The sequence below is a fragment of the Pimephales promelas genome, chromosome 23 (genome assembly GCF_988280905.1).
Source record: "Pimephales promelas chromosome 23, fPimPro1.hap1.1, whole genome shotgun sequence".
NCBI classification, from domain to species: domain Eukaryota; kingdom Metazoa; phylum Chordata; class Actinopteri; order Cypriniformes; family Leuciscidae; genus Pimephales; species Pimephales promelas.
In genome coordinates this window covers 20,651,824-21,225,808 of record NC_142791.1, presented here as the reverse complement: position 1 = coordinate 21,225,808, position 573,985 = coordinate 20,651,824, and the positions used below count along the sequence as shown (strand labels likewise).

At 42.3% G+C, this 573,985-nt stretch overlaps 9 protein-coding genes, 2 long non-coding RNA genes and 3 pseudogenes across 23 annotated transcripts; 5 read left to right on the top strand and 9 right to left on the bottom strand.

Moving 5' to 3' along the window:
• Positions 1–1,549: 1,549 nt before the first annotated feature.
• aak1b (AP2 associated kinase 1b) lies at positions 1,550–99,211 on the top strand. 5 transcript variants are annotated; one of them, XM_039664387.2, is made up of 21 exons: positions 1,550–2,528; positions 11,913–12,031; positions 12,576–12,684; positions 16,827–16,969; positions 17,185–17,306; positions 18,954–19,035; positions 26,556–26,688; positions 29,625–29,728; positions 29,892–29,977; positions 30,056–30,222; positions 36,305–36,387; positions 37,015–37,317; positions 38,405–38,580; positions 38,724–38,944; positions 39,570–39,650; positions 40,121–40,180; positions 64,494–64,595; positions 65,271–65,372; positions 71,944–72,054; positions 72,394–72,498; positions 97,645–99,211. In XM_039664387.2, the coding sequence occupies exons 1-21, from the start codon at positions 2,363–2,365 to the stop codon at positions 98,235–98,237; spliced, it is 3,168 nt and encodes a 1,055-aa protein (XP_039520321.2). In that variant the 5' UTR covers positions 1,550–2,362; the 3' UTR covers positions 98,238–99,211. The 5 variants fall into 5 exon arrangements, with proteins under 5 accessions (XP_039520321.2, XP_039520320.2, XP_039520323.2 ...); XM_039664386.2 differs by having other exon boundaries at positions 64,494–64,598; XM_039664389.2 differs by lacking the exon at positions 97,645–99,211 and adding an exon at positions 77,329–80,762 and having other exon boundaries at positions 64,494–64,598.
• A 47,240-nt stretch (positions 99,212–146,451) lies between these two features.
• antxr1b (ANTXR cell adhesion molecule 1b) lies at positions 146,452–182,939 on the bottom strand. 2 transcript variants are annotated; one of them, XM_089126264.1, is made up of 18 exons: positions 182,355–182,939; positions 179,378–179,449; positions 178,943–179,014; positions 178,527–178,608; positions 178,412–178,445; positions 175,281–175,360; positions 174,948–175,016; positions 174,733–174,813; positions 168,926–168,986; positions 168,636–168,734; positions 163,169–163,238; positions 162,031–162,244; positions 161,183–161,278; positions 160,831–160,875; positions 153,740–153,835; positions 153,464–153,631; positions 150,193–150,273; positions 146,452–148,005 (listed from the first exon to the last, which is right to left on the bottom strand). In XM_089126264.1, the coding sequence occupies exons 1-18, from the start codon at positions 182,501–182,503 to the stop codon at positions 147,505–147,507; spliced, it is 2,070 nt and encodes a 689-aa protein (XP_088982390.1). In that variant the 5' UTR covers positions 182,504–182,939; the 3' UTR covers positions 146,452–147,504. The 2 variants fall into 2 exon arrangements, with proteins under 2 accessions (XP_088982390.1, XP_039520324.2); XM_039664390.2 differs by having other exon boundaries at positions 162,166–162,244.
• A 28,231-nt stretch (positions 182,940–211,170) lies between these two features.
• npffr1l1 (neuropeptide FF receptor 1 like 1) lies at positions 211,171–219,973 on the top strand. The gene is made up of 4 exons (XM_089126396.1): positions 211,171–211,260; positions 211,685–211,966; positions 212,099–212,198; positions 218,926–219,973. The coding sequence occupies exons 2-4, from the start codon at positions 211,690–211,692 to the stop codon at positions 219,734–219,736; spliced, it is 1,188 nt and encodes a 395-aa protein (XP_088982522.1). The 5' UTR covers positions 211,171–211,260; positions 211,685–211,689; the 3' UTR covers positions 219,737–219,973.
• A 10,930-nt stretch (positions 219,974–230,903) lies between these two features.
• Positions 230,904–233,736, bottom strand: LOC120474247 (uncharacterized protein K02A2.6). Its single transcript, XM_089126580.1, has 4 exons — positions 232,493–233,736; positions 232,114–232,281; positions 231,541–232,056; positions 230,904–231,450 (listed from the first exon to the last, which is right to left on the bottom strand). The coding sequence occupies exons 1-4, from the start codon at positions 233,734–233,736 to the stop codon at positions 230,904–230,906; spliced, it is 2,475 nt and encodes an 824-aa protein (XP_088982706.1).
• Positions 233,737–265,746: 32,010 nt separating this feature from the next.
• On the bottom strand, positions 265,747–269,354 carry LOC120484120 (zinc finger BED domain-containing protein 4-like; annotated as a pseudogene).
• A 2,875-nt stretch (positions 269,355–272,229) lies between these two features.
• LOC120474929 (uncharacterized) lies at positions 272,230–303,557 on the bottom strand. Its single transcript, XR_016149647.1, has 3 exons — positions 303,450–303,557; positions 275,549–275,712; positions 272,230–272,406 (listed from the first exon to the last, which is right to left on the bottom strand). It is a non-coding gene; the product is annotated as an uncharacterized LOC120474929 (long non-coding RNA).
• Positions 303,558–310,370: 6,813 nt separating this feature from the next.
• On the bottom strand, positions 310,371–311,955 carry LOC148969451 (uncharacterized; annotated as a pseudogene).
• A 15,074-nt stretch (positions 311,956–327,029) lies between these two features.
• Positions 327,030–419,393, bottom strand: LOC120485552 (uncharacterized). 4 transcript variants are annotated; one of them, XR_016149429.1, is made up of 4 exons: positions 350,697–354,027; positions 350,430–350,526; positions 346,566–346,815; positions 327,030–327,620 (listed from the first exon to the last, which is right to left on the bottom strand). XR_016149429.1 is itself a non-coding variant. In XM_089126126.1 (4 exons), the coding sequence occupies exons 1-4, from the start codon at positions 419,311–419,313 to the stop codon at positions 346,802–346,804; spliced, it is 732 nt and encodes a 243-aa protein (XP_088982252.1). In that variant the 5' UTR covers positions 419,314–419,393; the 3' UTR covers positions 345,549–346,801. The 4 variants fall into 4 exon arrangements, 2 of the variants coding, with proteins under 2 accessions (XP_088982252.1, XP_088982251.1); XR_016149430.1 differs by lacking the exon at positions 327,030–327,620 and adding an exon at positions 336,563–339,449 and having other exon boundaries at positions 346,018–346,815; XM_089126126.1 differs by lacking the exon at positions 327,030–327,620 and adding an exon at positions 419,307–419,393 and having other exon boundaries at positions 345,549–346,815; positions 350,697–351,310.
• On the bottom strand, positions 348,200–349,649 carry LOC120468594 (E3 SUMO-protein ligase ZBED1-like). Its single transcript, XM_039657111.2, has 2 exons — positions 348,723–349,649; positions 348,200–348,612 (listed from the first exon to the last, which is right to left on the bottom strand). The coding sequence occupies exons 1-2, from the start codon at positions 349,227–349,229 to the stop codon at positions 348,205–348,207; spliced, it is 915 nt and encodes a 304-aa protein (XP_039513045.2). The 5' UTR covers positions 349,230–349,649; the 3' UTR covers positions 348,200–348,204.
• On the top strand, positions 354,021–356,371 carry LOC148969450 (uncharacterized; annotated as a pseudogene). Its single transcript, XR_016149428.1, has 2 exons — positions 354,021–355,980; positions 356,272–356,371. The product of XR_016149428.1 is annotated as an uncharacterized LOC148969450 (transcript).
• A 1,766-nt stretch (positions 419,394–421,159) lies between the features above and the next one.
• Positions 421,160–422,545, bottom strand: LOC120485554 (uncharacterized). Its single transcript, XR_016149619.1, has 3 exons — positions 421,813–422,545; positions 421,374–421,737; positions 421,160–421,247 (listed from the first exon to the last, which is right to left on the bottom strand). It is a non-coding gene; the product is annotated as an uncharacterized LOC120485554 (long non-coding RNA).
• A 7,473-nt stretch (positions 422,546–430,018) lies between these two features.
• bmp1b (bone morphogenetic protein 1b) lies at positions 430,019–547,049 on the top strand. Of its 3 annotated transcripts, none has more exons than XM_089126520.1 (20): positions 430,021–430,263; positions 445,397–445,507; positions 446,849–446,995; positions 447,260–447,377; positions 455,730–455,908; positions 457,094–457,199; positions 474,715–474,839; positions 484,719–484,834; positions 510,376–510,478; positions 512,525–512,641; positions 518,258–518,403; positions 531,391–531,586; positions 531,665–531,790; positions 540,556–540,716; positions 541,429–541,609; positions 541,941–542,066; positions 544,738–544,865; positions 544,987–545,200; positions 545,279–545,529; positions 545,606–547,049. In XM_089126520.1, the coding sequence occupies exons 1-20, from the start codon at positions 430,131–430,133 to the stop codon at positions 545,738–545,740; spliced, it is 2,919 nt and encodes a 972-aa protein (XP_088982646.1). In that variant the 5' UTR covers positions 430,021–430,130; the 3' UTR covers positions 545,741–547,049. The 3 variants fall into 3 exon arrangements, with proteins under 3 accessions (XP_088982647.1, XP_088982646.1, XP_088982645.1); XM_089126519.1 differs by having other exon boundaries at positions 540,553–540,716; XM_089126521.1 differs by lacking the exons at positions 510,376–510,478; positions 512,525–512,641; positions 518,258–518,403 and having other exon boundaries at positions 430,019–430,263; positions 540,553–540,716.
• A 12,256-nt stretch (positions 547,050–559,305) lies between these two features.
• On the bottom strand, positions 559,306–567,251 carry trim69 (tripartite motif containing 69). Of its 2 annotated transcripts, none has more exons than XM_039662248.2 (6): positions 566,351–567,251; positions 566,172–566,267; positions 562,636–562,869; positions 562,132–562,154; positions 561,912–562,030; positions 559,306–560,246 (listed from the first exon to the last, which is right to left on the bottom strand). In XM_039662248.2, exons 1-6 carry the CDS (start codon positions 566,870–566,872, stop codon positions 559,702–559,704), a joined length of 1,539 nt encoding a protein of 512 aa, XP_039518182.1. In that variant the 5' UTR covers positions 566,873–567,251; the 3' UTR covers positions 559,306–559,701. The 2 variants fall into 2 exon arrangements, with proteins under 2 accessions (XP_039518182.1, XP_039518187.1); XM_039662253.2 differs by having other exon boundaries at positions 561,912–562,027; positions 566,351–567,248.
• Positions 567,252–570,625: 3,374 nt separating this feature from the next.
• pcna (proliferating cell nuclear antigen) lies at positions 570,626–573,041 on the top strand. Its single transcript, XM_039662241.2, has 6 exons — positions 570,626–571,093; positions 571,650–571,747; positions 571,919–571,986; positions 572,075–572,269; positions 572,355–572,478; positions 572,553–573,041. Exons 1-6 carry the CDS (start codon positions 570,873–570,875, stop codon positions 572,627–572,629), a joined length of 783 nt encoding a protein of 260 aa, XP_039518175.1. The 5' UTR covers positions 570,626–570,872; the 3' UTR covers positions 572,630–573,041.
• Positions 573,042–573,985: the final 944 nt, after the last annotated feature.

Sequence of the window (573,985 nt, the reverse complement as noted above, 5' to 3'; positions counted from 1 at the left end):
TCAGCTAGGCCTATATCTGTTAGGCTACATATTGCAGCAAATATGTACTTTTGTAATTGTGTACCTGTTTGTACATAATGCTAACCCTGTTGACAAGCGTCTCTTCAATCATTTGCATAATTTTTAAATTATAGCATTCCCTCTTGACAAAATTGAAAGTGCCATCCTTCACATAAACTGCTTTCTCTTTTGTTCTTTGTCTCTGTAATACATTTTTAAAACTTTTTATCCTTATCCTTATACCTTTTCACTTGTTGTCTCTCCACAATGCATGATATGCAATAATGAAAGTCCTGGTGTCCTCCACAGAGGTCATGCAGGCTATGGAATCAATGCTCTTTCGTAAAAAAAAAGTAATATTCTGGTTGTTTAAATCACTGTTAAAAACACATTTCTTTTCTCTGGCATTTCCTCCCAGTTAAGTTTGTCATCTTTCCTGGTAAATTTTTAAATTTAATTTCATTATATATCATACACTGTCTATTATAATGTTCTATTGTTGTAGTTTTACTGTGTGCCTTGTTGTATTTTATATCTGTGAAGCACCTTGGTCAGCCTTGGTTGTTTTAAGTGTGCTATACAAATAAAATTGATATTGATATTTCTACACCATAACGTTTAATAAACCCCATAACGTTTTCCTGAGGTGTTGTTGATTTCTGACAAACAATTTGAAAATGATATTTAAATGATAAATAAAAAAATATTATCATATTTCCATAAGAGTAGGCTACTTAATTTGATCATTCAGTCATTATTAAAGACCAAGGAGAGGGATTTGTCCTGGTGAAACCTCCAAACATTTGGTATCTCTTCAAAGCCCTGAATGTGCTCTTTACACAACATTCAGACTTAAAACTATGACATATGTTGTCATAGAAATTTGTGAAAATATGTCCTCTACACAGGCAAAACAGGCAAAACACCCATTAACACATCAGATAAACACAAGAATGTTAATAGAAGAGAACAAAAATAATGTTATAGGCTACATGTTGTGCACTGTCAATCAATCAATCAATCAATCAATCAACCAATCAATCAATCAATCAATCAATCAATCAATAAATCAATCAACCAATCAATCAATCAATCAATCAATCAATCAACCAACCAATCAATCAACCAATCAATCAACCAATCAATCAATAGATGTAAGGCTTATTGCTTAGGTTATTTCTTATTGCTGTTAAAGTATAAAGGTGACCTAGTTATATTTTAAAATGAGTAAAAGTAGGTAATATGGATAATATGGATAATTATTTTTTGTATTTAATAAGTACATTTTATTTACAATATGTCATATTTAAATTCAACAGCATTGTAGGATATATTTATAGGAAAATAATATAGGAAAATAATATATTAAAAAGTCAAATTATACCAATTTATTTTTCTTATAAATATTTATATGTGGACTGGACACCCCACATTTTGATGACAATGTTTCAAAACTCATAACAATAAAGTACAATAAAGATTTTTTTATCAAGAGTTTCGGACTTTTATTATGGTTATTTTAGCGCTGGCTTCATTCTTCCGGTGTGGTTTCCGGTTAGCTGGCGCATCTGCAGCATCCGAAGCCGCAGACGAGAATCGCCATGAACAACACGCTAATTTCTGCATGAATTCGAATCTGTCTGATTAAAATCAAATCGCATCCGTTGACCGTTCACCTGCAAGCCACCGACGGGAGCGCGCAGATGAGATGCGAAACGCGTCTGAGTGGGTTTTGCAGGAATGCTAGCGTTAGCGCCTAGCTGATTATATGTTGAATTTAAATTATTATATTTTCATCAGTCAAGGGACGAATTAATACGGTTATGGGCGTTTAACTAATGAAAGTATCCATCATTCTGGTTAATATCCGCGTGTCATCTTTTTTTCTGTGAAAAGTGGGTGCTTTTTCAGAGGTTTTAATGAACTGCACAACTGGCTGATGATGGAGAGTTTGACTTTCATCCACCCAAACAATCATTTCTGTTGACTTCACATCTGAAGGTTCGCTTTGCAACTTGGCTTGAATGTTTACATCGTTTTCAGCTGGATATAAGTATTTCTATCGTGATATGGGCTCGTGTCACTTGTACAGACACTAGACAAACACATTAATCATATCAGGCCATCGCTGATTGATGCTGTTTCAGTGATGCTGTTTGAACTGTGATGCATTAATTTAGTATACTGTTTACAATCAGTTTCTTGTACGTTTTTGTGGCTATACGGTTCATTTAAACTGTGGTCAGCAGCAAGTCCATGTTTGACAGTCGCAGCTGATCTAGACTTCTGGCACCAGAACAACCAACCCTCCCACTTTAGTTTCTAATAGACTTACAAGTGTTTAAGGGATCTTTGACGCATCATGAAGAAGTTCTTTGACTCCCGGAGGGAGCTGGTGGGCTCTGGACCCGGTTCTGGAGGGGGAGCTGGAGGTTCTGGATCCAGCAGTGGTGCTGGTGGGAATTTCATCGGTCGGGCTTTCACTGTCGGGAGACACCAGGTCACTGTAGAAGAAACTTTGGCAGAAGGTACGTCAGGCTGATGTTTGATATTTCCTTTCAACCTATAACCTTTCACTTAACAGGACAGGACACCAAGCACACCATAATCAACATCATGAGAATCAAAATTCTTTCAACGATGAAATTTTGGAAGACTGGGTGAATTGAATTTGATTGAGCTTCAAACAATTTTCAGATTTGACAATGATGAAGTTATCAACAAAAACATTGTTACTATCATTTATAGGCTAGATGATCGTTGACAAGTTGACAAGATCGTTGATTGCATTACTGTAATTGAATTACTTTTCCCATGAAAAAGTAATGGATATATTTTTTTCTGTTATTTACTTAGTTACTCCCGATGTATTTGCATTAAATGCTGTTTAGACTATAGAACAATTCAATATGAACCAATGGTGGATTTAACATAAACATGTAAAGGATAATTATATAATGTATGTTTTTATGTAACCTTTTCCCTTTAAAAACTTTGGTCAGTTTAAGACATGTTTTTACAATTTTGTGTTATTTTTACTTGAAGTAATTAAAAGAGCAGTTTCCAGTCTATCCTTGGATTGTTCAACTTGTTGAGGTTGTTATGGGATTTAGAAAGAAATAAGTAATGTAATAGAGAGTAATTAGTACAGTAATCGAAAAACACTGTTTAAGATGTAATTAGTAGTTGCTAGTAATTAATTACTTTTTTAGAGTAACTTAGGCTCCCCATCACTGATTGTGAACAAGCCAAGGTCATCCATGAAAAGCTGGAAATATCATGGGAATTGTAAAAGTGTTAGCAGTTTGGTAAATTTATTGAAAGTAATGAATTTATTTATAGATAGATACAGCCGTGACCAGAATTAATCATACCCCTGCTAAATGTGATATAAAATGGCTGTAAAAAATAAATCTGCATCGTTTATCCTTTTGATCTTTCATTAAAAAAATTGGCAAAATCCTAACCTTTTGTTTAAGTAAAAGAATTGAAAGTGGTGGTGGGGGGTGGGGGGGATCACATTATAAAATAAATGTTTTTCTCCAAAACATGTTGGCCACAATTATTCATACCCCTAGAATTTTTTTATGAATAAAATGTCTATGAAGTATATACCCATTAATATTTACCTTTTTTAGCACACTAGGGTGACTAGGAACATGAAATTGTCCAGTCATGACTTCTTGTTTCACAGGAGTTTATATATGAGAAAGCACAATGGCCAAATTTCCTGAATCGTCCATCACAATGAATAAAACCAAAGAACATGGTTCTGATGTGCATCAAAAGATTGTTGAGCTTCACAAAATAGAAAGTGGATTCAAGAAAAATAGCTAAATAATTGAACATTTCCATTTTGACCATCAGGGCAATAAGTAAGAAGTTATAATCAACTAAAGATGTTTTGATTCTGCCAGGAAGAGGATGTGTGTCTAGATTTTCTTAATGGATGGTGGGGATGAAAGTTTGAGTGGCCAAAGACTCTTCAAGGATCCCAGATGGAGAATTGCAGAGATTAGTTGAGTCTTAAGGATCAGAAAGCCTAAAATAATTATCAAACAACCCCTGCACCCCCTACGTTGTTTGAGAGGGTTTCAAGAAAAATCCTCCTCACTCCTCCAAAAACAAACTCTAGCATATTCAGTGGTCAGACACGACTGGATCTTCAAACGGCACAGAGTTCTGTGGTCAGATGAGACTAAGGCCTCGTTTACACTGCATGGTTCAAGTGCAACATGACATCATGACTTTTGCGTAAACATATACGCCACTTTCGAGTCAGGTGGCGTGTCATCTCCACGCATTTTGTGCTGTCCGCGTGTATCCGCGTGTATGCGTATATGTCTACGCCATTAAAGGGTTAGTTCACCCAAAAATGAAAATTAAGTCATTAATTACTCACCCCCATGCTGTACCAACCCCGTAAGACCTTCGTTCGTCTTCGGAACACAAATGAAGATATTTTTGATTAAATTTGAGAGCTGTATAACTACCACATTGGCTCCTAAGGGACTGCCTCTTGACGGCCCAGAAAGTCAATGAAGAAAATGTTTAAATATCCCTATCTTCATTTGTGTTCCGAAGACGAACGAAGGTCTTACGGGGTTGGTACAGCATGGGGGTGAGTAATTAATGACTTAATTTTCATTTTTGGGTGAACTAACCCTTTAACGTCCGCGTCATTCCGCGTGTCTGAACACGTAGTCAAATCACCAGTCATAAATGCCATTAACCCCAGTGACGGTTAAGTTTAGGGATGGGGTTGAGGTAAGTCATATCTTTTTTTTACCTATAGGATGGTAAGGGAACAGTCATAAATGCCATTAACTCCAGTGACGGTTAGGTTTAGGGACGGGGTTGAGGTAAGTCATATATTTATATAACGTTAAGTCAACGGCGTTCATAAACACGCTGAAAGGCGATTATGCGTCTTGATAGCACGCCAAAAATGGAAATACGAATTGGCGTGTCATACACACGCTACTTCATGAGATCAGTCTTTCAAGTGACACAAATCCGATTTTTTCCTCTCATGTGGCACAGATCGGATATGACCAGTGAACGTGTAAGCAGGAAAAAAACACATGGATTCCGATTTTCTCAGATCGGATTTAGGCCTCATTTGTATGTGGTAATAAATCGGATATGAATCGGATACGTGCATTTGCGTGTGCCATGTAAGCAGACAAATCGGATATTCCCCGGTAATGCGAGTTGTACGTCATTAAAAAGTGCGCGATTATAGGCGCGATGGAAGAAAGGATACACACAGTGGAGCAATGCGGAGGTTTCATGTCTTTTGAGTGTTTGGGGTGAAGAGTGCAGGCAAAAATGCAGGGTTGTTACAGAAATAAATCCATTTTTGAAGACATTTCACGAGATATGATGCATTGTTTTAAGTGCTTGTGGCAAGAGCCCCTCTTTTTTTCTCCGCCGTACAAGACCAATGTTTTGATGACTTATTGAAATATTGTGGAAAGAAAACACTGGATAATTTTATTTGCATCTGCATCCATTGAATTTCGTGCTGTTTTGCTTAATTTCCCGGGTCAGAACGTCTGCATTTGGTAGTTTCTGCAGTGTACGTATAGTGTAAATGCAAAAATCGGATATGGGTCACTTTTAAAAGATAATGTAAGCAGGTCATCAAAAAAAAAAAAAATCGGATATAGTCAGAAAATCGGATTTGGGCATCAAGACCTGCAGTGTAAATGCAGCCTAAAAAAGAGCTTTTGGGCAGTGAGCACACTAAATGGGTTTGGTGGACATGAGGATAAAAAGTACCCCATGTGTATTTAATATACCATTGGATCTTTAATGTTGGCGGCCTATTTTTCTGCTCGAGGTCCTAGACTTCTTATTCAGATATGGCATTGTGGATTCTATCAAATATCAACAGATAAAAAATCAAAACCTGACTCATTCTGCTAGAAATCTTATAATGGGCTGTGGTTAGATCTTCCATCAGGACAACGATCCAAAACAAAAATCAAAATCAACACAAAAATGTGTTAGGGAGCACAAAATGAAGCTTCTGCCATGACCGTCCCAGACCCTGACCTGAACCATATAAAAAATGAGTGGTCTGAACTGAAGTGAAGCACCACCAACATGGATCTGGGAATCTGAAGGATCTGGAGAGATTCTGTATGGAGGAATGGTCTCTGATCTCTTGTCAGGTGTTCTCCAAAATCATCAGGCATTATAGCAGAAAACTCAGTTATCTTGGCAAAAGGAGATTGCAAAAAGGTATTTAATAAAAGGGTATGAATAATTGGCTTTATGCACAGCTTCACTACTTCCTGAATTTCAGCCAGCTCCTTGTTTCCTGTCTGCCATTATTGGACACATTGATTAATTCAGGTGTGCTTGACCTCAGTAGTCATGGCAACAATAATCAGACACACCTGAATTCATAAATTTTGCCCAATAATGGGAGACAGGAAACAAGGAGCTGGCTGAAGTTCAGGAAGTAGTGCAGCTGTACATAAAGCTCATTGTGGCCAACATGTTTTGGAGAAAAACATTTATAATGTGATTTCAATTCTTTTAGTTAAATGAAAGGTTAGGATTTTGCCAATTTTTTGAATGAAAAATCAAAAGGATAAACAATGCGGATTTATTTTTTACAGCCATTTTATATCATAATTACCAGGGGTATGATTAATTCTGGTCACGACTGTATATATAAACAACACACAAATTAATAATGCACATAATTATTTTATTCTATTTTTTTCTCAAAATTCACTCTTTAAATGTTGTAAGTCAATTGCCAAAGCTGTCAGTTAATTGTGGACTTACAAAAGCGGCAGGTAATACTTCTGCCAATCATTGGCCAATGCTGATCATTTCAAAATTGCAGATATTGAATCATTATTCTGGTTGACATATCGCTCTGTCACTGTATTTTTTTTTCCCGATCCTTCCTTGATGTTCAATATTATAGACCATTTCACAAGATGTAAACAACACTGGTCCAGAAGCACTTCCTGTTTCAGTTTTTTAACACTACATAAAAGCTGGGATAAAATACAACCAACAGAACATTTAAAACTGAATCAAAAAGTTAAACAAACATCTTTAAGATGAATTCTTTACATGTGAAAGAAAGAAAACAGTTACAAACTGAAACAGGAAGTGCTTCTGGACCAGTGTTGTTTACATCTTGTGAAATGGTCTATACGCCAGCTAGTTACAGATAATTGAATCCACCAAACAAATGTCCTGCAGGTGAACTGTGGTTATATCTCTGCTCTCCTCGGCTCATCTGGCAGCTTTGTTTAGTGGCCTAAATCCTTTGTCTGGAAATCCCTGCTCATCTGTACTTGGGTGTTGACATGTCCGGCGGTATGACATGTTATATTCAATCTAAGCATTTCATTGATTCTTTTATCATTATTATAAAGCATTTTTTTCTATATTTCTGAGACCACATTGAGTGTTTGTACTTTAAAACATTAATTTGCCACATTGTACTAAAGTACAGAGTCCGTATTTAATATATATATATATATATATATATATATATATATATATATATATATATATATATAAACGATTAATTAAAATGATTTTATTCAGCATAGATGCAATATATTGTTTAAGTGACAGTATAGACATTTTTTATTTATAATGAAAATATTATTTCAAATAAATGCTCTTTTGAACTTTTTATTTTTTAAAGTAATTAATCCTGAAAAAAATCACCATTTCTACAACTGTAGTAAACGTATAACTGTCATAAATGTTTCTTGAACACAGCATATTAGAATGATTTCTGCAGGATCATGTGATACTGAAGACTGGAGTAATGATGCTGAAAATTCTGATTTGCATCAAAGGGAGAAATTAGATGTTAAAATATATTCAAATAGAAACATAGTTATTTTAAATCTAATATTTTACAATATTACTGTTTTTACAGTGTTTTTGATCAAATAAATGCAGCCTTGGTGAGTAGAAGACACTTCTTTCAAAAATATTTAAACACTTTTTCTAACCCCAAACCTGTATGTGTTCATTCTAACAATTGATGTTGATTCAAATATCCATTTTTTAACTAGGAATTTGAAACAAGAGTTCACATAAACAATAACAATCTGTCATTATTTACTCTACCTCATGTTGTTATAAGAGAGGACATTTAGTTAAGCTTAGTATTGACACCATAATAGAAGCTGTATGTTGTCCAAGTGCTGTGAAAGCTTAAAAAAAAGTTTAAAAGCAGTATGAAAGTCCTGCCTAAAACCTCTTTTGTGGTGTACAGAAGAAAGTATTAAATTGGTTGAGTGAGCGTTCATTGCGTTGTCATGAATTGCGTGTGTTATCGGTATTGTAAAGGAAACTGTTGTTTACTCTGTTTAATTGAATTTCCAGTTCACAGATGGAACTGTTAATGAAGCGAGTAGACTTTCTCAAACTCATGTGTGCTGTTCAAACACCTTTCAGCATCTTTTTTTTCAGCTCTGCAATAAAAACAAAACAGAGATAATTGTTATCTCTGATTGATTGACTGGTTCTATAGAGCTAGAAATATCCGTGTCCTCCTTTCCCTCTTCAGTTTCCCTGGTGCCTGGTTTGAGGAATGACACCCTGCTCCGCATTATGCTAACACAGCAAAATCTGAGTGCAAACATACAGGCTCTGATGTCTGACTGGACACTTCATCATGGAGTATAACACCATGAGGAAATGCTTAGACTATATGCTGTTATAAACACCTGCAGTTGCTTACACTAGTTCCCAGTGCTTCCACTAAAAATAGTCCCCCTGTTGAAAATCAAGCTTTTAAATACGTCTATGTAGTATTTTAAATATGTTTTTTGACAAATTAAGTGATTGAAATTGCTGATGTCTCTGCCGTCACAAACTACCTTGTAACCAATCACGTCAACGAGTGGATCTCTGAGCTGGGGCACGTTCAAGTTCAAAACGGTGTGCAACGTTTTGCTACGGTTTCCTAGTTGAACGTAATTTACAAATGTGTTCAATGCAGATCGATATATGCAACAACTGAGGATATTAGAAGATATGTTTGTCGTTTATTGTAAAAATATAGGATATCAACATGATGTAGTTTATTATATTTTTTAGCTTCATTGCAAGTGTGACATTTGGTATATAAATGCTTTTCCTAAAATGAGAAAGAAAATAGGTTATTAAAACATTATGAAATACAAATAAAGTTAGTGTGTTAGGCTAAACAATGTGTTTTAGTCTGAATTAGGTAAGATGTGTGCTTTCAGTTTCCACAAATCCCTTCACTTGATTGGGATGTTCTCTTGTGTTCTGGGCGGCAAGTGCAGTTACTGTAACATCGGGTATATTTTGTAATATTAAACACATATTTATACCGACTTCATCATCCAAAAATTATTCACAAAGAACACAGAGAATGGCCTTATCGGGCTCCATAGTTGCAACTCTTGCGTCATCAGAACAGGGTGTTCAACGCATCATCGTTTCTGTTTAAAAAACGTTGTGCAACGTTTTGTCCGGTGTTCTGACAATTCATGCTACCCATCGAGATTTCCTACTTACCGGTTATGCGCATGTGCAGACTCAGGTTTTTTTTTTTTTTTTACAAAAGGTACATTTTTCTGTTATAATGTATAATTTCTCTTTAAAAAATGCTTACCACCATCTGAATATTTGTACGGTCAGCCAGCTGAAAAGGAATAACTGAAAGTTTCAGTTACTATAAGAAAAGGTGTACTTTGACAAGTCAAAGATGAATATTTTATGATAATTTTTACTTTTCACACCGTTTTAAAAATAAAAACAGTAGTCTACAGTATACAGTAGCTACTCATAACTTAGAATTGTATTAGAATTGTATTTCATACGACTTTAATCGATCAATTCGCGCTACGGTAGCATTTTTCGACAAGGCAGCAAAAATCGACAGAACACCGGGCTGAACGCAGCCCTGGTGTGAGTGAGTGGAGGCGGGGCCTCCCCTTTCCGCCATGTTGGTAGGATTCCCATGGCAAAACAGTATTGATTACGTGTGTTTTTAGCTCGGTAGTAGAGGAGTTTCTCGCAATACCGCACTGTTTTACCATGCCTGGAAGTAACTGCTGTGTTAAAGGGTTAGTTCACCCAAAAATGAAAATTCTGTCAGTATTTACTCACCCTCATGTTGTTTCAACCCCGTAAGACCTTCGTTCATCTTCGGAACACAAATTAAGATATTTAAGATATTAAGATCGCTCCTGCATACAGTCCATAGGCTTCTTGAGGTACTGGCTCTTGCTGTCCCCGAAAAGTCATTAAAGACATCGTTAAAATAGTCTAAGTGACTACAGGGGCTCAATCTTAAGTTTATCAAACGACGAGAACACTTTTGTGCGCAAAAAAACAACAAAAATAACGACTTTATTTCAACTATTCACTTCCTTCTCCATGAGCCTGTAAGTCAGTTAAGGTAGTGTGATTGCGTAGAGCTACGTCACACGTAGGCTCACTATTGGCCGACGCTGGTCATGTGTGTGTGATGCGTGTGACGTACAATAACAGAAGCTTACGCTATTAAACTAGTAACCTGACTCGCGCAGAGGGAGAAATAAACGAATAAGTTGAAATAAAGTCGTTATTTTTGTTGTTTTTTTGCGCACAAAAGTGTTCTCGTCGTTTGATAAACTTAAGATTGAGCCCCTGTAGTCACTTGGACTATTTTAACGATGTCTTTAATGACTTTTCGAGGACAGCAAGAGCCAGTCCCTCAAGAAGCCTATGGACTGTATGCAGGAGCGATCTTAATATCTTAAATATCTTAATTTGTGTTCCGAAGATGAACGAAGGTCTTACGGGGTTGGAACAACATGAGGGTGAGTAAATACTGACAGAATTTTCATTTTTGGGTGAACTAACCCTTTAACTCCTCCAGTAACTCACACGATACATGGAAAACATAGGAACAATGGAATTAAGTTTTTGGGGTTACCAAAATTGACACAGCAGGGAGAGTCTGATCTGACGGGGAGACGCCGGATTGCTGGGTTTGCTGATGCCTTTAGTATACGATTTTCACTGTTTGCTGTGCCTTAACGAACATATGCAAAAGTGTTGTTTGAGTGCCTTGTTCATTACTTTTTTATTTCATTGAAATAAATGTTTGAAACAACTTGATATGGCTTAACAATATTTATTGAGAACTGAAATATATAGGCTATTTGGACAACATAAGTTTCATGGACGACATAAGTAATAATAATAAAATAATAATGTTATTAGTGCAAAAGAACAAATATATTGATGGTGCTTCTCCAAATACAGCTGTTTTGCACTTTGTGTGAGTTTGTTCCAGTAAGGTCCCTTTTCTTTCGCCTTATCTTTTAGCATTGCTTTACTTTCTTCCTATTTTTCTCGTATTCTTAGATCCGTCTCTGTCCTGCCAAAATAATAAATGCGCGAAAATTTAAGAGCTCTGGAATGTTTAGTCTATGGGTTCTGAAGGCGTTGCCCCTGGTAACCGATAGCGTCTCCTACCATCATGGCCGACCGGCTCAGACCCCGCCCAAATAGGCACGTGACTCCTCATTCTCAATACAGAATGAGGCAAGGGTTTTACATTCATGAAGAAATTTTTTCAAGAAAAAAATACTTTTAAATATGTAGTCTTGGTCATCAAAGAAGAGTTTTAAGGGATAAAATTATTGCAGGGGGACTTATAATCATATTAATATCATTCATTTATTGCTGTTTTGATTTATTACAAATTAACTATTTAAATAATAATAATTTGATATAATAATTCTAACAAAAGAAAATTCTCTGATAAACTGAATTAAAATTCCCGCTGATTTCCACATGGAGGCAGTGTTGTGGTGTAAATATCCCCTTACTCTTTTAGGTCTCAAGCTAGTTTTCAGCAAAAGCATTGAAACTTTGTGTGTTTTCCTTTGCAGGCGGCTTTGCAATCGTCTTCTTAGTGCGGACTAATCAGGGGGTGCGCTGCGCACTAAAGAGGATGTATGTCAACAACGAATACGACCTGCAGATCTGCAAGCGCGAGATCCAGATCATGGTGAGCATGATGAAATGTCTTCTGTGTTTTAACATTGATAATATCTTTTATATTTGAGACATGTTATACTGTAAAAACATGACTTGCACTACTGTTCAAAAGTTTGAGGTCAGTAAGTTTTTTATTTATTTAGCAAGAATAGATTAAATTGATTAAAATTGACAGTAAAGACATTTATAATGTTCCAAAAGAGTTCTAGTTTATATAAACGCTGTTCTTTTAAACTTTCAATTAATAAAATAATCATTATTTGCACAAAAATATGTGTGGAACCAAATCTGTATTAGAATTATTTCTTAAGGATCATGTGACACTGAGGACTGAAGCAACGATGCTGAAAATTCAGCTTTGACATCACAGGAATAAATTATATTATTAGTTTTTTAAATTGTAATAATATTTTACAATATGACTGGTTTTATGATATATATATATATATATATATATATATAAAACATCTGAGCTTTTTGTGACGTGTGCCTGCTTGAGCTCATTTCGTCTGAATCATTCATTCACTTTCTGTTCTCTGTGGATTGTATTCCAGAGGGATCTCAATGGTCACAAGAACATTGTTGGGTTCCTGGACTCCAGCATCACGGCTGTAGGAGGTGGAGACGTGTGGGAGGTGTTTATCCTCATGGACTTCTGCAGAGGTAAGTCTGCCTTGCCTTTCAGCCCCACAATGCCTCTGTGCACAGCTGCATTGTGTCTGTGTGGGAAAAAAAACATATATTTGACAAAGAGTAACTTAAACTCCCATTAGACAACTGTACCTCTAGGATGTTGTGCAGTTGGCTGCATTAAACAGCCAAAAGAGGAAGTCCGAACTGGTATTTTATTATATACCACAATAAAAGGATAGAAGAAACAAGTGGTTAGCTGTCATTCAAAGAGAAGAGCTGCATGTCTCATATTGTATCATTTCTCATCTTTCTGTGCGCACACACCCAAGCCAAAGTGGGCAGCCGTATTTCCCTATACAGCGAGCAAGTAATTTATTGAGCTCTGTTTCGTGTTTGAATGGATACAAACAACTTTGTTGAAATATCCGTTTTGGAGAGTATTGACGTAAAATAAGTCGGTTATGTCTTAAGTCAGAGTTGTCATCCAGTCTCTATTTCCCATGATTAAATATAAATCCTTGGTGGCCAGGTGCAGCAATTGTACATATTTTAGTCATCCAGCCACAGCATATTGGCCTTCAGGTGATCTTTACTGTAGTCTATGGGGAGGGGTTATGCACTTATATATATCATGGAAGGCAAATTGGGGCAAGTCTGGGGGAGAACTGGGAACTGGGCATAACAAATAAGGATCGGAGCCTAAAATTGAAATTTTCTCCAGGTATCTTTGTCTCTCTCTCTCTCTCTCTCTCTCTCTCTCTCTCTCTCTCTCTCTCTCTCTCTCTCTCTCTCTCTCTCTCTCTCTCTCTCTCTCTCTCTCTCTCTCTCTCTCTCTCTCTCTCTCTCATTCAAATGGGCTCGAGATCGGTCGTAAAAAATGGCTTCGTTCTATTTGGAGTAAAAAACAAAACAAAAGAGAAACACTTATGACTTATATTTATGGAAGTAAAATAATGCCAAATGATTTTGAAACAAAAAGCCTGTTGAATGGCATTACTTGAAAAAAATTTGCATTGCATCAACCATTCTTGCATTTTAATGCATTGCATTTTTATTGGCTGAAATTCAGCATGGTTACATATTTAAAGGTGCCCTCTGGGATTTAAAATCAAATCATACAACATATTCCATACCAGATGGGGGCAGTATACCTCCAGAAATACCTCCACGGCCACGCGCTCTCTCATGTCTTCAAACAATATGGGCGAGCGCTGTGTTGCTCTGTCTCCCTCTTGCATATTAATCAAATTAATTGACACGATAGTAAAAGGTTGGAAGACCGCAGTTTCACGTGGAGCATTTGAAGATTTTTACAGATTAGAGACTAAATGAACAACATCTCAATACTAAATTATAAGGGCCATCTCATAGACAAGCCGGTGCATTTCAACGATATGGGAAAATTAAAGCCCAGGCTATTATTTCTAGTTTTATGATATTCGATTTGTTCATATTACATTTTTATCATTAGTTTGAATTAATTTGACAGACAGCATTCCCTGATGTGGACCAAGCTAGCACGTTTCAGAGCTGCCAACTCTCACAACACTTTTCACACACTCTCACGCCACACATCAATTTTGTCATGCACAGAAAAGGACACGGAGACCGATGTCAGCTCTCAGATTCTGTTCATTTTATTATGCAATTCAAACAATAAATACAGTATTGGCGCTTTACACGACAGTATGCTACAACTTACCAAAATGTATTCCTCATGCATAATATCGACCAATCATTTTTTTTAACTCTTCCCTGAACTGAAATGTAGTAGTGGGCTGTATTTTCCACACGATTGAAGTCAGGTTCAAGTACACACACAAGCTGGCGCGAGCGCGACTCACTCGTGTACTGCAGTTTGGCTGGTGGTAACGTTGCCCGCCCGCATACCGCCTCCCATGGTCGAAACTGGTATTACGACACCTGCCGGGCCGGGGCTAGTAATTTAGCATGCTAATTCAGGTTAATATCTCGGCAGCACTATTACTTGTCAGTTTTTTAATGACATCATCAACCTTATTTCTTCTCAATCTTTTGATGCGTGTAGCTCATTTTTGGGATATTTTAACCTCAATTTTTACAGATGGCACCTTTAAACTGTGCATATTTCAATTCAAAGCTTTTCAAACACATTTTCATTATTAAAAGAAAGTCAATAATTGAACATTATTTGGAAGCACACTATGTGATGGTCAGTATTTAAGCCACACAAGTTTTATCTATTCATATTTACATTTGATTTATAAATAAAACATTACTATGGTTTGGTTTAAGATCTTTGTTTGTCATTGTACTGGGTCAGTGCATGGGCTTAGTTATTTGGCTTAAGATTAAAACATTAAAACCAGCTAAAATTCCTCTTTAGCTAAAATGTGATTTATAAAAACATAGCTTGAATTGTTAGTTCATTTTGTAATTAAGATGACTTGAAATGTTTAGTACTTGTTGTATTGTGGTATGGACCAGCCTAGTGACTAGGCTGGATTCAAACAGGAATTTGATCTGTTTTATGGGAATTCTAAAGGAAATGAAACTGTACCAACTTTGATGTGTTAGATGGGAAATGTATTAGGGGGGTTTGTTAAATGGGATTCTTTTGCATTAACTAAAATTTATCCATGGCTCTAAATTTAGTTAAATGTATTGTCTTTATTCCAGGGTTTGTGTTGTTATTGTTGTGAAAATTTGTATGGTAATGTTTCCCCTTCTTTGTTTTCATGGTGCTGGCCACCTCTTATAAATTCAGTGAATGTTTTGTTTAGAGAGAGTTGTTACTTATTTTACCCTGTGTTGAATTTTGCCCTCTGTCAGTTTGAGAGGCTCAAGCCCAATTATGTCTTTTTTTGAATAGTGGATTTTTCCTGTGATGTAATCTGAATGGAATACAATTTTTGGACCTTCTTGTTTTTAACTGTTACAATTTGTTCGCCTTTTTCCTCTCTAATGAGGCTTGATCACTTTTTATCTTGTGTAAGCAAGATTTGATAAAACATCACAATTTAAGACTTTGCTCTTTTTTTTTTGGCGATGGACTAATTTTTTAGATGTGATTTGCCAAGGCACATGGCAGATCCATTACACACTAGCCAGACGGGATTTAAACATTGTCAGCTGGGGACTCAAGTTTGGTTTGAAGATGAAAAAGTGTACCAAGCACAATGTTCTCTGATCATTCCTGATTTCTAACACTCACTCACAGCGTTCAGCGTGGTCTTCCGGCTGTCAGAACAGAAACGCAAGCTGATGCTCTCCGTATGTTTTTCTGTGTTCTTCTGGAGCGTTCATGTGTAAATTGCGTGATCTTATTTTGTCCATTAGATAAAGAACTCATACATTTACCCACCCATAGACCCTCCCCTCAAACAAATCAGGACAGAAGTGGTTGAAAGTGTACAAAAGAGAGGGATTAAAACATCAAGTGTAAACTGGAATGTGTCTTCCTCGTCTACTTGTGATCCGATCGACCAAAACACATCTTAATACCAGGTGCAAGCAGGGCCTTATATATAGTATCTCCTCTTGTACAAGGTGTTTGTACTATTTATACAATTCATCCACCTGGAGGCGCTCTCAGACCTCCATCACACCCTGACATGGCCTTATATCCTAATCTTCTTGTACCTTGAGAAAGCTTTTCTTTACTCAAAGTCTTTAATTGTGTAAGGTATGTCATCTCCTAACAGCACCTACACAAAAGACTTATCCTCATTACTGGAAAAACATTTTTCAGTGTCCTCATCTGAAAGGGTTTCCCTATGTCTTGATTGGTTAATTTACTGCAAGAGGTTATCCATAGAATTTCGTAAAGCCCACAACAGATTATTGATTTTTTTCATTACCCAAAAGAGCTTGTTTCTTCTTTCTTTTGAGGCAAATTGACATAATTGCTGGGTAATTGACTTCTGAAGTGCTTCCAGATGGATTTAAGGACCGACATGTGGGTTCTTGTGTTCAGCTATATAATGTCTAGGTATACTCTTTTAATGAATTGTTTTGATTTGCACTGGGGATTTACATTTCTAATTTCACATAGTAGTCTCTGCTTTAATTCTCCCTAAGAACCTCAGAGAAAAACCCTCTCAATCGCAATGCTTTGAATACTATCCTGGTTGTCTTGGTGCTTACTTGGTTCTGAAGTGTTAGTGTTTTACATTCTTTTTGTTTCCATGCAGGTGGTCAGGTGGTGAACCTAATGAACCAGCGTTTGCAGACAGGCTTCAGCGAACAGGAAGCGCTCCAGATCTTCTGTGACACGTGTGAGGCTGTGGCACAACTGCACCAGTTCAAAACTCCCATAATCCACCGAGACCTCAAGGTTCCTTTATTTTCTGCTTTGTGTTTTGATTACATCCTTGATTACATGAGTCACAGTTAACAGCTGTTTGTGACTGAATGTTACCTTGGTAAAACTACTTCACAGTGAACACTTGGTCAAGAGGTTGACTCCTTGGGGTTTTTCTCAAAACATCATTATATTAGTTGAAGGTGAGATGTTGTACTGGAGTGTAATTTGTGTACGACTCTTTGCAGGTGGAAAACATCCTGCTTCATGACAGAGGACACTATGTTCTGTGTGATTTTGGCAGCGCCACCATGAAGTTCCAGAACCCCCAGAATGAAGGAGTGACTGTGGTGGAGGACGAAATTAAAAAGTAATACTCTCCAATCAGCCTGTTTCTGTGAAATTCAATTTGATTTATAACCTGTGGAAATATGCAGAGGAGGTTTACTCGTAAAATTAACCGTTTTAATCAATTTCTTACTAATGTACAGAACTCAGAACAGTGATGTAAATAAAATAAAAAATATTTTTTATTCAACATTTTCTCACATGCATTACTGGAGGTGAGTCCACTAACTTCACGGATTCCTGGAGGCTATTGATTATTTGGAATTAATATGCATAATGTTGTAAATTGTAGTATTGATGGTCTGTAAGTTGTACTGCATGATTTTACTCATTAAAGGGATAGTTCACCTGAAAGTTTTAATTCTGTCATCACTTTCTCAACCTATGGGAAAAAAAAAATACTATGGAATTTAATGGGGCCCATCATCTGTTATTCTTCATAAAAATCTTGTTTTGTGTTCAGCAGGAGAAATAAATGTATACAGGTTTGGAACCACTTGAGGGTGTGTAAGTGGTGACAGAATTTTCATTTTTGTGTGAACTATCCCTTTAACATTACTATATTGACAAGTTTTTGGGTGAGTGATCAGATAAAAATACAAAGCGTTGTTAATCAAACATTTTTTTAAAGGAATGAAAACTTTTTTCAGTAAAGACTCACTTTAAATTAGTAAAAAGAGACCGTAAAGACATCTATAAATTAATGCTGTAAAAGACTTTTATTTCAAATAAACAGTGGTGGAGGAAGTACTCAATCTCAGTACTTAAGTAAAAGTACAAATAACCAGATAAATATTTACTTTAGTAAAAGTTGAAGTAACACAATGACAACCATACTTAAGTAAAAAGTAAAAAGTACCTGATTTTAAATGTACTTTAGGTATTAAAAATAAAATTACTTGCATAACAATTGATTCTCTTAGTGACTATTTTCTAATGATTAATAAAACATTTAATTCTAACCCATTCAACCTAATACTCCTATAATGAGATTCAATAATGATGGGAAAAAAAATGTTGTCACCATTTCTGAAACAAGCTTGCAATTAGGCAATATAAACCATGCGTATCCTTACTATATATTAATAACTATGTTTGGCAGTACACGCGACTAATTTATGGTGTAATTCTGAACCTCTTGGCTTGCCATAATCCTAACCAAACGTATATTACACATGGTTTGTTTCCTATGCACGTAAAAACACATTTTTACGTAAAAAGTAAAAAGTATGCACTATTTATTCTACTTAAGTAAAGTAAAGATACGTGAAAAATGTACTTAAAGTTAGTAAAGTAACAAAGTATTTGTACTTCGTTACATTCCACCACTGCAAATAAATGCTGTACTTTTGAACTTTATATTCATCAAAGAAAGTGCCACACATTTTTCACAAAATATTAAGCAGCTCAACTATTTACAACATGAATAATAAAAAAAATGTTTTTGAGTACATTAAAATACATTTTAAAATAAAAGGCCAATAATCATTATGATGGATCATATTCCAAGTCTGTACTGTTCGTCCTTCAACCTAGAATTTTAAGGTTAAATCGGCCATTAACAAATTGCTTGTATTTATTGCAAATTATGACACATTTCTTTTGATGTGATAATAATAACAACACTAATTATAATGCAGAGTTTCATGAAATTGTCTGTTTTGTTTAGGTACACAACCCTGTCCTATCGCGCTCCTGAAATGGTGAACCTATACAACAGCAAAATCATCACCACTAAAGCAGATATCTGGGTAAGTAAATATATTAAAGATATCAGAGCCAATCAGAAGATATTTTAAAGTGGCTTTTCTTAAAGGGATACTCCACCGTTTTTTTATATTAAACTATGTTTTTCCCTTAAAGGAGAACTCCGGCACAAAATAAACCTTTGGTCTAATTACACATGGTTACCTAGTCAACCGTTATCTGAGATTTGTTTTCATGATTGCCGAATGTAAATAGTTTTATCTCTAAAAACAGTTTAGCGTATAGGGCATTTCAGAATGTTTGTAAACAATAGGCACCACGATACTTCCGGGTGGCAGAACGCGAGTGGCTTCTATTGATCCAGCCGGCAACTGAACAGTTACATATTTAAAATCATTGTTGTTGATCAAAGTTGAAACGATGGCGAAAATGTGTTGTGTTGGAGGTTGCGCCGCCAGATATACAGCAAAAGGTGTAGGGTTTTTATCGATTTTCTTAAGAAAAAAGTAAATTTATCAATTTATTACCTGTGGGTGAGGAGCTTAAAAGCGAGTGGACGTCATCAAAAGTAGTGCATGTTTTGTCCCGCTGCCGCCCACAAATAGACTTTTTTTCTGTACCTCCAAATACTTTCAAGTTAGCCTACGTGTCGCCATTATACACATCAGCATAAATGCTCCCGATAAACTATTTGTTATTAAAGCATTAACACACAAACCACTGTTATGACATAAAAGCAAGCAGGTTGCGTGCATGGTTTGGCATAACTGAATGCGCGCTCCTAAAAAGCTGACATCAGTTCATCGCGATCACACATCTCTGTTATTATCAATGAAGCTGACTGCACAATAAATATTTCATAATACAGTTGTGAATGCTTCTGATTGGCCTTTGCGTTCAATAAATCCACACGTCTGTGATTATCTAACGTACATCGCTCATCGCTGCAGTCATGTTATAAAAACATCCTCTGCCATGGAAATCATTTCTATTTTGTTTTAGTTGTTCTTGTTGCTTTTCTGCAACAGATGAATAAAAATGTATTCGTTTTTATTTGGTTTATTCATAGATATTTACTCCCGCAAACCACACACACAGAGTGAATGCATTACTGCCCGTGCTCGCACTCGGCCATCAGATCTAGTCCCGCGCCGTGGTCTAGTGCGTTGGGAGTGCACGTCTCTAGATCAAAAAATAAGCTCTAATGATCATGTTAACTATGTCTGAATTTCCACCACGTCTGTTTTTGAATCAACTGTTGAAATGTAGATTAGGATACTGCCGACTGTGTGTCTCCCTCCAAGCAATTTACTAGTGTTGCCATAGGGACGCTTCGGCTTTTGCCACCCGGAAGAACGTCTATTATTGCTGTGACGTTATGGTGAATTGTCGTATAATGCTAGTATAACGCTAGTATATAGGGTATAGAGTAATGACAAATAAAAATCGCTTGTTATTACCACTAACAAGGCTCAAAATAGCCCCACACTAACACGGTAGCATAATAAGGGTCCCTACATTCAAACCGAAGCATTGAGAACTTTGTCAGTGTCCATACATTTTAATGAGAAGATATTTTATACATACAGTCAACTTCGCGAAAACAGGAAGAAGCCATCTTTGAAAAATAGTCTCTACCAGTTGATCTACGAACGCCGATCCAAGTGAGCTGAACTGAAACACAAACACGAACCATTTTCTTCTCTTCAGTATGTACATGTAGCCTACTGTTCGCGCTCACCTTATCACCTTATTCACATCTCTCCAGCGCACTTGGATCGGCGTTCGTAGATCGACTGGTAGAGACTATTTTTCAAGTTGACTGTATGTATAAAATATCTTCTTATTAAACTGTATGTTTAATAAGAAGATATTTTATCTTCTGTCCAACCATAGAAACACATTGAGTATTCTATGTCACTTGTAACCCAATACCCACTGAAGTAAGTGTGTGTGTGTGTTTGTTCAGAAGCAGAAGCTAATTCATTCCGCACATTCCTTACAAGCTTTAATTCAGTCCATTTTACAATCTGATTTTGGCCACCTCTCAGTTTCTCAGATGGGTCAAACCAAAGATATTACCTCAGAACTTCAAGTAAATGAACTAGAAATCAGCGCTCATTCAAGGGTGTGCATCTATTGCACTGACGGACAGAAAGCACTGAAATCATCAGACATCCATTAGTGCATGCGAGGGAAACAGCTGGAAACACACCGCTGGTCGTTCTCTCCATACTCATCACGACGGAATCCAACAGCGTGCACGGGCGAAGGTATAATACATGTATTAAATTGTATGAAATAATCCCGGAAAAGCACAAACACAGCTGAGGGTGACGCTAACAGACAGCAGACTAGCAGTGAAAGCAGCGGCAAGAATCCACCTGTCACTCAAGTGGCCACACCCTTAATTATGCAGAACTTTAAGGCTTGAATATAATTTAAACAGATGAGTTGTAAAAAAATTCAGCCCCTTCACAGTTGTCATGAAGGGAAAAATGAGCTCTATAGACCAAAGCCACTTTTTGCTCCATGCTGTAAACATGTTTTTTTCTGCTGTAAAGTGGCATTTTCTGCTGCCATTTTAACATGGAGGAGATACAGATTTGACTCGCTTCTGCAGCCTGCCTCAAGCGGCCACTCGATAAATTGCAGTTTAATTCACTTCCGTGTTGGCTTCAAGAGAGAGACGGGGAGGTTGCCGCTTGGTACAAACGATTTTTATTTGTCATTACTCTATGCCCTATATACTAGCGTTATACTAGCATTATAGGCTAAACTGTTTTTAGAGATAAAACTATTTACATTTGGCAATCATGAAAACAAATCTCAGATAACGGTTGACTAGGTAACAATGTGTAATTAGACCAAAGGTTCATTTTGCGCCGGAGTTCTCCTTTTTATACATACCGCTCTCGTCTCAGTGCGTGCACTCAATCACTCTGCCACGCGAGACACTTTGATAGCATTTAACTAGCCCAGTTCATTCGATATGAGCCAAGCAGAGAAGCGACCAAAATCCTCCATGTTTACCCTATTTAAATGTAGGGAAAACCCAGTGTAACTCGACCTAAGACGGTGACACAAAATAAAACGTTGTGCTTTTCTAAGCGTGTAAAATGGATAACTATATTGTATGGCGGAATACCACAGCAAGTGCTTGGGAGCACTTCGACTCGGTGCATATTTATCTATGGACTCAGGGCAGTAATATCATCAATCCGGAGAGTGAGAGGGGGGAGAGGACTTTTCACAAGTGATGTTATTACTGCGCCGAGTCAGTAGATAAATATGTGTCGAAGTGCTCCCAAGCACTTGCTGTGGTATTTCGCCATATAACATAGTTATCCACTTTACACACTTAGAAAAGCGCAACGTTTTATTTTGTGTCACTGTCCTACGTCGAATTACACTACTCGTGTGACTGTATTTAAATAGGTAAAACGTTGAGGTGTTTGGTCGCTTCTCTGCTTGGCCCATATTGAATGAACTGGGCTAGTTACGTGCTATCAAAGTTTTGCCGCAAGACAGAGCCATTAAGTGTACGCACTGACACGAGAGAAGTATGTATCAGCTCGACTTAGTTAGGGGAATAACAGTTTAATATGAAAAAGCGGTGGAGTATCCCTTTAAGCTTTTCGAATCTATCTTTCACCAGACTAATTGCAAGTTTGCTAAATCAATACCTAAATACCTAATAAAGAGACCATGTGTATTTAAAAAATAAGTATGGTCAATTTTCCTTATTAACTTTATGTCACGGTGTAGGCAGGCAGAAGGACAGGCTAGTGTTAATTTTACCAGCCATTTTTAAATTTAGTTTCAGTTTTAGTCCAGTTTCAGCATCGCTTGTTAGTTTTCATCACATTTAGTCGACATCATCCCATTTTTATTTAGTCTAGTTTTAGTCGACTATAAGTCGAGCATTTTAGTCTTTATTTTAGTCCAAGAAAACATAATTTTATTCGTTTAGTTTTAGTCAAAATAAACTGTCAACATTTTAGTCTAGTTTTAGTCAGGTCATCATTTTAACCTTTTACTTTGTTGTCAGCAGATAATATTAAACATTTCCTAAAATTATTTCACATTTCAACATTTTCTTTCATCTTTTTGATAAAAAACACAATTTTAAGGAACACATGCAGACATGGAAGATGTACTGACAATATTTTCATATTTATTTTGAACATTGTTAAGGTTCAAAGACACAAACACAAATGCTTGCATTAAAACAAATAAAATAGACCTGACAAAGGAAACAAATAAATAAAATAAAGTGTATTATGAACTTAACACAAGTGCTGGCTGTTTAAAGCTAGTTCACATAGAATAAAAAAATAAATAGATTTGAGGTCAATGTTGTGAAAAAAAAAAAAAACTCCAACTGATACAACAAAAGTGCTTTCCTGCCAGCTAGTTCACAAAAGGTACAGTATTTAAGGCGAAACAAGGCATAGCTTGCTAGAACGTATGAAATCTTTTTAAAGCGTCTGTCTGCTTTAATCAAATTTAACTGCCCGGCCAGTATAACATATCTAAGTTAGCATAAATTTAACTTCACATACAATTCTATCAACAAGTGGCTACGGTCGCTACGTGCTAAGAAGCTAACGTAACATAGCCAGCCTGGATACTAAATGCTATGAAAGTTAGCCATCATTAGTTAGTTTATCATTGTAACAAAATGTGTCGATATATCACGTCTCTTCTTTCTCACGAGCCCCGTGCAAAGCATGTTTTACTTTTAACCTGTCGCCGCCGCCTCACCGTGAATCCAGCTCCTGTCTGCTCCGTGTTGTGTAGGCTACTCTGACTGACTGTGCCCGCCCGCTCCAGGTTTGAAAGTGGGTGTGTGGCGGAAGAGCTGACGAGGAGGAGGCAGAGGAGGAGCCAGTATTTGACAAAACCATATCATATAATAATATGTAATTTTCGTCTCGTCTTTGTTCGTAAACTAAAATGTCCATAGATTTTAGCCCAGTCTTTATTTACCGAACTGCATTTTCGTCTCGTCTTTATTAGTCTACGAAAATTATTTCTGATTTACTCCTAGTTATTGTTTATTAGTGGGGATTTTAGTCTCGTCTAGTTTTCGTTCGGTGAAAAATGTGCGTTGACGAAAATATTTTCGTTTAGTTTTCGTTAACGAAATTAACACTAGGACAGGCTGAGTCCAGGTTCAAATGAAGACAATATATATTTAATTCTGAGTACAGGCAGGAAGACGGGGTACACAGCGTAACATCAAACATTGACCAACAAACAGACTGAAGGAGGGAGAACTAAATACACAGAGGAATCAAACAATAATGATGTGAAGACAGGTGATACTGATGAACAAGACGAGGAACAGGTGGCTGATGAGGGAGTGAGTTCAGAAGTGGAGACAAGAGGATCCTGGGAAGTGTAGTGCTGATGACAAGACAGGACGGTGCAGACGAAGACTGTGACAGAACTCCCCCCTCCCGGGAGGCGTGACCTCACGCCGCATAACAGAGGAAGGAGGGGGGACGAACTGGGGGCTGGGCGGGGCGTGGCCAGGGCGGAGCAGGCTGAGGGCGTGGCCAGGGCGGAGCAGGCTGAGGGCGTGGCCAGGGCGGAGCAGGCTGAGGGCGTGGCCAGGGTGAAGCAGGCTGAGGGCGAGACCAGGGCGGAGCAGGCTGAGGGCGAGACCAGGGCGGAGCCGATGGAGGGAGGACCCCTGGTGGAGCCGATGGAATCGGGGCTGACAACACCAGGGGGCCGACTGACAGGGGCGGAGCAGATGGGAGAGGAGACCAGGGTGAAGCAGAGGGACAGATGACATATGGTGCTGAGGAGGGACCGAGGGACCATGGTGACACCGCAGGCTCAGGTGACGGAAGTGACGACAGGGGCACAGAGGGACACGGTGAGGTCAGAGGGAGTGAGGGCTGACGGGTGACTGGAGGGAGTGAGGAGTCCGACAGAACTGGGGGGGTGACATGACGGGGCGGAGCCAGAGGAAGGAAGTCCCAAGGTGAAGGGAGGATGACGAGGGAGCGAAGGGAGTCCGGAGGGTCGAGGGAGCCTGGCCGAGCTGGTGGACTGAGGGGCCATGGAGGAGCTGAGGGAGGTAGGAGCCACGGGGGAGCCAATAGGACCGGGGGCCGAGGAAGTGTCCAGATGGAGGAGGTGTGAGGCGAAGGCCGGGGATCCAACGACCCAGCTGGGTCAGGGGAGCTGGCAGACGGAAGGGCTGACGGCTGCGTGACGGGAGGAGGTGGGAGAGGGAGGCTGGGTGGGATCCTGGTCTCGGGCTCTGGCTGGACGGTCTCTGGGGCTGGCTGGACGGTCTCTGGGGCTGGCTGGACGGTCTCTGGCGCAGGCTGGACGGTCTCTGGCGCAGGCTGGACGGTCTCTGGCGCAGGCTGGACGGTCTCTGGCGCAGGCTGGACGGTCTCTGGCGCTGGCTGGACGGTCTCTGGCGCTGGCTGGACGGTCTCTGGCGCTGGCTGGACGGTCTCTGGCGCTGGCTGGACGGTCTCTGGCGCTGGCTGGACGGTCTCTGGCGCTGGCTGGACGGTCTCTGGCGCTGGCTGGACGGTCTCTGGCGCTGGCTGGACGGTCTCTGGCGCTGGCTGGACGGTCTCTGGGGCGGGCTGGACGGTCTCTGGGGCGGGCTGGACGGTCTCTGGGGCGGGCTGGACGGGGCTGGACGGGACCAGCGAAGAAGAGAGCTCGGGCTCTGAGAGGCTAGACGGAACTAGCGGAGAGGGGATGATGGCAGGTGTGGTGATGATGGTGGGTGTGTGTGGTTGAGTGGTGCTGTCATCTTCAGCCTCACCAACGGTGAAGGCTGACCCACTCAACCACAACACATGGTCCAGGTATTCGGCGAAGGTTCCTGGAAACGCTGCTGCTGGGGCTTGCTGGTACAGATGATCGTCCAAACCCAACCAAAAGACTGACTTTAGGACGTCATCTGACCAACTTACCCCAGCAGAGAGCTCCAGGAACCTGCCGACATACTCCTCAGATGAGCATCCGTCTTGAAATAGGTTGAGGGTGGTGAGAGCTGGGGTGAGGAGAAGTCCCATGCTGTCAAGGTTTTGGTCGGTCAATCTGTCACGGTGTAGGCAGGCAGAAGGACAGGCTGAGTCCAGGTTCAAATGAAGACAATATATATTTAATTCTGAGTACAGGCAGGAAGACGGGGTACACAGCGTAACATCAAACATTGACCGACAAACACAGACTGAAGGAGGGAGAACTAAATACACAGAGGAATCAAACAATAATGATGTGAAGACAGGTGATACTGATGAACAAGACGAGGAACAGGTGGCTGATGAGGGAGTGAGTTCAGAAGTGGAGACAAGAGGATCCTGGGAAGTGTAGTGCTGATGACAAGACAGGACGGTGCAGACGAAGACTGTGACACTTTAATGTATGCTTGTTTTGTAAAAAAAACCCAAAAAAGAACAGAAGGTATAAGACTGTTTAATTAACCTTATTCGAGGCTTTTATTCAATATATAATTATGACCTCAATCGAGGGTCTTTTTCCCGTACTGTACAGTGAGATGGGTTCTTTGTTCTTTCAGGCAATGGGCTGTCTGCTCTATAAAATCTGTTTCTTCACATTGCCCTTTGGTGAGAGTCAGGTGGCCATTTGTGATGGCAACTTCACCATTCCAGACAATTCCCGCTACTCACAGGATATGCACCGTCTCATCCGTAAGTATCTTGTCTGTCGCTGCTCGCGTCTCGTACCAGGTGTGTTTCCATCTCACCACTGGCTCAGTATGGCTGTGGGTCTCACTTGAAAGGGCCAAAACTGAAATTTTGTCATCATTTATTCACCCTCAAGTGCTTTCTTTCTTCTGTGGAGCACAAATGGAGAATATTCAAAGAAAATCCTAGTCATTAATTAAATGTTATGGAAGTCACATAGTAGCTTTGTGTAAAGAACAGAGTGAAATGGAAGTCAAAATACACAAAATATCTTCCCTTCTTTTGTAGATATTTAAACTCAAAGGCATGGCAACATTGATGTCAATGTTGTTTACTTAGGGGGAACAGTGGCGGTTCTACTCTGAATTACACCCAGGGCGAGACCCCCTTCGAGCGCCCCCCCCCCAATAAAAAAACAACAACAACCCAAAAATAAAATCACATACCGTTCATTTGAAAAACACAGTTAATAGAATCCAGTTATTTTGCTAGATTAATCTAACTTTAAAGAGAGGAAGCAACCATTAGCGCATTGGTTATTGCCTTAAATTATATGCATGGCACAATTTTAGTTATGGCTTGTTAAACAATATTTGTCACGAAATGGAGTTTTTAAAAGTAAAAGGGTCTGAGAGATACTTTAGTAACACAATACTTATCTCTTATCTCTTAAATAATTTTGAACAGCTCTTATATTAAACACTATCCAAACTGTTATAGACCTAAAATAGCTTTTGTAGCCCTATGTCACTCTTAAAATGTTAGAATGTTAGAAAATAGAAAATTGTACTTTGCATATAGGCTACTGTAAAAACACAAAGTTGATCATTATGTAAATTATTTTCATTTCATGAATATAGTGACCAACATGATCACATACACAAAAAGCCTAATACACAATCAATTCACCAAGTTAATAACATTAAAGATTTGTTTTAAAGGAGTGTCTTTTATCTTACCTACTAAACTTAAAAAAAGGTTAACACAAAAAGAGATTTTATAAAAATATGTACCTCATATTTCAGCATTCAATCATCTCTATATAAAGAATGAGTCAATAAAGATACATTCCTGACATTTATAATGCACAGTAGCTTATCTTTTATTATTAATGGTAAAATTCGGACCGATTTGCCCATGGCTGTCGTTGCTATACAACCATGCACTAAGCTCTCCACAATGACAAAGAAGTTTTAGTAGCTAATGTATTTCCACTACAGAAAAACGCTTGCTGAAGCTCTGCTAAAAGATTTTTTTATGGAGAAGAGAAAAAACACCCAAGTGTTTGGGTGCACGAGCACTCCCATACTGAAAAGTTTATGAGCGCGCCTCCCGCGAGCGCATAATGAGCGCTCTTCCCGTGCACCTAATCGACTATTTGAAATAACGACCTCGAGCGCGCAAAAGACGCGATACGTGAACTAATCAAGAGACCCCCTTGACATCGCTTCTGTGCACGGCACCTTCTCAGCAATTAGGGGCGCCATTGCCAATAATTGAATCGAAATGGTAAAAAAATAGAAAACCTTCGAGGCACAGAGGATTTTTTTAACTGCTCGTGCCGCCCCCCATGTGACATGAAGAAATGCCGCCCCGGGCGACTGCCCGGTTCGCCCGTGCCTAGAACCGCTACTGAGGGGGAAAATGATAGTGTTTGGCTTTTCAGTGGTGTCAACATGCCATTTTATTGTCTATATGGCTACGTTCAGACTGTCAGTCCAAATCAGATCAGATTTAGCAAGTGTGAACGGCAAAAAATCACAAGAAATTGAATTTTTATATAACCATTTCGAGCTACATGCATATGTGTATTACATGTATTACAAGCTACATGCGTATATCTGGAAATCCGTTTCATTCTGAATTATCAAATCAGATTTTGCGTAGTTTATGTGACTTTTTCAAGCTTCGTAAAATGTAAGCATCAGACGTTGTTATAGGAACATGCTGAAAGTTGCTGCAGAAACAAGGTTATGTTGTTGCAAAGTGCTGGACGAGCAGAAAATAACAATATTAAGGAGACATGTTTTGAGACCGGTGGAGACAACAGCATAAAATAAAGCGGCACAAACCAGCCTCCTACGTTTCTGCCTCTGCCCCAGAAGACGCACATTGTCATGTTAAATAAGACAACATCTGTATTGCAAAGTCCTCTATGTTTCGAGTGATGGTGTTGTTTTTATTTTTGGCGTATGCCTTGCAATGCAATGGTATTGCCATAGCAACAGATGCAGATATTCCGGAATACGCAAGAGTGGCATAGACATTAATCGGATCTGAAAGGTTGCTATACACAATGTGGATGTCAATAATTTTAGATCATATTCCAATTGGGAACAGATAATAAAATTTGGACAAAGTGTGACCGTAGCATAAGAGAGTCCATTTTAGAGCTTTAATGAAGTGAAAATTTTAATACAGGTCAGGAAAAGTTCATTTACTCCCCCTCATGTCGTTCCAAACCTGTATGACTTTTTTTTCTTCTAATAAACATAACATATTTTTTTTTTTACAGTTTCGGTTTCCCATTGACTTGGTTTGGAACAACATGTTCATGAGTAAATGATGAGTTAAAAATTTTGGGTTTCAATTTGATTTACATTTTCAATTTAAATGTCAGTCTGTTGCTCACACAAATCAGTCACATACTTTGAGTCATTTAGGATCTTTACTGCCCATAACATGAAAAAGATTGGTATGGGAAAAAAAACTACTCCTTTTGTGTTTTATAGATGTACAAATGGGTTTTGAACAACTTGATAGTGAGTAAATGATGAGGACTTTCTAAATTTTGGATGTTCTATTCCTTCAACTTATTCTATTTATTAACGCTTATACCGATCATCCTCTTTTTTTTCCCTTTGTCACCATGTGACACTCTCTCTCTTCCTCCCACTCTCCCTCCTCTTTACCTCTCTTTGTGGTGGTGATTTTATCAGGGTACATGCTGGAACCAGACCCTGAAAAGAGGCCTGACATTTATCAGGTGTCCTATTTTGCTTTCAAACTGGGCCGGCGGGACTGCCCTGTCCTAAACGTTAAGGTTAGTCTCTTTCCTTCCTCTCCTCCAGGGTTACTCTCGACCTGTTGTTGGGTCAGCACTTTTACCTCTGGGATCAGTTGTTGGATTGGGTGCTTGTGTGCGTCAGCCTGCAGAAATGCCTAAAATCATAAAAACAAAACTAATCTGAAATATGTCCCCCTAGAATTCTCCCATTCCTGCTAAACTTCCTGAGCCAATCAGAGCGAGCGAAGCAGCCGCGAAGAAGAGCCAAACACAGACTAAGGCGAGGTACGTGTCCAGAGGCTTCATAGTGCTTTATGGTCTGTGAATTTGAACTGGTCTCATTTGTCTGTTTTTGTCCCGTAGACTTACAGACCCCATTCCCACCACTGAAACTTCCATCACCCCACGCCAGCGGCCCAAAGCAGCACAGTCCCAGTCTCAGGCACTAGGAGGCATCCTGCCCATCCAGCCTGCTGCCCTGACCCCACGCAAGAGAGCCAACTTACCCGCCGGAGCCGCCCAGCCAATAGGTACAAATATGATGAAATATTGATTACAGTTCCTTGTGTATTAGCACAAAATAAGCTTAAGGCAAACTGTAGTTTTAACATGAACACAAAATCCCATTCATGAAATACTTACTATTCAGAATGTGAAGGAGAATGTTGAGCTGGGTGATGTTGAGAAGTGCTATTGTTGTGTAGTGTTTAGATATAGCCAACAGAAGCAGAGAAAATAATTACATTTTGAGGATTTAGTAAAAAAAAAAAAAATGGCAACATTAGTATTTATGATATATATTTTTGTTATTAACAAATTTATAATAAACACAAAAAATATTAGTATTAAGTAAAAATATTAATATTAGTAAAATATTAGTGTCATTATTAATTAACATAACATTTTATCATTATCTTTATAGAAATATCAAAATACATATATTGATATACAGTGGGGCCAAAAAGTATATAGTCAGCAACTGATTGTGCAAGTTCTCCTACTTAGAATAATGAGAGAGGTCTGTAATTTTCATCATAGTTACACTTCAACTATGAGAGACAAAATGTAAAAAAATAATAATAATAATAATCCAGGAAATCACATTGTAGGATTTTTAAAGAATTTATTTGTAAATTATGGAGTTGTATACATCTAAATGCATTTTGTTCTCTTTCACTTTTTTGTAAAATTTAAAATCCTAATAAAAATACTTCTAAAAAAGAAAAAAGAAAATAAGTATTTGGTTACCCACAAACCAGCAAGATTTCTGGCTCTCACAGACCTGTAACTTCTTCTTTAAGAAGCTCTTCTGTCCTCCACTCGTTACCTGTATTATTGACACCTGTTTGAACCCGTTATCGGTATACAAGACACCTGTCCACAGCCTCAAACAGTCACACTCCAAACTCAACCATGGCCAAGACCAAAGAGCTGTTGAAGGGGACCAGGAAGAAAATTGTAGACCTGCACGTATTGGCTGGGAAGAGTGAATCTACAATAGGCAAGCAGCTTGGTGTGAAAAAATCAACTGTGGGAGCAATTGTAAGAAAATGGAAGACATACAAGACCACTGATAATCTCCCTCTATCATTTTGCTGGAGAGCATATGGATTATCCAGAAGAGGATTGGGAGAATATCAGATGAAACCAAAATAGGATTTTATGGTAAACTCAACTCGTCGTGTATGGGGGAAGAAGAATGCAGAGTTGTATCTCAAGAACACCATTCCTACTGTGAAGCATGGGGGAGGAAACATCATGCTTTGGGGCTGTTTTTCTGCGAAGGGGACAGGAAAACTGAACTGTGTTGAGGGAAGAATGAACAGGGCCATGCATCATGAGATTTTAAAGGGCACCTATTATGACCCTTTTTACAAGATGTAATATTGGTCTCGGGTGTCCCCAGAATGTATTTGTGAAGTTTCAGCTCAAAATACCCCACAGTTAATTTATTATTATAACATTTTTTGAAAATGTCATTTTTGGGGCCTGTTTAAAAATGAGCTGTTTTGGTGTATACGACCTTAAATGTAAATGAGCTGCATATCCCCACCCTGCCTTTGGATGAGGGCGTAACTTAATACCTATGGCATGGTTATGGTTATTTAATACATTTATGTACTTATAGAGTTGTAATCGCATCCCTTTTGCAATTATGGATGTGCAAAACGCACACACAGACACACACAAACACTAAGGCTGGTGCAATTTTTTGAAACTACATACACGTAACTGTGATAAAGTTTGCTACGTACAAGCGAAGTTACATTTATGCGAGGGACCTGTTGCGTCATGTTTACTTGTCATTAAGGTGCTTCTGTAGCAAATGTGAGAAGATGTCTAACTTACAGAACAACAACATATATGCAGTTTTTAATACAATGTCTTTAAATATATATATATATACGTATATATATATATATATATATATATATTTATAAACATGTGGTTACACACTATACAAATAAGGTTTAAATTATATACACTACGGTGGCTGAGAGAGCTCACCTCGCTGCAACCTGATGAAGACGCATGCAAATACAAAAAAACGTGTGCAAATATAAAAACGCATGCAAATACAAAAAAAAAACATCCGCAAATTAAGAAAAACATCTTCATCAGTTCCACAACACACGTGTGCTCCAAGTACTCACAACACAACCAAATACAGAAACACGCTAAAAACGTTCACAACACCACAAAATACAGAAACACGCTGCCAATAACACGGCCCACAACGGATATGTTTCCGGGGAACCAAATAAGTGACGGACCCGACTGGGATGTGGTCATAGCATACACAGGACGTGCTTACAGCAAAAAACCTTTATTGACAAGAAGTCAAAGCCTATATTTTTTTTATAAATAAACTATACTATTAAAATAATATTGTATATATAAATAATATTATAATATTATATTTTTTATATAGTTCGTCTATACTCCTTGCTTACTCAAAATTCTACTTTATTTTATTTAATTTCTTTTGACTTTCCCCCCGCAAAACACAGAGATTCAAATTATTATGACATACAACTTGTGTACAATATACAACATGTGTTAACAATATGTTCAATGTCATCACAATACAAATGAGAAAAGAACAATGTTCTGAAAACTAAACTAAATAAATAAAAAAAGATCTAGAAGAACATGAAGGCAAGATATTAATCTATACATCAGTTACACTATACAAATAGTTTCATTTTATGTTTAAATTTTCATAAGAAAAGTTTCCTAAAAATATTAGGTAATGTATGGCACTGCCATACAGATATATAAAATGGATATTTTAACAGATTTTTATAAAGTAAAAATAAAAAATAAATAATTTATTTGCAACCGTTATGTTAATCATTATATTTCTGTCGTCAGAACAGCTATACAGCTGATGGACAAAGTGCTGCGTTGTCATAGGAACATCCTAGGTAAAAATAATTACATTACGTTGTCTGTTGTTGCTCCCTTCATCAAGTTCCAAACGGCTACATAAATGACACACTAGTGTCATGCTCTCGCCAAATTCCCACTTGAAGAGCTTTGCCGTCTGCCCTTTGAAGGGAGTAGAGCATAGGGAAGCTCACGAGCAATAAGCAAGTCCCAGTTGGGTCTGTCACTTATTTGGTTCCCCGGAAACATTTCCGTTGTGCTCTGTGTTACTTGTAGCGTTTCTGTATTTGGTTGTGTTGTGCGGTTTTGCAGCGCGTTTTGTGTATTTGGTTGTGTTGTGAGTACTTGGAGCACACGTGTGTTGTGGAACTGATGAAGATGTTTTTCTTAATTTGCGGATGTTTTTTTTGTATTTGCATGCTTTTTTATATTTGCACACGTTTTTTTGTATTTGCATGCGTCTTCTTTAGGTTGTAACACGTTGAACTCTCCCGGCCACCGTAATACACAGACATCCTACGACGACAACAACTTTAGACGCATTTGTTGTTGAATTGGCTGAAATCGACTGAAAAGACTATTTGCTCAAAAATCATAAAATACACTTACTGGAGGTGACGGTTGATCGCAAAAAGTAGACGACGATCCACACATGAGGATTAACTTTTAAAGGGTCACTTCACCCATTTGCATTAAGCTTTGTATCTTTAGAAACCCAGTCATATTTTTCAATGGTCATGGTTTATTCCCTTATTTTCCCCTGAGATGGGAGAAATAAGGATTTAAGTGTATTACTTCCTGCTTATCGTGACGTAAAAATCGTCATTTTGCGTCACGATAAGCAGGAAGTCATATTTCATTAAATTCTTTTAGACTACAAACATCATTATTCCAGGGTGTGGGACCCACTCACCCAACAGGCCTATAACAGATCAGTGGGTGGGACTTCACTTGCAGAAACTGAAATCAATATCCGCCATCTTGTTTGGAAGCTAAGCTAACTAGCACTTTGGAGATAGTAATTTATGACAATGACGGAAGAAACTAAACATGATATGGAAAAAGAGGATTTTGAAGTTCTGCTGCTCGGATCCGATGTTCGTGGCTATCTTTACGAGTCGCAGTATAGTGAAGAGCAGCTGAGGCTGATGGAGGAGCAGGAGGCGGCTGCCTGTTGGTCGAGAAGCCCGGACTGGGTACTGTACTCTCGCTGCGTGCTACGGCCTACGGACACAAAGTCCGTTTGCTGCAGAGAATTTCAACGATGGCAATTTCTACTTGAGGAAATCTCTGAATCAGACGAGCACACGGACGTTTGTGTTCATTACCACCAAATAGTCTTTGTTATCACTCACGCCACCGGCCTCGCGCAACGCGCTGTCCTCGCCCTCGATCGTCCTGCACGCCACAGCCAACTAGACATTTTGTGTGAAATGAATTTCAAACTCCGGTGACAGCTAATGTTAGCCTTGTAGATGGAAGAGTGAATTCTCTGTTTGCGCTGTTCTGGATTAGTGGGTGTGGCTTCTGGAGCTGTGCAATGCGGTGCATTGTGGGACCTGTAGTCTTTTAATACAAATGTGCCCCTTGGTTATTTTCTCTCTTTTCTCGGTCAAGAGGGCACCAAATAAAAAAATTCTTTTACATTTCGACTACATATATGATCCACTTTCAATAAAGACTAATGTTGCAATGGGTGAAATGCTCTTTTAAGCCACAACAACAGGATTAACCCACGACAGAACATTTATGTTTCCAAGAGACATTACTGGCTGTCGTTGAAACAATGGAGGATGGTGTACAGATCACCGAGGGCGAGGTCTATGCCACAACCACACTGTCAATCAAACCTCTCGCTCAATTCTACGTCACAAAGCACTAAATCTTAGAACAACTCGTTCTGAGAAAGTGCATATGATTTATTGAGATTGTAAAAAAAAACACTGGGTGGATTTTTATCATTCTTGGGTGGTTTTGCTCATACACTGCCAACTCACATTTATGTTAAAACACCATGTAAAAGTTTTTTTCATAATAGGTGCCCTTTAAGCCAAAACCTCCTTCCATCAGTGAGAGCCTTGAAGATGAAACATGGCTGGATCTTCCAGCATGACAATGTCAATGATCCTAAACACACCGCCCGGGCAACGAAGGAGTGGCTCCGTAAAAACCATTTCAAGGTCCTGGAGTGGCCTAGCCTGTCTCCAGACCTCAACCCCATAGAAAATTTGTGGAGGGAGTTGAAAGTCTGTGTTGCCCAGCGACAGCCCCGAAACATCACTGCTCTAGAGGAGATCTGCATGGATGAATGGGCCAAAATACCAGCTACAGTGTGTGCAAACCTGGTGAAGACTTGCAGGAAACATTTGACCTCTGTCATTTCCAACAGAGGTTATGTTACAAAGTATTGAGTTGAACTTTTGTTATTGACCAAATACTTATTTTCCACCATAATTTACAAATAAATTCTTTAACCCTCAATCGGGTCATGGGGTCTATCTATACGACCACAATCGAATTTTACCTAATAATAGAATTTTCCCTTCATCTCAGTGGAATAAGATTTTGTGACTTTTCATACATTATCTATCTATACACAAAAACTGGGCTTGATTCGGTTTTTCTGAAGGTATGTAAAACAAATGTTTACATTTCTGGTCTTCGGGGTCAATATTGAACCACATTGAAATGAATGGGAAATGTGAAAAAAAACTAAATATATTTTCTTCATGTGTCAAAAAAACGAATACGGCATAAATCTGACATTTTTTACACAGATCTGAAGGCCTAGACCTAGAGCATAAATGCATTGTATCATAAAAAAATCTCCAAAAACACAGCATTAATGAATAGATGAGAAGTAAACAAAAAAAAAGGATATATTATTTCTATTATTAAGAATGTATATTTTTTTGTACAATTACTCAGTCAATTGTTGGGGTCATATAGACCCCGAAGCCCAGAAGTGTAAACAGGAAACGAAGACCATTTGAAGGGTAAAAATCCTACAATGTGATTTCCTGGATTTTTATTTATTTTTTTTAATTTTGTCTCTCATAGTTAAAGTGTACCTAACGATGAAAATTACAGACCTCTCTCATTATTCTAAGTAGGAGAACTTGCACCATCAGTGGCTGACTAAATACTTTTTGGCCCCAATGTGTTTCAAAATGCACCAAATCCATCCAATAACTCCACACAATTGTTCTCTTTGTTTTCTAGCTGTCAGTGTGAACTTGGCTCAGCCAGCGGCAGCTCTTCAGTCTCAAAAAGCCCTGGCATCTCCTGCCCCTCAGCATAAAACGGTGAGTGTTTTTACTTTGTCTATATTTCACTTCACTAATACAATCCCACAATGCACAGCTCTTTTTAATTGCATAATACATTTATAAAAGAATGTTATAAATTAGTATGTCATTGTTACAAATAACAAGAAAGCAGGTTTGAAGGAATGGAGAACAATAGCTATGTAATATTTTTCTATTTGAACTTTATTGCATTTAATTCCATGGAAGAATGTGTAATTTCTGTGCATCTAATGTCACCAAGTATGACTGCAAAAATGTCTGATTTCCAAAAGGTTTTGTGAACTTTTTCATCTTGCATTGGTAGGACAAACACATAGCCCTGCCTCAAACTCACACTATTGTGTGAGAGATGGCAGAGATGCCAATCTTATTGCTTGTGTTTTCTCATCTACATATTTGTTTGAAGTCCTACGAAAGCAGTGGAGAGTAGTGAAGTTTAGATAAAAAGAAATAAGAGTCAGCTCTATGACGTCTTTTCTTGGCATCTCACAATTTAATTCTTTTCAATGACTATTCCATCCAGTAGATTGCATGCATTAAATGAAACCTACAGTCTGGGGGTGTGAAGGTCACATTTATAGTTTGCATGATGGTATAGTTGTCTGGTGCATGTCTTTGTGCCAGCCCGTGCAGCCGATCTCCATCATAGCAGCGGCTGCAGCAGGAGGAGGGGGCGTTCCAGTAGCAGCGAGTCACCCTGCGCCTCCGAAAGCTGTAGCCACTCCTCCTCCATCTAGCCCTGCGCCGCCCACCGCACCGGCGCGCAGCGCCCGTCGTAAGCAGACGCCAGCGGCTCAGCAGCAGCCCATGCCCGTCCAGCCCACTACCACTCAGCCAGCTGGTGCCCCGCTTCCAGCCCAGACAGAGCCCACTGTCCAGCAGCCAGCACCTCAATCCCAGATGAGCCCAGAGAATGCAGAGGAGAGGGTAATACCTCCATCCTGTGCATGCTGCTCTGTCCTGTCTTGTCAAAGAGCTGGCAGACTCCCTCTCACTGTTGAAGCACCTCATTCGTCATCCATTGTTTTGCATGCATTCATCCCTGGTTTATTTTGGATCAGCGTAGATGGTTTTGATTGTTTCTGTGACAGATGTTTGTTCATTTTGTTTTATTTGCTCTTAAGTGTCTGAAGACTGCGATGTTTTTTGTTAAAACAATACGTTTTGTTGAAGTTAAAATTAAATGGTGTTTATGCTTCATTTACTCTGCATTCAAATCTGATTTGTTTGTAATGAAAATGAATGATGAAATCAGCCATTTGTTCAGACAGTGTAGTAAATATATATAAATGTAATTTATTCCTCTGATGCCTAAGCTGAATTTTCAAAAGCCATTTCTCCTTCTCATGATCCTTCAGAAATCATTCTTATATGCTGAGTTTGTTCTTAAGAAACATTTATTATCAAAGTTGAAATCAGTTGCTGCTTAATATTTTTGTTGTGAAAACTGATACTTTTTCTAGGATTCTTTGGCGAATAAAAGTTTAAAGGAACAACATTTGTTTAAAATCTTTTGTGACCTTAAAAATGTCTTTACTGTCACTTTTGGTCAATCTAATGCATCCTTGCTGAATAAAAGTATTAAGTTTGTTAAAAAAAAAAAAAGAAGAAGAAAAAGTCTTACAGACAACCTTTTGAATGGTAGTATAGCTCTAATGGAACATGTAAATGAGTAAATTTTTAAATTTCCAAACCACAAAGAGATGTGTTTTCAGATTGGGTTTATAAAATATCTTTTTTTCTACTACTACAAATTATTTTGAGTCTGATATGCCAATGTTTACTACCTGTCTGAATTTTATTAATCTTGCTATATATAAGTCATTTTGGATGTCATCTGTTTGTATTTTTCTTTTATATCTGTATTCACTGACGCTTGATCAATCACCTTTTCATTTTGTTTTTAACTTTTTAACCATTTCGCTGTATTTCAATTTAATTTGCATGTCACACTCTAATTTATCTGTATTTTATGAGTTCTTAGTTGCTTCATCCTCTTGTCTTTTCTCCTCAGCCTGTGGTCCCTGGCCTGTCTCAGACTCCTCCATCGTCCCCGAGGACGGCCCAGAAGGCGGGGCACAGGCGCATCCAGAGTGATGTCACACACAGTGCTATGTTCGGAGTGCCTGTCAGCCAGTCCACTCAGCAGCTGCAGGCGGCCACAGCAGAAGCCAGCCTTAACAAGTCAAAGTGAGAAATCAAACCTATAAATATAGAATGGAATGTGACACTGCCATTATACAGCCTACATAATCAAGAAGAAGTGTTCTGACACCATCAAACCTACTTGAACTAACATATGAACACTTCTTTCATTGTTCGGGCACAATTAGGTCAGCCAGTGCCACCCCTTCCAACTCTCCCCAGTCCTCCCAGCAGAGTGTGTACCAACCTGCCCAGCAAGGCAGCGTTTCTGTCCCCCAAGCTCCTGCTTCAGCCGCTAGCCTGACAAGCCCCCCGGTCCAGCCTACCTGGAATCCCTTCGGAGACGACAATTTCTCCAAACTCACGGCTGAGGATCTGCTCAACAAAGACTTCACCAAGCTAGCTGATGGTAACTTTGCTTGTTCACACACTTTGCAGAATGTTTACTTTACATCTAAATTAGCTTTCTGATAGATTCATCCAAAAATGCTCTCCTTCCACATTTTCCAAAAGTTTTTTTGTAGGCCTACACACTGAAATGTCTAAAAATGCCAAAATCTTGTTACTGTGCATGTGTAAAACGTAAGAAAAACTTAGCGATGATACAGACAGACCAAACATAACACATTGTTATGTTGTTATTTCGGCACAATCATTTTATTAGCAAAATATCCAACCATTTACTGGTGCATCCAGTTTGCACTCAGTCGCCATTCTATGGTCTAAAATGCAATTGCTCTTGTGTTTTGTATAGTACATTTTCTGTAATCTTTGCAAGAATGTAATGAAGATTGTACAAAGTAACATTTATCTTTAACAACACTGTGAAAATGAATAGCACAGAGCAGAGCAGTCACAAACCAGTGTAAACAGAGATATCTATCTGTGCAATATGCATGACTAAACATGCTTCATCCATTTCAAATACCGTTTTCCGATTTATCCACTTAGGAGAGTTTCTTACAAAAAGAAAGTGTTTTCAAATGGAGCTAAATTTTGTGTGGATTTAGCCAAAGTGTTTTTGCTGTTTGCAGAACCTGTTGAACCTATGATTTCTGCTACTGAGAGTCTTATTCCCGACCTGGAGGCTGCAGAACCTGCTCCTCCACCTCCCGGTAGGTGTACCATCAGCCCTAATCTGATGTTCCACTCTTAAGGAAATTTGATTGACTTGAACTAGCATAGCAAAAATGAATCACTGCAAATCCCCCAAGTCCCTAATCCACTGCAAATCCCCTTAATAGTGGCATCTTTGCTTCTTGTTCCGTACGTGTGAGAGTGCCAGTCCCTCTCTTTATTTCGTTACCATTCCTGGCCTCTTTTGCTAAATGTCAGCACATGCTCAGTATATCTAGAGGGAGTCAAATTGGTCTCTAGAATCAGCAGGGAACTCCTATTAAGATGAAACACTCCAGTACGATGTGCTCTTTCAATCACATCCCTCCACTTACCTCAGAATCCCTGCTGAGCTGCTTGGCAGTGTCTGTGTGCTTCTTCTATTCACGCAATGCTTAGCATTTAATGACTCCCATTGATGTCAAGCTCTTCTTGACTACCTTATGTTTCTTTCTCTGCTCTCATACAGTTGAAAGACCTGCTGACATTCTTGGCTTGGAACCGGGAACTGGTTTTCTAGCTGTTCCAGGTAATGCAGGACCATGCCAGCTGTACTTACCTTAGTACTCATCACACACATGCAGTTATCACAATACCAAATACCTATTCTGTTGAAGGTTTGTGATGCACAACAAACCTGTACTGGTTTGTATATATATATATTTTTTAAAATGAACAAATTAATACTGACACACAGTCTTTAGGCTTTTTCTAATCATTTTTAAGTAAACTCTCAATAATATTTTTTATTTATTTATTTTTTTATTGACAACAATCAACTCACATTCACATAACACAGCCAACATATATATATATATATATATATATATATATATATATATATATATATATATATATGATAAAAAGAATGAATAACATCAGTAGATCATAGGCAAAACCTGATGACAGCATCAATTCGTCCAGTTACAGTTATAATTGTTTTTGGAGATATGTTATAAAAGGACGTCGTCACATGACAGTGAACTTAGGCCCGGGGCACTTTAAGTTAAAGGGATAGTTTACTTTGAAATTCATTTTTGATATGTTTTAGCTTACCTCAAGGGCATCCAAGAGGTGTCTTTGTTTCCACAGAATTTTTAATTTTGACATTTTTTGGTCAAACCGTTGTTGTCTGTCAGTCATACACTGGAGGTTAAGGGGGTCCTCCCTCGGTTCACCTCAAAGAGCATGCACAGAGAAGTCAAAATTAAACATGATTTAATGACTCGTCAATGTAAGTACACACTGATGGCCTAAGACACGAAACGAGCGGTTTGTGTGAGAAAATGAACAGTATTTATATAGTTTTTTACCTCTTGTTAACAGCCGTCGAACTGATCTGAATCAGATGTCCAACTGAACCGAACTGAACCGTCTCCAGACGTTACGCCGGAAGTGATCTCTCGCGCGTCTACGTCACGCAATGTTTACACAGAGATTTCGAAAGTTTTACCTTTCACTAAACATATTTAGATATATGGGAAATCGCAATGGAAGACGATTTCGATATATCTAAATATGTTTAGTGAAAGGTAAAACTTCCGAAATCTCCTTCGTAGGGTTAAGACCCTCGTTTATAAAGCAGTCTGGTGAGAAATGATTCGCGCAAACAAGAAACTATTGACGTTGATCGTGGGGAATATTCCCTTCGTAAACAAAACTCAGCCACTGTGTCTTCAGCGGTTCAGATTTAGGAACATCAGAATGATTTCTGTGTTTGTTATTGCACCCAAGAACAGAACAACACAATCGCTCAGACGCCATTCTGCTCCAGTGTATCAACAATGACGGACTACAGTCTATGATGACAGCTTGGTCAGGACGGGTCTGTGTTGAAACACTGCTGTCAATCAACAGCCGTGGGAGGGGTGTGTGACCGTGTAATGTCACACTGTCGAACGGCTTGATTTGAGACAGGGGAAAACAAATAAGGAGATTAAAACAAAACATTATATAATGTACCAGTTATTATAACAAATCTGCCTCTTCTATCAGTTTTAACATTACTCACGCAGAGCGGAGTGTTCTTATTAATAACAATCGCAGTCCGTGATTTTGACTGGAAATCAGAATGATAAATTTGCCCCACCCAAGATTTTTTAAGTTTATAGTGATCAGTTGATATTAAGTGGGTTTCTTGGAGAATGCTATATTTGCCTCCAGCCTCTTTAAATGGGTAAGGATCTTATTGTGCTTTATAGAATGGTTAACCCCCTTTACATTCCAACTCACAAAGTTCACTGTAAGTTATTTGCTATTTGCTATGTCCCAGGTTTTGCAGCATTTAAAGGGGGATTATTTTTTCTTTGGATTATTGTGTTTATGGGGTGCAATATAACATGTATTCATGTTTTTTCTTTTTTTTAAAGTCTTATTTTTCATAAACTTCACCTTTATTGTCAGCCATGCTCTCCTCTGTCCCCTGAACGAGCGGTTGACTTCCTGATTCTATGAAACCGCTCCCTCAGAAACACGTAGTGGGCTCTGATTGGTTAGTTTGGGCCGGTGTGTTGTGATTGGCTAAACTGTCGCTCAAATTGTCCGGAAGGTTAACACCCATTACCTTTACGGGCGAAACGTGAGCTCCGGTCCAGATGTAAATATGTGTCGAACTGCAGTATCAGTTTGAGGCAGAATCAGACCAAGAAAGCGGCGATGAAGAGAGTACACAGAACCTCACCACACACGGCTCTTACTAAACGTTTCTGAATGATAATTTGCTACATTTTCTAACTTTATGCACGTTTGTTTTACACAATAGCATCTGACTGGCAACAATAGCAACTGACTGGCTACTAATGTTAAACACAAACAGCGTTGGCATTAGTTTACGTTCTTGATCAAATCGAAAATAACGTCATAAAGCATATATACATGAAAAATACGTTTAAAACATTAGTACTTATACAAAATTCAGGTCCATAATGTTTGTACATGTTTGTCGTAGACACAATAGCATTACTAGTAGCCTATAGTGGCTATAAAGCCAGCGCTGGCATTTGAAAAAAAATAAAACACAAGGCTACGTCTGGAAATATTCATGAAAATACATTTAAAATGTTTAAGTCTTAGCCTACTTACAGGTTGTGGCCCAACAACTGCTGCCTCTGGTTTTAAAGTTGAAACTGCTTCACGTTTTAGTAACAGTTTCTTTTTAAATCCGGTGTTGAACTCGTGGAGATTCTGGAAGCTATCTTCCGTAAAATGCGCAGCACAGAGAGCTAGATTACGATTATCTTTTCAGGAACATAATCAAACATAAATTGTATCCATTGTTGACGAAGTACAGCGTCTGTGGGAAGTTCGAATACAGAAGACCTGACAGCTGGATGAACAACTCAGTCGACAAGCTGGAGCTGCTGAAATATGCGCATGTCCTTTTCTGCATATTCCGGAGGGAGGATTGATGCAAATGTGTGGGTTAGTGACGTACCATAAACCAGCTCTAGTCCCAATCGAGTCGTTTTTGTAGGCAATTATACTTCCTGATTTTAAAAAGACGATATCTCTGCTTACATTGAACTTTCAGCGCTGCAACTTTGCAGATACTGTTCATGCACCAACAGCAACATTACACACTATTTAAAATGAAAAAAGTGAAATCGCAGTCAACCCCCCCTTTAATGAGAAAAAAACTGATGTATCAATCTTTTTCTGAAATTCACCTAACAACTGAACACGATAGCACATGTATACATGAATAAATTTGAATGACAAACAAACACTTTGACCCCCCCCACCCTACAGCTTCCTGAATGAGAATCGAGAAGTCATCCCACATGTAATTAACCTTCAACATTCCCAAACGCATTGGACTTCTAAACGCTCAACTTCAAAAATAACATTTAACGCAATTGTTTTTTTTTGTCTCTGAAAGAGATTCATAAGACATTCTAGGCTTTAACCATGTATCCCAAGTCCCCACTGTTGAGATGGATAAAAAAAAATAATAAAATAAATAACTTAAGTGAGCAATGACAGCGAGTATAACTTTATTAGTTTATATATATATATAAATATAAACTAATAAAGTGGACAAGTATTGCCGTTTATTTCCAGAATAAGCACCAGACGTGCTGGAGGCAGAGATCAACGAATGATCCAGAAATAACTATGTGACCATTTTTGGTTTGATGTGCCGTTCAAAGTATCGTCTGCCTCAGATGGTAATTTGAAAGAAAGTTTGGTGTTTTGGCACCGGATGGTGAATGCTGTAGGAAATCCCAGCCTGTTTAAGCTTGAGTTTCACAGAGTTAAAGGAACACTCCGACTTTTTGGGACTTTAGCCTATTCACCTTACCCCCCAGAGTTAGATAAGTCCATACATACCTTTTTCATCTCCGTGCGTGCTATAAGTCTGTTTGACGCACCCACCGCTAGCCTAGCTTAGCACAAAGACTGGATGTGAATGGTTGCAGCTTTCATACTAATCCAAATGAGTGACAAAATAACGCAAACGTTTTCCTATTTACATGTTGTGGTTTGTATAGTCACAGAGTGTGCAAATATCAAGGCCATATGAGACACAGACATCTTTTGACCGTATAAATACTATATTTTCTGAAGGCGAAGCACTGCTACTTGGGCAGAGTGATAACAATCACCTGAGACGCACCGTGACGAGGAGCAGAGAGTTCGCTTCGCTCAGCGTTGGAATAAAGAGTCAGCAATTACTAACGTTAGATAGAAAAGCATAGTTTATCATGGGTGTTTGCTTTATTGTATGAGCTGTGACAATAAACAGGGGAGACCAGGTAATACAGTACCATTTTTCATTGATTTCCAACCAAAAACGCACCCAGATTTATAAATATCACATGAATAAATAATTATTATTACAGGAATCAATATATTTTAAATGCAATTTAACCAAATGAACCAAATGTATTCAACAGTAGCCTATATAATATACAGTATTGCATTACTATAGGATAGAATAAGGGGAAAGTAATAGCACAAATTGTTTTTGCACAATGAACTCACAGCCTATCGTACCCTTTTGCACGCTCAAGTTCGTTATTTCCATGGTTATTTCAAATTTAGGCTACTAGGCGCGCCGCGCGCAGGGTGCAAGTTCAACGCGGTAAACGCGCTCGTTTTTTTTTCCCAAGCGCGTCCGCACCGCATCAAGATAAAAACATATTCATACCCTAATCATATAATAGTGTCACTAACGTTACATTAGATCTGGCTAATAATGGCACTGTTACAGTAGGTCATCTAAAAACATAACGGAACACTTACCTCAGCCGCAGGTGATCCACTCCTGTCTGTGCTATCGATGGGATGGCCGTATCCTTCAGCACATTATGGTCCGTGTGGCAAATTCCATTTTTTCAAAATAGTCGTCCTCATTGAAATGTACCGAGCAAACATAATGTCCCTTGATAATCTTAGGTGTGTTTGGATAAATATCCAGAGTAAGTTAGCCATTTCTTCATCCAGTCAGCGTTTTTAGTTGGAATTCTGTGAAACATGGTATTACCTCCCCTGTTTACTGTCGCAGAGTTTACAATAGAGCGAAAACCCATGACTCTAAACTACGCTTTTACTATTTATAAATTGCTGACTCTATTACCCAAACACCGAGCGAACTCTCCGCTCCTCACCACGGCGTGTCTACGGTGATGCGGTTATTACGCCGTCAAAGTAGCAGTGCTTCGCCTTCAGAGAATAGTTCCCAGGTTTTATACGGTTAAAAGATGTCTGTGTCTCATTTGACTTTGTTATTTGTACATTATGTGACTATACAAATCACAACATGTAAATAGGAAAACGTTTGCGTTATTTTGCCACTCATTTGGATCAGTATGAAAGCTGCAACCAGTCACATCGAGTCTTTGTGCTAAGCTAGGCTAGCGGTGGGTGCGTCAAACAGACTTATAGCACGCATGGAGATGAAAAAGGTATGTATGGACTTATCTAACTCTGGGGGGTAAGGTGAATAGGCTAAAGTCCCAAAAAGTCGGAGTGTTCCTTTAAATGCCGCTCTTCTACGACTCAGCTCGGCACTCATATCTGGGAAGATGTGGATATGCGCGCCGCGAAATGTAAGCTCACCGCGCTTCCTGGAGGCCTGGAGAATCTTGGCCTTGTCGGAGAAATAGTGCAGACGAACGATCATTGCTCTGGGTCTGCCGCCGGGGCTGGGCTTTGGAGCGAGGGCACAATGAGCGCGATCCAACACCACTGACACCCCTTTTCCACCGAAAAAAGAACTGGTTCGGAACTGGTGCTGGTTCAAATTTGGTTCAGAGTTGGTTCAACTTGCGAACCCGTTCAGAACCTGTTTGTTTTTCCACTGACTAGAGCGCCCAGGGAACGACGTCGTTACGTCACTGTGCACGTAGCTAGAAACGCTTGCAAGTACATTGCTTTGGGATTATCTCTAACTCATGTACCAAGAAAACTTTAAAAACAATTGAAATATGTAAGTCTTTTAATCTTTTCGTTTGATATGTAATCTTTTCTGATAAGTTATGTACCCCTGTCTTGTGTCTTTTTTCTTTCCATTTATTTGTTCTATATCGTGACAGTTTCCTTCTTTGCTTATGTTTCAAATAAATAAATAAAAAATAAATAAAAACGCTTGCGTGTTTCTGCAGTTTCTCCTGGCTTTGCGATGGTCAGAAAAGTTGTTTAGAACACATCTAAACCCGCCCCAGCCCCCGACGTAAACATGATGTGCTAAAAGAACGGTTCTAGTCCAGCAAAGAGTTGGTGCCGCTTTGGAACCAGTTTTCCCGGCTGAGAACCGGTTCTTTGGCTGTCGAAACAAAGAACTGGTTCGCGCGCAGGCACCGGCTCCGAACCGGCTCTCAAAATGCTTTGGTGGAAAAGGGGCTTGAGTCTGACTGAAGACCGGATAGATCCTCACCCAGCACTTCTGAGAAAAAGCCAGACATGAAATCAGTAGGCCAGCCATTGTCCATTTATTCTGGTATGCCAATTAAACGCAGGTTTTGGCGACGACTCCTATTCTCGAAATCTTGTTGTTGCTCTTGTAGCTTCTGTATTTGATCTTTCAAAATTGAAAATGTGGTTCAAGTGTGCGGACAGTTTATTTATTTTTTTAGTTTTCTAGTCTTGTCTGTCTGGCACCTTGTATATCGTGAGTGTGGTAAAACTCCTTCAAATAATATTAATAAAATCTACAAAAGATGAATCAGAAAGAAGTAAATTATTAAAGCGCCATGTCTTCCGAATTGGCGATTTGGGAAAAGCTCATTTTAAAACCACTGGGCTGTGATCCGAGATTACAATAGATTCATATTTACAGTCAGTTAGAGAAGTTAAATGTTTGTCGTCTATTAAAAAGTAGTCTATTCGTGGATATGAACGATGTACTGGGGAAAAAAAGAACTGTCTTATATTTGGATATAAAAAAAACGGCAGGGATCTGAGAATTCAGTCTCTAATTGAGTCTCTATAAAGTATTAATAAACATAGCAGATTTGGATAATTTGTAGGGAGTTTTTGAAGACCGATCCAGAGTGGGGTGGAGCACACAGTTAAAGTCTCCTCCTAGGATTAGTTTATGTTGATTAGTTTTTATGTTTTATGCAGATTTAAGTTGGGACTGTCGAGCCGTGTCTGTCGTCGTCGATTTTTTTTCACGTTTTTGCTTGTCATTTTGGAATACCTCGTTTGACCTTAGATGTAGGTTTTTGTTGGAAAGAAATGTATCCCTTTCCAGAGTATATTTAAACTTATCTTAGTGCAAATAAAATGAAATTATGTGAGAGCGTAAGCGGAAAGCGACTACCACCTTATCTTGCCGCTGAAAGTCTCCAAACTCTCAATAATACATTTAAAGAATAAAGAAATGGAAAGCAATAGAACAAATGCGGGAAAAATGCATTATAATTATACGAAGCTGCTTGAGCTTTATCGGATATCATTAAAAAATATTAACTATTCAAGTAAACATTTAGAAATAAAAAAAAATCACATATATAACAAAAACTGAAATAATTACTGTAGTCTTCATTGCAAGATTATTTGATACTTAATACTGATTGGATGCTGTTAACTGAAAACCTGCTGTTGTTTATTTTGGTTTGTCTTTATACTGAACTTTGTTGTTTGATTTTTTTTTTTTTTGTCCTGCTTTTTTGCATTTCCTTAGGGCAAGCCAAATACGCTTGCATTAATACCTTGCCAAAATTGAAATTTTAACAAAAGAAGGTAATTTTAGCACATACGCATGCAAACAGAGGTCCAATATGGAGATGGATCTGGTCATAGGTCTGTGCTGAGGAATTATCTAGTTCTGGTTCTTGTGGTCTTTGGTGAGGATCTGTGCCGATGGCTGTCGTGTCGACGAGGCCTTCACAGGGGATTGTCTAGTTGACAGAAACTCTGCTGACCTTCAGGGCTGCATTTTGGTCGTGTCTAGGTGCACCATATAGAAAGAAGCGTAAATGGATGGAGAAGCATAGTTTACTGTAAAGCTATGTCTTAGTTTGTGCTTATCTTGGCGAAAGCCCAATCAGCATGAAGTTTTAACATCTACTCTCGTGTAATGGAAATAATGGTCTGGAATCTGGATACATCCAGTGACTGTGATGAATAGTCCTGCTGACAACAAGGGAAAGACCTTGTGTCAGCCTGGAGAGACAGCTGACAGGAGGAAAGAGCTCTGACATTTTTGCTGCATTTATAAAGTGCGCGCCTCTCACTAACGTCACTATTTAATCGCATCATCAAAAACGTCATTGTTCGGAAAAAATTATTTGGCCTTTTTTATTTATTTTATTTATTTATTTACTTATTAAACTTTACTTATTACTTATTTACTTGCCGAACACTGAAAGTGTTTTTTTTTTTTTTTTTTTTTTTGCTATTATTCGGACAAATAATTTCGGTTGCCAAACATTTGTGGCATCCCTACTTCTTACGAAGTCAGTCAAGTCAGTCGAATGAAATCCAGCGACAGGAATCAAACCACAGCTCACAGGATATCAGCACTCCTGTCATAGAGGAGTGTAGGGCTTGCACAGTTAGTATTGATACTTGTGAACCCGGTCATACTAACCAGCATAAGAGAGAAAAGAACCTCGCCGGGCATAGGCCTGGAGTTAGATGGCCAAGAGCTTGTGAGAAAACTGCATGGACACGGTAAACACAGATCTATGCTTTGCATTGGAAAGATTAACTGGTAAAATTGAAAAGAAACTGGATACATTTTGGGACTACATTTACACATATGGAAGTGAGAGGTTCAGTGTGGAAAAAAGCAAGGGAAAAAGTACAAATTACCCCTGGAATGTCTAGATGGCAGCAGAAAATTGAAGGGTTAGATAGAGAAAGGAGACAGCTGAGGAAGCAATGGAAAAGAGCAGAACAAAGTCAGGAGGGACTCAATCTCTTACAAAGGGCCATAAAAGATAAGCTGGCAACATTAAGCAGAGCTGAGTGCTTACGGAAACACTACAAAAAGAAGGAAAGTGCGGGGGCTAAATTCTATTCTATTCTATTCTATTCTAAGACCCATTTAAATTCGTAAAGAAGTTATTCACCAGTGAGAGGAATGGCATACATCTGGTGTTATGGGAAGTGCTCCCCATTTGGCCTAATTTATCCAGCCTAACAATCCTTTAACAGGTGTGAATTATAGAAATGTGATAATGTGTTTTGTATGCCAGCTAAAGAGATGCTTTGAGTGCTAAATCTACTGATCTGCAGTTGATTTTAATATTCTAGCTATTATCAACTGCCAAGAATTTTGAGATTGAAATAGACGAGAAGGACTATAATGCGTTAAGAGCCTGCTCAATTACTGAGGAGCTAAACCATTTAGTGCTTTTTAAGTAATTAGCAAGAATTAAATTTAAAATTGGTGCAATGTTTAATAGGGAGCTAATGCAATGTTGACAGAACCGGGCTAAAATGGTCATACTTCCAGAGACAAATTGAGTTGTGGTGTGAGGAGAACCAGTGGAGAACAGGACAGGTGTCTTGGTGAGAGACGTGCTTATAGATACACACGTTCGCTAACGATATACACTGTGCTCACAATATTGTACAGATCAGTACCATCGTATTTCAGGCCAGCAGTTAGTATATTTAGGGTAGATTTATACTATTAAATGTATAAAAACTACACTTGAGTATATTTCTATTCTACTAAAAACATACTCTTGTACATTTTTAATATTTTTTCCCCTGGGTTATAACATAAACACAAAATTAAATATTTGAATATTTAAACAACCTAGTAATTTAGTTTTTCAATTACAAGTTGTCTATTTGGGGCATGACTACCTATATCACACTATTTAATACCATTGGTTTAGTGTACAACGATCAATATTCTTGCTTTAGCATCCCATGTTAAACTCCATCATATCGCTGGGATGAAAATCCTTCGATCTAAAGTGAATGCTACACATGACCGTACCGCGTTTTTCGAAGCTGTCTCTTCACCTGCACAAACTGCACCAGGAACGAAAGATATAGGCTATAGCACCGTCCCTTTTCTTGTTATGAAAATCTGTGGACTCGATCTCGATGTCCTGACAGGCCGGAGTTTTTGCAACCTCCACAAACACAATAATTTACCATGACGATGATAAATTAAAATACAAAAACTACTGAAAACACACTGACAGGCAGCTGCTCGCTGAATACCAGCGTACTCTGCATTGAGCTGAGGCTTCCTGACGTGAATGACATGATGTTGGAAAAAAAAAAAGTTTTTACGAGCAATCCAAGAAACGCTGACTTTATCTGCTAAATGCCCTTTAGTAGATAAAGCAGTAGTAGATATAGTGCCCTTATGTAGTTTTAAAACATTTTAAATCCTGCATTAACTTTTCATATGGCATTTTCATACAAGGATATATATTAATTTACATGTTTTTTACCTGCAATATGCTCTTTAAGCAAAGCTAGCATGTATGCATAACAAGTTATTGTTTAAGAAAAGGGTATCGGATCGATACATGGTAGAAGTACTCGCCGATACCAATGCCAGAATGTTTATTATTTTGGGCGACATTTCCGATATTAGTATCGGAATCAGAACAACTCTATTTTGAGCCAGCTGGAGTTTGTTTATTAAAGGGGTGATGAACTGAGAAATCAAAATTTTCCTTGAGTTTTTGACATCTAAGAGGTCATCATATTATAAGAATATCCTGTAAGTTTCAGAACTGAAAACGTCCTTGTTAGTCCAATAAAAGCTTTTATTGACACCAGCCTCTGAAAACGACTCGTTTTTAAAAGTGGGAAGAAGATCAACACCTACTTCAACACGGCCGGTTTAGCCCCGGCCACCGATTCGCGCATTACATGCATAGCTAATTAAGTAGCCTAACATGCATGCCTACCTCATGATGACAAACCGGATCATTCTACCGAGCAATACAGAATATTGTGCAGTGCCTAGTTGTGGAAGAAGACAGTCGCTGCATAAGCTTCCACTGGATTCCAATAGGACTGCATGGATAAACTTTATTTTTAATGACGTTCCAGCTGATGAGGGTAAAACATCGTCGTGTGTTTGCTTTATTTCACTGAGGATTGTTTTGTAAACAAGACTGGATTTGCAGACCGATTAAGAGTAAAGAACGTGTTGTGCCGTCAATATTGGATCTGACAGGAATTGTGCAACACACAGACTCTTGGTTGAACATGTATGGGCGAATCCGGTCGCCATTTGACAACATTGGACGTTTTCCCCCACGTACACCGACGGGTGAGTTAAACGCATTATAATATGCAAAACTGTTATCCACTCACAGCAGTGGGCGTTTATTTCCAAGTCTTAAGTGCAACACGCCCATAAAAACTGACTGTTTTTCAGGAAGGCTCACAACTTGGGTACAAAATAGCCTATTTGTTCTGGCTTTGCCTTTCTTAGCGTTTTTGCTCCCCCTGCTGTTTTTTTTATATTCTGCACTTTGAATTAGTTTTATTTAGTTTCTGGGGTTGGGTTTAAGAGAACAACACAGCACATGGTAGCGCATGTTGAATTTGCCGTCAGTCCATACAGCAACAACTCTTAAACGAGGCACTGCTTGTAAGTGGAGTTTGATTATTCTTAATTATGTCATTTTGTATGTTTATGAGGGAGTGTGGATATAAAAGTAATTGTTTTAATAGTTCTGCATTATATTATGTAAACATTTTGTATTATTTTCTCCCATTGTACATTGTTGGACTCGACATTTACCATGTGACCATTTATTTATGTATTCTTTTATATTTTATATTGTTTTACAGTTTTACACATTTATTCAGTAAAGCTGAACGACGACTCCGGTGTCAAGACTGTTTATTGAGTGGATGTGTTTAGCTTGCTGGGTACGAAGCCAATACACTATTACTTATTCATTTTGATTCATTTTGAAGCGAACGTCATAAGGTGACCTCAGACAACAATATAATAAAATTTTAAATCCAGTTCATGACCCCTTTTAGCGTGCTGGGCAACAACCACACATAATATCATTACAATAATCTAGCCTTGAGGTCATGAATGCATGAAATAACTTTTCTGCATTTGGCATTGAGAGCATTATGTTGAAATTTATATATATTTTTTTTAAGATGGAAAATATGCTAGAAACGTGGCTTTCAAATGAACTATTTGTATCAAAAGAGCACACCCAGGTTCCTAACTGACGACAAAGACTTGAAAGAGCAGCTATTAAGTGTTCAATATATTAGGTTATTATATTCAGGTTTTTGGTTCATTCATTAAAATGTCTATTTTTTTTAAATTAAGTAGTAGATTACTAGTCATCCTATTTTTATTAGTTTTTTTTTTATACATCAACTATGCATTCCGTTAATTTTGTGAATTGGTATGTTTGGTCGGGTGCGAGGAAATATTGAGCTGAGTATCATCAGAGTAACAGTAAAAAAGTCTCGGTTACGGATGTAACCCTCGTTCCCTGAGTAGGGAACGGAGACGTTACGTCAGGAGTGACGGAGAATGGGGGTTTTGCATAGAAAGCCAATCCTCTTCGAGTATTTAATAACGAGCTAATGGCATGAGAATGCTTTGGGGCTGCGGAATTTGCATAGTGTAACTCCGCCTCACCTCGTGGGTATAAAAGGAGGAAGTGAACGCAACATGTCTTCGCTGAGGAGCCGAGACTGAACTCAGGCGTCTACCCAGCGGTACAGCCGAAGTGGCAAGGAAACGTAACGTCTCCGTTCCCTACTCAGGGAACGAGGGTTACATCCGTAACCGAGATGTTCCCTTTCGTAGTCACTCCGAGTTACGTCAGGAGTGACAGAGAATGGGGGTCTGTGCCATCACGCCAACTTCAAGCTGTCTTCCAGTGCCCTGCGAAAGTCTGGACTCCTGAACTTACCTTATAACCAGGAGTTCCTACTTTAACACAGGAATACCAAGGTACACTGGGAAGCATATCCCGGGAGGGACATGCAACCAGATGCCTACCGTAGGGAGGACTTAAGAATACACATATGGCCGTGTTAGGGACTACATATGGAGATCACTGGAGTACCAACCTCGGGTGGCTAAACGACTTAGCTTCAGGTGTGGCAGATGGCTTGCCAAGGGAAGACACATGCTCAGAGAGGCTTACAGTGGATAATACACATGAGACAGTTACCATAGGGAACCGTGCACATGGAGGCACCTAGCCGGTATCCAGAGCAAAAGCAGTGGTGCCCGCATCGTAAGTGCTGGAGGACTCAAGGCTTCAACGGAAGACTACTGAGGAAATATCGCACTTATCCAGTCCGAGGAGTGGAGTGGCGAGCAAGCGAAGGAGGACACCGGCTCAATTCGCAGATTATAGAATCTAGCGAAGGTGTTTGGTGTCGCCCAGCCTGCAGCTCTACAGATGTCTGTTAGCGAAGCGCCATGCGCTAAAGCCCAAGAGGAGGTCACACTCTGAGTGGAGTGGGCCGTCACACCAAGGGGGCACGGTCGAACTTGCTGTTGGTAAGCCAAAGCAATGGCGTCCACTATCCAGTCAGACAGCTGTTGCTTTGAGAGAGCCCTTCCCTTCTGGCTCCCCCCATAACAGACAAAGAGCTGGTCTGAGGTCCTGAAACACCGCGTTCTGTCGACGTAGGCGCGGAGCGCACGTACCGGACAGAGCAGTGCCAAGACTGGGTCTGCCTCCTCCAGGGGCAGCGCTTGCAGGTTCACCACCTGGTCCCGGAAGGGAGTGGTGGGAACCTTGGGCACGTATCCAGGCCAGGGTCTCAAGATCACGTGAGAGTAAGCCGGCCCGAACTCCAGGCACGCTTCGTCAACGGAGAATGCGTGCAGGTCCCCTACCCTCTTGATGGAGGCCAATGCAACCAGGAGTGCTGTCTGCATGGACAGAAACTTTAACTCTACTGATTGCAAAGGCTCAAAGGGAGGCCTCTGCAGAGCACTTAGAAATACTGAAAGGTCCCAAGAGGGCACGAGGGGAGGACGAGGCGGATTTAGCCTCCTCGCTCCCCTCAGGAACCTGATGACCAGGTCATGCTTCCCGACAGACTTACCTTCTACTGCATCATGAGACGCGGCAATGGCCGCGACATAAACCTTAAGGGTGGAGGGCGACAGCCTGCGCTTCAACCCTTCTTGCAGGAAAGAAAGCACGACACCGATCGAACATCTCCGAGGGTCTTCTCCGCGAGAAGAGCACCAGTTGACGAAGAGGTTCCACTTCAACGCGTAAAGGTGTCTCATGGACGACGCTCTAGTGGAAGTGATGGTTGCCGCCACCGCAGGTGGCAGCGAACTCAAACCTGCCTCGTCCCGTCCAGGAGCCACACGTGTAGCCTCCAGAGATCGGGACGAGGGTGCCACAGAGTGCCCCGTCTCTGAGTGAGTAGATCTTGTCTCAGAGGAATAGGCCAAGGAGGTGCTGTCGCGAGGAGCATGATTTCGGAGAACCACGTCTTGGTGGGCCAATATGGGGCTACCAGCAAGACCTGCTCCTCGTCCTCCTTGATCTTGCACAACACCCGTGCAAGAAGGCTCACTGGGGGAAATGCATACTTGCTTGGGCCCCACGGCCAGCTGTGCGCCAGTGCATCTGTGCCGAGCGTGCCCTCGGACAGGGAGTAAACCTGGGCACAGTGGGATGAGTCCCGAGAGGCGAACAGGTCTATCTGTGCCTCCCCGAACTGGTCCCAAATCAGCTGGACCGTCTGGGGATGGAGTCGCCATTCGCCGGAGATAGGGCGGACCCGTGACAGCTCGTCGGCCGCCAGGTTCCGATCTCCTGGAATGTGTACTGCACGAAGGGACCTCAGGTGCTTCTGACTCCATAGCAGGAGGTGGCGGGCGAGCGAGCGAGCTGCGACAACTGACATGAGCGTAGACCACCCTGGTTGTTGATATACGCTACCGTAGCGGTATTGTCCAAACGGACAAGTACGTGTTGACCCCTGAGCAGTGCTCGAAAGCGGTGCAGGGCCAGGCGTACTGCCAGCAGCTCGAGGCAATTGATGTGCATGAGGCGCTGGGGTCCTGTCCAGGAACCCGCGGCTGCATGACCATTGCACATGGCACCCCAACCCGTGGTAGATGCATCCGTGGAGACAACGAGATGCCTGGAAACTCGCTTGAAGAGGGACACCGGCCCGTAAAAAGCTGAGGTTCGACCACGGGAAGAAGGTCTGGCGGCACGCTGGAGTCACTGGAACTCGGAGCGAGCCGCGATGCCATGCCCACCTCGGGACTCGATCGCGAAGCCACAGCTGAAGCGGTCTCAAATGAAGCAATCCGAGCGGCGTTGCCGCGGCTGCGGATGCCATATGCCCCAGGAGCCTCTGAAAAAGTTTCAGTGGAACCGCACTCTTGCCCTCGAACTGTCGAAGACAAGTCAGCGGTGAGTGCGCGCGCTCGTTCGTGAGCTGCGCGGACATGGGGACCGAGTCTATCTCCATACCGAGAAAAGAGATCCTCTGCACGGGGCAAAGATTGCTCTTTTCCCGGTTGACCCGAAGGCCCAGACGGGCTAGGTGCCGGAGCACCAGGTCTCTGTGTTCGCAAACCTGCTCTCGAGAGTGTGCCAGTATCAGCCAATCGTCGAGATAGTTCAGAATGCGAACCCCGTGTTCGCGAAGGGGAACAATGGCTGCCTCGACGATCTTCGTGAAGACGCGAGGGGACAGAGCTAACCCGAATGGGAGAACCGTGTACTGACATGCTTGGCCTTCGAAAGCAAACCAAAGAAACGGTCTGTGTCGAGGCAAAATGGAGACATGAAAATACGCGTCCTTCAGGTCGATCGCTGCAAACCAATCCTGAGGCCGGACGCATTCGAAAATGCGTTTGGCTGTGAGCATTTTGAACGATAGCCGATGGAGAGTACGGTTCAAAATGCGCAGGTCCAGGATCGGTCGTAACCCACCGTTCTTCCTGGGGACAATGAAGTAGGGGCTGTAAAACCCGGACCTCACCTTGGCTGGAGGGACCGTCTCGATTGCACCCTTCGCCAGCAGGGTCGCAATCTCCGCTCTCATGACAGGGGCATTGCTGCCGACCATAGTGGAGCGAACTCCCCTGAAACGGGGAGGAGTCCGTGCGAACTGAATCGCGTAGCCGAATCTGATCGTTCTGATGACCCAGCGGGACAGACCGGGGAGCTCTAGCCAAGCTGCCAGGAACTGAACCAGCGGGGTCATGCGAACCACAGACTTCCCCCCGGAGGGGCAGCTGGACGGGGAGACCGGCATGCGCCCAGGGGTTACCCGGTGCGGATGCACAGTCGTGCCCCGTTCCCCGACAGAAGAGACCAGGGAAGGACCAGCGTTCCACGGAGGTCTGTTCTGCCGGGGGTCTGGCGATAGAGGGGGAGGGGAGTGGCGTAGTCGAGGGAAGACACACGCTCCCTTCCGCACCCTCAGAGACAGAGAGGAATGAGAGGGTAGACGCACTGGGACGTCGAGCGCACTCATTCCAGTCTGTGTGCTCAGTGATGATGTCAAGTCTTTCTTTAACCAACTCAGGGTACTGCCCACCCGTGGGTGAGCAGCGGGGAGCTGAGAACAAAAGATTCTCCCCCGGCCCTCCACCGGGGGAAGGAGGGGGCCTGCTACCTCCTCCTGAGAAACACTCGACGTCATCACTGAGCAGCCCGTCTCAGAAACGCCACGCGGGGGCTGAGACGCCTGCCTGCGGCCTCCTCCACGACGCGGCAGGCTGTTGTCTGTGTTTATGTGTGTGTGTGTGTGTGTGGCTGGCTGCGATTTTTCCTACAAGTCCTTGTCTCTAAGTCCTTGTCTTTTTGCATAACAATTTTGTATTTTTTTTTAAAATGACAAAATAGGCATATAACCCCCATCTTTTAAATGTATAGTTTGCTTTAAATAAAAGTAAGATTGTATTTGTAATTGAAGCTGAATGAATTTAAAATTCATGTGCTATATTTCAATATATTTGTTTTGATTTTAAAAAGACTTTAAAACACTAACTTCATTCTTATCTGAATTACAAATATTTGTTTCTGTATAAAATAATACTCTGATTAAAAACACATTTGATGTTTCTTTTTTGTATTTTTATTTACATGTATTTATGTGTGTGTGTGTGTGTGTGTGTAAAGTGCAGGTTTTTTTTAGATAAAGTAGAATTTCTATAACTATGTGTTGAACTAATAAATCACTCTTGTGTGTGTTAAACACAATCTACTTAATACAGACAACTTCATTATAAAGATAAATAACAAATCCAAAAAATATATGATTATAATCTATGACAAAAAAGCCATTACAAACTATATTAGTGGAAAATACATATTGCTCTTTGTATTGTTGTAAAATACATTCATGAAAAACAAGATAACAAAAATCAAAAAGATTAATTATTTTAGATATAGCCATGGCTGTTATAAAATTGAGACAACATGTTTTAAATGTATAGCAGAGATGTTAAATGAGGCAGCAACATACAAACTTTCTAGAACAACATGGACCTGAATAGCTGTTTTTTACGGAGGACAGTGAAGAGGAAGAGGGTGCAAATCAAACAGCTCATTCTCAGACTACACAGCAAACAGCTTAAGTTTTTAGTGCTTTGTTTGAGGTTTTTAGTGCTCTGTCCTATCTATTATCAACATATAATAGATAGAACAGAACAAGAAAGGCAATTAATAATCTGTCATTGCGTCACTGCATTATGATATGAAAGGCTCAGTACAGTGTGGCACAAAGCGCTTATGCGCATCCCGAGTGGAGAATGATGCGCTTAAAGCCACATGGAGTTACAGCGCACAGCGCATCGAGTCCGCATTGATGCAAGCTCTACAATACACTTCTTTTTGACAGTCAAAGCGGGGGTTACGTTTTTGCACGTCGTACAGAATAACCCTAAAGGCACCAAGGTGGCGGTGCCACCGGCTTTATATATATATATATGTGTATGTATATATATATATATATATATATATATATATATGAAGAGCTCTTTTCCAAAACGCTATAAATCCATTTCAATAGTTTTCAGGAAAACTACATTTTTTACCTAGACCCACACATTTTGTGAATATTCAAATTATCCTGTTTAAATGTTTTATTGGTTCAGTCTGAACATTTTGAACAATAATTATTAAATCAAACAACAATATTGTTAATGATAATTTAAAAGTTAATTTTATTTTTTTCCAAAACGCTATAAATCCATCCATTTTTTGTATCATTATTAGTAAAGTCATTTTTAGTAAAGAGTCAAACCTCAAACAAATAGTACCAATTTCAACATATGCATGAAAAAAACAAATTAATACCAATTTCAAAATATGCATGAAAAAAACAAATTATTAAAAATGATCAATATATGATAACGATATTCAAAAAAGGGATGGGCACCCCTCCAGCACATGCACACACACACAGGCTACATAACATGTGAGCAAAGCGGAGCAGCATGACGCTTAAATATAAGTTAAAAAAAAAACAAAATAAACATTTCACATTTGTTTTTAATAATATTACATTACTTATTTTTATTATTTCATTTATGTTGAGTAGGCTATGAAAAGGGAACCGCATGAGATGAGTAAGATAGGATCAAAATTCAAAAGCTGCCCAATATCGGAAAATATTTGGAGTGCGTCAGACATGATTTTGCATGATTTAGACACAAAATGGCGCCGCGTATGGCAGCCATGGTCGGATGGTGCGTCTTGCTTTGTTTTGTTTTGTTTGTTAACTCAGTGTCTTGCCATGATTTTCGGCGTTTTCTAACAAGAGAAGCGCTTTTAAACATCAAACAAACAATTCCAGCGGATTTATTTCCCACTTTTATGCTTCCAGCGGCAGAAATAATGGACATTCTAGTGGAAGCCGGGTTCGGCTCGGAGCGAGCAAAGGAATGTGGGCGGAAAAGGGGAAAGCGAGCGGGTGCTCTTGTGCGTCTTCGCAGACGCGGCAATCGTACAGTGCTACCAAGCATTTTTCTCTCGAATGTTCGTTCACTATGCAACAAAATGGATGAACTACAGCTATTGTTGGTGAGAAGCAGAGATTTCCTTGCAGCGTCTGTCCTATGTTTCTCGGAAACTTGGCTGGGCGATCTAATCCCGGATTCTTCATTACAACTGACCGGCTTTAGATTGCTGAGAGCGGACCGAGACGCGGCTCTTTCCGGCAAAACGAAAGGTGGAGGTATTTGTTTTTATATTAACAGTGGCTGGTGTGTAGATGTTACAGCGATTCTACAACATTGTTCCCCGGACTTGGAATCATTTATTATAAACTGCAAGCCCTTTTACTCGCCTCGCGAGTTCGCATCGTTTATTTTGGTCGGTGTTTATATAGCGCCGGCAGCTAATGTTAAAGAAGCACATCGCTTACTCGTCGATCAGATATTACGTGTGGAGCGAACATATCCGGATTCCTTAGTTATCATTCTTGGCGACTTTAACAAAGGTAATCTTAGCCATGATCTCCCCAAATATAGGCAATTCATCAACTGCCCAACCAGAAAAGGTAACACTCTGGATCACTGCTACACTACGGTGGGTGGAGCCTACCACGCAGTTCCTCGTGCAGCACTGGGTCACTCTGACCATGCCATGGTCCACTTGATTCCTGCTTACAGGCAGAAACTAAAACTCTGTAAACCTGCTGTGAGGATATCAAAGCAGTGGACCGGTGAGGCCTTAGAGGATCTGCGGGCGTGTTTGGACTCTACTGACTGGGATATGTTCCGGTACATTACCAATAGCCTGGATGAGCACACGGAGGCTGTTACGTCATATATCAGCTTCTGTGAAGACTGCTGTATTCCAACATGCACCAGGGTGTATTTTAACAACGATAAGCCCTGGTTTTCAGGTAAACTCAGAAGGCTGAGGTTGGAGAAAGAGGAAGCATTTAGGAGTGGGGACAGAGATAGATTCAAGGAGTCGAAAAAAAGGTTCGGAAAGGCCGTGAAGGAGGCTAAGCGACTGTATTCAGAGAGGCTGCAGCACCAGTTCTCTGTTAACGACTCCGCTTCTGTCTGGAGGGGGCTTAGGCAGATTACCAACTACAAGCCCAGAGCCCCCCACACAACTAATGACTCTCGCTTGGCTAACGACCTGAATGAATTTTACAGTAGATTCGACAGGCAATTGGACAGTCCTGTTCTGCACCCCTGTCCACCAGTGCTCCCTCCCCACACCACAGCGTTGGCTCTCTCTATTCAAGAGAGTGAAGTAAACAGAATCTTTAAGAAGCAGAACCCACGAAAATCAGCCGGACCAGACTCCATCTCTTCAGCCACCCTTAAGCATTGTGCGGACCAGCTATCTCCTGTGTTCACCACCATCTTTAACACCTCCCTGGAGACATGCCATGTACCAGCTTGTCTTAAGTCCTCCATCATCATCCCTGTGCCCAAAAAGCCAAGGCCTATAGGACATAACGACTACAGACCCGTCGCCTTGACCTCGGTGGTAATGAAGTCCTTTGAACGTTTGGTGCTGGCCCACCTCAAATCAATCACAGACCCTCTCCTGGATCCCCTGCAGTTTGCCTACAGGGCCAACAGGTCTGTAGACGACGCAATCAACATGGCCCTACACTTCACCCTCCAGCACCTGGATTTTCCGGCATCTTATGCCAGGATTTTGTTTGTGGACTTTAGTTCCGCCTTTAATAACATCATCCCTGCCCTGCTACAGGACAAGCTCATCAAGCTCAATGTACCATATCCCACCTGTAGGTGGATTACGGACTTTCTGTCTGACAGGAAGCAGTACGTTAGGCTGGGGTCACTAGTCTCTGAGCCCCTGTTTATCAACACCGGCTCCCCTCAGGGCTGCGTCCTCTCACCTCTGCTTTTCTCCCTCTACACCAACAGCTGCACCTCCAGTCACGCATCCGTCAAGATTTTGAAGTTTGCCGATGACACCACCCTCATTGGGCTCATCTCTGATGGAGACGAGTCTGACTACAGGTGGGAAGTTGACAACTTGGTGTCCTGGTGCAGCCAGAACAATTTAGAGCTCAATGCTCTAAAGACAGTGGAGATGGTTGTGGACTTTAGAAGGGGCACAGCCCCATCTATCCCTATTAACCTACGCGACTCCCAAGTAAAAACTGTGGAGTCCTTCTGTTTCCTGGGCACTATCCTCTCCCAGAACCTAAAGTGGGAACTGAACATCAGCTCCCTCTCCAAGAAAGCACTTCAACGGATGTACTTCCTACGGCAGCTGAGTAAATTCAAGCTCCCGAAGAAAATGATGGTGCAATTTTATACAGCTATCATAGAGTCCATTCTCACCTCCTCCATCACTACCTGGTATGCTGCTGCCACGGCCAAAGATAAGAGCAGACTGCAGCGTATCATCCGTACAGCGGAGAAGGTGATCGGTTGCAGTCTGCCTTCCCTCGGGGACTTGTACTCCTCAAGGGCGCTGAAACGTGCAAAGAGGATTATGGCAGATCCCTCTCACCCTGGTAATTCCCTGTTTCAGCTACTCCCCTCTGGCAGGAGGCTGCGGTCCATCAAAACCAGCACCTCTCGCCATAAGAACAGTTTTTTCCCTTCTGCTACTGGCCTCCTTAACAAGGCCTGGAGCTCTCAGTGACACTGACCTCAAATTTGAACTCATTTTTGCACTTTATCATATCTGCACTATTACTTTATTAGGTACCCCATGTGGGCACACTTTTGTGTTATTATAGTATGTACGCTATATGCTGTATGTTATATGTTTGCACCTTCCGGCCAAAGTAAATTCCTTGTATGTACAAACATTCAGGGCGAATAAACCCATTCTGATTCTGATTCTGATTCTGATTCTGATTTTGACCACTTATTAAGTTTTGTTTTGTAGAAAGCTTGTAAATTTCGTTTCATATAAATTGTATCTTCATTTTAATAAATGTTTCATCGACAAATTGACTGGATTAATACATTAGAAGTAAATATCAGACAATATAATCAGGACACAGAGGCGCGCAGGTGAACCGGAGCATATTAAACGCATACTTCGAATTAGCCTACATACGCAGAGAGTTGCCAATTTATTTTAGTTTTTAATTGTTTTGTTTAAAAGTAGATATTTAAAGCTTTCTGTAGCTTAGTTCTCAGGCCTGTGTGAGGCAAGCATCGCGGTGTTTCGGTTCATATCTCTGCGTATGTAGGCTAATTCGAAGTATGCGTTTCTCTATGCGCGTTCACTGCGAAGATGGCGAGTAAGCATCATCAACTTTATCTTTGTTGCTGACACTGACAGAAAACACTAGTTTATTAATAAACAATTCAAATGTTTCATGCATAATCATTACTTTTGCCGGTTCTTTGTGGCAAGCTTTATGCATATGTTGAGATGCGGAATATGCAATTAAAAACGCTCATATGGTTTCTCTCCCATTTAATTAAATCAATATATGTGATTACTGATAATACAAATGGCTTAAACGATCTACTACTAGTCGACTAGAAAACTAGGACTCATTTTGAGGAATAAATGAACATAATAAACCTCTGTTCAGAGTGCCGCCGTGCTGGATTGTGTAGAGCGCTCATTGAATTTGAGGATTTATCGTGTTTAGGCTAAAAACAGGGCTGGCGCTTATCGCGGCTTGGAAAGAAACTGTATCTTGCAGTACATTTTAAACAAGGAAATATAGCGATTCGGCATGAAACGTTGATGGAGCAGTGAAAGGGTTCTGTCCACAGCAGAATGACACGACAAACTCATTTTTTTTTAAAATGTTGTTTAACGCGTTTTGGAAAAGAGCTCTTCATATATATATATATATATATATATATATATATATAAATGTATAAAGATAGCTGTGAGCAGCGATAAGGGGCCAAAGCCGGCGGTACCACCATCCCGGTGCCTTTAGGTGCCACCGGCTTGGGCCCGCAATCACTGCTCGCAGCTATACTTGATTTTAAGATCCCCATATTTTGTTGGAAAGGACGTTGCTCGCGAAATCCATCTGTTGCGATCACGGAGGCGTGTCACCACTGTAAAGTCGGGCACGAAATCGGTCCAATGGCGGGGTTCGATTCATGGTGAAGGTTTCAAGCGTGTTCCGTCTCTTCCATGGCAAAGTGAATTTAAATTAAATGCAACACATTTAATCTTTTAATTTAATTTATGTATTAACTCGTTTCATCTGACTCCATAAAATGAAAAGGTTTTATCAATGATATCTGTGCATCATTTAATGCGTTAATGCTTGACTATTCCTTTTAACTCTAATGAAAATAAAGTCAAAGTCTGTTAGAATAGCCAAATATAACAATTTATTACGTCAGGTAAATGTATTTTTACAATTCCACAAGATAATCAATGCAAACCATTAAATGTTTCAAAGAACTTTACCCAACATATTACATGAGCTGAGGCTAGAAGACACAACATCATGGGCTGATCTGAATACAGAAAGGCAGCCCCGAACTCTTGTTACATCTCCCTTTATAATCAGACCTCACCTGATATGTAAATCACCAGGTTACAATGGAAAGTTACTGAATCCCCCTGCCATGTTTATTGGGGGCATACCATTTGCTTGGTTGTAAATTGCATTCAGACAAAAGGGCCAGACGTGTGAAGTCAAAGGCACATCCTTCTTTGTGCAAGATGTTTCTATATTCTTAAAAACCTTATTACCTTTTCTTTTATTTGTTTGGGAATGAGACATTATTACCAGTCACCCTGAGACTTTCAAAATAATATCAAACACTCCTTAATGATTGTCACATTCACATTAAAACCATATATATTCTTGTGTGAGTTTCCTCTGCAAGAGAGAGTGTGTGTGTGTGTGTGTGTGTGTGTGTGTGTGTGTGTGTGTGTGTGTGTGTGTGTGTGTGTGTGTGTGTGTGTGTGTGTGTGTGTGTTCAAGCAAGGTCCTTTTGTCTTCAGAAGACACTCTTCAGCCTGATTATATCAACCAGTTCTAGTTTTCCAGTCTTACAATGTCTTTTTGGTTTGAGTTGTGATATCTCTGTCATTAACTAGTTTAATAACAGCCTAATGACAATGATGAACTAATAATATTAAGAAGAGGATCTATAATTACCATAACAGGGAGTTGGTTTTTCAGCCTTGGCTAAATGGAATAGATAATGATCTGAGATGAAATCGCTTTGCTGCAGAATTTTAACATCCTCAACATCGTTTCCATGTGACAATATTAGATCTAAGTTTGATTATGACCATGAGTGAGTCTTATACAAGAGTGGGTAAAAGACTGTCTTTGCCTGAATTGTGCAACGTATAATTTAGACCCATGGATAATTATTCTGTGGTTTATTTCCGTCCGTGCAAGTTAACTTTTTCTAATCATCAGTCTGGCTTTCAAACCTCTATTGTCCTTACCCTTTCCTCTTAGTTTATGCATGGCTACATTTCTGTGTTTATTCTGGCTAACGCTTGCTGTTTCCACTGGCTGACTTACAGAGAAGCTGATAGAGGGCCTGAAGTCTCCAGATACTTCCCTCATGCTGCCTGATCTGCTGTCCATGGCCGACCCCTTCGGCAGCTCCATGGACGACACCAGAGGTGGTAAGCTCTCACTCACTGTCTTTCTGTGTGCTTGCTCCTTTTACAAAAGCTATACTAAACACTTTCCTATTCTTTGAGACAAAGGATATTTTCTATATTCATCCAGTCCCTGTAATTTTGATAGCTTGCGATTTTCTCCTCTTGCCACATACAATTTAACTTGAGGCAAAAATGGATTTGTATAGTTATTGTGAAATCGACACAAACGGCTGAAATGACAGTTTTAGCTGTGTGTTATGGAATTGCATTGGAAGAAAAAGCTGAGGGATTTATCTTTTAGTGATGGGTCACCACAATAATGTGGTTTTAAATAAAAGATGAGGTGGCTGTGCACCGAACTCTGAGGTACACCTGTAGTTAGTTTACATGACTTGCACACCCCTTCTCTCCACGATACCTTGAAGAATCTACTTATCATGTTGGGCTCAAAGTAGCGAAGTTCTTATGATGTCCATTGTTGAGAGAATAGACAGGGTTCAGTGAGTCAATGGCATCAAGGCATCACAAAGTCCAACAGAAAAATGAATTGTGGTTGTTTTTTTTTATTGTTTTTTTTTTATTTTTTTTATGTGATATAAAAGATATTGTGATGTGTTTGATGATGTTCTAAAAAATATATATTCTGGCATCATCTGTTTTCTTTGACTTTCCTCTCTCTCTTGCTCTTACCAGTCAAAACAGACGTGTGTTTGGACTCTCTGATTCCTGGCTTGGAGCCCCCTCAGGCTCACCTGCATCCTGTGGAGGCTGAACCAATATTATCAGCACTGGCAGGTAAAAATATGCATCAGAGACTGGCAGAAGAGCCTCTGCCCAGCATTATAACACCCTGTCAGATATTCAGGGGTGAGAGAATGTTTTCTTTGTGTGGAGAGAGTGCCTCAGGCTATGACTGATTTCCCAGATTAAATGTCCCCTGACATGAAGTTTTCATTTTCTGAGGTTTTTGAACATTAATATGAATTCCCCTAGACTGTATTTGATCCCCTCGTGTCTAGAATTTTCAATTGGTGTAAACCGAGCTTTGGCTATTTTTCTCTTCTCTGCCTCCGTCTGCATCTCAGACGTGCTGATCTAGAATCTCCCACTATATAACGTCATTTAGGGGAAAGGTTACTCCCCTTTCTCTGCTTTGCCCGCCCAGAGAATTTGGCCCGACTGAGAAAACGAGCTAGGAACAGGAAGTACGAACATGCGCAGGCGCGGTTTTATTTTTTCCTAGGGAAATAGGAGATTTGAGTTTTTCCTCGAGAAATATCATGGCTTGCAAACGAGCGAAGCATGGCAGTTGCTCAGTGTTCGGATGTACAAATGAACACAAAAGTATTTTTTAGTTCCTTCGTCTGTACCTCTGAAGAAACAATGGGTTAATTTTATTTTCTATGGAAATGCGCCAACTCAACTCCAAAGCAAACCAAACCAAAGTTTTGTATGGTCCAACAGGCAGGAGGTTAGTTAATCTTTCTCTCAAAATCGTTCGATACTGTTTATGCATCAGTAAGTCAAGCCAGACTACAAACCCAATTCCATAAAAGTTGGGACACTGTACAAATTGTGAATAAAAACAGAATGCAATGATGTGGAAGTTTCAAATTTCAATATTATATTTAGAATACAACATAGATGACATATCAAATGTTTAAACTGAGAAAATGCATAATTTTAAAGGGCACCTATTATGGAAAATTCCCTTTTACATGGTGTTTGAACATAAATGTGTGTTGGCAGTGTGTGAGCAAAACCACCCTAGAATGATAAAAATCCATCCAGTAGTTTTTTTACAATCTCAATAAATCATATGCACTGTCTCAGAACGAGCTGTTCTGAGATCCAGGTCTTTGTGACGTAGAACGGGAGACAGGGGGTTGATTGACAGTGTGGCTGTGGCCTAGACCCCGCCCTCGGTGATCTGTACACACCATCCTTCATTGTTTCAACGACGACAGCCGGTAATGTCTCTTGGAAACGTAAATGTATGTTCTGTCGTGGACTCGTGGGTTAATCCTGTTGTTGTGGCTTAAAAGTTAATCCTCAAGTGTGGATTGTCGTCTACTGTTTGCGATCCACCGTCACCCCAGTAACAGTAAGTGTATTTTATGATTTTTGAGCAAATAGTCTTTTCAGTCAATGTCAGCCAATTCAACAACAAATGCGTCTAAAGTTATTACTGTCGTAGGATGTCTGTGTATATAATTTAAAACCTTGTTTGTATAGTGTGTAACCACACGTTTATAAATATATGCAGTTTTTAATACAATATATTTAAAAATATATATATGTTGGTGTTCTGTAAGTTAGCCATCTTCTCACATTTGCCACAGAAGCACCTATGACAAGTAGCTAAACATGACGCCACAGGTCCCTCGCATAAATGTAATTTCGCTCGTACGTAGCAAACTTTATCACAGAATGTGTATGTAGTTTCAAAAAATTGCGCTAGTGTCTGTGTGTGTGTGTGTGTGTGTGTGTGTTGGACATCCATCATTTCAAATGGGACGCTATTACAACTCTAAAGTACATAAAAGTATCAAATAACCATACCGAGACGTACTGGTCCATTCTCATATGTTTATTCTGCCGGAGTCTCTTCATACTATTTATATATTCCGATTCAAACGCACGCTGAATGACATTCAATACGGCGCGTCTCTTCACTCTCTCAGTACCGACTGCCTGCCATAGGTATCAAGTTACGCCCTCATCCAAAGGCAGGGCGGGGATATGCAGCTCATTTGCATTTAAGGTGGAATACCCCCTGAAACAGCTCATTTTTAAGCAGGCCCCAAAATGACATTTTCAAATGGTTATAATAAATTAACTGTGGGGTATTTTGAGCTGAAACTTCACAAATACATTCTGGGGACACCTGAGACCAATATTACATCTTGTAAAAAGGGGCATAATAGGTGCCCTTTAAGGGAAAAATAAGTTGATTTTAAATTTCATGGCATCAACACATCTCAAAAAAGTTGGGACAAGGCCATTTTTACCACTGTGTGGCATCCCCTCTTCTTTTAATAACAGTCTGCAAACGTCTGGGGACTGAGGAGACAAGTTGCTCAACTTTAGGAATAGGAATGTTGTCCCATTCTTGTCTAATAAAGGCTTCTAGCTGCTCAACTGTCTTAGGTCTTCTTTGTTGCATCTTCCTCTTTATGATGCGCCAAATGATTTCTATGGGTGAAAGATCTGGACTGCAGGCTGGCCATTTCAGTACCCGGATCCTTCTTCTACGCAGCCATGATGTTGTAATTGATGCAGTATGTGGTTTGGCATTGTCTTGTTGGAAAATACAAGGTCTTCCCTGAAAGAGACGATGTCTGGATGGGAGCATATGTTGTTCTAGAACTTGGATATACCTTTGATGCATTGATGATGCTAGTGTTGGGAGATATGCTCCATTTTCATATCGTCCTATCGTCAGCCTGTGAGATCGGCGATACACGATATTATCGTGAGGGGGCGGGGCTAACTTATTTGATTATTAACTTGATTTTTTAGCATACTCATTAATTTGCTTGTTTTATTAGCCTACTTCGTTTTATAAACGAGAATCTTTTTTTCTATTTTGCTTGCAAAGGTGGAGTTTATTAATAGGATCAGGTTATTTCCTAGTATAGTGAGGTAAAAAAAAGATCATACTTTTGTTTGTCAACGGGAAATTTACGGACACATTAGCCTATCCTCATGCCGTTACATGCAGCATTTTGACTAGGGCCTATTTCTGCACGAGATGAAAACACGTTTATTTCTTGGGTCAGAAAGAGTCGGAGTTTGCGATATGTGGCCCCCTACCATTGCGCTCTCTGTCTGGATGCACTTCACATGGGCACTTCAGTAAGCACGAAGTACGCGGGTTAATGTGTTTTAAATGCCGGGAGAAACCAGAGCAAGGGCCAAACGTCTAGCTGAGTCGATCGGTTTATATACTTATACACTTATGACTTGACTCTGATAAAGAAAAACGGGTTAATGCGTTTACATTACCACAAGCATTGTCAAGTTAATTCAACATAATCATAATCGTCGTCGCATGCAAACGCGCTCAATCTCTGAAAGTGAAAGTAAAAACGGACTGCTTTCGCCATCTGCATTAACGCCGCGTTCCCTCAGAGACGACGATGATAACGGTAATTAATACTATTTTAGTGATATTATTATTAATACTATTTAGTAATTGTATTGTTTTAGTGTCATTAAACGTTTTGTTAATGTGTTACGGAAACAAATACTGACGAACAACGGTGCCGTTTTCATCTTGGATCTGTAGGAAATTGAATTTTGCGTCTGTTAAAACGATCACACTTGATAATTTGTGAATGGATCAACTTGCAATTCAATTTTGATGTGGGATGTTTTTTAGTCTGTTTTAAAAACATTCTCTTAGAGGAGTCCTTAGTGCGTGTCGGTATTGTTGCAATTGTTATGAGGATTGCAATTGTTATGAGGATGATTGTAAATTTAGGCAAGGCAAATTAATTGTAGTTCCTATTAATTTAATAACAATACTAGCTTTATAATAAAAATAATAGGCATAATAATAATAATTTAATACATTATGGTAAAACGAGCCAATTATCGTATTGATATCGTCAAAGGCATCTGCCATCGGCGATATCTCAGACTATCGTCGATACACGATACTATCGTCTATCGGCACAACCCTAGATGATGCCTTTCCAGATGTGTAAGCTGCCCATGCCACACGCACTCATGCAACCCCATACCATCAGAGATGCAGGCTTCTGAACTGAGGGCTGATAACAACTTGGGTTGTCCTTGTCCTCTTTAGTCCGGATGACATGGCGTCCCAGTTTTCCAAAAAGAACTTCAAATTTGGATTCGTCTGACCACAGAACAGTTTTCCACTTTGCTAGTCCACTTTAAATGAGCCTTGGCCCAGAGAAAACGCCTGCGCTTCTGGTTCCCGTTTAGATATGGCTTCTTTTTTGACCTATAGGGCTTTAGCCGGCAACGGTGAATGGCTCTGTGGATTGTGTTCACTGACAATGTTTTCTGGAAGTATTCTTGAGCCCATGTTGCGATTTCCATTACAGTAGCATTCCTGTTTGTGATGCAGTGCCGTCTAAGGGCCCGAAGATCACGGGCATTCAGTATGGTTTTCCGGCTTTGACCCTTATGCACAGAGATTGTTCCAGATTCTCTGAATCTTCGGATGATATTATGCACTGTTGATGATGATAACTTCAAACTCTTTGCAATTTTTCTCTGAGAAACTCCTTTCTGATATTGCTCCGCTATTTTTTGCCTCAGCATTGGGGGAATTGGTGATCCTCTGCCCATCTTGACTTCTGAGAGACACTGCCACTCTGAGAGGCTCTTTTTATACCCAATCATGTTGCCAATTGACCTAATAAGTTGCAAATTGGTCCTCCAGCTGTTCCTTATATGTACATTTAACTTTTCTGGCCTCTTATTGCTACCTGTCCCAACTTTTTTGGAATTTGTAGCTCTCATGAAATCGAAAAGGAGCCAATATTTGGCATGGCAATTCAAAATGTCTCACTTTCAACATTTGATATGTCATCTATGTTGTATTCTAAATATAATATTGAAATTTGAAACTTCCACATCATTGCATTCTGTTTTTATTCACAATTTGTACAGTGTCCCAACTTTTATGGAATTGGGTTTGTATTTCACATCGTTTCTTTGAGTAGGATGAAAATAATCTTATTTAAAGAAAGTGTTTTGCAGGATTGATATTCAGAACGGTAAGCACGCGCTGCTTTGTTTACGTTATGTGTATCTGCAGCCGGCAGCGTCGGTTTTCCTTTTTGAATGACGAATATAGACTAATATATCTGCAGAAATAGACAGTTGGTTTATTAAATGCAGGCGCAGAACGCACATTATAGCTGACAGTCAGCAAGCGCTGCTTTGTTTATGTTATGTGTATCTGCGAGATCTGCAGCCGGCAGTGTCGGTTTTCTTTTTTGAATGACGAATATAGACTAATATATCTGCAGAAATAGACAGTTGGCTCATTAAATGCAGGCGCAGAACGCACATTAGACTATAGCTGACAATCGGCTGCTGTTCTCTCGGTGAGTTCAAGTGCAGCTTTTTACCTCGACGAGAGCAGACGAGTTCCGGGCTTTAGAGAGAACAGAAACTGCGTTACACTGCACAACGAAGCTCTTACCGTATGTACATCATAGTGTCTGCATTGGTGAAAGCAGAGAGTGCAGAAACTGCATTACAATAATAAGATCTTCATTCTCGCAATTGACAGACTGTCATCTGCTGCTAAATGCTCATCTCAGCAACATTTTATGTGATGAGAATCTAAATACTTCAAAAACTTCTCACGAATCAGTAATCTCGATATCTGTAATAGTAAAAACGTATAATAGCTGTAGTAAAACGTATTCAAGAGAGTTTCACATGTAATATGTAGCTATTTCATATGCAAGCATGTCAGCCAATCACAGCAGTGGGCAGTTACATTGAATCCCAAAGCAGACACGCCCCTTCAAACAGACCGTTCTAAGCAGAGGCTAAAATCAGGCTAGGAAAAATGCCTTTTATTTGTAAATTTTGACTATTTTTGATCTAAAAAACATACTAACATTATAAGGGGAACCCAGGAAACATTGAAATAATACAAAAAACCCATGTCAGGGGACCTTTAAAAACCCTGCTTCCCTAATCCTTTTCCCCTCCACATTATTAAAGATGCACCTTAAGCAGTTAATCAGTGTTTTAAGCATATCAAAGGGGTCAATGAGAATTTCCTTCAACTTAAGATATAAATTACTTCAATGTACTGTACTGTATTGGTGCAGTCATATTGAAGGCAAAATTCAGCTATTTAAAAAGAAATTGTGCTTAGGAATGATTTGGCAACAGGTTTAATTTGGCAACGCAGAACAGAAATCTGCTTGGTTTGAAAGTTAATTCTGTGCGAGTTATGCTTCATACATCGCTACACTATTGACAATAAACAACTGACCTTTTTTTGGACTGTAAATTTTTATATATTGAAAATAGGTTGCAAAAACTAAGTTGCCACATCTTGTTGACAGATGTTGAACACATGTATGTATTAAATTTCCACATGCACCTGTTTGGTGTGTGTATGGGGAAGCAAAACCTTCGGTTGAATCGGCATATCTTAAAAGTCATCAGAAGGGTCAGAAAAATAGTAGGAAATGATTATAATGATAAACTGTATTGACGCACAGTATCCTTCGACATTATAAGTGGACCTTCAAAAAAATAAAATATCATGATATGACCCCCTGATTTTTTATGTAGTTAGCATTTTTGTGATTTAATGTTTTTGTGTGTTTCCCTGGTGCTTCTCTCCACTGCACTACAGACCCTTTGATCGGTGAGGACTCCCTGCTTGGCTGTTCACTCCCCTCTGGCTCCGCCTCCTGTCTGGATGACTTTGTAGATATCTCTGGAGGCAGCTCCCAGAACATACCAGGTACAACCAATCATTTATTGTTTTTCTGTCATTTATAGCTTATGTGCCTTGGAGCAGCATATAACTTGGTGACAACACTGAACATTTGACTGGAATAAAAAATGATTATTATTAATTAATTTTAATTAATAATTAATTAATTATTATTTAAATACCATATGGACTTTCTTGAAATTCATTTAGCTTTTGTAAAGTGAACATTAATGTTAAAGTTTCAGGGTTTACATCATGCTAACAGTGCTGTATTTTTGTCACCCATCTGTTTTTCTCCCCATCACCCGCCCTCTTAAATCTTTTACCCATAAACTGTCATTTGCCCCAACTTTCATCACCTCTTAGCTGCAGACTCCTGTTTGATCTCAGGCTTTGAGCTTCCGGGCGCTGAGACAGCCAATGAAGATGAATTTGACCCCATACCAGTATTGGTCTCCAAGAACTCCCAAGGTAAAAGCTTTGAGGAACCAAATCCTCTTTCTGAGAATAAGTGAGCAATTTGCTTCTGGGTCATTCCGTGTCAATTCAACCAAAGGTCCACGGCTCAAATTTCTTTGTAAGTCTATTAGTAAAATCTGCTGTGCTGACTTTAGCAATCTTTTTTGCCTCAAGTTTGCATGTCTGTAACTCAAGAAGTATTAAAGAGGCATGAGGCAAAACTTGAGACAACAGAACACAAGAAGTGCTTTTTGCCATTTTTGAATCACTGTTGGCATTTAATGATATAAAGATTGCTAGTCAACATATTTTACTAATAAACCTAGCAAACCCTGTAAAAATAAAATAATGATGCTGTCACCCTATTGCAAACTGAGAAAGCGTGCGTTCACAGACACCAGAATAAACGAGTTCACAGTAACATTCATCAGACAGTAAGACAGTTCGTTCAGTTCACGTTCGCCCAAAATATGAACGAATTCATGAACTATCATTCAATGAATGCGTTCAGGTACAACACTGACTATTATGTTTGTCTTTGTACAAAAAGACTTGGAAGTTGCTGAAATTTGCTTGATTTGACATGGAATGACCCTTCTCACTCTCATTGTAATGAAAGCAAGCAGCTAGTACAAATATGTGTGTGAAATATATATTGTGCAGAAGTTTTTTTATTTTTGGCAGTTCCGAAAATTCCGAATTGAGATGTTTTGTTGAAGGCAGATGAGCCATTTTGCACTCAAATGGCTTGGGATGGGAATCGAATAGAATTTTTTTTTTTTAGTTCCACTTTACGATTTATTATAATAGTCAAGTCAAGTCACATTTATTTATATAGCGCTTTTCACAATACAGATTGTATCAAAGCAGCTTCACAGTGATAACATGAAAGTAGCACAACACAGATCAACAACATTGCTAAACACTAAATAACCCCAACTGAGCAAGCTCAAAGCAAGCCAAAAGCAAGGCGACAGTGGCAAGGAACCAAAACTCCATCAGATTGGATGGAGAAAAAACCTTGGGAGAACCCAGGCTCAGTCGGGGGCCAGTTCTCCTCTGGCTTACATTCATATTGTTTAAATATAAATATTAAATATAAATATTGTTTATGAATCAAACGGCGCCATAACATATCGCAGGCGTTGAGTCATCTCATAAGATAAATATTTTCAACTCGACATTGCCATTTGAAACACCAATCACATCACAGAACAATTCACAGATTTTTAAGCCTCATGTGTGCATAGTGTAACTAGTTCAAAGTAGAGGCATGGACGGGACTGTTCTCTTCATCCTGCCCGCCGAATTTCTGACCATTACCACCCACTCCCGCAACGTTTGTGTTACACTCCCGCCCGCTCCCTCAAAATGCATGTCCACTCCTGCCCACACCCGCAAAACTCTGAGAATTTAATCCCGCACAATAATAGAGATGCATTGATTTTGTGTCTTCTCCCATCCCGCAGGAAAAAACAAGCATTTGTATTGCTATTATTTAAGATATTCATGAGGTTGTTTGTTTCGTTTTCCATGCATGTATTGCATGTATTCTTACGCACTGATCAGGAAGATGAATACTACCCTTGCTAGGCTATCGGGACATCTAAAACGCTTAGGCTACTGTGTGTTTCTTTAGACTTCAAGTACTTTGATTTTAGCTATTTAAAGGTTCTATATGTAACTTTTGTTATATAAAATGAATCATTTTTTATTGCCTGTGTTTGAAGGGGTTGTAATCACACATTGCAATGATCCACTTTTCGTGTTTTGCTATTACCTCTGAAGCCCAATATTCATATTTATATGTGAGGTCTCCGGGTCGGATTTCCTGCGAAATCCATCAGATGTGACGTGCATGCGTGCTTCCGAGCCTCTCTATCCTTACAGTCAACCATGTGACCAACGGCACTTTAGCTGACGACATAGAGTCTGATAACCCCCCAAAACGTCCTGCCTCCAGCACAACACAGACTCCAACACAAACTCCACATAAATATAAAAACAAAAAAAGTTTTATCTGCTCAAGCTTGTCAGGCAAAACGTCAATCTGATCGACTCCGGACGAAAACGCGGAACAACATAGTAAACTCTAGTGAAATAGCAAGGTAAGCTACATGAAAGATGACATGAATACAAAAGAATGTTCCAGGATAACAAAAAGTAGGTGCTTTATCATCTAACTTATTTTATTTACTAGATCTACTCACTAATGTCACTCATCCACTACTACCATATTGTTTATACACATTTCCAGACACGTTCAGTACAGTAATGTCACTTCCAATGATCTTACTGTTGCACTGAAATTGTTCAGTTTAGTTCACTAACCGTTTTCGTTATCATATTATACATTCACCTATGTTGTCATTGCTGATTGTGAAAGATACACGAATAGTTAGTGAAATGGCTTATGCTATATAACAACACATGTCGGCTAAATGCAGTTTATTGTAACATTATCATGGACGAGCACAGAGCATTAAGTTCAACGTCAAGCTGATAAAAGTAGGCTATTATTGTAACTGCAGTGGGAGTTTACATTAGTTTCCAGCATGTTGTGTGATGATTTCGCCTTTGCATTGAGATCGTTGTTATTAACTAAATCTTGAGGTCGAGCACGCGCACGAGCGCTCTTGTTGCATTCTGAAACATCACCGCTAGAGGCCGCTAAAAAACGCATACAGCATCTTTAAGTATTCCGTCATAGGCTTTATTGGTCCTGGAATAAATGTGCAGAAAGCATGTCTGAAAGCAGCTAGTCTCAGATAACACAGACAGACACGCATACATGTCAGACTTGCCTTGCTTAGGTTTTGTGCTGTAAATACCTCGTTTGAGGTTCTTTTCCACATCATTTATTAACATCTCCATCATGTCGCTAGGCTACCTCCCGATGCCACGTTTTTGTTTTTTTTTAGCCACCCATTCCCGCCCGCAGCAAAGTTCAAACCGCCCGCTCACGCAAGATTTGCGTTGGGTCAGTCCTCTAGTTCAAAGTTCACATGACATGACAAAGTAATTACTTGCATTTTCTTGTATTCATTTAGCATACGCTTTTATCCAAAGTTGAGGAATACAACAAGCGATCCATCTTTCAAAGGCCAGTAATAAAAAGTTTCAGTCATCGTTCAAGATATTACTTGTAATTTATTGTTTACACAAAATAGTCATTCTTCCCCAAATCAGATTGCACTGGATGCAATATATATATATATATATATATATATATATACACACACACACACACACAACCGGTCAAAAGTTTTAGATCGGTGAGATTTTTTATGTTTTTTAAAAGAAGTCTCTTCTGCTCACCAAGGCTACAATTATTTGATAAAAATACAAAAAAAACAGTAATATTGTGAAATATTATTACAATTTAAAACAGCAGTTTTCTATGTGAATATATAGTGAAGTGTAATTTATTCCTGTGATCAAAGCTGAATTTACAGCATCATTACTCCAGTCTTCAGTGTCACATGATCCTACAGAAATTATTATAATATGATGCTCAAGAAACATTTATGATTATTATCCATGTTGAAAACAGTTTTTTACATTTTTATTTCAGGATTCTTTGATGAATAGAAAGTTCAAAAGAACAGAATTGATCTGAAATGGAAAGCTTTTGTAACATTAATCACTACCATTCAAAAGTTTTGGGTCAGTAAGAATTTATTTTTTATTTTTGGGGGAAAGAAATGAGAAAAATACTTTTATTCATCAAGGATGAGTTAAATTGATCAAATGTTACAGTAAAGACATGTATAATATTAGAAAAGATTATATTTTAAATAAATGCTGTTCTTTTGAACTTTCTATTCATCATAGAATTTTTGGGGGAAAAATGGTACACGACTGTTTTCAACATTGAAAATAATAATTTATGTTTTTTGAGCATAAAATCAGCATATTAGAATGATTTCTGAAGGATCATGTGACACTGAAAACTGATAATCAGCAACAGTAATGATGTTGAAAATTCAGCTTTCAAATTACATTTAAAAATATATTAAAATAGAAAACAGTCATTTTAAATTGTCATAATATTTCACAATATTACTGTCTGTCATTTTTTTTTCATAAAATAAAGCAGCCTTGGTGAGCAGAAGAGACTTTAAAACATTAAAAAAATCGTACTGATCTAAAACTTTTGATATATATATATATATATATATATATATATATATATATATATATATATATTATTTTAGTATTTATGTTGAATTTGCTTTTTTCCCCAGTTTTTATTCTTATTCAGTCTTATATTCTTATTAAATTATTAAATGTTTCCATGTTGCTTTCATAAACTTATTTGTTAGTTGCCAGCCAAGGCAACTATCTGAAACAAATAATCTGCCTAATGTGCCTAATTTTATTTGTTATTTGTAATACTTATTTCTTCTATTTCAGCTATGTCTATTACCAAAAACGATCGATTTAGTTAATAACAACAACAACACTGAGACAAGCTTACTATTTTTCCCCTTAACTTGTAGATTCAGTAGTTGTGCAGTAAACACTGTGAGGTACTACTAAAAATGAACAAATTAACCTCATTTTTAATGTGCTTTTTGGGATCATTAACTGAGTAAAATATCATCTATAGTTAGTTTATTGTTTGTTTAAAAGAAATCAGTTCCCAATTTCTTGATTCCCAACCCTACGCATGATATCTCGTAACATTCTCTCTTGACTTTTCGTGAGCATCTACTTACCTTTGTGTCTTTCTCTCCCTCTCTCTTCTGCTGTCCCCTTTCCTCGGTCTCTCTTTATCTCGATTTGACTGTCCTCCCTTTCCTCCTCCCCTAACCTTCCTGTCCATCTGGCCTCTTTTAGGAGGTCACTCTCGCAGTAACAGTGGCAGTTCTGAGTCCAGCCTGCCCAACCTGGCCCGTTCCCTGCTGTTGGTGGACCAGCTCATCGACCTCTAGACCCTACAGATAATTCCTGCTGTGCTGAAGATGACGTCAACCGCTGTAGTCTTCTGCCTTTAACCATGAATCCCTCCTGCTATCATTTGTCCTGTCCTCCACCCTCTATCATGGTCCATTTCCTTCTTTAATCAGTTCTTCATCTATCCATTCTTCCTGCTCGTCACATCTTACGTTTTAAGTTCTTTCCTTGTCACTTTATTCCTTCAGTTCTTGTCGTCATCAGCATCATCGCTCATTTGATTTGACATACTCAACGTTCCTTCCCTGCACCATACCATTTCTCTCCCCGATGAGTTTATGTTCAACTTTTTTCATTCAAGTCTGGTGCGACCTTTTTCTACAGGCTCAAAATCCGATTTCCTCTGGCATCCATATCTGTGCTTCCTTTGCACATGCATTTCATCTGCCTCACATTCAAGAGTGCAAACTTCAAACATTAGATGTTTGCCCAATCCTCCTTCTCTTCCGTCTTTATCTGTGTATTCAATGGCACTCAGGAAGCTCGTCTCTAGATTAAACACACATGGGTTTTAGGACAAGGGAACCAAATGTTTACAGACAGGAATATTTTTGCTGGATGTTTACAGATCTGCAGGTAGGCAAACACAGCTTGTAAGAATTTATCTTCATCCAGACTGAGCGCAGGGTACAAACAGATCTTAACACTTTGTGTAAAGCTGACCAGAAACTCCTCATTGTCATCAGTGGTACCTGTTTTCACCATCTCATGATCATGTCACCTCCAGATCATAATTTCTCTGTTATTTCTTTGTAAATAGCTCTATTGATGTTGTACGTTGGCTCGAAACTATGTAAATTGATGTATATCTGCAGTATTCGACTCTCCCGCCCTCGAAAGTGATTTGTTCTTCCTCTGTATAAAGCATCTGGTCCAAATGTCCAGCCATTCCTTCAGAGATCCCTATCTCACCCCATAATATACATGGAGAATAATTTAAAAAGAACTATTTCATATAAGGTTAAGATTATATGTGAAGATGAATAGAGTGTTAGAGAATGAATGTATGAATCGAGTATCCATATATAAAATGCAGATATTTGTATATGAAACCTATTTAAGAGGAAACTTTATCTCTTTGTTCTGTGTGTTGAGACATGTTTGCGAATGTAAATTTGTCGGTTTCATCTTCAACGGCCATCGCCAAGTCAATTAAGAAAAGAGGACAATCTCAAGGCATCGTGACGCGGTTTGACGCCATTTGCAAGCAGATCGGCTGGATTTGTTTTCGGTTTTCATTGCCTTTTATTCTCAAGACATTTATCAACAAAAACAGGTTGTAGTCTCGAGGAAAATAGTCAACGCTGTACTTATACCATTTCCTCCTCCGAACTACTGCCTGATGCCATGCTTTCTTGCACAGTTCTTGTGAATCAAACGCATATCGAAGCATGGCAGCTATTATGAATATGAAGTTAAGACATGTCTGTGGCCAATCTTCATATCAGTATTGTACGTATGTGTGCGTGTATGTGTGGACGTGAGGTAAATAAATAGCTAGTCTTAGTTGTTGAAAGTGTTGAGGTGGTTTTGTCTTTGACATGGTTTAAGGACCCGCAGCAGGCACCTCAGTTTCAAGCACAGGTTCTCCTCATTCAATGAGTCTTTAGACATTGAAGTACCTGATTTTGAGCAGGGAAAATGCTCGTAATGCTGTACGAAGAGCAGAATCCCGATCAGTGAGAAATGCTTTAGAATTGAACGTTCAGTAATCAAAAAACAATATCAGCTTTTTGACAGTTCAGAATCTATAAATGACATTGAAATGAGTTTGAGACGGTGGTTGTCATTTCACAAGACGCATAAGAGCGACTGCAGAAGGGCTGGGCGGTCTGATAGAGATTTTGCTATGCGGTTTATATCACTGTAGATATATTTGCATAGCTATAATATATTAACAGTTTTTCCCATGCTATCAAATGTGGCTTATCTGATCAGAAATGTTTCTGGTTTAATTGAACTGTTTTGAATCTTTTAGGGTTTTTCCCCTCACATTTGATGCTAGGTGTGTGTATTTACGTACATAAGCGTGTATGTACTGTGTATATAATATATATATATATATATATATATATATATATATATATACATTTTTTGTACCAATTTTTTGTTATTACAATAAGGTTTCATTGGTTTATGTTAGTTAACTGTATTAGTTACCATGAACTAACAATGAACAATACATTATAAAAATCAAAAGTTGTATTTGTTAACATTAGTTAATGTTCTGTGAACATTTTTATTATCTTACATTAAATATTAATACATTGTTCATTGGTAGATTGTGTAAACTGATGCATTAACTAATGAGACCATATTGTGAAGTGTTGCCTTTTTAAATATTTTTTTAAATAAGTCTCTTATGCTCACTCAGGCTACAATTATTTAATCCAAAATACAGTTAAAACCGTAATATTGTGAAATATCATTACAATGTGAAAATAACCATTTTATTTTTTTAAATAGTTTATTTTATAGTTTATTCCTGTTTCATTGCAATTTGTTGGTCAAGAAAAAAAGTATTTTTATTATCAAAGTTGAAAACGGTTGTGTTGCTTAATAAAATAACAGCATTTATTTGAAATAGAAAGTATGTAACATAATTCAATGAACTTTTGGTCAATAAAAGTATTAATTTCAATAAAAAATAGTATATATATATATATATATATATATGCACATACACAACTTTTTTTGGATTTCCATTTAGAAACTTAGTTATATACCATTATATAACATAATATATAACACTGACTGAGATATAACATATTAGTCATACCGCCCATCCCTAAAGTGCAGTAAAACAGTTCTTCAAGTTTGGGATATTTTATGAGGCATTTTGTTGGAGGCATTGGTGAAAAACCACAGAATAGCACTGCACATCAATGATGCTCTTGCAGAGGAAAAGAGATGTTGCTGGGTCTCCGTTACTGATGTTTGTTGTTGGCAGTGAGGATTTCTGAGATTTCTATATCCTCCCCTCTCCTCTGTACAGCCGTTCGCAGACTCTCATGTTAACCTATGCAATCCTAATGCTTCATCTTGTAGTTCTCAGTAGAGGTCTTTGCCCCGCGGGTAGTGTTTGACTTGTGTTGTTGTGCAAAAATCAAAGATTCCTTTTATGTGCTGTTTTTGTTCAGAGAAAAAAAAAAACAATATTTATGACCATGTTTATCCCCAGAGTTGGAACTTCATTGGTCTCTGTAGCAAACACCCTCAGCCCAGTGTTAGAACAGTAATGGGTTCATGTGCACCTTCTATTTTTGTCAAAACCAATAAATAAAGAAAGGGGTGGAAAATAAACATGTAAATGTGAATGTAAAGTGTGCCGGTGTTCTTTTTTTATTTTATTTTTTTGGGTCTGTTGAAACTTCTAAATGTGAACCACTGTTGAATAATAATAATAATCCAATATATAAATATGAAATGGTGTTGTAATAAGAGAAAAAATATATATTAATATATTAGATTATCCATTAAAAAATATTGATTGAAAAAAATTGTGTATTTTAGTAATACATGTTTTGATGAGCGAAATGGGCAGGGGGGGGGGGGGGGGGGGTGTAGGAAAAGAAAATATAATTGAAATATTAAAACTGTTAACTAAATTCTGTGAATATTTATTGTGAAATGCGCTACATAGATGAACTTTAATTGTTAAAAAATATACTCCTGTTTTAATATTTTAGAAAGGCCAACATATGTATCAGCTTCTTTTTGTTATTCACATTGGTGATACTCAGGCCTCTATGTTCCTGTAAGACTGCATTCAAGTTGTGGGTATAACAGATTTATTAATATATTTAAGGATTTCTTCGATGTAAAAAAAGTTCTCTCTTTCTTATCATGTAACAACTTCTTGCTGGGGGTCTGGCTGACATAGCCTGTCTTCTCCAGGTACCTTTTCTTCATCAATGTTGTATTCTTTCTCACTCTTCTTCTTTATCATTCAACCATTCACTTGGATAAGAGAATTGCACATTCACACAAAACATGGCACTTCATGACTAAGGTAAGTGCAAGAATTTCAATGAAGGAAATGGATTCCTGGCAGATACAGAAAGGCGAGGTGTCTGAACTTAATCATAAATCTGCAGAATCGCAAAAAAAGACAAAAGCATTGGCCTTTCTGCCTCCATTATGGCGCATCTTACAAAACATTATTTAAGGACGGCTGAGTACCCTCTGCTTTTATGTCCTAGTTATTCTTGTTTCAGAAGCCTTGATCTGTATGCTTCCAGACCTGAATCAGCCTTTACATATTAATCTTAGGTATGTTCTTATTATTTTTCATAAACTAACCATCATTCTCTTTCAAGCATAGGCTTTTACAAGTCAATGTAGCCAAAATTGCCTGGATGCTTGTAGGTATATTGTCTTTTTAGGAGATTTTATGGAGTTTCATTCCATTAAATATTGAGACTTTAATTGACCCCTTAAAGCATCAAGTTTTTGAATAAATTAGGCTTTGAAGCAAGAGTTGCCTAATAATTTGGTACTGTGCTTCAGGCTGTGTTCTGGCATTCAATAACACAAAAACAGCCTTCCTCAAAGGCTTGATTATCTACACATTTGAAGAATTCACAAGCAGGTTCTCATGGTTCTTTGTACAAATGACCTGTTTTGTGATTGGCTAACCTCTTTGCAAGTTGATAAATGTGTTAACCAGACAGTTTAGTATTTCTTTTCTTATAATGGAAGTAAATGACTACCGTCAACTGTCTGTTTACCAACATTCTTCAAAATATCTTCTTGTGTGTTCAACAGAAGAAAGAAACTCGTACAGATTTGGAACAACATAAAGGAGAGTAAATGATGACTGAATGAATTAAAATTTTTGAGTGAACAATCTCTTTAATTTCCTTTATATAATGGGTGTCCAAACTCTTTATACGACCACTGTAATGCAGAGTTAAGCTCCAGCTTGCCTCAACACAACGTCCTGGAAGTTTCTAGTCTACTTAGCAAGACTGTGTCTGTGTCTGAAATCACCCTCTATACCCTCATTGACTATTCCCTACATTAGTTCAATAATATTGTACAAACTGGTTTGCGTGTGTAGCCCCTTTAAGACGTTGCCCCTTTAAGACATTGCCCCTTTAAGACTCGTTGCTCGTTTAATTGATGACGCAAAGTGTTCCTGTGAGGAAGAAATGCGAGCTGATCCAAGTTGGAGTGTTATATGTGTGCGTGCATCCTATAAAGTGAGTTAATTCTTGTCATTATACACTTAGGAGAAAGTTCATATTGTAATCTTGTATATAAGTGTTGTTTGTTGAAGTTATTGAAACTAAATTCGAGTGTTCTATGGTGCCTCTCTAACGATCGTTACATGCACAATCATATTCATATCTGCCGTCGAATTATGCGATCATTGATCATACTGCTGTCATATTTTATGTTGAGATAGATTGTTTTCTTTATTTAATATGTTGGTAGTAAATTGCAAGTATAGGGGTGAGTTGATGGCGATTATAGTTAAATGGCCTATTCTGATGCTAATATTGCTAATCGTGGCACTATTGTATTTAACTCTTATTGCAAGTTATATTCCACACAGATTGTATCATTGTTTATTGTATTGGATTGTTAGATAATTGGATCTGAAGTCTGTATATTTACTTATTAGTGGTGCTTGCTGAAAGCAAGGCAACACTATTACTATTGTGTTTTTTGAGTCGGCCCAAAAGTTTGACGCGCTACTCCTCCCGCAGTTTTTGTCACACACCCATGAATGAGGTCTCAAAACGTGCGGAATATTCGGGAATGGTGTGCTATGACTTTTCTAAGCGATCGGGGGTACGATGTTCGCCCGAAGGGCGAACAAATTTCCCAAAAATCCCATAGACTTAACATTGCGACAAACTTTGACGAATCATAGCTCCGAGTGAGAATTTTGCAGAAGCCTGCGATTTACCACATTTGAAGAGGCTGACAGGCTCTGTAAGAACATACCTCACAATGGGGTAAAAGTTGCACCCCTGGGGGGCAGGAGCTGCCCAAACTTTCCCCCATTGACCCCAATGTTATTTATTTTTTTTTATTTTTTTTTTCAACTTCGTTTTTTGGCACGCTACTCCTCCCGCAGCTTTTGTCACAGACCCATGGGTGAGGCGTCAAATCGACCGGCTTATTTAGGAGAGGTGTGCTATGACTTTTCTAAGCGATCGGGGGTGCGATGGTCGCCCCAGGGCCGAAAAACGGCCAAAAAAAATCCCATAGACTTAACATTACGACAAACTTTGACGAGTCATAGCTCTGAGATCGGATTTCGCAGAAACCTGTGATTTACCACATTTGAAGAGGGTGACAGGTTCTTTAAGAAAATACCTCACAATGGGGTAAAAGTTGCACCCCTGGGGGGCAGGAGCTGCCCAAATTTTTCCCATTGAAAATTTTCTAGTATAGCATTTTACTATTCCAGGAAAAAGTTTGGAGCACTCCTACGTCCACAGTTTTTGTCACAGACCCATGAATGAGGCATCAAATCGTGCGGCCTATTAAAGAGAAGAGTCCTATCACTTTTATCAGAGATCGGGGGTACGGTGTTCGACCCAGGGGCGAACAAATTTCCAAAAAATCCCATAGACTTAACATTGAGACAAACTTTGACGACTCGTAGCTCCAAACAAGGATTTCGGACAAATGTGAGATTTGCCACATTTAAAGAGGCTGGCAGGCTCTTTAAGAACATACCACACAATGGGGTAAAAGTTGCACCCCTGGGGGGCAGGAGCTGCCCAAAATTTTCCCCATTGACTTACTATGGTGAAGGACGTCCCATCAAATGCATGTGTTTTTCCTACTATGGTAAATTGCATAGGGATTTTGTATTGAACATAGCTCTGGATCACAGTGTCATAGAGACAAGGGGGCGGGCTCATTTTACTCAGACGACCAATCAGTCTCTCAGGATCATTATGAAGCTATTAAGCCACGCCCTAGCAACCATTTAGAGCACATTAGCAACAACTCCCATAGACTTCCATTAAAAGAGATCAAAGGGATATCTCAGGATATAAGTGTTATAGAAACATGAGGGTGGGCTCGTTTGACTTGGGCCAGCAAACAGCCAATCATGAATCACCTCAACAATTTCTGGCCATGCCCTAGCAACCATTATCGAGCACCTTAGCAACCAAAATCCAAAGTGGCATATCTTCCATTCTGAATGTCATAGAGGCATGGGAGTTGGTTTATATCATTCATACTGACAAGCAGCCTTTGGAGTTTCATGATTGACAGCTACCAAGCCACTCCCTAGCAACCAAATAGAGTACCCTAGCAACCATTTTGCAAGACTTTATCTCTGCATCAAAACATCGTATAAAGATGGGGGTTGGTTTATACATTCACATTGACTTTGGAGCTTCATGATTGGCAGCTGCCAAGCCACTCCCTAGCAACCAAACAGAGTACCCTAGCAACCGTTTTTCAAGACCTATATCTCTGCATCAAAACATCGTATAGAGATGGGGTTTGGCTCTTTTTACTCATGTTAGCAAACATGACTTGCTACATGCTACACATGCTAGCAGTGAATAGCTACATGCTAATATTGATTAGCTAAGTGCTAAATCATGCCATGAATGTTATAAAAACTCTATAGTAACCATATGTGAACACTACCAACCACCTAGCAACACCATAGCAACCACCCAGAATACCATAGCAACCACCTAGCAACACCCTAGCAACCACCAAGAATACCCTAGCAACCACATAGCAACACCCTAGCAACCACACAGAACACCCTAGCAACCGCCTAGCAACACCCTAGCAACCAACCAGAACACCTAGCAACACCCTAGCAACCACCCAGAACACCCTAGCAACCACCTACCAATACCCTAGCAACCATCTATAACACCCTAGCAACCACCCAGAACACCCTAGCAACCGCCTAGCAACACCCTGGCAACCATATAGAACACCCTAGCAACCACATAGCAACACCCTAGCAACCACCCAGAACACCCTAGCAACCACCTAGCAACACCCTGGCAACCATCTATAACACCCTAGAAACCACCTAGAACACCTTAGCAACCACCTAGCAACACCCTAGCAACCACTCAGAACACCCTAGCAACCACCTAGCAACACCATAGCAACCACCCAGAACACCCTAGCAACCGCCTAGCAACACCCTAGCAACCACACAGAACACCCTAGCAACCACCCAGAACACCCTAGCAACCGAGCGAGCTTCTTGCCACTGCAAGCACCACTTCACATTTTCCTCTGGAAATGTACATTCTAGTTGTAATTGTTATTTCTCTTTGTACAGACCACACACAAACATACTCCAGTAAAGACATGGAAAGAAATAACAGTGGTTGACTGAGTTCCTGGGTTCTGATAGGCCCATCCAGGGCGAGTGTTGCTTATCCTTCAGTCCTTAAGAGATAAAGTCAAATTACCAATTCCAAATGCAACAAATGGTCCTTCGAGCCGGATAACACTTCCCTGGATTGAGATGTCAGCCAGTTCTACACCAGTAAACCCATCGGTTCGTCCAAAGCGCCGTCCAGCCTATTTACAAGATTATGAGGTGGATTTCCCACGTTTTCATAGATCAGCTTTACCAGTGAGTATAAGAGAGAAGCAGCAGCGGAGTCGTCTGATGATGATGATTACTCTCCATCACGTATTAGAGTATCTACAGAAAAACCTCAAAGAGCACAGTTTACCGGCTTTTGTTGCCCTCCGAGGCTGAGCATCATGACCTCCCAAACCCTCTACAGCAGCGAATTTCTACCTCTTCTCGCCAGTCATTACCACAATATCTGAATCGACAGCTACAGTTTGAATCCAATGCAGAGTCCCTTCCACATGGTGATGGATACCAGAGCGATCAGTCAACTGCTAGCTCTATAAAGTGCAAAGGATCTCAGAGGAGAATGCTAGACTCCATGAAACACAGCAGGCCGTTAAAGCTGACCTTGAACGAATCGAGACGGCCAAAGATGAGTTGATTGAGCTGTTAAACAGAGCTTGTAGTCTCCAAAGGCCCTTATCTACTCCTAAGACCCAGTCTAATCATCCATCAGTTAAATTTCACCATGCCGAGCATTTGAGTGATGAAGACTGGCCAGAGCCTCCTCCACCAATCGTGTATGAAGAGCCCGAAGCTATGAATAAGCACAACAAGCAAAGGCTTTACAGCAGTACAAGGGCCACACCAACTTTCAGTTCCCGACTCACTTCAATGGAGAAGTCTATGGATTTCCACCATCCAAGTCAGTATGATGAGCATCTGAGGTATGGTCAATACCCTCCCCAAACGACAAGTCCTCAGTATGTTTATGACCACCCATGGGAATCATTCACACGTCCAAATTCTGAACATCACAGAATGGCATCTATGGAGCTGACTGAGAAATATTACAAAGGACCATGCCCCACCATTCCATTCTTCCGCAACAAAGATCCAAGTGAGTTTGCCCGATTAAAAATGGCCTTAGACAACCTCTTGCCACCTGACAGTACTGAAATGTTCAAATATGAAGTCCTGGTTGACCATCTGAAATTGGACGTAGCAGACTCCTTCTTGCACTCCCCTACGCCTTACAGAGACACCATGATGGCCCTCAATGAACGGTTCGGTCAGCCCCACCAGGTAGCATTAAAAAGGATTGCTACTATTCTTGATTCTCCTGATATAAGCCGCAATGACCCCTCAGCCTTTGAAAAGTTCTCCCTTCAAGTGCAGTCTTTAGTTGGTCTTCTAAAGACATTGGGCCAGGCGGGTAGCATTGAGTTGCAGTGTGGGTCGCATGTTGCACGCCTCCTCAGTAAGCTGCCACCTGAAAGACGGGCTGATTTTCGCCGCCACATGTTACACTGGCCTGGGGTGACATACTCATTGATGGATCTGGCCGACTGGCTAAAATATGAATCTTGGTGCCAAAGCTATGATGATCAGTCAGCAAGAGGAGAAAGCCGACCCAAACGAGAGTCTCGGGTAGCTCCATGGTCACGCCGAACCACTGCCACTGTTCTGACTGGGTCTGGGAACAGTGCTGAGGTAGCAAATGCTACATATTCTTCTGATAAGGCTGATGAGAAATCTAATAGTAGGCCCTCAGTATATTGTTCTTACTGTCAGAGCTCTGATCATGCATTCAGTCAATGCCCCAAAATTCCAAACCTCACCAGAGATCAGCTCTCAGAGTGGATACGTGCCAATAGGAGATGCTGGCGTTGTGGCCTTGCTCATCAGGCTATCCACTGTGGTCTAAAGAAACCATGTCCGCTTTGTCAGAGAAAGCATCTGCGAATCCTCCATGAGGTAAACGAGAGGCCTGTCATAAAGGTATCCAAAACAGAGGCTTGCCTAGTCAGCTCAGCAACACAAACGTTGTACCTGAACAAACCAGTCAGCAGTAATAAGGTTTTACTCAAAATTGTCAGAGTGCTCTTACACCATGGCAACTGCACACTGGACACATTCGCAATCCTTGATGATGGCTCTGAGCATACGATGCTCCTGCCAGAGGCAGCACAGAAGCTTGGCTTAAGAGGGACACAAGAAAGCTTAGCTCTGAGAACCATCCGTCATGATGTGCAAACCCTTGATGGAGCTTCAGTCTCATTCTCCATTTCTCCATACTCCAATCCGAAGAAGCGATATCTCATATCCAGAGCCTTTACTGCCCCACAGCTTGACCTCGTTGATCATTCTTACCCCATTCCAAAGCTGCAGAAGCAATACAAACACTTGGTTGGACTACCACTGCAGTGTTTTGAAAGGGCGAAACTTCGTGTCCTTGTTGGTGCAGATCAAACACACATAATCTCATCAATTGAGCCAGTAAGACTTGGTCCACCTGGGGGTCCAGCTGCAATAAGAACCAAATTAGGATGGACACTCCAGGGCCCTACCAGCCTGTTGGAGCAGAGACTTGAGCCAAAACAGTGTCTCCACATATCCATTCCTCTCAGCACCACAGAACTGTTCAAGAATGTTGAAAAGCTGTGGCAAGTTGATGTTTTGCCATTTCAGACAGAAAGGGAGTATACAAGATCCAAGCAGGACCAAAGGGCCATTGAGTTACTGGAAAGAAAGACAGTTCGTGTAGAGGTGGATGGAATACGTCGCTATGCAACACCCTTGTTGCGTAAGTGTGACATGCCATATCTTCATGCTACTATGGAAGCTGTCATGCCACGCCTACGAAGTACTGAGAGGAAACTTGCCAAAAACCCGCCACAAGCTGAAGCTTATTCCTTAGAGATCCAGAAATTGGTTCAGTCCGGAGCTATCAGAAAGCTCCTTCCAGAAGAAATGGAAAGTGATGGTGAATCCTGGTTCATCCCACACCATATGGTGTGCCACAATGGGAAGAATCGTGTGGTGTTTGATTGCTCCTTTCAGTTCAGTGGCCTCAGTTTAAATGATTCACTCCTCGCTGGCCCCACCTTGGGTTCATCACTTCTTGGGGTCTTGCTCAGATTCCGTGAACATGCAGTGGCCATCAGTGCAGACATCCGGGGCATGTTTCATCAGGTCCGCCTTCTTCCAGAAGATAGACCACTTCTTCGGTTTGACTCAAAGGAAAAAGGTCCACCTGATGTCTTTGAATGGCAGATTCTGCCATTTGGCACAACATGCAGCCCCTGTTGTGCTACGTTCGCTTTACAACAGCACGTGAGAGAACATAGCCAACCTAACGAAGATGTGAGGTTCTCAATCGAACGGTGCTTTTACGTTGACAATTGCTTGCAGAGTTTGTCATCACTAGAGGAGGCTAAGCAATTAGTTGACAAGTTGAGGGATCTGTTAGCTGAAGGAGGCTTCGAGTTGAGACAATGGGCCAGCAATGTGCCATCTGTCATTCACCATCTTCCACGTGAAGCCAGATCGGATGGTCTGGAACTCCAGGTCCAGGAGTCCACGTTGGGTCTTATTTGGACCCAACGTCCAACGTTGGAATTGCCCTGTAGATGTACTGACTTACCGTCACCAGCCCATAAACCATGGCGCTCCCACAATGAGGATTATTTATAAAGTTTTAGCAAGTCAGTACGACCCCTTGGGATATATCCTTCCATTTACTACCAGGGCTAAAGTTCTGGTCCAACAACTTTGGAGCAAGCAGCACAGCTGGGATGACACCCAACTTCCCCAGACTTTAGTCCAGAGCTAGAACGAAAGGGAAGGTGAACTTCAGTTTCTTCACAAGATCAGTTTCCCAAGGGCATATGTACCAACTTCAGTAGATCAAACCAGATCTGTTACATACCTTCATGTGTTTAGTGATGCCTCAGAGAGTTCATATGGAGCAGTCACTTACCTGCACACCGAAGATCAGCTTGGTAAGATCCATTTGTCATTCATACTGGCACGTTCTAGGGTAGCGCCAAAAAGAGTCCTGTCAATGCCTCGTTTGGAGCTATGTGCTGCTGTAATCGGTGCTCAGTTGGCAAACCTGTTGGAGAAAGAGTTAACTTTGCCACTTCGCCCACACAGTCCTTTGGACAGACTCCACCACTGTGCTGTCCTGGATTCAATCAGAGTCCTGCCATTTTAAAGTCTTCGTTGGGACAAGAGTGGCAGAAATCCATGAGCTCACCAACTTCACTGCCTGGCGATATGTGAATTCAGGTCAGAATCCTGCAGATGACCTCACAAGGGGAAAGACTCTGAACGAACTTGCCAAGCCTAACAGATGGAGCCAGGGGCCCCCATTCCTGCTCCTTCCACCTGAAAGCTGGCCCACAAACCCTACAGAGCGCCCTGAGATTGACAAATCTGAGCTTAAGAAATCTGCATTCTGTGGAGTCGTAGCTGTAGAGGAACCAACTGGAAATAAGTACAGGACATGGGCAGAATTAGTAAAGGCTACTGCACAGGAGCTACATGGGGTGGCTGGACAGTCAGGAGAACCTACAGCAAGCATGTATCAAGCAGCAGAGACATGCATCCTCCAGAAGGTGCAAAATGAGAGTTTTCCGGAGGAATTACAACGACTGAAAGCAGGCAAGGCTCTTCAACATAATAGCCGCTTACTCTCCCTAGCTGCAGAGTATGACCCATCTACCAATCTAATACGGGTTGGTGGTAGGCTAAGACGTGCTGAAACATTAGATCCTGCCCTTAAACATCCCATTGTCTTAGAATCTAGACATCCAGCTGTGAAGTTACTCCTCCAGGATTATGATGAAAGACTCTGTCATCCAGGCCCTGATCGGGTATTTGCAGAAATAAGACGACAATTCTGGGTCCTAAGAGGAAGAACAGCTATCCGCAGCTTACAACATGCCTGTATAAAATGCCAACGTCTGAGAGCCAAACCTACAATTCCCAAAATGGCAGACCTTCCTTTAGCACGCTTGCGTCTCCACAAGCCAGCCTTTCATTCAACTGGGATGGATTGCTTTGGTCCCTTTCTTGTAAAGATTGGTCGACGAGTAGAAAAGAGGTGGGGAATCCTCTACAAATGTCTTACCACCCGGGCTGTACACATAGACCTTCTGTACAGTTTGGACACTGATTCCTTTCTGATGTCACTTCGGAGGTTTATTGCACGTAGAGGCTCCCCAGTAGAATTACTGTCAGACCAAGGAACAAATTTCCGAGGTGGGGAAAGGGAACTCTGGGAAGCATTTCAGAGTATGTCACCTGAGCTTCAGCAAAGACTTGCACCATTGAAGATTGCATTCCATTTCAATCCTCCTGCAGCACCACACTTTGGGGGAGTTTGGGAGAGGGAGATAAAATCCATTAAATTGGCACTATCTGTGACCATTGGAGCACAAACTGTCTCAGAAGAAGTACTCAGGACTGTGTTAGTTGAAGTGGAGAACATCCTTAATTCAAAACCCCTTGGGTATGTATCTTCTAATGTGGCTGATCCTGATCCGGTAACGCCCAACCTTCTTCTCATGGGGCGGCTAGATAACGCCCTGCCTGCGGTCATATACCCTAAAGAAGAAGGCTTAAGTCGTCGTCGGTGGAGGCACTCCCAGGTGCTTGCTGACCACTTCTGGTCCTTTATCTGCCATTACCTTCCGAACCTGCAGGTCAGACAGAAATGGCACCGCACCTACCCTAATATAACCACAGGCACAATAGTCATGATAGTGGATCCTCAACAGTCCAGAGCACATTGGCCTATTGGAAGAGTTGTTCAAGTGACCCCAGCCAAGACTCGCAAGTGAGATCAGTGGACGTACAAGTTCAAGGGAAGGTTTATACTAGACCCGTGGCTCGACTGGTGGCACTACCCCCCATCCCAGAAGATATGGAAGAGCCCGACACACCCCCTGCAGCATTGGTAACTAACACGCAACCATCTTGAATGTCAAATTGAACACAATTTGGGGGCGGCTGTACAAACTGGTTTGAGTGTGTAGCCCCTTTAAGACGTTGCCCCTTTAAGACATTGCCCCTTTAAGACTCGTTGCCCGTTTAATTGATGACGCAAAGTGTTCCTGTGAGGAAGAAATGCGAGCTGATCTAAGTTGGAGTGTTATATGTGTGCGTGCATCCTATAAAGTGAGTTAATTCTTGTCATTATACACTTAGGAGAAAGTTCATATTGTAATCTTGTATATAAGTGTTGTTTGTTGAAGTTATTAAAACTAAATTCAAGTGTTCTATGGTGCCTCTCTAACGATCGTTACATGCTCAATCATATTCATATCTGCCGTCGAATTATGCGATCATTGATCATACTGCTGTCATATTTTACAAACCCAATTCCATAAAAGTTGGGACACTGTACAAATTGTGAATAAAAACAGAATGCAATGATGTGGAAGTTTCAAATTTCAATATTATATTTAGAATACAACATAGATGACATATCAAATGTTTAAACTGAGAAAATGCATAATTTTAAGGGAAAAATAAGTTGATTTTAAATTTCATGGCATCAACACATCTCAAAAAAGTTGGGACAAGGCCATTTTTACCACTGTGTGGCATCCCCTCTTCTTTTATTAACAGTCTGCAAACGTCTGGGGACTGAGGAGACAAGTTGCTCAAGTTTAGGAATAGGAATGTTGTCCCATTCTTGTCTAATAAAGGCTTCTAGCTGCTCAACTGTCTTAGGTCTTCTTTGTTGCATCTTCCTCTTTATGATGCGCCAAATGTTTTTTATGGGTGAAAGATCTGGACTGCAGGCTGCCCATTTCAGTACCCGGATCCTTCTTCTACGCAGCCATGATGTTGTAATTGATGCAGTATGTGGTTTGGCATTGTCTTGTTGGAAAATACAAGGTCTTCCCTGAAAGAGACGATGTCTGGATGGGAGCATATGTTGTTCTAGAACTTGGATATACCTTTCAGCATTGATGGTGCCTTTCCAGATGTGTAAGCTGCCCATGCCACACGCACTGATGCAACCCCATACCATCAGAGATGCAGGCTTCTGAACTGAGCGCTTATAACAACTTGGGTTGTCCTTGTCCTCTTTAGTCCGGATGACATGGCGTCACAGTTTTCCAAAAAGAACGTCAAATTTTGATTCGTCTGACCACAGAACAGTTTTCCACTTTGCTAGAGTCCACTTTAAATGAGCCTTGGCCCAGAGAAAACGCCTGCGCTTCTGGTTCCCGTTTAGATATGGCTTCTTTTTTTTTGACCTATAGAGCTTTAGCCGGCAACGGTGAATGGCACGGTGGATTGTGTTCACTGACAATGTTTTCTGGAAGTATTCTTGAGCCCATGTTGCGATTTCCATTACAGTAGCATTCCTGTGTGTGATGCAGTGCCGTCTAAGGGCCCGAAGATCACGGGCATTCAGTATGGTTTTCCGGCCTTGACCTTTATGCACAGAGATTGTTCCAGATTATCTGAATCTTTGGATGATATTATGCACTGTTGATGATGATAACTTCAAACTCTTTGCAATTTTTCTCTGAGAAACTCCTTTCTGATATTGCTCCGCTATTTTTTGCCTCAGCATTGGGGGAATTGGTGATCCTCTGCCCATCTTGACTTCTGAGAGACACTGCCACTCTGAGAGGCTCTTTTTATACCCAATCATGTTGCCAATTGACCTAATAAGTTGCAAATTGGTCCTCCAGCTGTTCCTTATATGTACATTTAACTTTTCTGGCCTCTTATTGCTACGTGTCCCAACTTTTTTGGAATTTGTAGCTCTCATGAAATCCAAAAGGAGCCAATATTTGGCATGGCAATTCAAAATGTCTCACTTTCAACATTTGATATGTCATCTATGTTGTATTCTAAATATAATATTGAAATTTGAAACTTCCACATCATTGCATTCTGTTTTTATTCACAATTTGTACAGTGTCCCAACTTTTATGGAATTGGGTTTGTATGTTGAGATAGATTGTTTTCTTTATTTAATATGTTGGTAGTAAATTGCAAGTATAGGGGTGAGTTGATGGCGATTATAGTTAAATGGCCTATTCTGATGCTAATATTGCTAATCGTGGCACTATTGTATTTAACTCTTATTGCAAGTTATATTCCACACAGATTGTATCATTGTTTATTGTATTGGATTGTTAGATAATTGGATCTGAAGTCTGTATATTTACTTATTGTAATTGTTATTTCTCTTTGTACAGACCACACACAAACATACTCCAGTAAAGACATGGAAAGAAATAACAGTGGTTGACTGAGTTCCTGGGTTCTGATAGGCCCATCCAGGGCGAGTGTTGCTTATCCTTCAGTCCTTAAGAGATAAAGTCAAATTACCAATTCCAAATCCAACAAATATAGTACACTTGAGGGAGTGAATGAAACTGGGTGAGTGAATTCGGACATTGAGTGTGCCAGAAGGGCTGCCGCTTTTCTATGGTTTGTGCTTGCTGTTTAATAATAACTTATACCATAGCAAACTGGCAATTCTGTTTGCAACGCTGTCATGGAAACTGTACAAACTTTAATTAATCATGAACCTTATATTACACCTGTGAAATTACGCTGTAACCACATTGGACCAGCGGTTTGGAAAATGTATTGATGAATGGATGCTTCAGCTCCATCTTCTGGTGAGGCATGGAAATGCATTCAGCACACGACTCTCATAGTGCATAATGGATATTCTCTAGCCATTGAGCGTACATTGATTGTATTGCGGTGCTTTGTGGAATTGAATGAGTGCACTTGATAATGTACACTATGATTTTGTACACCACTACAAATGGCTGTCCCCTCATATAATGCCCTATGGGCTACAGTATATGCACGCATAAATTCTGCATTTGACGCAAGGATGCTCGTCCATTTCCGGTTGTGTAGATTAAAGCGGAGGAAAACCGAGGAAAACGGGATTAACGGGATATATTATCTTCAAAATGTACTATCCTCCCGTCTTTGAAACGAAACGTACATACGTTTAGATGTAATTTTATATATAGTTATGTTTATTTAATATAATTTTAAAAAGAAGCATAAACACAACAAGGGGTGTCTGTTTTATCTGTTTTTGTGACTAACGTTTCTTTAGTATAACCATGGAGTATAAAATTCTATATAAATTCTCGGTATTGCATTGGACTCTACGATCGGCGGAAGTTATCGAGCATCCTTACACCTTCACCGGAAATACCGCCGTGCATAGAGCCCATTTAAGGGTATAGGGGGTGATTTCGGACTCAGCCCATGATTAACTGTTTTATGATTGTTTAATTGTGGTTGGAAGTTGGAACTAAACTGCGCAGGACACTGGTTCCTTCAGGAGCAGGATTGGACAGTGTTTTAGGGTTTTAAGGATTGGAAGGGTTTTATCTTATGTTATAAAATGTTGTATATTTCATTATTTTAGTTTCAATTGTGTTACAGTCATTGTGGGTTTTTTTCTGTGTATGACGCTGTGCAACTTCTATTTTCCTAGTATTCACCTCAGTTTGTGGATTTGTGATGAACTTGGTTCATCGTGTGGCTTTCTCTTCACCACATTTGTATTTAAGATGATTGTCAGTCTATTAAGTTAAACAGAATCCAGTTATTTAATTTATTTACATTATGGTTTTAGGTATAATTTTATTAAATGTATGTTTGTTTGTTTTTTGTTTTTGTTTTTTACTAATAAATAATTTTAAAGTCCCTGTAAAGGCAATTCTACAAAAAAGTTCTAAACGCATTATAAATGTTACATATGTATTGCTAAAACATATTACAAAGACTGTGAACTGTGAAGTACTGAAATGTGGAGTTAGACCGTTAAACAGTTTTTCACCATTGCTATTTTACGGATTTTTTGGGCGGGGCTAAAACAGGGCTTGATGACGCACTGGACCCCATGAGCTCCTGGACAAGCCCCTATTTGATGACGCATTTTGCTGATCTCATCTCTCCCCTAATAGACCTTTCTCACAACTTCCGTATTTGTGACCGGAAATACGCAATTGTCGTGGTAATCTTCTTCCGCTCCATTCATAACAGATAGCGCCGAAGGGAACTAGTGAGAGTTGTTGCGTACCGATCTTTTTGGTTACTCTCAAAAGCAGCCATACCTGTCGTTTTCATTCCTTCCCTCGTCAGTTCCCTGTCGATGAAGTTCGAAGAAACTGTATTCAGGCAGTCTAGCGGGATGTTATTGATCCTGTGATCTTCTGTACTTCTCATGTCACCATTCACTAATAAGCCGTCATTGTTTATTTTTTATGTTTTGTGTATTTTTGAAGTAACGTTAGTTCATGTTCAACTTTATTAAGATATTTGTATCCAGCGGAATAAGCACATAAAAATATACACCACAATATAAAACAAGATAAATAAGAACACACAACAGTGGGCTACATATAAATTTAAAATATTAATATATACCATTCTGAGTATTTAACAATCTGAGTGTACAAGGGATAAATTAATATTTTCTTCATCTTTGATCGTTCTATAGCAACAGCAGTGCAAAAAATTCAGGATAACTGTTGAATAAAACTGACAGACTTCTTTCTGGTATTCACTTCAAAATGCAGTTTATTGTAAATAATACTCCCTAAATATGAATAACTTTCCACACACTCCACCTTCTTACCTTTAATGAACGTATATTGGGAAGAATGAGCTTCAGTTCTGAAATCAATAGTCATATATTTGGTCTTAGATACATCAGCTGCAGACAAGCATCACCACAGCATTTTACAAAGTCATCAACAACTGGCCCATGACAAGTTTACATTTTTTCGAAGTTTTGAAGACTCTCTGATCAATTTTCTCCTCCCAGAGTAGGTTTTTCTAATGTGTCGACAGTTGACGGGAACTCCGTTTCCACAACGATTACGTATTTCCGGTTTTTGTGAAAAAGGTCTATAACACTCCCCGAGCACATTTGCAATGCATTCGCCGCTCAATCGCGAGTGACTCAGTCCTATTAGTTACTACAGCCTACAGTTTTCTAGCTAGCTATTTGAAACAGAAATGCATAGGCTAGTACCTGGATGCGATCATGTACAAAACAGATCGGTAACTTCATTTAAATTCCCTAAAAACGATCACATCAAGAAGAGGTTTTTAAAAAGCCAACCTTGTTGATGAAGAGCTGAGGATCACCGCCAACACCCGCCTCTGTAGTGATCATTTTGCACTGGATCGTTTTATAAACTTTCCTCAGAGACAACTGGGATTCACTGATTATTCACTGATAATCCGCTGTTACTGGTGAACGGGGCCGAAACGGCTATCTTCCGCCTCAGCATTCATCCTCCCGTCTCCAAAAACTAATCAGCTAATATCACCGTCGACAGCTTTCCCGTGAGTAGGCGTGGTTTCCACGCAGCCAGCGGACACGCCCCCAGTGTTTGAGAGCAAAGAATACTGCTCATTTTTTCAAGATTTTGATAGCTTATTTTATGTACTTCCCGGCTTTTTTTATCATTCAAATTTGGCTGGATGGCTAATAACACATTTTTCTGTGGTGTCATAAACTCGGAACACATACTTAATTTTGACCTTACAGGGACTTTAAGTGTAATCTGTAAAACTTAAAATATGTATGTGGTTGTTTTCATTCTTTTTTGTCATAAACCAACCATAATTCTTAAAAAAATAAATAAATAAAAGGAATGTTCAAAACCAAGTACAGCTAAACTTGCCAGGATGACTATGTATTTTTCCATTCAGGAGATTTTAAAGTTTTTCTTTCCATTTAAAATCACATTGACTTTAAAGGGTTTCTTAAAGGAGTAAAATGTTGCTTATTTTTTTAGTTTGGAAAAGCAAGTGTTCTCTCCTTTAATTTGTTGTGCTTTTATTCTCTTTTTCAGATGATCTCCCTAATGTGAACGGCTATGCATTGGCATCTGGAGCCAGTGACTTCCAGAGCTCAGAGGTTCCTTCAGAAGAAGAGGAGGTTCTGCACACGTGCAGTGGCTCAAAGCTTCTTCTGTTGGGCTCCAAACTCCTCAACACAACCACTCTCAAACTCTCTCCATCATCCTCTCCAGATGTTTTCTCAAGTGCCCCATTCCCTGGATGTGGGTTAGACGGTCGGGACATCTTCAGCAGTGCTCCCTTTCCCCAAATTCAACGAGCCCATACGCAGGCTGACATCTTCCTCCAGGCGCCTTTTTGCAGGAAGAATGATCCACAGCATCTTACAAGATGCTCCAATGGCAACGAGTCAATCTTGCCCCATCCACCTGTGCACAGTCAAATCCGGTTTCCCTATTGCGCTGAGGCTCCGATGCCCCAGCAGCCCATTGCCGCCCATCGCGTGGTCTCCAGCGTGGGCCAGCAGGCTGCCGTGAGCTCCGTCCCTGTCGGACCCCTTCACTCCTGGACGGTAGGTGTTCGAGCAGTGATGGACCCCTTCCAGGCTGCCCCTTTCCAACCTCGAGGCCCATTGGGAAAGCCTTAATGTTTGAGAATGTTGCGAGCGCCCCTTCTTGTCGCCCCATTGCTGGTCGTATCTGTGGCAAATCTGGCGTAGTCTATCGTGAGACGACTACCTCGGCCCTTGTGATATGCCTCATCTGGTGTTTCCACAGCACTTTAGTTCCCCTTCACTCCGATGTTCCGCATCTGTGCATCGCGCCACCAGACATGTAGAGAGCGATTTCATCTTTTGATTATGATATAGAGGTCTATTACCCACATGTATTCATCCATTTATTTTTTGATGCTCTTTGTAATGGTTTACTCAAGCTTTTTTTTTATCAAATGTAGTAAATTATTTCTTACTTCTACATTGAGTCCAGTATTAAAAGGACGGAAAATGTGAAAATTAAGGAAGTTTAAGGTGTGGTCACATTAGCGAAATGTAGGCAAAATTTTGGAGGCAAAAAAGTTCCTTTTCCGTATTCAATAGTAAAGCGATGGGTTACACTTTGTTAAGGTGACATAGTTACAATGTACTCACTTAAATAAGTAATGAGTAATATCAATTAACTACGGTTACATTTACTTACTATAGAGTTATGGTTTGGTTTAGGGTTAGTAACTTGTAATTATGCATAATTTACTGTTATTACTATAGAAGACTATGCCTGTTACAGTGTAATAATGCATTTAAGTACGGTGTAATAATAAATAACTACATGTACTTACTATACGGTTAGGGTTAGGATTATGGTGTGGTTAGGGTTAGTTGCATGTTAGTATGCACCATTTATAGTTAGTACTGCAGTAATAACGTGTTAAATAAGGTGTTACCCTATAGAATGTACATGCAGTAACATGTAACTATGTCACCTTAAAATAAAGTGTTAGCTAGCATGTATGAAACTGCTCGAATAGAAGTCACTTTTAAACCAAGAACTTCCTGGTGGTTGATGCTGCAAATTTGCGTGACCAACTTAAACAAAAGCTAAATCTGCATGGGGAACGTTTTCACCCTCAAGCAAAACTCCCAATCGCACACATTCATATTGAATTGAATGGAATTTGCATGCAAAATTTTGCAGTGCAATGTTAAATGTGACTGCGCCTTTGCTCTCTGTTTACTGGTATTTTTGTATAAGGGAGCAGCTGATGAGACTAATCAAAGGTTTTAGACTTTCCGTAGTACTAACTGCCCTTTTGAGTCTCAAAGCAGGTAGAATATCCAGAACCTTGTGACAGAATTGTGTTGAGGCCTTATGTACTGGAGGTAACATCAGCTGGAGAATAATGTTTATTTGCTGATATTGTGCTTTTCTTGAACCTAAGGTACTGTAGACGTTTCCAAGCAGGGCTGGAATGGACTGAAAGTAACTGACGGTCACATCCACACCATCTGGTGTGAACATTGAAGCACTTTTACAATCTGTAGTCGTCAGCTTACATTGGGTTTGTTGTCAATAGTTGTCGTAGACAACCACGAAGTACAAACATATACTGCGCCTGGAAAAAATTTGCGCGTCGCTTCAATTATGAGCACGCTTGATGCGCGCCTACATTTGAAACTAACTTGAGCGAGCAAAATATGTGAGCGCGATATGTGAACAAGCCCAAGGTGAGCTACCACCACCAAATCAGGCGACAGCTACTGTTAGCTCGCGAGCGACGTGTTGGAGACCCCTGCTCTAAAACAATGTGAGAATAATCATTTTGAGCTTGTAATATGTGTTGTATCTGACCGCGTTCAATGAACGATAGTTCATGAACTCGTTCATATTTTGGGGGGCGAACGTGAACTGAATGTAGCGTACTGTAGCCTACTATTGCCTGATGAACGTTACAGTGAACTCGTTCATTCTAGTGTCTGTGAACCGAGGAGCGAGGAGGCGTCGTAAGATCATTTAAAAGGGTTTTATGAGGTCGGTGAGGATGGGAAAATCGTACATGTCTGTGCAAACTTTGCCCGTCGATAAAATTATTGTTATCTTGTAAATGGGCTGTGGCAATAATAATAGCCTAATAATAAAAAAAGCTCGCAGCAACATATGGAAAAAAAGAACTATGAACTAGTTCATTTTTGAAATATGAACTGAACTAACGTTAGTTCGTTTTAAAATTTGTGAACTGAAGTTAGAACTAGTTCATGTAATGAACTTGGTCCAACTGGTTGATAAGAAGGTTTGCTTTGATAAGTGCACAGTCAGTAATTTGCCTGAGACACTATTCATGTGTAAAAAGAATTATTTGCATTCAAAAGCAATAATTGATTTTTTTAAGTATAATAAAAGGAAATGTGCCTTCCGAAAAAAAAAAACATTCAATATAATAGTGTTGTATAAAGAAAATAAAAGGCAAATATGACTATCACAAAGATGTTGTGTATAAGAAAAGACAAAGAAAGTTTGTAAAATTAACTTCTACTGTCAGAAGGACAGCTCATGAGGAACCAATCATGTACAGAAAGGAATGTTCGAATTCAGATGAACATGTCAGAAGAAACATTAATAATAAAGATTGAGAAGATTGGATCAGTTGTGCTCCATTTTTTGAATACTTAAATACATTTTTTTTTTTTTGGAATACTTGATGCGGCCCGGCCTGACCCAGACTCTATCTCCAGCAGCCCCCAGTTAATTTGAGTTTGAGACCCCTGTTCTAGCAGGATAATGTACCATGGCACAAAGCTTGAATCATTTCAAATTGGTTTCTTGAACATGACAATGAGTTCACTCTATTAAAATGGCCCCCACAGTCACCAGATCTCAACCCAATAGAGCATCTTTGGGATGTGGTGGAGGAAGCTTTGTGCCCTGGATGTGCAATCTCCACCTGAAATCTCAATCAACTGCAAGATGCTATCCTATCAATATGGGCCAAAATTTCTAAAGAATGCTTTCAGCGCCTTGTTGAATCAATGCCTAAGGCTTGCGCGACGCGAGACGTTAACCACGCTTATCCGGGAAAATCCAAACGAGTTTTATGAGAAATTCCTTTGGATATTGGATACTGGATGCTTGGCGTATAAATCACCAAAATGCCCCCATCGAGGAAAGGCCCGATACCGGAGGAATTCGAGGAGATAAAGCTCTCTATCCACTCCCTGTGCGGCGATGTGGCTGCGGTTAGAGAGCAGCAGGATCAGCTCCTGGGACTACTGGAGGAGGTGAAACAACTACGCCTCCAGAACGCGGAAAAAGACCAGCGTATTGTGGATCTTGAGCGGAGAGTGGACGAGCTGGAACAATACTCCCGCATGAATGACGTGGTCATCACCGGGATTAAGATCAGGCCGCGCTCCTATGCGCGTGCGGTGGCCACGGACACCGGGGAGCCCAGCGACCAGGAGACACAGTCGGTGGAACAACAGGTTGCTTCCTACCTCCAGAACAGGGGGATAGAGATGGACCTGGAGCACATCGAGGCGTGTCACCCACTGCCCACGAAGAAGGAGAGACCACCAGCGGTCATCATGAGGTTTACCAATCGAAAAAAGAAAATAGCACTCCTGAAGCAAGGACGCAAACTGAAAGGCACAAATGTTTTCATAAATGAACACTTGACAAAGAAAAATGCTGACATCTCAAGGATTGCACGACAACTTAAAAAACAAGGCAAGATTCAACAAACCTGGGTAACTAACTGTAAGATCTTCATCAAACTAAATGGGACACCGGAGGAAGCAAAAGTTTTGATGGTGAAGAGGATAGAAGATCTTGATAAGTATTGACATTGATGCAGCACCTGGCATCAAAGTAGCTTGTGACTCCATACACTAACAAATGCTATACAAACCAAGAACACAGATTACATCAAGTGTTGATATGGACATGCTACAGAACATTCTACAACATCAACAAATGGAACTGGAGACGTGTGAGTATCAAGTGCACACCACAACAGAGCCTGATACTGAGATAGACCCTGACAATAACTTTTTCTCTTCGATTGCTAAAAACTGCAATTATCTTACCCAAGAACAATATGAAAACAGTGTAAAACCCGAAGGTAATCTGTCAATAATACATTTTAACAGTCGAAGCATGTACACCAACTTTGAATCTATCAAAGATTATTTGGAACACTTCGCTCATCCATTTAGCATTATTGCAATTACTGAAACCTGGTTTAATGATGATAAAGGTATTGATTTTTGTCTTGATGGCTATGAATTAAGATATACAAACAGAATAAACAAAATAGGCGGGGGGGTTGCTTTGTACATCCACAAATCAATTCAATTTAGTGTTTCAACTGATATGACCATAGCTGTGGATGGCTTATTTGAATGCATAACAGTGGAGATTCATAATGATAAAAAGACAAATATCTTCATGAGTTGTGTATACCGGGCACCTGGTTCAAGCATAGAAACTTTTAATGAGTGGATGGGTAAACTGTATTCTACTGTGAACCAAAAAAACATATTTATCTGTGGTGATTTTAACATTGACTTGTTAAATCCGACCAAACTAAAAAACGTTGATGACTTCACTGACACAATGTATAGCTTGTCGCTGTACCCAACTATCACGAAACCGAGTAGAATAACGTCACATAGTGCCACAATCATTGACAACATCTTTACTAATATGATGGGAAATCAAATCATCAGTGGCCTACTCATATGTGAAGTCACTGATCACTTACCTGTTTTTACTTTGTATGACTGTAACCTCAAGAAAACTAAAGATACTATGGCAAAAATCTCTACACGAAAAAATCACTGAGGACATGATCTGTGCCTTAAACAATAGTTTAGCACTCCAGGATTGGACTTCAGTTTACAGAGAATCAAATGTGGACAGTGCTTATCGTAAATTTTTAGATATTTTCACTTCCCTACACAATAAACATTGCCCTGTGAAAGAATATACTATAAAGGAAAAACACAAAAAAAGTCCCTGGATTACGAAAGGAATAATTAATGCTTGTAAAAAGAAAAATAATCTCTATAAAGTGTTTATTAAAGAAAAAACAATAGAAGTGGAACAAAGATATAAGAAGTACAAAAATAAATTAACTGATATTATAAGAACAAGCAAACGGTTATATTATCAAAAAAAAACTATATGAACATAAAAATAATATAAAAGGAACTTGGGATGTTTTGAATAGCCTAATCAAACAAGGATCCTCAAAGTTGATATATCCTGATCACTTTATTGATGAAATTGGTGAAGAATATAATATGAGTAATGTAGTAAATAAGTTTAACAAGTTTTTTGTAAATGTTGGCCCCAAGTTGGCCGCTGACATTCCAGACAATGGAGCTGTAAGATCAACTATTGAACGGAATTCCTTTTCATTCTTCCTCTCAGCTACAAATGAGCAGGAAGTAACAAACATTGTCTGTGAATGTAAAAATAAGTTCTCCACCGACTGTCATGATATCAGTATGACATTGATTAAAAAAGTTATATTGAATATTGTAAAACCCTTAACATACATTTGTAATTTGTCATTCCAAACTGGCTGCTTACCAAGTAAAATGAAAATCGCTAAAGTAATTCCAATTTTCAAACAGGATAACAAACACGTTTTTACTAATTACAGACCAATCTCTCTTTTGCCTCAGTTTTCAAAAATTCTGGAGAAGCTTTTCAGTTCTCGACTTGAAAGGTTTCTTGAGAAATATCATGTAATTAATGATGGCCAGTATGGCTTTAGGCCCAAAAGAACTACCTCGATGGCAATAACTGAAGCTGTTGAAGAAATTACTAATGCACTGGAGCAAAAAAAGTATGCAGTTGGTATCTTTATTGATATAAGAAAAGCCTTTGATACTATTAATCACACAATCTTGTTAAATAAGATGGAAAGATATGGAATTAGGGGGCTGGCTGGAGATTGGTTAAAAAGTTATTTAACAGGGAGGTCACAGTTTGTAAAAATGGGTCAGTATTTATCAGACACTCTTGGCATAGTTTGTGGTGTCCCCCAGGGGTCAGTGTTGGGGCCAAAATTATTTAACGTGTATATAAATGATATTTTTACTATATCCAAAGTACTGAAACTCATACTATTTGCAGACGACACGAATATATTCTATAGTAGTGATGATTATAAGGAGCTCGTAAATGTGGTAAACAGGGAATTAAATATAATAAAAAAATGGATGGATACAAACAAATTATCTTTGAACATAAACAAAACTAAAATAATGATGTTTGGTAATCGTAGCAAATTGATTGAACAGAGAATAAGTATTGTTGATACCCAAATTGAAATTGTAAGTGAGTATACATTTTTGGGGGTAATAATCGACAGTAAATTGTCTTGGAAGCCCCATGTCAGACACATTAAAAGAAAAATCTCCAAAAGCCTCTCAATTATAAACAAAGCAAAACTATACCTTGATAAAAATGCACTCCGTACCCTATACTGCACTTTGGTACTACCATACCTTATGTATTGTGTTGAAGTGTGGGGAAATAATTATCAGAACACAATAAATCCTCTGATTATATTACAGAAAAGAGCCGTGAGGGTCATTCATAAGGTTGGTTACTTAGAACATACTCATAAGCTGTTTAAGCAGTCAAATTTGTTAAAACTCGATGATCTTGTAAAATATAATACAACAATAGTCCTCTATAAAGCATTTAACAACTTATTACCGCCTAACTTACAACGTTTTTTTCAAATTCCTGTGCGAGCTCATAACTTGAGAGGCTTTGGATATTTTTCGTTACCAAGAGCCCGAACTACTCGTAAACATTATTGTGTGTCTGTATGTGGAGTGAAACTCTGGAACAAACTGGACTTACAACAAAAGCAATGTCAAACTATCCATCAATTTAAATTGTCATATAAACATAGGGTCTAGTTAAAATACAGAGAGGAGGATTTTTAATTTATATTGATGTTGTACTCTGTCTTATAATGTTAACATGTGCTCAATGTTTCCTTACCATCGTTGGTATATTGTCCATTACCATCGTTGGTATATTGTCCATTACCATCGTTGGTATATTGCCCATTACCATCATTGGTATATTGTTCATTACCATAGTTGGTATTGTTATTCTTCTTAAACTGTTGATAATGTTGTTATAATAAATTATTGTGACTGTGGTAACGCCACCATGATACAACCTATGTAAACAATCCGTGACCAAAGTAAACATGAAGCTTAATGTATTAATCACCAAGTGGTGAACTGGGGTGGGATTAAATAAGTTTTCTTCTTCCCACTCCCTTTCAGGTAGAATTATATTTGTTTTGTTTGTTGTTGTTTTTTTTTTTTTTTTTTGTTTGTTTTTTGTTGTTGTTTTTTTGTTTGTTTCTTGTTTCTTTTGCACTGTATGACTTAACAAACATTTTGTCTGCCTTGTACTTTTGTGCCATTGCCTGAAATAAATAATAATAAAAAAAAAAAATGCCACATAGAATTAAGGCAGTTCTGAAGGTGAAAGGGGGTCAAACACAGTATTAGTTTGGTTTTCCTAATAATTCAGGTGAGTTATATATATATATATATATATATATATATATATATATATATATATTAAATGACTTGCAGATTTATAACTGTATTACCTCATTATGATTTATAACTGTATTACCTCACTATTATTTTTGTAGGATCTGAAATGTCTGCAGACTGGTGTGAGCTCTGAGGATGAGGAGCCCAGAGCTGAAGCCTGGAAGTGGTCCTGGATGAGACCCTCTATCTCTCCATCTGCCCTTATGAGACCCTCCATCTGACCTTATAAGACCCTCCATCACTCAATCCGTCCTAATTGCCTCAGATTGTGAAGCGCAGCGCAGCAACATGCTCTGGCACGAAGGCACAGTCACCTCTGGTGAATTCATCAGAATAAAGCTGCAGAATTGGAACCGCTGTGTTGAGACGGCAGTAGGATGTGGTGTTCAGCGCCTGTAAATACATGCTTGTAGTTTGAATAAAGCTTTGTTTCATATGTTTTTGACTTGTATATGCATTTGTTTATTGTGATGGTTACTTTTACTTCTTTTACTTATTTAGTCATGTTTCTTGTTGTCAGCATATAATATAATTATTTAATTAATGTAAGCATTAATTAATCGATTTACTGACAATTGAGATGTTTCACTGCATTTAGCAATATAAATGTATTCATGCATAACTGTCATTTGATAAAACAAATTACATTTTGCTTCTTTTATTAAATTATATTTTCTGTATATAAAAAAAGTTATGTAATTAATTATTGGTCAGCATTTAATATTATTATTTTGTTTAAGTTTTGGGGTGGACTAACAATGCAATTCATTCTGAGGTAATAATCATTTTTAAGGAGTGATACTTAGTTTTTTTTTAGTATAAAATCAACAGTTTTCTCCAAAAGAGATCTTCGAGCAGCTGCCCGTCTCCTTTGTGCAGACATTGCAAACGCAGAGAAAAACCGTTCTAGATTGTGCTGTCGAGTTACTGATGTTATGAAGTGCACCTGTTGCTAATATAATTTAAACTTATTACATACAAGATCATGGAAAGATACCATAGTTGTATGTAACAATCATAATGACAAAACAGAAAATATAAAGATCATTGGTTTGTGTACATCATAATATGACATCATACAATTATATTTATACACAGGAAAAAAGAACAATAACAAGGGTAAATATCTTCATAATAGTCCTTCATAACACATAGCCTAAAAATTGATGTTTTTTTGTTGTCGTTCTGAGGGATGAAACGAGGTAAATTCATCAAGAAAAAGAGTAAAACTTAAAGGAGAAAATTTTGGGGTATAAAATAAAGAAATTAACAACATATTCAAGAGATGATGATTTGGGGGTTTCTTAATTTAAAAAAAATATTGTTATAAGAATAACACTGTTGGTCACATTAGTAGGGTTTAAAATACACCAACTTAAATCAACCCTAAATGTATTCACAAAATGAATGGGCAGCTGTTTCTTCAACAATAGGCTACCAAAACAAAATGAGCAAGTTTCATCAATATCAAGATATTTATAGACAGATGAATTAAACGTGTCGTTCATAAATTTTAAGGTGTTGCGCTTATGATAACACGTTGTTAATAAAATTGATAGACATGATCTTGATGTTGATGATCAAATGCAACAAAAATAAAATTATGTGTGTGTGTGTGTATACAGTATATATATATATATATATATATATATATATATATATATACTGTATATATATATTGAAAGGAAAGGCATTTGAGTAAATTACACACATGTGTGTGTGTGATGGGAAAACAGGGGTAGTAGAAAACGTCTTGGTTACGGATGTAACCCTCGTACCCTGAGTAGGGAACGGAGACGTTACGTCAGGAGTGACGGAGAATGGGGGTTTCGCATAGAAAGCCAATCCTCTTCGAGTATTTAATAACGAGCCAATGGCATGAAAATGCCTTGGGGCTGCGGAATTTGCATAGCGTAACTCCGCCCCACCCCGTGCATATAAAAGGAGGAAGTGAACGCAACCGCAGTATGTTTTCGCTGAGGAGCCAAGACTGAACTTGGCGTCTACCCAGCGGTACAGCAGAAGTATGCCATCACGCCATCTTCATAGCTGTCTTCCAGTGCCCTGCGAAAGTCTGGACTCCTACTTAGCTTACTTACACAGGAGTTACCTACTTTGACACAGGAAAATCAAGGTACACTGGGAAACATATCCCGGGAGGGACATGCTACCAATGCCTACCGTAGGGAGGACTTAGGAATATACACATATGGCCGTGTTAGGGACTACATATGGAGATCACTGGAGCACCAACCTAAGGGTGGCTAGAAACTTAACTCCAGGAGTGGCAGATGGCTTGCCAAGGGAAGACACATGCTCAGAGAGGCTTACAGTGGATAACACACATGAGACAGTTACCATAGGGAACCGTGCACATGGAGGCACCTAGCCGGCATCCAGAGCAAAAGCAGTGGTGAATGGCGAGCAAGCGAAGACACCTAAGCGGGTCCAGTACTGGCGGAAGCGAGTATGCGAGAGGACACCGGCTCTATTCGCAGATTATAGAATCTTGCGAAGGTGTTTGGTGTCGCCCAGCCTGCAGCTCTGCAAATGTCTGTTAGCAAGGCGCCATGCGCTAGAGCCCAAGAGGAAGCCATACTCCGAGTGGAGTGGGCCGTCACACCAAGGGGGCACGGTCGACCTTGCTGTTGGTAAGCCAAAGCGATGGCGTCCACTATCCAGTGAGACAGTCGCTGCTTTGAGAGAGCCCTTCCCTTCTGGCTCCCCCCATGACAGACAAAGAGCTAGTCTGAGGTCCTGAAACACCGCGTTCTGTCAACGTAGGTGTGCAGCACACGTACCGGACAGAGCAGTGCCAAGGCTGGGTCTGCCTCCTCCAGGAGCAGCGCTTGCAGGTTCACCACCTGGTCCCGGAAGGGAGTGGTAGGAACCTTGGGCACATATCCAGGCCGGAGTCTCAAGATCACGTGAGAGTAGGCCGGCCCGAACTCCAGGCACGCTTTGTCAGCGGAGAATGCGTGCAGGTCCCCTACCCTCTTGATGGAGGCCAATGAAACCAGGAGTGCTGTCTTCATGGACAGAAACTTTAACTCTACCGATTGCAAAGGCTCAAAGGGAGGCCTCTGCAGAGCACTTAGAACTACTGAGAGGTCCCAAGAGGGCACGAGGGGAGGGCGAGTCGGATTTAACCTCCGCGCTCCCCTCAGGAACCTGATGACCAGGTCGTGCTTTCCCAGGGACTTACCTTCTACTGCATCATGAGACGCGGCAATGGCCGCGACGTAAACCTTAAGGGTGGAGGGCGACAGCCTGCGCTCCAACCCTTCTTGCAGGAAGGAAAGCACGACACCGATCGAGCATCTCCGGGGGTCTTCTCCACAGGAAGTGCACCAGTTGACGAAGAGGTTCCACTTCAACGCATAGAGGTGTCTCGTGGACGACGCTCTAGCGGAAGTGATGGTTGCCACCACCGCAAGTGGCAGCGAACTCAAACCTGCCTCGTCCAATCCAGGAGCCACACGTGTAGCCTCCAAAGATCGGGACGAGGGTGCCACAGGGTGCCCCATCTCTGAGTGAGTAGGTCTTGTCTCAGAGGAATAGGCCAAGGAGGTGCTGTCGCGAGGAGCATGAGTTCGGAGAACCACGTCTTGGTGGGCCAATAGGGGGCTACCAGCAAGACCTACTCCTCGTCCTCCTTGATCTTGCACAACACCCGTGCAAGAAGGCTCACTGGGGGAAACGCATACTTGCGTGGGCCCCGCGGCCAGCTGTGCGCCAGTGCGTACGCGTACAAGTACGTGTTGACCCCTGAGCAGTGCTCGAAAGCGGTGCAGGGCCAGGCGTACTGCCAGCAGCTTGAGGCAATTGATGTGCATGAGGCGTTGGGGTCCTGTCCAGGAACCCGCGGCGGCATGACCATTGCACATGGCACCCCAACCCGTGGTAGAGGCATCCGTGGAGATAACTACATGCCTGGAAACTCGCTGAAGAGGGTACTCCGGCCCTTAAAAAGCTGAGGTTCGACCACCGGAAGAGGGTCAGGCGGCACACTCGATCGCGAAGCCACAGCTGAAGCGGTCTCATATGAAGCAATCCGAGCGATGTTGCTGCGGTTGTGGATGCCATATGCCCCAGGAGCCTCTGAAAAAGTTTCAGTGGAACCGCACTCTTGCTCTCGAACTGTCGAAGACAAGTCAGCAGTGAGTGCGTGCGCTCGTTCGTGAGCTGCGCGGACATGGCGACCGAGTCTATCTCCATACCGAGAAAAGAGATCCTCTGCATGGGGCAAAGTTTGCTCTTCTCCCGGTTGACCCGAAGACCCAGACGGGCTAGGTGCCGGAGCACCAGGTCTCTGTGTTCGCAAACCTGTTCTCGAGAGTGTGCCAGTATCAGCCAATCGACAAGATAGTTCAGAATGCGAACCCCGTGTTCGCGAAGGGGAACAAGGGCTGCCTCGACGATCTTCGTAAAGACGCGAGGGGACAGAGCTAACCCGAATGGGAGAACCGTGTACTGATATGCCTGGCCCTCGAAAGCAAAACGAAGAAACGGTCTGTGTCGAGCCAAAATGGAGACATGAAAGTACGCGTCCTTCAGGTCTATCGCTGCAAACCAATCCTGAGGCCGGACGCATTCGAAAATGCGTTTGGCTGTGAGTGTCTTGAACGGCACCCGAAGAGAGTACGGCTCAAGACGCGCAGGTTCAGGATCGGTCGTAATCCACCGGTCTTCCTGGGGACAATGAAGTAGGGGCTGTACACCCTGACGTCATCTCGGCTGGAGGGACCGTCTCGATTGCACCCTTCGCCAGCAGGGTTGCAATTTCCGCTCTCATTACCGGGGCATTGCCGCCGACCGTAGTGAGCGAACTCCCCTGAAACGGGGAGGAGACTGTGCGAACTGAATCGCGTAGCCGCGTCTGATCGCTCTGATGACCTGGCGGGATAGGCCGAGGAGCTCTAACCAAGCTGCTAGGAGCTGATCCAGCGGGGTCATGCGAGCCACAGACGTCCCCCCGGAGGGGTAGCGAGGCGGGGAGACCAGCATGCGCACGGGAATTACTCCGTGCGGATGCACAGTCGAGCCCCGTTCCCCGACAGAAGGGACCAGGGAAGGACCAGCGTTCCACGGGGGTCTGTTCTGCCGGGGGTCTGGCGATAGAGGGGGAAGGGAGTGGTGTAGTCGAGGGACGACACACGCTCCCTTCCGCACCCTCAGAGACAGAGAAAAATGAGCGGGGCGACGCACTGGACGTCGTGCACGCTCATTCCCATCTGTGAGCTCAGTGATAGTGTCAAGTCCTTCTCAACCAACTCAGGGTGCTGCCCACTCGTGGGTGAGCAGCGGGGAGTTGGGAACAAAAGATTCTCCGCTGGCCCTCCACCGGGGGAAGGAGGGGCCCTGCTACCACCTCCTGTGAAAGACCGTGACACTATCACTGAGCAGCCCGCCTCAGGGACGCCGCTTCGCCTGGCGTTAGCGGGGCACGCGGCCTGAGGGGGCTGTTATGCTCACCTGTGGCCTCCTCCGTGACGCGAACCGGCTGTGGAAGGGAAGGGAGCCGCAGGGGGGCGTCCTCGGCGGCGAGCAGGTGGAGGCGTCTGAACCGACGACTGGGTGGAGGCAGCAGCTGGCCGTCAGGGCAAAAGTGTATAACCGCCTCCGTCTGCTCCTGGGCGGTCAAAAACTGCTGGGCGAAGTCCTGGACCGCACCGCCGAAAAGGCCAACCTGGGAGAGGGGGGCATCGAGCAGACGAGTCCACTCGGCATCCCGCGCTTTTTTGTCAGGTTGAGCCATAGATGACGCTCCTGGACCACCGTGGTGGCCATCACCTGACCAAGTGGCCACTTCCGTCGCCCGTTTGAGAGCGAGGTCGGCGGCAGCTCGCAGCTCGCAGCTCGCTTGGTCCGTCCCCCCCTTGTGCATATCCCTGAGCAGCTTTGCAGGTGCTCATCACATGCAGGGCGGAGGCTGCCTGTCCCGCCGCTCTATAGGATCGCGCCGCCATAGACGACGAGAACCCACAGGCTTTGGGTGGGCGCCTGGGAGCATCGTGGGAGGACGCGCTCTGCAGACGCAGTAGCATAGCAACAGAGCGCTCCACCGGGGGAGTCCCAGCGTATCCACGGGCAACCGGCCGCCGAGGTGAGGAAAGGCGGGGAAGCTGAAGCGCGCTCTCGGGAGGACGAAGGGGCCCTCCAAGTGCGTGTCAGTTCCGCATGCAACTCGGGGAAAAAGGAAATTGGGGTTGGCTGTGGCCGTGAGGCGGCAGCTTTACCCAAAAACCAATTATCCAACCGCGAGAGATCGGGACAGGGCGGAGTTCCACTTCCACCCGATGCTCACGGTGGCCGGAGATATCATGGCCGTCATCTCGGGATCAGACACGGCGACGCTGAGGCTCCCGAGGGAGGCAACGCACCCTCACTTGCCGAGGAATCAAGCCCGCCTTGTGATGCTGTGATCGACATCGGATCATCCTCTGGAGCGTCGAACGAAACAGACGGTACCTGCGAAGAGGCAGACGCCTGCCGCGAACCGGCGCTCGCTGGCTCTGATACTGGAGCGGTGGGTGTGGCCCGAGGAGCTAGCGTCGGGGGTCTGTTCCACACAGTCACCGTCAAATCACCCGAGTCGAAGAGCTTCTATTAAGAAGAAGCAAAATAAGTAGCGGACACGGGGACTCTCACTTTTATCAGATCATTGAGTCTAGATCACAGTGTAGAGACGATCATGTTCCCCTTTGTTCGGTTTTCCAAGAATTTCCCCACCGAACGGGGCGTCAGGAGAGAACACGTTTCATAACTCAATTGTGGTTTTGTTTACTTGGATTTTTTATTTCCACATTTAGTTGATTAGTCCACAAATAAAGAGGTTATAAACCTATAGACATAAAAAGACAGTGTAAATAACAATATTAATAACCATTTACATATCATACTATAAATTCTGAATTAATAAATATTAATTCTAATAAATATCTTGTAATATATTAATCAACATTCTCAATAAATATTATAGTATAATTTAGTATTCACCCTAAATGACTATAACATAAACATTAAGCACAAAGATGCAACAGCTTCACACAATACATCAATATTAAATTTGATGAAATTTCAGCTCCGGAGAATTTCTTCACAAATCCTTGATTTTCTTCTTTACCACTTATTTATAAACAAGCACTTTCTATTTTTATATTATGTGAACTTATCCTCGATAGTATTCCTTATAAAAAACAATTGGATTGCTTTGACATCGCTACTTATATCCAACCTCCCTAAATCCTGGCTACTAGCCTTTAGCCCGCTAGCATTCCACGCGTGCCCTCTCGCCTATTGATCGTCTCATTTTACACCCGTTTCACTGAATCCTGGTTATTTCCGACATTTCAATCCTAAATTAGTAGTGATAGTTGTAGTATCACTACTAATTTACTGATCATCCGTTATAATGGCGAACATATCAGATGCGTGTCTAACATTACCTTTGAGTGCAGATGAAGACACATTCGAGCTCTTCACGGTGAAGCAGGAGCTGGAATACGTCGAGAAACAGATCCGCGGTCTGCTGGTGAAGCAAGCCGAGCTGCTGGATCGGCGCTCAACGCTTGAAGCATCACGCGCCGACGCTAACAAATCAAATCACTCTTTGACTCCGAGTTCATCTACGCCGTACGTTACTCTGCCGAGGAAGATGCGATCATCTAAGGCTTCATTCACTCCGGCACCGAAACAACATGGACCATGGATCACACAGCGGAAGACTCGAGCCAGAGCTGCCTCTCCGCCCCTCCCGGTCTTCAAGATCTCCACCCGGAACCGCTTCTCCCCTCTTCGCGAGCCGGAACGCGATGACGCCGTGATCATCGGCACATCCATAGTCCGCCATGTCCGCGCTAATTCGGATAAAGGTAAAGTGCGCACTCACTGCTTTCCTGGTGCTCGTGTTCTTGATGTTGCTGCACAGGTTCCCGAGATCCTGAACGGGGACGAGCGCGTCGGAGCTGTTGTGCTGCACGCGGGAGCGAACGACATTAGGCTGCGGCAGACGGAGGTTCTGAAGAAGGACTACAGGAGCCTGATCGAGACGGTACGCAGCACAGCGCCTAAAGCAGCGATCATCGTGTCTGGACCGCTTCCCACGTACAAACAAGGACAGGAAAGGTTCAGTAGACTTTTTGCATTAAATGAATGGTTAATGTCATTGTGTAATGAACAGGGGCTGCACTTTGTAAATAACTGGCATCTGTTTTGGGAAAGACCGAGGCTGTACAGCACAGATGGTCTCCATCCCAGCCGAATCGGAGCGGCTGTGCTGTCGGACAACATTTCCAAGACATTACGCACCAGATGACTAATGAGTCAAAGTCCAAATTACAGCCTTTGCGGTCCAAACTTAACTAATAAGCATAGTGTGGAACATTATATAGAAACTGTGTCTATTCCTCGTTTAGTGAAGCCAAACAATAAATCTAGTGTAGGATCTAGCAAAAATCTTATTGTAATTAAACCAGAAAATCTAAATATCAGTCAACAAAAACAATTTCTAAAGCTAGGTCTCCTAAACATTAGATCGCTCACACCTAAGGCGGTTATCGTAAATGAAATGGTCACAGACAATAACTTCGATGTTCTGTGCCTTACTGAAACCTGGCTTAAACCAAATGAGTATTTCGGTCTAAACGAATCTACTCCGCCAGGATACTGTTATAAACATGAGCCTCGTCTGATCGGTCGTGGCGGCGGTGTTGCAACAATCTATAAAGATATTTTTAATATTACTCAGAAAACAGGTCACAGGTTTAATTCATTTGAAGTACTTGTGCTAAATGTTACGCTCTTAGATGTAAGAAGGAAATCTATATTATCTCTAGCCCTGGCGGCTACTGCATATAGACCTCCAGGGCCATATGCTGAATTCCTAAAAGAGTTCGCAGACTTTCTCTCGGATCTATTGGTAAATGTCGATAAAGCAATAATTTCTGGAGATTTTAACATACACGTAGATAATACAAATGATGCTTTAGGGGCTGCGTTTACAGATTTATTAAACTCCTTTGGGGTCAAACAAAACGTCAGTGGCCCCACTCATCGTCTAAATCATACACTAGATTTAATTATATCATATGGAACCGATCCAACTGATATAGATATTATACCGCAAAGCGATGATGTCACTGATCATTACATGGTGACTTGCATAATACGTACTGCTGAAATATGTCATGTTGCGCCACGTTATAGACCAGGCAGAACAATCCTTCCAACCACTATAGATGGATTTTCAAATAGCTTACCTGATCTATCTAAGCTGCTAAGTGAACCCAAACAAACAGATGAATTAGAGGAAATGACTAGCAGTTTAAGCACCATTCTTACTAGTACATTAGATATTGTTGCGCCAATTAGATTAAAAAAGGTTCGAGAGAAAATTAAAGCACCGTGGTACAACAGTGCTACGCATGCTATCAAGAGAGAAACTCGCAACTTAGAGCGTAAATGGAAACAAACTAATTTAGAGGTCTTTAGAATCGCGTGGAAAGACAGTATGTCACGTTATAAAAAGACACTAAAAACAGCCAGGGCTGAGCATCTCCGCAAACTAATCGAAAATAACCAAAATAATCCAAGGTTTTTATTTAACACCGTGGCTAGACTAACAAATAAAGAGACATCACCAGAGCAAAATATACCTTTACAGTTTAGTAGTAATGATTTTATGAATTACTTCAATGCGAAAATAGAAAGCATCCGAAACAAAATTATAAATGTACAATCCGCTATGGTGTCTTATGATTCAGCTTCAATTATGGACCCTCTAGAACAACTAAACCGCTTTACAACGATAGGACAGGAGGAGCTAAATAAACTTATCATTGCATCTAAACCAACAACTTGTTTATTAGATCCAATACCCACTAAACTACTGAAAGAACTATTACCTGTAGTGGAAGAGCCTCTCCTCAATATTATTAACTCGTCTTTATCTTTAGGTCATGTCCCAAAAATATACAAGCTGGCTGTAATAAAACCGCTCATTAAGAAACCGCAATTAGATCCAAATAACTTGGCAAATTACAGACCCATTTCAAATCTTCCATTTATGTCCAAAATACTTGAAAAAGTAGTGTCCGCTCAATTGTGCTCTTTTTTGCAAGAAAATGATATCTATGAAAAATTCCAGTCAGGATTCAGACCGCATCATAGTACAGAAACTGCGCTAGTTAAAATTACAAATGATTTACTTTTAGCTTCTGACCAAGGCTGTATCTCAATACTAGTCCTACTTGATCTTAGCGCTGCGTTCGACACTATAGATCATAAAATACTCTTGGATCGACTACAAAACTTCACCGGTGTTCAGGGACAGGCATTAAGCTGGTTTAGATCGTACTTATCGGACCGTTCTCATTTTGTCTGTTTAAATGGGAAAAAATCAAAGATAACGTCAGTAGACTATGGAGTACCGCAAGGATCAGTTTTAGGCCCTCTGCTATTCTCAATATATATGCTGCCACTTGGTAATATTATAAGAAAACATGGAATTAATTTCCACTGTTACGCTGACGACACTCAATTATATATTTCATCACGACCAGATGAAAACACTAACTCATCTAAAATGACAGAGTGTCTCAAAGATATAAAATGCTGGATGACGCGTAATTTCCTGCTATTAAATTCAGATAAAACGGAGGTATTACTTATTGGTCCAAAAAACTACTCACAAAACCTCACACAATACAACTTTAATATAGACGGATGTCCTGTTACTTTATCCACAACAGTAAAAGACCTGGGTGTTATACTAGACCGCAACTTGTCGTTCGAAAATCATATTTCATATGTTACAAGAACAGCCTTTTTCCACCTTAGAAACATTGCTAAGCTACGTAACATGCTATCTATTTCTGATGCAGAAAAATTAGTTCACGCATTCATGACCTCGAGACTAGATTACTGTAATGCTTTATTAGCCGGTTGTCCTGCATCCTCAATAAACAAGCTACAGTTAGTACAAAATGCAGCTGCTAGAGTTCTTACTAGGTCAAGAAAATATGATCATATAACACCGATTTTATCATCTCTACACTGGTTACCTATTAAGTTCCGCATCAACTACAAAATACTACTACTGACCTATAAAGCCCTAAATGGTTTAGCACCTATGTACTTAACGGACCTTCTTTCGCCCTACAATCCACCGCGTTCCTTAAGATCACTAAATTCAAGGCTTCTGGAGAGTTCGGGTTACGGAGAGTTTGTGAGTTATAACGGAAAATATTTTGAACATCAGCTATGCTAATTATTTCCCATCTGCCTTTCTGCTGTTATCTCGGGACGCTTGTCCCGAGAAAAATGGCGTTCGTCAGGTCCAGTTTTGTGTCCAGCCTCTCACGGGGATTTCGGATGCCCCAACGCCTGTGATGAGACGACTCAACGCCTGTGATGAGACGACTCAACGCCTGCGATATGTTATGGCGCCGTTTGATTCATAAACAATATTTATATTTAATATTTATATTTAAACAATATGAATGTAAGCCAGAGGAGAACTGGCCCCCGACTGAGCCTGGGTTCTCCCAAGGTTTTTTCTCCATCCAATCTGATGGAGTTTGGTTCCTTGCCACTGTCGCCTTGCTTTTGGCTTGCTTTGAGCTTGCTCAGTTGGGGTTATTTATTTAGTGTTTAGCAATGTTGTTGATCTGTGTTGTGCTACTTACATGTTATCACTGTGAAGCTGCTTTGATACAATCTGTATTGTGAAAAGCGCTATATAAATAAATGTGACTTGACTTGACTTGACTTAAATTACACCAATCGCTCTAAATCAAAGAAATATTCTCAGTGCGTTGGCCCGACGTGAATCTAGTGAGTGTAGTTTATGTAGTGGCGCTTCCGTATAGTAACTCATTATCAACGCAAGACGACAAACTACATTTCCCATCCGGCATCGCAAACCAGGAAGTGACTCATATGAAGTGAAATGCTCCAAATCCAAACATTTCCTTAAGTTTTATCGCGAATACTATCAATACGACAACATTAAAAATTGATTGCAAACGAGGTTCTCAGTGTTCCCACAGTAACATTTAATAACATTTATCTACACACAAATCGCGCGCATATGCCGCGGTCGTCAGTAGTTACACAAACAAACAGGCAAACTTTCCCACGCATCTCAATAAGCGTTTCATTATTAAACAGCAGCTTACCGGTGGCGCGTCTCTCCCGACAAGACAATCATGCAAACAAACTTGATTCTGCGTACATCTCAAGCTCATAATAACACACCGTTTTTTAAGATCTCACTGATAAGCGTTTCAATACTTAACTTGTCCCTCCTTCAATCAGGAGCGTGCACCTCCCACCTATTAACCTGCGTTCTCTACCAAACACCCGTGCAGTAGTGAGCGCAACACCTCCCACTTGACCGTGTAATCATATGATTCCAAGCGGTCACAACTCATTTCAACTCATTTCATTCGACCATTCTTGTCTCTGTTAACCTCCACTGACAGATATAGTCTTCTATCGGGTTGGCCCATTCCCTTGAAAGGTAGTCCAATTAATGGTAAATAAACAAGCTTCTACGAGTCATTGGTCTCCCACAGGAATGAGGACTACCAGTCTTCTCACGTCTCTCTGTAGGATGACTGATGTCGGCTGCTGAAGGATCCTCTTAAGTTGCCCACTTACTTGGGAGGCAGGAAGGCTGGCACATACCTTAACATCAGCATCTCTCACAAGTCCTTTCTTATCAGGGTACACGGCCTGGATCCGTCCAAGCCGGAATTGCCCACGTAATGCGTTTTGATCAGCAATCCAGACAATGTCACCAATTTCCACGTTCCTTTGGGTCCGGTGCCACTTTGGTCTGATGAATAAGTTAGGTCCGGCGAGTTCGCTCCACCTCTTCCAGAACATATCCACACCTATCTGAATGGACCTGAGACGGCGCCAGGGATGGATACACAAGTCAATTCCTCCTGTATCTCCACTTTGCCTTGTCCTCCCGAGAAGCAGATCATTGGGGGTCAAATACTCTACAGAGTCCTCCTGTTCTTGTGCTCTGGCGTCAATCGGCCTCTCATTTGAAAGGTTAGCTGCCTGGAAGAAGAGCGTTTGGAGCTCACCCCAAGTGAGTGATTTTGTTGTGCCTCCAAGGCTAGTGAGGGCTCTTTTAACTAGTTTAACTGCAGCTTCCGCAGCCCCATTACGATGTGGTGCGTCAGCCGGATGAAAGTTCCATGCCCACAATGTTCCATTCTTGGCGGCTTTGTCCTCTATGACTACTTCCTGTAAAGACTCCAAGTACCAGTGCATGTCTTGTAGGGCAGGTTTAGCTCCAATAAAATTGGTTCCCCTATCTGACCACAACTTTCTGGGATTGCCTCTCATTGCTACAAAGCGAAAGTAAGTTTGGAGAAAGCTTTCAGATGATTGATCGTCACCTAAATCCACATGAACTGCTCTTGATGCCATACAGCAAAATACTAGGCCCCAAACTTTATTTCCAGTTCTTTTCTTGACAGCATCCTTGATCTCAAAAGGGCCAAAGAGGTCAAGTGTGGTGTATTCAAATGGGTTAGCACGCTGTGATCTTTCTGGCGGCAGGTCACTCATCATTTGTTGGAACATCTTACTTTTTCTCTTGCGACATTCAATACAGTCGTTTACAACTTTCTTCACTATCCTACGACCCTGCATAATCCACGCCTTCCTCCTGGTATGCAAAAGTTTAGCAGCAACACCTTCATGGTTCTTGTTATGAGCTTCTCTTGACAGTAGTGTTGCGAGCCATGAATTCAAAGGAATTAAGGGAACAGCTGTCCCATCTTCTTTCCAGCACTGGATTCGTCCTCCACAGAGAAGAATTCCTGTGCTCTCGTCTTTGTGGACCAAGTGTTGAGTCCAGAAACTGACAACCATCTTGAGCGGCGAAGACCAGGTCTTGGAATGCTTGTGCTCTCTCCTCAGTTGACAGGATATAATTGTTTGCCTCCCACTTTAATGAGTCTGGTGCCTGGCATTTTCTCAGCCAAGTTTCTGCAGCCCGTCGAGTCCAGGCTGTGGAACTACACAGCCTGGACAGAGAACTGAAACTTTGAGGTTCCACAAGGCGCACCAGCCCAATTGCCCAATGCTTTCTCTGCTTGTTTGCTACTGATGTTACACTTGGGATAGCTGATGATGTCGATTTATTATTAACTCTTTCATTCTTGAGGTTCGCCTTAATGTCAGGCCCATTAAGTCCAGTTTTTTCTTTAGACTGGGCCCTAGTGACCACTGCTGAGAAGGCTTTCCGCTGGAGTTTTCCCACATCTTCAGCAGCAGAGGGTATAATCTCACTAGCCATCCTCATAGGCCAGTCGGTCTTGGGATTTTTCAGAAACTCGGGGCCTTGCTGCCATTCTGACCCTTCGCCAAATTCCTCAGGAGTTGCACCTCTGGTCAGTATGTCCGCAATATTTCTTCTGCCTTTAATCCACCTCCAATCTTCCATATTTCCAGCTTTCTGAATCTCGCCGATTCGGTTAGCAAAAAAGGTTTGGAAGCCATAGCTGTCCTTTTGGATGGCTGCCAGGATTGTTTGGCTGTCCACGAAGTGAATCCATTCCTTGACTTTAATATGGCAGTGTTTCTCAAAATATTTATTTAGGCGGGTAGCAAACACCGCACCACAAAGCTCTGATTTGATTACATCTCCTTTCAAGTCAAGAGGCGTGAGTTTCGCTTTGGATTCTACCAACTTCACCTCAACTTTATCACTGGTTTCCCACCTCAGATAAAGTACAGCCCAATAAGAGGATTCGCTTCCATCTGAGAAAGTGATCCCTATTGGCAACCCTTTAGCTCCAGGCGGTGTAAGGCTTCTCTCAAATTTTACTTGACCAAGTCTCACGATTTCTTCAAAGAAAGTTATTGCTGCTTCACAAAGTTTTTGTGAGAGAGGGAAATCCCATGTATTTTTAGATGGGTTGTCCCTACCATCTTCCTAAAATGATTCCCAAACCAACATTACTCCCTTTTGCTTGGCTGGTGAAGCAAGACCAACCGGGTCATATAATGCGGCTATCTGACTAAGAAGCATGCGTCTCGTAAGGGGGTCTGGTGTTCCTTCCCTGACATCCTCCATGCTCAGGTTTACTCCCGTCCTCATTTTTCCTCTTTTCTTGGAGAAGTTGACAGACTTCTGCAAACCGAAGTTTGTCAGTTTCAAGTTCGTAACCGACTCCGAGTGCTTTGTTCTCCCCATCATGAATCTGGTTAGGCAATACCAAGGTCTTTGGTATTCTGGCTTCAGTAGTGACTCCACCCCTCCCACTTTGGTATGATAGAACCCATGGTTTCAGAAAGAAGCCTCCCGCTTTTAACATCTCCTCTACCCCTTTGGTGATCTTTTCCAATGCTTCAGGATCATTGTGTGAGGTTAGAATATCGTCCACATAGCTGTCCTCAATCAGAGCTCGGCGTTCCTCCACCATATCAGCAAACTGAGGAAGGTTGGCAGTTTCCCTCATTGCGACTTGGGCGATACATCCTGCGGGTTTATCACCGATATTCACTCTGACAACCGCAAACACCTCAATATCGTCTTTAGGGTCATCTCTCCAGAGGAATCGGTGGAGGTGAACTTCCTGATCTTTCAGCCACACGGAGTTATACATTTTCTTTACATCACCCAGTGCGGCATGGCGTCCACTCCTGAACCTCAACAGGACTCCTCTGATGGGATTGAGTACATCGGGACCTTTGTGGAGGAGATCATTCAGACTTATACCTCGATACTCTTGGCTACTATTCCACACAATTCTCACTGGGGTTGAAGAGGAATGCGGATTCAGTGCAACCAGATGGCTGATATACCACTTCGGTCCTTCCCACTTCTTTATTTCCTCTTCCGTGAGTTTAACAGCAGCTCCCCTTGAAACCATCTCATGTATTTGCTCTTTGTATGTAGCTTTCCACATTGGTTCCTTCTCCAGACGCTTTTCAGTATTTCTGAATGTTGCCTCCACAGCCTGCCTATTGTCGGGCAGTGTCTTGAGGTCTGTCCTCCAGGGATAGGCTGCGTCCCAATGGGGAGAGTTGCTGTGCTTGTCCGCCAATACATATGTTAGACATTCTTTTATCTTTTCCAGGTCTCGCTCCTCCTTGAGGGTCATCTCTTTTCCCCCAGGAGGGCACCTACCACACTTACAACCTCCACATTGAGGACTGCACGCAGCTCCAATGCTCTCCCACCTGAACCATTTAAGGACCTCATTGTAAGTGGTTTTAGTGCTTCGGACAAGTGCATCTCCTTCTTGAGGTAAGATGGTTTCTTTGTACGCCATCGAAGTTGATCTCATGGTCCTTGCAAGGTGTGTCTCAGAGTGGTATACTGCCAAATCGACAGTCTCAATAAGGTCAGGATGGCTCCCTCCAACAGTCTTTCCCAGCGGACCGTCCCAGAGGACGAGATCTCCTACTATTTTAATTAGCTGGGGAACAAGACGTCCTTCTCGATGACTGATAAGGAGGTCAATCTTTTTGGGATGAACTACCTCGTCTCTGGGTACATTTGGAAAGAACTTCTGCAATTGCTTGGCTGTGACTGGCTGAGTCACCTCTGCGATGTCTTTCAACCCATAGCAGAAAATTCTATGCTCTGCCACCTCTCCCTTAGGTGTCTTCACTTTTAACCGTAGGGAGTATCTTTTTGTAAAGACAGTCTTCTTCATCCCTCCGACTCCATGAACTATAAGCTTGATCTTCTCACCGCACAGTCCAAGGCGATCGGCTGTCTCATTGGTGATATAATTTGTGTCAGATGCAAGGTCGATTAGAGAGCCAATAAGGCAACCTGAGTTTGTTGTTACTTCCATCAGCATCATCACCACTGGATACTCTTGCAGTCCATCTCCAGCCGTGGCAGATACGGTAGTTGATATTCTGTTTGAGAACACTCTCTTGTATTTCTCTCTTTGTTCTGGAGTCAGCTCTGCCAGAAACTCTTCTTGCTTGTTGGTTAGGCCAAGTTTCCTTCCTCCAACTTTTATAGTGCTCTGCTGCTCACTGCTGCTGTCCTTCTTTGGAACCGGTGGTTTAGGACACAGGAGGTAATTGTGATCCGACACCCCTCCTTTTCGACAGTCTACTTTTGGGCAGAGGTATCTAGGTGTACATCCTTTCCCATCCCTAGGGTGAGACCGCAAACACTTGAAGCACAACCCTAGTTTCTTCACATGGGCCCCTTTTCTTGCGAGATCTTCCTCTCTGAAGACCTTGCACGCAAATAACTTGCCACCATGAGAATTATCTCCACAGACAGTACAACTGGGGTAACCGTCCCTCTGACCTGCTGAGGATTTAGTGAAAGCCTTCCTCCCCCTCTTCTCGAAGTAATCCGCAGCACCCTTCTCAACAGATTTCTTTCTCTACCATTCACTTGATCTGCTTCATCCTGCTCAAGTTTGTCAGACAATGCCAGGACCCGCTTCTTTAATGTCTTGTGCCGTGTTCGGAGATCTAACCTCTTTGGACCAGGAACCAACTCCTCCCACTCCACTAACATTTCTTCGAGTTCAACTACCTCTCTTTCAAGAGCTTTATTCCTTAACCTACACTCCTTGATTGACTTCCGAGGGTTAACTTCCTCTTCCTCCGCCCGAGCGATGGCCTTCTCAGCCTCATTAACCTGTTTGAAGAACGCCTCCTCTGCGTAACTGTTCCAAAAAATTTCCTGAGAAGCTGCCTTTACTTCAAGAAACCTTTTTTCACGCTGTCTTCACATCAATTTGATCTGCCGATGCTTGCACCTTTTCATCCGTTGACTCCCTCAGGGCTTCAACATACTCAAATCCCGCCTCTGTGACTTTAGAAAAATCCGTCCTGAAAATCTTCCATTCTTTGAGGACTTCAGTCGGTTCCAAAAGCCCTGGTTTGGTAAGAATATGAGCTCTTTTAGTGAATGAAGCCTGTGCTCTTGATCGCACACTTTTAAGCTGCTCCAAGTCTGCCATTGTTACTCCCTTTGTTGACTAGAGAGCTGTCACACTCAATGTGTATTCACATTTGATCAACAGGCAGTTTAATTAATGAAACCTGGAGTCAGTCACGGAAGTGAGAAGCCAGCTGATCCTCGGTTGATTGAACTTCCATAAAGAAGCAGTTAGGGCTGTTCTTCACTGCACTCACTCCGGTGCAATGGGCCGCGGTTTATAACTGTTCGGTTTTCCAAGAATTTCCCCACCGAACGGGGCGTCAGGAGAGAACACGTTTCATAACTCAATTGTGGTTTTGTTTACTTGGATTTTTTATTTCCACATTTAGTTGATTAGTCCACAAACAAAGAGGTTATAAACCTATAGACATAAAAAGACGTAAATAACAATATTAATGACCACTTACATATCATACTATAAATTCTGAATTAATAAATATTAATTCTAATAAATATCTCGTAATATATTAATCAACATTCTCAATAAATCTTATAGTATAATTTAGTATTCACCCTAAATGACTATAACATAAACATTAAGCACAAAGATGCAACAGCTTCAAACAATACATCAATATTAAATTAAACCAATCGCTCTAAATCAAAGAAATATTCTCAGTGCGTTGGCCCGACGTGAATCTAGTGAGTGTAGTTTATGTAGTGGCGCTTCCGTATGTCACGGGTGACAAAATCGCTCAGTAAACGGAACCTTCTTGAGAGTCCTGAGTTTCCTAGGGGAACGTATTGGGTGCAACACTCCACTACGGTTCCAGGTGTGATGGAAACATGCCCGTACTGATTAGCACTAATGCATTGCAGGTGTGAGAGAGAGAGGAGCGGCACTCACACAGACTCCCTGTTTCATAAGCCACGATATAAAAGGGGCATTTAGAGAGTGTTTGCAGCGCGGTCGGTGGGTGTACAGTGTGTCAAGATTCCAAAGGGTTGACAAGATCAGACATTAAAGTGGGTTGACTCTGGGCAGTGCTGGATACAGGCTTCCTCTGAAAAATCGTTGGGGTGTGGAGATCGCCCATTCGAGTTTGCTGGGTCAGAGTGATCGTTTGTGGAAAGACTGCTGGACCGAGCTAGGACTGGATCTGTGCTGTGGAAGGAGAGAGGAAAGATAAGTGAATTGTTTTCATCTTATGGACATTTGAACCGCTTGAAGAGGATATAGTGAATGTGGATCTGACTGTTGGAGGAGCTATGTGTTTCAGAGTGTGATGAGGAGGAATTAAAAGTGAAACCCCTGTAAACGAGCGCAACGGACGGAGTGGGGCCTCTGTCCAACCCTATCATGTGAGTGAATTGCAGTGCTTTTGCCTTATTAATACACATTGATTTACTGCTGTGGAATTGAAGTGAACACACGTGTGCTGTGTCTTTGTTGAGAAGTGGCCCCTATCCATGCTTACACGTTCGTGGAAGGATATTATATCTGCCCCCGTCAGAAGCCCAGAGTGATATAGTGAACTGAAGAGAGAGTACTGTGTACTGTGAATGTCTTCACCTGTTCTACTTACTGTTTGAGCCCAGAAGCATACAGCATCGCTGGTAAAGTAATCGTTTAACCCACTGTCGCCCTACTGTGAACTGAGGAGAGAGTACTTTGTACTGTGAAGATCCCCACCTGTTCTACTTGCTGTTTGAGCCCAGAAGCACACAGCATCGCTGGTAAAGTAACCTTATGACTCACTGTCTCCCTATTGTGAACTGAAGAGAGAGTACTTTGTACTGTGAATATCCTCACCTGTTCTACTTACTGTTTGAGCCCAGAAGCATACAGCATCGCTGGTAAAGTAATCGTTTGACCCACTGTCGCCATACTGTGAACTGAGGAGAGAGTACTTTGTACTGTGAAGATCCCCACCTGTTCTACTTGCTGTTTGAGCCAAGAAGCACACAACATCGCTGGTAAAGTAACCTTATGACTCACTGTCTCCCTATTGCAAACTGAAGAGAGAGTACTGTGTACTGTGAATATCCTCACCTGTTCTACTTACTGTTTGAGCCCAGAAGCATACAGCATCGCTGGTAAAGTAATCGTTTAACCCACTGTCGCCATACTGTGAACTGAAGAGAGAGAGAGTACCCTGTACTGTGAAGAATCCTTACCTGCCATACTTACTGTCTGAGTCTGGAAGTCTGCAGCACCGCTGGGGGAAAAGTAAGCTTTTAATCCACTGCTTTATTACCGTGCACCAACGAGAGTACCCTGTACTGTGAAGAATCCTTACCTGCCATACTTACTGTCTGAGTCTGGAAGTCTGCAGCACCGCTGGGGGAAAAGTAAGCTTTTAATCCACTGCTTCATTACCGTGCACCAACGAGAGTACCCTGTACTGTGAAGAATCCTTAGCTGCCATACTTACTGTCTGAGTCTGGAAGTCTGCAGCACCGCTGGGGGAAAAGTAAGCTTTTAATCCACTGCTTTATTATCGTGCACCAACGAGAGTACCTTGTACCGTGAAGAATCCTTACCTGTCATACTTACTCGTGAGTCTGGAAGTCTGCAGCACCGCTGGGGAGAAGTAAGCTGCAACCCCCTGCTCCATTATCGTGCATCAACGAGAGTATCTTAAACTGTGAGAAACCCTTGGTTTAATAAAGATTGTTACTCCTTTGAAACTTATCTCTGTCTCTGTGGTCCTCTGTTGTGTGCCTGTGGTGTCGGCTCCTCACGGTGGTGACTTGGTTAGAGGGGGGGTGGTTGGTCACCCGAGCGTTCCTCCCCTTGACCTGTGACATCCAAAAGTGGTGTAGTCGGCAGGGTACACACCGTGAGTTGTAGCGGCCACAGGTACGCGATGGCGGACGAAGAGGCACCAGCGGCTCGTCCTCAAGTCATGCCGATCTTCATGGGAGCTCCTTGGGCGCAGCGCTATGGAGGATCAGGATCGGAGTTAAGCTTACAGGATTGGAAGGCGCAGACGGAGTATCTGGCTGGACTACAGGGACTGAGTGCAGCCACCTTCACCTGCACTGCCGCATGCAACTTCTTTCAGCTTGACTGCTTACTCCATATCCGTACAGCGCTGAAAATGTCCGAGACAGAGGCTGCGAATCTCTATCTCCCGCCAAAAAAATAAATAAAATCTGCAGTATGGGAATATTTTGTAACTTATATCCGAAAAACGATCGTGATGTTGTCCTTGAAGATGGATATCCAGTTTGCAAGATATGTGGACGAAGAGTGGCTGCAAAAGGAGTAAACACGTCGAACATGTTCTCCCATATTCAGGAACACCATCCCTCCGTGAAGATAAAGGTTATTCATAACTTTTATAACTTAAGGCCATATTATTTCTGTCATGCTGAGGGAATCCCGGTCTGTCAAAAAGACGCACACATGCGTCTTTTTGCGTTACAACAGATGCCACGTAAAATGTGCGATTTAAAAAGATAGATGGATAAATAAAGCAAAATATAGCTATGCAGTAGCCTAAATCAAATCGCGATGTGCGTGTCTGTGAATATACAACGCAAAAAGACTGGTGTGCAAGCCCCTTCTATATTCAGCGTGTCTCTGAATGAGCAGCGCCGTTTCGTCTAGTAGATCTAGTACACACTCAAGTACGCATGACGCTCATGTTTTTAAAGCTGTCTCAGCCACTACGAAGACGTGAACACATGAACATATCTAGACAGAGAACACTTAATGTGCACTTTATAATTATTTTTTTAAAGAATAATCATCAAATACACTGACTGAAACTCATAGGTGTTCAGTAGGTGTTAACGCGGGGTTAAATGTAACACGGACCGTTTACACAGTTCGTCAGGATCAAGCAGGCTGTCTTTCCGCTATTTTTCTCTTGCTGCCAGAAGACGGTCTCCCGCGAATTTGCGGAAAGTTTTGATTATATTTCGTGAAGATACTGGACAAAGAGTGTTTTGACACCATGAAAGTAATTTTTTTCATCATAGGTTTTTTTCGGTTTCTGAGTTGGGTGTATACGTTTCCAAATCTAACTTTATATTGCCTTAATCACCGTCTTGTTGGCTCAAACATAGCACCGTTTTGAAACATGTCAGCAATTCCTAGCGACTGTTAGCTAGGTTTAAAATATGTAATACACAGCGGGGTTAATTCTAACAGAGTGGTACAACTAAGCCTCCAAGTGTACAATAATAATCAAATGAAAACGGAGCCACACAACTTTTCAGGTTTGAGTATACATTTAACTTTGTTAGACGTTCACAAACAATGTTGGGATTTAAAATGTTTAAAATTTAGTGTTCTATGAATGATAACTTGTTTATTTATTAAAAATATGGCCTGTTATTAATGCAATAAACCCTTTACATTTTTATTTTAAGCTAATTTGTATTATCATTACTGTTATTATTAATAATAATAATTGTACATCATGCAGCTGCCACACACAAATCTAATTTAATTGCAATTACAATATTTATAATTTTATTTATTATTATTTATTGCAAAACTATGCAGCCCTTTTCTATGTCTCTATCCATGATATTGATCCATAATAGAAGGATGATTGGATGAGGGATATGTATGGATATCTGTCTATACAGATGCACAAACAATATCAAACTATACAAATAAAATAGTACTGAATTATGTGTGTTACACACAAGTGTTACAACTAACCCCTCTCTCTGTTACAATTAACCCCGCATATGGGGTAAGTTGTAACATTTGCACTTCTGTCACTTTCAGTGCAACTGTACAAAAATGGTAGGTCCTAGAAAAAAACTTTAAGTGTTCATTTGTAGCAGAGATGTGCATGTTGCTTGTGTAAAAAAAGTATGAATCTAACCTAATTATTTTTTTAATTAATTGAGCCAAAAGCAAAAAGCGTTAGGTTGTGCCCCGCTCTCCCCTACAACCTGGAAAAAAAAAGTTTGGTTTAGCCTATGACTAAAATATATTACTATTGTGTATAGTTTTTTTGTCCATGTTTTAATTTATTAAACTTCTCTTGTGTAGACAAACTAAAGTTGTTACATTTTATCTGATTGCATTCTCAAAAATACATTTTGTATTCAATCACAGAATCCAGACCAGTTATTTCAGACAACCCAGAATTTCTGAGGAAATAAATATACATTTCATAAAGACTGTATTGAAAAAAACTTTGTTACAATAAACCATGTTCAACCAAAAACAATATCTGTTTTTATTCATTTAAGGGCCATTGTAGCTGATGCTGATTATAATAATGATAGTTTAATATCGTATACCGTGAAACCGTGAAACCGTGATATTTTCTGAGACGATTATCATACCGTGAAAATCTCATACCGTTGCAACCCTACAGAGAGTACAGTTTGTGTTAGGGTCGCTGGAAGGAGAAGCCAAAAGGGAGGTTCTGGTTGCATCAGAAGCCACACGTGCTACCGCAAAAACTATCTTTGATTTCTTGTTCGGATTATATGGAGACTCCACCCCAGTGGCCACTCTTCGTGCCCAGTTCTTTAACTATCAACAGGGGCCTACGCAGACACTTCGGGCATACTCCTTAAAGTTGCGGGAGCAGTTTAGCCGGCTGAAGGGGCGACCGGATCATGGACTGGGAGAAGGGGATGACTTGCTACGAGATCAATTTGTCTTGGGGCTGCGTGAAGGGCCAGTACGTCAGGGCATACGACTCCAGCTTCGACGAGACCCCACTATGACCTTTGAGGCTCTGCGACAAGAGGCCTTGGCGTTGGAACTGGACCAGGGAGAGGTAACTCGCACACCAGTCTGTGTGGCAGCAAGTAGTGCCAGTGGACCTGTGCCTGTCGAACCGAGCGATTGGAAGCAGAAACTGAGGGCCGAACTGTTGGAGGATGTCAAGGGACAGATGGCGGAATTATCCCGGAATCTGCTGGGTGAACTTCGTCGAGGACGAGTCGAAGGCGGAGCAGTGGGGCGAGAGAGGTCGTATTCAGAGGAAGGGCGAGGTCCTCTGCGCCGCCCCCTACGGCCTGTGGGCCCCCGGTTCCAGTGGGACGACCAAGGAAGGCCCATCTGTATAAATTGTGGAGATCCTGGACATATCAGTCGCCAGTGTGGGCTTCGTCGGGGTTCTCAAGGGGTTTTTTAGTTCTACCGGCCACTGTGGGTCAAGTGGCCGGGACCCCTTTGCGTGACCCTCTTTCTGTTCCTGTTGCACGAGATGACTGGGTGGGACATTGTCCTACCGTGGAGGTTCAAGCTAATGGAGTCACGATAGACTGTTTGGTTGACACATGGTCTCAAGTTACGCTATTCTCAGAGAGCCTGGCCCAGGAGTTGTTCGCAGATCATCGGCTCCAAGCAACTGAAGCTTCCAGGCTGACCCTACGGGGGGCCAATGGTTTGGACATCCCCTACACAGGGTACATCATGGTAGATTTTCTTGTCCGAGGGGTCCCCGTCCAACAAAAAGGGGTAGTTATCGTCCGAGATCATTGCTTGGGAAATCATCGAGCACTTTTAGGGATGAACGTTATACTGGATTGCTGGGAAGAATTGTTTCAGTCTCTCTGTCACCGGCAAGACAGGACTGGGACCGAATTCTGGCCGATTGCAAAAGAGTGCACGCAGCTAATCACATAGAATAGAGGGAAGACATCGGTCTAGTTGCCTGTAGGTATGCTCTGTCCATCCCAGCTCAGAGTGAGACTGTTCTTTGGGTACGAGTACCCGCAAGACCCCGTGGGTCAGGCACCTGTGTCCTGGTAGAGCCTCACAAAGATTGTCAGCCAGTTGAAGTGGCTCACGGGCTGGCGGTTGTCCATCGGGGGCGAGTCTCAGTAAAAGTACGGAACACAAATCCTTACCCTGTGCTCCTTCGTCGACACCAACGTCTGGCCCGAGTTTCCTCGGTACGTCCTGCCCAGGTGCACGAGCACCAAGCTGTCTGCTTCAGACAGGTGAGCCCTGCGGTGGTGGAAGTTGCCGTCCGCCCTGTCGAGGTAGAACCGGGTTCGGTTGGAGGAGGGATGCCGGCCCATCTGATGGGAGAGTCCCTGAAGGGTTAGAATCTGGAAGAGGAACAAGTGGTACAGCTTCAGGAACTTTTGAGGAAGTAACAACATGTGTTTTCAACACATGAAGAGGACTATGGCTGCACAGGGGTGATGAAGCATCAAATACCCACTGGTGAGGCGACGCCTAGTCGAGAGCGGTACCGTCCGGTGCCCCCCACTCTTTATAACGAGGTCCGCACCCTGTTGAAAGGTATGCTGGAGGGAGGAATCATCCAAGAAAGCAGTAGTCCTTGGGCTGCGCCCATCGTTCTGGTGCAGAAGAAGACGGGAGCCTGGAGGTTTTGCGTTGATTATCGCAAACTTAACAGTGTAACGAAGAAAGATGCATTCCCATTGCCACGGATTGAAGACTCACTCACCAGTCTTACCCAAGCGGCATGGTACTCGACATTGGACCTGGCAAGTGGATACTGGCAGGTGCAGGTAGATGACCGAGATAGGGAGAAGACAGCTTTCACCACCCCGTTTGGGCTATTTGAATGGGACCGTATGCCGTTCGGTCTGTGCAACGCTCCTGCGACTTTCCAACACCTGATGCAGCGCTGCCTAGGAGGACAATTAGTCGACTCAACGCTGGTCTACCTAGACGATGTGATCATCTTCTCCCCCTGATTTCCACACTCACCTGCATCATCTGGAAGCAGTTTTCAGGGCCATGGAGAAATATGGGCTGAAGCTTAGGCCGGAAAAATGCCAGTTACTGCGGAAAGAGGTGCAGTTCTTGGGACATCGTGTCAGTGCTGTAGGGATCTCCCCTGACCCAGAGAAGGTGGCCGCGGTCCAAGGATGGGAGCCACCCCGGACAGTAAGACAGGTGCGGTCGTTCCTGGGCTTTGTGGAATATTATCGCCGCTTTATAAAGGGATTCTCTGGGCTTGCTAAGCCACTGAACCAACTCTTGGCTGGCACTGGACGTGCCCGTGGTAAAGGCTCCCCCTCAGTACACTGGGATTCCACCTGTGAGACCGCTTTCCAGAACCTTAAACAGGAACTCCTGAAGGCCCCAATCTTAGCCTATGCAGATTTCACCCAGCCGTTTCTCCTGTACACTGACGCCAGCAATGCAGGATTGGGGGCCGTGCTGGCCCAAGAGCATCAAGGAGTGGAGAGAGTGATAGCGTACGCAAGTCGAAGTTTACATCCCGCCGAGCGAAACGCTGCAAAGTTCAAACTATAGCTCCTTTAAAATCGAACTACTGGCGATGAAGTGGGCCATGACGAAGAAGTTTAAAGACTACTTGTGGGGAGCCAAGGTAACGGTGATTACAGACAAAAATCCCTTAGTACACTTGCAATCCGCTAAGTTGGGGGCAGTGGAGCAGCGCTGGGTGGCACAACTAGCAAATTATGATTACCAGCTTAAATATCGTCCCGGCAGAGAGCACGTAAATGCAGATGCCTTGTCCAGACTCCCAGCCACCCAGAGAGATGATCGAGCACCCCTCGGTGCCCTTGGTACCGAAGATGAGTTGCTGGTGGCCGTGGTGGAAGCTCCCGGGGCCCCAGAGCCTGTTCCATCTAGTTGGGGGTGGGACCCCGGACGGTGGAGAGAGCTGCAGTAGAGAGATGCAGATTTGGGTCAGCTCCTGTTGTACCTCCGACAGGGAAACATGCCGAGGGCAGAGGAGAGACAGACTCAGACGGTGGGGGTACGACAGCTTCTGAGACAGTGGAAGAGGCTGCAACTCCGAGAAGGAGTAATCTGTCGTTCAAGGCGGGATCCCTGCACACAGGAGACTGTACACCAAGTTGTTGTACCAGAGGGCCAAGTCTCGGAGCTGTTGAATGCCTATCACACCCATACTGGCCATCAGGGCCAAGAGAGGACACTGTCCCTGCTGAGGAGGTATTTCCACTGGCCTAGGATGGAAAAGAAAGTTGAGGAATTTGTTCAGAGCTGCCCACGGTGTACCTTGTTCAAACGCAGGAAGGAGGTCCGAGCCCCATTGGTCCCCCTGCGACCGAAAGCACCTCTGCATATCGTAGGGATAGATTTCCTGACTCTGGGTCGACCAACAGACCGATTCCAGAATATTCTGGTCATGACCGACCTATTTACTAAATATGTCTGGGCCGTCCCCACCGTCGATCAAACGGCAGTTACCACAGCCAACGCCCTTTGGAGAGCAGTGATACAACCTTTTGGCTGCCCAGAAACCCTGCACCCAAGGTTCAAATTTCGAGTCCCGGGTCATCCAAGAGCTGAGCCGCCTCTATGGGTGCCGAAAGACCCATACGACCTCATACCACCCTCAGGGTAACGGAGGGTGCGAAAGATTCAACCAGACCTTGCTGGGGTTGCTGGGGACCCTAGAGAGTGAACAACAGGGCCAATGGGCCGAGAGTCTTCCCTCGCTGTTACAAGCATACAACAACAGTGTGCACAGTGTCACCGGTTATGCTCCTTCCTACCTTATGTTTGGGCGCCACCTCCGCTTGCCAGTGGACTTGCTCATGGGGACCGAGGCTGCGGAAAGAGGGTATAGTACCACTGACTGGGTAAATCGGCACCACCACCAACTGCTCAATGCCTACCGACGAGTCTCAGACCATCTGAGTGCAGCAGCCGCCAAGAATAAGAGACTATACGACCGGACTGCCCGAGAGGCCCCTTTGTTACCTGGGGAGCGAGTGCTGGTACGGGACAACCGGCGCCCAGGGAAAGGGAAGCTCAGTGACCGCTGGGAGTCGACGCCATATGTGGTGGAACAACGACAAGGGCCTGATGCCCCCGTCTACTCTTTACGGCCCGAAGGGAAGCCAGGACCAATACGGGTGCTCCATCGAAACCTGCTCCGTCCCTGTCCGAACTACCCGCAACTAGCGGCTGAAGCCCCAAGCGCACCACCCGCCTTAGAGGCACCTATGATAGGGTGGGCTGTGGTCCCGAGGGACCCTGCGGTTGAAGCCAGAGCGGCTCTGCCCTCGCCACCCCGACGATCTCAACGGAACACCCGAGGACAACCACCTGAGAGGTATGGCGAATGGAATTGAGGGACGCCAGTTCCAGGGACTGGAACCGATTGGCAAGGGGGGATGTCACGGGTGACAAAATCGCTCAGTAAACGGAACCTTCTTGAGAGTCCTGAGTTTCCTAGGGGAACGTATTGGGTGCAACACTCCACTACGATTCCGGGTGTGATGGAAACATGCCCGTACTGATTAGCGCTAATGCATTGCAGGTGTGAGAGAGAGAGGAGCGGCACTCACACAGACTCCCTGTTTCATAAGCCACGATATAAAAGGGGCATTTAGAGAGTGTTTGCAGCGCGGTCGCTGGGTGTACAGTGTGTCAAGATTCCAAAGGGTTGACAAGATCAGACATTAAAGTGGGTTGACTCTGGGCAGTGCTGGATACAGGCTTCCTCTGAAAAATCGTTGGGGTGTGGAGATCGCCCATTCGAGTTTGCTGGGTCAGAGTGATCGTTTGTGGGAAGACTGCTGGACCGAGCTAGGACTGGATTTGTGCTGTGGAAGGAGAGAGGAAAGATAAGTGAATTGTTTTCATCTTATGGACATTTGAACCGCTTGAAAAGGATATAGTGAATGTGGATCTGACTGTTGGAGGAGCTATGTGTTTCAGAGTGTGATGAGGAGGAATTAAAAGTGAAACCCCTGTAAACGAGCGCAACGGACGGAGTGGGGCCTCTGTCCAACCCTATCGTGTGAGTGAATTGCAGTGCTTTTGCCTTATTAATACACATTGATTTACTGCTGTGGAATTGAAGTGAACACAAGTGTGCTGTGTCTTTGTTGAGAAGTGGCCCCTATCCATGCTTACACGTTCGTGGAAGGATATTATATCTGCCCCCGTCAGAAGCCCAGAGTGATATAGTGAACTGAAGAGAGAGTACTGTGTACTGTGAATGTCTTCACCTGTTCTACTTACTGTTTGAGCCCAGAAGCATACAGCATCGCTGGTAAAGTAATCGTTTTACCCACTGTTGCCCTACTGTGAACTGAGGAGAGAGTACTTTATACTGTGAAGATCCCCACCTGTTCTACTTGCTGTTTGAGCCCAGAAGCACACAGCATCGCTGGTAAAGTAACCTTATGACTCACTGTCTCCCTATTGTGAACTGAAGAGAGAGTACTTTGTACTGTGAATATCCTCACCTGTTCTACTTACTGTTTGAGCCCAGAAGCATACAGCATCGCTGGTAAAGTAATCGTTTGACCCACTGTCGCCATACTGTGAACTGAGGAGAGAGTACTTTGTACTGTGAAGATCCCCACCTGTTCTACTTGCTGTTTGAGCCCAGAAGCACACAACATCGCTGGTAAAGTAACCTTATGACTCACTGTCTCCCTATATCCTTTCAGAGCTGAGGCGTCCAGGGAGAAACGCACAGTCTGGCAGACCACTGCTCAGATCGCAGGCAATGCAGAATCTCGCTGGGTACCACCGTCACACCAACACTGAAGAGGACGCTCATCTCGAAGAGTTGTACTCAGTGAAACTGGCTTTGGGAGTGAAGAAGTCTCTTGGCTCCGAAGCGAAAACATACTGCGGTTGCGTTCACTTCCTCCTTTTATACCCACGAGGTGGGGCGGAGTTACGCTATGCAAATTCCGCAGCCCCAAGGCATTTTCATGCCATTGGCTCGTTATTAAATAGGCTACTCGAAGAGGATTGGCTTTCTATGCGAAACCCCCATTCTCCGTCACTCCTGACGTAACTCGGAGTGACTACAAAAGGGAACTATTGTTAGACCTGCCCGAAAAGTACTGTTTATTTAACTTGTGTCATTGGCCAGTAAAACATATTATTTATGGCCGGTAAATTTCCTGAAGTCACAGGCCGTTGGCAGGGGTGGCAAAAAGCTTCAGGCCCTGCTTTCAATGCAACCATTTGTGTGTTGTTCTTGAATAGAAATGGCATCAGTAATAAAATAAAATAAAAACAGTGGAGAAGCTGAAAACAGCTTCAATAGAATCCCTTTATTCTGCTGTTGTGGCAACCTCTTGAATTGTTTACAACCTTATCAGTAGGGTGAGTATGACCAGGAATCAATTACAGCTGTTATAATCCACCTTGAAGTCATTTTGTCAGGTCAGTATACCACACTTCAGAGTGAGATTAAATCCTTTATCCTCCTCTTAGGTATTTACTACACTTGGCTCTTGAAAGCTGAGAGCTGATGTAATTAACCACAGGACTGAGAAGACTCTCTCACATAAAATAAATCCACAAACAGGGGTGCAAAGCCTTTGTGAAAGGGAAAAAAGGTATTAACTGTCATGTATTTTGTACAGCTAGGCTACCCGTACCGGCATGATGTCATGTTCAGTGAGGAGTTAAGTTAAGTAAAATAATGGAGACCCCACGATTAAAGTCACCTCGTGTCTGTGTCATTCTTCACTTAAAGTGTATAACATACTTAACATGGTGTCAGAAGACGGATTAAAATAAAATAAAAGAAGAAGAAAAGAAAAGCACAACTGAAAAGATGTCGCTACTGCAGCCACCATCAGCTTTGTCTCTTCACGGCAATCTGGCGGAGAATTGGAAGGTATGGCTTCAGAAATTCGAGTTGTACCTCATTGCGAGTGGCGTGGCAGAAAAATCAGAGACAGTGCAGTGTGCTACCTTTCTTCATATTGCGGGTGAAGAAGCCATTAAAGTGTACAATACATTCCAGTTCACGGAGGAAGAGGTGAATAAAATAAATGCATTAAAAAGAAAATTCAAAGAATATTGCGAGCCCAGAAAGAATCTGCCGTACATTCGCCACATGTTTTTTACGAGATCGCAAAGTTCTGAAGAAACAATTGATTCATACGTCACCGATCTTAAACACAAGGCGAAAGACTGTGAATTTGGCGATCTGACTGATTCACTTATCAGGGATAGAATCGGGATATGCGGGATAAAAGACGACAATGTGCGTGCAAGATTGTTGCGTGAGGCAGATCTCACGTTGGAAAAAGCAATCGACACCTGCCGGGCCAACGAGCTAACGTCAAGCCAGATGAAAATGCTAGTTGAAGAAATAGACGTGAACAAAATAAGCAGTGTCAAAAACATAAAGAAAAAAGGAGGAAAAACAGTGCAAAGTGAACAGAGGATTAAACAGCCTACAATGGAAAGCCACCACAAAGCAACCATGAAATGTTCAAGATGTGGTTACCAACATGAATACAAAAAATGCCCAGCTTATGGACAAATTTGCAAAGCATGCAACAAAAGAAACCATTTTGCGAAAATGTGCAGAATGCAAGTCTCCACCAGGAAAATACATACTGTAGAACAAGGTGAACAAAGTGATGAGCAAGATGATTTCTTTGTTGGAACCATTGATGTGCAAACAATGAAAAATGTGCACACAGTCACCACTGAAACACAGAATGAAAAAGACAAATGGACTGAAAGCCTGAAAATAAACAACAAGAACGTTACATTTAAATTAGACACAGGGGCAGCATGTAATGTAATACCCAACAATGTGTTCAAGTCACTGGAAACTCAAAGAAAACTACAAAAATCCACCTGTCACCTAATTACATATTCTGGCCACAAGATGTCACCTGTGGGACAAGTTCAACTTACCTTCACCTACAGAAACCAAAAGGATAATATTCAATTTCAAGTGGTCGATGGTAACGTACCTGCACTTCTTGGACCTGTGAAAAGCTAGGAATGGTGAGAAGAATATATGAAATAAAGATCGAAGATGATCCTTTGAAAAACTTTGACGACCTGTTTTCTGGCCTTGGGTGTTTACCAATTGAGCATCACATCAAAACAGACCCCAATGTCTCACCAGTGATTCATCCACCAAGGAAGGTTCCTGTAGCACTCAAGGACAAGATAGTTGAAAAGCTACACAAGATGGAAAGCATGGGAGTAATTGTAAAGCAAACTGAACCGACTGAGTGGGTGAACAGCATGGTAACAGTGGTGAAACCAAACAAGATACGCATATGCATAGATCCACAAGACCTTAATAAAGCGATAAAACGTGAGCATTACCTTTTACTGACTGTGGAGGAAGTGGTATCCAGCATGCCCAAAGCAAAGATATTCTCAGTCCTAGACGCAAATCAAGGCTTCTGGCAAATAAAACTGAATGATAAGAGTCAAGTCAAGTCAAGTCACATTTATTTATATAGCGCTTTTCACAATACAGATTGTATCAAAGCAGCTTCACAGTGATAACATGAAAGTAGTACAACACAGATCAATAATATTGCTAAACACTAAATAACCCCAACTGAGCAAGCCAAAAGCAAGGCGACAGTGGCAAGGAACCAAAACTCCATCAGATTGGATGGAGAAAAAACCTTGGGAGAACCCAGGCTCAGTCGGGGGCCAGTTCTCCTCTGGCTTACATTCATATTGTTTATATATAAATATTAAATATAAATATTGTTTATGTATAAAACGGCGCCATAACATATCGCAGGCGTTGAGTCGTCTCTTCACAGGCGTTGGTCCTCTCATCACAGGCAATGGGGCATCCGAAATCCCTGTGAGAGGCTGGATACAAAACTGGACCTGACGAACGCCGTTTTTCTCGGGACAAGCGTCCCGAGATAACAGCAGAAAGGCAGATGGGAAATAATTAGCATAGCTGATGTTCATAATGATTTCCATTATACGGGAGTCGGTGTTAGAAACCACTATCTCACAAACTCTCCGTAACCTGAACTCTCCGCAACCCAACCACACGCGCTGACCCGATTGACTAAGGCTGTCGAGCCCCACTGTCGCGGAAATGCGTTTCAGTGGCAAACGGTTCCGTATGGCATAACAGAGGACTAAAAGGTAAGCATTATGTGAATGCTTGACTAAAGAGATGCGTCTTAATCTAGTTTTAAACTGTGTCTGTGAGTCAGAGCCTCGGACCGTATCGGGAAGGCTATTCCAGAGTTTTGGAGCTAAATGCGAGAACGCCCTCCCTCCTTTAGTGGACTTCGATATCCTAGGAATGACCAGAAGCCTTGAATTTAGTGATCTTAAGGAACGCGGTGGATTGTAAGGCGAAAGAAGGTCCGTTAAGTACATAGGAGCTAAACCATTTAGGGCTTTATAGGTTAGTAGCAGTATTTTGTAATTGATACGGAACTTAATAGGTAACCAGTGTAGAGATGATAAAATCGGTGTTATATGATCATATTTTCTTGACCTAGTAAGAACTCTAGCAGCTGCATTTTGTACTAACTGTAGCTTGTTTATTGAGGATGCAGGACAACCGGCTAATAAAGCATTACAGTAATCGGTAATTACAGTAATTACAGTAAAATTACAGTAAAAGGTGGAAAAAGTCTGTTCTTGCAACATATGAAATATGATTTTTGAAAGACAAGTTGCGGTCTAGTATAACACCCAGGTCTTTTACTGTAGTGGATAAAGTAACAGGACATCCATCTATATTAAAGATGTACTGTAAGAGGTTTTGTGAGTAGTTTTTTGGACCAATAAGTAATACCTCCGTTTTATCTGAATTTAATAGCAGGAAATTACGCGTCATCCAGCATTTTATATCTTTGAGACACTCTGTCATTTTAGATGAGTTAGTGTTTTCATCTGGTCGCGATGAAATATATAATTGAGTGTCGTCAGCGTAACAGTGAAAATTAATTCCATGTTTTCTTATAATATTACCAAGTGGCAGCATATATATTGAGAATAGCAGAGCAGGCCTAAAACCGATCCTTGATCAAGTAGGACTAGTATTGAGATACAGCCTTCAGCCTTCGGTCAGAAGCTAAAAGTAAATCATTTGTAATTTTAACTAGCGCAGTTTCTGTACTATGATGCGGTCTGAATCCTGACTGGAATTTTTCATAGATATCATTTTCTTGCAAAAAAGAGCACAATTGAGCGGACACAACTTTTTCTAGTATTTTGGACATAAATGGAAGATTTGAAATGGGTCTGTAATTTGCCAAGTTATTTGTATCTAATTGCGGTTTCTTAATGAGAGGTTTTATTACTGCCAGCTTGAATATTTTTGGAACATGGCCTAAAGATAAAGACGAGTTAATAATATTGAGGAGAGGCTCTTCCACTACAGGTGATAGTTCTTTCAGTAGTTTAGTGGGTATTGGATCTAATAAACAAGTTGTTGGTTTAGAAGCAATGATAAGTTTATATAGCTCCTCCTGTCCTATCGTTGTAAAGCGGTGTAGTTGTTCTAGAGGGGCCATAATTGAAGCTGAATCATAAGACACCATAGCGGATTGTACATTTATAATTGTGTTTCGGATGCTTTCTATTTTCTCATTGAAGTAATTCATAAAATCATTACTACTAAACTGTAACGGTATATTTTGCTCTGGTGATGTCTGTTTATTTGTTAGTCTAGCCACGGTGTTAAATAAAAACCTTGAATTATTTTGGTTATTTTCGATTAGTTTGCGGAGATGCTCAGCCCTGGCTGGTTTTAGGGCCTTTTTATAACGTGACATACTGTCTTTCCACGCGATTCTAAAGACCTCTAAAATAGTTTGTTTCCATTTACGCTCTAAATTGCGAGTTTCTCTCTTGATAGCATGCGTAGCACTGTTGTACCATGGTGCTTTAGTTTTCTCTCTAACCTTTTTTAATCTAATTGGTGCAACAATATCTAATGTACTAGTGAAAATGGTGCTTAAACTGCTAGTCATTTCCTCTAATTCATCTGTTTGTTTGGGTTCACTTAGCAGCTTAGAGATCAGGTAAGCTATTTGAGAATCCATCTATAGTGGTTGGAAGGATTGTTCTGCCTGGTCTATAACGTGGCGCAACATGACATATTTCAGCAGTACGTATTATGCAAGTCACCATGTAATGATCAGTGACATCATCGCTTTGCGGTATAATATCTATATCAGTTGGATCGGTTCCATATGATATAATTAAATCTAGTGTATGATTTAGACGGTGAGTGGGACCACTGACGTTTTGTTTGACCCCAAAGGAGTTTAATAAGTCTGTAAACGCAGCCCCTAAAGCATCATTTGTATTATCTACGTGTATGTTAAAATCTCCAGCAATTATTGCTTTATCGACATATTCACCAATAGATCTGACAAAAGTCTGCAAACTCTTTTAGGAATTCAGCATATGGCCCTGGAGGTCTATATACAGTAGCCAGGGCTAGAGATAATATGGATTTCCTTCTTACATATAAGAGCGTAACATTTAGCACAAGTACTTCAAATGAATTAAACCTGTGACCTGTTTTCTGAGTAATATTAAAAATATATTTCTAGATTGTTGCAACACCGCCGCCACGACCGATCAGGCGAGGCTCATGTTTATAACAGTATCCTGCCGGAGTAGATTCGTTTAGACCGAAATACTCGTTTGGTTTAAGCCAGGTTTCAGTAAGGCACAGAACATCGAAGTTATTATCTGTGACCATTTAATTTACAATAACCGCCTTAGGTGTGAGCGATCTAATGTTTAGAAGACCTAGCTTTAGAAATTGTTTTTGTTCACTGATATTTAGATTTTCTGGTTTGATTACAATAAGATTTTTGCTAGATCCTGCACTAGATTTATTATTTGGCTTCACTAAACGAGGAATAGACACAGTTTCTATATAATGTTCCACACTATGCATATTAGTTAAGTTTGGACCGCAAAGGCTGTGATTTGGACTTGTCATAATTTGGTGCATAACGTCTTGGAGATGTTGTCCGACAGCACAGCCGCTCCGATTCTGCTGGGATGGAGTCCATCTGCACGGTACATCCTGGGTCTCTCCCAAAACAAATGCCAATTATTTACAAAGAGCAGCTTCTGTTCATTACACAATGACATTAACCATTCATTTAATGCAAATAGTCTACTGAACCTTTCCTGTCCTTGTCTGTACGTGGGAAGCGGTCCAGACACGATGATCGCTGCTTTAGGCGCTGTGCTGCGTACCGTCTCGATCAGGCTCCTGTAGTCCTTCTTGAGAACCTCCGTCTGCCGCAGCCTGATGTCGTTCACTCCCGCGTGCAGCACAACAGCTCCGACATGCTCGTCAACATTCAGGATGTCGGGAACCTGTGCAGCGACATCAAGAACACGAGCACCAGGAAAGCAGTGAGTGCGCACCTTACCTTTCCCCGAAGTAGTAGCGCGGACATGACGGACCATGGATGTGCCGATGATCACGGCGTCGTCGCGTTCCGGCTCGCGAAGAGGGGAGAAGCGGTTCCGGGTGGAGATCTCGAAGACCGGGAGGGGCGGAGAGGCAGCTCTGGTCCTGGCTCGTGTCTTTCGCTGTGTGATCCATGGTCCATGTTGTTTCGGTGCCGGAGTGAATGAAGCCCGAGATGATTGCGTCCTGGGCAGAGTAACATACGGAGTAGACGAAGTCGGACTCAAAGAGTTAACGTAACTAACCACTGATTTGTGAGCGTCGGCGCGTGATGCTTCAAGCGTTGAGCGCCGATCCAACAGCTCGGCTTGCTTCACCAGCAGACCACGGATCTGTTTGTCGACGTATTCCTCCTGCTTCACCGTGAAGAGCTCGAACGTGTCCTCACCTGCACTCAGAGGTAATGTTAGACACGCATCTGATATGTTCGCCATTATAACAGATAAACAGTAAATTAGCAGTGATACTACAACTATCACCACTAATTTAGGACTTATTAGTAGTGATACTACAACTATCACTACTAATTTAGGACTGAAATGCCGGAAATAACCAGGATTCAGTGAAATGGGTGTAAAATGAGACGGCTAGTAGGCGAGAGGGCACGCGTGGAATGCTAGCGGGCTAAAGGCTAGTAGCCGGGATTCGGAAGGTCGGATATAAGTAGCGATATCAAAGCAATCCAATTGTTTTTTATAAGGAATAGTATCGAGGATAAGTTCACATGATATAAAAATAGAAAGTGCTTGTTTATAAATAAGTGGTAAAGAAGAAAATCAAGGATTAGTGAAGAAATTCTCCGGAGCTACAAACACAAACAACCGATCGCACGCGCATGCGTCTTTCGATAAGAGTTCGAAACTCTGCACGTTCAACATGCCAATAGGGAAGTACAGATTTCTTCGCTTACCGTTTGGTGTGTCTTCAGCCAGTGAAGTCTTCCAGCGTGCGGTCGCGCAGATGTTGGAAGGTCTAGAAGGTGTGGTCAACGTCATTGATGACATCTTAGTATGGGAAGAGACGACACAAGAACATGATCAAAGACTCCTCAAGCTGCTGGAAAGAGCAAGAGAATGGAATCTAAAACTAAACAAAAGCAAGTGCCAGATAAGAACATCAAAAATAAAATATCTTGGACACATCATCTCAGAAGAAGGTCTTAAGCCAGATGATGAAAAGGTGAGAGCCATCGTGCAAATGCCACCTCCTGAAAACAAACAAGCACTCATGAGATTCATGGGTATGGTGCAATACCTGTCCAAATTCATTCCAAATCTATCTGATGTCAATGCTCCGCTTTGAAAGCTGCTCGAAGACGACGTTCAGTGGCACTGGGAGGAAGAGCAAAGAGAAAGCTTCACAAAAATGAAGATCTTGTTGACAAAAATGCTCCAACACTGAAATTCTTTGATGTACAGAAACCAGTGACACTTTCAGTTGACGCCAGCTCAGAAGGCATCGGATCAGTCAGTCTGCAAGATAAAAAAAACAGTGGCTTATGGATCACGTGCGCTCACGGATGCTCAAAAAAGATACGCACAAATTGAAAAAGAGCTACTTGCCATAGTTTATGGATGTGAGAAATTTCATCAATATATCTACGGCAAGGAAGTGGAAGTTGAAAGTGATCACAAACCACTGGAAAGTATTTTCAAGAAATCACTGCACCAAGCTCCACCCAGATTACAGCGCATGCTTCTCAGACTTCAGAGGTACAGCCTAAAGGTATCCTACAAACCAGGTAAAGAGATGCACATTGCTGATGGACTAAGTCGTGCATATCTGAATGAGCACACAGAAGACTTGCTTGGTCAAGAGCTAGAGCTTTGCTGGATAACAACATATCTGCCTGTGTCTGAAGAAAAGCTATGTGTTTCCGCACTACAACGGCTGCTGATCAGGAAATGCAATTACTGCGCAAAATGACCATGGATGGATGGCCCAAGGAAAGAAGTGATGTTCCGAAATTGATTCAAGCGTACTGGACATTCAAAGAAGAAATAAGCTTTACATCAGGACTTCTTTTTAAATCTGCAAAACTCATAGTTCCAAACAAGCTGAGACAAGAAATGCTGAGGAAAATTCACGAATCACACCTTGGAGTTGTAAAATGCAAAGAAAGAGCCAGAGATGTTCTGTATTGGCCGAACATGTCAATGCAGATTGAAGAGTTTGTCTCCCAATGTTCAGTGTGCAACACACACAAAAACAGTAATCCAAGAGAACCATTGATATCACATCCAATACCAGGAAGACCTTGGTCAAAAATTGGCACAGATCTATTCCATCACAATGGTTCAGATTACTTACTGTCTGTTGATTACTACTCTAAATTCCAAGAAATCAGCAAACTGTCTGACACAACTGCTCAGAGTGTAATCGTGGCCATGAAATCGATGTTCGCAAGGCATGGTATACCAGATACTGTAGTCTCGGACAATGGTCCACAGTATGCCAGCACAGAGTTCCGTAACTTTTCAAAAGTGTGGGAATTTGAACATGTGACTTCCAGCCCAGGACACGCACAATCGAATGGACAAGCTGAACGAGCAGTTCAAACCATAAAAAGCTTGTTAAAGAAAGCTTAGAGTGGCAAAAGTGACCCCTATATTGCTCTGTTGGAATAGAGAAACACGCGATTGGATGGTATTGGGTACTCACCATTACAGTTACTAATGGGATGTCAGTTGAAATCCAAAATACCTACCTCAGTCACCTTGTTGTCACCCGAGAGCAACATCCAGATCCAAGACAACCTGAAACTAAGACAAGACAAGCAAAAAGTCTATTTTGACAGACAAACGAGACTGCTTCCAGATGTCCACATAGGAGAAAGAGTGAGAGTGCAACGAGGAGATGTCTGGAAACCTGCAGTAATCATAAAAAGACATGAGCAACCAACCTTCATCATACAGACTCCAGATGGGAAAACATACAGGAGAAACAGAAAACATCTTCTAAAGACTAGAGAAAAAAGTCTAATAACAACAGCAACAGACAACACAGTCAATGACACTTATAGTGAGGTGGACTCACAGGTCACTGACACTCAGTCATCTACAATTGACAAGGACACACAAAACACAGAATTGCCTGAGTTTCAGCCACATGAATACATTACCAGGTCAGGTAGACGAGTGAAAATACTCTAAGGTACAAGGACTGAACAGTGGTTTGTACTATACAAATACGCTACAGTAACCTGAGTTTAGTTTTTGTTTGAATAATTTGTGCAGTTAAAAGAATGAGCTCAAATGTTCATAAGATTGCTCATAAACAAAGAAATTATATTTTGGGTTGGGTATATAACTGTTTAATTCAGATATGTAATACTGGTTACAACCTGAATGGTTCTAAACTTAAGAAGGGGGATGTCATGTATTTTGTACAGCTAGGCTACCCGTACCGGGATGACGTCATGTTCAGTGAAGAGTTCAGTTAAGTAAAATAATGGAGACCCCACGATGAAAGTCACCTCGTGTCTGTGTCATTCTTCACTTAAAGTGTATAACATACTTAACATTAACCACAGAGTCAGAAACCACTGCCATGTTGCTTAAAAGCTTCATCAAACTCTATTAATCTGACGAATAAGAGATCGCAAGTGTATTTTTCTGTAAATTGAGCGAGACAGTTTGTAAATGTAGTGCACTTGCAGATGCCAATGCAATTTTACATTTTTAAAACATATTTACTGGGAGGAGAACCCAGTAAAGTCAACATAAAACTGCATTCACAAACCCTTTTTACTTCTGTATTATGTCATCTCTGATTGAAACAGGATATGCAATGGAAAGAAGCAGCTGTTACATTCCAGAATGCAGCGAATGATGTGAATGTGAGTTCATGCAGGTTTTCTACAAACCGGAAGGTTGGTGGTTCAATCCCCGGTTCCACCTGACCAAGTGTCGAGGTGTCCATTAACAAGACACCTAACCCCAGCTGCTCCCGACGAGCTGGATGACACCTTGCATGGCTGATGCCGTCGGTGTATGAATGAGTGAGTGAATGTGAGGCAAAATATAAAGCATTTTGGTTGCCATTGGGTCTGTGAAAGCGCTACATAAATGCAGTCCATTTACCATTTTTTTTTTTACAATTTTACCATTTAATTTCAGGTTGACTTTATGCTGGATTTATAGAACCTTCAAAGGGACCTTGAGTTTCATGAATTACAAATAACCATGCTTCATATTTTATATCGGAGTTGCTTGTCTCAACAGGAGGCACATGAATTATACATTTCCTGTAGGAACACTGTACTGTAGCATTCAAATATAAATCCATAATCCATAAGTGTGTAATCATTACAAAGAATGAACTGACTGCGGTTCATAAAGCTGATTCAGTACCAGTTCTGGAAATTTGATTTGCAGACATGTGACTCAAGTTGAGTGTTCCCTTTATCAACAGTGTGTATGGTCTAAGTTGTAATTTTTATACTCCCCAAAAGCCATTTAAAACACACTATTTTGCTGAATTTCTTGATAGCCCTTATAAATGATGCTGACCCAAATGTAAGACGCTGAAATACAAATTCCAACATTTAATTGAAGCGTGTAAAAAACATGCTCTTCGTTTACAAATAATTGCCTGACACACAATGAAGATCTGCAACAGCTCAAACACAAACTTTCAACCCAGCATGAGAAATAAAAAAAACATTAAGTAAAAAAAAAAAAAAGAATAGTTCAAACGGCAAAATTCTGCCATATGCTTGAATGAATAGTTTGCAGAGTAATTATACATTGTGATCGTTTTATTCATTATCACACTGTTTCTAACTTGTGTCATTTTCTTTAGCAGAATATACTGGGAAATATAAGAAATTCACGGAAAAGTGTATCCTGGACATCCTTCATTTGTGAGTACTCATCCTTAAGGGTGAGTAAATAATGACAAATTTTTCACTTTTCAATGAACTATCCCTTTAAATGCATCACTGGCAAACAACAGAACAAAAGACAACATTTAAATTAAAGAATTCGTTTTCTTTTCTTTTTTCATGTATTTTTACTCATGAAGATTGATCTATTCTTAGCACAGCTGTTTGGAAACCATTCATATATATATACAAAATAACGGCCGGCTTTGTTCCTCAAACATTGGAAATTGACAAAAACTGAACCCAAAAGAAAGTTAACATGTTTGAGCCACACATTTCCAGTGTTCCCTTCCATTGCTGCAGTCACTTGTAGGTTTTATCTGCAGATGACCTATTCAAAAGGGATCAAAGCTCAAAAATGAACATCAAACATGAACATGATAATTTTTACTAATAATGAAGACAGTAGAATATGGCTACTTTTTTACCAAATAATTGTCAACAGACTGCCGAATAGTCTTCAAGTATTTAATGGTCTATCATCAAATATTCAGTTTGAAAACACCATAACACATGCTGATGTGTATATATTTCTCAGTTGTTCAAATAACTATGCATTCCATGGATTTTTTTATTTTTATTCAAATGTTTATGATTTGTATCCGATTTGCTTCGTGTTAACCCTCTGTCAATGACTGTCAATGAGAGTCAATGACTCTCTTTGGTGTTTTTGTTCATTTGAAACAAAATAACGAACATGGCAAGGTGATTCTGAAAGTTAACAAACTTTGTTTGTTATGACAAACTTGGATGTTTGTCAACCAATCAGAATAAAGTGTGCAATACAGTCACTGCCATGCTAGTTGGAATAATCGTGCTGCTCCATCCTTTCTCTTCCTGGAAAATTCCTGGTCTCAGTTTTTGCCACCAGCATAACCAGCAGTTTTTCTTGTGCAAATCTCTTGGATCTACTCAGTCTTGGTAGAACTGTGGGTCCTCGGGGTCTGGGCGTGGAGGTGGACGAGAAGGGGGCGGGGCTCGCCCAGGTGGAGCTGCTTGAGGGGGCGGAGTCAATGTGCTGGGTGACGAGGGCGGGGTGGGAGGAGAAGGGGGCAGGGCTCGCCCGGGCGGAGCTGCCTGAGGGGGCGGAGTCAAGGTGCTGGGTGATGAGGGTTGTGTGGTAGGAGGAGGCAGAGTCACATTGATACTCAGACTGGTAGAAGGAAGAGCTCTGGTTGGAGGTGGTGTGTAAGGGGGAGGGGTTATGAATGTTGGGGGCGGGGTTGATGGCAAAGGGGGCAGGGTGGAGGTGGGAGAGTGGGCGGAGCATCGTGGGGTGGGTGGCAGGGTGCCCTGTGGGACAGGAGGGCATCTGCTATGGGGGAGGCTGTAGATGTGGCTCGAGGGGTTGTTGTAAAGCGGGTATTGAGGAGGTGGGCAGGATTTCATACGGGTGAATTTCATACAGCGACCCTAGAAAGTAAAAAAAATGTAAAAATAAATTTATAAAAGCTTTTATATGTTTTTACACGTGGGTGTGCTAAGCTTCTGAAAACCTAAAAAGAGTCAGTAGTTGTTTTTTAAAAGAAATTAATATTTTGATTCCTCAAGGACACATTAAATTGAGCAAAATTCACAGTGAAATATTTATAATGTTTATAATTTTCATCAAATAAATGCAGCCTTGGTGAGCAGAAGAGCCTTTTCAAAAACATTAAAAAAAATATTACCAACCACAAACTTTTGAACGGTAGCATATATTAATAGTTTCTGTTTTCTAACATCAGAATAAGCTGTTTTTGCACTATTACTATCCAAAGCACGTTTTTAGTACATCAAACTCTTATTTTAAAAGACCAAGGAAAAGAGTGTTGCTCTGAATAATAAAGATGGCATTCGTGGGATGAATTTAGCCCAGTTTTGTGTAATATGGTTCAGTGCAGTTTAATAATGCTTTAAAATATCAACAGAAGCTCTTTCCCTGTGAAGATTTAGGCCAATTGCTTTCATTTTAAAGGCCATTTGATTTCTGTCCAGCATTCTTGTTCTATTTACCACAGCAGATCAGACACCCTAAAACTCCCCACTGTGCATTCCTCTGAGGGAAAGGGGAGGGTGGTTGATGCTTTAAGCAGACTATGGTGCATTCCTTTAGGCAGGAGGAATATTAGCAGACTGGTCCTATTGGTCTGAACCAATGCCAGAGTTCTGAGTACTTTCACTCTGCCTCTGTTTCTGACTGCACTTATTGCTAACAGCTGGCCTCCTTTCATCCTCAATATAACTCACATTGTTTTTCACGTGATCCTTACAATCTGCCTGCAACATTTTTAACAAGAATAGATTCTGGAAAAACCCAGAGGTCTGCTTTTCTGGGCATTAACTACTATAACCCCCTTATGTAGAAACAGATTCTGCCTTTTAATGTAGTGTTTTTCTACACAACGTTAAAAAAAATTGTCATAGACATCAACAATAATCACAGCTGAGTAGGGTGTAAGGATACTCTCATGTCACGATTCATGAAATTTTATATTACATTGTGGGTGTAAATGAATAGGCTAGGACTTGATGCTGGTAACCCAATGCACAGGGCAATGGTGACACCAGAATACAAATGTATTGATACTCAAAAGATATATTGTTACACCCTTAATATAAACTCACCTAAAGGATTATTAGGAACACCATACTAATACTGTGTTTGACCCCCTTTCACCTTTATAACAGCTTTGATTCTACTTGGCATTGATTCAACAAGGTGCTGAAAGCATTCTTTAGAAATGTTGGCCCATATTGATAGGATAGCATCTTGCAGTTGATGGAGATTTATGGGATGCACATCCAGGGCACGAAGCTCCTGTTCCATCATATCCCAAAGATGCTCTTTTGGGTTGAGATCTGGTGACTTTGGGGCCCATTTTAGTACAGTGAACTCATTGTCATGTTCAAGAAACCAATTTGAAATGATTCAAGCTTTGTGACATTGCTGGTGCATTATCCTGCTGGAAGTAGCCATCAGAGGATGGGTACATGGTGGCCATAAAGGGATGGACATGGTCAGAAACAATGCTCAGGTAGGCTGTGGCATTTAAACGATGCCCATATGGCATAAACATCCCCCACACCATTACACCACCACCACCAGCCTCCACAGTGGTAACAAGGCATGATTGATCCATGTTCTCATTCTGTTTACGCCAAATTCTGCCATCTGAATGTCTCAACAGAAATCGAGACTCATCAGACCAGGCAACATTTTTTCAGTTATCAACTGTCAAATTTTGGTGAGGTCTTACAAATTGTAGCCTCTTTTTCCTATTTGTAGTGGAGATGAGTGGTCTCCGGCACACTGGATACAGCAGATTGTGAAATACTCGTCTGGACACAACAACCATGCCACGTTCAAAATGGCTTAAATCACCATTATTTCCCATTCTGACATTCAGTTTGGAGTTCAGGAGATTGTCTTGACCAGGACCACACCCCTAAATGCATTGAAGCAACTGCCATGTTATTGGTTGTTTAGATTGCATTGCATTAATGAGAAATTGAACAGGTGTTCCTAATAATCCTTTAGGTATATACTGTATATGTGTATGCCACAAACTGTCTGCAATTTTATGGAACATTTGTTTAATGCATGACACTATTTATCACCTTCTCTCCAGGTTGAGGTCTCATCACGGATACACGGTCATATCCTCTCCTAAGCCACACCCACAGGGCATCCAGTTTCCCCTGAAAGATTCAAACACAACAGCCATTCAAGGAGATCAACACTTCAGAGCGTGCTGCTGGGAAATTCAAACTGCAAAGCACAATTCATCAACAATGCAAAAGTGATTGTCAGGGTAATCTGACTACCCAAAGCTAAGCTAAGAGACAGAGGACCAAGGTACTTCATTTAGATTTATTTTATAGTATGTTATAGACAAGTTATTGAGTGTTAATTGCCAAGTTTCTAATTTCCTGTCTGAATCAAAGAAATATGCCTCTGTATAAGTGGAAAAGCAATGAGAAAAAAATTTATGTTCCCAAAAATGGAACATCTAATTGGAGTGTATAATTGGAACATCTGATTGACTGACTCTTCACTTTTCAACATGTAAAGTTTCTCATTATTTGGCAGTAAAATAAACTGCTTAGGATGTAGCAGACTGAATTTTACCGGTTACTTTTCTCATATATTCACTAGAAGTGCTGGACAAATAAAAATATATCAAGTATCAATGTTTTTAATAATAATAAAATATTACTTTTCAAATTGATAAATTTACAATTAAACTAATAAATCTTCAACAACATTTGCCTTTGTTGGTGGCCAGTGTGTGTGTCCAAGGAACATGTCTTGCTCCCTTTCGTAGTCACTCCGAGTTACGTCAGGAGTGACAGAGAATGGGGGTTTCGCATAGAAAGCCAATCCTCTTCGAGTATTTAATAACAAGCCAATGGCATGAAAGGGACTTAGGGACTCCTAAGCACCCATCCAAAGCCTCTAGGTTCTCGTCGTCTATGGAATGCTGGTCCTTCCCTGGTCTCTTCTGTCGGGGAACGGGGCTCGACTGTGCATCCGCACGGAGTAACTCCTGGACGAATGCCGGTCTCCCCGTCCCACTGCCCCTCCGGGGGGGACGTCTGTGGTTCGCATGACCCCGCTTGTTCAGTTCCTGGCAGCTTGGCTAGAGCTCCCCGGTCTGTCCCGCTGGGTCAACAGAACGATCAGATTCGGCTATGCGATTCAGTTCGCACTGTCTCCTCCCCATTTCAGGGGAGTTCGCTCCACTATGGTCGGTGGCAATGCCCCGGTCATGAGAGCGGAGATTGCGACCCTGCTGGCGAAGGGTGCAATCGAGACGGTCCCTCCAGCCGAGTTGAGGTCCGGGTTTTACAGCCCCTACTTCATTGTCCCCAAGAAGACCGGTGGGTTCGCAGGGCACTGGAAGACAGCTTGAAGATGGCGTGATGGCACAGACCCCCATTCTCCGTCACTCCTGACGTAACTCGGAGTGACTACGAAAGGGAACATCTCGGTTACGGATGTAACCCTCGTTCCCTGAGTAGGGAACGGAGACGTTACGTCTCCTTGCCACTTTGGCTGTACCGCTGGGTAGATGCCTGAGTTCAGTCTCGGCTCCTCAGCGAAGACATACTGCGGTTGTGACAATTATGTCAAATGGCATTATGACAAAACATCCAAATATTTTAATATATCTCAATAGAGGATTGGCTGTTGAAACCACCAATAATATTGACACCAATAATACTGTACTGAGGTACAGTAAATAATTTTCTCTTAGAAACAGTTATTAGTAACATTTGCCTCACGCTGCCCTGGATAACATTTCACAGAGCTGTGGGCTTCAATGGAGACTAAACTGAAAGTGAATTTCGTGCAGAATCACACACATTGAAGTTTGTCTTCATTTTTCTCAACCTGTATGAGTGTTTAATCTCTGCCTCTCAGAGTGAACTGTCACCCAACATAATCCTGAGGAAAGAAGGTGGAAGAGAAAGAGAAAATGAGTTTGTTTTGTTGGGAAACAGACCAGCTCTGCAAGCAAAGCTCATCTCTCTTGGGTTCAGCTTGGTTCAGCGTCTGGTTTATATCAACCCTCCCCTTCCATCTGACAGAGACATTATGAAACAATGCATGAACCTCTTCCCGGACTGGCCGAGGCCACCACAACAGCACGTCGCTTCTTTGGAGCTCCTTCCAGTCTTCCATACCTTGGCCACTTTATTTGTTGTCCACCAGATGAGCATAGCGTAAGCATGACACGGTACTGGGTCATCCATAGCTGTTGTGTGATGTGTTTTTGTGAGGACACACTGGGATTTGAAAATATTTTGGCTTCGTAAAAGGTACCTTTTACAATGCCATCCCTTTTACCTTTTATAATGCCATCCCTAGACCAAATTTGAATTTTATTTCTGGTCCAAGCTGGTTAGAGCTGCTTTGGTTCTGGTCACTAGTTGGCCAACAATGCAATCCTGTTCACCAGCAAAACATGGTGAATCAAGAATTAAAATTTGGTATAAAAAATAAATGAAAATAGGAATATATCATTTTGTGTGAATGAATTCATCTGTTGGTATAAAAAGTAAAAAACGTCTGGTGGGGAACACCATAATGTGTCACAATACATTTTTATGGATCTATCAAATGACTAACAAAATAGATTAAAAAATCCATATACATTTTAAATATCTATATTTTATAACATATATTAGTAGACTTGTTTGACTGATGTAAAAAGATTTGTCAATAAACTGTCATCAAATATTTCATTATTTAACCTTTTTTTTCAGAAGATTTTTTTTCATTGCTTTCAGACTGTTTTATTGGTTATCTCATTAAGTTAACTGAGGTAATAGCTTAGTTAAAGGTAGGGTATTTTTTTTATAAACACTTTTTGTCATACTGGTTGAAACTCTCTTCACATCCTGATAGCAGTCAATAATAGTAGCAGTCATGTAATATTAAAACATGTTCAAATATCTTCTGTGGAAGTTTCAGGACCAAAAAAATGTTCGTCCAATCATTACATTCGGTCTGAATGCAATGATGCGATGTTGTACCTGCCTGTCAACATATGTATTTATTCTCCATACCTCCGTGCACCTGCTCATGCAGACATCACACACCATCAGCGTGTTACATGCTATGGATAGACAAGAGCGCCACAACTGAAAGAACAGCCGCATTTTACTATTCCTCCTGAACTAAAACAACAAGCTTATGATGCGTTCACGCCATGTTGTACTATGCTTATGAGATGGCAACCCGTGATTTTCTACTTTGAGAGTTTATTTTGTCTCTCGTCCCGTGGTGGTTGAAGACTCAGCTGTGTGTGTTCATATGTTTTGGAGGAGGTGTGGCTTCAACTTTTAATGTGACAAACAAAACCTCTGACTTAAACAGATCTACCTTGATAGGGGAGTACCACTTCTGAGGTGAGATTGGTTTTCGCATGCCGTTGTTTAGAGTCCGTGTGGGGGGAAACTCAAACTCTTGCTCAGGCATTTTCACCCACGCATTCTTGGCCTTCTCCAGTTTGGCTCCTTCATCAGTGGATCCCTTATCTCCCCAGCGCACCTGGAAATGTGACGGACACACACACACACACACACACACACACATACACATTCGTATCACCAGAGCGAATACAAGATGTTCTTTTCTTTGCAAACATCCTTGACTTACTTCCATTCTTTTGATGCCACCAACTCCTCTCCCACCGTAGTACGAAGCATCCACTGTTGGCCACTTCTTCTTTGGGAAACCTTCATCCTCTTCATCCTTTAGAGAAAAACATTCTTATTAAAATTGTCGTGAATTACTCATTGAGAAATGTTGAACAGAACTTGATTGATTGGTTGGATTGTGAAAATGCATCTCTGTGTAAAATAAATAGTAAATAAATAGTTGATTTTAATTCCATATTAACTTCTGCTAACTTAAAAATGGTCATTGTCAATTTAAAACATCTACAAGAATATAGTGAAATATTTTCCATTACTTAAAAAAATTCATGGAAAGATAATAGAAAAAGATGATTTTTGCATATATGGTGTAGGACTTCATCTAGCAGCTGGGGCTGAGTGGCTTACGCTAACCAGCCAGACTGACCCAGTTATTAGGCATTAAAGAGATCATTTGAAGTGTTTGGACACGCCAATTACAAATGAATGCGTCTTTTGTTTGATTTGATTATGCTAAGCGCGCAACAAGAACAAAGTAACTATTTATTTTCATGAACTGAAATGCACTTTGAGTTCAAGACCATGTTAAAATAATCCTTTCCAAGCACCCCAGGAAATGATGTCAGCCTATACCTTCCTGTCATCTATCTGAATTTCTTGGCTCATAAGAAATCAGACAGAATTGAATTTCCATATGTTTCCTTGCAGTCTGACTGCAACTGGTTTAATGAGCCTGGGAGGACGAACTCTCTTAGAAGAACTGTTTTCATATTTTTTATTTTGAGTATTACCCTCTGCTGAAACTTTTGGCAATCCGGTAATGATCCACAACTTTATCTTAAACACTGTCTTCTGGGTTTAAATTTTTAAATAATAAATAAACATTTTTTAAATTGCATTTTAATTTTACTGTCTTGACTAATGGATGAATCACAGCATTTGGAAAAAAATAGAAAATGTGTTAAGTTTGGGGTCAGTAAGATTTTTTTTTTTATATATATATATAAATAAAGTCTTCTTTTTAAATATATTTTAAAGTGTGATTTTGTCACGGGGTGGGTGCAGGCAGACGAACAGGCCGAGTCCAAAAAGCTCCAATACAAAAGGTTTAATCACAAATAAACAGGATACAGGCAGGCGGAACACAGGGTAACATTAACATTGACCGACCAAGACAGACTGAAGGAGGGAGAACTAAATACACAGAGGAATCAGGACTAATGAGGTGCAAACAGGTGAAACAGATGAAACAGGACGCTGAACGGGAGGCTGATGAGGGAGTGAGTTCAGGTGTGGAGACAAGAGGATCCTGGGAAGTGTAGTGCAGATGACGGGACAGACAGGTGAAGACGGCAGACTGTGACTTCACTCCCCCCTCCCGGTAGGCGTGGCCTCACGCCGTAACATCAATGGGGAGGGGGGTGGGCGCCCTGGAGGCTGTGGAGGGCGTGGTCAGGAGGGAGAAGCCCCCCCAGGGCGGAGCAGGATGAGGGCGTGGCCAGGGCGAAGCAGGATGAGGGCGTGGCCAGGGCGGAGCAGGCTGAGGGCGTGGCCAGGGCGGAGCAGGCTGAGGGCGTGGCCAGGGCGGAGCAGGCTGAGGGAGAGACCAGGGCGGAGCAGATGGAGGGCGAGACCAGGGCGGAGCAGATGGAGGGAGAGACCAGGGCGGAGCAGAAGGAGGGAGGACCCCTGGTGGAGCCGATGAAAGCGGGGCTGACAACACCAGGGGGCCGACTGACAGGGGCGGAGCAGATGGGAGAGGATACCAGGGTGAAGCTGAGGGACTGACGACGTGAGGAGCTGATGAGGGACCGTGGGAACATGGGGACACCGCAGGCTCTGGTGACTGAAGTGATGACAGGGGTACAGAGGGACACGGTGAGGACAGAGGGAGTGAGGGCCGATGGGTGACTGGAGGGAGTGAAGAATCCAACTGAAGCAGGGGGGTGAAATGACGGGGCAAGGCAAACAAATGGAAGTCCAGAGGTGAAGGACGGGTGATGAGGGACCGAAGGGAATCCAGAGGGGCGAGGGAGCCTGGACGAGCTGGTGGACAGAGGGGTCATGGAGGAGCTGAGGGAGGTAGAACCACGGGGGAGCCGATGGGACCGGGGGCCGAGGAAGTGTCTCTGTGGAGGAGGTAGGAGGCGAAAACTGAGGATCCCATGGCCAGGCAGGTTTCGGGGGACTGGAGAGCAGAAGAGTAAACGGAGGGCAGGTGAGAGGAGGTGGGCGAGGGAGGCTGGGTGGGATCCTGGTCTCTGGCTGGACGGTCTGGACGGCCTCAGGCTGGACGGTCTGGACGGTCTCCGGCTGGACGGTCTGGACGGTCTCCGGCTGGACGGTCTTTGGCTGGACGGTCTGGACGGTCTCTGGCTGGACGGTCTCTGGCTGGACGGTCTCCGGCTGGACGGTCTTTGGCTGGACGGTCTGGACGGTCTCTGGACGGTCTCTGGCTGGACGATCTGGACGGTCTCTGGCTGGACGGTCTGGACGGTCTCCAGCTGGACGGTCTGGACGGTCTTTGGCTGGACGGTCTGGACGGTCTTTGGCTGGACGGTCTGGACGGTCTCTGGCGCGGGCTGGACGGGGCTGGACGGAACCAGCGAAGAGGAGAGCTTGGGCTCGGCGGGGCTGGACGGAACCAGCGGAGAGTAGAGCTCGGGCTCGGCGAGGCTGGACGGAACCAGCGGAGAGGAGAGCTCGGCGAGGCTGGACGGAACCAGCGGAGAGGAGAGCTCGGCGAGGCTGGACGGAACCAGCGGAGAGGAGAGCTCGGCGAGGCTGGATGGAACCAGCGGAGAAGAGAGCTCGGGCACGGCGAGGCTGGACGGAACCAGCGAAAAGGAGAGCTCGAGCTCGGCGGGGCTGGACGGAACCAGCGGAGAGGAGAGCTCGAGCTTTGCAGGGCTGACGTGGAGCGCCGGCTTTCTGGGGACAAGAACCAAACGGGGCCGCCGAATTGGGTGGAGGATCCCCAGAAAAGTCACGGCGTCCATGATTCTTTGGGGTCAGTCAATCTGTCACGGGGTGGGTGCAGGCAGACGAACAGGCCGAGTCCAAAAAGCTCCAATACAAAAGGTTTAATCACAAATAAACAGGATACAGGCAGGCGGAACACAGGGTAACATTAACATTGACCGACCAAGACAGACTGAAGGAGGGAGAACTAAATACACAGAGGAATCAGGACTAATGAGGTGCAAACAGGTGAAACAGATGAAACAGCACGCTGAACGGGAGGCTGATGAGGGAGTGAGTTCAGGTGTGGAGACAAGAGGATCCTGGGAAGTGTAGTGCAGATGACGGGACAGACAGGTGAAGACGGCAGACTGTGACAGATTTGTTCTTGTGATTGAAGCTGAATTTTCAGTATCATTACTCCAGTCTTCAATGTCACATGATCCTTCAGAAATCATTAGAAAATGCTGATTTGGTTGTTATCAATGTTAAAAACAGTTAATATATTTTTTTTTTGTGTAAACCCAATTACTTCTAGGATTTTTTTAATGAACAGAAAGTTCAAAAGAACAGAAGTTTTAGAAATCGAAATATTTTATAAAACTGTACAGTAAATGTATTCAATCTCACCATCTATCAATTCAACGCGTCCTTGCTAAATATAAACACCATTCAGTTAATCTTAGAATAAAAATTCTGACACCAAACTTTTGAACAATAGTTAATATATATGTGTGAATTGTTTTCAACCATCATGACCCATCCCTAGTACAGCACAGTTGATCTTCTGAGGTAAAAAGATATCAATTTCGCAGTGATGACCCTGAGAGCAGGGATAAGGGATCAGTTTATACTTCCACTGCAGACTGTTACCTCAGACACTGCAAGACCGGCTTTAAGCTTGTGGAATTTCCTGTTTTGAAGGAGAAATCTGAGACTTGGAAAGAGGAAGACTTACAACGTGTCCAGGTTGAAATGTGCTATGGACGATTAAATTGTTCTCAAAAATTCATAAACTTGAAAAGGTAGTATGCAACAAAAATTCCAGTGGAACTGCTCTTTGTCATGTCGTCACCAGATGTTTACATTTATCCTAGTCCAAAAGGGGGGAAATCATTAAAATTCATCAACATCACAGGGTGAATTTTCTTTGAAAATTCGAGACCTTAAATCACATGATTTTTCTGACACTTTCTGTCTTTTGTCATTATAAGTTTGGCACCCGGGACCACATCTGTGAAAACTTTGCTGAGCAAATCTTTGGAACAAATGTCAGCTGGCGTCACAAGCAAATCCCTCTGAAGAAATTTTGTTGGAGGAAAAAGCTTTCATGATGAGAATACACTGTGGCTCCTACCAAAACAGCAAGGCATGGCATTGAAAATCTACATTCAATATAATTGATTACGGTATTTGCTAGAATTTGCTAGGCTCTCAAATCTAATTCGAGCTGTTCGAAATGTGAAATAGGTCTGTTTTACACAAAGCTATCGCATGGCTTCAGACCAGAGTTATTTCAGTAAAATTATATTTTATTCAAGCAACAAAAATGATTCTTGTGGTTTTAGATTTCGTTTAAGTATAATAAACCTGCTTCAGATGACTAGCCCTATTGAATTCCATAGTATTGAAAAAAATAGGCCCATAAACTGTTGGTTACTCACATTCTTCAAAATATCTTCTTTTGTGTTCAGCCAGCCTGGTCTCATTGTTAATACGTAGGTATTTTACGTTTTTGCATAGATAGAAAACGTACTTTTTAGTACGTTTGGATAGATGCTGAAACGTATAATATAGACGTATCTGCAACATTTAAACGTAACATTATTACGTTTTTACAGCTACAAAACATAAACTATTTACGTATATTCTATATCATAAAGATATCTGTATAATTTCCCTTTTTACCATTTTATAGATAAATGTAAGATCCCGTAACCCTAATCCCAAACCTAAACATACCCATTTTATTGAGAATGAGGAGGTGACGTCACGCGTATTACTCTGCGGTGCATTGTGGGAGGGATCCGCCATTTTGGGAGGACACGCTATCCGTTGTCATGGTTACTTCGACCATGAGACTAAGAGAAATAGCGACAGAGAAGGAGTGCAGATTGATATTTATTTGCATTTTTGCGATAAGGCACACTTTCTTGGGAATAAATGAAGCAAAAGGAGAGGGTCTCTATCGGGAGAGACTACATAACAACACTAAGCAGCGTTATTTAGAGAAACTACTTGACATCAACATACAGTAGGACTCGTACGACCTGCTACAGAATGGACGAAAGACCCGGAGCACTACCGTCTTTCTCACACCCTGACATAGTCAAGCACCTGGTTTATGGTAATAGTGCTTTAGTTTCTCTAAATAAAGCTGGCTAGCATTGTTATAGAACCACTTCATTTCTCTTCTTTCTCCATATCTTCCAAAGACACTGCCGTGTATCGCTAAAATGTAAACAAATACTGCGCTGTGCTGTCTCTCTCTCGCTATTTCTAGCATATTTAGTTGCGCCTCTGTGTAGATCTGAAGGCGTTGCCCCTGGCAACCGATAGTGTATCCTCCCAAAATGGCTGACCGGCTCAGACCCCGCCCAAATCGGCACGTGACTCCTTACTCTCAATACTTAATATAAAAAAAAGATAACACGTAACAGACAGATGTGTTAGGAAAGGGCAGTTTTATTAACAATATAGCATTAAAATATATTTTGAGCCACCAATCCTACTCCTACCCCTAAACCTACCCATAACAATTCCTTAAAACTAACAAACTACAATTATGAAGAAAAACATAACTAACAGACAAGTATAATCACAATAATTTATTTATTGCGAAAATGTCAAAACCGATACCAAAAGCCGTTCACATGATGAAGCGTTGCAGTCGCAGTCTTCTCTCTGGCAGTATTGTAATAGTTTTGTACGAAGTAAATTACAGAGCAGAAATTAAATTACTAATGAAAATGTTAATCCGGCTTCAGTTCGCGGCTCGCGCTTCTCCATTTCAAATTAACTAAACTAACCAACCGTCACAGTACTTCATGTCGCAAACTGTGACGAAGCAGGGAAGAGCCAATGAACGTTTGATATCACTGCCGTAAAACATGACGTATCGCTTCTCAAGGGCGCAATTTTTGAATTTGAATTCATCACCAGCGCGGGTTTTGAATGACATGTACGGTCACTGCTGAGAATGGAGAGATCGCGACTGGATAAGAGGCTGAATTAGGAGTTGATTCTTGCAAACAACTGGATTCTAAAGATTTGGATTACATCAAACTAATAAAATTAATGTCTTTTGTGAATTTTTGTTGTGTTTTATAGGAGAAAACGCTTTATGTGTCTCAATGGTTGAACGAGTAACGTTAAAGAATGTATTTTTAAGGTTTTATAGTGTATTGTTTAACACCATGCAGGCGAAACGAGCAAAATGTTAATATTTATGAGTATTGTATCAATAAATGCGACTGAAAACTTGTAATTACGTAATAAGCATAAATTGTGATACGTACAAATGTGTACGTCGGTGGATTTGTTCATACGTAAATAAATTACGTTTTTGTGGTGTCAATACGTAAATATTTTACGTATTAGTACTGTAAATACGTCAGTATTATACGTTTCTGCGCATATAAAACGCAATTATATATACGTATGATAGAACAACACTTTACGTACAAATACATACGTATTCTCATGAGATCACGTTGCAGCAGCAGAAGAAAGAAACTCATACAGGTTTGGAACAACTTGAGGGTGAGTAAATGATGACTGGATTTTCATTTTTGGGTGAACAATCACTTTAGCAGCTCCAGTTACTATCCATTTTTCATGTTAATAACAGCCTGGATATATTCCTAAATTACTTCCTTTTTGATTTCCACAGAAGCAAGAGAGGTACATGGTTCAAATAATGTATAAATAATGACACCCTCATTATTTAGTTTTTGGATGAACCATCCCTCTAAGTAACTAAATTACCCAAGTGAAGGTCAAGAGATGGACTTAAAATCAGATTTTTCACACTAGACTCCCAACTGCTGACTGCAGTATATGATCTTGACATCGTTCAGGACTCTGAAAAACATGGAAGAAAAACCAAAACCAAAAGAAAGCACCTCTTACCGAACTGTCGTCCATCACGTGTGGTGGCGGTGGCTCATGGACGATCTGTTGCAAATGAAAAGAAACAGTTTTTTACATGTCACAGGAATCTTCTTTGAAGGAATGGAAATTAGATCTTAATGCAAAATGTCATTTTTTAAAAACTTATTTCTTTTTATCCCATCTCACTTCTTAGCAATACTTTTTCCATGGCTCAAAATTTCACATTCATCTCCACTTCAGAAGAGAGATTATAGGCTCAAAAACTGCTTGAAAATCACTTTTCAGCACAGTAATGACTGGATTTTAGCCTCCGGTTGGTGTAACTTCTGAAAAAGAAAGCTGAGATGAGGGGCTTCAGTGTGAGACTTACCACGGTGCAACAGAGGGGCCAAAACCACCAGAGTGTGGCCATAGCGATCATCAGCAGCAGTATCAGCAGCGCTATGGCCAAGAACGTCCCGTCGGTCTGATGGACAGAGCAGAGACACAGATCCAGGGGAGGTTTATGGTCCAAAGGAAATAAACATTAAATAATCTTCCTCATGCCACACTCAAACCCTTCTGGATGGGGTTCCACTTAAAAGTTTGCGTTGTAATGGAGTTTAGGGAGAGAATATTAATAGGAATTTATGCAAGGAGATTTTTTTAAACAGTATCTGGATCTCTGTGTGAGTGGCTAAACCTGGAACCCTGTCTGAAGTTAAATATAGTATCTCACGAAACCTTTAAAAAACATTTCAGTCACATTTCACCGCAAAATCAAAGAAAAGAAATGAGAGCTTATATTTTGCTTGGAAATGAAAATGAAGCCTATTTCCTGACCGTTTTTTTTTTTACTTTGACATTATTTTCTTAATTATTGTAATAATTTTTAACTAATGCAATTAGATAATTCAATTCTTCAATTGTAAAGTATATTAACTGATTTTTAAAAATCACTGTATTACAGTAATAAGATTATGAGTATCACCTTTCAGAGTAAAAAAAAAAAAAACTATGTTACAAAGCAAAATATATATACATATTTATTTATCTATTTATCTTCTGGTTTTAGGTGAAATGTGACATGGAAATGTTTTCGTGAGATCACACATTCAACACCTTAACAATGGCCCTCTGTCTCGCAGCAAATATGCTGCAGTCCACCAGTGTTGGAAAGGCACCCCACCAGAGGAGCGTTGGTTTTTAGAGAGGGCAAGAAGGACAGAATATACTGACTGTGTTCAGAGGGTAGACTGAAGATGGAGCTGAGCTAGAGGAACTGCCCAGTGTAGTGGTACTGGGAGTGGCTCTGCCCATTGTAACAGTGGTAGTGGGCTTGACACTGCTGCACTGCAGGGTTACTGTACTCACACAGCTGACGGTCGTGATGGTCACAGAACTGGAGATAAAACTCAGGCCATTGTTCATACTGACATGGAGGGAGGCAGACCTATGAAGGCAAAAGAGAGACACAAATATCTGACTTGTTTTGTTCTTTATTTAAAGTTCTTTTATGAAATATTTGGCTTTCATATTTAAATATTGTAAATAGTGATCAGTTGACTTAACTTAAAAAAAAGGAAACCATTGCCTTAAAATTAAATAACTTCATGCTTAATAATAATAATAATAATAATAATAAAAGGTAATGTGGGTATATACATATATACACCTCTTTTATTCCTGGGGTGGTAAAACTTTATAATAACTTCACAAATCATTAATAAACATTATATAATGCCAAATGGATCATCATTAGTTAGATATTCAAATATCTAGACGTTTGAAAAAGTGTTTGTTAATGTTTACTAAAACGTACTAAGGTACTAAATGTATTATAAAGTATTATCCCTGGGATCGGTGAAAAGTTAAAAATGCTCCATTTGTATGATATTACACTTACATTAAAAAAGCGTAATTCTGTGAAATATTATTAAAATTTCCTTAATCCGATCCTTCTGAAATCATTCTAATATGCTGATTTGCTGCTTAATCTTCTGTGGAAACTGTGATGAATGTTTATGTAATGTATATAATAAATAACAAATATAAAAAAAATGTAATACAATAGAATAAAGTATGATGGGTTATGCAGGGACTTCCTTTTGCTGTTTCCATTGTAAATTATAACGTGACGCATGTATTGTTTAAATTTGATTTCAATTAATAGATTTATACTCTACAATAAGCTACATATAAAATTATAAAGATGTTTTACAATGCTTCATAAGCTAAAAAGCCTGGAATAAGAATGCCTTTAAGAGAGCTGGGCGTCTTTCTGTCCTATGTTTGAATTTGTTTCTTGGCTTGTGTGTTTCTCTTTCCATTCTAGCTTTATTTGCTTCAGCTGAAGACAGTTTCCAGCAACACTTACGTTCCCTCCTCCTTCAGTACAGGCGCTGGGCAGAGCAGGTACGTGTCTTCAACTACCAGAGGCCTCTTCACTGAAGAATAACACACAAGACAAGAAGCAGCTTGGCAAGTGCCCTTAGGGTTGATTTCAGTGATTCGGTTTCATTTTACCATGTGGATAATTTACGGCAGCTCAACATATAAACCAATCTAAACCAGCCTTAATACCATTCCTATACAAAAAATACCATTCAAAAGTTTGGGGTCAGTATGATTCCTATACTTTTATTGAGCAAGGATGCATTAAAATACCAAAAGCTTCAGTAAAAACATTTACAATGCTACTAATTTTCTTTTTCTTCAAAATGATGTTATTTAGAAACTTTTAATTCATCAAAGAATTCTGAAAAAAATACACAAAAATATTGAGCAGCACAACTGCTTTGAACAGTGATAATAATAAATCCACTGAATCAGCATATTAAAATGATTAAGAAGCTCCTAAAGGGACATGTGATGGAAAAATAAAATGAGAGAATGAAGGAAGAAATATGTCAATGCTTTTGCATTTTCTCGCAAAATTATTTGCTTTCCCCAGAGAAACTTTACGCTCACTCAGAAAACTTTTGAGTTCTTTGCGGAGTTGTATTATTATTATTTTTTTTTTCCAACAACCCATATTTTTCCACAACCATGTTCCTTTAGGGGACGCTGAAGACTTGATAAAAATAGAAAACAGCTATTTTTTATATACTGTTTTACAAATAAATGCAGCCTTGGTGAGTATAAGACATTTATTTCAAAAACGTTAAAAACATTTTTTACCAACCCCAAACTTATGAATGTCATTGTAGTTTCCACAATTGTTTTTTAATTTTTGCTGTTTTTAATAAACAAATATCATAATACATAGATTTTTATTTGGAGCATATTCCAGTGCTTAATGCAGAACTAAACACCAAGATGATACAGTGACCTGTTTGTTTTCTAGGGTGTTACTATGTGGTTTTTAGGCAGTTTTGGGTGATCGCTAGGTGGTGACTCCCTGTTTTAAGTCAGAAGTGTCCACACTCAAGACTCTATGATATTTTGTTCTGTAGATATGACTCAAATCCCTGATAATTTGTAAGTCTATGGGATTGTTTTGCTCATTTTCTCGTAATAGCACACCTCTTCTCAATAAACTGCATGCTTTAAGGTATTATTCATGTCTATATAGCATAAACAGTGCAGTACAAGTTATTTGAGGACCTACGTATGGAGATGCTTGCCAGTAATTACCACTTATCAGAAGAAAAACACTGAATCTGCATTGCATTTATTCAGCATTTCTTTACCATTCAGGTTCAGCCTACAACTGAAGGGCAGAATTTTTCATCCTCTTGTCATTTTCCACATGAAAAATGAGAAACTGGAAAATGTTTGACTCCAAAGTCTCATTTACCCTGGCCGAGAATCGCATTGGCGAGATGGGCCCTGCATTCCCCTGTGCCATCTGATATTCTTAAAGTAAAACAGCAGCTGAGAAAGAAGGATAGAAGCTCAGAGCTCAGAAATCATTAAGACAATAACACAGCAGCAGACCAATTTCTAGCTATTCACTTCCAAGATAAATCCAAAGCTCCAGGCGCTGTGCATTGGTCCATTTTATTAGTTACCAAATGTAACAGAAATGCAAGAGCCATACAATGGGGAGTGTAATTTACGACATAACCCTAAAATAAATTTAATTTGTTCACCTATATGTTTTTTTGTATCATTAGTATAACACATTCAACACGTGCTAATCAAACCAATACATATACAAAACAATTAAAAATATCTACTACCCTGAACCAAAAGTCCTGGTAATATTTTCCATGGTGTGTCTTTTAATGGTGTGTAGATGTGTGATTGTTGCACATGTAATTTGCGTTCAAGGCAAGTTTGTTGATTTACAAGTGTTGCGGCCAACCTTTCTCGACCCAATTGCAGAAAACACGGCAGCCATACTGACATTTGGATTCAATTGGCTTCTTTATCATTACAAAAGACAAAAACAAAGCTGTCTGCATTGCCACATGCATGGAGACAATTCTTATTTTTCGATTTCCACTGGTGAGTTCAGTTGAGCTTGGCCTGGATAAATTAAAGAGCCCCTATCATGGATTTTTGAAAATGACTGTTCATATGGTGTGGAATATAGCTCTAAGGGAATGAAAACATCCTGCAAAGATTTATATCTGAAAGTGCACCGTATATAAAGTTATTGTCTTTCAAAAGTGAGAGTCGACTCTGAGTCTATGAAATGAATTGTTTTTGAAACGAGTCATTAGCTGGTTCGTAGTGACATAGATACATACTGGCCGCGCCCAGTTACTGCGTGCGCAGACGGAAGTGTAAACTTGAAGTCTACACATTCAAATACTTCATCATAGCATCATGTCGAGAAGACGCTGTGTTCTACAATGCAAAGATACTGTAGTTCAGCCACTTTGTTTTCATTTACCAGGGACGAGCATGTGAAGAATCTCTGGTTAGAGTTCATATTTGCAACGATACCACAACAGTATAGCCCGATTGTGTTCTCATCATTAGTTAGTTCAAAAACATAAATGAATTCAAATGTGGATTTGCAAGCGGTTGTTCCCGAAGGGCTCAGTTACTTACTTACCCAGTGTATATGGATCAGCTTCTTCCTATGAATCACAACCTGTAAGTATTATTAATAATTGTTGCTTTTAAGGGTTTTGAATGGTTTTGTTGCGTCGGGGCGCGAGGCAGTATGTGTGTGCGCGTACCTGTGTGTGTGTGTGTGTAAGTTACACTCAGCGCAGCTTCTAGGTCTCGGTCTCCAATGTCATTTTTTTTTTTAAATACGTGAAATGTTTGTCGCTGTTATTGGAGTCGTCATAAAGAATAGAGTGTCTTGTAGTGCTGCAGTGCTTTATCAATATGTTTATGCGTTACGGTTATGCTAACAAACAATAACTGACTGGGTCTGTCATCAGACCAATCACCGCCGATTAATGTCACGCAAAGTGGTTTGGAAAAATGAGTCTTTGTACGAATCATTTGGGAGTCGGTGAGCAAATCAGTTAAAAATAAATGCATATTATAAGACAAATAAAGTGTTTTTTATCCTTGCATGCATGTTAAACTGTTTTTGGGAACTCCTAAAACAAAAATAGGAACATTTCTAATGCTATGATAGGGACTCTTTAAAGGGGACGTATCATGCTTTTTTAGCCCTTAAATGCATTTTGTTGTATATTTGGAGTGTTTATAAGTACAGAAAAGATGAAATTATTCTCTTCGGGTGCTTCGTTTATATCTTTATATTCTGTTTTGGCCATATTTTTCAACCTGTTCAGATTTTTCTGTTTTCTATGACGTTTTTTGAACTACAACATCACTGTATTTGCAGCGGAACTGCCAAATAAGGACATTGACTACCGGTCCAACACTTCGAGCAATCCGCCATTATTATTTCTCGCTCCGATTTTGTAGTCCGAGCTCAATGATGCAGAAGTTACGAGAGGGCAAAGTCAATGTTCGGTTTTTGGATGTAGTGACCTGAAGCACTTCAAGGATTCCCACTTCAACAAATCAACAACCTCCGCCAACGTTATACAGACGGGTTTGCCGATTGACTTCGTCTGAATGAGAGGTAACTTAAATTCCTTCTATCTTTGGAGACGACGAACAGAGCATTTCGATAAGCTGTAAATATCATTAATAAAAATAAAGTACTTTACTTTCTTAAAACACATGGTGGTCATGGTTTAGCAGTACCTTTGTCTTTCTTTGTTTTTGTTTTGAAGTAACGTTACACGTCTGCAGTATTATTGTTCTTGAGTTTCATCAATGGTCATTTAGCTGCTTTTCTGATGCTTTTCTAAACGTATCATATTATCAATACAGATTGTTTGTGGTAAGATTAGACTGTAGTCATTTATCTTGTCAGTGTGCTTGTTTTAACAAGAGAAATAGTCGACGTTCACTAATAACACAAAACAGTTAACTCACATACCAATATATCCATATGAAGACGTTGTTCTGCAGGTTCGTCGTCGTCTTTATCAACTCGCTCGCTCTGGCTCGAATGTAAGGCTTGATGGACAAATCTTCTGTTGTTGACATTTTATTAACGTGTGAAAAATGTTCTTTGAAGGTATCGTATATAATCGTATATCTCTAATCAAACTACAATAATGGCCGAACGTGGGGAGTTGAACCGAGTGTGAACTCAGCGACCTCAAAGAACGTATATTGACAAGAAGTGAAAGCCAATAGAACGTTCCATTGCAACACCAGCGCCCAAAAGCAGCCCTACGCTTCTGCCATTTCGGGGTGAAAGCGACTTGGCAGTCATATAATATACATATATTTAGTCCAGTGCAGAGATCATTTTTAGGTTGAAATAATTAGGCTAGGTGATTATTTAACTCACAACAGTTAACTTTATAGCAGTTAAAAAAGAAGTTGCTACTTAACCGGGCTACCCCCACATAACTTGAGACAGGGAACTTTGAGGATTTAATTCATTATATTACTCTCCACATTAAGTGTGATAGGTAAGAATAAAGTGATATCAGTTCAAAAAGTTATAATAACATAGACCGTTTCCCGGGAGGTACACATAACGTTACTTACAAAAATAAGTTAACAATGAAATAAATTCAGCAAATGAATGTTATTGTACTAAAATAAATGTTTGACAATAAATATATAACAGCAATAGAATATCTTATAATAATGACGCAAGACATGTAAACAAACAAAAAAAAAAATGTCCAATGTCCAAAGTGGCAATTAGTTATAGGATAACAACGCATCAATGAATCATCATGTTTGTAGCATGATCCAGGGGATTAAAACGTCCAAAATATATTTCAGGCCTAGTGGAGTTGGTAACTAATAATAGTAGTAAAAGTGTAAAGTTGCATACAACGGAAATACTCACTAATGCAAGAAAAAACTACCTAAAAAAACTGTTATCTGTGCTGTTGTCCAGTAACTCCAGTTGGAATTTTCACCCCGATATGGCGGCCGCGCTACCGAAGCGCCATCTAGTGGCTGTTACCAAAAAAGCATCAGAGTTTCACCTCTTGTTCTTCTATACTCTTTGGCGACCTGGAGAGCGGGCGGGGTATGACGCATCTCCTTTTTATTTAAAGGGGACGCTTCAAAACGGGTCGCTCAAAGACGCACATCAGAAAAGGGGCCTGTGGAGCTATAATAATGAGGAATTCAGACCCAAGCATTGCAGTTATGTTTTATATAGACCACAACGGTATGATTTATATGTAAAAATGAATGATTTAAAAGCATGATATGTACCCTTTAAAAGTTTCAGTCATTTATCAACTATCACTTTTGTTCTTTAAAAACTGCGGAGATCATTTTGGTTAGCAGTTAATGCTAACACAGGATGGTCTATAATAATTCAACAGCTCACAGCTAGCAATGCAAGGAACAGGAATCCATCTGTGCCGTTTTTCACTTACTCACGGTGAGGGTGTTGTTGATACGGAAGCTGCAAAGGATTCTGCTCACATCGCGGGCGTGAAGGAATCCGTTCCCTTGAACCACCACCTCAAAGGATTCTGGGAGGGAGGAAACACATTGCGTTTAATGTTATATATATGTGTACCAAACAGACCTCCCCCCCCCAATCTAATATATAAGTTCATATAAAGTTCAAATTTCATGTGGTGATTTACAGTTAAATATGTAAAAAAAGATTTTTGTTGTCTGTCAGAACTAGGTCTTTGCTTCAGGCCTGACGTATGTTTACCTCCTGCACAAATACTCGAGGGCTCCACAGCAAGGATCTCTATACAGGATCTCTTCAGAATCTGAGGCAAGAAAAATGTATGAGTTTATGTTTGAATGTTTTGTCAATTTATTGTAGAGACATCCACCAATTTAGACAACTTACTGTAAGTTTTACTTGTGTGATATAAAGGCTCTGCGCCCAAACCTAGTGAGCTGGCTTTCTCTCCAGTGCATACAGTATGCACCATTCTAAAGCACTGTACCCTGTCCGTGTGACGTAATTTTAGTCATCAGGAGGGTCTTTCCGCATGCAGCCCAATTATTTTGTGGCCCTGCGGATGGTGCACGTACAACAGTGCATTTGTGAGTGACTAGACTTCGAGGCCAAAGGAGTGTACTTTGAAAGGCTCGCTCAACTGTACACGAGATGGAGCAGAACATGAAATATACCTGTGCCTTAACTCATGCAAAATCATAAATGACTGATTGTAGTGCTCTACACGGTAGTGCTCTAATATGCGTCAACTCACAATTGATTTCAATAGAGTTTACCTTTAGTGTAATGCAGGCCAGCAAATAAGAGCTGTTTAAGTAAACCCCACTTGCTTGGCCTCAAGAGGTGTACTAGCAACTGACATTAGAGGCTGCACTCTTTAGTGTCCTTTTTATCGCACCCTCCTCCCGTGTTGGAAACACTGTTTAGAATCCTGCTCGACACGGTACGAGTAGAACCGGAGGGGTTATATTGGTGCCGTGACCCATATGGAAGTGAGGTTTAGAGGGGTGAGTGTAATACCTGTTACAGACTGTGCGATTTTGGCAATCCTATGAAATCAATACAAATCACACTATATCCGTGGATCTAATAAACGTCCCGGGTTACGTATGTAACCCTAGTTCCCCGAAGGGACGGACGCTCAGCGTGACGCGTCTGAAGCATGAATGAAATCAGTCAATGGAGAGAATGAGCGTACGGCGAGTGACGTCATGACCAGGAAGCTATAAATATCCCCTGAGCACACAAGCCGCCAGCTTAAAGTTACTGAAGCAAGCGACCCAAGGGGATGCCGGAAGAATGGCAGGACACGCAGCGTCCGTCCCTTCGGGGAACTAGGGTTACATACGGAACCCGGGACGTTCCCCTTCAGGGACTACCGCTGCGTGTAATCGCAGTAGGAATGCAAAACCCACATCCTCATACGACCAAATCCCTGTCGTGTGGAGACACAAACCGACGAGAGAAATTGAGCCCTGGGAGTGGAGCTAAGGTCAAGGGAATAGAAAATCTGACGAAAGTGTGCGGTGAGGACCAGCCTGCCGCATCACAAACGTCCTGAAGAGAAGCTCCTGAAAGAAGAGCTGTAGAGGCAGCCATACTCCTGGTGGAATGAGCCCTTACAGCCAAAGGTGAAGGCTGATGGGCCGAACCGTAAGCAAGCGAGATGGCCTCGACCACCAACTTGCTCATCCTTTGCTTAGATGCAGGACACCCTTGCTTAGGTGACCTAAGAACAGACAAACAGTTGTTCCGATCTTCTCCACAGGGTAGCTCTGTGGACATAAGCATCTAAAGCCCTAACGAGGCACAGCAAATGAAGTTTCTCCTGGTCTGACGCCAGAAAAGGCGGAGGACGGAAAGCATGCAGAACTATAGGTCTGAGAGAAATAGTTAGTACCTTAGGAATATAACCTGGTCTCGGACAGAGAAAGCTTTAACCGAACCAGGAGCAAATTCCAGGCACGAGGGAGCCACCGAAAGTGCTTGAATATCTCCTATTCTTTTTAGAGATGGGATAGAAGAAGGAAAGTCTTTAGAGTAAGAAACTTTTCCGAAACTTCCTCGAAGGGCTCGAAAGGAGCTAGGGAGAGACTTTCTAAGACGATGGCCAGATCCCAAGCTGGTACCCTTGTGCGAACTGCAGGCCTCAACTTCAAGGTGCCACGAAGGATGCGTACTATGCGTACGATGCGTACTGACGTGACCTCGGCCACGGATGTACCATCGCATCCAACCCCATCAGGGCTGGATGGCTAAGGGAGAACCACAGCGCAGTGTGATGTTTCTCGAGAAGCAAATAGGTCTACCTCGGCACGACCGAAATGTTTCCAAAGGAGTTCCACCACCTCGGGGTGAAGACTCCATTCCCCAGGCCTCTGCCCCTGTCTTGACAGGATGTCTGCAGCCCTGATTTAAATACCCTGGGAGATAAAAAGCTCTCAGAGAAAGAATTTTCCCCTGGGACCATAGAAGGATCTGACGTGTCAGTTTGTAAACAAGAACGCAGACCCCCTTGATGGTTGATAAGAGATCATCGATGTGTTGTCTGTCCGGACAAGAACATGGTGGCCCCTTAGGTCTGGGAGGAAGTGTTTCAGAGCCTGAAACAGCGCCAACATCTCTAGGCAATTTATGTGCCACAGACGATGTTGGTCCTCCCACAGACCCTGAGCCGGGCAACCATCCATGATCGCCCCCCAACCCGTGAGAGAGACATCTGTCGTTAGCATAACGCGACGACAAGGAGCTCCTAACACAGGGCCTTGGGACAGAAACCAAGGATCTTTCCTCATGATCAGGGCGCGATAACACCGTCGCAAACTCACAAACATGCGAAGCGGATTTCCCCTCGGGGAGAATCCCTTGGTTCTGAGCCACCACTGTAACGGTACCATGTGCAAGAGGCCAAAAGGTATCACATTGGACACAGCTGCCATGTGACCTAACAGTCCCTGGAACTGTTTTACAGTGGATGCCTGGCCTAGCTTGACCTGCTCTTCTGTGGCAAGAATCGAAGCAATACGAGCAGGTGACAATCGTTCCTGCATCATCGTCGAATCCCACACTACACCTAGAAAAGTGGATCTCTGTAATGGAGAAAGAACACTCTTCTTGGCGTTGAGCCTCAGCCCCAGTCTCTTGATGAGAGCAAGAACGACACCTTGATGCCGAATCGCCTGTTGTTCCGATTGAGCTAGAATTAACCAGTCATCTATATAATTCAGAATACGGATGCCCTGCAGCCTTAACGGGGCTATAGCAGCATCCATACACTTTGTGAATGTTCAGGGTGACAGTGCTAGGCCGAACGGAAGAACCCGATATTGGTACGCTTCGCCCCCGAAAGCGAACCTCCAGAACTTCCTGTGTTGAGGGAGGATAGACACATGGAAGTAAGCGTCCTTTAGATCTATCGTAAAAAACCAGTCCTCGGATCTGATTTGTGACACGATCTGCTTGAGAGTGAGCATCTTGAATTTGAGCTTCCCTACAGCGCGATGTAAGAGACGCAGATCAAGAATGGGATGCAGCCCCCCATCTTTCTTCAGAACGATGAAGTACCGGCTGTAGTGTCCTAACTCCCTGCTGGGTGGAGGAACCCACTCTATAGCTCCTTTCAGCAGGAGAGTTTTTACCTGCTGTTCTAATACCAGAGCCTGCTCGGGGACCACCACTGTGGACAGAACCCCTCTGAACCGAGGTCCCACTGAGAAACTTTGGGGAGAATTTTCCATTCCGCCAGAAACTCTACTAAGGGAACCAGCCTCTCGAGGCTAGCCTCTGGATGAACATCCTGAGTGACAGACACAGCACTCTGTAACACACTGGCAGGGAACAGCTGGTCTGGGCACTCCACAACCCCCCCCAGAGTGGGCGAGTGTCCCTCAGGAAATCGCTCGCCAAGTCTCTCTACACCCTGTAAAGGCAGGGTTAGTAGAGCAGACTCCTGAGGGCATCGGGAAAGACAGGGCACCGTGTTTTTGTGCAGTGAACTCAAGTCTTTCACGATGGGGACCACCCTCAGAGTCATAACGTTCAGCACGTCAGGTTTTTTTTTTCTTTTCGACGCGGCCTTCTTGGCAATAATGACCGTCCTCAGATCAGCCCTACCACGAGAAGACCACGCCAGAGAGCGTCCCGCCTTGTCCCCCCCTTCTCTTGGGGGGGTGGTTGGGGCACGAGACGCTCTTTTTGAGGTACTCGGCAACTGGGACTGCCCTCGTCTGCAGCCCCAGCGACATGCACTTTAAGGGGCAAAAAATTCTGAAAGCAGTTCTAGCTCATTAATCATTTCAACATAAATTCCCCCCTCTCACCGCATCTTTAAGCAGGTCAGCCTGAAAAGCTTGCATAATGCCTTTTTTTTTCCATAGTGTGTATACATGCAGCCGCTTGACCCGCCGTCGAGTAAGCCTTCCCCACTAACACAGAAGTATATATATTTTTTTTTCTTTCTTTTTTTTTTTTTAGTGGTTTAGAGGGCAGAAGGTTGAGGTCGTGCAGACAGAAATCTATAATATAGTTTAATTTTACTATTAGACTCCTGTCTATCAGCTGGCCACTCGACACTGAGCTTTTCAACAGCCTGAGAAAACACATCCATAAAACCTTCTTCATTTGCAGTATACTGTGACAAACTAGTTTCCTCTGATGCAAAACTTTCGACATACAGCTCCTCAGAACTGGATAATCTCAATTCAACATCATCATGCATCATTTATGCCTCTACACGGGCAGAAGTAACCGCCACAGCGCGTGCTTCCACCGGGTGAGAGGCACTGGATCCCGGAGAAAGCCGAGATAGGGCGGGGCCCGTTCCTAACATCGCCGGTGAGATCCACTGCGAACCCCAAGACAAGCGCCGCCGCTCTGCCTCAACAGAAGCGGGACCCGAGCCTTGGGGAGCTCACAGCATACCTCTCTCCTCGAAGAGCGATCGCCACGAGCACAGAGTTCGCAGAGGACAGCGCTTGCAATGCTCACAATCGACTCCCTCGAGAGCCGATTGGGCACGCTGCACTCCCAAACGTACGCTCATTCTCTCCATTGACTGATTTCATTCATGCTTCAGACGCGTCACACTGAGGGCGTTCCCACTGCGATTACACGCAGCGGTAGTCCCTTCTGGGAACTTGGGTACGACATGTATATGTAGACTGTACAATGATAATACATATTGAATCGCAGGCCACTATTATGCAAGTTAGTATAGAATAAAACGTCATCAGCATGCGCTAGTGGTAAACAAATAGAGTCAGATGAATCGCACTTTGGCAATTGTGGTTTTTATGTGCCCTGAAAAAAAAAGAGGAGGAATAAGCAAAAGAGGAGAATATGGACGTGGTCATGGCTAGGGAAAAGAGGCCAGTTTGGCATGCTAATCTATCAAATGGAGCTTTAGGGAGTTTTAAGTTGTAGCGCCATGTCACGTTGATAATTTTATTGGTTAGTCAGTAGATGTAGGTCATAGCATTAGCAGCAAACACACTGTGAGATGATCATGCTACATTTCTGACACTGTCAGAAAATGATCGCAGGCTAGCTTTGGTGACAAGACCGTGACAACGACAGAACCTCTCACACTGTACAACGTAGCGCCACTGTTTAGGAGCCACGACCACATTTGGTCATCTTGCGCCTGGGACAAAATCGTACAATGTGTAACGGAGGCCAGCAAGTAGAACAGTGTTTTTTTGATTAGCTAACGATGAGATACTCTAATTAGCATCAAAATACATGCCACTGGATGTTGGCCAAATTTGTTGCTGGATTTGAATAAGATTTAACTATTTTTGAAAAGATAAATGTTGATTTTTTTCACTGAGTCACATTAACTAATTGCCTTTTCAGTGAATGATACATGCAATGCTGCCTTCGCATTTGACTAAAAAAAGCCATGCTTTTTGTCTTAAAAGTGCACATTTGACAACATAAAATGCTACCTAAAGGCAGCTCACAAGGTTTTGGAACACAGCTATTTACATCAATAAAATTATCAAAAGAAAAATGTGAGAGTAGCATTTACTGAGTTCAGTCAATTCACTTACTGAATCAATGACCCCTTGCAGTGCTTCAAAGCCATCATTAACAGGAAAGACGTGATCTTCGCTGTCGGCTATTGTTGCCAGCTGTGACCGAATGAGAAATCATAAAAATATGCTTCTCTATTCTTTTGTTCTCACATTGTACATCCGTTGCTGATGTAAATACAGATTGTGGTGACCTGCTCACAATGAAGGGGCAAATCATTTTGTCACCTTACCTGGGTTTCATTAAAGTCCTTCACTCCAACACAATACACAGAAGCTCCCAACTGACGTGAGCGACCGGCCTGCCATTTCACCGTATGAAAGACAGGTTTCAAAAAGATGAGTTGGGTTGCATATATTATAGAGCCAGTACATGTGAAATATCAAACTATGCAAATATTATCTAGATAATGGGCTAAATGAGACAGTCTGATAGAAAGAAGGTCCAAGGTTCAGTTTATTTTATAATAGTTGCTGCCTCACGGGTCAGAGCTTAAGGCTGTTGGTGTTTCTAGAAAGAACAGAAAATATGGCAGGATGACAGGATCTAAGGTGTAAGGTCTCACCTCTCTGGCTGCCAAGTCAAATTCATTCTCGCGCAGTTCTCCATCAGTCAGAGCAATGATGACACTCGCTGTGCGGTATCCTAACAAAAGAAGAGAGAATTTATAATAGTCTATAGAAGAACCTCCTAGAATGGTTCAGAGAGCAAATTATTCAATTACTTTTTGAATTTCTGACAGAAATTTCTGGGAGTAATCAATCGTAGCCTTTAGAGTTCGTCTCGCGCAACCATTGTCTTTTGGGAACCGTATTACATTTAGCTAACCGTCATCTGTCTTTAACAAGTTTTAAACTTTCTTTGTGATGGGTAAACACAATAACATGATATTGACGGTAGACTACTTATATTTTTTGTATCCGATACAAACCTTGTCAGGTGAAAGAACGAATATGACATCTTTAAACATAGGCTACTTTGGTGAGGTCATATTAGTGAAATTTTGTGTATAGCTAACCATTCCGGTTCTATTCACACTGTGACAAGCAGGATTCTATCCAGCGTTTCCAACATGGGAGGGGGTGCGATAAAAAGTAATGTTTTTAAATTTGTGGAGAAATTTTTAAATGTATGAAACAGCTTTTTTTGCAAGCGACATTCCTGCTTGCATCTTTGCCAAATGAACTGTCAGCTACTTCGTAAATGTGCTAAATTTAAACATCGGCTTAGTGTAACTTTTCAGGTTGTTGTAACGGCGTTAAAAACGTAACGTTATAGCTAGCCTAGTAAGGTAACGTGGGAAAAGATGCCCTGGCCCTTAAAGGAGTAGTTCACTTTTAAAAAGAACTTTTGCTGATACATACTCACCCCCATAACATCCAAGATGTCCACGTCTTTCTTTCTTCAGTTGAAAAGAAATTAAGGTTTTTGATGAAAACATTTCAGGATTTTCTCCATATAATGGACTTCATTGGGAACCAAACTGTTCAAGGTCCAAATGAGAGTTTCAGTGCAGCTTCAAGGGGCTTTAGACCAGGGGTTCTCAACTCCAGTCCACGTGACTGCTCTGCATGTTGTGTATGTCTCCCTTATTTAACACACCTGATTCAGATCCTCAGCTTGTTAGGATAGACTCGGCTATCCTAACGAGCTGAGGATATCCTAACGAGCTGAGGATCTGAATCAGGTGTGTTAAATAAGGGAGACATACACAATATGCAGAGCAGTGGGTCGCGAGGACTGGAGTTGAGAACCCCTGATTTAGACGACACCAGGCGATGAATAAGGTCTTGTCTAGGACCCTTCGAGTCATGCCTCGAAAAAAGATTTGTTCATTTTGATGAACGGGTTCGAACAGGAGAGTCACGAACGTGCATCACAGAACAGAGCAAAGCGAGCATTTGTGCATATAAAACTTAAACGTTGTTATTTATTTTTTAAATGACCGATTGCTTCGCTAGATAAGACCCTTATTCATCGTCTGGTGTCGTTTAAAGCCCCTTGAAGCTGCAATGAAACTCTCATTTGGACCTTGAACCGTTTGGTTTCCAATAAAGTCAATTATATGGAGAAAATCCTGGAATCTTTTCATCAAAAACTTTAATTTATTTTCGACTGAAGAAAGAAAGACATGGACATCTTGGATGACATGGGGGTGAGTAAATTATCAGCAAAAGTTTTTTTTTTTAAAGTGAACTACTCCTTTAAAGGGGTCATGAACTGGCTTTTTAAATTTTATTATATTGTTGTCTGAGGTCAACTTATGACGTTCGCTTGGTTTTTGCATTTAAAAACATCCAAATGAATAAGTAATAGGCTATTTTGTATCCAAGTTTTTAGCCTACCTGAAAAATGCTGGGTTTTTATGGGTGTCTCGCACTGAAGACTTGGAAGTAAACACCCACTGCTGTGAGTGGAGAACAGTTTTGCATATTATAATGAGTCCCGTTGATGCACTTGGGGGAAATTGTTTTGAAAACGTCCAATGTTGTAAAATGGCAACCAGAATGATTCGACCCAGAGTCTGTGTGTTGCACAATTCCTGTCAGATCCAATATAGACGGCACAGCACCGTTCTTTGCTCTTAATCGGTCTGCAAATCCAGTCTTGTTTAAAGGACAATCCCCAGTGAAATGAAGCGAACAGACGACGATGTTTTACCTCATCAGCTGGAACGTCACTAAAAATAAAGTTTATCCATGCCGTCCTATTGGAATCCAGAGGAAGCTTGTGCAGCGACTGTCGTCTTTCACAACCAGGCACTGCACAATATTCTGCATTGCTCAGTAGCTCGATCCCGTTTTGTCATCACGAGGTAGGCCTATGTTATTTAGCTATGCCTGATTGCATGTAATGCGAGAATCTGTGGGCAGGGCTAAACCGGCCGTGTTGAAGTAGGAGTTAATCATCTTCTGCTGGGGTGGTGTTTTAACCTCTTTGACGTCATAGTTCCCCACTTTTAAAAACGAGTCATTTGCTAAAAAGCTATAAAAGCTTTTTTTGGACTAACAAGGACGTTTTCAGTTCTGAAACTTACAGGATATTTTTATAATATGATGACCACTTAGATGTCAAAAGCTCAAGGAAAATTTGATTTCTCAGTTCATCACCCTTTTAAGAACGATGTGCAGCCATTCACTTTTAAACTGTAACCTATTTAGATATAAGTTTAGCATGTGAAGGATGATGATGCATCAGCCAATGTGTTAATATAGGAAATAAATAGAAACATTTGCTAATTTTGTTGTTATAGAACAAAATGTACAATTATTCAGAGGCCATTTTACCCCACCAGATCCCCACCCAACTTTACCCCAGGGGTCTAATATAGGGTAATTTTTTTTATCAAAATAAAAACTATAACTTATTACTCCACACATTTAAAAACATGAATGTGTCCACAAATCTCTCATTAACAAGTAGACACAAAAACTTAGATATTTAACATAATACAATGTCATAAATCACTATTTTCTAGAGACACACATTCAGATAAATTAACCTTTCTACTGACTAAATTTCACAAGAGTAAATGATGAAATTACAAAATTGAAGATACAGTAGCGTATAACCATTCATCAAAAGTAAGATTTTGTGTCATCTATGGTCAGGACTTACCCCTATCTAGCTACTGTAAAGAAAAGAAAGGGAAAAAAAGTCAAGTCAGTCACCAGAGGAATTTAATTCGTAACATACCGTCACCTGTTCCATAGTAGATCTGCTCGCTTGCCTAGAAAACCACACAATATTTTTTTAATAAACTGTGTTTGTTCTGATTTGTACTTTAGTGTATTTTGTAATACCTGCTTACCCTCTGAAAACCTTTGTGCATGAAGGTATCTCCACCCGGTAAGACATGCTGAAGCTCCTCCAGCCCAGCACGGATCTGATCCCTGAATATTAAGATATTGTAAATTTTTCATGGCGATTTACTCTATTCAATTATTTATACATCATGCTTTTTATTTAAATAAATACTTAAAAAGAAAGATAGAATTCATGTTAATTAACTTTGATTTTGATTTTGGCCTTGTAGACCAGAGCCAAACCAACGGTAATCAGCATAAAGCCTGGACCAGCATGGATTTGAATGCTGCCAGCTCTTCTTGATTTGTTGGATCGACACAAATAAAGCTGACAGACTCACAGCAAGTAAAGAGATATCAAAAACAAAAGCTTTTCAGATGTTGACAGTATGAAATCACAGCATGTGTTATAAACTCTTGCCTGTCCTCTGTAAGTTTCATCAGGATCCTTCCCTCCGTTGAAAAGACTATAAAGGACATTCGGAGCTGGGGGCTGCAGACAGAGAAGAATAGGAAAATGTAATTGGTTTATTCACAGACCATCATGCTGTAGTTGCCGACTAGTTGACATTAATATGGTCTACTAGGAGTTCCATGATAGCTATTTCTATTGCACAAGCTGTCATTATTCCTTAGCACTTAAATTGGCTTTGCAGCCTTTTATTTATATTACTGTATATTTTTTGGACAGTAAAGTGTGCAGTCTTTTGACAATTTAATTTTAACAGAACTACCTAAAACTTTAGGTTACATAACAATCTGACATTGGTTTACAGATTTTTTTTAATAAATACATTGTAGTAATGAGATCACAAAAAAAAAAAAAATAAGCATGTTGAGTTTCTGCTGGAATCACCTGATGAACTTGTGTGCAAGGTGATCAACAAAGTAGTAGATCTCATTCCAGTGGTGCTGTACACTTCCAGACCTGAGAAGATGTTATGCATTAAGGGTTCAGTATTAGGATTGCACAAAATAACATGAAAATCTTTTTTTTTTTTTTTTTTTGGTCATAAACATATATGGACGCTGAAAAAAGTGTGCTTTGTCCTTTGTTCCTGGATAAATACCACTTTTGCATATCAGTGTATGCAATCTTCTGTATCATTTTGTTAAAAACACCTTGTTCCATATTGCAGAGGCAGAGAGCACTGCAGGACCAGAGGAGATACATCTGCATCAATAGTCAGTAGAAGGTGTGACATTTATGACTGCTGTATGAGACATTACATCATCTGCCAAAGTAACATACCGACACTATCTTGGAAACACCCAACTCTTTGAAAAACATTTAAAAGTTCACATGATGGATTAAATCCACTAAAGGATTTAGGCTGCATGGTCATATAGTGGTGGTGATTTCTCCCTGAAATTACACACTCCTGATATCCTATTTAAGGATTATCTAAATATTCATTACAGATTTGCATGGCAGCATGTCCCTGTCCAACTGTCTTAAAAAAGTAGTTTTAAAAAGCATCTGACACAGATAATGATATCTGAGCATCTAGACTCTAACTTCTTGTTAAGTGGGCTTCTTTAATGCTCAGCTTGTGTAATAGCTCATCTGGCAGGGCAATTGTGGTGGAGACAAATCAAAAAAGAATGCTAAGCTTACGTAAGCGACGTTGAAGCCTTCCAAAGTCAGCACAAGCTTTCCTCTGCACACATACACCACCACAAACACACCAGTGCTGCTAATTCAGTCTTGATCAATTCAACAGATGGTGGTACATTCTTTTTAATGTGGACAGTCTATATCTAATTATTTTACTGTTCTATTTTTTATAGTTTATACATATATATATATTTCTTTTTTTGGTTTAGAGATATGGAAGATATGGAACTGGAGCCAATAGCAGACCATTCAAGACCCAAGACTAAACTTCTCAAAGCTTAAATTTAGATAAAAACAAGAACCATGCAAGGCCCAGCATTTTAGTGAACTAAAAAAAAGTTTGAATTTATTGTAGTATTCATATGAAACACTGCCTTTTTAAATTCCTTTTCAGAATACCTCACTGACCTGTGGTTGAGGTCACTATCACCTTTAATGCTTTGCAAATAAGTTGCGGTTTTGTCTGAAACAATAAGCCAAGTCGCAGATCCACGCCAAGACTTTAAGTTTGAGACACAGACCACATTTACTGTACATTTATGCATTTAGCAGCTGTTTTTATCCAAAATGACGTACTAAAGCAACTTGTAAAAGAGCCAACAATTTTTATAATATACAATGGCTAGTTTATTAGACATCTAGATTAGGAAGCAAATTAGTGAAGAGGAGATATGTAAAGAATAAATATTTTTTTATTATGTAATATTTATTTTTATATTTAGTTTTTTATAATTACTGCAACTTTTATTTTAAACATAGTAGTTCTATTTTAAAACATTTTATTTGAAATTTTGAACATTTCGACACAAGGAAAGTGAGTGTGAACCTTTTGAGGCCCAGATCCTGTTAAGGTCCAAAATGCTGGCTGTCCATTTTAATGAGTTAAAAAAGAGAAAATTCAGAATATATTTCAAATGCTAGACATATAAATATAATATACATTTTGAGACTCAAACCAAGGCCATTTCAGCATTGCCATTGTGCATCTGCACTGTTCCAACAGAAAAAAGAAAGTTGCAGTGTAAGCCAATACTTCGCTATGACCTCATCATATAAGAACCTATAACCATCACTGAAAAGGCTTTTTCAAAATCTGGGCAGTTGTCTTGCACAGTGAAGGCATTGTATTATTCTGCCTCCAAAGAGAAATCCAAATATTTTCATTCATATTATATTTGCCTAATGCACTCTATTCATCACAGGGTGTGTGTGTGTTTTTCACGTCTTTTCTCTGATCTTTGCTTATAAATGAAGAATGTTACTAGCACGACTAAACAATGGCATACTTTCTCTATCTCTCCCTCCCCTCGGTCCCTTTCTCATCTCCATATCATTTGTGCTCAGATGCAAACTCTGATTCAAGACAGCTCTGAGGCTTTGGAACATCTGGCCCTGCTGGTGAAAAGGTTCAGCACAAGAGGAACCCAAACAGCCCTAAACGCTCTACTCACCATCACCTCATGACACCTGCATCAATCTACTAGAGTTTTCTATTAAATGATGACCCTAAAAAGTGACTTCATACTGAAACTGAATATAATAAGCATCATAAACAAACTGAGGGCAAACTGTCAAGAGAGTTACAGTTGACAAAGGAAAATAATCCTTTACAACCAAAATATCCCACAAACATCAATACATTTGTAAAATCTTTTATAGATCTTCAGTTGTTTTTATGTCTTTGCCAAGCTCTTTCTGGAGGTGGGTTGTTGTCCTCATAGTTACTGTTTTGATGGTAAATGGTAACGCATCCACAAAGCTATTAAAAATACAATACAACAGCTAGTACTGCTGTGCAATTCTGCGTTTGAGGATTTTATCTGCACGATATGCTTTTGACCATGTCTATATGTTTTCACGCTTCCTTAAAATTGCAGAGGTCATACAGGAGATGACCATCTTAGACGTCTCCAATATCCTGCACAGAATATTAATTTCAGGTAAATTTGACATTTCAGAGGCCTTCAGAACACAGGAGGTTTATGCTATATAGGCACATTCAAACCTAAATGCCATGATTTGCAGCATCAAAATGTGAGAGACTGTAATGATGCTTCTGAAATGCTTGCTGATGTGTCTCTTTAGAGACATAATAAAATTGCCTACTTGACCTTTGGCTGTCTGTATGGATGTTGAATTAACATCCATACAGCATCAGATTCTCAGGTGCCATTACGAAGACACTCTCAAAGCTTATGGAAATGGAAACACTCACTTGTCCAGCACAAAATAGAGGTCAAACCCTCCATAGCACGAGGACCCAGCCTCCCAGCGTTCATAGCTCTGTCCAGCACAGCAGCTGAGACTCAGGATAAGCATCACAAACAAGCCTATGATCAGCCTGTCACGCCAGTCCATGGACATTATTCCAGGTTGATAACAGCAGCCTCGCACAAGTCAATGGCACTTCCCAGCAAACCCTCAAGGAAAGACATCCAACTTTGGTGGAGATGATTTACTCTGCAGCCTCTTTTGCCTGTGATCCATCCAGGTTGGAGCAGGTCTGGAGTCCTGGAGCTGCAGATCCTGAGGTGCTTGAATCACTCCCTCACGCTCAAATAACTCTAACACTGCTGTGCTGCTGCCACAGATGTGTTTCAGGCTTGTTGAAGTGCTGGCCCTCAGCTTGCCCCAGAGACATCTGTTGACAGTGACTTGGGTTGGATTGAAATCTTCATGAAATCATTTGATTTGGTCTGGTGGTGTCTGGATCTATGTGAAAATGGGGGATTATCTTCAATACAAAGAGGGAGTGACATGGTTACTTTTGGAAAAAAACGTTCAAAACAGTTTTACACTGACACTCTCTCTCTCTCTCTCCTTTTCTTTGTTGCTCTCAACTCTCTTTCTCTGAATGGGCTTTTTGTTGAGGGTATGTATGTTCTCTGCTGCCACAGTGTGGTGACTTTTATTTTTGTTGTAGTGGGGGGTTATTCAGCGCGCCGCACCAGTGTAACGAATGTGTACATTAAAAATTATACTACATTTTTTTCTTATTAGTTATTTCAAATATATTTAGAATAATTATTGAACTGCATTTATGTAGCTTGTAAAAATAGTCAAAGGGATAGTTCACCCAAATATGATAGTTCACTTACTTATCTCTTTAATGGGCTATATGCACGCATAAGTTCCGCATTTGACGCAAGGATGCTCGTCCATTTCCGGTTGTGGAGATTAAAGCGGAGGAAAACCGAGGAAAACGGGATTATGGCAGAGTCTTCAAAATTTACTGTCCTCCCGTCTTTGAAACGAAACGTATACGTTTAGGTGTAATTTTATATATAGTTATATTTATTTAATATAATTTTAAAAAGAAGCATAAACACAACGAGGGGTGTCTGTTTTATCTGTTTTTGTGACTAACGTTTCTTTAGTATAACCATGGAGTATAAAATTCAATATAAATTCTCGGTATTGCATTGGACTCTACGATCGGCGGAAGTTATCGAGCATCCTTACATCTTCACCGGAAATACCGCCATGCATAGAGCCCATTAAGTCCAAACACCTGTGCGATAATTGAATCAGGCTAAATCTGAAAATATTTCATCATATGGCAACAGACTGCTGGAGGCAGTAAATGCAGGAAGTGGAACCCTCTAAAAATATCTCCTCAAAAGTAAAGGTTACTAAAAAACAAGAACCGGAATCGTTGTGGTTAAATTTTAAATGATAAGTTGTAGCTGAAACTTTAAGTTAATTTTTATCCGAACTGTAGGCTATCCTAGACACAATCATATAGCCTCCTTATTAATTCGCAATCCATGTAAAACATCTAATAGCCTAAATTATTAACTGTAGGCTATGATGTCACTGTGGGTAGTTGACAAATGGCCAAGAAAAAGTACTTTTTTAGGAAAACATAACTTTTTAAGAAAAAATATATATATTTATGGAGTATGAAAACGTCTCGGTTACGGATGTAACAACCCTCGTTCCCTGAGTAGGGAACGGAGACGTTACGTCAGAAGTGACGGAGATTCGGGGATTTCACATGAAAGCCAATCCTCTTCGAGTATTTAACAACGAGCCAATGGCATGCAATGCCTTGGGGCTGCGGAAATTTTCATAGCGTACTCCGCCCTACTCCGTGAGTATAAAAGGAGGAAGTGAACGCAACCGCAGTATGTCTTTGCTGAGGAGCCAAGACTGAACTCGGCGTCTACCCAGCGGTACAGCAGAAGTGGCAGGGAGACGTAACGTCTCCGTTCCCTACTCAGGGAACGAGGGTTACATCCGTAACCGAGACGTTCCCTTTCGTAGTCACTTCGAGTTACGTCATAAGTGACGGAGATTGGGGGTCTGTGCCATCACGCCATCTTCAAGCTGTCTTCCAGTGCCCTGCGAAAGTCTGGACCCCTGAGCCTTACCTTCTTTTTTTTTTTTTTTTTTTTTTTTTACAGGGATCCCACTTTGACACAGTATTACCAAGGTACACTGGGAAACATATCCCGGGAGGGACATGCTATAGATGCCTACCGAAGGAGGACTTACAAAACACATATGGCCGTATAGGAACGCATATGGAGATCACTGGAGCACCAACCGTAGGTGGCTACTAGAATTTAACTCCAGGGGTGGCAGATGGCTTGCCAAGGGAAGACACATGCTCATAGAGGCTTACAGTGGATAATACACATGAGACAGTTACCATAGGGAACCGTGCACATGGAGGCACCTAGCCAGCATCCAGAGCAACCGCAGTGGTGCCCGCATCATCGGTGCTGGAGGACTCAAGGCTTCAATGGAAGACATTGAGTGAATATCGCACTTATCCAGTCCGAGGAGTGGAGTGGCGAGCAAGCGAAGACACCTAAGCGGGTCCAGTACTGTCGGAAGCGAGTACGTGAGAGGACACTGGCTCAATTCGCAGATAAGAATCTTCAAAGGTGTTTGGTGTCAGCCTGCAGCCTGCAGCTCTGCAATTGTCTGTTAGCGAGGCGCCATGCGCTAGACCAGTAATTCTCAAAGTGTGGTCCGCCATCGCCCCCTAGTGGTCCGCGAAAAGATGACCTAAACTAGGCAAGTGTTTACAAAATCGTCACTTTTCGCACGTACCAGTGTGATCAGTCTTCTTGGCTGATCCCTGGAGCGTACGATCACACCGGTGACCGTGTGATTAGAACGGTCAGTGCTTCACGTCAGCAACTGCTAAATTCAAACTTGCTCTCGCGCGCTGGCTGGCAGTAAGCCAGAGACGGACGCACTCAGAACTGTCATATAACACAACTATTGAGTGTTTTCAATGTTTATTTTAGGTTTCAGACATTTAAATACACATAAGTACTAGCAAAACAATGATTTTGAGTTTGTAAAATACACACTGATGTCTATGGAAGCGGCAATAATCCTTTCAGTTATAATAAGACAACAACACGTTTTATTCATATCAGATTCACATTGTGTAAGTAGCTTTACATTTGACCCTATTCTTCTCCCAGTTCACCAGCCACTTACTATCATGTATTTCGTGAGAAGTGGAGGAATTGACGTTGTAAATCCAACAGATCTGATTCTCTGAACTGAAAAAGATCTAAAAGCTCAACTAACGCGATCGTTATAAAGCTGTTTAAACCATGTCAAACCCATCCACTTGCACATATTTGACAATCGGAATATCAGTGTTTCATGTTATAGCTAATACATTTATGAATATTTTTAACAAAAAAGGAAAAATTACACAAAAGCAGATCATCCTTAATTCAGCGCCGTGTTTTGGTTGTGCTGTGTCACGTGACAAGCAAAGACGCGTCACCATGGAAACATTAAAGTGGCAAGTTCTAAATAACGGTCGCCTTTTAAAACTCACGCTGGGGGGTCAGTTTGAATATTTTAAACTTACGTGTGAAAGGGTTAATAAACTTAATTACCAAGCTTTAGCTTTCAGTAAATAAAAAAATTATTCATAGGCAAAATCAACCTATATCAGTTGACCCTATGTTTACTTTCTTCACTGACAGAAAAATGAAAAGCCTATATCAGTCAAAGCTCAGTTAGGAGTTAAATTTAAACTTAAATTTAGCTTATCCTTACAACTTTTTTTTGTTTGTTTGTTTGTTTGTTTGTTTTTGTGTGTGTGTGTGTGGGGGGGGGGCGTGTTAGAGTGGGATTTTGTTAGGTGGTCCTCAGAAAAAAAATGGAAGATAAAGTGGTCCTTGGGCTGAAAAAGTTTGAGAAACACTGCGCTAGACCCAAGAGGAGGCCACACTCCGAGTGGAATGGGCCGTCACACCAAGGGGGCACTGACGGCCTTGCTGCTGGTAAGACAAAGCAATGGCGTCCACTAACCAGTGGGACAGCCGTTGCTTTGAGAGAGCCCTTCCCTTCTGGCTCCCCCCATGACAGACAAGAGCTGGTCTGAGGTCCTGAAACACCGCGTCCTGTCAGCGTAGGTGCGGAGAGCACGTACCGGACAGAGCAGTGCCAAGGCTCCTCCAGGGGCAGCGCTTGCAGGTTCACCACCAGGTCCCAGAAGGGAGTGGTAGGAACCTTGGGCATATGTCCAGGCCGGGGTCTCAGGAATACGTGAGAGTAAGCCGGCCCGAACTCCAGGCACACTTCGTCAACGAAGAGTGCGTGCAGGTCCCTTACTCTCCTGATGGAGACCAATGCAATCAGGAGTGCTATCACATAGGACAGGGCAAAAACTCTACCGACTGCAAAGGCTCCAGGGGAGGCCTCTGCAGAGCACCCAGATCTACTGAGAGGTCCCCAGAGGGCACGAGGGGAGGGAGGCGGATTTAGCCCCCTCGCTCCCCTCAGGAACCTGATGACCAGGTCATGCTTCCCATAGACTTACTTTTCACTGCATCATGAGATGCGGCAATGGCCGCGACATAAACCCAAGGGTGGAGGGCGACAGCCTACGCTCCAACCCTTCTTGCAGGAAGGAAAGCACGACTCCGATCGAACATCTCCGGGGGTCTTCTCCGCGAGAAGAGCACCAGCTGACGAATAGGTTCCACTTCAACGCGTACAGGTGTCTCGTGGACGACGCTCTAGCGGAAGTGATGGTTGCCGCCACCACAGGTAGCAACGAACTCAACCTGCCCCGTCCCGTCCCGGAGCCACATGTGTAGCCTCCAGGATCAGGACGAGGGTGCCACGGAGTGCCCCGTCTCTGAGTGAGTAGATCTTGTCTCAGAGGAATAGGCCAAGGAGGTGCTGTCGCGAGGAGCAAGAGTTCGGAGAACCACGTCTTGGTGGGCCAATAGGGGCTACCAGCAAGACCTGCTCCTCGTCCTCCTTGATCTTGCACAACACCCGTGCAAGAAGGCTCACTGGGGGAAACGCATACTTGCGTGGGCCCCGCGGACAGCTGTGCGCCAGTGCATCTGAGCCGAGCGTAGCCTCGGTCAGGGAATAACTGGGCGCAGTGGGATGAGTCCCGGGAGGCAAACAGATCTATCTGTGCCTCCCCGAACTGGTCCCAAATCAGCTGGACCGTCTGGGGATGGAGTCGCCATTCGCCGGAAATAGGACGGACCCGTGACAGCTCGTCGGCTGCCAGGTTCCGGTCTCCTGGAATGTAACTGCACGAAGGGACCTCAGGTGCTTCTGACTCCATATAAAGAGGTGGCGGGCGAGCTGCGACAACCGGCGTGAGCGTAGACCCCCCTGGTGGTTGATGTACGCTACTGCCGTGGTGTTGTCTGAACGGACAAGCACATGTTGACCCCTGAGCAACGCTCGAAGCGGTGCAGGGCCAGACGTACTGCCAGCAGCTCGAGGCAATTGATGTGCATGAGGTGCTGGGGTCCTGTCCAGGAACCCGCGGCTGCATGCCCATTGCACATGGCACCCCAACCCGTGGTAGATGCATCCGTGGAGACAACGAGATGCCTGGAAACTCGCTGAATAGGGACGCCGGTCCGTAGAAAGCTGAGGTTCGACCACGGGAAAACGGTTCGGCGGCACGCTGGAGTCACTGGAACTCGGAGCGAGCCGCGATGCCATGCCCACCTCGGGACTCGATCGCGAAGCCACAGCTGAAGCGGTCTCATATGAAGCAAACCGAGCAGCGTTGCCGCGGCCGCGGATGCCATATGCCCCAGGAGCCTCTGAAATAGTTTCAGTGGAACCGCACTCTTGCCCTCGAACTGTCGAAGACAAGTCAGCAGTGAGTGCGCACGCTCGTTTGTGAGCTGCGCGGACATGGCGACCGAGTCTATCTCCATGCCGAGAAAAGAGATCCTCTGCACGGGGCAAAGTTTGCTCTTTTCCCGGTTGACCCGAAGGCCCAGACGGGCTAGGTGCCGGAGCACCAGGTCTCTGTGTTCGCAAACCTGTTCTCGAGAGTGTGCCAGTATCAGCCAGTCGTCGAGATAAATCAGGATGCGAACCCCGTGTTCGCGAAGGGGAACAAGGGCTGCCTCGACGATCTTCGTGAAGACGCGAGGTGACAGAGCTAACCCGAAATGGAGAACCGTGTACTGATGCCTGGCCTCGAGGCAAACCGAGAACGGTCTGTGTCGAGGCAATATGGAGACATGAAATACGCGTCCTTCAGGTCGATCGCTGCAAACCAATCCTGAGGCCGAACGCATTCGAAAATGCGTTTGGCTGTGAGCATTTTGAACGGTAGTCGATGGAGAGTACGGTTCAAAATGCGCAGATCCAGGATCGGCCGTAACCCACCGGTCTTCTGGGGACAGTGAAGTATGGGCTGTAGACCCGGACCTCACCTCGGCTGGAGGGACCGTCTCGATTGCACCCTTCGCCAGCAGGGTCGCAATCTCCGCTCTCATGACCGGGGCATTGCCACCGACCACCGTGGAGTGAACTCCCCTAAAGCAGGGAGGAGACCTCGCAGGAGAACCTGCGATCTGAGTCGCGTAGCCGAATCTGATCGTTCTGATGACGCAGCGGGACAGGTCGGGGAGCTCTAGCCGGGCTCCCAGGAACTGAACCAGCGGAGTCATGCGAACCACAGACGTCCCCCCGGAGGGGCAGTGGTACAGGGAGACCAGCATGCGCACAGGAGTTACCCTGTGCGGATGCACAGTCGAGCCCCGTTCCCCGACAGAAGAGACCAGGGAAGGACCAGCGTTATAGAGGGGGAGGGGAGTAGTGTAGTCGGGGGACGGCACATGCTCCCATCCGCACCCTCAGAGACAGAGAGGAATGAACGGGCGACGCACTGGACGTCGTGCGCGCTCATTCCAGTCTGTGTGCTCAATGATAGTGTCAGCTTTTCCTCAACCAGCTCAAGGAGCTAGCTAGAACAAAAAAGATTCTCCACCGGCCCTCCACCGGGGGAAGGAGGGGCCCTGCTACCGCCTCCTGAGAAAAACCATGATACTATCACTGAGCGGCCCACCTCAGGAACATCGCTTCGCCTGGCGTTAGCGGGGCACACGGCCTGAGGGGGCTGAGACGCTTACCTGTGGCCTCCTCCGCGACGCGAACCGGCTGAAGGCTGCTGCTGGGGCCGCGTGGGAGGGAAGGGAGCCGCAGGGGGGCGTCCTCGGCGGCGAGCGGGTGAAGGCGTCTGAGCCGACGGCTGGGTGGAGGCAGCAGCTGGCCGTCGGGGCAGAGAGTAAACCCGCCTTCGTCTGCTCCTAGGCGGTCGAGAAGTGCTGGGCAAAGTCCTGGACCGCACCGCCGAAACATTTAGATGATACTCCTGGACCACATCGGTGGGCATTACCTGACCAAGGGAGCGAGCGTCCGCTTCCGTGACCCGTTTAAGAGCAAGGTAGGCGGCAGGCTCGCAGCTCGCTTGGTCCGTCCTCTCCTCGTGCACATTCCTGAGCAGCTAGCAGGTGCTCATCATATGCAGGGTGGAGGCTGCCTGTCCGGCCGCTCTACAGAATCGCGCCGCCATAGACGACGAGAAACCATAGGCTTTGGAGGGGCATCTGAGAGCACCGCGGGTGGACGCGCCCTGCGGACGCAGCTGCATCGCAACAGAGCGTTCCACCGGGGGAGCCCCAGTGTACCCACAGACAGCCGCATCGCCGAGGGGAGGAAGGGCGGGGAACTGAAGCACGCTCTTTTTTTTTAAGTGCGTGTCAGTTCCGCATGCAACTCGGGAAAAAAAGGAAATTGGGGTTGGCCGTGGCCTTGGCCGTAAGGCGGCAGCGTTACCCAAAAACCAATTAACCAGCCGCGAGAGATCGGGATAGGGCGGAGTTCCACCCCCACCCGATGCTCACGGAGGCCGAGATAGCATGGCCATCATCGCGGGATCAGACACGGCGACGCTGACGCTCCCGAGGGAGGCAACGCGGCCGCATGCTCACTTCCCGAGGAGTCAAGCCCACCTTGTGATGCTGCGATCGTCATCGCATCATTCTCTGGAGCGCTGAACGAAACAGACGGTACCTCAGAGAGGCAGACGTCTGAAGCGATACAGCGCTCACTGGATCTAACACTGGAGCGGTGGGTGTGACCCGAGGAACTAGCGTCGGGGGGAGTGTCACACATTCACCGTCATATCACCCTATCCGCGAGTCGAAGAGCTTCTATTTTAAGAAGCAGAACGAGTAACGGACACGGGGACTCTCACTATCAGATCATTGAGTCTCGATCACAGTGTAAAGATGCTCATGTTCCCATTCAGAAGGAACATGAGTCATCCGCGAACGCTGCTACTGCATGCTGAAGCCCAGGCACACACAGAGCAGCGATCGCGACCATCAGAAAATGACATGAAACGAACGCACCCAGAAGAACACGGGCGAGTCGTCTTTAAAAAGACGTGCCGCGTGCAGCTCTTTCACTTAGAGAGGAGGAAATTCACTCTTTCAGCGCTGAGGCGACCAGGGAGAAGCGCAAAGTCTGGCAGACCACTGCTCAGATCGCAGGCAATGCAGAGTCTCGCTGGGTACCGCCATCACACCAACACTGAAGAGGACGCTCGTCTCGAAGAGTCTTGAATCAGTGAGAATGGCTTGAGGAGTGAAGAATTCTCTTGGCTCCGAAGCGAAAACATACTGCGGTTGCGTTCACTTCCTCCTTTTATACTCACGGAGTAGGGCGGAGTACGCTATGCAAATTTCCGCAGCCCCAAGGCATTGCATGCCATTGGCTCGTTGTTAAATACTCTAAGAGGATTGGCTTTCATGCGAAATCCCCCAATCTCCGTCACTTCTGACGTAACTCGAAGTGACTACGAAAGGGAACTGCAGTTTCAGAAAATAGTAGGTAACTCATTTTGTCAATGACTTCACATATTATTTTCACGTTTTCACTCAACTGAAAAACTGAGAAAACAGTACTGAAAAATTATTATTAAATATTATTAAATAACATTAAAAAAACAATTAAGAGAATTGTTCACATTATTAAAACATTTTTTTTATGAAAGTGATATTTATATTAAATGAAAGTAAAAATTTGAATAATTTTTACCATGAATAGATTAACTTGATAAACTTTTCCCTACGAATGTCATTAAAACTTTTTCGCCAACCTTACAAAACTTATTGAAATTGTACCCATCTAAGAGGAGATATTATTGAAACTCCCCTAATGCCAAACTTGACTCTTTTTTAAAAACATATTTTGAAATAAGTATATTTTTCTGTTGTTTTATGTTTGTCACACCATAGGACAAAACGTCACACCAAATGACAAGATAGTCATTGCATAAAAAGTCAGACTATATAGTGTTTATAGTAACAATTAAAGGAGGACATTTGTTTTTATTTTTCTGTAATATAAACTGTGCAAAACATATCACACCTAAAGTAACTTTGATAATTATAGATCCATCAAAACATAATATCTTTGAGAAATAGGCTACAGTAAAATGACATTTTCATTGTTCATCAGTTAAACAGTAACAATATGTTTCCATCCACACATTTTTATCCGAATAAAGTGATATCGAATGAAAAATGCGAAACAGTAAAATTCAATTGAATTTCATGAATATCGACTCAAATGAAATCGATCATTTCGATTTCGAAATCGTTCGGTCTCATTGGATTTTATCTTGATCGATATCCGACTAATGCGATAAATGCTGGTGGAAACGTTATTATGGCGCGATCCATTTTGTCTAGCAAAACTTTGTTCTCAAATGTTTGCTTGAATGTTGAGCGATTCAGAGTGAAAAAGAATGGGAACACCTTAAAATGTCTCAAACCAAATCGATATACCAATTTGCACGCAAAACAGCAGGTGACGTCATTACGCACTGCTTTTATTCGCTTTAAAGCTGTTGGATGGAAACACACTTTCACCAGCTTTATTCCCACAAGTTTTTTTTCTTCAGATAATTAGATTGACAAGTGTATGGGAACTTGGCTTCTGACATGAAAATAAAATCCATTGCAAAGGTAAAAATGAAATTTCCAATTCCTTGAGAGCCTTCTTTTCACGATATCTGTTTAAATAATGATAGATGAATGGATCAACAGAGAAATTAATGTAATGAGTACTCAATTATGAATCATGACCTACTGTGTTTTCCCAACAAATGTAACCACTTTCTTATAAAACACAATATAGATTATTACCCTGTAATAACAAGCTTATTATGTTGAACCTGAACCTCACACAGGTATATTCTGATACTGAATAATAAGCAGTCATTCAGTCACTCAGCAAGATCCCTGAATTATTTTAAGATGTAGGCTATATGAAGTATATGGAAACATTCAGTTTGATTTATTTTCTCTGTCGTTTTCTTAGGATCCTTTTAAATTCGCTCCCTATACTGTTTGGTCGCCTCTTTTGCACTCATCTCTCCCTCAGTTTTTTTTTTTTTTTATTTTCTAAAAAAAGTTAAATAGTATTATAAGTAGTAGCACTGTATTTATAAACTTTATATTTGTTTATATTATACATTATAGTTATTTTAGTAACACTCCAAAAAACAGTAATAATCATTAAAATTTAAGTCATTATTAGTGTGAATGCTTCAAGCATTCACACTCTTGAAATCCAAATCTTTCTTATTATTCCGTATTCTTCCGTACGTTTTTCGGTCGCTTTCTTCTCCTCTCTACTTTGTGCTACAAAAACCATTCAAGTATCAAAATGTGCAGCTTTTCAAGGACATGTGTGCTATTACTTTTCTTTTTTATAACCTTTATACTTTTTAAATTATTAAACTTTTTGTGCATATTTTTTAACATGGAAGTCAATGGAGAATTCTTCAAATTCTGCTTTATGCTCCTTCTGCTTTCAAAGCCTACAACTTCTGCATACTTTCAGCTATTTCTGTCATTTAAACTTTAAAATGTTGAGAAATTTGTAAGCTATTAAAGTTGTATTCAACTTTTTGATATCTATTATACTTTTTTCACAATCTCTACTTTAGTCTCATGATGTTTTTCAAGCCGTTTCTGAAATTATAATGGGAGTGAATGAGAGAGACTGTTCAGAGCTAGAGCACGGGATGTCATAAGCTAGAGTGTGCCAGCTTGAAAACTAATGCTAAAAAATAATTTTTAAATCGCTGGCCTGACCACAATTTTCACTCTTTGGGCATGAAATTATACTTGAAACGTAGGTATTTTTGTTGTGGTTCCTCTCATGTGTTTAGTAAATCCCTGGGACTTTTTTCACTGTGTCCTTCCAAAGCACAAGAGTGACAGACAATCCTCCATTGGCAGCAATTATAAATTCAGGTCAATCTTTTGTGATCAGAGCATTACGAACCAGTTTTTTAACTTGCCAAAGTGGTCCCTTTTTTCAACTCTATCCACACAAAAAATACATCACATCGTTCACAAAGGCCTTGTCTCGCTCACGGTCAGGTCATTTCGCCGATACAACTTATAGTTTTGTCTCTAGGGAGGTTTGTTTGAGGCCAAGTATCAGCAATTTTGGCCTCTGTCTAAATAGGAAAGCTGATTGCACAGGTGATGCTGATTAGCAAAGATCAAAGGGAGACACACATAACTGGCCCTGTGTTCTGATTGGTGGAAAGTCACTCAGCTCTTTTCTGAAGGATACTACAAGTTTTTGTTGCATTTATGCTTCTTCTTCTCCTGTTCTCCCTCTCTCTTCCCTCCTCTTCTCCTCCTCCAATCCTCTACTCCTCCTGTCCTCCTATTCTCACCTCCTTTCCTAATCTCTTCTCCTTTCTACTCTTCCTTTTATCCTCTTCTATCCATCTGCCTGTCTATTTGACTTTCTGTGTCCAAATGATCTATGTATCTATGTCTCTATCTATGTATCTATCTATGTATCTATCTGTGAATCTATCTGTGTATCTATCTGTCTATCTATCTATCTATCTATCTATCTATCTATCTATCTATCTATCTATCTATCTATCTATCTTTCTATCTATCTATCTATCTAACCCATTTCTAACTAATTTATCTTTCTTTCTTTCTAGATAATCTATCTTTCTTTCTAACTATGCTATCTTTCTTTCTAATTAATCTTTTTCTTTCTAACTATACTATCTATCTTTTTAACTGATCTATCTTTCTTTCTAACTAATCCTTTCTTTATTTCTAACTAATCCTTTCTTTCCTTTTTTTGTCCTTTCAAATCCATCTTTCTTTCTAACTAATCCTTTCTTTCTTTCTTTCTTTTTTCTTTCAAATTCATATTTCTTTCTTACTAATCCTTTCTTTCTTTCTTTCTTTCTTTCTTTCTTTCTTTCTTTCTTTCTTTCTTTCTTTCTTTCTTTCTTTCTTTCTTTCAAATCCATATTTCTTTCTAACTAAACTTTCTTTCTTTTTTCTTTCTATCTTTCTTTCTTTATTTTTCTATCTATCTATCTATCTATCTATCTATCTATCTATCTATCTATCTATCTATCTATCTATCTATCTATCTATCTATCTATCTATCTATCTATCTAATCCATCTTTCCTTCCTTCCTTCCTTCTTTCTTTCTTTCTTTCTTTCTTTCTTTCTTTCTTTCTTTCTTTCTTTCTTTCTTTCTTTCTTTCTTTCTTTCTTTCTACCTAATCCATCTTTCTTTCTTTCTTTCTTTCTTTCTTTCTTTCTTTCTTTCTGTCTGTCTATCTTTCTGTCTATCTTTCTTTCTTTCTCTTTATTTCTAATAATCTATCTATCTATCTATCTATCTATCTATCTATCTATCTATCTATCTATCTATCTATCTATCTTTTTACCTAATCTTTCTTTCTTTCTTTCTTTCTTTCTTTCTTTCTTTCTTTCTTTCTTTCTTTCTTTCTTTCTTTCTTTCTCTACCTTTCTTTTTTGTACTCCTTTGCTTCTCTACCTCTGTCTCTTTCTCTACCCCTTTATTTCTTTACCTGTGTCTACTTCTCTACCTCTCTTTACCTCTCTAAATAAACTTCTAGTTTTCTAAAATTTTTGGATCTTGTTTTGCATTTCAGCTTATTAAATGCATTTTAATTAAGCTTTTTTTTTGCTTTTTTGCTCTGTTTTGCTGTTGTTTTTGCATTTCAAATATTTGAACTGCAATATTTTGCATTTGTTTGTACATTTCAGTTCAGCTTTTGAAGCATTCACACGCATATTCCGCAGGAAATGCAATTTTTCTAGTTAGTGTGAATGCTTCAAGCATTCACACTCTTGAAATCCAAATCTTTCTTATTAGTGGTGCTTGCTGAAAGCAAGGCAACACTATTACTATTGTGTTTTTTGAGTCGGCCAAAAAGTTTGACGCGCTACTCCTCCCGCAGTTTTTGTCACACACCCATGAATGAGGTCTCAAAACGTGCGGAATATTCGGGAATGGTGTGCTATGACTTTTCTAAGCGATCGGGGGTACGATGTTCGCCCGAAGGGCTAACAAATTTCCCAAAAATCCCATAGACTTAACATTGCGACAAACTTTGACGATTCATAGCTCCGAGCGAGGATTTCACAGAAGCCTGTGATTTACCACATTTGAAGAGGCTGACAGGCTCTGTAAGAACATACCTCACAATGGGGTAAAAGTTGCACCCCTGGGGGGCAGGAGCTGCCCAAATTTTCCCCCATTGACCCCAATGTTATTTAAAATTTCTAGTATAGCATTATACTATTCCAGGAAAAAGTTTGGCGCACTCCTACGTCCACAGTTTTTGTCACAGACCCATGAATGAGGCATAAAATCGTGCGGCCTATTGAAGAGAAGTGTCCTATCACTTTTATCAGAGATCGGGGGTACGGTGTTCGACCCAGGGGCGAACAAATTTCCAAAAAATCCCATAGACTTAACATTGAGACAAACTTTGACGACTCATAGCTCCGAACAACGATTTCGGAAAAACGTGTGATTTGCCACATTTGAAGAGGCTGTCAGCCTCTGTAAGAACATACCTCACAATGGGGTAAAAGTTGCACCCCTGGGGGGCAGGAACTACCCAAAATTTTCCCCATTGACTTACTATGGTGAAGGATGTCCCATCAAATGCATGTGTTTTTCCTACTATGGTAAATTGCATAGGGATTTTGTATTGAACATAGCTCTGGATCATAGTGTCATAGAGACAAGGGGGCGGGCTCATTTTACTCAGACGACCAATCAGTCTCTCAGGATCATTGTGAAGCTATCAAGCCACGCCCTAGCAACCATATAGAGCACCTTAGCAACAACTCCCATAGACTTCCATTGAAAGAGATCAAAGGGATATCTCCGGATAGAAGTGTCATAGAAACACAAGGGTGGTCTCGTTTGACTCGGGGTAGCAAACAGCCAATCATGAATCACCTCAACAATTTCTGGCCACACCCTAGCAACCATTATCGAGCACCTTAGCAACCAAATTTTAAAGAGGGATATCTTCCATTCTGAATGTCATACAGGCTTGGGAGTTGTATTATATCAATTATACTGACAAGCAGCCTTTGGAGATTCATGATTGGCAGCTGCCAAGCCACTCCCTAGCAACCAAAAAGAGTACCCTAGCAACCATTTTGCAAGGCCTACATCTCTGCATCAGAACATCGTATAGAGATGGGGGTTGGTTTATACATTCACATTGACTTTGGAGCTTCATGATTGGAAGCTGCCAAGCCACTCCCTAGCAACCAAACAGAGTACCCTAGCAACCATTTTGTAACAGCTATATCTCAGCATCAGAACATTGTATCACGATGGGGGTTGGGTCTTTTGACTCATGCTAGCACATAGAACTTTCAAAATGCTAAACATGCTAGCTGTGAATAGCTACATGCTAATATTGATTAGCTAAGTGCTAAATCATGCCATGAACAATATAAAAACTCTATAATAACCATATGTGAACACTACCAACCACCTAGTAATACCATAGCAACTACCCAGAATACCCTAGCAACAACCTAACAACACCATAGCAACCACCCAGAACACCCTAGCAACCGCATAGCAACACCCTAGCAACCACCTAGAAACTATCCAGAACACCTTAGCAACACCCTAACAACCACCTAGCAACACCCTAGCAACCACCCAAACACCATAGCAACCACCTAGCAACACCTTAGCAACCACCCAGAACACCCTAGCAACCACCTAGCAACACCTTAGCAACCACCCAGAACACCCTAGCAACCATCCAGAACACCTTAGCAACACCCTAGAAACCACCTAGCAACACCCTAGCAACCACCCAGAACACCCTAGCAACCACCTTGCAATACCCTAGCAACCACCTAGCAACACCCTAGCAACAACCCAGAACACCCTAGCAACCGCCTAGCAACACCCTAGCAACCACCTAGCAACACCTTAGCAACCACAGAGCAACACCCTAGCAACCGCCTAGCAACCTTCCAGAACACCTTAGCAACACCCTAGCAACCACCTAGCAACCATCCAGAACACCCTAGCAACCGCCTAGCAACAACCTAGCAACACCCTAGCAACCACCCAGAACACCCTAGCAACCACCTAGCAACACCTTAGCAACCACCCAGAACACATTGGCAACCACCCATAATACCCTAGCAACTGCATAGCAACCACCCAGAATACCCTGACAACCAACTAGCAACCACCCAGAACACCCTAGCAACCGGGTGGTGAGTTTTGCCACTGCAAGCACCACTTCACATTTTCTTCTGGAAATGTACATTCTAGTTATTATTCCGTATTCTTCCGTACGTTTTTCGGTCGCTTTCTTCTCCTCTCTACTTTGTGCTACAAAAACCATTCAAGTATCAAAATGTGCAGCTTTTCAAGGACATGTGTGCTATTACTTTTCTTTTTTATAACCTTTATAATTTTTAAATTATTAAACTTTTTGTGCATATTTTTTAACATGGAAGTCAATGGAGAATTCTTCAAATTCTGTTTTATGCTCCTTCTGCTTTCAAAGCCTACAACTTCTGCATACTTTCAGCTATTTCTGTCATTTAAACTTTAAAATGTTGAGAAATTTGTCAGCTATTAAAGTTGTATTCAACTTTTTGATATCTATTATACTTTTTTCACAATCTCTACTTTAGTCTCATGATGTTTTTCAAGCCGTTTCTGAAATTATAATGGGAGTGAATGAGAGAGACTGTTCAGAGCTAGAGCACGTGCTAGAGTGAGCCAGCTTGAAACCTAATGCTAAAAAATATTTTTTAAATCGCTGGCCTGGCCACAATTTTCACTCTTTGGGCATAAAATTATACTTGAAACGTAGGTATTTTTGTTGTGGTTCCTCTCATGTGTTTAGTAAATCCCTGGGACTTATAGTTTTTTCACTGTGTCCTTCCAAAGGACAAGAGTGACAGACATTCCTCCATTGACAGCAATTATAAATTCAGGTCAAACTTTTGTGATCAGAGCAATACAAACCAGTTTTTTAACTTGCCAAAGTGGTCCCTTTTTTTAACTCTATCCACAAAAAAAAATACATCACATCGTTCACAAAGGCCTTGTCTCGCTCACGGTCAGGTCATTTCGCCGATACAACTTATAGTTTTGTCTCTATTGAGGTTTGTTCGAGGCCAAGTATCAGCAATTTTGGCCTCTGTCTAAATAGGAAAGCTGATTGCACAGGTGATGCTGATTAGAAAAGATCAAAGGGAGACACACATAATTGGTCCTGTGTTCTGATTGGTGGACAGTCACTCAGCTCTTTTCTGAAGGATACTACAAGTTTTTGTTGCATTTATGCCTCTACTTCTCCTGTTCTCCCTCTCTCTTCCCTCCTCTTCTCCTCCTCCAATCCTCTACTCCTCGTGTCCTCCTATTCTACCCTCCTTTCATAATCTCTTCTCCTTTCTACTCTTCCTTTTATCCTCTTCTATCCATCTGCCTGTCTTAACTATTTGACTTTCTGTGTCCAAATTATCTATCTATCTATGTATAGACTATGTATGTATCTATCTGTGTATCTATCTATCTATCTATCTATCCATCTATCTATCTATCTATCTATCTATCTATCTATCTATCTATCTATCTATCTATCTATCTATCTATCTATCTAATCCGTCTATATTTCTAACTAATCTTTCTTTCTTTCTTTCTAGATAATCTATCTTTCTTTCTAACTATACTATCTTTCTTTCTAAATAATCTTTTCTTTCTAGCTATACTATCTATCTTTCTAACTGATCTATCTTTCTTTCTTTCTAAATAATCTTTCTTTCTTTCTAACTATACTATCTGTCTTTCTTTCTAACCAATATATCTTTCCTTCTTTCTTTCTAACTAATCCTTTCTTTATTTCTAACTAATCCTTTCTTTCTTTTTTCATCCTTTCAAATCCATCTTTCTTTCTAACTAATTTTTTCTTTCTTTCTTTCTTTCTTTCTTTCTTTCTTTCTTTCTTTCAAATTCATATTTCTTTCTTACTAATCATTGCTTTCTTTCTTTCTTTCATCTATCTATCATCTATTTTTCTTTCTTTCTTTCTTTTTTCTTTATTTCTAATAATCTATCTATCTTTCTTTCTTTCTTTCTTTCTTTCTTTCTTTCTTTCTTTCTTTCTTTCTACCTAATCTTTCTTTCTTTCTTTCAAATTCATATTTCTTTCTTACTAATCCTTTCTTTCTTTCTTTCAAATCCATATTTCTTTCTAACTAATCTTTCTTTCTTTTTTTCTTTTTATCTTTCTTTCTTTCTTTCTTTCTTTTTCTTTATTTTGAATAATCTATCTATCTATCTATCTATCTATCTATCTATCTATCTATCTATCTATCTATCTATCTATCTATCTATCTATCTATCTTTCTTTCTACCTAATCCATCTTTCTTTCTTCCTTTCTACCTAATCCTTCTTTCTTTCTTTCTTTCTTTCTTTCTTTCTTTCTTTCTTTCTTTCTTTCTTTCTTTCTTTCTTTCTTTCTTTCTACCTAATCCATCTTTCTTTCTTTCTTTCTTTCTTTCTTTGTTTCTTTCTTTCTACCTAATCCATCTTTCTTTCTTTCTTTCTTTCTTTCTTTCTTTCTTTCTTTCTTTCTTTCTTTCTTTCTTTCTTTCTTTCTAATAATCCATCCATCTATCTATCTATCTATCTATCAAATCCATCTTTCTTTCTAACTAACTAATCCTTTCTTTCTCACTAATTCTTTCTTTCTTTCTTTCTTTCTTTCTTTCTTTCTTTCTTTCTTTCTTTCTTTCTTTCTTTCTTTCTTTCAAATCCATCTTTCTTTCTAACTAATTCTTTCTTTCTTTCTAATCCATATTTCTTTCTTTCTAACTAACTAATCCTTTCTTTCTTTCTCTCTCACTAATCCTTTCTTTCTTTCTCACTAATCCTTTCTTTCTTTCTTTTAAAACCATCTTTCTTTCTAACTAATTCTTTTCTTTCTTTCTTTCTTTCTTTCTTTCTTTCTTTCTTTCTTTCTTTCTTTCTTTCTTTCTAACTAATCCTTTCTTTCTTTCTTTCTTTCTTTCTAATAATCTATCTATCTATGTATCTATGTATCTATCTATCTATCTATCTATCTATCTATCTATCTATCTATCTATCTATCTATCTATCTATCTATCTATCTATCTATCTATCTATCCATCTATCTACAGTCTATCTATCTATCTATCTATCTATCTATCTATCTATCTATCTATCTATCTATCTATCTACCCCCTGTCTTTCTCTACCTTTCTTTTTTGTACTCCTTTACTTCTCTACCTCTGTCTCTTTCTCTACCCCTATTCTTTACCTCTGTGTCTACATCTCTACCTCTCTTTACCTCTCTAAGTAAACTTGTAGTTTTCTACAATTTTTTGGATCTTGTTTTGCATTTCAGCTTATTAAATGCATTTGAATTAAGCTTTTTTTTCTTTTTTGCTCTGTTTTGCTGTTGTTTGAACTGCAATATATATTTTTTTAAGCATTTAAGTTCAGCTTTTGAAGCATTCACACGCATATTCCGCAGGAAATGCAATTTTTCTAGTTAGTGTGAATGCTTCAAGCATTCACACTCTTGAAATCCAAATCTTTCTTATTATTATTCCGTATTCTTCCGTACGTTTTTCGGTCGCTTTCTTCTCCTCTCTACTTTGTGCTACAAAAACCATTCAAGTATCAAAATGTGCAGCTTTTCAAGGACATGTGTGCTATTACTTTTCTTTTTTATAACCTTTACAATTTTTAAATTATTAAACTTTTTGTGCATATTTTTTAACATGGAAGTCAATGGAGAATTCTTCAAATTCTGTTTTATGCTCCTTCTGCTTTCAAAGCCTACAACTTCTGCATACTTTCAGCTATTTCTGTCATTTAAACTTTAAAATGTTGAGAAATTTGTAAGCTATTAAAGTTGTATTCAACTTTTTGATATCTATTATACTTTTTTCACAATCTCTACTTTAGTCTCATGATGTTTTTCAACCCGTTTCTGAAATTATAATGGGAGTGAATGAGAGAGACTGTTCAGAGCTAGAGCACGTGCTAGAGTGAGCCAGCTTGAAACCTAATGCTAAAAAATAATTTTTAAATCGCTGGCCTGGCCACAATTTTCACTCTTTGGGCATAAAATTATACTTGAAACGTAGGTATTTTTGTTGTGGTTCCTCTCATGTGTTTAGTAAATCCCTGGGACTTATAGTTTTTTCACTGTGTCCTTCCAAAGGACAAGAGTGACAGACATTCCTCCATTGACAGCAATTATAAATTCAGGTCAAACTTTTGTGATCAGAGCAATACAAACCAGTTTTTTAACTTGCCAAAGTGGTCCCTTTTTTAACTCTATCCACAAAAAAAATACATCACATCGTTCACAAAGGCCTTGTCTCGCTCACGGTCAGGTCATTTCGCCAATACAACCTATAGTTTTGTCTCTATTGAGGTTTGTTCGAGGCCAAGTATCAGCAATTTTGGCCTCTGTCTAAATAGGAAAGCTGATTGCACAGGTGATGCTGATTAGCAAAGATCAAAGGGAGACACACATAATTGGTCCTGTGTTCTGATTGGTGGACAGTCACTCAGCTCTTTTCTGAAGGATACTACAAGTTTTTGTTGCATTTATGCCTCTACTTCTCCTGTTCTCCCTCTCTCTTCCCTCCTCTTCTCCTCCTCCAATCCTCTACTCCTCCTGTCCTCCTATTCTACCCTCCTTTCATAATCTCTTCTCCTTTCTACTCTTCCTTTTATCCTCTTCTATCCATCTGCCTGTCTTAACTATTTGACTTTCTGTGTTCAAATGATCTATCTATCTATGTATAGACTATGTATGTATCTATCTGTCTATCTATCTATCTATCTATCTATCTATCTATCTATCTATCTATCTATCTATCTATCTAATCCATCTATATTTCTAACTAATCTATCTTTCTTTCATTCTAGATAATCTATCTTTCTTTCTAACTATACTATCTTTCTTTCTAAATAATATTTTCTTTCTAGCTATACTATCTATCTTTCTAACTGATCTATCTTTCTTTCTTTCTAAATAATCTTTCTTTCTTTCTAACTATACTATCTGTCTTTCTTTCTAACCAATATATCTTTCCTTCTTTCTTTCTAACTAATCCTTTCTTTATTTCTAACTAATCATTTCTTTCTTTTTTCATCCTTTCAAATCCATCTTTCTTTCTAACTAATTCTTTCTTTCTTTCAAATTCATATTTCTTTCTTACTAATCATTGCTTTCTTTCTTTCTTTCTTTCATCTATCTATCATCTATTTTTCTTTCTTTCTTTCTTTTTTCTTTATTTCTAATAATCAATCTATCTTTCTTTCTTTCTTTCTTTCAAATTCATATTTCTTTCTTACTAATCCTTTCTTTCTTTCTTTCTTTCAAATCCATATTTCTTTCTAACTAATCTTTCTTTCTTTTTTTCTTTTTATCTTTCTTTCTTTCTTTCTTTCTTTCTTTCTTTCTTTCTATTTCTTTATTTTGAATTATCTATCTATCTATCTATCTATCTATCTATCTATCTATCTATCTATCTATCTATCTATCTTTCTTTCTACCTAATCCATCTTTCTTTCTTCCTTTCTACCTAATCCTTCTTTCTTTCTTTCTTTCTTTCTTTCTTTCTTTCTTTCTTTCTTTCTTTCTTTCTTTCTTTCTTTCTTTCTTTCTAATAATCCATCCATCTATCTATCTATCTATCTATCTATCTATCTATCAAATCCATCTTTCTTTCTAACTAACTAATCCTTTCTTTCTCACTAATTCTTTCTTTCTTTCTTTCTTTCAAATCCATCTTTTTTTCTAACTAATTCTTTCTTTCTTTCTAATCCATATTTCTTTCTTTCTTTCTTTCTTTCTTTCTAACTAATCCTTTCTTTCTTTCTCTCTCACTAATCCTTTTTTTCTTTCTCACTAATCCTTTCTTTCTTTCTTTTAAATCCATCTATCTATCTACAGTCTGTCTATCTATCTATCTATCTATCTATCTATCTATCTATCTATCTATCTATCTATCTATCTATCTATCTATCTATCTATCTATCTATCTATCTACCCCCTGTCTTTCTCTACCTTTCTTTTTTGTACTCCTTTACTTCTCTACCTCTGTCTCTTTCTCTACCCCTATATTTCTTTACCTCTGTGTCTACATCTCGACCTCTCTTTACCTCTCTAAGTAAACTTGTAGTTTTCTACAATTTTTTGGATCTTGTTTTGCATTTCAGCTTATTAAATGCATTTGAATTAAGCTTTTTTTTCTTTTTTGCTCTGTTTTGCTGTTGTTTGAACTGCAATATTTTTTTTAAGCATTTAAGTTAAGCTTTTGAAGCATTCACACGCATATGGGCTCTATGCACGGCGTTATTTCCGGTGAAGCATTAGGGATGCTCGATAACTTCCGCCGATCATAGAGTCCAATGCAATACCGAGAATTTATATTGAATTTTATAATCCATGGTTCTACTAATGAAACGTTAGTCACAAAAACAGATAAAACAGACACCCCTCGTTGTGTTTATGCTTCTTTTTAAAATTATATTAAATAAACATAACTATATATAAAATTACATCTAAACGTATGTACGTTTCGTTTCAAAGACGGGAGGACAGTAAATATTGAAGACTCTGCCATAATCCCGTTTTCTCCGGTTTTCCTCCGCTTTAATCTACACAACCGGAAATGGACGAGCATCCTTACGTCAAATGCGGAACTTATGCGTGCATATAGCCCATTCCGCAGGAAATGCAATTTTTCTAGTTATTATTCCGTATTCTTCCGTTCGTTTTTCGGTCGCTTTCTTCTCCTCTCTACTTTGTGCTACAAAAACCATTCAAGTATCAAAATGTGCAGCTTTTCAAGGACATGTGTGCTATTACTTTTCTTTTTTATAACCTTTATACTTTTTAAATTATTAAACTTTTTGTGCATATTTTTTAACATGGAAGTCAATGGAGAATTCTTCAAATTCTGCTTTATGCTCCTTCTGCTTTCAAAGCCTACTACTTCTGCATACTTTCAGCTATTTCTGTCATTTAAACTTTAAAATGTTGAGAAATTTGTCAGCTATTAAAGTTGTATTCAACTTTTTGATATCTATTATACTTTTTTCACAATCTCTACTTTAGTCTCATGATGTTTTTCAAGCCGTTTCTGAAATTATAATGGGAGTGAATGAGAGAGACTGTTCAGAGCTAGAGCACGTGATGTCATAAGCTAGAGTGTGCCAGCTTGAAAACTAATGCTAAAAAAACATTTTTAAATCGCTGGCCTGGCCACAATTTTCACTCTTTGGGCATGAAATTATACTTGAAACGTAGGTATTTTTGTTGTGGTTCCTCTCATGTGTTTAGTAAATCCCTGGGACTTATAGTTTTTTCTCTGTGTCCTTCCAAAGCACAAGAGTGACAGACAATCCTCCATTGGCAGCAATTATAAATTCAGGTCAAACTTTTGTGATCAGAGCATTACGAACCAGTTTTTTAACTTGCCAAAGTGGTCCCTTTTTTCAACTCTATCCACACAAAAAATACATCACATCGTTCACAAAGGCCTTGTCTCGCTCACGGTCAGGTCATTTCGCCGATACAACTTATAGTTTTGTCTCTAGGAAGGTTTGTTCGAGGCCAAGTATCAGCGATTTTAGCCTCTGTCTAAATAGGAAAGCTGATTGCACCATTGACTTAACATTGGGGAATTTTCAAAAATTCAAATCCCAACTGTCACTTTCACACAGACACCATAGCAACCAGTTACAGCACCCTATCTATCTAATCTATCTTTCTTGTTAAATACTCTATCTATCTTTCTTTCTTTCTTTCTTTCTTTCTTTCTAAATGATCTATCTATCTTTCTAACTATAGCATCTTTCTTTTTAATTAATCTATCTTTCATTCTTTCTTTCTAACTATATATATATATATATATATATATATATATATCTTTCTTTCTTTCTTTCTTTCTTTCTTTTTTTCTTTCTTTCTTTCTAACAAATCCATCTTTCTTTTTAACAAATCCATCTTCCTTTCTAACTAATCCTTCCTTTCTTCCTTCCTTCCTTCCTTTCTTTCTTTCTTTCTTTCTTTCTTTCTTTCTTTCTTTCTTTCTTTCTTTCTTTCTAATTAATCTATCTTTCTTTCTAAATAATCTATCTTTTTTCTTTCTTTCTTTCTTTCTTTCTTTCTTTCTTTCTTTCTTTCTTTCTTTCTTTCTTTATAACTAATCTCTCTTTCTTTATAACTAATCTGTCTTTATTTCTTTATAACTTATCTATCTATCTATCTATCTATCTATCTATCTATCTATCAAATCCACCTTTCTTTCTAACTAATTCTTTCTTTCTTTCTTTCTTTCTTTCTTTCAAATCCATCTTTTTTTCTAACTAATTCTTTCTTTCTTTCTAATCCTTCTTTCTTTCTTTCTTTCTTTCTTTCTTTCTTTCTTTCTTTCTTTCTTTCTTTCTTTCTTTCTTTCTTTCTTTCTTTCTCTCTTTATAACTAATCTATCTTTCTGTCTTTATAACTAATCTATAGATAATCTATCTATCTATCTATCTATCTATCTATCTATCTATCTATCTATCTATCTATCTATCTATCTATCTATCTATCTAATCCATCTTTCTTTCTAACTAACTAATCCTATCTTTCTCACTAATTCTTTCTTTCTTTCTTTCAAATCCATCTTTCTTTCTAACTAATTCTTTCTTTCTTTCTTTCTATCCATCTTTCTTTCTAACTAACTAATCCTTTCTTTCTTTCTCTCTCACTAATCCTTTCTTTCTTTCTCACTAATCCTTTCTTTCTTTCTTTCATTCTTTCAAATCCATCTTTCTTTCTAACTAATCCTTTCTTTCTTTCTAATAATCTATCTATCTATCTATCTATCTATCTATCTATCTATCTATCTATCTATCTATCTATCTATCTATCTATCTATCTACCCCCTGTCTTTCTCTACCTTTCTTTATGTACTCCTTTACTTCTCTACCTCTGTCTCTTTCTCTACCCCTATATTTCTTTACCTCTGTGTCTACATCTCTACCTCTCTTTACCTCTCTAAGTAAACTTCTAGTTTTCTACAATTTTTTGGATCTTGTTTTGCATTTCAGCTTATTAAATGCATTTGAATTAAGCTTTTTTTCTTTTTTGCTCTGTTTTGCTGTTGTTTGAACTGCAATATTTTGCATTTGTTTAAGCATTTAAGTTAAGCTTTTGAAGCATTCACACGCATATTCCGCAGGAAATGCAATTTTTCTAGTTAGTGTGAATGCTTCAAGCATTCACACTCTTGAAATCCAAATCTTTCTTCTTATTATTATTATTCCGTATTCTTCCGTACGTTTTTCGGTCGCTTTCTTCTCCTCTCTACTTTGTGCTACAAAAACCATTCAAGTATCAAAATGTGCAGCTTTTCAAGGACATGTGTGCTATTACTTTTCTTTTTTATAACCTTTATAATTTTTAAATTATTAAACTTTTTGTGCATATTTTTTAACATGGAAGTCAATGGAGAATTCTTCCAATTCTGTTTTATGCTCCTTCTGCTTTCAAAGCCTACAACTTCTGCATACTTTCAGCTATTTCTGTCATTTAAACTTTAAAATGGTGAGAAATTTGTAAGCTATTAAAGTTGTATTCAACTTTTTGATATCTATTATACTTTTTTCACAATCTCTACTTTAGTCTCATGATGTTTTTCAACCCGTTTCTGAAATTATAATGGGAGTGAATGAGAGAGACTGTTCAGAGCTAGAGCACGTGCTAGAGTGAGCCAGCTTGAAACCTAATGCTAAAAAATAATTTTTAAATCGCTGGCCTGGCCACAATTTTCACTCTTTGGGCATAAAATTATACTTGAAACGTAGGTATTTTTGTTGTGGTTCCTCTCATGTGTTTAGTAAATCCCTGGGACTTATAGTTTTTTCACTGTGTCCTTCCAAAGGACAAGAGTGACAGACATTCCTCCATTGGCAGCAATTATAAATTCAGGTCAAACTTTTGTGATCAGAGCAATACAAACCAGTTTTGCCAAACTTGCCAAAGTGGTCCCTTTTTTTAACTCTATCCACAAAAAAAATACATCACATCGTTCACAAAGGCCTTGTCTCGCTCACGGTCAGGTCATTTCGCCAATACAACCTATAGTTGTGTCTCTATTGAGGTTTGTTCGAGGCCAAGTATCAGCAATTTTGGCCTCTGTCTAAATAGGAAAGCTGATTGCACAGGTGATGCTGATTAGCAAAGATCAAAGGGAGACACACATAACTGGTCCTGTGTTCTGATTGGTGGACAGTCACTCAGCTCTTTTCTGAAGGATACTACAAGTTTTTGTTGCATTTATGCCTCTACTTCTCCTGTTCTCCCTCTCTCTTCCCTCCTCTTCTCCTCCTCCAATCCTCTACTCCTCCTGTCCTCCTATTCTACCCTCCTTTCATAATCTCTTCTCCTTTCTACTCTTCCTTTTATCCTCTTCTATCCATCTGCCTGTCTTAACTATTTGACTTTCTGTGTCCAAATGATCTATCTATCTATGTATAGACTATGTATGTATCTATCTGTGTATCTATCTATCTATCTATCTATCTATCTATCTATCTATCTATCTATCTATCTATCTATCTATCTATCAATCTATCTATCTATCTATCTATCTAACTAATCCATCTATATTTCTAACTAATCTATCTTTCTTTCTTTCTAGATAATCTATCTTTCTTTCTAACTATACTATCTTTCTAAATAATCTTTTCTTTCTTTCTAACTATACTATCTGTCTTTCTTTGTAACCAATATATCTTTCCTTCTTTCTTTCTAACTAATCCTTTCTTTATTTCTAACTAATCCTTTCTTTCTTTTTTCATCCTTTCAAATCCATCTTTCTTTCTAACTAATTCTTTCTTTCTTTCTTTTAAATTCATATTTCTTTCTTACTAATCATTGCTTTCTTTCTTTCTTTCTTTCATCTATCTATCATCTATTTTTCTTTCTTTCTTTCTTTTTTCTTTATTTCTAATAATCTATCTATCTATCTATCTATCTATCTATCTATCTATCTATCTATCTATCTATCTATCTATCTATCTATCTATCTTTCTTTCTTTCTTTCTTTCTTTCTTTCTTTCTTTCTACCTAATCTTTCTTTCTTTCTTTCTTTCTTTCTTTCTTTCTTTCTTTCTTTCTTTCTTTCTTTCAAATTCATATTTCTTTCTTACTAATCCTTTCTTTCTTTCTTTCAAATCCATATTTCTTTCTAACTAATCTTTCTTTCTTTTTTTCTTTTTATCTTTCTTTCTTTCTTTCTTTCTTTTTCTTTATTTTGAATAATCTATCTATCTATCTATCTATCTATCTATCTATCTATCTATCTATCTATCTATCTATCTATCTATCTATCTTTCTATCTTTCTTTCTTTCTACCTAATCCATCTTTCTTTCTTCCTTTCTACCTAATCCTTCTTTCTTTCTTTCTTTCTTTCTTTCTTTCTTTCTTTCTTTCTTTCTTTCTTTCTTTCTTTCTACCTAATTCATCTTTCTTTCTTTCTTTCTTTCTTTCTTTCTTTCTTTCTACCTAATCCATCTTTCTTTCTTTCTTTCTTTCTTTCTTTCTTTCTTTCTTTCTTTCTTTCTTTCTTTCTTTCTTTCTAATAATCCATCCATCTATCTATCTATCTATCTATCTATCTATCGATCTATCTATCTATCTATCTATCTATCAAATCCATCTTTCTTTCTAACTAACTAATCCTTTCTTTCTCACTAATTCTTTCTTTCTTTCTTTCTTTCTTTCTTTCTTTCTTTCTTTCAAATCCATCTTTCTTTCTAACTAATTCTTTCTTTCTTTCTAATCCATATTTCTTTCTTTCTTTCTTTCTAACTAACTAATCCTTTCTTTTTCTCTCTCACTAATCCTTTCTTTCTCACTAATCCTTTCTTTCTTTCTTTCTTTTAAATCCATTTTTCTTTCTAACTAATTCTTTTCTTTCTTTCTTTCTTTCTACCTAATCTTTCTTTCTTTCTTTCTTTCTTTCTTTCTTTATTTCTTTCTTTCTATCTACCTACCCCCTGTCTTTCTCTACCTTTCTTTTTTGTACTCCTTTACTTCTCTACCTCTGTCTCTTTCTCTACCCCTATATTTCTTTACCTCTGTGTCTACATCTCTACCTCTCTTTACCTCTCTAAGTAAACTTGTAGTTTTCTACAATTTTTTGGATCTTGTTTTGCATTTCAGCTTATTAAATGCATTTGAATTAAGCTTTTTTTTCTTTTTTGCTCTGTTTTGCTGTTGTTTGAACTGCAATATATTTTTTTTTAAGCATTTCAGTTCAGCTTTTGAAGCATTCACACGCATATTCCGCAGGAAATGCAATTTTTCTAGTTAGGTCTTGTCCTATTGTGTGACATCTGTGTCCTATGGTGTTACAGGCCAAAGTGTCACACCGAAGGACATTTCCTGTCACACCAAAGGACATTTGAGCTTTTTGTGGCATGTTAATAACTATGGTAATGCTAGCTGAACAGTCATTAGCAATTGGCATGATACATTTGCATAATATTACATAGTCCTGCTGTTAAAAATACAAATTTAAATTAAAAAAATATATTTAGGGGCATCACACCAAAGGGCAAAAAAACTTAACAACTTCAGTGGTCTGAAAACATAGTTAAATATTTGACCAATTCTGAGAGAAATAATTACTATGTGCACTGCTCATGGGCTTCATAGGGGTCTTCAGTCACATGACCTTGAATGGGGTCTTTCTACTAAATGTAGTTGTCCATGATATTGCCCAACATAATATCAGGTTATTGCGTAACACCAAAGGACATTTTTTTCTGTGACAAACTTTATGAAAATCCCATACATTTAGAAATGTATGTATAGGAAAATGATTGGCCACTTAGTGAAATAGACACTTGCACAATTATGCCAGGAGTGCCCATTAAGATTTTTAAACATTATTTTCTTTCTTTATTAAAGGTAATATTTCTGAAAAAAAATTGCCTCCCGTCACAACATAGGACGATTTTGAGATTTGGCTCAAAGTTGTAAAAAATAAAAAGTAACTCTGGTATTAAAACAATAAATTCATGTAAAACAAGAAAATGCTTAACCATTTACAGTATTCTAAATGATGAAAATGTGAAATAAATTATTTTTTATCTTCTGTGACGGTGAAAAAGCCACGTCACGTCAACTATCCCTGTACGTTTTATTACATTTTCGTGTTACGTGATTAAAACTATTATGATCGATGACGACACTCGCTTGACATCCAGCTGTCACCGCACTAGTGGAATCTACTGTCACGTCGCGCGCATGTTTCCAGTTCACTGCGCTTTACGATGAAGTGAGAGTTGCGCATTGCAGCCAGAACACACAACACAGCACACAGCAACCTGCTTATCACACGAGTGCATTTAACACAGGCACACACACGCAACAGGTGAGCAGTCCTATTCGCTTTTCGACTGATGTAATCTTTTCTTATGATATGCTATGTTGTAAGACTTTTTTGTTGTCATTAAAACTTTTAAAATACGAAATTGAAATGGTCATACTCTGTGGCTATAGATGCTGAGCTTATTAAAGTCTGGTGTTTATTCTTTGAATAACACGTATGCACAACAAACAAATTATTTACTATATTGTTTTAAGAATTTGTTATTCAATTATTTAAACCTAAACAAATATTAATATTTGTGTTGTGATTGAAACATTTTGATCATTTACAGACCTCATCATCAATAAATTGTGGACAGTTTTATTTTTTTTTATTTATTTTTTTGTTGTTGTTGCAGTATTGATCAAACCAATATGAATTTCTTATCAGAATGAATTGTAATTTCTCTTAACAAAATCCAAAATAGACAAAATGACCCTGAACCTCTCTGCTGACAACCTGACTTCGGACAACTTCACGCTCCTGCCGTATTACATCCACTCGGTAGGGATGGCGGTCAGCTACATCCTCTCATACCTGCTGGTGCTGCTCCTCTGTGTCGTGGGGAACGGGCTTGTCTGCCTGGTGATCATCAGGAACCGACACATGCGTTCAGTCACTAATCTCTTCATCCTAAACTTGGCCATTAGTGATCTGCTGGTCGGCGTGTTTTGTGTGCCCACCACACTGATTGACAATCTCATCTCAGGTCCGTGGGTCATCTTCATCATCATTGCCATAATTATCAATATCATCTTCATGAATGTGATCATCATATTCAATATCATGCTTTTCATTTCAGTATCAATTTTTAACAATCCTGTCCTTGATTTCTCGACAGGTTGGCCTTTTGGCCAGGTCACCTGCACTGTGAGCAACCTGGTCCAGGGCATGTCAGTGTCTGCTTCTGTCTTCACCTTGGTTGCCATAGCAGTTGATAGGTAATGATTTGTAATTGCACATAAAGAAAAGGCACAAGCCTACTCCAAGACTAAAATGCATTATTGAGCTGTTTTAACTAAAAGTAACTTGCACTGATATATCTTAAAATATGTCAGTGCCATTGTTTTGTCTTAATAAGCACACGATTAATGTGTATTTCTAAGGCATGTTTATAAAAGCTACTTAGATGTCATAATTAAACTAAAGCCTAATTATGGCTTAAGCTAAGCATTGTCTGTGAAACTGGCCATAGTAATTTAACAGTTTCATTAGAAAATTATTCTTGGTAAAGTAGTGCAATAAATAAGCTTTTGTGCCAGAGAGATGAGAAGGGCTGTGGTTCTTTTAGGGTATCATTTACAACTAGTACACTCAGGGACTACAAAACACTGCTGCTGGAAATTGCCAACCTCAAAAAGCATTATTTGGTCATTTTAATCTCGCTGTGTTATTAAACTAATTTAATGCAATTTACCTGCATAGTAGATACATGCGTTCCTCACTCGCTTCTGTGCGTGTCTCGTCAAATCCGTGAATAGAGAAAAGTTACTTCGGATACTTGTGTGTGTGGCCATGAGGAGTGACAGGTTAGTTATTAAGTGAGAAATTTGACACAAAGCTGCTTTTCGGAGATGGCGAGAGCTGAGGGATTTGTAGTGTTGCAAAACATTTGTATTGAACAGATGAAGAGATAAATTGCCATATACAGAGTTTCACGAGTTCACACTTACATATAATTTTGAGTGAGTAAGATTCAATGCGTATTTGGCAGGATTTTTAGAAAGAGGAGTGTGGAGAACTAGGAGTGTGGAGAAGGGGTGGAGGAGGGATGCTGCAAACTGTCAATGGATCGAGGTAAGACTGCTGAGTCTATATGTACCCTCTTATCATTGATTGCTGATTGCTGTCCACTCGTGTTAATTATCTGAACGTGCTCCTCCCGAACTTAGTTAATAAAACTTAATTTCACGAGTTCACACTTACATATAAATTTGAGTGAGTAAGATTCAATGCGTATTTGGCGTGCTGTCCGGAGGGAGGGCTCCGAGATCGGAATTCTGCCCGAACCCAGAGTACTCCCCCCAAAAGGCTAAAGAGCAGAGGACAGCGGCCGGACTAAAAAACCCCAAAAGAGTGCCTAGATTGGCGGGCTGGCATCTCGAGAAGGGGCCTGGATGCTTGTTCAGGGAGGCCCGTGATGGTGGCTCACTGCCTGGACTGACGGCCCTTCTTGACTGCGAATGAGGTGCGGTTGTAGTGTACTTGTCCAGGAGGTTTTCACGCTGCATCCGCTGTAAGACCAAATGCTCACTGAAGTGAAAGAGAAAACGTGAGTGCTCTACCGGGAACTTTCTCGCTTCATCCGCTGTGAGACAAATGTTCGCTGGATAGAAAGAGGAAAACTGAAAAGTGGAAAAATGAGTGCTTTCCCAGGAGATTCTCACACTGTGAGACTGTGAGACCAACTGCTCGCTGGATGAAAGAAAAAATTTAAGTGCTCTAACGGGAAAGCTCTCACTCTGTCCGCTGTGAGACCGATGCTCGCTGGATGGAAAAAGGAAAACTGAAAAGTGGAAAAAATTAGTACTTGCCTAGGAGATTTTCTCACACTGCATCCGCTGTGAGATCAACTGCTCGCTGGATGAAAGAGAAAATATAAGTGCTCTACTGGGAAAGCTCTCACTACGTCCACTGTGAAACCAATGCTCACTGGATGGAAAGAGGAATAATAATAATAATTCATCACATTTATATAGCGCCTTTCTGGACACTCAAAGCGCTTCACATAGAGGGGGGAATCTCCTCAACCACCACCAGTGTGCAGCATCCACCTGGATGATGCGACGGCAGCCATAGTGCGCCAGAACGCTCACCACACACCAGCTTACTGGTGGAGAGGAGACAGTGATGAAGCCAATTGGTATAAATGGGGATGATTAGGAGGCCATGATGGACAGAGGCCACTGGGCAAATTTGGCCAGGATGCCGGGGTTACACCCCTACTCTTTCGGATTTTTAATGACTACAGAGAGTCAGGACCTCGGTTTAACGTCTCATCCGAAGGACGGTGCTCTTTGACAGTATAGTATCCCCATTACTATACTGGGGCGTTAGGACCCAAACAGACCACAGGGTGAGCACCCCCTGCTGGCCTCACTAACACCTCTTCCAGCAGAAACCTGGCTTTCTCAGAAGGTCTCCCATCCAGGTACTAACCAGGCTCAGCCCTGCTTAGCTTCAGTGGGCAACCAGTCTTGGGCTACAGGGTGATATGGCTGCTGGTAATAGAGACTGAATAGGAAGACTGAAAAGAGAAAAATGAGTGCTTGTCCAGGAGATTTTCTCGTACTCCGTCCGCTGTGAGACCAACTGCTCGCTGGATGAAAGAGAAAATGTAAGTGCTCTACTGGGAAAGCTCTCACTCCGTCCGCTGTGAGACCAATGTTTGCTGGACAGAAAGAGGAAACCTGAAAAGAGGAAAAAATGAGTGCTTGCCCAGGAGATTTTCTCACACTGCATCCGCTGTGTGACCAACTGCTCGCTGGATGAAAGAGAAAAATGTGAGTGCTCCACTGGAAAAGCACTCACTCTGCTCACAATGGCGGTTTCTGAGTGTCTAAGAAAACGAAAAAGGCTAGTTTAAACATGGCATCGAGTGTGTGAGCGGAATTGAGGGGCTGGTAGCCCATATGGAAAGCCTGAATACATTTGATGAGAATGTCCAGTGTTATGGGTTGTCTGGCATCGGAGCGGGTGGGCTGGGATCTTTGAATCCCTTTAATCAGGGTTTGTGAATTGTTTATCTCCACAGAAGGAGTGCCGTACATCAGTTTATGGAAAAACTGGATGCCACTCAGATAACCTTCAATGGACCCAATTTTTAGGCTCTTAATGATATTAAGGTAGGAGATAAAAGATTTGATTGAAAAGAGAAAAATCAGGAAAAGGCAAGTTATAAGAGACATTTTTTATCGTTTTCTTTCTTTACGTTATCTCCAAGCAGTAACGTAGGATTGAAGGGTCCTGGGAGATACTGTTTGGAGGATAACTTTTTGATGCATGCAACATCCACTTGGAGAGCAATGCTCGCTGGACAGAGAAAATAATCAATTAGGGGTTTTAGCAGGAATAATAATTCTGAATAGTGATGTACTGGAGAGAAAACATCACTGTTAAATAAGCCAGAGAAACAGAGGTCCTGCGGGAGCAGCGGAGACGTCGCTGCTGTGGCAGTGTAGAAAATTAGCCAGAGAAAAGGAGCTCCTGTGGGAGCAGAGGAGACATCACTGCTGTGGCAGTGTAGAAATAAGCCAGAGAAACAGAGCTCCAGTGGGAGCAGAGTAGACATCACTGCTGTGGCAGAGTAGAAAATAAGCCAGTGAAACAGAGCCCCTGTGGGAGCAGAGGAGACGTTACTGCCGTGGCAGTGTCAAAAATTAGCCAGAGAAACAGAGCTCCAGTGGGAGCAGAGTAGACATCACTGCTGTGGCAGTGTAGAAAATTAGCCAGAGAAAGAGAGCTCCAGTGGGAGCAGAGGAGACGTCACTGCTGGGGCAGTGTAGAAAATTAGCCAGAGAAAGAGAGCTCCTGTGGGAGCAGAGGAGACGTCACTGCTGGGGCAGTGTAGAGAATTTGCCAGAGAAACAGAGCTCCAGTGGGAGCAGAGGAGATGTCACTGCTGTGGCAGTGTAGAAAATAAGCCAGAGGAAACAGAGTTTCAGTGGGAGCAGAGTAGACTTCACTGCTGGGGCAGTGGAGAAAATTAGCCAGAGAAAGAGAGCTCCTATGGGAGCAGAGTAGACATCACTGCTGTGGCAGTGTAGACAATTAGCCAGAGAAACAGAGCTCCAGTGGGAGCAGAGTAGACATCACTGCTGTGGCAGTGTAGAAAATTAGCCAGAGAAACAGAGCTCCTGTGGGAGCAGAGGAGACATCACTGCTGTGGCAGTGGAGAAACGTACCTGTGCAAATTGAGCTGTGGTGTGAAGCCGAGCGAAGGGGGAAGTAGATTGGGGCCTGGCGGGCCGATGATCATCTTCTTAAGCGTAATCAAAGATGCGAAAATGAGGGGAGATTAAATCTTTGCAGGATTATGCTCTTCTTTATTAACGTTTGAAAATGGCTTAGGGAGCTTTCACCCTGGCAGTTAAGTCCGTAACGGGGCCCGGTTCGCATGAAAAATCGCTAATGAGAATGCCGTCATGGGACCCGGGTGCGCACTGGGGTACCTGGAGGAGGTGGTCCGAGTTCGGTTGCTCCCGAACCATGCCGCGGTTCGCATGAATGTGAAAGCAGCACAGACTCGGGTGCGCACTTGTTCAGGAAGTAAAGTATCCTGCACATGCGTTTTAGCTTATTGTGATGTATTCAGTTAAATAAGTAAGGGATGAGAGTGTTGAGGAATTACCTTGGATACGCACGAGAGTGAGCCTGCAGTGTATTCGAGCATTGTGCGTGGAATCAGAGCAACATATTTAAAATCCACTGTCTCCTTAAGAGTCCGTTTGCAAGCAGCAGAAGTCCACTTTATATGACACAGGCACAATAAACCTGTATTGTTCTCTCAACTGCACATAATAGCAGCAAATTAATGAAAATAAATAAATAAATAAAACACAATATTTACCCACGTTCTGCTTTCTATCATGCGCCGTGCATGTTTGCGATGATGTAAGATGCACGCAAATGCACCAGGGTTCAATAGAATCAAGTTGAGTGTGAAACCAGACCCACACGGGGGCGTCGGGAACAAACACGCTTGGACCGCAGCAAACGAGCCCAGTGTAAAAGCCTCCTTATTTTCTCATTTTATTTATTTATTTGTCATTTCTAAGGCTCACTTTCTCTGCCGATTTGTTCGTTCTTAATCAGTAGACCAAATGGTGAAGCTGTGGGTTTGAATTAGTCTGAACTTTATTTATTTACAGTTGACGTGATTGTGTTGACAAATGAAATCGGTTACAGGCCGAGGTTTGTGTTAAAAATCTTAAAGGAGTCGTCGATTCCCCTTAATGGAATCAATTCCAACCTTTGGAATCGACTCTCAATTCCTAACGCCTCGGAATCGAGGAATCGATTCTTTTGACTGGGAATCAGTCCTACTGTTTACATTTGAGTTTACGCCATAAGGAAGCATCGCGTTTAAGGAACGCAAATCATTTCAACAGAAACTATTTAAAACGTGTGATCCTCCGATGACAATTAGTATCCAGATAGCATAACTTGCTCGTCATTCAACAATTGAAGCGATGCAAAGTTCAATCGGGGACATAAAAGATTTGAGCTAAGCACTCACAGAGTTGACCCGGCAGATGTTGAGAGTGTGGATCAGCCGGGACTGAATCTGCAGCGTGGCTTAATTTACGGCCTGTTGCGGCGGCCTGACGCTGGAGGAAGATCCGTTTCTTTGCGTTAAGAGGGCAGCATTGCCTTGTCCATTTCTCTATGGCAGGAATTATTGAATGGTCCGGTTTAAAGAAATGCGTGGAAGTACATTGCGATGTTTCGCCCGCGGTGGCGAGGACCCGTTTGTTTGGCCTGATGCCCACGAGATAATACCAGGTTGCGGCAAAGATTCCTAATTCTGAAGGACGAAAGATTTTTTATCGAAATCGGAAGAGCTAGATTCAGACATGGCCAAATGCTGCAAACTGTCAATGGATCAAGGTAAGACTGCTGAGTCTATAGCTGTGTCTGAAATCGCTCCCTATCCACTAAATAGTGCACTATATCGGGTGTCGGCCATTTTGTAGTGGTGTCTGAATTCTGAGTGAACGACATCATTCCCTACATTCATTCACTACTTTTACCCACAATCCTCTCTGAATTCGAGTGTACATTCGATGTACACTTGCTGAAGCCCTATTTCCCACAATCCAATGCAGAGAGAACTGAGCGCGCATGAAAGTTCGGCGCGAGCAAGTTTAAACCAGAGATTACATTACATCCAGTGGAGGATTTGAAAAATATCCGTTAATCGTCGTTTTGAACATAATAACGGTCGCCGGAGGGCGCTCGACGACACGTCATCTGTGAACGTGAGAGTTAATGTACAATTTCAGTCGATGAAACTACAAAGCTGGCACGGAGGTATAATTACAAAATAAAGTCATTATGATTGTTATTGTTGTTAATTTTATTTTATAAACTAGGTAATGTAAGATAAAAGGAGTTTTATCAGTACGCGTGACGAAGCCTTTTCTGCGACAGCTCCAACTCTCCGACGCACAGTGTAAACGTCAGCGTCCGAATTCACTCACTTCATCTCCTTCACTCCTTGCAGATATAGTGCACTCAAATGCCATACACTATATAGGGATTAGTGAATGAGTGAACGAGTGAGCGGTTTCAGACACAGCTTATATGTACCCTCTTATCATTGATTGCTGATTGCTGTCCAATCGTGTTAATTGTCTGAACATGCTCCTCCTGAACTTAGTTAATAAAACTTAATTTATTGTAAAGCATTATCTATTGTCAGTTCATTATGGTTGTTGTAGCGCTGTGCTGGAATTCATTTTCAAGGAACTACAGTGTCTATCAATGGGTAAAACTACAGTAACTGCAGTACAGTTACAGTTTATTAATCAGGTGCACAAGCAACAGCATCAAGCATGAGATGTCTAAAATATCAGCAGAATATTTTTTTTTAATTACTAGCTTAACTTAATGATATTGGCCCTGTTTCTAACTGAGTACTAAAGCATTACACATGTGTTTCTACAGGTTTTCCGGGATTGTTTACCCTTTCCATCACCGCCTGAGGCCAGTCACTGCGCTCTTCGCCATCATCTTCATTTGGCTGCTTGCTTTTGCCATCATTTTTCCTTCTGCTGCAACCCTGACCGTCATTCACTTGGATGACATCTACATGGTGCAGGACAACCAAATCTACCCACTGTTTGTGTGTTTCGAGGACTGGCCAAGAGCCGACATGCGACGAGTTTACACCACAGTAATTTTCATCCATGTTTATCTGGCCCCGCTTGGTCTTATAAGCATCATGTATGGCTGCATCTCTGGCAAACTCTCCAACAACCTACGTGAGAATCGAGCTCGCTCCAGGAGGAGGATGAAAGTCATCAAGATGCTCATCATGGTTGCCGTTCTCTTCATGGTGTCCTGGCTGCCGCTTTGGACTTTGATGCTTCTTACGGACTATCAGGATCTGGACCGCCAACAGATTGACTTCTTGAGCAGCTATCTTTTTCCTGTAGCTCATTGGCTGGCGTTCTTCAACAGTGGGGTTAATCCGATCATCTACGGCTTCTTCAACGAGAACTTCCGGAGAGGATTCCAGGCCGTCATGGCCTGCGGCTCCTGCAACTCTTTTGGGTTGGAGATGTGTCGCACGCACTTTGCTCTCCCGCCCCCTAACAAAGTATCCAATGAGAGCCAAGGTGTGACCAACCGGCGGAAAGATTGCTGCTTTGCTGTGATGCCTCAAGCGGCGGCTAATGGTATTCAGGAAATTCTCCTTGAGAACATGAATGGAATTACAGCCTCCCACAGAGTTATAGGAGCCTGGATGGAGTGAAGGATTAAGGAGTTCTATATCCCAGGAGAAAGCTGTTGCATTGCCATTCTTCTCAATGACTCAAATTGCTCAGTTTGCTTCATAGATAATCATTCCCCAAACATGTGATTCTGAACTTTTCAACCTTTTTGTATGTTGCTCGCACTACTTTTGCACTACAACTACTTGTAGTGCAACTACAAGTGTAGTTGCTCGCACTACAACTACTTTTGAATGGCTGTGTAACGAGGTAGCTCAAAGGGGAATATTAATAATAAATAAATCATTACTTGTTATGATTAATTATGAATATTTGGGTCAGTTAATTGGACTAACTTGATGTAGCTAAATTAATTGTATCTAATTATTACAATCAATTAATCACTTCGTCCAACAAACTCTTTTGATTATTCATTAAGGGTATTTTTCATGGCCACAGAAAAAATAATTATTTCTTAGCAAATACAGCACGTGAAACAGAACAAATACATATGTGCATCTCATTAAATATATACTTGCATGGCCTTTGCAGTGAAAGCATTTTGTGAAGTTCCTGAGAAAGGGTTTTGATGGTTCCGTGAGTGTCAACAGTTGAAGTTGCAACCGTTTATCTTCTCTGTTGGATGAAGAAGATATGATGAACTTGCATGGTTAGTTTGACTCTGTTCTGGTTGAAAGTTCTCTCTCTCCATGAGCACATGGCTGGTTGTGAGTCAAGGCCAGCTGCCCAAGGGCCTGCTGAGGCTACACAGGACAGGACAGCACAGCACTCCAAACGTACCGAGAAGGCCAAGAGAGCGAAGGGCTTGTGTAGAGATTTAAAGCCTGAGAAAGGTCCCACCTTTCAGGGTTGGCTAAACCAATAAGAAAGGGGAAATAATTCCAAGTGGGAAATTCCTCTGTTGGGAGGATTTATGACTCTATCTTAAATGTGGTTAGACAAAGGCCTTGCCGTTTGTGTCCATTTATACTCCATTTATATAACAAACACACACTGCATTCTAAGAGAAGGTGATGTACACTAAAGTGTGAGTCATTAAACGATGATTAATTAAATAGGAGACATGATACAGGTGGGGTTACATTGACCGTTGGTTCTATCATAAAATACATACTGTAGTATCAAAGGCATAATAGTACACAAGACAATTAATCATTCACACAGTGTCCTGGGGTGAACATTCAGTTATAGATCAGGGGTGCGTTTCCCGAAAGCATCGTTAGCCAACTATGGTCGCAAGTTCCGTCGTTATCTGTATAGTTTAACGAGTCGGTGTTTCCCGAAACCATCATTCCAACGGACATTCGCAAACAGCATCACAAAGTTGGGTGGTTTGAACGACAGCTCTCGACCTGTGGTTAGAGGCATCGTTTATTGCATAACATTTGAAGGTAATAAATCCTTATATTGAGCAAAATAAGCAAACTGACAGTCAGGTGACAACCGGTGCCTTTTATTTAGAATACATACAAATGTAATTTATGTCTTTTAGTTTTTCAAAAGATTTGAAGTAACGTTTTTGAAGAGTGCGCATGTGTGAACGTGCTCTACTATGTAAGAGCGAGCCAAATATTGAGTCTGGTAATAAAGCAGAACAACTGAGAACAATTAGAAATAGTCCTCAGATGACATGTCTGTAATTTATATAAAACAAATCTAGCATTAATTGGATCTCAAACAGTTTCATTAAAAGTAGTAATTACTCCACCACCTGCGAAACCAACGTAGTTGAACGATACTTTGTGACAGTGGATTTCGGGAAACAGTCGTGTCTAGCTAGTTGATTTTTACAACGATGCATCGTACTATGGTAGTGAAACAGTGAACTACGTCGTTGTATGGGAAACACACCCCTGGTCGCAGATTATAATTGATCTGCGTCCACATTAAAACGACTGAAAACGCGGAGCACGTGACTATTCACCAACACTGGGCATGCGTGCACCAGTGTAAACGGTGGTAGACCAGAACGGCACTGTGGTAGACGAATCGGGGAGGGGTACGTCATAACTGATGACACCCAATCATAGAGCCGAGTGTGAGCCTCTGCGTCATCGTTTGTAAACTCCTCCATTTTGTCCCATCTACACTAAAATGCCCTCCGGAGATTCAAAACGCAAAACGGAGCTGCAGCGTTTCTAAACTTCTCAGTTTTAGGTCTTTGTTTTTCCCGTTTTAGGCCACGTTTACACAAAGCTGGGTATTTAGCGAATATTTTCCCCCTCTCTGTTTTCAAAAACAACATTGTTCACAGACCCGCATAAATACGCCGTGGAGCACCATCATAACTATTCCAAACCTATTGGCGGCAGTGTAGGGAGAAGGATTAAGTCAAGTCAAGCCAAGTCACATTTATTTATATAGCGCTTTTCACAATACAGATTGTATCAAAGCAGCTTCACAGTGATAACATGAAAGTAGTACAACACAGATCAATAATATTGTTAAATATTAAATACTAAATAACCTCGACTAAGCAAGCCAAAAGCAAGGCGACAGTGGCAAGGAACCAAAACTCAGATTGGATGGAGAAAAAACCTTGGGAGAACCCAGGCTCAGTCGGGGGACAGTTCTGCTCTGGCTTACATTCATATTGTTTATATATAAATATTAAATATAAATATTGTTTATATATAAAACGGCGCCATAACATATCGCCGGCGTTGAGTTGTCTCTTCACAGGCGCTGGTCTTCTCATCACAGGCGTTGGGGCATCCGAAATCCCTGTGAGAGGCTGGATACAAAACTGAACCTGACGAACGCCATTTTTCTCGGGACAAGCGTCCCGAGATAACAGCAGAAAGGCAGATGGGAGATAATTAGCATTTACATTTAGGGAGATAATTAGCACTCACAAACTCACCGCAACCCAACCATACGCGCCAACCCGTTTGACTAAGGCTGTCGAGCCCCACTGTCGCGGAAATGCATTTCAGTGGCAAACGGTTCCGTATGGCATAACAGAGGACTAAAAGGTAAGCATTATGTGAATGCTTGACTAAAGAGATGCGTCTTTAATCTAGTTTTAAACTGTGTCAGCGAGTCAGAGCCTTGGACCGTATCGGGAAGGCTATTCCAGAGTTTTGGAGCTAAATGCGAGAACGCCCTCCCTCCTTTAGTGGACTTAGATATCCTAGGAATTACCAGAAGCCTTGAATTTAGTGATCTTAAGGAACGCGGCGGATTGTAGGGCGAAAGAAGGTCCGTTAAGTACATAGGAGCTAAACCATTTAGGGCTTTATAGGTCAGTAGTAGTATTTTGTAGTTGATACGGAACTTAATAGGTAACCAGTGTAGAGATGATAAAATCGGTGTTATATGATCATATTTTCTTGACCTAGTAAGAACTCTAGCAGCTGCATTTTGTACTAACTGTAGCTTGTTTATTGACGATGCAGGGCAACCGGCATAAAGCATTACAGTAGTCTAGTCTCGAGGTCATGAATGCATGAACTAACTTTTCTGCATCAGAAACAGATAGCATGTTACGTAGCTTAGCAATGTTTCTAAGGTGGAAAAAAGCTGTTCTTGTAACACATGAAATATGATTTTCGAAAGACAAGTTGTGGTCTATTATAACACCCAGGTCTTTTACTGTAGTGGATAAAGTAACAGGACATCCGTCTATATTAAAGTTGGGTAACACTTTATTTTACGACCCGTAAACAACTGGGTAAGTACACAGAAATTACGGTGTACGTTTCTGTAATTATAGTGTACTTCCGTGTAAGTATAAGGGAACAATATGTTAAGTTTGGGGTAATAAAGGGGTAACAAGCAGATATACAACCTGCAAATAACTTCGTAAGTACAGTGAAATTACGATGTACGTTTCTGTAAATATAGTGTACTTCCGTGTAGGTATAAGGGAACAATATGTAAGTTTGGGGTAAAAAGGGGGTAACAAGCACTACTTTAATTTACAGCCCGCAGGAGTTACACTTACCCTGTAACTACGCAGAACAAGGGGGTAACAAGCACCACTTTAATTTACAGCCCGCAATGGTTACACTTACCCTGTAAATACACAGAACAAGGGGGTAACAAACGCTACTTACTATGTAGCAATACGAAACAACACTATTTGCACTGTAATTACAGAGAACGGTACTGTAATCAAGAAAATAAAACAACAACAAAAAAAGTTTTAATTACAGAGTATATTTGCCCTGACGTTTAAGTGTCATTGCAATTCAATGGGATAAGGTAAGTACTAGGGCTGTGCCATATCATACCGTCCACAATAATACCGGTATAAAATTTTACATGATAAAAAATTGTCATATCGCGATATTGATGATATGATGACGTATGGCGTATTTACGTTACTTAGCGCGCGCACAACAACACAGCAGCATGTCAGCCTCCGGATCAGATCAAGATTTAGTTCCTAAAAAGGGAGCTACTTCAATAGTATGGAAGTTGTTTGAGTACAAGAGGTCAGATCTCCAACAACACAATTTTTTTTTTTGTCAAATATGCATGAAAACTCGTTTCACCACTTCCCTACTAGCGTACATTTTGCATTCGCCTAATCTTCCTTCAGAGTTTCCGCAGTTCGGGTACAACAGTCAACACGATTAAACTCTTTCTAAGATGATTCAATGTTACTATTATTATATTTAATCTGTAAATAAAAGGTCTATGGTTTCGCATAAAACAACTTTATCTTGCTGGACTTTATTGCTGTAATTAAATCATCATGTTACTTTCTACCGGCCGGGTGTCTGTCACTAGAGTCAGAGCACTATTGTTCATCACGCGCACAGTAACTGAAATGTAAAACTGTTAAAAGAAAGGACTCAATAAACGATTGCATAGCTAGATACTGTATATTATACACGACGATGCTACGCATCAGTATTTTATCCTTTGTGCTTTGAACTGTTCAGTGCGGAGTACTCGACGCGCTGCGCGTGCGCGCTGTGACTCCGTGTTGCTTCAAGCGCATCATTCAGCGCTCGGGATGCGCATAAGCGCTTTTGCGCAATGAAAGATTATTAATAGCCTTTGTTCTGTCCTATTGATCATATGTTGCTGCCTCATTAAACAGCTGTGCTATACATTTTAAACATGTCTCAATTTTATAGTAGACTAGGATATAATAATTAATCCTTTTGATTTTTGTTACCTTGTTTTTCATGAATGTACAATGCAAAGAGCAATGTGTAACGTTTTACCAGATTTAGTGTTACAATTGTCTCTTATTTATTCCACACTAAATGTTTTTTCCCTAAGATTTTTAGATTTTATGCAATTATTGTATAAATTAGGTATTGTATACCTCATTTGATGCTAATCCAAAAAAGATGCAAGGCAACTGTTACATTTTGAAGGTTTGTTTGGATTGCCGCTGTCTGTTTAAATTTTTTGTACTTCAAAGTTTAGGTAAATTTTATTAGGTGACAATATTGTTCAGGCTTCTGAAGTTATTGTTAATATTGTTAATGTATTACTGTAGTTATTGTTAAAATAAAATGATAAGGAGTTATGTTATACTTTTTTTTGCACTAATGCTGCTGCCAGCCAGCTGCAATCACCAATAAAACATTGTTTCATATATATTTTTTCTATATCGTGATAAATATCATTATCGCAAATATTCTTGAAATATCGTGATATAATTTTTAGGCTATATCGCCCACCCCTAGTAAGTACTAATTATCACAAGGTACAGTTTAAATTAAAATCATAACAGAAAATAATTATTTTGATTTAGCATTAAGTAATCTAGTAAGAAAAGCCAATAAATTTGATTTTTATCATATATATATATGTGTGTGTTTAATTTTCAACCCACAGATGTCAAAATTACCCTGTAACATTGCACAAGAACATATTTAGCCAATAATGTGATACATTTTATTAACAACAGACGTACATTTTTTGCCTGGAATATATTAAAAGAATAGGTACCTGTTATTTTTTAACTAATTAAATAATTTGCTTGTATATCTGCTTGTTACCCCCTTATTACCCCAAACTTAACATATTGTTCCCTTATACCTACACGGAAGTACACTATAATTACAGAAACGTACATCGTAATTTCTGTGTACTTACGAAGTTATTTGCAGGTTGTATATCTGCTTGTTACCCCTTTATTACCCCAAACTTAACATATTGTTCCCTTATACTTACATGGAAGTACACTATAATTACAGAAACGTACACCGTAATTTCTGTGTACTTACCCAGTTGTTTGCTGGTCGTAAAATAAAGTGTTACCTAAAGTTGTATTGTGAGAGGTTTTGTGAGTAGTTTTTTGGACCAATAAGTAATACCTCAGTTTTATCTGAATTTAATAGCAGGAAATTACGCGTCATCCAGCATTTTATATCTTTGAGACACTCTGTCAATTTAGATGAGTTAGTGTTTTCATCTGGTTGTGATGAAATATATAATTGAGTGTCGTCAGCATAACAGTGGAAATTAATTCCGTGTTTTCTTATAATATTACCAAGTGGCAGCATATATATTGAGAATAGCAGAGGGCCTAAAACCGATCCTTGCGGTACTCCATAGTCTACAGACGTTATCTTTGATTTTTCCCCATTTAAACGGACAAAATGAGAACGGTCCGATAAATACGATCTAAACCAGCTTAATGCCTGTCCCTGAACACCAGTGTAGTTTTGTAGTCGATCCAAGAGTATTTTATGATCTATAGTGTCGAACGCAGCGCTAAGATCAACTAGAATTAGTATTAAGATACAGCCGTCTGTACTATGATGTGGTCTGAATCATAGTACAGTTTCTGTACTATGATGCGGTCTGAATCCTGACTGGAATTTTTCATAGATATCATTTTCTTGCAAAAAAGAGCACAATTGAGTGGACACAACTTTTTCTAGTATTTTGGACATAAATGGAAGATTTGAAATGGGTCTGTAATTTGCTAAGTTATTTGGATCTAATTGTGGTTTCTTAATGAGAGGTTTTATTACTGCCAGCTTGAATATTTTTGGAACATGACCTAAAGATAAAGACGAGTTAATAATATTGAGGAGAGGCTCTTCCACTACAGGTAATAGTTATTTCAGTAGTTTAGTGGGTATTGGATCTAATAAACATGTTGTTGGTTTAGATGCAATGATAAGTTTATTTAGCTCTTCCTGTCATATCGTTGTAAAGCGGTTTAGTTGTTCTGGAGGGGCCATAATTGAAGCTGAATCATAAAACACCATAGAGGAGTGTACATTTATAATTGTGTTTCGGATGCTTTCTATTTTCTCATTGAAGTAATTCATAAAATCATTACTACTAAACTGTAACGGTATATTTTGCTCTGGTGATGTCTGTTTATTTGTTAGTCTAGCCACGGTGTTAAATAAAAACCTTGGATTATTTTCTATTAGTTTGCGGAGATGCTCAGCCCTGGCTGTTTTTAGTGTCTTTTTATAACGTGACATGCTGTCTTTCCACGCGATTCTAAAGACCTCTAAATTAGTTTGTTTCCATTTACGCTCTAACTTACGTGTTTCTCTCTTGATAGCATGCGTAGCACTGTTGTACCAGGGTGCTTTAGTTTTCTCTCTAACCTTTTTTAATCTAATTGGTGCAACAATATCTAATGTACTAGTGAAAATGGTGCTTAAACTGCTAGTCATTTCTTCTAATTCATCTGTTTGTTTGGGTTCATTTAGCAGCTTAGATAGATCAGGTAAGCTATTTGAGAATCTATCTATATTGGTTGGAAGGATTGTTCTGCCTGGTCTATAACGTGGCGCAACATGAAATATTTCAGCAGTATGTAATATGCAGGTCACGATGTAATGATCAGTGATGTCATCGCTTTGCGGTGTAATATCTATATCAGTTGGATTGGTTCCATATGATATAATTAAATCTAGTGTATGATTTAGACGATGAGTGGGACCACTGACATTTTGTTTGACCCCAAAGGAGTTCAAAAAGTCTGTAAACGCAGCCCCTAAAGCATCATTTGTATTATCTACGTGTATGTTAAAATCTCCAACAATTATTGCTTTATCGACATTCACCAATAGATCCGATAGAAAGTCTGCGAACTCTTTTAGGAATTCAGCATATGACCCTGGAGGTCTATATACAGTAGCCAAGGCTAGAGATAATATGGATTTCCTTCTTACATCTAAGAGCGTAACATTTAGCACAAGTACTTCAAATGAATTAAACCTGTGACCTGTTTTCTGAGTAATATTAAAAATATCTTTATAGATTGTTGCAACACCGCCGCCACGACCGATCAGACGAGGCTCATGTTTATAAAAGTATCCTGGCGGAGTAGATTCGTTTAGACCGAAATACTCATTTGGTTTAAGCCAGGTTTCAGTAAGGCACAGAACATCGAAGTTATTATCTGTGACCATTTCATTTACAATAACCGTCTTAGGTGTGAGCGATCTAATGTTTAGAAGACCTAGCTTTAGAAATTGTTTTTGTTCACTGATATTTCGATTTTCTGGTTTAATTACAATAAGATTTTTGCTAGGTCCTGCACTAGATTTATTGTTTGGCTTCACTAAATGAGGAATAGACACAGTTTCTATATAATGTTCCACACTATGCATATTAGTTAAGTTTGGACCGCAAAGGCTGTGATTTGGACTATGACTTATTAGTCATCTGGTGCGTAACGTCTTGGAGATGTTGTCCGACAGCACAGCCACTCCGATTCGGCTGGGATGGAGTCCATCTGCACGGTACAGCCTGGGTCTCTCCCAAAACAGATGCCAATTATTTACAAAGAGCAGTTTCTGTTCATTACACAATGACATTAACCATTCATTCAAAGCAAATAGTCAACTAACCCTTTCCTGTCCTTGTCTGTACGTGGGAAGTGGTCCAGACATGATGATCGCTGCTTTAGGCGCTGTGCTGCGTACCGTCTCGATCAGGCTCCTGTAGTCCTTCTTCAGAACCTCCGTCTGCCGCAGCCTGATGTCGTTCGCTCCCGCGTGCAGCACAACAGCTCTGACGCGCTCGTCACCGTTCAGGATCTCGGGAACCTGTGCAGCGACATCAAGAACACGAGCACCAGGAAAGCAGTGAGTGCGTGCCTTACCTTTACCCGAAGTAGCGCGGACATGACGGACCATGGATGTGCCGATAATCACGGCGTCGTTGCGTTCCGGCTAGCGAAGGGGGGAGAAGCGGTTCCGGGTGGAGATCTCGAAGACCGGGAGGGGCGGAGAGGCAGCTCTGGTCCTGTCTTGTGTCTTCCGCTGTGTGATCCATGGTCCATATTGTTGTTTTGGTGCCGGAGTGAATGAAGCCCGAGATGATTGTGTCCTCCTGGGCAGAGTAACATACGGAGTAGATGAAGTCAAAAGAGTTACTAGCCACTGATTTGTGAGCATCGCCGCGTGATGTTTCTGTTTCTCGACGTATTCCAGCTCCTGCTTCACCGTGAAGAGCTCGAATGTGTCCTCACCTGCACTCAGAGGTAATGCTAGACACGCATCTGATATATTCGCCATTATAACAGATGAACAGTAAATTAGTAGTGATACTACAACTATCACTACTAATTTAGGACTGATTGCTGGAATAACCAGGTTTCAGTGAAATGGGTGTAAAATGAGACGGCCAATAGGCGAGAGGCCACGCGTGATATGCTAGCGGGCTAAAGGCTAGTAGCCAGGATTCGGAAGGTTGGATATAAGTAGCGATATCAAAGCAATCCAATTGTTTTTTATAAGGAATAGTATCAAGGACAAGTTCACATGATATAAAAATAGAAAGTGCTTGTTTATCAATAAGTGGTAAAGAAGAAAATCAAGGATTGGTGAAGAAATCCTCCGGAGCTACAAACACAAACACCAATTGCACGCGCATGCGCATTTAGCATTTGACCATCTCGTGGCACAGTTGGATCGGAAAATCTGACACCTGACAAATCTTTACACACACAACCAAAAAATTAAGGCATGCAAGCCAATCAGAATCCTCAGAATCGACAAGAGAGAACCTAAAACGCCTTTTCTCCCAGTTCACACAACAACACATAACCGGCGTTTTCAAAAATCTCCACTTTGGCCGGAGTTTTTAGAAATAATCGTCTGTGATAAAAACGGGGTTTTCGTGTAAACGAGAGGCCAATTCGCTGGGAAATATCTGCGTTTTCCCTTCGTGTAAACGGGGTCTTAGTCCGGCAAGGAGGTGCAACCGTAGCAAAAGGTCTCCATTTTTTTCTCCGTCAAACGCAGTAGTGTGGACGGGGCCTTAAGGGCTCCACATTTTTAACAGCAATAAAACCAACTTATCTGATCGTAGTCATAAGAATCAAGACCCTAATTGCCCTTGTTGGGGGGATGGGACCATAGAACCTGGAGTTGGGCTGAGAGCCGTGACGTAGGCGCTAAGCGTCGAGTTTTACATTGCAGGTTAGAGAAATCGAAAACCGAAACGACCACAGAAATGGAAAACAAGACACAGGATGCAATTCGCTCTGTTATGGAGAACATTCTGGGGGTTTTCAAACTGAAGCAAAAGTCGTTTACAGCCATGTTCACTCCGGTATTTCGCTCGCATCATCAAGTGTTTACAGCTAGGACCGGCGCGTGCACTTCTGCCACCGTAGGCGAAAAACAATTTTGCCGCCCCTCTATTTGCAACGTATACCAGCAACAACAAATAAAGACCAACATGCCATATAACGTGTAAAAAACTAGTCTAAAGTCAGTGGTGCTTTGCACGTTGTTAATAATGCTATTTTAAGGGTGCATGCTTGGCCATTATGTAGCTTGTGCACAACGCGCATACACTTTGATTCTCTCATTATTGTATTTCAAAGAGTGTGTGGGGATGCAGGCAAATATGACACACACACAATTTAGCGGGACTGCTCTGTTTACTTCATCTTCCAAACGTCATTGCACATAACACCGGAACATCCGGAACATAAGTACACCGTGCATCATGGGAAATGTAGTCACATAAAGCATTGCACAATATACAACATCTCCTCCCCCCTTACTCTTTGAGGTCTAACACAAGATTACAAATTAAACTGTAATATCAGTAGTCAGAAATTTTGAAATTTTTTGAAACTCTCTTAGAACTCTTCTTTTTTTTATATATAGAACATTCAACTTTGTTGTTTCTTATATACAACTAATTCCCTGGGAGTGAGGGTAGAATACCTCAAACCCTAGCTGACCCTAAGGGGATTATTCTGCCCCGAGCAATAAGGGTAGCTTCCAACTAAGAATAATCCAAGAACCGCTGGGGCGGGTGTCGCTCCCTAATTGGGTATCGGCGCCCTGTTTGGCTCCCACTTTCTGCCGGTACAACAGGTGATGCCGGTTCCTTTACTGATGGACAATTTGCGGTCTTGGTAGGCTCAGTGGTTAGTACTTCAGGAGCTGACATACTGTTACTAATTTGGTCAGTGACATCCGCAACTTCGGAAACATTTGGAACTGTGTTTGCTCCCTTGAGCAACTGATCACTGTGTCTCCTCCAAGACAAATCTCCAGCAGTTTTGACCTTATATGAGACTGGACCTGTCTGGTCCTCCACCGCAGCTGGAACCCACTTCGGACCACCGCCATAGTTCCGTGCCAGCACTGGTGAGCCTATCGAGAAGGTTATGTCCTTGGCTCGCAGATTCCGTCGCTGTACCTGATTCCTCTGTTGTCTTAAGACAGTTTCTTTGAGTGTTGCTGGTTTGAGCAGCTCCAAGCTTGTCCTGAGCTCTCTATTGAACAATAGAGACGCTGGTGACACTTTAGTGGTTGCGTGCGGAGTACTGCGATAGCACAACAAAAAGCTATGCAGCCGTTGGAATGTTCCCTGTCCGAGTGAAGCTTTCAAAGCATGTTTCAAGGTTTGGACAAACCTTTCTGCTAAACCATTTGTTGCCGGATGGTAAGGTGATGATGTGATATGCTGCACACCATTTGCTTGTAGAAATGTGCCCATCTCGTGAGATGTAAATTGAGGGCCATTATCTGAGACCAGCTGCACCAAAGGTCCAAATCTACAGAAAATTTCTCCCAGTTTCTCAATTGTCTTTTCAGCTGAGGTAGATTTCATGATAGACACCTCCGGCCACTTACTGTGTGCATCCACGACCACCAGCAGCATTTTGTCCTCCACTGGGCCTGCAAAATCAACATGAATGCGCTGCCATGGTTTCTCTGGATATTCCCATGGGTGCAGCGGAGCCAGTTGGGGTACATTGTGTATGCGCTGGCATGACGTACATGTTCTTGCCTTTTCCTCAATTTGGCCATCTACTCCTGGCCACCAGAAGTAACTCCTGGCAATTTCTTTCATTCGGACCATTCCACAGTGTCCCACATGCAGCTGTTTTAGCACTTGCTTGCGCAGAGCGGAGGGAATGATCACTCTCCTACCCCACAGCAAACATCCTCACTGCACTGAAAGTTCATGGCGTCGAGAGACATACGGTTTTAACTCCAGGTCATCGGTCTCACCTTTTCCTGTCATTACGATATCCATGACTTTCGACAGAACAGGGTCATTGCGTGTGCTCTTACGGACTTGTACAGCTGTTACTGGGGCCCTTTCCACCTGGCTAAAGTAGAAAATTTCTGCAACTTGTGCCTCCTTCATTCTGTCAGCGAGAGGCAATCTAGACAGACCATCCGCATTTCCATGCAATTTCCGCCTTCCGATACTTGATGACATAGGTGTGAGCGGATAACAACAAAGCCCATCTTTGCATCCTACTAGCAGTCAGAGACGGAATGCCATGGTGTGGGCCAAAAATTGCAGTGAGTGGGCGATGATCAGTCAACAATGTGAACTTTCTTCCAAAAACATACTGGTAAAACTTACGAACTCCAAACACAATGCTCAACGCTTCTCGCTCAATCTGAGCATAGTTTGCTTCTGCCTTACTCAGACTCCTGGAAGCGAATGCGATCGGCCTCTCTTGACCATTTGGCATGATGTGGGACAAGACAGCTCCCACACCATATGGAGAAGCATCGCAGGCCAGTTGAATGGGAAGAGCAGGGTCAAAATAAGTGAGGGCATTTGACTTTAAGAGTGTCTCCTTTGCTCTTTTGAAAGCCTCCTGGCATTCAGAGGTCCACCTCCAATTTTTCTCGTGACACAACAACTTGTGAAGTGGTTTCAGCAGCGTAGCGATGTTTGGAATGAACCACCCATAATAATTTAGTAAGCCGAGGAAAGACCGCAACTGGCTTACATTTTCGGGCTCTGGAGCATCCACAATGGCCTTAACCTTGGATGGAGATGTATGCAAACCAGAGGCATCAATGACATGGCCTAAGTACTCGACTGCAACCTGGAAAAATTCACATTTATCCTTGCGCACCCTCAATCCGTATTCTTTCAGTCTCTCCAGGGTAGCATCCAGGTGTTGTAAGTGCGACTCTTCATCAGTGCCAGTCACTAGGATGTCGTCTAAGTAACACACCACGCCTTTAAGGCCCGCCAAAATCTGATTCATCGCTTGCTGAAAAACAGATGGGGCCGAAGTAATTCCAAATGGTAACCGCTTGTACCGAAATAGGCCTTTGTGGGTGTTGATGGTGAGAAGTTCTCTGGACTGTTCCTCAACATGCATCTGCAGGTATGCTTGGTTGAGGTCGATTTTGCTGAATTTTTGCCCTCCTGTCAGTCCAGCAAATATATCATTAATGTGAGGCAAGGGGTATTGTTCTGCTGATAACACCGGATTTACAGTGACTTTAAAATCTCCACAGATCCTTATGCCTCCATCTTTCTTTAGAACTGGAACAATGGGTGTTGCCCACTTACTCACGCTGGCTGGTTCCAGCACCCCTTCCTTTATGAGTTCCGCTAAGCTTGCCTCTACCTTGGGTTTTAGCGCATATGGAAGGGGCCGGGCTTTTAGAAATTTTGGCTGGCATCCCGGCTCTACAGTCAATTTCACCTGGATGTCCTTCATGCTGCCCAACTCCTGCTTGAACACATCAGAGTGTTTCCGGAGAATCCCTTCAAGATCCAGCGTTTTAGGTGTCATCATGTGTATGGCCGCCCAGTCCACCTTGAGTTGCTCCAGCCAAGAACGTCCCATCAACAAAGGATAATCACCCAAGACCACATACTGTACAATGGCAGTTTTTTCTTTTTCCCGTTGAGTTCAACTGTTACCTGCGTGAGTCCTTTCATAGTTACCACTTCCCCAGTGTACGTCTTAAGAACCACATCAGGTGGTGCGAGTGGCAGGTGGCTCAGTATTTCGCTGTATACCTTATCCGACACGAGCTACACAGCAGCACCCGTGTCAATCTCCATTTCCACAGGCTGTCCTTCCAGCAGCGCGGTGACCTTATAAGCCTTGGTTCCACCAGCAACAGTGAGCACATGCAACGGAAATTCCTCATCCGATGTGTCAGTAACATCTTTGTTTTCCTGCTCCACTGAAAACACGCGTTGCTTTTGCTTCCTTCTGTATACTGGTTTCTGCTGCATTTTTCCTTCTTTCCTGTTTTATTTTTACACGCACGCTCAATGTGTCCTTTTTTCTTGCAGCTGCGGCACTCCACATCTTTAAACCAGCATGAAACGGGTGAGTGTCCCATCTTGCCACAGCGAAAACATGGCTCTTTATTTTCATTTTGTTTTTCGGTCTCCATCTTATACAATTTACTGTTTGAGCTCAGTTGTTGTGCTTCCTTCGCAGCCAATTCCATTGACACACTCAGCTCTATTGCTCTTTGTAGTGTCAAGTTGCTCTCTGTTAACAGTCTTTTTTGTATTCCCTCACAACGGAGTCCGCAGACTAATCTGTCCCGAAGTGTGTCATTTAGCACTTCACCAAATTCGCAGTGTTCTGCTAATTTTTTTAGCACCGCTACGAACATTGTCACGGTTTCGCCTTCCAGCTGATTCCGTCTGTGAAAACGAAACCGCTCCGCAATTACTAAGGGCTTTGGAGAGAAATGTGCTTTAAGAGTGGCCACTATTTGATCATACGTTTTCTCTCCCGGTTTTTCTGACTGCAGGAGGTTACGCAGTAGTGCATATGTCTTTGGGCCCATCACACTTGGGGTACAGCTTTCTCATCAGCGATAGCATTTGCTGCTACAAAGTACTCAAATCTTTCTGTGTAAGAGCTCCACTGCTCACTACTCTCATCAAAAGGACCAATGTTGCCAAGAATTGTTGCCATTTTGTAACGTTCTCTGTCAGTTTCAAATAATTCAGTCACTTATCTGAATCGTTGTCGTTCTTCCCCCTCTTCAGTCACAACGTGGATTAGCAGCAGGCTCGTATCATTTCTCATTTTCGAGCGATCTCGCCGTCAATCCACTTCCTTTCCGCATTTAAAACACACACGCGGATTTACGAGCTCCTCGTCGCCAATTTATTGTATTTCAAAGAGTGTGCGGGGATGCAGGCAAATATGACACACACACACAATTTAGCGGGACTGCTCTGTTTACTTCGTCTTCCAAACGTCATTGCACATAACACCGGAACATCCGGAACATAAGTACACCGTGCAACATGGGAAATGTAGTCACATAAAGCATTGCACAATATACAACACTCATCAACACAGATGCAGCCGTTTTTATTTAATGCAAATCATACATTATAACAAGAAAACATATTAACACTTCAAGCTTACACATTTAGGCTACCCAAATTTTTCAGGCTAATTGTAGTAATGACGGATCAGACCTGTTTGGCCTATTATATAGTGGCAAGACACATATATAAGGACATAACTTACCCCCATACAACGTCACTTCTCTGTCTTTTACGGCCATGACAAGAACGTTGGTCTCCTCGGCTGTGAACGCTCCTGGCACGCTCTTATTATCATATTATTATTATCATAATAATAACAACAATCCACCATATTTCGTTTAGACATTGTGCTGCATTAGTCCCAGATAGGGGATTCATGAACGATCTGTTCATCGCGTATGTCACGTGACAAATGAACGTAAGACTCGGAAGGTAAAGTGATTATTTATGTTCCCTGTAAATCATTTTTTACTACATTATGATTTCTTAATTCAGAATATGATCAACATTGCATAGGTGGATGTGATCGGGGAATTTGGCTGTTAAAATTATAACATTTAAAGCCACTTAAATAAACGAAATGACTCATAGAGTCAGTAAAATGAACTTTCTATTACCCAGTCGTGATCGTGAGAGCATGGGCTCGGAAGCTAAATCAGTCATGACTCGTGAGAGCAGGGCGTGCCGACGCTGCGGGGCGGCCGCAGGTCAGTAAACCATATAAATAACCTAGTTTGTGAATTGTTCATTCGGGTTGGCACACATTTTGCAGCCCGTACGTGTTTACAGTGGAAGTTCGATTATAGATTTGAGTTCGATGCATGATGTCTCGATCGATGCGGCTGTGTCGGCGCATAACATACTTATGGGTAACCAATGATTTTAAACTTCAGACAAGCGCCCCCTTGCGAGAGAGAAAACACTTCTCTATTCCAGACTCTGTCTACGAAGCAAAGTGAAGTAGCAGAGCCTGGTATTACCAGGCTACAAAAATGTGTGCTCATGCATGTTCCCATTCCGAATACTATATACTTGACATCATTGGACATCAAACCACAGGTGCCTTGTAAATACTGCATATTTGTAAAAAAAAAAAAAAAAAAAACTTCATTTTTGCTTTGATTAAAAAAAAATATTAGTGATTTTAAATTTTGACATATATGAATCTTGATTCACTTTTATTCTCATTTAATCCTTCTGATATGTTCTGTCAGTAATGATTTACACAGATGGAAATGTTTTTACCTGGTTTCAGAAGTGTAAAAGCACTGATGGAAACAAAAGGGCAACCTTTTTGTATATTGCATGAATGTGGATATGTGGGAGTTATTTTTTTCCCATTACTCTTGATTGAAGTGACATGTAATTCTAACAGAATTCTACAGAAGCACACAGAAAAAAATTAAGTTTTGTTTTTAGACAATGTGGGGTTATTTCATGTGTGGTGACATCATATAATGAACAGAATTCTTATCTTTCAGCTCAGTTCTTGCTTCCCAGATTTAGGAGTGTTAATGCCTCTGAAAGCACCATATAATTTTGCTGTCATGAGTAACACACTGTTATACAAGTTCATGGAATCATAACTGAAGATAAGCATCACCTAACTGGAAAATAAAGCCATTTAATGTGTAAAATGTGACCGTTAAAGATGTCTGCTGGAGTAATTTTGTGTGTGTGTGTGTGTGTGTGTGTGTGTCTTTAAGGAACAGAAAGGGTGCTGTCCAGGTGAGCAAGACTCTAATGAGCAAACACAAAAGCCTCTTTAAGGCAACAACAGTCAGTAGAAACTTAAATTATTCGTCCCGACAGCAGGCAGAATGATGATAGGAGATGAGATGAGAGTGAGGCCAGTCAGTGCGGAAACTCACAGGTGATCAGCTGTAAAAAATTGTAAGCCAGTACAACAGAAAAAAATCTTAGTACTAATTTCCTTCAGTTTTTTTTTTTTTTTGTTTACTCAACTTTTGTAAATAATAGTTATACTAACTGAAATTAAATTGTCACTCACACAAAAAAAATATTTAACAAAAAAAAAAGTCACACTCATTGCATTTTGGGGTCAATATGACCCCAATTGAAATGAATGGGAAAATCGAAAAAAATGTGTTTTTTATTTTTCATTTGTAAAAAAAAATCACTTAATCCAGAATAGATCAGAAAATGTCTATACCGCAATGAAGTACTGGTACTAGAGCACAAATTCAATGTGGAACGAACATGATAACATGCACACACACGTGTACACACACATAAACACACACACTGGTGTGACTACAATAGAAAGCAGTTTTATAGAAACTGGCAAATAAAATCAATAATTCCAGCATAAATCTGAAAATTCTCACACATAAATGAAGGTCTGGTACTAGATCACTAATACAGTGTGGAATGAACATTATCACACACTCATGTGCACACACACAGACACAAATACACACAGAGATAGAGGTTTGACTGCAATAGGGAGCATTTTTATAGAAATTGGGAAATAAAATCAATAATTTCTGCATAAATCTAAAAAAATTCACACTCAAATGAAGGTATGGTATGAGAGCACAAATGCAATGAAAATGAAATGAAAAGAACATGACTACACACATATCACACACACACACACACACACACACACACACACACACACACACACACACAGAGACACACACAAACATACAGGTGTGACTGCAAAAGAGACCATTTTTATTGAAATTGGCCCAAAAAAAAAAAAAAAGTAATTCCAGCATAAATCTAAAAATGTTCACATAAAAATGAAGGTCTGGCATTGGAGCAAAAAAACAATGTGGAATGATCATGATTACACACACACATGCATGCGTGCACACACAAACACACACAGACACACAGGTGTGTTTACTCTTTACTCTTTACTATTCCTATCCGCCTATAGCTGTTTGTTTTTTTGTTTTTATTTACCTTTTAAAAATTAATTTCTTATTCTAAAGTTAATCATTTGATGCATTTTGATTATTGAAATAATATGTAATTGCAATTAAGTATTTTCTTTTAGTGGCAACTAATGTGGTATTATTGCAAATTTATTTGGGATTACTGCAAATTTATAAAACATTATTGCAATAACAAGATACTTAAAAATACCCCGAACAACAACAAAAATAATTGTAAACTTTGACAAAATACTGATTTAATGTATTTTAAATGTTTAAATATATATATTCATAACAAAAGCTGTTATAAGAGCAGTAAGTCACATTTAGAAAAATGAATGGATTTCAATGGGGCCTCTGCTGGAAGTATATGGTAATTACACTTTCTGGCTAAAACTATATTATCTACAAAAAAACATCTTACCAGCAGATGGCAGAATTATGCATCAGACACCTAGATCAATATCCAGAAACAACTCATATTTAAATTTGATCATCATTAATGTGTTTTTTTTTTTCATAAAAATGTAATATTTCATATTTATGCTAATGCTGTAGTTGAGGAATTCTGCAGTAAATAGGTACAAAAGTACTTCATATCCCCCAAAACACAGCATAAAAGTATAGATGAGAAGTAACTGAAAAAAATGATATATAATTTGTATTATTAAAATGTATATTTTTTGTACAAAAGCTCTGTGCATCTTTGGGGTCATATAGACCCCAAAATGCAATTAGTGTAAACAGGAAAGAAATATAATATGAGGGTTAATTGTGTTAACTTAAGATTGTTAGTTCCCTTTCGAAGGGAACTCAACAATACGTCGAATGACGCTATGGGGAACGCCTCAGGCGTGACAGGTGTCTGAAATCAAATATCAACTCACAGTAATCAGGTTGACCGGCGACAGCCCGTGCATCATCAGCTTGAATGATGAGCGCGTCAATCTGGATGTATAAGAAGGGCGCCTTGAAACCGTGACAACATCTTTTCGTCTTCAGGGACTGTTTGTCTGTTTGATAGTATCAACGATTAAGCGCGCAGAGACGTGGAGAAACACTTTGCGCGAGTGTGCCGACTTGTGTCCAGATATTTGACACCGGAGGATTCACACGATCTGTGCGTGTTCTGCCTGAGAGAAGAGCATTCGCGGGAAGCTCTCGAGGGAGTTTTTTGGGCGAACTGAGAGTTTTTCTTTCAGAACTCTCTGCTCTCGTCTGACCCACTTCTCGAGGGAAGTGGGCGCGGCATCTGAACCCCGCGGTTCCGGTTCCCGCTCGGGCTGAGGCTCAGTGGCGGTTGAGCTCGTGGAGCTTTCAGATGGAGCTGGCAGATTATCGGGAGAGGGGCGTTAACCTCGCGGATGATCTACCAGCTGACGAGGGTGAGTTACAGATTAATGTTGAACATCTAAGAAGAGAGAAAATGAGCGCTCTCTCTCTTTGGTGAATCTGTAACTGTTCTCTTTGGGCAGGGCAGGAGTTGGCTGTAATATATATATATATATATATATATATATAGAAAAGGATGTCAGTTTGGTTGAGACCGAATCATTTCAGCCCTCCTGCCCAGTGTACGCTGAGCTGGTTGACATTATGGGGCGCGCCTCAGATAGATTGCTGTTGCAGTGGAGGCGCGTCTGGGAGGAACCCGCTCATGGTATTTTGGATGGCTGGTTCCTCCCCACCCATAAGCCACCAGCCCGGATGAGCCTTCCATTCGTTTCCGATCTCCACGCTGGGATCGAGAGGGTATGGAAGAATCCGTTCTCCTCACGTCTCTATCTGCATCAGCGGGCTAGTTTCGCTGCTGTGGAGGGAGCCGTGGAGAACGGATAAGTGTCGAGGCCGCCAGTGGACGAGACGTTGGCTAACTATCTCGTCTCTGGTTGGTCCTCTTCACTAAGAGCTCTGACTCTGTCATCCAAGCTGCTCAAGACATCTTCATGCTTGAATGACAGAGCGTACACGGCAGCAGGTCAGGCAGGTGCGGTTCTGCACGCCCTTGTGGTCCTCAGGCCTACCAGACCGATCTGTTGCGGGACTCCGGGCCACCAAGCAATCTGCTGTTCTGTCGGTGCTATGGTGGCCACGGAGAGACATCTGTGGGAGCTCCCACATACTGTGGTTGCCAGGTTACAGGCCTCACCAGGCCTTCCTGGTTATGAGCTCCCACATGCTGTGGTCGCTGGGTTACAGGCTTCACCAGGCCTTCCTGGTTATGAGCTCCCACATACTGTGGTCGCCAGGTTAAAGGCCTCACCAGGCCTTCCTGGTTATGAGCTCCCACACATTGTGGTCGCCAGGTTACAGGCCTCACCAGGCCTTCCTGGTTATGAGCTCCCACATACTGTGGTCGCCAGGTTACAGGCCTCACCAGGCCTTCCTGGTTATGAGCTCCCACATACTGTGGTCGCCAGGTTACAGGCCTCACCAGGCCTTCCTGGTTATGAGCTCCCACATACTGTGGTCGCCAGGTTACAGGCCTCACTAGGCCTTCCTGGTTATGAGCTCCCACACATTGTGGTCGCTACGTTACAGGCCTCAAAGGGGCCTTCCTGGTTATAGTTCCCACATACTGTGGTTGCCGGGTTACAGGCCTCACCAGGCCTTCCTGGTTATGAGCTCCCACTTATTGTGGTCGCCAGGTTACAGGCCTCACCAGGCCTTCCTGGTTATGAGCTCCCACATGCTGTGGTCGCTGGGTTACAGGCTTCACCAGGCCTTCCTGGTTATGAGCTCCCACATACTGTGGTCACCAGGAAACGAGCTCTCACGTACTGTGGTCGCCAGGTTAAAGGCCTCACCAGGCCTTCCTGGTTATGAGCTCCCACACATTGTGGTCGCCAGGTTACAGGCCTCACCAGGCCTTCCTGTTTATGAGCTCCTGGTTATGAGCTCCCACATACTGTGGTCGCCAGGTTACAGGCCTCACTAGGCCTTCCTGGTTATGAGCTCCCACACATTGTGGTCGCTACGTTACAGGCCTCAAAGGGGCCTTCCTGGTTATAGTTCCCACATACTGTGGTTGCCGGGTTACAGGCCTCACCAGGCCTTCCTGGTTATGAGCTCCCACTTATTGTGGTCGCCAGGTTACAGGCCTCACCAGGCCTTCCTGGTTATGAGCTCCCACATGCTGTGGTCGCTGGGTTACAGGCTTCACCAGGCCTTCCTGGTTATGAGCTCCCACATACTGTGGTCACCAGGATACGAGCTCTCACGTACTGTGGTCGCCAGGTTAAAGGCCTCACCAGGCCTTCCTGGTTATGAGCTCCCACACATTGTGGTCGCCAGGTTACAGGCCTCACCAGGCCTTCCTGTTTATGAGCTCCCACATACTGTGGTCGACAGGTTACAGGCCTCACCAGGCCTTCCTGGTTATGAGCTCCCACACATTGTGGTCGCTAGGTTACAGGCCTCAAAGGGGCCTTCCTGGTTATGAGTTCCCACATACTGTGGTGGTCAGGTTATAGGCCTCACCAGGCCTTCCTGGTGATGAGCTCCCACACATGGTGGTTGCTAGGTTACAGGCCTCAAAGGGGCCTTCCTGGTTATGAGTTCCCACATACTGTGGTAGTCAGTTTACAGGCCTCACCCAGCCTTCCTGAATGTGGGCTCCCACATGATGCGGTAGCCAGACTACAGCCTCACCACCTTCCCTGAGCACTTTGCTCCCACTCTGTGGTCACCAGGCTTCAGGCTTCATTGGCCTTCCTGGTTGTGAGTTGTCACATGTCAGGTTGCAGGCTTCACCAGGCCTTCCTGAATGTGAAACCCCCACTTTTCGTGGTCGCTAAGTTGTAGTGGTGAGTCTTCACATGTCAGGCTGCAGGCCTCAGCGGCCTTCCTGAATGTGAGCTCCCCATGCATTGGGACTATCGGGTGTTAGGCCTTGTCAGGCCTTCCTGATTATGGGTTCCCACTTGTTGTGGCTGCCAGGTTACAGGCCTCAAGTTCGGCCTTTCTGAATTCAGAGTGAAGTACACTAACCCCTACTTCACCTATTATTGTGGTAAATCACATGACGGGATGTCTTGTGTACTTTCTAAAATCCATTTTGTATGGTAAGGGTCACGCGTGGTATGCTTCGGTCCCTTCTTATGTGGCTCAGACCCCGGTCTTCCCTTGGGTCCCACTTTAAGTGGCGTCCTGTCACTGGCTACAGGGACGCCCTTCTCTGGCTAACTTCTGGAAGAATTAGCTTCCACTTGGTGGAGTAAGCTCCCACAGGTTGTGGTCACCAGGCTGGGTCTCACTGACCTTCCTGAGTACGAGCTCCCACCCAATGTGGTCGCCAGGTTACAGGCCTTACCAGGCCTTCCTGGTCATGAGCTCCCACACACTGTGGTTGCCAGGTTACAGGCCTCAACAGGCCTTCCTGGGTATGAGCTCCCACATATTGTGGTTGCTGGGTTACAGGCCTCACCAGGCCTTCCTGAATTCAGAGTGAAGTACACAAACCCATACTTCACCTATTATTGTGGTAAGTCACCCGACGAGATGTCTTGTGCACTTTTCAAAATCCATTTCTTATGGTGAGGGTCACGCGCAGTATGCTTCGGTCCCTTCTTATGTGGTTCAGACTCCGGTTCTTCACTTTGGGTCCCACTCTAGATGTGTCTTTGTCGCAATACATTACGACAGGCACTTCCCTTGTTCGAGCTATCTCCCACAACTGGTGGTTTTAGGTCTCATTAGACCTTTTTCGAAGGTAGCCCCACATTGTGGGTCTGTCAGGTTCTAGCCTCTGGCTTTCCTGAAGGATGAGCTTCCACATGCTGTGGTCGTTGGGTTTCAGGCCGCACAACGTACGGCCTTCCTGACATGAGCCCTCATGTATCGGAGCTCCCCACACATGGGGTCATCAGGTCTTAGGTCTCTTTGACCTTCCTGATTTTGATCCCTCTCTTACTTCCTCAGTGCTCAAAAGCGAGCACTGGGTGGAAACTCGTGGATTGAGTGTACGATTCCCATTGGTTCGAGGTTGAGTCACACTCTCCGGAGGATCCCGTCTCTGTGATCCGAAACTCGATGGTTTCCGCCAGCTTCGCGGGCCTTCAGTTTTTGGATGCCTTTTCTAGGCAATTTCCAGAGGCTCTGTCTTGGACGGACAGGCTATGGCCAGACTGTGTGTCTTAGTACAGATCACCAGGCCAGCCTGGGGGCATTTCAGGAGGAGTGTTCTCCTGAATAGTGACTGGCTGGGGGTCCCTTTGGCCCCCTAGCCACACTCCCTAGAAGGGACCCCTTCTATTTTGAAGTTGTGGTCCTAAAGCCTTTGAGCTGGCCCTGATTTACTCACGTTATTACGTTCTGGTTTTTCTTGGTTCATTAGCTTGGGCTATGACCGGTAGGGAGTGCTGTCACTGACAGCCCGATGTAACATAGGGTGAGTGATTTCAGTGTTCCTTGGAATTACTGGTTCTGACAGTTGTCACTGCCTTTCGGCATGCACTCCCCTCAGCATGGCGGAGTGGGTATTTCGTTCCCCATAGCGTCATTCGACGTATTGTTGAGTTCCCTTCGAAAGGGAACGTCTCAGGTTACGACTGTAACCTATGTTCCCTGAGAACAGGGAACGAGACAATACGTCTCGTTGCCATGCCTCGGGGCCTGCCTGCAACAGTCCCTTCAGACGATAGGATGTTGTCACGGTTTCAAGGCGCCCTTCTTATACATCCAGATTGACGCGCTCATCATTCAAGCTGATGATGCACGGGCTGTCGCCGGTCAACCTGATTACTGTGAGTTGATATTTGATTTCAGACACCTGTCACGCCTGAGGCGTTCCCCATAGCGTCATTCGACGTATTGTCTCGTTCCCTGTTCTCAGGGAACATAGGTTACAGTCGTAACCTGAGACGTTTTGTGGAGAGGTGCAACTATTTTTTAACAAAACTTTTTAAGCTGAGCCAATTCAACATTTTTGGTCTGTAGAACTCAATGTCTGAAGTTGAGTGAACCAAAAAATCCTATTGGAAATTGGTACTAAGTAATAATACGTTATGACTGGAAACTAAAATAACATTGCTTAAGTCAAAAACTGAAAACAGTGAGTCAATGTTAACAAAACATTTATTCTTGTTGGAGGCAACAAGTACACTTACAAACTGTTATAAAACTGTAAGTGTAATTTGCAACACTGCAAATTGAAATAATACAATACTGCATCACAGTAAAACAGTTTTACAAAACACTGCCAATGCACATGAGGAACACAATCTTTCCAAATTTAAAAGACCATCCATCTACAAAGCAATGGACTTTCCATCCATCTACAAAGAAATGTTTCTACTAAACATGAAACATTTAAATATCACCTGAATCAACAAATATCAAGTAAACGAATAAGCATTTGGCCTTTTTAGAGAATTCAACCCAGTACAAGTCGTAAACATTCAAAATATTTAAGCCAAAGCGATTCAACAATGAAAATTGAAATACTGCAAGTTAAAGGACAACTCCGGCGCAAAATGAACCTTTGGTCTAATTACACATTGTTTCAACCTATTCAACCGTTATCTGAGATTTGTTTTCATGATGGCTGAATGTAAATAGTTTTATCTCTAAAAACAATTTAGCCTATAACGCTAGTATAACGCTAGTATATAGGGCATAGAGTAATGACAAATAAAAATCGCTTGTTATTACCACTAACAAGGCTCAAAATAGCCCCACACTAACACGATAGCATAATAAGGGTCCATACATTCAAACCGAAGCATTGAGAACTTTGTCAGTGTCCAAACAGTTTAATAAGAAGATATTTTATAGACCATTTCACAAGATGTAAACAACACTGGTCCAGAAGCACTTCCTGTTTCAGTTTTTTAACACTACATAAAAGCTGGGATAAAATACAACCAACAGAACATTTAAAACTGAATCAAAAAGTTAAACAAACATCTTTAAGATGTTTTCTTTACATGTGAAATAAAGAAAACAGTTACAAACTGAAACAGGAAGTGTTTCTGGACCAGTGTTGTTTACATCTTGTGAAATGGTCTATACACACAGTCAACTTCGCGAATACAGGAAGAAGCCATCTTTGAAAAATAGTCTCTACCAGTCGATCTATGAACGCCGATCCAAGTGCGCTGAACTGTGCAGAATCTCATATGGTCCGTTGTTTCAGGAAGAAACACAAAAATTAACCATTTTCTTCTCTTCAATATGTACACGTAGCCTACTGTTCGCGCTCACCTTATCACCTTATCAGTGGTGGAAAGAGTACTGAAAAAGTATACTCAAGTAAAAGTACTGTTACTTGTCAAAAAATGTAGTGAGAGTAGAGTAAAAGTACGTGTCCTAAATACTACTCAAAGTAGGAGTAAAAAGTAGCCCTTTTAAAAGTACTCAAGAGTAGTGAGTATTATGCTATGAATGTTAGTCCATCGTATACCCTGCAAAACTGAAAAATGTTGCTTACTCTTTTTTATATGAATCACAGATTCATATAAAAAAAAGAAGAAAAAAAACAGTATTTCGTTATTTCTCCAACAGTTTATTTTTGACTGCTACCACCAAAAATACAGCCAAGTAATATGAGAAAGCAACCAATAGTCTGGAAACATTTGACAAACATTCTGTAGAGGTTTTCTTGCAGGTTAAATGAAATTGAAGGTTGCAAAGCGTTGTACATTAACAATTTTACATGAAAGGTGAGCCAGTAGCAGGAATTACATTAATAAGTCAATATAACATGTAATAACGGACTCTCAACAGAGAGAATGAAGGGCACTTTATGCCACTTTGAGTGATTTATTGCCCTCATAAAAATAAGCCCCGCCCCTTTTTACCCCTCCCGCTCACTTCCGGTCTGACCGCGTGACCGTGGGAAATTCCCACGGTCTCCCCTCCTCTTCCCACCCACCAACACCCCTCACCACCACCACCACTTCTGGACTGGTCACGTGATCGTGGGAAAATTTCCCCACGATACGGAACCCCATCCGACCCAGTACCGAACTGGACACCTGTTGTACACCTGTTACACCTGTCTTGTTCAATGTAATAATGTTCAAAATGATGGAAAAACAATACATTTTCAAACTTTAATGATGACAGAAAACAGATATAGGTTATGTTTTTAGTTTTTATTAAACAATGGTCCTTTTACACACATTGTTTAAAACCATTTAGTCAATTTATATCATTAAAACGCAGTACAGGTCTTTCCCTTTACACATTATTTAGTAAATTACTCCATTTTTAAATAAAACATCTGTTTTAAAAAAATTTTCATTCACAAAAATAACATTTAGGATCAAAAGTTGTACTTTTACACAATTACACACAGTTTAAAAGTATTAAATAATATTGATTATAATAATAATTATCGTTGTTCAAACACTAAAATGTTAAATTGTTTAGACGTAAAAATAAATAATTAATAAACATTATCAAAATGCATATTAAAACAGTGTGTATTTACATTACATCAAACAATTATTAAAGGATATCAAAACTTAAAAACATAAAAACTGACTTACGTTCTGTTTTGTTGGTGAAAGAAGAACAAAATTATCCCGTTTAAAGATTAATCACCTCCAAAGATATATCCGACAGCAGCGGTTATCCAAAAGGTATATCCAACAGCAACGCTTTATCCAAAAGATATATACAAAACTTTAGAGATATTCCAAAAGTCCTCCGATTCAAACTTGTGTAAATGTAATTCCGGGGAGCCCAACGAAACACGTCCGAACACTCCTGAAGCAACCCAAGAATGACATCTCGAACCTCTGTACTGTGACCAGACTCAAGCTCCGCCTCTTAGATCCCTCCCACAACACGTGATGAAGATGGGCGTGGAAATAGAAAGTTCCCACGCCTCTTCACACAGGATTAGAGGAGGAGCGTCCTTGTAGCTCCTCCCAATTCTACAACCATTAATACCAAAAAATGTACAAAATGGTGGAAAAACAATACATTTTCAATCTTTAAGGACGACATAAAACAAATAGGTTTAGTGATTTTTATTAAAAGAATAATCTTTTACACAGACTTGAAGCTGTACAAACAATATTTAAAACTATAACAAATATTACAAGTTTCAAATACAATAACGTTGTAATATCTTTTAGTATTCTATTAAAAAAGTTTTCTAAAACACATTTGTTATATTAGTAATATCTTTTAGTGTTTCATTAAAAATACACGGCTTCATATATATTTTATGTTAAAAACCTTTAAAACAGTTAAAAATGCATTAAAAAGTCAAAGATCGGACATTTTACAGAAAAAAGTCAAACAAGTGGGTTTTTCATTAAAGAAAACTGTTTTTCTAAACCATTTTTAAAAAGACTTACGTTTTACAAAACAATATTTAAAACTATAACAAATATTACAAGTTTCAAATACAATAACATTGTAATATCTTTTAGTGTTCTATTAAACAAAGTTTTCTAAAATAGATTTGTTATATTAGTAATATCTTTTAGTGTTTCATTAAAATACACTGCTTCGTATATATTTTATGTTAAAACCTTTAAAACAGTTTAAAAATGCATTAAAAAGTCAAAGATCGGCCATTTTACAGAAAAAAGTCAAACAAGCGGGTTTTTCATTAAAGAAAACTGTTTTCCTAAACCATTATTTTTTAAAAGACTTACGTTTTACAAAACAGTGTTTAAAACTATAACAAATATTACAAGTTTCAAATACAATAACGTTGTAATATCTTTTAGTGTTCTATTAAAAAAGTTTTCTAAAATACATTTGTTATATTAGTAATATCTTTTAGTGTTTCATTAAAATACACTGCTTCGTATATATTTTATGTTAAAAACCTTTAAAACAGTTTAAAAATGCATTAAAAAGTCAAAGATCGGCCATTTTACAGAAAAAAGTCAAACAAGCGGGTTTTTTCATTAAAGAAAACTGTTTTCCTAAACCATTATTTTTTAAAAGACTTACGTTTTACAAAACAGTGTTTAAAACTATAACAAATATTACAAGTTTCAAATACAATAACGTTGTAATATCTTTTAGTGTTCTATTAAAAAAGTTTTCTAAAATACATTTGTTATAGCTATATATCTTTTACTGTTTCATTAAAAATACACGGCTTCATATATATTTTATGTTAAAAAACCTTTAAAACAGTTTAAAGATCGGACATTTTACAGAAAAAAGTCAAACAAATGGGTTTTTCATTAAAGAAAACTGTTTTTCTAAACCATTTTTTAAAAGACGTACGTTTTACAAAACAGTGTTTAAAACTATAACACATATTACAAGTTTCAAATACAATAAGGTTGTAATATCTTTTAGTGTTCTATTAAAAAAGTTTTCTAAAATACATTTGTTATAATATCTTTCAGTGTTTCATTAAAAATACACTGTTTCATACATATGTAAATGTTAAAACCTTTAAAACAGTTTTAAAAATGCATTCATATGTGAAAAAAGTCAAAGACCTGTCATTTTACAGAAAAAGTCAAACAAGACAGTTTTTCATTACAGACTTACGTTTACAAAAATTATCCTGTTTTAAAGATCCAACGGAAACACTTTATCCAAAACTTTAGAGATATTCCAAAAGACCTCATGAGGAGCCCAACGAAACACCTCCGTTCGGGTCAGCGGGAGAAAACGATTGTTTGAATGTGTGAGCGTGAGCGGAGCCACACGCAGACTCCTCCCACGACACTCCCACATCACGTGACCCTCTGTGCATGCGGTATCCATACGTACAACACGTCCACCCCCAACGTCATACGACGGACTGTTTTAAAAAACGTCCGTTCAGGACGGAGCATGAAACTTAAATGAGAGAATTAACGCCTTGCAATGAGGCGCGCTAACCACACCTCCTCACACGCCCCGTAGAAGACGCACGTGCGGCGGATTGGCCCGCGCTCTATTCACGCCCCGTAGAAGACGCATGCACGAAGCATTGGTCCTCGCTTCATAGAGACACACGTAAACTCCTCCCATTCCTCGGCAGCGGCTGTTCAAACCAGAGCCGTTCAAACTAGCCACAAACACGACGTCCCCTCACTTGGATTTTACGTTACCCAAAGACTCTCGAGAGATGTATTTGATGAAGCTGATGGATTTAACTTTTTAGCTCCGCAAAAATGACGAGGATCGTGATTAGCGTGTTTTCTTCACGAACCGGAACATATATGGATTATATTTTTCATTTGATTGATCATTGTGGATATAAGATTTAAAGTTACATGGAATACGACGGAGCACCCACGATTTGGTTTTCACAGAGCTTCTCTTTTCTTAAAGGAGACTTGGATTAACAAGTGGATTAACAAACGGGAAATATATTTTTCATTTGACTGATCGCAGTGGATATAAGATTTAACGTTACATGGAATATACGGCGGAGCACCCACGATTTACACACCAACCTATTTATTTAGTCACTCTAGTGATTTCAATGTTCTATCTACACTCTTGTAAAGCCATTGGATTAACTTTAAAACATAATCTTTATACAGAAATCACTAAGAAAAGCATTGTTTATAAGAAATACACGAAAGTTTGCAAACAGTCATCTTGATATGGCGCCGTTCACATCCTGTTTTCTCGGATTGTACGTGTTTTAGGTGAAGACTTACAACAACAATACAAATTGTTTAAGTTGACATAAACAAAACACCCCTCTGATCATCCCATAAGTTATAGTAAACATTTACAATGTGTATTTCTGTTTGAGAATCTTCTATGATGCTGAATCACACAAACTATTAACACAAAAAGTAAGTGTTTTTACATTACCACAGAATCACTCCTGACTATTGCACTGTGAGATGTACCCATTTAAAGCTTGAGTTAAAACTAACGCATCTTCATACCTGTTGTGCAAACATAATCTCTGATTTTTATCCATATCCTTTACAAGGACAGATAAAATGCTTAAACTCATTTTAAACGAATTTCGGCATGGATATTAAGCATAATTCTAATCATCCCCGCAGGCCTCCTATTTATAATGGGGGATATCCCCACAATCATAATGCACACAGATTACAAAATCAAATCATTAATTTAATAACTATCTGCCATACGCGATTTCACCACAGCATGAGTGTTCACCAACTCTTCTCTCAAATTGCGTTGTGGAAGGTAAGCATAAAGCACCGCGGCGATAATACACACTCGCGTTCAGGAATAGGGACATGACGGAATATTCACTTGCACAATCGGGCCAGCATTGCATTGAATGAAGTTTACCATTTGTTGTACGTATTTTTAGTATTACCAGTTTAACATTCAAGCGATTTTAAACTAACCAGCGCTCGCGCGCTCTCTGGGATGCGCACATTCAAAATCGCCCCATAAACAGATGGCCAGTAACAAAAGTTATTTTTCACGGATTATATTGCTTTAACACACGAAACTATGTCGATTTCGGTCTTCGTGAGTATAATAATCTAAACATAGTCGGTTTTGTCTTTAATAACCATAAAATGCATGACAGTAGCCTATATAATGAACAGAGTATACCTGCACTGACTCTTAAAGTGACAGCAACCATAAAGTGTTTTATGTAATTAGGGCCCGAGCACTAACAGTGCGAGGACCCTATTGAAACTGTTAGGGTTATTTTTAGGGCCCGAGCACTAACAGTGCGAGGACCCTATTGAAACTGTTAGGGTTATTAGGGCCCGAGCACTAACAGTGCGAGGACCCTATTGAAACTGTTAGGATTATTTTTTTTTTTCTTTTTTCTGCAAAGTAAGTGCCATTTTCGGGGCCACAACATGCTCAAAAACTCACCAAATTTGGCACGCATGTCAGGACTGGTGAAAAATTTCGTATTTTGTGGGTTTCGCGGATGGGCGGGGCAAAATGGCACGATAGCGCCACCTAGAAAATTGGAAAAAATTAGCCCCTCGTCCACGTTCAACCTACATGCACGAAATTTGGTGGGGACGTGTATCATATCAAGACGCACAAAAAAGCCTCAAGAACCCATACCCTAAACTCGACAGGATGTCCGCCATTTTGAATTTGGCGGCCATTTTTGGACGATTTACAGACTCCGTACTTTAACGAACTCCTCCTAGGGATTTAGTCGGATGGACTTAAAATTTCTGCTGTGCCTTCTAAAGGCATTGACGATGTAAAGTTGTGCTATCTGCGCGTTTTCGTCGATGGGCGTGTCTGTGGCGTCGAAGATTCGCCATGAAACAGGAAGTTGTAATAACTTGGCTGTAAATGCCCAGACCTGCACGAAATTTTACACATTTGACTAGAGTCCCGCCCTGAACAAATCTACATGCCGACATTCACCCTAAGTCATAGCGCCACCTGCTGGCAACAGGAAGTGACCTGTAACGTAGCAGCCCCCGCCATATGTTTGACCGACATGTACGAAATTTCTGTGGTACATCTACCATGACCAGACGTACAAAAAAGCCTCAAGAACCCATACCCTAAACTCGACAGGAAGTCCGCCATTTTGAATTTGGCGACCGATTTGGGACGATTTACACACTCCGTACCTTAACGAACTCCTCCTAGGGAATTAGTCGGATCAACTTCAAATTTCTGCTGTACCTTCTAAAGGCATTGAAGATGTAAAGTTGTGCTATCTGCGTGTTTTCGTCGATGGGCGTGTCCGTGGCGTCAATGATTCGCCATGAAACAGGAAGTTGTTGTAACTTGGCTGTAAATGCCCAGATCTGCACGAAATTTTACACATTTGACAAGAGTCCCACCCTGAACATATCTACATGCCGACATTCACCCACAGTCATAGCGCCACCTAGTGGCAACAGGAAGTGACCTTAAACGAAGCAGCCCCCGCCGCTTGTTTGACCGACATGTACGAAACTTCTGTGGTACATCTACTATGACCAGACGCACAAAACAGCCTCTTGGAGCGATGCCCTAAACTTGACAGGAAGTCCACCATTTTGAATTTGGAGGCCATTTTTGGACGATTTACACACTCCGTACTTTAACGAACTCCTCCTAGGGATTTAGTCGGACCGACTTCACATTTCTGCTGTGCCTTCTAAAGGCATTGACGATGTAAAGTTGTGCTATTTGCGCATTTTCGTCGATTGGCGTGTCCGAAGCGTTGATGATTCGCCATGAAACAGGAAGTTGTAGTAACTTGGCTGTAAATGCCCAGATCTGCACGAAATTTTACATATTTGACAAGAGTCCCACCCTGAACAAATCTACATGCCGACATTCACCCACAGTCATAGCGCCACCTGCTGGCAACAGGAAGTGGCCTTTAACAAAGCAGCCCCCGCCGCATGTTTGACCGACATGTAAGAAATTTCTGTGGTACATCTACCATGACCAGACGCACAGAAAAGTCTCCTGGAGCGATGCCTTAAACTCAACAGGAAGTCGGCCATTTCTAATTTTACCGCCATTTTTTGATGATTTACTCATTACGTACTTTAACTAACTCCTCCTAGGGCTTTAGTCGGATCGACTTCACATTTCTGCTGTGCCTTCTAAAGGCATTGACGATGTAAAGTTGTGCTATCTGCGGGTTTTCGTCGATGGGCGTGTCCGTGGCGTCGATGATTCGCCTTGAAACAGGAAGTTGTAGTAACTTGACTGTAAAAGCCCAGATATGCATGAAATTTTACACCTTTGACGAGAGTCCCACCCTGAACAAATCTACATTCCGACATTCACCCACAGTCATAGTGCCACCTGCTGGCAACAGGAAGTGACCTTTAACGAAGCAGCGTAGTAAATACACAGCCGCACTGGCTGAGCTGCAGAAAATGCAACGCGGCCGCCTCAGACCCCGACGTGCTACAGGTGCGAGGGCCCGCCCATCGCTGCTTGCAGCTTTAATTTTTTTTTTTTTCTTTTTTCTGCAAAGTAAGTGCCATTTTCGGGGCCGCAACATGCTCAAAAACTCACCAAATTTGGCACGCATGTCAGGACTGGTGAAAAATTTCGTATTTTGTGGGTTTCGCAGATGGGCGGGGCAAAATGGCACGCTAGCGCCACCTAGAAAATTGGAAAAAATTAGCCCCTCGTCCACGTTCAACCTACATGCACGAAATTTGGTGGGGACGTGTATCATGTCAAGACGCACAAAAAAGCCTCAAGAACCCATACCCTAAACTCGACAGGAGGTCCGCCATTTTGAATTTTGCGGCCATTTTTGGACGATTTACAGACTCCGTACTTTAACGAACTCCTCCTAGGGATTTAGTCAGATCGACTTAAAATTTCTGCTGTGCCTTCTAAAGGCATTGACGATGTAAAGTTGTGCTATCTGCGCGTTATCTTCGATGTCCGTGTCCGTGGCGTCGAAGATTCGCCATGAAACAGGAAGTTGTAGTAACTTGGCTGTAAATGCCCAGATCTGCACGAAATTTTATACATTTGACAAGAGTCCCGCCCTGAACAAATCTACATGCCGACATTCACCCACAGTCATAGCGCCACCTGCTGGCAACAGGAAGTGACCTTTAACGAAGCAGCCCCCACCGCTTGTTTGACCGACATGTACGAAATTTCTGTGGTACATCTACCATGACCAGACGCACAAAAAAGCCTCAAGAACCCATACCCTAAACTCGACAGGAAGTCCGCCATTTTGAATTCGGCGACCGATTTGGGACGATTTACACACTCCGTACTTTAACGAACTCCTCCTAGGGATTTAGTCGGATCAACTTCAAATTTCTGTTGTACCTTCTAAAGGCATTGACGATGTAAAGTTGTGCTATCTGCGCGTTTTCGTCGATGGGCGTGTCCGTGGCGTCGAAGATTCGCCATGAAACAGGAAGTTGTAGTAACTTGGCTGTAAATGCCCAGATCTGCACGAAATTTTACACATTTGACAAGAGTCCCGCCCTGATCAAATCTACATGCCGACATTCACCCACATTCATAGCGCCACCTAGTGGCAAGAAGAAGTGACATTTAACGAAGCAGCCCCCGTCGCATGTTTGACCGACATGTACGAAATTTCTGTGGTACATCTACCATGTCCAGACGCACAGAAAAGTCTCTTGGAGCGATGCCCTAAACTCAACAGGAAGTCAGCCATTTCTAATTTTACCGCCATTTTTGGATGATTTACTCACTCCGTACTTTAACGAACTCCTCCTAGGGCTTTAGTCGGATCGACATCACATTTCTGATGTGCCTTCTAAAGGCATTGACGATGTAAAGTTGTGCTATCTGTGCGTTTTTGTCGATGGGCGTGTCCGTGGCGTCGAAGATTCGCCATGAAACAGGAAGTTGTAGTAACTTGGCTGTAAATGCCCAGATCTGCACGAAATTTAACACATTTGACAAGAGTCCCGCGTTGAACAAATCTACATGCCGACATTCACCCACAGTCATAGTGCCACCTGCTGGCAACAGGAAGTGACCTTTAACGAAGCAGCGTAGCAAATGCACAGCCGCACTGGCTGAGCTGCAGAATATGCAACGCAGCCGCCTCACACCCCGACGCGCTACAGGTGCGAGGGCCCGCCCATCGCTGCTTGCAGCTTTAATTAGGGCCCGAGCACTAACAGTGCGAGGACCCTATTGAAACTGTTAGGGTTATTTTTTTTTTTTTTTTTTTTTCTTTTTTCTGCAAAGTAGGCGCCATTTTCGGGGCCACAACATGCTCAAAAACTCACCAAATTTGGCACTCTTGTCAGGACTGGTGAAAAATTTCGTATTTTGTGGGTTTCGCGGATGGGCGGGGCAAAATGGCTCGCTAGCGCCACCTAGAAAATTTGAAATAATTAGCCCCTCGTCCACGTTCAACCTACATGCACGAAATTTGGTGGGGACGTGTATCATATCAAGACGCACAAAAAAGCCTCAAGAACCCATACCCTAAACTCGACAGGAAGTCCGCCATTTTGAATTTGGCGGCCTATTTTGGACGATTTACACACTACGTACTTTAACGAACTCCTCCTAGGGATTTAGTCAGATCGACTTCAAATTTCTGCTGTGCCTTCTAAAGGCATTGACGATGTAAAGTTGTGCTATCTGCGCGTTTTCGTCGATGGGCGTGTCCGTGGCGTCGAAGATTCGCCATAAAACAGGAAGTTGCAGTAACTTGGCTGTAAATGCTCAGATCTGCACGGAATTTTACACATTTGACAAGAGTCCCGCCCTGAACAAATCTACATGCCGACATTCACCCACAGTCATAGCGCCACCTGCTGGCAACAGGAAGTGACCTTTAATGAAGCAGCCCCCGCCGCTTGTTTGACCAACATGTACAAAATTTATGTGGTGCATCTACCATGACCAGACGCACAAAAAAGCCTCAAAAACCCATACCTTAAACTCGACAGGAAGTCCGCCATTTTGAATTTGGCGACCGATTTGGGAAGATTTACACACTCCGTACTTTAACGAACTCCTCCTAGGGATTTAGTCGGATCAACTTCAAATTTCTGCTGTACCTTCTAAAGGCATTGACGATGTAAAGTTGTGCTATCTGCGCGTTTTCGTCGATGGGCGTGTCCGTGGCGTCGATGATTCGCCATGAAACAGGAAGTTGTAGTAACTTGGCTGTAAATGCCCAGATCTGCACGAAATTTTAGAAATTTGACAAGAGTCCCGCCCTGAACAAATCTACATGCCGATATTCACTCACAGTCATAGCGCCATCTGCTGGCAACAGGAAGTGACCTTTAATGAAGCAGCCCCCGCAGCTTGTTTGACCGACATGTACGAAATTTCTATGGTGCATCTACCATGACCAGACGCAGAAATAAGCCTCAAGAACCCATACCCTAAACTCGACAGGAAGTCCGCCATTTTGAATTTGGCGACCGATTTGGGAAGATTTACACACTCCGTACTTTATCAAACTCCTCCTAGGGATTTAGTCGGATCAACTTCAAATTTCTGCTGTACCTTCTAAAGGCATTGACGATGTAAAGTTGTGCTATCTGCGCGTTTTCGTCGATGGGTGTGTCCGTGGCGTCCATGATTCGCCATGAAACAGGAAGTTGTAGTAACTTGGCTGTAAATGCCCAGATCTGCACGAAATTTAACACGTTTGACAAGAGTCCCGCCCTGAACAAATCTACATGCCAACATTCACCCACAGTCATAGCGCCACCTCCTGGCAACAGGAAGTGACCTTTAACGTAGCAGCATAGCAAATGCACATCCGCACTGGCTGAGCTGCAGAAAATGCAACACGGCCGCCTAAGACCCCGACGTGCTACAGGTGCGAGGGCCCGCCCATCGCTGCTTGCAGCTTTAATTTTTTCTTTTTTTTTTTTTTTTTTTTTCTGCAAAGTAAGTGCCATTTTCGGGGCCGCAACATGCTCAAAAACTCACCAAATTTGGCACGCATGTCAGGACTGGTGAAAAATTTCGTATTTTGTGGGTTTCGCAGATGGGCGGGGCAAAATGGCACGCTAGCGCCACCTAGAAAATTGGAAAAAATTAGCCCCTCGTCCACGTTCAACCTACATGCACGGAATTTGGTGGGGACGTGTATCATATCAAGACGCACAAAAAAGCCTCAAGAACCCATACCCTAAACTCGACAGGAGGTCCGCCATTTTGAATTTGGCGGCCATTTTTGGACGATTTACAGACTCCGTACTTTAACGAACTCCTCCTAGGGATTTAGTCGGATCGACTTAAAATTTCTGCTGTGCCTTCTAAAGGCATTGACGATGTAAAGTTGTGCTATCTGCGCGTTTTCGTCGATGGGCGTGTCCGTGGCGTCGAAGATTCGCCATGAAACAGGAAGTTGTACTAACTTGGCTGTAAATGCCCAGATCTGCACGAAATTTTACACATTTGACAAGAGTCACGCCCTGAACAAATCTACATGCCGACATTCACCCACAGTCATAGCGCCACCTGCTGGCAACAGGAAGTGACCTTTAACGAAGCAGCCCCCGCCGCTTGTTTGACCGACATGTACGAAATTTCTGTGGTACATCTACCATGACCAGACGCACAAAAAAGCCTCAAGAACCCATACCCTAAACTCGACAGGAAGTCCGCCATTTTGAATTCGGCGACCGATTTGGGACGATTTACACACTCCGTACTTTAACGAACTCCTCCTAGGGATTTAGTCGGATCAACTTCAAATTTCTGCTGTACCTTCTAAAGGCATTGACGATGTAAAGTTGTGCTATCTGCGCGTTTTCGTCGATGGGCGTGTCCGTGGCGTCGATGATTCGCCATGAAACAGGAAGTTGTAGTAACTTGGCTGTAAATGCCCAGATCTACACGAAATTTTACACATTTGACAAGAGTCCCGTCCTGAACAAATCTACATGCCGACATTCACCCACATTCATAGCGCCACCTAGTGGCAAGAGGAAGTGACATTTAACGAAGCAGCCCCCGTCGCATGTTTGACCGACATGTACGAAATTTCTGTGGTACATCTACCATGTCCAGACGCACAGAAAAGTCTCTTGGAGCGATGCCCTAAACTCAACAGGAAGTCAGCCATTTCTAATTTTACCGCCATTTTTGGATGATTTACTCATTACGTACTTTAACTAACTCCTCCTAGGGATTTAGTTGGATCGACTTCAAATTTCTGCTGTGCCTTCTAAAGGCATTGACGATGAAAAGTTGTGCTATCTGCGCGTTTTCGTCGATGGGCGTGTCCGTGGCGTCGATGATTCGCCATGAAACAGGAAGTTGTAGTAACTTGGCTGTAAATGCCCAGATCTGCACGAAATTTAACACATTTGACAAGAGTCCCGCCCTGATCAAATCTACATGCCGACATTCACCCACAGTCATAGCGCCACCTGCTGGCAACAGGAAGTGGCCTTTAACGAAGCAGTGTGGCAAATGCACAACCGCACTGGCCGAGCTGCAGAATATGCAACGCGGCGCCTCACACCCCGACTCGCTACAGGTGCGAGGGCCCGCCCATCGCTGCTTGCAGCTTTAATTTTAATTTTGTGATTTTATACCTTAAGGTTGCCTTTTTTATTATACCCGGTTGAGGACTAGCGATGAAAATTAGCACTTTTAAGCTAACTTACACTTATGTTACTTACACTTGTGGTACATTTACACTTATGTTGATTAATGTTACACTACCCCTTTCAAATAAAGAGAAAATGAAAAAAGTACGTTTCAGACATGCAATGTTCGAGCAAAGCTCACGTTGGTGTAAGCTAATCTCACCCACAAACGTTAAACTCTGTGTAGGGATGACCCCAGGCATAGATTTACTAAAATAAACTTTATGGAAGTAATTTTCTAGCTACGAGTATATGCTTTGACACGTAACTATACAATTATATATTCATATTGATCCATGTAGCTTTAAAGTTTCTGTTTGTTTGTTTGTTTTTAACTAATACATTTTATTTTTAACTAACACTTCAACATCCTACACCAATTAAAGAAACATGAGCTAAGAATCTTCTCTAACCCCCAAATAAACAGATAATGGAATATTTGCAATCTACAATATTTATAAATATGTTAAACATGGTTAACATGACAGTAAAAGTTATAGCGAACCATGCCAAATAAATCATTATTCCATTCTAATTAATAATTTCTTGTGCAGTTTTTTAAATTTTAAATATTAAAATGGTGGAAATTTTAGCTGTAAACCATGTGCAAATCCCATAGGTGTAGGGAAAATAAAATAGAGAGATAAGTTTACGATATATTTATAAAATTAATTAAAGTAAAATTAATTAAAGCCTTACAAATCTGATATATAGAGCTATAGGCTAAACTATTCATTTGACTTAACACGATCTTACAGAAAAGATGTTTTTATGTAAATGTAACAGTTCTGTAAATGACTGAACGTTGTTCTTTTAACGTTTTAACATTTCACAAATGTTTAAAACACTAAGGAAAATTAAAAGAGTGATAAATGAATTGATTCACTTAAAAGAAAAACAGACTCGGATAGTTTTGACTCACCCTCTATGAGAACATAAACCCCTGAAACACTAGTATCAGAACACATCATCATCACCCCTTGCTATCACTCTTTTAATTTTCCTTAGTGTTTTAAACATTTGTGAAATGTTAAAACGTTAAAAGAACAACGTTCAGTCATTTACAGAACTGTTACATTTACTTAATTAATTTTACTTTAATTAATTTTATAAACATATCGTAAACTTATCTCTCTATTTTATTTTCCTTACACCTATGGGATTTGCACATGGTTTACAGCTAAAATATCCACCATTTTAATATTTAAAATTTAAAAAACTGCACAAGAAATTATTAATTAGAATGGAATAATGATTTATTTGGCATGGTTCGCTATAACTTTTACTGTCATGTTAACCATGTTTAACATATTTATAAATATTGTAGATTGCAAATATTCCATTATCTGTTTTATTTGGGGGTTAGAGAAGATTCTTAGCTCATGTTTCTTTAATTTGTGTAGGATGTTGAAGTGTTAGTTAAAAAATAAAATGTATTAGTTAAAAACAAACAAACAAACAGAAACTTTAAAGCTACATGGATCAATATGAATATATAATTGTATAGTTACGTGTCAAAGCATATACTCGTAGCTAGAAAATTACTTCCATAAAGTTTATTTTAGTAAATCTATGCCTGGGGTCATCCCTACACAGAGTTTAACGTTTGTGGGTGAGATTAGCTTACACCAACGTGAGCTTTGCTCGAACATTGCATATCTGAAACGTACTTTTTCATTTTCTCTTTATTTGAAAGGGGTAGTGTTACATTAATCAACATAAGTGTAAATGTACCACAAGTGTAAGTATAAGTGTAAGTTAGCTTAAAAGTGCTAATTTTCATCGCTAGTCCCTCAACCGAGTATAATAAAAAAAGGCAACCTTAAGGTATAAAATCACAAAATTAAAAGAATGATAGCAAGGGGTGATGATGATGTGTTCTGATACTAGTGTTTCAGGGGTTTATGTTCTCATAGAGGGTGAGTCAAAACTATCCGAGTCTGTTTTTCTTTTAAGTGAATCAATTCATTTATCACTCTTTTAATTTTCCTTAGTGTTTTAAACATTTGTGAAATGTTAAAACGTTAAAAGAACAACGTTCAGTCATTTACAGAACTGTTACATTTACATAAAAACATCTTTTCTGTAAGATCGTGTTAAGTCAAATGAATAGTTTAGCCTATAGCTCTATATATCAGATTTGTAAGGCTTTAATTAATTTTACTTTAATTAATTTTATAAATATATCGTAAACTTATCTCTCTATTTTATTTTCCCTACACCTATGGGATTTGCACATGGTTTACAGCTAAAATTTCCACCATTTTAATATTTAAAATTTAAAAAACTGCACAAGAAATTATTAATTAGAATGGAATAATGATTTATTTGGCATGGTTCGCTATAACTTTTACTGTCATGTTAACCATGTTTAACATATTTATAAATATTGTAGATTGCAAATATTCCATTATCTGTTTATTTGGGGGTTAGAGAAGATTCTTAGCTCATGTTTCTTTAATTGGTGTAGGATGTTGAAGTGTTAGTTAAAAATAAAATGTATTAGTTAAAAACAAACAAACAAACAGAAACTTTAAAGCTACATGGATCAATATGAATATATAATTGTATAGTTACGTGTCAAAGCATATACTCGTAGCTAGAAAATTACTTCCATAAAGTTTATTTTAGTAAATCTATGCCTGGGGTCATCCCTACACAGAGTTTAACGTTTGTGGGTGAGATTAGCTTACACCAACGTGAGCTTTGCTCGAACATTGCATGTCTGAAACGTACTTTTTTCATTTTCTCTTTATTTGAAAGGGGTAGTGTAACATTAATCAACATAAGTGTAAATGTACCACAAGTGTAAGTAACATAAGTGTAAGTTAGCTTAAAAGTGCTAATTTTCATCGCTAGTCCTCAACCGGGTATAATAAAAAAGGCAACCTTAAGGTATAAAATCACAAAATTAAAATTACATAAAACACTTTATGGTTGCTGTCACTTTAAGAGTCAGTGCAGGTATACTCTGTTCATTATATAGGCTACTGTCATGCATTTTATGGTTATTAAAGACAAAACCGACTATGTTTAGATTATTATACTCACGAAGACCGAAATCGACATAGTTTCGTGTGTTAAAGCAATATAATCCGTGAAAAATAACTTTTGTTACTGGCCATCTGTTTATGGGGCGATTTTGAATGTGCGCATCCCAGAGAGCGCGCGAGCGCTGGTTAGTTTAAAATCGCTTGAATGTTAAACTGGTAATACTAAAAATACGTACAACAAATGGTAAACTTCATTCAATGCAATGCTGGCCCGATTGTGCAAGTGAATATTCCGTCATGTCCCTATTCCTGAACGCGAGTGTGTATTATCGCCGCGGTGCTTTATGCTTACCTTCCACAACGCAATTTGAGAGAAGAGTTGGTGAACACTCATGCTGTGGTGAAATCGCGTATGGCAGATAGTTATTAAATTAATGATTTGATTTTGTAATCTGTGTGCATTATGATTGTGGGGATATCCCCCATTATAAATAGGAGGCCTGCGGGGATGATTAGAATTATGCTTAATATCCATGCCGAAATTCGTTTAAAATGAGTTTAAGCATTTTATCTGTCCTTGTAAAGGATATGGATAAAAATCAGAGATTATGTTTGCACAACAGGTATGAAGATGCGTTAGTTTTAACTCAAGCTTTAAATGGGTACATCTCACAGTGCAATAGTCAGGAGTGATTCTGTGGTAATGTAAAAACACTTACTTTTTGTGTTAATAGTTTGTGTGATTCAGCATCATAGAAGATTCTCAAACAGAAATACACATTGTAAATGTTTACTATAACTTATGGGATGATCAGAGGGGTGTTTTGTTTATGTCAACTTAAACAATTTGTATTGTTGTTGTAAGTCTTCACCTAAAACACGTACAATCCGAGAAAACAGGATGTGAACGGCGCCATATCAAGATGACTGTTTGCAAACTTTCGTGTATTTCTTATAAACAATGCTTTTCTTAGTGATTTCTGTATAAAGATTATGTTTTAAAGTTAATCCAATGGCTTTACAAGAGTGTAGATAGAACATTGAAATCACTAGAGTGACTAAATAAATAGGTTGGTGTGTAAATCGTGGGTGCTCCGCCGTATATTCCATGTAACGTTAAATCTTATATCCACTGCGATCAGTCAAATGAAAATATATTTCCTGTTTGTTAATCCACTTGTTAATCCAAGTCTCCTTTAAGAAAAGAGAAGCTCTGTGAAAACCAAATCGTGGGTGCTCCGTCGTATTCCATGTAACTTTAAATCTTATATCCACAATGATCAATCAAATGAAAAATATAATCCATATATGTTCCGGTTCGTGAAGAAAACACGCTAATCACGATCCTCGTCATTTTTGCGGAGCTAAAAAGTTAAATCCATCAGCTTCATCAAATACATCTCTCGAGAGTCTTTGGGTAACGTAAAATCCAAGTGAGGGGACGTCGCGTTTGTGGCTAGTTTGAACGGCTCTGGTTTGAACAGCCGCTGCCGAGGAATGGGAGGAGTTTACGTGTGTCTCTATGAAGCGAGGACCAATGCTTCGTGCATGCGTCTTCTACGGGGCGTGAATAGAGCGCGGGCCAATCCGCCGCACGTGCGTCTTCTACGGGGCGTGTGAGGAGGTGTGGTTAGCGCGCCTCATTGCAAGGCGTTAATTCTCTCATTTAAGTTTCATGCTCCGTCCTGAACGGACGTTTTTTAAAACAGTCCGTCGTATGACGTTGGGGGTGGACGTGTTGTACGTATGGATACCGCATGCACAGAGGGTCACGTGATGTGGGAGTGTCGTGGGAGGAGTCTGCGTGTGGCTCCGCTCACGCTCACACATTCAAACAATCGTTTTCTCCCGCTGACCCGAACGGAGGTGTTTCGTTGGGCTCCTCATGAGGTCTTTTGGAATATCTCTAAAGTTTTGGATAAAGTGTTTCCGTTGGATCTTTAAAACAGGATAATTTTTGTAAACGTAAGTCTGTAATGAAAAACTGTCTTGTTTGACTTTTTCTGTAAAATGACAGGTCTTTGACTTTTTTCACATATGAATGCATTTTTAAAACTGTTTTAAAGGTTTTAACATTTACATATGTATGAAACAGTGTATTTTTAATGAAACACTGAAAGATATTATAACAAATGTATTTTAGAAAACTTTTTTAATAGAACACTAAAAGATATTACAACCTTATTGTATTTGAAACTTGTAATATGTGTTATAGTTTTAAACACTGTTTTGTAAAACGTACGTCTTTTAAAAAATGGTTTAGAAAAACAGTTTTCTTTAATGAAAAACCCATTTGTTTGACTTTTTTCTGTAAAATGTCCGATCTTTAAACTGTTTTAAAGGTTTTTTAACATAAAATATATATGAAGCCGTGTATTTTTAATGAAACAGTAAAAGATATATAGCTATAACAAATGTATTTTAGAAAACTTTTTTAATAGAACACTAAAAGATATTACAACGTTATTGTATTTGAAACTTGTAATATTTGTTATAGTTTTAAACACTGTTTTGTAAAACGTAAGTCTTTTAAAAAATAATGGTTTAGGAAAACAGTTTTCTTTAATGAAAAAACCCGCTTGTTTGACTTTTTTCTGTAAAATGGCCGATCTTTGACTTTTTAATGCATTTTTAAACTGTTTTAAAGGTTTTTAACATAAAATATATACGAAGCAGTGTATTTTAATGAAACACTAAAAGATATTACTAATATAACAAATGTATTTTAGAAAACTTTTTTAATAGAACACTAAAAGATATTACAACGTTATTGTATTTGAAACTTGTAATATTTGTTATAGTTTTAAACACTGTTTTGTAAAACGTAAGTCTTTTAAAAAATAATGGTTTAGGAAAACAGTTTTCTTTAATGAAAAACCCGCTTGTTTGACTTTTTTCTGTAAAATGGCCGATCTTTGACTTTTTAATGCATTTTTAAACTGTTTTAAAGGTTTTTAACATAAAATATATACGAAGCAGTGTATTTTAATGAAACACTAAAAGATATTACTAATATAACAAATCTATTTTAGAAAACTTTGTTTAATAGAACACTAAAAGATATTACAATGTTATTGTATTTGAAACTTGTAATATTTGTTATAGTTTTAAATATTGTTTTGTAAAACGTAAGTCTTTTTAAAAATGGTTTAGAAAAACAGTTTTCTTTAATGAAAAACCCACTTGTTTGACTTTTTTCTGTAAAATGTCCGATCTTTGACTTTTTAATGCATTTTTAACTGTTTTAAAGGTTTTTAACATAAAATATATATGAAGCCGTGTATTTTTAATGAAACACTAAAAGATATTACTAATATAACAAATGTGTTTTAGAAAACTTTTTTAATAGAATACTAAAAGATATTACAACGTTATTGTATTTGAAACTTGTAATATTTGTTATAGTTTTAAATATTGTTTGTACAGCTTCAAGTCTGTGTAAAAGATTATTCTTTTAATAAAAATCACTAAACCTATTTGTTTTATGTCGTCCTTAAAGATTGAAAATGTATTGTTTTTCCACCATTTTGTACATTTTTTGGTATTAATGGTTGTAGAATTGGGAGGAGCTACAAGGACGCTCCTCCTCTAATCCTGTGTGAAGAGGCGTGGGAACTTTCTATTTCCACGCCCATCTTCATCACGTGTTGTGGGAGGGATCTAAGAGGCGGAGCTTGAGTCTGGTCACAGTACAGAGGTTCGAGATGTCATTCTTGGGTTGCTTCAGGAGTGTTCGGACGTGTTTCGTTGGGCTCCCCGGAATTACATTTACACAAGTTTGAATCGGAGGACTTTTGGAATATCTCTAAAGTTTTGTATATATCTTTTGGATAAAGCGTTGCTGTTGGATATACCTTTTGGATAACCGCTGCTGTCGGATATATCTTTGGAGGTGATTAATCTTTAAACGGGATAATTTTGTTCTTCTTTCACCAACAAAACAGAACGTAAGTCAGTTTTTATGTTTTTAAGTTTTGATATCCTTTAATAATTGTTTGATGTAATGTAAATACACACTGTTTTAATATGCATTTTGATAATGTTTATTAATTATTTATTTTTACGTCTAAACAATTTAACATTTTAGTGTTTGAACAACGATAATTATTATTATAATCAATATTATTTAATACTTTTAAACTGTGTGTAATTGTGTAAAAGTACAACTTTTGATCCTAAATGTTATTTTTGTGAATGAAAATTTTTTTAAAACAGATGTTTTATTTAAAAATGGAGTAATTTACTAAATAATGTGTAAAGGGAAAGACCTGTACTGCGTTTTAATGATATAAATTGACTAAATGGTTTTAAACAATGTGTGTAAAAGGACCATTGTTTAATAAAAACTAAAAACATAACCTATATCTGTTTTCTGTCATCATTAAAGTTTGAAAATGTATTGTTTTTCCATCATTTTGAACATTATTACATTGAACAAGACAGGTGTAACAGGTGTACAACAGGTGTCCAGTTCGGTACTGGGTCGGATGGGGTTCCGTATCGTGGGGAAATTTTCCCACGATCACGTGACCAGTCCAGAAGTGGTGGTGGTGGTGAGGGGTGTTGGTGGGTGGGAAGAGGAGGGGAGACCGTGGGAATTTCCCACGGTCACGCGGTCAGACCGGAAGTGAGCGGGAGGGGTAAAAAGGGGCGGGGCTTATTTTTATGAGGGCAATAAATCACTCAAAGTGGCATAAAGTGCCCTTCATTCTCTCTCTCAACATCTAAAAGTCTCTCAACATGACCGCAGACTTGCAGCGATTTTAAAGTAGGGGTCAAAAATGAGCTTACTTTTTGAATTTGTTGTTCAGTTTTACAATGAGCTGATTCTCAAAATTTGTACTATCCAGCCTTGCTCGTCTTGGTGTAAACAGCTGCCCAGCACAACTAAAAAGGCGCTCACATGCTGCAGAGGCAGGCAAGGGTGTGTTCAGTTTAAGGCTTAACTTTTTCACCAAAGGAAATGAGTGAAGCAGTTCCATCTCTTCTGAGGCACAAGCCAAGTATCCATCCAAGTCAGATGCTCTTGTGGATGGAGCAGTCTTAATGGAAGAAAATAATCATCCTCGTCAGAGACATGCTGCGATTCGTTTTCCTGGGTGTCCTTCATGGCATCAAGATGACGCAGAATGTAATCCATTCCTATGATATACACATAATACAGAAATTAGTGATGATTGTGATAATGCTGATAGACAAACTATGTGGTCTGGACCAAGTATTGGGGTTGTCATGGATAATTTAGAAATTAAAATTAAAGCTGTTCACTTGCTACATAAGCACTGCAGCATTTAACCCTATAACCCTTGTCTTTTCTAACATAGTTTCAAAATCTGACCGTGCAAGACTAGGCAAGTAAATAAACATTGAACCAATAATTTAACTCCACACAAACTTTTTCCATATGCAGTAGTGGAACAGTAACAAATGGGATTTTAAGCGAAATGCACCCATGAGTCTAAACTGATAATAAAAAACAAAAAGCTGCATGTGTTCATGTTTTCATAGATATTGGCATAATATCAATTACATAATACATTTACAAATTGACATAATATCAATTTCATCAGGTAATCTGTATTCCAATACAAAATATCTTACCTGCTTTTATGATGTGGGCCTTGTCCGTCCATGACGTTTTGAATTTGGGAAGAAGAATTGCAGCACTGATGAGTTCTGGATCTTCCATGAACTCCCCAAAGCGCTTTTGTAGACCCCGCTGCAGAGCATGAATAAGTGGAAGACATACCTTGACTGAAGCCTCCATCTTTTTGAGCTTTGAATCAAGAAGATAGATTGTGGGAAGCAGCCACCCCATCTGAGTGTTTGTTTCTGACTGAAGGATGTTCAAGGCCATGGATACAGGCTTCATCACAATGCAGTATTCAGAGAGGTAAGAAACTTCAGCAGGATTCAGCCTATTTAATAAATAAATAAGTCAAAATCAAAAACACAAACATCTTAAAAGAATAGTTCACTTAAGATTTAAAATTGTCATTTACACACCCTCAAGTTGTATCAAACCTGTCCTGAATGAAGTTCTTTCTTCTGCTGAACACAAAGGAAGCTATTTTGAATATTGGTAAGACCATATTGATAGACCATATTGACAGTATTTTTTTTTTTTTTTGTCCAACCAATTTAAGTCAATAGGGTCCAACAACTTTTTGGTAACCGAATACTGACATTCTATAAAATATCTTATTTTATGTTCAACAGAAGACAGACATCAATACAGTTTTGAAACAACATAAGGGAGTGTGACAGTTTTAGTTAAGTGAACAATTCCTTTACTGTTCCAATTAGAACAAAGTGAGGTTGAACAAACAGACTTACATTTTAATTTTGAATGCTGCACATACATTTCGAAGGGATGCTTCTCCCTGCTCCTTTAGGATCCGCATTACCCTCTCTGCAGCATTGTACACCGAATTCCATCGTGTGTGGTTGGGCTGAATGAACTGCAGCTTACATTCTTCTTGCACAATCTCAGCACTGATGGCAGACCGGCTGGTTTTATTGTATAATGCCTGGAATTTCGCAAATGTTGAACGGGAAAGCTTCTTAAATGTCTCACTGCTGTCCTCTGCCTTGGAAGCATCCACAGTAGCCACCAAATTAAGGAGATGACACGCACAGCGCTGATGCTTGGGTAGATGATACTCCAACCCACTGTTAGTGTTTAAAATGGAACAGGTGTCCTGAACTTCGAATCCTTCTGCATCATTCTCATCATCCAGTGTCAGCAGAATCAGCCTCAGCATCAGTTAACTCTTGCTGACTCTGTTGACCATACACTCTAAAGGCTTTGATAAAATTTGATCCACTATCAGTTGTTGTTCTGACAATTTTTTCTGAGATACAGTGACATATTCCGTGTGGATGTCATCCAAGGTCCCTGCGAGCAAATCAAATGTATGTGAACCTTTCAAGCGTCTGAAGGCAATGGAAGCAGATCTTCTTTCCAGAGTAGGTTCATCAATCCAGTGTGCTGTTACCCCAATGTAACTGCGTTGTCGTGCGGTCCAACAGTCAGTAGTGGTACCTATATAGTTGACTTTTGCCAACTCAGCAATGATGTTTTTCTTTATTTTTGCGGCTGCTTCCTCAATTCTAAGCTTCACAGTTGGTCTGGACATAACAGTACAGCTAGGTTGCATTGTACAGATTAGATTTTTGAATGTAGGAAGTTCAACAACGGTAAAGGACTGAAGGCTTTCACAGACAAAATCAACAACAAGCCTGTCAACTGTGGACTGAGAAACCTGCCTGCAGGACACAGGGAAGTCTTTAATCTTCATCTGTTTCACAGCTGAATCACACCTCTGTTCTTCGGAGTTCTTTCTTTTCAAGATGCATTCATTGTACTGCTTTAATTTCATTGGATGTTTTCTCTGTAAAAAGAATACACTTCAAAATTGAGTAACTCACAATTTTCATTTTTGTGTGCAATTAAAAAAAACTTGATTTAAACATAAATCTGATGTTTTATGAAAGGGAGTAAATCACCATTGGAGAAAATGTTACATGAAAATAATATCCACATCAATAAGTAAACAGAAAGGAGGTTAATGCATTTATATGCTAAACGAAATTGATGTAAGGGACAAAAAAAATCTAGCAGTGATGACAGGTTAATGCCTAATGAACTTGGAAGCCTGGTGAACAAACTAAATTAAAGTTTTTCCGTATGCATGACATCGCAAGCTCGTGCAGTGCTAACAGAATACATTTGTTCGTGTGTGTTAGAAAATATAACATTCTGCAGTTTATTTTTAGTAATTGTTTAGGCAAGTTCATGATTTTCAGTCATCATACAGTAACCAGCAACAATTATAAAGCGTGCGTGCCTTTACTCTAGGCTGGTTGCTATCATGGTTGCTGTGATCGCGTCATCAAAAACAGCATGTAACGTTATTGTCTGGTAAAATTTATTCGATCTGTGTAGATCATCACAGAACTTTTTTTTTTGCTATCTTTGGCAGAATGATTTTGGTTGTCAAACATTCACACTCATGATAAATACCATAAAACATGAGCAAAATTGCGCATTATATGATGAATTTTATTATACAAAATTATACTTAAAAGATATTCGAAACTTACCTCAATGTGTTTTTTCAAATTGGACGTAGAACTCTTGAACGCCGAGATTTCAACTGGCTTAGGCAAGCAAAGTTGGCATGACATAATGATACAATTGCCCTTCTTCGTCTTCACTTGAAACAGCTCTTTCAGGTATGGCCAAGGATGTTGAAGTGCTGAATTTGAGCTGTCGCATGCTGACGAATCCACCACCACTCTTCCTCCCTCCGGCTCTTCCTCCATGATTAAAATAAATTGGCGCCAGGTGTCTCGAAGTCTGTTGATGCTGGTTTGAATGCAAGTTTTCCGCGCGCGCGATTTGATTTGACGGGAATCACGCATGGAGTCACATGACTTATAAAATAAATAAATATTAATATAAATGTAGCGACGGCAGGTTCAGGGAAAATAGCGCAGTAAAAGTACCGATACTGCACTTAAAATTTACTCAAGTAAAAGTAAAAGTACACTATTTTTAAACTACTTAAAAAAGTACAATTCCTTAAAAAAACTACTCAATTACAGTAACGAGAGTATTTGTAATTCGTTACTTTACACCACTGCACCTTATTCACATCTCACCAGCGCACATGGATCGGTGTTCGTAGATCGACTGGTAGAGACTATTTTTCAAAGATGGCTTCTTCCTGTATTCGCGAAGTTGACTGTGTGTATAAAATATCTTCTTATTAAACTGTTTGGACAAAGTTCTCAATGCTTCGGTTTGAATGTAGGGACCCTTATTATGCTACCGTGTTTGTGTGGGGCTATTTGGAGCCTTGTTAGTGGTAATAACAAGCGATTTTTATTTGTCATTACTCTATGCCCTATATACTAGCGTTATACTAGCGTTATAGGCTAAACTGTTTTTAGAGATAAAACTATTTACATTCGGCAATCATGAAAACAAATCTCAGATAATGGTTGACTAGGTAACAATGTGTAATTAGACCAAAAGTTAATTTTGCGCCGGAGTTGTCCTTTAAAGCGATAGTTCACTTTGAAATTAATTTTTGATATGTTTTAGCTTACCTCAAGGGCATCCAAGATGTAGGCATCTTTGTTTCCACAGTTTTTTCAATTTTGACATTTTTCAATCAAACCGTTGTTGTCTATCAATCATACACTGGAGGCAAAGGGGTCCACCAAAAAGCATGCACAGAGAAGGCAAAATTGGTAACACTTTACAATAAGGGTGCACTAATATGCATTAATTCATGCTTAACTAATACACAGACAATAATGAGTTAATGTATAACTAATAAGGAACTAAACCATTAATTAACGATTACTGCATCAGCAACTAATAAAGAGTCTATATGATTAATAGATTAAGTAATACACAAATTGCTATTAATTCAATGTGTCATTGTGTATTAATTCCTTAATAACATATTTTATTTACTAATAGTGTAAATTAATGTGTTAATTACCACAATTAGTCAAAGCTATGCACTTCAACTTCCAGTTGTCTGCTTTAATTAATCATTAGCTAATGATTTGCAAAGGTATCATTATCTTATGACTTTACTTGTTGAGGCACATCATTATTAACTAGTCATTTAGTAATTGTAGTAATTTTCACATGAATTTGCACTAACAATTGAGTAAGTAATCATGTATTAATGCATATTAGTGTACCTGTCATATTATCTGGAAGTTGAAATACAAGGCTTTGGCTCATTCTGGTAATTAACATATTAAATAACACTATTAGTTAAAAAAATGAGTTATTATGGAATTAATCCACAATTACATATTTAATTAAAAACAGTTCATGTATGAACTAATACATTAACCTTACAGACTCTTAATTAGTTCCTAATGTGGTAATCATTAATGAATAGCTTAGATAATCATTACTTACACATTAATTCAGTATTATCTGTGCATTAGTTAAGCATGAATTAATGCTTATTAGTGCACCCTTATTGTAAAGTGTTACCTCAAAATTAAACATGATTTAATGACTCGTAAATGTAAGTACACATTGATGGCCTAAGACACGAAACGAGCGGTTTGTGTGAGAAAACGAACAGTATTTATATCATTTTTAACTTGTGTAATCAAAGTGATCTGAATCAGTTGTGCAATGTCCAATAGAACCGAACTGAATCAGTTCAATGTTACGCCGGAAGTGATCGCTTGCGTGTGACGTCGCTCAATATTTACACGGAGATTTCGGAAGTTTTACCTTTTACTAAACATATTTAGATATACCGAAATTGTCTTCCATTGTGGTTTCCCGTATATGTAAATATGTTTAGTGAAAGGTAAAACTTCCGAAATCTCTGTATAAACAAAGAGTGACGTAGGCGCGCAAGCGATCATTTCCAGCGCATGTGCAGACCGAAGCGCCCGTGCCGTCAGATCATTTTGTCATGGCTATGATTACAAGAGGTAAAACGATATAAATACTGTTCGTTTTCTCACACAAACCACTCGTTTCGTGTCTTAGGCCATCAATGTGTACTTACATGTACGAGTCATTAAATCATGTTTAATTTTGACTTCTCTGTGCATGCTCTTTGAGTTGAACCGATTAAGGACCCCCTTCACCTCCAGTGTATGACTGATAGACAACACCGGTTCGACCAAAAAATGTCAAAATTGAAATTGCTGTGGAAACAATGACACCTACATCTTGGATCCCCTTGAGGTAAGCTAAAACATATCAAAAATTAATTTCAAAGTGAACTATCCCTTTAAACACTGTGCTGTTAAAACAGTATTACAAAACACTAACACTGAGTATCGATTCAACCATGAAAATTGAAATACTGCAATAAAACAGTATTACAAAGCGCTAACACTGAATATGAAATGTAGCTCAACAGTAGCAAATGTAAACATTTTAGACAATTCAAGGCTAAGTCTTTAAAATTCAAATTTCACTAAACAATACCCATTAACATCCTAACAAACAACATCATTATGCCAAAGGAACCCACCAACAGTAAAATCATCTAAAACTCCCTAAATAGCAAGTAGCTTATTCTTTAGGGACTGGACTCTGTTGGTGCACTTTTCTCCAAATCTGACAAAGATGTTCTGCACTGCCTCAAATGTGCATTTTAGTCCTTTTGAATACTCAATGTTCAGCGCATACTGTAGAGAAGTCCAAAGAGTACCATGAAAGCAGTAGAAAGTCAGGTAGGTCCTCCATGACGACAGTTTCCTCAAGAATGATGGCGAAGTTTAGACATGTCTTTGTTGTCTGTGAGATATCCTCCTCCATGACTTCAAGGATGCACAATTTCACACCTCTTGTGTAGGTTTCTTTCAAATCAGTGTCCTAAGAAAGATATCAATTTCATTAAAAAAAATGATTGTGCATATGTACAAAAAAAAAAAAAAAAAAAAAAAAACAAAGCTCAAACTCTTGCAAACAAAACATGGTGTCACGGGGTGGGTGCAGGCAGACGATCAGGCAGAGTCCAAAAAGCTCCAATACAACAGGTTTAATCATAAATAAACAGGATACAGGCAGGCGGAACACAGGGTAACATTCACATTGACCGACAAAGACTGACTGACAGAGGGAGAACTAAATACAAGCAGGAATCAAACTAAACGAGGTGCAAACAGGTGAGAATGATGATGACAGGACGAGGAACAGGTGGCTGATTGGGGAGTGAGTCCGGGAGTAGAAACAAAAGGATCCGGGGAAGTGTGGTGCAGATGACGGGACACACTGGTGAGGACAACAGACTGTGACATTACTCCCCCCTCCCGGAAGGCGTGGCCTCACACCGTAACATTAATGGGGAGGGGGGGTGGGCGCCCTGGAGGCTGTGGAGGGCGTGGTCAGGAGGGAGAAGCCCCCCAGGGCGGAGCAGGCTGAGGGCGAGACCAGGGCGGAGCAGGCTGAGGGCGTGGCCAGGGCGGAGCAGGCTGAGGGCGTGGCCAGGGCAGAGCAGGCTGAGGGCGTGGCCAGGGCGGAGCAGGCTGAGGGCGAGACCAGGGCGGAGCAGGCTGAGGGCGAGACCAGGGCGGAGCAGATGGGAGAGGAGACCAGGGTGAAGCTGAGGGACAGATGACATATGGTGCTGAGGAGGGACCGAGGGACCATGGTGACACCGCAGGCTCAGGTGACGGAAGTGACGACAGGGGCACAGAGGGACACGGTGAGGTCAGAGGGAGTGAGGGCTGACGGGTGACTGGAGGGAGTGAGGAGTCCGACAGAACTGGGGGGGTGACATGACGGGGCGGAGCCAGAGGAAGGAAGTCCCAAGGTGAAGGGAGGATGACGAGGGAGCGAAGGGAGTCCGGAGGGTCGAGGGAGCCTGGCCGAGCTGGTGGACTGAGGGGCCATGGAGGAGCTGAGGGAGGTAGGAGCCACGGGGAAGCCGATGGGACCGGGGGCCGAGGAAGTGTCTCTGTGGAGGAGGTGGGAGGCGAAAACCGGGGATACACAGACCAGGCTGGTTTCGGGGAGCTGAAGGGCAGGAGAGCAGAGGGAGGACAGATGAGAGGAGGCGGGAGAGGGAGGCTGGGTGGGATCCTGGTCTCTGGCTGGGCGGTCTGGACGGTCTCTGGCTGGACGGTCTGGACGGTCTCTGGCCGGACGGTCTGGGCGGTCACTGGCTGGACGGTCTGGACGGTCTCTGGCTGGACGGTCTGGACGGTCTCTGGCTGGACGGTCTGGACGGTCTCTGGCTGGACGGTCTGGGCGGTCACTGGCTGGACGGTCTGGACGGTCTCTGGCTGGACGGTCTGGACGGTCTCTGGCTGGACGGTCTGGACGGTCTCCGGCTGGACGGTCTGGACGGTCCTTGGCTGGACGGTCTGGACGATCTCTGGTGCGGGCTGGACGGGGCTGGACGGAACCAGCGAAGAGGAGAGCTTGGGCTCGGCGGGGCTGGACGGAACCAGCGGAGAGTAGAGCTCGGCGAGGCGAGGCTGGACGGAACCAGCGGAGAGGAGAGCTCGGCGAGGCTGGACGGAACCAGCGGAGAAGAGAGCTCGGGCACGGCGAGGCTGGACGGAACCAGCGGAGAAGAGAGCTCGGGCACGGCGAGGCTGGACGGAACCAGCGGAGAGGAGAGCTCGAGCTCGGCGGGGCTGGACGGAACCAGCGGAGAGGAGAGCTCGAGCTTTGCAGGGCTGACGGTGAGCGCAGGCTTTCGAGGGACCAGAATCAAGCGGGGCCGCCGAATCGGGTAGAGAATCCCCCGAAAAGCCACTGCGGTCATGTTGCAGTTGGGTCGGTCAATCTGTCACGGGGTGGGTGCAGGCAGACGATCAGGCAGAGTCCAAAAAGCTCCAATACAACAGGTTTAATCATAAATAAACAGGATACAGGCAGGCGGAACACAGGGTAACATTCACATTGACCGACAAAGACTGACTGACAGAGGGAGAACTAAATACAAGCAGGAATCAAACTAAACGAGGTGCAAACAGGTGAGAATGATGATGACAGGACGAGGAACAGGTGGCTGATTGGGGAGTGAGTCCGGGAGTAGAAACAAAAGGATCCGGGGAAGTGTGGTGCAGATGACGGGACACACTGGTGAGGACGACAGACTGTGACACATGGCACTCTGACAAGCAGGACAAGGATAAGAGCCATGTGATCAAGCTCACCTGCCTCGTTACTCACAAAAAGAGGTCCAGATGAATAAAAGGAAGAGCGAGAACAGTGCAAGATGAGTGAAGACTAGGCCTGGATTATTTATGTTACGTTTTATTTATGCGTCTCTTGACGAGTCCCTCACAGAGGACTGCCGCTCAAACATAAACAAAACGTAAAGTAAATAGTCTAAGCCTGGTCTTCTTACATCCTTCACTGTCGTCGCTCCTCCTTTCATCAATCCAAAGCTCTTCTGTGAGACACTCGAAACCGGTGCTGCATGCAGGTGAATCTCCTTATCAACCATGTCACCGGCCTTGCACCATTCTCACGGCTCTCAGCCTCGTACTGCTTGCCACAGGCACAGTATGTGTTAACCTGATGTAAATACTTTTTACAACAAGCCACATGGAAACTGTCAGCACATTTATTAAATATAACCACAAATTTCATAAAATAGCAGTTTTAAATGAAAATATGACATGAAAAAAAAAACTTACCAGACAAGTCTTTGATATTGCATCATGCTCCTTGAGGTACAAGAGGAGTCCCCGTAAAGCTGTAGCGTGTCTGTGTGATAAGATATCTATTGTCTAGAGAGAGATAAATTATTTTAATTATGGTTTACTTCTGCACGAATCCTTAAAGATCGTTTAAAGAGACTTAGAAAAGAGTGTCACTGAAAATGTATTAGGGATGGGCAAAGGGTCAGAAATGAAGGGGGCTCAGGGCAAAATAATCTACAAAAACTGACAACAAAAATGTAATCTATGATAATCACATAGGTCACATTTAAATGTAGCTTGCACAGTTGTTTTATCAGAATTTGTGTGGACCCTATATAAATGTGTTTTCAACGCACCTGGTGTTTTGAAAGAGCAGACACACTCAGGGTACAGGCACAACAATGGTTCACGTCGGCCTGGGCGCCAGTGCTTTAGCCTGCAGTGTCTCAGCAGCAGATTTTGACTGGCACAACTGTATTTGCAGTATCTAAACTGCATGAAGTTTCCTCTCAAGGTAGATCTGTTTAAGAAAAAAAAACACAAACGTGAATGATCAGTTCCCGTTCAGGGAACTTCGAGCTGCGTGTAATCACAATGGGAACGCCCCTGCGTGAGTGCGTATGAAGCACGTATGAAATCAGTCCAATGGCGAGAAGGAACGTCATAGGCGGGGTGACGTATTGACCAGGAAACTATAAAGCACACCACAAACACAAGCGCGACAGCTTCTGAAGTCTTCAGCAAGCGCTCTCTGTGTGATATCTATATCAGTCTGTGTCCATTTGGTGTTTTGTCTGTCCTTAGTGATTGCTAGGCAGGAGTTTTTCACAATATAAAAACTAAAAAGGCACTATTATGGCGAGCGAGCAGCAGTTTAGGAAGTGTGTTCCTCCCTGCCCACGATACATCACGGGTGGGGATACACACGACCTGTGTGTTGCTTGTCTGGGAGTGCACCATGCCCAGTCAGCTCTCGAGGGGGCTGGCTGTGAGCATTGCAAGCGTCTGCCCATGAGGATGCTCCGCTCCCGCCGGGCTCTCTTTGAGGAGAGTGGCTCGGTTCGCGTTCCCCGCGGTTCGGGTCCTGCTGTTGCCAAGGCACAGCGAAGGCTCGCATCGTGGGGTTCGCAGATGGATCTGTCAGCGGGGATGGAGACGAGCTCCGAAGGGACTCTATCTCTGCCCTTACCTGACAGATCCGGCGCCTCTGATCGAGCGGGGGTCCGCGTTGCGGTTTCTCCCGCTCGGGACGAGGCGCCGTCACTGCAGCTATCCAGCTCCGAGGAGTGTGGACACTATGGAGACAGGGGACTCGCCATCCCAGTCTCCAGCAAATGAGGAGCTTATGGAAGTTCTAACTCGTGCGGTACAGAAGTTGAGCATCGAGTGGCCAGCAGAGAAACGTGAATCGAAAGTAAAAAGTAAATTAGACGAGCGTTTTCTCTCATCTCATTCAGTTCTTCCACGCCGGCAGTTACCATTCTTCCCAGATCTACACACTGAGGTGTCGAGATCTTGGAACAGACCAGTTTCTGCTAGAATATTTACCCAGCAAACATCATTATACTCTAACGTCACTGGGGCGAAAAGTAAGGGGTACGGGACGGTGCAGAGGATGGAGGAAGTGTTGGCGAGCCACATTTCTCCTGATACGGCATCGTCTTTTAAAGTGCCGGCGCTGCCCACCAAGCCGCTTCGAAACACCTCGGTGCTGGTGGGCAAAGCTTATTCGGTGGCGGGACAGGCAGCCTCATGTCTTCACACTATGGCTATTCTTCAGGCTTACCAGGCAGATTTACTGAAGGAAGTTAGTGAAGGGGAAGTTATTAGCCCGGACACCATGGGAGAGCTACGTAAAGCAGCTGATATTTCTCTCCGTGCCACCAAGGAGACGGCCAGATCAATCGGCCGCTCTATGACAGCCTTGGTGGCCACGGAGAGGCATCTTTGGCTTAATTTGTCAAATATGAAAGAGAAAGACAAAGCTTTCCTTCTGGGTGTGCTGCTGTCTGCCGTTGGCCTCTTCGGTGACTCTGTAAATTCAGTCATCAAAAGGTTTCAGGAGGCAAAAAAGCAGGCAGCGGCGCTCCAGAAGTGTATCCCCCTCTGGGTGCATGTCTCCGGGGCTGCTGGGCGAGAGCAGCCCCGCCCGTCGCCTAGCTCCGTGCATAGAGCGCAACAGAAGAAGAGCGTCGCGTCTCGCGCTCCGCCTCAGCAGAACTGGGTTGAGACGCGGCGCTCTCAGGCGAGGTCTTCCCGGGACAAAACTGATCTGAGGACAGTTATTGTTGCCAGGAAGGCCTCGTCGAAGAAGCCCTGACGTCAGGGGTGCTGTCAGGGTGCTGAGGGTGGTCCCCACCGCGGAAGAGAGGTGTTCACCGCTGTATACAGTGTCCGCTCTTTCGCGGCGCCCTCGGCGGACCGGTCTACTAACCCAGTGGGGGCGTGGTCGGTCCCGGCGAGTGTTTTCCCGAGGGACGCTCGCCGACACAGAGGAGCAGTTTACAACATCCAGAGTCCAGTCTCGAGAGACTGGTACCCTTAGTAGAATTTTTGGCGGAATGGAAAAGTCTTCCAAATGTGTCTCAATGGGTCCTGCAGAATATCGAGCTAGGGTACGCGATCCAGTTCAGGTCGCGCCCGCCTCGCTTTCGGGGGGTTTTACCCACAGTGGTGGTCCCCGAGCAGGCTCTGGTTATGGAACAGGAGGTGAAAACGTTGTTACTGAAGGGGGCGATAGAACGAGTTCTTCCTCCCGACAGAGAGTCAGGTTATTACAGCCGATATTTCATCGTTCCAAAGAAGGATGGGGGGTTACGTCCGATTTTAGATCTGCGTCTGTTGAATCGCTCTGTGGGGAAGCTCAAGTTCAAAATGCTTACTCTCAAACAAATCGTGTCACAAATCAGATCCGAGGACTGGTTTGTCACGATAGATCTAAAAGACGCTTACTTCCACATCTCCATCCTTCCGCAACATCGGAAGTTCCTGAGGTTCGCTTTTGGGGGCGAAGCGTACCAATATCGGGTTCTTCCGTTCGGTCTAGCTCTGTCTCCTCGAACCTTCACGAAATGCATGGACGCGGCTCTGGCTCCGCTGCGGCTCCAGGGCATTCGTATTTTGAATTATATCGACGATTGGTTGATTCTAGCTCAATCGGAGCATCAGGCGATTCGGCATCGAGATGTCGTCCTCGCCCATATAAGAAGGTTGGGGTTGAGACTCAACGCCAAGAAAAGTGTGCTTTCTCCGGTTCAGAGGACCACTTTTTTGGGCGTCGTTTGGGATTCAACGACAATGCAGGCTCATCTGTCTTCTGCCCGTATAGCAGCGATTCTCGCAGCTGTCAGGCAAGCGAAGCTAGGCCAGTCACTCACGGTCAAGGATTATCAGAGAATTCTGGGTCTATTAGCGGCAGCGTCCAACGTTATTCCCCGTGGCCTGCTGCATATGAGACCGCTACAGTGGTGGCTCAGAACCAAAGGGTTTTCCCCGAGGGGAAACCCGTTTCGCATGATCAGGGTCACGCGATGCTGCCTCCGTGCCCTGGCTATGTGGAAAGAGTCTTGGTTCCTATCCCTGGGACCGGTGCTGGGAGCTCCGTGTCGTCGTGTGACTTTAACAACGGATGCCTCCCTCACAGGCTGGGGGGCGATCATGAGAGGTCGCTCAGCCCGGGGTCTGTGGCAGGACCATCTTCGTCACCTGCATATAAATTGCTTGGAGATGTTGGCGGTGTTTCAGGCTCTGAAACACTTCTTGCCAGACCTGAGGGGCCACCATGTGCTCGTCCAGTCAGACAACACATCGGTGGTCTCTTATATAAATCATCAGGGGGGCCTGCGCTCTCGCCCTCTGTACAAACTGGCTCGCCAGATCCTTTTGTGGTCCCAGGGGAAACTTCTCTCTTTAAGAGCTATGTATATTCCAGGTTATCTGAATCAGGGAGCAGACTTCCTGTCGAGGCAGGGGCCGAGGCCTGGGGAGTGGAGACTCCACCCCGAGGTGGTGGGGCTCCTATGGAATCATTTCGGTCGTGCCGAGGTAGACCTCTTTGCTTCCAGCGAGAATTCACAGTGTCCGCTGTGGTTCGCTCTAAGTCCACCAGCCCCGTTGGGGGTGGATGCGATGGTGCAGGAGTGGCCGAGGTCACCCCTGTACGCTTTTCCCCCGATTGCTCTGCTCCCAGGAGTTCTGGAGAGGGTTCGCCGGGACAGGGTCAGTCTACTGTTAATAGCCCCGTACTGGCCGGCCTGAGTGTGGTTTTCGGACCTTGTCTCTCTCCTGGACGGGTCTCCGTTGGAGATTCCGGTCAGGGGGGACCTTCTCTCCCAGGCGTGCGGGTCGATACTGCACCCCCGCCCAGATCTCTGGAGACTATGGGCCTGGCCTCTGAGGGGGCCCAGCTCATAGGGTCAGGCCTCTCGACTGAGGTCGTAGAGACCATTCTCCAGTCCAGAGCTCCATCCACGAGGAAATTATATGCCTTGAGGTGGAAAATGTTCACCTCTTGGTGTAGAGAGCGCCAGTTGGACCCAGTTAACGGCCCGGTGTCGGCGGTGCTGGAATTCCTTCAGGAGCGTTTCTCCACAGGGTTATCCCACTCCACACTGAAGGTGTATGTGGCGGCGTTGTCAGCTTACCATGTCCCTTTGAGTGGAGTTTCTCTCGGGAGAAACCCACTGGTAAGCCGTTTCCTGTGTGGTATTTTGAGGCTGAGGCCAGCAGTGCGCACAAGGGTACCGACATGGGACCTGGCGGTTGTTCTGGAGGGGCTCTGCCAGGCACCGTTTGAGCCCATTGAAGATGTCCCTGAGAAATTTGTCACCTTAAACACCATTTTCCTCCTAGCAATCTCTTCCCTGAAGAGGATAGGAGATATTCAGGCTCTGTCGGTTTCTCCCTCGTGCATTGAGTTTGCTCCCGGTATGGCGAAGGCCTTTCTCCTCCCTAAACCGGGATACGTCCCTAAGGTCCCGACAAACGTTGTCAGGCCTATCATCCTGCAGGCCTTCTGTCCTCCTCCGTTCCGGACTTCAGACCAGGAGAGGTTAAATCTGCTCTGCCCTGTGAGGGCCCTGGATGCCTACGTCCACAGAGCTGCCCTGTGGAGAAAGTCTGAGCAGCTGTTCGTCTGCTTTGGACCTCTTAATAGAGGTTGTCCGGCATCAAAGCAGAGGTTGAGTAAGAGGGTGGTCGAGGCCATCTCACTTGCTTACGAGTCGGCAGGTCAGCCTTCCCCCTTGGCTGTCTGTCCCCCATTCTACTCGGGGTATGGCTGCCTCTAAGGCGTTTGTGTCAGGAGTTCCTATTGGTGACATTTGTGATGCAGCGGGGTGGTCCTCCCCGCACACATTTGTGAAATTTTACCATCTTGACTTTAGCTCCACCCCGGGAGCTCAGGTGCTTTCATCGGTATGTGCTCCGTGATCTCACACTACGGGCACCTGCTCGCATGGCGGCGTTGGTATTAACGTTCCCATTGCGATTACACGCAGCTCGAAGTTCCCTGAACGGGAACGTCTCTGGTTACGTATGTAACCTTAGTTCCCTGAAGGGAACGAGACGCTGCGTATCCACGCCATACTCCCAGCATGCCCGTGAGCACTCGCGCTTGTGTTTGTGGTGTGCTTTATAGTTTCCTGGTCGATACGTCACCCCGCCTATGACGTTCCTTCTCGCCATTGGACTGATTTCATACGTGCTTCATACGCACTCACGCAGGGGCGTTCCCATTGCGATTACACGCAGCGTCTCGTTCCCTTCAGGGAACTAAGGTTACATACGTAACCAGAGACGTTTCATGAAAGGCAAATTAATGAATGAACAATGAATTTACACTGCAAAAAAATGCTTTTCTTTTATTATAAATTAATATATGTGTCTTGTTTCCAGTCCAAATATCTAAAAAGTCTTAAATCAAGATGCATTTACTAGATGAGTAAAATACTAGTAGAATAAAAGTAGAAAGCAAAAAATAAGTGAGTTTTTGCTTAAAAAAAGCTAGATTATCCAATAAGAAAAATAAATTAATTCAAACAAAAACAAGAATATTTTTCCTATTCCATTGGCATACAATTTAGTTTTTTTTTTTTTTTCCATAATAGGGCACCTATTATGGAAAATTCACTTTTACATGGTGTTTGAACATAAATGTGTGTTGGCAGTGTGTGAGCAAAACCACCCTAGAACAATAAAAATCCACCCAGTGGTTTTTTTTACAATCTCAATAATTCATATCCACTGTCTCAGAACGAGCTGTTCTGAGATTCAGCTCTTTGTGACGTAGAAAGTGAGAAAGGGGTTTGATTGACAGTGTGGTTGTGGCATAGACCCCGCCCTCTGTGATCTGTACACACCATCCTCCATTGTTTCAATGACAGCCGGTAATATCTCTTGGAGACATAAATGTTCTGTCGTGGGTTAATCCTGTTGTTGTGGCTTAAAAGTTAATCCTCAAGTGTGGATCGTCGCCTACTGTTTGCGATCCACCGACACATCCAGTAACAGTAAGTGTATTTTAGGAATTTTGAGAAAATAACTTAGTCTGTTCAGTCAATGTCAGCTAATTCAACAACAAATGCGTCTAAAGTTGTTGTCGTCGTCGTCGTCCTAGGATGTCTGTTTATATAATTTAAACCTTGTTTGTATAGTGTGTAACCGTACGTTTATAAATATATATATATATTTAAAGATATTGTATTAAAAACTGCATATTGCTATGTGGGGAGAAGATGCGGCTAACTTACAGGACAACAACATGTTGTTGTCCTGTAAGTTAGCCGCATCTTCTCCCCACATAGCAATTTTTTTCTGGCCCAGCTCCAGCCCACACAATCACTTTTCCCTTGGCCCAAATACCGCAAAGAATGACGGTAATGAAGTGGCCCAGAACTGGATTATAGACAAGGGTCACACATGGGCCATAACTGGCCCGAATCTCAGCCAGTTAATCACCCTTAACTGGCCCTGAACTGGGCCAAAACAGGTTTTATTATTTGTACCAATTCTCAGCCATAAGTTAACCATATCGACACCACCCTTTAACCAGCAACCCCAAAACTTGAGCCATAAGCCTAATCTTACCCAAACCATATGAACCCAATCCTCGGCCCAAGTACCGCAAAGAATGACAGCGCTGAGGTGGCCCAGAACTGGATTAAAGACAAGGGTCACACATGGGCCATAACTGGCCCGAATCTTTGCCAGTTAATCACCCTTAACTAGCCCTGAATTGGGCCAAAACAGGTTTTATTATTGGTACCAATTCTCAGCCATACGTTAACCATATCGACACCACCCTTTAACCAGAAACCCCAAAACTGAGCCATAACCCAGCCTAATCTTACCGAAACCATGTGAACCCAATCCTCGGCCCAAGTACCGCAAAGAATGACGGCGCTGAAGTGGCCCAGAACTGGATTAAAGACAATGGTCACACATGGGCCATAACTGGCCAGAATCTCAGCCAGTTAATCACCCTTAACTGGCCCTGAACTGGGCCAAAACTGGTTTTATTATTGGTACCAATTCTAAGTTAACCGTTTCAACACCACCCTTTCAAACCCCCAAACTGAACCATATCCCAGCCTAACCTTACCCAAACCATGTGAACAAATAAGTCACAGAAACATTCTATATTTTATTCAATTTACCAGCCATACCAACAGTCTGTCAAGTTTTCTTGCCCAACCAGTCCTGTAAAAAAAAAAAAAAATTAAATTAAATTAACATTGAAAATGCATCAATTATTCCAGATTTACCAATATAGGATACTAATGTAGCTCTAAAACTCATTTGTATTAATCATCTTGTTAGATCATGGAAAGTGCGTGCCTTAGGCCAGAGTCTCAACTCCTTATAGTCTTTAGAAATAAAATAACATCCACTCAAACAAACAGACAGGAATGGGGGAGCAACTTACATATCATCAATAATTAAACAATATGAAAGGAGGGGAAAAAGACAACTTTATAGAGTCATTCATTCCTTATAATGCCCAATATGTTGGAAGAAAAACATTGCCATGCGTCAATGGTTAGCCCCTGGTTCAGTTTTGGCCAAATGAAAAGTTGCCAATTGTTTATTGCGTTTAAATTAACCTCTAAACATTACCCAGGTTGAGAACTATTGTTTTAGACAAAAAATAAAAATTATGTGATCAATTTCATTCTTTCAATTTAGATATTTTAATAGTACAGTATTATTATTTTCTCAATCGCCTACGAATATAGCATACATGGGAATGAAATGACTAGCAATATGACAAGCAAAAATAAATAAGCAGTCTGTGATCACAAATAAAAAAACATGAAGCATGTCCTTTTCATGTGAAACAAGCCACGATTAGATTTAGATATCATACAATTATACAACCACTGAATCACTTTCAGCTTTATAAGTCAATTGCGGTTGCTGGATTTGCTGTGATCTTCCTATAATTTTAAAAGCATTAACATTACATTGTTTTGCACACATGAAGCACCACGCCAAGCCTCGGACGTTCCGCAGGGCCGGTCTATCGCACATGATCGCACCCCGTTCGCGTCTGTATAGGCATTCTCATGTTCAGGGGCAACTGAATCAGCTACCAGGCAAAAGTTCACTTCAATAAAGAAAAAAGTCAAGTCAAGTCAAGTCACATTTATTTATATAGCGCTTTTCACAATACAGATTGTATCAAAGCAGCTTCACAGTGATAACATGTAAGTAACACAACACAGATCAACAACATTGCTAAACACTAAATAAATAACCCCAACTGAGCAAGCTCAAAGCAAGCCAAAAGCAAGGCGACAGTGGCAAGGAACCAAACTCCATCAGATTGGATGGAGAAAAAACCTTGGGAGAACCCAGGCTCAGTCGGGGGCCAGTTCTCCTCTGGCTTACATTCATATTGTTTAAATATAAATATTAAATATAAATATTGTTTATGAATCAAACGGCGCCATAACATATCGCAGGCGTTGAGTCGTCTCATCACAGGCGTTGAGTCGTCTCATCACAGGCGTTGGGGCATCCGAAATCCCCGTGAGAGGCTGGACACAAAACTGGACCTGACGAACGCCATTTTTCTCGGGACAAGCGTCCCGAGATAACAGCAGAAAGGCAGATGGGAAATAATTAGCATAGCTGATGTTCATAATAATTTCCGTTATAACTCACAAACTCTCCGTAACCCGAACTCTCCGCAACCCAACCATACGCGCCGACCCGTTTGTCTAAGAGGCTGTCGAGCCCCACTGGTGCGTTAAGCAGTTTCAGTGGCAAACGGTTCCGTATGGCATAACAGAGGACTAGAAGGTAAGCATTATGTGAATGCTTGACTAAAGAGATGCGTCTTTAATCTAGTTTTAAACTGTGTCAGCGAGTCAGAGGCTCAGACCGTATCGGGAAGGCCATTCCAGAGTTTTGGAGCTAAATGCGAGAACGCCCTCCCTCCTTTACTGGACTTCGATATCCTAGGAATGACCAGAAGCCTTGAATTTAGTGATCTTAAGGAACGCGGTGGATTGTAGGGCGAAAGAAGGTCCGTTAAGTACATAGGTGCTAAACCATTTAGGGCTTTATAGGTCAGTAGTAGTATTTTGTAGTTGATGCGGAACTTAATAGGTAACCAGTGTAGAGATGATAAAATCGGTGTTATATGATCATATTTTCTTGACCTAGTAAGAACTCTAGCAGCTGCAGTGGCAAAAGTGGCATCCGAGTTTGAAATCAGGTATTAAAAAAGCGCCAAAAAGAGAGAGAACGTCTCGGTTACGGATGTAACCCTCGTTCCCTGAATAGGGAATGGAGACATTACGTCAGAAGTGACGGAGATTGGGGGTTTCGTATATAGAAAGCCAATCCACTTCGAGTATTTAATCACGAGACAATGGCATGAAATGCCTTGGGGCTGCGGAAATTTGCATAGCAAACTCTGCCCCACCCCGTGGGTATAAAAGGAGGAAGTGAACACAACCGCAGTATGTCTTCGCTGAGGAGCCAAGACTGAACTCAGGCGTCTACCCAGCGGTACAGCAGAAGTGGCAGGGAGACGTAACGTCTCCGTTCCCTACTCAGGGAACGAGGGTTACATCCTTAACCGAGACGTTCCCTTTCGTAGTCACTTCGAGTTACGTCAGAAGTGACGGAAATTGGGGGTCAGTGCCATCACGCCATCTTACAGCTGTCTTCCAGTGCCCTGCGAAAGTCTAGACTCCTGAACTTACCTTATAACCAGGAGTTCCTAATTTAACACAGGAATACCAAGGTATACTGGGAAGCATATCCCGGGGGGGACATGCAACCAAATGCCTGCCGTAGGGAGGACTTAAGTATACACATATGGCCGTGTTAGGGACTACATATGGAGATCACTGGAGCACCAACCTACGGGTGGCTAGAACTTAGCTCCAGGTGTGGCAGATGGCTTGCCAAGGGAAGACACATGCTCAGAGAGGCTTACAGTGGATAATACACATGAGACAGTTACCGGAGGGAACCGTGCACATGGAGGCACCTAGCCGGCATCCAGAGCAAAAGCAGTGGTGCCCGCATCGTAAGTGCTGGAGGACTCAAGGCTTCATCGGAAGACTACTGAGGAAATATCGCACTTATCCAGTCCGAGGAGTGGAATGGCGAGCAAGCGAAGACACCTAAGCGGGTCCAGTACTGGCGGAAGCGAGTACGTGAGAGGACACCGGCTCGATTTGCAGATTATAGAATCTCGCGAAGGTGTTTGGTGTCGCCCAGCCTGCAGCTCTGCAAATGTCTGTTAGCGAGGCACCATGCGCTAGAGCCCAAGAGGCGGCCACACTCCGAGTGGAATGGGCCGTCACACAGACGGTCGACCTTGCTGCTGGTAAGACAAAGGTAACTGCTGGTAACACTGCTGGTAACACTTTGAGAGAGCCCTTCCCTTCTGGCTCCCCCCATGACAGACAAGAGCTGGTCTGAGGTCCTGAAACACCGCGTTCTGTCGACATAGGTGCGGAGTGCACGTACTGGACAGAGCAGTGCAAGGCTGGGACTGCCTCCTCCAGGGGCAGCGCTTGCAGGTTCACCACCTGGTCCCGGAAGGGAGTGGTAGGAACCTTGGGCATAAATCCAGGCCGGGGTCTCAAGAACACGTGAGAGTAAGCCGGCCCGAACTCCAGGCACGCTTCGTCAACGGAGAATGCGTGCAGGTCCCTTACTCTCCTGATGGAGGCCAATGCAATCAGGAGTGCTGTCTACATAGGACAGGGCTAAAACTCTACCGACTGCAAAGGCTCCAGGGGAGGCCTCTGCAGAGCACTTAGATCTACTGAGAGGTCCCCAGAGTGCATGAGGGGAGGGAGGCGGAATTAGCCTCCTCGCTTGAACAAGGGAAGTGCCTGTCGTAATGTATTGCGACAAAGACACATCTAGAGTGGGACCCAAAGTGAAGAACCGGAGTCTGAACCACATAAGACGGGACCGAAGCATACTGCGCGTGACCCTCACCATAAGAAATGGATTTTAAAAAGTGCACAAGACATCTCGTCGGGTGACTTACCACAATAATAGGTGAAGTATGTGTTTGTGTACTTCACTCTGAATTCAGGAAGGCCTGTTGAGGCCTGTAACCTGGTGACCACAGTAGCCGCGTTTCCACTGCCGGGCCAGGGCCGGGCCGTGCTAGTGCGTGCCAGGGCCAGTCGCGTTTCCACTGTCACTTCCGGGGCTTGATCGGGGCTTCCTCAGGGCCAACGGCCAGGATTTCTGGCCCGTCGAATACCTTGGGCCAGAGCAGGCCAGCTCGTGCTAGAGGCGTGCTCAAGGTAAAAGGCGGAGTTTATCGGTGTTATGGAACGTTATGATCTGAAGCAAGATGCACATTTCACTTTTTATTAGGGGTGTCCATGTTTAAAATTGCATAACCGAGTGAAACCTTTTTCAGGCCCGGCTCTAGGTTATTTGGTGCCCAAGGCGAGAATGCCCTCATTCGCCCTCAGCGTGTGCCAACCATTTTGAATATACGCGGGCATCCACTTGTCAACATGTCGAATCGGGCGAAACAAAGCCGACAAGGACTATTTTGAGCCGAAGGCACGGAACCGTGCGTATCACACCGGGGAAACTAAAGCGCTAAAACCAGCTGTCAGATGTTTTCGCGCCACTCCCGGTTGCTGAGCAACGCGCGTGAGTTTGACAGCTGCCTGTCGGAGTCACTCAGTCGTTTTTTAGGATTGTATAATCTTGTAAAAGAAATGGACAAATACAAGCAGTGTGTGGACAATGCACAGTAAAAGTGTACAGCGTGTGCGCAGCTTTCATAATACGATACATACATTTAATTAACTTTTTTTTTTTCAATTCTGCAATTTGCGCCCCGTCCAGCAGATGGCGCCCCAGGCGGCCGCCTGTGTCGCCTGTCGGCAAAGCCGGCCCTGAGTGACGTCAATACATATTTGCACAAAACGTTTGCGTTTTTTTTCTGAATGTCAATAAAAAAAATATTGTGAAATGACAGCGTTTCCATTAACGATGTTATGCGACTAAAACATCTTTTTTTTTCTTTCGCGATAAGTCATTCCAAAAATAATGGCAACGGACGTTGGTAGTCTATCAGCCACCGCACTAGACATTATTATTAGCCTATTTATGGACGTGCGTGTTATCCAAGCATTAATGGCAGGGAAAGAGACTCCCTCATTTCTGCTCCAGGTCTTGATTGTGGCATTTCTTTGAGGTTTTGTCTAGTAGGCTATTCCTTGTATCTTTTATGAATTTTAAAAAAGAACTCTGCCTCGTATTATGTCCAAACGGTCTACTTTTTGTGTTCATTCGTTTCCCCTTATTTAATCCGTTGGCCTAATTGCAAAATGAAAAATTAACGGTTGTTGTCTTTTGTAAAACGCAAAGTTGAACACCAAAATGTTCATTTGAACTGTAGGTCTATATGCCAAATGCTGCGCAAAAATATATAGGCTATAGCCTAGGCTACATATCGACGAATTTTCAGATATTTGTTAGATTTTTTTGCCCCTTTAAACATTTAAAATATTTGACAAATTAATAGGAAAAATATATATATTTTACTGGTTTTCTGAGGCCAAATTAGAACCTGGAAATGATATTTTCCCCGCAGTGCTGAATGAGAAGAGCCGTAACCACAGCCTACAGAAATGGGATTTAGGTGATTTATAGGCTATAATAGGCTAAATGTGCCTGATAATAAAATAACATAAAATAACGAGGCATTAATTGTTTATTAATAAACTATTGCTTTCTAAATCATTTTCGGCTAAAAACATATCTCCATCTCCGGATGCACATTTAGAGAGAAATTAATTAGCTACATAATTACATAGTCAGAAGATATTGGCTTTCAATTAGAATTTGTTCGTTTTAAATTGGACATTTAAAGCTTTAGTCTACAAAGGCTGCAGACTAAAGCTTTAATGTACAATTTAAAACGAACAAATCCCTGTTTCAGTTCTCGCGCTTTAGTTCACGGAGATCTTGAAGCCTGATTGTTAAAGCACAACGTTTTCTTGTTATTGTGGGTTTACGCAAATAAATGTATTTGCGAATAATGTATTATTATTTTCTGTATGACCAGAAATGAAATTCTGTCAGGTCCATTAAGTCAAGAACAACACAGACAAAAATTTTAATGAAAAATTTTTTATTTAGAATTTATTAAATGATTGCAATAGTTGATGTTCCTGATTTTAAATTTGGCGGTATGGCTCTGTTCAGGGAGTCCTCTGACCTTTCATGAGCACCATGAAATAGCAGGGAGTCAGAGGACAGCAGCAGCAGCATTAGGGAACGCTCACACAGTTTAGGACTGTGAAAACTAAAATATCCCCCGTGAACAGAGTGGCAACGTGACATAACAAATGCCACGTTATGTCTGAGGAGGAGCTGGGGAGGTGGTGGGCAGAAGCAAGCAGCAAGCATGAATTGAGCAAACTGAATGAGCTTTAAATGGTGCGCTTGTTCGAGCTTTGGCCATTGAGCAGCAAGGGGAGTAACTCAGCTAATGCAGCTCAGCTGGAGTGGATCAGCTGACGAGATTGTATTAGCAAATGGCATAAACAGCGTCTTGACTACCTGGCCTGCCAGAACTGACGCTGACGCTCAATTTCTGTCAGGTCCATTAAGTCAAGAACAACACAGACAAAAATTTTAATGAAAATTTTTTTATTTAGAATTTATTAAATGATTGCAATAGTTGATGTTCCTGATTTTAAATTTGGCGGTATGGCTCTGTTCAGGGAGTCCTCTGACCTTTCATGAGCACCATGAAATAGCAGGGAGTCAGAGGACAGCAGCAGCAGCATTAGGGAACGCTCACACAGTTTAGGACTGTGAAAACTAAAATATCCCCCAAAACAAAACCACACCTGGCAATCCTCTGTGATACAGAGGATGATTAATTGACTAGACGAGCTAAAATAAATAATTCCCCCCAAAATAAATAATAAATAAATACTCGATCTGTGTCGTCTGAGCTACAATTAAAATGTATTATTATTGGAATGACGTCAGACCGCAAACTTAAACATGTTGTTACGTAGATTATAATCTATCTGTCTTGAACTATTTGACGGACTACGGTGTGTGGAGATATCCACATCCGAGACGAACTAGATGAAAATTAACAGGTCGCTCATACAGGGACATTAATGAGGAGAGTGCTATAGCAAGATAATGATTATAAATTTATTTAGCTAAACAAATCAGAGAACTGAACTCATGGCCTTCTGTGCGTTAAGAATAGCCCGAACATCGGGACGGAGGTATCTTTCGTAAGTAGCAGAAGACCACCGTCCCATGGCTTTAAGGGTTGAAACCGGAGCGGATGCAGCCGCTGTTGTTGCTGCGCCGATGCGCAGAGAATGAGCAGTATAGCGGTCCGGGGGCAGTCCACAGAATTGACAAAGGAGGCGTAGGTGACAAGAAAACCAGGTTCTAGACATTGTTTTCCCTGCCTGCGTGACGAACAACGGTTCCTGCGGATCAGCACTTGCACGGTACCTCAAATAGAACAGCATGGAAATCAGAGGACAAAAAGCAGTGTTAGACTCAGAGATGTACACAATAACGCCTTCACGGTTTTTATCAGTTTTGGAGTGTTTTAAATATAATGTGAAATGGTGATCGTGAATTGAGACATCGGAAATTGTTAGATTGAGATTTGGGTCAAAAGAACAAGTGCGTGAAGAAATTTCACCACCCCTTAGAAAACCAAAAAAAGCTGTGAGAATGACTGTTTCTAATAATTGATCCGTGTATGACCCAAAACACCCATCCCGTAATTTTGATATGATTTGTTTAACCAAAGGCAGTGTAAAAGGGAGACGTTTATCATTGCCTTGTGGAGAATGTCTTTTGATTCCGTTCAGCAAAAGGCGAATGGAAGGAGTTTCCAAAATACTGGAGGCAGATGGATCCAGGCAGCGCAGATGGAATTGAATGCCAGAAACAGTATTTTTTATAGAAGAAGGTTGAAGTTTCCGATCCTCGAAGCAGTGGACTATAAACGCACTAATATACGATATTTTGATAGGCAGAACAGCTACAGATAAAGAAGCACAAAAACTAATGAAATAAGACCATGCAGAATCATACGATTTTAATGTAGAACTAGCCAAACCCCCCCGCATGTACTGCGCAGCAGAATGCATATAGGATTGAAGAGGGGTTTTCAATCTAGAATGGTTTGACTGAAAGGTGGGCATTCCAGGCTTGATTGTGCTGCAGCTGGACACAGGAGATGAAATTTCTGAAAATTGGAACGAGACAAAGAATCGGCAACTTTATTATTCAAACCGGGAATGTGTTCTGCACGAAAATGATAGTTCCCCAAAACTGATAGCCATGTAAGACGTCTCATGAACCTGTTGATAAATGGAATGGATGAACGCCTCTTATTGATTATATTAACCGTAGCCTCGTTATCGCAGAAAAACATGATTTGTTTCCTGGCCCAGTATTTACCCCACAGAATGCATGCGACGACGATCGGATACAGTTTTAGCTCAGATCTACATCCCGCGTCTAAAATAACTACATCACTGAGATCTTGTGCAGATTTAGAAAGGTCAAGAAGCCTGGAAATAAATAATCTGCCTTGAGGAATTACTCTCATTGCGAAATTAAGGTGCCCCAACAGAGAAAGCAAGTCCCTTTTTGAAAAAGATTTTGAATTTTTTGCGACTTTCATAACTTGTCTTATCCGGGATAATTTCTCGAGGGGGAGTGAAGCTTGCATTTTATTTGAATCGAGAGAAATGCCTAAGAATTCAATGACTTTGACTGGACCCACGGTCTTTTCTTCCGAGAGAGGAACGCCTAATTCAGAAAAGGTGCATTTGAGAATCGATATGGAGAAGTCTGATTTTTTGTAAGGAAAATCTACTAGAAGAAAATCATCTAAAAGATGAAGGACGAATGATAATTTCTCGTTATTAAGAAGAATCCAACACAAAGCTTCAGACAAAGTATCGAATATTTTTGGACTGCTACGACAGCCAAAAGTGAGTCTAACCGCAAAATACAATTTTCTCCTCCACTGGACGCCGAACAAATGCCACTGTGAGGGATGCAATGGCATAATTTTAAAAGCATCGGAAATATCTGCTTTTGCAAGCCAAGCTCCACGTCCTGCCTTTTTAATGAATTTGATAGCGTCATCCACGGTGTTGTAAAAAGTGAAAACGGGGCTAAAGGAATAAGGCTATTAATGCTGTCAGCCAAACCATTGTGGGGAGCAGAAAGATCGATAGTTAAACGTTTTTTACCCGAATATTTTCGAGTGGCTACCCCTATAGGACTTATCCTAAAAGTCGGGAAGGGAGAATTGTCAAATGGGCCTATCATGAATCCTTTCTTAACCTCTTTCTCGAGCAAGGTATTCACAGTTTCCGGCTCCTGAGACGCGGACAATAGGTTATGGCAATGGAAAGATACAGCAGGAAAATGCAGCAGCCCAGCAAAAAAACCCTGAACAAGACCAGTCAGTAAATAATCCACAAAACAGCGGTCAGGATGCTTTTTTAACGCTTGTCCCAACTTGGGAACGTTTATGGGAGTTGATGGTTTTATTTCTTTCGTTCCATTTTTATGAAGCGTGTTCTCCTCGGGCACACGGACTTTGGGTGGGCGTTCCCACAGTAGCTACAAATGTGAAAATATTTACAATTATGCATCCTACAAATATTTTCATTGAAATTGAAGCAAATAGGAGTAGTAAAGTTATTCACCTGGGAGCCAGTTTTGTAGCTCGGGCCAGGATGAGACATGGAGGAAAGAGGCTTAGATTTAGAGCATAAGTTGGTAGAATGTGAGAGAGAGCCACAAACGGAGCAGGACAGGATTTGGTGACCTGTAAAGTGTCTACTTATGAGCGCAAGATCGACCACGGACCAGTCTAGTCTCTGATTGAAGCGTTGAATAAACATAGCCGCTTTTGCAGAAAAAGACTTGTGATACTCATAGAATAGAACCCCACCGTAAGAGAGAGCTAGGTCAGAAATTATGGCCAGATAGGTATCTAGTTCGGCTCTGCGCGCTGGATAGACTTCACAAATTACGTCCCTATAAACTCCGAATGCGGTAACGAACTCAGGAAAAGTCAGGATTTTTGAAAGTCTAGGATCCCCATCTTTAAGCTCCACATGCACGTCACCACAGTCTACGACACGCCGTTCACACAGCTCGGAGCCCAGTAGGAGTTTAACGAGGTTAATGTCATTACCTGCCAATATCTGTCCCCTCAGCTGATGAGAGATGGCAGCAGCTGGTGGGAAAAAAGGCGAGCCAGTGGAGAAAGGTACGGCGGTTGCTAGGGTCCTTTTAGGTAAAAATTCCGTGGTGACGTAATCACTTTGAGGCTGGCGCAGATGATGCAGGTCGGAGACAACAGCGGAAGTTGAAGCCGTGGTGGACGTCGAGAGGGAGCCGTCTTCCAGTGTTGATATCCTAGCGGACATTCCGAGGAGAGAAGATTGGATATCAGAAAGTGCCATGAGCACTGGATCATCTGAAAAAGCACTTGGGCCTGGACGAACAGGGCAGGTGACTCGTTTTTGCGCTGGAGCTTTGTTGGCCGTCTCGGGATTTTTTCGCTTCGATGTGTGCTTTTTTCCGGACTGGGGAGGAGGCACCGGTGGAGATTCAACGACTGGAATGGCTACAGAATCGCAGAGGAGGGCAAATAGGTCCTCATGAGAAGTGCCACGCGGAGGCTGAATGTCGTTTAAAAATAGGGTTTCCAGTATTTTTGCCACGGGCCAATCGCCGATGCATAGTTGGGACGATTTATTCGCCAGCCGCCGAGAGCTCCTACGAGCGATGGCGTTATCTTCCGGGCTGGCATCCTGCCTCTGATCTGTTTGGAATGATGATGGCCGGGTTTCCTCAGAAGAGTCGTGCCATTCTTCTTCGACAGCGGTGGAAGTCATAGCAGACAATAGAATGAGTGAAAACAGTACTTTTGCGCTTAACAACATGAGTGATTTTTTAAACAACGCATGAAGCAGCAGAAGCAAGCAGCAAGCATGAATTGAGCAAACTGAATGAGCTTTAAATGGTGCGCTTGTTCGAGCTTTGGCCATTGAGCAGCAAGGGGAGTAACTCAGCTAATGCAGCTCAGCTGGAGCGGATCAGCTGACGAGATTGTATTAGCAAATGGCATAAACAGCGTCTTGACTACCTGGCCTGCCAGAACTGACGCTGACGCTCAATGAGTATTTTAAGTTGTTTCCACTGAAAGAACTGCAGTGAAACACACACTGGATATGCGTCAAAAATATTGTGTTTATTTGTGCTTTGTTATTGGATAAAGGCGTCTTCTACATATGACTATAACAATAATATGACTATAACAAGGTCACAGACAGTAACTTCGATGTTCTGTGCCTTACTGAAACCTGGCTTAAACCAAATGAGTATTTCGGTCTAAACGAATCTACTCCGCCAGGATACTGTTATAAACATGAGCCTCGTCTGATCGGTCGTGGCGGCGGTGTTGCAACAATCTATAAAGATATTTTTAATATTACTCAGAAAACAGGTCACAGGTTTAATTCATTTGAAGTACTTGTGCTAAATGTTACGCTCTTAGATGTAAGAAGGAAATCTATATTATCTCTAGCCCTGGCTACTGTATATAGACCTCCAGGGCCATATGCTGAATTCCTAAAAGAGTTCGCAGACTTTCTCTCGGATCTATTGGTAAATGTCGATAAAGCAATAATTGCTGGAGATTTTAACATACACGTAGATAATACAAATGATGCGTTAGGGGCTGCGTTTACAGATTTATTAAACTCCTTTGGGGTCAAACAAAACGTCAGTGATCCCACTCATCGTCTAAATCATACACTAGATTTAATTATATCATATGGAACCGATCCAACTGATATAGATATTATACCGCAAAGCGATGATGTCACTGATCATTACATGGTGACTTGCATAATACGTACTGCTGAAATATGTCATGTTGCGCCACGTTATAGACCAGGCAGAACAATCCTTCCAACCACTATAGATGGATTTTCAAATAGCTTACCTGATCTATCTAAGCTGCAAAGTGAACCCAAACAAACAGATGAATTAGAGGAAATGACTAGCAGTTTAAGCACCATTCTTACTAGTACATTAGATATTGTTGCGCCAATTAGATTAAAAAAGGTTCGAGAGAAAATTAAAGCACCATGGTACAACAGTGCTACGCATGCTATCAAGAGAGAAACTCGCAACTTAGAGCGTAAATGGAAACAAACTAATTTAGAGGTCTTTAGAATCGCGTGGAAAGACAGTATGTCACGTTATAAAAAGACACTAAAAACAGCCAGGGCTGAGCATCTCCGCAAACTAATCGAAAATAACCAAAATAATCCAAGGTTTTTATTTAACACCGTGGCTAGACTAACAAATAAACAGACATCACCAGAGCAAAATATACCTTTACAGTTTAGTAGTAATGATTTTATGAATTACTTCAATGCGAAAATAGAAAGCATCCGAAACAAAATTATAAATGTACAATCCGCTATGGTGTCTTATGATTCAGCTTCAATTATGGACCCTCTAGAACAACTAAACCGCTTTACAACGATAGGACAGGAGGAGCTAAATAAACGTATCATTGCATCTAAACCAACAACTTGTTTATTAGATCCAATACCCACTAAACTACTGAAAGAACTATTACCTGTAGTGGAAGAGCCTCTCCTCAATATTATTAACTCGTCTTTATCTTTAGGTCATGTCCCAAAAATATACAAGCTGGCTGTAATAAAACCGCTCATTAAGAAACCGCAATTAGATCCAAATAACTTGGCAAATTACAGACCCATTTCAAATCTTCCATTTATGTCCAAAATACTTGAAAAAGTAGTGTCCGCTCAATTGTGCTCTTTTTTGCAAGAAAATGATATCTATGAAAAATTCCAGTCAGGATTCAGACCGCATCATAGTACAGAAACTGCGCTAGTTAAAATTACAAATGATTTACTTTTAGCTTCTGACCAAGGCTGTATCTCAATACTAGTCCTACTTGATCTTAGCGCTGCGTTCGACACTATAGATCATATAATACTCTTGGATCGACTACAAAACTTCACCGGTATCCAGGGACAGGCATTAAGCTGGTTTAGATCGTACTTATCGGACCGTTCTCATTTTGTCTGTTTAAATGGGAAAAAAATCAAAGATAACGTCAGTAGACTATGGAGTACCGCAAGGATCGGTTTTAGGCCCTCTGCTATTCTCAATATATATGCTGCCACTTGGTAATATTATAAGAAAACATGGAATTAATTTCCACTGTTACGCTGACGACACTCAATTATATATTTCATCACGACCAGATGAAAACACTAACTCATCTAAAATGACAGAGTGTCTCAAAGATATAAAATGCTGGATGACGCGTAATTTCCTGCTATTAAATTCAGATAAAACGGAGGTATTACTTATTGGTCCAAAAAACTACTCACAAAACCTCTCACAATACAACTTTAATATAGACGGATGTCCTGTTACTTTATCCACAACAGTAAAAGACCTGGGTGTTATACTAGACCGCAACTTGTCGTTCGAAAATCATATTTCATATGTTACAAGAACAGCCTTTTTCCACCTTAGAAACATTGCTAAGCTACGTAACATGCTATCTATTTCTGATGCAGAAAAATTAGTTCACGCATTAATGACCTCGAGACTAGATTACTGTAATGCTTTATTAGCCGGTTGTCCTGCATCCTCAATAAACAAGCTACAGTTAGTACAAAATGCAGCTGCTAGAGTTCTTACTAGGTCAAGAAAATATGATCATATAACACCGATTTTATCATCTCTACACTGGTTACCTATTAAGTTCCGCATCAACTACAAAATACTACTACTGACCTATAAAGCCCTAAATGGTTTAGCACCTATGTACTTAACGGACCTTCTTTCGCCCTACAATCCACCGCGTTCCTTAAGATCACTAAATTCAAGGCTTCTGGTCATTCCTAGGATATCGAAGTCCAGTAAAGGAGGGAGGGCGTTCTCGCATTTAGCTCCAAAACTCTGGAATGGCCTTCCCGATACGGTCCGAGCCTCTGACTCGCTGACACAGTTTAAAACTAGACTAAAGATGCATCTCTTTAGTCAAGCATTCACATAATGCTTACCTTCTAGTCCTCTGTTATGCCATACGGAACCGTTTGCCACTGAAACTGCTTAACGCACCAGTGGGGCTCGACAGCCTTTTAGACAAACGGGTCGGCGCGTATGGTTGGGTTGCGGAGAGTTCGGGTTACGGAGACTTTGTGAGTTATAACGGAAATCATTATGAACATCAGCTATGCTAATTATTTCCTATTTCCCATCTGCCTTTCTGCTGTTATCTCGGGACGCTTGTCCCGAGAAAAATGGCGTTCGTCAGGTCCAGTTTTGTGTCCAGCCTCTCACGGGGATTTCGGATGCCCCAACGCCTGTGATGAGACGACTCAACGCCTGTGATGAGACGACTCAACGCCTGCGATATGTTATGGCGCCGTTTGATTCATAAACAATATTTATATTTAATATTTATATTTAAACAATATGAATGTAAGCCAGAGGAGAACTGGCCCCCGACTGAGCCTGGGTTCTCCCAAGGTTTTTTCTCCATCCAATCTGATGGAGTTTGGTTCCTTGCCACTGTCGCCTTGCTTTTGGCTTGCTTTGAGCTTGCTCAGTTGGGGTTATTTAGTGTTTAGCAATGTTGTTGATCTGTGTTGTGCTACCTTCATGTTATCACTGTGAAGCTGCTTTGATACAATCTGTATTGTGAAAAGCGCTATATAAATAAATGTGACTTGACTTGACTTGACTTGACTAATAAAATGTTACAATAATGATTATTATTATTATTATTATTTGAGGACAGAGTTTTTGCGAAATGGACGTGTTTCCAATGTGCTTATTTTCAATTGCCAATTTCAGTTTGAAGGGTGATGGAAATGCGGCTTTAACTGCTCCGTACTTACTGCGTTTTATTTCTATAATTAATTTCGTTTCAAATGGGATCCAACCAGTTATTAAAGGTGTTAAAAATTAAAAGGGCCTCGGTTAACGGTTAATGAAAAACTCGAAAACGTGCAGCCCTACTTTTTATATCGCGCAACAAAAAAAAAAATCGCTGCCTGAAATGGAGAATCGCCTGTACTGGTCTGTCGAGGATACCAAAGCTCTTCTGAGCATTTGGGCAGAAGAAAGGGTAACATTACGACGTCAATTTGACGCGAAGAAACAGTCCCTCACCCGTCCCCCTCTGTTATTATTAGTGGCGACTCGCGAGACTTAATTCATAATACCCGCTGAAATGGGTTGGGTTGTATGACGTTTGATCCAGAAAGGCGTGTTAGGGGCGGGGTTTAAGGCAACGCTGTGGGGCTACTAGCTCGGCTCGGCTCGCTGTTAGCTCTGGCCCGGCCCTAGCCCGGCAGTGGAAACGTGGCTAGTGTGTGGGAGCTCATGGCCAGGAAGACCTGGTAAGGCCTGTAACCTGGTGACCACAGTATGCGGGAGCTCGTAACCTGGCGACCACAGTATGTGGGAGCTCATAACCAGGAAGGCCTAGTGAGGCCTGTAACCTGGCGACCACAGTGTGTGGGAGCTCGTGACCAGGAAGGCCTGGTAAGGCCTGTAACCTGGCGACCACATCCGGTGGCAGCTCGTACTCAGGAAGTTCAGTGAGACCCAGCCTGGTGTACCTGAAAAACCACACCAAGTGGGAGCTACTTCCAGAAGTTAGCTCTTAAGAACTCTTAAAGTGGGACCCGAGGAAGACCGGGGTCTGAGCCACATAAGAAGGGACCGAAGCATACCGCGCGTGACCCTCACCATAAGGAATGGATTTTAAAAAGTGCACAAGACATCTCGTCGGGTGACTTACCACAATAATAGGTGAAGTATGGGTTTGTGTACTTCACTCTGAATTCAGGAAGGCCTGGTGAGGCCTGTAACCCAGCAACCACAATATGTGGGAGCTCATAACCAGGAAGGCCTGTTGAGGCCTGTAACCTGGCGACCACAGTGTGTGGGAGCTCATGACCAGGAAGGCCTGGTAAGGCCTGTAACCTGGCGACCACATTGGGTGGGAGCTCGTACTCAGAAAGGTCAGTGAGACCCAGCCTGGTGACCACAACCTGTGGGAGCTTACTAGTGTTAATTTTACCAGCCATTTTTAAATTTAGTTTCAGTTTTAGTCCAGTTTCAGCATCGCTTGTTAGTTTTTATCACATTTAGTCGACATCATCCCATTTTTATTTAGTCTAGTTTTAGTCGACTATAAGTCGAGCATTTTAGTCTTTATTTTAGTCCAAGAAAACATAATTTTATTCGTTTAGTTTTAGTCAAAAAAAAAAACTGTCAACATTTTAGTCTAGTTTTAGTCAGGACATCATTTTAACCTTTTACTTTTTTGTCAGCAGATAATATTTAACATTTCCTAAAATTATTTCACATTTCAACATTTTCTCTCATCTTTTTGATAAAAAAACACAATTTTAAGGAACACATGCAGACACGGAAGATGTTCTGACAATATTTGCATATTTATTTTGAACATTGTTAAGGTTCAAAGACACAAACACAAATGCTTGCATTAAAACAAATAAAATACACCTGACAAAGGAAACAAATAAATAAAATAAAGTGTATTATGAACTTAACACAAGTGCTGGCTGTTTAAAGCTAGTTCACATAGAATAATAAAATAAATAGATTTGAGGTCAATGTTGTGAAAAAAAAAAAAAAACTCCAACTGATACAACAAAAGTGCTTTCCTGCCAGCTAGTTCACATGGTATATAAAGGTACAGTATTTAAGGTGAAACAAGGCATAGCTTGCTAGAACGTATGAAATCTTTTTAACTAATCTTTTTAAAGCGTCTGTCTGCTTTAATCAAATGTAACTGAAACTATAGTTGCCCGGCCAGTATAACTAAGTTAGCATAAATTTAACTTCACATACAATTCTATCAACAAGTGGCTACGGTCGCTACGTGCTAAGAAGCTAACGCAACATAGCCAGCCTGGATACTAAATGCTATGAAAGTTAGCCATCATTAGTTAGTTTATCATTGTAACAAAATGTGTCCATATATCACGTCTCTTCTTTCTCCCGAGCCCCGTGCAAAGCATGTTTTACTTTTAACCTGTCGCCGCCGCCTCACCGTGAATCCAGCTCCTGTCTGCTCCATGTGTGTTGTGTAGGCTACTCTGACTGTGCCCGCCCGCTCCAGGTTTGAACGTGGGTGTGTTTGGCGGAAGAGCTGACGAGGAGGAGGCGGAGGAGGAGACAGGATTTGACAAAACCATATCATATAATAATATGTAATTTTCGTCTCGTCTTTGTTCGTGAACTAAAATGTCCATAGATTTTAGCCCAGTCTTTATTTACCGAACTGCATTTTCGTCTCGTCTTTATTAGTCTACGAAAATTATTTCTGATTTAGTCCCAGTTATTGTTTATTAGTGGGGATTTTAGTCTCGTCTCGTCTAGTTTTCGTTCGGTGAAAAATGTGCGTTGACGAAAATATTTTCGTTTAGTTTTCGTTAACGAAATTAACACTAGAGCTTACTCCACCAAGTGGAGGCTACTTCTTCCAGAAGTTAGCCAGAGAAGGGCGTCCCTGTAGCTTACTTAAGTGACAGGACGCCTCTTAAAGTGGGACCCAAGGGAAGACCGGGGTCTGACCCACATAAGAAGGGACCGAAGCATACCGCGCGTGACCCTAACCATACGAAATGGATTTTAGAAAGTACACAAGACATCCCGTCATGTGATTTACCACAATAATAGGTGAAGTATGGGTTCGTGTACTTCACTCTGAATTCAGGAAGGCCGAACTTGAGGCCTGTAACCTGGCAGCCACAACAAGTGGGAACCCATAATCAGGAAGGCCTGACAAGGCCTAACACCCGATAGTCCCAATGCATGGGGAGCTCACATTCAGGAAGGCCGCTGAGGCCTGCAGCCTGACATGTGAAGACTCACCACTACAACTTAGCGACCACGAAAAGTGGGGGTTTCACATTCAGGAAGGCCTGGTGAAGCCTGCAACCTGACATGTGACAACTCATAACCAGGAAGGCCAATGAAGCCTGAAGCCTGGTGACCACAGAGTGGGAGAAAAGTGCTCAGGAAAGGTGGTGAGGCTGTAGTCTGGCTACCGCAGCATGTGGGAGCCCACATTCAGGAAGGCTGGGTGAGGCCTGTAAACTGACTACCACAGTATGTGGGAACTCATAACCAGGAAGGCCCCTTTGAGGCCTGTAACCTAGCAACCACAATGTGTGGGAGCTCATCACCAGGAAGGCCTGGTGAGGCCTATAACCTGACTACCACAGTATGTGGGAACTCATAACCAGGAAGGTCCCTTTGAGGCCTGTAACCTAGCGACCACAATGTGTGGGAGCTCATAACTAGGAAGGCCTGGTGAGGCCTGTAACCTGGCGACCACAGTATGTGGGAGCTCATAACCAGGAAGGCCTGGTGAGGCCTGTAACCTGGCGACCACAATGTTTGGGAGCTCATAACCAGGAAGGCCTGGTGAGGCCTTGAACCTGGCGACCACAGTATGTGACAGCTCGTATCCTGGTGACCAAAGTATGTGGGAGCTCCTAACCAGGAAGGCCTGGTAAAGCCTGTAACCCAGCGACCACAGCATGTGGGAGCTCATAACCAGAAAGGCCTGGTAAGGCCTGTAACCTGGCGACCACAATAAGTGGGAGCTCGTAACCAGGAAGGCCTGGTGAGGCCTGTAACCCGGCAACCACAGTATGTGGGAGCTCATAACCAGGAAGGCCTGGTGAGGCCTGTAACCTGGCGACCACAGTATGTGGGAGCTCATCACCAGGAAGGCCTGGTGAGGCCTGTAACCTGGCGACCACAGTATGTGGGAGCTCATAACCAGGAAGGCCTGGTGAGGCTTGTAACCTGGCGACCACAGTATATGGGAGCTCATAACCAGGAAGGCCTGGTGAGGCCTGTAACCTGGCGACCACAATGTGTGGGAGCTCATAACCAGGAAGGCCTGGTGAGGCCTTTAACCTGGCGCCACAGTATGTGGGAGCTCATAACCAGGAAGGCCTGGTGAAGCCTGTAACCCAGCGACCACAGCATGTGGGAGCTCATAACCAGGAAGGCCTGGTGAGGCCTGTAACCTGGCGACCACAATCACTGGGAGCTCATAACCAGGAAGGCCTGGTGAGGCCTGTAACCCGGCAACCACAGTATGTGGGAGCTCCCACAGATGTCTCTCCGTGGCCACCATAACACCGACGGAACAGCAGATTGCTTGGTGGCCCGGAGTCCCGCAGCAGATCAGTCTGGTAGGCCTGAGGACCACAAGGGCGTGCAGAACCGCACCTGCCTGACCTGCTGCCGTGTACGCTCTGTCATTCAAGCATGAAGATGTCTTGAGCAGCTTGGATGACAGGGTCAGAGCTCTTAGTGAAGAGGACCAACCAGAGTCGTATGCGGGACGTTAGCCAACGTCTCGTCCACTGGCGGCATCGACACATATCCGTGCTCCACGGCTCCCTCCACAGCAGCGAAACTAGCCCGCTGATGCAGATAGAGACGTGAGGAGAACGGATTCTTCCATACCCTCTCGATCCCAGCGTGGAGATCGGAAAGGAATGGAAGGCTCATCCGGGCTGGTGGCTTATGGGTGGGGAGGAACCAGCCATCCAAAATACCATGAGCGGGTTCCTCCCAGACGCGCCTCCACTGCAACTGCAATCTGTCTGTGGCGCGCCCCATAATGTCAACCAGCTCAGCGTACACTGGGCAGGAGGGCTGAAATGGTTCGGTCTCAACCAAACTGACATCCTTTTATTTATATATATATATATATATATATATTACAGCCAACTCCTGCCTTGCCCGAAGAGAACAGTTACAGATTCACCAAAGAGAGAGAGCGCTCATTTTCTCTCTTCTTAGAAGTTAAACGTTAATCTGTAACTCACCCTCGTCAGCTAGTAGATCATCCGCGAGGTTAACGCCCCTCTCCCGATAATCTGCCAGCTCCATCTGAAAGCTCCACAAACTCAATCGCCACTGAGCCTCAGCCCGAGCGGGAACCCGAGCAGATGCCGCGCCCACTTCCCTCGAGAAGTGGGTCAGACGAGAGCAGAGAGTTCTGAAAGGAAAACTCTCAGTTCGCGCAAAAAACTCACTCGAGAGCTTCCCGCGAATGCTCTTCTCTTAGGCAGAACACGCACAGATCGTGTGAATCCTCCGGTGTCAAATATCTGGACACCAGTCGGCACACTCGCGCAAAGTGTTTCTCCACGTCTGCGCGCTTAATCGTTGATACTATCACACAGACAAACAGTCCCTGAAGACGAAAAGATGTCACGGTTTCAAGGCGCCCTTCTTATACATCCAGATTGAAGCGCTCATCATTCAAGCTGATGATGCACGGGCTGTCGCCGGTCAACCTGATTACTGTGAGTTGATATTTGATTTCAGACACCTGTCACGCCTGAGGCGTTCCCCATTGCGTCATTCGACGTTGTTGAGTTCCCTTCGAAAGGGAACTTAACGTAAATATTTCACGTCACGTTAAAATAATGAAAAATAAAGCTTGATAGATTGATTATAAATAAAGCTAGATAGATTTAAACATTCAGTAATGTTGATATCTTACAATGTTAAAGTTAGTGGTGTTTATATTTTTCCAAATGAACTAATATCAACTAATTCAGAAGTAAAGTACAACAAAAAACAAATAAAAGCACTCACCATATATTCCTCCGTCTGGATTATCATCGCCCACGTGCTGCCTCTAGATTTTCTGTAAAATCTGTAAAGATTTTTCATCGGCCGCTTGATGAACAACACGCCTGTTCTTCTTCTCAAATTGTTTCTCCCGCATTAAAAAGTGAACGTTGACCTTGAGTCATAGCAAGTTTGAGCAAAGGTCACATACTGGGGGCGTGGTTTGGCACGAGAGAAAAAAAATAATGTTTATCGGAAAACATGCTGCTAATTCTTTTTAAATTTATTTTTTATTTAAATGTAACATTTCAATAAAATAAAATAAAAAAGAACTCTTTGCTAGGCTAATTGTGTTATGTTCTGTCTGTGAACCCAATTACGCAAACTAGTGAGATGAGAGCTTTGGCGCCCACTAACGAACTTCACAGTAAAAGCAGAGCCCGTCTAACGGAGAGCCTTGGCACTTCCTATTAGCCCCATTGTGTATCATCCTGGTTGCAGTTCCATTAGAATTCCACTGGAGGTGATCGCGGGCGAGAGCAGAATGAATGGGAGTCTATGGGGCTAAATGGCTAAAAGTGTCTCTTTCACCTGCTTGTCATTAAATTAACAAAGACTTTATTGTTGATTCCGCAAGTTCAATATAGATTTTAGGCCAAAAGTCGATTGAACGAGTACTTATGTCCTTTTGATCTGAGGTTAGGTTGTTTTTGGCTGGAACATGCTAGCATTCTGCTATTGTGTGACGTCATAACATTTTTGAACGGATTTTTATAACAGATAAGTGAACTTAAAAATGCAATTTTTTTTTTGATGAAGAAACTAATATTTATAATATTATATTATATCTATAATATTAACAATATTATTATTTTTCAATAATGTTATTTTACAGCTATACATTAGGCTCAATTAAGTTATTTAAATAATAACTAAACAACCATGTTTCTTCAATGTCACATAAACAAATTGTATTTGTATCAGTATTTGCTAGTGGGAGGGCAGTTACTAACTTAACTTAATAAGTTGGCAGAAGTTTTTTGGATGAACTAGCAAAACCCTGTTCACAAAATTAAACTTTTTAAGTTTATGGAAAGAAACTTGGTTTAGGTGGAATAAATGTATTAAACATAGTTGTACTGACTTTTTCATAGAATTTTGCTGAGCCAGCACAAAAAAAAAACAGTCATTTGAACCTTTTTCAAGTTGGGTTTTTTACAGTGAGTATTCCCAGCAAGCGACGAGGGATGAAGACAGCAAACAGGTACTCTGCAACAGGCACAGCTTCGTAACAGGTCTCAATTACGATAAATTGCTCGGAGAATGTTTAGCACAGACTCAGACAAGACAGAATAGGAAGGGTATGCAGCACATGCATAAGAAACATATCGAATAATCTGGCGACAAGACAGAAGAAATAGCATAGACAATTAGGAGAAAGGGGAAACCGGTGTGAAGAGGATAATAGATAATGAACGGAGAGTAGAACCAGCTGGAGGCGATTAGGGTGAAAAGGAAGGAATGAAAAGTGTAGTAATCAAGTCAAGTCAAGTCACATTTATTTATATAGCGCTTTTCACAATACAGATTGTATCAAAGCAGCTTCACAGTGATAACATGAAAGTAGTACAACACAGATCAATAATATTGCTAAACACTAAATAACCCCAACTGAGCAAGCCCAAAGCAAGCCAAAAGCAAGGCGACAGTGGCAAGGAACCAAAACTCCATCAGATTGGATGGAGAAAAAACCTTGGGAGAACCCAGGCTCAGTCGGGGGCCAGTTCTCCTCTGGCTTACATTTATATTGTTTATATATAAATAATAAATATAAATATTGTTTATGCATAAAACGGCGCCATAACATATCGCAGGTGTTGAGTTGTCTCCTCACAGGCGTTGGTCCTCTCATCGCAGGCGTTGAGGCATCCGAATCCCCGTGAGAGGCTGGAGACAAAACTGGACCTAACGAACGCCATTTTTCTCGGGACAAGTGTCCCGAGATAACAGCAGAAAGGCAGATGGGAAATAATTAGCATAGCTGATGTTCATAATGATTTCCATTATACGGGAGTCGGTGTTAGAAAACCACTATCTCACAAACTCTCCGTAACCCAACCATACGCGCCAACCCGTTTGACTAAGGCTGTCGAGCCCCACTGTCGCGGAAATGCGTTTCAGTGGCAAACGGTTCCGTATGGCATAACAGAGGACTAAAAAGTAAGCATTATGTGAATGCTTGACTAAAGAGATGCGTCTTTAATCTAGTTTTAAACTGTGTCAGCGAGTCAGAGCCTCGGACCGTATCGGGAAGGCTATTCCAGAGTTTTGGAGCTAAATGCGAGAACGCCCTCCCTCCTTTAGTGGACTTCGATATCCTAGGAATGGCCAGAAGCCTTGAATATAGTGATCTTAAGGAACGCGGTGGATTGTAGGGCGAAAGAAGGTCCGTTAAGTACATAGGTGCTAAACCATTTAGGGCTTTATAGGTTAGTAGCAGTATTTTGTAATTGATACTGAACTTAATAGGTAACCAGTGTAGAGATGATAAAATCGGTGTTATATGATCATATTTTCTTGACCTAGTAAGAACTCTAGCAGCTGCAAACTGTAGCTTGTTTATTGAGGATGCAGGACAACCGGCTAATAAAGCATTACAGTAATCTAGTCTCGAGGTCATGAATGCGTGAACTAATTTTTCTGCATCAGAGGTAGATAGCATGTTACGTAGCTTAGCAATGTTTCTAAGGTGGAAAAAGGCTGTTCTTGTAACATATGAAATATGATTTTCGAAAGACGAGTTGCGGTCTAGTATAACACCCAGGTCTTTTACTGTAGTGGATAAAGTAACAGGAAATCCGTCTATATTAAAGTTGTATTGCGAGAGGTTTTGAGAGTAGTTTTTTGGACCAATAAGTAATACCTCCGTTTTTCTGAATTTAATAGCAAGAAATTACGCGTCATCCAGCATTTTATATCTTTGAGACATTCTGTCATTTTAGATGAGTTAGTGTTTTCATCTGGTCGTGATGAAATATATAATTAAGTGTCGTCCGCGTAACAGTGGAAATTAATTCCATGTTTTCTTATAATATTACCAAGTGGCAGCATATATATTGAGAATAGCAGAGGGCCTAAAACCGATCCTTGCGGTACTCCATAGTCTACTGACCTCATCTTTGATTTTCTTCCCATTTAAACAGACAAAATGATAACCAGTGGCGGAACTAGAGTTTTATACATGGGGTGGCCAGGGGGTGGCCACTACTATTTTGGGGGGCACACACACACACACACACACACACACACACACACACACGCACACACAGTGGAAGTAATTGGGTCACTCTGTTTGTAAGTGTTGAACATCCAAAATATTAGCAGAAAACAAAGCTGAAGCACCAAGGAGATAAGATACAGTAGCATGTGTCAGGTTATTTTATTTATAAAATTATTTGGTTACCAAAATGCTTTAAAATATCTCTTTTTTTTGTTCATTTTTGGGTGAACTATACTTTTAATCTGACAAAATCATATCAACTGAAATTCCTGAATTCGGGATGTGACTGCCTGTGTCTAGATGTTCTGACCTGTTGCTGGTCCTGAAGTCTGACCACCCTGACTCTGAGTAGCCACAGGTAGGGAGCTGCTCTGGGTTCCAGTGATGCAAGGGCTGGGGTCTGTTTGCAATTGCACCTGATCTGTCTGTTTATGCTTCTTTAAAAAGAACTCTGACATCTCTCCCTTTCTTTTCATGTTTAATTGACCCTGTTCAAAATATGAAAAATTGAAAAAAGGATTCCAATCATATTCATTTCTAATAATAATCATCCAAATAACCAACATTAAAAATAAAAATCAGCCACCATTAGCGTTTTTGGTCATTTTCACAATATCTGAACATGTCAAAAGAAAGAACAGATCATGTGCTTTAAAAAAACTGTTCTATTATAGGCCTAGCTTTATGCATCCTTTTTTATCAACACTCGAATGTTGGTAAGTTTCATAAAAAGCAACATGAGCAAAAACCTGAGAAAATTGCATTCATCAAAGACTACATCTAGATCCGATTCTGGTGTGGGTTTCCCGTACAACTAACTTATGCTGTCCTACAAAGGCAAAGTGCAGTAACTAACATTACGCAAACAAAGAAACGGAGGAAAAGGATTAAAGTTTTTATACCAGCCAGTCAAACATGTTATGGGTAGATTATGTGGTAATACATCTCCGAAACAGGACATAATTTAACCCAGATATTTTTTCACAAGACAGACATGTCATAAAGCCCATTACAAGTCTTAACTCATTTTTGACCAAATATCATATGTAATTTTAGTTACTGCGCTTTGCCTTTGTAGGGCAGTGTGCAGGGCTGCCAACTCTCACGCATTGAGTGTGAGACAATTCTCACGCTACACCCCCGATTTCTCATGCTAAAGTGTCAAGCCGGTCACTAAAATACCTGAAAAGATGAGTTTATCTATAGTTCCACCCGTTGAGCCACTCGTGATCGACTAGTTTTACCGCAAATTAGTTAAAATATCCTCTAATCTAGAGAGAATGTGCATAGCCTACGAGACAGATGTTGAGCTCCTAATGACGCGGACGCAAAGCCAGGACTCTAAAGCGTTCTGTTATCACTCCGGAGTAAACAACCCTGATGCTAAAACTTACTTCAAATATGTTTCTTCTGTGAAGATGAAGACGTATCCTGACTTGCAACCATCTCTCGTCCTCTGCTGCTCGTCTGTTTGAAATATGCGCGCGTGCTGACGAACGTTTTTTTTTTTTTTCTTTAAATCAGCATTAGCAACTGCCAATACAATTTTGGGGTGGCACCCGGGGTGGCCAATCGCATGTCAGGGGTGTCCAGTGCCACCCCGGACCCCCCTCTGGCTCCGCCACTGATGATAACGGTCCGATAAGTAGGATCTAAACCAACTTAATGCCTGTCCCTGAACACCAGTGTAGTTTTGTAGTCGATCCAAGAGTATTTTATGATCTATAGTGTCGAACGCAGCGCTAAGATCAAGTAGGACTAGTATTGAGATACGGCCTTGGTCAGAAGCTAAAAGTAAATCATTTGTAATTTTAACTAGCGCAGTTTCTGTACTATGATGCGGTCTGAATCCTGACTGGAATTTTTCATAGATATAATTTTCTTGCAAAAAAGAGCACAATTGAGCGGACACAACTTTTTCTAGTATTTTGGACATAAATGGAAGATTTGAAATGGGTCTGTAATTTGCCAAGTTATTTGTATCTAATTGCGGTTTCTTAATGAGAGGTTTTATTACTGCCAGCTTGAATATTTTTGGAACATGACCTAAAGATAAAGACGAGTTAATAATATTGAGGAGAGGCTCTTCCACTACAGGTAATAGTTCTTTCAGTAGTTTAGTGGGTATTGGATCTAATAAACAAGTTGTTGGTTTAGAAGCAATGATAAGTTTATTTAGTCCTATCGTTGTAAAGCGGTTTAGTTGTTCTAGAGGGGCCATAATTGAAGCTGAATCATAAGACACCATAGAGGATTGTACATTTATAATTGTGTTTCGGATGCTTTCTATTTTCTCATTGAAGTAATTCATAAAATCATTACTACTGAACTGTAACGGTATATTTTGCTCTGGTGATGTCTGTTTATTTGTTAGTCTAGCCACGGTGTTAAATAAAAACCTTGGATTGTTTTGGTTATTTTCGATTAGTTTGCGGAGATGCTCAGCCCTGGCTGTTTTTAGTGTCTTTTTATAACGTGACATACTGTCTTTCCACGCGATTCTAAAGACCTCTAAATTAGTTTGTTTCCATTTACGCTCTAAGTTGCGAGTTTCTCTCTTGATAGCATGCGTAGCACTGTTGTACCATGGTGCTTTAGTTTTCTCTCTAACCTTTTTTAATCTAATTGGTGCAACAATATCTAATGTACTAGTAAAAATGGTGCTTAAACTGCTAGTCATTTCCTCTAATTCATCTGTTTGTTTGGGTTCACTTAGCAGCTTAGATAGATCTATTTGAGAATACATCTATAGTGGTTGGAAGGATTGTTCTGCCTGGTCTATAACGTGGCGCAACATGACATATTTCAGCAGTACGTATTATGCAAGTCACCATGTGACATCATCGCTTTGCGGTATAATATCAATATCAGTTGGATCGGTTCCATATGATATAATTAAATCTAGTGTATGATTTAGACGGTGAGTGGGACCACTGACGTTTTGTTTGACCCCAAAGGAGTTTAATAAGTCTGTAAACGCAGCCCCTAAAGCATCATTTGTATTATCTACGTGTTAAAAATCTCCAGCAATTATTGCTTTATCGACGTTCACCAATAGATCTGAGAGAAAGTCTGCAAACTCTTTTAGGAATTCAGCATATGGCCCTGGAGGTCTATATACAGTAGCCAAGGCTAGAGATAATATGGTTCCCTTTCGTAGTCACTTCGAGTTACGTCAGAATTGACGGAGATTGGGGGTTTCGCATAGAAAGCCAATCCTCTTCGAGTATTTAAAAACGAGCCAATGGCATGCAATGCCTTGGGGCTGCGGAAATTTGCATAGCGTACTCCGCCCTACTCCGTGAGTATAAAAGGAGGAAGTGAACGCAACCACAGTATGTTTTCGCTTCGGAGCCAAGAGAACTCTTCACTCCTGAAAGCTATTCTCACTGTTTCAAGACTCTTCGAGACGAGCGTCCTCTTCAGTGTTGGTGTGATGGCGGTACCCAGCGAGATTCTGCATTGCCTGCGATCTGAGCAGTGGTCTGCCAGACTTTGCGCTTCTCCCTGGTCGCCTCAGCGTTGAAAGAGTGAATTTCCTCCTCTCATTGAAAGAGCTGCACGCGGCACGTCTTTTTAAAGATGGCTCGTCCGTGCTCTTCTGGGTGCAGTCGATTCATATCGTCATCTGATGGTCACTATCGCTGCTCTGTATGCCTGGGCATTCAGCATGCAGCAGCAGCGTTCGTGGATGACTCATGTTCCTTCTGTGGGAACATGACCATCTCTACACTGAGGTCGAGACTCAATGATCTGACAAAAGTGAGAGTCCCGGTCCCCGCCACTCGATCGGCTTCTTCCACGAGAAGCTCGTCGACTCGGGGATCCGGTGATCTGACGGTGACGGTGTGGAATAAAGCCCCGCAATTCCTCGGGGCCAAACCTCCCGCCTCAGTGGTAGAGCCAGCGAGCGCCAGTTCGATTCATTCGGCTGTCTCTTCGGAGGCACCGGCCGTTTCGTTCGGCGCTCCAGATGATGATGCGATGTCGATCGCAGCATCACAAGGCGGGCTTGATTCCTCGGGAGATGAGGATGCGGTTGCGTTGCCTCCCTCGGGAGTGCCAGCGTTGCCCGTGTCTGATCCCGAGATGACGGCCATGCTGTCTCGAGCCGCTGGGAGTATCGGGTTAGAGTGGAACCCTCCGCCCTGCCCCAATCTCTCGCGGATGGATGATTGGTTTCTGGACAAAGCTGCCACCGCAAGGCCACGGCCGACTCCAGTGCCTTTCTTCCCCGAGCTACATGCGGAGCTGACGCGCTCTTAGAAGGCTCCCCTGTCCTCTCGAGAGCGCGATCTAGTCTCCCCCGCCTTTCCTCCCCTCGATGGTGGGGCCGCCCGTGGGTACACTGGGTTGCCCCCGGTGGAGCGCTCTGTTGCGATGCAGCTGTGTCCACAGAGCGCCTCCTCCCGTGGTCCTCCTAAGCACCCATCCAAAGCCTGTAGGTTCTCGTCTGCTATGGCGGCGCGTTCCTATAGAGCGGCGGGACAGGCGGCCTCCGCTTTGCATGCAATGAGCACTTTGCAGGTTTTCCAAGCGAAGCTGCTCAGAGATATGCACGAGGGCGGGACTGACCAAACGGCATTTAAAGATTTGCGAGCCGCCACTGACCTTGCTCTCCGGGTGACGAAGGTGGCCGCTCGCTCCGTTGGTCAGGTGATGGCCACCAGTGTGGTCCAGGAGCGTCATCTCTGGCTCTGGCTCAACCTGGCAGACACTCGGGACGCCGAGCGGACTCGTCTGCTCGACGCCCCACTCTCCCAGGTTGGCCTTTTCGGCGGTGCGGTCGAGGACTTTGCCCAGCAGTTCTCGACTGCCCAGAAGCAGACAGAGGCGATTAAATATATTCTGCCCCGACGGCCAGCTGCTGCCTCCACCCAGCCGTCGGCACAGACGCCTCCCTCTGCTCGCCGCCGAGGACGTCCCCCTGCGGCTCCCCTCCCTCCCACGCGGCCCCAGCAGCAGCCTTCATCCGGGCCGTGGCGTGGAGGAGGCCGCAGGCAGGCGTCACAGCCCCCTCAGGCCGCACGCCCCGCTAAACGCCAGGCAAAGCGACGTCCCTGAGACGGGCTGCTCAGTGATGAAGTCGAGTTTTTCCCATGAGGCGGTAGCAGGCCCACTCCTTCCCCCGGTGGAGGGCCGGGGGAGAATCTTTTGTTCTCAGCTCCCCGCTGCTCACCCACGGGTGGGCAGCACCCTGAGTTGGTTAAAGAAAGACTTGACATCATCACTGAGCACACAGACCGGCATGGGTGTGCTCGACGTCCTAGTGCGTCAGCCCACTCATTCCTCTCTGTCTCTGAGGGTGCGGAAGGGAGCGTGTGTCGTCCCTCGACTACGCCACTCCCTTCCCCCTCTGTCGCCAGACCCCCGGCAGAACAGACCCCCGAGGAACGCTCTGCCTTCCCTGGTCTCTTCTGTCGGGGAGCGGGCTTCGATGGTGCATCCGGGCGGGGTAACTCCTGCGCGCATGCCGGTCGACCCGCCTCGCTGCCCCTCCGGGGGGACGTCTGAGGTTCGGATGACCCCGCTGGTACACTTCCTGGAAGCTTGGCTTGGCTAGAGCTTCCCGGGCTGTCCCGCTGGGTCGTCAGAACGATCAGATTCGGCTACGCGATTCAGTTCGCACGATCTCCTCCCCGTTTCAGGGGAGTTCGCTCCACGATGGTCGGTGGCAATGCCCCGGTCATGAGAGCGGAGATTGCGACCCTGCTGGCGAAGGGTGCAATCGAGACGGTACCTCCAGCCGAGATGAGGTCCGGGTTTTACAGCCCCTACTTCATTGTCCCCAAGAAGACCGGTGGGTTACGACCGATCCTGGACCTGCGCATTTTGAACCGTGCTCTTCATCGACTACCGTTCAAAATGCTCACAGCCAAACGCATTTTTTTTGCGTTCGGCTTCAGGATTGGTTTGCAGCAATCGACCTGAAGGACGCGTACTTTCATGTCTCCATTTTGCCTCGTGACAGACCGTTTCTTCGGTTTGCTTTCGAGGGCCAGGCATATCAGTACACGGTTCTCCCATTCAGGTTAGCTCTGTCCCCTCGCGTCTTCACGAAGATCGTCGAGGCAGCCCTTGTACCCCTTCGCGAACACAGGGTTCGCATCCTGAACTATCTCGACGACTGGCTGATACTGGCTCACTCTCGAGAACAGGTTTGCGAACACAGAGACCTGGTGCTCCGGCACCTAGCCCGTCTGGGCCTTCGGGTCAACCGGGAAAAGAGCAAACTTTGCCCCGTGCAGAGGATCTCTTTTCTCGGCATGGAGATAGACTCGGTCGCCATGTCCGCGCAGCTCACGAACGAGCGCGCGCGCACTCACTGCTGACTTGTCTTCGACAGTTCGAGGGCAAGAGTGCGGTTCCACTGAAACTATTTCAGAGGCTCCTGGGGCATATGGCAATCGCGGCAATAGCTGCTTCGCGATCGAGTCCCGAGGTGGGCATGGCATCGCGGCTCGCTCCGAGTTCCAGTGACTCCAGCGTGCCGCCAGACCTTCTTCCCGTGGTCGAACCTCAGCTTTTTACGGACCGGCGTCCCTATTCAGCAGGTTTCCAGGCATCTCGTTGTCTCCACGGATGCATCTACCACGGGTTGGGGTGCCATGTGCAATGGGCATGCAGCCGCGGGTTCCTGGACAGGACCCCAGCGCCTCATGCACATCAATTGCCTCGAGCTGCTGGCAGTACGCCTGGCCCTGCACCGCTTTCGAGCGTTGCTCAGGGGTCAACATGTGCTTGTCCGTTCAGACAACACCACGGCAGTAGCGTACATCAACCACCAGGGGGGTCTACGCTCACGCCGGTTGTCGCAGCTCGCCCGCCACCTCTTGTTATGGAGTCAGAAGCACCTGAGGTCCCTTCGTGCAGTATACATTCCAGGAGACCGGAACCTGGCAGCCGACGAGCTGTCACGGGTCCGTCCTATCTCCGGCGAATGGCGACTTCATCCCCAGACGGTCCAGCTGATTTGGGACCAGTTCGGGGAAGCACAGATAGATCTGTTCGCCTCCCGGGACTCATCCCACTGCGCCCAGTTTTATTCCCTGACCGAGGGTACGCTCGGCTCAGATGCACTGGCGCACAGCTGGCCGCGGGGCCCACGCAAGTATGCGTTTCCCCCAGTGAGCCTTCTTGCACGGGTGTTGTGCAAGATCAAGGAGGACGAGGAGCAGGTCTTGCTGGTAGCCCCCTATTGGCCCACCAAGACGTGGTTCTCCGAACTCATGCTCCTCGCGACAGCACCTCCTTGGCCTATTCCTCTGAGACAAGATCTATTCACTCAGAGACGGGGCACTCTGTGGCACCCTCGTCCCGATCTCTGGAGGCTGCACGTGTGGCTCCTGGACGGGACGAGGCAGGTTTGAGTTCGCTGCCACCTGTGGTGGCGGCGACCATCACTTCCGCTAGAGCGTCGTCCACGAGACACCTTTATGCGTTGAAGTGGAACCTCTTCGTCAACTGGTGCTCTTCTCGCGGAGAAGACCCCCGGAGATGCTCGATCGGGGTCGTGCTTTCCTTCCTGCAAGAAGGGTTGGAGCGCAGGCTGTCGCCCTCCACCCTTAAGGTTTACGTCGCGGCCATTGCCGCTTCTCATGAAGCAGTGGAAGGTAAGTCCTTAGGGAAGCACGACCTGGTCATCAGGTTCCTGAGGGGAGCGAGGAGGCTACATCCGCCTCGTCCTCCCCTCGTACCCTCTTGGGACCTCTCGGTAGTTCTAAGTCAAGTCAAGTCACATTTATTTATATAGCGCTTTTCACAATACAGATTGTATCAAAGCAGCTTCACAGTGATAACATGAAAGTAGCACAACACAGATCAACAACATTGCTAAACACTAAATAACCCCAACTGACCAAGCTCAAAGCAAGCCAAAAGCAAGGCGACAGTGGCAAGGAACCAAACTCCATCAGATTGGATGGAGAAAAAACCTTGGGAGAACCCAGGCTCAGTCGGGGGCCAGTTCTCCTCTGGCTTACATTCATTTTGTTTAAATATAAATATTAAATATAAATAGTGTTTATGAATCAAACGGCGCCATAACATATCGCAGGCGTTGAGTCGTCTCTTCACAGGCGTTGAGTCGTCTCATCACAGGCGTTGGGGCATCCGAAATCCCCGTGAGAGGCTGGACACAAAACTGGACCTGACGAACGCCATTTTTCTCGGGACAAGCATCCCGAGATAACAGCAGAAAGGCAGATGGGAAATAATTAGCATAGCTGATGTTCATAATGATTTCCATTATAACTCACAAACTCTCCGTAACCTGAACTCTCCGCAACTCAACCATACGCGCCGACCCGTTTGTCTAAAAGGCTGTCGAGCCCCACTGGTGCGTTAAGCAGTTTCAGTGGCAAACGGTTCCGTATGGCATAACAGAGGACTAGAAGGTAAGCATTATGTGAATGCTTGACTAAAGAGAAGCGTCTTTAATCTAGTTTTAAACTGTGTCAGCGAGTCAGAGGCTCGGACCGTATCGGGAAGGCCATTCCAGAGTTTTGGAGCTAAATGCGAGAACGCCCTCCCTCCTTTACTGGACTTCGATATCCTAGGAATGACCAGAAGCCTTGAATTTAGTGATCTTAAGGAACGCGGTGGATTGTAGGGCGAAAGAAGGTCCGTTAAGTACATAGGTGCTAAACCATTTAGGGCTTTATAGGTCAGTAGTAGTATTTTGTAGTTGATGCGGAACTTAATAGGTAACCAGTGTAGAGATGATAAAATCTGTGTTATATGATCATGTTTTCTTGACCTAGTAAGAACTCTAGCAGCTGCATTTTGTACTAACTGTAGCTTGTTTATTGAGGATGCAGGACAACCGGCTAATAAAGCATTACAGTAATCTAGTCTTGAGGTCATGAATGCATGAACTAATTTTTCAGCATCAGAAACAGATAGCATGTTACGTAGCTTAGCAATGTTTCTAAGGTGGAAAAAGGCTGTTCTTGTAACATATGAAATATGATCTTCGAAAGACAAGTTGCGGTCTAGTATAACACCCAGGTCTTTTACTGTAGTGGATAAAGTAACAGGACATCCGTCTATATTAAAGTTGTATTGTGAGAGGTTTTGTGAGTAGTTTTTTGGACCAATAAGTAATACCTCCGTTTTATCTGAATTTAATAGCAGGAAATTACGCGTCATCCAGCATTTTATATCTTTGAGACACTCTGTCATTTTAGATGAGTTAGTGTTTTCATCTGGTCGTGATGAAATATATAATTGAGTGTCGTCAGCGTAACAGTGGAAATTAATTCCATGTTTTCTTATAATATTACCAAGTGGCAGCATATATATTGAGAATAGCAGAGGGCCTAAAACCGATCCTTGCGGTACTCCATAGTCTACTGACGTTATCTTTGATTTTTTCCCATTTAAACAGACAAAATGAGAACGGTCCGATAAGTATGATCTAAACCAGCTTAATGCCTGTCCCTGGACACCAGTGAAGTTTTGTAGTCGATCCAAGAGTATTATATGATCTATAGTGTCGAACGCAGCGCTAAGATCAAGTAGGACTAGTATTGAGATACAGCCTTGGTCAGAAGCTAAATAATAATTTGTTATTAAGTAAATAATTTGTAATTTTAACTAGCGCAGTTTCTGTACTATGATGCGGTCTGAATCCTGACTGGAATTTTTCATAGATATCATTTTCATTCAAAAAAGAGCACAATTGAGCGGACACTACTTTTTCAAGTATTTTGGACATAAATGGAAGATTTGAGATGGGTCTGTAATTTGCCAAGTTATTTGGATCTAATTGCGGTTTCTTAATGAGCGGTTTTATTACAGCCAGCTTGTATATTTTTGGGACATGACCTAAAGATAAAGACGAGTTAATAATATTGAGGAGAGGCTCTTCCACTGCAGGTAATAGTTCTTTCAGTAGTTTAGTGGGTATTGGATCTAATAAACATGTTGTTGGTTTAGATGCAATGATAAGTTTATTTAGCTCCTCCTGTCCTATCGTTGTAAAGCGGTGTAGTTGTTCTAGAGGGGCCATAATTGAAGTTGAATCATAAGACACCATAGCGGATTGTACATTTATAATTTTGTTTCGGATGCTTTCTATTTTCGCATTGAAGTAATTCATAAAATCATTACTACTAAACTGTAACGGTATATTTTGTTCTGGTGATGTCTGTTTATTTGTTAGTCTAGCCACGGTGTTAAATAAAAACCTTGGATTATTTTGGTTATTTTCGATTAGTTTGCGGAGATGCTTAGCCCTGGCTGTTTTTAGTGTCTTTTTATAACGTGACATACTGTCTTTCCACGCGATTCTAAAGACCTCTAAATTAGTTTGTTTCCATTTACGCTCTAAGTTGCGAGTTTCTCTCTTGATAGCATGCGTAGCACTGTTGTACCATGGTGCTTTAATTTTCTCTCGAACCTTTTTTAATTTAATTGGCGCAACAATATCTAATGTACTAGTAAGAATGGTGCTTAAACTGCTAGTCATTTTGTACAAAAGCCTCACTCGCCCGCTCTATCCCCCATGATTGGCCCAAATTGCCTGCAGCTGTGATTCCCTCGCGTGTTGCACAGGAGACACACCTGTCACTAATTATTAGGCAGGGGATATAACTTACCTGGTCAAGCAGTGCTTCTGTTTGCATCCGGGTGTGACCTGACCGAACTCGCATCTCCTATTTCCAATCTCCTGATCTCCTGCTAGCCTTGTGATTAATCCTGTGTGCGTCTTCCAAACGTGAGATACTTTCCTTTCTCCACTTGCAACTGTTAGACGTGGTGGTTGCGGTGGTATTACGTTTGCCACACCAATATCTAATGCTCTCAGCTGCCTTTGCTGTCCATTGTGGGCCGTCAGCGTGCAATTGAGTTGGCTGCGAGTGTCTGTGCACTAACAACCGTGTACTATGCAACCGGAAGTAGCATAAATTAATTATTCTCCATGCCTTGTCATGTTTGTACATGTTTGTTCTTTATCTTTAATGTGTTACTATAATACCGTTGTGTTATATAATTATATTATATATTATTATATGATATATTGTGATTATTTATGTTAATATTATGTTGATGGCAATATGAACTTTGATTTAAACTGTTATTGCTGGTTGTGTGCTGATTGTTTCTTTGTTCTTGTTACAGCACACACACCCATACCCACACGCTCATATACCAGCCAGGAAGACAAGAGACAATTTAATAAATACACCCTTTGAGGTGAACTTGGATGAATTCTGTCTGTGTCCTCATCCTTCCAACCTTATTCAACTCTCCAACCATCTGACCGTGGTTTGCCTGTACCCTGCCTCTTTCCAAAGTGTCCCAGCCCCCCACTGAGAGCTCTGCTAATTTGTTCAATGGTCCTTCGAGCCGGAGGAGAGAGACGATGTCAGGTAATGGGTTGGAGGCAGAGAGGCCAGACGAAGAACGTGGTCTCCAGCGACCAGACGCGATCAGCCATGAATCTGAGCCTGAGCCAGGTGATGCCACTGTGACCGATCCACGCCCTCGCAGAGTGAGGAGACCACCAGACCGCTATACTGTCCCAACGAGCTCCAGCCGTACCCCCCGTGCTACTTTAGCCATTAACTTGAGTTCCCCCCCTTCACCAGAGAGAGTGGACGGCGCTAATCCGGATCCACCACCAGTCCCTGTAGAGCCCATGGCAGAGCTTCATGAGCCCCCCGGGAGTGGAGAAGGTCGAGCTGTTCCTCTTCAATCCAGTGATGCTGTGATCCCACGAGGTTTTGGAACAGTTCCTAGAGCTTCCGTCTCTGATGCTGCAGGCCTTTCCAGGCCACATGTTAGCTTGCTGAAGGCTTCGCCAGGGGTCGTGCGGATCCAGCCAGACGGCCCAGCCCCAGTACAACCTGATGAACGAAAGAAGCCTTCTGCACGTAAAAGCGAATCATCCTCCACCTATACTTATGATACTGGAGGTAAATCCGGTAACTCGGCCTCTCGAATCTCTCTCAGTGACAGACAAGTAGCCACACTGGAGGAGAGGAGGAAGCTCCTGGCCCTGGAAGAGTTGGAGGAGCAAATAAGGGAAGAGCGAGAAGTGGATATGAGGTACCAGCAGCTGGATGAACAAACACGCCAGGCCCTACGAGAAAGAGAGGGGATTACCAAGAGGCTGCAGGAGGAGAGAAGGCTGCGTAAAGCGAGACGCGAGTTGGAAGAAGCTCGGCTGGTTGCAGCTCTGATCAAGGAGGAGAGTGAGACAGCGCAGCAGGTGGACATCCACCCCTCCTGGAATATTCAGCAGCCGGTCGGACCGCAACTGAGACCAGGACCTGCCCTACATCTCAGCTCATTCCCAACCGAGGATCTCCATCCTTCTCTATCTCGTCATGTCCATACCATCTCCCTTGGCGCGACAGAGCAAAATCAGAGCCCGACGCTTACCCAATCACCTTTCCGTCAGCTTCCACAGACTGAAACGAGGGCAGGATACCCACGACGGGATGAAGGATCGTATGTGCCTCCCGTGCCTCTGGCGTCTTCCCGCGGTGGGGAACCATTCATAGAGCCACAGGGCCGTCTAACCTCCCGTGATGAAGAGCCATTTCCTGTGACTCCAATGTATCCAAAGCCTCCCAGGGGTCATGAGCCGTGTTCCGAATCTTCGTTGAGCCCCGCGACTTCTGAAGGTGAGGGGCCAGATCCACAGCCTCCAGTGCCATCTCCTGGAGGGGACGATCCACCTCCAGGGCCCCGGCAGCCATCTCCAGTACCTCCTGCATGCCCAGCGGCTCCGAACAATGTCAGGCCACCACCATTACCTGAGAGAGGAACTGACCTGATGGAGCTGTTAGTTGCATCGGCATATGGAATTCCAAGACCAAAGTTGCCTTACTTTGACAATGGCAGAGAAAGCGACTTTGTTCTGCTGGATATGGCTTTGGGCAATCTGGTGGGCATCCATACCCACCTTTCAGAGCATTTCAAGTTCCAGATCCTTCTTGACCATTTGAAGCTCCCGAGCGCCTATAGACTGGCTAAAACACATATGTATGCCAGAGACCCCTACACATCCGCCCTGGCTGCTCTGAGAACTAGATATGGACAACCTCGCCAGCTAGTCCAGAATGAGATAAGCAGCATTTTGAACACCCCACCTATCAAGATGGGCGATAATGCTGCCTTTCAAGAATTTGCTCTCGCTGTTAGTTCTCTTATTGGGCTGTTAGAGTCAGTAGAGGGGAAGAATGGCAGTGAACTAAAGTGTGGCTCACATGTGGACAAGCTTATGGGTAAATTGCCCCCTTCATATCGTGATGGGTTTGTCGAGCACTGCTATGCTCAAGGCTACTTGAGGGATGGGACCACGAGAACATACACTCTTCAACATCTGTTGGCCTGGCTACGAGGGAAGGCAAGGGCCAGGAGTGTGGTGCAGCAGTTGACCTCTGTCCAGTGGGAAAGGAAAGAACCTGTTGGTAAAGAGGTGAGGCGCAGAGAGAGTCCAACCACCTTGTATCTCACCACTGCCTGTACCACGTCAAATGCCATTGCCACTACTACCTCCAACCCTGAACGGAGGCATATGGCCAGCACTATTGCAGAGGGACAGGGTAAGAAGTATCCCTACAAAAATAAGCCTAAGTTCCAGCCTTACTGCCCTTATCACAACAACCGTGATCACTACTTTGGATCATGCCCAGAGGTGATGAAGTTCACTCCAGCTCAGCTAAGGGATTGGATTGTGGAGAATAAAAGGTGCCACAAATGTGCCTGCTGTCATTCGCCAGACAAATGCACACTGAAGAAACCTTGTAACCTGTGTAACCATCTGCATTTGACCATCCTCCATGACATCAGCAGTCAGAATACGACCAAAATCTTGATGGTTCAATCTCCCCATGAGGAAGCGGTCTACCTTGACCTGCCCAGTCGCTCACCGAGGGTCTTGCTTAAGGTCTTAAGAGTGACTTTACACGCTGGGGGCCATAGCCTGGAGACATTCGCTCTTCTCGACGATGCCTCTAGTCGAACAATCATCTTGCCCACTGCTGGTCAACATCTTCACCTCCAGGGGGAGCCAGAGGTGCTTTATCTGCAGACTATACGGCAGCGGGTAGTCCCGGTGGAGGGCATGACTGTGTCCTTTTCTATATCCCCGGCAGGGCAACCGGAGATAAAATATCCCATCCAGAATGCCTTCACCTCTCGGTGCCTTAGCCTGGCTGAACACACCTGCCCTGCAGAGGCCCTTAAGAAGCAGTATCCCCACCTGAGAGAGTTGCCACTTCAGTCCTTTTCCCGAATAGCACCTCTTGTTCTTATCGGCTCAGATTACCCTGAACTGATCATTCCAACTGAGCCTGTCCGGATGGGTCCGAAGGGTGGACCAGTGGCAGTTCATACAGCATTAGGCTGGGCCATGCAGGGACCTGTTAGTGTGACCTCCCGCCCGGATGTGCACCTCGAGTCCTGCCTCTTCATGACCTCTACCGCCAATCCGTTACCTTGTGCCACTGCGGAGCTCCTTAGGAATGTCGAGTTGTTGTGGAAGCTGGACGCTTATCCCCACCGAAGCAGCAAGGATGTGACTCGCTCGAAGCATGATGAGTATGCATTGGAGCTGTTACGGACCAAGACTGTCCCTGTGACCGTTGATGGCATTCAACGATATGCCACACCCTTGCTGCGTGCCCCGAATCGCCCTTTGCTTTCAGTCTCCAAATATTCCGTCATGCCCTTGTTGCGGGGAACAGAAAGACGACTGGACAGGGATCCTGAACTCGCCAACATACACCATAATGAGATCCAGAAGCTTCTTGATGCTGGTTATGTGACCATTGTGAAGGATGTGGGCGAGAGTCAACCTATTGAGTCGTGGTACATACCTCATCATGTTATTAAGCAAGCTAGTGGAAAGCACAGGTTAGTCTTCAATTGTTCATTCACGTTCAGGGGCCAATGCCTGAATGAATACTTGCTTCCAGGACCTACCTTGGGTCCATCCCTCTTGGGAGTGTTGCTCCGATTCAGGCAGCATTCAGTGGCCATCAGCGGTGATATCCGTGCCATGTTCCATCAGGTCCGTCTGCTGCCACAGGACCAGGCTCTCCTTCGCTTTCTTTGGCGGAATCTAGAAAGGGAGAGGGAGCCAACCACTTATGAATGGCAAGTGCTTCCCTTCGGTGCAGCTTGCAGCCCATGCTGTGCGATCTATGCGCTGCAGCATCACACCAGGAGTTGTGATGACAGTGACCAAGAGGTAGTGGATTCGGTAGAGAACTCGTTCTACGTCGATAACTGCCTCCAGAGCCTGCCTTCTTCCGTAGCAGCCAAGACCTTGCTTGAGAAACTGCGTATCCAACTTGCTAAAGGCGGATTTGAGATCAGGCAGTGGGCGAGCAACACTGTAGAGGTGGTGAAACATCTCCCTCCAGAAGCAAGGTCAACCAGCATCGAGCTGTGGCTTTCCGAGATGGGTTTGGGCCCTCAAGAGCCAGCCCTGGGTCTCCGTTGGGCTTGTATCCCAGACACCCTTGGATACAAACACAGGGCAGGACTGACCTCAGCTTCACCCACCTTGAGGGTGGTTTACCGCACCTTAGCCAGTCAATATGACCCGTTAGGCTACATATTGCCTTACACTACGAGGGCCAAGGTGATTGTTCAGGACCTATGAAAGACCAAGCAGGATTGGGATGATCCTATTCGCCCAGCTGAGCTGATGGATCGGTGGCTTGAGTGGGAGCGTGAATTGGTGGATCTTCATCGAGTGCAGATGCCCCGGTGTTATGTGCCTGCATCAGTTGATTCCCCTGCAACAGAATGGGATCTCCACGTCTGTTGTGATGCATCTGAGAGGGTCTATGGGGCAGTAGCTTACCTCAGAGCACAGCCTGCAGAGGGTGAGGTTCAGGTTTGCTTTGTCTTGGCCAAGTCAAGAGTGGCCCCAAGGAGGCAGATCTCTGTGCCCCGCCTTGAGCTCTGTGCTGCCCTCCTCGGAGCCCAGCTCTCATCCACTGTGCAAACTGAACTTACCTTGCCCATCCGCAAGGTGGTTTACTGGAGTGACTCTACCACCGTGCTCTCTTGGCTGAAGTCAGAGTCCTGTAGGTATAAGGTCTTTGTAGGGACACGCATTGCTGAGATACAAGACCTCACTGATGTAAACAGCTGGAGGTATGTGGATAGCCAGAGCAATCCTGCGGATGACATTACGAGAGGAAAGACACTGCAAGAGCTAGCACAACGTCAAAGATGGAGTGAGGGACCATCGTTCTTGTGGAAACCTGAAACTCAGTGGCCGGTCTTCCCTCCGTTGTCCATTCCACTGCCCGAGAGTGAGACGGATGAGCTCAGGAAGTCTATTGCCTGTTACCTGACTCACAAGATACCTGCCTCTCCGCTGCCTGATGTTTCACAATACAGCAGGTTAGAAGATCTGATTGCAGCAGTATCCAAGATGGCCTCTGTTGGGGCGGCTACTGCTGCTTCTCACCTTGCAGCGGAAACACTGCTGATCCAGGGAGCTCAGGCGGAGAGTTTCCCAGAAAAGCTTCAAGCTCTACTCAAAGATAGAGACTTACCGAGGAATAGCCGACTCGTCTCCCTCTCCCCTGAGCTGGACCCTGCATTGAATGTGATCCGGGTAGGCGGAAGACGGCGCCGGGCGGAGTTGGAACCTGATGTCCTACATCCGATTGTCCTTGACGGTGATCATCCTCTTTCCAGACTCATTATAAAGAGCTATGATGAGCAGCTTCTGCACCCTGGACCAGAGCGAGTTCATGGCGAGATACGGCGGAAGTATTGGGTGCTGAGGGGCCGGAGTGCCATCAAGCGGCACCAGAACACCTGCCCGGAGTGCCGCAAGTGGAAAGCCAAGCCAGACATTCCAAGAATGGCGGACTTACCAACTGCCCGTCTTCGCCTGTTCAAGCCTCCCTTCTGGTCAACGGGGGTCGACTGCTTTGGACCATTCCAGGTCAAAGTGGGCCGCCGGTGTGAAAAACGCTGGGGAATACTCTTCAAGTGCCTCACTACCCGATGTATACATCTGGATATACTTGAGAGTATGGATACAGAAGCATTCCTTATGGCCCTCCGTCGCTTTATATCTCGAAGAGGGAAGCCATTCGAAATCTTGGCTGACCGAGGAACCAACTTCAGGGGAGGTGATGTGGTACTCCGCAAATCATTTGAAGCTATGGAGCCCAATCTGAGACAACAACTGGCTGAGCAACAGATCACCTTCTGCTTCAATCCTCCCCATGCACCTCATTTTGGTGGTGTATGGGAGAGGGAGATCAAATCGGTCAAAACTTCCCTCCAAGTGGTCCTTGGCAGTCAGCCCATTCTGGAAACCGTTCTCCGTACCGTACTTATAGAGGTGGAGGGTATCTTGAATGCGAAGCCTCTAGGATACATCTCAGCCGACCCTTCAGATCCTGATCTGATCACCCCCAATCTGCTCCTCATGGGCCGTCGTGACTCCTCACTTCCGCAAGCCACCTTTGCATCAACCAGCTTTGTCGGGACACACAGGTGGCGTCACAGTCAACTTCTTGCTGACCACTTCTGGTCGAGATTCATCCGAGATTACTTACCCACCTTGCAGCCGCGAGGGAAATGGAGGAGGGATACCAGCAACATGACCGTTGGACAGCCCGTCCTGATAGTCGATCCTCAGTTCCCTCGGGCTCACTGGCCGGTTGGACGGATCACCCATGTTCACTGATATTTAGATTTTCTGGTTTAACTACAATAAGATTTTTGCTAGATCCTACACTAGATTTATTGTTTGGCTTCACTAAACGAGGAATAGACACAGTTTCTATATAATGTTCCACACTATGCTTATTAGTTAAGTTTGGACCGCAAAGGCTGTAATTTGGACTTTGACTCATTAGTCATCTGGTGCGTAGTGTCTTGGAAATGTTGTCCGACAGCACAGCCGCTCCGATTCGGCTGGGATGGAGTCCATCTGTGCTGTACAGCCTCGGTCTTTCCCAAAACAGATGCCAGTTATTTACAAAGTGCAGCCTCTGTTCATTACACAATGACATTAACCATTCATTTAATGCAAAAAGTCTACTGAACCTTTCCTGTCCTTGTCTGTACGTGGGAAGCGGTCCAGACACGATGATCGCTGCTTTAGGCGCTGTGCTGCGTACCGTCTCGATCAGGCTCCTGTAGTCCTTCTTCAGAACCTCCGTCTGCCGCAGCCTAATGTCGTTCGCTCCCGCGTGCAGCACAACAGCTCTGACGCGCTCGTCCCCGTTCAGGATCTCGGGAACCTGTGCAGCGACATCAAGAACACAAGCACCAGGAAAGCAGTGAGTGCGCACCTTACCTTTATCCGAATTAGCGCGGACATGGCGGACTATGGATGTGCCGATGATCACGGCGTCATCGCATTCCGGCTCGCGAAGAGGGGAGAAGCGGTTCCGGGTGGAGATCTCGAAGACCAGGAGGGGCGGAGAGGCAGCTCTGGTCCTGGCTCGTGTCTTCCGCTGTGTGATCCATGGTCCATGTTGTTTCGGTGCCGGAGTGAATGAAGCCTGAGATGATCGCATCTTCCTCGGCAGAGTAACATACGGCGTAGACGAACTCGGAGTCAAAGAGTGATTTGATTTGTTAGCGTCGGCGCGCGATGCTTCAAGCGTTGAGCGCCGATCCAACAGCTCGGCTTGCTTCACCAGCAGACCGCGGATCTGTTTCTCGACGTATTCCAGCTCCTGCTTCACCGTGAAGAGCTCGAATGTGTCTTCACCTGCACTCAAAGGTAATGTTAGACACGCATCTGATATGTTCGCCATTATAACGGATGATCAGTAAATTAGTAGTGATACTACAACTATCAATACTAATTTAGGATTGAAATGTCGGAAATAACCAGGATTCAGTGAAACGGGTGTAAAATGAGACGATCAATAGGCGAGAGGGCACGCGTGGAATGCTAGCGGGCTAAAGGCTAGTAGCCAGGATTAGGAAGGTTGGATATAAGTAGCGATATCAAAGCAATCCAATTGTTTTTTATAAGGAATACTATCGAGGATAAGTTCACATAATATAAAAATAGAAAGTGCTTGTTTATAAATAAGTGGTAAAGAAGAAAATCAAGGATTAGTGAAGAAATTCTCCGGAGCTACAAACACAAACAACCGATCGCTCGCGCACGCGCAAAGTGACTGTCAACCAAGTTCTAAGTGCTCTGCAGAGGCATCCCTTTGAGCCTTTGCAATCAGTAGAGTTAAAGTTTCTGTCCATGAAGACAGCACTCCTGGTTGCATTGACCTCCATCAAGAGGGTGGGGGACCTGCACGCTTTCTCCGTTGACAAAGCGTGCCTGGAGTTCGGGCCGGCTTACTCTCACGTGATCTTGAGACCCCGGCCTGGATATGTGCCCAAGATTCCCACCACTCCCTTCCGGGACCAGGTGGTGAACCTGCAAGCGCTGCCCCTGGAGGAGGCAGACCCAGCCTTGGCACTGCTCTGTCCAGTACGTGCTCTCCGCACCTACGTCGACAGAACGCGGTGTTTCAGGACCTCAGACCAGCTCTTTGTCTGTCATGGGGGGAGCCAGAAGGGAAGGGCTCTCTCAAAGCAATGGCTGTCCCACTGGATAGTGGACGCCATTGCTTTGTCTTACCAGCAGCAAGGCCGTCCGTGCCCCCTTGGTGTGACGGCCCATTCCACTCGGAGTGTGGCCTCCTCTTGGGCTCTAGCGCACGGCGCCTCGCTAACAGACATCTGCAGAGCTGCAGGCTGGGCGACACCCAACACCTTCGCCAGATTCTATAATCTGCGAATTGAGCCGGTGTCCTCTCACGTACTCGCTTCCGCCAGTACTGGACCCGCTTAGGTGTCTTCGCTTGCTCGCCATTCCACTCCCCGGACTGGATAAGTGCGATATCTCCTCAGTTCTTCCATTGAAGCCTTGAGTCCTCCAGCACCGACGATGCGGGCACCACTGCTGTTGCTCTGGATGCTGGCTAGGTGCCTCCATGTGCACGGTTCCCCTCGGTAACCGTCTCATGTGTATTATCCACTGTAAGCCTCTCTGAGCATGTGTCTTCCCTTGGCAAGCCATCTGCCACCCCTGGAGTTAAATTTTAGTAGCCACCTGCGGTTGGTGCTCCAGTGATTCCATAGGCGTTCCTATGCGACCATATGCGTATTTGTAAGTCCTCCCTTCGGTAGTGTGGTGAGATCTGGTACTACCTCAGCCCTGAAGAGCGCCTGGTATCGAAGTGGCCAGGTGCCTTTTGCTGTCAGGTCAGAATTTCTGGATAAACGTCCCTTCTAGCTCATTTAACCCATACCAGTAAATCTAGGTGTATCCCTACACTCATATGAACCAATAAACATTTACTAGCAACAACCATCAATTCAATTCATACTCACCCTCCGTGGAGATGCTTCCGTGGAGTCCTGGTGACCTCTTGCCCTCGCAAGAGTTACTCTAAAGCTCTTACTATTGCTTATAGAACTGGTATTGTGACCTGAGGTAAATAACTATTCCACTTTTATCTTTATAAAATGAAAGTTTATTTATACAAACGATAATAACACTGGTTACACAATGATTGTTAATAGTAGCAACAAAAGAAAAGGTTACAGATTATAATACCTTAGTATCTCCCAACTTAACAGGGCAGTCCTGTATAAGTGGTTCAGTCACAAAGTTTTTCTTAACATACACAGTTCAAGTATCAAATGAATAACTAACCTTGTCTTTCTATGAGCAGGTTAAGTTAACATCATACAGCTAAGCAGTTAGAGCAATATATGTTCCAGCAAGCTGGACTGAAGAATGATTACCTTCAGGGATGCACGCAAAAGTCTTCTATCAAGACGCAACAACTAACACTGAAAAAGCAGCCTTATTTATACTGGCTGTGTGACACAATCTCTCAGACCATCTGGGTTTTTCCAACGGATACACTTGCAACACAATAGTCATGCGACTCCTAGTCCCTCTTTTGAGATTCGCTGAGCAGGCATTGCGTGTGCATTCTTTCTCCCCTTCCGAGTCTTGGGTTCTTTGGTCCCTCTCGAATGTGTACATGCATATAAATCCATACGTGTTTTTGTAAGTTCATTAAAATCTATAATTTCCTCTACACCCCCTCTTGAAGGAACAAACACACGTTTAATCAAATGTTTCGGATAAATGACATCAAGTTCATCAAGCTTAACATTATAAACATAGACAGTGGGCACCACAAAATCCAAACAACACTCATAAAACCTATATCTTAACTCAGACTCTCTTTGGAAGAAGCCAATTATCAGCCTTCCGTACTGTGCCAACAGACAGCCCATCGTTTGTCGATACCAACGCCGGTCCACCGGTATCCACCGGAATGAGTCCTTTTCTCTTGGGGCTTGGTCCATTGTCACCAGATCTGCCAGGGCCAAGGCCAGTTCGCTTCCCCTGGCTGCTATGCCCTCGTTCAGCACTCTCGGTATCCACCGAACCTGTGTCAGACGCTCCAGGCAGATCTATATTGGGATCAAGGACAAGCACACAGACCATTCGGCCATTAATACGCGCCTGTCTTGTGCAAAAGCCCAGGACTTCCTTGCGTCTTCTTGGATAGGTCTGAATGTTAATACAGCAGGTATTCTGAAATATTTGCTCCCCCAGACTAAACAAACGTTCGAATCCATCATCTAATTCGATGACTTTCCATTTCATGTCAAGGAAAAATCTCATTTCCCCATATGTAAAATTATGAGTGTTGCCCGGACCTCCACTCCGTGTCCCATGCCTGTCAAAGCAAATGCGAGTCATTTGTCTCATGCTAAAACCCAGTTTCATCACACATTCTGGACAATAAACTCTAACGTCCTTACACTTTTGTTTATATGCTTCAATTCTCATACTATAACTCTTGAACACTTCAAAACATTCTTCACAAATTAAAAAATGCCCAAGCTGCGTCGCCCTCCTCCAGTCAGCAGGGACCTATAGTCAGTGGCGCCTCCAGAAATTTTTCATAGGGGTGGCCAGATGGGGCCAGTTAAAATCTTGGGGTGGCACACCAAAACTACAGTATAAACCATAATTTCAGAATTGTATTCTACTGTTGTGTAGAAAACTATCAGAAAGACTTAAGGAAACTCCTACTGATATACTTTGGTTTATTGTGTAATATTTAATGTTACTAATGATATCATAGGGCCCTACTAATATAAATTATATGATATATGAAAGCGTAGCGGAAGTTCTGCCAGGAAGACTCAATTGTCACGTCATTATTACCTTCTCATCTATCCAATCGCGTTCTAATACGTGAAGTATAAAAGACCCTTACTTGCACTTGTCTGAGTTTGCAGATGCTGACGCTTCACTTATGCTCTGGTTCAGTCGCCAGCCAACATGTCCAGGAGGACACGCATATTGTTTACACTTATCAACATCCGACTATGTCCCGCTCTACCTCCTGCTGCACGTCGAGGTTCCCGCGTTCAGTATCGCATCTCTCCGTAGGCACAGCGGTCTTCGGAGAGTATTGATCAGCCAAGGCCTTCATGAGAAATTCTGCTCCTTAGACTGGTGCCATTTATCCCGCAGATCACCGATCCACCGACGTGAAATAACAACTATGCAAATCACGAGACGATCTCTCACTGGTTCAAGTTCAAGGCTTTCAAGTCGTTTTTGGTATTTTTGGTAGGTGCTTCCAGCAGCCACTGTTAATGTCTCCTCTACAAGATTAAACTTCATTCAGGTAAGTATTTCTCCGTTGCTTCCTACGGCTGAGTTGAAATTGGCGTCTACGATTACGTGGCGTGTTCTGATCATTACGGCTGATCTGCGGTCTGCAGAGGGGCCGGATAGCTCGCATCAATGCTCGTAACAAGTGTAAGCAAAGCTTCGCGTTACTGATTCCACAGTTGTGTGGTTATTTAATTATATCAGCTTTTTCAATACCATGCTCTGTTTGCTAATACCCACTAAAAAAAAAAAAAAAAACTGTGTTCATTATAATTCAAATAAAAGTGCTTAAGAGCTTCATGCATACAGGGTTGCGCTTCTTAAACGTACGTTCGCTTTCTTACCAGAGTTCGGTCGCGCGTATATAAAATAAAAACCAAAAGCACGTTGTCATTGGCCTTTATGCATACTCCGCAGTGGACTAGGAGGATGGCAATAATTTACATATTACTAGCGTAGTAATTTCACAAACAACTATTTCACCTATTAGGCTACTTTTCATACGTTATAGGCTACTTAAAATATATATAAACAACATTGGAAATGTGTTCATCTAAAACTCAACTTTCTGGCGGCTACTTAATCTACTAATATGCATTATAGGAATCATTTATGTGAGGGGCATTTTCACATTAACGTACAGAGAAACCCAGACTAAAAGGAACAAGGAGTTGCGTGGCGCCGTTCAAAGTTACATATACTTGCCCAAAAAACTGCCAACTCCATAATCATATTAGTATACCAGACTAGTGAAGGAGACTCGAGTGACATTGTCTTAGTCAACTGCGCGAATTTCATGTCTACGCACCATTTATTCAAGAATCTCAACTGTCGTGGCCAGCGTCTAGTATGGGGTATTTCTGCAAAGAGCAACTTGGGAGCCATGGCAGACATTTGCCGTACACCTGAGAAAAAGATTCCACGGTCAAGAGTCAACAGATGAATTATCACTTGGATTCCTCTTTCACATCCTGATTATGGCTCGCGGTTTCTTTCTTGTATAAAATTGTGACATTTAAATTTAATATTCCTTCCATTCGTAGTTTGCTCGCAGGCATTCAAATTCACGCAAGTATTTTAATCCTAATTTTTCAAGTCTGTTCCCCGTTACTTCTCTTTGTTTGCTTAACACACACACACATATATATATATATATATATATATATATATATATAATAAAAATAAATAAATAAATAATAAAAAAAAAAAAAATAATAATAATAATAATAATAATGTGTATAATTGTGCCTCCTTTCTTTCGCAGGAATCGGATATGCACGGGTATGCTGGGTTTTACTCAGAATGCCTCAAAAATAATTGAGTAGTAATGATCATTCGAGGGTGAGTAAGCATCTTGTTTTGCCTCCACATTTGGATGTGGTAGGGCTGCTGCTTCCGGCACAGGGATCGGAATTTCAACAGCTCGGTGCAGCTTCGATTACCATCACCGACATTTAACTTTTTCACTTGTTCAACTGGAATCGCATAAGATGGAGTCTCAGGAAGTGTCAACATAGTCAACATTCCAGATGGTTGTTGATGGATTATGTAGCTCATGCGTAGTTATCTCTAGTCACCGGTTAGGGTATTCTGTTTCGATATTCTATATATCATGTCCTGCTGGCAGGATCAATTATATTTAGGCTGTGATGAACTAACCCAGGAGGAATGTTACTAGCTCCTCCCAGCACTGTTGTATTCTTTAAAGCAATTTTTAAATGAATTCTTCCACTGTTTGAACTTTGAGTGTTTAACCTTGCAGATGTCGGTTATGCTTAAAACAGCAGCATTACACTCAAAGTCTGTGTTAGTCTGTCTGCAGTGGTCCCTTCTTATCGTTATCAGATTATAGCTGCCTGTTCAAGCATTCAAGGCTCATTCCAGGTGCTAAATACTCCAGATTTCCCCATGGTCTTTTCTAATTTCATTCCTCACCTAATTCCATCCTCAAAGAGTGACTTTAAAGGCTTTGTATCACATTATCAATTTATAAATTGGGATTAAATTCTGTCCCTTCTCATCCGCGATCAAATTACTATCTATCATAACTAACAGAGCACTACTCTTAACCTGGTTCAGGATTCGTCAGTTTTGTCCTCTATAGCTGCAGTCTATCTCCCTCCCAGTATACTGGTCATCCTTCAGGATCTGGGCAGCCACTACAGCAGCTGATCGTGGCGTTCCACTTCAGTTATTAAGATCCTGGACAGATGGTCTTCCTCTGCAGCGGAGTTATATAAGACCCGATCTAAAGATCATTCTCGAAGCCCAGCAAGCTTTGCAGTAACGATTCAGGTAAATTCCTATGCAATTACTGGTGGTGGTGTATGCTTTATCTATCTGGTGATAGTTTCAGCTCGAATAATTCGCCTTGCGCCATCACTGGCTATATGGTCCTTAGGGGGCTGGCTTCTAGCAGCCTAGCGGCTCAGCGAACCTAGTCTATGCGTCGATTAACATGACCTTATCTCTGTATGGTTCTGCGTGGCCTCGTCTCCGTGGGGCTCAGCGCGGCCTCGTCTCCGTGGGGCTCAGCGCGGCCTCGTCTCCGTGGGGCTCAGCGCGGCCTCGTCTCTGTGGGGCTCAGCGCGGCCTCGTCTCTGTGGGGCTCAGCGCGGCCTCGTCTCTGTGGGGCTCAGCGCGGCCTCGTCTCTGTGGGGCTCAGCGCGGCCTCGTCTCTGTGGGGCTCAGCGCGGCCTCGTCTCTGTGGGGCTCAGCGCGGCCTCGTCTCTGTGGGGCTCAGCGCGGCCTCGTCTCTGTGGGGCTCAGCGCGGCCTCGTCTCTGTGGGGCTCAGCGCGGCCTCGTCTCTGTGGGGCTCAGCGCGGCCTCGTCTCTGTGGCTCAGCGTGGCCAGTCTCTGTGGGGCTCAGCGCGGCCTCGTCTCTGTGGGGCTCAGCGTGGCCAGTCTCTGTGGGGCTCAGCGTGGCCTCGTCTCTGTGGGGCTCAGCGCGGCCTCGTCTCTGTGGGGCTCAGCGCGGCCTCGTCTCTGTGGGGCTCAGCGTGGCCTGTCTATGTGGCTCAGCGTGGCCTTTCTATGTGGCTCAGCGTGGCCTGTCTATGTGGCTCAGCGTGGCCTCGTCTATGCGGCTCAGCGTGGCCTCGTCTATGCGGCTCTGCGCGGCCCTGTCTATGCGGCTCTGCGCGGCCCTGTCTATGTGGCTCTGCGCGGCCCTGTCTATTCGGCTCTGCGTGGCCTCGTCTATGCGGCTCTGCGCGGCCCTGTCTATGTGGCTCTGCGCGGCCCTGTCTATGCGGCTCAGCGTGGCCTGTCTATGCGGCTCTGCGCGGCCCTGTCTATGTGGCTCTGCGCGGCCCTGTCTATGCGGCTCTGCGCGGCCCTGTCTATGCGGCTCTGCGTGGCCCTGTCTATGCGGCTCAGCGTGGCCCTGTCTATGCGGCTCAGCGTGGCCCTGTCTATGCGGCTCAGCGTGGCCCTGTCTATGCGGCTCTGCGTGGCCCTGTCTATGCGGCTCAGCGTGGCCCTGTCTATGCGGCTCAGCGTGGCCCTGTCTATGCGGCTCTGCGTGGCCCTGTCTATGCGGCTCAGCGTGGCCCTGTCTATGCGGCTCAGCGTGGCCCTGTCTATGCGGCTCAGCGTGGCCCTGTCTATGCGGCTCAGCGTGGCCCTGTCTATGCGGCTCAGCGTGGCCCTGTCTATGCGGCTCAGCGTGGCCCTGTCTATGTGGCTCAGCGTGGCCCTGTCTATGTGGCTCAGCGTGGCCTTGTTTATGTGGCTCAGCGTGGCCTTGTTCATGTGGCTCAGTGTGGCCCTGTCTATGTGGCTCAGCATGGCCTTGTTTATGTGGCTCAGCGTGGCCCTGTCTATGTGGCTCAGCATGGCCTTGTTTATGTGGGTCAGCGTGGCCCTTTCTATGTGGCTCAGTGTGGCCTCGTTTTATGTGGCTCAGCGCGGCCTCGTATATATTAAATAAATAAGTGATAAATTAATTTTAAGCGTGAGTAAATGCGTAAATGTCTCATGAAATTTAGCAGCAGAAAAGTATCTTCATATTAAGTTAAGCATGCTCGACATTTTTCAATCGTAGAGTTCCGTTCCCACTGCAATATCGATGGAACTCTTCTATCCATGGAAATTGATATACCCATGTTGACTACCTGTTTGCTAACTCTTTTTCTTCTTCTATTTTAGGAACCACATAACATGCTTCTGGTGGGTATACTTTTCTTTCATGTTCTTTGGGGGTGGGCTTCGTCCAGTGGAACTATTCTTCCACTCATTTTTGGGGGTCGGCTGCGCCCCTGCCTTCATCTTCAGGCAGGATATGCAGAATCCATACCCTCGGATCGCGAGTTACGGACGGGGCCTACGCCAAAGAACTTTATTGCATAAATGGCTTGCTGGGCTGTTAATAAAATGTTTATCGTACAGTATCTTATCTCCCGAGTCTTTCTGGTAGAAATGAAAGCGTAGCGGAAGTTCTGCCAGGAAGACTCAATTGTCACGTCATTATTACCTTCTCATCTATCCAATCGCGTTCTAATACGTGAAGTATAAAAGACCCTTACTTGCACTTGTCTGAGTTTGCAGATGCTGACGCTTCACTTACCACCATCCTCCCCACCTCCACCAAGACGGTCTTCGCTCCATCCTTCCCACCACCACCACCAGGTCGGTCCCTTCCAAAACTCCAAGTGGGGGTCGGCTGCGCCCCTGCCTTCATCTTCAGGCAGGATATGCAGAATCCATACCCTCGGATCGCGAGTTACGGACGGGGCCTACGCCAAAGAACTTTATTGCATATATGGCTTGCTGGGCTGTTAATAAAATGTTTATCGTACAGTATCTTATCTCCCGAGTCTTTCTGGTAGAAATAATGATATGTATTATATGATATATATACATATATATATATATATATATATGGCCTTGCCCCACAGCAAATTTCCAGATACTTACATAATTGTGATGAATTTAATCATTTTTAAATTATTATTTTGCAGTGTAAGATTACAGTTAACACCTTTAAATACTACATAAATGTATTTTGACTTTTTAATAAACTTAATGAGTGTATACATCAGTAGCAAAAAGTAATTCTTGAAAAAATCTGCACAGTAATTTTATAAAATCTAAATATGTTAATAAAAACAAATGACTATTAGTTCTCTTTTAAAATTCAATGTCACAATTTTATACATGTCACAATTTTATATACATATATATTAATGTCAAGAATTCAGAAGTGCATAGCCTACACTACAAATAAATAATATACAATTAAATTATGCTTATTTAAAATGTATTGAGCAGGCTAGGTATAACAAAATATATTGCCTTTTAATAATATTTCAGTGCGCAAACCCATGATAACATGAAAAACAGAGAGCACACAGCGTGTATGCGCATCGCGGGTGCAGAATGATGTGCTCAAAGCAACATGGAGTCACAGAGTGCAGCAGCACTGCGCTTCATAAGTGCGCATTTAAAAGCTCATGTCACAAATCAAAGAAATGTTGAGCGCACAAATCCTAGTGCGATTTGTTCCTTTGTTTCACAGTTATTGTGCGTTTGATGCCGATTCATAGTCCTTGTGATATGTGTGATCTAACAGTAACAAGCACACGGTAGTGAGTCGTTTAAAAACAGCTACAAACTCCAAGAAAATAAAGTAATTTTATGCGAATATACTGTACAGCCTTTTATCTACAGATCATGCATTTATAACGTGAATATATCATATTGGAGAGAGTTTTACCGTGCATCCAAGAGGCGCGCGTGCTGATTGAATATGAATGGAGAATGATTGACAGCCGCAGAGGATGGAAAACGGGTTTCCGTATACTTTAATGATGTAAATATACTTCTGTCCCTCACATTAAGCTATGGAATGACTTCAGATGACTTTGTCACCCAAACTGACGTGAAAAAAGCGGGAGGCGCCGAAAAGCGCGCTGTTTGCATCCCTGCCTGTCCAAACGTGGCAAAAACACATCAAAAAGCTGCTGTAACAGTATACCATTTGGCACTTAAAAAGCACGTCACGACACATAATTCCCCGTCTTCTTTTACTTAAGAATATTTTTGACTTATTTATAAAATGCATAACTGATGCTACAAAAATTAATACTAGCCATTGGGGTGGCCAATGGGGTGGCCAGGAGTCGGCCAGGGGTGGCCATGGCCACCCCTGGCCACCCCCTGGTGGCGCCATTGCCTATAGTATGATAACAGAAAACCATAATACATACAGTAAATAAACCATGTCATGAATGAGGTAGTTCAAACAAAAAGACCAACATTATAAACAAAACAAAATTCGTTTCTTCAACCCCAAATAAACCAAACGAACTTTCTATGTTTTTTTTTTTTTCAAAAAATGACCCGGTCAATCAAACTGTCATTGGTCAGTTGCTGCCCCCCAGGGGGCCCTTCCTGAACGCAGCGACCCCATGACTTGACTGGTCACCATAAATTAAAATTTCCAAATACATCACCCTACTCATACATGAAATTATGTAGTTCAAAAGAAAATGAAAACATTGTTAACAAAACAAAATTGCTTTTCATTTCGAAAGAAACAAACTAAATCCAGACCCCTTTAGAAAACAATTTGTAAACTCAACAAATTGGCGAACTCAACATGGTCAGTCAGTGACAATAATCAGGGTTTTTTTTTTCTTCTACCCGTCACTGTTCTATTGATCATTATATTTCCAAAATTAATGAAACAAAAATCAACATGAAAACAATTTGTGACAAAAAACAAAACAAACAAAATAAAAGAATAACAACCAGCAAGTGCTCCTTTTTTTTTTTTTCCCCGGCACTGTCACAGTTATTCAGGTTTGTTTTTTTCTGTTTTTTTTTTTTCATCCACAAATAATGCAATCAGTTCGACAATTGTCAATCAACTTCCACATATAGCTATAATCATTAATGCCAACCAGAATGGCTAACATGAATAGCTTCGGCTCGTTCACTTGTCTTGAACTGCCAGCAATAAGTAAAACCAAAAAATAAAGAACAGCCAATTTTTTCACTAAAGGCTTCAAAACGGTATTTCTTCTATAGCTTAAAATAATCAAAAATACGTATGTGATGAGCGCTAGCCCCACACCCACGTATTTGACCCAAATTAATTCAACGTAGCATTTTGTGAAATTGTACCCAGTTATAGCTACGGAAAAAACCATAACTGCAACAATTCCCTTTTTTCCAAACAATTTAACATATCTCGCACTTCTCAGCAGCTGAGACACTAGAATTAGCACTAATGAAATATCGTCCAAAAAGTTATAAAGGCCAAGGCTCAAAAACATCAATACTACTTGCTCCGGCATTCTTTGACTTAATATTCCAGATATCCAATATACAATCAACCATAAATTGATGGAAACTATACTCACAATTTCTTTTGGTCTGTCAATGCAATGCCTTGTAGTATTGCTGTAATTGCCTGCCATTTAGTCTACTGCTGCTGTTGCGAATAGAAGAAAGTTAGAGAGAGTGATGATAGCCTCCTTGTCCGCCACCAACTGAGTGATCCGTAACCTTGTCCGCTCGTTTTGACACTCCGTCCCCTATTTGGTCATAAGAGGAACTAGAGCCTCTGTGTCCTCTGTCGAGTCAGGCAATTTCGACAGTTTCCTGCAGACCAGCCCCAATTTCGAAAGTTTAACGAACAAGACCACCATGACTATTATTCCTATAACAAAAGCCAGGCAGATTATGACAATCTTTACGTGAAACCAAGATTGCACTATTAGGTCCCATACGGAGACAGCCAGTTCTTTAATGTTATCCACCACCCATAGAATAGCCTTTTTCTGCACTTTCCAATATACAGTAAAAATATCGCCCCTATTTGGCTTAATCGATTGAGATTCGAAGTCCCAAAAAAACAAATACCCAGGCCCCATGGACAGGCCTTCCACATAATCGTCTACCGGGTCATAAAAACCACGTGACTCCTCTGCGCTATTCAACAGAGCGGAAAAAGCGCATTTTTTCATTATCTGATTACGCGCAATCATCATAAAGGGAGCTGCACCGGTTATCGAGCTTATATCAACCGCCCCACTTACACTACCAACCCGATCTGCGCCAATCACTTTGAAATTCTTGAAAGTACAAAAAACATGTTCATCTCCATGCATCCACGTAATGTTAGGACTAAACCTATTTCCTGGGGTTTTAATTTTCCATGAATTAAACATTTCCGTGTCGCAATATTGCTCTTTCGCCGGTATCCACAAATTCTTAACCTCATCCCAATGCCTGTACACAAATTTTCCCAAACCCATGTTCCAGACATTTGACCGTCTTTTCACCTCATCACGGTCATGGTCCTCAGGCCTCAGACTATGTCTCGAGAATGAACCACTGTCTTTGATATCAAATTTGGGTGAGGCCATCAGAATTTTATAGTCAGTATTCGTTGCACCTCGTCTTTCCGATGGTTTCAACATCGGCAAATAATATTTACTACTCCAAAAACCATGCGCTAAAGTTCTGGTTTGCAACCCTAAGGTTCTATTCCATCTTGTCCACACAATCGGGAATATACTCTTATTAGCCGGATGATTATGGAACGACCTCCAGCTTACAGTACGCGTCGTGGTCTTATCCAGTCCCATTACCACTGGAAAAACATCCCACACCCTATACATAAGGTTAGAAAGTCCAATCCATCTTAAAGTCCCCTTGTTAACAGCATCACTATGGTTTGCCCAAATACCTTGATTTGTATGTGTACTCCTATGAACTCCGTCCCAGCCCATACAGTACAGGGTAAGAGCGGACCTGTATTGCTGATTGGTCACATTACTCAAGATATAGTCCATAATGCCCGAGTAATTTGCCAGTTCTATCGACAGACCTGGTCTGGGCGCATAATCTAAGGTCAGAGGATGCAACCTTTTTCCCCCTACCCCATTCGCCCACAAGGTGGCGTTGATCGTCCACGTATCGCGCCTACTCTCCCTTTTCACCATGTCATTACTCGGATCCTGGAACATCATCCAATCATGCCACAGATTAATAATATCTTTACCGTGCTTCTCAAATTCCTTATAGTCCCATTTAGAGGTGCTATTTAGATAACACACCCATGCGGTCGTCTTACCATAATCAGTTCTGCAATGCTGGTCAATGTTGTACCAAAACTGATTTTCCGGTTTACTACTTACAAATTTGTTCCTGGTCAACAACGGGCACTTACTGCGTCTCTCACACATCCCTATCGGCATGACCAATTGTTCGCACGTTACCCAATTTAACTCATCATAGGCCGGCTTTGGTTTATTTTTATAAACACCGACTATTAAAACGTGCGGATTTAGGCCCTTGGGCCAATAACCTTGCTGCACTGGGTCCAAATTATCTTCATTATTCCATGTTTGGTCCGTGATATGATAATTTGCCCCCTCTGGGGCAGATCTACCGCTATGTCTTTTATCTGCTGGAACTTTATCAATTTCAATCTCTATCGACTGATCCTCAACAGTTTTACCCAACCATTTATTACTGTGCTCCGTAACAATTTCCTTGGTCAGACAATCCCAATGCTGCACCCCAGTTATCTGGAGAACAGGACTATCCCATATTTTGTACACATGCTTACTAAACGTCAAATTAGTGATATCAGTGAGATTGTACTTTAGGCCCCTTAGCTTTACGTGCGTCTGATTATGACCGTCAAGAATATTCCATCTCAACCGGGTACTATTCTTAATTACTTTACCCCCATAAAGAGCTGGCCCCTTCGTAGCACTTATTTTCCGAGCCCCTGTACAGTTCCAAAATGATTTATCTATATTTTCTATCATTCCTTTAAACATGTCCCTTATCATTTTCGAGCCATATTTCACCCCACCAATATTTACTGTTTGCTTATAGCATATTTTTAACACTAATTTCTCAACAACAGAGCAGGAGGATACGCTAACCACTTCTGTCTCGTTATCTACTGATAATCCCAGACCCAATATTAACAATGCTGCTCCCAGCATAGTCAGCGCTGACAACAGCCCGATTCCCAAGCTGCTTCGCTTCCTCCGCAGCTTTAGGTACTTCCTCTTCAGATGTTTCCGCTGTTTCACCATCCTGCTTCTGTGAAACACACAACAGACACAGAGACATACATCAACCTAAACTTTCCCTAGCTTTTGTCTGATCCAGATGGCCATTCTGCTCAGTGAGCTGGGTTTTGTTATGCTTGATCTGATAAGTTTGACCCCTTCTATTGCCTTTCCTACTCCGAGAAAGTCGGATGTAGTTGTCAAATGAACCCTGAACTCCCACAGCTCACTTCTGTTGTCGGGGCCCATTTTAATCTTCACCCTATCTGTCCCTACAAAAGTCTGTTGTGATCTAGCCCTTACGGTCAGAGAAGTTTCCCTGACATAATGGCTATATTCTCTGGGCATGTAAATTGGATATTCTTCCTGAAAAGACATTCCCTTAATCAAGTCAGTAATCATATCATGCATACTTGCCTCTTTATACACCCCTTTGGTCTTATAACCGGGTGCCCCTTCTTGCACACTGGGTCCCTTATGACCTCCTTCCAGAGGTCTAGGTCGCTGTCTCTGGCTAGTGTTGTATCTAACACCCCACCTTTCACTAACGGATCTGAATCTCTTGGGACCGGTCCCCCTGAACACAGCAACCTTTCCCACAGGAAGGCCTTCTCCGTGTTGCTGATCAAGGCCAATGGATTCACGTCCCATTCCGTCATGATCTTGTCTTTGGCCAAACATCCTAAGCTTGTTTCGCTCTTTCTAGTTTGCCAGACACCCTTGAAACTGGTTACTTTTAACCATCGTTTCTTCAGCATCAGCTTGCATCTCTCACATTTCGCAAGCTCACCTAGGTCATTTAATGTACACTTACATTCTTGAACCATTTGGGCAAAATTGTCAGCTGAGCTCTCAGCCACGCCTGACTTTCCCGTATCTCTCTCGGCCCCTCCCAGAGCAGGCTGCAAACGTCCTGTTTGCTACAGAACACACAGTCAATTGGCTTCCTCCTAACTGACGGAGTTCCCTCCCGACAGTCTTTATGCCATGTCTTCACCAAGAATGAATCACTCAAATCCTTACACACTACTATGACGCCCTCTGCTGGACACTTCACGCCCAGCTGGAACGACAATTTGGCTGCGCTGATTTGATTCATGTTCTTATACACAATCTTTACTCCCCACCAGATTTCGGATTGACCAAATCCCGTTCGCCTCCAGCCTAACAGTATTATTGGAGGTTAACTCGACTACCTTATCTTCAGTCCCTGTTTTCGCCCTGAATCTTTTATCTTTGCGTTTAAGTAGGATGTAAACTGTCTGTCCTACCTTAAACGGGTTTTTGCTTGTATCTGGCGGTTCGGGCTTTTGGTTAGGTTTGTCGACCCTGTAATTAAGATAATGCGTACACAGGTTAACGATCGAATCCCAATCACCTAAACCCTGATTCTTTACGAAAAACTCTTTTGCACTACGCACGGCACGTTCGGCGATCCCGTTACTTGCGGGTTGGTATTTCACGGCCTTGACTAGGGCTATACCATTTTCTTTACAAAACGTTTCCACCTCACTTCCTGTAAGGTTATGCGCATTATCCCCGCGGACCCTTTCGGGCTTTCCCCGGTACTTTATCCATTCTTTCAGACTGTCCACTACCACCGCGCTGGTTGCCTGCGGACACGGATAAATCTGCGTAAAATTGGTACAGTTGTCGACTACCACCAAAAAATACACATTCTTCATCTTTGTCTTTGGATATAAAGGCCCAGCAAAGTCTACACTTATTTCCTCGTGTTCTTTTTCCGTCTTAATGTGTCCAAAATCGTGATGCACGCTGGACATCACTTTTCGGCAATCAGGACACTGCAGTTTAACTTTCTGATAGCTGGTCTTTAAATTTTGCACATGCAGTCCCAGCTGCTTACAATATTTCGCAACATACGTCGTGGACGGATGATTAAGTTTATCGTGCAGCTCTTGGAGCAGGTTCCCCTCACTCTCTTTAGTAATTGCCCTCATGCGCACATACTGATCCACCTCCCTGTTTCCTACAGCTGCTGGAGTTTTCTGGACCGTATGACTGGACTGGTGCAACACTCTCGGTTGTACCACCTTGGCACATTCACTAATGATTTTCCACAATTCCACCTGTGCCAGTGGTTTGCCCTTGGCATTATAAAAATCATTCTGTTCCCATGTGGACAGGTTTTGAACAATGCCCAAATACACGTATTCACTATCGGTGACTAATACGCATTTTTTACGGTTGTTGTCCCTCATGTGCATTATTGCCTTCGCAACCGCTGTAACCTCAGCTTCCTGTGCACTTTTGTCATTATTTAATCTGCCCTTTTCTTTGTGAATAATTTTTCCTTTCAACTTGACCATAAATCCCCACCAGGTTTCTCCCTTCTCCGAACTACCGTCCGTGAAGTAGCAAATCTGTTCCGGATCTATTATGGTCTTTCTGTCCTTTTTCGGACTTTTCTCATTTCTAAACTCAAATTGGTTATCATCAATTATTTTTATCCACTTCGACCAGGTAAAAACATGCACGCGCTTATTCTCATTGATCAAGTTTTTTGCTTCCCTTGCTAAGAGGTCGATCCCCTCCCCTTTAGCAACTATAATAATCAACTTTTCGGCCGCCAATGCCTTAATGACGAGCAGATTCCTAGCAATTGTGGCTAGAATATCAACAGGCGACATATTCTCATGCTTCTTATGGTTAGCGGGTTTCTCGTGCGAAATGAACATAACTGGGGATTTTTTAATCCCCTTCGTTATATAATATCAATTCCATTTCCTCGGGGGTATTATCAATCTTAACCCTGAGGTTTTTATCAGGGTTTCTCCTGACTATTCGCCCCGAGGCCAAAGCCATGTTAATAATGTCGCACTTGATACTTTCCAATCTATCATCCCAATGAAAGTCTTTCCCTGCCGTTGTTTTATACAGTATTTTAGCCTTTGCGCTATACCCTGGAATCAGGTCTCGCACGAAATTTAATCTCCCCAGCAGGCTCTGCAGCTGCCTCAAATTTATGATTCGTTCCTTTTTCAACTCTTCTAATATTTCTTGCGTCGATTTTGCTATGCCCCTTTCGGCCCCAGAAATTTCAAATCCTAAAAAATTAACATTCTCCTTTCCTAATTCTAGCTTTTTCAAGTTCAACAGAAAACCAGCGTCCGCCAATTTTCTAATAGTTTCAGTCAGGACTCTCATGTGTTCCTCCGCGGTTTGCGTAGCTATCAACACATCGTCAATGTAAGCCGTAACGGGCAGTCCTTCCAATATTTCCAGGATTATTGGCTGGAAGGCGTTAGGCGCATTGCAAAATCCCATAGGTAATCGATTAAAAACGTACTGCTTTCCCTCGAAAGTGAAAGCGGTCCTTGCCCGACTATCCTTTGCTAAAGGTACCGACCAGAATCCATTAGCTAAGTCAATTTTTGACAATATCTTGCCGTCATCCAAACAGTTTGTCGCATCCCTAGCATTAATCAAATATCTGGTGTCTGGCACCGTTAGCTTGTTTAACGCCTTGAAATTACACACCAGACGGTACGAGCCGTCCACCTTCATTACCGCCTGTATAGGGGAATTCGTTGGACAATTCTCCCCCACACTTATGATCCCTTTGCGCAATAATTCATTCAACGTCCCTCTTATTTCCGGATAAGCGGCTTTATTCAGCGGATACTGTCTCTGCGGCGCGGGGATTCCCCCTAATATCGTGTACTCGTATTTATCATCTAATTTTCCACAATCATTTTTGCTCTTTGCAAAACTATTCCTATACTTCTCTAGTAATTTCCTCAATTCATTTTTGGGTAATAGAGTCTCTTTTACGAGTCTATTTATCTCATGCTCCAGGTCGACCGTTTTCAGCCATCTGATTCGTTTATCATTATCAGGATTCCTATCATTCAACTCTTTAACATAGATGGCATCTTTAAGACTCATTAAATTAGAGCTGTCCACAATACAGTGTATTCCCTCCCAGAAATATCTATCTCTAGTCACTGGTTTCATTTCATCACTAAAACCATACACCCTATATTGCCCACTTAGCTTCTCAGCCCCGGGAGGCAGCTCGGTGATTGATGTTATTTCCGCTCCGGTATCGAGACGGAACTTAATCCCCTTATAATTAATAAACAAATCCTGTTCTTCTGTTTCTTCAACTAGATCAGAAGCAATGGTCGCTTTTCCTGGAGCCTTTCTGTCCTATTGGTCACTAGCTCTAGCGGACTTGTTAGTTCTGACCGCTGTTGCGCGCCCTGGTTTCCGCACCTCTCTTCCGCGACGCCTCTCCATCTGCGCCTTCCTTTGTTCATCTGTCATTTTTGCCCATGTTTCAGAGTCTATATAGCCATTTTTCTGTTCACTCTTTTTTCTCTGTCCTGGTCTGGGCTGCTGCTTAGGTTTCTGGTAAGCGCGATTCTTTGAGGGCTCCCTCCTGCCTGGCTTAACTCTGGCATCATTACTAGACCTATTCTGATTAGGTTTAAAGTCAGTTATTGGCTTTATTCTAACCCCCTCTAGCGGTCTGCTTCTACCCCGGCCTGATCTTTCCTCCCTTATTCTTACAGTGTCTCTATCATACCGCACTGCGAATTTAGATATTTCAGACCAATCAGTTTCTGACCCCCAGCGAGCGATTTCTCTACAGCCTGGCAGTTCAGGAGCCAGCTGTTTTAATTGCGCCAGCACCTCTTCTTCAGTCCAGCCCTTGTCGGCTTTCTCAGAAAGGTATGCCTATAAGCCTACAGTTTTTACTACCTCTAACTCCTCTCTTATTTCCGCTTTCTCATTTTTCCCTATCACATGATCGTAACGGGATTCTATTGTCTGCAACTTCAACGATATCCCAGTGTGGTGTCGGATCATCTGCTCTATCAAGGCAGTGGATGCATTCAGCGTCTTGCCTAGATCTGCTATCATTCTTGCCTTCTGCATGCTATCTTTGGCCCCCTGGAATCTCATGTTTTGCAGTAACTGAATTGCAGACACTCTGTCGCCTTTGGCTTGTCTCGGTGGTCCCCGCCTAGGCTTCAGACTAACGTCTTCCTCATTTCTATCTGACTTCCTCTTTTCCCTTCTTTGTCTTGCCAGAGCCGCGGTGAGAGATAAATCTACTTCTTGTTTCAAGGGCAATAACTTTTCTTCACCCCCATAATCCCTCTCCGTGTCAGAGTTCAGATAGTCATACTCGGACTGCGAGTCTGAAGATTCCTCTTCATATTTTACAACTTGCCTATGTGTTTCCCTACCACGGGATTTTTCGAAGCTTTCCCTGGCAACTATTTTAGTGGAGCAATCTCTCTGTTGAGCTTTTTCCTTTTTGCTCTTATTTTTGTCTTTATTAGATTCCGGCTCCCTATAAGTTGTCTCCCTCATTTTTCTCACGTCATTAACGGTTGGCTCTTGCTTGGTTGGCTCTTCATGTTCCCTTTGGCCCGAGCTACTCCGCGACAGACTCTTTGAGCGCTTATAATTAACTTTCTTTCGTTTAGGCAACATCTCATCTTCGCTATAGCACGAACTCGATCTATCACTTGAGTCTTCCTGCACCAGTTTTCCGTACTTATCTTTTTTCTCGGTGGAAGTCTGACGCGGCTTAAACACGGAATTTTTTCCTCCCCATGTCTCTTCTTCCCAATTCGCGGGAGAGAAACCGGTGATAAAGTTCGCATGTTTAGGGATCGCCCCTGACCCTATCGCTGCTCTCGCGCCTGCCCTATCCAAGCGGCTATAGACGCTCTCGGCTGGCTCTTCCCGGTCAGTATGCGCTGAGGGGGACGGAGATTCAGCCGAGCCTCGAGCCCGTTGGTCGGGGATCCCATCTCTAGTTACCTGGATTTCTTTACCCGGAACTATCGGTATTGTGACATCATGGTCCCCTACTTCTACAGTGATCTTGTCACTTCGAGTTTGTTCGCCGACGGTTTGGACTAACCTTCTTAATCCGTCAACGGTAGGTGTATACAAAGTACACTCGGTAGCTATGAGTTCCTCAGTTTCTTTTAGCCCTGCGTCTTTCAAGCGCTTGCTAAATTTATCGGGTGGGAGTAAAGCAATATGAGTTATCTTGTCCATGACTGTGTGTCTGCCTTTCGAGAGTTCTGGTAATTATCCTTCTTCAAGGTTATATATATATTGGGTACTCGTGTGGTCCCACTGCGCAGTCCTCTGGATCAATTACCCCGTTTAGTGCTTAACCATATAATTTATCTCTCAGGCGTCCCTGCAGATTTTTTACAGTTAATACGAGGAAGCACCCTCTCAGTAACTTCCTCTTTGCACTAAGGAGACACAGTTACTCTCCGTAACCCTCTCCTTCAACTCTGGAGACACTGTTTAGCGGATTTTGATGGTGTTTTAATAATTATTGTTCACTCGGATTCAAATTATTAAATTAATAATAATAAATCCCGGACGAGCCCCCATGTGGTGAGATCTGGTACTACCTCAGCCCTGAAGAGCGCCTGGTATCGAAGTGGCCAGGTGCCTTTTGCTGTCAGGTCAGAATTTCTGGATAAACGTCCCTTCTAGCTCATTTAACCCATACCAGTAAATCTAGGTGTATCCCTACACTCATGTGAACCAATAAACATTTACTAGCAACAACCATCAATTCAATTCATACTCACCCTCCGTGGAGATGCTTCCGTGGAGTCCTGGTGACCTCTTGCCCTCGCAAGAGTTACTCTAAAGCTCTTACTATTGCTTATAGAACTGGTATTGTGACCTGAGGTAAAGAACTATTCCACTTTTATCTTTATAAAATGAAAGTTTATTTATACAAACGATAATAACACTGGTTACACAATGATTGTTAATAGTAGCAACAAAAGAAAAGGTTACAGATTATAATACCTCAGTATCTCCCAACTTAACAGGGCAGTCCTGTATAAGTGGTTCAGTCACAAAGTTTTTCTTAACATACACAGTTCAAGTATCAAATGAATAACTAACCTTGTCTTTCTATGAGCAGGTTAAGTTAACATCATACAGCTAAGCAGTTAGAGCAATATATGTTCCAGCAAGCTGGACTGAAGAATGATTACCTTCAGGGATGCACGCAAAAGTCTTCTATCAAGACGCAACAACTAACACTGAAAAAGCAGCCTTATTTATACTGGCTGTGTGACACAATCTCTCAGACCATCTGGGTTTTTCCAACGGATACACTTGCAACACAATAGTCATGCGACTCCTAGTTCCTCTTTTGAGATTCGCTGAGCAGGCATTGCGTGTGCATTCTTTCTCCCCTTCCGAGTCTTGGGTTCTTTGGTCCCTCTCGAATGTGTACATGCATATAAATCCATACGTGTTTTTGTAAGTTCATTAAAATCTATAATTTCCTCTACAGTAGGCATCTGGTAGCATGTCCCTCCCAGGATATGTTTCCCAGTGTACCTTGGTAATCCTGTGTCAAAGTGGGATCCCTAAAAAAAAAAAAAAAAAAAGGTAAGGCTCAGGGGTCCAGACTTTCGCAGGGCACTGGAAGACAGCTTGAAGATGGCGTGATGGCACAGACCCCCAATCTCCGTCACTTCTGACGTAACTCGAAGTGACTACGAAAGGGAACGTCTCGGTTACGGATGTAACCCTCGTTCCCTGAGTAGGGAACGGAGACGTTACGTCTCCCTGCCACTTCTGCTGTATCGCTGGGTAGACGCCGAGTTCAGTCTTGGCTCCTCAGCGAAGACATACTGCGGTTGCGTTCACTTCCTCCTTTTATACTCACGGAGTAGGGCGGAGTACGCTATCTATGCGAAACCCCCAATCTCCGTCACTTCTGACGTAACGTCTCCGTTCCCTACTCAGGGAACGAGGGTTACATCCGTAACCGAGACGATTTCCTTCTTACATCTAAGAGCGTAACATTTAGCACAAGTACTTCAAATGAATTAAACCTGTGACCTGTTTTCTGAGTAATATTAAAAAATATATTTATAGATTGTTGCAACACCGCCGCCACGACCGATCAGGCGAGGCTCATGTTTATAACAGTATCCTGGCGGAGTAGATTCGTTTAGACCGAAATGCTCATTTGGTTTAAGCCAGGTTTCAGTAAGGCACAAAACATCGAAGTTATAATCTGTGACCATTTCATTTACAATAACCGCCTTAGGTGTGTGAGCGATCTAATGTTTAGAAGACCTAGCTTTAGAAATTGTTTTTGTTCACTGATATTTAGATTTTCCGGTTTGATTACAATAAGATTTTTGCTAGATCCTGCACTAGTTTTATTATTTGGCTTCACTAAACGAGGAATAGACACAGTTTCTATGTAATGTTCCACACTATGCATTAGGGGTGTAACGGTACACAAAAATCACGGTTCGGTACGTACCTCGGTTTTAAAGTCACGGTTCGGTTATTTTTCGGTACAGTAAGGGAAAGAAATGCAAACATTAAACTGCTGGTTGTTTAGTTTAATATAAACTTTATTTTAACATTTTTTTTCAAACTTTTCGAACAATTTGTTTAAACCTTTTTAAACACACTTTTTATTAAATAAATAAAATAAATAAATAAAATATATATAAAACAAAACAAAAAAGAATAAGAAATAAAATATTGCTGCAAAATTCTCCACTAAATAAAATCCTCTGAAACCAATATCACAAAATAAAATATAATGAAAAATATAAATAACTACGGATAACAGTGGAGCATTACCAATCCCAGCTTTAAGGCCTGCCCATATGAAAAAAAAAAAAAATATATATATATATATATATATATATATATATATATATAAAAATATATAACTTTTACAAAGTGTAAAGTGCACCATCAACAGTTTTAGTTTTTAGACTTGCTCAGATTCATTCAACTTTCATGTTTTTTGTCAAAAAAATTAACTTGTCCACATTGTCTGCAGAAAGGGAAGATCTGCTGGCAGTTACAATGTCTCCAGCTGTAGAAAATACCCTCTCGCTAGGGACTGAGGTAGCAGGTACAGCAAGGTACTGCTTTGCTAACTTGGCAATATGAGGATATGTGGGTTCATTGGTCCTCCACCATTCAAGTGGGTTGGAATCCAGTGAGATGCAGTCCACAGACTTGTATAAGGTAACCTCTTCCTTCACTAGCTGCAAAGTAGGCTTGTTTCCCACCTGAGTCTTAAAGAGTTCACCGAACAGTTCAGCCATGGCAGACTTCTTGACAGGAGGAGATGATGCCTCTGAGTGTCCTGTCACTGGAGATGAACTAACTGCTGTGGCCTCCGCACTCTGCAAAATAATTTTAATAAATTACTACTACTGGCACTGTAGCAGCAAAGTATTTTGGATTATACAATGTCAATGAAGATATTTTACACACTAGCAAATTAACACAATACCTGTTCTTCCATGGTTACAATTTCTGTGATGAGGTCGTTGTAGATTCTGTCACGACAGGCATCATCCACATGAGGAAGGGCCTTGAACCTTGGATCAAGAGCTGTGCATTTGTGGAGGAAGTCATGACAAGCAGAGTATCTGTTCTTCAGCTTTTCTGTGATGACAGCCTTGATTTCTCTTACAGTTGAACTGTCTTCCTCATTGGGTGTCATAGAGTTGAGTACTGTGGTTTTTAGGGGGAGGATCATTGATACTGAAGGTGTGGATTCAGTGCTCATCAGTGTTGTGATGGTTTTTAGTGGTTTAAGAACCTCAAGTACCTCCTCTGCCATTTTCACATCCTGGTCAGACAACGTGCTTATTTCTTTGTTCTTCTTGAGGGCCTTTTCTGTCAGGGCAGAATACACCGCTGCTTGCTGTTCAAGGTACCTCTCTAGCATATCATAACTGGAGTTCCAGCGGGTGGTGACATCATGAATAAGGCTGTGTTTTGTAATATTAAGCATTTCCTGTTTGCTCTCCAATATATGTGCTGCTGTTGGGCTATGGTGAAAAAAAGACACAACCCTTCAGACTCTACCTAGCCCTCTGGACACCTGGTTGAGACCTGTTGCTTTCTGTGAAGCTAAATTAATTGTGTGTGCAAAACATCCAATTTGAGGGCCCAGTCCAGCTTCACTGACTGCATTGACAATATTCCTGGCATTGTCAGTTGTGACAGGAATTGTTGTCCCTGGCCTCTTCAACTTCCACTCAAACACTGTCTCCTTAAGTCCCTCTGCCAGATTTGTGCTTGTGTGTTGTTCATAAATGGGACGGGTTTGAAGAACATGGCTTACCATGTTCCACTCTGGAGTAATGTGATGGGCAGTCACTGTTAAGTAGCTCTCAGTAGCTCTAGATGTCCATCCATCAGTAGTGAGTGCAACAGCAGATGCTTTTGACAGCTCGTGGACTACAGCAGTTTTAACCTGTTCATAAAGACCGGGTACAACTTTTTGGCTGAAATGTGGACGAGATGGAATTTCATACCTGGGCTCAGTCACCTTCATCATGTGCTTAAAACCAATGTTCTCCACAACCGAGTATGGTCGTAGATCGGTTGCTATGAAAACACCAATTGCATTTGTTATTGCTTTGGCCCGATCGGAATTACCAGCAAAGGTCTGTTTAAATGCCAACGGGAGCTGCGTTTGAACTATGCTCGTTTTTTTCCTCGTAGAAGTGATGTTCACATTCGGGTGATGCCTTTTCAAGTGCGTTAACAAGTTTGATGTGTTTCCAGCTACATACCCGATCGTTACTGAGCAATGTCGGCACACTGCTTTCGTTTTATCGACTAGCCTTTGTCCGTCGACGTATTTCACTGGGAAACCGAAGTGTTCCCAAACAGGAGACATTAATGATATGGGTGGTTCTTCAAGCTCTGGCTTGTCTGCGTTGGCCATGACGCTAGCTAGCGAGAGGCTGGGCTAAAGCCCGCTGTGTTTGTACCGCAAGTGCAGAGCGGAGACATCCGACACTTAATATGTTCGTGTGGAAACTCAGATTTGATGCAAGTTCCGCATTGCATTCGGTACGCATGCGCACCGAACCGAAAGTGCTGAACCGAAACGGTTCGGTACGAATACACGTACCGTTACACCCCTACTATGCATATTAGTTAAGTTTGGACCGCAAAGGCTGTGATTTGGACTTTGACTTACTAGTCATCTGGTGCGTAGCGTCTTGGAGATGTTGTCCGACAGCACAGCCGCTCCGATTCGGCTGGGATGGAATCCATCTGCACGGTACATCCTGGGTCTTTCCCAAAACAGATGCCAGTTATTTACAAAGAGCAGCTTCTGTTCATTACACAATGACATTAGCCATTCATTTAATGCAAATAGTCTACTGAACCCTTCCTGTCCTTGTCTGTACGTGGGAAGCGGTCCAGACACGATGATCGCTGCTTTAGGCGTTGTGCTGCGTACCGTCTCGATCAGGCTCCTGTAGTCCTTCTTCAGAACCTCCGTCTGCCGCAGCCTGATGTCGTTCGCTCCCGCGTGCAGCACAACAGCTCCGACGCGCTCGTCCCCGTTCAGGATCTCGGGAACCTGTGCAGCGACATCAAGAACACGAGCACCAGGAAAGCAGTGAGTGCGCACCTTACCTTTCCCCGAAGTAGTAGCGCGGACATGACGGACCATGGATGTGCCGATGATCACGGCGTCATCGCGTTCCGGCTCGCGAAGAGGGGAGAAGCGGTTCCGGGTGGAGATCTTGAAGACCGGGAGGGGCGGAGAGGCAGCTCTGGTCCTGGCTCGTGTCTTCCGCTGTGTGATCCATGGTCCATGTTGCTGTTTCGGTGCCGGAGTGAATGAAGCCCGAGATGATCGCGTCCTGGGCAGAGTAACATACGGAGTAGACGAAGTCGGACTCAAAGAGCTAACGTTACTAACCACTGATTTGTGAGCGTCGGCGCGTGATGCTTCAAGCTTTGAGCGCCGATCCAACAGCTCGGCTTGCTTCACTAGCAGACCACGGATCTGTTTGTCGACGTATTCCAGCTCCTGCTTCACCGTGAAGAGCTCGAACGTGTCCTCACCTGCACTCAGAGGTAATGTTAGACACGCATCTGATATGTTCGCCATTATAACAGATAAACAGTAAATTAGTAGTGATACTACAACTATCACCACTAATTTAGGACTTATTAGTAGTGATACTACAACTATCACTACTAAATCAGTGAGTACAAATGAGTGAGTAATCAGTGAGTACAAATACCAGCGTGTGAAAATGAGGAGGAGACAGAAAAAGGGAAAAGCGAAACCGAAATAAAGAACCAGGATCATGACACTCCGAGAAACGAGACTGGCTGGACCGGAGGAAATCCTTGACGAGCGAAGGGTCCAGGATGTCCCGAGTCGGTACCCAACTCCTCTCCTCAGGACCATCCCAGTCAACTAAGAACTGGTTGGCCTCCATTCTTAGCTTGACTGCGACCGGATTAATAATTTTAGTGATACGAAATGGTCCAATAAAATGAGGGGCCAGTTTACGAGACTCGGACCCCAGCAAACATTGGTCCGACGGCGACGTCGTGTCCCTGGCCAAAAATAGTTGCGGCCAGGACGTCATAAATCGGTAAAAATATGTACCACAGAAAATTTCCTAAAAATGCATTCAGATACATTTGTACATGTCTACAGTTACATGCATAATAGTTATTTTAACTTTTAGGTACGTGTAGTTATATACAGTGTATCGGGTGAAAGGACGTCACTTCGCGACGTCTTTTACACGTGTATTTATAGTCCATCATGACCCTCTATGAAATCCTTGTTAAATGTGCAAAAGCTGCGCTTAATCCTCGCATGGTTTATACCGCAATAATTAATGTAATTGCCGAAGTAGTTTTTAAGAGGTTGTGAAGACGTCCAATGGCGTCCTTTACACGTCTAGTCTGGCTGTGAACGTCCACTGACATCTTTTGCACGTCTTGTCTAGCCAGACAGAAAAAAAAAACTATCAGGAATTATCTTTATGAAATAATTGTGATAAAGCTGTGCTTAATTCCTTGCATGGTTAATACCGCAACAATTAATTAAATTCTCCAAGTTTTAAGAAGTTGTATGAATACGTCCAATGACGTCCTTTACACGTCTATATTCAAGGCTGTGAATAGTCGTCCACTGACGTCCTTTACACGTCAAGGCTGTAAATTGTCGTCCACTGACGTCCTTTACACGTCAAGGAAAACATTAAAACATGAATTATCTTTATGAAATACACAATTTTACACACACATATATACTTTATCTTGTTTAATTATACAAAGTGCCCAGTCAGTGTAGTTAATTGATTTCACTGCATTTTAGTCATTTTTTCAACCTGTTTTACATGTATTCATTGTTGTTTTTTATGGAATGCATACTTGTAAAACACAAATATATCCGGTCACCATTATGTCTGAGTTGGAACACTTTTTTTTATTTTTTTATTGAACAGCAAGAACTTAAAAAAACTGAAAATACTACAATCTACAATGACATTGGTACAGATAGGCTAACTGTGCAAGGCTATATAAATAGTCTCTGGCAAGGCACATCAGTTAAATTATTAAATAATGATGAAAGAAAAACATTTGGTAGGCTATAGAAAAAAATATATAATAAATAAGAGATTAATCACTTTTCTAAGAGATCGAAATGTCTTACTATTTGAAACTATTTATGTGCCTTACTTTTCATACATTCCAAAAATGGAAATAAATTACAAATAAAATCTCTTTTAAAAAAAGAAAAACAAGGTTTCATCCTCGTATATAAAAAATTGCCCCAAATCAACATTACATTAATTACAAATTAATTTAATTTCTCATCTAACAATATTCCAAACATAATGTTTCCTTTTAAAAGTGGGCAGTGAATGAATCTTTTACTCCCTTAAAACTGCTGCCAAGATTCTGCCAAGATCTCGCGATACAATATTATCTCACGAGATGTTAACGCCTTATGGGTTTGGCGGAGGACCGGAACCTACAACCGAAACCCGGAACTTTGACATTGACCAAACACGAGTAGAGGAGTTTGCGTCGTATTGCGATTCGAGATCATTAAAAATCTTCTGTTGGGTAAGCGCATTTTGTATTAACGTGCTTGTTTTTTTACTTGTTTGTCATGAATGAACCGAAAGAAATTATGCTCACATTGTCAACTGAAAAGTAAGTTACTGGGTTTGTCTAAAAAAAAAATCACCTCACGACAATGTTTACGCGTTCTCCCCATAGACTCTGGAATCCGGAGCTTTAGCACTTACAGCCACTAGGAGAGGAGGAATTGAGTTGTACCGAGATTATTAAAATCTACTGTTGGGTAAGTACATTTTGTATTCTTCGATTAACGTGCTTTAGTTTTACTTGTTTGACATGAATGAACCAAAATAAAATGATGCCTACAGTGTCAACAAATGTGCTGAATGTGGCTAAAATTAGCTAACGTTAGTAGGCTAAAAGTTACTTTGAACTTATACAACATTATAATGTAGTATAAAGTATGTTAAATGTTACATTCAAAGTTACTTTAACTATTAATGTAGTCTTTGAAAAGTTTATTTCAGAAAGTAAGTTATCTGAATTTGAATTGTATCTTAAATTTTTTTCCTATGTGCTCTGTAGCACTTTGAGATTGCTAATGTAAAGTGTGCTACTATTAAAATGTATACATATTTTAATTAAAATTAAATGTTTAGCTGGATTTGGACATGTATGTCGTCAGCAAATGCGTTAAAAATATTTTGTAATTTTAGAATTGCTAAACATGTCCTCCGAATACAAAAAGAAGTGGAGACGACGGAGGGCAAGGGTTGATGCCTTAGCGGAACGTGGTAGCAGCTCTGAATCCGAGGGGTCAATGGAGCCAGCCTTGGCGGGGGAGGGCATTACACTGGCGGAGGGATCAACATATGACGATTTACCTTCTATGGAGGGCTGTAGTTCTTCCAAAAGCACAGTAGCAGTGTCCATTAGGGGTGATGCCAACGAAGAACATTATTATGAGACAGAATCTACTGAAACAGATTCTGAGCAGTTGGAAGAGACTTCACATTCAACTGATGAAACTCCTTCTCTCCACGAAGATTTGGCTAATTGGGCTACTGCTACAAATCAAACCCACAAGGCACTAAATGAGCTTCTTTGTGTGCTCAGGCGCCATGGGCATAGACTTCCCAAAGATGCTAGAACACTTCTTGATACGCCACAAGGAGTGCCAGTTCTAACTAAATGCAATGGACAGTATATTTATTATGGTATTGAGCGTTACCTTTTAGAACACATTTCAAAAAAGACTCAGCCAGGACAAGTTGAACTGTCCTTTAACGTGGATGGCGTGCCATTGTTTAAATCGAGCAAAATGTGTTTCTGGCCCATTCTCGGTCAAATTATGAACTTTCAGCCATTTGTTGTAGCTCTGTATTATGGATCCAGCAAGCCTGACCCTTTTGAGGAGTTTTTAGAAGATTTCTTGGAGGAGTTGCAACCGCTCATCCAAAATGGAGTTTCATTCCAGAATTTGATTCACACAGTTACAGTGAAGGCAATCATCTGTGATGCACAAGCCCGGTCATTTCTAAAAAGTATAAAAAGTCACAATAGTCTGCATGGATGTGAGCGATGTGTTGCAGAAGCGCAAATGATTGAAAATAGGGTAGTTTACTTGACAAAGGGTCCTTCTGAAGGAAGAACAGATGAGGTATTCAACCGAGTTGGATACCCTGACCATCAAAAAAAAAATGTCACCTCTTGTTGGAGCTGGTATTTTGTGTGTGAAACAGTTCCCCCTTGACTACATGCACCTAGTATGTCTTGGAGCCACAAAAAGGCTGCTGACATACTTGTGGCGTGGGCCAGTTATCTGTCGGTTGAGTAAAGCTCAGAGAGACCATGTACAAATGAACATTACTCAGTTGAAACGAGCTTTGCCTGCAGAGTTTGCAAGGCAGCCAAGAAGCATGGAAGAATTGGATAGGTGGAAAGCTACTGAGCTACGTCAGTTCATGCTCTACACAGGACCATTAATCTTGAAGGATGTTCTTCCTAATGACCAGTATCACCACTTTCTTTGTCTGAGTGTTGGTATGAGCATTCTTTTGGATGAAGCAGATGAGAAGAGAGTGTCTTATCTAGGATACGCGCACAACATTCTGGAGCACTTTGTGGATAGCTCTGTGGATTTTTATGGACCCACCTTTCCAACATACAACATTCATTCCATCAAACACCTAGCAGATGATGCTGCAAACTTCCACAGCTCTTTGAACAATATTTCATGTTTTCCGTTTGAGAACCACTTACAGGTCATCAAAAAAATGGTGAGAAGTGGCAAACGACCGCTAGTGCAAGTCACAAAAAGACTTGCTGAAAGACAATGGACTGAAAGACCTTCCAGACAATTCCGAAGTACAAACAAGCTAACAGCAAAGATGCCGGACAACTGTGTGTTCCTGATGGATAATACAGTGGGATTTATCCAGCAGAAACGAAACGATGGAACAATAAGGATGGATGTGTTTAGGGAAACTGACTGTGAAAGTGTCTTTGAAAAGCCATGCAATTCAAAGCTCTTCAACATAATGTTTGTCAGCAGTGACTTGTCAATGGCAAAGCGAATACTGACAAACAGAGAAAGCATCTACAAAAAGGCTGTGTGTCTTCCTTACAAACAAGGTTATGCTATATTCCCTCTGCTGCACCAACAAGAATAACAAGACTCGGTAATAATTTATTTGTTTTTATTTTGTTTTTACACTGTTACTTCAATAAGGTTTGAAAAAACACTTAACACACTAATTAGCAATAACATTAAATCCACTTGATGGTTTTAATCTTGTGGTGAACGGTGGTCAGCATGATTTGACTTGGGTGTAGTTCAAAAAAACGTTCTTTTGTATATACATTTAGTAGCATGTTATATTCAAAATTGTCAAATGGATTTCCAACTGTTGTAATAAATGGACAGGTTTTAGTGTCCTGAAAGTTAAACTCTTTCCTGTTTTATCTTTTAGGTAATGGACAATCGGGGGAAAGAAAAAAGAACAAGAAAGAGGAAAGTCTTCCGTGACTTCGTTAATGGTACATTATTATTTGGTGCTTTTAAAATGGATTTAAATGACAAATTGTTACTGCAGTCCTGAATTTTTCATTTGTGAACCTGAAACTGTAACATATTTATATCTGTTTGATTTATTTTAGATTTTGACCTTGACAATGACAGTGACGTGACTGACATTGAGTCAACACAGCTCAGTCAAAGTCTCCTGGCAGTCAAAAAACGTGAGTTACCAACTTTTATTATGTTATTATGCGTCTTTAGCCTTCTCTTTGTAGAATTTTAATTGTAGCCCTTCAAAATGAGGGCTTTCAGATGAAGTTTTTTGGCATGGAATTACATTGATTTGGTTGATTAATCATTTCATATCTAAAATGTTACGTACTGAAATACTGTTCTGTACTAAAAGCTTAACATAAGTCTTGGATTAACTAACTTTGCTTTTGTTTTGTACAAAGGAAAAGTACAACCTAATCAAAATCAAAATAACAAAACTGATAAAAGGACCGTGTGCTACCCAATTCCTCCACCAAAATATAAAAATCCAAAACCCAAGCCAGGTAAATGCCCATGTTTGTAAATACACTTAAACATTTTGGATTTGTTATTTGTGATTAATTATCATTAATTGCAATATCATTTTATTTACAGTTGAAGGTCATCACAAAACTCATGAAGACAAAGCACCTTTAAGCAATAAAAAAAAAGGTATGGTAAACTGTAGATATGAGTTGTGTAGATATGGCTTAAACAGTAAATACATTTGTTAATTATCTAATTTGTCAAATGTCCTTTTTTGTGCTAAAGATCAAGTTTTGTGTCCAACACACTTGGATGACACGTGCCCGACCCCTGACTTTGTGTACCCTACATTAAGTTGTAAGTTGTTTTTTTGTGTGTTTTTTTTGCCTTATACTACGACAAAGAATCATGCTTTCAAAAATGACTTTTATATATGGCTGTAAACATCTGTATCAAGATGGTGTGATTGATCCATACCCTAGATTAAGCAATGACAATGACACATAGGTGCTATTGATGCTTTGTTTTTTTTGTTTTTTGGTGCATCCCACACTATACAAGTGCATTGCTTGCCTCGAAAGCGCATACACTTTTGCCTTTGTTTTCATTTAGAGGAAAAAATGTATTCCATGTGTCAAAGGTGTTTTGCCTGAATGTCAGCTTCATATCCCATAACTTTGATTTATTACTATAAAGTTCACTCGTAAACATATTTATTGTGCGTGTTTTTATGTTTATTGTACCTAATAATATTACATGCTAGGTGCAATTTGTCTAAAGAGGTCACATAACAGCCATCTTTCAGAAAGGTAATTGATGAATCGTCCACCAGGCCGTCTGGGAGAGTCGAAAGTATTGTTTTCTTCTTTGATGTCATCCACCTAAAGAGGACTTCTTTTTGTTAATCCTACAGTTATGGTTTGTTCATTCTTTAATGTGTCCTTTCTTACCTTAAATAACTTATTATTTTTCACACCTTTTGTTTTAATGTCTATATAGTATTGTCTCAAGTCCCAAATTCTGGATTGATGCCCCAGAAACTTGGGACGCCCCAGCATCCTAGGACGCCCCTGCACCATAGGACGGCCAAGCACCCTTGCACACCCCAGTACCCTAGGACGCCCCAGCACCCTAGGACCCCCCTGCACCGTAGGATGGCCGAGCACCCTAGAACCCCCCTGCACCGTAGGATGGCCGAGCACCCTAGGACCCCCCTGCACCGTAGGATGGCCGAGCACCCTAGCACGCCCCTGCACCGTAGGACGCCCCTACACCCTAGGACGGCCGAGCACCCTAGGACGCCCCAGCACCGTAGACCAAGCACCGAGCACCCTAGGACGCCCCAGCACCCTAGGACGCCACAGCACCCTAGGACGGCCCAGCACCGTAGACCAAGCACCGAGCACCTTAGCACGCCACAACACCCTAGGACGCCCCAGCACCCTAGGACGGCCCTGCACCGTAGACCAAGCACCGAGCACCTTAGCACGCCACAGGACCCTAGGACGCCCCAGCACCCTAGGACGGCCCTGCACCGTAGACCAAGCACCGAGCACCTTAGCACGCCACAGGACCCTAGGACGCCCCAGCACCCTAGGACGGCCCTGCACCGTAGACCAAGCACCGAGCACCTTAGCACGCCACAGGACCCTAGGACGCCACAGCACCCTAGGACGGCCCTGCACCGTAGACCAAGCACCGAGCACCCTAGGACGCCACAGCACCCTAGGACGCCCCAGCACCCTAGGACGGCCCAGCACCGTAGACCAAGGACCGAGCACCTTAGCACGCCACAGGACCCGAGAACGGCCCTGCACTGTAGGATGGCCGAGCACCCTAGGACGTCCCGGCACTCCAGCACGTCCCGGCACTCCAGCACGCCCGAGCACCGTCGGACGCCCGAGCACCGTCGGACGGCCCACTGTATGTGAGAACTTTAGTCGCATCTTATTTTAAACACATTCTACCTTAGTTACAACAGCCTAATATACACTATTAGACTGAAGTTTGGCAAATTTACTAATTTGATTATTCTTGAAAAGTCTCTTCTGATCACAAAGACTACTTTTTTATTCAAATACAAATAAGCTGTAATATTTAGATATATTATTTTACATGTTAGTAACTTTTCTAATTTAACATATTTTAAAATGTAATTTATTAAAGTGAACAAAGTTGAATTTAGTAACATTACACCAGTCTTCAGTTTCACAAATCATTCTGATATGATGGTTTGATGCTCAACTATTTTTTTTTAAATTTTTTTTTTTTAAATAGGATTCTTTGATTAATACACTCAAAAGAGAAGTATTTATCTGAAATTTATAGTGTTTGTAACATTAGAAACATTAAGTTTTGGGTTGGTAAGAATCTTTTTGGGGAAAGAGATTAAAGAAATGTAGACTAATGTTAATTAGCAAGGATGCATTAAATTGAACAATTGACAGTATAGAGATTTTTAATGTTGCAAAAGCTTTATATTTCAGATAAAAGCTGTTCTTTTAAACCTTCTATTCATTAAATAATCCTTAAAAATAAATTGTACAAAACTATTTTCAATAATGACAATGTTTTTCTTGAGCATTAAATCAGCATGTAAATTTAGTAACAGGATTCCATAATGTTGTTTTGCCTCTTGACAGCTGCATCGAGGAGTGAGCACAGAAGTTCGATATATGTTAATGGACTATTTCAGCCATGGGGTTGTCCTATCACAATTGAATTAACCTTTTTTTTTTTTTTTTTAAATAGGTAGCACCAGACCGTCAAAGAATGCGTACCCCATGTCAACCACAAGTAAGAAATAAATGTGGTGGTTTTAAAACACTGGCCAGCTACATAAAATGCATTAAGCTCCCATGATTTTTCTTTTTCTTTTTTTTTTCTTTTTTTACATGTGTCTAGATGTGTGTGCGTATTAATCTAATACAATTTTCTTTCAGAATTTCAAAGGAAGGTGTTTTCTATGTTATTTGATTTAAAAGATCAACTTCAGCAAATACCCGGCATTCTTGACCCTGGCAGGTCTACAGCAACTATAAAAAAATGGAATCTGAGAGTGACCTAAAAACCTTTGAAGATAAAATTCAAGATGTTGATAATCGGTTGATCTGTGTAAGTTATGATATAAATATCCTTATAAGTATCTCTGTGTGTGTGTGCGTGTGTATATATATATATATATATATATATATATATATATATATATATATATCCATCTATCTTTTTCTGGCATTATTTCAATTCTCACATTTAGGTCAAACAACTGTCCAGAATCGGTGGGTCTACAACAAGAGACTGTGAACAAAGTAATGAACAGGTATTTTTCTTGAATTGTTGACTTTTGTATTGCGGCATAACCATAATGATAATTAACCTAGCCATTTTTATTACTTAAATTTAATTTGTCACGCATCACTTTTTCTGAAGTTTTCTCAGACAGTCAGCCAGACCGAAACAAGAAATCAAAACATGATTTAAGTGTAAACCATGAACGACATTCATTATTTGTCACCAAAGCACTTGTTACATGATCGATGAGTAGTTTTGAAAGTTTGTTTTAACATTAACTATGCTGCACTATACTGTTAATTGAGATTTATTAACCTTATTTGGATATTTTTTCTAAGGTTAAGTATTTTTTTATTTTTTTTTCACAGAGTGATGTCCAATGCTTTAATGGCCAAGTTCAACATGAGGGGTGGTGGCCAGCTTGAAAAAAAGCCATTTAAAGCCACACCTTTGTATAATTTAATTCAAGGTAATTTGGGGCATATGCTGTTTTTTTATTTATTTATTTTTTTTACTAACACCCTATCACACTTTTAATCGTTTTTTTTTTTTTTTTTTTCACTTTTCATTCATGAAATGGGTGCAAATTCTTGTTAGTTTAATTTTTTTAATTTAGTTATAGGACCATAACCTCTTTAAAATAATTGAATGTCATTTTTTCCTACTTTTTATTTTGTTTATTACTATTAATGTAATATTCTCTTTCCTTAGATGCTGTGAAGATGTGGAACCCCAGTTCAACAGAATCTGAAATTGATGGCGCTATGGCTGAACATCTAAAACATGCTCCAGGAAGAGCGGGGGGTGGGGGCTATAAAAAATAAGTTTTCGGGTGAAAAAGATGTGAGATATTTGACAGCTTAACTGCTTAAATTTAGTTATGAAACTGAATTTGTTTCATGATGAACATGTTGATTTTTCCTGTTTCCCTGGTGAATTTGTATTAAAACCATAAAATAAATATGACAAATAAATTGTGACTTTAGTTCATCCTGTTATCTTTGATCATTTGTAATGAATTACTAAAATTTTCATAATATAACACTATTTTACAGTGTCCTTGTTACATGTAGTTACTGGAATAACTATAAATTATGCATAATTGCATTTATCAAACCATATTCAGATGCAGTTAATTATATTAAGTACTTAAATGTATAAGTAAATTAATGTGTTGTTTGATCTACACTTTATTACAACGTGTTCTATCTACATGTTTAAGTATGGCTGGGCCGATTTTGGCCCTTTTTAGAACCTTTGTCAAATTTAGATGTGTAAACGTCTAAATCGCCTGTTTAGGATTACTGTATGATTATTTTATATGCAGGCTTATATGTCTACACATATGCATTAACACACCTCATAAACATCCAAAAGAGGACTAATTCTGACGTCCAGGGACGCGCTGAAGAGACGTGGAATTCACGGCCAGAAAAGACGTTGAATTCATGGCCAGATGACGTCAAAGACGTCGGTTCAACTTCCATTTTGGAACTATTTTTCAACCATGACGGGACGTGTCAGACGGACGTCTTTTCAACGGTCATTACACGTCCAAATGTTTGCTGGGACTGAAGGGGTAAATTGGAACTGAGAGCCAGACTTTCTGACCGCAAGTATAGCGAGGACTCTTTATGCGGCGCCTATTAGAAGAAGCAATCATGCGTCTTCTAGCACGACAGAGAGCTGATTCTTCAAGTATGCTTGCAATGTTTAACAAACACTTGAACGGAAGTGACGTTAGTTTCAGAATCTTGAGAGGAAAATAACAGAGGTCAGTAGCCAAGGCAACAATGGAACGGTGAATAGCCAGTTGCAGAAGAGGGGAGGGAATTGTGAGCGTATTCAGCCCAGGCTAGTTGCTCGGACCACAACGACGGGTTACGGTGGGCAAGGTTACAGAGGATACGGGCAACGATCTGATTGGCTAGTTTGGCCTGGCCATTAGTCTGGGGATGAAAACCAGACGAAAGCCTAGAGGAAGCTCCGAGAACACGACAGAACTCCTTCCAAAACTGAGAGGAGAACTGTGGCCCCCTATCAGACAGGAACACAGTGAAGTTTAAAAATGTGGTCAATCATGATCTAAACGGTCTCCTTAGCGCAGGGTTCACCAATCTCGGTCCTGGAGGGCCACTGTCCCTGCAGAGTTTAGCTCCAACCCTGATCAAACACGCCTACCTGTGAGTTTCTACTGATCCTGAAGACCTTGATTAGCTCGCTCAGGTGTGTTTAATCAGGGTTGGAGCTAAACTCTGAAGGGACAGTGGCCCTCCAGGACCGAGATTGGTGAACCCAGGAACCTTGGCGAGAGGAATGCGCAGATTTGGAGAGGCGATCTACAACCGTCAAAATGACAGTGTTCCCAGCAGAAGGAGGAAGTTCTGTGATAAAAAAAAGTCCAATGTGGGACCATGGACGAGACGGAACCAGTAACTGACAAATGAGACCGGTGGGAGGTGAATTACCAGTCTTAGTTTGAGCGCAGACATCACATGTGGCAATAAAGCGTGGACGCAGGGTGTCACGTTCTAAAGTACTGTAGGCCACCAAAAGCATTGGTGAATAATGGCGAGTGTTTAGGCGAGTGGCAACTAACCTCTCGATTCCCCAGACAGCCGCACCCACGACACAACTAGAGGGAATGATCTCCTCCTGAGTGGAGACAAGAACCGAGGGTTCGAAAAGACGGGAAAGCATATCAGGCTTAATATTCTTTGATCCGGGTTGATATGAAATCGTAAAATCAAAGCACGTAAAAACAACACCCAACGAGCCTGGTGAACGTTCAGCCTTTTAGCCGAGCGAATGTACTGGAGATTTCGGTGGTCTGTTCAAACAATGAAAGGAACTGAGGATCCCTCCAACCACTGGCGGCATTCGCCCAACGCCAAAAGTATAGCAAGCAGTTCTCGGTTTCCGACATCATAATTACACTCCGTGGGAGAGAGACGATGAGAATAGAACGCGCAAGGATGTATCTTCTCATCAGCCGGCGAGCACTGAGAAAGAAAGCCCCGACCCCCACCTCCGAAGCGTCAACCTTGACTATGAACTGTCTCGAGATATCAGGGGTGAGCAAAACCGGAGCAGAGGTAAATAAGGTCTTAAGTCAATTGAAAGTGCACTGAGCCGCCGTAGTCCATAAAAAACTTAGACTTGACTGAAGTCAGCGCGGTGAGAGGGACGGCTACCTGACTAAAGTTCAGAATAAACCGACGATAAAAATTAGCAAACCCCAGGAAACGCTGAAGCGCGACACGAGAGAGACAGGCCAATCAGTCACCACCTGAACCTTAGCAGGGTCCATACTGATCCCCTCCGTGGAAATAACCAAACCGAGGAAAGTAATGGAAGAGGCATGAAACGAGCACTTGTCAGCTTTAACAAAAAGACGGTTCTCCAGTAAACGTTGTAGAACCCGACGAATGTGTTGTACGTGCTGTTAGGGGTTAACAGTTAAAAGACCCAGAACCAGATATGAAGAATGAAGACCCGGAGTCGGAATTATAAAAATTAAAGAAAGTTTTACTGAACATAGTTTGCCATTTCATCAGCAGAAGTCAGCTTCAAGACTCCCTCAGGAGTTCGTAGGCCGCCCCCTTACAGTTACAAAGATCACGGCAGTTATACTGTTTCCAAGGTCTAAGCTACGTCATTGCTTACACGTTGAATGATTCTCATTGGCTACGATATAGATAAACACAGTAATTTTCCACACATATACAGATAGACGAAACATATCTCCATCGATGAGGCACGTCATGACCTTCCAGGTCACAGATTTGGGTTGCTGGCGCCAGTGTGTCCAGAACAACAACTCATTCAATCTCCAATAATGGCAGTGGTTCCTTAACCTGCAACTAAGAAGACTAACACTAAACTTTAGTCTAACTGGAGTAAGACTTTAACAAAGAAATAGTGCCTTAAACTGTTGGCTTCAATGACCCCTTTATGTTTTAACACTCAAACATAAACCAAATCCCTATTTCCCTATTATTTTCACTGTTACTGCATTCACATAGGACACTAGCAAATAGGAGCTCCCATCAAGGCTGAAGAGAGTCTGAGCGGCTTATTATCAGTTAAGTGTACCAAAACATAATGGTAAAACATTCGCTCGTTTGGGAGAAAAACAGATAACATTTGCTTCTCAGAAAGCAAATATAATAGAAAGAATACAGTTTAATATAACAATTAAAGTTCAATAAAGCAATGCTCAATATAGCTTGACCATCTGTACAGAGAAGTATCATATGTGTTGGACATATGTGTTCACGACGCCTTTATGATCCATAAACCTTTCTCCTGAGACCAGAGAAAGAGACAAATGGCCTTGTGCACCTAAAAGAAGCTGGTGACTTGTGCATGTACATCAGCATGCATTTAAGAATATTATTTCACAAGCAAAAGCACAAAGAATACATTTATGTCAATAAATGATTAAGTAACAATAAACATACTTAATTATTGATTTTATAAAAGAAATACATAATCATTCAAAATTATATTATGAAATATATACTGAAGAGGCAAGGGATTTTGACCACCCCTTCAGTGCACATGGAGAGAGGGAGAAAAAAATCTAAATGTCGTCTAAAAGTGCCCGAGGGGCGTGTTAAATGCGGTCTTCTATTCGTCACCCTCTTTGATACACATGAGATGGTAAGCATTGCGAAGATCAAGCTTAGTGAAAATGTTTTCTCCCTGCAACAGTTCAAAGGCTGAAGACATCAAAAAAGGGGATGGAGTCTCTTAAGTCTATGAGAGGAATAGCTTGTTGTAGAGCCCATGCCTTGTCAACGAAATTCCCCTCCGTCAATCTAGACAATACAAGTAACCGATGACTCGGACCAAACGAAGGGAAATGGGAAGGGTGGTAAACGACCCCGACGGAGAGTTAAGAGAAAATGCAATCGCCAGTAACCCCTCATCTACTGGCAAGCGTTGGCTTTTACTGGACATGAAAGAACGAAGTGATTAGGTGAGGCACAATACATGCATAAACGGTTGGTAATCCTTCGTTCACGTTCTCTTGCAGAAATGCCAAGACCTCCAAGCTGCATAGCCTCAGGTTCTGGGGCAAAAGAAGTCACAAGAGTAGGAGACGGTTGCTTTGAAGAATCCAGCTGGCATGCTCGGCGGCGCAGATCAAAACGTCTCTCAATGCAGATGGCCAAGTCGATCAACCCGTCCAGACGAGATGGGACTTCTCGAGCAAAGATCTCATCCTTAACTTCAGAGTACTACATTGTACTAACTACATTAAAGGCCATGGTGCAGGTTAAACACTACTGTCGATTAATAAGTACATAAAGCAGTTAAGATATGTATATGAAGTTAGAAATATCTCAAAAATGGTGTTAAAGTCCCGTTTTTGTAGTTTTTGTTTAGTGACGGTTATTTTTCACGCGACTCGGCGATGACGTCACATGAGGCAGACACAGCTGCAGGCTGCAGGCTGCAGGCAGCGGCGCGCTTCAGAATCGGTTCACAGTAAAGTCTGATGGTTCAAAGCCGAGGAGATCGATGTTCTCGTCAGGGCTGTAAAAGAAATAGAAGTGACATTGGGGATGGGACAAACCCACCCATATTAGCTTCGGTTATGCATATCAATTTGGGCAAATGTGTATGCTTTATGCCTATTTTTCCTATCGTCATCATGAACACAACAATGATTTCCCTCGTGTTTAAATAGTTTTCCTTATAATAATGCATCATTTGTAAAAAGTAAAATGCATCTGTGTAAATGAGAGAATCATCTACTATGTGTATGCGCGTTGTTCACTCTGTATCTGCAAGCATGCGGATAAAATAGCATCTGAAAGTACACACAACGCGCCACTGACTTTAGACTTGGTTAGGGTGACCAACAGTCCTGTTTTACCAGGACATTTTCTGTTTTCACGTCCTGTCCTGGCTGTTTTTATTTATTTTTTTTAATTATGAAAATGTCCTGGTTTTCAAAAAACTTCTGGGAAAGATCAGATGGGCAAACAAGCATGAGGAAGAAAAACAGGATAAGGAGGAAGAAAACTAGATACATTTTGTTAGTTCGTTTTTGTAAGTTTGTGAGAGCTATTTTTGTTACATTTGGAGGTATTTATTTTAGTTATTTCTTAATTATATATTTATTTTTCTAATACAGAAGAGACATTTCATTCATTCAAACCTAAAATAATTATATATTTATTTTTCTAATACAGAAGAGACATTTCATTCATTCAAACCTGTAATAAAACAGGCTCTGAGAAGCCTATCTGAATTTGTGTCTTGTAATATAACAATTTTCTATCCATACAGAGGAGGCAGGCTACTTTAAATATACTGATACAGATGTAACGTGTACATATCCAGCATTCTGGATATGAGGCATAATGCCTGAATCCATTTGTGCTACACATAGCATACTCACACTTCATGCAAGATAATGTCCCTTCAAACCAGCACGCATGAGTATGTTCATGAACAACAGCTATAGGTGACAGGAGATGTGTTGCATACACAATAAACATGAATCAGAGACGTTTCCAACCTACTTACAGAGTTTAAAACTTAAGAATCTTTCCTACTTATCCCTAGGCAATACCAGTACAGTGCATACAGACAGGCTATATGCTGGGCTTATGGTGTTTTAAGCAAGAGCAGAAGAAGCCTCTCGTGTGGTTTCAACCATCAGACAACAATTCCAAAGTCGTGACCAGACCTATCAGGGCTTTCAATCGCCTCGTTTGGATGAAAATTAATTTAAAAATATAATTGATTATTCTGTTGTCATCACCCAATTGCCCTCAAAATGTTATAAAGTACACAGAACACATGAATTTTTATAAGAATAAAACAGTTTATTGGCATTGCTTGTAATGGTTACTAAACATTTTCTGAACAAGGACAAAGATTACTGAACAAAGACACAGGTTTTAAGTAAACAACTCTATACAAAAAATCTTTAGCCTGTAATAGTGTAGTCCAGAGAGCCATAGAGAGAGAGAGTTACGACACTCCCATAGACCGCCATAGGAACTCTGGAATGAGGAACTAACGCGTGTCGTGGAGCTGGTAAATTAATGAAATTACTGTATTGTTTTACTTTTACACACATTAGCCGACCTCTCGTGAATCTAGTCAGTACATTTTATGTAGCCAGTTTTAGTTAATGCTTATTGGAAGATAATGCATTAATTGCAGCAAGCTATAGCTTACATGACCAACTCTTCATTAAAGTTAGCTAACTTATGGTAACCTGAAGTATATATTATTTATAATATATATTCACGTATGTATGTAGGCCTATGCATATATACACACATAACCCTAACCCATTTAAATAAATGAATTGTGTGTGTGTGTGTGTGTGTGTGTGTGTGTGTGTGTGTGTGTGTGTGTGTGTGTATATATATATATATATATATATATATATATATATATATACACACACACACAATTAATATATTATGTTTATGGGTTAAGGTTAGTTATGTGTGATTCAAATATACATGTGTACTGTACATCAAATACATGTATTTGTATGTGTTTTCTGATATGGTTTAGTCCATGATTAGGGTAGGAAGAAGGGGCACATTAGCCATGCTGAAATTAATCCCGTTAACAGTTATGGATCATTAACTATCTCTCCGGTTTCATTTTATGTTAATAAAGTTTATTTTTACCGAACATTACTGCAAATTTGTACATGCACACTTATATTTTATGTTGGTTGTAATTCTGAACAGACCACCTCTCCAGACCGCTTTGCGTGATCACGAAGGTAGGCTAATGGCTGAATCAGAATTTATAAACAAGATCACGGGAATCAATAGCCTAAGAAAAAAAAGTAATGATTTTGTGCAAAGTAAAACCAAAGAAACAGCACACAAAGAAAAAAACAAAACATGCAGAATGCAGGAAACCACCACTAAATGAGATGACAGGGACAGAAGGAAAGAAGATAACTAACAACTAAAATAAATAAATACAACTAAACCATTGGACTTGTCTGTGGAAAGAAAATAATGTGAAATTAGGTTCTTGAAGCGTGACTGCCGGGCTAGGTAGAGGCTGACGGCCTCCTCAGGAACCTGTTTGAAGGATGTGGCGATGGGGACAAACTGGCGCTAACCTCTCGAAGAGCCGCAGGTGAATTGGTGTAGCTTTCCCGAAGGGCCTTCATTAATGATGTTGCATAACCTGCAGACATAATAATAATACTGTATAAAGATCATTGCCACTAATGGAAAAACATGAAATTGTCCTGCATATGAATAAACAGTAAACAGAATGTTATGAGATTGCCAGGGAGATTACCCATTGGACCCTAATATGCACTACTAAATGTTTTAAAAAATTAAAAAATAAAAAAATGCAGACCATATTTGATGATTTGAATGTTACTATTAAATGTTATACAATACTAGTGGTAATACACGTGGTAAAGTTAGTAACATAAACTCTGTGAGGTAGTGAATTACTGAGAGGTAACTTAGCTAAACTCTGAAGTGAAAAGTGGATAAACTGTTTCTGACCTAATTTCAGCAGGTAAACTGCATTTAGCCTCCACTACAGCCCTGACGACACGGTCAATGAAAAAGAGAACAGTAGCAGTCTAACGTTATAACAAAACGCAAACACACGATTGCGAAAGCCGCTTGATGATCATCACCACTGATCCAAACACTAGCCACGAAGCCTTCATGACAATATGGACATTTACTTCTGGGCAATTTTGTTTTGGCTCAAATTCGTGCATCACGAAAAATGCTCTTCTTTTTTTTTTTTTTTTTTTTTTTTTTTTTTTTTTATTTAACAGTCAGACATACATACAAACAAACCAACATAGTGCAGTAGTGAGCAATCTTGTAAATCCATAATTCCAGCAGTGGCAAGAGTGATTTAAGTGTTTGATCTAAGTGTGTAAGTGAGCGTGTATGAGCGTGGGTATGTGTATGCGTGTGTACACAAAGTAACCATTTATTATTTATTACCATTGTCCTTACCATCACTCCCCACTACCACCATACTGCCCATATTGTTTTTGTAGATTTTTATTTCCATCTCTCCTCCTATGTAACAATTGCCATTGTCAATCCTGTACAAAATATGATAATATAATAATATAATAATATAATATAATATAAGACCACCTTCCCCCATATCTCATCAGTCCCTATCTTTTCCTATTTTTCTGTTTTTTTTTTTTTTTTTTGTGTGTGTGTGTGTTATGTGCAATGTCTAAAGTGCATTAAAAGAGGGAGTACAGTGCGAGAATGCCTCAAATTGGGCCAGAGATGCTGTCCCGTTGAAACTACTTCTCGCCTGTCTTGCCTGCCTTGGTGTTTGCGATGTTTTTCCAAATATACTTATTCTTTTTTTTTTTTTTTTTTTTTTTTTTCCCTTTTCTATGTTGTGGTGCATTAAAAACCCATGAAAAGATAAGGGGGAAGTTATTGCATTAGTGATGACAATGACGCTTAATTCTAGTTCTACATTCTAATTCTACAGCATTGACAATGGCAATATAGATGATAATAATAATAATAAATATAGCTGCGAGCAGCGATTGCGGGCCCAAGCCGGTGGCACCGCAACCCCGATGCCTTTAGTTACCCAAAGGCACCGGGATGGTGGTACCGCCGGCTTTGGCGCTTTATCGCTGCTCACATCTATATTTATATTTAATATAAAGCCGGTGGCACCGCCACCTTGGTGCCTTTAGGGTTATTCTGTACGACGTGTAAAAACGTAACCCCCGCTTTGACTATCAAAAAGAAGTGTATTGTAGAGCTTGCATCAATGCGGACTCGATGCGCTGTGCGCTGTAACTCCATGTGGCTTTAAGCGCATCATTCTCCACTCGGGATGCGCATAAGCGTTTTGTGCCACACTGTACTGAGCCTTTCATATCATAATGCAGTGACGCAATGACAGATTATTAATTGCCTTTCTTGTTCTGTTCTATCTATTATATGTTGATAATAGATAGGACAGAGCACTAAAAACCTCAAACAAAGCACTAAAAACTTAAGCTGTTTGCTGTGTAGTCTGAGAATGAGCTGTTTGATTTGCACCCTCTTCCTCTTCACTGTCCTCCATAAAAACCAGCTATCCAGGTCCATGTTGTTCTAGAAAGTTTGTATGTTGCTGCCTCAATTAACATCTCTGCTATACATTTAAAACATGGCTATATCTAAAATAATTTATCTTTTTGATTTTTGTTATCTTGTTTTTCATGAATATTTTACAACAATACAAAGAGCAATGTGTATTTTCCATTAATATAGTTTGTAATGGCTTTTTTGTCATAGATTATAATCATATATTTTTTGGATTTGTTATTTATCTTTATAATGAAGTTGTCTGTATTAAGTAGATTGTGTTTAACACACACAAGAGTGATTTATTAGTTCAACACATAGTTATAGAAATTCTACTTTATCTAAAAAAAACCCTGCACTTTATATACACACACACACACACACACACACCACACACACACACACACATAAATACATGTAAATAAAAATCCAAAAAAAAATAAAACATCAAATGTGTTTTTAGTCAGAGTATTATTTTATACAGAAACAAATATTTGTAATTCAGATAAGAATGAAGTTAGTGTTTTAAAATCTTAAGGAAAACAAATATATTGAAATATAGCACATGAATTTTAAATTCATTCAACTTCAATTACAAATACAATCTTACTTTTATTTAAAGCAAACTATACATTTAAAAGATGGGGGTTATATGCCTATTTTGTCATTTAAAAATATTGTTATGCAAAATTGTTATGCAAAAAGACAAGGACTTAGAGACAAGGACTTGTAGGAAAAATCGCAGCCAGCCACACACACACACACACACATAAACACAGACAACAGCCCTCCCCTCCCCACACAGACACACACACCCACACACACACACACACAGAGAGAGAGAGAGAGAGAGAGAGAGAGAGAGAGAGAGAATCGCAGGGGGAATAAATCCATTCAAACTACAATATCTGACTTTCTGTTGCTCAGAGCGAATGACTTTAAATTGGAAAGTTGATCGGCTTGACGAGAACAATATACGTGGTAAGTTTTGTAACTGTAGGTAAATTGAGCAAAGTTATAACACACTTTATGTGTCCTTTTTTAGTCATAAAATTCATTTCCTCGCCACGGCCAGACCGTTCGAGATATCAAAAATCCGTCCGGAATTGAGCATCCTCAATGTCTTGACTTCATGCACACCGAGTTTGGTTGTGATTGGTAAACACATGCCTTGTGATTTGATGTATTTCTCCTAGGACAATTATTCAAACAACCCATAATTCATAATTCATAAATAACTTCCATTTGAACTGTCATAAAACTTAGAGCACGAAAGTTGTTTGGCCTGATGTGATCTTTAATTGTACCGAGTTTCATATTAATTCATGGAAGTGTGTTTGATTTATGGACAAATTTTTGAATCCCAGTCCAGGGGGCGCTGTCGAGCCGCCCTGCCACGCCCGGTTACCAGCTTCAGCCCGGCCCTGATGGCCATGGGTTCTGACCCGTGTGCAAAGTTTCAAGAGTTTTAGAGGATGTTAAGGCCCCCGAAAATGCCAGAGAAGTTGCACACAGCAAATAAAGGGTTAAAATTAACCTGACAGGCGCCCCTCCTCTCACTCACACAGAGAGACACTGAGACACTGGCAAAATTCTGAGATTTTCTCTACATTCAAACAAACATATCTGACTTTCTGTGGGTCCTAGCTAATGAGTGTCAATTAGAAAGTTGTCCGGCTCGAGGAGTACAATATACATACCGATTTTTGTAACTGTAGATAAAACTAACAACCCCACTTTTGTCAAAAGGTGGCGCTACTGAGCCCTCACCACGCCCGTTTCTGAAACTTTGCACGTGTCTACTGGCTAATAAATGTGATGTGTCTGTCGAGTTTCATGCAATTTCAAGCATGCTAAGGGTCTCAAAAGCATCCTAAAAGAATGGTAACGTTTGATGCGTCGCCACGGCAACAGTTTCAAAGATATCAAGAATCCATTCACAGGTCTACATCTGCCGTATGTTTACATTATACAGATGACGTTTGAAGCAAATCGGGTAAAAATAAAAGGGTGATATCAAAGCATTTTGAAAGTGACACACTTCCTGCTGCCAGTTGGTGGCGCTATAACTTTGACTCACAATAGTCACATCCATGTGATCGTCCTCTTACAGTGAACACACTGCTGAAGTTTCATCAAGATCAGTTAATGTATGCTGAAGTTATAACACACTTCCTGGTTCACGTTTCTCGCCATGATTTCGTTTCCTCGCCACGGCCAAACCGTTCGAGATATCAAAAATCCCCTCGCAAACTTTCATCCTCAATGTCTTGACTTCATGCTGACCGAGTTTTGTCGAATTTGGATCAAAGCTCTAGGAGGAGTATTTAACATTCCATTGCGAGCGTTTTACAAACAAACCTCAATAGCCGACTTCCTGTTGGGCTGGGGTAAAAAGTAAAAGCGCGAGGTATAGATGAAACTATGAGATCAACATGTGCACAGAGTTTCATATTATTACATACAAACGTGTTTGAGTTATGGACCAAGTGTTCGTACCCAGTTCCAGGGGGCGCTGACGAGCCGCCCTGCCACGCCCGGGTACCAGCTTCAGCCCGGCTCTGATGGCCGTGGGTTCTGACCCATGTGCAAAGTTTCAAGAGTTTTCGAGCACGTTAAGGGCCCCAAAAATGCCCAAAAGGTTACAAAATAATAATAATAAATAATCCTTAGGAAAACAATAGGGCCTTCGCCCTTTCAGGGCTTGGGCCCTAATAATAATAGTAGTAATAATAATAATAAATGACAATGATGATGGCAGTGGTGATCACAACGGTGAGAGCAAAAGACAGCAACAACAGCAATTACAACAATGAAACAACAAAAAATACAATAAAAGTGAAAATAGTAATCATAACAGTGACAGCAAAGATAGCAATAGCAATGATAACAAAAACAAGTTCGAACAACTAAAATGCACAAATATTCGTGGGTTGGTTATAGTCTGAGTTAAGAACAGAGAAGGGATTCATAGCTGTAAGAGGTCAGAAAGTGTTGGACGGTAGAGGTCAGTTTCAGATGTGTAATTATGAAGGGGAGATGCGAGTTCCATTGCAATGAAGTCTGTAATAAGATTTTTCCAAATGTTAATGTGTAATTTATTTCTGGTTTTCCAGTTCATGAGGATAGTTTTCTTGGCGATGGTTAGCGCTATGAGGAGTATTTTAGAGTTTATAGTTTTATCAGTGATTATTGTGAGGTCCCCCAGCAAGCAAAGGGAAGGCGACAATGGGATGTGGCAGCCAACTATAGTGGATAGTGATTGTGTGACCTCTTCCCAAAAGTGTTTGATTGGAGTGCAGTGCCAGGTTGCATGGATGTATGTATCTGTAGAATTTTGATTGCAATGTGTGCAAACTTCTGATGTGAAACCCATTTTAGCTAATCTATTGCCTGTGTAATGTGTTCTGTGGAGTATTTTGTATTGTATTAACTGAAGATTCGCATTTTTGGACATGAGATAGACGTTTTTACAGATTTGGGTCCAGAAGTTGGCATCAGTGGCTATTGAAAGATCATTTTCCCATTTTATTGTTGGTAAGTATATAGTCTGAAGTTGATTTGAGATAATTTTGTATATTTTAGAGAGCAGTTTTTTTGGAGAGGAAATGTTGACCATGTCTGATATTGCCGGTGGAAGTTCTAAATTTGTATCTCTGATGTTTATTTTTGCCAGGACAGAAGATTTGATTTGTAGGTATTTTAAAAATTCGTTGTTCCCGATGCCATACTCCTGAGCCAGTTGTGGAAATGGTTTAAATGTGTTGGATTTGAAAATATGCTTAATGTGGGTGATACCCCTTTCCGCCCATGTGTGAAAATTCAATGTTTTTTTATTGCTTATAAAATCACGGTTGTTCCATAGTGGAGTGAGGTTAGATGGAGCTAATGTAGAGTTTGTGATTTGGTAAAATTTCCACCAGGCTGTCAGAGTGGAGGCTATAGTTACTGCCTTAAAACATGTGTGTTGTTTAATTGATTTGGTGAGGAACGGTATGTCAGCTATATTTAATTCTTTGCATAGTGATTGTTCTATATCTAGCCATATAATATCAGATTGGGTGGGGTAAATCCATTTGTATATGTATTGCAGTTGGTTAGCCATTGAGTAATATTGGAAATTTGGTGCTTCTAGTCCTCCTTGAAACTTACTCTTTTGTAGTGTAGTGAGTTTTATCCTTGGCGTTTTATTTTTCCAGTAGAAGTGAGTTATAATGGAGTCTAGTGATTTAAACCAGGTGAGTGTGGGGTGGGTTGGAATCATTGAGAATAGGTAGTTAATTTTTGGTAGAATCGTCATTTTTATTGCTGCTATCCTGCCGATTATGGAGATTGGGAGGTTGAGCCACCTGAGCAAATCGTCTTCTATCTTTTTTAGTAGTGGTGTGAAGTTGAGTGTTACCAACTCTGACAGTCTAGAGGAAATCTTAATGCCTAAGTAAGTTATGTGATCCTGACAAATAGGTATTGGTGATTGATGGGGTGCCACATCCCATTTGGTTTTATGTAAAGGGAGGATGGAGGATTTATTCCAGTTTATTGCATAATCGGATATTTTTGAGAAGGACTGGATTGTTTTGATTATTTCTTGGGTAGATGTTAGGGGTTCTTGTATATATAGTAGGATATCATCTGCATAGAGTGAGATTTTATGTATTTGTTGTGGTGTTTCAATACCTTTGATTGCTGGGTTTTGACGGATAGCTGCTGCTAAAGGTTCAATAAAAATGGTAAATAGGGATGGAGAGAGTGGACATCCCTGCCTCGTCCCCCTATGCAGTGCGAAGCTTTGTGATGTTAGTCCATTCGTTGTGACTGTGGCCGATGGTGATGTGTATAATATCTTGATCCAGTTAATAAATGACTCTCCAAAGCCGAATTTTTGTAACGTGGTGAATAAAAATTTCCAGTTGACCCTGTCAAAAGCTTTTTCGGCGTCTAATGTGACAATGAGAGTATCTTTCTGTTGTGTTGATGAGTAATGCATTAAATTGTATAATCTACGGGTGTTATTAGATGCATGTCTACCTTTTATGAAGCCAGTCTGATCAGGATGGATTATATATGGTATAATTTGTTCAATTCTATGGGCTAATGCTTTGCTAATAATTTTTATGTCGACATTTATGAGTGAGATAGGACGATAGTTAGATGTGAAGGTGTGGTCTTTGTTAGGTTTAGGAATGAGTGATATAAGTGCTGTATTCATGTGGGAAGGGAACTTTGCATTGTGTTTTATTTCTGTTATTGTTCTGCTAAATAGTGGGTATAAGGTTGACCAAAAATGTTCGTAAAACTCAGCAGGGAAGCCATCTGGACCTGGTGCTTTATTATTTTGCATGCTTTTCAGTGCGGAGTGAAGTTCTTTTTCTGTGATTGGTAATTCTAGTGTGTGTATTTGTTCCATGTTGAGTTTTGGTAAAATGATGTTATCGAGGAATTGGGTTATGTCTTCTTGGTTCGGATCAAGATCGGATGAGTATAATTTAGTATAGTAATCTTGAAATGTCCTGTTTATCTCAACTGGTGAATTGGTTAGCGTCCCTGCCGAGTTTCTGATGGAGGTTATAGCTGTTTTTTCTTTATTTCTTTTAATTTGACTGGCTAAATATTTTCCGGATTTATTGCTATGGTGAAAAGTTTCTTGACGGAGCCTGTGAATCAGAAATTGGTTTCTTTTTGGTTTCTAGAAAAATGCTCTTCTAATGTCATAGTGATCGTGCTTGTAGTGGAGGCTATTATGTCAAAGGGAACACGGTAGTTATACAAAATACACACAGAGCTAGCTAACATGCAGCTTGTAAACATTAACGTTAGCATGATGCTTACCGTGGCAATTTCTCGCTTTTGCGGCAGACGGTGTCTCTCGACCTCGGGACAGGGCAAGCAGAGAGGTTTGCGTTCACAGACGGCAGTGCGGTTGGAAGTAATTTAGCACTCCTCTCACTCTTTAATCCAAGTGAAGTAAGACCATCTTGGCATCCCCTGAGTGGTTATCCTCCTCTTTGAAATGCGCGCTGCATATTCTCGAGTAGGCGGCGACAGAGCTAACGTTAACTTAGCTGAAAAATCTGCTCGCCTAATCTTGACAAACTGCACCCAGCTTCGGAAGATCTATCTATTTATATTTACTTATAAATCTGTCACTGTCAGTGTCACTGCTTCACTAGCTAGCTAACTTAAACTCCTCGTATCACTCTCCCTCAAAATGGTAGGCGGGCCGCGGGGCTGTCTGTCGTCCAACAGTCAGCGAGTGCCTCATGTGATGTCATGGAATGCATTGTGGGAGAAATAAGAATCCTCGCTTAGCTTTAGCTAAAAGCTAACATTTCACCCACTTTTCCGTGTTATATTTTAATTTTTGAGTACCCTACAACATCAGATACAATGGATAACTGTTTAAATGTTTATTACCAACTAGAAAATTGCCAAAAAAAAAAAAAAAAAAACCTGCACCATGGCCTTTAAGCCCCTCCAGGAAACGGGCAACTAATGGCGGCTCGTTCCATTCACTTGTGGTCGCGAGAATGCGAAACTCAATGGAGAAATCCGCCACCGACCATTTGCAAAAGCGCGCAAAGCCTTCGTGAACCCTCCTCTCCAAAGGCAGAACGTTCAAAGACGTGGATCATCTCGGCCTTGAAAGAAGAAAAACTGAACACACAGTCAGCTTCAGCCTCCCAGTTTGCAGCTCCCCATTCGCAAGCCCGACCAGTAAGGAGGGAAATTACACAGGCGACCCGGGCTTGATCATTAACATACGTGGATGGCTGGAGACAAAAGACAACTTCACATTGTGTCAAAAAGCTCGGCACTGAGTGGGCTCACCTGAGTAACACGGTGGATTATTGACCCGAGGCTCAGGTGTCTCATGATGATCCTGGGTGGTGTGTGCCTCCTGATGTTGGAGAAGAAAGCTTGAGGAGAGCCTCTTGAAATCGATAATGAGGAGGAAGGAATGAAAGGTGTAAGGTGGGGAGGGAAGATTCAAAATGGAGTGATGGGTTTTTGGGTCGGCACACATGGATGACATCAGAGGCTTGTGATTGGTTGATTAAATGTTGATCCAGGATCAACAAAATATGTTGATCCAGGAACACATCTTACTTGGCAAAATCACGGTCACCAGTAATCAGCGAGTACAAATACCAGCGTGTGAACACGAGGGGGAGACAGAAAAAGGGAAAAGCGAAACCAAAAGAAAGAACCAGGATCATGACACATTACTTCCATTTTCCATATTCGCAAATGTTCTATTAATTGTAATACTTTGCTTAATCATTTTTATACCATGTGGATTTTTTTATGGTTTCTCTTTGGCATTTAATTAATATTTTAATAGATTGGTGCTGCTAAATGCCTCTTATATTGAGCTATCATAAGTTTTAAATTCACTTGCAAGTAGGGTGACCAAGGATCAGCAATCTCTGAAAAAAAATGGGATAAAACTGGTACGGAGTCACTGGTACGGAGTTGCCTCTTGAGGCTAGGGGAGTGAGGTTTACATGCACAGCTCTTACTGACCTGAACCAGTTACACTCCACCCCCCTAAACCTCACTCCCACCTGGGTCATGGCACCAAATGCAACCAGTCCCACTCAACCCGTTTTGATCGGGACTCGAACACGAGAATCACCAGTGTGGGAGGCGCGTGTGCTAACTAGAACGCTAAGAACCGCAGCCGATAGAGTCAGTATAAAAATAACAAGTCAATGGTTTTGCATCCCCTCAAGAAACTTTGCAAACATTTTGCAAGCAAACAAAAAGTTTCTCAGGGAAACGCAAAACATTGCTGAGAGAACGAAAAAGCATTGCCAAATTATTATCAGCCCGGTCTCATCCCAAGGCATCATAAACTGACGCTTTTGACATTTTGTCGACATTCAACGCACATGGCACCCTTTAGCGTCCATATGAGATGCAGATATATATGAGCCAGAAGGCGCCTCTCAGTGGTCTAACCCTAACCCTACCCCAGACCTAAACCTACCCATAACCGAGCAAAGCATGTTATATTGATGCTAAAGGGTTGCGTTGGATTTAGACAAAATATCAAAAGCGTCACTATATGACACCCTAGGATGAGAATGTGTTTTTATTATCTGTCAAGAAACACTCAAAAAATGTTGATGTCTAAACATTAGATTTATGTATTTGAATTGCATATCAAATTTCCATCCATTTTGATTACATAGTTTTAACATAAACCAATTAATAATCTGAATGTGATTCATATTTTTCAGTCATATATAAATGAATCAGATACAATTTATATAATTGTATTAATAAACTGAATGTGATTTATATTTGTCAGTCATACATAAATGAAACGAGATTTATGTAACAGTACACAGAAAAACGCCCATGTTAAATTAAAACTGCTAATATGTGTCCACACTACAGAGTTAAAGTACCATTGTGTTGGTCTTAATGATCACTCATTCATTATGTGTTTCTTTAGTTATTTACGGTACGTTAACGCCATCTAGCGGACCCTGTTTGTAATGGCAGGTTTGGGGTATTGTTTCTATTTTATGTCGTATTCTCCTTTGTAATCTCGTTTGGAACGAGATTAGCGTTAAGTTAATACACAACGTTTACAGAGCAAGTTGTTCTCTCATGTTGTATAAATTCTACAGTCATACAAGTTGTATAAGTGTTTTCAAACCCTGCTCAGTTGTGTTCCCATCGAGGGCAATGCCGGTGAGTAGCACTGTGTGTAATATAAGATGTTTACATTAATCATTTTCTTAAGATGTGTAAAAAGAAAATTAATGTGTTGCTATAAGTGTCTAGATTGCTCTGTTTCTCGTGAAATGGCGGCTCATGCTTAGTAGAAAAACATGTATATTTTGCATTTTGTTTTGGAAATGATTGAAGAAGGCAATTTGAGTTAATAGACACTTTATTTGTGTTTACAGTTTTACAGCTTGTTTTTTGCACTGCTCTGTGTAAAATAAAGGAGGGGAGAAAAAGGACCTCAAGATAAAGCATCATCTCAGTTCTTTGTTCACCTCACCTGGCTGTTTATACGCACTGGATAGCTAGATACGCATACGTTTAGTGAGACCAGTACAGTAAAACGGCAAACCCTCGCCTGTCAAGAAGAAGACAGAACTGCAACTGCTAGAAAGAAAAATAAAATAGTGTTGCCCGTTGAGACGACGCCATTAACCTGCTCTCATCAGGCCTGCATGTGACCTGCTCAGATTCCCCTGCTCCATAAGACATGGATTCTCTGTCCGAAATGCAACTTCCCACTGGTGTGACTGATGCAGAAGCTGGTGACTGGCAGGTGAGATCAGAGTTATTAGCAACAAGCTCTGTTCATGCATTCTCTCAACAAGGATCAACATGAAGCTCACGAAGGAGCACTGCGCTAGCAACCGCCAAAGCCAGAGCTCAAGAACCAAAGCAGCCTATTCTGAAAAGGAAATGGCACTGAAACTTCAGAAAGCTGAAGCAGAACTACGAACTGCCAAAGCAGAAGCTGAATTGGAGGCATTGCGATGTAGAAAAGAAATGGAGGCTGCAATAGCTGAAGCAGCAGTTCTTCAAGCAGAATTAAATGATGACAACAGCCTCGGGGAACCGGAGTCAGAACTGGTCCAAAGGTATTTCACTGCAAACAGCGTGCCACTGCAGAGAGATATAAAACAAGAAAGATATACTACTCCGCCCAGCCTACACAGCCACCCGCTTCCACCTGCACGTCCTCCAACGCAGCCAGCCATAAGACCTACAGTACAACGTCCAGCAACATCGCCTGCAAAGCTATCGACACACCTACCAGCAGAGTCCCGGAGACCGATACCACCCCAAGACGGCTATCGCCACTGTCACAGGTACCACTACAGCCACAGCAGCCATCCATGTTACCTGCTAGTACGTATTACAGCCCACACCAAGCCAGCAACCAAGCATGGCAGAGAGGAAAAGACCATGGGCTACCTAGTCCTGCTCCACACCCTACCTCGTCTTGTCACACGTCTGCTCAAGATGGACACAGCTCCCCGTATGCTGAAGTTCATCGCTAGAGACCAAATCGTCTCCACAGGGCTGATGAAGTTCGACGATAAGGCAGAGAATTACTGGGCGTGGAAAACTTCATTCTGCAATGTCATAGATAGACAGTATAGGCTTGTCAGTAGCAGAAGAGACCGACCTTCTGATTAAATGGCTCGGCAAAGAGTTGTCCGCTTGTTCGGGCCGCAGACTCAGAGCAGCCTACGTCAGAGACCCCCAAGGTGGCCTCCGAGCTATCTGGCAGCGCATTGAAGAGTGCTATGGTACCCCCGAATCTATTGAAGGGGCGCTATTTGCCAGACTGGAAAGCTTCCCGAGAATCTCCAACAAAGAACCAGCCAAGCTACGCGACTTAGACGACTTGCTACAAGAACTGTACGCAGCAAAACAGGATGGATTCCTTCCAGGGGCCTCATTTATAAACCTTGCGTACGCACAAAAGAAGGCGTACGCCGCTCTCTACGCAATAGTTGGTATTTATAAAAACAAACTTGACGGCAAAATGTGCGGTCCTTCACGCAAGCTCTGACCCAGGCGTACGCACAAAAACGGGTGAAATGAGAAATTGGCGACACCGTCGGCAGTTGGAAAAAACACGTGAAAGTGTGTGAAACTGTAGACGGTTGTGTAAAATAAATTGCAATACTGCCTCTCATAAATAACACGAAGACTTCACAAAGCAAGTCTTACAATTAACAGCCTACACGAACACCCGTTTGATCGATATGTAACAGAAATGAAAATTAACACATTTCCAAAAAGAAAGTGAAATATTTTCTGCTATAGGCTAATATTGGTATGCAATTCATTCTCATAAATAAGATGGTAAACAGAACGAAATAATGTACAAACTGATATTCTCGCCAATATGTCCGCCTAACGGAGCAGATAGCCTATAGCAATTAGATAGTCGGTCAGATAGATAGATAATTAGGGAGATGTATCTAGATCGATAAATATTATTTGTCCACTGGGGAAAGTTGTTTTCATAGTAAAAATGTCTTTTTACTTTATTCCATACGGAATCATGGTATTCATGCATATGCCTTTAGTTTGTTTTATTTTTGATAAAATAACGTAGGCCTATGACGTGTCTCAACCATTCAGAAAGCTGCAAGAAATTACATTTGCGCTGAACTATTTCCCATTTCCAAGTAGATTATAACCGACATCCGTAGCTTGTCAGATGCAGAATTAAATGGCTGTAAATAAAATGCCCCATCACAATGCGTATAATGACGCACAATGGCTGATCTTGAGCTCTTAGAAGATGTGGCGATTAGATGGAAGGATTCGGAGTGAACGCATCATCTTCACAACAAAAGGTGTGGAAAAATATATTATTTATTCAAGAATTCCCTCATTGTGCAGTTTATTTCAGTTAGGACAGTCTTGATTTCGCCCAACTCCTTAGCCACCTTGAATTAATGACTAGACGCTTTTTTGCCTCGACTTTGATGTCCGACCATTTCTTTTTTATTTCGGCCACAGTCCGGTTGTGAGGCTACAGCATTTACGGCATCTGCAACCTTTTGCCACTCAAGTGCCTTTTTGGCATTAGTAATGCCCACACTGTGCCCTCCAAACAACATTTTTCTCCTCTTTTCCACCTTGCCAACGATAACTTCTACTTCACATTGAGTGAAGTTAGATTTTTTTTATTTCCTCTCTGTGTTTAACATGATTTTGCAATTCATGAATATTAACTTTTGGGCGTTTCACGGACTATTTATGGGCAACTATGGGTGTGGCATGAAGCCGCAAAAGCTGCGCTACATTTAGAACTGATTGTGATTTATGAAGGGAAAAATGCGTAGGATGTGCGTGCACACGGTTTTATAAATCCTAATATTTCTGTGCGTACGCACGTCCTATGTTTCATCCGTACGCCACTTCTGTTGCAAATCCTACGCAAAGTTTTATAAATGAGGCCCCAGGACTAACTTACCTTGACACTGCTAGAGAAGTAGCCCCAATCATAGAAAAGCTCCCGTATAATCTACAGGAGAAGTGGATGTCCTATGGCTCTCAGATAAAGCAACAGCATCAGATTTCCTTTCCCCCATTCGGCGTATTCGTCGACTTCATCCAGAACCAAGCTATAGCAAGAAATGATCCCAGTTTCAGAGTCACCATGCCACATCTGCCTGCCACAAATAGAGACAAACCCAAAAGCATCCAGAGTAGAATCAACCAGTCGGTCGCAGTTCACAAGACTCAAGTTGCAGAGTACAGCCAGAAAAGTGAGCCTGAAGCCAACTCTCTAGATCTCACCAAGCAATGCCCAATCCACAAAAAAACCCATTCATTAGGAGCATGTAGGAGCTTTAGAGACAAATTGCTAGCTGACCGTAAACAATATCTCAAAGAAAATTCCATCTGCTACTGCTGTTGTGCTTCAACCACACATATTGCAAAGAACTGTGACAAAACCATAACATGTGCAGAATGTCAGAGCATCAAACTCGTCGAAGCTCTCCTTCCAGGTCCATCACCATGGAAAGCAAAGCCACCCCCATCTACGTTAGAGAACGGCAGGGAGGGCAGTGAGAATCAGCAGCCTCCAGAGACGGTCTCCTCCAAGTGCACTGAGGTATGCGGTGAGGGTATGAGTGCTAGAGGTTGCTCTAAAATATGCTTGGTTAGTGTCTATCCACAAGGCCAGAGAGAAGCAACAACTAGAGTGTACGGTATCATTGATGATCAAAGTATTAAATCCCTTGCACGTACAGAATTCTTTGAGATATTCAGCGACAATAGCACTCCATCTTCGTACACACTCAAGATGTGTGCGGGCAGCATAGAGACTTCTGGAAGAAGAGCTTGTGGCTACATGCTGGAGTCACTGGACGGAAAGACTTGCGTCCCTCTTCCCGTCCTCATTGAATGCAATGAACTCCCGGACAACAGGTCTGAAATCCCAACTCCCAGTGCAGTTTTACACCACCCTCATCTGAGATGTTTAGCCAGTGAGATTCCTCCATTAGACTCAAGTGTCCAGATACTGCTGTTACTAGGGAGATACATTCTGAGTATACACAAGATCAGAAAACAGATCAACGGCCCCGACAATGCCCCATTCGCTCAAAAGCTAGACCTAGGTTGGGTAGTGATCGGCGATGTGTGCCTTGGCACAGCACACCGCCCCTCCTCAGTCATTTCCCTCAAAACATGCATCTTGGGAGATGGCCGCCCCAGCTACCTCACACCCTGCTCCAGCCACCTGCGTGTGAAAGACCCTCCACACAGCCACTCAGCCCTTCATGATCCTCTATATCAGCAAGCTGCCAGTCACACTGCTTCTCTGCTGCACGGAGACGACCTGAAGTCCTCCGTCTCCCACTGCACCGACAAAGATCACCAACCTGCTCCATCCATTGATGATGTCAACTTCCTGAGGATCATGGATACTGAGGTATGTCAAGATAGCACTCCTGGGTCGCACCCCTACCTTTTCGAACCAAGAGAGAACGCCTGCCAAACAACAGAGACTATGCCATGAAAAGACTCAAGTCAGTCTGTCATGCTCCGAAGTCGGATTCGTGCTTGGCAAAGCAAAGCTGGCACCAGTGAAGGAGACTACAATCCCCAGACTCGAACTCTGTGCTGCAGTCCTTGCGGTTGAGATAGCTGAGACTGTTGTGAGTAGCATGGACCCACACATGAACTCTGTCACTTTCTATTCTGACAGCAAAGTTGTGTTAGGTTATATTAACAATGAGCAGAGGAGATTTTATGTTTATGTGAGCAACAGGGTCCAACGCATCCGACAAGCAACGTCACCCCAACAGTGGAAGTATGTCTCCTCAGAGCTCAACCCGGCTGATCATGGCTCCAGATCCGTTGCTGCATCATTGAGAGACATCAACTGGCTGACCGGACCCGCCTTCTTGTCTGATAAGCCTCCAGCTGAGAATCAGTCACTGTTTGATCTAGTTGACCCAGAATTAGACTCTGAGATCAGACCTCAGGTCGCAACGCTAGCCACTGAAATCACACAGCCCAGCTTAGGAACTGAATGCTTCGAGCGCTTCTCAAAGTGGACTTCTGTGTTAAGAGCACTTGCGGTCTTGATTCACATAGCCCAGTGTTTCAGACAAACTGACAAAGACAACACACGCAGAGGGTGGCATACCTGTAAGAAAGCAATCATGGCAGAGAACCTGGAAAAAGCAAAGAAACTACTGATCAAGAACATGCAGCAAGAAAGATATCCTATTGAATGCAGGAACATTCAGAGTAAGGTAGACATTCCAAAACAGAGCAGCATTGCAAAGTTGTGTCCAGTGGTTGACAGTTTTGGACTTCTCAGAGTGGGCGGACCCATCACTCAATCTGGCCTTGAGATAAACTGCAGCAATCCCCTCATTATCCCAGTTCGGCACCACTTAAGGACTCTGCTTGTGCGCCACCATCACGAGCAGGTAAAACACCAGGGCAGACACTTCACTGAGGGGGCCATAAGGGACGCTGGACTGTGGCTGGTAAGCGGAAAGAGATGTATCAGAGGCACACTGTCCCAATGTGTCACCTGTAGAAGACTGCGTGGCAAGCAAGAGCATCAGCTAATGGCAGATCTGCCTGCAGACCGGCTGCAAGCTGCCCCACCGCTCACGTACGTCGGCTTGGACGTGTTTGGCCCATGGGAGGTCATCAGCTGTCGGACGAGAGGTGGACAAGCAAACAGCAAAAGGTGGGCAGTAATGTTCACCTGTCTGTGTGTGCGTGCTGTACACATTGAAGTGATAGAGACACTGAGTGCATCTAGTTTTATAAATGCTCTACGGAGACTTTTCAGCATCAGAGGTCCTGCCGCACAGATTAGGTCTGACAGAGGCACGAACTTTACTGGTGCATCAAAAGAATTGAATCTGGAAGATGACGCAGACATGCAACGTTATCTACAAGACCAACAATGCACGTGGATTTTCAACCCCCCACATGCCTCGCATATGGGAGGGGCCTGGGAGCGACTTATCGGGGTGGCCCGTCGCATCCTAGACTCCATGTTCCTGCAGCAACGCTTCTCTTCATTGACGCACGAGGTCCTCGTCACACTCATGGCAGAGGTTTGTGCAATCATGAATTCGAGGCCCCTGCTGCCTGTGTCCACTGACCCTGAGAACCCTCTCATACTCACCCCCTCCATGCTTCTGACACAAAAGACGGGAGCTCCGTTGTTGCCTCCGCCTGACTTTGGCAAAGCAGAGATCACCCGTCACCAATGGAAGCTGGTACAACATCTCGCAGAGACATTTTGGCACAAATGGCAACGTGAATATCTGAGCACTCTGCAAAATCGTGCCAAGTGGCAGGACAAAAGGCCTAACTTGCAGGAAGGAGACGTCATCTTGATGAAAGACAATACAGTGCCAAGGAACCACTGGCCAACGGCAGTGGTCATCAAAACTTTTCCCAGCAGAGATAATGTTGTCAGGACTGTAGATGTCAGAGTGATTCGCCACGGCATTCCTAAAGTGTTTAAAAGACCAGTAACGGAACTTGTCTTACTTTTCTCCCCTAAACAAGATGTTACTTGTGTTTAGGTTAAATGTGTGCATTTAAAAGGTATTAGATGTGGTATCCTTAAGATACCAGGCAGGGAGTGTGTTGGTCTTAATGATCACTCATTCATTTTGTGTTTCTTTAGTTATTTACGGTACGTTAACGCCATCTAGCGGACACTCTTTGTAATGGCTGGTTTGGGGTATTGTTTCTATGTCATGTCGTATTCTCGTTTGTAATCTCGTTTGGAACGAGATTAGCGTTAAGTTAATACACGACGTTTACAGAGCAAGTTGTACTCTCGTGTTGTATAAATTCTACAGTCATACAAGTTGTATAAGTGTCTTCAAACCCTGCTCAGTTGTGTTCCCATCAGTGATGCCACGGCCGCATTAACCATAGGGCTAGGCGGGGCTTAAGCCCCGGGGCCCAAGCAAGAAGGGGGCCCGTGATTGGCTGTGGAGCAGATACTGCAAGCCATCTGATTACCAAAGCCTTACCACGCAACGTCCCCCACAAATTATCCCTGTTATTTAGTTGCACTTTGCCTTATATTCCATGCATTATCATGGAATCGTTATCATTAATAGAGACGTTCGCAAAGACCCGCCTTTTTTAGGTACTATGTGACGGGCCACGAGTCAGGCGGGTCTCACGAGTCACGCACATCATGTTCTCATGCACTCATGCAGTGAAAAATACTTTCGCGGGGCAAAGACTAAAGTTACACCGAGTGATTACGAGAGAGAGTTCAGAGCAGCTTACTGTTGATATGAAACAAAGTCTCAACTTTCAAATATTGTCATTTAAGTAATTTAAACATTACCGTTTTCAAGTTCATGTCCACCGACTGACAGCTTTGTTGTCGGACAAAGTTGCGTATTCGGCGTTATGATTGGCCAGGCCACCTGTCATTCAAACCCCCGTAGGCATGCAGGGCCAACGGCTCTGAGCAGGGCATGGTAAATTGAAATGTCAGGTTTTAATTTGATATGACAAATATATTTATTCTATATTTAAATTGTGAACGACCGACCTGCTGCTGCATGTAAGCCTATAGATGATGGCTGCCTGCGCCTTATTAGAATAGGCTATACATCAACCAATAAATCGCCTTTACTCTTTTCTTCATTATAATCTAGTCTATTCTTAAAACACAGCGTCATCATCGACCCCGCAAACTTTCGGTAAGTTTGAATATTAACTTGATGGATGTATAATTTTGCTTTTTGTGTTTGATTAAACTCTATATTCGCCTAAAGGACTGGCGATAATATATCCGGTAGAAATATTTAAATTTTGCTGCGCCATCATGATGTAAGTTTATCATTTAAACGCGTTTTTAAACGTTGTGGTTTGGATACAAATTATTTCAAACTGCTCAGGCACAGCAGCGGGAGAATTCATTTTGTAAATGCTGGTTTTGAGACCAAGGTGAACCATAGACTGTGGTGAACTTGAGACGGTTTTGCACAGCGCACTTGAATCCGACTCTGAGGTCTCAAAGACATGGTTTACACCTGGTATTAAAATGCGATCTGTATCCAGATAAGTTATCCGGATAATAAAAAACGCATGTTAATGCAAGGTGTAAATGCGTTGTGATCGGATCGTGATCGGATCTGCCTGACCACATCTGGAGGTAGTCTGGCTCGCATTGTGTCCGGATCTTTACTAGGTGTAAACGCAATCTGGTTGTTGAAACCACATAGTTTACTCCTCCCAAAAATGCAAAAAAATAAATGAGTGAGAGCTTGTTATATAGGCAATATGTCATGTTAGTCAGATATGACGGCGCTACTGTGACACGCATCACCGCAGATGAGCAGCTGAGCGTCTATTCATCGAGCCAACGCGCAAACATCGCAAACAAAAGTGAAAGTAAGTCACAGACGCTTCATCTTCAAGTAAAGAAACGAAATTATCTTACCAGCGCTGTTGCCACTCTCTTATTGATGGCTTTGATTTGGAAATTAGCTGATGATCAACTAAATGCAGCTCAGATCTGTTGCTTTTGGTGTCGTGCAATCCATTAAATCTGCATATAACGCGGGAGTTTAAGATCGGATTTATATCCGTTTTGCAAAAACACATTTATGTGGCCAGGTGTAAATGGAATCAGTACTTATTATCCGGATAACTTATCTGGATACAGATCGCATTTTAATACCAGGTGTAAATGGGGTCAAAGTGACAGACGCTGCTAATAAAGCTGCTGTCGCCATGTGTGTCAATAATGTTAATCAAACATCAGAAAGAAAGTAATTTACTGCATTTGACTGAATTACTTTTGCAAAATTAACAATAATGAATGTTGAATTTATAGTGAAAACCATGTATTGTATATTTGATTACTTTATATAATATAATATAATATAATATTATTCAGTGCTTTAAGTTTTTCATAGGTCGATTTATTGTGCCTTTGTTCTATTTTAATTTGTGACTCTTGTCATCAGTAAGCTTGAGATTATTTTCTTAAGCTACTATTATTTTTTGGTGATATTGAAATTGGTCACAATAATTATGAAATTTTAGTCAATACATTTTGATATGATAAAAAAAATCGTGTTAAAAGTAACATAACTTAACTGTGAAGTATATCATAGATGGATAAATAATAATATCGTATATCGTATATGACTCGTATAATAATAACATTTAGCTCATGTAGTTGGTGACCTAAAGTGGTGGGGGGGCCCTGCAGTAACTCATAGCCCCGGGGCCCAGTGAGCTCTTAATACGGCCCTGAGTGATGCGCGGGTTGATCCGAAATGAGCGGGTGCCTGTGGTCACCCGCGGTTACCCGCAGTTACGGGTCATCCAAAAATGTTTTTAATGATATTCGGGTCGCGGTCGGTCGGGTCGTTTGAGAAAAGATGCCAATTAAACATTTGTTTTAATAGTATATTACTAGACACAATTTTTGATGAAATATTAAGCCCTACACATTATTGGCTGAATAACTGGCACGAAGATAACACACAAGCTCAGTCTAAACAGTTCTCGGTTCTATAATACGCAGTATGCGCAGAATCAGCTGCTCGTGCTCATCACTTCTCTTAACAGTGGCACATGTCTCGGTTCAGTGAACTGTTGGAGTTACTGGAGTAAAATATAATTCAGGATATTGATTTATTTCGATTCGGAGGGACTGGCAGGCATGTCTGAAAGTGAGTAACTTTAGTAACTTGTGGATCACAGGGTTCTCAAGTCTCACGCATTGGCTGTGAGACACACGCAATTCAACCAGTTCACACGCCACACCGGGTATTTCTCACACTGAAATGTGTCCAGCGACGCGACAAAGTTGAGGAATGTTTAACTTTATGCAAATGAAGGGCGATTTTCGCGAGCGGCAACCAATAGGAGTGAAGTCAGTGGAGCGCGTCACTCTTCAGTGCTGAGTCTGACCCTGGCAAGTTGAATGAGAAGCTCATTTTAGCAGTCAGAAACTATCCTATAATTCATGATATATCTCCGTGTACATACAGTAATGTTTATCATACTGACTCATCGTGACTGAATGGTTTCAGGGAACCCAGATAGACTGGTATTTGCCCGTTTGCTGCAGTTAAATTGCCGCGATGGCAAAGAGCACTCACTGTTTCTCGTTCATCTTTAATATTATGCATTTTATGTACTGATTCCATTTATATTTAGACTTTTCCTTACAAAATATTTGTTTGTAGCGGCAATAAAACGTATTTGTTGTCTAACATAGAGTAACTTCCGTGAATGTCAATCACTAACATTACTAGGCAACCAGTAGTGGGGAACACCCTCCAGCGCAGCCACAGGCGACCTGCAGCGTCAAAGTCGCGTGTAGTGTGAACGGGTCTATAGACGTGCGCTGCGAACACACAGAAGTTGACAGAACATACTCGTCGTTACTAGGTAACCAACAACAATCGTCGAACACACGTCGTGATGGAGAAGGGAAGAAAGCTCGTCTAACATTTTTAAGCTACACTCTTAGAAAAAAGGGTTCTATATATGTAGCATAGGGTTCTTTACTCAACTGCAAAGGACCTTTTATGCAATGAAATAATGATAATTAATGACAAAAAAGAACCCTTTTGGCTCAAATGTTCTTTATAGGCTATTATTCATTCATATATTGCATTATTCTTGTTACGGAAGCAGACGGACAACAAGGTAAGTAATAGAGAATCGTCTTTAATTAAACAGCAGAGTGTCAGGAACACTCAATGGGCAGCAATGGATGAAAATGGCAGAATTCAGATCAGAGTAATACTTGAGAGCAGTACGTGAATGGATAAGAGATATATTTCCTTCGTAGACTCGGCAGGCGGAGATTCCCAGAACAGACACACACCGTTGATTGAGACAGATAGATGGATGGCACACACTCACGCTCCCCTTGAATGGACTGGATGGCTTACGGCTTGCACACCACTGAAGTGTAGTTCTGGACAGACTGGAATTGGCACAGGATACTGGTAAGGAAACACGGGTTAGTTTTGGTAGTGAAACTCGCAGAGAGAAGCACTATGAGTCCGCTTCGTATGAACGAGCCCGGACAATGAGAGGTGCGTGATGTGTGCTTATGAAGCAGCATTGTTGATGAGGTGCAGGTGTCTCTCGTTAATACTCTGGTGACTGTGATCGCTGGGTGATTGTGGTGGAAGAACCTGGCCAATCTGTGACAATTCTGCAACATTTTGCAGTTGTAATTAAATTATTGTTTATTAAACTGTTGTAGTAACTTAATGTCCCATTTTAATCATGCTGATTTTTGAAAGATAAAAACTGAAATGACAGAAAACCTTTTCTTCTAAGAGTGTGGAACATTTAATAAATTGCCCATTGTATACATTATTATTGATGCAGTCAAAAACTCTACAACTACTTTGCAACCAGGCCAGAAGCTTTGGCTCAGTTTGGCTTACATTACCTGAATAGCCTATATAAGGAAAATGTTTGTGGGTATATGGGAAGGAATGAAGATGTATTTCTTCATTTTATTTTAAATTATACATTATACTGTATTAATAGTTCTAGTTACATTAAGGCTACATGTATTAAAGCAGAGTACTCTGGGTAATATTTTATTGTCACGGGGTGTGGTACAGGAGGCAGGCAGAAGGAACGGGAGGACTCCAGAGTACAATGAAGATACATTTAATTCACCAAAAATACAGGCAGGAAGACGGGGTACACCGGGTAACGTTCAACATCGACCGACAAAGACAGACTGAATGAGAAGGAACTAAATACACAGAGGAATCAAACTAAACGAGGTGCAAACAGGTGAAAATGATGATGACAGGACAAGGAACAGGTGGCTGATTGGGGAGTGAGTCCGGGAGTAGAAACAAAAGGATCCGGGGAAGTGTAGTGCAAATGACGAGACAGACTGGTGCAGACGGAGGACTGTGACAGAACTCCCCCCTCCTGGGAGGCGTGACCTCACACCGCAGAACAGAGGAAGGAGGGGGGACGAACTGGGGGCTGAGCGGGGCGTGGCCAGGGCGGAGCAGGCTGAGGGCGTGGCCAGGGCGGAACAGGCTGAGGGCGTGGTCAGGGCGGAGCAGGCTGAGGGCGTGGCCAGGGCGGAGCAGGCTGAGGGCGAGACCAGGGCGGAGCAGGCTGAGGGCGAGACCAGGGCGGAGCAGGCTGAGGACGAGACCAGGGCGGAGCAGGCTGAGGGCGAGACCAGGGCGGAGCAGGCTGAGGACGAGACCAGGGCGGAGCAGATGGAGGGAGGACCCCTGGTGGAGCCGATGGAACTGGGGCTGACGACACCAGGGGGCCGACTGACAGGGGTGGAGCAGATGGGAGAGGAGACCAGGGTGAAGCTGAGGGACAGACAACATTGGGTGCTGAGGAGGGACCGAGGGACCATGGGGACACCGCAGGCTCTGGTGACTGAAGTGACGACAGGGGCACAGAGGGACACGGTGAGGTCAGAGGGCGTGAGGGCTGACGGGTGACTGGAGGGAGTGAGGAGTCCGACAGAACCGGGGGGGTGACATGACAGGGCGGAGCCAAGGGAAGGAAGTCCAACGGTGAAGGGAGGATGACGAGGGAGCGTAGGGAATCCGGAGGGTCGAAGGAGCCTGGCCGAGGTGGTGGACTGAGGGGCCAAGGAGGGGCTGAGGGAGGTAGGAGCCACGGGGGAGCCGATGGGACCGGGGGCCAAGGAAGTGTCTCTGTGGAGGAGGTAAGAGGTGAAGGCCGGGGATCCACTAACCCTGCTGGGTCTGGAGGGCTATTAGACAGAAGGGCTGATGGGTGAATAATGGGAGGAGGCGGGAGAGGGAGGCTGGGTGGGATCCTGGTCTCTGGGGCAGGCTGGACGATCTCTGGCGCTGGCTGGACGGTCTCTAGGGCAGGCTGGACGGTCTCTGGCGCTGGCTGGACGGTCTCTGGCGCTGGCTGGACGGTCTCTGGCGCTGGCTGGACGGTCTCTGGCACTGGCTGGACGGTCTCTGGCGCTGGCTGGACGGGGCTGGACGGAACCAGCGAAGAGGAGAGCTTGGGCTCGGCGGGGCTGGGCGGAACCAGCGGAGAAGAGAGCTCGGGCTCGGCGAGGCTGGACGGAACCAGCGGAGAGGAGAGGAGAGCTCGAGCTCGGCGGGGCTGGACGGAACCAGCGGAGAGGGGAGCTCGAGCTTTGGAGTGGTGCTGGTGACTTCCTCCACGGTAAAGGGAGACCCACAGCACACCAGCACCCACTCCACACAGGCGGCGAAATCATCGGGACCGTTCCCTGGGAGGCGTGCCCGGGACCGCTCGCTGAGGCTGGCGATGTAGAACTCACTCAGCGAGTGGTCAGAATAGTGAGTTAGGCACGCCAACTCCAGAAAGTCCCGTGTATGGGATTCCAGGGAACGGTCTTCTTGATCAAGGCAGAGGAGAGCCACTGCGGGAATGTCCATATTTCTTTTCTTTTGCGGTCGGTCGTTCTGTCACGGGGTGTGGTACAGGAGGCAGGCAGAAGGAACGGGAGGACTCCAGAGTACAATGAAGATACATTTAATTCACCAAAAATACAGGCAGGAAGACGGGGTACACCGGGTAACGTTCAACATCGACCGACAAAGATAGACTGAATGAGAAGGAACTAAATACACAGAGGAATCAAACTAAACGAGGTGCAAACAGGTGAAAATGATGATGACAGGACGAGGAACAGGTGGCTGATTGGGGAGTGAGTCCGGGAGTAGAAACAAAAGGATCCGGGGAAGTGTAGTGCAGATGACGAGACAGACTGGTGCAGACGGAGGACTGTGACATTTATATCCGGTCAAAACATACATTAATTATTGCCATTGCATTTGTATTTTTCAAAGATGTCAGGGAAAAAGCGAAAAGATATTTGTGTACACACACACACACACACACACACACACACACACACACACACAACACACTTTAATATTCTAATATGCCCATTTGTTCACAATGTCCCACCACATAATAAATCATTATACCATTTCGACCAGACACATTCAAAATGCAAAAAGATTTGTTTTTCCAAACTGTTTGGAGCAATTTGTTATATTTTTGTAATTTTTTTAAATATTTCTATTAATATAACATTAAAGAGTAGGCTATTTTGATGTGATGAATTGCTCTGTCATTTATGAGATTAACCAATTGTTATAATTTCAATTTGTGCTGGTTAATTATGAACAATGGGTAAAATTGGGGGGGGGGGGGGCGTGATGGGGCGGGGCTTCATTTGGGCTCCTCCCCTAACCGCATGTGATCTCACTCCAAGCTTTTGATAAAACTTGAGAACCCTGGGATCAGCACTGACGCAAGACGCGAACTGTTTCGAACGATTCAGTTCGATTTAAGGCCAATTTATACTTCTGCGTCGAGGGTACGCCGTAGTGCACGTTGTGAGCATTTATATTTCTGCGTTCAGGTCTTGGTTGCTCTGCAGTACTGCTCCGAAACGCTAGTTGGCAGCGGAGGGTTTTAATGTTCCACTGTGTTTAGATTCCTCACGGCTAGGTTACTAAAAGCAATATCGATTGAAAGAGAGCTGATCATGTTGGAGTTGGAGCTTATTGAGGTGGAAAAACAGTTCACTTAGTGAAATTACTAAAACTGAAAGGCAGAAATGACAGAAGACGTCGGAGGAGATGGTACGTGTGGAAATCATAGACAGTGGTGGAAATGCATGAGAAGGTACGTGCGGAAATGCGTAGGAGGAAATGCGATGCTACCAAGCCGACCAATCACCGATCTTGCGGTCCGCGTTGTCGCGACGTGTAGTTACATTTTTGAAGAGGTGCGCGTCAGGCGACGGCGAAGGGTACGCGGTATGGGACGCGTCTGTGTGTATGCTACGCCGTCCCTACTGCGCGCACCCTACGCAGAAGTATAAATTGGCCTTTAGTGTACTGGTTCGACCGGTTCACTAAAAAGAGCCGGTTCAAAAGAACGATTCGTTCACGAACCAGCCACGTCTATGATCACTACAGTCTGCAGAGAGATGGAGGCGGCAAGAGAAAAGGTGAAGACTGTGGAGTGGAAGCTCCGCAAATACACAAATAGAAAGAGTAAAAGTGTGGGAGACATTTGCTGAAATAATGAAAGATGATGACCAAAGTGCTGGCTTTGCCTTTGTTATGTGTAGGCCTACGTCTTCTTGCGATGCTGTGTTGTTACACGTCTATGGCCCAATAACGCTCCGATGATTTACTACTTTTAAAAAATGCGGTCAGGAAGCGGGTCGGGTACAATATTTTTTTACTTTTTTTTGCGGCCCGAGTTGCGGGCGGGTAGTTGAAAACGTCGGTCGGTTGCGGGTTGTTTATACATTGACCCGCGCTACAGGTTACGGTAGGTGGATAACGGTGCAGCACGGGCACACACTCTGACGTCGCAAGGCACAAACCCCGGTTTTACTGTCTACGCGACAACACTGTAACCGGCATTTCTGAAAATCCTCACCCTGGCAGGGGTTTTCAAAAATGTTCGGTTTCAGTGTCCTGATACTGCATTTCCGTGTGGACGAACGACCAAACCGCGTAAAAAAGTCACGGTTATAAAAATACCCATGTCTGTGTGAACAAGGCCTTAGATGAGAACAACTGAAAATAAAATAAGACATTAAATATCTCAAGATCTCTGCAGAGGAGGATTAAATAACTCCAAAAACAGCATTACAGCTTCACTTATTACTAACCAGATTTACCTCATTTAATTTCCGTTTTAATGAAATCAACAGTTGTATTTTGAGTCACCATGGTGGTGGTCAGTGTTTTCTTTAGTTGGGCTCTCTCAGGTGATGAGAACAACTGAAAATAAAATAAGACATTAAATATCTCAAGATCTCTGCAGAGGAGGATTAAATAACTCCAAAACAGCATTACCAGCTTCACTTATTACTGACCAGATTTACCTAATTTAATTTCCGTTTTAATGAAATCAACAGTTGATTTTGAGTCACCATGGTGGTGGTCATTGTTTGCTTTAGTTGGGCTCTCTCGGGTGATGTTGGCTGTTTATTGATGATGTAGCCTTAAAGAGCCCCTATCATAGCATTTGAAATGTTCCTATTTTTGTTTTGGGAGTTCCCAAAAACAGTTTAACGTGCATGCAAAGATAAGAAACACTTTATTTGTCTTATAATATGCATTTAGTTTTAACTGATTTGCTCAACAACTCCCAAATGATTCGTTCGACGATTAATTTTCCCAAACACCTCCTTTGAGTGACGCAAATCTGCGGCGATTGGTCAAATGACCCAGTCAGTTGTTATTTGTAAACTGTAGGCAGAGATTGTCGGAAACGGAACACCCATCACCGTGGATTATAGCTTGTCAAGTGTTGTATACAGTGTATGAACAAACGTGTCAGAAAAAGTGCACTTTCCACATGGTCCCTTAATCGCGTGTCCCGTCAAGAGCAAGCTTTCCCAGCGAAACTCACATTGCAGTGGCTTTTGAGGGGCAGTGTTTATTATATAGAGCGAATTTATATTAAATATCTCAAGATCTCTGTAGAGGAGGATTAAACAACTCCAAAAACCGCATTACCAGCTTCAACCAAATGAGTATTTCGGTCTAAACGAATCTACTCCGCCAGGATACCATTATAAACATGAGCCTCGCCTGATCGGTCGTGGCGGCGGTGTTGCAACAATCTATAAAGATATTTTTAATATTACTCAGAAAACAGGTCACAGGTTGAAGTACTTGTGCTAAATGTTACGCTCTTAGATGTAAGAAGGAAATCCATATTATCTCTAGCCTTGGCTACTGTATATAGACCTCCAGGGCTATATGCTGAATTCCTAAAAGAGTTCGCAGACTTTCTCTCGGATCTATTGGTGAATGTCGATAAAGCAATAATTGCTGGAGATTTTAACATACACGTAGATAATACAAATGATGCTTTAGGGGCTGCGTTTACAGACTTATTGAACTCCTTTGGGGTCAAACAAAACGTCAGTGGTCCCACTCATCATCTAAATCATACACTAGATTTAATTATATCATATGGAACCATTCCAACTGATATAGATATTATACCGCAAAGCGATGATGTCACTGATCATTATGTGGTCACTTGCATAATAAGTACTGCTGAAATATGTTATGTTGCACCACATTATAGACCAGGCAGAACAATCCTTCCAACCACTATAGATGGATTCTCAAATAGCTTACCTGATCTATCTAAGCTGCTAAGTGAACCCAAACAAACAGATGAATTAGAGGAAATGACTAGCAGTTTAAGCACCATTTTTACTAGTACATTAGATATTGTTGCACCAATTAGATTAAAAAAGGTTAGAGAGAAAACTAAAGCACCATGGTACAACAGTGCTACGCATGCTATCAAGAGAGAAACTTTCAACTTAGAGCGTAACTTATGGAAACAAACTAATTTAGAGGTCTTTAGAATCGCGTGGAAAGACAGTATGTCACGTTATAAAAAGAAACTAAAAACAGCCAGGGCTGAGCATCTCCACAAACTAATCGAAAATAACCAAAATAATCCAAGGTTTTTATTTAACACCGTGGCTAGACTAACAAATAAACAGACATCACCAGAGCAAAATATACCATTACAGTTTAGTAGTAATGATTTTATGAATTACTTCAATGAGAAAATAGAAAGCATCCGAAACACAATTATAAATGTACAATCCTCTACGGTGTCTTATGATTTAGCTTCAATTACGGCCCCTCTAGAACAACTAAAGCCCTTTACAACGATAGGACAGGAGGAACTAAATAAACTTATCATTGCATCTAAACCAACAACATGTTTATTAGATCCAATACCCACTAAACTACTGAAAGAACTATTACCTGTAGTGGAAGAGCCTCTCCTCAATATTATTAACTCGTCTTTATCTTTAGGTCATGTTCCAAAAATATTCAAGCTGGCAGTAATAAAACCTCTCATTAAGAAACCGCAAATAGATCCAAATAACTTGGCAAATTACAGACCCATTTCAAATCTTCCATTTATGTCCAAAATACTAGAAAAAGTTGTGTCCGCTCAATTGTGCTCTTTTTTGCAAGAAAATTATATGTATGAAAAATTCCAGTCAGGATTCAGACCGCAACATAGTACAGAAATCTTAGCGCTGCGTTCGACACTATAGATCATAAAATACTCTTGGATCGACTACAAAACTACACTGGTGTCCAGAGACAGGCATTAACCTGGTTTAGATCGTACTTATCGGACCGTTATAATTTTGTCTGTTTAAATGGGAAAAAATCAAAGATAACGTCAGTAGACTATGGAGTACCGCAAGGATCGGTTTTAGGCCCTCTGCTATAGACGAATCCGACGAGCGTTCTGTGTAGGCTGCCATCTTGTGGCGACGCCATTACTGAGCTGTTACACCGGCATAGACATGTGCACCGGTATGTAAACAAACCTCGGTGATAACCCGAAAGCACCCTCGAAGACAGCTACAGCCAGGCAGAATGACTTGTTGGGTTGATGATGTTAGACAGCGGCCTCCAGTCACATATGAAGGTACAAACGATCTTACAGATTATTTATGAAAATAGCTTGGCAAGTTGGCAAGCTAGCTAGGCTAACGTTTGCTAACGAGGAAACTATAAAAAAAGTTCTGTCCATTTGGCAACAATAAATAAATAAATGAATGAAATCAAATTAACAAATTCATGTTTTTCCTTTGTGTCCATTATTTATCTCATTTTCAAATTGCAACGGGCAAGGGTTAAGGTAACGTTACAGCTAGAAAGTATACATAATATCGACCAATTAGTGTTTTAAAACCATGGAAAGAGGTCAATATAACAGCAGGAGAACAATTACGTCACATCCCAGATAGCAAACTGACATTGAATCAACGTGGAAACATGACATCGAAACAACGTTGATCTGACATTGTTTTGCTCATCGAATTAACGTTGAACCAACGTCAGCCGCGTCATTCTTTCAAAACTAACGGAAAATCAACTTGAACTCAACGGGTTGTTTCAACGTTATGAAAGCAAACCAATTTTCGATTTTCATTTAGCTTTGAAGAATGCCGCGTCTGACGTTGGTTCAACGTTAATTCGATGAGCAAAATCAACGTTGTTTCAATGTCATGAGAGACGTCGTTTCCACATTGATTCAATGTCAGTTTGCTGTCTGGGATAACTTTACATTTAGCTCAGGAAAGCCATTTAATGACCATAGCATGTTAATTGAAAAGAAAAAATAGCAAGAGAGGAGATTTTGCTGATCACTATATCACATATTTATTATATTTTTTACTTATGTCATTAAATAATTGTTATTATACGCGAATTTCCGCGTCTTGTACTCGCCCAGGAAATCTGTGTAAACCGTACAGCACCAGACAGGGGCAGTCGATCCGGGGTATTCACAATGTTTTCTCTTCAAAACTGAAATTTTACTGCCACAATTGAAACGATTTATAACAGAAACTGTTTACCCACTCGACATTATACAAGGGGTAACGTTGCAACCTTAGTGACAGTTGTAAATCGCAGGCTGTTTATTCCGGTGGACGCAAGTTGCAACTAAAACAATAGGAGGCAATGGCGCAACGCTACCCAGCAACAGCTCAGTAATGGCGCCCGCTTACTTTCGGTAGTTCGCCGGATTCGTCTATTCTCAATATATATGCTGCCACTTGGTAATATTATAAGAAAACATGGAATTCATTTTCACTGTTACGCTGATGACACTCAGTTATATATCACAAGGCTCTGACTCGCTGACGCAGTTTAAAACTAGATTAAAGACGCATCTCTTTAGTCAAGCATTCACATAATGCTTACCTTTTAGTCCTCTGTTATGCCATACAGAACTGTTTGCCACTGAAACTGCTTAACGCACCAGTGGGGCTCGACAGCCTTTTAGACAAACGGGTCGGCGCGTATGGTTGGGTTGCGGAGAGTTCAGGTTACGGAGAGTTTGTGAGATAGTGGTTTTCTAACACCGACTCCCGCATAATGGAAATTATTATGAACATCAGCTATGCTAATTATTTCCCATCTGCCTTTCTGCTGTTATCTCGGGAAGCTTGTTCCGAGAAAAATGGCGTCGTCAGGTCCAGTTTTGCATCCAGCCTCTCACGGGGATTTCGGATGCCCCAACGCCTGTGATGAGAAGACCAACGCCTGTGAAGAGACGACTCAACGCCTGCGATATGTTATGGCGCTGTTTTATACATAAACAATATTTGAAGAGTTCAGATGCAAAAGCCTCTAAATGCCATTTGAAATTTTCTTCTAAAATGATCATTTTTATCAAGCTTGTATATTTAAGTTCAGTAATTTCACTTAAATTGCAATGAAGATTACCTATTAATTGTCATTTAAGTGAAATTACTGAACTTAAATATACAAGCTTGATAAAAATGATAATTTTAGAAGAAAATTTCAAATGGCACTTAGAGGCTTTTGCATCTAAACTCTTCATTTATATTTGTCACAGGTCGAGGGGAGGAACGCTCGGGTGACCAACCACCCCCCCTCTAACTGAGTCACCACCGTGAGGAGCCGACACCACAGGCACACAACAGAGGACCCGGAGACAGAGACAAGTTTCAAAGGAGTAACAATCTTTATTCAACCAAGGGTTTCTCACAGTTAAAGAAAACTCTCGTCGATGTACGATGATGGATCAGGGGGCTTGAAGCTTACTTCTCCCCAGCGGTGCTGCAGACTTCCAGACCCAAGAGTAAGTATGTCAGGTAAGGATTCTTCACGGTACAAAGTACTCTCGTTGGTGCACAATAATGAAGCAGTGGATTAAAAGCTTACTCTTCCCCCAGCGGTGCTGCAGACCTCCAGACTCAGACAGTAAGTATGGCAGGTAAGGATTCTTCACAGTACAGAATACTCTCGTTGGTGCACGATAATAAAGCAGTGGATTAAAAGCTTACTCTTCCCCCAGCGGTGCTGCAGACTTCCAGACTCAGACAGTAAGTATGGCGGGTAAGGATTCTTCACAGTACAGAGTACTCTCGTTGGTGTACGATAATAAAGCAGTGGATTAAAAGCTTACTTTTCCCCCAGCGGTGCTGCAGACTTCCAGACTCAGACAGTAGTATGGCAGGTAAGGATTCTTCACAGTACAGAGTACTCTCGTTGGTGCACGATAATAAAGCAGTGGATTAAAAGCTTACTTTTCCCCCAGCGGTGCTGCAGACTTCCAGACTCAGACAGTAAGTATGGCGGGTAAGGATTCTTCACAGTACAGAGTACTCTCGTTGGTGCACAATAATAAAGCAGTGGATTAAAAGCTTACTTTTCCCCCAGCGGTGCTGCAGACTTCCAGACTCAGACAGTAAGTATGGCAGGTAAGGATTCTACACAGTACAGGGTACTCTCGTTGGTGCACGATAATAAAGCAGTGGATTAAAAGCTTACTTTTCCCCCAGCGGTGCTGCAGACTTCCAGACTCAGACAGTAAGTATGGCGGGTAAGGATTCTTCACAGTACAGAGTACTCTCGTTGGTGCACGATAATAAAGCAGTGGATTAAAAGCTTACTTTTCCCCCAGCGGTGCTGCAGACTTCCAGACTCAGACAGTAAGTATGGCAGGTAAGGATTCTTCACAGTACAGGGTACTCTCGTGGGTGCACGGTAATGAAGCAGTGGATTAAACGATTACTTTATCAGCGTTGTTGTACACTTCTGGGCTCAAACAGCAAGTAGAACAGGTGTGGATCTTCACAGTACACAGTACTCTCTCTTCAGTTCACAGTAGGGAGACAGTGAGTCATAAGGTTACTTTACCAGTGGTGCTGTATGCTTCTGGGCTCAAACAGCAAGTAGAACAGGTGTGGATCTTCACAGTACAAAGTACTCTCTCCTCAGTTCACAGTAGGGCGACAGTGGGTTAAACGATTACTTTATCAGCGTTGCTGTATACTTCTGGGCTCAAACAGTAAGTAGAACAGGTGAGGATCTTCACAGTACACAGTACTCTCTCTTCAGTTCACAATAGGGAGACAGTGAGTCATAAGGTTACTTTACCAGTGGCGCTGTATGCTTCTGGGCTCAAACAGCAAGTAGAACAGGTGGGGATCTTCACAGTACAAAGTATTCTCTCCTCAGTTCACAGTAGGGCAACCGTGGATTAAACGATTACTTTATCAGCGTTGCTGTATACTTCTGGGCTCAAACAGTAAGTAGAACAGGTGAGGATATTCACAGTACACAGTACTCTCTCTTCAGTTTACAGTAGGGAGACAGTGAGTCATAAGGTTACTTTACCAGTGGTGCTGTATACTTCTGGGCTCAAACAGCAAGTAGAACAGGTGTGGATCTTCACAGTACAAAGTACTCTCTCCTCAGTTCACAGTAGGGCGACAGTGGGTTAAACGATTACTTTATCAGCGTTGCTGTATACTTCTGGGCTCAAACAGTAAGTAGAACAGGTGAGGATATTCACAGTACACAGTACTCTCTCTTCAGTTCACAATAGGGAGACAGTGAGTCATAAGGTTACTTTACCAGTGGCGCTGTATGCTTCTGGGCTCAAACAGCAAGTAGAACAGGTGGGGATCTTCACAGTACAAAGTATTCTCTCCTCAGTTCACAGTAGGGCAACCGTGGATTAAACGATTACTTTATCAGCGTTGCTGTATACTTCTGGGCTCAAACAGTAAGTAGAACAGGTGAGGATAGTCACAGTACACAGTACTCTCTCTTCAGTTCACTGTATCACTCTGGGCTTCTGACGGGGGCAGATATAATAACCTTCCACGAACGTGTAAGCATGGATGGGGGCCACTTCTCAACAAAGACACAGCACACTTGTGTTCACTTCAATTCCACAGCAATAAATCAATGTGTATCAATAAGGCAAAAGCACTGCAATTCACTCACACGATAGGGTTGGACAGAGGCCCCACTCCGTCCGTTGCGCTCGTTTACAGGGTTTTCACTTTTAATTCCTCCTCATCACACTCTGAAACACATAGCTCCTCCAACAGTCAGATCCACATTCACTGTATCCTCTTCAAGTGGTTCAAATGTTCATAAGATGAAAACAATTCACTTATCTTTCCTCTCTCCTTCCACAGCACAGATCCAGCCCTAGCTCGGTCCAGCAGTCTTCCCACAAACGATCAATCTGACCCAGCAACTCGAATGGGCGATCTCCACACTCCAACGATTTTTCCAAGGAAGCCTGTATCCAGCACTGCCCAGAGTCAACCCACTTAAATGTCTGCTCTTGTCAACCCTTTGGAATCTTGACACACTGTACACCCACCAACCGCGCCGCAAACACTCTCTAAATGCTCCTTTTATATTGTGGCTTATGAAACAGGAAGCCTGTGTGAGCGCCGCTCCTCTCTCTCTCACACCTGCCATGCATTAGCGCTAATCAGTACGGGCATGTTTCCATCACACCCGGAACCGTAGTGTTGCACCCAATACGTTCCCCTAGGAAACTCAGGACTCTCAAGAAGGTTCCGTTTACTGAGCGATTTTGTCACCCGTGACATCTTTAATATTTATATATAAAGAATATAAATGCTAGCCAGAGGAGAACTGGCCCCCGACTGAGCCTGGGTTCTCCCAAGGTTTTTTTCTCCATCCAATCTGATGGAGTTTTGGTTCCTTGCCACATTTAATATAAAACAATATTATTGATCTGTGTTGTACTACTTTCATGTTATCACTGTGAAGCTGCTTTGATACAATCTGTATTGTGAAAAGCGCTATATAAATAAATGTGACTTGACTTGACTTGACTTATATTTGCCCAAGTCGTTTAGGAGGTAATTGCCATTTTTTAGTGAATGTCTGGTGAATATCAAAAAACAAAACTAACTTTACCCCGCTTAGAAGCTGCGCAGAGAGTACACAACACACAACACAATATAACTATATGGACTATGTGCACGTTAGCATATGCTAGTTCCGGCTGCGAAACCGATATGGGGTGTCTAGTTTCCGGTAGCCTGATGCAGTGTTTCCCAACCCTGTTCCTGGCGGCACACCAACACTGCGTGTTTTCTTTGTCTCCCTAATCAAACACACCCGATTCAACCCATCAGCTCATTAACCCACCTGATTATGAGCTGATGGGTTGAGTCAGGTGTGCTTGATTAGGGAGACAAAGAAAACACGCAGTGTTGGTGTGCCGCCAGGAACAGGGTTGGGAAACACTGGCCTGATGGACGACGTAGAGGATGTATGTTTCTCCAGATGTCTTGAACATTTGCCGAATATTACAGTCGATTATGTTCATCGACTGGCTAATGATTTTCCTCCAGCTCCCCAGAGCAAGAGAGAAGGGGTTTAAATATTACATTTCTCAGTATTTGCATCATTTTGAAGGGAACGTTAAGTCACACTCACAACAACATCCATGCTCAGACTGATCTCATGAAATTGCGTATGTATGACACGTATCACTTATTTTTGGCATGCTATCAACACGCATAATCTCTTTTCAGCGTGTTTATGAATACCGTTGACTTAACGTTATTATTGTATATATATATATACTGTATATATATATATATATATATATTATACACTTAAGTGGCTGAACTGTCTTTGCAATGTAGAACACAGCGTCTTCTCGACATGATGCTATATTCAGCTGAAGTATTTGAATGTGTTCTAGACCTCAAGTTTACACTTCTTCGTCTGCGCGCGCAGTAACTGGGTATTTCCGTTTCGTATCTACAAAACAGCTAATGACTCGTTTCAAAAACAATTCATTTCATAGACTCAGAGTCTACTCTCACTTTTGAAAGACAATAACTTTATATACGGTGCAATTTCAGGTATAAATCTTTGCAGGATGTTTTCATACCCTTAGAGCTATAGTCCACACTACATGAACAGTCATTTTCAAAAATCCATGATAGGTGCTCTTTAATCACTTATTTTATTCAGTGTCAAATGCTTTGATTATTGGGTAATTTGTTTTAATTTTTTTATTTGTTATTGTAGCTATGTGGCTGGACAGTGTGAGATCCAGCAGTGATAAATAATATAAATGATTTTAAAAACATTTAGGGCATGCAACTTTTTCTTTACATTATTTCTTAGACATCAAGAATCAGCATATGACTCTCAGCAATGGTGACAATAAATTAAATGCTTCATGCTGCAGTGCATGCTGGGTACCACCAATATCTCCCAGCATGCATTGCAGCATTAATAACTTATGCGGTTGGATTTTTTGTAGCTTATTTTATGCTCAGAGATGATCTGATTATTAGGATATTTTGTTTAAAGGTTCTCTAAGCGATGTGGGGCCAAAACATTTTTTGTCACATACATCAAATGTCTCCTCACTATCGACTAGCTGCCTGTCCCCTAAACACACTGTAAAAAAACACGGTCTCTGTAGACACCACAGGCTCCACAAACGGCAACAAAAACAATCATGTCTCAACCGTGAGTGCCGCGGTGATTCAGGTGGGTCCATCTGCGGATGCCCCGCATGTTTCATTCCAGAGGAGGACTCGATGTCGATCGCGGCATCAAAAGGCGGACAGGAGTCATCGGGAAGTGAGGATGTGGCTCGGGAGTGCCAGCATTGCCCATGTCAGATCCTGAGATGACGGCCATGCTTTTCCAGGCCGCCACGAGCATCGGGCTAGAGTGGAACCCTCCGCCCTGCCCCGAACGCTAGCGGTTGGATGATTGGTTTTTGGGCGCAGCTGCGGTTTCACGGCCGAGTCAACCTAATACCATTCTTCCTGGAGGTGCATGAGGAGCTGACGAAGTCATGGAAGGCCCCATTGACCTCCCGTGAACGTTTCCTCCCCTCGATGGGCTTCCCCTCCGGGGGGACGTCTGTGGTTCGGATGTGGTTTTAGGTTTAGGTTTATTTGTTTAGCACGTTTAGTACAAGTACAGAACAATGCTAGGAGGGAACGAAGCCAGACTAGGCTTGTACAAAGTTCCACTCCTATTCCTATTAACTCACGAGATATGCAGACTAAGCATCACAGAAGAAAAAAAAAGAACAACAACAACAAAAAACAAAACACACAAAACAAAAGATGAAAAATAAAAATAAACAACAAATGATAGAAAGCTATTCAATACAAACAAATGTGCTTAGAAAAGAAAAGAGAGGAAAAAATATATAATAATAATAAAATAAATAAAAAACTACAACATAAAAAGGCATCAAGCTAGCGATAGTAAACTCTTCAAATGCTTTGTAAAAGCTGAATAAGAGGACATTGATTGCAACGATGGACTTAACTCACTCCAAAGCTTAGGACCTCTAAAAGAAATATTAATTTGGTGTCTTGTGGTACGTGCGATTGGTAAGACTAAGTTATTATTGCTATGTCTAGTGTGCAATGAATGAACATGTGAAATAAACTTATGCATAAGTAAGCATGTTTGATAAATATTTACCTTATCAATAGGGAGAACTTTAAATTTATTAAAAAGAGGGACCGAAGGTGCATATCTGTTTGAATGGGAAATAAATCTAAGATACTTTTTCTGTATAACTAATAATTTATTAAGGTGGGTAGGATAAGTAGCTGCCCAAACAATGTTGCAATAATTAATAAATGGAAACAAAAAACTATAATATAAGGTTAAAAATGCTGAGGAATGAACCAAAGGACAAACCCTCCTCAATATACCCAACATTTTAGCTGACCTCTTAGAAACAAAATTAATATGATTAGACCAATTAAGACCACTATCAATAATGACTCCTAAAAATCTGGTATGCTGAACCAATTCGATTTGAGTATTATTAATGTAGATCTTAGATAATTCAATAGGGTAATGTTTGTGAGTATTACAAAAAATCATAAAGTTGCATTTTTTTATATTGAGAGTAAGTTTGTTCGATTGAAACCATTCCATAATATATGATAGTTCCTCGTTAACCATTTTTATTAGAATATTGAAGTCATGGTGCGAAGCTACAAGATTTGTATCATCAGCGAATAGAACTGGGAGGAGTTTAGTACAAGTCATAGGCATATCATTAATATAAATTAAAAATAAAAGAGGCCCTAGAATTGATCCTTGAGGGACCCCAATCTTAATTTGTGACTTCATAGAATCATAGTCTTCCAGATTAACATATTGCTCTCTATTAGCTAAGTAGCTTCTAAACCATCTCAAGGCAACATCCTTCACCACATATCTACTAAGTTTAGCAATCAAGATATTGTGACTAACCGTATCAAATGCTTTACTCAAGTCCAGGAAGACTCCAAGAGCATATTTTTTATTATCAAGAGCTGTTGAATAAGTTGAATAAGGGCATGCTCAGTAGAGTGTCGCTTCCGAAAACCATATTGATGTTTATATAAAATATTATTAGCATCCAAGTGATTAAATAATCTCGAATAGACAAGTCTTTCTAAGATTTTCGATATACACGGGAGAATTGATATTGGCCTGTAATTACTAAAATCCTTCGAGTCACCGGTCTTAAAAATTGGTATAACCCTAGCAACCTTCAAATTTTGAGGAACAATTCCAGTTCTCAGAGACAGAGAAAGAATATGAGTAAGAGGTTTGATAATGTAGTCAATTGTCTCTTTAATAAGAACACTTTTAATACCATCATGACCATGGGCTGCATTTTTAAGTGATAAAATAATATTCTGAACCTCTTGAACTGTTGGTGGGTCAAGATTATAAAAGGGAGGATATTGACCTTTAATGAAGGAGCACGGATGATCAAGGAGCACATCCTCACTTCCCGATGTGGTCCCGCTGGGTCGCCGTTGGTTCAGTTTTTGGGAACTTGGTGGTTAAAGCTTCCCAACCTGTCCCGCTGGGTCGCCTGAACTATCAGGCTTGGGTATCCGATTCAGTTCGCACTGTCTCCTCCCCGCTTCAGGTGAGTCCGCTTTATGATGGTCGGTGGCAATGCCCCGATCATGAGAGTGGAGGTTGCCAACTTGCTGGCGAAGGGTGCAGTCGAGACTGTCCCCTTCAGCCGAGATGAAGTCTGGGTTTTACAGCCCCTACTTCATTGTCCCCAAGAAAACCGGTGGGTTACGGCCGATCCTGGACCTGCGCGTCCTGAACCGCACCCTTCACAGACTGCCGTTCAAGATGCTCACGGCCAAATGCATTTTCGAATGTGTTCGGCCTCAGGATTGGTTTGCAGCGATAGACCTGAAGGACGCCTACTTTCATGTCTCCATTTTACCTTGACACAGACCGTTTCCTTTCAGATGGTTTGCTTTCGAGGGGCAGGCATATCAGTACGCGGTTCTCCCATTCGGGCTGGCTCTGTCTCTTTGCATCTTCATGAAGATTGTCGAGGCAGCCCTTGTTCCCTTACACGAATACGGGGTTCGCATCCTGAATTATCTCGACGACTGGCTAATATTAACTCGCTCTCGGGATCAGGTTTGCAAACACAGAGACCTAGTGCTTTGGCACCTAGCCCGTCTGGGCCTTCAGGTCAACTGGGAGAAGAGCAAACTTTGCCCTGTGCAGAGGATCTCTTTTCTCGGTATGGAGATGTCCTTACGAGGGAGCATGCATACTCACTGCTGACTTGTCTTCGACAGTTCGAGGGCAAGAGCGCGGTCCCACTGAAATTATTTCAGAGGCTCCTGGGGCATATGGCATCTGCAGCCGCGGCAACGCCATTCCGATTGCTTCATATGAGACCGCTTCAGCTGTGGCTTCGCGATCGAGTACCGAGGTGGGCATGGCATTGTGGCACGCTCCGAGTCCCAGTGACTCCGACCTGCCATCAGACCTTCACCCCATGGCGGAACCTCAGCTTTCTATGGGCCAGAGTTCTATTGTCTCCACATATGCCTCTGCCATGGGCTGGGGTGCCATGTGCAATGGACATGCTGCCACAGGCTCCTGGACAGGACCCTAGCGTCGCCTACATGTCAATTGCCTCGAGTTGCTGGCAGTACGCCTTGCCCTGCACCGTTTCCGCACGTTGCTCAAAGGTCAACACGTACTAGTCCGTTTAGACAATACTGCGAAACTAGCGTATATCCACCATCAAGGTGGTCTACACTTCCGCCGTATGTCGCAACTTGCACGCCACTTCCTCTTATGGAGTCAGAAGCACCTGTGGTCCCTTTGTGCTATTTACATTCCGGGAGATCGGAACTTTGCAGCCAACGAGCTTTGATGGTTCCAGACCATCTCCGGCGAATGGCGACTCCACCCCCAGATGGTCCAGCTGATTTGGGACCAGTTCAGGGATGCACAGGTAGATCTTTTTTCCTCCCATGACTCATCCCACTGCGCCCTGTATTACACCCTGACTGAGGGCACGCTGGCATGGATGCACTGGCGTACAGCTGGCCATGGGGCCTACTCAAATATGCGTCTCCCCAAGGGGGCCTTCTCGAACAAACCCTGTGCAAGATCAAGGAGGACCAGGTCATTCTGGTTGCGCCAAACTGGCCTGGTTCTCTGAACTGATACTCCTCGCGACAGCACCTCCTTGGCCAATTCCTCTGAGGAAGGATCTCCTTTCTCAGAGACGGGGCACCCTCTGGCACCCTCGTCCCGATCTTTGGAGGCTCCACGTGTGGCTCCTGGATGGGACAAGGCAGATTTGAGTACCCTGCCACCAGCGGTGGCGGCTACCATCACTTCCGCTAGAGCATCTAACCTGATCGTCAGGTTCCTGAGAAGAGCAAGGAGACTGAATCCTCCTCGCCCTCCTCTCGTTCCCTCTTGGGAGTCTGCAATCACTTGAGCTTTAGTTCCTGTTAATGAAGACAGTTCTCCTAGTTGCATTGGCCTCTATCAAGAGGGTAGGGGACCTACACCTATTCTCCGTTGATGAATTGTGCCTGGAATTCGAGGCAGGTCACTCTCACGTGATCCTGAGACCCCAGCCTGGATATGTGCCCAAGGTTCCTACCACTCTCTTCCGGGACCAGGTGGTGAACCTGCGAGCGCTGCCCTTGGAGGAGGCAGACCCAGCCTTGGCACTGCTCTGTCCAGTACGCGCCCTCTGTGCTTACATAGACAGATTGAAAGTTTTCACCCCACAGGCTGGTCACTCCAGTGTTCCTCCATATGAAGCCCCCTATTGGGCCATATGTGTATTCCTAAGTCCTCCCTAAGGGTAGGCATGCTGCGGCATATTTCCTCTGAGATATGCTCCCCAATGTACCTTGGTATTCCTGTGTTAAGTAGGACTCCTTCGTCCGTGCCAATTTCACGACAAGGGGATCAGACTTTCACAGGGCACTGGAAGACAGCTGTGAAGGTGGAGTGATTACACGGGGCCCCCATTCTTGTCATCTGACAAGATGATGTAATTATGTCTCAAGTTTTGATGACCTTGTAACTCGATGTAATTACGTCTCCCTGCCACTTCCACTGCACCGCTGGGTAGACACCTGAGCTCAGTCTCGGCTCCTCAGCGAAGACATAACTGCTTTTGTGTCCACATTCTCCTTAAATACCCACGCGTTGGGGTGGAGATATGCTGTGCAAATTCTGCAGACCCATGGCATTTCATCGCCATTGGCTCGTTTTATAATACTCGAAGATGATTGGCTTTGTAGGTGAAACCCCATTCTTGTCATCCGACGTAACGTCTCCGTTCTCTACTCAGGGAACATATGTAACCGAGATGTTAGCTGGATTTGATTGTTGGCGATTTGGCATGATCTTGGATTATTTGGTTCTTCGACGCTCATCCTGGACTTGTTGTCATAGCAACAGGTGCGCAAGCTTGAACCTGCTCGCGAGCAGGCTTATTTCATGTTAGCAAGATTAGATCGCGACTGATATGGGAAGTCCTTTAGCGCAGAACGATAGTATAGCCTAATTTCTGAGATTTTTTTCTTGTGAAACGATCGTTGTGAGGGTGTCGTTTATACGTTATTATTTTGTTGTAAATGCACATGAATGTTCAGTGAAGGTAAACATTCGCAAAGTTTACCTGGCGCTCAAGCAATTTTTTTGTGGCATTTGCAAGCCATTTAAGACCCAAGATTGTAAAGCAGTTTTTTTTTTTAAATTCAAGTTACCATTACAATTTTTAATATTAGTAATATATATATATATATATATATATTTTTTTTTTTTAAAGGCAATTGACTGAGTAAAATCTCGTAGATGGTGTGTGACTATGTTCCATATCACAAATCAATGTGAAAGCAAAATGGCCAGTGCATGACATTATTTGAACGTGGTAAGGAAAAGTATATCATTACATAATACATTTTTCCATTATACATGTGATTACAACAGGATCCTGCTTGGAGACAGGTGATTTATGACCCCATTCCCTGACCCAAACCCCAGACCAGTTACAATGCAGCTCTAGCCAGGACAAGGGCACACAATAAAATGAACTTTGGCCAAATAAAGGAAAGATTTCAGTGTCTGAAAAGCCTGAGGTTTGCAACTGACTGACAGGGCCTGTGACATTGCATGTGCCCTATTACACAACATTGCCAACATCAGGAAAAAAAAGAAAAAGAAAACTTTCATTAAGCCTAAATGTTTAATAAAAGACGAGACAAATTTGCTTAGTTCCTTGAGTTTTATTTCAATAGTTGGTCCCACTTTATTTTAAGTGGCTTTAAGTACTATGTACTACTTACATAGGGAAATAAGTACAATGTACTTATTGTGTTCAGTAGTGTTAATTTCGTTAACGAAAACTAAACGAAAATATTTTCGTCAACGCACATTTTTCACCGAACGAAAACTAGACGAGACGAGACTAAAATCCCCACTAATAAACAATAACTGGGAGTAAATCAGAAATAATTTTCGTAGACTAATAAAGACGAGACGAAAATGCAGTTCGGTAAATAAAGACTGGGCTAAAATCTATGGACATTTTAGTTCACGAACAAAGACGAGACGAAAATTACATATTATTATATGATATGGTTTTGTTTTGTCAAATCCTGTCTCCTCCTCCGCCGCCTCCTCCTCGTCAGCTCTTCCGCCACACACCCACTTTCAAACCTGGAGCGGGCGGGCACAGTCAGAGTAGCCTACACAACACATGGAGCAGACAGGAGCTGGATTCACGGTGAGGCGGCGGCGACAGGTTAAAAGTAAAACATGCTTTGCACGGGGCTCGTGAGAAAAAAGAGACGTGATATGTGGACACATTTTGTTACAATGATAAACTAACTAATGATGGCTAACTTAGCATTTAGTATCCAGGCTGGCTATGTTACGTTAGCTTCTTAGCACGTAGCGACCGTAGCCACTTGTTGATAGAATTGTATGTGAAGTTAAATTTATGTTAACTTAGATATGTTATACTGGCCGGGCAACTATAGTTTCAGTTAAATTTGATTAAAGCAGACAGACGCTTTAAAAAGATTAGTTAAAAAGATTTCATACGTTCTAGCAAGCTATGCCTTGTTTCACCTTAAATACTGTACCTTTATATACCATGTGAACTAGCTGGCAGGAAAGCACTTTTGTTGTTTTAGTTGGAGTTTTTTTTTTTTTTTCTTCACAACATTGACCTCAAATCTATTTATTTTATTATTCTATGTGAACTAGCTTTAAACAGCCAGCACTTGTGTTAAGTTCATAATACACTTTATTTTATTTATTTGTTTCCTTTGTCAGGTGTATTTTATTTGTTTTAATGCAAGCATTTGTGTTTGTGTCTTTGAACCTTAACAATGTTCAAAATAAATATGCAAATATTGCCAGAACATCTTCCATGTCTGCATGTGTTCCTTAAAATTGTGTTTTTTATCAAAAAGATGAGAGAAAATGTTGAATTGTGAAATAATTTTAGGAAATGTTAAATATTATCTGCTGACAAAAAAGTAAAAGGTTAAAATGATGTCCTGACTAAAACTAGACTAAAATGTTGACAGTTTTTTTTGACTAAAACTAAACGAATAAAATTATGTTTTCTTGGACTAAAATAAAGACTAAAATGCTCGACTTATAGTCGACTAAAACTAGACTAAATAAAAATGGGATGATGTGGACCAAATGTGATAAAAACTAACAAGCGATGCTGAAACTGGACTAAAACTGAAACTAAATTTAAAAATGGCTGGTAAAATTAACACTAGTGTTCAGGTTGTATTGTAAAACACTTTTGCTGCTATTGAGGTGTGATATGGGTAAGGTTAGGGACAGGTGTGGTGGTATGGGTAGCTATCAGGGTGGGTTAAGGTGTAAGGGAAGGGTCAACTGTGTAATTACAAATGTAATTTCATCAATTAATTACAGTTGTAGTTACATGCAGGTATTTTCAAAATATAAGTACAATGTAAAAAAATGTATGTACACAAGTAGTGACTTCAATGTAAGTATATAGTATTTAAAGCCACTTAATATAAAGTGGGACCCAATAGTGCTTTGTAAAGAAAAGCCAGTTATTCAGTCATCTTTTGCCTGCAATAAGTGTCGCGTGACATGTGCCACCCAAGAGACTGCAAAAAATATTCCCAGACGTTCCCCTTCATGAACTGGTCCGTTCTACTAAGATCGAGCTCCTCATCAGTCATAAAGAAGGCCGGCTCGTCCCTCAGAAGGTGCGTTCAGTCGGTGACCTTGTCCTATGGGATGGTCCCCTTGGGAAAATGGTGGGTGGTTCTCACCCGGATCTCTTGGAAGATGTTACAGTCACTGCCCATAGCTCCAGAACGCATTTTGCACGCTCCATGAGGACAGCAGCTGCGGAGTACAAGGAAATCATCTGTAATGGTTCAGTCCAGTCATCTCTACTTACCAAAGCCACTTCATGTGTTGCCAGGCGAGATTTCATGGATTGGTGGAGATGGGACAGTATCGGGGCTGCCTGTGAACCCAGATGTGGTGGCTGTAGATGTGGAAATTGTCAACCTGGGGGGAAGGAGATGACCATTTCCGAGGAGCGAGAGCTGGAGCAAATAAAGAGTGGATTGACGTATGTAACTGGAGATCGTCACAGTGAGAAGCCACATTGGCATGTAAAGTACCCCTGGTTGGAGAATCCGGTGACATTGCCCAACAATAGAAGGGCTGTCGAAGCAACGTTCCGGAGGACCGAAAAGCAATTGGCAAGAGAGCTGGAATGGAAGGTAGCCTATAAAGCACAAATCCATGATATGGTTGAGAGGAAAGCTGCTGTCAAGCTGTCAGGTGAAGAACTGGAGAGCTGGACTGGACCGGTCTGGTACATTAGTCATCTAATTGCACCAAACCCCCCACTCTGTTACCACACCGGTTCGCCTTGTGTGGAAGTAGTCAGAAATTCAGAGGCCATAGCCTGAATGACCTACTCATCAAGGGTCCAGATGTCCTCAATGACATCCGCGCTGTTCTCATACGGTTCCGGCAAGGTGTTTTTGCTGCGCTTGGGGACATCAGAAAAATGTATAATTCTGTATGGCTTGAGAACCAGGAGGTACATCTTCATCGGTTCTTGTGGAGAGACTCTGAAGAAGAGGATGTTCAGGAATTTGCAATTACGAGGGTTAATATCGGAGACAAACCAGCTGGGTGCATTGCACAAGTTGCCATGCGTGAGACAGCGAATCTGCCAATGTTCAACCATTTTGCAGAAGAGCGCCGTTTGCTGGAACAAGATGCGTATGTAGATGACATCCTGACCTCGCACAATGACCTAGGCAAGCTCAAGCAAATAACAGCAAATGTTGTGCAAATCTTGGAAGCCGGCGGTTTTTACTTGAAGCCGTGGGTTTACTCTGGCCAAAAGTGGGAGGCCTGAACCCAGAGACCTGGGGAGGAAAGAATCCTCAGTGATGGTCCTTCCAAACCAACTCTCCGAAGAGAACAATAAAGCTCTGGGTCTTGGTTATGATCCAGAAAGTGACAAACTTTGCTTGATGGTAGCTGTGAACTTCTCCAAAAAGAAAAAGAAAATGAGATTGGGAGAAAATCTGTTGAAAGAGGAAGTAAGGGCGCAGGTGCCAAATCCACTCACCCGTAGAGAGCTCCTAAGTCAGGTTTCTGGGTTGTATGATCCCCTCGGTCTTGCGACACCCGTCAAGCAAAAGGGAGCTATCTTGGTGAGGAGAGCTTTTCAAGAAGCGAAGGTCAAATATAGTCCATCAGAAAACACATGGGACGTGCCTTTGTCTGAGGACCTCCGGGAAAACGCCATCTGCCTCCTTGAAGATTATGCTGAGCTCGGTCGGTTGAGATTCACCAGGGCTTTAACACCTTCCGGCCCTGCCGCCGAGCCCTGCGGTATCACATTCTCTGATGGCAGTGAACGCTCATACGGTGCTGTATTGTATCTACGGTGGAAATTACCACATGATGTGATCAAACGGTTGGTCGAATCGAAGGCCAGACTGACGCCTTTAGACCACAAGGGGGATGTTGTCAAGGCTGAAGTTTGTGGAGCTGTCTATGCTGCCCGTCTGAAGAAGCATTTCCAGAAGCACTGCAGAATTCGTGTAGAGACGTGGTACCACCTGGTTGACAGCCAGACAGTCCTGGGAGCGGTCCAACGTGAAAGCTATGGCTACCAGACATTCTTTGCTAACAGAATTGGGGAAATTCAAGGCAGCACAAATGTCCAAGACTGGTGGTGGGTTCCTGGACCACTCAACATAGCGGATATTATTTCCAGAGGGGCAAGCCCCAAGGAATTGGACGAAGGCACAGAATGGCAGCTGGGTCCTAAGTTCTTAAGTCTCCCGCAGAGTGAGTGGCCAGTTAAGTCCGCTAAGGATGTTGCTGTTGAAGCAAGAGAGAACCTCACACGTATCCAGAAGAAAGCTTTTGTTGCTGCTCTTACCCGGGTTGGAGTAAAAAAGGAGCCCTCCATGAATCTGCATAGGCCACCCATTGGGGTTGCAGCCACAAGCCTTCTAGATATCAAGCGGTTCAGTAGCCTAGTGCAACTGACAAAGTCACTAGCGCTGGTCTGGAGAGCGGCAAAGAAGTTTCTTCATGGCAAAGCCAGGGGAAGATTAAAGTGGGAGGCAGTCCCGTTGGTTGGCATTGTTACTGTGGCCGAAAGGGAGGACGCCTTCCGAGATTTGTGTCTAGCAGCACAAGAAGGAGTTACTTTGCCCAGCACCACAACAGACCGGCTGGTTGTGTACAGGGATGAAACTAGTGGGTTGTTACTGTGCGGAGGCCGAATACAGTATTTCAAAGAAGACTGCTGGGCTGTTCCACTAATTCCCTTTGACACCTGGCTGGGTACTCTACTAGCACGCCAAAGTCACCAGGAAGGGCATGAAGGGCTTGCTGGGACTCTGTTAAGAATGCGGCAAAAGGCTTGGGTCATACAAGGTAGAAGGCTGGCCCAGAAAGTTGTCAACCAGTGCATTCACTGTCGGAAGGTTAGAGCTCAAGTATGCAACCAAGTAATGGGTGATCTACCAGTAGAAAGTTCAAGACCCACTGCGCCATTCCAGTTTACTTCTGTTGACTTGTTTGGACCATATCTGGTGAAAGAAGGCATCAAAAGAAGAGTGTCCATGAAGGTCTGGGGCATCATCTTCTGCTGCATGGCAAGCCGGGCACTGTACGTAGATCTTGCCAGTAGTATGTCCACAGAGAGCTTCTTAATGGCCTACCAAAGATTTGTTGCCATCAGGGGCCATCCCCTTAAGGTTTGGTCAGACCCTGGGACTAATTTTATTGGGGCAAGATCTTTTCTGAAGGATTTGTATGCCTTTCTGCGAAGCCAAGATACAGTAAGCCTGGAGGAGTATGCTGCAAAAAGTGGGACAAGCTGGACGTGGAAAGTGCTCCCTGCTGATTCACCACATCGAAATGGAGCTGCTGAAGCTGGCGTTAGGGTTGCTAAGAGAGCTCTTCAAAGTTTAAGCAAATCGGCAAATCTTACTTTCAGTGAGTTCCTGACAACCCTCCATTTGGCAGCTAATCTGGCTAATCAAAGCCTCCTCTAGATTTAGGAAAAGGGGGGTCATGGGGGGACAACTGGCAAGCAAGGCCTACGTCAATTTCCGGCAATTCACGGCAGTTTTGGGTGTTGCCTGTAAATTGCCGTGTGCAGTCGTAAACCTGAACTTCCACGACAATCTACAGTGCCGCTTACTGACGAAAATCCCACTTTTCATGCAGTGGAGCGGCCAATTTATGCAAGAATCCAGAGTCGCGAGGACCGCATTGAGTATGTATCACCAAACTCGCTTCTCTTAGGGCGAGCATCTCACAATGGCGACTTCAAGTCTTTTGACTTTAACAACTACCCCTACAAGCGCCTACGTGAAGTTCAAGCCCAGGTTAACGAGTTTTGGAAAGCGTGGTGCCAGCTTGCTGGCCCAAGTCTTTTCGTTAGAACCAAATGGCACACTACGGAAAGAAATGTCGCTGTTGGGGATGTTGTTTGGCTTTGCGACCAGAACGCTCTGCGGGGTCAGTTTAGGCTTGGCAGAGTCGTTTCTGTAGCTCCAGACTCAAAGGGCATTGTGAGAGATGTTGAGATTCTTATCACACCAGGAAATTGTTGCTCAGTCCAGTATCAAGAGCCAGCGACCCAGTCCTTAGTTCCTAGTGACCAGGCTAAGAGGTCTAATGGAGTGATATTGCGCAGAGATGTCAGACGACTTGTAGTACTTTTGCCTGTAGAGGAGCAGTCTCTGTAGTGATTAACTTAAAGTTCTGCAACATTTCCATCCAAGAACAAAAAGGTTGAGTGGGAGGTGTCGCGGCGAATGCCCCTTTTCGTCAGCGATCAGGTGGAACAAATTATCACTCACCTGTGGGCAATCAAGCAGGAAAGACACGCACATTTCCTATGCAGTGTGTCGGCTAGTACCAGCAACGACGCCAGTAAAGCGCGAGAAAGGAAAGCGGCTTTCTAATCAGACTTCACTAAAGCTGTGCAGATATGGTGCCAAATCAAAAGACTGAACAGACAGCCGGTAAGATCGCCACTTAAATCAGACTTTGTTGCACGCTGATGAGGCGTTGAGGTGCGAGTGGAAGAAGGCATTCATGTTTGTGCGCTGTAGTAGTTGTGTGTTGTAAACATTTACGTGGTATTTACGGAATCACTTAATTTAGTGATTTAATTCTGATATGTACTCAGATATACGGGATATTGTTGGCTTGTAAAGACATGGTTTAAAGTCGTGCATGGTCCTATTTTTATATAACATTAAAATGGAAATCAAAAAGAAAAAAAATAAATAAGTAAATATTTAAATGTTGGAATAGTAGTTTGTACAATTTTTAAAGGGAGTGATTATGTACTGAAAATATTTTGTATGGGTAAAAAATGTGTTAAATTCACTGTTTGGATATTTAAATACTCATGCAATTCATTATGCCTCCTGTAGTTTAAATAGTAATTTAATGTTTGTGATGAATTTAAACTCTAATGGTTCATGAAGAAATTTGTGTATTTGTATTTATATATGTGTCTAGTGCCGAGTTTAATAATTAATCATTTTTGAGCTCTGTGTGTCTGTTTTTACCACAAACATGCAAAATAGTAAATCGTTGGTGTTTTCTGGTTTTGAAGGTTTTTCACCTGTAATGTCTGGGCTTCAAGAAGTGATGACAAATAAAAGAAAAGGACAAAGATCCAAATTGAGGCCTGGTTATTGAGTGAAACAGTTGAATGTTCAAGATTGGTACCTCCCTATCAAGTGAGGGTTAAGCGCAACTAAATGAGAAATACACTTGACAATAAGAAATCACCCTGTGTCGTTTGTGTCACACATGTCTCATGCAACAAATAAAAAGGAAAAGTTGGCTATACACTGCCCACCTCTGTATCACTGCTTTATGCAGACTCTTCTGTAGACCTTTCTGTACATGTGGACTCCTGTCAGAAATAATAGGCATAGCACATGTATAAATCAATTAAAGTTATTTATGCACTTGCAGGTAGATATTTATGCACTTGCAGCTACTTGCTCCAAAGGACGGTCATCTGAGAAGGTTTCTTCTCTCTCCAGTGCAATGTGATTAATAACTCATAGCAAAATATTTTTACATTAACATAAGTTTATCAGTTTTTACTTTCACAAATCAAAGCAATTTATCATTACTCAAGATTTAACAGTTGACATGACTATACCAGCCAATTTGGATTAGGCCTACTTAATTTAATGCAGCAACAAATTATTTCATAGTGTACTAAGATAATTTAAATCTCATTTACCAGTAATGAAGGTGTTGCTGCTACTGGTCCCTGGATGTGGGTCTGGAAGTGCTGAACCCAGGGATGCCCTTCACAACAGGTCAATTCACATTCTGTAGGCTGTAGCTGAAGTCAATTGCGTTTCTCTTTCCTTCAGTGATTCTGCTTGTTAACAGCAGGTGTTCATAATTAATGCTCAATCACCACCTAATTATCTCATTAACTTCAACACTGCTTCAATGGTACTTTAACTCTGTAGTGTGCACACATATGAACACTGAGCAGTAATTTAATATGGGTGTTTTTCTGGGTACTATTACATAAATCTTACCCGTTTCATTTACGTATGACTGACAAACATGAATCACATTCAGTTTATAATAAAATTATCTAAATCTTATGTGTTTCATTTATATATGACTGAAAAATATAAATCACATTCATATTATTAATCGGTTTATGTTAAAACTATGTAATCCAAATGGATGGAAATTTGACACAATTCAAATACATAAATCTTATGATTAGACATCAATTTTTATTTATTTTTTTAATGTATTAGAGAAAACTATTACAAATAGAAAATGGTGTGATTTTCCAAAAACAGTGCCTGGATCACTGAGTCAAAGCAAAGTTTGAGCAAAATGAGTCACACACGCAGAACGCGTTTCTGATTGGTTAAAAAAACACGGTCTGCTCACCAGGGGCCTCATGTTCAAAGACTTGCGTTGAATTCATACAAAAATATTGCGTACGAACAAAGCTGTAAATGTGCGTACGCACAAAAAAAAAAAACAGGGGCCTCATGTATAAACGTTGCATACGCACAAAATGGGGATAGAAATATGCGTACGCATTTTTCCACGCGCACATCGGGATTTATAAAAAATAAACTTGGCGTAAATAAGTGCGCACCGTAAGGATGCTCTTGACCGTGCGTACGCACTCTTTTAGAAGATTATGGGTTTTGGCGACACCGATGGTGAGCTGGAGTCAAATGTCTTTTTGCTTACTATTAGACAGAGAATCTAAAGAAAATTATACATCTACAGAAAGATAATACAAATATAATTTCACAAACCTATCATCACTTGAAGCAAACATCCATCCCTTCTTAAATGACCGTGCCAGCACACGCGTTGGGCCGTTTGGTGAAACTAACTGACTCACATATAATATAGCCTATAATCTAACGGCAGATAGAGTAAATCTTCATTATGAGTCCAAATCATAAATACAGTCCATATTCATAATAACAGTTTAAATAAATAATAAAATGGTTTAAACTATGTTTTACTTCTGATATAAACATTTAGATTAAATATGCCATTCTCATTAATGGAGTTAAACTCTTAAACTACATGCAATCATTACTGAGAAGTTACAATATATACAGTATACATATATATATATATATATATATATATATATATATATATATATATATATATATATATATTCAATAAATAGAAATATACCTATTTGTTGTGGATGCATTGCTTTTGAACACTTTTCTTCTGGCATGTGTTTTAATGTTTTAACTAGAGATTGTCTGAGAAAACTGTTTCGTGCAAATAATGCACAACCATGTCTATCTCTTTCCATTAAAATATAAATCAATTAAAAATACTATTTGGCCAGTGGAAAAGATTGAGAAAAACTTTCTCTGAAATGTATTTAACACTATTTGATTTATTCATTCAAAAACAAGGCAAGGATATAGGCTACTAAAAAAAAATGTTTGTAATAATGTGACGGCACATCCGCATTTCATATTTTCCTAACGTCTTGTACCGTTAAACTTGGTATCACGTGGATGAATAATCATATGCAAATGATATGCAGATGAGGACATGCATATTTAAACTAGGCGTTGTAATCTCCATATATGGTTATTTCGGGGAGGAGACGCACGTGCGCATAATCTCCCGCTGACTGGGATTTATAAAGTGAATTCTGTGCAGGTTCTGGCGTACGAACGGTTTTATAAATCTGAAAACTTTTGTGCGTACGCAAATTCTGCCTTTTGTGCGTACGCACACTTTAAGGATGAAATCTACGCAAAGTTTTATACATGAGGCCCCAGATGTATGAATCTCTGCGTACGAAGGATCCCACGCATATTCTCTTTGTACATCCCAATTAACGTAAAATTGAGCGCACTTGCACGAGCAAAACGCCCCACCCAGTCTCCTCCCCAAATTAAATTAATTTAAATATGGTAATTAGTCCAATTTGGTAAAAGAAACCTGCAAGAACATGGCTAAAGCAAGCAAAAAACGAAATTTCACTGAAAATGAATTAGAGGTGCTACTATCAGAGGTAGAAACAAGAAAAAATGTTTTATTTGGAACTTTGTCCTCTGGAATTAATAACAAAAGAAAGAAAAAAGAATGGGAGAGTTTGTCTGAAGCTGTCAACCAGGTGGGATCTGAGAGTCGCACCGTAAATGAACTTAAGAAAAAATGGTCTGACATAAAGGTGGAAGTTAAGCGGAGAACTGCTGCGCACCGACAAAGTGTGGGCAGAACAGGCGGTGGTACAGGGGCCGATGAACTTACACCCTTTGATTAGAGAGTTGCCTCTATTGTAGGAGACACGTTAATCTCTGGAATCGTGTCCGTTGATGTGGGAGACTCGGATATGATACAGAACTGCCAGCAAGGTGACTAATTTAAAATTTATTTTTTTAAACTTGGATACATACTAGCCACCATTTAATTTTAAAATGCATGCAATGTACCAAAAAGTACACCAGAGATTTTACGTATCCATCCACTGCTTTTATTGCAAATGCGTGTACCCATTAATAAGGAACAGATTCAAATTACTGTTAACATGTGCCTTTGTTTATTTGCACTTAGGAACCACAGGAACAACAGCAGGAACGTCCACTGGCACGCACTCAGAGTCCGCACCACCCGAGCAGCCAGAGCCCATTCAGTCCAGCGTCTCCGGTGTCTCTAATGCTCCCCCCAGTGCTGAAGCCCGTCCATCTGGCCGCATCTTAACGCATGCTGTTCTGGAGTCACAACAGCAAATTGTTAGGGCCATTGGAGAAATGAACAGTCACCTGAAAAATGTCACTCACAGAAATAAGCAACTCATTAAAGCAATTGGTCAAAAAATGAACTTTGTGTCTGAGTACCTTTATATTGTTGCAATTACATGTTGACGGGCCTGAATGGCTTGTTGATTGTGCTGCACATATACTGGTCCTGGGTCAGGGTCATCTGGCAATGCCACCACCTCACCAAGGGGTATGCCATGCCTGTGCGCGACATTGTGCAGCACTCCGCAGGCCAGTATGATGCGGCAAACCTTGTCAGGGCGGTATAACAGCATTCCCCCGGTCCTGTCAAGGCAGCGCCACCGACATTTCAGCTGCCCAATTGCTCGCTCCACAACTGACCGAGTGCGAGAATGGGCATCATTGTATCTGCGCTCTCGCTCAGTTTGTGGGTTGGTGAGGGGGGTTAACAGCCACGTCTTTAGTGGATAACCACTGTCTCCTGATGGGCAGTTGAACAATCACACACACACATTTAACTTTTAGATAGAACCATACATTTAAATGCATAACTTACCAAGTAGCCACCCATCGCGCACCCTGCCAGCTTGGAGTCTCATCCCAACCATGCTGTTTGTAAGGATATATGAATCGTGGGTTGCCCCAGGCCACCTTGCCACAATATTTGTAAGGGGCATTTGTGCATCACATATAATCTGCACATTTATTGAATGAAAATGTTTCCGATTCACATATGCAAATTCTTCTTCAGATGGCGCCCTTATAGCAATATGTGTGCAGTCGATCGCTCCGATTACATTAGGAAAACCGGCTATCGCTGCAAATTGCGCTTTAATGTTTGGCTGGTCACCTGCATCGTATTGGAACATTATATACCTGGTAGACAAACGGATGATCCCGTCCCATACAGCTGGCATTGCACGGCTCAAACATGACTGGCTTATTCCTGAGCGGTCTGCCAGTTCTCTTTGAAAAGAACCAGTTGCCAGGAAACCAAGTGTAGTAAGCACCTGTAAAGGAACCGGTAATGCGTGGCTCCTCATTGTCTCTCTTTCTAAATTCGGACCCAACTCAGCGCAGAGCTCCAAGAGAATAGCCCTTGGAAATCTGAAATGGCTGATAAGCCAGTCATCATCGTGGGCCAGAAAATCATTGTAGTCCCTAAAAATTCATTCTCTCCGGATTCGTCCGTTCAAAATGTCCTCTAATAAAGCCAACGCTGCCATTGCTAGACGGGTTGTATCAATTTGCACACGCTTTATATATGTTCTTACTTAATTGCATAATTAATAGAATATTTTAAGACTCGTGTGACAATAATATGTAAAATAATTTATCAATTACAAATTATAAGCAATATCTGACAGCTGGTGATGCGATAGAACAATTCTTAGTGTAATGTTTGCCACTTCACTTTATTGCCTCTATGAGTCGCCAACGGACAAAAATCTCGACAAATGTACATACGCCAGACATGAAGTTTACTTGGAGGAACGCACATTCTTACGTTAATTTCACTGTTAGTACATCTGACCGTGAACGTGAAAGCTGGTGTACGCCGTGTTTTTGTGCGTACGCAGTGTTGATACATGAGGCCCCAGGGGTCTCATTTATAAAGCGTGCGTACGCACAAAAAGGGCTGGAAACGTACGTACGCCAGTTTCCACGCAAAGTTTGTGATCTATAAAAAAACTTGACGGTAGAATGTACGCACCAGTAAGCAAACTTTGAGCCGTGCGTACGCACATTCTGGAGACAAAGGGAATTGGCGACACCGATGGTGAGCTGGAGTTAAATGACTTTTTGGTCACTTTTAAACGGAAAATCTAAAGAAAATTATAGCCTATCTATAGGCTACAAAAAGAAAATAGTCTACAAATAAAATTTCACTCACCAAGCCAATCACTTGAAGCCAGTATCCATCCCTTCTTAAATTTCTGAGCCAGCACGCGCGTTGGGCCGTTTAGTGAAACTGGCGCACATAATCTAACGGCAGATGAACCGTAAATCTTCATGAGTAGGCTAATACAGTGCACATTCTCAATAACAGTTTAAATAAATAAAATAATGATTTAAACTATGTTTTACTTCTGATATAAACATTTAGATTATATATGCCATTTAATGGAGTTAAAGACTTAAACTACATGAAATCATTACTGAGAAGTTACAAAAAAATATATATTCAATAAATAGAAATATATATTTGTTGTGGATCCAATGCTTTGAAACACTTTTCCTCTGGCATGCAGTGTTTTAATATTTTATCTAGAGATAATTGCTAATCAAGATAATAGATTGTCTGAGAAAATAGTTCCATGCAAATAATCCACAACCATCTGTTTCCATTAAAAATATAAATTCATTAAAAATACTATTTGGCCAGTGGAAAAGATTGAGAAAATCTTTCTCTGAAATGTATTTTACACTATTTGATTTATTCATTCAAAAAAAGGCAAGGATATAGGCTACTAAAAAAAAAATAATAATAATAATTTATTGTGACACGGAACATCGGTATTTCATATTTTCCTAACGTCTTGTACGTTAACATGGTATCACGTGGATGAATAATCACATGCAAATGATATGCAGATGAGGATATGCATAGTAAAGCTAGGCGTTGTAAACTCCATATATGGTTATTTCGGGGAGGAGACGCATGTGCGCGCATTCTTCCGCTGACTGGGATTTATAAAGGGAATTCTACGCAGGTTCTGGCGTACGCACGGTTTTATAAATCTGAATATTTTTTGGCGTACGCCATTTTTGGCTTTCGGGCGCACGTACACTTTTAGTAAGGATCCTACGCACAGTTTTATAAATGAGACCGTATATACAATTATTTGATGTATAAACGTTGCGTATGCACAAAATGGGCATAGTGTCATGTAGTGGAAGGATGAACCCAATTGCAGACAGCAAGTAACTCAAAATAAGGTTTTATTAATGACAAAAACAGAAAACAAAACCCACGATGGGGCAAAACAAGAACAGGTAGCAAACACTAAACTAAGACTCAGGTAATAAACTCACAGACAAGACTAGATACACACTTCTTACAAGATGATCAACAGAGAACTTACAGCTAGACTCACACGAGGTTTGACAAGGTAAGGAAGAAAATGTACCGACACAGGACAGCAAACACAAGAAGATTAAATAGGGAGAAACTAATGAGGGAAACAGCTGACTCTAACAGGGCAATAATGACTAAACAAGGATAACAAGGGGGCGGGGTTATGAGACGAGACAACGCAAGCACACAGCCCAAACAAATGGCCATGTGCTTACACAGAAAACATGGTTCTGCCATGATCCTGCCACAATACTAATAAAAATCAGCGACGTGATGGCAGAATCAAAAAAAACTATAACAGGGTTCGGGTGAAACAATAAAAATAACAAACACGGGAGGGGGGGCGGGGGAACAAAGGAGTTCATGGGGGAAGGTCCAGGGTGGATGGGTGGACTAGGGGTCTTGGGCTTACGGGACGAGGGCTGAGGGCGAGGAATCCGGGCAGACTTGGATGGGGACACATGAGGCACAGTCTTAGGGGAGACAGTCCGGGGTGATGTGGTGACAGGGGTGACCGGGGAAACGCACAGGGGCACAGAGGGTGAAGAAACAGGAAACCAGACCGGGGGAACAGCAGGGGACATATCAGGACACATGACTGGGGATGTTGCAGGCGACCGGGGAGTGTTGAGAGGCAAAGCTGGGCTCTCAGATTCGGTTTCAGAACCAGCTCTCTCCATAGCAGACTCGGACACATCGTTCTCTGCAGAAAACTTGGTAATTGCACTCTCTGCTGCTGGCTTGGGAGCAGTGCTCTCTACAGCTCTTGGCACAGGGTCTGGGGACAAGACAGGGACTTCTAAGATCTGGGCAAGACGAGACAGGTATTTGGACAGGGCTCTTGCAGCAGTAACAATTGGTATCTCCTGATTAGCTGAAATAGAGCGAATAACAGCCTCAGCAGCAGAGTCGATCGCCTCCCTCTCTGCAGCACTCACAACTGTAGACTCTGGGACGGCGCCTGCTGGAGCGGGCTCTGGGACGGCGCCTGCTGGAGCGGGCTCTGGGACGGCGCCTGCTGGAGCGGGCTCTGGGACGGCGCCTGCTGGAGCGGGCTCTGGGACGGCGCCTGCTGGAGCGGGCTCTGGGACGGCGCCTGCTGGAGCGGCCTCTGGGACGGCGCCTGCTGGAGCGGGCTCTGGGACGGCGCCTGCTGGAGCGGGCTCTGGGACGGCGCCTGCTGGAGCGGGCTCTGGGACGGCGTCTGCTGGAGCGGGCTCTGGGACGGCACTTGCTGGAGCGGGCTCTGGGACGGCGCTTGCTGGAGCGGGCTCTGGGACGGCGCCTGCTGGAGGACAAGAGGCTCCCTTCTTCCTCCTCCTCTTCCTTCTGGGTCGCGGAGCTGAGTCCGTAGCCAGGCCAGAGAACGGTAAGGGGGGCAAAGAGGGAGACGAAGCAGGCGCTGGGAAGACCACCGCAGGCAAGGGGGACTCCGTGGAGGATGACTCCGACGCGGACTCCCACGACAAACGTCTTCCACGCTTTCCACGGGGGCTGACGAGCACGGGTGGTGGGTTGGGAGTCAGGGTGGAAGAAGCTTGGTCCTCAAGTGTCACGACAGCTAACACGTGGCCCTCGGGGACGATTGGAAGAGTGGCAGGAGGTGAAGATCCAGTGGGACCTAGCTGTTCCTTACGAGACAGGTAGTCCACCATGCTGCGAAATGGACGGCGGACCAAACTCTCTCGTTCAGCAAGGGGAGGGAGGACCTTAAGACGAGCGACGAGGTAGCGGTTGACCAGGGACTCTGGTAAGAGAAACCTTCTCTCCTCAATGACCTGGGCGTACCTCTTTAGGGTCAACTCACCCTGGGGAGGGAAAGGAAGCTTGCCATTGGCACTGTCGGCAATAGCTGAGCGCCACCACAGTTCCGGGTCAGAAGGCTGAAGGCAAGCGGACAAGGACTGCACGTCTGCTGGGTTCGATTTTGGTCGGTACATTCTGTCATGTAGTGGAAGGATGAACCCAATTGCAGACAGCAAGTAAGTCAAAATAAGGTTTTATTAATGACAAAAACAGAAAACAAAACCCACGATGGGGCAAAACAAGAACAGGTAGCAAACACTAAACTAAGACTTAGGTAATAAACTCACAGACAAGACTAGATACACACTTCTTACAAGATGATCAACAGAGAACTTACAGCTAGACTCACACAAGGTTTGACAAGGTAAGGAAGACAATGTACCGACACAGGACAGCAAACACAAGAGGATTAAATAGGGAGAAACTAATGAGGGAAACAGCTGACTCTAACAGGGCAATAATGACTAAACAAGGATAACAAGGGGGCGGGGTTATGAGACGAGACAACGCAAGCACACAGCCCAAACAAATGGCCATGTGCTTACACAGAAAACATGGTTCTGCCATGATCCTGCCACAAGACTAGGAAAAATCAGCGACGTGATGGCAGAATCATGACACATAGAAATATGCGTACGCATTTTTCCACGCACATATCGGGATTTATAAAAGAGTAAACTTGGCGTAAATAAGTGCGCACCGTAAGGATGCTCTTGACCGTGCGTACGTACTCTTTTAGAAGAGTGTGTTTTGGCGACACCGATGGTGAGCAGGAGTTAAATGTATTTTTGGTCACTATTAGACAGAGAATCTAAAGAAAATTATACATCTACAGATATATAATTAAAAATATAATTTCACAAACCTATCATCACTTGAAGCAAACATCAATCCCTTCTTAAATGTCTGCGCCATGAGCGCGTTGGGCCGTTTAGTGAAACTGATGCACATAGCCTATAGGCTACTAACGGCAGATGAAGTAAAACCGTAAATCTTCATTATGAGTCCTAATCATAAATACAGTACATGTTCACAATAACAGTTTAAATAAATAAAAGAACGATTTAAACTATGTTTTACTTCTGATATAAACATTTAGATGAAATATGCCATTCTCATTAATGGAGTTAAACACTTAAACTAGCCTACATGAAATCATTACTGAGAAGTTGCAAAAAAATGTAGGCTATATTCAATAAATAGAAATAGATCTATTTGTTGTGGATGTAATGCTTTTGAACATTTTTCCTCTGGCATGCTGTGTTTAAATGTTTTAACTGATAGCTGATTGTCTGGGGGGGGGGGGGGGGGGTAATGGTTTCGTGCAAATAATGCACAACAAGATCTATCTGTTTCCATTAAAATATAAATCAATTAAAAATATTATTTGGCCAGTGGAAAAGATTGAGAAAATCTTTCTCTGAAATGTATTTAACACTATTTGATTTATTTATTCAAAACAAGGCAACGATAGGCTACTAAAAATATATGTTTGTAATAATGTGGCGGCACATCCGCATTTCATATTTAACTAACGTCTTACCGTTAAACATGGTATCACGTGGATGAATAATCATATGCAAATGATATGCGGATGAGGATATGCATAGTAAAACTAGGCGTTGTAATCTCCATATATGGTTATTTTATGCGCATTCTTCCGCTGACTGGGATTTATAAATCTGAAAACTTTTGTGCGTACGCAAATTCTGCCTTATGTGCGTACGCACACTTTAAGGAAGAAATCTATGCAAAGTTTTATACATGAGGCCCCTGGTTCTTCCTTTTCTTACAGTACACAGTTAGTCTGTCAGACAGGGACAGACTAACTGTGTAGCCAAGTAAGCAAAGGAAGATTCTTCTGCGATTCTTCAGGGGCCTCATGTATAAAACTTTGCGTAGATTTCATCCTTAAAGTGTGTGTACGCACATAAGGCTACTAAAAATATATGTTTGTAATAATGTGGCGGCACATCCGCATTTCATATTTAACTAACGTCTTACCGTTAAACATGGTATCACGTGGATGAATAATCATATGCAAATGATATGCGGATGAGGATATGCATAGTAAAACTAGGCGTTGTAATCTCCATATATGGTTATTTCGGGGAGGAGACGCACGTGCGCGCATTCTTCCGCTGACTGGGATTTATAAATCTGAAAACTTTTGTGCGTACGCAAATTCTGCCTTATGTGCGTACGCACACTTTAAGGGAGAAATCTATGCAAAGTTTTATACATGAGGCCCCTGGTTCTTCCTTTTCTTACAGTACACAGTTAGTCTGTCAGACAGGGACAGACTAACTGTGTAGCCTAAGTAAGCAAAGGAAGATTCTTCTGCGATTCTTCAGGGGCCTCATGTATAAAACTTTGCGTAGATTTCATCCTTAAAGTGTGTGTACGCACATAAGGCAGAATTTGCGTACGCACAAAAGTTTTCAGATTTATAAAACCGTTCGTACGCCAGAACCTGCGCAGAATTCACTTTATAAATCCCAGTCAGCGGGAGATTGTGCGCACGTGCGTCTCCTCCCCGAAATAACCATATATGGAGATTACAACGCCTAGTTTAAATATGCATATCCTCATCTGCATATCATTTGCATATGATTATTCATCCACGTGATACCAAGTTTAAGGGTACAAGACGTTAGGAAAATATGAAATGCGGATGTGCCGTCACATTATTACAAAAAAAAAAATTTTAGTAGCCTATATCCTTGCCTTGTTTTTGAATAAATAAATCAAATAGTGTTAAATACATTTCAGAGAAAGTTTTTCTCAATCTTTTCCACTGGCCAAATAGTATTTTTAATTGATTTATATTTTAATGGAAAGCGATAGACATGGTTGTGCATTATTTGCACGAAACAGTTTTCTCAGACAATCTCTAGTTAAAACATTAAAAAAACAGCATGCCAGAAGAAAAGTGTTCAAAAGCAATGAATCCACAACAAATAGGTCTATTTTTTTATTTATTGAATATATATATATATATATATATTGTAACTTCTCAGTAATGATTTCATGTAAGAGTTTAACTCTGGCATATTTAATCTAAATGTTTATATCAGAAGTAAAACATAGTTTAAACCATTCTTTTATTTATTTAAACTATTATTGTGAACATGGACTGTATTTATGATTTGGACTCATAATGAAGATTTACGGTTTTACTCCATCTGCCGTTAGATTGTAGGCTATATGTGCGTCAGTTTCACCAAACGGCCCAACGCGCGTGCTGGCGCGGTCATTTAAGAAGGGATGGATGTTTGCTTCAAGTGAGGATAGGTTTATGAAATTATATTTTATTATCTTTCTGTAGATGTATAATTTTCTTTAGATTCTCTGTCTAATAGTAAGCAAAAAGACATTTGACTCCTGCTCACCATCGGTGTCGCCAAAACCCATAATCTTCTAAAAGAGTGCCTACGCACGGTCAAGAGCATCCTTACGGTGCGCACTTATTTACGCCAAGTTTATTTTTTATAAATCCCGATGTGCACGTGCAAAAATGCGTACGCATATTTCTATGCCCATTTTGTGCGTACGCAACGTTTATACATGAGGCCCCTGGACACATTTCAGATATAGGAATATTTTATGATTGCTATTCAAAAGAAATATAGGAAATATGTTCAATTAACGAAATGTCCGTATAGTTGCGTCAGATTTGTGTTTTAAGCATTTTTGCTTCTGCTCTGCGTTGAAATGCACGAGCGAGCGCGTTCGCGTTCGCGTTGTTCTCCCACACAGATGGGCTCAGGACACTTTGAGCGCACTGACCTCCGATCTGTGATGTTTGTAAGCTTGTTGTTGGCACAAGGCCCGGGTTTTTGAGCGAATCATTGGACTAGAATAAAAGCACTGAAGAGAGCAAAGCCTCGCCTTCCCGGTTGCTCCCATTTTCCCAAGTCCTTCCAAGCTCACACCGCAGCCCTCAGCTCTCCGCCGGCTCCAGGTCCACATCCGTACTCATTCCCATCATGAATTCCCTGTGGACTTGTTTGCTTATGTACAATCTTCGGCTTTTAACGATCGCATTGAAAGTGGATTCAAACTATCACACAAGTCCAGGAGAAAGTGATGAAGTTGACTACATGGACCCATGCAAAGCTGGTAAATGCCTATATGACAGCCTATGTTTCTAAACTAAAATTTTGTTTTGTTTCGTCTTGTTGCTGATGTTATTTTGTTTTGTTTAACAGCCTACTGTTTTGTTTCATTATTATTATTTGTTTTGTTTTGGTTAAAGTTTTGTGATGTTTTGATTTAATTTTTTGTTTTGATTCAAAGTTGTTTCGTTTTATTTTGATTGCTGTCCTGTTGCTTTGTTTAATATTTTTGGTTAACATTTTGTTTTATGTTTTGTTTAATCTTGCGTTGTTTTGTGTCATTTGGGTTGTGTTGTTGTTTGTGTTGCTTTGTTTTGTTTAGCTGTGTCCTGCAGGACAGCATGAGATCTGGGACAAGTGAATGGGATCCTGGTGATTCGGCACCTCCCCCTATCCCAACTCAGAAATCAGCATCCTCGGGCAGTGTGTAGAACTAAAATGTTGCCTAATTTACAGCACGAAAAGCATTAATTACCCAACCAAGTTTTGATGACCTGTAAAAGTTTAAACCCTAACGTGACATCTAAATCAGACAAAAACACCTAAACTTTGTGCAGTAGATAGCAGATGAAATGTTGTTTGGTCTATTAGAGCTGAATTTAATACTAGTGTTGTTTACATGCCGCCGAACAGTGCTCTGCGAAAAAAGAAAAAGAAAAATAGCTACATATTCACTATTTATCATTTTCATTATGGATGAGTGCAAATTCATTCTTATCACAATTACTATATTTAGCATATGTGATTCCCACCTGCAGTATTGATTTTGACTAATTTATTGTTCACCCAAAAATGAAAATCATCCCATGATTTCCATCAAGCCAGACATGACTATCTTCTTTCAGAGGGTGATATTAAAAAAAAAAAAAAAAAAAAAAAAAATCATTGCTTTTCCAAGTTTTACAATGGTAGTGAATGGTGGTCCAGATTTTGAAGTCCAAAAAAGTGCATCTATCCACCAATTTTATTCTGGTGATCAATTTAAGACATAAAACATTAATTATATTTCTTTTAACCATGAAATCAAACAAACTTTTTGTCAAATAATGTGCTGCACAATGAGCTTTACTGTTAAAATTAAAACATGGAAGAAAAATTGTTAGTATTTCCTAAATAAAGTTTTGATCAAAATGTATTTGTATTAGTGTTAGTATTATTATTGCTACATTGAGAGATGTATCTAAATTCTACTGCACAACAGTAATACATTTCTGTCAAGTTAAACCAAACATTTTTGACGGGTTGCCATGAAGGCCTTTGAGTTTCTGTGTTTATAACATAACAATACTTTTTCTAAGCAGTTAAATGCTCACAAAGTGACTTTCAGAGCGGATCTAGAGTCTGGAGATGAAGTTCAGGTTTCTCATAGGCAAAAAAAAAAAAACAGCTTGAGTGTCACACCTGTTTCAGCATATGAGAGAGAGAGAGAGAGAGAGAGAGAGAGAGAGAGAGAGAGAGAGAGAGAGAGAGAGAGAATGAATGAATGAATGAATGAATGAATGAATGAATGAATGAATGAAAGTAAATGAAACTGTGTGTCTTTTTGCACCATTCATTCTCATAGAACATGTAGGATTTAAAGTTAGTTAGAAAATTAGAAAATTAAATTATTTAAATATTTAAATAGTCTTTTTGTGGTTTAATATTGCAATTTTATGATGGATGGATGCATTTTTGGACTTCAACATTTTTTTTCTTTAAACACATATTGTTTTCGCCTGAAACAAGAAAGTCATATCATCAAGAGAAGCGCTTTAAAAAAAATAGTTGAAAGGCATTTGAATACATATTAATAATGTATGTTTCTGACAGGGGCTGCCTAGCATTTTGGACATCTGTTCATTACCCTCACAGCATGAAGTGGGCTTCAGGCCATTGAAACCTGTCAGGAATTTGGTTTGCCACAAAAAGCATTAAATTGAGACTTTTAATTTGACGCTTACAAAGAGAAGAACTGAAATGGGAAATTGGAAGAGAAACAACTAGCCTACTGCTGCCATGTAGCGGTAATGACTAGATTCGATGGAAAGAAAAAAAAAGAACAGAATTTAAAGGAATAGTTCACCCCAAAATGAAAATGATCCCATAATTTACCCTCAACCCATCCTAGCTGTATCTGGCTTTCACCTTTTTTAAATGAACACAACCGGAGTTATATTAAATAATATCCTGGCTATTCCCAGCTTTGTAATGTCATTAAATAGTGTCAATTTGTGTTTTTGAAGCTCCAAAAAGCACATTGATCCATCATAAAAGTAATCCAGTCGGTTGATAAATGCCCCCTAAGCTAAGAGAAGGGTTTTTGTAAGAAAAATGTCCATATTTAAAGTCCCTGTATAGGCAATTCTACAAAAAAGTTCTAAACCCATTATAAATGTTACATATGTATTGCTAAAACATATTACAAAGACTGTGAACTGTGAAGTACTGAAATGTGCAGTTAGACTGTTAAAAAGTTTTTCACCATTGCAATTTTACGGATTGTTTGGGCTGGGCTAAAACAGGGCTCGATGACGCACTGGAGCCCATTAGCACCTGGACACACCCCTATGGGCTATATGCACGCATAAGTTCCGCATTTGACGTAAGGATGCTCGTCCATTTCCGGTTGTGTAGATTAAAGCGGAGGAAAACCGGAGAAAACGGGATTATGGCAGAGTCTTCAATGTTTACTGTCCTCCCGTCTTTGAAACGAAACGTACATACGTTTAGATGTAATTTTATATATAGTTATGTTTATTTAATATAATTTTAAAAAGAAGCATAAACACAACGAGGGGTGTCTGTTTTATCTGTTTTTGTGACTAACGTTTCATTAGTATAACCATGGAGTATAAAATTCAATATAAATTCTCTGTATTGCATTGGACTCTATGATCGGCGGAAGTTATCGAGCATCCTTAATCCTTCACCGGAAATAACGCCATGCATAGAGCCCATTTGATGACGCACAGAGTCTGATCTCTCCCCTAACACACAATAACACTCCCCGAGCACATTCGCATTCACCGCTCAATCGCGAGTGACTGTCAGTACTATTAGTCACTACAGCTGAGCCTACAGTTTTCTAGCTAGCGATGCATTCAACACAGAAATGCATAGGCTACTACCTGAATGCGATCATGTACAAAACAGATCGGTATCTTTATTTAAATTCTCTAAAAACGATCACATCAAGAAGAGGTTTTTAGAGAGCCAACCTTGATGAAGAGCTGAGGATCACCGCCAACACCCGCCTCTGTAGTGATCATTTTACACGGGATCGTTTTATAAACTTTTCTCAGAGACAACTTAGATTCACTGATAATCCGCTGTTACTGGTGAACGGGGCCGGACCGACTATCTCCCGCCTCAGCATTCATTCTCCCGTCCCGAAAGCAGTATCAGCTAATATCACCGTCAACACTAGCTTTCCCGCGAGTGGGCGTGGTTTCCACGCAGCCAGCGGATACGCCCCCAGCATTTGAGAACAGAAATAACTGCTCATTTTTTCAAGATTTTGATAGCTTATTTTATGTACTTGCCGGCTTTTTTATCATTCAAATTTGGCTGGGTGGCTAATAACACATTTTTCTGTGGTGACAAACTCAGAACACATATTTAATTTTGACTTTACAGGGACTTTATATTTCTGGCTTCCAGCAACAGCCACGCTAACAGAGAGTTGAGTTCCGGCGGAAAGGTGACCTCGGACCCGATGTATGACGTAGGCAAAGCATAAGCTTAGGTGAAAATCGACGAACGTGGATGCACAGAGGATGGAGGAAAAACAAAACAAAAAACGCCTGTCTCGAATCAGAAATGTTAAAGAAAAATGTCGGATGATTTCGATATAAGAGAAGAGGAGCTACGTCTGTAAAAACCCATCGCCTTGCTTCAGAAGGCATTTATTAACCCAGTGGAGTCGTGTGATTAGTTTTATCACTCAGGCACTTTTCAATGCCATTAAAAAGCTGGGAAGAGCCAGGATATTATTTAATTTAACTCTGGTTGTGTTAGGCTGAAAGAAGAAAGCCATATACACCTAGGATGTGTGAAACTTTGATAGATTTTGTGTTTTGATCAGAACAACAGTGAAGATGGATGCTGATTGTGACACATGGTCATTTTTTTGTCAAGCTGTATAGAAAGCAGATTTAAATTTAACCATTAACTGGGAACTGCTTTACCTCAAAATTGGTATGCTGTGACTTGCTTCTTTCTTCTTTTGACACTTGGAGAACAGCGTGACAAGAGGGCGTGAGTGTATGTTTTTATATGCATGTTCATAGATTTGAAAGCTTTGGGTGAAAAATTCAAGCAAGACATAAACATACTCCTCATATATTTTTTTGTTTGTTTAGTAAAATTCAGGCTTAATAAGGTGCCTTGCCAGGCCGAAAATACCAGGGTAAAATAATAAAAGTGCTCCCTGCTGCCTCAGAGTCCATAAAATTATGAATTCTGCTGCTAGGTCACAAATTCCAGACATGAATGTTCACAGCCACTCATGCAGAGCTTTATTATGTCTTAATACAGAATATAAAGGATTAAAAAACAATTAGTCGGAAAAAATCCAGGATACCAAAATAAGGTTTTATTAAATTTAGTTCAAAATAAACTTAAAGCTGCAGTCTGGCATTTTTCCTCTTTGTCCCCATCTCTGTTCGAAATCTGCAATTGCAGTCATTTGCAGAATTATCAACTTTACGTGAGTTGTGCCTCGGCTCGGCATGGCACAGCGCGGATAAGCACAATGTTTAAGGAGAGTGTGCAGCTGTCAGTCACCGCGCCGGTGTGTATACTGGCATTCAGAATCACAGATTATTCTTTTTGTAAGTATGACCAACATAATAATTTTCACTGGAAAATGTCATCTGAACAAGTAAGAAACATCCACTTTTATTCTGATTCTGACACTGCAGTAAATCTTGCTGATTAAATCTAACAATCACTTATCATATCACGCAAAACCGTGCAAATTATGCTTTGTTCTCAAATTGTTAATGTTAACAACGTCAGCATTGCGTGACTACATGTAATGTCCTTCGATATTTATCCTTGTTTGTGCATGGGCGGGTTGCAGTCTCTTTTTCTCTGAACCCACTCCAAAGTCCGAACGAAGTCTTTTGCATTTTACAGGGTGAATCTCACTTGGCACTGGTGATTGTCATTTGAACCTTTCTGGATCCACCATCAAATTGATAATTATATCAAGTGCTGTGAGAAAAGGCTGTAAATCTCCACCTCCAGCATCCTCACATATAGCTTATATTAGCCGAGACTCTTCTTTATGAGGACAAATGTAACGTAATGATGCAAAGACATGCTCGAATCTCCCCTGGAAATCCACGGTACCCCTGGACTTATAAACGTTATTACAAGCTTACCGTTTTGAATCGAACTAAGGCAAGCAGATAGTTTTGAACACTGGCTGGTTATGTATTTTCTCAAATATGTTATTTTGGATAATTTTTACCCCCAAAAAAGCGGCAGGCTGTAGCTTTAAATCTGTTTTTGTTGTTGTTGTTGTTGTTGTTTTACATAATATATATGTCATGGGCAAGCAGACCAACATTACAGATGATTCATCTTAATATTTTGTACATGTTCTCTAGAATGACGTGGTTCCATCTTCCTAAAAACACACAAACAGCTAATAGGGATATAACAGCTATTGGCTATATTTGATTTGATTTGATTTGATTTGAAAGCTTTAAAGGGATAATTTTGTATTTGAAAGAATGTTGGTAATGAAACAGTTACTAGTTTTATAAACAGAAAACAATACTATGGAATTCAATGGCTACCATCAACTGCCTGGTTTCTGTCATTCTTTAAAATATATTATTTTGTGTTCAGCATAAGAAAGAAACTAATACAGAGGTTTGGAGCAACATGAGGTTGAGTAAATGATGTCTTTTTCAACAGTAATTAAACTTTTCTTAGTTGTGAAAAACCTTACTTTTCCCTTCACTTATGGATTACAGTATATTTGAATATACAGACAGATACATTCGTTTAAGCATGTTGATGACTTAAAGATTAAAGCTGTAATGAATATAAAGGATCAAAAACCCAACAAACAAGAAAACAAACACAGAAATCCCAAAGCGGATTTTCCAGACACAGGAGAGTTACTAGAATCACAAACTTGTTCTGTTATCCCTAGTACAGAGCCATCCATGCAATTACTGTGCTGTGCTTGAGGGAATTACTGTCCCTGAAAAATGCAAAAGTGTCTGCTGAAAGGCTGCTAATAGGTTTTTAGAAAAAGTAACACAAATACTTGTTAATTTAGATTTGTAAAGTGCCTTTTAAATTACACCATTTTAAAGCCACTGCACCTGCACTATATACAGAATGGTAGAGTTAATAATAAAAGCCCTGGAGCAAAGTTACTGGAGTCTTTTTTCTGGAAGTTGGCATTGGTGTGTGGTTCCTTTTTAAAATCACCCTGCAATCTGACCAGCCTGTGTGAGAGTTGTCCCATTAAAGAGCCCCTATCATAGCATTTGAAATGTTCCTATTTTTTGTTTTAGGAGTTCCCAAAAACAGTTTAACATGCATGCAAGGATAAAAAACACTTTATTTGTCTTATAATATGCATTTATTTTTAAATGATTTGCTCACCGACTCCCAAATGATTCGTACAACGACTCATTTTTTCAAACCACTCCTTTGCGTGACGCTAATCGGCGGTGATTGGTCAGATGACAGACCCAGTCAGTTATTGTTTGTTAGCCCAACGCATAAACATATTGATAAAGCACTGCAGTACTACAAGACGATCTATTCACAACTCCAATAACAGCGACAAACATTTCACATATTTAAAAAAAAATGACATTGGAGACCTAGAAGCTGCGCTGAGCGTAACTTACACACACACATACATGCGCACACACATACTGCCTCGCGCCCCGACGCTACAAAACCGTTCAAAACCCATAAAAGCAACAATTATTAATAATACTTACAGGTTGTGATTCATAGGAGGAAGCTGATCCATATACACTGGGTAAGTAAGTTTCTGAGCCCTCCTTTAGGAACAACCGCTTGCGAATCCACATTTGAATTCATTTGTTTTTGAACGATTCGTAATTAAAATGATGAAAACACAATCGGGCTATACTGTTGTGGTATTGTTGCAAATATGAACTCTAACCACCGATTCTTCACATGCTCGTCCCTGGTAAATGAAAACGTCTCAGTTACGGATGTAACCCTCGTTCCCTGAGTAGGGAACGGAGACGTTACGTCAGAAGTGACGGAGAATGGGGGTTTCGCATAGAAAGCCAATCCTCTTCGAGTATTTAACAACGAGCCAATGGCATGAGAATGCCTTGGGGCTGCGGAATTTGCATAGCGTATCTCCGCCCCACGCAGTGGGTATAAAAGGAGGAAGAGAACGCAACCACAGTATGTCTTCGCTGAGGAGCCAAGGCTGAACTCCGGCGTCTACCCAGCGATACAGCTGAAGTGGCAGGGAGACGTAACGAGGGAACGAGGGTTACATCCGTAACCGAGACGTTCCCTTTCATAGTCACTTCGAGTTACGTCAGAAGTGACGGAGAATGGGGGTCAGTGCCATCACGCCATCTTCAAGCTGTCTTCCAGTGCCCTGCGAAAGTCTGAACCCCTGAACCCTTTTTTTTTTTTTTTAACAGGGGTCCCACTTTGACAGGGGATTACCAAAGTACACTGGGAAACATATCCCGGGAGGGACATGCTACCAGATGCCTACCGAAGGAGGACTTACAAATACGCATATGGCCGCATAGGAACGCATATGGAGAACACTGGAGCACCAACCGCAGGTGGCTACTAGAATTTACTCCAGGGGTGGCAGATGGCTTGCCACAGGAAGACACATGCTCAGAGAGGCTTACAGTGGATAATACACATGAGACAGTTACCATAGGGAACCGTGCACATGGAGGCACCTAGCCGGCATCCAGAGCAACAGCAGTGGTGCCCGCATCGTCGGTGCTGGAGGACTCAAGGCTTCAACGGAAGACACTGAGGAAATATTGCACTTATCCAATCCGAGGAGTGGAATGCCGAGCAAGCGAAGACACCTAAGCGGGTCCAGTACTAGCGGAAGCGAGTACGTGAGAGGACACCGACTCAATTCGCAGATTATAGAAACTCGCGAAGGTGTTTGGTGTCGCCCAGCCTGCAGCTCTGCAAATGTCTGTTAGCGAGTCTGTTCGCGCTATAGCCCAAGAGGAGGCCACACTCTGAGTGGAATGGGCACGGACGGCCTTTCTGCTGGTAAGACAAAGCAATGGTGTCCACCATCCAGTGAGACAGCCTTTGGTTTGAGAGAGCCCTTTCCTTCTGGCTCCCCCCATGACAGACAAAGAGCTGGTCTGAGGTCCTGAACACCGCGTTCTGTCGACGTAGGTGCGGAGTGCACGTACTGGACAGAGCAGTGCAAGGCTGGGACTGCCTCCTCCAGGGGCAGCACTTGCAGGTTCACCACCTGGTCCCGGAAGGGAGTGGTAGGAACCTTGGGCATATATCCAGGCCGGGGTCTCAAGAACACGTGAGAGTAAGCCGGCCCGAACTCCAGGCATGCTTCATCAACGGAGAGTGCGTGCAGGTCCCTTACTCTCCTGATGGAGGCCAATGCAATCAGGAGTGCTGTCTACATAGGACTAGGGATGGGTATCGTTAAGGTTTTATCGGTATTACTACTCTTACCGATACCGCTTATCGATCCGGTACTTTAACGGTATTCTTATCGGTTCTTTTTGGTGTTTTTTTTTTTTTTTTTTTTAAGAATTAAGAACATAATTAAACTTTATATTTTGAAATGTAAAATATAAAAAGCAAAACGAAGAAAAATATATTTTTGTTATGCAGGCTTTTTTTGTTTATACAAAAAGGACACATAAGAAAAAAAAACAAGTACAAACACAAGAATACAATTAATCCAAGGTACAAATTATATACAAAGTGCTTTAATTTCAGGAAGGTCTACTAACATATCTTGTCAGGTAATTGTTTCTGTCTGAAAAGAAACCTATTAATCAAATATAAAATAGCACTGTAGTTTATCATAGATAGAATAATGCTTATTAAATCTAAAGTTACTCATTCAAAGGCTGTGAGTGATTTTCTCTGCCTTTTGTTGTTTGATTTGCATTAATGGCTGAATCATCAGCAGGTTTAGGCTATTAGACTGCTGCCCCTTTAAGACCGAGTGCAGATAATGGGGACTGATGCACCATCATTTTCTCCCTATTATTTACGTCCGTTTAAGACGTAATTGTGTTTAAGTGAATAAACTGTGTTTAAGTGAATCTCAGAGCTGGTCATTTTGACATTTGTATGTATATTTGATAGTTAAGGACGCACAAAGCCCAAGTATATAGGTTACTTTTCTTGTCTCGTTGCAGTCCATTTCGGAGCGTGCACCGCCTTGTGAACAGCGTCTCTTGCGCAGGTTTTTGTGTTTTTAATAGCTATTTTCTTGATCTTGCAACAGTAGAAGACAGCACTTTGCAACAATCGCCGATCGTGCTGATTCTGACGGTTACGTTTGGGTTTTAGGAAGAACTGACAGCGCTCCGCAGTGCTGTGAAGTAAAGAAAGTTAAGCTGGACAGATCGTTTCATTTTTTAACGGTTTTATCTCAAATATCTTCTTTTTATAATCTTTGGAAGCCGAAATACAAAATATATTAGAATAATACCCCAGATCTAAAGTGTAACCACGTTGGATGTTTAGTTCTGTCCTCATTGTCACTCATTAAGCAAGGGCTGTCGTGTTGCGCGTGCTGTGGCTTTGCGTGAGAGATCGCTCTCTCTCTCTTCTCTCTTCTCTCTCTCTTCTGAGCTGCGAATTGCAAATTTGCATCACAGACGTATGGTTTAATTAAAATATAGTTTATATATAGAAATGGCTGGTGATATAAACATGTTCGAGATAACGTCTTTATAGGAATAATAAATAGTAGCCCAACTTGCGTGTATTTACTTAATTTCTCCAGTACCGACAGCAGAAACGGTAACGTCCGAGCTTATCGATACAGCGGTCTTTCAAAATTCAGTACCGGGGCCCGTTTAATACCGGGTTTCGGTACCCATCCCTACATAGGACAGGGCTAAAACTCTACCGACTGCAAAGGCTCCAGGGGAGGCCTCTGCAGAGCACTTAGATCTACTGAAAGGTCCCCAGAGGGCACGAGGGGAGGGAGGTGGTTTTAGCCTCCTCGCTCCCCTCAGGAACCTGATGACCAGGTCATGCTTCCCATAGACTTACCTTTCACTGCTTCATGAGACGCGGCAATGGCCACGACATGAACCCTAAGGGTGGAGGGCGACAGCCTACGCTCCAACCCTTCTTGCAGGAAGGAAAGCACGACCCCGATCGAACATCTCCGGGGGTCTTTTCCGCGAGAAGAGCACCAGTTGACGAAGAGGTTCCACTTCAACGCGTACAGGTGTCTCGTGGACGATGCTCTAGCGGAAGTGATGGTTGCCGCCACCACAGGTGGCAGGGCGAACTCAAACCTGCCCCCTCCTGTCCCGGAGCCACACGTGTAGCCTCCAAGATCGGGATGAGGGTGCCACAGAGTGCCCCGTCTCTGAGTGAGTAGATCTAGTCTCAGAGGAATAGGCCAAGGAGGTGCTGTCGCCATGCTACCAGCAAGACCTGCTCCTCGTCCTCCTTGATCTTGCACAACACCCGTGCAAGAAGGCTCACTGGGGAAAACGCATAGGCCCCGCGGCCAGCTGTGCGCCAGTGCATCTGTGCCGAGTGAGCCCTCGGACAGGGAATAAAACTGGGCGCAGTGGGATGAGTCCCGGGAGGCGAACAGAAGTTTCTGTGCCTCCCCGAACTGCTCCCAAATCAGCTGGTCCGTCTGGGGATGGAGTCGCCATTTGCCGGAGATAGGGCGGACCCGTGACCGCTCGTCGGCCACCAGGTTCCGGTCTCCTGGAATGTACACTGCACGAAGGGACCTCAGGTGCTTCTGACTCCATATCAGGAGGTGGCGGGCGAGCTGCGACAACCGGCGTGAGCGTAGACCACCCTGGTGGTTGATGTACGCTACTGCAGCGGTGTTGTCTGAACGGACAAGTACGTGTTGACCCTGAGCAGTGCTCGAAAGCGGTGCAGGGCCAGGCGTACTGCCAGCAGCTCGAGGCAATTGATGTGCATGAGGCGCTGGGGTCCTGTCCAGGAACCCGCAGCTGCATGCCCATTGCACATGGCACCCCAACCCGTGGTAGATGCATCCGTGGAGACAACGAGATGCCTGGAAACTCGCTGAAGAGGGACACCGGCCCGTAAAAAGCTGAGGTTCGACCACGGAGAAGGTTTGGTGGCACGCTGGAGTCACTGGAACTCGGAGCGAGCCGCGATGCCATGCCAACCTTGGGACTCGATCGCGAAGCCACAGCTTAAGCGGTCTCATATGAAGCAATCCGAGCGCCGTTGCCGCGGCTGCGGATGCCTTATGCCCCAGGAGCCTCTGAAAGTTTCAGTGGAACCGCACTCTTGCCCTCGAACAGTCGAAGACAAGTCAGCAGTGAGTGCGCGTGCTCATTCGTGAGCCGCGCGGACATGGCGACCGAGTCTATCTCCATGCCGAGAAAAGAGATCCTCTGCACGGGGCAAAGTTTGCTCTTCTCCCGGTTAACCCGAAGGCCCAGACGGGCTAGGTGCCGGAGCACCAGGTCTCTGTGTTCGCAAAGCTGTTCTCGAGAGTGTGCCAGTATCAGCCAATCGTCGAGATAAATCAGGATGCGAACCCCGTGTTCGTGAAGGGGAACAAGGGCTACCTCGACGATCTTCGTGAAGACGCGAGGTGACAGAGCTAACCCGAAAGGGAGAACCGTGTACTGATGCCTGGCCTCGAGGCAAACCGAGAACGGTCTGTGTCGAGGCAATATGGAGACATGAAAGTACGCGTCCTTCAGGTCGATCGCTGCAAACCAATCCTGAGGCCGAACGCATTCAAAAATGCGTTTGGCTGTGAGCATTTTGACGGTAGTCGATGGAGAGTACGGTTCAAAATGCGAAGATCCAGGATCGGTCGTAACCCACCGGTCTTCTTGGGGACAGTGAAGTATGGGCTGTAAACCCGGACCTCACCTCGGCTGGAGGGACCGTCTCGATTGCACCCTTCGCCAGCAGGGTCGTAATCTCCGCTCTCATGACCGGGGCATAGCCACCGACCACCGTGGAGCGAACTCCCCTGAAACGGGGAGGAGACCTCGCGAACTGAGTCGCGTAGCCGAATCTGATCGTTCTGATGACGCAGCAGGACAGGTCGAGGAGCTCTAGCCAGGCTCCCAGGAACTGAACCAGCGGAGTCATGCGAACCACAGACGTCCCCCCGGAGGGGCAGCGGTACAGGGAGACCGGCATGCACACAGGAGTTACCCCGTGCGGATGCCCAGTCGAGCCCCGTTCCCCGACAGAAGAGACGAGGGAAGGACCAGCGTTCCACGGGGGTCTGTTCTGCCGAGGGTCTGGCGATAGAGGGGGAGGGGAGTGGTGTAGTCGAGGGACGACACATGCTCCCATCCGCACCCTCAGAGACAGAGAGGAATGAGCGGGGCGACGCACTGGACGTCGTGCGCGCTCATTCCAGTCTGTGTGCTCAATGATAGTGTCAGTTTTTCTTCAACCAGCTCAAGGCGCTGCTCACTATTGGGTGAGCAGCGAGGAGTTAGCTAGAACAAAAGATTTTCCACCGGCCCTCCACCGGGGGAAGGAGGGGCCCTGCTACCGCCTCCTGAGAAAAACCATGACACTATCACTGAGCAGCCCGTCTCAGGAACATCGCTTCGCCTGGCGTTAGCGGGGCACGCGGCCTGAGGGGGCTAAGACGCTTACCTGTGGCCTCCTCCACGACGCGAACCGGCTGAAGGCTGCTGCTGGGGCCGCGTGGGAGGGAAGGGAGCCGCAGGGGGGCGTCCTCGGTGGCGAGCGGGCGGAGGCGTCTGAGCCGACGGCTGGGTGGAGGCAGCAGCTGGCCGTTGGGGCAGAAGTGTAAACCCGCCTCCGTCCGCTCCTAGGCGGTCGAGAAGTGCTGGGCAAAGTCCTGGACCGCACCGCCGAAACATTTAGATGATGCTCCTGGACCACAGCGGTGGGCATCACCTGACCAAGGGAGCGAGCGGCCGCTTCCGTCGCCCGTTTGAAAGCAAGGTAGGCGGCAGGCTCGCAGCTCGCTTGGTCCGTCCCCTCCTCGTGCACATTCCTGAGCAGCTAGCAGGTGCTCATCATATGCAGGGCGGAGGCTGCCTTTCCCGCCGCTCTACAGGATTGCGCCGCCATAGACGATGAGAACCCATAGGCTTTGGATGGGCCTCTGGGAGCGCCGCGGGAGGACGCGCCCTGCGGACGCAGCTGCATCGCAACAGAGCGCTCCACCGGAGGAGTCCCAGCGTACCCACAGGCAACCGCGTCGCAGAGGGCAGGAAAGGCGGAAAAACTGAAGCACGCTCTCTGGGCTTTTTTTTTTTACCCAAGTGCGTGTCAGTTCCGCATGCAACTCGGGGAAAAAGGAAATTGGGGTTGGCCGTGGCTGTAAGGCGGCAGCGTTACCCAAAAAACAATTATCCAGCCGCGAGAGATCGGGACAGGGCGGAGTTCCACCCCCACCCGATGCTCATGGAGGCCCGAGATAGCATGGCCGTCATCGCGGGATCAGACACGGCGACGTTGACGCTCCCGAGGGAGGCAACGCGGCCGCATCCTCACTTCCCGAGGAGTCAAGCCTGCCTTGTGATGCTGCGATCGTCATCGCATCATCCTCTGGAGCGCTGAACGAAACAGACGGTACCTGCAAAGAGGCAGACGTCTGAAGCGATACAGCGCTCACTGGCTCTAACACTGGAGCAGTGGGTGTGGCCCGAGGAACTAGCGTCGGGGGTTGTGCCACACATTCACCGTCATATCACCCTATCCGCGAGTCGGAGAGCTTCTATTTTAAGAAGCAGAACGAGTAACGGACACGGGGACTCTCACTTTATCAGATCATTGAGTCTAGATCACAGTGTAGAGATGCTCATGTTCCCATTCAGAAGGAACATGAGTCATCCACGAACGCTGCTACTGCATGCTGAAAGCCCAGGCACACAGAGCAGCGATCGCGACCATCAGAAAATGACATGAAACGATCGCTCCCAGAAGAACACGGGCAAGTCGTCTTTAAAAAGAATGCCGCGTGCAGCTCTTTCACTTAGAGAGGAGGAAATTCACTCTTTCAGTGCTGAGGCGACAAGGGAGAAGCGCAAAGTCTGGCAGACCACTGCTCAGATCGCAGGCAATGCAGAGTCTCGCTGGGTACCGCCATCACACCAACACTGAAGAGGACGCTCGTCTCGAAGAGTCTTGAATCAGTGAGAATGGCTTGAGGAGTGAAGAAATCTCTTGGCTCCGAAGCGAAAACATACTGCGGTTGCGTTCACTTCCTCCTTTTATACCCACTGCGTGGGGCGGAGATACGCTATGCAAATTCCGCAGCCCCAAGGCATTTTCATGCCATTGGCTCGTTGTTAAATACTCGAAGAGGATTGGCTTTCTATGTGAAACCCCCATTCTCCGTCACTTCTGACGTAACTCGAAGTGACTACGAAAGGGAACAAAGTGGCTGAACTATCTTTGCATTGTAGAACACAGCGTCTTCTCGACATGATGCTATGATGAAGTATTTGAATGTGTAGACTTCAAGTTTACACTTCCGTCTGTGCACGCAGTAACTGGGCGCGGCCAGTATGTCTCTACGTCACGACCAACCAGCTAATGACTCGTTTCAAAAACAATTACTTTCATAGACTCAGAGTCGACTCTCACTTTTGAAAGACAATAACTTTATATACGGTGCACTTTCAGATATAAATCTTAGCAGGATGTTTTCATTCCCTTAGAGCTATATTCCACGCCATATGAACAGTCATTTTCAAAAATCCATGATAGGGGCTCTTTAAAATCTGAGTTGAGACTGGTATACAATTTGCAGGTGTGACCCCAGAGCACAGATTTAGTTTTGGGGACCTGTGAATATCTAACAAGAACCTGAAACTGGGCTGAAAGCTGTTTCTCATCATGACCCCTCATCAATCTAACAGGGTTGCATGTTACTTGACCTTGAGAAATTCAGATGGTGATTTATTGTCATCTTTGTTTAGCTGCTTTTCTAGGGGACATAGCCTTAGATGAGGAGGACTTGCGCTTTCTTAAAGTGAACTATATGGATGCTACAGAGAATGACTCTTCTAACTTTCCTATACCTGATTCAGGTGAGTATGGTTGCCAAGCACAGACTGCTGCTATATCATGCAATGATATTCAGTGCTGGGTAGTAAGCGATTACATGTAATCTGGATTACGTAATCAGATATATATTACTTGTAGTTGTAATTAAGGGTTAGTTCACCCAAAAATGAAAATTAAGTCATTAATTACTCACCCCCATGCTGTACCAACCCCGTAAGACCTTCGTTCATCTTTGAAACACAAATGAAGATATTTTTTATTAAATTTGAGAGCTGTATCACTTCCACATAGGCACCCTAAGGGATTAAAACTTGACAGCCCAGAAAGTCATTGAAGAAAATGTTTAAATATTCCATGTGACTACAGTGGCATAAGTATATCAAGCGACGAGAATACTTTTTGTGCGGGAAAAAAACAAAAATAATGACTTTGACTATTCCTTTTCTTCCTTCTGGGCCTGAGACAAGAGATTTCCACGAAGCATGCTTGACAACTACGTTATTTTTCTACTACTTCTTGTTCAGTTCTTGCGCATGCGTCGCGGAAATCTCTTGAACACTCATCTCAGGCCTACAAGGAAGAAAAGGAATAGTCGAATAAAGTCGTTATTTTTGTAGTTTTTTTTTTTTTTTTTTTTTTGCACAAAAAGAATTCTCGTTGGGGGGTAATTAATGACTTAATTTTCATTTTTGGGTGAACTAAACCTTTAGATTACAGTATGTTACATTGTTAAATACTCTTAATCATAATGTATAGCTGTGAATCATATCCAGTTACCTTCACTAATTATTGATTCTGGTAACTGGACAAAAAAATAAACCTTGAAGAATTTGGCCATTGTAGTGACTGAGACAGATCAGACCAGGTGTTTGTCGGTCAATGGCGCAGTCTATTTCAGTGGCCTCAAAATAGCAATGTGCCAATAATGCGCCTGAACACACCTCGTTTTCACGCTCACAGGCGCACAAATAGGCGCAAATGCAATCTGGTGCAGGACGTTAAAATGATAACTTTGTTGGGATGAAACTAGCAAAAAACAATTGTGATGCATTGCGCCGGGTGTATGATAGGCCCCAATATTAAAAAAATGAACAGCATGGTTCCCTGATGGTTAGTTGCCATTCAGGTTAACAAATAAAATATTTCATAATTTTTTTTACTTACTGTACTACTTAGTTGTTATTCTAAAATTATTTATGATTTTACATCATAAGGTTGAATTAGTTATCTTTTCATGAACCTACGAACTTCCTGCACAAAGCTTAGTTTTGCAAAGGCTTAGTTCAGCCTTTATAAACTTGATGGAATATTCTTAAAGTAAAGTAGACAAGTAAATTTTGTCTGAAGCATTGTCTTTGCCCTAGCAAACAGATCCTCAGCTAATAGCAGTGCAAAGGACCCAGTTTTGGCCAATCGAAGCCTTCTACGAGGAAGAAGAGCAGCCACAGCCAGACCTGAGAGAGTTTGGCCGGATGGAATAATACCCTATATTATTAGTGGCAACTTTAGCGGTAAGACCCCATGTTTTGTTTTTTTATTTCATATTCTTCTGTACAGAATGTGTTTTTCCCCAATGTCCTAATGTTCCAGTTTAATGTAGTTTTTCCAACTGCACTTAACATCATACAAAAGCTCTATTTTGCCGTAAGTTTAACACTAATCCTAAAATGGATTATTTTGCTCGTCTTACTATCCTTTGTAATTTTTCATTAGTAAGTTGGTGCCCAAAGTGTTATCTAGACGTCCTTTACTGATTTAAATCAAATGCCTTGTAGGCAGCCAGCGAGCCATTTTCAAGCAAGCCATGCGTCACTGGGAGAAACACACTTGTGTGACCTTCAAGGAAAGAAGCACGGAGGAGAGTTACATCGTCTTTACCATCCGGTCATGTGGGTAAGTTCGTGTTCTGAGTTTCTTTGTAGAGAGGCTACTGTTGCTCACTTTATTGACTATTCCAGTTTCTCCCTCAGTCCGTGATGCTCAGAATCTCACCTCCCTGCCAGTATCCCAAAGCTCCAATCATTACAGCAGTTTCCTTGATTTGACTTTCTATAGGCAACAAGTGCACAAGCGAGTTTTCTTCTAGAGCAAATCTGGCTCCCAGCATGCATTGCTTCAGTGCAGTCACTGTGAATTGCCATTCACAAATCATTTTACAAGACATTCAACACACACACAAAAATACATGATTGTCTAATTAGAAACTATTGCAGCTAGAATTGTGTGAATGTGTATTTGCAAAATCAATGTCTAAATAGCTTTGCTATTGGTTAACATAATTGAATTGTTTAGGGCTGCAACTAACGATTATTTTGATAATCGATTCATCGGACGATTATTTTTTCGATTAATCGATTAATCGGATAAAAAATGTATTTCATTTTTTTGTTTATTATAACTAAATAAAACCCTAAAACACTAAAAACCACACTCTTTTGTGTGTTAAACAATCTACTTAATACAGACAACTTCATTATAAAGAAAAACAACAAATAAAAAAAAATATATATGACCATAACCTATGACAAAAATGCTATTGTAAACTAGATTAGTGGATAACTCAGAAAAACTTAGCCTAAAAATATCACAAGTGCACAATAATTTTATAAAATCTGAACATTTAGTGAAAAAAAACATTCCTTAGTGGGGAACAAATAAGAGACAATAAGTGTAGCACTAAAACGTTGCACATTGCTCTTTGTATTGTTGTTATACATTCATGAAAAACATCGTAAAAATCAGATGCACAGCTGTTTTAAATGTAAAGCACAGCTGTTTAGTGAGGAAGCAAAATATAATAGATAGGACAGAACAAGAAAGGCTATTAATAAGCTTTTATTGCGCAAAAGTATTATGACATGATCATGAAAGAGCTGCACAGAGTGCAAATGCGCATCGCGAGCGCTGAATGATGCGCTTGAAGCATCACGGAGTCACAGGGCGGCGCGCAGCTCTTCAGTGTCCGCCGCATTAAAGTTAAAAGCACCAAGGAAAGAGAAAGACATATTGACTGTGTATTATACAGTATCTTTGCAATAGTTTATTAAGCCTTTTCTTTTAACAGTTTTAAATTTCAGTTAGGCTACTGTGCACGTGAAGAACAATTATAGTGCGCCGACTCTACTATAGTGTTGTGATCTAACAGACACTCAGTAGAAAGTGATTAAGTTACAGCAATAAAAGTCTAGCAAGATAGTTTTTATATTACGAAACCATAGACCTTTATCTACGGATCAATTATAATAATAACATTGAATCATCTTGGAAAGAGTTTCATCATGTTAACTGTTGTAACCGAACGCGACGAGCTGTTTGAACACCAAATAGAGAATGACTGACAGCCGCAGTGGAGGGAAAATCTTTGGTTAACTTTAATTTAATTACTTAAATATACATTTCTATCTCACATTATACTATATAGTATGGCTTCATAAAGTATACACGATTAACATAGGTCACCTATTTTGGTTTCAAAACGGCGAATTTGCCGAAAGGTGAATGATTTTCGTGTATGCTGCATATTGATAGCGGTTTCCTGATGCCCGCAAATTAGTTCAAACTCACGGAATCAAGAGCGCGCATGCGAGACAGAAATAATGTGCTCCAAACCATCCGTGTTGCGCGCGCGAGAGAGAAGATAATGTGCTCCGTTTAAACAGTCGGTGTTGCGCGTGCGAGACAGGGTAGAGCGGTGAGGGGAGAGAGACTGCGTGTGTGCCTCATGAAGCGCATGTAAGAAGCGCATGTAGCATGTAAACAATCCCCGTGACGTAATCAGACCAACTAATCGATAATGACATTCGTTGACAACGATTTTCATAATCGATTATAATCGATTTTATCGATTAGTTGTTGCAGCCCTAGAATTGTTTGTTTAATTGCCATTAAGAAGGTAAATTAAGGGTCAATTGTGATTAAAAACACGGCTTTGTTGCTTTTCAGAGTGACCGCACATATATATGCATACAATTAATATAATAATACATTAATTTTAATATAGTTTTAATGTTGTTATACAATCTTAAGAAATTGTTTAATGTTATTATACAATCCCAAGGATTTTCGACCTGAGCCTGAGCCTTTTTTTTTTTTTGAAAGAAGTCTCTTATGCTAACCAAGGCTACACTATTTGATCAACAAATAAACACTATATTTTTATAGCACTAAATGAATGATTGACGTGGAGTGTAGTAAAAAGAAGGACCTTGCTGAAATTTTCATGGGTCCAACAGCCATGTCACTCCACCGCAGTTCCCAAAAGAGCAGGCCATGTGCCGCCTGTGACAAAAACATCCTTGCTTTGGATTCAGTCAACACAAAGCCTTTTCTTCTCAGCAGAGGCAGATCCTGACCTCAAGGTCTGACAGACTATAGAATTTGCTGTATTCAGCTCCCTGTGTGTCTCACAATAACTCAGTTGGCTGAAGGATGAACTTACTTGTTGTCATGCTCGATGGTTTTCGAACAGCTTTCTCAAACATCATCTGCCCTGCCTCATTTGTTCAGACAAACACCACTCATGTTATGTTCACCAATGCTGCATTTGGTATAAAAATACAGTAAAACACTAATATGGTGATTTTAAATATATATATATTTATATATTTTTTCCCCCCTCCATTTAATTCTGTAACAATCTGTAATTGTCTGTAACAACTGCTCCAGCCTTCAGTGTCACATGATCCTTCAGAAATCATTCTAATATGCAGATTTGCTGCTCAAGAAACATTTGTTTTTTATTTCATATAATATTTAACAGTTGTTGCTTAATATGTTCGTGGAAACCAGTGTTGTGTATATTTACTAGGTAATTGAATTACTAACAGTAATTGAATTACTTTTCCCTTGAAAAAGTAAAATAAATGATTACTCTTTCTGATTATTTTTTCTATATTTAATCACAGTTCATTATGTAGTTGCATTAAATACTGTACTGTATAGATTATGGAACAATTCTATATAAAACAATTACAATTTAATGTATAATGTAAAAATGTATGTTCCCTTTCGTAGTCACTTCGAGTTACGTCAGAAGTGACGGAGAATGGGGGTTTCGCATGAAAGCCAATCCTCTTCGAGTATTTAACAACGAGCCAATGGCATGAAAATGCCTTGGGGCTGCGGAATTTGCATAGCGTATCTCCGCCCCACGCAGTGGGTATAAAAGGAGGAAGTGAACGCAACCGCAGTATGTTTTTGCTTCGGAGCCAAGAGATTTCTTCACTCCTCAAGCCATTCTCACTGATTCAAGACTCTTCGAGACGAGCGTCCTCTTCAGTGTTGGTGTGACGGCAGTACCCAGCCAGACTCTGCATTGCCTGCGATCTGAGCAGTGATCTGCCAGACTTTGCGCTTCTCCTTGGTCGCCTCAGCGCTGAAAGAGTGAATTTCCTCCTCTCTAAGTGAAAGAGCTGCACGCGGCACGTCTTTTAAAAAGACGACTCGCCCGTGTTCTTCTGGGTGCGATCGTTTCATGTCATTTTCTGATGGTCGCGATCGCTGCTCTGTGTGCCTGGGCTTTCAGCATGCAGTAGCAGCGTTCGTGGATGACTCATGTTCCTTCTGAATGGGAACATGAGCATCTCTACACTGTGATCTAGACTCAATGATCTGGTAAAGTGAGAGTCCCCGTGTCCGTTACTCATTCTGCTTCTTAAAATAGAAGCTCTTCGACTTGCGGATAGGGTGATATGACGGTGAATGTGTGGCACAACCCCCGACGCTAGTTCCTTGGGCCACACCCACCGCTCCAGTGTTAGAGCCAGTGAGCGCTGTATCGCTTCAGACGTCTGTCTCTTTGCAGGTACCGTCTGTTTCGTTCAGCGCTCCAGAGGATGATGCGATGACGATCGCAGCATCACAAGGCGGGCTTGACTCCTCGGGAAGTGAGGATGCGGCCGCGTTGCCTCCCTCGGGAGTGTCAACGTCGCCGTGTCTGATCCCGCGATGATGGCCATGCTATCTCGGGCCTCCGCGAGCATCGGGTGGGGGTGGAACTCCGCCCTGTCCCGATCTCTCGCGGCTGGATAATTGGTTTTTGGGTAACGCTGCCGCCTTACGGCCACGGCCACGGCCAATCCCAATTTCCTTTTTCCCAGAGTTGCATGCGGAACTGACACGCACTTGGGTTAAAAAAAAAAGCCCCGAGAGCGTGCTTCAGTTTCCCCGCCTTTCCTCCCCTCGGCGACGCGGTTGCCTGTGGGTACGCTGGGACTCCCCCGGTGGAGCGCTCTGTTGCGATGCAGCTGCGTCCGCAGGGCGCGTCCTCCCGCGGTGCTCCCAGATGCCCATCCAAAGCCTATGGGTTCTCGTCGTCGATGGCGGCGCGATCCTGTAGAGCGGCGGGACAGGCAGCCTCCGCCCTGCATATGATGAGCACCTGCTAGCTGCTCAGGAATGTGCATGAGGAGAGGACGGACCAAGCGAGCTGCGAGCCTGCTGCCTACCTTGCTCTCAAACGGGCGACGGAAGCGGCCGCTCGCTCCCTTGGTCAGGTGATGCCCACCGCTGTGGTCCAGGAGCATCATCTAAATGTTTCGGCGGTGCGGTCGAGGCAGCCCTTGTTCCCCTTCGCGAACACGGGGTTCGCATCCTGATTTATCTCGACGATTGGCTGATACTGGCACACTCTCCAGAACAGCTTTGCGGACACAGAGACCTGGTGCTCCAGCACCTAGCCCGTCTGGGCCTTCGGGTCAACCGGGAGAAGAGCAAACTTTGCCCCGTGCAGAGGATCTCTTTTCTCGGCATGGAGATAGACTCGGTCGCCATGTCCGCGCAGCTCACGAATGAGCACGCGCACTCACTGCTGACTTGTCCTCGACTGTTTGAGGGCAAGAGAGCGGTTCCACTGAAACTTTCAGAGGCTCCTAGGGCATATGACATCCGCAGCCGCGGCAACGCCGCTCGGATTGCTTCATATGAGACCGCTTCAGCTGTGGCTTCGCGATTGAGTCCCGAGGTGGGCGTGGCATCGCGGCTCGCTCCGAGTTCCAGTGACTCCAGCGTGCCGCCATACCTTCTCCGTGGTCGAACCTCAGCTTTTACGGGCCGGTGTCCCTCTTCAGCAAGTTTCCAGGCATCTCGTTGTCTCCATGGATGCATCTACCACGGGTTGTGGTGCCATGTGCAATGGGCATGCAGCCGCGGGTTCCTGGACAGGACCCCAGCGCCTCATGCACATCAATTGCCTTGAGCTGCTGGCAGTACGCCTGGCCCTGCACCGCTTTCGAGCACTGCTCAGGGGTCAACACGTACTTGTCCGTTCAAACAACACCGCAGCAGTAGCATACATCAACCACCAGGGTGGTCTACGCTCACGCCGGTTGTCGCAGCTCGCCCGCCACCTCCTGATATGGAGTCAGAAGCACCTGAGGTCCCTTCGTGCAGTGTACATTCCAGGAGACCGGAACCTGGCGGCCGACGAGCTGTCACGGGTCCGCCCTATCTCCTTGGCCTATTCCTCTGAGTCTAGATCTACTCACTCAGAGACGGGGCACTCTGTGGCACCCTCGTCCCGATCTTGGAGGCTACACGTGTGGAGGCTACACGTGTTGAGTTCGCTGCCACCTGCGGTGGCGGCAACCATCACTTCCGCTAGAGCGTCGTCCACGAGACACCTTTACGCGTTGAAGTGGAACCTCTTCGTCAGCTGGTGCTCTTCTCGCGGAGAAGACCCCCGGAGGTGTTCGATCGGGGTCGTGCTTTCCTTCCTGCAAGAAGGGTTGGAGCGTAGGCTGTAGCCCTCCACCCTTAGGGTTCATGTCGCGGCCATTGCCGCGTCTCATGATGCAGTGAAAGGTAAGTCTATGGGAAGCATGACCTGGTCATCAGGTTCCTGAGGGGAGCGAGGAGGCTAAAACCGCCTCCCTCCCCTCGTTCCATCTGGGGACCTCTCAGTAGATCTAAGTGCTCTGCAGAGGCCTCCCCTGGAGCCTTTGCAGTCGGTAGAGTTTTTGCCCTGTCCTATGTAGACAGCCCTCCTGATTGCATTGGCCTCCATCAGGAGAGTAAGGGACCTGCACGCACTCTCCGTTGACGAAGCGTGCCTGGAGTCCGGGCCGGCTTACTCTCACGTGTTCTTGAGACCCCGGCCTGGATATATGCCCAAGGTTCCTACCACTCCCTTCCGGGACCAGGTGGTGAACCTGCAAGCGCTGCCCCTGGAGGAGGCAGTCCCAGCCTTGCACTGCTCTGTCCAGTACGTGCACTCCACACCTACATCGACAGAACGCGGTGTTCAGGACCTCAGACCAGCTCTTCGTCTGTCATGGAGGGAGCCAGAAGGGAAGGGCTCTCTCAAAGCAACGGCTGTCTCACTGGTTAGTGGACGCCATTGCTTTTTCTTACCAGCAGCAAGGCCGTCCGTGCCCCCTTGGTGTGACGGCCCATTCCACTCGGAGTGTGGCCTCCTCTTGGGCTCTAGCGCGTGGCGCCTCGCTAACAGACACCTGCAGAGCTGCAGGCTGGGCGACACCAAACACCTTCGCCAGATTCTATAATCTGCGAATTGAGCCGGTGTCCTCTCACGTACTCGCTTCCGCCAGTACTGGACCCGCTTAGGTGTCTTCGCTTGCTCGCCATTCCACTCCTCGGATTGGATAAGTGCGATATTTCCTCAGTGTCTTCCGTTGAAGCCTTGAGTCCTCCAGCACCGATGATGCGGGCACCACTGCTGTTGCTCTGGATGCTGGCTAGGTGCCTCCATGTGCACGGTTCCCTATGGTAACTGTCTCATGTGTATTATCCACTTTAAGCCTCTCTGAGCATGTGTCTTCCCTTGGCAAGCCATCTGCCACCCCTGGAGTTAAATTCTAGTAGCCACCTGCGGTTGGTCCTCCAGTGATCTCCATATGCGTTCCTTGCGGCCATATGTGTATTTGTAAGTCCTCCTTTGGTAGGCATCTGGTAGCATGTCCCTCCCGGGATATGTTTCCCAGTGTACCTTGGTAATCCTTTGTCAAAGTGGGATCCCTAAAAAAAAGGTAAGGTGCAGGGGTCCAGACTTTCGCAGGGCACTGGAAGACAGCTTGAAGATGGCGTGATGGCACTGACCCCCATTCTCCGTCACTTCTGACGTAACTCGAAGTGACTACGAAAGGGAACGTCTCGGTTACGGATGTAACCCTCGTTCCCTGAGTAGGGAACGGAGACGTTACGTCTCCCTGCCACTTCAGCTGTATCGCTGGGTAGACGCCGGAGTTCAGCCTTGGCTCCTCAGCGAAGACATACTGCGGTTGCGTTCACTTCCTCCTTTTATACCCACTGCGTGGGGCGGAGATACGCTATGCAAATTCCGCAGCCCCAAGGCATTTTCATGCCATTGGCTCGTTGTTAAATACTCGAAGAGGATTGGCTTTCATGCGAAACCCCCATTCTCCGTCACTTCTGACGTAACGGAACTCCTACTCAGGGAACGAGGGTTACATCCGTAACCGAGACGTTTTTTTTTAATGTAACCTCCCTTTAAATAGCAAGAAGAATATTTTTTTCAATTACATATTTGTTTGAAAGAATTAAAAAAGCAGACATTTCATTGACGTTTCATGTCTATCCTTAGATTGTTCTACTGGTTGAGGTTGATTTGAGATTTAGAAAGTAATTAGTAATAAGTAATGTAATAGTTACACTTACACTGGTGAAGATGAAATTAGTAGCTAGTAATTAATTATTTTTTAAAGTTATTTACCCAACACTCAGAATTTATTTTAAATTAAAAAAAAATGTAATACTGTAAATACAAAGTTCTGTCATGAAACTCTATATGACACAGGCTGATCTGCTTGCAATCACATCATTATTGATAGGGAACAGATTGGTTCCCTCTGTATCAGAAGCCAATGAACTTGCTGCTTAACCTTCAAATACTGGTCAGCATTTGCTGTAGCAGTTGCAGCGCACATCAGAAACCCTCCACCTTCCCCAGCTCCACCTGTATAGATCTGCTACGGGTAATTAATGTACGCTATATTGTACAGCAACAGCATGTTTTACTTTCTCACAGCAGCAGCAGTGTAGCAGATCTATTCTGACAAGACCAAACATATCAACATTGTCTGTCCATTACCATGCTAAACACTCCAAAAGTTGTCATGACAGAAATGTCTTTTAAACGGTATAGTAGCTTAACCTGAGAAGAGAAAAAAAGTAAATATTCAAACATAAGTTTGACTCTGTTTACCAAATGCATCTACTACAGTATTATGTTCAATAGTGTTTTCTAACCCCAAGTTGGCTTCTTTGCAGGTGCTGCTCATTTGTCGGGCGGAGGGGTGGAGGTGCACAGGCCATATCTATCGGGAAGAACTGCGACAAGTTTGGCATCGTGGTGCATGAACTCGGACATGTCATTGGATTCTGGCACGAGCACACACGACCTGACCGGGATGAACATGTTAATATATTTCGAGAAAACATCCAGCCAGGTACAAGAACTATCTAAGCCTCTGGGTAACTGGAATGACATCTCATGCTTCTGTTTGCTTATAGTTGCTACCTGTAACTTCATATCCCTTATACGGTAACACTTTATAATAACTACACGCTAATAATCATTAGTTAAGCATGAGTAAACAGTTAATTCATCATTCATATAGCATTAATAGACATTAATAAGCCGTTTATAAATACAGCTATACATGATTTCTTCTTGATTTAAAAGCATATCTATAATTTGTTTAATAATTGTATTTTCATCCTTTACTAATGACCAATTAATCATTTCTAAATGAAGAATTGCATTTTTTATAAACCAGTTATTTAAGAGGTGTCAGTGGTTCATAAGATTACTTAGAACGTGTAAGTAAATGATTAATAAATTATTTAAATGTACATTCATACATCTTATTGTTTAGACATATAGTGATGGCTACTTAGTGTGTTAATAAATGCTTTATTAACATGTATTTATGCTGTAATTCAGGGTTAATTCGGATAGTTATAAAGCATTTAGTAGTGGTCAGTTAACTATGTTCGAGAGCTCATCTAAAGTGAGGACTATTCATGCCTTGTAAAGCATTTATAAAGGAGATTTAAAGGCTGTTAAATATTTCTATGTTCTGTATCACTGTGTTGTGTTTGTTACACTTTACTGTTTAGAAGACTGATGTGCATTTAAATCTCCTTTATAAATGCTTTACAAGGCATGAATAGTCCTCACTTTAGATGAGCTCACAAAATAGTTTACTTACCACTAGTAAATGCTTTATAACTACCTGAATTCACTACACTTACTTACACTTTCTAAGTGATCTTATGAATGACTGACAACTCTTAACTAACTGGTTTGTAAATAATGCTATACTTCATTTAGAAATTATTAATTTATCATTAACAAAGTATGAAAATACAATTATTAAATGCATTATAGATATGGTTATAAATCAAGAAAAAGGCATTTATAGCTGTATATATAAACTGCTTATTGTCTATTAATGCTTTATAAATAATGATTAACTGTATACTCATGCTTAAAAAATGATTAATAGCGTGGAGTTATTGTAAAGTGTTACCCATTAGGGTATATCTAAAATCCAGAATAATACGTAATAATATGTGCATGGAATTCAGTGGAAGTGTTTGTGTGATGGAGCCTATGTTGCATTTTACAGGTCAGGAGTACAATTTCGAAAAGATGGAGCCAGATGATGTGGACTCGCTCGGGGAGGTTTACGACTTTAACAGTATCATGCATTACGCCAGAAATACTTTTTCCAGGTTTTGACTCTTAAGCATTTAATGCATTTGTACACCATAGATATTATTTTAGAGATAATTGGATAATATATAACATACAAATAAATAACTTTTCTGCTAAACACCATTTATGATTATCACCACAGTCTGATTATGCAGCCTCACATTGACTCTTTTGTTATATTCTGTTTTGATTGGAGAATCATTATTATAAAAAATTATAAACATATTAAGAAATATAAAGCCTAATATAAAAAATTCTATTTATTCTAAAAAAATAAATGGTAAAACTTTACAATAAGGTTTCAATAGTTGAAGGGTTAGTTTACCCAAAAATGTAATTCTGTCATTAATTACTCACCCTCACTTCGTTACAAACCAGTAAGACTTTTGTTCATCTTCAGAGCACAAATGAAAATCTTTTTTGATGAAATCTGAGAGCTTTCTGTCCCTCCATTGACAGCTACACAACTGAGATGTTGACGCTTCAAAAGAAATCATAAAACTAATGAACGTTTTTCCCACATTTTCTGAAGAGACTCGATCACTATATATGATGAACCGATGGACTTTAGGCATTTATTTATTCATTATGATCAGCAAACAAACAAAAGCTCAACCAAACATGTTTGACGTGCGAGAACAAACCTCATTGGTTCTTGCTGAAGCTCAAATGTGCTGCGTAACATGCTTGAGTTTTCCATTTACCACAACTTTTGTGTGTGATGAATGCTTAAATGTGAATAAAAGGCATAATTAAAACACTCTTTGTACATGTTCATGAGAGCATCATGACACATTCATGTGGTGCTGACGCAGGAGACGGTTTTCGGACATAGAACCCGGAAGAGCTGAGGAAACTCTTCTGTGCAACGCTTCTGGGTTCTATGTCTGAACATCGGCTCTTGTGTCAGCAACACATGCATGCATCGTAGTGCTCTCGAGAACGTGCATCGGAAATTGTTGAATAAAGTCGTTTTTTTTTTTTTTTGACACTTTATAAAATTAAGGTTGAATGAGTCACATGGACTACTTTAACAATGTCTTTACTACCTTTCTGGGCTTTGAAAGTGTCAGTTGCATAGCTGTCAATGGAGGGACAGAAAGCTCTCGGATTTCATCAAAAAATATCTTAACTTGTGTTCTGAAGATGAACAAAGGTCTTACGGATTTGGAATGACATGAGGGTGAGTAATTAATGACAGAATTTTCATGTTTGGGTGAACTATCCCTTCAACGACATGAACTAACAATAAACAACACTTCTACAGCATTTATTAGTCTTGGTCAATGGTTATTTCTACATTCAGGGCCGGCGCTCCGCACACGCACATCACGCACTGCGCGTAGGGCACCAAGTGCTTGGGGGGGCACCAAAAAATCTGGGTCGTGAAAAATCATCACAATAGGCTACTAGTATAAATAACAAATAAAATATGTCTAAAGCATGTTAATATACAAAAGCAATACAAAAGTAATATAGGCCTAGACCAAATTAGTGAAGAAAAAGGTGAATCTCGTGTGCCAGCCTCCCTCTGGTGCCCCCCCCCCTTCCCCACCTCGCAGTGGTCTGTTCCTCAATCAGTGTCAAATTTGGCAGACACCTGATCGACATCAGACATGGCCTCGAAAAGGCACCAAGAGTCGGAGGCGGAAAAAAGGAAAAAGAAGAGACAGTGGGATGATACTCGTTTGCAGGTAAGACAATGTTTTAAATAAAAGTGTTAGTTTTGTAGGCGCCCTTGCTTCGTGTGTGCATGTCCAGAGGGGCGTCGCTAGTTGTGCAAATGATCCAGGGCTTTTTTTATTTTAACGGAGGTCCGGGGGTTTCTCCCCGGGAATTTTTTTTTTTACTTGGGCTGTTTAAGATGCAGTTAGTTTGTTTGAGAAGAAAAGGAAGATCGCTTAGAGATACGTTTTTTCGTTGTTGTTCTATCGGATAATGCGGTCAAAGGGCGACATCTATTGGTGAAACTGCAATTAGAAAAAAAAAAACACAATCTCACTGTTTGTATATTTTCATATGGAGTTGTCAAATTATTAGGGCTGGGAAAAGCGTAATCACATCCAAAATAAAAGTGTCTACATGATATGTGAGTGTACTGTGTATAATTATTGTGTATATATAATATACACACATATGCACATATATATTTAAGAAATATTTGCATGTATATACTGTATATATTTGCATGTATATACTGTTTATATATTATTTTGGATGCGATTAATCGCGATTCATCTTTTCCCAGCCCTACAAATTTTGTACAGAATTATTATATTGTGCCTCATCAGACCTCTTTTAAATGTAGAATAGAGTTTTGAATTTTAAATGTTCCAGTGACACATATGACTATATTATATAAAAGACTAATGTGTGCAATATTTTTGTATGATGGTTATTGATTCAGTAGAATCCCTGAATATTTTGTCTTGTATTTCTGAATGCAGGGTCAATGCTAAAATACATGCAAGGAGCAACTCAAGGCCAGGAGGAAGAACCTGTCATGAAATGATCGAGGAAGCAATAGCAGTTAAACTCTTTTTAATGTAATAATGAAGTCAGCACAAGAACAGTCAGTGAACAGGCAACGAGTTAGTGACGCAGGGGATCCGATGGTCAGGTGCAGCGTGCAGTGGTGAAGGTGGTGAATCCAGCGACGAACAGTATCCAGATGACAGCAAACAAGAACCAGCGATGAACCGGGACTGGCGGATTAATGCGAGCATAAAAGACGGGCTTAATTTTGGAAACGTGAAAGACGGGATGAATCCTCCTGTACACTGGAGGAAGATTCAGGCGGACTGTCACCGGACTAATGATTTTGGTGACAGCAAACGGGCCAATGAATTTGGGTGCAAGTTTATTCGAAATGGAACGGAGTGGAATGTCCTTAGTAGAAAGCCACACTTTAGAACCGACGACGTATACGGGAGGTCTCCGCCGGTGGCGATCGGCTTTGACCTTGGTGCGCGCCCCCACTTGGAGTAGAGTCTCACGGGCTCTAGTCCAAGTGCGGCGACACCGCTGGACGAAGGCGTGGGCGGAGGGGACCGCAACTTCGGATTCCAGACTAGGAAACATAGGTGGCTGGTAACCTACACTACACTCAAATGGTGATAGGCCCGTGGATGACACTGGCAACGTGTTGTGGGCGTACTCCACCATAGACAACTGCTGGCTCCAGGAGGAAGGATTCTTGGACACTAAACATCGCAACGTTCTCTCCAAATCCTGGGTGGCTCGTTCAGTTTGACCATTGCTCTGGGGATGGAACCCAGACGAGAGACTGACAGTCGCCCCCAGCAGTCTACAAAACTCTCGCCAAAATTTGGACACAAATTGGGGTCCTCTGTCAGAGACCACGTCTGTCGGGAGGCCATGAAGCCGAAAGATGTGGTCAATGACACTCACCGCTGTCTCCTTGGCTGAAGGTAATTTGGGCAAGGGAATAAAATGGGCCGCCTTCGAGAACCGGTCCACCACGGTCAAAACTACCGTGTGACCCTGGGAGGGTGGGAGGGCGGTGATAAAATCTAGCGCGATGTGGGACCAGGGTCTCGAAGGCACCGGCAGCGGTTGAAGCAACCCATCTGGGGGTCGATTGGAAGTCTTACCTGTGGCACAAACTGAACAAACCAATACAAAATTTCGAACGTCACGAGACATGAGAGGCCACCAGAATCGTTGCTTAACCAAAAACATGGTACGACTGACTCCTGGGTCACAAGCCACATTGGAACAATGACCCCACTGAATGACGCTGGACCGTAAACTCTCCGGCACGAACAAACGATTCGGTGGGCAACGAGTCGGAGGCGTTACCCCTTCTAAGGCCTTCTTGACCTTCGATTCAACCTCCCATGTGAGTGTAGAGATGAATAGATTCTCTGGTAAAATGCGGTCGGGAGTAGACGGGCGATCGGAGCGGTCAAAAATGCGCGATAAAGAATCGGGTTTGATGTTTTTGGAACCCGGGCGGTACGAGAGAGTAAAGTCAAAACGTCCGAAAAAAAGAGCCCACCGAGCCTGCCTGGAATTAAGTCTTTTAGCAGTGCGAATGTATTCCAGATTCTTGTGGTCGGTCCAGACGATAAAAGGTACCCCCGACCCTTCTAACCAGTGGCGCCACTCCTCCAATGCTAACTTGACCGCCAACAATTCTCTGTTGCCAATGTCATAATTGCTTTCTCTGGTAAAATGCACTCGGGAGTAGACGGGCGATCGGAGCGGTCAAAAATGCGCGATAAAGAATCGGGTTTGATGTTTTTGGAACCCGGGCGGTACGAGAGAGTAAAGTCAAAACGTCCGAAAAAAAGAGCCCACCGAGCCTGCCTGGAATTAAGTCTTTTAGCAGTGCGAATGTATTCCAGATTCTTGTGGTCGGTCCAGACGATAAAAGGTACCCCCGACCCTTCTAACCAGTGGCGCCACTCCTCCAATGCTAACTTGACCGCCAACAATTCTCTGTTGCCAATGTCATAATTGCTTTCAGCGGGGGATAAACGATGCGAAAAAAAACGCGCAAGGATGCATCTTGTCGTCTGAAGGAGAGCGCAGAGATAACACCGCACCTACCCCCACCTCTGACGCGTCAACCTCCACCACGAACTGACGTGATGGATCAGGGGTTATCAGGATGAGGGCTGAAACAAAGCGACCCTTCAGTTTGGCAAACGCAGCTTCCGCTGCGTCTGACCACCTGAACGTCGTTCTGGGGGAGGTCAAGGCAGTCAGAGGCGCGGCTAGGCGGCTGAAGTTGCGAATAAAACGCCGGTAAAAATTGGCGAACCCCAGAAACCTCAGTAGGGCCTTACGGGAATCTGGACTTGGCCAATTCACCACAGCCTTAACCTTGTCGGGATCCATGCGCACTCCCTTAACCGAGATGATGTGACCTAGAAAGGGAACAGACTGTGCATGAAAAACGCATTTCTCCGCCTTGACAAAAAGCCCATTCTCTAACAACCTCTGAAGCACTTGTCGAACGTGTTGCACATGTTCCTGGAGAGACAAAGAAAAAATCAATATGTCATCCAGGTAGACATATATGAATAGATCGACCATGTCTCGCAACACGTCATTGACAAGTGCCTGGAAGACCGCTGGGCTATTGGACAAGCCGAAAGGCATGACCAAATATTCAAAGTGCCCCCTAGGGGTGTTAAATGCAGTCTTCCATTCATCCCCCTCCCTGATGCGGACCAAATGATAAGCATTCCTTAAATCCAGTTTTGTGAAAATAGATGCTCCTTGCAACCTCTCGAAAGCTGAAGACATCAACGGCAAAGGATAAGTATTCTTCACCGTGATGTTGTTCAGCCCCCGGTAATCAATACAAGGTCGCAAAGATCCATCCTTTTTCCCCACAAAAAAGAACCCCGCCCCCGCTGGAGAAGAGGAAGGGCGGATGAATCCCGTTGCTAGAGAATCAGAAATGTATTTCTCCATGACCTCTCTCTCAGGGACCGAGAGTGAATATAATTTGCCCTTAGGCGAAGACGTACCTGGCAATAAGTCTATAGCACAGTCATAGGGACGATGCGGAGGAAGAGAATCAGCCCGAGACTTACTGAACACTTCCTTCAGATCCCGATACTCCGTGGGCACGTTTGATAAATCCACTGTTTCCTCCTGTAACACACGAGAAGAGACAGACGGACAAGCAGACACAAGACAAGACTTATGACAAAAACTGCTCCATGATGCTACTGATTTGAGTTGCCAGTCTATTTTGGGGTTGTGACGGGTGAGCCATGGGTGACCAAGAACGATGGGGGCTAATGGAGTGTCCAGAATGTAAAAGAAAATAGTCTCTGAATGGTTGCCTGAAGTGATGAGGGTGATATCTTCGGTGATCAATGAAATGTTGGGGAGTCTTTGGCCGTTGAGAGCGTGTACATGAATCTGGTGTGAGAGGGGTTTGAGGGGAATATGAAGTCTTTTAGCGAATGAATGGTCCATGAAATTACCTTCCGCCCCTGAGTCCAGTAGTGCTCGACAATCGTGGAGGTGAGTTGACCATCGGAGCCTTACCGGGAGGAAGGTAGATGTCGATGAGGTCTTCTCGGCAGAGATCCCACCCGACAGTAGCCTCATTCTTACTGTCGGGCTGGGCCTTTTAACGGACAATAAAACGCCAAATGTCCCGCTCCACCACAGTACAGACAAAGGCCCAGGGATCTCCGCCTCTCCTTCTCCTCCCGGGAAAGCCGGGCTCGACCCACCTGCATGGGCTCGTGATCGTGGGTAAGGCTGACCGCTCCCTCGCCTCCTGAACGCTGCCCCTCGATGCCTCCAGAGAAACGATCGTGTTGACCTCGGCTCTTGACCCGAGAAAGGCTTGCATTCACTCTTAACGCCAGCGCGATGAGATCATTAAGCTTGGTGGGCAGGTCCTGGGCGTAGATCTCCTTCTGGATGCGGTCAGCCAACCCATGCAGGAACATGTCCCACTGCGCCTCGTTCCATTTGCTCTCGGCTGCCAGGGTTCGGAATTCGATGGAAAAGTCTGATACTGATCTCTCACCCTGACGTAGTTCCGTCAACACCCTGGCAGCCTCTCTTCCTCATCGGAGAGTTTCTGGAACGAGGAACAGCAGTCGTCTTGGCTCTCCCACACCGCTGCCCCCCATAGCGCCGCTCTCCCAGTCAGAAGCGTCAAGACAAACGCCACTTTGGTCGCCTCCTCGCGGAACGTCCTGGGTTGCAGGGAGAAATGCATGGTACATCTGGTCAAAAATGCTCGACAAAAATTTTCTTCACCTGCGTATGGCTCTGGAGTAGGAAGGCGAGGCTCTGACTGGGATGGGTCCACTGGTGGTGGTGGGGGAATCGGCGGTGCGGGTGGCGCAGTGGGAATACGAAGGTGTTGAATCTGTTGGGTGAGCCCAGACACCTGCGCCACTAACGCCTGTACAGCGCGAGCTGTATCATTGAGGTTCTTCTCCTGCGTGTCCATTCGTTGAAGACAGCTTCCCACAAACTCGTTCATAGATCGCTGTGAGTCTTCCGCTGCTTCCATGCTTTGGTCAGATCGTTCTGTCATGAAATGATCGAGGAAGCAATAGCAGTTAAACTCTTTTTAATGTAATAATGAAGTCAGCACAAGAACAGTCAGTGAACAGGCAACGAGTTAGTGACGCAGGGGATCCGATGGTCAGGTGCAGCGTGCAGCGTGCAGTGGTGAAGGTGGTGAATCCAGCGACGAACAGTATCCAGATGACAGCAAACAAGAACCAGAGATGAACACGATAGAGCGAGACAGGAGACAACACACCGGGAACCACAAACAACGATCTGACAAAGGGGATGAGAAGTCGATGAGAATATATACACATGATGATTGACTGCAGCTGGTGATGATGATTGCTGATGAGTGCTGATAGAGCGGCACGCCCCCCTATCAGCACACACACACACAACAATAACAGAAACACGAGACGAGAAGTAGACATAGGATTTACCAACCGTGACAGAACCATCAACCAGCAGTTGTAGCCAGTTCCAAATATGTGTTTTTAGTAATTGTGGTGGTTTTTGGTATTTATAATTTTAACCTTTTTATTATTTCTTTCTTTTCATATTTGGTGCCATTATTACTGTAAATCTATTTATTTGCAGCAGTTATTTTGGAAGTAAAGAGAACCTAACTAAGAAATTCTGAATGGTTGTTATTCCTTGGGTGAGTGGGTGGTTGGGGTTGGGGGGGGGGGGGGGGGTTGGGGGGGGGTTGTTAAGGGGGCACCACCAAGCATTTGTGCTTAGGGCACCCATATGGTTAGCGCCGGCTCTGTCTACATTTACTAATACAAAGTTGTATTTGCATTTGACATGGGGTTATTTTATTATTTTATAATCTTTCCTGGGTTGTCCTTATAATGTTAGGCATAACTTAGAAATAAAAGGCATTTTTTCTAGCCTGATTTTAGCCTCTGATTTGAACGCTCTGTTTGAAGGGGCGTGTCTCTTGTGGGATTTAGTGTAACCACCCACTGCTGTGATTGGCTGACATGCTTGCAAATTAAATAGCTACGTATTACATGTGAAACTCTCTCGAATACGTTTACTACAGCTATTATACGTTTTTAAATATTACAGCTATCGAGATTAATGAATCGTGAGAAGTTTTTAAAGTAGGGGAGAGCGGGGCACAACCTAACGCATTTTGGTTTTGGCTCAATTAATTAAAAAATAATTAGGTTAGATTAATATTTTTTTTTACATGGAACATGCACATCTCTGCTACAAATGAACACTTAAAGTTTTTTTCTAGGACCTACCATTTTCGTACAGTTGTACTGAAAGTGACAGAAGTGCAAATGTTACAACTTACCCCATATGCGGGGTTAATTGTAACAGAGAGAGGGGTTAGTTGTACCACTTGTGTGTAACACACATAATTCAGTACTATTTTATTAGTATAGTTTGATATTGTTTGTGCATCTGTATAGACAGATATCCATACATACACCCCTTATCCAATCATCCTTTTGTTATGGATCAATATCATGGATAGAGACATAGAAAAGGGCTGCACAGTTTTGCAATAAATAATAATAAATACAATTATAAATATTGTAATTGCAATTAAATTTGTGTGTGGCAGCTGCATGTACAATTATTATTAGTAAAAATAATAACAATAATAATAATACAAATGAGCTTAAAATAAAAATGTAAAGGGTTTATTACATTAAAAACAATATTTTTATATATATTTTATATATAATATTTTTAATAAATAAACTAAATAATTAATCATTCATAGTACACTAGATAATAAATAATTATCATTCATAGTACACTAAATTTTAAACATTTTAAATTCCAACATTGTTTGTGAAAGTCCAACAAAGTTAAATGTATACTCAAACCTGAAAAGTTGTGTGGCTCCGTTTTCATTTGATTATCATTGTACACTTGGCGGCTTAGTTTAACACTGTGTTACAACCAACCCCGCTGTGTATTACATATTTTAAACCTAGCTAACAGTCACTAGGAATTGCTGACATGTTTCAAAACGGTGCTATGTTTGAGCCAACAAGACAGTGATTAAGGCAATATAAAGTTAGATTTGGAAGCGTATCCAACCCAGAAACCGGAAAAAAAATCAATGATATAAAAATTTACTTTCATGGTGTCAAAACACTCTTTTTCCAGTATCTTCACGAAATATAATCAAAACTTTCCGCAAATTCGCGGGAGACCGTCTTCTGGCAGCAAGAGAAAAAGAGCGGAAAGATGGCCGGCTTGATCCTGGCGAACTATGTAAAAAGTCTGTGTTACATTTAACCCCGCGTTAGGTTGTGCCCCGCGCTCCCCTATTTAGATCTATTCCCATCACATTGAACAAGCAGATGACAGTCCGTTGATCTCGAGAATGAAGATCTTATCATTGCAATGCAGTTTCTGCACTCTCTCTAATGCTTTGACCAATGCAAACACGATGATGTACATACAGTAAGAGCTTTGTTGTGCAGTGTAACGTGCGTCATTGATTTCATAACGAGTTATCCAGATAAACTTGCGCTGTTTGGAAAGATTGTTCTTTGATCGCTTTCTGTATAATTTGTTCACAATTTAAATACGATTATTTTTATCCTACTAAAAGAATATTATACTAATTGATATTTGATATAATACTAATTGATATTTTAGCACAAAAATGCACAAACAGTATTGAACGACTTTGAGAGAAAGTTTACCTGTCTGAACTTGAACAATTAGGCTATCAGAAACTGTTGCTTGGAAGCTCGATCGATTTATTTTCAGACGTTCATCGAGGCCTGCTCTGTATTGGTCCAAGTTGAGGAAACAGTCGTCGGTGAAATTTTTGGACCATACAAAACTTTGGGAAGTTGTGTCGGCACATTTCCAGAGAAAATCAAATTAACCCATTGTTTCTTCGGAGGATCGAATGAAGGAACTAAAGAATACTTTTGTGTTCATTTGTACATCCGAACACTGATCAACTGCCATGCTTCGCTCTTTTGGAAGCCATGATATCTCTCAAAGAAAAAACTCAAATCACGCTCACGCGTTCGTAGTTCCTAGCTCATTTTCTCATGAGCGAGCCAAATTCTCTGGGTGGGCAAAGCATAGAAAGGAGAGGTTACCTTTTCTCTGAATGATGTCAAATGGAGGAGATCACCTTTCATTTTCTCAAAGGCAGAGAAAGATAGCCAAAGCTATCTTTTTTAGAAATTGAAATTTCTAGCCACTGGGGGACCGTTTACAGGCTAGGGCCTAGGGGAACTCATATTAATGTTAAAAATTTCATGTCAGGGGACTTTTAATGCTCTGTGAACTAACATGAACAAACAATGAACAATTAGATTTTGACTAACGTCTCTGGTTACGTATGTAACCTTAGTTCCCTGAAGGGAACGAGACGCTGCGTGTAAACGCCGTGGGAACGCCTCTGCGTGACGAGTCATGAAGCACGTATGAAATCTGTCCAACGGCGAGACGGAACGTCATAGGCGGGGTGACGTATCGACCAGGAAACTATAAAGCATCCCCGAAACACAAGCGCAACAGCTTCTGATAGGACTGAAGCAAGCGCTCACGGGCATGCTGGGAGTATGGCATAGACACGCAGCGTCTCGTTCCCTTCAGGGAACTAAGGTTACATACGTAACCAGAGACGTTCCCATTCAGGGAACTTCGAGCTGCGTGTAAACGCCGTGGGAACGCTAATACCAACGCCGCCATGCGAGCAGGTGTCCGTTGTATGAATATCAGAGTGCACATTCTGACGAAAGCATCTGAGCCCCTGGGGTGGAGCTGAAGTCCAGATGGTAAAACTTCACAAATGTGTGAGGTGAAGACCATCCTGCCGCCTCACAGATGTCACACAAGGGAACTCCTGATAATAATGCCTTAGAGGCAGCCATACTCCGGGTTGAATGAGCCCGGACAGCCAAGGGAGAAGGCTGACCAGAGGACTCATAAGCAAGTGAAATGGCCTCGACCACCCACTTACTCATTCTCTGCTTAGACGCCGCAGAACCTCTATTAGGAGGCCCAAAGCAGACAAATAATTGTTCTGATTCCCTCCACAGGGCAGCTCTGTGGACATACGCGTCTAAGGCCCTCACCGGGCAGAGCAGATTTAGTTTCTCCTGGTCTGGTGTCCGAAACGGAGGAGGACAGAAGGCCTGTAGCACTATAGGTTTGACAACCGTAGTTGGAACCTTCGGAACATACCCCGGTCTAGGGAGGATGAAAGCCTTCGCCATACCGGGAGCAAATTCCAAGCACGAGGGGGAAACCGACAGCGCCTGAATATCTCCAATCCTCTTTAGGGAAGAGATGGCTAGGAGAAAGATGGTTTTGAGAGTAAGAAACTTCTCAGGCACCTCATCAATGGGCTCGAAAGGGGCTAAACAGAGCCCCTCCAACACAACCGCTAGATCCCAGGTCGGTACCCTCGTACGCACTACCGGCCTCAGCCTCAGGATACCACGAAGGAAACGGGTTACCAGGGGATGTCTCCCAAGAGAAGCTCCACTCAAAGGGACATGGTAAGCGGATAGGGCCGCCACGTACACCTTTAGTGTGGAGTACGATAACCCTGTGGAGAAGCGTTCCTGAAGGAATTCCAGCACTGCCGACAACGGGCAGTTAACTGGATCCAACTGTCGCTCTCCACACCAAGAGGTGAACAGTTTCCACCTCGAGGCATACAACTTCCTCGTGGATGGGGCTCTGGACTGGAGGATGGTCTCCACGACCTCAGTCGAGAGACCTGAATCTATGAGCTGGGCCCCCTCAGAGGCCAAGCCCACAACCTCCACAGTTCCGGACGGGGGTGGAGTATCCCCCCGTCTGCTTGAGACAGAAGGTCCCTCCTGACCGGAATCTCCAGAGGAGGACCCTCGAGAAGGGAAATCAGGTCCGCAAACCATACCCTGGTTGGCCAACGGGGGGCCACCAGAAGTACACTGACCCCCTCCTGGCGAATCCTTTCCAGAACCCCTGGGAGCAGAGCAATCGGGGGAAAAGCGTACAGGGGTGCCCTCGGCCACTCCTGTACCAACGCATCCAGCCCCAATGGAGCTGGAGGACTCAGGGAAAACCACAGCGGGCAGTGTGAGTTCTCCCTGGACGCAAAGAGGTCCACTTCGGCCCGACCGAAGTGTCTCCAAAGGAGCTCCACCACCTCGGGGTGAAGTCTCCACTCCCCGGGCCTCGGCCCCTGCCTCGACAGGATGTCCGCTCCCCGATTTAAGTATCCTGGGATATAAATCGCTCTCAGCGACCGAAGTTTCCCCTGGGACCACAACAGGATCTGGCGCGCCAGCTTGTACAATGGACGTGAGCGCAGACCCCCCTGGTGGTTTATGTAAGAGACCACAGACATGTTGTCTGACCGGACAAGAACATGATGATCTCTGAGGTCTGGGAGAAAGTGTTTCAGAGCCTGAAACACCGCCATCATCTCTAGACAATTTATATGCCACCGGAGATGATGGTCTTGCCACAGCCCGCGGGCCGAGCGACCACTCATGATCGCTCCCCAGCCCGTGAGAGAGGCATCCGTCGTCACCGTTACCCGGTGACACGGGGCTCCCAGCGCAGGTCCCAGGGACAGGAACCAAGGTTCTTTCCACATAGCCAGGGCACGGAGACCACGTCGCGTGACCTTGATCCTGCGGAGCGAGTTTCCCCTCGGGGAGAACCCCTTGGTCCTGAGCCACCACTGTAGTGGTCTCATGTACAGCAGGCCGCACGGTAACACGTTGGATGCTGCTGCCATCAGACCCAGAATTCTCTGGAATTCCTTTACAGTGAGTGACTGGCCTAGCTTCACTTGCGTGACAGTCGAGATAATCGAGGCTATACGAGCCGGCGACAGACGTGCCTGCATCGTCGTCGAATCCCATACCACGCCTAGAAAAGTGGTCCGCTGAACTGGCGAAAGCACACTCTTCTTGGCGTTGAGTCTCAACCCCAACCTTCTGATGTGGGCGAGGACGGCATCTCGATGCCGAATCGCCTGATGCTCTGATTGAGCCAGAATCAACCAATCGTCGATGTAATTTAAAATGCGAATGCCCTGGAGACGCAGCGGGGCCAAGGCCGCGTCCATGCATTTCGTGAAGGTTCGAGGAGATAACGCTAGGCCGAATGGAAGGACCCGATATTGGTACGCTTCGCCCCCAAAAGCGAACCTCAGGAACTTCCGATGTTGCGGAAGGATGGAGATATGGAAGTACGCGTCTTTTAGGTCTATCGTGACAAACCAGTCCTCGGACCTGATCTGTGACACGATCTGCTTGAGAGTCAGCATTTTGAACTTGAGCTTCCCTACTGACCGATTTAAGAGGCGCAGGTCTAAAATCGGACGCAGCCCCCCATCCTTCTTTGGAACAATGAAGTACCGGCTGTAATACCCCAGCTCTCTGTCGGGAGGAAGAACTCGTTCTATCGCCCCCTTCAGTAGCAGAGCTTTCACTTCTTGTTCCATAACCAGAGCCTGCTCGGGGGTCACCACTGTGGGCAAAACTTCCCGAAAACGAGGTGGACGCGACCTGAACTGGATCGCGTACCCGCGTTCGATAGTCTGCAGGACCCAACGAGATATATTTGGAAGACTTCCCCATTCTACCAGAAATTCTACTAAGGGTACCAGCCTCTCGAGACTGGCCTCTGGAGTAGTTTTTAAAACAGAAACAGCGCCCTGTGACCGCGCACAGGCAGGGTTTAACGACCGTTCTGTATCGCTCCTCGGAGCAAACGAGCGTCCCTCGGGAAATCGCTCGCTGGGACCGTCTGCACCCCCCATTACAGGCAGGGTTGGCAGAACGAACCCCTGAGGGCACCGAGAGAGAGCGGGCGCCGGATTCAGCGGCGAACACCTCTGTCTCACGGTGGGGACCACCCTCAGTAGCCTGACACCAGTGGCGTCAGGACTTCTTCGACGAAGCCTTCCTGGCGACAATAACCGTCCTCAGATCGGTTCTATCCCGGGAAGACCTCGCCTGAGAACGCCGCGTCTCAGCCCAGTTTTGCTGGGGAGGAGCCCGAGACGCGACGCTCTTCTTCTGCTGCGCCCTATGCGAGGAACCCGACGGGCGGGGCTGCTCTCGCCCAGCAGCCCCCGAAGGATGAGTACGGAGGGGGAGACATTTCTGGAGCGCCGCTGCCTGCTTTTTTCCCTCTTGGAATCTCTCAATCACTGCATTCACAGAACCACCAAAAAGACCTTCGGTCGACAGCGGCGCATCCAGGAGAAAAGCTTTATCTTTCTCCTTCATATTAGCCAGATTTAGCCATAAATGCCTCTCCCTGGCCACCAGGGCTGCCATAGAGCGGCCGACTGATCTGGCCGTCTCCTTGGTGGCACGGAGAGAAATATCTGCCGCCTGACGCAGCTCATTAATCACGTCAGTGCTGACGACCTCCCCCTCGCTCATATCCTTCAGCAGATCTGCTTGATACGCCTGGAGGATGGCCATCGTATGCAAGCAAGATGCTGCCTGTCCCGCCGCTGAATAAGCCTTGCCCACCAAAACCGAAGTATTTCTGAGTGGCTTGGTGGGCAACGCCGGTGTTTTAAAAGACGATGCCGTCTCAGGAGAAAGATGGCTCGCCAAAACTTCCTCCATCCTCGGCATCGCCCCATAACCGTGTCCCCTATACCCAGCAAAATTAGCATACATAGAGGACTGTTGTGTCAAAATTCTAGCTGACACTGGTTTGTTCCACGATCTACACACCTCGGTGTGTAAATCGGGAAAGAAGGGCAAACACCGGCGTGGAGGTAGTGAGTGTGATTTTAAAAATCTCTCATCCATTTTACTTTTTACTCACGACTCTTGTTTTTCAACTGGCCATTCAATGGTTAATTTTTCCACAGCCCGAGTCAAAACCTCCATCAGCTCTACATTCGCGGGAGACTGGGATGGCGAGTCCCCGATCTCCACTGAGTCCATAGACTCTGCATCCACACTTTCAACATCCAGCTCCTCAGAACTGGATAATTGAAGTGATGGCGCCTCAGCCCGGGCAGGAGAAACCGCAACGCGGACCCCCGCAGCGAGAACTGAGGCACTGGATCTACCAGGTAAGGGCAGAGAAAGGGCGGGGCCCGTCTCAATCCCCGCTGATAGATCCATCTGCGAACCCCACGACGCAAGCCTTCGCTGTGCCTCGGCAGCAGCGGGGCCCGAGCCGCGGGGAGCGCGCACCGAACCACTCTCCTCGAAGAGTGCCCGGCGGGAGCGAAGTGTCTTCATGGGCAGACACTCGCAGTGCTCACAGCCGGCCCCCTCGAGAGCCGACTGAGCATGCTGCACTCCCAAACAAACAACACACAGATCGTGTGTATCCCCACCCGTGATGAAGCGCGGGCAGGGATGAACACACTTTCTGAAATTCTGCTGTTGTTTGCTCGCCATATTTCAATATATATATATATATACAATATTAGACAGACAGACAATATTCATACATAGAGCGCTTGTGAAGACTCAGAAGCTGTTGCGCTTGTGTTTCGGGGATGCTTTATAGTTTCCTGGTCGATACGTCACCCCGCCTATGACGTTCCGTCTCGCCATTGGACAGATTTCATACGTGCTTCATGACTCGTCACGCAGAGGCGTTCCCACGGCGTTTACACGCAGCTCGAAGTTCCCTGAATGGGAACTAATGTTAACAAAGACTAATAAATGCTTTAAAACTATTTTGGTCATTTTTAGTTCATTCTAATATGTAAATGAATGTTAACAAAATGAGACCTTATTGTAAAGTGTTACTATTTAAAAAAAAATAAAAATAGTCAAATATTAATTTCTACACTAATTATAAATGACAGGGAGGTCATTGCATGTGTTGGTGCGTTAAAGTCTTGGCGCTTTCAGCGACTGCTGACTAACCTGTTGTTAGTGGCTTGAGGATGGAGATTCAGCCAGCTGCTCAGTTGTTTAGGACAAGAGGAAGGAATCCAGAGAGGGAGCCAAGGCTGAAGTGCAGTTCAATTTTTGGTTGAGTCTCCTTTGGTCAGTTCTTTTGGGTCTTACAAAACTTGACCATGTTTAAAAATTAACCATGTTTAAACCTGCAAACAGTTTGGAAACAGTGAGGATAATTTTGGTGTAGTCTTAAACAGAAAGAATTCATATTCAAGGTGTGGTCAGCTTCTGTAAAACTCAATCAGGGTTCCTACAGTCATGAAAAAAACTATAAATATCAAGGAATTTTTCAATTCTTTTATTTGTATTTTTTTAATGAATTGGTACTGTTCTGTTTTGTAGTTTGCTGAATGCTGACCTAGTTATTGCTCTTTGCGTGGAGTACAAAAGTTGTGCTTGTGATTTTTTTTTTAGTTGGTTCTTTTTAATGAATCCATTTTAACTATTTACAAACTGGTTTGGTGATTTGCTAGCAAATTGGTCTGAATCTAGGAATCTGGCATGGTTTCTCTCTGATTGTTATTTTTTGTGTTTTGAAAAGTGGCCCCTGTCCTGTGGCCTCTCAACTAGGAATATTCACATTGTGCTGTTCTACCTCCAGCATTTTGCGGTCAGGGGATCCTGGAACTAGGCCAAAATAAATAAAGCCCTTCCAGGCTGGAGTGCTGTTGTGCTCTGGCATGCAGGGTGGGCTTCAGGGAGTCAGACTCTAGGGAGACAATGCATTAAACTCTGCTCTGACCGCTCAGCGTTCGCATGCTGGCTTTTCACGGTTGCTGTCATGGGAACTGGAGAGAGTGAAGAAAGCACAAGCCAAAACCTATATATACTGGGCAAATGTCAATCAAATATATTCCATAGGCAGATATTTTAATTTAGGAATATTGGCATTGGTTGGAGTGTTTGCTGGATCTCTGATGTCATAAACGTGTATCGTGGCCCCAAAACGGACACCTAAGACACTTAAATATAATTACAAATATTTCTTGAGCACCAAATCCATATATTAGAATGATTTATGGATTTGAAGGATTATTATGTGATATTGAAGCAATGTAATTATCATCAAATACAACTAAAACCATAAAAAAATCCGTTATCCAAAACAAAATAAACGTTAACTGAAATAAAATATAATGTTATACTTTATTTCATCTAGTTGGCAAAGCATTATTGTTTTTCACCTTTTTACACAGTCAGGACTATGTACAAACACAATATTTTTTGGCACACACAGAACAGACATTTTTTAAATATTCACAAAATTGTTTGTTTGGGTGTTAAATTTTCAACAGCCTTTCTAAGAAATTGCTTACTCCACCTTAAATTGTGAATTGTAAATGTTCAAACACTTTTGGGTCACTGTGGTCTCATCATGAATCAACTTTGTATGAAATCTTTGGGTCCTTTGTCAAATTCATAACATGTAATGTTTCAATATATATATATAAAAAAAAATTGGTTCGACTTACGTGTTTGTGCTGGCTTAATGTTTCAAGTTGACTAAATTTAAAATTAAGGCAGCGCAAACACTTATATATTTTAGATACTCTCAAAGGTTTCTGAGAATCCACTTGTGAATAATTGGGGAGTTATTTTTATGTCTGAAAAATAGGGGCACCTATCTTGATACCATGCTGCCAAGGTATGAGGTTGATGGAGTCCGACCTCCCATCGGACAGCGGACGAGACTGAGCAAAGGGGACATCGCTCAAGCAAGAAAATTATACAAGTGTCCAAGTAAGTGGGCCTTCACATCCCAGTTGGGTTGTGCAATTAATCGTAATTGATTTTCGATTTTGATTTTGGCATATGAGATAATTGAGTTAAAATGATTATTATGTCTTAGTTATGTCTTAAGTGAATGTAAACAGTTGAGAAAGAAAATGTTGTTTATCAGTATATTGGATCCATGCATTCAGAAAGTGACAGCAGCCCAATAATACTGCTTTAGTCTGTGTCATTAATGTTAATTCAAATTTCAAACATAAAATCACTCACTGCTCTTGCATAAATAACTTTTGTAGTACTGATTACTGAACTGATTCTTCTTTGGCAGTCAACGAAGGTGGTCGCATTTTCTCTCCCTCTCCCTCCCCTTACCTCCCTTGCTTTGCTTCTCTCGTCACGTCTAGTCTACTGTCTTGTACTTTGAGAGACTCTCTCAGCACTGCTCTCCAAACTAAGAAATAATGGATTTGATCAACTGGTCTCTCAACGCAATTGATCATCATCTTCTCCATGAGAAGCTTGGGTTCGGGGGAACCTGACTGTCATGCCGGAATGTTTACAGGTGGCTACACTAACGCGTGGGGTCGTGTGTCTGGCGGCTCTTTCCGTGGAGGACGTTGAAGATATCTACCTATTCGGAACCATGATAACAGGTCTTCTGCTGATTGGATTAGGCTTTGCCCTGGTTTATCAAGGAATTAAAAAGACGGTGACAGCTGTCCAAAGCCTCACAAGGCTGCCCGTCATGATTGAAGGGGTGGGCTGAGCGGTCAGCACTGAGACTGTGTCTATGAACCAGAACATGGATAACATCATGGAGAAGCTCACAGCTTTGCAAAGGCAAATGGATCGTTTCAGAGACCAAAATGGACCATGAGAATAGTCTTGTACTGTAAATTGACTGTAGCTACTCGCCCCAAGAGACCAAACAATCCCGATCTTTTCTGTTTTCGGCCGCCCTCAACCAGCACTGGCCTTGACCAAGGCCGCTGTTGGAACAACAACTCCCCCGGAAGAGCACTGCAGTGAGCCACTCTTGCATTCCTTCCCCGACTCCCCAGACACCTGGGGTCTCATTTATAAAAAAGTGCATATGCACAAAACGGGGCTGGAAACGTACGTACGCCAGTTTCTATGCAAAGGTTGTGATCTATAATAAACAAACTTCGGGAGAATGTGCGCACCTTTAAGCAAACTTTGAGCTGTGTGTACGCAACATCATGGAGACAAAGGGGGTGCTTCTCATTTCTTATTTGTGCATCCTCGTTTCCTTTCCTTGTTTCCTTTCCTTGCGTCTCAGCTCCACCCCCTGTAGGACGTGAGGGAAGGAAGCGAGGAAAGGAAAGGAGGACAGAGGAATCGAATAAAAGCTTTTTTATATACATTGGAGTACTTGATGACTCGAGCGTCACTCCACAGTGTCATCAGCAGCGCTAAAAGGATCTGCCCTTATGTTGTTGAAGTTTGGTTATTTAATAAATTAATAATAAATAATAATAAAGATAGGCTATACTGTTGAAATATCAGAGATGTGTGGTTTATATAAACTGCAAAGGTAAAGTATAAATTAAAATGATTGTGACCGATGTGAAGGGGGAGGAGAATTGACACGTGCGTCACGTTTAGTCAATATAACAGTTCCGCGTAGGATGCTCCTGTGTATCCTCGCTTATGACTCCTCAGGAAGCCTCCTATCTCCTCGATCCTCGACTCCTCACGGTGCAATTAGAGAATTGAGATGTCCTTCAAGATGGCTGAGCTCGATCGGTTTCCGGGTCATAGGAGGGAGGACGGAGGAGCGAGGAGACGAGGAGGGATATTGAGAAGCACCCAGGGAATAGGCTTTATGTTGAGCGTCACACGACCAAACCGGAAAACAGGTCTCATCGCATCCGCTTGACAGAGAAAGTGTTAACGGCCGTAAGACCTGACTACGATATCTATGGATTTTTAAGGTAATCAGCTAACCTACCTAGTTCACTTTATTATTGGCGTTTTATTCCATTTAAATATCTAAACGTTACTGTGAAGAAGAAAAAATATAAAACGTTTAAATATCAATCTGCACATGTGAGGGACATTGGTTATGCTAATCTTTGCTCGCTCCTTTTAAAGGGACACTATGCAGTTATTTTAGCTTAATTTAACAGCTTCAGAGTTATTGAAATGGTTATATGACTTCTTTCGGGTTGAATGGGGGGCGTCTCGACCCCCCCTGGTGCCTGTGAGCGGAAAAATCTCACTTGCAATTTCAGGCTCGCCGGCCTCAGCATCAGGAAGTATCGCATGATATCAGCTCTCGCGATGTAACATATTTCTTTGCGGCAGCACTGCACATATCCAGGAACAAGGTCGAGAAGGATGGAGTTTGTCGCACTATCGTTATGGCGGAGCCGGCATATAAGATATAGAAAGCTAGGAAAGCATTGTCGGAGGAACAGAGAAAGAGGAAAGAGCAGACTGACCGAGCGAGGAGTCAGACGCGAGCATAGCCGTAATGTGCGTGTGATATGTCCCCATTGAAACATCTCGCAGCACGGATGTACCAATACAAACAAATAAAACATCTCCAGGTAACTCTAGTAGATTCATTTATTTCGTTTGTTAAATAAGAGGCGGTCTGAAATGTGTTGTTTTTGAAATCAAGTGACCAAAGTGCTCGTTGGCGCTGCGATCAGTTTCAGTGGATTCAGTGTTCTGTTGTGATATTCAAACGGACGCGCGCTCATTGCTCAATCCGTTACGGGGACTGAGAGACTCATTACGGTGAAATCACAAAAAACATGTCCCTGCTTGAAATACAGCCACTAATAAACAATCGGTGTTGATGAGGAAAATAAACTATACTATTAGTAAGGATTAGAACCCGGAACCTGTGACACACATGGCAAAAGTTCTTCCTCTGGACCATGATAGTTCATGGGGATATGTATTTAATCACGTGAAAATTCTCACCACTAACAACATATAATGTATGGCACTGACATACAGATATATAAAACGGATATTTTAACAGATTTTTATAAAGTAAAAATAAAAAATGAATAATTTATTTGCAACCGTCATGTTAATCATTATATTTCTGTCGTCAGAACAGCTATACAGCTGATGGACAAAGTGCTGTGTTGTTACGTTGTCTGTTGTTGCTCCCTTCATCAAGTTCCAAACGGCTACATAAATGACACATTAGGTGTCATGCTCACGCCAAATTCCCACTTGAAGAGCTTTGCCGTCTGCTAGGGCTGTGAATCTTTGGGTAGACAGCGAATCGATTCGATTCACGATTCATAGGTTTTCGATTCGATTCATGGACGATTTGTGCAAATTCAGAACGATTCGATTCGATGCGATTCACATCCAAATTCGATGCGATTCGATTAATTCGATTCGATTCTTAATTTTTTATATGCATTATATTATTATTTTAATGCTTCACCCATCTTTGTCTGGGTTTGAATTAGCCTACAGCGGCCTTCGGGGATCAGATAGTGGGGATTTTGTCCATTGTTAATGTTAGTTCATGTTTGTTTTTAATTTTAATGAATATATTATTATAAAAAAAATTAAATGGCCTACAAATTAGCATTTGCAAACAGCAAATATTTTGAAAAAGGCTTTTAAAGTATTGCATTAAATGACCATGCACACATTAATGGAGACGTTTTCATTAGTTTCATTTTGCGTCCTCGCTCAGTGCACTCGTTATCATCTTTTCACTGGATTTTGCTCGCGCTCGGTCCCGTAGCTCTCATGCTTTCATAACGTTAACTACAGATTTTTGAGCAGTCCATGTTTGAGCTCTCCAGCTGAGCTCTCTGTCGAGAAAGCAATAGTTTTGAGGCAAACCGCTCAAGCCATTGATAAAGCTGCCATGCCATTGCGTGGGCACTATGAAATAAAACGCTTTCATTCATTTATTACATGGACTCTCCGTACACGCAAGGTGGTCTCGCGCTCGCTTTCCCTCTCTGCCGAGTGCGTGCAGCCGTGTGTGAACGCGCGATACGCGGTTTGGAGCACAACCTGTGTCTCGTATGCACGCTCGCTCTAGATTCCGGGAGATTTTAACTAATTTGCGGTAATACAAGCTGATCACGACATGAGTAGCTCAACAGGTAGAAAGATAAACTCATCTTTCAGGCATTTGACCGACCGGGCTTCAGCGTGAGAAATCAGGGGTGTGTGAACGCCTGAAACCAATCAAATGCGGATGAGGCAGCTTGTACCAGGAACACTTTAAGGTTGTGTTTATATATTTTAAACCACTGAATCGATATAAAATCGTGATTAATTCGATTCTTAGCCTTTTAAATCGATTATTCACGTAAATAAACGATTCACGATTCAAAATACATGTTTCAGGATCGATGCATATGCATCGCCAGGATTTATAATCGATGCATCGAGAAAACGAGTGAATCGTTACACCCCTACCGTCTGCCCTTTGAAGGGAGTAGGGCATAGGGAAGCTCACGAGCAATAAGCAAGTCCCAGTCGGGTCCGTCACTTACGTTCCCCGGAAACATTTCCGTTGTGGACCGTGTTATTTGCAGCGCGTTTCTGTATTTGGTGGTGTTGTGAACGTTTGCAGCGCGTTTCTGTATTTGGTTGTGTTGTGAGTACTTGGAGCACAGGTGTGTTGTGGAACTGATGAAGATGTTTTTCTTAATTTGCGGATGTATTTTTGTATTTGAATGCATTTTTATAGTTGCACACGTTTTTTTGAATTTGCATTCGTCTTCATCAGGTTGCAGCGCGGTGAGCTCTCTCGGCCACCGTACCTTAGTGATGATATAGCGCTCTTTTTAATCCACAAGTTTCCTACGTCCCATGAGGCCTTGCGTCAAAAGTGGGCGTGACTTCCGGTTCAAAGTAAACAAAGCGCGACTTGACATGCTTGACACTCATTCATTCAACAGTTGACAGTCATTCAAGTTATAGCGATCCAAACTAGCTAACGATGTGGGAACACAACCTCAACGAAATTCAAAAGGGTGAAATAACAGTACCTTTACCCTCCGCAGTAGTTGATTGGGAGTATTATAATAACATTATTAATAATCAATACTCATCAAGGCATGGTGACAGACAGTTGTGCGAGCTGACAAACAATTAAAATTTTAAAAAAAACACGTAGTCATTGTGCTTTGGAGTTTATTCAAAATTATAAATGAATGTGCTACTTGAATACATTAACTGGCACATTTGGTATTCTGTCAACACAGGCTTTGATCTTTTAGGAGTTTAGGTGTAACATCAGTAGCGAACAGCCAAACACATGCTGATAGAGTTTATAGAATATTAAGAATTTAAACAAATGTACACAGGAAGATTCGTCATCTTTTGGGAGGTGATGGAAACTACAGTCGTTGGCAGGATCACTCTGATTTCGTTTTCAGCTTATGTTCAAAACATAGACGTGTTCAAAACAATCACATAATTAGTTTAGTCCGGTTATACATACAACCGCGAACAGCACATGTTGTCCCTGAGCTTCGTAACGACATCTCTCATAAAGATTTGCGTCTTTAAATAGTAAAATAATTCTCAGAAAAACAGCTAGCCTCGTCGCTAACTAACACACAAAACACCATTGGAATGCTACTTCCGCCGCCTCACCGGAAGTTTCACCCACTTTATTTTTTACAGGAGCGCCCCTCGGAAACTTGTGGATAGCAGGAGAATCCAGAACATAGGCACGTCTCACGCTCTCCTGCAGTGCCGCTGCGCGAGGGTGCGCGGGCCAAATATGATATCGCAACATGATATCCAGAATTTTGTCAAACGATCATCACGCGACTGGTCGCGTGCACACACATATCAACACAGCGTTCAGTCAGTTCGTGAGTGTGCGTGGCCGATATATAGAAAAAAATAATCTTCATGATTAAGGGACACGGTAGCTGCCCTTATGTCAGGTCATATCACAACTATCTTTCCAGAGTTAATTCTATGTTTTGATGAAGTTAATCATGCCATGAAAGAAAGCAGGAGATGCGTTTTTGGGAATAATCTGGAAATAAACACCTGTGTGTCTATAGGCTACTTGTTGATGATAATTAATAAGTCAGAGCTCTGAGGAAATGCTGATGCAAAACAAACATTCCAAAGTCCCCATCCCCAAAACTGTCAAATAGGCTATATAAAGTTTTAATCCCGTTGCCTTAATTGTGGATTTTTTCTCAGAAAAAAAAAAATATATATTCTTTGCTCGTTGCTCGATAATTGTTCTACTCTATATTACAGTATTTACTGCTGTAAAAAAAGATGCAGCACTTTTATTAAATGCAATAAGAAGCTATTTTATGTGTTTATCTTAATAGACATGTTTTAAAAAAAGGAACTTTAGGCCTACAACATTATCAGAGCTAATGATAATATTAGTACATTTTAGCAAGTTTTAAGCCCCATTGTGTCAACTTTAATCATATAATTTTCCAACAACAAAAATGTGGCTAGTAAAAGTGCTGCGTGGCTAGTAACTTTGGAAAACCACTAGCCACATTGGCTAGTGAGCAAAAAAGTGAATGTCAAGCCCTGCACACATATATACTATAATCTAACGGCAGATGAAGTAAAAATCGTAAGTAAAAACCGTAAATCTTAATCGTCCTAAAACAAATACAGTGCATGTTCTCAATAACAGTTTAAATAACTGAAAGAATGATTTAAACTATATTTTACTTCTGATATCAACATTTAGATTAAGTATGCCATTCTCAATAATGGAGTTAAACACTTAAACTACATGAAATCATTACTGAGGAGATACTATATTTATATATATATATATATATATATATATATATATATATGTTATGGATGCAATGCTTTTGAACACTTTCCCTCTGGCATGTTTTGCTAATCATGATAATAGCAGATTGTCTGAGAAAATAGTTCCATACAAATAATGCACAACCATGTCTATCTGTTTCCATTAAAAATATAAATTAATTAAAAATACTATTTGGCCAGTGGAAAAGATTGAGAAAATCTTTCTCTTAAACGTATTTTACTTTTTATTTGATTTATTCATTCAAAAACAAGGCAAGGATATAGGCTACTAAAAAAAAATTGTATTTCATATTTTACTAACGTCTTGTACCTTAACATGCTATCAGGTGAATGAATAATATGCAAATGATATGCAGATGAGGATAAGCATATTTAAACTAGGCATTGTAAGGTCCATATATGGTTATTTAAGGGAGACGCACATGCGCAAAATCTCCCACTGACTGGGATTTATAAAGTGAATTCTGCGACGGTTTTATAAATCTGAATATTTTTTGGCGCACATACACTTTTAGTAAGGATCCTACGCACAGTTTTATAAATGAGACCCCTGGTGATTGTTGACTCTGTCTGGGACCTGATCAAGGTTTTCTCCATGGCAACTTGCTGTGTATCGTTATAACAATTCTGAGGACTGAGGCACCTAGATTGTGATGCCAGGCTTAGCGACTCTCCAGGTTTACACATTTTTTCCTGTTCCCACACTGCACTCCTTACAGGAGCATAGTCTGGGGGTTGCCTTTTTCTCCTCACCTCTCATCATGTCATGCTGTATTTTCCTCAATTCCCTGTCTTCCTGTCCTGTCTACTTCCTTGCCATATCGTATATATGTTTGTATGGACAGGTTGATGGCCAATTTCACTCGTACTTTTACTACTATTAATAAGGATGAATTTATGTTTTATGTATACACCACATTCCAAATTATTATGCAAATTATATTTTACACTGATTTTCCTAAATAGTCGATGCAAATGACAGTATAATTTTCAAGTGACCAACATTTTTGGTATAAGTCGAATTTCATAGAACAAACCAGCCAACGAAAACAGTATTTTTTTTTTTCAAAAATAAAAAAAACTGAAAATGCACTGTTCCATAATATTATGCAGGAGCAGAGTTTGAAAAAATTTCATAGGTTGTAAAGAACTGCAAATGGTCATTTGTTGAATTGGCAGCATAAGGAGATCATATTTACTGAAATCAAAAGCTATTTAAATCAAACACATCTTAACAGGGCAAGTTATATGTTAACATGATCCCTTCTTTGATATCACCTTCACAATTCTTGCATCCATTGAACTTGTGAGTTTGTGGACAGTTTCTGCTTGAATTTCTTCGCAGGAGGTCAGAATAGCCTCCCAGAGCTGCTGTTTTGATGGGAACTGCGGCCTCCCTTCCTCATAGATCTTTTGCTTGAGGATGCTCCAAAGGTTCTCAATAGGGAAGAGGTCAGGGGAGGATGGGGGCCACACCATGAGTTTCTCTCCTTTTATGCCTATAGCAGCCAATGGCACATTCTTTGCAGCATGAAATGGTGCGTTGTCATGCATGAAGATGATTTTTCTACGGAAGGCATGGTTCTTCTTTTTGTAACATGGAAGAAAGTGGTCAGTCAGAAACTCTATATAATTTGCCGAGGTCATTTTCACAACTTCAGGGACCCTAAAGGGGCCTACCAGCACTCTCCCCATGATTCCGGCCCAAAACATGACTCCGCCACCTCCTTGCTGGCGTCGCAGCCTTATTGGGACTTGGTGGCCATCTACCAACCATCTCCATCCATCTGGGCCATCCAGGGTTGCACGGCACTCATCAGTAAACAAGACTTGTTTGAAAATTAGTCTTCATGTATTTATGGGCCACTGCAACCATTTCTGCTTGTGAGCATTGGTTGGCCGAATAGTAGGTTTATGCACAACTGCAAACCTCTGGAGGATCCTACACCTTGAGGTTCGGGTACCAGCAGCTTCAAATACCTGTTTGCTGCTTTGTAATGGCATTTTAACAGCTGCTCTCTTAATCTGATGAATATATCTAGCAGTAACCTTACTCATTATGCCTTTATCTGCACGAACCCATCTGTGCTCTGAATCAACCACAAATCTCTTCACAGTACGATGATCACCTTCTCCAAGGCATTGCATTATTTGACGCTTTTCCGCAGCAGACAGATCATTTTTCTTGCCCATATTGCTTGAAACCTGTGGCCTGCTTAATAATGTGGAACATTATTCTTCTTTAGTAGTTTTCTTTTAATTGGGCTCACCTGGCTAATTAATTGTCACAGGGGTCTGAGATTGATTTCAGTGATCCAAAGAGCCCGGAGACACAATACCATCCATGAGTTTGATTTAAAAACAAAATATTTAAATGTTTATGACAATTAATTCCAATTTGCATAGTAATTTGGAACACCGTGTACAGGGTATGCAGTGTTATTTTACATTTTGATTACTTTATTCAGTTTCTGTTGTTGACTGAATCCCACTGTTACATCTTTCTGAAAAACTTAACTTAAAGCAATGTCTATTTAATTTGTATTTTTGTTCTGTTGTATTCATTTGTCCTTTTAGTTTTTTCTATCAATAATTGTGATAGAAATTGATACATTTGACTGATATCTAAAATAAATGAATTTTATTATTGTAATTTCTTATCATTACAGGCCACCTATAATCATGTTAAATAACATGTGTCACAATAATCATGTGTGATTTCAATATTGACCAAATTTTGTTTGATATGGTTGAGCAATCCTACGTCCCAGCCGGACGAGATTTCCTTTCGAGATTTCCTTCTGCACTTGCTTCTAAAGTTAGGCTTTAACAGATTCATTTGCGACTATGACATCAGTTTAATTATCCATTTACAGTGGGAGAATGAATCCGCTGTATAATTATCCCCTATAAGTGAAAATTTGTTTTTGCAGTCATATAATCTTAGCTGGAATTATGGTGATTTCTTTAAAATAAAAGCATGATCCATAAAACTGACCTTACCATCTGCAAAACTCCTACTGATTTCCAATAAGAGGATCCGGTTTCAAGGTCAATGATCTGTGAGTGGTTGTGACTCTGGTTTGTGCACAGGATGTGGTGAGAGCCTTCAGGACAGCACTGGAAACTTCTCCTCCCCTGGGTTCCCTAACGGATACACTGCATATATTCACTGTATATGGAGGATATCAGTCACGCCTGGGGAAAAGGTAGAAAAACTTCACATAGAATAGACATTTTTCAGTCAGTAAAACATTACTTTTTTTCTACTTTGCTTTACACGCAAAACACAATGAAATAAATAAAGAAAATTAAAAAAATATATATTTTATTAAAAGATTAAACTTGTTTTTAAAAGGCTTTGGGAAAGCATTTATATCTAAACTTTTAATATACACCACCATTCAAGGGTTTGGGGTCAGTAAGATTGTTTTGAAGTTGATCAAGAGTGGCAGTTAAAATGTATAATAACATTTTAATAATGTCTTTAAAGATTTATATATATATATATATATATATATATATATATATATATATTTCAGTATAATACTTGTTGAACTTTGTATGCTTTAAAATATCCTGAAAAAAAGTATCACGATTTCCTCAAAAATATTAAGCAGCACAACTGTTTTCAACACTGTTAACAATTAGATATGTTTATTTAGCAGCAAATCGGCATATTTGAACGATTTCTGAAGGATCATGTGACACGGAAGACTGGAGTAATAAATAACATTTTAAAATGTATTCAAATAGGAAACAATTCTTTTAAATTATGTAATTACATTATGAATCTTTGTACTGTATTTTTTAATGAAGTAAATGCAGCCTTGGTAAACACATTTAGAGCTGCAGTCCGTAGCTTTTCCTCTTTGTAGTCATCTCTGTTCGAAATCTGCAATGGGAGTTATTTGCAGAATTATCATCTTTACGTGGGTTGTAAATTGGCATGAAACAGCGCGGAAGAACACAGTGTTTTAAGGCGAGTGCTGTTGTCAATCACCGCGCTGTGTGGATACTGTCATACAGAATCATAGTTCCCATTCAGGGAACTTCGAGCTGCGTGTAACCGCTACGGGAACGCCCCTGCGTGATGAGTCATGAAGCACGTATGAAATCAGTACAATGGCGAGACGGAACGTCATGGGCGGGGTGACATATCGACCAGGAAACTATAAAGTCTTCAGCAAAGCGCTCTATGTATGAAAGTTGTGTCTGTCTGAAAACGATATATGTATATATTATTATGGCGAGGAAACAGCAGCAGTTCAGAAAGTGTGTTCAACCCTGCCCTCGCTACATCACGGGTGGGGATACACACGATCTGTGTGTTGTCTGTATGGGAGTGCAGCATGCTTAGTCAGCTCTCGAGGGGGCTGGCTGTGAGCATTGCGAGCGTTTGCCCATGAAAACGCTCCGCTCCAGCCGGGCACTCTTCGAGGAGAGTGGCTCGGTGCGTGCTCCCCGCGGTTCGGGTCCCGCTGCTGCCGAGGCACAGCGAAGGCTTGCGTCGTGGGGATCGCAAATGGATCTATCAGCGGGGATGGATCCAGCGCCTCAGATCTCGGTGCGGGGGTCCGCGTTGCAGTTTCTCCTGCCTGGGATGAGGCTCCATCACTTCAGCTATCCAGTTCCGAGGAACTGGATGTTGAAAGTGTGGATGTGGAGTCTATTGACACAGTGGAGATCGGGGACTCGCCATCCCAGTCACCCGCGAGTGAAGAGCTGATGGAGGTTTTGACTCGGGCTGTAGAAAAATTAAGTATTGAGTGGCCAGTCGAAAAACAAGAGACTAGAGTGAAGAGTAAATTAGACAAGAGATATTTACCGTCTCACTCTCTACCTCCACGCCGGTGTTTGCCCTTCTTTCCCGATCTACACACCGAGGTGTGTAGATCGTGGAATAAACCAGTGTCAGTGAGAATTCTAACGCACCAGACATCTATGTACTCTAATATCACTGGGTCTAAGAGTCAGGGTTATGGGGCGATGCCGAGGATGGAGGAAGTTTTGGTGAGCCATCTTTCTCCTGATACGGCATCGTGTTTTAAAACATCGGCGTTGCCCACCAAGCCACTTAGAAATACATCGGCTTTGGTGGGCAAAGCTTATTCGGCGGCGGGACAAGCAGCATCATGTTTGCATACGATGGCTATCCTCCAAGCGTATCAAGCAGATCTATTAAAAGATATGAGTGAGGGGGAGGTTGTGACCAATGATGTTATTAAAGAACTGCGTCAGGCAGCGGATATTTCTCTCCGTGCCACCAAGGAGACGGCCAGATCAGTCGGCCGTTCTATGGCAGCCCTGGTGGCCACGGAGAGACATTTATGGCTTAATTTAGCGAGCATGAAGGAAAAAGACAAAGCTTTTCTTTTGGATGCGCCCGCTAGAACGACATTTACTGGTCGTTCTTTTGGATGCAGTCCTAGTCCAGAAATACAAATAAACGAGATTGCTAATATTTCTGAGTCTGTCGTTAAGCTAAAAATGCAGCCTAAATCCAGTGATTTAACCTTTGAACAACAAAAACAACTGTTGAAAATAGAGATGGATATAGAATTGGAGAAAAGGAAGTTAGACTTGGAGCAAAAGAAATTAGAATTTAAACAATTTAAATTGGAGAAGGAACAGGAGATGCTGGAGAAGCGTTTAGAGCAGGAAAATGAGCAAAAACGTTTGGAAGGATATGAAAAAGAGAAAGACCGTTTGTTGGAATCAGAAAAACATAGAAGTGGAGAACAGGAACGAGAGGTGGAAAGAACTAGACTGAGATTGATTTCTGAGGGGATAATTGATCGAAATTCTACCGGTAAGTCAGATCTAGCTGGGATGATAAGGTTCCTGCCAAAATTTAACGAACGGGAACCGGATATATTTTTTTCGTTATTCGAGAACATAGCCACAGATCGTGATTGGGATGATGAAGACAAAACAGTGCTTTTGCAAACTGTATTAGTGGGTCGCGCCCAAGAGGCGTTTGTGGCTTTGGCACCGGTCGACAGAAAGAAATATAACAGCGTAAAGCAGGCAGTCTTGAAATGTTATGAACTCGTTCCAAAAGCTTATCGGCAACGTTTCAGAAATTGGCGAAAAGGTGAGAGACAAACCCATACCGAAGTGGAAAGGGATTTGAGTAGTTCCCTTTCGAAGGGAACTCAACAATACGTCGAATGACGCTCTGGGGAACGCCTCAGGCGTGACAGGTGTCTGAAATCAAATATCAACTCACAGTAATCAGGTTGACCGGCGACAGCCCGTGCATCATCAGCTTGAATGATGAGCGCGTCAATCTGGATGTATAAGAAGGGCGCCTTGAAACCGTGACAACATCTTTTCGTCTTCAGGGACTGTTTGTCTATTTGATAGTATCAACGATTAAGCGCGCAGAGACGTGGAGAAACACTTTGCGCGAGTGTGCCGACTTGTGTCCAGATATTTGACACCGGAGGATTCACACGATCTGTGCGTGTTCTGCCTGAGAGAAGAGCATTCGCGGGAAGCTCTCGAGGGAGTTTTTTGCGCGAACTGAGAGTTTTTCTTTCAGAACTCTCTGCTCTCGTCTGACCCACTTCTCGAGGGAAGTGGGCGCGGCATCTGAACCCCGCGGTTCCGGTTCCCGCTCGGGCTGAGGCTCAGTGGCGGTTGAGCTCGTGGAGCTTTCAGATGGAGCTGGCAGATTATCGGGAGAGGGGCGTTAACCTCGCGGATGATCTACCAGCTGACGAGGGTGAGTTACAGATTAATGTTGAACATCTAAGAAGAGAGAAAATGAGCGCTCTCTCTCTTTGGTGAATCTGTAACTGTTCTCTTTGGGCAGGGCAGGAGTTGGCTGTAATATATATATATATATATATATATATATATATATATATATAAAAAAGGATGTCAGTTTGGTTGAGACCGAATCATTTCAGCCCTCCTGCCCAGTGTACGCTGAGCTGGTTGACATTATGGGGCGCGCCTCAGATAGATTGCTGTTGCAGTGGAGGCGCGTCTGGGAGGAACCCGCTCATGGTATTTTGGATGGCTGGTTCCTCCCCACCCATAAGCCACCAGCCCGGATGAGCCTTCCATTCGTTTCCGATCTCCACGCTGGGATCGAGAGGGTATGGAAGAATCCGTTCTCCTCACGTCTCTATCTGCATCAGCGGGCTAGTTTCGCTGCTGTGGAGGGAGCCGTGGAGAACGGATAAGTGTCGAGGCCGCCAGTGGACGAGACGTTGGCTAACTATCTCGTCTCTGGTTGGTCCTCTTCACTAAGAGCTCTGACCCTGTCATCCAAGCTGCTCAAGACATCTTCATGCTTGAATGACAGAGCGTACACGGCAGCAGGTCAGGCAGGTGCGGTTCTGCACGCCCTTGTGGTCCTCAGGCCTACCAGACCGATCTGTTGCGGGACTCCGGGCCACCAAGCAATCTGCTGTTCTGTCGGTGCTATGGTGGCCACGGAGAGACATCTGTGGGAGCTCCCACATACTGTGGTTGCCAGGTTACAGGCCTCACCAGGCCTTCCTGGTTATGAGCTCCCACTGATTGTGGTCACCGGGTTACAGGCCTCACCAGGCCTTCCTGGTTATGAGCTCCCACATGCTGTGGTCGCTGGGTTACAGGCTTCACCAGGCCTTCCTGGTTATGAGCTCCCACATACTGTGGTCGCCAGGTTAAAGGCCTCACCAGGCCTTCCTGGTTATGAGCTCCCACACATTGTGGTCGCCAGGTTACAGGCCTCACCAGGCCTTCCTGGTTATGAGCTCCCACATACTGTGGTCGCCAGGTTACAGGCCTCACCAGGCCTTCCTGGTTGTGAGCTCCCACATACTGTGGTCGCCAGGTTACAGGCCTCACCAGGCCTTCCTGGTTATGAGCTCCCACATACTGTGGTCTCCAGGTTACAGGCCTCACTAGGCCTTCCTGGTTATGAGCTCCCACACATTGTGGTCGCTACGTTACAGGCCTCAAAGGGGCCTTCCTGGTTATAGTTCCCACATACTGTGGTTGCCGGGTTACAGGCCTCACCAGGCCTTCCTGGTTATGAGCTCCCACTTATTGTGGTCGCCAGGTTACAGGCCTCACCAGGCCTTCCTGGTTATGAGCTCCCACATGCTGTGGTCGCTGGGTTACAGGCTTCACCAGGCCTTCCTGGTTATGAGCTCCCACATACTGTGGTCACCAGGATACGAGCTCTCACGTACTGTGGTCGCCAGGTTAAAGGCCTCACCAGGCCTTCCTGGTTATGAGGTCCCACACATTGTGGTCGCCAGGTTACAGGCCTCACCAGGCCTTCCTGTTTATGAGCTCCCACATACTGTGGTCGACAGGTTACAGGCCTCACCAGGCCTTCCTGGTTATGAGCTCCCACACATTGTGGTCGCTAGGTTACAGGCCTCAAAGGGGCCTTCCTGGTTATGAGTTCCCACATACTGTGGTGGTCAGGTTATAGGCCTCACCAGGCCTTCCTGGTGATGAGCTCCCACACATGGTGGTTGCTAGGTTACAGGACTCAAAGGGGCCTTCCTGGTTATGAGTTCCCACATACTGTGGTAGTCAGTTTACAGGCCTCACCCAGCCTTCCTGAATGTGGGCTCCCACATGATGCGGTAGCCAGACTACAGCCTCACCACCTTCCCTGAGCACTTTGCTCCCACTCTGTGGTCACCAGGCTTCAGGCTTCATTGGCCTTCCTGGTTGTGAGTTGTCACATGTCAGGTTGCAGGCTTCACCAGGCCTTCCTGAATGTGAAACCCCCACTTTTCGTGGTCGCTAAGTTGTAGTGGTGAGTCTTCACATGTCAGGCTGCAGGCCTCAGCGGCCTTCCTGAATGTGAGCTCCCCATGCATTGGGACTATCGGGTGTTAGGCCTTGTCAGGCCTTCCTGATTATGGGTTCCCACTTGTTGTGGCTGCCAGGTTACAGGCCTCAAGTTCGGCCTTTCTGAATTCAGAGTGAAGTACACTAACCCCTACTTCACCTATTATTGTGGTAAATCACATGACGGGATGTCTTGTGTACTTTCTAAAATCCATTTTGTATGGTAAGGGTCACGCGTGGTATGCTTCGGTCCCTTCTTATGTGGCTCAGACCCCGGTCTTCCCTTGGGTCCCACTTTAAGTGGCGTCCTGTCACTGGCTACAGGGACGCCCTTCTCTGGCTAACTTCTGGAAGAAGTAGCTTCCACTTGGTGGAGTAAGCTCCCACAGGTTGTGGTCACCAGGCTGGGTCTCACTGACCTTCCTGAGTACGAGCTCCCACCCAATGTGGTCGCCAGGTTACAGGCCTTACCAGGCCTTCCTGGTCATGAGCTCCCACACACTGTGGTCGCCAGGTTACAGGCCTCAACAGGCCTTCCTGGGTATGAGCTCCCACATATTGTGGTTGCTGGGTTACAGGCCTCACCAGGCCTTCCTGAATTCAGAGTGAAGTACACAAACCCATACTTCACCTATTATTGTGGTAAGTCACCCGACGAGATGTCTTGTGCACTTTTCAAAATCCATTTCTTATGGTGAGGGTCACGCGCAGTATGCTTCGGTCCCTTCTTATGTGGTTCAGACTCCGGTTCTTCACTTTGGGTCCCACTCTAGATGTGTCTTTGTCGCAATACATTACGACAGGCACTTCCCTTGTTCGAGCTATCTCCCACAACTGGTGGTTTTAGGTCTCATTAGACCTTTTTCGAAGGTAGCCCCACATTGTGGGTCTGTCAGGTTCTAGCCTCTGGCTTTCCTGAAGGATGAGCTTCCACATGCTGTGGTCGTTGGGTTTCAGGCCGCACAATGTGCCTTCCTGACATGAGCCCTCATGTATCGGAGCTCCCCACACATGGGGTCATCAGGTCTTAGGTCTCTTTGACCTTCCTGATTTTGATCCCTCTCTTACTTCCTCAGTGCTCAAAAGCGAGCACTGGGTGGAAACTCGTGGATTGAGTGTACGATTCCCATTGGTTCGAGGTTGAGTCACACTCTCCGGAGGATCCCGTCTCTGTGATCCGAAACTCGATGGTTTCCGCCAGCTTCGCGGGCCTTCAGTTTTTGGATGCCTTTTCTAGGCAATTTCCAGAGGCTCTGTCTTGGACGGACAGGCTATGGCCAGACTGTGTGTCTTAGTACAGATCACCAGGCCAGCCTGGGGGCATTTCAGGAGGAGTGTTCTCCTGAATAGTGACTGGCTGGGGGTCCCTTTGGCCCTCCCTAGAAGGGACCCCTTCTATTTTGAAGTTGTGGTCCTAAAGCCTTTGAGCTGGCCCTGATTTACTCACGTTATTACGTTCTGGTTTTTCTTGGTTCATTAGCTTGGGCTATGACCGGTAGGGAGTGCTGTCACTGACAGCCCGATGTAACATAGGGTGAGTGATTTCAGTGTTCCTTGGAATTACTGGTTCTGACAGTTGTCACTGCCTTTCGGCATGCACTCCCCTCAGCATGGCGGAGTGGGTATTTCGTTCCCCATAGCGTCATTCGACGTATTGTTGAGTTCCCTTCGAAAGGGAACGTCTCAGGTTACGACTGTAACCTATGTTCCCTAAGAACAGGGAACGAGACAATACGTCTCGTTGCCATGCCTCGGGGCCTGCCTGCAACAGTCCCTTCAGACGATAGGATGTTGTCACGGTTTCAAGGCGCCCTTCTTATACATCCAGATTGACGCGCTCATCATTCAAGCTGATGATGCACGGGCTGTCGCCGGTCAACCTGATTACTGTGAGTTGATATTTGATTTCAGACACCTGTCACGCCTGAGGCGTTCCCCATAGCGTCATTCGACGTATTGTCTCGTTCCCTGTTCTCAGGGAACATAGGTTACAGTCGTAACCTGAGACGTTTTTTTTAATCGTTGGCTTGCCGCTGAGGGTGTGGAAACATTTGATGCGCTGCGAGAATTGCTGATTCTGGAACAGTTTAAAAATATCTTGCCTGAGAGAATAGCTATTTATGTGAATGAGCATGAAGTTAAGACTGTTGGGGAGGCTGCTGTTCTCGCCGACGGTTTTGTGTTGACGCACAAAAGTAAAGTACGTGAGTATTTTCCACGTAATGAATATGACCCTAGGGAATATCGATCAGGTCGGGTTAGATTTGATCATCTAGTGAAGAATAAAACACGAGAGACTGAGGGTGGTGGTGAGAAGTGCAATTATTGTTTGGAAAGAGGACATTGGAAGCGGGAGTGTCCAGTGTTGGGTGCGCGAAATAAGATTAGAACTATGAATGGAAAACCTGTTGGTTGCGTGTCTTCTGTTGTGCGTTCAGATGGGCCTGTGGTGTTTCATGGGGATCAGTTCTTGAGTGCGGAAATTAAAAAGGTCGTTCAGCCTGACGTTGGTGAGGGGGAAAATCTGGGAGCTGTGTCTGGGGGGTAAGAATGGTCACTGTTGGTCCAGTTGTTCTGTTATGAATGGGGTACACTTCGGGAAGGTGGTATGAGTTAATTTTTTGTGTGTGAGTGCTGGTTAAATTGATTTATTTGTTTTTTTTTGTTTGTTTTTTTTATAATTTTATTAGTGATTGTGGGAGTTTGGTGGGTTTTTTCAGAGTCCCATTAAAATGGGTCTCTGTCATTAAGGGGGGGAGTGATGTCATGACCGGCTTTGCTGTGTTATTGGACAGCTTGTGTTTGTCTGTGTTTGATGGTTGCCGTCTGTTTGTCTGTTTTAGTCCTACAGGTGGAGCTGTAGGCTGGATGGTTAAAAGAGGCTTTCCGGGAGCTGGCGGGTCTCTTTCCTCTCCGGACCGTTGGTCTGGGCGGCTGGTGGTTACCTCGCTCGTCGCACTTTTCTCCTCTCCCTACCCGTTTCATTCTACTGATCTACCCTACACCTTTGGTTAACCTTGACATTTACTGATACACTTCTATATCATGATAAACATTCCTTGTTAAATGTAGTAATCCGTGTGGTCTACCCTTTTATGTTGCGATCGCTGTATGAGCCCAGTGGTCTAACAGCGGTCACAGGGCGCTGTTTCTGTTTTAAAAACTACTCCAGAGGCCAGTCTCGAGAGACTGGAACCCTTAGTAAAATTTCTGGTAGAATGGAAAAGCCTTCCAAATATATCTCAATGGGTCCTGCAGACTATCGAACGCGGGTACGCGATCCAGTTCAGGTCACGTCTGCCTCGTCATCGGGGGATTTTGCCCACAGTGGTGGCCCCCGAGCAGGCTTTGGTTATGGAACAGGAGGTGAAAGCTCTGTTACCGAAGGGTGCGATAGAACGAGTTCATCCTCCCGACAGAGAGTTGGGGTACTACAGCCGTTATTTCATTGTTCCAAAGAAGGATGGGGGGCTACGTCCGATTTTAGACCTGTGCCTGTTAAATCGTTCAGTGGGGAAGCTCAAGTTCAAAATGCTAACTCTCAAGCAGATCGTGTCACAAATCAGGTCCGAGGACTGGTTTGTCAAGATAGACCTAAAGGACGCATACTTCCACATTTTTATCCTTCCGCAACATCGGAAGTTCCTTAGGTTCGCTTTTGGGGGCGAAGTGTACCAATACCGAGTTCTTCCGTTTGGCCTAGCGTTATCTCCTCGAACCTTCACGGAATGCATGGACGTGGCTCTGGCCCCGCTGCGACTCCAGGGCATTCGCATTCTAAATTATATCGACGATTTGTTGATTTTGGCTCAATCGGAGCATCAGGCGATTTGGCATCGAGATGTCGTCCTCGCCCATATCAGAAGGTTGGGGTTGAGACTCAACGCCAAGAAGAGTGTGCTTTCGTCAGCTCAGCATACGACTTTTCTAGGCGTGGTATGGGATTCGACGACGATGCAGGCACGTCTGTCACCGGCTCGTATAGCCTCGATTCTCTCAGCTGTCAAAAAAGTGAAGCCAGGCCAGTCACTCACTGAGAGTTCCAGAAAATTCTCGGTCTAATGGCAGCAGCGTCCAACGTGTTACCTTGCGGCCTGCTGTACATGAGACCACTACAGTGGTGGCTCAGGACCAAGGGGTTATCCCCGAGGGGAAACCTACTCCGCAAGATCAAGGTCACGCGGCGTGGTCTCCGTGCCCTGGCTATGTGGAAGGAACCTTGGTTCCTGTCCCTGGGACCTGTGCTGGGAGCTCCGTGTCGTCAGGTAACAGTAACGACGGACGCCTCTCTCACGGGTTGGGGAGCGATCATGAGTGGTCGCTCGGCCCGCGGGTTGTGGCAGGACCATCATCTTCATTGGCATATACGTAAATTGTCTAGAGATGATGGCGGTGTTTTAGGCTCTGAAACATTTTCTCCCAGATCTCAGAGTTCACCATGTTCTTGTCTGGTCAGACAACATGTCAGTGGTCTCTTACATAAACCGTCGGGGGGGTCTGCGCTCACGTCCATTTTACAAGCTAGCTCGCCAGATCCTTTTGTGGTCCCAGGGGAGACTTCTGTCATCGAGGGCGATTTATATCCCGGGATATTTAAATCAGGAAGCAGACATCCTGTCGAGGCAGGGGCCGAGGCCCGGGGAGTGGAGACTTCACCCTGAGGTGGTGGAGCTCCTTTGGAGACATTTCGGTCGTGCCGAAGTGGACCTTTTTGCATCCAGGGAAACTTCACACTGCCCGCTGTGGTTTTCCCTGAGCCCACCAGCTCCATTGGGGCTGGATGCGATGGTACAGGAGTGGCCGAGGTCACCCCTGTATGCATTTCCCCCGATTGCTCTGCTCCCAGGGGTTCTGGAGAGGGTTCGCCGGGAAGGGGTCAGCTTACAGCTGGTAGCCCCGTATTGGCTGGCCCGAGTATGGTTTGCGGACCTGATTTCTCTTCTCGAGGGTCCTCCTCTGGAGATTCCGGTCAGGAGGCACCTTCTGTCTCAAGCATGCGGGGCGATATTTCACCCCCGCCCAGATCTGTGGAGGTTGTGGGCTTGGCCTCTGAGGTGGCCCAGCTCATAGAATCAGGTCTCTCGACTGAGGTCGTGGAGACCATCCTGCAGTCCAGGGGCCTCATGTATAAACGTTGCGTACGCACAAAATGGGGATAGAAATATGCGTACACATTTTTCCACGCACACATCGGGATTTATAAAAAATAAACTTGGCGTAAATAAGTGCGCACCATAAGGATGCTCTTGACCGTGCGTACGCACTCTTTTAGAAGATTATGGGGTTTGGCGACACCGATGGTGAGCTGGAGTCAAATGTCTTTTTGCTTACTATTAGACAGAGAATCTAAAGAAAATTATACATCTACAGAAAGATAATACAAATATAATTTCACAAACCTATCATCACTTGAAGCAAACATCCATCCCTTCTTAAATGACCGTGCCAGCACACGCGTTGGGCCGTTTGGTGAAACTAACTGACGCACATATAATATAGCCTATAATCTAACGGCAGATGGAGTAAAACCGTAAATCTTCATTATGAGTCCAAATCATAAATACAGTCCATATTCACAATAACAGTTTAAATAAATAATAAAATGGTTTAAACTATGTTTTACTTCTGATATAAACATTTAGATTAAATATGCCATTCTCATTAATGGAGTTAAACTCTTAAACTAGATGCAATCATTACTGAGAAGTTACAATATATACAGTATATATATATATATATATATATATATATATATATATATTCAATAAATAGAAATATACCTATTTGTTGTGGATGCATTGCTTTTGAACACTTTTCTTCTGGCATGTGTTTTAATGTTTTAACTAGAGATTGTCTGAGAAAACTGTTTCGTGCAAATAATGCACAACCATGTCTATCTCTTTCCATTAAAATATAAATCAATTAAAAATACTATTTGGCCAGTGGAAAAGATTGAGAAAAACTTTCTCTGAAATGTATTTAACACTATTTGATTTATTCATTCAAAAACAAGGCAAGGATATAGGCTACTAAAAAAAAAAAATGTTTGTAATAATGTGACGGCACATCCGCATTTCATAATTTCCTAACGTCTTGTACCGTTAAACTTGGTATCACGTGGATGAATAATCATATGCAAATGATATGCAGATGAGGATATGCATATTTAAACTAGGCGTTGTAATCTCCACATATGGTTATTTCGGGGAGGAGACGCACGTGCGCATAATCTCCCGCTGACTGGGATTTATAAAGTGAATTCTGCGCAGGTTCTGGCATACGAACAGTTTTATAAATCTGAAAACTTTTGTGCGTACGCAAATTCTGCCTTTTGTGCGTACGCACACTTTAAGGATGAAATCTACGCAAAGTTTTATACATGAGGCCCCAGAGCTCCGTCCACGAAGAAATTATATGCCTTGAGGTGGAAAATGTTCACCTCTTGGTGTGGAGAACGTGAGTTGGACCCAGTTAACTGCCTGTTGTCGGCAGTGCTGGAGTTCCTTCAGGAGCGTTTCTCCACGGGGTTATCCCACTCCACACTGAAGGTGTATGTGGCGGCCTTATCCGCCTACCACGTCCCTTTGAGTGGAGCTTCTCTCGGGAGACATCCTCTTGTAATTCGTTTCCTTCGTTGTAATTGTAATTCGGACAACATCTCCAAGACGTTACGCACCAGATGACTAGTAAGTCAAAGTCCAAATCACAGCCTTTGCGGTCCAAACTTAACTAATATGCATAGTGTGGAACATTAAGTCAAGTCAAGTCATGTCAAGTCAAGTCACATTTATTTATATAGCGCTTTTCACAATACAGATTGTATCAAAGTAGCTTCACAGTGATAACATGAAAGTAGTACAACACAGATCAATAATATTGTTAAATATTAAATATTAAATAACCCCGACTAAGCAAGCCAAAAGCAAGGCGACAGTGGCAAGGAACCAAAACTCCATCAGATTGGATGGAGAAAAACCTTGGGAGAACCCAGGCTCAGTCGGGGGCCAGTTCTCCTCTGGCTTACATTCATATTGTTTATATATAAATATTAAATATAAATATTGTTTATATATAAAACGGCGCCATAACATATCGCCGGCGTTGAGTCGTCTCTTCACAGGCGCTGGTCTTCTCATCACAGGCGTTGGGGCATCCGAAATCCCCGTGAGAGGCTGGATACTGGACCTGACGAACGCCATTTTTCTCGGGACAAGCGTCCCGAGATAACAGCAGAAAGGCAGATGGGAGATAATTAGCATAGCTGATGTTCATAATGATTTCCAGTATACGGGAGTCGGTGTTAGAAAACCACTATCTCACAAACTCACCGCAACCCAACCATACGCGTCGACCCGTGTGACTAAGGCTGTCGAGCCCCACTGTCTCGGAAATGCGTGTCAGTGGCAAACGGTTCCGTATGGCATAAGCATTATGTGAATGCTTGACTAAAGAGATGCGTCTTTAATCTAGTTTTAAACTGTGTCAGCGAGTCAGAGCCTCGGACCGTATCAGGAAGGCTATTCCGGAGTTTTGGAGCTAAATGCGAGAATGCCCTCCCTCCTTTAGATATCCTAGGAATGACCAGAAGCCAGAAGAATTTAGTGATCTTAAGGAACGCGGTGGATTGTAGGGCGAAAGAAGGTCCGTTAAGTACATAGGAGCTAAACCATTTAGGGCTTTATAGGTCAGTACTAGTACTTTGAATTTGATACGGAACTTAATAGGTAACCAGTGTAGAGATGATAAAATCAGTGTTATTTGATCATATTTTCTTGACCTTGTAAGAACTCTAGCAGCTGCATTTTGTACTAACTGTAGCTTGTTTATTGACGATGCAGGGCAACCGGCTAATAAAGCATTACAGTAGTCTAGTCTCGAGGTCATGAATGCATGAACTAACTTTTCTGCATCAAAAACAGATACCATGTTACGTAGCTTAGCAATGTTTCTAAGGTGGAAAAAGGCTGTTCTTGTAACATATGAAATATAATTTTCGAAAGACAAATTGCGGCCTAGTATAACACCCAGGTCTTTTACTGTAGTGGATAAAGTAACAGGACATCCGTCTACATTAAAGTTGTATTGTGAGAGGTTTTGTGAGTAGTTTTTTGGACCAATAAGTAATACCTCCGTTTTATCTGAATTTAATAGCAGGAAATTATGCGTCATCCAGCATTTTATATCTTTGAGACACTGTCAATTTAGATGAGTTAGTGTTTTCATCTGGTCGTGATGAAATATATAATTGAGTGTCGTCAGCATAACAGTGGAAGTTAATTCCGTGTTTTCTTATAATATTACCAAGTGGCAGCATATATATTGAGAATAGCAGAGGGCCTAAAACCGATCCTTGCGGGGCTCGACAGCCTCTTAGACAAACGGGTCGGCGCGTATGGTTGGGTTGCGGAGAGTTCGGGTTACGGAGAGTTTGTGAGTTATAACGGAAATTATTATGAACATCAGCTATGCTAATTATTTCCCATCTGCCTTTCTGCTGTTATCTCGGGACGCTTGTCCCGAGAAAAATGGCGTTCGTCAGGTCCAGTTTTGTGTCCAGCCTCTCACGGGGATTTCGGATGCCCCAACGCCTGTGATGAGACGACTCAACGCCTGTGATGAGACGACTCAACGCCTGTGATGAGACGACTCAACGCCTGCGATATGTTATGGCGCCGTTTGATTCATAAACAATATTTATATTTAATATTTATATTTAAACAATATGAATGTAAGCCAGAGGAGAACTGGCCCCCGACTGAGCCTGGGTTCTCCCAAGGTTTTTTCTCCATCCAATCTGATGGAGTTTGGTTCCTTGCCACTGTCGCCTTGCTTTTGGCTTGCTTTGAGCTTGCTCAGTTGGGGTTATTTATTTAGTGTTTAGCAATGTTGTTGATCTGTGTTGTGCTACTTACATGTTATCACTGTGAAGCTGCTTTGATACAATCTGTATTGTGAAAAGCGCTATATAAATAAATGTGACTTGACTTGACTTGACTTACTCCATAGTCTACAGACGTTATCTTTGATTTTTCCCCATTTAAACAGACAAAATGAGAACGGTCCGATAAGTACGATCTAAACCAGCTTAATGCCTGTCCAAGAACACCAGTGTAGTTTTGTAGTCGATCCAAGAGTATTTTATGATCTATAGTGTCCAACGCAGCGCTAAGATCAAGTAGAACTAGTATTGAGATTACAGCCTTGGTCAGAAGCTAAAAGTAAATCATTTGTAATTTTAACTAGCGCACCAGATAGAAACTGTGTCTATTCCTCGTTTAGTGAAGCCAAACAATAAATCTAGTGCAGGATCTAGCAAAAATCTTATTGTAATTAAACCAGAAAATCTAAATATTAGTGAACAAAAACAATTCCTAAAGCTAGGTCTTCTGAACGTTAGATCACTCACACCTAAGGCGGTTATTGTAAATGAAATGGTCACAGATAATAACTTCGATGTTCTGTGCCTTACTGAAACCTGGCTATACTGTTATAAACATGAGCCTCGTCTGATCGGTCGTGGCGGCGGTGTTGCAACAATTTTTTTTAATATTACTCAGAAAACAGGTCACAGGTTTAATTCATTTGAAGTACTTGTGCTAAATGTTACGCTCTTAGATGTAAGAAGGAAATCCATATTATCTCTAGCCTTGGCTACTGTATATAGACCTCCAGGGCCATATGCTGAATTCCTAAAAGAGTTCGCAGACTTTCTCTCGGATCTATTGGTGAATGTCGATAAAGCAATAATTGCTGGAGATTTTAACATACACGTAGATAATACAAATGATGCTTTAGGGGCTGCGTTTACAGACTTATTAAACTCCTTTGGGGTCAAACAAAACGTCAGTGGTCCCACTCATCGTCTAAATCATACACTAGATTTAATTATATCATATGGAACCATTCCAACTGATATAGATATTATACCGCAAAGCGATGATGTCACTGATCATTACATGGTGACTTGCATAATACATACTGCTGAAATATGTCATGTTGCGCCACGTTATAGACCAGGCAGAACAATCCTTCCAACCACTATAGATAGATTCTCAAATAGCTTACCTGATCTATCTAAGCTGCTAAGTGAACCCAAACAAACAGATGAATTAGAGGAAATGACTAGCAGTTTAAGCACCATTTTTACTTGTACATTAGATATTGTTGCACCAATTAGATTAAAAAAGGTTAGAGAGAAAACTAAAGCACCATGGTACAACAGTGCTATTCGGTTGTTAAGTCATGATGTAATCACGCTCTGATAATACTGTTTCCGGGTCCAAATGCTGGGTCCTCTCTATCTGCTTACCGCTTTTGCCCGAGTTTTAACATGCCGCAGTGCTGTGTCCATGTTGTTTAAATAGATCGGAGTTAAAAAAAACAAGTGACATTCAACTGTCATTCTACCGCTTTCCCTGTGACGAGAAAGAAAAGAGAAAATGGCTGCAGATGATAAGGTAAGTTACAATTCTTTCCTTTATCCCTAACACCCTCTGGCGCTGAAGCGAAGCCAGTCCTTTAAGAAAAGGGCTTAGTCTAACGTTATGGGTTGTAACGTTAATTAGATATGGACGAGCGGAGCGCTTGGACCCGGAAGAGGCTAAACGTCACGCGTGATGTCAGACTTAACAACCGAATAGCATGCTATCAAGAGAGAAACTCGCAACTTGGAGCGTAAATGGAAACAAACTAATTTAGAGGTCTTTAGAATCGCGTGGAAAGACAGTATGTCACGTTATAAAAAGACACTAAAAACAGCCAGGGCTGAGCATCTCCGCAAACTAATCGAAAATGTCCAAAATAATCCAAGGTTTTTATTTAACACCGTGGCTAGACTAACAAATAAACAGACATCACCAGAGCAAAATATACCGTTACAATTTAGTAGTAATGATTTGATGAATTACTTCAATGAGAAAATAGAAAGCATCCGAAACACAATTATAAATGTACAATCCTCTATGGTGTCTTATGATTCAGCTTCAAATATGGCCCCTCTAGAACAACTACACCGCTTTACAACGATAGGACAGGAGGAGCTAAATAAACTTATCATTGCATCTAAACCAACAACATGTTTATTAGATCCAATACCCACTAAACTACTGAAAGAACTATTACCTGTAGTGGAAGAGCCTCTCCTCAATATTATTAACTCGTCTTTATCTTTAGGTCATGTTCTAAAAATATTCAAGCTGGCAGTAATAAAACCTCTCATTAAGAAACCGCAATTAGATCCAAATAACTTGGTAAATTACAGACCCATTTCAAATCTTCCATTTATGTCCAAAATACTAGAAAAAGTAGTGCCCGCTCAATTGTGCTCTTTTTTGCAAGAAAATGATATCTATGAAAAATTCCAGTCAGGATTCAGACCGTATCATAGTACAGAAACTGCACTAGTTAAAATTACAAATGATTTACTTTTAGCTTCTGACCGAAGGCTGTATCTCAATACTAGTCCTACTTGATCAAGGATCGGTTTTAGGCCCTCTGCTATTCTCAATATATATGCTGCCACTTGGTAATATTATAAGAAAACCTGGAATTAATTTCCACTGTTACGCTGACGACACTCAATTATATATTTCATCACAGCCAGATGAAAACACTAACTCATCTAAAATGACAGAGTGTCTCAAAGATATAAAATGCTGGATGACGCGTAATTTTCTGCTATTAAATTCAGATAAAACGGAGGTATTACTTATTGGTCCAAAAAACTACTCACAAAACCTCTTACAATACAACTTTAATATAGACGGATGTCCTGTTACTTTATCCACTATAGTAAAAGACCTGGGTGTTATACTAGACCGCAACTTGTCTTTCGAAAATCATATTTCATATGTTACAAGAACAGCCTTTTTCCACCTTAGAAACATTGCTAAGCTACGTAACATGCTATTTATTTCTGATGCAAAAAAAATTAGTTCACGCATTCATGACCTCGAGACTAGATTACTGTGATGCTTTATTAGCCGGTTGTCCTGCATCCTCAATAAACAAGCTACAGTTAGTACAAAATGCAGCTGCTAGTTCTTACTAGGTCAAGAAAATATGATCATATAACACCGATTTTATCATCTCTACACTGGTTACCTATTAAGTTCCGTATCAACTACAAAATACTACTACTAACCTATAAAGCCCTAAATGGTTTAGCTCCTATGTACTTAACGGACCTTCTTTCGCCCTACAATCCACCGCGTTCCTTAAGATCACTAAATTCAAGGCTTCTGGTTATTCCTAGGATATCGAAGTCCACTAAAGGAGGGAGGGCGTTCTCGCATTTAGCTCCAAAACTCTGGAATAGCCTTCCCGATACGGTCCGAGGCTCTGACTCACTGACACAGTTTAAAACTAGATTAAAGACGCATCTCTTTAGTCAAGCATTCACATAATGCTTAACTTTTAGTCCTCTGTTATGCCATACGGAACCGTTTGCCACTGAAACGCATTTCCGCGACAGTGGGGCTCGACAGCCTTAGTCAAACGGGTCGGCGCGTATGGTTGGGTTGCGGAGAGTTCAGGTTACGGAGAGTTTGTGAGATAGTGGTTTTCTAACACCGACTCCCGTATAATGGAAATCATTATGAACATCAGCTATGCTAATTATCTCCCATCTGCCTTTCTGCTGTTATCTCGGGACACTTGTGCCGAGAAAAAGTGCGTTCGTCAGGTCCAGTTTTGTATCCAGCCTCTCACGGAGATTCGGATGCCCCAACGCCTGTGATGAGAAGACCAACGCCTGTGAAGACACGACTCAACGCCTGCGATATGTTATGGCACCGTTTTATACATAAACAATATTTATATTTAGTATTTATATATAAACAATATGAATGTAAGCCAGAGGAGAACTGGCCCCCGACTGAGCCTGGGTTCTCCCAAGGTTTTTTCTCCATCCAATCTGATGGAGTTTTGGTTCCTTGCCACTGTCGCCTTGCTTTTGGGGTTATTTAATATTTAACAATATTATTGATCTGTGTTGTACTACTTTCATGTTATCACTGTGAAGCTGCTTTGATATAATCTGTATTGTGAAAAGCGCTATATAAATAAATGTGACTTGACTTGACTTCGTGGTATCCTGAGGCTGATGCCAGTAGTGCGTACAAGGGTGCCGACTTGGGACCTAGCGGTTGTGTTGGAGGGGCTCTGTCTAGCTCCTTTCGAGCCCATTGAAGAGGTTCCTGAGAAGTTTGTCACTCTGAAGACTATCTTCCTTCTAGCTATATCTTCCTTGAAGAGGATTGGAGATATTCAGGCGCTGTCGGTTTCTCCCTCGTGTTTGGAATTTGCTCCTGGTATGGCGAAGGCTTTCATCCTCTCTAGGCCGGGATACGTTCCTAAGGTTCCAACTAATGTTGTCAGGCCTATTGTGCTGCAGGCTTTCTGTCCTCCTCCGTTTTTAACACCAGACCAGGAGAAACTTAATCTGCTTTGCCCTGTGAGGGCTTTAGACGCTTACGTCCACAGAGCTGCCCTGTGGAGGAAATCGGAACAACTATTCGTCTGTTTTGGGCCTCCTAAGAGAGGTTCTCCTGCGTCTAAGCAGAGGTTGAGTAAGTGGGTGGTCGAGGCCATCTCACTTGCGTACGAGGCCGCTGGTCAGCCTTCCTCTTTGGCTGTCCGGGCTCACTCAACTAGGGGTATGGCCGCCTCTAAGGCGTTGTTGTCGGGAGTTCCTATTAATGACATTTGTGATGCGGCAGGATGGTCATCACCGCACACATTTGTAAAGTTTTATCATCTTGACTTTAGCTCCAGGGGCGCAGGTGCTTTCGTCAGAATGTGCGCTCTGATTTCATACAACGGACACCTGCTCGCATGGCGGCGTTGGTATTAGCGTTCCCGTAGCGGTTACACACAGCTCGAAGTTCCCTGAATGGGAACGTCTCTGGTTACGCATGTAACCTTGGTTCCCTGAAGGGAACGAAGGAAACTCCATAACTGTGTGAATTAAGAAAACGTCTCAGGTTACGACTGTAACCTATGTTCCCTGAGAACAGGGAACGAGACAATACGTCGAATGACGCAATGGGGAACACCTCAGGCGTGACAGGTGTCTGAAATCAAATATCAACTCACAGTAATCAGGTTGACCGGCGTCAGCCCGTGCATCATCAGCTTGAATGATGAGCGCGTCAATCTGGATGTATAAGAAGGGCGCCTTGAAACCGTGACAACATCCTATCGTCTGAAGGGACTGTTGCAGGCAGGCCCCGAGGCATGGCAACGAGACGTATTGTCTCGTTCCCTGTTCTCAGGGAACATAGGTTACAGTCGTAACCTGAGACGTTCCCTTTCGAAGGGAACTCAACAATACGTCGAATGACGCAATGGGGAACGAAATACCCACTCCGCCATGCTGAGGGGAGTGCATGCCGAAAAGGCAGTGACAACTGTCAGAACCAGTAATTCCAAGGAACACTGAAACCACTCACCCTATGTTACATCGGGCTGTCAGTGACAGCACTCCCTACCGGTCATAGCCCAAGCTAATGAACCAAGAAAAACCAGAACGTAATAACGTGGGTAAATCGGGGCCAGCTCAAAGGCTTTAGGACCACAACTTCAAAATAGAAGGGGTCCCTTCTAGGGAGTGTGGCTAGGGGGCCAAAGGGACCCCCAGCCAGTCACTATTCAGGAGAACACTCCTCCTGAAATGCCCCCAGGCTGGCCTGGTGATCTGTACTAAGACACACAGTCTGGCCATAGCCTGTCCGTCCAAGACAGAGCCTCTGGAAATTGCCTAGGAAAGGCATCCAAAAACTGAAGGCCCGCGAAGCTGGCAGAAACCATCAAGTTTCGGATCACAGAGACGGGATCCTCCGGAGAGTGTGACTCAACCTCAAAACAACGGGAATCGTACACTCAATCCACGAGTTTCCACCCAGTGCTCGCTTTTGAGCACTGAGGACGTAAGAGAGGGATCAAAATCAGGAGGGTCAATGAGACCTAAGACCTGATGACCCTCTGTGTAGGGAGCTCTGAAACATGAGGGCTCATGTCAGGAAGGCACATTGTGCGGCCTGAAACCCAACGACCACAGCATGTGGAAGCTCATCCTTCAGGAAAGCCAGAGGCTAGAAACCTGACAGACCCACAATGTGGGGCTACCTCGAAAAAGGTCTAATCAGACCTAAAACCACAGTTGTGGGAGATAGCTTGAACAAGGGAAGTGCCTGTCGTAATGTATTGCGACAAAGACACATCTACAGTGGGACCCAAAGTGAAGAACCGGAGTCTGAACCACATAAGAAGGGACCGAAGCATACCGCGCGTGACCCTCACCATATGAAATGGATTTTAAAAACTACGCAAGACATCTCGTCAGGTGACTTACCACAATAATAGGTGAAGTATGGGTTTGTGTACTTCACTCTGAATTCAGGAAGGCCTGTTGAGGCCTGTAACCTGGCGTCCACAGTGTGTGGGAGCTCATGGCCAGGAAGGCCTGGTAAGGCCTGTAACCTGGCGACCACAGTATGCGGGAGCTCGTAACCTGGCGACCACAGTATGTGGGAGCTCATAACCAGGAAGGCCTAGTGAGGCCTGTAACCTGGCGACCACATCCGGTGGGAGCTCGTACTCAGGAAGGTCAGTGAGACCCAGCCTGGTGTACCTGAAAAACCACACCAAGTGGGAGCTACTTCCAGAATTTAGCTCTTAAGAACTCTTAAAGTGGGACCCGAGGAAAGACCGGGGTCTGAGCCACATAAGAAGGGACCGAAGCATACTGCGCGTGACCCTCACCTTAAGAAATGGATTTTAAAAAGTGCACAAGACATCTCGTCGGGTGACTTACCACAATAATAGGTGAAGTATGGGTTTGTGTACTTCACTCTGAATTCAGGAAGGCCTGGTGAGGCCTGTAACCCAGCAACCACAATATGTGGGAGCTCATAACCAGGAAGGGCTGTTGAGGCCTGTAACCTGGCGACCACAGTGTGTGGGAGCTCATGACCAGGAAGGCCTGGTAAGGCCTGTAACCTGGCGACCACATTGGGTGGGAGCTCGTACTCAGGAAGGTCAGTGAGACCCAGCCTGGTGACCACAACCTGTGGGAGCTTACTCCACCAAGTGGAAGCTACTTCTTCCAGAAGTTAGCCAGAGAAGGGCGTCCCTGTAGCCAGTGACAGGACGCCACTTAAAGTGGGACCCAAGGGAAGACCGGGGTCTGAGCCACATAAGAAGGGACCGAAGCATACCACGCGTGACCCTTACCATACAAAATGGATTTTAGAAAGTACACAAGACATCCCGTCATGTGATTTACCACAATAATAGGTGAAGTAGGGGTTAGTGTACTTCACTCTGAATTCAGAAAGGCCGAACTTGAGGCCTGTAACCTGGCAGCCACAACAAGTGGAAACCCATAATCAGGAAGGCCTGACAAGGCCTAACACCCGATAGTCCCAATGCATGGGGAGCTCACATTCAGGAAGGCCGCTGAGGCCTGCAGCCTGACATGTGAAGACTCACCACTACAACTTAGCGACCACGAAAAGTGGGGGTTTCACAACCAGGAAGGCCAATGAAGCCTGAAGCCTGGTGACCACAGAGTGGGAGCAAAGTGCTCAGGGAAGGTGGTGAGGCTGTAGTCTGGCTACCGCATCATGTGGGAGCCCACATTCAGGAAGGCTGGGTGAGGCCTGTAAACTGACTACCACAGTATGTGGGAACTCATAACCAGGAAGGACCCTTTGAGGCCTGTAACCTAGCGACCACAATGTGTGGGAGCTCATAACCAGGAAGGCCTGGTGAGGCCTGTAACCTGGCGACCACAGTATGTGGGAGCTCATAAACAGGAAGGCCTGGTGAGGCCTGTAACCTGGCGACCACAATGTGTGGGAGCTCATAACCAGGAAGGCCTGGTGAGGCCTTTAACCTGGCGACCACAGTACGTGAGAGCTCGTATCCTGGTGACCACAGTATGTGGGAGCTCATAACCAGGAAGGCCTGGTGAGGCCTGTAACCTGGCGACCACAATAAGTGGGAGCTCATAACCAGGAAGGCCTGGTGAGGCCTGTAACCCGGCAACCACAGTATGTGGGAACTATAACCAGGAAGGCCCCTTTGAGGCCTGTAACGTAGCGACCACAATGTGTGGGAGCTCATAACCAGGAAGGCCAGGTGAGGCCTGTAACCTGGCGACCACAGTATGTGGGAGCTCAAAACCAGGAAGGCCTGGTGAGGCCTGTAACCTGGCGACCACAGTATGTGGGAGCTCATAACCAGGAAGGCCTGGTGAGGCCTGTAACCTGGCGACCACAGTATGTGGGAGCTCATAACCAGGAAGGCCTGGTGAAGCCTGTAACCCAGCGACCACAGCATGTGGGAGCTCATAACCAGGAAGGCCTGGTGAGGCCTGTAACCCGGTGACCACAATCAGTGGGAGCTCATAACCAGGAAGGCCTGGTGAGGCCTGTAACCTGGCAACCACAGTATGTGGGAGCTCCCACAGATGTCTCTCCGTGGCCACCATAGCACCGACAGAACAGCAGATTGCTTGGTGGCCCGGAGTCCCGCAACAGATCGGTCTGGTAGGCCTGAGGACCACAAGGGCGTGCAGAACCGCACCTGCCTGACCTGCTGCCGTGTACGCTCTGTCATTCAAGCATGAAGATGTCTTGAGCAGCTTGGATGACAGGGTCAGAGCTCTTAGTGAAGAGGACCAACCAGAGACGAGATATTTAGCCAACGTCTCGTCCACTGGCGGCCTCGACACTTATCCGTTCTCCACGGCTCCCTCCACAGCAGCGAAACTAGCCCGCTGATGCAGATAGAGACGTGAGGAGAACGGATTCTTCCATACCCTCTCGATCCCAGCGTGGAGATCGGAAACGAATGGAAGGCTCATCCGGGCTGGTGGCTTATGGGTGGGGAGGAACCAGCCATCCAAAATACCATGAGCGGGTTCCTCCCAGACGCGCCTCCACTGCAACAGCAATCTGTCTGAGGCGCGCCCCATAATGTCAACCAGCTCAGCGTACACTGGGCAGGAGGGCTGAAATGATTCGGTCTCAACCAAACTGACATCCTTTTCTATATATATATATATATATATATATATATATATATATATTACAGCCAACTCCTGCCCTGCCCAAAGAGAACAGTTACAGATTCACCAAAGAGAGAGAGCGCTCATTTTCTCTCTTCTTAGATGTTCAACATTAATCTGTAACTCACCCTCGTCAGCTGGTAGATCATCCGCGAGGTTAACGCCCCTCGCCCGATAATCTGCCAGCTCCATCTGAAAGCTCCACGAGCTCAACCGCCACTGAGCCTCAGCCCGAGCGGGAACCGGAACCGCGGGGTTCAGATGCCGCGCCCATTTCCCTCGAGAAGTGGGTCAGACGAGAGCAGAGAGTTCTGAAAGGAAAACTCTCAGTTCGCGCAAAAAACTCCCTCGAGAGCTTCCCGCACATGCTCTTCTTTCAGGCAGAACACGCACAGATCGTGTGAATCCTCCGGTGTCAAATTTCCCGGTGGCAAAGACATGCTCGAATTTCCTGCGGAAACCCACCAGTACCACTGAAATTAAAATCATTATTACAAGCTAACCGTTTTGAATCTAGCTATGGCAAGCATATAGTTTTGACCACTGGCAGAATGTTTTTTTTTTTTAGGGCCCGAGCGCTAACAGTGCGAGGACCCTATTGAAACTGTTAGGATTATTTTTTATTTTTTTATTTTTTCTGCAAAGTAAGTGCCATTTTCGGGGCCACAACATGCTCAAAAACTCAAAAACCCCTCGTCCACGTTCAACCTACATGCACGAATTTTGGTGGGGACGTGTATCATATCAAGACGCACAAAAAAGCCTCAAGAACCCATACCCTAAACTCGACAGGAGGTCCGCCATTTTGAATTTGGCGGCCATTTTTGGACGATTTACAGACTCTTTAACGAACTCCTCCTAGGGATTTAGTCGGATCGACTTAAAATTTCTGCTGTGCCTTCTAAAGGCATTGACGATGTAAAGTTGTGCTATCTGCGCGTTTTCGTCGATGGGCGTGTCCGTGGCGTCGAAGATTCGCCATGAAACAGGAAGTTGTAGTAACTTGGCTGTAAATGCCCAGATCTGCACGAAATTTTACACATTTGACAAGAGTCCCGCCCTGAACAAATCTATATGCCGACATTCACCCACAGTCATAGCGCCACCTGCTGGCAACAGGAAGTATCCTTTAACGAAGCAGCCCCCGCCGCTTGTTTGACCGACATGTACGAAATTTCTGTGGTACTTCTACCATGACCAGACGCACTGAAAAGCCTCAAGAACCCATACCCTAAACTCGACAGGAAGTCCGCCATTTTGAATTTGGCGACCGGTTTGGGACGATTTACACACTCCGTACTTTAACGAACTCCTCCTAGGGATTTAGTCGGATCAACTTAAAATTTCTGCTGTGCCTTTTAAAGGCATTGACGATGTAAAGTTGTGCTATCTGTGCGTTTTCGTCGATGGGCGTGTCTGTGATTCGCCATGAAAGAGGAAGTTGTAGTAATTTGGCTGTAAATGCCCAGATCTGCACCAAATTTTACACATTTGACAAGAGTCCCGCCCTGAACAAATCTACATGCCGACATTCACCCTAAGTCATAGCGCCACCTGCTGGCAACAGGAAGTGACCTTTAATGAAGCAGCGAACCAAATTCACAGCCGCAACGGCTGAGCCGAAGAATATGCAACGCGGCCGCCTCACACCCCAACACGCTACAGGTGCGAGGGCCCGCCCATCGCTGCTTGCAGCTTTAATTTTATAATTATTTTGGATTATTTTTAACTTAAAAAAGTTACGGACAGCAGCTTTAAAGTCATTGCAAGAAACTTACAGAACTCAAACTTGTCAACGATAGTATAAATAACCTTCTTCTGAATCCCAATTTCTCTCTTTTGTCTGTATTTCTTTCTCTTTGTTAGATCGTTCTTAATTTTACATCAATGGATCTGTATAGAAGTCACTTGTGCTGGTACGATCATGTGGAGATCCGTGATGGATTTTGGAGAAAAGCACCTTTGAAAGGTTCTCATATTTATTAAGATCATTTATGTATTGTTTTTGTATTAATTAGGGCCCGAGGACTAACAGTGCGAGGACCATATTGAAACTGTTGGGGTTATTTTTCTGCAAAGTAAGCGCCATTTTCGGCGCCGCAACATGCTCAAAAACTCACCAAATTTGGCACGCATGTCAGGACTGGTAAAAAATTTCGTATTTTGTGGGTTTCGCGAATGGGCGTGGCAAAATGGCTCCCTAGCGCCACCTAGAAAATTGCAAAAAATTAGCCCCTCGTCCACGTTCAACCTACAAGCACGAAATTTGGTGGGGACGTGTATCATGTCAAGACGCACAAAAAAGCCTCAAGAACCCATACCCTAAACTCAACAGGAAGTCGGCCATTTTGAATTTGGCGCCCATTTTGGGATGATTTACACACTCCGTACTTTAACAAACTCCTCCTAGGGATTTAGTCGGATCGACTTTAAATTTCTGCTGTGCCTTCTAAAGGCATTGACGATGTAAAGTTGTGCTATCTGCGCGTTTTCGTCGATGGTTGTGTCCGTGGCATCGAAGATTTGCCACGAAACAGGAAGTTGTAGTAACTTGGCTGTAAATGCCCAGATCTGCATGAAATTTCACATATTTGACAAGAGTCCCGCCTGGAACAAATCTACATGCCGACATTCACCCAAAGTCATAGCGCCACCTGCTGGCAACAAGAAGTGACCTTTAACGAAGCAGCCCCCGCCGCATGTTTGACCGACATGTATGAAATTTCTGTGGTACATCTACCATGTCCAGGTGCAAAGAAAAGTCTCTTGGAGCGATGCCCTAAACTCAACAGGAAGTCGGCCATTTCTAATTTTACCGTCATTTTGGGATGATTTACTCATTACTTACTTTAAAGAACTCCTCCTAGGGATTTAGTCGGATCGACTTCACATTTCTGCTGTGCCTTCTAAAGGCATTGACGATGTAAAGTTGTGCTATCTGCGCGTTTTTGTCGATGGGCGTCTCCGTGGCGTCGATGATTCGCCATGAAACAGGAAGTTGTAGTAACTTGGCTGTAAATGCCCAGATATGCACGAAATTTTACACATTTGACAAAAGTGCCGCCCTGAACAAATCTACATGCCGACATTTACCCACAGTCATAGCGCCGCCTGCTGGCAACAGGAAGTGACCTTTAACGAAGCAGCCCCCGCCGCATGTTTGACCGACATGTACAAAATTTCTGTGGTACGTCTACCATGTCCAGACGCACAAAAAAGTCTCTTGGAGCGATACCCTAAACTCGACAGGAAGTCCGACATTTTGAATTTGGCAGCCATGTTGGGACGATTTACACACTCAGTATTTTAACAAACTCCTCCAAGGGATTTTGTCGGATCGACTTCATATTTCTGCTGTGCCTTCTAAAGGCATTGACGATGTAAAGTTGTGCTATCTGCGCATTTTCGTCGATGGGCGTGTCCGTGGCGTCGATGATTCGCCATGAAACAGTAGTAACTTGTAGTAACTCAGCTGTAAATGCCCAGATCTGCATGAAATTTTACACAATTGACAAGAGTCCCGCCCTGAACAAATCTACATGCCGACATTCACCAACAGTCATAGCGCCACCTGCTGGCAACAGGAAGTGACCTTTAACGAAGCAGCGTAGCAAATGCACAGCCGCAATGGCTGAGCTGCAGAATATGCAACACGGCCGCCTCACATCCTGACGCGCTACAGGTGCGAGGGCCCGCCCATCGCTGCTTGCAGCTTTAATTTATAATTATAATTTGTTACAATTATATAGTGCTTTTCTGGGTACTCAAAGCGCTTTACATGGAAGGGGGAATCTCCTCAACCACCACCAATATGCAGCAAACACCAGCCATATTGCGCCAGAACGCCCTCCACACACCCGCTTACTGGTGGAGAAAAGACCAAATAAATGTTTTCTTAATGGCTTTAGGATTATTAGAAAGAAACACTAAATAATTAAATACTCAATCAACCCTGTCCATTAAATTTTGGAAGTAACTTTTTAATCAATTGGTTCTTTTGCCTTTTGTTTCTTAGGCCGTTATTGTGGAGACCAGCTACCCGAAGCCATCGTCTCCACTGAGAGTCGACTGTGGATTGAATTCCGCAGCAGCAGTAATTGGGTGGGGAAAGGTTTCTCTGCTGTTTATGAAGGTATAAGTCCACTGACCATTGGTCTCAAGTCTAGTTTATTTATAGAGCCCTTTCCACTACAAAGTAGTCCAAAGAGCTTTACAGTTAATAGCAGTCTACAGATAATAGCTAACAATAAAACAGAACACAAGACAACAGTCAATAGTAAAAAAATAATAACAAAAATAACAAAAAGCAGAGAGGAATAGGCACATATACATAACCCAACTGACAAAATTGATATTTTTAAAATACAATTCTTGAAATTGAGGGTGCAGATCAAATTTTAAATGGACTGCATTTATATAGCGCTTTCACAGACCCAATGGCCACCAAAGCACTTTACATTTTGCCTCACATTCACACATACACCGACAGCGTCAGCCATGCAAGGTGCCATCCAGCTGGGGTTAGGGGTCTTGCTCATGGACACCTCGACACTTGGACAGGTGGAACCGGCCATCGAACCACCAACCTTCCAGTTTGTAGACAACCTACATGAACCACTGAGCCACTGCTGCCCCCAGTCTAATCTTATGTCAGGTGGAAGGGTATTCCACTGTCTTGGACAATAGAATAAGCCAGTGCTTTAAAAGAGAGTTTTAGGGATTGCGAGAAGTAAACAATTAAGTGATTGTTAAGGTCTATTAGGCTGCATTTACACTGCAGGTCTTGTTGCCCAAATCCGATTTTCTGACTAAGACACCCCTCGCTGCAGCCTATAGCACGATGACGTAGCTGGATGGTCCAATACGTGTTGGACCCTGTATGCGCATGCGCATGCGCACTAGTCAAGTCAAGTCATCTTGATTTATAGGCTTTTAACAATTTAGATTGTTTCAAAGCAGCTTTAATTTAATGTAACAGATTGTTTTTGCTTTATAGCGGTTCATGAATAATGTTATTTTACAGCTAAAGTTAGTTTTGATTCTGTCGAAATGATAATTTGTTATTAAATTAGGGGATGACACCGTTCTCTCTAAACAGACTTTAAACGCGATCCTGTGATAAACGCTGATGGCACATGCACATTAAGAATTCATAGGCCTAGTTAGTGTAGAGAGTTGGTGAACAATCGTTGATCTTCCAAGAATACATTTATATGGTCACGAGCGAAGCTCTTATTTTCAGAGCTTTTAGAATAAAACTTTTTTTTTAAAAATAATTGCGACTTTTTCCTTACAATTGCGAGTATACTTTTCGCATACTGACTTTATTTCTCAGAATTGTGAGATATAAAGTCAGAATTGCTTGAAATAAAGCCTCAATCGCATGTTATAAAGACAGAATTAGGTAAAATAAAGCCTCAATCGCATGTTATAAAGACATAATTAGGTGAAATAAAGCCTCAATCGCATGTTAAAGACATAATTGCGTGAAATAACCTAAAGCCTCAATCGCATGTTATAAAGACCGAATTAGGTGAAATAAAGCCTCAATCGCATGTTATAAAGACAGAATTGGGTGAAATAAAGCCTCAATCGCATGTTATAAAAGACATAATTGCTAGAAATAAGCCTCAATCGCATGTTATAAAGACATAATTGCGTGAAATAAAGCCTCAATCGCATGTTATAAAGACAGAATTAGGTGAAATAAAGCCTCAATTGCATGTTATAAAGACAGAATTAGGTGAAATAAAGCCTCAATCGCATGTTATAAAGACAGAATTAGGTCAAATAAAGCCTTAATCGCATGTTATAAAGACAGAATTAGGTGAAATAAAGCCTCAATCGCATGTTATAAGGACAGAATTAGGTGAAATAAAGCCTCAATCGCATGTTATAAAGACAGAATTGCGTGAAATAAAGTCGCAATTGTGTGCTATAAAGTCAGAATTCTGACCTTTTTTCTCGCAATTCTGAATAACATAAATGCGAGTTTGTTATTACAAGATTTATTTTCCCCATGCTGTTATTATTTTAGCATTTTCCTTACTTATTCATCAATAATTACTTATAATTATTTAACAGTAGTATTATACTACACAGTTTGAACATCATCTCAGTACAATATTGAGCTTACATATCACTTAAAACCAATGCATTCGAATTATAATCAGAGATCGGCACTTGCGCATGCGATGCGTAAATGACGTCACCAAAACACACATCCATCCACTACGTATTGGACCATCCAGCTACGTCATCGTGCTACAGACTGCAGCAAAGACCTTTTGGGATTTTTTTGACGACCTGCTTACATCATCTTTTAAAAGTGACCCATATTCGATTTTTGCATTCACACAATACACTGCTGAAACTACCAAATGCAGACGTTCTGATGGTTCTGAACAGGGAAATTAAGCAAAACAGCACGAAATTCAATGGATGCAGATACGAATAAAATTATCCAGTGTTTTCTTTCCACAATATTTCAATAAGTCATCAAAACATACGGCGGAGAAAAAAAGAGGAGGCTCTGGCCATGAGCACTTAAAACGATGCCTCATATCTCGTGAAATGTCTTCAAAAACGGATTTATTTCTGTAACAACCCTGCATTTTTGCCTGCACTCTTCACCCCAAACACTCAAAAGACATGAAACCTCCGCATGTGCTCCACTGTGTGTATCCTTTCTTCCATCACGCGGCTCGCGTTTTTAATGACGCATGACTCGCATTTACTGGGGAATATCCGATTTGTCTGCTTACATGGCACACGCAAATGCACGTATCTGATTCATATCCGATTTATTACCACATATGAGGCCTGAATCCGATCTGAAAAAATCGGAATCCATGCGTTTTTTTCCTGCTTACACGTTCACCGGTCATATCCGATCTGTGCCACATGAGAGATAAAAAATCGGATTTGGGTCACTTGAACCATGCAGTGTAAAAGAGGCCCCTGGGTTTCCCCGTGCTGCCTGTGCGGAGTGTGATTTTAATCACGTTGCTAGGCAGTCTGGATACCATGGACCAAATTTTCGCCTCTGCAAGGGGACCAATCACAGAACGGGGAGGGAGCAGCAATGATGATGACGATGTCTGCGACACAGCGAAACAGTTTGTTTATACCTATAGATCAAACATGGCAGCAGATGCGAAGTTACCTTTCGATGCAGCTGTCACGGGGCTGGTCAAGGAAGACGAGGAGGAAGGTAGAATTAACACTAATTTTAATCAATGAATCTCAGGAACAGGCAGACAGGTTGACAGCGTGTCACACACAAACAATACCGGACAAGGGAGTGAAGGCAGGCAGGGACTAAATACACAGTGAAGGTGATTAACAAATGACAGTCAGCTGTGCGGGAGGTGATTAGTGTCCATGGTAACAGATGAGGGCGGAGAACTCAGACGAGGGGCACACGTGGTAAATGAAAACACAAAGAGAGTCCTGGGATGGTGACAGATCGCCCCCGTAGCAAAATGACGGAGGGGGAACCAGGGGAAGGTTCAGGTGGAGGACGAGACGATGGTGAAACACAGAAGAGAGGCTGGAGTGACGGGACGTTGAGGGGACGATGACGATTCCCTGGCGGCCTAGATGGAGATGGCGCGGTGCTTCCCAGTACCGACGGCCAATGGCAGAGATGACGGAGGGAAGAAACCAGATGGCGAGGGGACTGACGGTAGCTGGGGAATGACCGACGGAGACTCGGTGGCAGGATCTCTCGGCGCAGACGGAGAGCCGGTGGACTCAAGCGACGTCACCGGTATAGGAGACTCCGGCGACGTCGCGGCGACGAGCGCTGGAGCCGTAGCCAGAGTGCCCGAGAGCTGAGGTGGAGGTGGAGTGAGGGAGGACAGAGGAGACGCCACAGGGAAGGAGGAGCCCGCTGAAGCCAAAGGGGTGGAGGGATCAAGTGTAGCAGACTGACCGCAAGTCCGTGGCGCAGGCAGAGTGACGACTGACCAAGGGGGAGCCGGCAGGACGAGGGAACCCGCTGTAGCCGATGTTTCGAGGGTCTCAGGCGGAGGCGCAGGTGGGAGGAGCCAAGACGGAGCCGGCAGGTCGACTGGCCGAGATGGAGTGCAGAGGACCGAGGCTGGAGGCGAAGCCGTGGGATCCTCGAACACAGGCGCTGCGGATGGTGGGCTGACCTGCCGCTCGACGTCGGAGACTCCCCACGGAGATGGTGCAGGGCTGCGCACATCCAGCAGCGGCGAGGCTGGAGGACTGACTGGGAACGGTGATGGGATGGAGTGAATCAGACAGACGGCAGGACAGAAGTCATCACAGGATGGTTCAAAATATGAAATAGATGCCGATGACGGGTGGGATAGGGCGGGAACGATATCCAGTGTCCTGGGTTTCATCAGCCAGTCCTCCAGTTCCAGGAAATTAGTCCCCTCGTCCGCAGATGTTGGTGGCTCACACCCCTGGTCAGACTCCTGTTGGAGCTCCTCCTCCGGGGCGAGGGTCAACTCTGTCCCCTTCGTCTCGGGCACTGGTTGACGCGTCGCGGCGGGTGGTAGCTCTCCGTCTGCGGGGGGCAAGCATGAGATCTCCGCGGTTGAGGGTGGTAATTCCGGCTCTGGGTCTGGCAGTGTTCTGGATCGGGCTTCGACGCACTCCAGACACCGGGAAACGGCCTCCTTCCAGTCCAGGTTAGAGGAGTCTGGAAGGTAGAAGTGCTGGTGGAATGTGGCCCCGATCCAGAACAGGGTCTTCAGGGTTTCGTCATCGAGGGGGCTGGAGAGGGCAAGTGCAACAAAGTCTCTAGAAAATGAAACAAAATCCGATGACGACTCAGCTAGTGCGATGAACTCGATATTCATCTTGAATTTTGGGTCCGGTATTCTGTCACGGGGCTGGTCAAGGAAGACGAGGAGGAAGGTAGAATTAACACTAATTTTAATCAATGAATCTCAGGAACAGGCAGACACACACAGCGTGTCACACACAAACAATACCGGACAAGGGAGTGAAGGCAGGCAGGAACTAAATACACAGTGAAGATAATTAACAAATGACAGTCAGCTGTGCGGGAGGTGATTAGTGTCCATGGTAACAGATGAGGGTGGAGAACTCAGACGAGGGGCACACGTGGTAAATGAAAACACACAGAGAGTCCTGGGATGGTGACAGCAGCCTTAGATATAGTTTAGAACACAAATAAATCTCTTCTTTCTCGTCTAATTTCTTTCGCTCTGCATACATCATCTGTTATAATTGAAACGATTGGCTATGAGCTGTGTACAGGCGCATTTAATAGACATTCGTAGCACCCAATAAGCGGCTCTGGGCATTCGACCCAAAATATCCGTTAATTTTCAGTCACCTTGATTTGGCCCAAACATTTTAACTTCAGATTTAGTTGCATTTAGCTGGAGATGATTTTGTTCTAACCATCACTTCACCTCCTCAAGACAAAATAACAAAGATGAATGAGGATTTCATCCTCCAGATTTAATGGGCAAGTAAATCTGAATGTCATCGGCATAAAGATGATACGACATACTGTGTCTTTTAGAAACAAGACCTAAGGACAACAAAAAATAAAGAAAACAAAATAGGCCACAAAATGGAGCCTTCAGTAACTCCACAGTCAATATGAACTACAGAGGAAGACAAATCCCCAATCCTAACTGAAAAAGTCCTTTCCTTCAAATAAGAAAATCATTTTCAGACAGACAACTCATCTGGACAGATGTAGTGTTAATATGTGATGTCCTATCCATGGTTTCAGCTATTTGCGGAGGTGAAGTGAGAAGGGACAGTGGACAGATTGAGTCACCCAATTACCCTGATGACTATCGGCCTAATAAAGTTTGCACATGGAAGATCATCGTATCCCAGGGGTTTCATGTGGGCCTCATCTTCCAGTCGTTTGAGGTAGGGTACATGAGTCTTTCTTTTTAGGGCAGAAGCCCTGAAAGGGCGAAGGCCCTATTGTTTTCCTTGGGATTATTTATTATTAGGGCCCAAGCCATGAAAGGGCGAAGGCCCTATTGTTTTCCTTGGGATTATTTATTCTTCTTCTTGTTTATTAGGGCCCAAGCCCTGAAAGGGCAAAGGCCCTATTGTTTTCCTAAGGGTTCTTATTATTAGGGCCCAAGCCCTGAAAGGGCGAAGGGCTCGACAGCGCCCCCTGGAATGGGGTCCGAACACTTGGTCCATAAATCAAACACGCTTGCATGTAATAATATGAAACTCGTGCAATGGAATTTGAAATACTCCTCCTAGAGCTCTGATCCAAATTCGACGAAACTCGGTCAGCGTGAAGTCAAGACATAGAGGATGAAAGTTTGCGAGGGGATTTTTGATATCTCGAACGGTTTGGCCGTGGCGAGGAAAGGAAATTATGGCGAGAAACGTGAAACAGGAAGTGTGTCATAACTTCAGCATACATTAACTGATCTTGATGAAACTTCAGCAGTGTGTTCGCTGTAAGAGGACGATCACATGGATGTGACTATTGTGAGTCAAAGCTATAGTGCCACCAACTGGCAGCAGGAAGTGTGTCACTTTCAAAATGCTTTGAAATCACCCTCTTAATTTAACCCGATTTGCATCAGTCTTTATCTGTATAATATAAATACACGGCAGATGAAGACGTGTGAATGGATTCTTGGTATCTCTGAAACTGTTGCCGTGGCAACGCATCAATCTTTACCATTCTTTTAGGATGCTTTTGAGACTCTTAGCATGCTTCAAATTGCATGAAACTCGACAGACACATCACATTTATTCGCCAGGTGACATGTGCAAAGTTTCAGAAATGGGCATGGTGAGGGCTCAGTAGCACCACCTTTTGACAAAAGTGGGGTTGTTAGTTTTATCTACAGTTACAAAAATCAGTATGTATATTTTACTCCTCGAGCCAGGCAACTTTCTAATTGACACTCATTAGCTAGGACCCACAAAAAGTCAGATATGTTTGTTTGAATGTGGTCATGCTCTCTCTGAGCCTACGTCTCTGTCTCTGTCTGTGTGTGTGTGTTTGTAGGAGGAGGGGGCTTAACCATTTCACTGCTGTGTGTCTGGCCTGCAGACATTTCTTTATACATTTCTTAAGCCTGGTATGTTTTAAATAAGTTTTTATTTTAATTTTTATAAGTAAAGGCATAATATAACCAGTTTAATTGTAGTGCATTGACAATAGTTTTATATAATTATTTTATTAATTAAATTAACTTGGTCCATAAACGTGATCTGAAAATTTGGTCCATAAATCAAACACACTTGCATGTAATAATATGAAACTCGGTACACTTATAGATCACATCAGGCCAAACAACTTTCGTGCTCTCAGTTTTACGACAGTTCAAATGGAAGTCGGGAATTATGGGTTGTTTGAATAAATCTCCTAGGAGAAATACATCAAATTACAACGCATGTGACAACCACCAATCTCGGTGTGCATGAAGTCAAAACATTGAGGATGCTCAATTCCGGATGGATTTTTGATATCTCGAACGGTTTGGCCGTGGCGAGGAAATGAATTTTATAACTAAAAAAGGACACATAAAATGTGATAAAATGTTTGCTCATTTTACCTACAGTTACAAAACTTGCCACGTATATTGTTCTTGTCAAGCCGATCAACTTTCTAATTAACAGTAAGAAGCTCAGACCAAAAGAAAGTCAGATATTGTAGTTTGGATGTGTATCTTGTCTCTATCAGTGTCTGTGTGGGGAGGAGGGGGGGGTGCTGGTGTGTGTGTGTGTGTGTGTGTGTGTGTGTGTGTGTGTGTGTGTGTGTGTGTGTGTGTGTGTGTGTGTGTGTGTGTGTGTGTGTGTGTGTGTGTGTGTGTGCGTGTGTGTGTGTGTGTGTGTGTGTGTGTGGCTGACTGTAGATTTTTCCTGCAAGTCCTTGTCTTTTTGCATAACAATTTTGTATTTTTTTAAATGACAAAATATGCATATAACCCTAATCTTTTAAATGTATAGTTTGCTTTAAATAAAAGTAAGATAAATTGGTAAACAACAAATTGGTAATTGAAGCTGAATGAATTTAAAATTCATGTGCTATATTTCAATATATTTGCTTTCCTTAATATTGTAAAACACTAACCTCATTCTCATCTGAATTACAATTTTTTTTCTGTATAAAATAATACTCTGACTAAAAAGAAACATCAAACGTGTTTTTAGTCAATGTAGAATGTGTAACTTAAAAATAAACAGATTAGTGCTCTGTTTGAGGACAATCTTGTGTGGGGAGTGGGCAGGGGGATTTCTCTGTTGGGTGAGATTTAATTAAAATTTTTGTTTTTCAAGGTAGCATTCTAATCAGGTAAAGCAAGTAATATTCTCTGTCTTTATATATATATGTGCGTGTGTGTGTGTGTGTGTGTGTGTGTGTGTGTGTGTCTGTATTTGTATGTATATATATATACAGTATATATTGCAGAGCCCTCACTGATGCAAGCTCTTCAGCACACTTCTCTTCGACAGTCAAAGCGGGGGTTAAAGGGGTCATGAACTGGCTTTTTAAATTTTATTATATTATTGTCTGAGGTCAACTTATAACGTTTGCTTGGTTTTTGCATTCAAAAACATCAAAATGAACAAGTAATAGGCTATTTTGTATCCTGGTTGTGAGCCTACCTAAAAAACAGTCGGTTTGTATGGGCGTGCCGCACTGAAGACTTGGAAGTAAACACCCACTGCTGCGAGTGGAGAACAGTTTTGCATATTATAATGAGTTTAACTCACCCGTCGGTGCACATGGGGGAAAACGTCCAATGTTGTCAAATGGCGACTGGATTCGCCCATACATGTTCGACCCAGAGTCCGTGTGTTGCACAATGTTCCTGTCAGATCCAATATAGATGGCACAGCACTGTTCTTTACTCTTAATCGGTCTGCAAATCCAGTCTTGTTGACATATAGCGGGGTTAAGTACTTAAATATAGCTGGCGGTACCGCCATCCAAAGCTGACGGTACCGCCATCCTGGTGCCTTTAGGTAACTAAAGGTGCCGAGGTTGTGGTGCCACCGGCTTGGGCCCGTAATCGCTGCTCGCAGCTATATTTTTGTTTGTTATTTTCATGCAGTATTCTGTAACTAGCCTCAGACAGCACTGTAGCAAAGCTTCTGAAACCACAAGTGGGTCCTTCTCAGGAAATGCTGTAATTTGTGCACCATGTCCCTATGATTATTACTAACAGGGACGCAGATAGCACTGGGTCCCTGTTAGTGCTATCTGCACTAACATCCCCCTATCTGCACTGCAGTGCTATCTGCACTATCACCCCCCCCCCCCCCCCCCCGTTTCATAGTGACCCGATCCGTCTCCCGCCCTCACTATCCCTACGAAAGTCGACAAAAATCGGTAAACCAGAGGATAACCAGTGTTTTTGCTAGCCAAAGTTATTGTTGTGCGTGCCCCGACCCGATTCTGAAGCAGCGGCGGGCCGGGACACGCACAATAATAATCTACACCGGTCATTATTACTTTGTAGCCTACCCATGTTCTCATTACACGCTGTTCTGTTGTCAATAAACACACGATGCCATCATGCCACCGACGTGTGCTACGCCTACGACTCCTCTTGAGTGACGTCCCCGGGGTCCTATGAGGAGCTAGCTGCTTCATCGTAGAAGCGGACTTGTAACCATAGTGATCATATACAATTTATGACTGAGCGGAGTCTGTGATTTTCTGAACTAAAAAAAAAAAAAATCGACTGTATAAATGCCACATAAAGGCATCCCCTCGTTTTTATTTTTTTTAAAAACCAAACAAGTATTCTATGCATTTTGATTTTCACAGATGAGGACTTTTGCACTTTTGCACCATGCATTAAGATGAGTGGACAGAGGCAAATAAATAATGAATGAACACAAAAAGAATGGTTGGATACATCAAACAATTTATCGTCGTCAGGAAATAATGTTTTATCTAATAATTTAACCCACTGTACTGTATAAGTTGACTGAGGTATGTTCAATGTTGTGTAACCACTATAAAAATAATTATAATAAGTAAATTTGTGTAGTGCAAGGTTTATGCAAACAACAAATAAAGGCCTACTTTTGACATCCTCTTATAGCAGGAAATCATGTTTTTATTTTTATTTTATTTATTTTTTATTGTACGGCGCAACAGAGGATATAGATTCTAAAATTATGGGCTATGAAAAACATTTCTTAATATGTCATACATCATTTGTAAGATATTTCTAATCTATAAATTGCAACAAACTTTAATTAACACTTACATTTAAAATGTTTAGTTATTATTAGATTTTTTGAAATTGTAGTTTTAGCAATTAATTCTCTGCAATATGTTTTATTTCACATTGTTGTGAAATTCTATAGAGGTATAGAGTTTTAACTGAAAATATACTTTAAAATGTTGTCCTCCTGGCCAGCAGGCAATTTTTGATGACAGTAAGGCAGGCCCTAGTAGTCAGTCAAGAGAGGATCTGCAAGAGGGCAGCCACAGTAAAAATATGTTGTTGTTATTTTATTTTTTTATTTTTGCACATAGGTTATTTGCTTTTTTGTTCATAATGATAGACATTGTATGCTGAGATAAGCAAATGTTTAAATAATAAATACTTTGCTGAAGACATGGGTCATGGGTGATTGGAATACTAGTCAAATAACAGTCTGATCATGCATTGCTGGTGGTGATCAGTAAGGCCTTTTTTTCTTTTTCTTTTTCTTTTACCTTTGTTCATGGCTGTAATCCATGATTTCAAATAAGAATCCCCCATTGACTTTTTAGTCTTAATCATTAGCCCAAATAACGCAAAGTAACTACTTGAGCACTAGTTAAAGCCCAAATTCTGCAAAATAACGAATTGAGTTTAAATCATTTGCTGACAACTTGGTCCCCCCCAGTTAAAAAATCCTATCTGCGCCACTGATTACTAATATAAATATCAGCCATCTATCGTGTTTCACTTTATATACTAAAAATATTATATTATATTATATTATACAGTGGGGCCAAAAAGTATTTAGTCATCTGATTGTGCAAGTGATCAGATGTGCAAGTCAGATCTGATTGTACAAGTTCTCCTACTTAGAATGATAAGAGAGGTCTGTAATTTTCATCTGTCACGATACACTTAACAAAAGTGAAGGGAAGGACTCAAGTGCAGTGAAGGGATGATTTATTAACAAAATAAAACAAAACACAAAGCAAAAACCCACGAGGGGGAAAACATACTCAACAAAACATAAAACTGAACTTGAACTGAAATACCATACACTGACCATGAATAACACCAGGGAACAGGGGAGACATAAGACAAAGATCCAACACAGACTGCAAACATGAAGGAACTTAAATAGGGAACAAATCAAGAGGGAACAGGTGGGAGAACTCAAACACTAATCAGGTAACGAGGGGGAGGATCAAACAATGACAGGAGCACATGGCTCAACATAACAAAACCACCCATGTGCTAACACGACAGGACAGACACGTGACACTACCCCCCCTCAACGGAGCGGCTACCAGACGCTCCATCAGACTGGACGGGAGGGACAGACCAGGGCGGGACGGGAGGAACGGACCAGGGCGGGGCGGGGGCGACAGAGACATCAGGCGACCGGGGCGGAACAGAAAGTCCATAGGGCGGTGAGGGAGAAACACAGAGTTCATTGGGCAGTGAAGGAAAAACACAGTCCATCGGGTGGCCAGGGCTGTGAAGACCCCTCGGGCGGCCAGGCCGGTGAAGACCCCTCGGGCGGCCAGGGCGGTGAAGACCCCTCGGGCGGCCAGGGCGGTGAAGACCCCTCGGGCGGCCAGGATGGAGCAGATCTTTCAGGTGGCCAGGGCGGTGAAAACCCCTTGGGTGGCCAGGGCGGTGCAGACCCCTCGGGCGGCCAGGGCGGTGCAGACCCCTCGGGCGGCCAGGGCGGTGCAGACCCCTCGGGCGGCCAGGGCGGTGCAGACCCCTCGGGCGGCCAGGGCGGTGAAGACCCCTCGGGCGGCCAGGGCGGTGAAGACCCCTCGGGCGGCCAGGGCGGTGAAGACCCCTCGGGCGGCCAGGGCGGTGAAGACCCCTCGGGCGGCCAGGGCGGTGAAGACCCCTCGGGTGGCCAGGGCGGTGAAGTCCCCTCGGGCGGCCAGGGCGGTGAAGACCCCTCGGGCGGCCAGGGCGGTGAAGACCCCTCGGGCGGCCAGGGCGGTGAAGACCCCTCGGGCGGCCAGGGCGGTGAAGACCCCTCGGGCGGCCAGGGCGGTGAAGACCCCTCGGGCGGCCAGGGCGGTGAAGACCCCTCGGGCGGCCAGGGCGGTGAAGACCCCTCGGGCGGCCAGGGCGGTGAAGACCCCTCGGGCGGCCAGGGCGGTGAAGACCCCTCGGGCGGCCAGGGCGGTGAAGACCCCTCGGGCGGCCAGGGTGGTGAAGACCCTTCGGGTGGCGAAGACCCCTCGGGTGGCCAGGGTGGTGAAGACCCCTCGGGTGGCCAGGGCGGTGAAGACCCTTCGGGTGGCCAGGGCGGTGAAGACCCCTCGGGCGGCCAGGGCGGCGAAGAGCCCTCGGGCAGCCAGGGCAGTGAAGACCCCTCGGGCGGCCAGGACGGAGCAGATCCCTCAGGACCAGACACCGGCTCGGGAACAGGCGCTGGCTCTGCCTCCGGCTCGGGAACAGGCGCCGGCTCTGGAACTGACACTAAAACAGACACAGTCACAAGAACAGACACAAACACAGACAAAAATGCTGGGTCCTGAACCAACATGAGCTCCGGCTCAGGCTCAGGCACCGGCTCAGGGACAGGCACCGGCTCAGGGACAGGCACCGGCTCAGGGACAGGCACCGGCTCAGGGACACCGGACACCGGCCTCTCCAATATCCGAGCCAGCCGCTCCAGATAGTCCCAGCTCAGGCAGGCAGACGGGACAGGAGCATTATCCCACTGGACAGACGGGACGTGAACCGACTCTCGCTGGGCAGACGGGACGTGAACAGTCTCTCGCTGGGCAGACGGGACGTGAACAGTCTCTCGCTGGACAGACGGGATGTGAGCGGTCTCTCGCTGGGCAGACGGGACGCGAGCAGTCTCTCGCTGGGCAGACGGGCATTTCCTCCTTCTCCGTCCGTGACGGCGAGAAGTGGGTCCTGAACTGTCCCTATAGATGGGCGAAAATTGACTTGACCCAAATGAGGCGATGAAATAGTCCGGGCAATCCAAATAGTCGTCATCGTAATCCAGATTTCCCCAGTCAAAGTCCTCATCCTCCATCCTGCTGAGTCCTCAAGTTGGTTGGATCTTTCTGTCACGATACACTTAACAAAAGTGAAGGGAAGGACTCAAGTGCAGTGAAGGGATGATTTATTAACAAAATAAAACAAAACACAAAGCAAAAACCCACGAGGGGGAAAACATACTCAACAAAACATAAAACTGAACTTGAACTGAAATACCATACACTGACCATGAATAACACCAGGGAACAGGGGAGACATAAGACAAAGATCCAACACAGACTGCAAACATGAAGGAACTTAAATAGGGAACAAATCAAGAGGGAACAGGTGGGAGAACTCAAACACTAATCAGGTAACGAGGGGGAGGATCAAACAATGACAGGAGCACATGGCTCAACATAACAAAACCACCCATGTGCTAACACGACAGGACAGACACGTGACATCATCATAGGTACACTTCAACTATGAGAGAAAATTCAAAATGAGAAAAAAAATCCAGGAAATATCATTGTAGGATTTTTAAATAATTTATTTGTAAATTATGATGGAAAATAAGTATTTGGTCAATAACAAAAGTTCAACTCAATACTTTGTTGCATAACCTTTGTTGGCAATGACAGAGGTCAAACGTTTCCTGTAAGTCTTCACCAGGTTTGCACACACTGTAGCTGATATTTTGGCCCATTCCTCCATGCAGATCTCCTCTAGAGCAGTGATGTTTCGGGGCTGTCGCTGGGCAACACTGGGCAACAAGACTTTCAACTCCTTCCACAAATTTTCTATGGGGTTGAGGTCTGGAGACTGGTTAGGCCACTCCAGGACCTTGAAATGCTTTTTTACGGAGCCACTTCGTTGCCCGGGCAGTGTGTTTGGGATCATTGTCATGCTGGAAGATCCAGCCCCGTTTCATCTTCAAGACTCTTAGAAGGAGGTTTTGGCTTAAAATCTCACGATACATGGCCCTGTTCATTCTTCCCTCAACACGGATCAGTTTCCCTGTCCCCTTTGCAGAAAAATAGCCCCAAACCATGATGTTTCCACCCCCATGCTTCACAGTAGGTATGGTGTTCTTGGGACTCTGCATTCTTCTTCCTCCAAACACGACGAGTTTAGTTTTTACCAAAAAGTTCTATTTTGGTTTCATCTGACCACATGATATTCTCCCAGTCCTCTTCTGGATCATCCATAATGCTCTCTGGCAAACTTCAGACGGCCTGGACATGTACTGGCTTACACGCCTGGCAGGGGAACACGCCTGGCACTGCAGGATTTGAGTCCCTCTCGGTGTAGTGTGTTACTTATGTTAGCCTTGTTACTTTGGTCCCAGCTCTCTGTAGGTCATTTATCAGGTCCCTCCGTGTAGTTCTGGGATTTTTGCTCACCGTTCTCATGATCATTTTGACCCCACGGGATGAGATCTTGTGTGGAGACCCAGATCGAGGGAGATTATCAGTGGTCTTCTATGTCTTCCATTTTTGATTTTTTCACACCAACCTGCTTGCCTATTGTAGATTCACTCTTCCCAGCTTGGTGCAGGTCTACAATTTTCTTCCTGGTGTCCTTCGACAGCTCTTTGGTCTTGGCCATGGTTGAGTTTGGAGTGTGACTGTTTGAGGCTGTGGACAAGTGTCTTTTATACACAAATCCGCCGCGAACACTATGGGTGCCGCCATCTTGCCTGCCGCCATTACCGCTGTTACTGTTTCAGTAACAATACAGAGAAAATTATTAAAGGGACTCTTTTAGGTATTTTTAGGTATTTTATTATCTGAAATCAATATTTTTATTCATAAATATGTCCTCAATGGTGTACAAATACCTCTGCAAATTATCTGACTTATCCTCGTAAATGAAGAATTTATTATCTTTATGTACATGGGACGGGTAGGTTCACGGAGGCTTCCATGTCCGTTCCGCCATCTTGAAAAACTATAATAGCAGAGAGGGTCAAAAAGTACCACCAGCCAAACGCGTTTCCACAACGCGTTTTCGTTCAGACTCAGATCCATCATCACGTCACATTGAGAGGCGCATTCCCTGCAAGTTTAAACGGCTGCATTGCACTCCTATGATTGCTGATTGCTCTTTTGCTCTATTATTTGTAATGGCGGACCATATGCCGAGTCACAGGAGAATGCATCCTCCTCGCAAAAAAAGGCCAGACTTGAACGAAAAAGGAAACGTGACCGGAGATTGCAAAAAACAAGGCCATTAATTTTCGGATCGGGTTCGATTTTCTGCGTTTTTCGCATCCAGAGCCAGCATTTTGAGAGGTCTTTTGACAATTCAGGGCCGGGGGAGCTCGTCCTCAAATCATTGAACATATGCGCCGTGCTTTCAGTTTCGGTTTTCAATTCGATCAAGTGTTTATGTTCTCTTCTCTATATTGGATTATGAAATTAATAAACCTCCCCTTTCAATCAGATTGAAATTTAGGATCAAATAAAGTGTGATTGAGCAGTCTATTCGATAACTAATGTATTATTTGGGCACAATATACACAATACACAATAACAGCCTAGCTGTTCTGTCTGCCCAGCGCTTCCACCGGGCCGCGCGCGGGTGTGTGAGTGTTTGTGCGTGTGTCTATACCTGGTCCATACCAGACACACTGCCAGTCTCCGTTCAGAATCGATTGGTTCACGGAAATTGGTGGTCTTGTTTTTAATATGTGGTTCCAGAATCGCTAGCAAAGCATCAAACTGTCCCACTGACATTCTGAGGTAAATTTTGAATCGCTCAGGATAAATTTGCAACTCGGCGACTCCTCTCGGCGCAATTTCAGGATTGGATGGACGTAATATTTTCTCTTTCTTCTCTTTTCAATATGAGAGAGGGCAAAAATCATCCTCACTGCTTGACGAATCCATTTGGTATTTTTGCGTTTTTTTTCCCGCAAAGGTTTAATAAATACGCAACGGACTCGGTGTGCAAGGTTTCTATGCGTGACGAATTTTTAGGCTGACGTACACGAAAATACGCATACGAAAATTTCGTACTCAGTGTGCAATGGCCTTAAATATCGGGATAGCGTTTTCAACCGTGGAAAGAGCTAATGCAGCAGAAAGATTTCAGAAGAGACGCTGAAGTTGCCTGCTTTCTCCTCGACAGGTTAGTCAATGTTACAGTCTTACTTAATTTTTTTGTCATTGCTTGGTTGTGTACTTTATTATATAGACAGTATAACATTTATAGGTAAAAAAGTTAAACAAGGTCTTTGATGAATAGCAGCTATTGACTACTTTACTCGCAGCTATTGTGAAGGAAGGTGCTAAAAACAAGGTTTGTAAGTTAATTCTTTTTATACCATGGTCTGGGTGAATACTCGATTCTGATTGGCTGCAGGGTGTCCGTTAAAAAGTGATAGAGGACACCTAGTAAAGTAGTTCTGGTGAAACTGCCTGTTTACCATTCGAAATTAATAAATAAATGCGCTGCCTACAACAGCTGTGAGTAACCATAGCAACAGGCAGTCACATGCTCTATCATCTAACGTAAGATATTATAGCCTAATACAACAATGAGCGACTTCGTGCTATTTCTTTTAACATTTATGGAGAATATGGCAACTTTGACGACTGGTATGCTGCTGAAGAAAGAAAAAATGTAAATAAAACGGAGAAAATTACACCGCTGCTGCTCTGTTCCATTGAACTCTATTGGTAACGACGTAACTTGCGACTATAGTTGGATAACGATGCTTTCGGGAAACGCACCCCTGAATGAGACCCTGCGGGAGTTTTACGCAGCTGTCCAGACAACCAAGGCAGGAGAAGGCTGAACGTTACAGCGTTTCAAGCCTAAGGAGCCTGCAGGCAAATGACCCTCTCTTTGATCTGATTAATTTATTGCCCATAACGTTAAGCGCAAATCGCCGGAGCTCAGAGCTAATTGTTTTTTTTATTGTTGTTTGATTAATTGTTTTATGTGTAATTTAAAAAAAAAAAAAAAAACTATGCCTACCTTTGTGTTTCATGAAAAAAAAAATGCATTTGTGAACCTGAAGGGATACGAGCTAAGCGGACTATATCTCCGGTTGCTAAATAAACAGTCAGGCAAGGCAAGTTATTATTTGTAAAAACTAGATTTAGCCTAATTAAAATATAAACTAATGTTTTATTTGGCAAGTGACCATGGTATAAGCGGGTTAATGCCCTCCGAGGTGTCCATTGTCAGGTTTTAATCGACTTCGGCGGAGGCAACCGTCCTCCGCTGCGCGTCGGCCGGTTTACGCCTCGCCGTCGTCCATTAAAACCTGACAATGGACACCTCGTCGGGCATTAAGTCAAGTCAAGTCAAGTCAAGTCACATTTATTTATATAGCGCTTTTCACAATACAGATTGTATCAAAGCAGCTTCACAGTGATAACATGAAAGTAGCACAACACAGATCATTAACCCTTACATAACCTATAAATTCAGTAAGAATATAGAGATAATGATTGTAAGAAAATTTTGAAGAAAATATTGCTCTCTGTAAGATTTTCTATAGCTTTCTTTTTTTATATAAATTATCAATTAGCTAAAATTGTGATTTTGCTATGTGGATAAGATTGTACAGAGAATTAAAATTAATTTATACAGCTAGACACATAAATTGTACACATAAGTTAACACATAAGTTGCTGGGGTTTTTTTAAGTTACAAACCTGTTCACCTGGAGAAAAACTTGATGAAGTGTTACTACAAGACATCCTGTCATAGCATTTTTGTACATAACGGCAACCGTAGATGCAATACGCACTTGAAAAAGCGAGGTGCTGGAGAGCAAAATTCGTTTGAATGCAAAATACTATTTAACCACTAGATGGGGGTAATTCCTACACAGAGTCCCTTTAAAACAGCCAACCACACAACACGCTCTTCCCGGCATCACTGGACATACGTACAAAATAACTAAATAAAAACATCTAACATCTGCTATAGCCGCTTACAAGAACAACACGCTACTTCTGCAGCAGGCCCGCCATAATGGCGGCGCTGCTTTACTTCCGTGTTTCGCCGGATTTGTGTATACAGATAATGGGTTCAAACAGGTGCCAATAACACAGGTAACGAGTGGAGGACAGAAGAGCTTCTTAAAGAAGAAGTTACAGGTCTGTGAGAGCCAGAAATCTTGCTGGTTTGTGGGTGACCAAATACTTATTTTCCACCCTAATTTACAAATAAATTCTTTAAAAATCCTACAATGAGATTTCCTGGATTTTTTTTTTTCTAATTTTGTCTCTCACAGTTGAAGTTGTAATGATGACGTTGCAATTTAATATGTTTAAAATAAATTAATTTTGCATGTAATATCGAATAACACACTATTGTTAAAATTGTAACAAAGTATTTTATATATTTTAAGATTTGAAGTACACTATACAAGCACATTCAGGGCAATTAAGTACACTTTTTCACAAATGTTATTATGGAGAAAAGTACAGAGAGAACAGTAAATGATGGGAGAGAGGGGAGGCTAGACTGGGAAATGTCATAAAATGTTAAAGTCATTGATGAGTATAAAATACAACATAAATCCATGAAATGTCTGTTATTTACTCAGGCTTGAGCTTGTTGTCATGGCACCACAAGTTCTTATTACCAGTATGACAGTCTGAAGCATTCTTGTGTTGTTCCTCATTGACTTTTCTGACAGAGAGATGTCAGGTCATTTCTATTATGATCCTTTTCTCATGTGCTTCTCTTTCACACTCAGACTGAGAAACATGACAACTGTGCTTATGACTTCCTGGAAGTGAGAGACGGTGATTCTGAGAGCAGTCCTCTACTGGGCCGTTTCTGCGGCTACGAAAAGCCAGATGATGTCAAAAGCAGTTCCAACCAGCTGTGGATGAAGTTTGTATCTGATGGTTCTGTGAACAAAGCTGGATTTGCAGCTAATTTCTTTAAAGGTGACACTCCTAAATTGCATATTGACCTCTTTACCTACTTTTGTGACCTCCTGACCTTGAACTTTGCTTGTAATGCAGAGATTGACGAATGTTCCAGGCCTGATAAAGGTCATTGTGAGCAGCGCTGTGTCAACACCCTGGGCAGCTACCACTGCGCCTGCAACCCTGGTTACGAGCTCGCCCCGGACCGCCGAAGCTGTGCAGGTGATTCCAATTACCTGCTCATGTAAAATGCACAGCAATGTGCTGAAAACCATGCAGAATACCCTAGTTTTATCTACGATCCTCACATTTAACCAGAAGTCTTGGTCAACAGAAGTTACATTCCCTTTCGTAGTCACTCCGAGTTACGTCGGAATGACGGAGAATGGGGGTTTCGCATAGAAAGCCAATCCTCTTCGAGTATTCAAAAACGAGCCAATGGCATGAAATGCCGTGGGGCTGCGGAATTTGCATAGCGTAACTCCGCCCCACCCTGTGGGTATAAAAGGAGGAAGTGAACGCAACCGCAGTATGTTTTCGCTTCGGAGCCAAGAGACTTCTTCACTTCTAAAGCCAGTTTCTCTGAGTACAACTCTTCCAGACGAGCGTCCTCTTCAGTGTTGGTGTGACGGCGGTACCCAGCGAGATTCTGCATTGCCTGCGATCTGAGCAGTGGTCTGCCAGACTTTGCGCTTCTCCCTGGTCGCTTCAGCGCTGAAAGAGTGAATTTCCTCCTCTCTATTGAAAGAGCTGCACGTGGCACGTCTTTTTAAAGACGGTTCGCCCGTGTTCTTCTGGGTGCGGTCGATTCATGTCGTCTTCTGATGGTCACGATCGCTGCTCATGGGCATTCAGCATGCAGCAGCAGCGTTCGTGGATGTCTCATGTTCCTTCTGTGGGAACATGACCATCTCTACACTGCGATCTAGACTCAATGAGCTTGAGCTCAACAACATTGAGCTTATAGCAGTAAGTTGTCGACCTTACTATTTACCAAGGGAGTTTTCCCATGTTATTGTCTTGGTGGTGTATATACCCCCATCGGGTAATGGGAAATGCGCTACTGACACTATTTCGAAAATTACGACTTACAGCGGTCCTCTCCAGACGCACTGGTTATCATAAATGGGGATTTTAACCACAGCTCTCTCTCAACCTCTCTGCCGTCTCTTAAGCAAATGGTGACGTGTCCTACAAGGAGTGACAAAACTATTGACCTGTTTTATACGAACGTTAAGGATGGCTATGTTGCCAAAGTACTCCCTCCGCTAGGTAAATCGGATCATAACTTGATAACCTTGATGTCTAAATATACTCCGGTGATGCGGAAACAGCCGACAACGACAAAGACTGTGCGCATCTGGACAGAGGATGCCTGTGAGACATTAAGAGGGTGCTTTGATTGCACAGATTGGACTGTATTTTTTGATGGAGACAGTGATTTGGACAGTATTTCTGACAAAGTGACTTGTTATATTAATTATTGTGTTGAGTCTATAATCCCTTGAAAATTAATCAAAAATTTTCCCAATAATAAACCTTGGGTCACTAGAGAAGTTAAGGCTGCTATAAATAAGAAGAAAGCTGCTTTCTACAGTGGTGATAAGGAAAGAATTAAAAATGCTCAAAGAGAGTTGAAAGTTATTATTAAACAGGGCAAATTAAAGTATAAGGAAAAGGTAGAAGGAAATATGTCCTGTAGTAATACAAGAGGACTATGGAATGGTATGAAATCTATTACTGGATATGGGACCAGTAAACCCAGTTTATGTAATTTGGGTTTACAGGCTAACGATGTCAATACCTTTTTTGCAAGGTTTGATGAATTAGACTTTTCTTTACTACATGAGAATGCCCGTTCTAATCTTAGGCAGTACAGCTCTGAGGACTGTAGTCCAGCTGATCTTCTTAGCACTGAAGAGGTTCGTCAGCACTTACGGCGTATTAAACCAAATAAAGCAGTAGGTCCTGATGGTGTTCATCCACGTACCCTAAAAGTGTGTGCTGACCAGTTGTGCTCTGTTTTTCATTTATTGTTTTCTCTGTCTCTGTCTTTTGCCAAAATCCCAGTTAAGTGGAAAACATCCTGTCTTGTCCCTATTCCCAAAAAAGCTAAGGTGTCTAACAATCTTTCTAATCTGAGGCCTATAGCTTTGACTTCGCAGATTATGAGATGTTTTGAGAGGGTTGTACTGGATCATCTGAATAGGCATGTGTCTGCCTTTCAGGATCCTTTGCAATTTGCTTATAGGAAGGGTGTGGGGGTAGATGATGCACTGCTATTCATGCTTCACAATATTTATAGTCATCTTGAAACTACTGCCAGTTCCGTTAGGATCATGTTTTTTGATTTTTCGAGTGCTTTTAACGCTATACAGCCACATATTTTAGTTAATAAATTAATTAATTTTAAGTTGCATAAAACAACCATTGCCTGGATCCTAGCCTTCTAACCTTCTAGCACGACCACAGTTTGTTAGGATGGGTAACAAACATTCTAATACCATTTTAACTAATACAGGAGCACCTCAGGGTACAGTTTTATTCGCCTTTTTATTTTCACTTTATACTGCTGATTATAGGCATAGTCAGCCATCCTGCTGGATACAAAAATTCTCTGATGACACTGCTTTAGTAGGTCTACTTAATAAGGGTGATGATCTTGCTTACCGAATGGAAGTTCAGTCTTTTTATAACTGGTGTGATTCAAACTTTCTGAAACTGAACATTGGGAAGACGAACTTGTGATTGACTTCAGAAAGAAAAAAGAGAAGGTCCTCCCAGTTAGAATTGATGGTGAAGAGATCGAGATTGTGCAGTCATATAAATTTTTGGGCGTTCATTTGGATGAAAAACTAAACTGGAAAGAGAACACTAGTGTTGTGATGTAGAAGGCTCAGTCGAGACTGTTCTTTTTGAGAAAACTAAGATCATTTAATATCAGCACAAAACTCTTAAATGTTTTTTATCAAGGGATTTTAGCTAGTGTTCTTTTTTATGCTGTACTTTGCTGGGGGGGAAGTATATCTGTTGAGGACAAAAATAGGATAAATAAACTGATCAAGAGAGCTGGTTCAGTTATTGGTCTTTACCCAGATGCATTGGAGGTTACTGTGGAGAAGAGGATGCATTCAAAATTGAAAACTGTCCTGCTTTTTGAAGGCCATCCACTACACAATTTGTTTAGGGGACTCAGAAGCTCTTTTAGTAAGCGATTGGTTCTGCCTCGGTGTTCTAGTGAGCGGATGAGAAGATCTTTTGTCCCAGCAGCAGTCAGATATTTTAATGAACATTGTTAATTATTGAGTGACATCCAGGCCTTTAATAGAGTTAGTGTTTGATTATTTTTGCACTGTGTAATTGAATATTTCTTGTAGATGTGTCTTATCAGGTTTTGGTCATTCTTTTAATGCATATTTATTTATTTATTTGTCTGTTAGTTGTGTACTGTGTTTAAGGTTGTACGGTTGGTGGCAAACCAGTTTCCCTACCGGGATTAATACATTTTCAATCAATCAATCAACCAATCAATCAATGATCTGATAAAAGTGAGAGTCCCCGTGTCCGCTACTCGTTCTGCTTCTTAAAAAAGGAAGCTCTTCGACTCGCGGACAGGGTGATTTGACGGTGACTGTGTGGAACAAACACCCACCGCTCCAGTGTTAGAGCCAGCGAGCGGCGAATCGATTCAGGCGTCTGCCTCTTCACAGGTACCGTCTGTTTCGTTCGGCGCTCCAGAGGATGATGCGATGTCGGTCGCAGCATCACAAGGCGGGCTTGACTCCTCGGGAAGTGAGGATACGGCTGCGTTGCCTCCCTTGGGAGTGACAGCGTTGCCCGTGTCTGATCCCAAGCCGCTATCTCGGGCCACCGTGAGTATCGGGCTGGAGTGGAACTCCGCCCTGTCCCGATCTCTCGCGGATGGATAATTGTTTTTTGGGCAAGGCTGCCGCCTCACGGCCACAGCCGACCCCAATTCCCTTTTTTTCCCGAGCTGCATGTGGAACTGACACGCACTTGGAAGGCTCCTTTGACCTCCCGAGAGCGTTCGTCAGTTTCCCCCGCCTTTTATTCCCCTCGACGGCTCGGTTGCCAGTGGGTACGCTGGGATTCCCCCGGTGGAGTTCTGTTGCGATGCAACTGTGTCCACAGAGCGCGTCCTCCCGCGGTACTCCCAAGCGCCCATCCAAAGCCTGTGGGTTCTCGTCGTCTATGGCGGCGCGATCCTGTAGAGCGGCGGACAGGAAGCCTCCGCCCTGCATGCGATGAGCAATTTGTTTTTCAAGCCAAGCTGCTCAGGGATATGCACGTGGGGGGGAATGAACAAGCGAGTGGCGAGCTGCCACCGACCTCGCCACCGAGGACGTCCCCCTGCGGCTCCCTTCCCTCCCACGCGGCCCCAGCAGCAGCCTTCAGCCGGATCGCGTCGCGGAGGAGGCCGCAGGAGAGCTTCACAGCCCCTTCAGGCCGCGTGCCCTCCTAACGCCAGGCGAAGCGGCGTTCCTGAGATGGGCTGCTCAGTGATAGTGTCAGGGTTTTTCACAGGAGGCGGTAGCAGGGCCCCTCCTTCCCCCGGTGGAGGGCCGGCGGAGAATTTTTTTTTTCCCAGCTCCCCGCTGCTCACCCACGAGTGGGCAGCACCCTGAGTTGGTTGAAGAAAGACTCATGAGTGCGCACGATGTCACAGCGCGTCGCCCCACTCATTCCTCTCTGTCTCTGAGGGTGCGGAAGGGATCATGTGTCGTCCCTTGACTACACCACTCCCCTCCCCCTCTATCGCCAGACCCCCGGCAGAACAGACCCCCTTGGAACGCTGGTCCTTCCCTGGTCTCTTCTGTCATTGAACGGGGCTCGACTGTGCACCCGCACGGGGTAACTCCTGTGCGCATGCCGGTCTCCCCACCTCGCTGCCCCTCCGGGGGGACGTCTGTGGTTCGCATGACCCCGCTGGTTCAGTTCCTGGGAGCCTGGCTAGAGCTCCCCGGCCTGTCCCGCTGGGTCATCAGAACGATCAGATTCGGCTACATGATTCAGTTCGCACAGTCTCCTCCCCGTTTCAGGGGAGTTCGCTTCACAGTGATCGGTGGCTATGCCCCAGTCATGAGAGCGGAAATTGCGACCCTGCTGGCGAAGGGTGCAATCGAGACGGTCCCTCCAGCCGAGATGAGGTCAGGGTTACAGCCCCTACTTCATCGTCCCCAAGAAGACCGGTGGGTTAAAACCGATCCTGGATCTGCGCATTTTGAGCCGTACTCTTCATCGAGTGCCGTTCAAAATGCTCACAGCCAAACGCATTTTCGAATGCGTCCGGCCTCAGGATTGGTTTGCAGCGATAGACCTGAAGGACGCGTACTTTCATGTCTCCATCTTGCCTCGACACAGATCGTTTTTTCGGTTTGCTTTCGAGGGCCAGGAATATCAGTACGCGGTTCTCCCATTTGGGTTAGCTCTGTCCCCTCGCGTCTTTACGAAGATCGTCGAGGCAGCCCTTGATCCCCTTCGCGAACACGGGGTTCGCATCCTGTATTATCTCGACGATTGGCTGATCCTAGCACACTCTCGAGAAAAGGTTGCGAACACAGAGACCTGGTGCTCCAGCACCTAGCCCGTCTGGGCCTTCGGGTCAACCGGGAAGAAGAGCAAAATTTGCCCCGTGCAGAGGATCTCTTTTCTCGGTATGGAGATAGACTCGGTCGCCATGTCCGCGCAGCTCACGAACGAGCGCGCGCACTCACTGCTGACTTGTCTTCGACAGTTCGAAGGCAAGAGTGCGGTTCTACTGAAATTTTTTCAGAGGCTCCTGGGGCATATGGCATCTGCAGCCACGGCAACGCCGCTCGAATTGCTTCATATGAGACCGCTTCAGCTGTGGCTTCGCGATCGAGTCCCGAGGTGGGCATGGCATCGCGGCTCGCTCCGAGTTCCAGTGACTCCAGCGTGCCGCCAGACCTTCTTCCCGTGGTCGAACCTCAGCTTTTTACGGGCCGGTGTCCCTCTGCTGCGAGTTTCCAGGCATGTCGTTGTCTCCACGGATGCCTCTACCACGGGTTGGGGTGCCATGTGCAATGGGCATGCAGCCGCGGGTTCCTGGACAGCCGCGGGTTCCGGGTTCCTCCTTCTATGGAGTCAGAAGCACCTGAGGTCCCTTCATGGTGTACATTCCAGGAGACCGGAACCTGACGGCCGACAAGCTGTCACGGGTCCACCCTATCTCCGGCAAATGGCGACTCCATCCCCAGACGGTCCAGCTGATTTGGGACCAGTTCGGGGAGGAACAGATAGACCTGTTCGCCTCTCGGGACTCATCCCACTGCGCCCAGTTTTATTCCCTGTCCGAGGGCACGCTCGGCACAGATGCACTGGCGCAGAGCTGGCCGCGGGGCCACGCAAGTATGCGTTTTCCCCTGTGAGCCTTCTTGCACGGGTGTTGTGCAAGATCAAGGAGGACGAGGAGCAGGTCTTGTTGGTAGCCCTTACTGGCCCACCAAGACGTGGTTCTCCGAACTGATGCTCCTCGCGACAGCACCTCCTTGGCCTTCCTCTGAGGACACTCTCAGAGACGGGGCATCCTGTGGCACCCTCGTCCCGAGCTCTGGAGCCTACACCAAAATGTGGCCCCTGGACGGGATGAGGCAGGTTGAGTTCGCTGCTTCCTGCGGTGGCGGCAACCATCACTTCCGCTAGAGCGTCGTCCATGAGACGCCTCTGTGCGTCAAGGTGGAACCTCTTCGTCAACTGGTGCTCTTCCCGTAAGAAGACCCCCGGAGATGTTCGATCGGTGTCGTGCTTTCCTTCCTGCAAGAGGGGTTGGAGCGTAGGCTGTCGCCCTCCACCCTTAAGGTTTACGTCGCGGCCATTGCCGCGTCTCATGATGCAGTGAAAGGTAAGTCTATGGGAAAGCATGACCTGGTCATCAGGTTCCTGAGGGGAGCGGGGAGGCTAAATCCGCCTCACCCTCCCCTCGTGCCCTCTGGGACCTCTCGGTAGATCTAAGTGCTCTGCAGAGGCCTCACCTGGAGCCTTTTCAATCGGTAGAGTTTTTGTCCTGTCCTATGTAGACAGCACTCTTGGTTGCATTGGCCTCCATGAAGAGGGTAAGGGACCTGCACGCATTCTCCGTTGACAAAGCGTGCAAGCCATCTGCCACACCTGGAGCTAAGTTTTTAGCCACCCGTAGGTTGGTGCTCCAGTGATCTCCATATGTAGTCCCTAACACGGCCATATGTGTATTCTTAAGTCCTCCCTACGGTAAGCATTTGGTTGCATGTCCCTCCCGGGTTATGCTTCCCAGTGTACCTTGGTATTCCTTGGTGTTAAATTAGTAACTCCTGGTTATAAGGTAAGTTTAGGAGTCCAGACTTTCGCAGGGCACTGGAAGACAGCTGTAAGATGGCGTGATGGCACAGACCCCCATTCTCCGTCATTCCGACGTAACTCGGAGTGACTACGAAAGGGAACGTCTCGGTTACGGATGTAACCCTCGTTCCCTGAGTAGGGAACGGAGACGTTACGTCTCCTTGCCACTTCTGCTGTACCGCTGGGTAGACGCCTGAGTTCAGTCTCGGCTCCTCAGCGAAGACATACTGCGGTTGCGTTCACTTCCTCCTTTTAGACCCACGGGGTGGGGCGGAGTTACACTATGCAAATTCCGCAGCCCCAAGGCATTTCATGCCATTGGCTCGTTTTTAAATACTCGAAGAGGATTGGCTTTCTATGCGAAACCCCCATTCTCCGTCATTCCGACGTAACGTCTCCGTTCCCTACTCAGGGAACGAGTGTTATATCCGTAACCGAGACGTTTCTTCTAAATATCAAACAGTGCTTGATAGATTACTTACAAATTGTAGTGAGTTACTGATTCCAATTACTGTTTATCACATTGATTTGAATAGGATAATCTAAAAGTGTTTTTTTGCTAGTTTCAGCCCGACGCAGTTATTATATCCACATCCTGTGCTAAATTTTTTAAATAGCAAATGCCCATTTGTTCACCCATGAGTGCGCTGCTCTGAAAACGAGGTGTGTTCAGGGGCATTGTTGGTGCATTGCTATTTTGAGGCAACTGAAATAGACTGCGCCATTGACCAACAAAAACCTGGTCTACAAATGGTTAGGTTTAGGTTTAGGGGGTTGGGTTACATACATGCTCAAAAATGTCTCAATGTGCTGGTTCTACCTGTTATTCTCAGCCTTTGTAAATAGAAAAAGCCTTTCTAAATGGACTGTGAAATCAGGCCTAAAGTGGTTCCCTTTTAACAAATAGCCATAACTGATCAGGAAAACCAGTGTGGAAATTATATTCCAGGTAAAATGGACCATTTCAATCACTGCTCTTCAATCAGGCTTTGAGGGTTTTCGGAGTGGTAACCTACTTTTCATTATATCTGTTTGTCAGATATTAAATGCAGTCATTGTACTGTAAAATTAGAACATGTCTAACTGAAGTGGTGTGAATAGGAGAAATCATGGGGCTTGAAAACTGCTGTTACTTTTCCAAGTGATCAGATGAGTCCGAGAATTTCTTTTTTTCGAATTCGTCATTCGGTGGCTCTAAATTGTCAAAACACCTCTCAAAATGCGAAAAACACAGGAAATTTAACTCAATCTGATTTTTTTTATGACGGACAAACGTTTCGGAGGCAGTGTGTAAATGTGATCGACACAACCGTGAGGTAGTATATATTTTTTTAACACATGGACTATTAATAAGCCATAATGTATATCATACAAGTGGTTTACTGATGCTTACATTGAGGTTGCTTTAGATCTTTGACCAGCTTTGATGTTTCTGGCAATGGAAAAATAATTATAATTGAGTTCTTGAAAGCAGGATTTTTTTTTCCTGAAAGCCTTCAAAGGCATGCTTGTTTGGCTAGTCAGAATATTTGTGTTTAACATTCTGGATCACGTGAATCTCTTTGCAAGTTGGCTTGCCTCAAAGTCAATCAAGCCAATATAATAATGATTTCTGTATCTGATCCCAGCAGCAGCCTGTGGAGGATTCATCTCTAAACTCAATGGCTCCTTCAATAGTCCAGGATGGCCGCAGGAATACCCGCCCAATAAGAACTGTGTGTGGCAGCTCATAGCACCTGTGCAGTACCGCATCACGTTGCTTTTTGACACTTTTGAGACCGAGGGGAACGATGTAAGTTGACTTTTGACTTTGATGTAACTTTTCTGTATTTACAGATATGACGAGACTAGGGCTACTACCCCCGACTTAAGATTTTTCTAGTTAATTAGTAGTTGTTTATTTAAGCCATTAGTCAACTAATTACGTGTTTATACTAATTTAAATATAAATATATATATATACTAGGCCAAATATATAGCCTATTCTGCACTCGGAGCACCAGCAAAAGTATTGATTATGGATGTGTTTTTAAAAAAATAGCAAGGAGACATTTTAATTATTTATTAACTCTTTCCCTGTCTGCATTTTTTTTTTTTTTTTTTGGTTTCCGGTAATCAAAATATGGTCATCCTACGCTATACTATAGCTTCCACACTCTAAAGCCTAATAATCATACACATTTATCTAGGTTAACGTTAAGAGTTATGTAAAGTTGCTACTACTTACATGTTTGAATTTGCTGCCCGATATTAGGGGTCAGCCCTGGACGAGACACTCTCGGGCAAATGTGGCGTATGTATGCAATTTCTAGCGATAACCATCCTGATAGGTCTAAAGTATTAACATGTTTAATATGCTTACCATGAATCAGGGTAAGACAATAAGATGTTTTGGAAGAAGGATTGATTATCTACTAACTATTTGTTTATTTATATGTTCATTTTGAGCAAAACAAAAAAAAGAAAAAGTGAAATCTATTCATTGGTTGTCTGTCTGTTTACAGGTTTGTAAATATGATTATATTGAGGTACACAGTGGTTTGTCCACTGACGCCAAGCTTCATGGGAAGTTCTGTGGCACAGAGAAACCGGAAGCGATCACGTCCCAGCTCAACAGTATGCGTGTCGAGTTCAAATCAGACAACACTGTGTCCAAGAGAGGCTTCAAAGCTCAGTTCTTTTCTGGTGAGCATGATAACTGAAATTTGCGTTTGTCTTGTCAGCTAACGAACAATATAAATGAGTTTCAGACATTCTTGACTTTCTTTTCTGACTCTTTTAAAGAATACTTTCTGAAGGTTCTTGCACTTAACCCAGAATTTATGTCAAGCTGTCCTTCAGTTTGTAAATACATACATTTACAGTAATGTACTTACTGTCAGGAACTGTCAAGTTTCCTTTAAAAGCCTCCAAGAATGTTGTAGACTCGTCTTTCACTGTCATTTATATAATTGGTCGTATTGTTGTCAATCAACAAACTACAGAAAAAACTACAGTTGCTCTTTTTCTCTGGCAGACATGGATGAGTGTTCTAGGGAGAATGGAGGTTGCCAGCATGAGTGTGTTAACACGTTTGGGAGCTACAGCTGTCAGTGTCGCAGCGGCTTTGTGTTGCACACCAATAAACATGACTGCAAAGAAGGTTCGTCTTTAGATCACGTTATCAATCATTCTTGAATTAGAGGCATTCATTTGGCCTAAATTGGAAAAAATTAAGTCTTGAAGATTTCAAAGCTCTATTCTTTTTGAACTCCTACAGATGCAGAGATTAATGTTTTTTGCGAAGGGCTGTTTCCTTATTGTTCCAGGGCTGCCCTGAGTACACAAAAAAGCAAACACATTTCCATTTGCTTTTTGTAAACTCTTTAAACCTGAAGTTACAATTACAACTTAAAGCTACAATATGTCTTTTTTTTTCGCCGCTAGGAGTCGCTAACCTCTTATGCTACGTTCACACCGGACGCAAATAGGGCGTCAGGCGCGAATGATTTCAATGTTAAGTCAATGCAAAGACGCTTTACGCGCGTGAAAAATTCCTGCGGCGCGAATGAGGCGTGGAGCGCGACGCGGAAGACGCGAATACGCCTCATTTGCGCGTCAAGTTGGCGCGAATGGCGCGAATTGAGCGTTGTGCATTCACGCGTTTGACGCGAATTCGCGTCTGCCGCCCGAGTTGAAAAATCTGAACTTTGGCGTGAATTCGCGCCGCGTTAACCAATCAGGAGCCTAGCTGCTTGCTCACGTGGTGAAGTGTCTGGATGCTTCAATAAATTATTTTGTTAATATGACTAAATGCATGGTGGGATTATGCACAACAAAGCAAATGTTTCATCACTTAAAACATTATTTCTATATGGAGACATGTTCATTTTGTATTGAATGTTATTCATTCCATATCTAGAAATAGTAGGCTATTATGTTGTAAAGACAATCAACATATGTGCATAAATTCGTGTCTGGACGTGAGAGAGAGAAAAAAATCACAGGACAGGTTAATAACTTTTGAAGGCTGGCTCTATTTATTATCAAAACAAAAATAAATGACAGCTAGATTAGATGGATGAGGGCGAGGGTGATCCTCGCTCAGATGCGGGACAACAGGTCATCAAACTGGGCGCGTGACAGGCGGAAGTACCGCTGACAGCGGCCGTCATCCAGCGCAGCTCCTGGAGCGAGCAAATGGTGAAACTCACCAAACGGTTCGGCTCCGAAGGGTCCGGTGGACACAAATATACGGCGACGATGATCCCCACGCCGCTGTTCTGCTATCCAGAGTAAATACAGAGCGGTAACCCTGAACTGTGTGTGGCAGTGCTCAGTCGACATAAAAACAATGACCGCCAACGGATTTTGATTCTGACGCGCGTCACGTAAATTTCGCTTCAAACTTTACGCGCGCCAGTTTCGCTCTTGACACGCGAATTGACACTAGTGGTCAAGCGTCAAACTAGACGCGTCAGGTGCGAATTTCGCGTCCGGTGTGAACGTAGCATTACAATAACAAAGGCGTAGGTTGATGACGCAGTGATGAGCATAAAGATGGGAATTGCTGTCTGATGGATCTAATAATGTTTATAGATGAGTCAAAACATTCATGTTTTTTAACATGACTCTGGTATGAAGCAGGTCGCGATTGCTAATAAGAGACAGATATCAGCGTCACACGCGATTCCCTCGGATATAAAGGAATTATGACATTTCATTCTACCAAATTACCCACAAGTGCTGAATGTATGTGTGTGTGTATATATATATATATACACAGTATATATATATATACAGTACTGTGCAGAAGTCTTAGGCACACTAGTATTTTCGCCTCAAAGAAATGGTTTTAAGCCAGTTATTTATATATTGTGTTGTAGTGTCTCAAAAAACGCACAAGGATTCTGACGACAGCCAATGCTCCACATGGAGGTCGGATCTCACCATTATCGAGTGCATCTGAAATTATATGAAGAAACAGAAAAAACAGAGACTAAGACCAGAAGAACTGCAGCAACGTCTCGAAGGTAGTGCCTGCCTGCCTGCCTGCAAAGCTACAGTACTGTGAAAAAGCACTTGTGTAAAAATGCTGTAAATGAGAATGTTTTCAAAAATAATGTCATAATCATAAATAGATTTTAGTTATCAATTCACTTTTATTAGTTAACTATTATTAACTGTTACTAAATCAAATCAATAGGTGTTTTGTACCCTTTACGTTTAAAACAGCTTTTGTCCAGGTATTGCACATAGTTTTTAGTTTTGCTGTTTTTTTCAAGCGTCTTTGGAAACGTTGCTGCAGTTCTTCTGGTCTTCTAGTCTCTGTTTTTTCTGTTTCTTGATATAATTTCAGATGCACTCGATGATAGTGAGATCCGAACTCCGTGTGGAGCATTGGCTGTTGTCAGAATCCTTGTGCATTCAAAAATTTCACTGGATTATAACAATTAATGGCACAATTAATATCTGGAAATATTTCCTACTGAGACACTACAACAAAATATATAAATAACTGGCTTAAAACCATTTCTTTGAAAATACTAGTGTGCCTAAGACTTCTGCATAGTACTGTATATATATATATATATATATATATATATATATATATAAACATGCATATAATTAATATCAGTAACACTATCAAAGAGTGGTGTGATTATATTACCAAAAATGTTTAATGTAACCGATTATGTTGCTAACTACATTTTTCAGTACTTACAACTATTCAAACAAGAGGAAATTTCATTAAGCTTATAGAGAATATTTTCTATGCATCCTTTCCTTCGTTGAGGATTCACAATAATCATGTCCGGGTTTTGTGTTTTTAGTGGGGTGTGATCAAGAAATTACCAGTGTGTCCGGTATCATCACAAGTCCAAACTGGCCTGATAAATACCCCAGCAAGAAGGCCTGCACGTGGACCCTATCCACCACCCCAGGCCACCGCATTAAACTTGTACTTGCATGCATCAATTGGCCTGACAAAATGAGTGGTTAAAGATACAGTATAGACTAGTAAACCATTCCAGCAGCTCAGTTTGTGTGGTGATTAATCCAAATTGTATTATCTTCCATAGGCTTTTGAAGAGATTGATATGGAGGCTCATCAGGAGTGTACATACGACCACTTGGAGATATATGATGGCCAAAATGGCAGAGCGACCAGTTTAGGACGCTTTTGTGGGGGCAAAAAGCCATCACCGGTCATTTCCAGTGGTAACACTATGTTCCTGCAGTTCTCCTCGGATAACTCAGTACAGAAAAGGGGTTTTAAGGTCTCTCATTCAGCAGGTATTTCTTTCTCTGAGTGGTCCTGAGGTTCTCCATGAACGTTTGATTTTGGCTACTGATAATCGTCCTTTTTCTCAGAGTGTGGCGGTAGTCTGAAGGCGGAGATAAAGACCAAGGATCTGTATTCCCACGCTCAGTTTGGTGATAACAACTATCCTGGAGCTTCAGACTGCCAGTGGATGATCTCAGCGGAGAAGGGCTATGGGGTGGAGCTTATCTTCCACACCTTTGAGATTGAGGAGGAAGCTGACTGTGGCTATGATTACATGGAGCTGTTTGATGGCGCTGATGTCAAAGCGCCCAGGCTGGGACGCTACTGTGGGTCTGGGGTAAGCTTGAGATTTTTGTTAAGCCAGCATAATCACACACATCTATACATTTATGTCTCAATTCTATTCTTTATAGCCACCAGAGGAGATCTATTCAGCTGGTGATGCCATTGTCATCAAATTTCACTCGGACGACACCATCAACAAGAAAGGTTTCCATGTTCGGTACACAAACACCAAGTTCCAGGACACCCTGCACTCTAGTAAGTAAGTTCTTCATGACAGAAGAGCTCCTGTGCACCTGTATTGTTGAAGCCACGTACCCGAGGCCTCTTGCTCCCTCCCCTCCAGAATGCAAAGAGGAAGTCCTAATTGTGCCATCCCCATATGTAGCCTTTCAGCTATAAAAAGCAGAGATGACAATCTGATGTAGGGACATTTCAACATTTTTTTTGTTGTACTTCAAAGAATCCATTGAAGACTATAGGAAATGGAACATCAGACTGGCAGATATTATTAGTATGAAGAGCTTTGTTGACTACAGTCAGGTCAATGATACAAGTCACAATGAGGAAGGATGAATTGGTTTCAAAATGTCCCTGATGCACTTTAGCCTCCCAGAGATCTACTCCAATCCGTGAAGGCTAGAATCTTAAATGCTTTTAGATGTTTCTTTTATTTTTAAAATAAAATCAACATTTTTTTATTGTCACACACCTGGGTAATTTGTGTTTGGAAATGTATAAAATATCATTCAGTCATACTTACAAGGATTATATTTTTTGTAAAAAAAAAAAAAAAAAAAAAAAAAAATACTAGCACTATTCCTTACAATAGAGTTGTACATGATTATCCAGACTTCTAAACTTAAAAATATATTAGTAGAAATAGATCTAGTGCAACTTTACCCACTCACAAGTTGCAAGGAATAAAGTTAAGCAACAATGAAGAAGGATCCAGATTCAGCAACATCAGCTTGAGAGCCTTCCCTTAGACTTAAATTGTTTGGCATTTGAACTTGTCCATTTGAACCAATGAACTGTAAGACAATGTTAATGTGACTAATAAACAATTTGAGATGACTAAAGGTTTTTATTGCTTTTGCCTTTGTGTATAAAATGATCAAGGATAATCAGTGAATACTATAGGAATCATGATCTTTTGAAACTAGGCTACTAGGCTAAGTTTTTAGCTACAGTGAGGAAAATAAGTATTTGAACACCCTGCTATTTTGAAAGTTCTCCCACTTAGATATCATGGAGGGGTCTGAAATTGTAGGTGCATGTCCACTGTGAGAGACATAATCTAAAAAAGAAAATCCTGAAATAACAATATATGATTTTTTAACTATTTATTTGTATTTTACAGCAACAAATAAATATTTGAACACCTGTCTATCAGCTAGAATTATGACCCTCAAAGACCTGTTAATCTGCCTTTAAAATCTTCTTCTTCTTCTTTTTGTTTTTTGGCGGTTGGCAAACCAACTTAACGGTGCATTTACCGCCACCGACTGGGCTGGAGTGTGAATCAGGAGATATTGGAACTTTAATTAAAAAAAAAAAAAAAAAAAAAAAAAATTATATCCTTTTTGCCAAGTCTGTATCTCTCAGAAACTTAATAACAAAGTGATAATTGTTGCTGGATGTTTTCCCTAATAAACCTTGCATTGTGAAATTCTGATTGACCATTCCAAGAGATTGAAAAAGCTGGTTTCTTTCTTCACTGTACTTTGTGCACTGAAATAAAATATGCTCCACAGTTTCTAAATGAGTACAATGCTGGCATTTCCCTGTTGGATGTTTCCCTATTAGTTTCAATGACGAATTAAGCCCTGTGTGTCCTATTCTTAACCGTGTTATTATACTTTCCTCTCTTCTACTCCTACTCTCTATTCTTCCTATACCCACTTCTGGTTGTATATTATATAAATGTCTCCCTTTATCATGATCCACCCAATACTCCTGCCATTTTGATCTTGCATAAGCTTTAATTAATATTTTAGCTTCAGTTTTGCTATATGGAACTTGTAATATTCTATTATGTTTCAGTGTTTGTTTTGCAAGTTTATCAACCTCTTCATTCCCTTTCACTCCAACATGTGCAGGTACCCAGAGAAACCTGACTTTTAAATCCTTTGCATTTAACTTATGTAAAATCATCCAAATTTTATGAATTATATCATTTCTTATGGATTTCCCAGATTTAATGCTTTCTAAAGCTGAGTAACTATCAGATATAATCACTGAATTATTTAACTCATTTCCCTCTACCACTTCCAGGGCCAGCAAAATTGCAACCAGTTCTGTTGTGTATGCTGATAAATTATCTGTTATTCTTTCTTGACATTTAACCCCACTGTTTGGAATAAATACTGCTGATCCAGCATGTCCTGTCTTTGGATCCTTGGATCCATCTGTAAATATATATGTATATCCAAAATAATGCATTTCCAAATACCTCTTAACAATATCCTTCACTACTACTTCCTTTGCTTTATTTTTGATCTCCTTATGAACGCCTAAATCTACATCTGGTATAGAGAAAAACCATGGAGGAATAGGAGGGATTGAAACCGTTGAACAGTACTGTAACTTACATAACCCTATATTCTCAGCTTTCACATCACCAATCCACCCAAAACTTCTGTAATTGGACTTACTGTGTTCCCAGCATTCTTTTAAGATAGCTTTAGCTGGGTGGCTGTCAACTTGTCCCCTCACATTAACCCAGTATGCCAACATCAGTTGTATCCTTCTGATGCTCAAAGGCATCTCACCCATTTCGACTTGCATAGAAGACACTGGGGAAGTTTTAAAAGATCCACTACATATCCTTAAAGCCTGAGCTTGCATGACATCCAATGCTTTAACATTAGATTCTGCTGATGACATATATGCTATACACCCATAATCAAAGACAGATCTCATTAGTGCCCAATATATATTTAGTAACGATGCCCTGCTTGCTCCCCATGTTTGTCCTGATAGACATCGTAGGATATTAACAATCTTTTTACATTTATTAATCATTTTTTCCAAATGAATCTTCCATGTCAATTTTTCATCAAACCACATCCCAAGAAATCTTATAACCTTCACTTGCTCAAGAGGCTGATCATACAATTTTAATGATACAGGTGAGATCTTGTTCTTTTTTGAAAAACATATTACTTGTGTTTTAGACACTGATAATTTAAATCCCCATTTATTAGTCCATTTTTCAACTTCCTTAATTGCATCTTGCATTTTTGATGTAACATAGGATTCATTACGGCCTCTAAACCACAATGCTCCATCATCAGCATACAAGGATTTCCCAATTTTCTGATCAATATTTGAGAATATATCATTAATCATAATATTGAATAATAATGGGCTACACATCCTTGTGGAGTTCCATTCTCGACTGTATATACCTCAGATAATTCTGCACCCACTCTTACTTGTATATTCCTATTAAACAAAAAATCCAAAATCCAGTTGTATACTTTACCACCAATTCCTAATTGTTGTAATTTAATTAATAACCCTTCTTTCCAAATCATATCATATGCCTTCTCAACATCAAAGAATACTGCCATTACCACCTCCCTATTAGTCTGTGCTTTCCTAATATCCGATTCCAAACTTATTAATGAATCCATTGTACTTCGGCCCTTACGAAACCCACTCTGATACTGGGAAAAAAGGTCATTACTTTCTAAATAATAAGTCATTCTATCTGTAATTATTCTTTCCATTATTTTACACAACTGCGATGTTAGTGCAATTGGTCTATAACTAGATGGGTCAGATGGGTTTTTCCCTGGCTTTAAAATAGGCACTATAATTGCTTGTTTCCACACCGATGGAAGCTGACCAATTTCCCAAATTTTATTAAAAAATTTAAGTACTATTTCTAATGTTTCATCTGTCATATTTGCAACCATTTTGTAACATACCATGTCTTTTCCTGGAGTAGTTTGTTTTGCATTAATGACTGCTTTTTTCAATTCAAACATATTTAATGGTACATCTAATGGATTTCCTGAGTATCCTTTCTTTTCTAAAACATCTGGGAAACTTTCTAACACTTTCCTTCTATTTACTTGTGCTTCCTTAGTGAGGTTCTGAGAACTATGCACTTTCTTAAATGTTTGAGCTAAAACTTCAGCCTTTTCTAGGTTAGTGACTGCCACTGTATCACCACTATTTAATACCGGTAATTCATAATTTCTTTTAACTCCTCCCATCCTCCTTATCATTCCCCATATATCAGATAACTTTACATCCCTACCTATATTATTACAAAAATTCCTCCAAAAATTGCGCTTTTGAATCTTAATTGTTTTCCTAACTACTGCCTGCTTTCTTTTATACTCTATAAAAGCATTCTGAGAATGATATTTTTTAACATATTTAAAAGCTTTGTTTCTTGCTTTAACTACTTTACTGCACTCATCATTCCACCATGGTACATTCTTACATTTCCTATTTCCTTTACTTTTAGGTATTGATTCCTCAGCTGACAATATTATTTCATTTACTAATAAATTGTTAAACTCATTTATCTCTATTTCTTTAATCTCATTAAGTTTAAAACATTTTCCTGCACAGATGAACTGAAAAAGTTCCCAATTTGCAATCTCTATTTTCCATCTTGGAATACTTTTAGTCCTTTCTTGATATGTCCCTGTTCCAACTTTAATTAAAATTGGGAAATGATCACTACCAATTGTAGTTTCCTTATCTACATTCCATGTACTAATACCTGCTATTGTATTGGACACAAAAGTTAAATCAAGTACTGATTCATTATTATTTATACAGTTAAACCGCGTTCCCTCTCCATTATTAAGACATACCAACCATTTGTCATCAATATATTCTTCTACAACTAATCCGTTAGCATCTGTACTGTTGCTTCCCCATAACGTATTGTGTGCATTAAAATCCCCACACCATATTACCTCACCAATTGGTGATCCCAAGATATTATCCAAAATACTACGCTCTATTTTCCCACAAGGATTATAATAATTGATTACATCTGTAGAACCTTTACTAGTCCATAACCTTATTGTAATTGATTCATTCTTATCATTTATTTTAATAACTTCATAGCTTAAACCATTTTGAATGAAAGTTGCTAATCCTCCCCCTCTACCATTTTCTCTATCTCTTCTAACTGCTGAATATCCCTTAATAATAAAATCTAACTCTGGTTTCAACCATGTTTCTTGCACACATATTATATTAGGTTTCTCTTTTAACTCATCAACATATTTCTTAAATTCCTGGCCGTTAATCAAACCGTTATCAAACTTCTAGCATTCCATTGAAGAATGCCTACATTTACCACCATTTAATCTACACCAACACTGTGCTGGGTAGACTGAGGATCTGTATTTAGGTTATCCCTAACTGTTTCCCAAACCATTCCTTTTAACCCCAAATATTTTTCAGCTGCTTTCACAATAATTTTAATCCTTTCGGTGCGACTCTTTGTCTGTGCAGAACAATTAATAATTTCAACCATAAAAATCACAAAGTCATGTTTGCTGACAACTAAATTGTCTTCTCTTGTCTTTCCATCATCTTCATTTGTCATGTCATTTCCAATGCCCTCATTTTGTTGTGGTATTACATTCACTCTGGGGACTAGCTTTACTGCTTCGGAGTAGCTAATACCTTCAGTTACCTTGATCCTTTGCACCTCTTTGGCTCTCTTACTAAATTCGCAGCCCTGATATGCTGCACTATGCTCCCCTCCACAATTACAGCATTGATTGCGAACTTTGTCACATTCATCATAGTCGTGTTCTCCTCCACACTTACTACACCTCTTCTTTCCTTTACATACAGCCGCGATATGCCCAAACCGTTGACATTTGTAACACCGAAGTGGTGGAGGGATGTACAACTTTACCGAATAACTCATAAAACCAACAAGAACCTTGTCTGGTAACGTTTCCCCTTCAAACGTAAGCATAACCGATAAGCTGTCGCAAATATCTCCAAATCTTTTAGTTTTGAGTCTTTTAGCTTCACATACTTTAACATGCTTAATGTTTGCCATTATATCATCTACCTGTACATTTACCGGAATGCCAGTAATGACTCCTCTAACTAACTTTTTATCATTAGCCTTTGAACATTGTACTAATTTTCCATGGATTTTACTCATCTTGACTGCTTTTTTGCATTGTTCTTCGCTTTTACAAAAAATCAGTAATTGTCCATCTCTTAGTATTTTTGCACTTCTTACCTCTCCAATTTCTTTACTTAGACCTTTTGTAAGTTGTATCGGATTCCACTCTCTGAACGTGGTACCTTCTTGCCCCAACTTAACAAATACCTTAAATTGTTCCCCATCATCCTTTAAAGAAGCCATTTCACTACAATTAGTTGAATTTCTCTTTTTCCTTTTTATTTGATTACTTTTCCACTCTTTGTTACCCTCGTTGTCTTCCAATTCTCCAGTACTCCTCAACTCTCCTGTCTCACTACCTACTTCGTCACTTCCTTCCTCCATCTCCTGATCATTCTCAGCCCAGCTGTTGCCATCCACCTGACACGACAGTCTCCGTTTACGCTGACGTCCACCACGTCCACCCGTCATACGCAGCCTCCGGCTAAGATCATGCAACCGTCCTCCGCCGTCCGCCTCCCTGCCTTTAAAATGTCCACCTCCACTCCATGTATTGTCTTAAATTAGATGCACCTGTTTAAGGTTGTTAGCTGAGACACCTGTCCACCCCATACAATCAGTAAGAATTCAACTACTAACATGGCAAGACCAAAGAGCTGTCAGAAGACACGAGACAAAATTGCACACCTCCACAAGGCTGGAAAGGGCTACGGGTAAATTGCCAAGCAGCTTGGTGAAAAAAGGTCCACTGTTGGAGCAATCATTAGGAAATGGAAGAAGCTAAACATGTCTGTCAATCTCACTCGGACTGGGGCTCCATGCAAGATCTCACCTCGTGGGGTCTCAATGATCATAAGAAAGGAGAGAAATCAGCCCAGAACTACACGGGAGGAGCTGATCAATGACCTGAAAAGAGCTGGGACCACCGTTTCCAAAATTACTGTTGGTGATGATACACTAAGACGTCATGGTTTGAAATCATGCATGGCACGGAAGGTTCCCCTTGCTTAAACCAGCACATGTCAAGGCCCGTCTTAAGTAGCCTATGCCAATGACCATTTGGATGATCCAGAGGAGTCATGGGAGAAAGTCATGTGGTCAGATGAGACCAAAATATAACTTTTTGGTCATAATTCCACTAACCGTGTTTGGAGGAAGAAGAATGATGAGTACCATCCCAAGAACACTATCCCTACTGTGAAGCATGGAGCATTATGCTTTGGGGGTGTTTTTCTGCACATGGTAGAGGGCGACTGCTCCGTATTAAGGAGAGGATGACCGGGGCAATGTATTGTGATATTTGGGGGAACAACCTTCTCTCAGTTAGAGCATTGAAGATGGGTCGAGGCTGGGTCTTCCAACATGACAATGACCCGAGGCTCACAGCCAGGATAACCCAGGAGTGGCTCTGCAAGAAGCATATCAAGGTTCTGCCGTGGCCTAGCCAGTCTCCAGACCTAAACCCAATAGAGAATCTTTGCAGGGAGCTCAAACTCTGTGTTTCCCAGTGACAGCCCAGAAACCTGACCTAGAGAAGGAGGAATGGGCCAAAATCCATCCGCGGTGTGTGCAACAACAGGAAACGTTTGACCTCTGTAATTGCAAACAAAGGTTACTGTACCAAATATTAACATCGATTTTTCTCAGGTGTTCAAATACTTATTTGGAGCTGTGTCATACAAATAAATAGTTAAAAAATCATACATTGTGATTTCTGGATTTTTTTTTTTTTAGATTATGTCTCACAGTGGACATGCACCTACAATGACAATTCAATTCACATTTATTTATATAGCGCTTTTTACAATACAGATTGTATCAAAGCAGCTTCACAGTGTTCACATGAAAGTTATACAACCATAACAACTCAGATCAATAATATTGCTGAATATTAAATGACCCCAAACTAAGCAAGCCAAAAGCAAGGCAACAGGGGCAAGGAACCAAAACTCCATCAGGCGATTGGATGGAGAAAAAAAACTTGGAGAACCCAGGCTCAGTCGGGGGCCAGTTCTCTTCTGGCAAACATACATATTGTTTCAAAGCAGCTTTACAGTAAGTGCATTTCAGAAAAGTACACGGAAAAAAATACATTTAGTTAATCATGTAATATTAATGGCATAAGATATCACCGGCGTTGAGTCGTGTCTTCACAGGCGTTGAGTCGTCTCTTCACTGGTGTTGAGTCGTCTCTTAACAGGCATTGGTCTTCTCATCATGTTGGGGCATCTGAAGTCTTCGTTAGAGGCTGGATACAAAACTGGAGCTGACGAAAGCCATTTTTCTCGGGACAAGCGTCCCGAGATAACAGCAGAAAGGCAGATGGGAAATAATTAGCATAGCTGATGTTCATAATGATTTCCATTACACAGGATCAGGTAAGCATAAAGGTAAGCATTATGTGAATGCTTGACTAAAGAGATGTGTCTTTAGTCAAGTTTTAAATTGTGACAGTGAGTCAGAGCCTCGAACCATATCGGGAAGGCTATTCCAGAGTTTTGGAGCTAAATGCGAGAATGCCCTCCCTCCTTTAGTGGACTTCGATATCCTAGGAATGACCAGAAGCCTCGAATTTAGTGATCTTAAAGAACGCGGTGGATTGTAGGACGATAGAAGGTCCATTAAATACACAGGAGCTAAACTCAGGGCTTTATAGGTCAGTAGTAGTACTTTGTAATTGATACGGAACTTAATAGGTAACCAGTGTAGAGATAATAAAATCGGTGTTATATGATCATATTTTCTTGACCTAGTAAGAACTCTAGCAGCTGCATTTTGTACTAACTGTAGCTTGTTTATTGAGGATGCAGGACAACCGGCTAATAAAGCATTACAGTAATCTAGTCTCGAGGTCATGAATGCATGAACTAACTTTTCTGCATCAGAAACAGATAGCATGTTACGTAGCTTAGCAATGTTTCTAAGGTGGAAAAAGGCTGTTCTTGTAACATATGAAATAATTTTCGAAAGACAAGTTGCAGTTCGAAGTTCGAAAGACAAGTTCCACATCTTTTACTGTAGTGGATAAAGTAACAGGACATCCTTCTATATTAAAGTTGTATTGTAAGAGGTTTTGTGTGTTGTTTTTTGGACCAATAAGTAATACCTCCGTTTTATCTGAATTTAATAGCAGGAATACGCGTCATCCAGTATTTTATATCTTTGAGACACTCTGTCAATTTAGATGAGTTAGTGTTTTCATCTGGTCGTGATGAAATATATAATTGAGTGTCGTCAGCATAACAGTGGAAATTAATTCCATGTTTTCTTATAATATTACCAAGTGGCAGCATATATATTGAGAATAGCAGAGAGCCTAACACTGATCCTTGCGGTACTCCATAGTCTACTGACGTTATCTTTGATTTTTTTCCCCATTTAAACAGACAAAATGAGAACGGTCCGATAAGTACGATCTAATCCAGCTTAATGCCTGTCCTAGAACACCAGTGTAGTTTTGTAGTCGATCCAAGAGTATTTTATGATCTATAGTGTCGAACGCAGCGCTAAGATCAAGTAGGATCAATACTAAGATCAATACTTTGAGAAACAGCCTTGGTCAGAAGCTAAAAGTAAATCATTTGTAATTTTAACTAGCGCAGTTTCTGTACTATGATGCGGTCTGAATCCTGACTGGAATTTTTCATAGATATCATTTTCTTGCAAAAAAGAGCACAATTGAGCGGACACAACTTTTTCTAGTATTTTGGACATAAATGGAAGATTTGAAATGGGTCTTTAATTTGCTAAATTATTTGGATCTAGTTGCGGTTTCTTAATGAGAGGTTTTATTACTGCCAGCTTGAATATTTCTGGAACATGACCTAAAGATAAAGACGAGTTAATAACAATTGGCTTTATGCACAGCTGCACTACTTCCTGAACTTCAGCCAGCTCCTTGTTTCCTGTGTGCCATATTGGACAAACTTGATTAATTCAGGTGTGCCTGATTATTGTTGTTGTGACTACCGAGGTCAGACACACCTGGATTAATCAGTTTGTCCAATAATGGAAGACGGGAAACAAGGAGCTGGCTGAAGTTCAGGAAGGAGGGGAGCTGTGCATAAAGCCAATGGGCTATATGCACGCATAAGTTCCGCATTTGACGTAAGGATGCTCGTCCATTTCCGGTTGTGTAGATTAAAGCGGAGGAAAAACGGAGAAAACGGGATTATGGCAGAGTCTTCAATATTTACTGTCCTCCCGTCTTTGAAACGAAACGTACATACGTTTAGATGTAATTTTATATATAGTTATGTTTATTTAATATAATTTTAAAAAGAAGCATAAACACAACGAGGGGTGCCTGTTTTATCTGTTTTTGTGACTAACGTTTCATTAGTATAACCATGGAGTATAAAATTCAATATAAATTCTCGGTATTGCATTGGACTCTATGATCGGCGGAAGTTATCGAGCATCCCTAATGCTTCACCGGAAATAACGCCGTGCATAGAGCCCATTTCAGACCCCTCCATGATTTCTAAGTGGGAGAACTTGCAAAATAGTAGTGTGTTCAAATACTTATTTTCCTCACTGTATTATAGCCTACTTGGCTAAATGGTAAATGGACTGCATTTATATAGCGCTTTCATAGACCCAATGACCACCAAAGCGCTTTACATTTGCCTCACATTCAGCCACATATATACACTCATTCATATAGCCTACCGACGGCGGTGTCAGCCACTGCCGCCCTAAAACGCGGCTAAAACCTTAGTTGTCAGACTGAACACACTTCAGCTGGTCAGGCCCATAGACTGCAAAAAAAAAAAAAAAAAACTCAACTACTGTAGAAAAAAGGCCATTTCATACTCAATATAGCACGGCCTCAAGTGTACTTGTTTTATGGGACATTTAATACATATAAATATTAATGTAATTTTTGAATTGTGATTTTTTTTTTTTCAGTAAACATCTTTAAATGCTTTGATTCCGTTGGAAGATATTCCCTCGTAGTCGCGACTCGCACAACAGCAATTTCTGTGAATCTATGTGTGCACAGCTGGAATGCTGAGTTTGTATTATCATCCAGATCCGGAACTACCTTAAAAACAATGTCTAATTTTAGAGATTTCTTCTATTTCTTCTTTTCAAACTGACGTGTTTTGGCTTATTATTTAACGCTGTATGCCACACTTAAAATTTTTCACCCTGTAATTATAGTTACATTTTTTTTTATTAGGGACCATATAACCTTGAATATAGCTAATTCTTGAGTTGTTCAAGTTGGACCCCACAGGGCAAAATAAAGCCAGAACTTTTCATTGCAAGATTCAAGGACTTCCTGACTCATGCCACTTGTTGTTTAGGTCATTGTGACTAATAATTATAAAAGTGTAAATCAAGAGTTTTAGCGTAGGCCTAATTATGTTTAATTGCTGTTCACAGAAAACTAGACAGTGAGCGTGGATACGCCTTTCCCTTTCTGTGTCGGTTTAACGATGGGGTGTCCAATCCTGCTCCTGGAGGGCCATTGTCCTGCAAAATTTAGCTCAAATCCCAATTAAACACACCCGAACCAGCTAAATCAAGGTCTTAAAGGGCTAGTTCACCCAAAAATGATAATTCTGTCAGTATTTACACACCCTCATATTGTTCCAAACCTCTATGTTCCAAACCTCTATGTACTGGGGAATGAGATCTGTTTGATTAAAACATTCTTCCACATATCTTCCTTTGTGTTCAGCAGAACAACTAAACACACAGGGGTTTGGAACAACATGAGGGTGAGTAAATATTGACAGAATTTTCATTTTTGGGTGAACTAACCCTTTAATAGGCATACTAGAAAGTTTCTAGTAGAAACTTACAGGCAGGTCAAGTTGGCTCATACAGATACAGTTTGGACACCCGGCTTAACGTAACAAGAGTACAATAACACCTCCTTGTGGTTAGTAAAGGCAACTGCATTGATCATATAAAGAAACAATGTGGGAAAGAATTTGTTTCATGTTTACCAGACAGTAAAAATGAAGCAACACACTTTGTTGTTGGTTTTTAATAAATTTCTTCCAGAGATTGTACATGTTTGTTTTTAAAATAAAGATAAAATCATTAAGCTTGTAGATTTTAGATTATAACTAGAGTGCACGATTGTATAACCTTATGTGATTTGTTTTTATATTTGTTCACATCTCTATAGGTACTTTTTCTCAGCAGGATATGTAGGACTAGTATTAAGCTGATATAAGTGGTATTTGCACTGGCTGCACTGTCTCTATTTTGCTGTTTACAGCATTGAGCTGTGACACTGGCTGCAGATAGGGAAAATAGCTATTTTTTAATAGTCCATTTTCATGCTTTTAAAGTCCTTCAGAAAAGAATCTGTCACTGGTTAAATATATACTGAAATCATTTTGATAATGTGTTGCTTGCAAAAACTTAATTTTTAGTAAAAATATACTGATAAATTGGAATGAATGTCGATGGAGAAAAATGCTTTTTTTTTTCTCAGATGGGTGTAGTAGTTGCATCTACCAGCAGGGGCTGACTGGACAATCCCAACCAGCCAAATCTTCACTCACCCCATCTAAAATATCACAAAAACATGTGTATATACAAAGGCAGTGATTTTTGTCAGGGTATCGTATGCTTGGTAGTCCAAAATAAAATAGCTTACAGCAGAAGTGAGAAAGGGTCATGAACCATGGTTTATAACCATTTTTTTTTTTTTTAAGATTTGGTTTCGTTTTACATGCACTTCTAACACCCACTTTAATGTTGACATAAATGCTTTTGGAAAATATGGTGTCATAAATATATATACACTACCGGTCAAAAGTTTTAGATCGGTAAGATTTTTTATGTTTTTAAAAGAAGTCTCTTCTGCTCACCAAGGCTGCAATTATTTGATTATATATATATATATATATATGAAGAGTTCAGATGCAAAAGCCTCTAAATGCCATTTGAAATTTTCTTCTAAAATGACCATTTTTATCAAGCTTGTATATTCAAGTTCAGTAGTTTCACTTAAATGACAATTAATAGGTAATTTTCATTGCCATTTAAGTGAAATTACTGAACTTAAATATACAAGCTTGATAAAAATGGTCATTTTAGAAGAAAATTTCAAATGGCACTTAGAGGCTTTTGCATCTGAACTCTTCATATATATATATATATATATATATATATATATATATATATATATAGTGAAATATTATTACAATTTAAAACAGCGGTTTTCTATGTGAATATATAGTGAAGTGTAATTTATTCCTGTGATCAAAGCTGAATTTACAGCATCATTATTCCAGTCTTCAGTGTCACATGATCCTACAGAAATTATTATAATATGATGCTCAAGAAACATTTATGATTATTATCCATGTTTAAAACAGTTTTTTACATTTTTATTTCAGGATTCTTTGATGAATAGAAAGTTCAAAAGAACAAAATTGATCTGAAATGGGAAGCTTTTGTAACAATAATCACTACCATTCAAAAGTTTGCGGTCAGTAAGATTTTAGTTTTTATTTTTGGGGGAAAGAAATTAGAAAATACTTTTATTCATCAAGGATGAGTTAAATTGATCAAAAGTTACAGTAAATGTTAGAAAAATAGTAAATTTATAATGTTAGAAAAGATTATATTTTAAATAAATGCCGTTCTTTTGAACTTTCTATTCATCATAGAATTTGGGGGGGGGGGGGGGCGTGGTGGTACACGACTGTTTTCAACATTGAAAATAATAATTTGTTGTTTTTTTTGCATAAAATCAGCATAATGATTTCTGAAGGATCATGTGACACTGAAAACTGATGTGTAATCAGCAACAGTAATGATGTTGAAAATCCAGCTTTCAAATTACATTTTATTAAATTTTTCCATCAAATAAAGCAGCCTTGGTGAGCAGAAGAGACTTCATTTAAAAACATAAAAAATCTTAGGATATATATATATATATATATATATATATATATATATATATATAGTGGAAATTGTAATTCGCTTACCTTTTAAACAATATTTTCTTATTTTAAAAAAAAATTATTATCCAGGTCCAGCCTAGTGTTTATATATAGAAAAGAAATATTAATATTAAGAAATATAAAATAATAAAGCATGTAAAATATGAATATTAAAACCTAAAATTCAGATTTTAGGTAGGAACACCTTAAGAGGTTCATTTTCATGCACTTTATCCAGGAACCCCAGGTTAAAATAAGGGTAGAGGGTCTCGGTGAAGGTGTCCTTGAAGGTGTAGAGGTGTGTCATGTTCTCAGCATCATAGAAGGACACCAGCCCTCTTTTGTAGTCCAGATAAACGCCGATTCTCGCCAGTGGCTCTTCCAAGGCCAGTAATGTTGGTGGAGACGTCCCAGCCATGTATTGAACTCCATACGACAGTGAGAGTGTCCAGAAGCCGTTGGCAGGCATGGTATTGATGACGCCTTTTCTTGTGACGGATTCACGAGCGACTCCTACGGTCCACACGGTGCTGCTGTACACCTCCACCTCCCAGTAGTGGCGGCCTTTAGTGAACCCTTGACTGCCCATGAGAGACAGGGCGGCGTTAAAGCGCTGTGGGTTATCCTGCACCGTGATGTTGAAGGTCTGGTAGCGCACACAGGTGAGCGAAGATGTAAGACTGAGCCAGGGGTTGGCTGTTTTGGAGTTAAATGTGATGGCTGAGGGAGCTAGAACAATGTAATAGAATGAATGAAGTATCATGTTAGTTCATGATATAGAAATCAGTTAAATGTAGTCAAATGAGTCCTAACTGTATTTACTGATTCTAGATTGTAGTCTATTGGAATCATTGGTGCCCCCCTTGACTTGGTTTAGATCTTATGTTACGGGTTGTACTCGATTTGTAAAGTTGAAGTGGTTTAGATCAGAGCCTACATCAATACTGGTGTTCCGCAGGGCTCAGTTTTGGGTCCTTTTTTATTTATTGTTTATCTTTTACCCCTTGGCAATATTTTTAGGAAATCTGTTATTAAATTCCACTGCAATGCCAATGACACCCAACTTTACCTACCTGGTTTACATCAAATTTTCTTAAACTTAGAAGTAAAAATGAAATTCTTCTTGTTGTTTCAAAAATCAATCTGGCCAAATCTAAATGTTCCTCTGTGAATATTGATAATTGGATTTCTGGTATCCGTTTCTTGGTGTACTGTCAAAGTTTGGGTGTCATCTTTGACAGTATTTATCATTCGAAGCACATGTCATTGTCAGTGTCATTTGCTCTGCATATTTCCACATAAGTAAGATGACTCGACTTCATCCAGTTCTCTGAGTAAAGAGCACTGCAATTCTTATTCATGCTCTAGTCACTTCCTGTATTGATTACTATAACGCTCTTTTTTGTTGTTGTTTTTCTACAAACTCCAGCTACAGGAGAAAAAGCTTTTCTACAAACTCCAGCTATAGAATACAGCTGATACAATTATTTGCAGAATTCCTCTAACTGAACACATTACTCCCATTTTACACTTGGAATGGCTCCCTGTTAAATATATTGATTTTAAAATCCTCCTCCTAATTTAAAAGGCACTCAATGGGCTCTATGGACGGCGGTATTTCCGGTGAAGGTGTAAGGATGCTCGATAACTTCTGCCGATCGTAGAGTCCAATGCAATACCGAGAATTTATATTGAATTTTATACTCCATGGTTATACTAAAGAAACGTTAGTGACAAAAACAGATAAAACAGACACCCCTCGTTGTGTTTATGCTTCTTTTTAAAATTATATTAAATAAACATAACTATATATAAAATTACATCTAAACGTATGTACGTTTCGTTTCAAAGACGGGAGGACAGTAAATTTTGAAGACTCTGCCATAATCCCGTTTTCCTCGGTTTCCTCCACTTTAATCTGCACAACCGGAAATGGACGAGCATCTTTGCGTCAAATGCGGAATTTATGCGTGCATATAGCCCATAATCTTGCTTCATCATTTTTATCTGACCTTCCTCATATCTACACTCCTACTTTTACTTTAAGATTTTTTACATCTTTTGAACTCACTCTTGTTCTCCCTCGAACTCGTACGACTTCTATAAGGGTCCCAAGCCTTTAGTCATGCAGCTCCTTATTTACTGAACTTGTTGCCATATGATGTGCAAAACAGTGAAAGTCTTCATGTTTTTAAATCTCACCTTAAGACCCATCTTTTAGGTAGGCTTTTATCCGATTGCTGTAAGGGTGATAGTTTGGTTGTATTTCTAAGGTGTCCTTGAGTGTCATGTAAAAATGTATTATAATAATATTGTATAGTCATGTATAATAATAATAATATGGTGAAAATGCATTTTTTTTAAATATATATTTTTTTAGGATCATTCCCAAACCTGGATAGATGCTTCCCTTCAGTGACTTCCACACTCTGTACTGCAGGGGCCCGGCAAAGCGGCCCTCACACAGACTGGGTGGTGTCAGTGCCTGCCTCTCGAACTTCTGTGGCTGCCTGCTTGAAACAACAAAAGCCCAGACGCAAAAACAATTCAGGCACTTCCTCATGAAAATATTAGTGAACACATTAAATGTAACAGATCCATAGAGGTCACTCACCTTTGAAGCAGACCCTTTATACTCTGCAAAAAAAGACAGGAAAGAGGAGATTAATTATATTGGCTCAGTTCGAGAGGCAGGGACAGAAGTTTTCCACATGAGATCAGTGTTTGAAATTAAGCTACATCTGCAACTCTGGAAAATCCCCTTGTGCTGCACTAATGACATTATCTTCCTATTGCAAGGGTGAGATCATTAGATTGTTTCCTGTGTTGACTCAACCCAAGTGATATCCCTCAAAGCTTTTTGTAACAGTTAACTATTGGAATGATAATTTAGGATAAGATAAATTATATATTTATATATAATTTATCTTATCCTAAAGTAGAAAAATATTAAATATTACATGTAACATACATTAACAAGCTTCAATGTCTGCACACATTGCCAACCGTATAACACACTCCAATTTCAATTCTAATCATCACCACCTCCCATTGGAAAGTCTTTGGTGCTGCAAACATCTGAAAGTGTGAACGTGAGGCTGACTTTTCACTGACTCACCCTGAGTAGCGTGTAAGGATCTTGTTCGCTAAGTTTGTCCTCGATATCATGCATAGCTCTGCGCAGACGGGAGATCTCCACACTGAGCAGGGCCTTGTGTTCGTCCAGCCTTATCAGCTCCCGACGCTCCTCCGTCTTCAGCTTCACCTGCAGAAGTTTCTCTTCCTGGTACAGGAACTGGTGGAGCTCGCTGAACTGTGCCTCGATTCTCTGCTTCAGATCTGCAGTGTGCTCCTGCGTTCACAAGCAGTCGCATTTTAGGTAATGTTTCCCTCAGTTGGTGGAAGTCAACGTGTCTAGCAACTCAAGCTTGCGTAATACATTGAAGCGAATTTATTGAAAATGGTATTGAATGTTTTGAAATTGACTGGATCATGAAAAGTGGGCATTTTATTACAGAGGAACCAGAATTGTTTTTCTTCTGTTTTCCCCTTAAGTCTTGGTAGGTCTTAAAATGATAATTCACCCAACAAAGTAAAATCTGTCATCATTTACTCCCTATAAGGTTGTTCCAAACTTTATGCTGAACACAGTAGTAGATATTTTGAAGAATGTTGATAACCAAACAGTTGACATACAGCAGGCTACTAAGGAAGTCACCGACAACTTTGGTTCAAGCTTGTTCCAAAACAGCACTCTTAAAAATAAAGGTTCCAAGAGGGTGTTTTTCGCATCGAAGAACCATTTTTGGTTCCCAGAGCCGGCCCGAGGCATAAGCGAACTGGCCCCCTAATCGGGGTTATTTTTTATTTTTATTTTTTTAGATTACTTAAACAAGTGACATAAATCAATGAATGAATGAATGAATGAATGAATGAATATGACTGAATGAATCAGTCCAGACTTAAACAAGTGACATAAATCAATGAATGAATGAATGAATGAATATGACTGAATGAATCAGTCAAGACAACAAAACTCTGATTTAATGATCAATATACCGGCCTACAAGTTACAACTGCTGCTGTGTCTGCCAGCGTTTAAGTCATGCGCATAATCCTCAAGACACCTCGCCCGTGCATAGACTGTTAGACAATTTGTGCGGAACTGTGCCTAGTCACGGTATCGGTATTGGAGAAAACAGCCCGCAGGGGAATTTAACCTTCAAGGTGTAAGGGTAGCAGTTTGAATAAATAATAAACATAGCAGTTTGAACTCCACTTTATTATCCACAAGTTTCCGAGGGGCGCTCCTGTAAAAAATAAAGTGGGTGAAACTTCCGGTGAGGCGGCGGAAGTAGCATTCCAATGGTATTTTGTGTGTTAGTTAGCGAAGAGGCTAGCTGTTTTTCGGAGAATTATTTTACTATTTAAAGACGCAAATCTTTATGAGAGATGGTGTTACGGAGTTCATGGACAACATGTGCTGTTCGCGGTTGTATGTATAACCGGACTAAACTAGTTCAGTGGCTTAAACGTGATTGTTTTGAACATATGCTGAAAACGAAATCAGAGTGTTCCTGCCAACGACTGTAGTTTCCATCACCCCCCAAAAGACGACGAATCTTCCTGTGTACATTTGTTTAAATTTTTAATATTCTATAAACTTTTATCAGCATGTGTTTGGCTGTTCGCTACTGATGTTACAGCTAAACTCAGGATCAAAGCCTGTTTTGACAGAATACCAAATGTGCCAGTTAATGTATTCAAGCAGCACATTCATTTATAATTTTGAATAAACTCCAAAGCACAATGACTAAGTGTGTATTTTTTATTTTAATTGTTTGTCAGCTCACACAACTGTCTGTCACCATGCCTTGATGAGTATTGATTATTAATAATGTTATTATAATACTCCCAATCAACTACTGCGGAGGGTGAAGGTACTGTTATTTCACCTTTTTTAATTTCGTTGAGGTTGTGTTCCCACATCGTTAGCTAGTTTGGATCGCTATAACTTGAATGACTGTCAACTGTTGAATGAACAAGTGTCAAGCATGTCAAATCGTGCTTTGTTTACTTCCAACCGGAAGTCGCGCCCACTTTTGACGCAAGGCCTCATGGGGCTTAGGAAACTTGTGGATACCACACAGACCTCCAAAAACCCGCGACACTCCAGTAGCCTACCAAGTGCGCAGTCTGCACACGACCCATCTACGGCAAGCCCAGAGGGGAAAAATACATTGCATGTATACAACGAGCGCCAGAACATCATTACCGGTATTATAGTAACAGACTTTGTTGGATTATGTCATGTAATATCTAACAAAGTCTGTTACAATAATAATAATAATAATAATAAAGATTTTGAGGACAGTTACACTGTATTGAGACAGTTGAGAAATAGTAGGCCAAATATTTTTAGTTTTCAACAATAGGCTTGTTGAAGCCTTGCTCTTAAGTTTCTCAGTTTTGTCATAATTTTAGCAAATAATTTCTTTTATATGTTTTGAGACAGTTTTAAGACTGTTAAAACTTTTTTTATTTAAGTAGGCATCTATTATTTTTTTTTATTAAGTATTAATTTTGTTGTAGCCTAATACATAACCTAAGTGTATTCATTTATAATGTATCATTATTGCATTACATTTGTGTCAATACTCGTCAAACACAGGTGACTCCGCGTCGTGGGAGGGGCCCCTAAATCAAATTCTGTTTAGGGCCCCCAAAAGGCTCGGGCCGGCTCTGTTGGTTCCTCAAAAAAACTTTAATTTAAAAGTTTTTAAAGAAACATTTTTTTCCTTAGTGTGAAGAACATCTGAACAACTATTTACCAAAGAAACTTTTGTGCAATGGAAAGGTTCCATGGATATTAAAGGTTTTTCATGGAACCATCAATGGCAATAAAGAACAAACCAAATACAAAAATACAAAAAGTGTATGCATGTCTTGCTTCTGCTAAAAACAAACAAATATATATTTCTTTAATAAAAATGTCTCAGTGTTTTTGGACCATACAATAAAGGACAATGGGGTGAAATGTTGTTTTGATGGCAAATATGGACAAAAGCAGTTGAAATACTGCATCTTCAAAATATCTTTGGTGTTTGGAATGAAGCGAAGGTGATTAAATGATGGCAGACTTGTCATTTTGTGTGAACTATACTTTTTAGAAAGTAACTTTGAATTTGTTTATTTGAACCTACTATTTACTTACTGGAAAGCATCAAGAATATACTTGTAGATCAGGTCCAGGGTTCTATGGTCAACTAATATTAACATTATTGTAACACTAAAATAAAATTAAATATAAAAAACTTAAACTTGGAAATTGTAATTTTCATTAAACTTAATATACTAAAATAATTTTTAATAATAATAATAAAAATTAATTAGAACTGTAAAAACATATATATATATATATATATATATATATATATATATATATAATTGACAAAAACACAACAAAATAATCAATGATAACGGAAAATATGAAAATAAATAAAACCAAACCAAAAAAATTGAATATAAACTATACTGGTATCTCAATATACTAAAATAACACTGATCGGGTTAGGTTTAGGAATGATTGGCCAATGCTTTCCATGGAGTATTGAAGAGTGTGCATGAGATTGTGTGGCAGGACTTTCTTCTTACCTTCAGTTTCTTCACCTCCTCTTCAGTCTCTCTCTCACACTCTAGAGCAGTGTTGAGCTCTTTTTGAAGGGCAGTTGCAGAAGTGGTTAGAGAAGCCTATTCAACACAAAAACAATGGCCTTTTTGCTGCTGAGCTGAAGAGGGTACACAATAAGAAACAAATTGTCTTTGATTCTTACCCGATATCTCTTCTGTGCATCTTGCACGCACACCAGCGTATGAGCCCGGTGATCCTGAGAGATCCCGCACACCAGACACACCAGCTCCTGGTCTTCCTCGCAGTAGAGTTTCAGCTCTTCTCTGTGTCGGCTGCAAAGTGGGGTTTTAGGAACTGTGTCTGCCGACAACTCGGTCAGCCGACCCCCACTTTCCTCGATCCCCTGGCAGTAGCTCTCCACGATGTTGGCTACAATGCGGTTGGGTCGGTAGCTCTGGCCAGGGAAGACTTTCCGGCATTGAGGACAGGAACCAGACCCGCATTGGCCTTTGCCGCGAGGGCCGCTCCAGTAGCTGGAAATACAGGCCTCACAGAAAGTGTGGTCGCAGGGCAAGGAAACCGGATGCTTGAACAGGTCCAGGCAGATGGAGCAGGTGAGGTCCCGGCTCAGGCGCTGCGCAGAGCTCTTGGACACTCGAGGACTCAGTTCAGCCCTCAGCTTTTGCTTGTCCATTTTGTCCTGTGTGTGAGTATTGTTGGACATCTAGTCTGTTCTCTGTGGTCTTCAGTGCTGTTCTTCTCTTGGTCTCTTCCCTGCCTGCTCTCTCAGAGCTCTGGGCCTGTCTTTCCTGTTGACTCTGAGACAGGATAGGGGGAGCTGAGGGGGCGGCTCTTGTCTCAGGCTTGATCTTGCCGAAAGTTGGCTGCAGTTGCACGTCCCCTTTGCTTTCCTTCAACATGACGTCAGACCTACAGCTAGGAAACCAAGAGCCTTGAGCCCAAGGACTGTTTATTTTTGGAGAAAGCCCCTTCTAGATTGGTCTTATGAAATCTTGTATAAGAAACTTTATTCCACACATACAGTAATCCAAAACATTTGAATCCCCTCCATGTGACTCTGCATATATCAGCATAAAAAGCTTTGTAAGTAAAACCAGATGTGCCCTACTTTTTCCCACTCTTTCTTTTCAAAACTTGCATAAAGGATATAAGCATATTTCACAATGCATTTTCAGATGCATCATTATATTTGTCAGTTTTCGCATAACTTTCATCTATTTCTAACTTTCACCTTTCTATTTATTGAAGTTTTGTCTCACAACTTCCATCCAATTACTTTTTAAATAATTTATTTTATTTCTGAACATAAAAGCAAAACTTCTGTCTCACAACTTCTGTCTCACCCAATTACTTTTTAAAATATAAGTTTATGTATTTTATTTGATTTTAACCTGAATATCTACATTCTCAAGTGCTGAGTCCCACGCATCCGTCCTCAGTAAAACAATATCTATTTTTCTCTCCTGATTGACAATAACTATCTCCATGCATTATGGTAAGATAAACAATAACAAATTGGTCATTTAGTATTATTTCGGATACACTTTGAGGTGTTCTTGTTAAAGTGTAACTACATTTAAGTACTGAGCATTATTACATAACAACATGTACTTACTATATAATTAGGGCTAGTGTTAGAGTTTGGTTTAGGGCTAGTTGCATGTCATTATGCATAATTTAATTAATTTTAATTTTATTACTACAGTAAATACATGTAACAAGGACACTGTAAAATAAAGTGTTACCAATTTTTTAAAGTAAGCATTTGAGGACGACTGCTGAGACAGTTGTTTATCCTGTTTAAAGTGTCATTGTGGTCTGCACATGCCTGCATGCTTGTGTTATATCTCTAGGGACTGCAAGCTGAAAAGAAAGGGCTGGGTTTTAACTCTCTCCTCATGTTCCCCAGGACCGCTCGGCCTCCGCTTCCTTCCTGTTCGTTCAGTATTGTCGAAGTTCAGTTCCATATATCCTGCCCCCTCTTCCAAGTTCTCAGAGAGAGAGAAAAAAAGATGGAGCTACAGCTATAATTTAATACAGAAAAGAATAGCTAAGTGGATGTTTGAATAAACATAGATATAGCTGTGGAGTGTCTCTTGGGAAACACAAAGTCAAAGTCTTGAGGGCTGAGAGGGCCTCAAATGGGTTTCAGGTCAACTCTACAGTGGTGATATCTCAATCTTTACAGGAAACTTGGCAGTCACGATAGGGGCTTTTAAATCAGAGACGCCTTTACAGTTGTTTACTAGCATTGGGAAATTCCACCCCACTTCAGCTGGGTGGGTTTAAGAGTTTGGGGGCTAAAGTGGAAACATGAGAATCCCACACTAGGAACCAGCTGGTAAACCCTGCGGTTGAGGATTCTGCCTGCAAACACGGCAGACTGAGCGCACTGCTGTTGCACTGCTGATTCGTGCAAACACTGTGAGTCACTGCATGAAGCCTCATGCGAGTTTCACTGCATGAGTCACCATTTGATCCCATTCCACAAACATTATCATGCACGCCTGAAACAATGCTCTAATATCCCCACTGTATTTGTTAGAACATGCTATGGAGGAATGTTTATACACAATTTGAGGTCACGCTATAGATTGCTTCCATTTATTCATACAGGGAACTGCAAAAGGATAGCTGACATGTCCCACAGTCGAGGCAGTGATCTGTTTTAAATAATCATTACTTTGTAATAATTGTTACTGATGCAGTTTTTTGGGACAAAACAATGACACTGATATATTTGAAGATATGTCAGAGCAAGTTGCTTTCAGTTAAAACAGCTCAAACATGCATTACTAGGCCTAAACCTCAGTTTCAGAAAGAAGGTTAAGGGAAACTGTTAACCCTGAAATGAGGGAAACAGAATGGGAGGCGATGTCAAACCTTAGAAAACAGGGTAAGTCAAGGCTGTTTCTGGAAGAGAGGTAATTTATAATCTGAGTCAGTTACCATGGTAACTTACTCTGTGAACCTAACCTGGTCGGGATCAGGTTTTCTGGTAAAAGCAGAGTTTCTTATAGTCTCCTCCCCCTTCTTTTTTTAAATACTTAATTCATTCATTCACGCTGCATAAATACTTCTTACCCCAATTGGCCACTGACGCTTTTGACATTTCGTCTACATCCAACGCACATGGCACCCTTTAGCGCCAATATGAGACGCAGATATATATGGGCCAGAAGGCGCCTCCTAGTGGTCTAACCCTAACCCTACCCCAGAACTAAACATAACCGAACAAAGCTCTGTGTGTGTTATATTGACGCTAAAGGGTGCCATGTACGTTGGATTTAGACAATTTTGGATTTATTTCAAAAGCATCACCATATGACGCGGCAGATAATTTGCAAAATAAGATAAATGCACTTAAATTATTTAATTTTTTCCCCCAGGAAGCAAGACGAAATAGCCCACCTTATACCATTTTTATTATGATTGATTTAAGAATCTTTAGATATTTTTTACTGGATACAAGACAAAAATACTATGAGTAATGGCAGTGCATACATTCATTCATTGAGCATATTTCCATTATGAAGACACTGTTCACTGTTAAAGGGACAAAAATGGCATGCCATTTTATACAGGGTCCTGTAGATGAGGAGGCAGCATTCATTCATAGGGAGTTAAATTGAGAGATCGTAGATTGGCATAGTCGTGCAGTGCATGCAATTAACTCGCAAGTCAACCTACTCAGAGTTGAGTGAACTAACTAAATTCAGCTGTTCTGAAACCGAAAGCTCAAGTTTCCCGAGTTGGTTGAACCTTACCTCCTTCTTGAAACAGGACCCTGTTCTGTGAAACCGCAGACACAAGTACCTAGCTTACTTTTTTTCTCTTCCATACTTTATTTTGTGGTTTTCGTAGATCAACAACACAAAAAAACGTTACATCTGACATCTCAACATCTCTTAGCAAAAGAGAACTGCAAGGCATTTGGCTCAAATAAATAATTGACGTTTGAATTGGCGACATCTTGTGGCTAATAGCTGAGATTGTTGTCCTTTACATTTCAGCGTTTTCAAGATTCAATCATTTTTGACAAATTATACATGCATGTATCTATATAAAATACTTTTAATAATTAATTTATCACACTGCGGTAGGATTAAATTCAGATGATAACTAACATACTAAATTAATTCATAGGGCCTAAATGTTACACATGCACGTTATTTGTAGGATTTTTATTTTTTTATAGGATTTGTAGGTTATTTGTAGGATTTTTATGTTTAATGACCGAAATGTCATTTCGGTCATTAAACATTCTCAAAAAAAGTGATTTTTAAGAGTTACTGGTTTGACAAAGGCATAGGACAAAGGACGAGCTGACGCAACACATCAAATGCATAGACGATCAAATGCGTATGAAACGCCCTCTTGTGGTCAACGGCTGCAGTTCGGTCCTTTTTCCAGGAGGAGTCAAGCGTCAGAGGAAATGACGAAGGCAAGAGAGGGTAAGTTTATCAAAGTTCCAGCAAAAGCGCGCGCAGTTACACTCAGAGCCTCGAGAGAAGACAGGACAGATAAACCAGTGTTAACTACTTTTACAGTCTTTGGATTTATACTTGGTACCGTTAAAATACTTTGATAGACAACTAGTACAGCGTTCCTGCACTTGAAGACAAGCAGAAAACCAGGCCGCGCTTGTGTCATAACAGGATTTATATAACTATTTTTCTTTCTCACATAAGAAAAGGAGCACAATGTTTGAGGCACGTCTCGTTCAAGGATCAATCCTTAAGAAGGTTCTGGAGGCTCTGAAAGACCTCATCACCGAAGCCTGCTGGGATGTCAGCTCCTCAGGCATCTCTCTGCAGAGCATGGACTCCTCTCATGTGTCTCTGGTGCAGCTCACACTCCGGAGCGATGGGTTCGACTCCTACCGCTGCGACAGAAACCTGGCCATGGGTGTCAATTTGAGCAGGTAACGTTAATGCTTGAAATTAATTGTTGTTTTCTCATTATTTGTCGTCTAAACGCTTAGAAAGTGCAAGTTGAACATGTCTGTACATGCCTGACTGCGCGAGCAAACAGCTGCCCGCCATTTTTAAGATGTAGAACAAAATGTCTTCATTCACAGTTAGTTTAGAAATATATAGTTCGAATGTGTTTAATGCCGTTAATGTGTGTTAATTATGTCAGTACTAGCAATATTTGGCGCGCAGAGTGTTTCCTGTATTCTTCCATCACTGCTGGTCGTGACGTCATTTACGCGCGCTCAAGCTTGTTGGCGGGAAATAAAGCCGGGTTGCTAAATGACTATGGCTTTACAGTTAGACAAAGAAAACTTAATTAAAAAGAATTGTGAACAACCAATATACAGTTTTATAAAATAAAAGTGGTTCAACGTGGCTGTAATGTGTTTTACATTACAAATACAAAGAACGTGTTTGTTTTAAACTTATTCAGAATGTCATTCTACATGTTTCAATAAAAAGTGCCTGTTCATTAATTTGAAAGGAATTGTTCTTCTTTTCCAGCATGTCAAAGATTCTGAAGTGTGCTGGAAATGAAGATATCATCACGCTCAGGGCAGAAGACAATGCAGACTCTTTGGCACTGGTCTTTGAAACACTCAGTAAGTACATAAGACTAAATTTAAATTTAGTTATGCATTTAATCTGATACCGGGAATCATAATATCCAGGACATAGAGCTAAAATAAACTAGATTAAAGCTCACTATCAATAAAAACAAGCCATGAGTTATACTAGAGTGAGTCGGTGCTGATCTCTGAATGTGTTTGTAGATCAGGAGAAAGTGTCCGACTATGAGATGAAACTGATGGATCTGGATGTGGAGCAGCTTGGCATTCCAGTGAGGCTTTTTATTAAACATGCTTAATTCTGATATTATTGTGCATGTTTTCTCCAATGGTCATGTTTTGTTCTGTTCTTTACCTCAGGAGCAGGAATACAGTTGCGTGGTGAAGATGCCCTCTGGTGAATTCGCCAGAATCTGCAGGGATCTGTCGCAAATTGGCGATGCCGTCATGATCTCATGTGCCAAGGATGGTGTGAAGTTTTCTGCCAGTGGAGAGCTGGGTACAGGCAATGTTAAGCTTTCACAGACCAGCAGTGTCGACAAGGAGGATGAAGCGGTAACATTTTTTTAACATTGACAACATAACTAACTAAAGTCTGCACTATCTATGAGGGTAATTAACAACACTGTGTTCCTCACAGGTGACAATTGAGATGAATGAGCCAGTGCAGCTTATTTTTGCATTGAACTACCTGAACTTCTTCACCAAGGCCACTCCTCTGTCCAAGACAGTCACACTCAGCATGTCTGCAGACATTCCACTAGGTATGAAAAATGGTCACATGCTCATTACATTGCATTTTGAATTGAAATGATTGATGGTCCTTTTCCTCCTGCAGTGGTTGAGTACAAGATTGCTGACATGGGACACGTCAAATACTACCTGGCACCCAAGATTGATGAAGAATCCTCCTAAATCCAAGTAGAAGACTTAAGGCTGTCATCTGTGGGATTTAATTCTGCATATAAGAAATTGTTTGGATAGATGTTTTGAGAAAATGAATTTTACCACTCAGTGTCTGCTGTGGTTTCCAGTTCAATGGATTCACAATTCTGTGACCTAAGCCATTTTATATGATTGGCAGATAAATGGGTGCACTATGGTAGTTTGGTCCTTAGCTTTACCAGGCACTGTGGGCTGAATCTAGAGTACTTATGGTAGCATACAGACTCAACTTTGGTCTCATTTTCTCAAACTTGGTCCCTCTTTATTCCATTTCAGGTTTTTGTCAAACTGCTCATTCTTATGTATAGATTATTGTCTGTAAATATGCTAGTTGGACACTGTTCATCCAGTCAACCATAAATAAAACTTTTTGTAATGATGATTTGTGATTGTGTATCTCCTGTTACAAGATGCTTGATATTTAAAAGATGAAGCTGTTTAGATATTCTAAAACAATGTTTAATGTATTGTTGAACTTTGCAGTTTGGAACAATTTGAAAGTTTGGCCACTAGAGGGAGCCAGCGTAACATTTACTGCAGTTAGATATGTTTGCTCAAGCTTCATCATGAAAACAATCCCCTTTTCATAGTCTTAATTATTGATTAAAATGGGAATTGGCACTTTTATGTAGAGAAAATGTAATTGAAATAGCATATCTAATTGAGATAAACATTTCCATTTGTAAGACAAAAGATGCTGGATGTTTGATTGCAGCTAAAAAAAATCGTTCTTTAAAGGGTTAGTTCACTCCCCAAAAAATGAAATTACTTACTCTCAAGATGCCCTAAACATGTTTGAGTGTTTATTCTGTTGAACACAAACAAATCTCAGTCACCAGGGGCCTGTTTCAGAAAGGAGGTTAAGTGAAAACTCTGAGTATGTTGACCCTGAAATGAGGGAAACTCTGGGTTTTCCGTTTCAGAAAGGGGGGTATATCAAACCCGAGAAAGCAGAGTAAGTCAAGCCCGTTTCTGAAAGAGAGGTAACTTATACTCAGAGTCAGTTACCATGGTAACTTACTCTGTGAACCTAACCTGGTCGGGAGCAGGTTTTCTTCAGTAAACCCAGAGTTTCTTGTGGAACACCAACAATAATACTAAAATGTATTTACACATTCTTTAAGGAATATATATATTGTTTGTCCATGGTTTAATTGACTAAATCTGTTTTGCAGCACTTTGCCAAAAAATAAAAGGATTAAAACATTTGCTAAACTTTTATTTGATTACCACTGTTTTGGATAATATATTTCTATTAAATCATTGAAAAATTTTTAATAAAATTTAATAAGTTATTAATGATAAAAAATAAGATGTCAATCATAA

Bases quoted from the DNA above. Each gene is read 5' to 3' on its own strand.
- LOC120468594 (XM_039657111.2), bottom strand. From the start codon at position 349,229: ATGCTTAATATTACAAAACACAGCCTTATTCATGATGTCACCACCCGC. The intron at 348,613-348,722 runs GTATTGTGTTAA...ATTATTTTGCAG, and splicing joins TTGTAACCATGGAAGAACAG to AGTGCGGAGGCCACAGCAGT.
- LOC120474247 (XM_089126580.1), bottom strand. From the start codon at position 233,736: ATGGGACGTTCTTGGCTGGAGCAACTCAAGGTGGACTGGGCGGCCATA. The intron at 232,057-232,113 runs GTATGTCTCTCG...GCTGTGGGGTAG, and splicing joins GATGACCTGGAGTTAAAACC to GAGAGTGATCATTCCCTCCG. The intron at 231,451-231,540 runs GTTTGTCCAAAC...GTGCTATCGCAG, and splicing joins ACAAATGGTTTAGCAGAAAG to TACTCCGCACGCAACCACTA.
- npffr1l1 (XM_089126396.1), top strand. From the start codon at position 211,690: ATGACCCTGAACCTCTCTGCTGACAACCTGACTTCGGACAACTTCACG. The intron at 211,967-212,098 runs GTCCGTGGGTCA...ATTTCTCGACAG, and splicing joins GATTGACAATCTCATCTCAG to GTTGGCCTTTTGGCCAGGTC. The intron at 212,199-218,925 runs GTAATGATTTGT...GTGTTTCTACAG, and splicing joins GTTGCCATAGCAGTTGATAG to GTTTTCCGGGATTGTTTACC.
- trim69 (XM_039662248.2), bottom strand. From the start codon at position 566,872: ATGTCCAACAATACTCACACACAGGACAAAATGGACAAGCAAAAGCTG. The intron at 566,268-566,350 runs GTAAGAATCAAA...TGTGTTGAATAG, and splicing joins ATGCACAGAAGAGATATCGG to GCTTCTCTAACCACTTCTGC. The intron at 560,247-561,911 runs GTTTGGGAATGA...ACATTGTTCTAG, and splicing joins GAAGGGAAGCATCTATCCAG to CTCCCTCAGCCATCACATTT.
- aak1b (XM_039664386.2), top strand. From the start codon at position 2,363: ATGAAGAAGTTCTTTGACTCCCGGAGGGAGCTGGTGGGCTCTGGACCC. The intron at 29,729-29,891 runs GTTAGTCTCTTT...ATGTCCCCCTAG, and splicing joins GCCCTGTCCTAAACGTTAAG to AATTCTCCCATTCCTGCTAA. The intron at 72,055-72,393 runs GTACAACCAATC...ATCACCTCTTAG, and splicing joins CAGCTCCCAGAACATACCAG to CTGCAGACTCCTGTTTGATC.
- bmp1b (XM_089126519.1), top strand. From the start codon at position 430,131: ATGAATTCCCTGTGGACTTGTTTGCTTATGTACAATCTTCGGCTTTTA. The intron at 512,642-518,257 runs GTATAAGTCCAC...CCATGGTTTCAG, and splicing joins TTTCTCTGCTGTTTATGAAG to CTATTTGCGGAGGTGAAGTG. The intron at 518,404-531,390 runs GTAGGGTACATG...TTTCACACTCAG, and splicing joins TCATCTTCCAGTCGTTTGAG to ACTGAGAAACATGACAACTG.
- antxr1b (XM_089126264.1), bottom strand. From the start codon at position 182,503: ATGTCCATGGACTGGCGTGACAGGCTGATCATAGGCTTGTTTGTGATG. The intron at 161,279-162,030 runs GTCAGTATATTC...TCTGTCCATCAG, and splicing joins CAGTCTACCCTCTGAACACA to ACCGACGGGACGTTCTTGGC. The intron at 153,632-153,739 runs GTAAGTCAAGGA...TCACATTTCCAG, and splicing joins GTGGCATCAAAAGAATGGAA to GTGCGCTGGGGAGATAAGGG.
- pcna (XM_039662241.2), top strand. From the start codon at position 570,873: ATGTTTGAGGCACGTCTCGTTCAAGGATCAATCCTTAAGAAGGTTCTG. The intron at 571,748-571,918 runs GTAAGTACATAA...ATGTGTTTGTAG, and splicing joins ACTGGTCTTTGAAACACTCA to ATCAGGAGAAAGTGTCCGAC. The intron at 572,479-572,552 runs GTATGAAAAATG...TTCCTCCTGCAG, and splicing joins GTCTGCAGACATTCCACTAG to TGGTTGAGTACAAGATTGCT.
- LOC120485552 (XM_089126125.1), bottom strand. From the start codon at position 351,662: ATGGTCCTGAGGAGAGGAGTTGGGTACCGACTCGGGACATCCTGGACC. The intron at 350,527-350,696 runs GTACGCAGCACA...GTTTTGGGAAAG, and splicing joins ACAGGAGCCTGATCGAGACG to ACCCAGGATGTACCGTGCAG.